The 461,025-nt window shown below is 53.2% G+C and overlaps 143 protein-coding genes and 8 non-coding genes across 151 annotated transcripts; 84 read left to right on the plus strand and 67 right to left on the minus strand.

Annotated features, from left to right (window-relative positions):
• Positions 1-5,262: 5,262 nt before the first annotated feature.
• On the plus strand, positions 5,263-5,538 carry HD553DRAFT_252412 (uncharacterized protein; the record flags this gene model as incomplete). The annotated part of the gene is made up of 1 exon (XM_046177322.1): positions 5,263-5,538. A coding segment is annotated over one exon (276 nt), but the record flags the coding sequence as incomplete, so codon positions are not given.
• Positions 5,539-7,308: 1,770 nt separating this feature from the next.
• On the plus strand, positions 7,309-7,551 carry HD553DRAFT_252440 (uncharacterized protein; the record flags this gene model as incomplete). Its single annotated transcript, XM_046177323.1, has 1 exon — positions 7,309-7,551. A coding segment is annotated over one exon (243 nt), but the record flags the coding sequence as incomplete, so codon positions are not given.
• A 15,257-nt stretch (positions 7,552-22,808) lies between these two features.
• Positions 22,809-25,058, plus strand: HD553DRAFT_325114 (uncharacterized protein; the record flags this gene model as incomplete). Its single annotated transcript, XM_046181571.1, has 7 exons — positions 22,809-22,972; positions 23,150-23,345; positions 23,492-23,614; positions 24,161-24,283; positions 24,628-24,669; positions 24,726-24,848; positions 24,912-25,058. The coding sequence occupies 7 exons, from the start codon at positions 22,809-22,811 to the stop codon at positions 25,056-25,058; spliced, it is 918 nt and encodes a 305-aa protein (XP_046035175.1).
• A 4,428-nt stretch (positions 25,059-29,486) lies between these two features.
• Positions 29,487-32,430, plus strand: HD553DRAFT_358330 (cytoplasm protein; the record flags this gene model as incomplete). The annotated part of the gene is made up of 6 exons (XM_046183908.1): positions 29,487-29,744; positions 29,831-30,013; positions 30,092-30,773; positions 30,834-31,321; positions 31,388-31,557; positions 31,623-32,430. The coding sequence occupies 6 exons, from the start codon at positions 29,487-29,489 to the stop codon at positions 32,428-32,430; spliced, it is 2,589 nt and encodes an 862-aa protein (XP_046035176.1).
• On the minus strand, positions 32,396-33,711 carry HD553DRAFT_314473 (PQ loop repeat-domain-containing protein). The gene is made up of 7 exons (XM_046180353.1): positions 33,616-33,711; positions 33,397-33,550; positions 33,301-33,318; positions 33,197-33,240; positions 32,839-33,135; positions 32,717-32,772; positions 32,396-32,645 (listed from the first exon to the last, which is right to left on the minus strand). The coding sequence occupies exons 2-7, from the start codon at positions 33,418-33,420 to the stop codon at positions 32,476-32,478; spliced, it is 609 nt and encodes a 202-aa protein (XP_046035177.1). The 5' UTR covers positions 33,421-33,550; positions 33,616-33,711; the 3' UTR covers positions 32,396-32,475.
• A 395-nt stretch (positions 33,712-34,106) lies between these two features.
• Positions 34,107-37,269, minus strand: HD553DRAFT_314484 (uncharacterized protein). Its single transcript, XM_046180354.1, has 5 exons — positions 36,765-37,269; positions 36,164-36,678; positions 34,579-36,093; positions 34,406-34,512; positions 34,107-34,320 (listed from the first exon to the last, which is right to left on the minus strand). The coding sequence occupies exons 1-5, from the start codon at positions 36,981-36,983 to the stop codon at positions 34,148-34,150; spliced, it is 2,529 nt and encodes an 842-aa protein (XP_046035178.1). The 5' UTR covers positions 36,984-37,269; the 3' UTR covers positions 34,107-34,147.
• Positions 37,270-37,566: 297 nt separating this feature from the next.
• HD553DRAFT_343668 (spinocerebellar ataxia type 10 protein domain-containing protein) lies at positions 37,567-39,745 on the plus strand (the record flags this gene model as incomplete). The annotated part of the gene is made up of 9 exons (XM_046182898.1): positions 37,567-37,949; positions 38,036-38,106; positions 38,165-38,306; positions 38,387-38,473; positions 38,532-38,645; positions 38,709-38,774; positions 38,835-39,241; positions 39,300-39,527; positions 39,603-39,745. The coding sequence occupies 9 exons, from the start codon at positions 37,567-37,569 to the stop codon at positions 39,743-39,745; spliced, it is 1,641 nt and encodes a 546-aa protein (XP_046035179.1).
• Positions 39,548-40,664, minus strand: HD553DRAFT_69203 (uncharacterized protein). Its single transcript, XM_046184421.1, has 6 exons — positions 40,629-40,664; positions 40,516-40,569; positions 40,321-40,439; positions 40,216-40,246; positions 39,843-40,139; positions 39,548-39,776 (listed from the first exon to the last, which is right to left on the minus strand). Exons 2-6 carry the CDS (start codon positions 40,565-40,567, stop codon positions 39,760-39,762), a joined length of 516 nt encoding a protein of 171 aa, XP_046035180.1. The 5' UTR covers positions 40,568-40,569; positions 40,629-40,664; the 3' UTR covers positions 39,548-39,759.
• An 89-nt stretch (positions 40,665-40,753) lies between these two features.
• HD553DRAFT_331972 (putative golgi-specific brefeldin a-resistance guanine nucleotide exchange factor 1) lies at positions 40,754-46,759 on the minus strand. Its single transcript, XM_046182045.1, has 15 exons — positions 46,202-46,759; positions 45,728-46,141; positions 45,337-45,660; positions 45,051-45,280; positions 44,573-44,989; positions 44,382-44,507; positions 43,202-44,323; positions 42,844-43,145; positions 42,539-42,781; positions 42,356-42,473; positions 42,162-42,295; positions 41,856-42,101; positions 41,681-41,784; positions 41,220-41,608; positions 40,754-41,151 (listed from the first exon to the last, which is right to left on the minus strand). The coding sequence occupies exons 1-15, from the start codon at positions 46,623-46,625 to the stop codon at positions 40,870-40,872; spliced, it is 4,875 nt and encodes a 1,624-aa protein (XP_046035181.1). The 5' UTR covers positions 46,626-46,759; the 3' UTR covers positions 40,754-40,869.
• Positions 46,760-47,068: 309 nt separating this feature from the next.
• On the plus strand, positions 47,069-49,021 carry HD553DRAFT_274229 (putative Protoporphyrinogen oxidase; the record flags this gene model as incomplete). Its single annotated transcript, XM_046177861.1, has 3 exons — positions 47,069-47,401; positions 47,482-48,174; positions 48,248-49,021. The coding sequence occupies 3 exons, from the start codon at positions 47,069-47,071 to the stop codon at positions 49,019-49,021; spliced, it is 1,800 nt and encodes a 599-aa protein (XP_046035182.1).
• Positions 49,022-49,106: 85 nt separating this feature from the next.
• Positions 49,107-50,444, minus strand: HD553DRAFT_274350 (putative ornithine carbamoyltransferase; the record flags this gene model as incomplete). Its single annotated transcript, XM_046177863.1, has 4 exons — positions 49,107-49,425; positions 49,485-49,574; positions 49,650-49,996; positions 50,079-50,444. 4 exons carry the CDS (start codon positions 50,442-50,444, stop codon positions 49,107-49,109), a joined length of 1,122 nt encoding a protein of 373 aa, XP_046035183.1.
• Positions 50,445-50,990: 546 nt separating this feature from the next.
• HD553DRAFT_69400 (uncharacterized protein) lies at positions 50,991-56,346 on the plus strand. The gene is made up of 13 exons (XM_046184423.1): positions 50,991-51,340; positions 51,396-51,807; positions 51,877-52,548; positions 52,611-53,324; positions 53,379-53,572; positions 53,637-53,794; positions 53,857-54,110; positions 54,168-54,262; positions 54,330-54,485; positions 54,546-54,925; positions 54,995-55,186; positions 55,243-55,373; positions 55,435-56,346. Exons 1-13 carry the CDS (start codon positions 51,123-51,125, stop codon positions 56,164-56,166), a joined length of 4,308 nt encoding a protein of 1,435 aa, XP_046035184.1. The 5' UTR covers positions 50,991-51,122; the 3' UTR covers positions 56,167-56,346.
• Positions 56,347-56,382: 36 nt separating this feature from the next.
• On the plus strand, positions 56,383-59,321 carry HD553DRAFT_69385 (uncharacterized protein). The gene is made up of 6 exons (XM_046184422.1): positions 56,383-56,708; positions 56,788-56,988; positions 57,060-57,276; positions 57,334-57,667; positions 57,734-58,293; positions 58,369-59,321. Exons 1-6 carry the CDS (start codon positions 56,527-56,529, stop codon positions 59,161-59,163), a joined length of 2,289 nt encoding a protein of 762 aa, XP_046035185.1. The 5' UTR covers positions 56,383-56,526; the 3' UTR covers positions 59,164-59,321.
• Positions 59,322-59,479: 158 nt separating this feature from the next.
• On the minus strand, positions 59,480-61,099 carry HD553DRAFT_343674 (uncharacterized protein; the record flags this gene model as incomplete). Its single annotated transcript, XM_046182899.1, has 5 exons — positions 59,480-59,993; positions 60,064-60,163; positions 60,231-60,533; positions 60,599-60,797; positions 60,869-61,099. 5 exons carry the CDS (start codon positions 61,097-61,099, stop codon positions 59,480-59,482), a joined length of 1,347 nt encoding a protein of 448 aa, XP_046035186.1.
• Positions 61,100-61,776: 677 nt separating this feature from the next.
• HD553DRAFT_358343 (Rad51-domain-containing protein) lies at positions 61,777-64,091 on the plus strand (the record flags this gene model as incomplete). Its single annotated transcript, XM_046183909.1, has 16 exons — positions 61,777-61,830; positions 61,890-62,163; positions 62,232-62,280; positions 62,516-62,568; positions 62,630-62,708; positions 62,769-62,798; positions 62,857-62,895; positions 62,968-63,026; positions 63,095-63,115; positions 63,182-63,204; positions 63,260-63,307; positions 63,366-63,392; positions 63,457-63,518; positions 63,597-63,614; positions 63,690-63,713; positions 63,783-64,091. 16 exons carry the CDS (start codon positions 61,777-61,779, stop codon positions 63,871-63,873), a joined length of 951 nt encoding a protein of 316 aa, XP_046035187.1. The 3' UTR covers positions 63,874-64,091.
• Positions 64,092-64,221: 130 nt separating this feature from the next.
• HD553DRAFT_69446 (P-loop containing nucleoside triphosphate hydrolase protein) lies at positions 64,222-69,590 on the plus strand. Its single transcript, XM_046184424.1, has 12 exons — positions 64,222-64,697; positions 64,763-65,236; positions 65,298-65,576; positions 65,633-66,724; positions 66,790-67,210; positions 67,271-67,432; positions 67,509-67,681; positions 67,757-68,431; positions 68,494-68,613; positions 68,680-68,787; positions 68,858-69,098; positions 69,181-69,590. Exons 1-12 carry the CDS (start codon positions 64,347-64,349, stop codon positions 69,420-69,422), a joined length of 4,338 nt encoding a protein of 1,445 aa, XP_046035188.1. The 5' UTR covers positions 64,222-64,346; the 3' UTR covers positions 69,423-69,590.
• A 60-nt stretch (positions 69,591-69,650) lies between these two features.
• On the plus strand, positions 69,651-70,864 carry HD553DRAFT_314511 (uncharacterized protein). Its single transcript, XM_046180355.1, has 3 exons — positions 69,651-70,215; positions 70,294-70,457; positions 70,527-70,864. The coding sequence occupies exons 1-3, from the start codon at positions 69,897-69,899 to the stop codon at positions 70,638-70,640; spliced, it is 597 nt and encodes a 198-aa protein (XP_046035189.1). The 5' UTR covers positions 69,651-69,896; the 3' UTR covers positions 70,641-70,864.
• Positions 70,865-71,050: 186 nt separating this feature from the next.
• Positions 71,051-72,402, plus strand: HD553DRAFT_343679 (putative NADH-cytochrome b5 reductase 1; the record flags this gene model as incomplete). Its single annotated transcript, XM_046182900.1, has 7 exons — positions 71,051-71,476; positions 71,535-71,629; positions 71,706-71,851; positions 71,913-71,971; positions 72,047-72,170; positions 72,232-72,259; positions 72,327-72,402. The coding sequence occupies 7 exons, from the start codon at positions 71,051-71,053 to the stop codon at positions 72,400-72,402; spliced, it is 954 nt and encodes a 317-aa protein (XP_046035190.1).
• A 242-nt stretch (positions 72,403-72,644) lies between these two features.
• HD553DRAFT_329270 (WD40 repeat-like protein) lies at positions 72,645-74,456 on the minus strand (the record flags this gene model as incomplete). Its single annotated transcript, XM_046181917.1, has 10 exons — positions 72,645-72,762; positions 72,827-72,932; positions 72,999-73,027; positions 73,092-73,274; positions 73,334-73,446; positions 73,509-73,574; positions 73,635-73,721; positions 73,793-73,981; positions 74,141-74,236; positions 74,328-74,456. The coding sequence occupies 10 exons, from the start codon at positions 74,454-74,456 to the stop codon at positions 72,645-72,647; spliced, it is 1,116 nt and encodes a 371-aa protein (XP_046035191.1).
• Positions 74,457-74,739: 283 nt separating this feature from the next.
• Positions 74,740-76,576, plus strand: HD553DRAFT_351193 (uncharacterized protein). The gene is made up of 5 exons (XM_046183597.1): positions 74,740-74,951; positions 75,023-75,336; positions 75,395-76,020; positions 76,091-76,178; positions 76,260-76,576. The coding sequence occupies exons 1-5, from the start codon at positions 74,812-74,814 to the stop codon at positions 76,379-76,381; spliced, it is 1,290 nt and encodes a 429-aa protein (XP_046035192.1). The 5' UTR covers positions 74,740-74,811; the 3' UTR covers positions 76,382-76,576.
• On the plus strand, positions 76,577-78,680 carry HD553DRAFT_314521 (RIO1 family-domain-containing protein). The gene is made up of 8 exons (XM_046180356.1): positions 76,577-76,694; positions 76,762-76,903; positions 76,967-77,192; positions 77,253-77,373; positions 77,443-77,531; positions 77,596-77,799; positions 77,860-78,139; positions 78,211-78,680. The coding sequence occupies exons 1-8, from the start codon at positions 76,632-76,634 to the stop codon at positions 78,664-78,666; spliced, it is 1,581 nt and encodes a 526-aa protein (XP_046035193.1). The 5' UTR covers positions 76,577-76,631; the 3' UTR covers positions 78,667-78,680.
• Positions 78,681-80,108, minus strand: HD553DRAFT_314523 (HotDog domain-containing protein). Its single transcript, XM_046180357.1, has 5 exons — positions 79,801-80,108; positions 79,487-79,714; positions 79,212-79,423; positions 79,068-79,148; positions 78,681-79,005 (listed from the first exon to the last, which is right to left on the minus strand). The coding sequence occupies exons 1-5, from the start codon at positions 80,048-80,050 to the stop codon at positions 78,775-78,777; spliced, it is 1,002 nt and encodes a 333-aa protein (XP_046035194.1). The 5' UTR covers positions 80,051-80,108; the 3' UTR covers positions 78,681-78,774.
• Positions 80,109-80,345: 237 nt separating this feature from the next.
• On the plus strand, positions 80,346-85,039 carry HD553DRAFT_314525 (P-loop containing nucleoside triphosphate hydrolase protein). The gene is made up of 20 exons (XM_046180358.1): positions 80,346-80,565; positions 80,633-80,836; positions 80,899-80,982; positions 81,055-81,175; positions 81,246-81,996; positions 82,088-82,275; positions 82,349-82,447; positions 82,510-82,661; positions 82,721-82,912; positions 82,972-83,166; positions 83,231-83,339; positions 83,397-83,493; positions 83,548-83,683; positions 83,741-83,823; positions 83,889-83,993; positions 84,063-84,156; positions 84,217-84,486; positions 84,542-84,613; positions 84,673-84,761; positions 84,827-85,039. Exons 1-20 carry the CDS (start codon positions 80,467-80,469, stop codon positions 84,912-84,914), a joined length of 3,228 nt encoding a protein of 1,075 aa, XP_046035195.1. The 5' UTR covers positions 80,346-80,466; the 3' UTR covers positions 84,915-85,039.
• Positions 84,949-88,771, minus strand: HD553DRAFT_69764 (uncharacterized protein). Its single transcript, XM_046184425.1, has 3 exons — positions 88,187-88,771; positions 86,506-88,050; positions 84,949-86,420 (listed from the first exon to the last, which is right to left on the minus strand). The coding sequence occupies exons 1-3, from the start codon at positions 88,520-88,522 to the stop codon at positions 85,116-85,118; spliced, it is 3,186 nt and encodes a 1,061-aa protein (XP_046035196.1). The 5' UTR covers positions 88,523-88,771; the 3' UTR covers positions 84,949-85,115.
• A 2,540-nt stretch (positions 88,772-91,311) lies between these two features.
• On the plus strand, positions 91,312-93,604 carry HD553DRAFT_314529 (uncharacterized protein). The gene is made up of 5 exons (XM_046180359.1): positions 91,312-92,263; positions 92,338-92,575; positions 92,650-92,916; positions 92,993-93,123; positions 93,197-93,604. The coding sequence occupies exons 1-5, from the start codon at positions 91,334-91,336 to the stop codon at positions 93,248-93,250; spliced, it is 1,620 nt and encodes a 539-aa protein (XP_046035197.1). The 5' UTR covers positions 91,312-91,333; the 3' UTR covers positions 93,251-93,604.
• An 879-nt stretch (positions 93,605-94,483) lies between these two features.
• HD553DRAFT_69813 (uncharacterized protein) lies at positions 94,484-96,662 on the plus strand. The gene is made up of 2 exons (XM_046184426.1): positions 94,484-95,225; positions 95,304-96,662. Exons 1-2 carry the CDS (start codon positions 94,880-94,882, stop codon positions 96,566-96,568), a joined length of 1,611 nt encoding a protein of 536 aa, XP_046035198.1. The 5' UTR covers positions 94,484-94,879; the 3' UTR covers positions 96,569-96,662.
• Positions 96,663-98,436: 1,774 nt separating this feature from the next.
• HD553DRAFT_69907 (uncharacterized protein) lies at positions 98,437-101,592 on the minus strand. Its single transcript, XM_046184427.1, has 13 exons — positions 101,479-101,592; positions 101,318-101,413; positions 101,154-101,234; positions 100,939-101,002; positions 100,730-100,857; positions 100,407-100,629; positions 100,327-100,337; positions 99,671-100,256; positions 99,472-99,593; positions 99,246-99,386; positions 99,130-99,179; positions 98,942-99,058; positions 98,437-98,871 (listed from the first exon to the last, which is right to left on the minus strand). Exons 1-13 carry the CDS (start codon positions 101,488-101,490, stop codon positions 98,496-98,498), a joined length of 2,007 nt encoding a protein of 668 aa, XP_046035199.1. The 5' UTR covers positions 101,491-101,592; the 3' UTR covers positions 98,437-98,495.
• Positions 101,593-101,831: 239 nt separating this feature from the next.
• Positions 101,832-103,287, plus strand: HD553DRAFT_351202 (uncharacterized protein). The gene is made up of 3 exons (XM_046183598.1): positions 101,832-102,284; positions 102,362-102,581; positions 102,753-103,287. The coding sequence occupies exons 1-3, from the start codon at positions 101,905-101,907 to the stop codon at positions 102,987-102,989; spliced, it is 837 nt and encodes a 278-aa protein (XP_046035200.1). The 5' UTR covers positions 101,832-101,904; the 3' UTR covers positions 102,990-103,287.
• A 2,258-nt stretch (positions 103,288-105,545) lies between these two features.
• Positions 105,546-106,420, minus strand: HD553DRAFT_343691 (FUN14 family-domain-containing protein; the record flags this gene model as incomplete). Its single annotated transcript, XM_046182901.1, has 4 exons — positions 105,546-105,595; positions 105,692-105,851; positions 105,939-106,108; positions 106,180-106,420. 4 exons carry the CDS (start codon positions 106,418-106,420, stop codon positions 105,546-105,548), a joined length of 621 nt encoding a protein of 206 aa, XP_046035201.1.
• A 332-nt stretch (positions 106,421-106,752) lies between these two features.
• On the plus strand, positions 106,753-111,741 carry HD553DRAFT_351204 (Spc7 kinetochore protein-domain-containing protein). The gene is made up of 8 exons (XM_046183599.1): positions 106,753-107,107; positions 107,188-110,142; positions 110,215-110,340; positions 110,412-110,587; positions 110,647-110,828; positions 110,900-111,147; positions 111,206-111,465; positions 111,530-111,741. Exons 1-8 carry the CDS (start codon positions 106,832-106,834, stop codon positions 111,633-111,635), a joined length of 4,329 nt encoding a protein of 1,442 aa, XP_046035202.1. The 5' UTR covers positions 106,753-106,831; the 3' UTR covers positions 111,636-111,741.
• Positions 111,742-111,913: 172 nt separating this feature from the next.
• HD553DRAFT_314544 (putative Pre-mRNA splicing factor) lies at positions 111,914-115,210 on the plus strand. Its single transcript, XM_046180360.1, has 15 exons — positions 111,914-112,239; positions 112,308-112,444; positions 112,524-112,652; positions 112,722-112,780; positions 112,839-112,895; positions 112,961-113,028; positions 113,095-113,290; positions 113,349-113,535; positions 113,608-114,006; positions 114,074-114,220; positions 114,287-114,308; positions 114,373-114,572; positions 114,639-114,692; positions 114,762-114,904; positions 114,969-115,210. The coding sequence occupies exons 1-15, from the start codon at positions 111,996-111,998 to the stop codon at positions 115,012-115,014; spliced, it is 2,088 nt and encodes a 695-aa protein (XP_046035203.1). The 5' UTR covers positions 111,914-111,995; the 3' UTR covers positions 115,015-115,210.
• Positions 115,211-115,672: 462 nt separating this feature from the next.
• HD553DRAFT_343694 (uncharacterized protein) lies at positions 115,673-117,424 on the minus strand (the record flags this gene model as incomplete). The annotated part of the gene is made up of 4 exons (XM_046182902.1): positions 115,673-116,755; positions 116,873-116,970; positions 117,062-117,087; positions 117,249-117,424. 4 exons carry the CDS (start codon positions 117,422-117,424, stop codon positions 115,673-115,675), a joined length of 1,383 nt encoding a protein of 460 aa, XP_046035204.1.
• Positions 117,425-119,853: 2,429 nt separating this feature from the next.
• On the minus strand, positions 119,854-120,720 carry HD553DRAFT_343695 (Ctr copper transporter; the record flags this gene model as incomplete). The annotated part of the gene is made up of 3 exons (XM_046182903.1): positions 119,854-119,893; positions 119,969-120,573; positions 120,661-120,720. 3 exons carry the CDS (start codon positions 120,718-120,720, stop codon positions 119,854-119,856), a joined length of 705 nt encoding a protein of 234 aa, XP_046035205.1.
• Positions 120,721-122,659: 1,939 nt separating this feature from the next.
• Positions 122,660-124,044, minus strand: HD553DRAFT_314551 (ETC complex I subunit conserved region-domain-containing protein). Its single transcript, XM_046180361.1, has 4 exons — positions 123,718-124,044; positions 123,296-123,577; positions 123,053-123,070; positions 122,660-122,961 (listed from the first exon to the last, which is right to left on the minus strand). The coding sequence occupies exons 1-4, from the start codon at positions 123,971-123,973 to the stop codon at positions 122,927-122,929; spliced, it is 591 nt and encodes a 196-aa protein (XP_046035206.1). The 5' UTR covers positions 123,974-124,044; the 3' UTR covers positions 122,660-122,926.
• A 272-nt stretch (positions 124,045-124,316) lies between these two features.
• On the plus strand, positions 124,317-129,163 carry HD553DRAFT_70033 (uncharacterized protein). Its single transcript, XM_046184428.1, has 9 exons — positions 124,317-126,124; positions 126,211-127,073; positions 127,143-127,218; positions 127,292-127,467; positions 127,531-127,619; positions 127,684-127,721; positions 127,795-127,832; positions 127,898-127,999; positions 128,096-129,163. The coding sequence occupies exons 1-9, from the start codon at positions 124,335-124,337 to the stop codon at positions 128,806-128,808; spliced, it is 3,885 nt and encodes a 1,294-aa protein (XP_046035207.1). The 5' UTR covers positions 124,317-124,334; the 3' UTR covers positions 128,809-129,163.
• Positions 129,164-129,440: 277 nt separating this feature from the next.
• Positions 129,441-131,914, plus strand: HD553DRAFT_298069 (glycosyl hydrolase family 61-domain-containing protein). Its single transcript, XM_046178568.1, has 7 exons — positions 129,441-130,017; positions 130,086-130,123; positions 130,233-130,412; positions 130,502-130,685; positions 130,765-131,035; positions 131,112-131,383; positions 131,456-131,914. Exons 1-7 carry the CDS (start codon positions 129,855-129,857, stop codon positions 131,569-131,571), a joined length of 1,224 nt encoding a protein of 407 aa, XP_046035208.1. The 5' UTR covers positions 129,441-129,854; the 3' UTR covers positions 131,572-131,914.
• A 396-nt stretch (positions 131,915-132,310) lies between these two features.
• Positions 132,311-134,110, minus strand: HD553DRAFT_314556 (uncharacterized protein). Its single transcript, XM_046180362.1, has 5 exons — positions 133,816-134,110; positions 133,623-133,751; positions 133,530-133,562; positions 133,347-133,463; positions 132,311-133,284 (listed from the first exon to the last, which is right to left on the minus strand). Exons 1-5 carry the CDS (start codon positions 133,997-133,999, stop codon positions 132,491-132,493), a joined length of 1,257 nt encoding a protein of 418 aa, XP_046035209.1. The 5' UTR covers positions 134,000-134,110; the 3' UTR covers positions 132,311-132,490.
• A 1,965-nt stretch (positions 134,111-136,075) lies between these two features.
• Positions 136,076-141,117, plus strand: HD553DRAFT_314558 (DNA polymerase family B-domain-containing protein). The gene is made up of 22 exons (XM_046180363.1): positions 136,076-136,285; positions 136,363-136,610; positions 136,680-136,867; positions 136,947-137,091; positions 137,186-137,292; positions 137,358-137,455; positions 137,517-137,920; positions 137,988-138,253; positions 138,316-138,502; positions 138,572-138,778; positions 138,840-138,991; positions 139,052-139,292; positions 139,357-139,520; positions 139,584-139,678; positions 139,734-139,819; positions 139,882-139,941; positions 140,006-140,062; positions 140,137-140,286; positions 140,351-140,470; positions 140,526-140,581; positions 140,642-140,722; positions 140,793-141,117. Exons 1-22 carry the CDS (start codon positions 136,245-136,247, stop codon positions 140,907-140,909), a joined length of 3,270 nt encoding a protein of 1,089 aa, XP_046035210.1. The 5' UTR covers positions 136,076-136,244; the 3' UTR covers positions 140,910-141,117.
• Positions 141,118-141,236: 119 nt separating this feature from the next.
• Positions 141,237-143,586, plus strand: HD553DRAFT_314561 (PIN domain-like protein). The gene is made up of 4 exons (XM_046180364.1): positions 141,237-141,516; positions 141,583-141,741; positions 141,813-142,976; positions 143,050-143,586. Exons 1-4 carry the CDS (start codon positions 141,455-141,457, stop codon positions 143,492-143,494), a joined length of 1,830 nt encoding a protein of 609 aa, XP_046035211.1. The 5' UTR covers positions 141,237-141,454; the 3' UTR covers positions 143,495-143,586.
• A 63-nt stretch (positions 143,587-143,649) lies between these two features.
• HD553DRAFT_358399 (uncharacterized protein) lies at positions 143,650-144,701 on the plus strand (the record flags this gene model as incomplete). The annotated part of the gene is made up of 1 exon (XM_046183911.1): positions 143,650-144,701. A coding segment is annotated over one exon (741 nt), but the record flags the coding sequence as incomplete, so codon positions are not given.
• A 2,403-nt stretch (positions 144,702-147,104) lies between these two features.
• Positions 147,105-148,528, plus strand: HD553DRAFT_70213 (P-loop containing nucleoside triphosphate hydrolase protein). The gene is made up of 5 exons (XM_046184430.1): positions 147,105-147,489; positions 147,623-147,740; positions 147,815-147,848; positions 147,920-148,458; position 148,528. Exons 1-4 carry the CDS (start codon positions 147,427-147,429, stop codon positions 148,395-148,397), a joined length of 693 nt encoding a protein of 230 aa, XP_046035213.1. The 5' UTR covers positions 147,105-147,426; the 3' UTR covers positions 148,398-148,458; position 148,528.
• Positions 148,529-149,079: 551 nt separating this feature from the next.
• Positions 149,080-152,720, plus strand: HD553DRAFT_314566 (P-loop containing nucleoside triphosphate hydrolase protein). Its single transcript, XM_046180365.1, has 15 exons — positions 149,080-149,670; positions 149,742-149,990; positions 150,068-150,190; positions 150,248-150,277; positions 150,344-150,441; positions 150,511-150,646; positions 150,709-150,818; positions 150,879-151,071; positions 151,138-151,366; positions 151,430-151,809; positions 151,874-152,004; positions 152,075-152,165; positions 152,230-152,306; positions 152,376-152,415; positions 152,485-152,720. The coding sequence occupies exons 1-15, from the start codon at positions 149,158-149,160 to the stop codon at positions 152,647-152,649; spliced, it is 2,565 nt and encodes an 854-aa protein (XP_046035214.1). The 5' UTR covers positions 149,080-149,157; the 3' UTR covers positions 152,650-152,720.
• On the minus strand, positions 152,511-154,430 carry HD553DRAFT_70148 (uncharacterized protein). Its single transcript, XM_046184429.1, has 5 exons — positions 154,115-154,430; positions 153,827-154,054; positions 153,704-153,763; positions 153,437-153,634; positions 152,511-153,364 (listed from the first exon to the last, which is right to left on the minus strand). The coding sequence occupies exons 1-5, from the start codon at positions 154,137-154,139 to the stop codon at positions 152,712-152,714; spliced, it is 1,164 nt and encodes a 387-aa protein (XP_046035215.1). The 5' UTR covers positions 154,140-154,430; the 3' UTR covers positions 152,511-152,711.
• A 210-nt stretch (positions 154,431-154,640) lies between these two features.
• Positions 154,641-158,002, plus strand: HD553DRAFT_314574 (uncharacterized protein). The gene is made up of 11 exons (XM_046180366.1): positions 154,641-154,921; positions 155,291-155,584; positions 155,677-155,790; positions 155,889-156,089; positions 156,174-156,265; positions 156,346-156,561; positions 156,635-157,026; positions 157,104-157,170; positions 157,235-157,463; positions 157,550-157,681; positions 157,761-158,002. Exons 1-11 carry the CDS (start codon positions 154,724-154,726, stop codon positions 157,791-157,793), a joined length of 1,968 nt encoding a protein of 655 aa, XP_046035216.1. The 5' UTR covers positions 154,641-154,723; the 3' UTR covers positions 157,794-158,002.
• Positions 158,003-158,262: 260 nt separating this feature from the next.
• HD553DRAFT_286469 (major facilitator superfamily domain-containing protein) lies at positions 158,263-160,605 on the plus strand. The gene is made up of 9 exons (XM_046178259.1): positions 158,263-158,580; positions 158,642-158,865; positions 158,946-159,010; positions 159,076-159,226; positions 159,290-159,384; positions 159,446-159,486; positions 159,550-159,612; positions 159,680-160,210; positions 160,269-160,605. The coding sequence occupies exons 1-9, from the start codon at positions 158,475-158,477 to the stop codon at positions 160,454-160,456; spliced, it is 1,464 nt and encodes a 487-aa protein (XP_046035217.1). The 5' UTR covers positions 158,263-158,474; the 3' UTR covers positions 160,457-160,605.
• Positions 160,596-162,625, minus strand: HD553DRAFT_70398 (uncharacterized protein). The gene is made up of 4 exons (XM_046184431.1): positions 161,280-162,625; positions 161,172-161,222; positions 161,018-161,095; positions 160,596-160,956 (listed from the first exon to the last, which is right to left on the minus strand). The coding sequence occupies exons 1-4, from the start codon at positions 162,460-162,462 to the stop codon at positions 160,736-160,738; spliced, it is 1,533 nt and encodes a 510-aa protein (XP_046035218.1). The 5' UTR covers positions 162,463-162,625; the 3' UTR covers positions 160,596-160,735.
• A 248-nt stretch (positions 162,626-162,873) lies between these two features.
• HD553DRAFT_274117 (uncharacterized protein) lies at positions 162,874-164,019 on the minus strand (the record flags this gene model as incomplete). Its single annotated transcript, XM_046177855.1, has 5 exons — positions 162,874-162,947; positions 163,028-163,171; positions 163,295-163,503; positions 163,607-163,707; positions 163,801-164,019. Coding segments are annotated over 5 exons (747 nt in total), but the record flags the coding sequence as incomplete, so codon positions are not given.
• A 555-nt stretch (positions 164,020-164,574) lies between these two features.
• On the plus strand, positions 164,575-167,936 carry HD553DRAFT_274187 (putative cytoplasm protein; the record flags this gene model as incomplete). The annotated part of the gene is made up of 15 exons (XM_046177857.1): positions 164,575-164,723; positions 164,803-164,921; positions 164,986-165,028; positions 165,096-165,177; positions 165,272-165,310; positions 165,405-165,520; positions 165,641-165,694; positions 165,784-165,952; positions 166,022-166,075; positions 166,152-166,601; positions 166,662-166,793; positions 166,853-167,004; positions 167,068-167,163; positions 167,223-167,424; positions 167,484-167,936. The coding sequence occupies 15 exons, from the start codon at positions 164,575-164,577 to the stop codon at positions 167,934-167,936; spliced, it is 2,310 nt and encodes a 769-aa protein (XP_046035220.1).
• Positions 167,937-168,642: 706 nt separating this feature from the next.
• HD553DRAFT_298092 (peroxisomal membrane anchor protein conserved region-domain-containing protein) lies at positions 168,643-170,145 on the minus strand (the record flags this gene model as incomplete). Its single annotated transcript, XM_046178569.1, has 5 exons — positions 170,031-170,145; positions 169,616-169,951; positions 169,180-169,518; positions 168,840-169,086; positions 168,643-168,758 (listed from the first exon to the last, which is right to left on the minus strand). The coding sequence occupies exons 1-5, from the start codon at positions 170,097-170,099 to the stop codon at positions 168,643-168,645; spliced, it is 1,107 nt and encodes a 368-aa protein (XP_046035221.1). The 5' UTR covers positions 170,100-170,145.
• Positions 170,146-170,251: 106 nt separating this feature from the next.
• HD553DRAFT_286478 (zuotin) lies at positions 170,252-172,214 on the plus strand. The gene is made up of 5 exons (XM_046178260.1): positions 170,252-170,483; positions 170,564-170,790; positions 170,875-171,151; positions 171,247-171,430; positions 171,518-172,214. The coding sequence occupies exons 1-5, from the start codon at positions 170,396-170,398 to the stop codon at positions 172,122-172,124; spliced, it is 1,383 nt and encodes a 460-aa protein (XP_046035222.1). The 5' UTR covers positions 170,252-170,395; the 3' UTR covers positions 172,125-172,214.
• On the minus strand, positions 172,215-173,682 carry HD553DRAFT_314586 (uncharacterized protein). Its single transcript, XM_046180367.1, has 5 exons — positions 173,608-173,682; positions 173,415-173,546; positions 173,041-173,355; positions 172,470-172,979; positions 172,215-172,395 (listed from the first exon to the last, which is right to left on the minus strand). Exons 1-5 carry the CDS (start codon positions 173,629-173,631, stop codon positions 172,252-172,254), a joined length of 1,125 nt encoding a protein of 374 aa, XP_046035223.1. The 5' UTR covers positions 173,632-173,682; the 3' UTR covers positions 172,215-172,251.
• An 856-nt stretch (positions 173,683-174,538) lies between these two features.
• On the minus strand, positions 174,539-176,029 carry HD553DRAFT_274196 (cyclin-like protein; the record flags this gene model as incomplete). The annotated part of the gene is made up of 4 exons (XM_046177858.1): positions 174,539-175,063; positions 175,140-175,474; positions 175,544-175,859; positions 175,934-176,029. The coding sequence occupies 4 exons, from the start codon at positions 176,027-176,029 to the stop codon at positions 174,539-174,541; spliced, it is 1,272 nt and encodes a 423-aa protein (XP_046035224.1).
• Positions 176,030-176,689: 660 nt separating this feature from the next.
• Positions 176,690-179,515, minus strand: HD553DRAFT_70550 (uncharacterized protein). The gene is made up of 3 exons (XM_046184432.1): positions 178,627-179,515; positions 178,470-178,550; positions 176,690-176,851 (listed from the first exon to the last, which is right to left on the minus strand). Coding segments are annotated over exons 1-3 (741 nt in total). The 5' UTR covers positions 179,285-179,515; the 3' UTR covers positions 176,690-176,849.
• A 3,495-nt stretch (positions 179,516-183,010) lies between these two features.
• Positions 183,011-185,970, plus strand: HD553DRAFT_298105 (uncharacterized protein). Its single transcript, XM_046178570.1, has 8 exons — positions 183,011-183,783; positions 183,897-184,408; positions 184,492-184,587; positions 184,655-184,770; positions 184,854-185,015; positions 185,097-185,112; positions 185,186-185,251; positions 185,315-185,970. The coding sequence occupies exons 1-8, from the start codon at positions 183,252-183,254 to the stop codon at positions 185,816-185,818; spliced, it is 2,004 nt and encodes a 667-aa protein (XP_046035226.1). The 5' UTR covers positions 183,011-183,251; the 3' UTR covers positions 185,819-185,970.
• Positions 185,971-186,037: 67 nt separating this feature from the next.
• On the plus strand, positions 186,038-187,976 carry HD553DRAFT_314592 (legume-like lectin family-domain-containing protein). Its single transcript, XM_046180368.1, has 10 exons — positions 186,038-186,358; positions 186,435-186,491; positions 186,558-186,565; positions 186,640-186,667; positions 186,729-186,839; positions 186,903-186,996; positions 187,061-187,212; positions 187,285-187,481; positions 187,557-187,737; positions 187,811-187,976. Exons 1-10 carry the CDS (start codon positions 186,263-186,265, stop codon positions 187,847-187,849), a joined length of 963 nt encoding a protein of 320 aa, XP_046035227.1. The 5' UTR covers positions 186,038-186,262; the 3' UTR covers positions 187,850-187,976.
• A 530-nt stretch (positions 187,977-188,506) lies between these two features.
• HD553DRAFT_325153 (uncharacterized protein) lies at positions 188,507-189,832 on the minus strand (the record flags this gene model as incomplete). The annotated part of the gene is made up of 4 exons (XM_046181572.1): positions 188,507-189,174; positions 189,386-189,509; positions 189,577-189,659; positions 189,793-189,832. 4 exons carry the CDS (start codon positions 189,830-189,832, stop codon positions 188,507-188,509), a joined length of 915 nt encoding a protein of 304 aa, XP_046035228.1.
• A 335-nt stretch (positions 189,833-190,167) lies between these two features.
• Positions 190,168-191,812, plus strand: HD553DRAFT_314595 (ubiquitin-conjugating enzyme/RWD-like protein). The gene is made up of 7 exons (XM_046180369.1): positions 190,168-190,275; positions 190,364-190,505; positions 190,574-190,654; positions 190,755-190,867; positions 190,998-191,093; positions 191,192-191,230; positions 191,317-191,812. The coding sequence occupies exons 1-7, from the start codon at positions 190,267-190,269 to the stop codon at positions 191,590-191,592; spliced, it is 756 nt and encodes a 251-aa protein (XP_046035229.1). The 5' UTR covers positions 190,168-190,266; the 3' UTR covers positions 191,593-191,812.
• Positions 191,813-193,087: 1,275 nt separating this feature from the next.
• Positions 193,088-197,591, plus strand: HD553DRAFT_314598 (uncharacterized protein). Its single transcript, XM_046180370.1, has 4 exons — positions 193,088-193,519; positions 193,586-193,797; positions 193,875-194,324; positions 194,392-197,591. Exons 1-4 carry the CDS (start codon positions 193,201-193,203, stop codon positions 197,323-197,325), a joined length of 3,915 nt encoding a protein of 1,304 aa, XP_046035230.1. The 5' UTR covers positions 193,088-193,200; the 3' UTR covers positions 197,326-197,591.
• HD553DRAFT_274462 (guanine-N(7)-methyltransferase domain-containing protein) lies at positions 197,458-198,754 on the minus strand (the record flags this gene model as incomplete). Its single annotated transcript, XM_046177865.1, has 6 exons — positions 197,458-197,495; positions 197,569-197,729; positions 197,789-197,968; positions 198,034-198,221; positions 198,289-198,389; positions 198,466-198,754. The coding sequence occupies 6 exons, from the start codon at positions 198,752-198,754 to the stop codon at positions 197,458-197,460; spliced, it is 957 nt and encodes a 318-aa protein (XP_046035231.1).
• Positions 198,755-201,532: 2,778 nt separating this feature from the next.
• HD553DRAFT_314601 (acyl-CoA N-acyltransferase) lies at positions 201,533-203,218 on the minus strand. The gene is made up of 7 exons (XM_046180371.1): positions 203,121-203,218; positions 202,983-203,038; positions 202,800-202,895; positions 202,481-202,681; positions 202,236-202,357; positions 202,090-202,126; positions 201,533-202,003 (listed from the first exon to the last, which is right to left on the minus strand). Exons 1-7 carry the CDS (start codon positions 203,151-203,153, stop codon positions 201,775-201,777), a joined length of 774 nt encoding a protein of 257 aa, XP_046035232.1. The 5' UTR covers positions 203,154-203,218; the 3' UTR covers positions 201,533-201,774.
• HD553DRAFT_314602 (uncharacterized protein) lies at positions 203,219-205,210 on the minus strand. The gene is made up of 4 exons (XM_046180372.1): positions 204,717-205,210; positions 204,393-204,653; positions 203,979-204,314; positions 203,219-203,922 (listed from the first exon to the last, which is right to left on the minus strand). Exons 1-4 carry the CDS (start codon positions 204,846-204,848, stop codon positions 203,332-203,334), a joined length of 1,320 nt encoding a protein of 439 aa, XP_046035233.1. The 5' UTR covers positions 204,849-205,210; the 3' UTR covers positions 203,219-203,331.
• Positions 205,211-206,021: 811 nt separating this feature from the next.
• Positions 206,022-209,226, plus strand: HD553DRAFT_325157 (uncharacterized protein; the record flags this gene model as incomplete). Its single annotated transcript, XM_046181573.1, has 11 exons — positions 206,022-206,062; positions 206,167-206,242; positions 206,324-206,387; positions 206,419-206,555; positions 206,643-206,778; positions 206,896-206,978; positions 207,283-207,505; positions 208,146-208,189; positions 208,448-208,514; positions 208,570-208,765; positions 208,872-209,226. 11 exons carry the CDS (start codon positions 206,022-206,024, stop codon positions 209,224-209,226), a joined length of 1,422 nt encoding a protein of 473 aa, XP_046035234.1.
• Positions 209,227-209,756: 530 nt separating this feature from the next.
• Positions 209,757-212,449, plus strand: HD553DRAFT_358457 (glycoside hydrolase superfamily). Its single transcript, XM_046183912.1, has 11 exons — positions 209,757-209,993; positions 210,061-210,093; positions 210,199-210,627; positions 210,698-210,805; positions 210,872-210,919; positions 211,000-211,104; positions 211,180-211,246; positions 211,316-211,664; positions 211,726-211,857; positions 211,931-212,088; positions 212,150-212,449. The coding sequence occupies exons 1-11, from the start codon at positions 209,875-209,877 to the stop codon at positions 212,183-212,185; spliced, it is 1,584 nt and encodes a 527-aa protein (XP_046035235.1). The 5' UTR covers positions 209,757-209,874; the 3' UTR covers positions 212,186-212,449.
• On the minus strand, positions 212,273-214,251 carry HD553DRAFT_314612 (uncharacterized protein). Its single transcript, XM_046180373.1, has 6 exons — positions 213,958-214,251; positions 213,567-213,879; positions 213,424-213,481; positions 213,125-213,353; positions 212,739-213,059; positions 212,273-212,650 (listed from the first exon to the last, which is right to left on the minus strand). Exons 1-6 carry the CDS (start codon positions 214,123-214,125, stop codon positions 212,423-212,425), a joined length of 1,317 nt encoding a protein of 438 aa, XP_046035236.1. The 5' UTR covers positions 214,126-214,251; the 3' UTR covers positions 212,273-212,422.
• A 1,596-nt stretch (positions 214,252-215,847) lies between these two features.
• Positions 215,848-216,959, plus strand: HD553DRAFT_314614 (uncharacterized protein). The gene is made up of 3 exons (XM_046180374.1): positions 215,848-215,991; positions 216,050-216,083; positions 216,140-216,959. The coding sequence occupies exon 3, from the start codon at positions 216,311-216,313 to the stop codon at positions 216,953-216,955; it is 645 nt and encodes a 214-aa protein (XP_046035237.1). The 5' UTR covers positions 215,848-215,991; positions 216,050-216,083; positions 216,140-216,310; the 3' UTR covers positions 216,956-216,959.
• A 673-nt stretch (positions 216,960-217,632) lies between these two features.
• HD553DRAFT_314616 (uncharacterized protein) lies at positions 217,633-222,852 on the plus strand. Its single transcript, XM_046180375.1, has 5 exons — positions 217,633-217,807; positions 217,880-219,953; positions 220,122-221,419; positions 221,491-221,934; positions 222,028-222,852. The coding sequence occupies exons 1-5, from the start codon at positions 217,697-217,699 to the stop codon at positions 222,475-222,477; spliced, it is 4,377 nt and encodes a 1,458-aa protein (XP_046035238.1). The 5' UTR covers positions 217,633-217,696; the 3' UTR covers positions 222,478-222,852.
• A 42-nt stretch (positions 222,853-222,894) lies between these two features.
• HD553DRAFT_351237 (uncharacterized protein) lies at positions 222,895-226,637 on the plus strand. The gene is made up of 3 exons (XM_046183600.1): positions 222,895-223,021; positions 223,091-224,562; positions 224,649-226,637. The coding sequence occupies exons 2-3, from the start codon at positions 223,303-223,305 to the stop codon at positions 226,509-226,511; spliced, it is 3,123 nt and encodes a 1,040-aa protein (XP_046035239.1). The 5' UTR covers positions 222,895-223,021; positions 223,091-223,302; the 3' UTR covers positions 226,512-226,637.
• Positions 226,638-226,770: 133 nt separating this feature from the next.
• On the minus strand, positions 226,771-226,841 carry HD553DRAFT_t79. Its single transcript has one exon. It is a non-coding gene; the product is annotated as a tRNA-Gly (tRNA).
• A 280-nt stretch (positions 226,842-227,121) lies between these two features.
• On the minus strand, positions 227,122-230,025 carry HD553DRAFT_298118 (catalase; the record flags this gene model as incomplete). Its single annotated transcript, XM_046178571.1, has 13 exons — positions 227,122-227,461; positions 227,532-227,831; positions 227,906-228,026; positions 228,094-228,193; positions 228,262-228,333; positions 228,398-228,449; positions 228,530-228,676; positions 228,759-228,800; positions 228,875-228,964; positions 229,057-229,471; positions 229,557-229,598; positions 229,678-229,701; positions 229,862-230,025. 13 exons carry the CDS (start codon positions 230,023-230,025, stop codon positions 227,288-227,290), a joined length of 1,743 nt encoding a protein of 580 aa, XP_046035240.1. The 3' UTR covers positions 227,122-227,287.
• An 886-nt stretch (positions 230,026-230,911) lies between these two features.
• HD553DRAFT_325162 (uncharacterized protein) lies at positions 230,912-232,104 on the plus strand (the record flags this gene model as incomplete). The annotated part of the gene is made up of 4 exons (XM_046181574.1): positions 230,912-231,233; positions 231,393-231,412; positions 231,462-231,659; positions 231,811-232,104. The coding sequence occupies 4 exons, from the start codon at positions 230,912-230,914 to the stop codon at positions 232,102-232,104; spliced, it is 834 nt and encodes a 277-aa protein (XP_046035241.1).
• Positions 232,082-234,286, minus strand: HD553DRAFT_314624 (Rhodanese-like domain-containing protein). Its single transcript, XM_046180376.1, has 7 exons — positions 234,128-234,286; positions 233,663-233,956; positions 233,327-233,467; positions 233,144-233,189; positions 232,968-233,052; positions 232,516-232,864; positions 232,082-232,418 (listed from the first exon to the last, which is right to left on the minus strand). Exons 1-7 carry the CDS (start codon positions 234,251-234,253, stop codon positions 232,362-232,364), a joined length of 1,098 nt encoding a protein of 365 aa, XP_046035242.1. The 5' UTR covers positions 234,254-234,286; the 3' UTR covers positions 232,082-232,361.
• A 211-nt stretch (positions 234,287-234,497) lies between these two features.
• On the plus strand, positions 234,498-236,305 carry HD553DRAFT_314625 (uncharacterized protein). The gene is made up of 5 exons (XM_046180377.1): positions 234,498-234,702; positions 234,788-234,914; positions 235,084-235,161; positions 235,282-235,382; positions 235,617-236,305. Exons 1-5 carry the CDS (start codon positions 234,554-234,556, stop codon positions 236,182-236,184), a joined length of 1,023 nt encoding a protein of 340 aa, XP_046035243.1. The 5' UTR covers positions 234,498-234,553; the 3' UTR covers positions 236,185-236,305.
• Positions 236,306-237,250: 945 nt separating this feature from the next.
• HD553DRAFT_71153 (transmembrane amino acid transporter protein-domain-containing protein) lies at positions 237,251-239,814 on the plus strand. Its single transcript, XM_046184433.1, has 7 exons — positions 237,251-237,947; positions 238,017-238,141; positions 238,216-238,323; positions 238,396-238,810; positions 238,882-239,028; positions 239,090-239,131; positions 239,195-239,814. The coding sequence occupies exons 1-7, from the start codon at positions 237,405-237,407 to the stop codon at positions 239,558-239,560; spliced, it is 1,746 nt and encodes a 581-aa protein (XP_046035244.1). The 5' UTR covers positions 237,251-237,404; the 3' UTR covers positions 239,561-239,814.
• Positions 239,815-241,728, plus strand: HD553DRAFT_71154 (uncharacterized protein). The gene is made up of 7 exons (XM_046184434.1): positions 239,815-240,282; positions 240,344-240,620; positions 240,695-240,765; positions 240,836-240,960; positions 241,027-241,046; positions 241,141-241,266; positions 241,343-241,728. Exons 1-7 carry the CDS (start codon positions 240,068-240,070, stop codon positions 241,505-241,507), a joined length of 999 nt encoding a protein of 332 aa, XP_046035245.1. The 5' UTR covers positions 239,815-240,067; the 3' UTR covers positions 241,508-241,728.
• A 166-nt stretch (positions 241,729-241,894) lies between these two features.
• HD553DRAFT_71171 (uncharacterized protein) lies at positions 241,895-243,244 on the plus strand. The gene is made up of 2 exons (XM_046184435.1): positions 241,895-242,332; positions 242,397-243,244. The coding sequence occupies exons 1-2, from the start codon at positions 242,003-242,005 to the stop codon at positions 243,021-243,023; spliced, it is 957 nt and encodes a 318-aa protein (XP_046035246.1). The 5' UTR covers positions 241,895-242,002; the 3' UTR covers positions 243,024-243,244.
• A 243-nt stretch (positions 243,245-243,487) lies between these two features.
• HD553DRAFT_274502 (D-isomer specific 2-hydroxyacid dehydrogenase) lies at positions 243,488-245,133 on the plus strand (the record flags this gene model as incomplete). The annotated part of the gene is made up of 8 exons (XM_046177866.1): positions 243,488-243,898; positions 243,977-244,072; positions 244,143-244,154; positions 244,225-244,314; positions 244,382-244,412; positions 244,475-244,609; positions 244,731-244,790; positions 244,892-245,133. 8 exons carry the CDS (start codon positions 243,488-243,490, stop codon positions 245,131-245,133), a joined length of 1,077 nt encoding a protein of 358 aa, XP_046035247.1.
• Positions 245,134-246,167: 1,034 nt separating this feature from the next.
• Positions 246,168-248,469, plus strand: HD553DRAFT_325165 (uncharacterized protein; the record flags this gene model as incomplete). Its single annotated transcript, XM_046181575.1, has 7 exons — positions 246,168-246,221; positions 246,303-246,494; positions 246,574-246,703; positions 246,773-247,101; positions 247,172-247,792; positions 247,864-248,002; positions 248,072-248,469. 7 exons carry the CDS (start codon positions 246,168-246,170, stop codon positions 248,467-248,469), a joined length of 1,863 nt encoding a protein of 620 aa, XP_046035248.1.
• A 213-nt stretch (positions 248,470-248,682) lies between these two features.
• HD553DRAFT_71376 (uncharacterized protein) lies at positions 248,683-249,678 on the plus strand. The gene is made up of 4 exons (XM_046184437.1): positions 248,683-249,020; positions 249,085-249,160; positions 249,232-249,580; positions 249,655-249,678. The coding sequence occupies exons 1-3, from the start codon at positions 248,809-248,811 to the stop codon at positions 249,574-249,576; spliced, it is 633 nt and encodes a 210-aa protein (XP_046035249.1). The 5' UTR covers positions 248,683-248,808; the 3' UTR covers positions 249,577-249,580; positions 249,655-249,678.
• A 105-nt stretch (positions 249,679-249,783) lies between these two features.
• On the minus strand, positions 249,784-251,372 carry HD553DRAFT_274228 (uncharacterized protein; the record flags this gene model as incomplete). Its single annotated transcript, XM_046177860.1, has 4 exons — positions 249,784-250,253; positions 250,316-250,373; positions 250,444-250,579; positions 250,657-251,372. The coding sequence occupies 4 exons, from the start codon at positions 251,370-251,372 to the stop codon at positions 249,784-249,786; spliced, it is 1,380 nt and encodes a 459-aa protein (XP_046035250.1).
• Positions 251,373-251,524: 152 nt separating this feature from the next.
• HD553DRAFT_71268 (NAD-aldehyde dehydrogenase) lies at positions 251,525-254,037 on the plus strand. Its single transcript, XM_046184436.1, has 10 exons — positions 251,525-251,725; positions 251,788-252,340; positions 252,411-252,716; positions 252,780-253,197; positions 253,259-253,349; positions 253,411-253,463; positions 253,538-253,553; positions 253,624-253,671; positions 253,733-253,775; positions 253,843-254,037. The coding sequence occupies exons 1-10, from the start codon at positions 251,676-251,678 to the stop codon at positions 253,915-253,917; spliced, it is 1,653 nt and encodes a 550-aa protein (XP_046035251.1). The 5' UTR covers positions 251,525-251,675; the 3' UTR covers positions 253,918-254,037.
• A 363-nt stretch (positions 254,038-254,400) lies between these two features.
• HD553DRAFT_343739 (fungal-specific transcription factor domain-containing protein) lies at positions 254,401-257,509 on the minus strand (the record flags this gene model as incomplete). Its single annotated transcript, XM_046182904.1, has 9 exons — positions 254,401-254,427; positions 254,488-255,048; positions 255,105-255,368; positions 255,434-255,739; positions 255,806-255,984; positions 256,061-256,996; positions 257,059-257,174; positions 257,242-257,279; positions 257,357-257,509. 9 exons carry the CDS (start codon positions 257,507-257,509, stop codon positions 254,401-254,403), a joined length of 2,580 nt encoding a protein of 859 aa, XP_046035252.1.
• Positions 257,510-258,698: 1,189 nt separating this feature from the next.
• HD553DRAFT_71472 (uncharacterized protein) lies at positions 258,699-260,133 on the minus strand. The gene is made up of 3 exons (XM_046184438.1): positions 259,932-260,133; positions 259,141-259,854; positions 258,699-258,899 (listed from the first exon to the last, which is right to left on the minus strand). The coding sequence occupies exons 1-3, from the start codon at positions 260,078-260,080 to the stop codon at positions 258,884-258,886; spliced, it is 879 nt and encodes a 292-aa protein (XP_046035253.1). The 5' UTR covers positions 260,081-260,133; the 3' UTR covers positions 258,699-258,883.
• A 58-nt stretch (positions 260,134-260,191) lies between these two features.
• HD553DRAFT_298140 (topoisomerase II-associated protein PAT1) lies at positions 260,192-263,739 on the minus strand. The gene is made up of 10 exons (XM_046178572.1): positions 263,507-263,739; positions 263,234-263,410; positions 262,420-263,154; positions 262,034-262,351; positions 261,546-261,966; positions 261,123-261,480; positions 260,937-261,061; positions 260,604-260,877; positions 260,443-260,538; positions 260,192-260,378 (listed from the first exon to the last, which is right to left on the minus strand). Exons 1-10 carry the CDS (start codon positions 263,706-263,708, stop codon positions 260,352-260,354), a joined length of 2,733 nt encoding a protein of 910 aa, XP_046035254.1. The 5' UTR covers positions 263,709-263,739; the 3' UTR covers positions 260,192-260,351.
• A 4,067-nt stretch (positions 263,740-267,806) lies between these two features.
• On the plus strand, positions 267,807-267,893 carry HD553DRAFT_t72. Its single transcript has one exon. It is a non-coding gene; the product is annotated as a tRNA-Trp (tRNA).
• Positions 267,894-267,938: 45 nt separating this feature from the next.
• On the plus strand, positions 267,939-268,029 carry HD553DRAFT_t73. Its single transcript has one exon. It is a non-coding gene; the product is annotated as a tRNA-Trp (tRNA).
• A 567-nt stretch (positions 268,030-268,596) lies between these two features.
• HD553DRAFT_71614 (histidine phosphatase superfamily) lies at positions 268,597-271,302 on the plus strand. Its single transcript, XM_046184439.1, has 10 exons — positions 268,597-268,802; positions 268,874-268,902; positions 268,997-269,005; positions 269,107-269,269; positions 269,365-269,511; positions 269,602-269,875; positions 269,956-270,135; positions 270,226-270,341; positions 270,423-270,852; positions 270,933-271,302. The coding sequence occupies exons 1-10, from the start codon at positions 268,741-268,743 to the stop codon at positions 270,984-270,986; spliced, it is 1,464 nt and encodes a 487-aa protein (XP_046035255.1). The 5' UTR covers positions 268,597-268,740; the 3' UTR covers positions 270,987-271,302.
• A 1,156-nt stretch (positions 271,303-272,458) lies between these two features.
• Positions 272,459-276,158, plus strand: HD553DRAFT_314661 (hemolysin-III related-domain-containing protein). The gene is made up of 11 exons (XM_046180379.1): positions 272,459-274,415; positions 274,481-274,554; positions 274,617-274,672; positions 274,741-274,838; positions 274,910-274,977; positions 275,056-275,070; positions 275,144-275,183; positions 275,257-275,368; positions 275,448-275,550; positions 275,634-275,746; positions 275,831-276,158. The coding sequence occupies exons 1-11, from the start codon at positions 272,650-272,652 to the stop codon at positions 276,047-276,049; spliced, it is 2,664 nt and encodes an 887-aa protein (XP_046035256.1). The 5' UTR covers positions 272,459-272,649; the 3' UTR covers positions 276,050-276,158.
• A 962-nt stretch (positions 276,159-277,120) lies between these two features.
• HD553DRAFT_71729 (ribosomal protein S17-domain-containing protein) lies at positions 277,121-278,459 on the plus strand. Its single transcript, XM_046184441.1, has 5 exons — positions 277,121-277,404; positions 277,501-277,596; positions 277,683-277,797; positions 277,885-278,030; positions 278,112-278,459. Exons 1-5 carry the CDS (start codon positions 277,335-277,337, stop codon positions 278,153-278,155), a joined length of 471 nt encoding a protein of 156 aa, XP_046035257.1. The 5' UTR covers positions 277,121-277,334; the 3' UTR covers positions 278,156-278,459.
• A 1-nt stretch (position 278,460) lies between these two features.
• On the plus strand, positions 278,461-280,033 carry HD553DRAFT_71696 (uncharacterized protein). Its single transcript, XM_046184440.1, has 6 exons — positions 278,461-278,701; positions 278,789-279,085; positions 279,200-279,364; positions 279,444-279,614; positions 279,692-279,719; positions 279,796-280,033. The coding sequence occupies exons 1-6, from the start codon at positions 278,672-278,674 to the stop codon at positions 279,912-279,914; spliced, it is 810 nt and encodes a 269-aa protein (XP_046035258.1). The 5' UTR covers positions 278,461-278,671; the 3' UTR covers positions 279,915-280,033.
• Positions 280,034-282,238: 2,205 nt separating this feature from the next.
• Positions 282,239-283,606, minus strand: HD553DRAFT_314688 (uncharacterized protein). Its single transcript, XM_046180380.1, has 4 exons — positions 283,204-283,606; positions 282,910-283,121; positions 282,735-282,802; positions 282,239-282,580 (listed from the first exon to the last, which is right to left on the minus strand). Exons 1-4 carry the CDS (start codon positions 283,400-283,402, stop codon positions 282,454-282,456), a joined length of 606 nt encoding a protein of 201 aa, XP_046035259.1. The 5' UTR covers positions 283,403-283,606; the 3' UTR covers positions 282,239-282,453.
• Positions 283,607-283,763: 157 nt separating this feature from the next.
• HD553DRAFT_t78 lies at positions 283,764-283,857 on the minus strand. Its single transcript has one exon. It is a non-coding gene; the product is annotated as a tRNA-Leu (tRNA).
• Positions 283,858-284,582: 725 nt separating this feature from the next.
• On the plus strand, positions 284,583-287,435 carry HD553DRAFT_71804 (MAP kinase). The gene is made up of 6 exons (XM_046184442.1): positions 284,583-285,337; positions 285,418-286,023; positions 286,099-286,369; positions 286,441-286,565; positions 286,642-286,868; positions 286,946-287,435. The coding sequence occupies exons 1-6, from the start codon at positions 284,807-284,809 to the stop codon at positions 287,187-287,189; spliced, it is 2,004 nt and encodes a 667-aa protein (XP_046035260.1). The 5' UTR covers positions 284,583-284,806; the 3' UTR covers positions 287,190-287,435.
• Positions 287,436-287,684: 249 nt separating this feature from the next.
• Positions 287,685-287,778, minus strand: HD553DRAFT_t77. Its single transcript has one exon. It is a non-coding gene; the product is annotated as a tRNA-Asp (tRNA).
• Positions 287,779-288,135: 357 nt separating this feature from the next.
• Positions 288,136-291,718, plus strand: HD553DRAFT_314690 (uncharacterized protein). The gene is made up of 3 exons (XM_046180381.1): positions 288,136-288,966; positions 289,049-291,020; positions 291,094-291,718. The coding sequence occupies exons 1-3, from the start codon at positions 288,194-288,196 to the stop codon at positions 291,439-291,441; spliced, it is 3,093 nt and encodes a 1,030-aa protein (XP_046035261.1). The 5' UTR covers positions 288,136-288,193; the 3' UTR covers positions 291,442-291,718.
• A 28-nt stretch (positions 291,719-291,746) lies between these two features.
• Positions 291,747-293,662, plus strand: HD553DRAFT_314692 (OTU-domain-containing protein). The gene is made up of 10 exons (XM_046180382.1): positions 291,747-291,835; positions 291,912-292,029; positions 292,102-292,554; positions 292,616-292,670; positions 292,738-292,821; positions 292,881-292,958; positions 293,027-293,052; positions 293,175-293,397; positions 293,475-293,482; positions 293,559-293,662. The coding sequence occupies exons 1-10, from the start codon at positions 291,821-291,823 to the stop codon at positions 293,579-293,581; spliced, it is 1,083 nt and encodes a 360-aa protein (XP_046035262.1). The 5' UTR covers positions 291,747-291,820; the 3' UTR covers positions 293,582-293,662.
• An 84-nt stretch (positions 293,663-293,746) lies between these two features.
• HD553DRAFT_t74 lies at positions 293,747-293,835 on the plus strand. The gene has a single exon. It is a non-coding gene; the product is annotated as a tRNA-Ile (tRNA).
• Positions 293,836-295,524: 1,689 nt separating this feature from the next.
• HD553DRAFT_71862 (uncharacterized protein) lies at positions 295,525-300,110 on the plus strand. Its single transcript, XM_046184443.1, has 14 exons — positions 295,525-295,610; positions 295,771-296,484; positions 296,588-296,625; positions 296,701-296,715; positions 296,815-296,949; positions 297,023-297,097; positions 297,173-297,479; positions 297,557-297,843; positions 297,910-298,056; positions 298,124-298,259; positions 298,324-298,702; positions 298,767-299,068; positions 299,128-299,731; positions 299,797-300,110. The coding sequence occupies exons 2-14, from the start codon at positions 295,853-295,855 to the stop codon at positions 300,064-300,066; spliced, it is 3,327 nt and encodes a 1,108-aa protein (XP_046035263.1). The 5' UTR covers positions 295,525-295,610; positions 295,771-295,852; the 3' UTR covers positions 300,067-300,110.
• Positions 300,111-301,331: 1,221 nt separating this feature from the next.
• On the minus strand, positions 301,332-302,221 carry HD553DRAFT_260513 (HPP family-domain-containing protein; the record flags this gene model as incomplete). The annotated part of the gene is made up of 3 exons (XM_046177406.1): positions 301,332-301,463; positions 301,544-301,664; positions 301,725-302,221. Coding segments are annotated over 3 exons (750 nt in total), but the record flags the coding sequence as incomplete, so codon positions are not given.
• A 502-nt stretch (positions 302,222-302,723) lies between these two features.
• Positions 302,724-302,822, minus strand: HD553DRAFT_t76. Its single transcript has one exon. It is a non-coding gene; the product is annotated as a tRNA-Asp (tRNA).
• Positions 302,823-303,752: 930 nt separating this feature from the next.
• On the minus strand, positions 303,753-306,699 carry HD553DRAFT_314698 (phosphoprotein phosphatase). The gene is made up of 9 exons (XM_046180383.1): positions 306,479-306,699; positions 306,125-306,229; positions 305,842-305,979; positions 305,228-305,736; positions 304,916-305,128; positions 304,754-304,817; positions 304,280-304,654; positions 304,153-304,211; positions 303,753-304,085 (listed from the first exon to the last, which is right to left on the minus strand). Exons 1-9 carry the CDS (start codon positions 306,612-306,614, stop codon positions 303,966-303,968), a joined length of 1,719 nt encoding a protein of 572 aa, XP_046035265.1. The 5' UTR covers positions 306,615-306,699; the 3' UTR covers positions 303,753-303,965.
• A 207-nt stretch (positions 306,700-306,906) lies between these two features.
• Positions 306,907-308,464, plus strand: HD553DRAFT_71956 (uncharacterized protein). The gene is made up of 6 exons (XM_046184444.1): positions 306,907-307,037; positions 307,139-307,155; positions 307,244-307,316; positions 307,477-307,602; positions 307,725-307,930; positions 308,039-308,464. The coding sequence occupies exons 1-6, from the start codon at positions 307,005-307,007 to the stop codon at positions 308,388-308,390; spliced, it is 807 nt and encodes a 268-aa protein (XP_046035266.1). The 5' UTR covers positions 306,907-307,004; the 3' UTR covers positions 308,391-308,464.
• A 494-nt stretch (positions 308,465-308,958) lies between these two features.
• On the minus strand, positions 308,959-310,159 carry HD553DRAFT_343756 (uncharacterized protein; the record flags this gene model as incomplete). Its single annotated transcript, XM_046182905.1, has 6 exons — positions 308,959-309,220; positions 309,292-309,302; positions 309,369-309,462; positions 309,538-309,792; positions 309,867-309,895; positions 309,965-310,159. 6 exons carry the CDS (start codon positions 310,157-310,159, stop codon positions 308,959-308,961), a joined length of 846 nt encoding a protein of 281 aa, XP_046035267.1.
• A 1,488-nt stretch (positions 310,160-311,647) lies between these two features.
• Positions 311,648-312,220, minus strand: HD553DRAFT_259854 (glycosyl hydrolase family 61-domain-containing protein; the record flags this gene model as incomplete). Its single annotated transcript, XM_046177397.1, has 1 exon — positions 311,648-312,220. A coding segment is annotated over one exon (573 nt), but the record flags the coding sequence as incomplete, so codon positions are not given.
• Positions 312,221-312,293: 73 nt separating this feature from the next.
• Positions 312,294-312,750, minus strand: HD553DRAFT_314704 (uncharacterized protein). The gene has a single exon (XM_046180384.1). It carries the CDS (start codon positions 312,720-312,722, stop codon positions 312,477-312,479), a length of 246 nt encoding a protein of 81 aa, XP_046035269.1. The 5' UTR covers positions 312,723-312,750; the 3' UTR covers positions 312,294-312,476.
• Positions 312,751-313,444: 694 nt separating this feature from the next.
• Positions 313,445-313,530, minus strand: HD553DRAFT_t75. The gene has a single exon. It is a non-coding gene; the product is annotated as a tRNA-Trp (tRNA).
• A 129-nt stretch (positions 313,531-313,659) lies between these two features.
• Positions 313,660-315,910, minus strand: HD553DRAFT_314705 (uncharacterized protein). The gene is made up of 5 exons (XM_046180385.1): positions 315,481-315,910; positions 315,330-315,386; positions 315,156-315,256; positions 314,189-315,086; positions 313,660-314,102 (listed from the first exon to the last, which is right to left on the minus strand). Exons 1-5 carry the CDS (start codon positions 315,654-315,656, stop codon positions 314,087-314,089), a joined length of 1,248 nt encoding a protein of 415 aa, XP_046035270.1. The 5' UTR covers positions 315,657-315,910; the 3' UTR covers positions 313,660-314,086.
• Positions 315,911-316,295: 385 nt separating this feature from the next.
• On the plus strand, positions 316,296-319,431 carry HD553DRAFT_343759 (uncharacterized protein; the record flags this gene model as incomplete). The annotated part of the gene is made up of 13 exons (XM_046182906.1): positions 316,296-316,331; positions 316,384-316,435; positions 316,520-316,558; positions 316,644-316,718; positions 316,804-316,868; positions 316,931-317,002; positions 317,076-317,129; positions 317,209-317,223; positions 317,289-317,912; positions 317,985-318,205; positions 318,277-318,475; positions 318,564-318,845; positions 318,925-319,431. 13 exons carry the CDS (start codon positions 316,296-316,298, stop codon positions 319,429-319,431), a joined length of 2,241 nt encoding a protein of 746 aa, XP_046035271.1.
• Positions 319,432-324,380: 4,949 nt separating this feature from the next.
• On the minus strand, positions 324,381-326,372 carry HD553DRAFT_314707 (uncharacterized protein). Its single transcript, XM_046180386.1, has 5 exons — positions 325,748-326,372; positions 325,610-325,619; positions 325,494-325,534; positions 324,809-325,399; positions 324,381-324,729 (listed from the first exon to the last, which is right to left on the minus strand). Exons 1-4 carry the CDS (start codon positions 326,090-326,092, stop codon positions 324,851-324,853), a joined length of 945 nt encoding a protein of 314 aa, XP_046035272.1. The 5' UTR covers positions 326,093-326,372; the 3' UTR covers positions 324,381-324,729; positions 324,809-324,850.
• Positions 326,373-328,899: 2,527 nt separating this feature from the next.
• On the minus strand, positions 328,900-332,257 carry HD553DRAFT_72049 (Squalene/phytoene synthase-domain-containing protein). The gene is made up of 5 exons (XM_046184445.1): positions 331,977-332,257; positions 331,792-331,894; positions 331,678-331,707; positions 330,655-331,514; positions 328,900-330,570 (listed from the first exon to the last, which is right to left on the minus strand). Exons 1-5 carry the CDS (start codon positions 332,027-332,029, stop codon positions 329,205-329,207), a joined length of 2,412 nt encoding a protein of 803 aa, XP_046035273.1. The 5' UTR covers positions 332,030-332,257; the 3' UTR covers positions 328,900-329,204.
• Positions 332,258-332,308: 51 nt separating this feature from the next.
• HD553DRAFT_72146 (uncharacterized protein) lies at positions 332,309-333,767 on the plus strand. Its single transcript, XM_046184447.1, has 3 exons — positions 332,309-332,535; positions 332,623-332,707; positions 332,838-333,767. The coding sequence occupies exons 1-3, from the start codon at positions 332,349-332,351 to the stop codon at positions 333,694-333,696; spliced, it is 1,131 nt and encodes a 376-aa protein (XP_046035274.1). The 5' UTR covers positions 332,309-332,348; the 3' UTR covers positions 333,697-333,767.
• Positions 333,768-334,756, minus strand: HD553DRAFT_72068 (uncharacterized protein). The gene has a single exon (XM_046184446.1). It carries the CDS (start codon positions 334,412-334,414, stop codon positions 333,839-333,841), a length of 576 nt encoding a protein of 191 aa, XP_046035275.1. The 5' UTR covers positions 334,415-334,756; the 3' UTR covers positions 333,768-333,838.
• Positions 334,757-335,160: 404 nt separating this feature from the next.
• HD553DRAFT_343764 (uncharacterized protein) lies at positions 335,161-337,880 on the minus strand (the record flags this gene model as incomplete). The annotated part of the gene is made up of 16 exons (XM_046182907.1): positions 335,161-335,463; positions 335,531-335,571; positions 335,632-335,743; positions 335,809-335,859; positions 335,920-335,996; positions 336,034-336,130; positions 336,192-336,249; positions 336,317-336,395; positions 336,461-336,506; positions 336,588-336,929; positions 336,991-337,014; positions 337,081-337,116; positions 337,186-337,400; positions 337,486-337,548; positions 337,623-337,669; positions 337,741-337,880. The coding sequence occupies 16 exons, from the start codon at positions 337,878-337,880 to the stop codon at positions 335,161-335,163; spliced, it is 1,731 nt and encodes a 576-aa protein (XP_046035276.1).
• A 427-nt stretch (positions 337,881-338,307) lies between these two features.
• Positions 338,308-340,889, minus strand: HD553DRAFT_72182 (hexose transporter). The gene is made up of 6 exons (XM_046184448.1): positions 340,437-340,889; positions 340,055-340,236; positions 339,925-339,991; positions 339,156-339,850; positions 338,964-339,082; positions 338,308-338,890 (listed from the first exon to the last, which is right to left on the minus strand). Exons 1-6 carry the CDS (start codon positions 340,592-340,594, stop codon positions 338,486-338,488), a joined length of 1,626 nt encoding a protein of 541 aa, XP_046035277.1. The 5' UTR covers positions 340,595-340,889; the 3' UTR covers positions 338,308-338,485.
• Positions 340,890-341,806: 917 nt separating this feature from the next.
• On the minus strand, positions 341,807-344,219 carry HD553DRAFT_72193 (kinase-like domain-containing protein). The gene is made up of 7 exons (XM_046184449.1): positions 343,931-344,219; positions 343,845-343,853; positions 343,748-343,779; positions 343,270-343,671; positions 342,739-343,162; positions 342,252-342,645; positions 341,807-342,163 (listed from the first exon to the last, which is right to left on the minus strand). The coding sequence occupies exons 1-7, from the start codon at positions 344,111-344,113 to the stop codon at positions 341,988-341,990; spliced, it is 1,620 nt and encodes a 539-aa protein (XP_046035278.1). The 5' UTR covers positions 344,114-344,219; the 3' UTR covers positions 341,807-341,987.
• Positions 344,220-345,533: 1,314 nt separating this feature from the next.
• HD553DRAFT_314731 (uncharacterized protein) lies at positions 345,534-346,672 on the minus strand. Its single transcript, XM_046180387.1, has 3 exons — positions 346,413-346,672; positions 346,195-346,309; positions 345,534-345,865 (listed from the first exon to the last, which is right to left on the minus strand). The coding sequence occupies exons 1-3, from the start codon at positions 346,511-346,513 to the stop codon at positions 345,758-345,760; spliced, it is 324 nt and encodes a 107-aa protein (XP_046035279.1). The 5' UTR covers positions 346,514-346,672; the 3' UTR covers positions 345,534-345,757.
• Positions 346,673-346,760: 88 nt separating this feature from the next.
• HD553DRAFT_358526 (putative aconitate hydratase) lies at positions 346,761-350,339 on the minus strand. The gene is made up of 15 exons (XM_046183913.1): positions 350,172-350,339; positions 349,997-350,105; positions 349,911-349,926; positions 349,657-349,838; positions 349,534-349,586; positions 349,217-349,419; positions 348,868-349,151; positions 348,332-348,796; positions 347,951-348,251; positions 347,809-347,874; positions 347,584-347,683; positions 347,328-347,475; positions 347,163-347,241; positions 346,959-347,091; positions 346,761-346,890 (listed from the first exon to the last, which is right to left on the minus strand). The coding sequence occupies exons 1-15, from the start codon at positions 350,330-350,332 to the stop codon at positions 346,845-346,847; spliced, it is 2,346 nt and encodes a 781-aa protein (XP_046035280.1). The 5' UTR covers positions 350,333-350,339; the 3' UTR covers positions 346,761-346,844.
• Positions 350,340-350,654: 315 nt separating this feature from the next.
• HD553DRAFT_286574 (uncharacterized protein) lies at positions 350,655-357,553 on the minus strand. The gene is made up of 8 exons (XM_046178261.1): positions 356,561-357,553; positions 353,004-356,467; positions 352,743-352,939; positions 352,544-352,680; positions 352,061-352,484; positions 351,731-351,987; positions 351,283-351,672; positions 350,655-351,223 (listed from the first exon to the last, which is right to left on the minus strand). Exons 1-8 carry the CDS (start codon positions 357,332-357,334, stop codon positions 350,771-350,773), a joined length of 6,096 nt encoding a protein of 2,031 aa, XP_046035281.1. The 5' UTR covers positions 357,335-357,553; the 3' UTR covers positions 350,655-350,770.
• Positions 357,554-358,437: 884 nt separating this feature from the next.
• HD553DRAFT_332010 (uncharacterized protein) lies at positions 358,438-361,833 on the plus strand (the record flags this gene model as incomplete). The annotated part of the gene is made up of 6 exons (XM_046182046.1): positions 358,438-358,699; positions 358,781-359,188; positions 359,355-359,734; positions 359,827-361,085; positions 361,176-361,283; positions 361,370-361,833. The coding sequence occupies 6 exons, from the start codon at positions 358,438-358,440 to the stop codon at positions 361,650-361,652; spliced, it is 2,700 nt and encodes an 899-aa protein (XP_046035282.1). The 3' UTR covers positions 361,653-361,833.
• On the plus strand, positions 361,834-362,653 carry HD553DRAFT_314738 (uncharacterized protein). Its single transcript, XM_046180388.1, has 3 exons — positions 361,834-362,086; positions 362,151-362,272; positions 362,346-362,653. The coding sequence occupies exons 1-3, from the start codon at positions 361,908-361,910 to the stop codon at positions 362,555-362,557; spliced, it is 513 nt and encodes a 170-aa protein (XP_046035283.1). The 5' UTR covers positions 361,834-361,907; the 3' UTR covers positions 362,558-362,653.
• A 2,563-nt stretch (positions 362,654-365,216) lies between these two features.
• On the minus strand, positions 365,217-367,653 carry HD553DRAFT_298195 (putative biotin synthase). The gene is made up of 7 exons (XM_046178573.1): positions 367,358-367,653; positions 366,903-366,969; positions 366,467-366,706; positions 365,993-366,321; positions 365,783-365,899; positions 365,665-365,682; positions 365,217-365,582 (listed from the first exon to the last, which is right to left on the minus strand). Exons 1-7 carry the CDS (start codon positions 367,595-367,597, stop codon positions 365,361-365,363), a joined length of 1,233 nt encoding a protein of 410 aa, XP_046035284.1. The 5' UTR covers positions 367,598-367,653; the 3' UTR covers positions 365,217-365,360.
• Positions 367,654-368,295: 642 nt separating this feature from the next.
• On the plus strand, positions 368,296-370,304 carry HD553DRAFT_72485 (uncharacterized protein). Its single transcript, XM_046184450.1, has 6 exons — positions 368,296-368,426; positions 368,959-368,971; positions 369,206-369,349; positions 369,656-369,721; positions 369,839-369,983; positions 370,085-370,304. Exons 1-6 carry the CDS (start codon positions 368,424-368,426, stop codon positions 370,134-370,136), a joined length of 423 nt encoding a protein of 140 aa, XP_046035285.1. The 5' UTR covers positions 368,296-368,423; the 3' UTR covers positions 370,137-370,304.
• A 1,437-nt stretch (positions 370,305-371,741) lies between these two features.
• Positions 371,742-374,976, plus strand: HD553DRAFT_343774 (amidohydrolase family-domain-containing protein; the record flags this gene model as incomplete). The annotated part of the gene is made up of 17 exons (XM_046182908.1): positions 371,742-372,138; positions 372,239-372,339; positions 372,473-372,496; positions 372,592-372,670; positions 372,745-372,866; positions 372,997-373,334; positions 373,417-373,441; positions 373,504-373,521; positions 373,591-373,654; positions 373,719-373,755; positions 373,834-373,960; positions 374,031-374,042; positions 374,107-374,260; positions 374,321-374,358; positions 374,420-374,490; positions 374,560-374,741; positions 374,804-374,976. The coding sequence occupies 17 exons, from the start codon at positions 371,742-371,744 to the stop codon at positions 374,974-374,976; spliced, it is 1,962 nt and encodes a 653-aa protein (XP_046035286.1).
• Positions 374,977-375,128: 152 nt separating this feature from the next.
• HD553DRAFT_298202 (family 5 carbohydrate esterase) lies at positions 375,129-376,192 on the minus strand (the record flags this gene model as incomplete). Its single annotated transcript, XM_046178574.1, has 3 exons — positions 375,727-376,192; positions 375,454-375,649; positions 375,129-375,378 (listed from the first exon to the last, which is right to left on the minus strand). The coding sequence occupies exons 1-3, from the start codon at positions 375,995-375,997 to the stop codon at positions 375,129-375,131; spliced, it is 717 nt and encodes a 238-aa protein (XP_046035287.1). The 5' UTR covers positions 375,998-376,192.
• Positions 376,193-376,663: 471 nt separating this feature from the next.
• HD553DRAFT_325193 (uncharacterized protein) lies at positions 376,664-378,687 on the minus strand (the record flags this gene model as incomplete). Its single annotated transcript, XM_046181576.1, has 3 exons — positions 376,664-377,435; positions 377,625-377,773; positions 377,932-378,687. The coding sequence occupies 3 exons, from the start codon at positions 378,685-378,687 to the stop codon at positions 376,664-376,666; spliced, it is 1,677 nt and encodes a 558-aa protein (XP_046035288.1).
• Positions 378,688-380,860: 2,173 nt separating this feature from the next.
• Positions 380,861-381,594, plus strand: HD553DRAFT_358575 (uncharacterized protein; the record flags this gene model as incomplete). Its single annotated transcript, XM_046183914.1, has 4 exons — positions 380,861-380,940; positions 381,005-381,284; positions 381,364-381,391; positions 381,470-381,594. 4 exons carry the CDS (start codon positions 380,861-380,863, stop codon positions 381,592-381,594), a joined length of 513 nt encoding a protein of 170 aa, XP_046035289.1.
• Positions 381,595-381,834: 240 nt separating this feature from the next.
• HD553DRAFT_314762 (uncharacterized protein) lies at positions 381,835-383,385 on the minus strand. Its single transcript, XM_046180389.1, has 3 exons — positions 382,656-383,385; positions 382,204-382,539; positions 381,835-382,114 (listed from the first exon to the last, which is right to left on the minus strand). Exons 1-3 carry the CDS (start codon positions 382,961-382,963, stop codon positions 381,991-381,993), a joined length of 768 nt encoding a protein of 255 aa, XP_046035290.1. The 5' UTR covers positions 382,964-383,385; the 3' UTR covers positions 381,835-381,990.
• A 295-nt stretch (positions 383,386-383,680) lies between these two features.
• HD553DRAFT_72705 (tryptophan synthase beta subunit-like PLP-dependent enzyme) lies at positions 383,681-385,397 on the plus strand. Its single transcript, XM_046184451.1, has 5 exons — positions 383,681-383,878; positions 383,966-383,978; positions 384,073-384,718; positions 384,838-385,069; positions 385,165-385,397. Exons 1-5 carry the CDS (start codon positions 383,784-383,786, stop codon positions 385,259-385,261), a joined length of 1,083 nt encoding a protein of 360 aa, XP_046035291.1. The 5' UTR covers positions 383,681-383,783; the 3' UTR covers positions 385,262-385,397.
• A 656-nt stretch (positions 385,398-386,053) lies between these two features.
• Positions 386,054-387,960, plus strand: HD553DRAFT_314767 (RTA1 like protein-domain-containing protein). The gene is made up of 6 exons (XM_046180390.1): positions 386,054-386,282; positions 386,356-386,435; positions 386,567-386,712; positions 386,804-387,016; positions 387,138-387,217; positions 387,308-387,960. Exons 1-6 carry the CDS (start codon positions 386,263-386,265, stop codon positions 387,684-387,686), a joined length of 918 nt encoding a protein of 305 aa, XP_046035292.1. The 5' UTR covers positions 386,054-386,262; the 3' UTR covers positions 387,687-387,960.
• On the minus strand, positions 387,847-389,847 carry HD553DRAFT_358593 (xylanase). Its single transcript, XM_046183915.1, has 9 exons — positions 389,351-389,847; positions 389,210-389,281; positions 389,020-389,143; positions 388,876-388,949; positions 388,758-388,808; positions 388,597-388,687; positions 388,368-388,527; positions 388,228-388,295; positions 387,847-388,159 (listed from the first exon to the last, which is right to left on the minus strand). The coding sequence occupies exons 1-9, from the start codon at positions 389,642-389,644 to the stop codon at positions 388,029-388,031; spliced, it is 1,065 nt and encodes a 354-aa protein (XP_046035293.1). The 5' UTR covers positions 389,645-389,847; the 3' UTR covers positions 387,847-388,028.
• A 966-nt stretch (positions 389,848-390,813) lies between these two features.
• HD553DRAFT_314775 (Alpha/Beta hydrolase protein) lies at positions 390,814-394,107 on the plus strand. Its single transcript, XM_046180391.1, has 16 exons — positions 390,814-391,103; positions 391,173-391,419; positions 391,487-391,518; positions 391,588-391,713; positions 391,800-391,846; positions 391,909-391,977; positions 392,038-392,273; positions 392,349-392,383; positions 392,447-392,529; positions 392,606-392,781; positions 392,880-392,949; positions 393,036-393,076; positions 393,154-393,173; positions 393,296-393,379; positions 393,513-393,648; positions 393,760-394,107. Exons 1-16 carry the CDS (start codon positions 390,908-390,910, stop codon positions 393,794-393,796), a joined length of 1,635 nt encoding a protein of 544 aa, XP_046035294.1. The 5' UTR covers positions 390,814-390,907; the 3' UTR covers positions 393,797-394,107.
• Positions 394,108-394,557: 450 nt separating this feature from the next.
• Positions 394,558-395,921, plus strand: HD553DRAFT_351287 (Nitroreductase-like protein). The gene is made up of 4 exons (XM_046183601.1): positions 394,558-394,870; positions 394,991-395,228; positions 395,336-395,413; positions 395,538-395,921. Exons 1-4 carry the CDS (start codon positions 394,716-394,718, stop codon positions 395,703-395,705), a joined length of 639 nt encoding a protein of 212 aa, XP_046035295.1. The 5' UTR covers positions 394,558-394,715; the 3' UTR covers positions 395,706-395,921.
• Positions 395,922-396,150: 229 nt separating this feature from the next.
• On the plus strand, positions 396,151-397,178 carry HD553DRAFT_314780 (uncharacterized protein). The gene is made up of 4 exons (XM_046180392.1): positions 396,151-396,310; positions 396,410-396,692; positions 396,831-397,056; positions 397,127-397,178. Exons 1-3 carry the CDS (start codon positions 396,240-396,242, stop codon positions 396,900-396,902), a joined length of 426 nt encoding a protein of 141 aa, XP_046035296.1. The 5' UTR covers positions 396,151-396,239; the 3' UTR covers positions 396,903-397,056; positions 397,127-397,178.
• A 206-nt stretch (positions 397,179-397,384) lies between these two features.
• On the minus strand, positions 397,385-399,103 carry HD553DRAFT_286603 (acid protease). The gene is made up of 3 exons (XM_046178262.1): positions 398,640-399,103; positions 397,887-398,556; positions 397,385-397,783 (listed from the first exon to the last, which is right to left on the minus strand). The coding sequence occupies exons 1-3, from the start codon at positions 399,048-399,050 to the stop codon at positions 397,566-397,568; spliced, it is 1,299 nt and encodes a 432-aa protein (XP_046035297.1). The 5' UTR covers positions 399,051-399,103; the 3' UTR covers positions 397,385-397,565.
• A 1,548-nt stretch (positions 399,104-400,651) lies between these two features.
• On the minus strand, positions 400,652-403,507 carry HD553DRAFT_343785 (OPT oligopeptide transporter protein-domain-containing protein; the record flags this gene model as incomplete). Its single annotated transcript, XM_046182909.1, has 7 exons — positions 400,652-400,834; positions 400,909-402,139; positions 402,211-402,406; positions 402,471-402,735; positions 402,806-402,976; positions 403,049-403,213; positions 403,286-403,507. The coding sequence occupies 7 exons, from the start codon at positions 403,505-403,507 to the stop codon at positions 400,652-400,654; spliced, it is 2,433 nt and encodes an 810-aa protein (XP_046035298.1).
• A 2,991-nt stretch (positions 403,508-406,498) lies between these two features.
• On the minus strand, positions 406,499-408,129 carry HD553DRAFT_343787 (uncharacterized protein; the record flags this gene model as incomplete). Its single annotated transcript, XM_046182910.1, has 4 exons — positions 406,499-406,880; positions 406,941-407,122; positions 407,338-407,460; positions 407,515-408,129. 4 exons carry the CDS (start codon positions 408,127-408,129, stop codon positions 406,499-406,501), a joined length of 1,302 nt encoding a protein of 433 aa, XP_046035299.1.
• A 2,290-nt stretch (positions 408,130-410,419) lies between these two features.
• Positions 410,420-411,886, plus strand: HD553DRAFT_343788 (uncharacterized protein; the record flags this gene model as incomplete). The annotated part of the gene is made up of 4 exons (XM_046182911.1): positions 410,420-410,665; positions 410,786-411,079; positions 411,148-411,451; positions 411,528-411,886. 4 exons carry the CDS (start codon positions 410,420-410,422, stop codon positions 411,884-411,886), a joined length of 1,203 nt encoding a protein of 400 aa, XP_046035300.1.
• A 1,019-nt stretch (positions 411,887-412,905) lies between these two features.
• Positions 412,906-413,817, plus strand: HD553DRAFT_314790 (uncharacterized protein). Its single transcript, XM_046180393.1, has 2 exons — positions 412,906-413,502; positions 413,613-413,817. Exons 1-2 carry the CDS (start codon positions 412,972-412,974, stop codon positions 413,802-413,804), a joined length of 723 nt encoding a protein of 240 aa, XP_046035301.1. The 5' UTR covers positions 412,906-412,971; the 3' UTR covers positions 413,805-413,817.
• HD553DRAFT_314792 (uncharacterized protein) lies at positions 413,818-416,216 on the minus strand. The gene is made up of 6 exons (XM_046180394.1): positions 415,844-416,216; positions 415,607-415,689; positions 414,967-415,075; positions 414,698-414,758; positions 414,302-414,583; positions 413,818-414,137 (listed from the first exon to the last, which is right to left on the minus strand). The coding sequence occupies exons 1-6, from the start codon at positions 416,093-416,095 to the stop codon at positions 414,007-414,009; spliced, it is 918 nt and encodes a 305-aa protein (XP_046035302.1). The 5' UTR covers positions 416,096-416,216; the 3' UTR covers positions 413,818-414,006.
• On the minus strand, positions 416,182-419,004 carry HD553DRAFT_351293 (uncharacterized protein). Its single transcript, XM_046183602.1, has 5 exons — positions 418,552-419,004; positions 417,815-418,201; positions 417,172-417,272; positions 416,733-416,827; positions 416,182-416,468 (listed from the first exon to the last, which is right to left on the minus strand). Exons 1-5 carry the CDS (start codon positions 418,932-418,934, stop codon positions 416,316-416,318), a joined length of 1,119 nt encoding a protein of 372 aa, XP_046035303.1. The 5' UTR covers positions 418,935-419,004; the 3' UTR covers positions 416,182-416,315.
• A 216-nt stretch (positions 419,005-419,220) lies between these two features.
• Positions 419,221-422,583, plus strand: HD553DRAFT_286611 (uncharacterized protein). The gene is made up of 6 exons (XM_046178263.1): positions 419,221-419,788; positions 420,151-420,410; positions 420,675-421,184; positions 421,327-421,506; positions 421,591-421,862; positions 421,929-422,583. Exons 1-6 carry the CDS (start codon positions 419,635-419,637, stop codon positions 422,299-422,301), a joined length of 1,749 nt encoding a protein of 582 aa, XP_046035304.1. The 5' UTR covers positions 419,221-419,634; the 3' UTR covers positions 422,302-422,583.
• A 549-nt stretch (positions 422,584-423,132) lies between these two features.
• Positions 423,133-425,344, plus strand: HD553DRAFT_351295 (DUF895 domain membrane protein). The gene is made up of 11 exons (XM_046183603.1): positions 423,133-423,328; positions 423,399-423,595; positions 423,660-423,731; positions 423,792-423,901; positions 423,968-424,016; positions 424,073-424,240; positions 424,298-424,447; positions 424,522-424,629; positions 424,694-424,826; positions 424,890-424,951; positions 425,014-425,344. The coding sequence occupies exons 1-11, from the start codon at positions 423,157-423,159 to the stop codon at positions 425,239-425,241; spliced, it is 1,449 nt and encodes a 482-aa protein (XP_046035305.1). The 5' UTR covers positions 423,133-423,156; the 3' UTR covers positions 425,242-425,344.
• Positions 425,345-425,548: 204 nt separating this feature from the next.
• HD553DRAFT_358636 (chaperonin 10-like protein) lies at positions 425,549-427,008 on the minus strand. The gene is made up of 3 exons (XM_046183916.1): positions 426,670-427,008; positions 426,176-426,604; positions 425,549-426,111 (listed from the first exon to the last, which is right to left on the minus strand). The coding sequence occupies exons 1-3, from the start codon at positions 426,940-426,942 to the stop codon at positions 425,593-425,595; spliced, it is 1,221 nt and encodes a 406-aa protein (XP_046035306.1). The 5' UTR covers positions 426,943-427,008; the 3' UTR covers positions 425,549-425,592.
• A 498-nt stretch (positions 427,009-427,506) lies between these two features.
• On the plus strand, positions 427,507-428,921 carry HD553DRAFT_274404 (uncharacterized protein; the record flags this gene model as incomplete). The annotated part of the gene is made up of 5 exons (XM_046177864.1): positions 427,507-427,746; positions 427,823-428,079; positions 428,142-428,370; positions 428,446-428,647; positions 428,725-428,921. The coding sequence occupies 5 exons, from the start codon at positions 427,507-427,509 to the stop codon at positions 428,919-428,921; spliced, it is 1,125 nt and encodes a 374-aa protein (XP_046035307.1).
• Positions 428,922-429,063: 142 nt separating this feature from the next.
• On the minus strand, positions 429,064-431,534 carry HD553DRAFT_73113 (FAD/NAD(P)-binding domain-containing protein). Its single transcript, XM_046184452.1, has 5 exons — positions 431,026-431,534; positions 430,307-430,933; positions 429,901-430,190; positions 429,521-429,794; positions 429,064-429,452 (listed from the first exon to the last, which is right to left on the minus strand). Exons 1-5 carry the CDS (start codon positions 431,339-431,341, stop codon positions 429,217-429,219), a joined length of 1,743 nt encoding a protein of 580 aa, XP_046035308.1. The 5' UTR covers positions 431,342-431,534; the 3' UTR covers positions 429,064-429,216.
• A 561-nt stretch (positions 431,535-432,095) lies between these two features.
• HD553DRAFT_343797 (luciferase-like domain-containing protein) lies at positions 432,096-434,575 on the plus strand (the record flags this gene model as incomplete). Its single annotated transcript, XM_046182912.1, has 10 exons — positions 432,096-432,289; positions 432,480-432,533; positions 432,632-432,684; positions 432,775-432,885; positions 432,979-433,147; positions 433,233-433,395; positions 433,479-433,577; positions 433,657-433,838; positions 433,912-434,156; positions 434,220-434,575. 10 exons carry the CDS (start codon positions 432,096-432,098, stop codon positions 434,573-434,575), a joined length of 1,626 nt encoding a protein of 541 aa, XP_046035309.1.
• A 245-nt stretch (positions 434,576-434,820) lies between these two features.
• Positions 434,821-437,555, plus strand: HD553DRAFT_73177 (FAD/NAD(P)-binding domain-containing protein). Its single transcript, XM_046184453.1, has 11 exons — positions 434,821-435,040; positions 435,098-435,571; positions 435,626-435,698; positions 435,758-435,846; positions 435,913-436,019; positions 436,084-436,264; positions 436,329-436,457; positions 436,510-436,611; positions 436,671-436,842; positions 436,900-437,090; positions 437,154-437,555. The coding sequence occupies exons 1-11, from the start codon at positions 434,930-434,932 to the stop codon at positions 437,208-437,210; spliced, it is 1,686 nt and encodes a 561-aa protein (XP_046035310.1). The 5' UTR covers positions 434,821-434,929; the 3' UTR covers positions 437,211-437,555.
• Positions 437,556-440,177: 2,622 nt separating this feature from the next.
• Positions 440,178-442,559, plus strand: HD553DRAFT_314815 (uncharacterized protein). Its single transcript, XM_046180395.1, has 6 exons — positions 440,178-440,374; positions 440,471-440,504; positions 440,631-440,788; positions 440,891-441,455; positions 441,551-442,168; positions 442,238-442,559. The coding sequence occupies exons 1-6, from the start codon at positions 440,198-440,200 to the stop codon at positions 442,390-442,392; spliced, it is 1,707 nt and encodes a 568-aa protein (XP_046035311.1). The 5' UTR covers positions 440,178-440,197; the 3' UTR covers positions 442,393-442,559.
• Positions 442,560-443,145: 586 nt separating this feature from the next.
• HD553DRAFT_332023 (NAD-dependent aldehyde dehydrogenase) lies at positions 443,146-445,101 on the plus strand (the record flags this gene model as incomplete). Its single annotated transcript, XM_046182047.1, has 7 exons — positions 443,146-443,169; positions 443,242-443,331; positions 443,408-443,762; positions 443,836-444,529; positions 444,612-444,745; positions 444,814-444,855; positions 444,924-445,101. The coding sequence occupies 7 exons, from the start codon at positions 443,146-443,148 to the stop codon at positions 445,022-445,024; spliced, it is 1,440 nt and encodes a 479-aa protein (XP_046035312.1). The 3' UTR covers positions 445,025-445,101.
• A 699-nt stretch (positions 445,102-445,800) lies between these two features.
• Positions 445,801-446,742, minus strand: HD553DRAFT_329321 (aquaporin-like protein; the record flags this gene model as incomplete). Its single annotated transcript, XM_046181918.1, has 3 exons — positions 445,801-446,156; positions 446,227-446,576; positions 446,645-446,742. The coding sequence occupies 3 exons, from the start codon at positions 446,740-446,742 to the stop codon at positions 445,801-445,803; spliced, it is 804 nt and encodes a 267-aa protein (XP_046035313.1).
• Positions 446,743-447,947: 1,205 nt separating this feature from the next.
• On the plus strand, positions 447,948-450,175 carry HD553DRAFT_332024 (putative glycerol kinase; the record flags this gene model as incomplete). Its single annotated transcript, XM_046182048.1, has 7 exons — positions 447,948-448,089; positions 448,186-448,268; positions 448,369-448,414; positions 448,487-448,552; positions 448,672-449,144; positions 449,221-449,624; positions 449,700-450,175. 7 exons carry the CDS (start codon positions 447,948-447,950, stop codon positions 450,112-450,114), a joined length of 1,629 nt encoding a protein of 542 aa, XP_046035314.1. The 3' UTR covers positions 450,115-450,175.
• Positions 450,176-453,796: 3,621 nt separating this feature from the next.
• Positions 453,797-456,426, plus strand: HD553DRAFT_325214 (uncharacterized protein; the record flags this gene model as incomplete). The annotated part of the gene is made up of 5 exons (XM_046181577.1): positions 453,797-454,058; positions 454,133-454,650; positions 454,864-455,178; positions 455,249-455,422; positions 455,494-456,426. 5 exons carry the CDS (start codon positions 453,797-453,799, stop codon positions 456,424-456,426), a joined length of 2,202 nt encoding a protein of 733 aa, XP_046035315.1.
• Between the last annotated feature and the right edge of the window lie 4,599 nt (positions 456,427-461,025).

A 461,025-nucleotide genomic window follows, 5' to 3' on the forward strand; every position in this document is an offset into this window, starting at 1 on the left:
CGGACCCATAGAAATCCGCCGGCGCTGTCTCGATCTTGAGCACCTCCCGTGCTCCGCACCGGTTCCTTGTAGCCGGCTACCGTGATAGGGTTACCAGCTACGTCGTACACTACCCTGTCCGGAACTTCTGCCCGTTCTGTGGCTTCGGTTTCCATAGTTGCAAGTCGGGGAAAAGGAGATGATCTGCTATTCTGTTAGGTTGCCAGCAACCTGTGTGTTCTCCGGGACTTGCGTAGGGTAATAGGTAGATAAATGAGTGTGATAGCAGATGAATTACATATTACAATAGTGATTGTAGTAGTTAGACATTACCTATCGTATCATATAAGTACCTGCTCCGCCGGAGTTGCTGGCGGAACACCCGTTCGGATGTACGTGATAGTCGCACCGCGGATGGCTATAACAGACAGGTTCGATGGCAGCAAGAAGGAGAAGGTTAGGGGATTCCTGGACCAATGCAACCGGGAGTTCCAAGTCAAGCCGGGGTTGTACACCGACCTTTACAAGATTATGTACGCGGAGTCGTACATGGATGGGCAGGCCCAGGCATGGGCAAGGGAGTACTCGTCGGGGCAAACTCAGGTCACCTGGCGGGAGTTCGAGGCGTTGCTCGTGGAGATGTACGGAGGTGGAAGGAACATCCTTGCTACGGAGAAGGAGTACTACTCTCTGAAGCAGGGCAACAAGAGCTTGAATACGTACATCACCGAGTTCAACGATCTCGCCGCCCTCCTCCCAAACCTCAACAAGTATGGCAAACGGTCGTTCTTCCGCGCCAACCTGAACCAAGCCTTTCAGGACGCTATTATCCCTATGCCCAACCAGGAGCATATGACGCTGGCGGAGTTCCAGATGGAATGCCGTCGGTACGAAGACCAAGCGGAAGCCCGTAGGCACACGTCTTCGGGTAACCGTTGTGGGGTCAATCCCGGTCTTCGGGATCAAACGTCGATGACGACGTCAAACAACAACTCGTCTGAGTTGGCGGTAAGGTAGGTAGATAGGGTTGCTAAGCCTAGGAGTGGTAAGGGATGTCCCGGTAGGCAAGTGCTGTTCCCGGTAGACTATAAAGGGGGGGGGTGGGAGCTAGGTAAAGTCGTGTAAACGTTACGTGATTCAGGTCACGTGACGTTCGAAGGTAAAAGGTGATATCTCCGATCAAACGCGATACGTCGAAGTCGTATAAACTCGAAACCTCTCGGGGTGGTAAGCTAGCAAGGGCCGTACTCTGACGCCGATCTACTTAACCTTGTCCAGAAGCCAGCTATAGATCCGTCGTCTTAAGCGGGTGATGGGAAGTAAACGTGAAACGCGAAGCGGCGAATCAGCGAGGTAGAACGGTAGGTGTATACCGAAAGTGAAATGTGGGATAAAAGCTATGAATAAACGTCTACTACTGGTCTCTCTACGGCTTGCTTGACTACTACAACGGTGAAACGGCGATGGAAAAGAGGGGAATTGAATATCGAGGTGGGGACCTTTATACGTGTCTAGCGTACGCTTACGCCAGCGCGACCGAGCAAAGTACCGGAACGGTCTATACTCCGGGCCGTGCGTCTTCCGCTTCTCCTCTGCCCGTATGCCTCGACCTATACACGTGTATCCCGTCTCCCGTCGTCCGATGAAACCTTCTAATCCACCGTCGGCTGCCGTCTAGTAATCCACCGTGACCAACAGCGGCGAGGTCGAGGTAGTCGAGAGCGAACCGCGGATGTAGGAAGTAGGCGACCGTCGGGGCCGATAGATTCCTGTCACCACACCGTGCCCACACGAGCGGGAATCGTTACGCAGGTAACCACGTCGCTCCCCGAAACCCTGTTGTGGTTAACACCACTGTTGCCCCTCCTGCGGCGGCCGCCACGTCGGGTGCTACGCCTATGGAGGTGGACGCTGCGAGGATGCCCGGCGGGAAACCCTGCTACAACTGCTGGCAGCCCGGCCACAGGAGCGCCCAGTGCAGCAACGCCAAGAGGTCCCCACCTGCTTGGTGGCAGGCTCGGCAACAGGCTGGTCGAATGCAGGTAGCTGCGACGTACATGCAGCCTCCCGCCCAGAACCACCAGGCGTATTGGGATGAGGAGTTCGCCAAGCAGAACGGGGACGAGCCGTTGCTGTGGACTCCGGGTGCTTAGGGTTTTCGTGTTTGTCATTACTCATTGTTGTACCTTCGTCGGCAGGACCGACGAAGATGTTTATCACCATTCCTTTTTTTACGAACTTAACGAGCCAACGACAATCAAGTTTGCCTTACGAAAACAATGAAGTACCACGACTCGCTTGGAGGCTCAATCGGAGACTCGTTCGGAGACACGTTCGGAGACTTCGCTGGAGAAACGAATCGCAACAAGAAAATAGCATAAAAATAAAAAAAAGGGAGCCGACCCCCGAACGGCGACCAAACGAGACGTTACAAACACAAACAAAATCACTCGCCACCACCGTCGCCACCACCGTCACCACCGCCATCGCCACCGCCATCGCCGCCCCCATCGCCACCATCACCCTCGTTGCGGTCCGCGGTGTGCTCGCTCGCGGTCCCCTCGCGCTGGGACCTGGCCCTGCTACCTCGTTGCGAGGGTTGCTTGTCCTGGGCGGGAGGGGGAGCGGTGTCCTTGGCGGGAGGCGGAGTGCGGGGACGAGGGGGGTTGACGGCGGCGAGGCGTTCCCGAGCTCGTTCGTACTCCAAACGAGCATCCTCAGCGACCTTGCTGGCGGCCTCGGCGTCGAGCCGCTTCTGGCGGGCCTCTTCGTTGGCCTTCTCGGCCGCGAGGCGGGCGTTTAGGGCGCGCGCGCCCTCTCCTCCCACACATAGATAGAGGCTCCCACACACATGTAGCATCACCACATCACCTTGTAGCAGCATCATCATCATCATCTCCCCTGCTCTGCTAGTAGCCTGCCTCCTTGTGGCGACGCAGCTGGATTGAGCCTCTCCTCTCGAAAAAGACCCGATCGAGACGCACGTACGTACGAGGCTCGACACGACATAGAAAATTTTTCACGGACTACGTACGCACGACGGCTGACTGGACCTCAGTCTATGGAATCAGCGGCCGATACGGTACAAAACGCCTCATCAAGGATACTGTCCCGAGTAGAATTGGCAGCCAGAGCCAGCCGCCTGATCGACCTGCGAGCTCTTCCCGGCTGGTCTCTCACAACCCTCGACGAACTTTTCCGCATCAAACAAGTCGAAACCGGCAAACCCGCTACCCCTATCGACGATTCAACCGACATACTACCGATCAGGATGGATATCTCGATCCCCACGTTCACAGGGTCTAACTGGCCCGCTTTCAAAAAGGATTTCAAGACCAAGATGTTGATCCTCCAAGTATGGAACAAGGATTCGGAGGTTGCGGATTTCTTCGAGGTCGCTCTAGAGGAGGGGTCCAAGGTCTACCTCTGGTACAAGGACCTTACAGACGTACAGAGGGCCTCATGGAAGACGTTGGAAGCGTTGATCGAAGAGAAGTACGGGAGCAGCACCGAGTCAAAGCGAAAAGCCCTGCGGGAGTTACTCCACGTCAGGCTCGACGACTCAGACGTCGGCCAGACCAACAGCGCCGGCGAGGAGAAACACATCGCCTGGGCGAAAAGGGTGACCTCGCTGGCATACCAAGCGGGAAGCCCTGGAGATCAATCCACGGTCGAAATCGTCCTAAACAACGTAGGGCCTTACACGCAGTCGTATTTGACGTCGATGAACGCGATCGGGAGCGTTCGGGACTTGGCCACGGCTGTCGAAAACATGTCGACTTCGGCGGTGCACCGAGTGAAGCACGCGGCTGCCCAAGACCAGAAGATCATGGAGCTCGAAAGGATGGTGAAACGTCAGCCTCAAATCCGAAACCAACGCAGCGCCTTGGGCCTGTACACGAACGAAAACGTACCCGCCCAAGAGGAGAGGACCCACACCGATCAACGAGCCTACGAGAACCGGAATATCTATAGCGACCGACAAGCGTACAACAGCCGACCCGCTTACGCAGAGAGACCTCCATACGGACCGCAACAAGCCACGGTACCCCTAGGACCGTTCAAAGAGACAAAAGACGGACACGACGCCTGGGAAGCCGCTAGACGCACTTGGCACCAGAGGAATCCGACCGGGTTCGTGACCCTGAGTGCGCCGTATCCCACTTCGCCGGGGACGGCGCCGCCGGGCTCGGACGAGTGTTTCGGGTGCGGGAAGGTAGGCCACATACGACCCCTGTGCCCGGATGGAGGGAACCGACTACCGATAGAGGAACAAAGGTATAGAGGCCTCGTGGCGGGTCAGAAAAGGCGACAAAACGCATCGGGACCGAGAAACGGACCCTCAACTGGTGCTAACGGTATCCCTATTGGTAGCATCCGACACGTCGGATTCGACGGATACTCGCCCATGCAAAGTCCTACGATGCTCCCGCAACACCAATACCCTCTCTCTCCACCGCTCACTGAAATCGGCCTAGATGGCGATGCCTACGACCCCTCCGGCCTTGATTTCCTTGCCGACCAGGGAAATGGTGGAGAGCTCGATTGGTAGGCGACAATCGAGCTCGACGAATCGACCAGCCGTGGAGGAAGGAAGGCGTGATAAGGTTGGTCGAGACCAGGAGCGGCGGAGCGAGGAGGAGCGGATCCGAAGCAAGGACGGAAGTGCACGAAACGCCGGAGACAGAAGAGAGGATAGACGAGGAGATTAGAGATGGAGAAAGAGACGAATCGGAGAGCGGTGAGCTGACATACGCTCTCAGAGACGAAGAGTCGGACGTACCGGGATACCCGGTTACGCTGAGCCTTCGAGCGAAAGACTTGGATTTCGAAGGAATCGTAGATGGAGGAGCCGCTTTTAACATCATAGACCGAAACTTCTACAGGGTTAACCGATCAATATTCGGGGAAGCCACGGCCGTGAACTTTGGTGTTAAAGTGGCGAACGGAACAAGAGTAGAGTTGGACGGAGCGATCTCGACTAACCTTGAAGTCCCGCACCCTCAGGGCGCGGCGAGAGGTACGGTCAAGTTCTACGTGATGGAATCGAACGGCGACTGGGAAGTCCTACTAGGGAAGCCCTGGTTGAAGCAGACGGCAGCTGTCGTCGACTACGGAGCCGAGTCGGTCACCATTACGAAAGGAAAGAAAGCACGGACATGGATATCGACACCCAGGGCGTCGGGTAGCGATTGTTTATGGATCGGCGGCAACGGAATGAACGGCTACTCAGAGACGAAGGCTGAGGGACTCGACAACGGCGAGGCCGGCGATACCGCTAACCGGGCGGAGGAGATCTTGTCGAAGGTGACAATCGGCGACGACCTCAGCCCAGATCAACGAGCGGCTGTCGAAAACTTGGTCAGGGAGTACAACGATGTTTGGGCGACCGACCTCAAGGATATAGGCGCCTGCCCTCATACGGTCCACCGACTGAAGGTACCGGAAGGGACAAAGTTGCCTCGCTACGCGCACGGAAGGCCTCTGACGGAGCCGCAGCTAATCGCAGCCCGCAAGATGACGGCGAAGCTGCTTGCTGCGGACGTGATAGAACCCATTGCGCCAGAAGACATAGCTGGGTGCTACCCTACGGTAATGGCCGCGAAAAAAGGCAAATACCAAGAGGGAGACCTTGACCGGATTCGAAGGCTGGCGGACGACGCGCTAAAGGCGGCCGGCCTACCGACTCTATGGTCGAAGGACACAAAAATCGGGACACCCCCGTGCTCTGGGCTAGAATTACCAGGGCCCACACTGACGGGGGACTTCGAGAGCCCCCATACTCCCGCGGTACGTAATGACGTACCTCCTTGAGACGAACGATCGGATGCTGCTGATGAAAGACCCTTCCCAGAGGTCGAGGCGGCTGCAACCTATCGAATGTGCCACAATTTCGGAGCACTCAACAAGGCGACCGAGGTACCCGCGTTCATGCCAGGGGATCTAGACGCGAAGGTCCTACGACACTCGGGAAAACGTTGGATATGCCAAATGGACGGCCTCGGGGTGTTCTTTTGGGTGCCAATTGCGCCCGAGGACCGGAAGTTCTTATGTTTCGGACTCCCCAACCTCGGGTACTTTTCTTACAAGAGACTCCCGATGGGGCCAACCGGTTCGCCCGCGACTTACCAAGTGGCGGTACTGAAAACGCTAGGGGAGTTGGTAGACCCAGGGCCGGTCTCGGTTTGGATGGACGACATATTTACCTCAGGAGACGAGTTCTCGGTGGTCCTCGAAACAATGCGATCGGTGCTAGCACGAGCTCGACGCGACAACCTACGACTGAGCGCGGAGAAAACGTTTCTTTTCGTGACAACGGCCCATATAGGCGGGTCGCTAGTGTCCTCGAGAGGAGTGAGCCCCGACCTAAACAAGATCGAAGCGATACTACGCTGGCCCCGACCAGTTACCGCCCGCGACGTAGCTTCGTTTGTGGCAACATGTAACTGCTTCAGATCCTACTTTCCAGGTTTTGCAGAGGTCGCAAGGCCCCTGTATGCCATCGCGTCGGCGGACGTACAACCCACGAGCAAGAAGGGTGGAAAACGACTATTGGAGGAAACGAATATCGAGAGCCGGTGGTCGAAAGAGTGCGAAGAGGCGATGGCCTTACTTAAGGCAGGCCTCACTTCGTATCCCATCCTGGTGGCCGGGAGGTACGACGGCTCCGAGTTCGGGCTGACAACCGACGCGTCGAAACTCGGATTAGGGGCGCACCTATGGCAAGCCGACAAGACGGATGGGGGACGACGATCAATAGCCTATGCGAGCCGTGGTACGACCGAAGCCGAAGCGAGAATGCACTCCTCCGCGTTGGAGCTGTTGGCCGTCAAATGGGCACTAGACAAATTCGAAAAATGGGTCTATGGACAACGGATTTTGCTAGAAACTGACTGCCAGGCCGTCCGAGATCTGATGCGCAACGACGCCATGCCTGGTACCCGTTCGATTTGGAAAGAGGCGATCGCGAGCTCGGGCATCGTACGAATGGTCCATCGACCGGGTAGGATAAATACCATCGCTGACGCCCTATCCCGAAATGGGTCGAGCCCGGGTACTTCCACAGAGCCTGGATGGGAGGCTCGTCTGGGTTTATCGAACAGCCTATACGAATCGACGGGGACTATCGGGCTGCTGGAAGCGGACGAAGCCCAAGGTATCGTAGACCGGTTCCGGGATGACGAGCTTTTGGATGTGACTCGGTGGGTCACACAATTGGAAGTCGAACTTATCGAAAGAGACGCCGTACAGGATACAAAGAGGAAGGCCGTCAGCTACTGGACGGCGGGGCCGGATCTAATGCATAGGATACCCGGGGTAGGTAGCGTCAAAGTGCTTCCCAAGAGAGAGGGGGGTGAGGTAGCCGCGAGGGTGCATCGAGAACACGGCCACGTTGGGCGGGACCTTACCCTGGGAAAACTCATTCGTACGACGCATTGGGCGGGAATGCGCAAGGACATCGACGAAGCGATAGCTCAATGTCGCAGATGTTGTCAGTTCGGGCACCGCATGCAAAAGTACCTCCTCAAGCCGGTATTCGCCTTTCGACCATTTGACACGGTCGCGATGGATTACTTAGCGATGCCTCATGCCCATGGGAACGAATCGATCCTGGTCGCAATCGACGTCTATACCAGGTATATTTTCGCCTGGCCTTGTAGGGGACCCGGATCCGCGGCTACGACTTTGAAAGCGCTGCGAGAAGTATCGGACAAGTTCTTGCGACCGAAAACGCTCTGGACTGACAATGGATCGCCTTTTAACAACAAGGACGTACTGGACTGGTGCGGGGAGCTGACTACGTTGCGACTCGCGACGCCTTACGAACACGTCGGGATAGCGGAGAACACGAACCACCAGGTGCTCGAAAGGCTGAGAAGGATGTGTAACCTCGACGTGCAACACATGCCTTCGCTTACGACACCGACAGTACCGAGGAACTGGCCGGAGACGCTGAGTGCCAGCGTGCGGGTCCTGTTAGGCGTCGAGAAGGCTCCAGGGAAGACCGGCTCGATGTATACCTGCGAGGACATATCCGGGAGTAATGTAGAACGTAGGACTAGGGTATATAGATGTAATAACAGATGAAAGACTATATACTACAATGCTGATACAAAGTGGTACAATACGATATGCTCCTTGAACAACTCCGCCGGAGTTGGTACGACTCGAGTCCGGCGTACGCGCGCGTCGCTATAACAGGATCCCCCCGTTACGGGCGAGCTCCGAACGCCCTAGGCATCGCCGTACTCCTCGAAAGCAGGTTTCGGCTTGTTTGGGTATCGTCGATGATAATCCAGCACCGCTTGGTCGTCATGGTGGAAGTCCTCCGGATGTACCCACTCGTTATACTCATCCTCGTAACCTTCCCACCGCACCAGATATTGGGTACGCGTCTGACGTCCCCGCTTCCTGCTCCGCGAATCTACGATCTCAGATACTACCCACTGGGTGTCACCGTTATCCACCACCTCTGGGGGAGGAGGCGGGACCTGTTCCCGCGAGGGCAGCTCATTCCGCTTGTACGGAATCAGCATCGAGACATGGAACACGGGGTGTACCCGCCGCAGTTGCTCGGGAAGCTCCAACCTTCGCGCCATCTTCGCATCTCCCACGACCTCGGTGATCTTGAAAGGTCCGAGGGTCTTGTAGTCCAACTTCTTGTTTGGACGAACCGTCTTGATGTGGTCCGTAGATAACATCACTTGATCCCCGACCTCCATTCCCTCGTCGGGAACGGGTCGCCTCTTTCTGTTGGCGTATTTCGCCATATCTACCCTTGCTTGCTCCAACGCCCGGAGTACCGACTCGTGGATGTTCGAGAGTCGCTCCCTGAACTCATCCGCGCTTTCATTGGGCACTTCGGCCATCCGGATGGTGAACTTGTGGTCAGTCCCCTCGGAGGCCATGAAAGGCGACATCCCTATGGCGGAATGCTTGGAGTTGTTGTAGGCGAACTCCGCCAGAGGCAACAACTCCGCCCAATCATCCTGCTGGAAGTTCACGTAACTCCGCAGGTACTGTTCCAATGTCGAGTTGCTCCTCTCCGTTTGTCCGTCAGTCTCCGGGTGGTATGCCGTCGAGAACCTCCTCTCGACACCCGCAAAAGCACACACATCCCGCCAGAAGCTAGACATGAACAATGTTCCTCTGTCCGAGATGATCTGATCAGGGAACCCGTGCAACTTGACGTAGTGGGAGAAGAATAACTTCGCCAGGTACGAGGCGTTGTTATCCTTTCGACACGGGATGAAGTGTGCCCGCTTACTGAAGCGGTCGACGATTACCAGGATTGCATCCTGGCCCAATGACTCGGGGAGGTCCGTGATGTGGTCCCAAGTGATAGACGACCACGGCTTCCTCGCCGCAGGTAGAGGGGCCAATTCTCCGATCGGCTTTTGTCGGGGACGGCGGTTCTTCTGGCACGTCAAGCACGAGGCCACGTAGTTGCCTACCCAGTCTCTCATTCGGGGCCAATAAAAGTCTCTCGAGAGGAGGTCCTCCGTTTTGTCTCGCCCGTAGTGCCCCGCGAGCTTGCCGTCGTGAACGTACTTCATCAGTCGGACCCTTACCGACTCCACGTCAGGGACGTACAGGAGTCCCTTGTAGATTAGGAACCCCTCGCCATCCTTCTTGTAGGGACCCTGCTCGTTGGGCTCCCTCTCCATCTTCTCCAAGATGGCCTTGACTACTTCGTCCGCCTCGTAACCTTGCAACAGGTCTCTCCGGAGGTCCTCGCCGGGAATTGGCAGGGTACCGTTGATCTGTAGATGCGGAGGAATCTCCCGCGCTGTAGCCGAGAGATTCATGGGCCGTAGCATCGTCTCGGTCTGTCTTGGTTCGCTCTCTTCTAGGAGCTCCTCTTTCCGACTCAAGGCGTCGGCCTTACCGTTCATCACCCCCGGCTTGTACTCCAGGGTGTAGCTCAGACTGTTCAACAGCTGGGACCATCTTGCTTGTCGCCTCGACAGTAACTTCTCCGTTCGGAAGTACTCGAGGTTCTTGTGATCGGTAAAGATCCGAATAGGGTGAGGTCCCTCCAGGTAGTGTCGCCATATCTTGCAGGCGTAGACGATGGCCAGCATCTCTCTGTCGTGAACGTCGTAGTTCCGCTCTGCGGGAGTTAACGACTTTGACATGAACGCTACTGGTCGGAGTTTTCCGTCCGAACCTCTCTGCGACATCACTGCTCCAATCGCTCCGGCCGAGGCATCCGTTTCTAACGTTACCTCTGCATCTTCCTGGAAATGCGCCAGTATAGGCGCCTGCGTGAACGCCTTCTTCAGCGTTACGAACGCAGTCTCTGCGGATTCGTTCCATTGAAACCGCACTCCTTTCTTCAGGAGCTTTGTCATCCCCTGTATCTTCTGGGAGTAGTTCGTGATGAACCTCCGATAGTAGTTGGCGAAACCTAGGAACGACTGTAGTCCCTTCAGGTTTCGAGGCGCCGCCCATTGTTCTATGGACGACACCTTGGAGGGGTTCATCTTTACCCCTCCCGGAGACACGTCGTATCCAAGGAACTCCGTGTCCGTTGTGTGGAACTCACACTTCTCTGCTTTGGCGTACAGCCCATTTTCTTGTAGCCTTCGCAGCACCTCCTTCACGTGTCTCTCGTGCGTAGTCTCGTCGGGAGAGAACACGAGGATGTCGTCCAGGTACACTACGACGGACTCGTCCAGAAGGTCCCTGAACACATGGTTCATCCACCTCTGGAACGTCGCCGGAGCGTTCGTCAACCCGAACGGCATCACCAGACACTCAAACAGTCCGTATCTAGTACGGAAAGCTGTCTTCCATTCGTCCCCTTCCTTTACTCGTAACAAGTTATACGCTCCTCGGAGGTCCAACTTGGTATAGACCTTCGCTGTCGTTAACTTATCGAGCGTCTCGGAAATCAGCGGTAACGGGGTTCGATCCTTTGTGGTAATGGCGTTCAAACGCCGGTAGTCAATACATAGCCTGAGCTCTCCTCCCTTCTTCGGGACAAACAATACGGGACTTGCGGCGGGTGACGTCGAAGCCCTGATAAAACCTTTATCAAGGTTCTCCTTGATCCAGCGCTTCAATTCGGCGCTCTCCTTTTCGGAGTGGTTGTAGAGTTTTCCGAAGGGGGGTACTTTCCCTTCCTCTACGTCGATCGAGTGATCGAAGTCTCTATGTGCCGGCAACTCGTCGGCCTTGGTCTTGGAGAACGCTCCGAGGAAAGCGTGATACTTCTCCGGTACCACCTTCCGTAACGTCTCCATATATTCGGGAGGGTCCAGGTCTCCCGGGAAACTCTCCGCTGGCTTGTCGTCCCAATCCCATAAGTCGGGACGCCTCACCCTCTCTTCTTCTTCATCATTGGCCTTGAGGTAGGCCACTACTAGTTCTTCGGTGACCCCTCCTTTGATTCGGTCCGTCGAACGTAACTCCTTCTCCTCCGCTTCGTAATCCACGGGGGAGTATACTATTTCTTTTGCTGGTGTACATCCGTTCTGGACGCACTTATCTTCGAACGCTACTGCGCTCATTTCCCAGTCAATTCGGGGGTTGTGCTCCTTCAACCATGGTAGGCCGAGCACCGTTGTGAAAGTTCCGAGGCTACATACGTAGAAGTACGCCGTTTCGGTATGTCTACCGATACGTAGTCTAGCTTGTACCCGGTGTGTAACTGCACCGGAAGAGATCTCTCTCCCATCAATGACCAGGAGTGGTCGGGGTCGTTCTAAAGGAATGAGGTCGAATCCGTGTTGCTCGACGAATTCGGTGTCTATAAACAAACTGGTCGCTCCTGAGTCGATCATCAAGACCGTCTCCGTCGGAGTACCATTCGGGTAGAAGGTGCCGGTGACCGTAATATGAGCCTCCGGTCGAGAGGGAGAACCTATGCTGCTCAGCACCAACGGTTCTCCAGTTGCTACGTTCAAGTCATTACCCGGGGAACTCGGATGATCTGTTATTCTGTTAGGCGTCGAGAAGGCTCCAGGGAAGACCGGCTCGATGTATACCTGCGAGGACATATCCGGGAGTAATGTAGAACGTAGGACTAGGGTATATAGATGTAATAACAGATGAAAGACTATATACTACAATGCTGATACAAAGTGGTACAATACGATATGCTCCTTGAACAACTCCGCCGGAGTTGGTACGACTCGAGTCCGGCGTACGCGCGCGTCGCTATAACAGGTCCTGAACGAGAGGCAACTAGGATTCCTGGGAGGATTCTCACCGAAAGAGCTGCTTTTCGGGGTCAAAGATGCCGCCGGGCAATACGCGATCGACCCCGAGAGGCGACTACTACTCCTATCCTCGCTAAGACGGGACGCGGAGTCGGCGTTCGCGGCCGAACAAAGGACGCGGATGGAGAGGTCGTTAAAGGCGACATACAACGAATTCAGGCCGAAAGTCGGAGACCTCGTCCTGGCTTACGACGGTACCGACGAGCGATCGTACGCGGTAGGGGGCAAACTACGAGCCAAATGGCAAGGCCCCCTGAGAGTCACGCATTGCGGGGACAGGTCGGTCTCGCTCGAGACGCTCGAGGGGATCCCAAAGCGAGGACGAGTGGGATGGAGCAAACTCAAGAGATGGGTGAATGTAGGATCGGACGCAGTGTTAAGGGAAGGGGGAGACGACGACGATCACGGTTCGGACAATGGAGGCGGCAACGTACCCGGCGGGGCGACTCGGACCGGCGATTATGCCACCTACGACTAGCGAGCGGGCTCCAAGCGAATACCGACACTACGAAACCATCACGATACCGCCGATCGACCGGCGACGAACACCCCTCCCTATTCTTTTCTTCTCTCTCGTTTCCGGGTTTTAGATAGTTTTTTTTTCGGAGTCTTTGAAGTCTATGACTTCTCCGTAAGTCAAAGGGGGGGTGTTAGGGCGCGCGCGCCCTCTCCTCCCACACATAGATAGAGGCTCCCACACACATGTAGCATCACCACATCACCTTGTAGCAGCATCATCATCATCATCTCCCCTGCTCTGCTAGTAGCCTGCCTCCTTGGCGTCCCGTTCCCGCGCAGCCTAGGAGAACTTGGGTTAGCTCAAAACGCAAACGAAGAAAGAGAGTACTAACGATCTGGACCTCGGTCTCCTCCTCGTCCACGTCCATGGTGTCCTCCTCGCCGGGCCACACGGGAAGGGCCTTGTACTGACCCTCGGCGAAATCGAAGGTGATCTTGCGGGCCTCTTCGAACCCTTCCCAACCGCAACGAGTGTTGGGGTCCAGGTGGTCCCACTCCTCCTTGTTGTCGGCGATGGCCTTGTAAAGAGCCCCGCGCTGGCTCATGACGGAGACTCCGGATCGACGGTTAAGTTGGGGTACGATCTGGATAGAATAGCACGCAAGAAAAGTCAATTGAAGGAGAAGAAAAGAAAACAACAAACTCACAACCGTATCAAGGAGCCTCTCGATCTGCTCCGCGACCTCGTCTCGAGTCCCCACGGCCATCTTGTCCTGACGCAACAACACCAACCCCGCTCGGACTCGGGTCTCGGTGTCCTCGTCGTCGTCGAAGACGACAACCATCTCTCGGCGAACGGAGGTGCACCCGAGCTTCTTCGGGGCACACCGACCGCAGGACCTGGTGACGTTGCCGGCGGTGCGAGGCGGGTGGATGAGGTGGCGACAGAAAAAGAGACCTTCGACGCTGATCACGTCCCACCACGTGCCGTCTTCCGGGTTGTACGTCACAAAGTCGGCGGGAGTGACGCTCTTGAACTTGACGCCGTCGAAGCAACGTTGGCAACACCACTGCCAACCACCAGAGAATTGGGCCTGGAGATCGAAAATCAAATACCAAAGGAGAGTCAGTCGGAGACCCTATCGGGGACACAAAACAAAAGGAATATCAAAGGCTTACCAGCAACCCGTTCACGCCATCCACATCCCCTCTCATCCACGCGGAGTGGATTTCCGCCGGGACGGTTCCCCGGAATCGTTCCTTTGCCTTCTGTAAGGCGTTGACTTCGTTGACCTCGAAGCCCTCCCAGTTGTTACCGCGTATATAGCCATACACGGCGTCGTTTTCCCAGGCCGTGGCGGCCTGGCGTCGGCGAGTCTTCGAGGGAGTAGGGGGAGCAGAGGGAGGCATGGTACGAAAGGATGGAATGAAAAGATACGGGAATAGTAAGCTATAGGTTTGCTAAAGGAGAGAGGATACGTACGTCGAAAAATATCAAGTCGACAAACCCCCTCGGGGGTCTTATACCTTTCACATTTCGAGAACAAGACAAAAGAGACCTAGGTAGCAGCTACTAGGACAAAGCAAGAAGTCGTTACTTCGAACACGACAAAGAGAATATAGCAATATCGGTTAGAAAGGACGTCGATACATACGACATCACCTTTGTTTACATCAACGAACAATATTGCGGACAAAACCATGTTGCGATGTCCGCAGGAGAGACAATAGAAAATGGACGCGCGACGCGTCATCGTCGTCGGTTGGGCGTTTCAGACGAGTCGACGACATCGATAGACAATACGTTCTCCACCGCAGCACCCACGGGCGCCGAGCAGTGTTTCAGGAGAACAAGTGTACCTAGACGTACAAATCGAAGGTTCTAGACGATCCCTTCGGGGACAATAGAGCGGAGACGTGAGGAGAGTCGCGGGGGTACAGACACTGGACGTTTCGAGGGAACAAAGAACTTCAAGATGAAACGTCTACTCTAGCCTCGGACTACTCGGCTACTTTGGGCAATCTGGAATCTCGCCCTAAGGGGGGGATCCTATTATAGGCATCCGCGGTACGCATGTCGTACACACGCGGGATGTAGGTTTTCACCTCGTACGGAGGTCCGTTCGGAGACCCTCTCGGAGACCCTCTCGGAGACCTATTAGGAGGTGTGTTTGAAGATGTCTAACTGGCACCTTGTAGTAGTTAGACATCCGTTATTACAGTCATTACCCTACCCGTACCTTCTAGTCCCGTGTGTTACTATTCAGGTTTGCTGGCAAACCTTATATTACACGTTTAAACTTGAACGTTCACATGTGTACGTACGGGATGAAGTCGATGAGCATCGACCTGGGCGTCACTTCGTTGGGCCCAACAACGTTCCAAAGGCAATGAACGCCAAGGAACGCTCTACCTCGACGGTCAGTCCAACCGTCGACGGCGATATGAAAGGCCCCGTCGTGGGCCTTGAAGTGGCCAGTGAGCCTCTTCTGGTTTACCTGGTAAACCTTTGTGAGGTCGGTGGCGACCGTTCTCCTTGATGGGAGGGCATTCTCCATCTCCGGGTAGGAGCGAGTGAACATCTCCTTGAACTGGACGTTCAGAATTATAAACGTTTAGTCGTGTGCAAACCTAATCGGCCGACTAAGTATATTAAGATGAACTTACACCCGGATGATCCACTACGCTGAACGAGTGGTTGTTCCTGGCCATCCAGGCGACAATGGCATGCCTCGTTTCCAGAGGATGAACGGCCGGGCCAAGGGTCGTCGTCGAGGCGATAGTGGTCTGTTTCAAACCATCATCCGGGACGTTTTGGGGGTTGGAGGTACACTTGTCGGCATGGTACTCCAAACTTGATCCTGAACCAGGATCGGTGTTCGACTTCAGGACGAAATAGGTTTTGCAATATCTAGTTGATGTTCACGTTAAGCGAGTTAGTGAACGTCTGAAGTGATTAAACGTTCAAAAATCCTGAACGTTCATGATCGCATACTCACTTGCATCGCCACGTCCACCAGAACGAACCGGCCTCCTTGCTCTTCTCCCGAAGTTCTCCGGGCGTCGCAATGGTAGGACGCAAATACCTCTTATTATTTTTATTGGCCTTGCCCTTATCGAACCAGACCTTGCACCACGCATCGAGATATTGTCGATGTTCCTCGAGCGTGGCGTTTTGTTCGGGGCGTTCAATCCCCTTTAAAGCTTGTTTGGCTGAACGCAAAGCAGAGAGACCTCATTCGTATCAGTGACAAACGCAGCAAACGACTAGATGTTCAACTCGAGAACGTTCACTCGAGTTGAACGTTCAAAACTTACCCTCATTTAAAGCCTCTTCTTGTTGGGTAAGGAGCGTTGCTCCTTTCTTCCCCTTTTTACCTTTTTTGGAGGGCGATTCTATGTGTTTGAAGTGATCGAGTTGGTTTCAAGACGACTTCGAACCCCGAATACCGAACACCGAAAGGATACTAGACGTATAAATTGAACGCGATCAAACTCACCCTGCACGTCCTCCTCTTCGTCCTCCTCGTCCTCTTCGTCATCGTCCTCATCTTTGTCGGCTGACCTCGTCTGACGGTCAGTGCTGAGGTCTTGACGGTTTTTCTTCCGACTAGACGAGGCCGGAGAACCTTGGATGGACGACCAAGGACGTTTTTTTTGGGGCGTCGAAGGGGGGGCCGACTGGGACCCGGACGCGATCGCGTTAGTCGAATCTTCCATCGTGTGCGGGAGGTTCGCGTGGTTGTAACGACGATTAGTTCATGCGTCTAGAAGCTGACTTAGGGATTCCAGAAGTTTTTGAACGTTACAATCTAACAATGTGAATCGAAAGGTAGTTTGAGTGGGGTGCACGTCTAGTACGTCGCCGACGTTCATGACGAGTTCAATTGTTATTGTTGCGGAAGCAGAAATCAACGTCGAAAGTCGAGTCCTTCTCACGCGTTTACATGGTCAAGTCTTAGTATGAACTTAGAACGTTGTGATGATCGTGATACTGTGAAACTTGATCTATGCTCTGGGTGAAGATAGTTTCAATCATGGACGGAGAAAAGGATGGAAAGAGTCAATCGATATCTCAGTGACGACTAAACAATTTCGACGTCTAGTCGGCGCTTGGCTCGAGGGGATACGAATTAGACGTGGACGTCGACGCGGGGGCAATAAACGGCGTTCAATTTTGGACGGCGTCAAATAGTCGCCGTTCAAAATTGGCGTCTAATAGTCGCCGTTCACACTAGTCGCCGTTCACGACTGCCAACACTAAAGCCGGTCATAGGCAGCAAAGGAGGAACTTTGGTCAAGGTCAACAAAGGAACCACAACAAGGACCAGAGCAACAAGAAAGCCTTATCTTGTTGGAACTGTGGGAAACAAGGCCACTCTAGCAAGGATTGCAGAGCTCCTAGGATAGGAGATGGATACACCCACAAACCCAAAGGACTGTCACACAACAGGCTCAACAATCACCACAACAAGCCTACAGATGATCTAGCAGCCCTGCACAGGAACATGACAGGCGCAGCTATTCAAGAGATCTCTGAAGAAGAATATGCTGCTCTAGTCAAAGAAGAGAGCATAGAATGGCTTGTGGACCTTGGAGCCAACTTCCACATCTGCAACAACAAAGATGTGTTCAGCCAGGTAGAGAAGTTAGCTTTCTCCAAGAGGTTCAGGACAGCCTCAGGAAGTGCTACTGTCTCTGAGCATGGTGGAAAGGTTACCATGAAGTTACCTCAAGATCAGAGTGCCATAGGGCATCTGACACTTCATGATGTGGTCCTCATGGAGGATGCACCAGCTAACCTGCTTAGCTAAGGAACACTACTGGCTAAGGGATGGGATGTAGATATCACCCAACATGGTGGTATGATCAGCCAACATGGGATCAACATTCCAGTCTACAAGACAGGTCCAGGAGGAACCTTGAGGGCATTTAGGTTGCCACTCAAGAAGGATTACTATATCCAATCTCAGCAACAGGAAGATGTTGGCTCATTGGATAAAAGGGAAGAGCAAGAGGATCTCTACCTTACTGTCCAGGACAAGGACACCTTACAAGGATGGCACAACAGACTAGGACACATGGGTGTCAGTACCATCAAGCAGGTTGCAGCATCAGGACAGCTGCACATCACAGACAAGGACACCTCTCCCTTCAAGATGGAAGAATGTGAGGTCTGTGCTATAGCCAAGACAACTATGTTGCAAATCAGCATGTGATGATTAGTCATCAGCACATAGAAGCAATCTCAACCACAAAGTAAACCGCAGGAAGCAAAACCGCAAACCGCAAACCGCAAACCGCAGCCTGTTCCCACCATTTGCCCCTTCCCAGAAAAGTATATATAGCAGGCCATCAGGGTCTGATCTTCTTTCTCCTCTCATGTACTACTTTACTTTTATGCAAGCAACCAGATACATAGTCTTACGCAAGAGATAACAACAGTCAACTTCATCAAAGGAACAGCTACACCATCAGCTTAGGCTGATATCACAACAAACTAGGCTTACCTTTGGTGACATCTCCGTGGCAGCTCAAGAACCACTGGAGATAGTACACTCAGACATAGCAGGGCCTCTCAAGCCAGACTTCAATGGGAACATCTACTATATCACCTTCATTGATGACTTGACAGGCTTGACCTGCATAGGAGGTCTAAAGACCAAGACAGCAATGGATGTCCTAGGATGCTTCAAGAACTTTATGAAGATCACAGAACTGGCTTTCAACAGGAAAGTGTAGTGTCTGAGGACAGATAGTGGTGGAGAGTATCTGGGAGGCATGAAGCCTTACCTGCAGCTACATGGGATAGTTCACCAGGTCACCACGCCATACACACCTCAACTCAATGGCACAGCAGAAAGAGCAAACAGGACAATCAAGGAGATGTGTTCCTCCATGCTTATTGCTGCCAAGATGGACCACAAGTGGTGGTTCCATGCCATGCAATATGCTTGCACCCTCATCAACATGGGCAAGCAATATCAATGGAGATCTCTGGAGGAGATCATGTGGAAGCATAAGCCAGGATATGGCCAACTTCAACCCTTTGGAACAGAGTGCTGGATCAGGGTACCCAAGGAGGGTAGACTCAAGAATGATCTCACCACCAAGAAAGCAATCAAGGGCAAGCTGCTGCATCCAAACATCACTGGAGCAGGCTACCTTGTTGTCATACAAGAAGAAGGAAGAGATGTCACCCTTACCAGCAGGGATGTTGTGTTCAGGAGGCCAGAGGGAGCTAGTGAAGGGAACACTACTCCACTGGGAACATCACAACAACATCAAGGGCATCTTCCTGACCAACAGTATAGAGGTACAAAGTCACCTAATACTGAGGATGCCTCTGAGGACAAGGAAGATCAAGAAGATCAAGAACCTCAGAAGGAAGCATCACCACCAGTAGTCAATGGCCCATAAGATCAGCCATTGGACTATAGGGATCCTTCACCTCAGATAGAAGAATCAGGGTAAGAAGAAGACTCTGATGATGAGGATCCCATGCTACTCAAGCCCAGGGGACCTATCAAGAGAAGGTCACCCAGGCTGAACAGCATGCAAGAGATGGCAATGGCTAGTGTCCACTCTGCAGAGACATAGGAAGACCCTCAGTCATACAGGGCTGTTGTGAAGTAACAACTAGATCCACCAAGGTTGGCTACTTGATGTACCTAGGCAATAGTAATGGTGTGTTACTAGTGCTGATCTTGTCTTGTTGTGAAGATGAATCAATGTTGCTTGCATAAAAGTAAAGTAGTACATGAGAGGGGAAAGAGAAATGAGACCCCAATGGTCTGCTATATATGCTATTCTGATGAGCATGTCCCCTAGTAGACTTGCGACTAGAGCAGTCGCATAATTGCGACTCTGGTCGCATATTGCGTCTCCAGTCACGTATTTGCGACTCCAGTCACAAATGACATCACCAATATGCGACTCCAGTCGCATATGTGTGTCTCTGGTCGCATAAGTGTGACTCCAGTCACATAAGTGCGTCTCCAGTCACAACATGTGATCCTGGTCACATGTTGACCCTTTGTGCTTGAGATTGCACCTTTGAGCATCATCAATGATGTCATAGCATGCCAATTTTCAACAAGGGCAGCCATGCAAGATCCAAGGTCTGACTTGTGGCATGAAGCCATCAACAAGGAACTCAAGTCAGTCAAGGATACTGGAACTTGGCAAGACGTCAAAGTTCCAGAGGGAGCTAGCTTGGTATGTTGTGATATTAGCCTAAGCTGATGGTGTAGCTGTTCCTTTGATGGTGTTGGTCAATGCTGTCTCTTGTGTGAATGACTATGTATCTGGTTGCTTGCATAAAAGTAAGGTAGTACATGAGAGGGAAAAGAGAAATCAGACCCAAATGGCCTGCTATATATACTTTTCTGGGAAGGGGCAAATGGTGGCAACATTGAACGATATCGGTTATTTGGCAAACAATATCTGTTGTTCAGTGGTCGAACAATATCGGTTGTTTGGCGAACAATATCGGTGATTTATTTCAAATCCAATCCTTCTAGCACTTGCTAGAATGTTCAGTGCCTTTCGCTTCCTTTTTGCTTCCTGCTTTGCTTCCTGCTTTGCTTCCTGCTTTGCTTCCTGCTTTGCTTCCTGCTTTGTGGTTGAGATTGCTTCCTCATGTTGATGACTAATCATCACATGCTGATTTGCAACACAAGTTGTTCCCCTGATCCTTTACACAGGGAATACAAAAGGCAATTACTCCTCAAAGTCTCCAGGACAGCAGCCCTCCTATCTGACCTAACAATCTGAGGGCTCAACCAAACAGCATCGACGGACTCTGGACTGGCTGCATTTTGCTACTAAGGACCAACCTTTGTGTCTATTGGTAACGGTCGTGATGATGGCAAAATTGTTGACTTTGCAAGCTTGCAGCATGAACAATGTGATAGATGAGCCATGGCTTGCTGTGAAGTGACAACTAGATCCACTAAGTCTGGTTACTTGATGTACCTAGGCAATAGTAATGGTGTGTTACTAAAGGTCATCTTGTCTTGTAGTAAAGACGAATCAATATTGCTTGTTTCAAGATAAAGCAGTACATGAGGGGAGAAAGAGAAATCAGGCCCAAATCTGCTATATTCACAATTCTGATGAGCATGTTCCACTAGCAAACTGACACCTCCTTAGTTGCACAATTGCAACCCCAGTTGCATATTTGGGACTCCAGTCAGAAATGACACCACCAATTTGCAAATCCAGTTACAGAGGTGTGACTGTAGTCACATGTGACAAAGATCCCATGTTGACTCTTTGTGCTTGAAATTGCACTTTGAGCATCACCTATAATGTCATGGCATGCCAATCTTCTGTTCTAGTGGTGCGCGCTCGTCGGACTCATATTGTGCCAACTCCGGCAGAGCTGTTTAAGGAGCATATTGTATTGTGTTTTTTCTAGTGTTGAAGATTGGCATGCTATGACATCATAAGTGATGCACAAGGTGCAATCTCAAGCACAAAGGGTCAACATGTGACCAGAATCACATGTTGTGACAGGAGACACACTTATGTGACTGGAGACATACTTATGTGCTTGGAATCACACTTATGCAACTGGAGATATCCTTATGCGACTGGTGTCACATATTGGTGATGTCATTTGTTGCGCGTCCCAATCTTCTGCCGCTACTAGCTCAGCACACTCAGCCTTTTTGTCTGTGTCTAAAGTGTTGGCCAGAGGAATCACAGGGTTAACTGGACGCTTGTAGATGTGCTCCACAGAAACTAATGCGTTGCTCTTGGAGAACAGGACTACGGCCAATCGCTCCCCCTGGCACGGCATGATCTCATGCATGGCAATGGCGGATCAGAAGGTGATCATGTCTTCTACCTGGTATCATACATGGTAAGGCCTTCCATGATGTGAAGGATGAGATTGCCTCTATTGTAGTTGCGCCACTTGGTCATAGCCACCAAACCGAGCTTGTCGTCACCATGATTCAAATGTCGGTTACCCTGAATGTTACAAAGCACTGCCAGACCATGAAAGAAGGTCAGACCAAAGATCTGGAAAGCTTTGCTCCATTGTTGTACTTTGTCAATGACCTGCTGACTCCGCTAAGCTAATTCAGCGTCAATGGAACGAATGGCATCGTAGCTTGTTGCGGCAATCCATCCCCAACAATCTCCCAGAAATTGCTAAATGGCATTGACTTTATAGCAACCCAAGGTCATGTTGGACGATAGGCAGATGGCTGGAGAAAGTTATGAAGAGGTTGGCACACCGCATGACATCTAGCTTTGGGCCTTCTCTACTCACTCTCAGGTTTGTGTCCTAGGGGAATTCAATAGGCAAAATGAAAGACGCCGCACCAAGAGGGAAGGTCGAGCCATCGCATTTTATTGAGGGTATGGTGTCAATTATCATAATCGTGTTCCTTGAGAGCCGGAAGGGCAGTGGTCATGACTCTAGCCTGGAACACAGCCTCAACGTTAGGCGAGTCTGGGACTCTGCGGAGAATTGAACTTACCTGTTGCCTCTTCTTTGCAAAAACCCTCCTCGTTGCGGGGAGTTACTAGGTTCATGACAGGCACACTACGGGATTGTAAAGGTGCAACTGCAATCACAACTTGTGACCAGAAACACAAGTTTTGCGACCACAGTCACGCGTCTGTGTCTGCAGTCACATTTGTGCGAACTGAGACGCATCTTTGCGTCTACAGTCACACATTCGCGTCTACAGTCACATATTTGCGACTACAGTCACACATTTGCGACTACAGTCACACATTTGCGACTACAGTCACACATTTGCGACTACAGTCACACATTTGCGACTACAGTCACATGTTCATGCTATTTCCTCGGATTGTACATATATATAGGAGTCCCCAGAGGAGGATTGGGTCATCCCTTTTCTCTTTCATGAGGACTCAGACCTCTTATCACTAGATTCATTCCCATTACCTTTACCTTTCACTTCATCCCTTTCACCCTTTCCCTTTCCAACTTCACCTCTTCAACATCAACAAGGACTAGCTACCCTTGTTGCATAACAAGCAAAGGATATCAAGAACCACCAAATAGGACACTGTTGAGACAACTGCGACATATCTGGTTATAAATTCAGTTGTGAGATTCGCTCCTCTCCCACGTAAGAATCGGCTTACTTCACAGGGATGATGCACTATTTGGCAACAACTCAGCAGGTTTCACGGTTTGGAGCCAAATCCTTGGCAGAGGTAACATCGGCTGCCACCCAAAACTTGGCTACCAGTATACATTGCAACATTGGAAGCGAGATCACAAAGAAGAGCACAAAAGCTGGCAAAGCCTGGTACAGGTACGTTCACCCACCTGGATGGCAAGTTTAGTTAACCGCAGGCGTAACATAGCACTGATAAGCTCCGTCTCTCCGTCTCAATGTCGTTCTCACTGCTCAGCAAGAATCCAGGCAATGGACCTTCATTCATGCAGTACGCAACTGAACTTGCAGGAGATACACAAGGTCTCTTCATAGACTTCTGGTCGGACTTACTCAAGGCACTCGCAAACAGTTTGAGAATCACCCCAATTACAAGCTTTTTGCCCCCCTTTTCTTTGACACAATCGACATGATCAACCTGAGAGTCATTTTTGTCCACAACCAGGACGTCTGCCGTCTCCTGACTCAGAACAGGGGGAATCTCATGAAGCAGGCGTTGAGGATGATGGTGGTGACTTCATGAGTTGCTGGATTTGAAGGATTGTTGTAGCCAAGGACAATCGTCTAATAATCTGCCGGTTTGACTGCGGGTATATGGCTTATTGCCCCGATCTGACAAGGCTCCCTCATGAGCTCAACGTCTTGGTGGTGTGCAAGGTTCGTTTATTGGTCGCAACAGCTGGCGCCGCAGAGCATAAATGGGACCTAGGTGTAGCAAAAGCCGTTTTGAAGGAGACGGAAGACAGATTCAGGGAACTGGGGCTCAACCAACGGTTTCAGGTAAGTGTGTCAGTCTGTTTTGCTCTGTCCGACAGTGGCTGAGTCTGCCGTGTCGATACATTGGAACAGGCCCGACTAAGTGAATACTTAGTACTGCAAGAAGGGCTTTACAGTTTGTCTTGCTGTAGCGCCTCTCTTTGGCCCGGCATCCCTCATCCCTGTAATGAGCAATAAGGCGTTCTTTGATCACATGCTGGACCAAGTAATGGGGGAGAGAATGTTCCTGGTCCATAATTGCACCCTCAATGCAGCACTGTGAGCAGAAGGGAAGCCCGGTAGTGACAAGAGGCTAGAACAGCTTGAAATGACTGTCAAACCGGTCGGGGCTCCATTGGTTGGGAGTTCCTTGACCAGAGGTTCCTCATCTACCACTGCTTCACTGCCTTGTCTGAGAGGAATGCTGGTTGGGGATGAGATGTGGCAACACTGGTTCTTGACTAGAAGGGAAGGTTGTGTGTCACCGAGTCAGTCTGCCGCCTTCAACAATCCGCAGATGAGCTGGTGGATGCTGCGGCTTGAGCCACAGAAGGTTGTGCTTGCATGCAGGACTCCCAACAAATCTACCCTGTATACACATCTCAATTGACTTCAAAGCAGGTCTTGCTGTGGCTGGCCAAAGTGACCACTGCTACAGCAGGAGAGGATGAGTGCGGTAACAGCTGGTTACAGGTGAGCCGTTCTCAAGAAAACATTGGAGCAGCAAGTCACTTCTGTCCTCCTTGGTTTGGACAGGCTGATCATGTGTCGGGATTGCAATCGAGTGGGGTGTGTTGGGACTGCAATTAAGTGGGGATCGTAGATAGGGAGTGTGCAATGCACCATTATAAAACGCTGGACGGGCGTATTCTTCTGGTGAGATCCTTACCATAATTGCATGTCCCTTTTTCCTTGCGTACATGTTCTTGAGTGCAGGGAGTCAAGATCAAATTGACAGATCCAAGTCTGACTACGGTCGGGTTGTTGATTCCGGCGCAGCTTTGTTGCATCCTTTATTCTTGGCAAGACTTCAGCAGTGGGTTGAAGACAGCCACAGTGTGATGTTGGCTCCATCTCCAGTGAGTCAGCTCCAAACAGCTCGCACAAAATGCATTGATAGTGACTCTGTCAACAGAATTTGGCCAGACTTGGTAACACTTTGGGATCTTACTTGACAATCAACAATCAAGCTGGTGACTTCCAGAGCCCTCATTTTATCGAGTTGCAAAACACTATCGCCGCTACGATCACGCTTCAGGTCAGTCTAGTGCAATGTTTTGTTCTTGCAACTGGGACTGACAGCCGCATGTTATGCTATTAGGTGTCAGCCACAAAAACCATGGAGGAGGTGCTGTGGAACCCTTACAATGCAGATTATATCATCTCTTGCCACTACACCGTAATGACAAGGATGAATCAAGCAGCAGGCGAAAGCTCTAGGTCGATCCTGCTCTCTTGGCAGGGCTGAAGATGAGACTATATCCCCGGTCCACCATCCATTTGTTTATGCAGAACCTGAGAATAGTCGTTAGTAACAAACTTTCCCTACCATACCTGTGTGGAACGTCAAACACCAGTGCAGTATTCCAAACAGCGGTGTCGCATGACTTTGGAATAGAACGAAATGTCATTTGAAACATCCAATATGCGAGTGATTGGGTCAACTGGGAACCAAACTTAACAATGATTTAACCAAACCCGGAAATGGAGGAGTCCAACTCAAGTCTTCACAACCAATTACTGAGCTTGAAGCAGACCTTTAGTATGACCTGAGAAGGCCTGTATTGACTGTCCTAGACTTTTTTGCCTGGCTACCTTGACCTTCACTCCTCCAGTATCAACATGTCCTCAACAAGGCGAACCATGTGTCAAGCAGTTTCAATTGCCTTCTGCGGGACTCCAGGTGAACGTCCTAAGAAGCATTCCACCTGGACCGCCACTTCCAATGCAGCCCCTTCGACTCCCTCACACAACCGTTCCCCAAAGGCTGAGCGAATATGATAGGTCTGACTGAGACAGGTCAAAACCTCTGACCTTTTACTGGATGGGTCTTTGAGAGCTTTGCGCAGCCGGCTATGCACTCGAGCAGGCGTTGATGAATTGGAATCGGTTGTGGTAAGCAAAGAGACATCGTCTAGAGGTGTCTGCATAAGCAGTTGCTGACGCAATTCCTAGTTTTCCTCCATCACCGAGTACAAATTCTGTTGCAGGTCGCTCGATCTCCAGCCTTGCCGCTTCCAATTCTAAGGCATGTTTGTCCTGCTCCTTTTGAGCGTCCAGTGTCCGCGTCCCACTCTCAGGACTACCAGCCAGTATGTCATCGAGCTTGTCTAGTACTAGGGAGGTCTACGTGTCATCGTTCCGCTCACTTGCTGTGGGTTGATGCTTGATGTCCAGCAGGGTTGCCCACATTCCAAGGATTATGGCTAGGAGCAAACGACACAGGCCTGTATCTGTAGAGGCGTTGGTGTTGTGGTACGAGAATCGAGAAGCTGGCCTGAGTATGAAACCTCCAAGGGTGTTGTAACATCAGCCTAAGCTGATGGTGTAGTTGTTCCTTTGATGGTATTGACTGATATTATCTCTTGTGTGAATGACTATGTATCTGGTTGCTTGCACAAAAGTAAAGTAGTACATGAGAGGGGAAAGAGAAATCAGACCCAAATGGTCTGCTATATATGCTATTCTGATGAGCATGTCCCCTAGTGAACTTGCGACTAGAGCAGTCGCATAATTTCGACTCTGGTCGCATATTGCGTCTCCAGTCACGTATTTGCGACTCCAGTCACAAATGACATCACCAATATGCGACTCCAGTCGCATATGTGTGTCTCTGGTCGCATAAGTGTGACTCCAGTCACATAAGTGCGTCTCCAGTCACAACATGTGATCCTGGTCACATGTTGACCCTTTGTGCTTGAGATTGCACCTTTGAGCATCATCAATGATGTCATAGCATGCCAATCTTCAACAATCACTCTGGATAAAAAGGAGAAGCCAAAGGCACTGGCTTCAGAGGGAGTCAGATCTACCAGGACTGAGGTAGCCACTCCAACTTCAGCAGAGGTCAGCCTATACCTCCAACTTGTCAGGGAATATCAATCCTGGATGGACAAGGATCAGAGGGTCATGGGAGTGCTCAGGATGACTCTATCTCATGGAATCAAGATGGAGATAGAGCACTGCACCTGTGCAAAGGACATCTGGGACAAGCTTGTCCAGATCCATCAACTCAATGCCAAGGAGTACCAAGCAGACATTCAGGAGGAACTGCATGGACTTAGCATGACAGAGGGAGATGATCCCATGAAGTTGATGGAAAAGTTCAGCTCTGTCCTACTCAAGGCTGAGACTGCAGGCATCAAGATGGACATACAAGACAAAGCAGTCATCTTGCTGAGGAGCTTGCCAGTCTCTTATGCTGGACTCAAGGACAGGTGGAACATGAAGGTTGACATGAGCAGGATCATGAAACTTCCTGAACCCACCTTTGAAGACCTCAGGGCCATGTTCAACGCACATGTGACTGAGATGGGCAGACAAGACAAAAGGATCTTTGCTACTGCCATGATGGTCAAATCTGGCTACAAAGACAAAAGGGTCTGCTGGAACTGTGGAAAGGCTGGACATTCCAAGAGGGAATGCAGGCAAGGACAGATAGGTGATGGATACACCTACAGAAACCAGGACTATGCCAACAACAGGAAGCCAGGAGCTTACAACAGGAGGCATCAAGAAGGAAGAGACCTGGATGACCTTGCTGCCCTGCACAGGAACATGGCAGGGTAGAGGACGGGATAGGTCAGGTAGACCTTAGCACGCAATCTTAGGAGGAAAGGATCGCCCTCAGCAAGGATTGGTGCAAACCATCTTGGAAGTCGAAAAGTTACTCCATCCTTTTCAGGATGCGGCTCACTCCAAGATGTGAACTTGGTTTCAGGATTTGGATACGGTATGGATCTATCAAGAAAAGACAAAACACCAAAAACAGTCTCGGGTCAAAGATACAGGCTTTGAGCTTGAGCTTGAGAGGGAGTGTTGAAGATTGGCATGCTATGACATCATTGATGATGCTCAAAGGTGCAATCTCAAGCACAAAGGGTCAACATGTGACCAGGATCACATGTTGTGACTGGAGACGCACTTATGTGACTGGAGTCACACTTATGCGACCAGAGACGCACTTATGCGACTGGAGTCGCATATTGGTGATGTCATTTGTGACTGGAGTCACAAATACGCGACCAGAGACGCAATATGCGTCTGGAGATGCAATTATGCGACTGCTCTAGTTGCAAGTCTACTAGGGGACATGCTCATCAGAATAGCATATATAGCAGACCATTTGGGTCTCATTTCTCTTTCCCTTTTCATGTACTACTCTACTTTTATGTAAGCAACCAAGCAACCAGATACATAGTCATTCACACAAGAGACAGCATTGACCAACACCATCAAAGGAACAGCTACACCATCAGCTTAGGCTGATATCACAACAAACATGCTTATCAGAATAGCATATGTAGCAGGCTATTTGAGTTTCTTTCTCTTTTCCCCTCCCATGTACTACTTTACTCTCATATAAGCAAGCAGATATAGAGTCATTTCCACAAGAGATAGTATCAGTCAACACCATCAGAGGAACAGCTACACCATCAGTGTAGGATGATATGATAACGATCCTGCATCGCCTCAGCCTACCCAGATATTATCAGCAATTTGATGCCTGCTGCTGCTGCCGGCGTGTGAACATGCTACTCACTTGACTACTGTCAGCAAGGCGTCATTGATGATCTTTTCCTTCTTGGACTTTGTCCAATGTTGTGTGATGATAATCTCCCTAGCTATATATACGTATCCAGAACAATACCCAAGACAGAAATAATAGCAAAGTGACAACAGTTGAGGCTGACATGACAGGACAAAAACAGATGTATGTTGTTGCACCAGGTCTGGCAGGTGCAGTGAATCCGTTTTTCCATTAAATTGAAGAGTAAGCAGCAAAACTGGGATGATTGTATCTATGTACTAAATGTAACTGCTGTCCCTCTTGTCAGTCATGTCTGATGTCTGTCAACTTGAAAATTGCAAGTGAGTCCTTCTATTATACCTGGCCACTTGCTTTCAGGGCCTAATATAAGGCTCAGCAAGTGGCTTGCGGGCCCTTGAGGTAATAAGGTTGCGGGACTGGGGAAAGGTAACGGTAGGTATAGTAATGTAATAACGGATGTCTAAGTAATACCTTATGTCTAACTACTACAAGGTACTAGTTAGACATCTACAACAACGTCTCCTACAATGCCTACCTGCAATAGCAGCTTGTATTATCCTCCTGAGAGAATTGATCAAGAGCATAATTCAGCAGCAAGTCAAAGCCGCACAGGTCAAAAGACCTCATACCCACTGGGTAAGTATGGAGAAATGTCATTGAAGCATCTCAAACCCTGTGCCATGTCTGATCGTCTGTCTGATAATGTCATCACCATGCGCAGTCATTTAGGAAACACTGTCACGTTCTGGAAACAGCAGCAAAGTGATCGGCTTTCAGATGGCCACTGTACCACTGTGCGATGTCTTAGCAATCCCCGTTCAAAGGCTGGCTAAGCATGCTAGGTTGCTCGTTCCACATATTACGAGCCGGAGGCCATGACTTCGAGCTGGAACGAGTTCGCAGCGTAACGGATGGCATCACGTGATCCCGGTGCATCGATGACGTCGCGGCTACGTACAGGATCGGGGAACGACGTCGATGGCCGATGGAGTGGGATCGACTCAGTAGATATAGGAACAATCCCCTGCGACCGTGACTCCGCGGCCTGTCGATACCTTCTCATCTATCGATTGGCTAGTCTTCATCCCCAACGAAACGTCTGCGTTCTTCAAGCACCAGATCAATATGCTCGATCTGCCGCCAACAACATCGCCCTTGACGGGGAAGCCCGTTCCTGCCGATTTCATACATGCATCCACCTTGCATTTCCAGGACAATGCCGGTCGCACGCTTCTTTTGCGAGGTGTTAACTTGAGCGGATCGACCAAGTGTCCGAAGGGCCATCCTCAACAGCTCGGGGATGATCTATGGGATTCTGCAGAGGGCGGGGCTGACCTGAGCTGGGTTGGCATGCCATTGAATCTGGAGGATGGTAGCGCTGATGTGAGTATTCCGTGGCATACACTTTTCGATCAGCCGAGACGATTCCGATGGGTGCAACTGGCTCTGACGATGTATATCCCATATAGATTCATCTGGGTCGACTGCGCGCGTGGGGTTGGAACGCTTTGCGTTTCGTGTTCACATGGGAGTCCATCGAACATGCGGGACCTAAGCAATACGACTACGAATACATCGATTACATAGTCAAAGTCCTCCTTCGTTGCGGCGACTATGGCTTTCGAGTATTCATGGACCCGCATCAGGACGTGGTGAGTAGATTCGCTTCGGTGGGAATAGCATTGCGTATCTTGGCTTTAATTCGAAACAAACCACCTATTGCGCCGCAGTGGTCTCGGTTCTCGGGCGGATCTGGCGCACCCATTTGGACTTTACATGCTTGCAACCTACAACCTCGAAACTTTCCTAAAACGTATTCAGCTCTACTTCAACCTTTCTATGTCGATCCGAGAGCCGAAGAAACGGAAACGACCTCGCCCACCCAATTTCCAGCCATGATATGGTCCACCAATTACGACCGTCTTGCAAACTTGACCATGTGGACGTTGTTTTTCGCTGGACGTGATTATGCCCCCAAATGTCAGATTGACGGCATGAACATTCAAGACTGGTTGCTCTCGCACTTCCTCGGCGCTGTAGGTGCTCTGGCTTCTGCTATCGCCCAAGCGGACAACGGAAGTCTGATGGAACGGGTGGTGATCGGCTGGGATAGCATCAATGAGCCAGCCGAGGGATTGGTCGGCCGGAGTGACCTCTCCAATGTCGATCATTCACAAGGCAAGATGCATAAGGGGCCCACAACATCTGTGCTCCAAGAATTCAAACTGGGAATGGGAATGAGCATCACGGACGCCGAATATTGGATCGTTGGCGCTCTAGGCCCAAGTCAAAAGGGTACGGTCGATCTCAATCCTCAAGGGGTCAAAGCCTGGATGGATAAAGCCGAAGATGATAAATGGCAACAACGTTGGGGGTACAAGCGGGGTGATTCATGGTCGGCCGGTCGATGCAGTGAGTGGTCCTCTCTTTTATGATTGCCAATCGTCAGAGATTAACACTATCACTCTAAAGTCTGGGCGCAACATGGTGTATGGGATCTAGAAAGCGAGATGATCAGCAAGCCAGATTACTTTTCTCGAAACCCAAGCAAGCAGGGCAAAGTCGACTTCGAGGCGGATTACTGGTTGCCTCATTTTACCGCTTACATCGAACGAGTGAGGAGCCACCATCCCGAAGCTATCGCCTTCGTGCAGCCTCCCGTGTTTCACGAGCCGCCGCGCATCCCCTCCGCTCAACTGGGACATCGAGCCTGTTATGCGCCGCATTTCTATGACGGCCTGACGTTGATAACCCGGCACTGGTGGTGGTTCAACGCAGAACCCGTTGGTCTGCTCCGAGGCAAATATCCGACCCTGGCACAGGCTCTCAGCCTTGGAGAAGGACGTGTCAGGAATAGCATGGCTTGCAGCCTGAGGATCCTCAAGGACGACGTCAAACTCTTCGGACCCGGAAACGAGATGCCCAGCTTGGTAGGGGAGATCGGGATCCCTTTCGATCTGGTGGGTATTAGGTCTGAACAAATATGTCGCTCTGCAGCAGAATTGATCAAATGCATGTTCGAACAGGATGACCGCAAGGCGTATGGTTATTGCGAAGGAGGTATCGGGCAAGGCGATTACACCAACCAACAAAGAGCACTTGACGCTTCGCTTTCAGCGACAGACAATGACAACATGCTGAACTGGACGCTTTGGACTTATTGTCCAGACAACACGCATGAATTCGGCGATCAATGGTGAGCTTGTCGTTGGCGAACCTCTTCGTGGCGCTCGCGGCTGATATTCTCACGTATCTCTACAGGAACATGGAGGACCTCTCGGTCTGGAGCGCGGATGACGTCGTTTCTGAGCGTTACGCGGGAGCATCTGCGAAGACGGAGTCGAGTTCGGGATCGACTTCGGCCGCATCATCTACCGCTCTTCTAGCTACGGCAACCGAAAGCCAAAACTCGGCCGGCAAGCCCGCTTCCAAACACGTTGAACCGTCGACGTTGTCTGCGCCCGCTGTCGTAGCCCTTTATGACAGGCTGCGGGATCGTGTATCGCCCGAGGCTATCCGCAGTGGGAGCAGGATACCCCCTGAGCTACTTTTGAACGGTGCTCGTGCGATCGGCGCATTTTGCCGGCCGTACCCAACGGCAATGGTGGGCACACCCCTTAAGATGGCATTCGATATTCGGACCAGTCGGTTCGAGATGGAAATCGAAGTCGATGCGCGTACGCCCACGAATACTTCAACTTACACCGAGCTCTATGTGCCATTCGTGCATTATGCTCTTGATTCTGATGCCATGTCTGTTGACGCTGCCGGCACACGCGGTGCCGATGGCCCGGTCCAGGCGAAGGTGCAGCATGACGCCAAGGATGGCTGGTCGCAACAGAGCTCGGCGAGTCAAGAGCTCGATATCTCGGTCAAGATTAACGAGGGTCGTTACGAAATACACGGGCAATACCTGAGGTGGTTCTATGAGCCCCCTAGTGCAGGAGCCAAGGTGATGCGGTTGAGCTTGCGGCGGAAGAATGGGCCTATTGCCGCTCGAATGGAACAGAGCATTCCCAGCTGGGGCGATCTTTGCCCGGTTGGAAAGGAATCGTGTAGCATCATGTAATTACATTCAGAAACCAATCTGATCGTTACATCATTTGAGTTGTGCTCAACCCTCAAAAGGGTCGACAGGGCGACCCCGCGCAAAGTACACAAACTGTGCGAGAACGATGCAGTCGAGTAGAACAGTCCCACCCGAGCCTATCAACCAGCTAGTATTGGCCAAAACATATTCGCGATCGAGGCTTTTACACAAGATGCTCGCAACGTATGTCAAGTCTTGATGGAACCGAAAGTGCGACCTTATCAGATGTCATCCGTGATGGCGATGCAGCAGATCATGTACTCACTGCCGGAGATTGAGAAGAAAAACATGGCCAAACTGAGACCCTCGCAGCGGGTGTGACTGAAAAGCAATCGAGCCAGATAAGTCTAGTGCCCATAGCCTCAGGATAGGAGGTCAGCGACTTACTAGTTGTGAGCAATCTGAGGGATTCGGCTGCCCAAGTAAAGCGCAGCTGAAATATAACCCAGTACCTGCGACTTCCATTCGAGTTTGGGCAATCCTCCATCTCTTTGGCCGCCTTGGCCCAAAGACCTCTGAATATACCACGAGGCTATGCCGACGACAGCGATACCAATCGTGAGCAGAGGGTATGTTATGTAAGGCGAGACCTTCGCCTTGGAAGTCTCGCGATCGACATCGGCATCTGGCGACAGGAGAGGTTGTGACTCTGAAGCCACGACGTCGCGTTGCTGTGTAGCCCGACTGAACTTAGTGACGAATGATCAGCCCCTAATCATGTGGTGGCCCTACGTCCGACGCTCACTAATAGTAGAGCTGGACAAGGAGGACTATATCGCAGACCGAGTACTGCAGGAACCCGCTGGTCACATTAGTATCGTACAGAGCACTAAGCGGACAACGACTTACGTATACGGCCAGGATGATCTAAAGGAAGTGATACGAGAACAGAACAGGAACTCAACGGATTGAGGGTCTATGTGTTGCCAGCGAAAGACGACTGACCATGGTTGGTAAAAGGCGTGCCATAGCGCCGCCAGCAAGGTTGGCGAGGTCTCCTGCTAGCCACTGTATCGCGTTTGTTCCAGCGGCCTGCCTCCAGAATATCTCGAAGAGACAACGCTCACCAGAATAATGAACAGAACCGACAAGCCCTCCCCTAGTAAGATCAAAGGCGGCAGTAAGCGAGAGGCGCAGCGGAGCGGGTATGACCCCGTTTCTTACCTGATTTGCGTGTGTAATTCTTTGAAGGGGCGCGGTCAGTCTCTGTCTCTTCTCCCTACCTTTCATCCCGATATGTATCAAACCCACCTCCAGAATCTGCGTGCAAGAAGCGATCATTGTCCTTCAGCACAAGGAAGCGACTACCTTAGCAGAAATACTGACCTGAGGAGAGTATACTATGACCCAACAGGCGATGCTCATCCATCCGGCGATGGAGGAGGCATCCTCGCGAGTCGATGGTATTTCCCACATTGTTGATCTTGCTTTGTACCTGGTCACGAAAGAGGCCACTATGGTACGTCTGTCACTACAGAGATGCCGTGCGAAGTCTGCAGGGTGTGAACAGTTCTAGAGAGCTAGAGAGCTAGAGATCATCATCTCTTGCTTGTCCTCGTCGTCGTCCTGTCGATCGAACGAGGTGGAAATAAGACATCGGCGCAATGAGCGAGCAAGCACGGCGGAGCACTCGTGCGATCAGACGTTTCAGGGTATCCTGTCATGAGATTATGCGGTCACGTATTATACGGTGGGTCTATCCTCGAACCCCTCGAACTACAATGTAGCCCCTGCCACTATATCCACGGTCGACGTGCCAACCGACCCGCTCCAATTCGTTGGCCACGCCAGGTCCCAGGATTCCTACACGGTTGACGGAATGTTTCCCCTGACCCGTGATTATTTGGAACGGCTTGGACGGAACGGGAACTGCGAAAGGTTTCATACAAGAAGATCAAATCAGCAGCGCTTTTACGAGTTGGAATCAGCCGCATGAAATATCTGAGCGTCGTACCGAAATTTTGAGATGCGTGCCAGGCTTGAGTGCGATCTTTCGCAACCGATTTCGCTTCGTCCAGCGTCAGGCCATGTAGATCGATGGAAAATGCGCCATCAGATTTGCTGCCATAAAGGGAAAGGTTCAACCTGTAAATACCGGTTCCAGGGCCGACCCGTTCGTTGACCTACCTCTGATGATTGACCAACTCTTCGGCTGCACGCAACTCCCAGGAACGAGCAGCGGCTTCATAACGCCGCGCTTCTCCGGCATAGAATGCAGCGACTTGTTTACCACGACTACCGCCATTTCCACCGCTTCTGAAGTGTCTACCCGCTTGCCTGACGGCCGCTTCGCGTTTGAGCCGCTCTTCCGAGGCTCGACGCCGGCATTCATCCATGTCAAACAGTACCGCATCCGGCCCGAACGAGCTCTTTGCGTATCCAGGTATGAATTCTGCCAAACGGTGTGATGATCGGGGTTTCTTTTCCTTTTCCTTTCGGACTACCCGCCAGTTCTGAGGATGCTCGTCTTTCTTCTTGCGCTTGGGCATTTTTGGGTCAGGCGGGAACAAGCGTCGAGAGGAGGATGTCTGCACGTCGACAGAGTTCTCCAGGCGTCGGGCTTTCTCTGCCACTTTCGGGCGGGACGTTGCAGGAGTGTCACGCGCGACCCCCAGCCATCCAAGGGACTCCAATGATCCACCTCCCCATGATTTGATCTCTTCCAGAAGGGCAAGCAAGTCCAAAGCGCGAGATACATCGCCCGCTGCACCCACACAGACGCCAATATCCTCGTCTGAAGTTTGCGTGTGTATACTTTGTTCGATACCTGCCCGGATCTCCCGCACCATTGAAAGCTCTGCTCTAAGACCGGTCAATGGAGTACCTGCCTTAACGAGCGCCTCTCTAACAGCCGCGTAACCACTTGTGTGGTTGGGAGAGTGGAAATACGTCAGAAAGAAGGATATGTCGGCGGAAGGCTGGACGACCAGTTCAGCCAGATACGTTGCTAGCGACTCGAGCGTTCCCCACGAGCTATCACCTTGTCGTCGACGGGGAGGTAAAGAAGAACCCTGGCCCTGCAATCTTTGCTCGAAGTCGCGCAAAGGGATAGCCTTGGACGGCTTGCCAACGCTGCGACGGCTTCTTGTCGAGCCGGCACTTTCATCTCCACTGCTGAAACCATTGTAGGATTCGCGGGGTAGTGATGCCAAAGACGCGTAACGTCCAGTATTGGTGATAGGTTTGACTTTGCGAACTTTGGGCGTGCCAGGAACGTCATCCAGACTTTCGGTATCCGAGACCGCAGGAGTGGACCCTGAGGGCTGGCTGATTCTGGAATACATTTGCGTGTTGAGGGGCAAGGCGGGTCGATCGTTGGGACGCGGCCCATCGTCATGAGACGTCACCTCAACAGCTTCGATCGATAGCTCCAGCCTCTCGTGGACCGAGTCAAATTGGCCAACGGGAGGAGCTTTGACAGCAGAAGGTGCGTCTGGCTTGATGAAAAAGTTTCGCCAATCGTCCCCTTCCTCCTGTTGATAAGAATGATCGGGAACTTTCGAGTCCAGCTTTTGTTGCTGGTTCCCCCTGTCCAATTGTTGTATCGTCTCTAACGACAATAAGTCTTCTATCGCTGACGACATATCTCCGCCTTCAGCGATGCTGTGATTATCTATGGCTCGCTGAACTTCAAGCGTGGGCCTTCGAGAGGAGTCACATTCAGATTCGACGCCAATGATGCCTGCATCCTGGTCGCTGGGAGCCGACTCACAGATGCTCAAATATCTCGTACAGGAAGTCGACTGGCCCGTATGACTCGTCTGCAAAGGTGTGCGTGGACACTGAGTCTGCTTCCAGCCGATCTTCTGTGTCCGAATCAGAAAGCTCATCGATATCGTATGCCGATGGGCTTTCTTCTTCTGCGACCGTCTCTGTCTGGTCTTCCACGTGCTCATTGACGTCGCGATCTTCTGATAGGTTCGAGTTGACATGAACAGGCGAATTTGATGACATCGCTGACACCATGTCTGGAACCTGAGGAGTATGTTGCGAATCGATTGCCGGTCGGGGAGCTGGCACATCATCAGGCAACGGTGAGGTGAGTTCAGCTCGTCCTTCATCCTCGGCTTGAGCTTTGTATTTCCCAGCATCGGGATCTGGCACCACGCTCGCTTGTAGCAAAGCGAGGTCTTCCCTTATTTCCTCCGTCTTAGAATACAGCTGTTCAGGAGAATGATCCGAGATGATGGCCCGGATCAACGGCTCGTCCAGTAACGGAAACTCGTCCTGTCAAGGTTTTACGCGTCAAGACGAATCGGACCGAATTGTAAATTGCCGGCTTCTCTTACGACAGTACAATCACGTTCACTTACGGCGAGAATCGCTACGATGCTGTCGATCTCATCGACCTGAAGAGGTACATCTGGAGCGATATCTGACCTGCCGATCTGAGGCAGACTCTCGAGAGCAATCTTTGTAGGCTTGTCTCGAACGACAGGCTGGGAATCAAGTCGCCTGTGCGATTGAGCCGCTATCGTACTGGATACCGATGAAGGTACAGTGAGCCTTTGCGTTCGTTGCAAGTTGGGCATGGTTGGGAAAAGGGTCCGGGTAGTGACCGATGGGAGACGTTTACCAAGATCGAGGTCAAGATGAGAAGCGCACGAAGGGTGGAGTTGCGATGACGATGTTGGTACTTGATCTGCTAGAGTTGCATGGGCGGAGTCTAGCACTGGCTCGCCATGGTGGTCTCTTCGGATACCACGATCGTAGTAGTATTGATATACGTCTATTGACTTTTCTCGGCCGTGATCATCGACTTGTGGTGATGAGGTACACACGCTCTGTGACTTGGTAGAGTATACGCTTAGTGCTACTTGTACGCCAAGTACAAGCGTACAAGAGACTCGCATCTTTCCGATCTCAAGGTTCCCGAGTAGATGATGAGCGCCAGCCGTCGTCATCGGCGATCGCGCGCGCGGAGGGGGGGGGAAGGGGACCAGTCACGTGACAGTCAGCTGATCGATCGAAGGTATCCGGATGCTACTGCATGCAAGGTGCTTGCAGCTCGTAGACACAAGAGGTCACACCGCATGTCATCTGCAACGTACGATCTGGTCCCCTGATCATCCACACTCGCCGAGAACATACGAAAGGGGATAGTACTTTGAGAGTATGGATGTAACGGATGCCATCATTACCGCTCTTCGGCAGCTGTCCGAAGCTCTCGAGGACGTTCAGCGGCTGCAGTCATGTGTCGGGACTTTGAACGAGGGCTACAAAACCATCGGACAAGTCCCCGCTGCCAGGCGAGTCTACTGGAGGATTTCCGGTTTCAGCTACAGAAAACTGAATACGTCTTACGCTCATTCAATCAGGCATGACTTTGTCGAGAGAGCACCGATCAGCAGTTTGACAGTTGCATGGCAGGCTTATGCGGAGCGATTTGATGTTCAAGGCCTTGGCATCTCTACCGAGTCACTCGAAGCAGGATTAGCTTTGGCACGTTTGACTCGCAACTGTCTGGCGGGATCACATGAAGCCAAGGCTCTGGTCAGGTTGGTTCCCCTGGAGATTCGCTGTCATCCCTCATGCAAACGCAAGCTTATATTCGTGCGTATCCACTGCATTGTACCTCTCACAGCGGCTCTGAACCCTACATCCGGCGAGCTGTATTCCAAGCTACAAGCTTTGGTGCGATCAAAGAGGAGCGATGTATGTAATCCTATCTTGTCGCAAGTTGAATCTCGTACTGACATCCGGTGGGATACAGTCTTTCCGTTGCTTCGCGCTTTGCTTCAGTCGATCGCCAACCTGATCGCTCCGGTCGATCGGGACAATTCGGAGCTCCTCCTCACCGGATCATTAATTCGCTTGTACTTTCAGGAGGAAGTGCGCACCGACCAAATCGTCTTGTAGGACCATTTATCCTACGAAAATCGATACGTTGTCAACACGGGACTGACGTATCAACCTACACCGACACTTCACAAAGACGCGCGCTGGATTCGGACGATGCACAGGTCAATTTATCGGTCCTGATGATTGTATTGAACGCTCTGAAAGTCGACCCCTCTTTGATGTAAGCATTCGGATGCAGACGAACTGGCGTTGTACTAAACGCGTCTTCATCTGTCCAGTCAAACCCTTGCCAATGTGCAAGGCACAAGGACAATGGCAAAGATACTGGACAAGATGACGAGATGGTCAGAATCTGTTAGTGAAACCCTGGAAGGCAAGTGTTTCGACTTGGGGTACGTTAGAATGACTGCGCTCTTGACATGACCTTGGCGCGGGATTGATGCCGACCGATTCAGTTATCAGATTTCCGCATATATCATATCGTCGCCGGTACAGATGTCGCTATTCAACACGTTGGGATCGTGAGTCTACCCTTTCCTTGTTTGGCCTTGCTAAACTGACCAGCATTGACTCGTCCTCAGAGACGAAGAGGTAATCACTCCATCTCAATTGATGTTTCTCAAATTGTTGGACGGTTATCTGCAGAGTGCGACTTCGGCATCAAGCAGTTCAATCGACATACCGGAAGTGGCATACTTGGTGCCACATCTGAATGCGGCTGCGACGTTTGCCGCCCCAAATCTAAAAGCCCTACTTGAGAGCGGACAGGACCGGGAACCTGCAGCCAGTCAAGATCCAATATTACCGAGGACGCTCGAGGCTTCGATCCTCCTTTGCCAATGTCTCATTGCGGCGGCACTGCGAGAGATCCCTGTTCAGCACGAGCGCGAATTGCTGGCCCAGAGTATTGCAGGGCTCGATCAACCAGCGGGTAACACATTGAGTTCTCTTCGTAAAGCGGGACAAGCCACAGTCGAAAATCTCATAAGTAAGCGGGTCAAGACAATAGGGGAAACGGAGCCAAACTCATATCGCCGTCCTCACAGGTCTACTTGGTGCACTAGAGGCTGCATTGCCGCGGCAGAAACCGCTCAGACCGGCGACCGAATCAAGTCCAGGCGGTAGCTTGCAAGCGTTTGCAACCCTCAAGCGAGATGTTGTGCAGCTGCTAGGACTAATAGCATATCACGACAAACTCAGTCAAGATCGCATTCGAGAAGCTGCGGGTATCCACTTGGTTCTGTCGCTGTGCGTAGTGGACGAACATAACCCTCGTGAGTTTGCCCGGACACCCCACGCATGTATCCGCGTTTCGTTGATCAATTTTTGGTGTATGTGTGTGATTATAGTCATCCGAGAGCACGCCCTTCTTACGATACGTAATCTGATGATGAACAACCCAGAGAATCAAGCAGTCATAGGCACCATGGATCCCATTGGAATGGTTGGACCCAACGGAGAGTTGCAGGAAATGCCTGTAAAGCGCGGTTGATACTGACGACAGTGTCACGGCTCGTAGAGCGCTACATTATCAAGGAGATAATTTTCTTAGTAGAGAAGCATTTATCAATCCCACTTTCAGATCTTACGAAGTTGGTTCCTCTGCCAGCTTTCATCGGCTATGGCCGTTCCCGCTTTTTTTCTGGCTTGCTCTAGCGTCTTCCAGATCTCGTGCACCTTACCTTCAGCAAAGTCGAGAGTAACATCGAGATGGGCGTTACGTCCCGTAGACGGGAGCCCTCCGCCAGGAGTAGAAACAAAACTCATGGATATCGAGTTGGCACCAAAGAACATGGGTTGATTGAATGCCGTGCTCAAGACGTTTGTGTGGGCTACGGCGAGTGTACGTAGTGCGTAGCTTGAAACGGCCGGCTCCCCAGGGGTCACTTTCAGGAAAACGGGATATATCAGAGCGTCCAGGTCAGCGAATCGTTCCTGGCATTCCTAGTCTTGGATCTTTACCAATTGCAGAACCATCCTGAACGAAAACAAGCTATAAAACAGGCAAGTCATCGCTTAGCGGCTGATGGCGAACCTTACAAGCCGGACTGCTCGTCGAAGGCTTGCCCTTTGATTTGTGATGAACAAGCTTCCGAGTCCATTCACGGTGCGCTTTGGACCCTCTAGACTCGGAGGGATTGAGAGTGAGAGTTTGACCTTCTCTGATTGGTGGACGAAAGATTCATCTATTCAGGTCCCAACATGATACATCTTTTCAGCGATATTCAAGGCATAGCTCGACAGATAGTTATCGTTGCTCACTAGGAAGTGCCATAGGTTTCCCGGATTCTAGCTGTACCCAGTTCAGTGCCATGACTGGATTGAGGTATGAATTCAGGAGCAGAGTTTCAAGTGACGACGTGCTTGAGAAATACAGGCAGATTTGACAAGGAGCACAACTGGCAATTGGAGATTTTGCTTTGGCGATGCGAGACCCATTTAAGTTAGTGATTACTGATCCCTGAATTACTGATCAGCTCAGGATCGGTGATCGGTGTGGGCGAGTGCGGCGAAGACCGAAATCGATTATACGTGACACGTCATCGTTGATTTACAACACCGTTCATGATCATCAAGCGAAGTCTACCTGTGGCCTGTGCATACTATCCCGTCTTATTAATTTTCCGCCCCCATCGGTTCCGATGGCGATGGTCTTTCTTGTATGTCCATAGTCGCTTCTGGATTCATCGCTGTCGCGGGAGCATCAACGCTTGTACCCTGGGGTACCACATTCGCCATAAAGTCAGGACCCAAAAACTTGCTCATCCTCTCGTTCGTCTTGCTCCAAAGTTGCTTCTGAGCCTCGGTCCTCGTGTCTGGACTTGCCGATGGGATTAGCATCCCAGCGGAATGCATGACCAAGACTACGTTCTTGAGCGATTCGGGAACCGCCTCGTACTGGAATTGGGTCGAAGTTAGTTAATTGGGTGGCGCGCTCGAGGCAACGCTCTGGGAAACGCGCTCACCAATTGCCTGGATCCCGTGCGCATGAAGCGTTCCATGACATCCACAATCCTCAAGAACACCTCGAGAAGTCTTTCCGGTTTTTCCGACAGGGGTATCAAGTATTGAAGGAAAGCCTTGCAGGTTAGAGCCGAGGCTCTGAGCCGTGTTTCTTCCATGCTAGGCGGGTCCTGGTTGTAGACTTGCGGCTTTAGAAGCTCGTCCACCACTGGGAATAATACCCTGGAGAAGATTGATACCAGTGCCACATCTTGCTCAACGTCCGGTAGCACCTGAGAGCTGAGAAGTACCCGCTGGAGGTAACCTATCGCTCTTTGCCGAATGTCCCTACTACCGTTGACGCTATGCTTTGCGATAGTGAGGAGGAGGGGTAGCCAGAATGCCATCCAGGCTAGATATATGCCCAAGCGCGACATCAGCAGCTGAATGTAGCCTGAGAAAGACATCGCTGAGCTATACTAACCCTGACTCTGAGGAGCGTTAGACGATGTCACCAAGTGCGGCACACGGTTTCTGAGCTCGTACAAGGTATCGAGGGCGGCTAAACCCCGCTCGACGGTAGGTCCGCTAGAACAAAAATGATGATCAGTCGAAAGGATCAGCAAGAGGCGAGACCCGTGGCGTAGCGAAGACCTTACAGAGTAGCTGCAGGCGCGACCGAGGTGCCTCGACGTGAGACCTGCAATCGGCTGGCAGCTGCACCTGCCGATGTAGCAAATTCATCCAAAATTGCTACGATTCCCGGGTAGTTATCCGCAGACGGTCCCGATCCGACGAAACCTGTTGCCATTTTTTGCACCAGCTCAAGCGTGACTTTGGAGGCTTCGGGATGAGCAACCGTAGCCCTGAATAATGCGGTGACAAGACTCCATTCGGTTTGCGATCTAGACGGAGCAAATGTCAAGATTGCGGTCACTGACACTGACTCTCTTCCCGCTGCTTACTTGACTATCGCGCTGTCCTTTTCCAGAATGCGCGCGATACCCGTCATCAATTGTTCGGAGACTGCGTTGAGTACCGACGATGGAAGACTACGCAAAACGTCCAAAGCGATCGAAAGCTGGTCTCGCAATTTGGGCTATGTCGCTAGACCGTCAGATCGACGTGCGTTCTGCTTATCACTCGACAGAAGACATACCTCGTCACAGATCAGCAAGCACAATTTGAGCAAGGCCGTGACCGCCCGTTCTATCAGCAGAATACTGTAGGACTGGGCGGATGACAGCAACGAAGAGATGAATTCGAAGACGATCGGCCTGTTCCATGAGGTTAGGACATGAGCTCTGTTCCCTTGAAGCATGTTCGAGCAACCTTAGCTTACCAGGTCTCGGCAGCGTGTTGTGGAGACTTTACAGCTATGCTGACCATGATTTCCAAGTCGAAGAGGGCGGCCGGATCATAAGGCTGTTGAGCTTCATCGTAGGCCGGTGTGAGTGGTCGTCCGGAGAGGTCTTCCTTGCCATTCCGAGCTCCGAGATAGTCCTTAGCCTTTGACATGCATCTTGCCTCTCCAAGTGCCCGCAGCGCATGTAGGCAAGCTAGAGTGGCCTCTAGTTCGAGTTCGCTATCAAACACCGCTATTATCAGTATCTTCGACGTTTCGATGGGTCCGGCGGAGATACCCACTGGACTTGAGCATAAAGTTCATCCAATCTGCAAGACGACACGCAGTCGATAGCCGAAAGGGTATTCTCGATATCTTCTTCGTTGGGCACAGTCAGGACGTCGCTACTGGTAGTGTACGGACTGAGCAAATATGATGACAGTGTGGACAAGAGGCCAGCTTCGGTTTTGCGTTCTTCCCGGCCCGATGGCGCGTTGAGAGATTTGTGCGGGATGGTGGATTCGCCCGACAGAAAATCGACCTCTTGTGTTAATTGCACCGGGAGTAAAGAATGCAAGAATAGAGTTTGATACATTTCGAAGATCTGTGACAGGAAATCCCGTTAGCCATGGCCCGGTATCCGATCCCACATGTGCATACCTGTATCCAACCATCACGGATGGCATTGCCATTCCCATTGGCGATGGTAAAAAGGACCACCGTCGCCAGCTGGCTCCGGAAGCTCGTGCCAAATCGGACCGATAAGGGTGACACCGTGACAGAGCCCGTCTCCGTCTTGACGATAGGATGGTTGGCCGGCTGATAGCCATCATCTGTCTGATCCAGGAGATCGGTAGCATATGCCAACGACAGGACTATCGTGTCAATTACTTCCGGTAGGCGGAATCGGCGAGCTAATGTCGCGCAATGCTTGAAACCGATGATCGCCTTCTGGATCACGTATTCATCCTGTGTACTGGTAGTAAAAGCAGATGCCATGGAGGTCACGGTCGCGCGCCAAGCCACTTCAAACATAGCTTGGTCGAACGAAGACGTATTCACTGACACAGCAAGACCGGCGCTCCTGCTCCTTTGCATGAGACCTTTCCACGCATAATCGAAACCAGCTTGGCCGACGTGTTCTTGTGGCATGATAATCTCACGTCGGCGAATAGAATCATGGATGGAAGCCAGATACTCGGGCGCAAAATCGTTTCCGTGGTTGACGCCTCGAAGGTTCTTTTGGTAGTCCTCTATAGTCATCCTTTTGCGATTTTGGGGATTGTGCTGGTCCGTGTTGAGCATGATGACCGAATACGCTAGGATGTATGTGGCTTCTTGATCGGCGATATCCTCTGGGCCGAAGGAGAAGAAGTGGTCCGCAAACGCTTCTGTGATACGGGCAATCGGCTGTGCCTCCCCGGGCAGACGGAATGCTTCGAGCAGATCACGAAGAGCGTCGGCAATAGACTTTCCGCCGAAGTCAAACAAGCCAATGAAAGCCTTGAGCAATTCCAAGTTATCTGGAGCGGATATGTATTCTCCCAGCAGCTTCTTGTCCAATCGTGTCGACGTCTTCAGGAAGCGCGCTAGAGCACGGGTCGCATCCGCATCCGTCGGTGTGTGGTAGTCGTCGATTAGGTTGTTGTCTTTGAGATAGGCAACTCCCCGTTTGGGTTTCTGGTTGAAAGCTGTAGCTCCCGCTATTAGTTTGGCTTTTTTATCTTTCTGAATACGCAGGGCGTCTCTCGAGGGCAGACCCGCCGGCCAAGCTTCGTCATCCTGTTTTGTATGGGATGAGCAAAGTTTGGCGTATAAACTATCGCACCATGCGACTGACCGTAGACATGCGAGTCGCCATCGCCTCTACGAACGAGATGAGCCCCTCGAAGCAGAGAAGCTGGCTGTTGTCCAGATGATCGGGTACATGGTTGGGCATTGTCCCGAGCCCCGAAGGATACACACCCTGCCCAAACAAGGAACGATTTTCAGCCGGGCTCGCAACTTTATCTACTCAACGATGACGCGCACCTTGGTAAGGAAGTCTATCATCCTCTCGAAAACATCTTCGCTCTCCGGATCGCAATCGAAGTTGACCCAGAGGTCGACCATGAAATTTCGATTGAGCATAAGCTGACTGAGCGTTTCCAGCATGAGTTCTCTGGTATCGGATGCCACAGAAGGCAGATGTATATTCGATTTGGGCGTCGATGGCCTGTCTCGCTCGGAATCTTGCGTCGAACTAGGTCTTGAAGATCCTCGACGTGAAGATCGGACGTGCATGAGATGCGACGGTACAGCAACAGGCGTGGATGGTGTTAGGCGGTCGATTAGGAAGGTGAGAAACAGCTCGAATTGTAGCTTGAGGTGGGGTAGTAGGGTTGTAAACAAGGTTGAAAGCGTTCGCAAAGCGGAAGCCAATATTTGCGGATTGTCGGACCGAATGAGCTTTTGAGTTGGACGCATGTCAGTTCCTCACATTATCAGGGTGTTGGATCAGGCGGCTCACCTGGAAGAGGTAGCGACATCCCTCGTTCTTGATGCCTTCAACCAATTCATCCCATTGTCCGATGTGTTTCCCTCCTACGTCCAGTATCGAATTGAGCACGCCGAGGGCAGAGAGTCGCATCGAATCCGTATGGGTCAGGTCAAGGGGATCAAGTAGTGACGTGACAACCCTGAGCAGCTCCAAGAGAGTCGGTAGACCGTAGGGTACAAAAGTAGCTATTTGGGCTGTCTCTGCAGTGAGATCTAGGTCAGCATCTGATCAAGCTCTCCTTGTCCGCCGTGCTCACCGAGCGGCGCAGAATCGGCCGAGGCGCCCTGCACCAATTTCTGAGAGGCCTTTTGCTCCACTATGACAGGCGAGATAACGCTGACCCCTTGTTGTGCTTCAGTGACTTGAGTCGGGAGTTCCGAACTGTCGTTACGAGCCTCATCGTCCCCAAAACTCTCCTTCTCATCAGGGGGAACGACCATCTCGGTGCTTCCGCCAATGACCAGGGTGTCACTATTGTGCTCGCGAGCATCGAGTACCGATGCATCCATGTGTTTGAGCCTCGTGAAACCCGCTTGCACAATCGATTGTATCGTGTTTTGTGCTGTCTTTCGAAGGCCCTCTACACAAATTTTTAGAGTTTGAGCCCAAACGATAACGAGCACGATGTAGGTGAATCGGCGACTGACCTCCCAGCCGAGCCCTTCCGCCCATACCTAGGCCGACTTCTAGCATCTCGCAGACTCCCTCGTCGGTCAACTCTCTTTCTAGGGGACCAGATATGATCGTCTCCGTGACGCGAAGTAAGCGACTCAAAACGAGCTCGTCCTGAGCTGGAGAGCTTGACGGAAACCTGCACCGAGCCAGCGCGGATGTGGTGGCAGCCAACCCAAGCTGAAGACCGGTCTGTGGACGCGGCGGCGCAGTAAACAGATCTGACGAGAGGTCTTCCCGGGATGCCGGTAGATAGAGCGGCAATATATTGAAGCAGATCGAGTTGAGAGCAGTCAAGGCGAGCGATGTGATCGGTCCAGACGTAAGGGGAGACCTGATCAACGCCAGGAAAGGTGCGAGGATGTCCCACGGCGAGACATCGGTGATGTCTGGAGAAATATACGAGGCTGAGCCGACGGTGTAGTCTCTCTACAGCAGGAATCACTCACCCTTGGCGGCGACCAGTCTCCGGCGCAGTCCGACAAAGGCGGCCAGCAGTTCCATCTCTTCCCCTTCTCCTTGGGCTATTCGTTTACCGTAGATGCTCGGACCGCTTTCAGTGCCGGCCGAGGTAGAAGAGATTGCTTCGCCTTTCCGACCAGTGTTTATACTACCCGACGACCAATCGCTCTGAGATGCAGAACCCAATGATCGCTCGACCATCTCGGTTGGCCCTGAAGCTGAAGATTGTCGGCGATGTGCTGCCGAATAATACGCAGCAGATGAAGCCGAGCTAGGGGATGCCCATCTTGGTGAGCGTCTCATCGAAGATGTGATCTGTTGCAGCTCCTGAAGGAGCAATAACCTCGGGGGAATGTCCAGAGGATAGTCGAAGCCCAATCGAGACGAGCCTGGTGACGAGGAGGGCGGCATCTTGATCCGTGTCTGGCGGCTTCGTCGGGTGCGGGTTCGATGTCGTGTGCTCTAGCTGTAAGATCGTAATGCTCCTCGTGAGCGTATATGTTGTAGATGTGTGTGGACGCTCAAGCTCTTCGAGGGGTTCCACGTAGCAGTAGTAGCACGTAGCACGTAGTAATGGTAGTACACGATGATAGCACGACAACATGGCAATTCATGCAACAGCTGCTCGTGGCCGAGACCGCGGAAGCAAAATGGTCGCGAGGAGAAGGCGAAGGGGGGGGATGATGACCGATCGATCGTTGGATGATTGCAGGTACTTGCCAGGTAGCTGGTAGCTGGTAGCAAGTCTAGCAATCATCTGCCAACCTGCTCGCAATAGTCGCAGCGGTGTGTGGTCGATCACCACTATCCCGTCATAGACCTCTCGTCAGAGTGACGACAACTATCGTGACTACATGGCGTCCGGCACGAAGCAGATAAAGCACATCACCGTGCTCGGGGGAGGGTTGACGGGTCTCACGTCGGCCTATCGCCTTGCACAACTGGTCAAATCCTCTCGCCAATCTGGCAATCCATCATCAGCATTACATCCAGAGGCGAGCATCACCCTGCTCGAGAGGTCAGCCAGAGTTGGAGGTTGGGTACACAGTAGACGAAGATGGATGGAGCTGCCTGAAGGGGTCAAGGACAATCTCGGTGTCCATGGAAAGGTCGACGTCGTTTTGGAGAGCGGACCCAGAAGTATTCGGCCTCGAGGAAGCAAGGGAGCTGCCCAGATGTTGAAGCTCGTAAGTATCGAAGTCCGAGAATCTTTCACACAGGATTTCGCTATCACTAACTGCGACTGATGCCCTTCCGCAAGAATTAGCTCCAGGACCTCGACTTGACAAAGGCGATTTTGCCCGTCCCTCTGGATCACCCTTCCGCCAAGAACCGGTTCATCCTCGATCTTCGAAATCACAAACTCGTCAAGTTGCCGTCCAGTGTGATAGACGCCCTGACATTGTGGTTGAGAAGGGATGGCAGGGGTTCCGGTATATTGAAGGGCTTCCTGCGGAGTATCCTTCTGGAGCCGTTCCGCAGGAAGAAACGTCTCGATGCCAAAGTCCCATCGACCTCGAACCTGGCCGTACTGGAAACACAGATCAACGATACCTCGGTGGACAACCTAGTCAGACGTACACTCGGGCCTCGAATAGCAGACTCCCTGATCTCCTCGATGGTGCATGGAATCTATGCAGCCGATTCTCGGGTCCTCTCCGTCCGCTCCACCTTTCCCGTCCTCTGGGACGCCTTGCAAGCACGAGGTAGCCTTGTGCTAGGATTACTCAGGCCCGCCCGTTCAGTCAGGCGCGAAGATGCCGCACGAGCCGAAAAGGAGGCTTGGGAGTCCCTTGGAGGTGACATGAATGCTCAACGAAAGACGTGGAGTATATACGGCATTCGAGGTGGGGTAGAGACTTTGACCAAAAAGCTAGAGGAAGAGATTCACAAACTCGGTGTTGACGTGCGGGTTGGGCAAACTATCGAAAAGCTCGAACCCACAGATGACGGATGTCGAGTGAGTCACCGAAACGCAAAAAAGAATGGAGCCCACTCGCTGATTTCCGATGAATTGTTTGGTTATTCTTCAGGTCTCACTTTCCTCGGGGGCAACTTTGGACACAACAATGGTCGTCTCGACGCTCTCTCCTGCAGTGCTAGCGGATCTCTTACCTAGCCAACACAGCCTTCCCAATTTGTCGTACAATCCCGCGACCTCGGTAGGGGTGGTCAACCTGGTTTTCCCCATCCCGCCTGAAAGGATACATCCTCCCGGGTTCGGGTATCTGGTACCTCGCACAGCAGACTCTTCGATCTTCGCACAGAGCGAAGCATTACAAAGGAACCCGAACCCCGACGGCATCATCGGCGTCATTTTCGATTCCACCTCGATGACCGGCGTGGAAGACTCACCTCTGATCGCTTCGCACTTTACAAAATTGACTGTCATGATGGGAGGGCCGCACTGGTCGACTTATCCATCGGATCCGTTCTCATCGGCTTCGCCTGCCATCCCGATCCCGCAATCGAGCGAACTCGCCGCCAAAGCCATGGCGCATTTGAGAAAAGTCTTTCCGTCCGTGCCGGAGCCTGTCTTGACGGAAAGCCATATCTCGAAGAACTGCATCCCTACCTATTTAGTTGGGCATGGTCAGCGTCTCCATCAATTGCACAAGCACTTGGGCAGTTCTGCCTGGCGTAGCAAGCTGGTACTTCTCGGCAGCGGTTATGGGGGCGTCGGGGTGAACGATTGCGTGGGAATGGCGGAACAGGCGGTTGAAAACCTCAACATCGCTTGGAGTGAAGCCCCATCTTCTACATCTTCATGTATTACAGGTCTCGAGAGGTGGAAAGAGTGGGACTAGAGCGATTGTTCATGCACCATAGCTCCGGCGACTTCCACTACTGCCTCCTTCTATCGAAAAAGCAGACTCCCGCGTATGTCATTATTTAGATCGTCCAGGTCGCAAAGAGGGTACTGCGTAGATTTAGATTGCGATCAGCTCGACGATCTGTAGGATCTCTCCCAACCAACACTGACCCGAAGCAAGCCATGATGGTCCATTTTCGATTTTCACCTTCACGGAAGACGTGGCTTCGAGGTCCATAAAAGACCTCGTCATCCACCTCCTCGGCTTTGCGAGGTAGGCAGTGCAAGAACTTCCAGTCCGGCTTTGCGCCAGACTCCTGGCACAGCTTTTCAGTGACTTGGAACCCGTTGAAAGCCTTCAAACGAGCTTCCTTCTCCGCTTCCTGTCCCATAGAGATCCTGAAAGAGATGGGTTCAGACGGATAACGAGGCCCCCCTTCAAATTGATCAAAGCTTACCATGTATCAGTGACCACAAAGTCTGCGTCCCGGAGCGCTTCAGCTGGCGAATTGGTAATGAGGATCTGGTCTGCAGTTCCAGCCTCCTCGCTGGAAACCGGACGAAACAGATTTCCGGACTTCAGAACACAATCTAGACCGAGCAGTAGCAGATCAAGGACTTACACCCTCTTCCAGACCCTAGGATCGACTTTGTCGTACCCTTGAGGAGCTGCCACAGCCATCTTCATGCCTAGGCGAGGCAGCGATACCAGCATGTCGTTGAGGACGTTGTTGACGTCGCCGACCCAAACGATCTTTTTGCCTTGCAACGCCGCGAGCGGATCGATCTGCTCGGCCAGTGCGAATGCGTCCCTTTCCGGCGTGTTAGAGCTTTTGAACCGCGACAATGGGTTTTGTTCTGCCGGAGTCAATATCTCATACATCGTCATGATGTCCGCGAGAATCTGGGTAGGATGCCAAAGATCCGATAGCGCGTTGATGACTGGGACGCCCGCCTTTTGCGCCAAAGTCTGGAGATATGACATTTCTCAAGGTGAGACCGAGTACTTCCCAAAGCGCGCACCTGGAAATGACGTATTTAAACGAACTTACCTCGACTTCTACATGTTCGCCCACTCGAGCCATGATTCCTGCCGTCATGCTACCAATGATACGGGCCGTATCTTCGAGAGACTCGTTGACGCCCAGCTGGATGTCGTCTTTTCCCAAGAAGAGAGCGCTTCCACCGAGAGCGGTTATCGCAGTCTCACTAGCCACCCGAGTTCGCGTGCTCCTCTTGTTGAAGATCAACGCGACCGATTCCTTGGGTAGCCGAGAGATGATGCCACCAGTTCGGTAAACCGTAGCGATGGTCTTGTAAGCCAAAGACAACTTGATCAGAGTCGCAATTTGCGTGGTGGAGAGATCTGCCAGAGTCATCAGAGACATTGGCTTGTCGGCGAGGCGCTTGTTGAGCATGAAGCTACCGTTCCGATTATGAAGCTTCTGATCACGAGGCTTATCCGTCGAGGCATGCAGCCTTTGACCTCGAGGCTTTGCCGTCGACCCATCTTTTGGTCCCCTCTGAAGTCGCCTCGATTTGGCTTCCTCATCCCGGGGGAATGTTACGTCCTGCTTGTGCACGGCTGAAGCAGTGATGGATCGGGCCTGAACGCCGGTCTTGAGCGTCGGGCCTAGCGCTGTCGCGACAGCTCGGGGACGCATGGAGAGCATAATTGGGGGGAAGCGTAGATATAACTGATGATGGTTGACGATGCTGTGCAGACCTCGACTTGACGAGGGCCCTGCCACTATAGTAGGTGATCAACAAAGACGACGAGCTCGATCCTGCCCCCGATGACTCACAGCGAGTCATGCGAGAGTCAGTCACCCGACGATTAGGGTTCAAGGTGGAAACAAGCCGATATGTCACGTGATTGGCGACCGGACTCTCTCCCTCGCCGAAGTATCAAAGTTCGAAACCGGGTTACAGTACTAGTGCTCATCAGTAGCGTCAGTCGATCAGTGCAAGGTTCGCAAGGACAGGCTCAAGAAAGCTCTGGGACGTACACAGAGGATAAGGCCGCGATAGCTTGCTGAACAGAAGCCCTTCGAGATACTCGATTGGGACCGATCTCTGTGGAGGGCGAAACAGTCATGGTCGTCACCGTGCAGTTACCAGACTATCTGCAAACCAGCTCGGCACTTATCAAGGCCCTCAAAGCCTCGTCAGATCCTCCTCAAACTGGATGGCCTTCCAAGATCGAGATAGCTCAGCAGGCAAAGGATCGTGACGATTTCTTCCTCTACAGGAAAGAGTCGCTCTTACGGGAATGGGTGATCGAGGAGTTTGGCAAGGTTCGAGGAGCAAAACTGTGAGCCTTTCTCGGCAGGTAACTTCAGGGTTACACCGAGGCGATATTGATCCAGGACATCACTGCATATCAGATCTTCTTTCAATCCTCTGTTAGATTACCGTTATCATGAATTGCTCGAATCTCTTTCCGTGCAGAAAGATGCGTCTGTCCCGTTAGCTACTCCTATTCAGGCCCTCTTGCACGGGTTCTTCTCTGCATTACGCGCCAACATTCACAAGATAGAAGCCCTGGACCGACTTATCGAAACCGCATCTCGGAGCTTCCACGGCCTTCTCTCGACCGTTCGTGCCGATCAATCGGCTACAGCAGGCAAGGCAGAAGGATGGCTCGACATTTTGGGACTCGCGTTGACCTGGGTCGACAAGGAGAACGTCAAAGGTTGTCTCGTCCCCGTCGAGCGATTACTCAGGGCGATAGGTACGGAACTTGTTGTGTCTTTGGACGTAGCACAAAATAGGAAAAAGGTGAGCTGTCATCGGGTTCAACATCTCGGTCTGTTCAACTGATTCTTGATACACAACCCGCTTTTGCAGATCACTTCTTCGGTGCAGCCGCTGGCGCCGGCTTTATTAGCAGTTTGGGAATCCAACGTGTCCATGCGGGAAGCACTAGAAGATCCCCTCAAGGCTCTGGTTTTATCTCTACCGGTGTTGCAGCAAGAAGATGTCTCTACAGCTTATTTGCTACCCATCTTTCTGTACCAAAACGCAATTCTGTCTCGGACCAAGCTCGTTTTCGTACCGCGGTATCTAGCTCTCTTGATTGGATCGCTTCAGCAACATCGTTATGCGCTTTTCCCGCCATCGGCTTCAACGAGGAGCTCTGTACCCGTTGACGTGCATATCTCAGGACGGGTCCGACAAGCGGTACTTCAAAGCACCCGATTTGTGTTGGAATCCATCAATAAGGTCTCATCTCCGACGTCGGAACTTGCAGCTCGCTGCGATGCGATCGCAGGGGTCTGGCGAGCTATTCAAGCCTGGGGAGGCTACTTGGAAGGGGATGAAGCATGGTTATCGCTCTTGCAGCGAACTGTAAGCGATGCTTCTCGAGCTCTGGTTGGAGCAGATCCGACTCTTGCTAGTGCGATCTATGGGGTGTTGGACATCGCGGCCAGCTTGGATTATGGAGCCACTCAGTTGAATATCAAAGATGAGACTGACGTGCAGGCTTGTAGCCGGAATGTCCTTGCGCATGCGATGGCGGTGAGTGTTCAAAGGCGCACGTGCTTTCTCATTCGGCTTGACTGAACAGCTAAATCATCTAGGTACCCGAGATTGAGATTTCGGACCCAGCTTTGAAGCTACTGCTTACGGTATCGAGGTATCACGCTCTCACACACGAGACTTCCAGCTTCTTCGAACTGCTATGCGACTGTACACGGCGCGCCATACGCCAAGGGGAAGCAAAAGATGTCTATCGACGCATATGTCGTGGACCTCTCGTCGCAGCTATCTTTCAACAGGAAATGAAGCGCAACGCGGCCGACTCCTTGGCGGGAGGCGCTACCACCGAAGGAGTCTGGGCAATATTGCTTCGGAGACTTTCTCAACGGTTGGATGGCTGTCAGAGATCCTCTCAGGCTGAACAAGGCGCTCAAGTTGGATCAAGCAAAAAACGACGCATCAATAATGGTTCAGCGGTAACCGTGAATGAGGGAAACGACTTGGCTGCCGAATTCGGTATTCTGTCTCGTTTGATTTGCATTCTGCTGGATACCGTAATCGACAGCCAGGTCGAGAAAGCGCCGGCGCTTCGGTCGTTGGTAGAGGAGCACTACCGTATTTGGCAAGACATGCGCTCTAACATCACCAAGAGCACAGACGGCAACTCCTGGGCACGTGAGATAAGAAATGCTGGCATCACAAGGCTGCTCAGCTCTGCCTTGCGATTTGAGTCTTCGCTCCAAGATCATGCAAATACCGTGTCCGGAGACTTCGATGCACCTGTCATGGCGGTAGCAGAGTCACGTTACGAATCCGTACGTAGACGTAGGGTCACTTACCGCTCAGGCTAACTCACTCTCGAAATACAGTTCCTAGCGGCTTTTGATTCCGCCGAAAAGCTTGGACTGTTTGCGGGGTCTGATGAGTCACCTCTGCAAGGGTTCTTATCGACCTCAGGGCATGCTAGCTCCAAGTGGTCTGGGTACACAGGAACCTTGGATGCCGAGAGCTTTGCGCCGGCTATATGGCAGACCGTAGCTACGCGGGGTGTCTCAGTCATTGAGTAAGAGCAGAATGCGGGTGCGCTTTGACAGTTTTCTTATCTGATCACCAGCAAATCCTAACAGAGCTTATGCCACCGATGACCAAGTGAACGTCTTTGCGCGCAATCTAGTTCATTATGGTGCAGACGCTACGTTGGCACGAGAGCGCGGTTTCTCGGCTGCCAGTGCAATCGAGAGGGTCATGTGTTCCAGCGAGCTATGGGAAATGCCTCGCCTCCAAGGTGAGCTAGGGCCCACCTGGTCTTTCGCCAAAACAAGCTGACCCATGACCTATAACTCTTAGCTGCAATCTCACAGCATGTGAAAGATCAGATGCAGACAGTACACCCAAGTCCAGCGGCTGTCAAGAATGTCTATATGTTCCTGATGCTTACTCCGGTTGAATACCTGAGTCGCAATCTACGGAATTTCACCGTTAGCAAAGCCTATGAATGGGACATAACCTTTGCAAGATCCGCGGAACGCCAGGAAGAGTCAATGCTTTTGAGACGATATCTCAGCAGGACCATAGCCGAAACGGGTTACATCGGCAATCTGGTAAGTCAAATGGGATTTTCGAGCGACACACATATCGCTTACTGTTGATGACGAAAGGAAACCGAGAATATCGACGTACTTCTGGTGCCTTCCTCTCCATCAGCGACACAAAGCAATGAAATCACTCGAGAACTGTTTGCGGGTCTTCTGAGGTATGTAGCCTGGACGTCGCTTATGAATAGATTGTCACCCAAAACTAACCAACTGTTCCTCTGAAAGCGCACTGTTAAGGGAATCGAGGAATGAGAGAAATTCTGGTTTGCTGGCATACCTCGTTGTCAAGCTAGTGAACGATATCAGTCGACACCAGCGACTAGGCACCATATGTGCCATCCTCTTGACGGCACCTCGCGAACTGAGTATCGGCGCTGAAGCGTGAGCATTCACCGTTATAGCAGCCGGAATGGTATTGAGCTAAACTTGTTTCTGATATAGCTTGCCGAGTCATATTCTTGGCAGCCTGGACGAGCTTCACCGCAAGATGAGCCGGGTGTACGACAAACATTTCAGAAACAACGACATCACCGAGGATCTTCTCTGTATATACCGGGCGATAGTTGTGTATAGCTCATGGAGGAATCCAGGCGCATCCTTTGACCCAGCAATTAGCAAAGGCTTGGCACGACGGGCGATACAGGTTTGCCTGCGACGAGTCACCGAAGGCGAAGTTGATCCAAGCTGGAGAATCGTCAGCATAGCAGCGCCTGCTCTGGAGACCTTGGCCATGGAAGTGGCGTCGGAACAAAACGAAGCAGGCATTCAGATGTGGCTTGCGGCTTGGGTCGAGATCAAAGCTGCCAATGGCGAAGCCTCAGGTGAGCATTGGTCCTATCCCAGCAATGCTGTATGGTCTGCTAATTCGCCGTTCGACTTTGCGAAAATAGCAGGCTCCGCTGATGACGATCTATTATTGGACAAGCTGTACAAACGCAGTTTATCACAAATCACCTCTGCAACATATGAATCATTGCTGTCGACCCTGATGGACAGCCTTGCACTGCCGACCGGATCGGCCGGAAAAGTTGCTGTAGCGTCTCTGCAGGCCTGTTCGCTGCTCTTGGAATTGCAGATCAACGGTGAGTTCTCTCGTGCATCACACATCCTCGCAGAGATCTTACGTGTTCGAGTTCAGGCTCCGGCAAGGTCTTCAAATTATACCTGAGCAGGCTGTTGGCCGTCCTGCATCGTTGCATCACAGACGGCCCAGACACGGCATTATTGGTTCAAGCTTTGCGCATCATAGATATGATCAGCGAGAGGAAGGTTCGTCTCGCAATGGACATCACTTGTAGCATGCGGCAGACTGATTTCCTGTTGCAAACAGCCTGTCAGCCTCAGCGAGCAAGACGCGAGCGAAATCGTACTCTCTTGCTTTGCCGCTTTGTCGCCTTCAGTCACAAACAAGGACTTGCAGACGAGTCTCGAAATACCGACACTGGTCCTGTCGATTTGCAACTCGCTTGTCCGACACCGCAGGGATCTAACGCTCAACGTACTCCCACAATTGATGAGAACCTACTCGAGGATGTTTGTGCTGTTCGCTCGTCCCCGAGCCAGTATCGGATCGGGCAGGCTACGAAATATCGTCATCAATCGGCGACCGAAATGGATGGGCCCCAAAGATGACGATTGTTTGGGGGACCAGGAGGCTTCGACCTTTGCGAGAGCGATCGGCACCTTGACGGGGAGATCGATGATCCGGAGAGGGAAGTCTGCAAGCGATCCATCCGTTGGCAATCAGGTCGATCGAGAGCTTGGCAGTCTCGTCGGGCAACTATCAAAGCACGCGCCTGGGGTCCTCGTGGCATACGTGAGAGCGGTAGCCGACCCGCTCTCTGGGATGCCTGTTTCAGTCAGAGGGGAACTCGAGCCTGGCCTCTTTGCTCTTTGCGAAGCCATCACCGCCGGAGGGAAGGCTCAGTATGGCAAGGGACCGGGAGAAGGCGTCGGGGAAGCGTTTGGGCTGGGCGAGGGCGATAATGTCGATACGGAATACGAGGTCTGGGTCGATCTGTGGCAAAGATGGACCAACAAGAGGTATACCGGGCAGGGTTAATCGGCGAGGCTTCAAAATCTTGTGCAGTGTAACAACAATATCATATGATATCCGTGATGCACATCACGATCATCTCTTGCTGCAACGCGCTCTTTGATGATGAGGTGGGCGGCGGAAGCGGATTAGGAGCTAGAGGAGAGAGCAAGGGGGCAGGGAGCAGGGAGGAGCTGGCAATGGTCCACTTGTTGCAGGGGGGACTCTGGTCTAGCTAGTCTCTGGATCTCTGGCTTTCGTTGTGCTTGACCTACTACTACTGCACACATCGCACATTCAATTTACTTTCATCCACGTGTTGCTCCTCGAATAACAATCGATAGCTACAGATCCATACCTCTTCCCGCTCGAGAACACGCCTGCAGGATGAAATCTCCGCCAGTAGAGGACATGTTCGCCGAATTGAGTAGCGAGGATGGAGAGGACTATGTCGTTCCTAGACGGAACAGATCCAAGATATATTACAGCAGAGATCAACTGCTAGCGTTGAAGAACTCGCCGTTGGTCAAAGAACCTCAGGGAATGTCTCCTGCATCGGAATGGTTCACGTACGCTGGGTCGATTTCCGCGTTGGCATATCCATGCATCACCACTGACATCGCTTCCGACTGCTTGGCTCCGATCCAGACCGTCCACTGTCGAGAGCCATCCACCGGGCTATAGATCGAGACAGTCTCCTTTCTTCGGCGAAACAGGCAGGGATGCCATATTGACGCCGGGCAAGAATACGAAACGAGGGAACGGCCGTTTGCCCGGCGAGAATTATGACGGAGAAGAAAGGCTGTCATTCGGGCGGGGATTGGCGAGCTCTGGCCGCCCGAGAAATTTGTATGTCTTCAAACATTCTCCGCTCTCGTCTGAGCACTGGTCCTCAATTGTAACTCCCGGTCCTCTCCTAGAACACGTAGGACAGACAGTGGGATCCTGGGACGCAGTCAGACGGCACAGGACGAACACCCAGACCCGATTACGCCAGAACGTAGAACTTTCGATAGGACCGAAAGGAAAGATCGACTATGGGCTAAAACGGATCTCAAGGATGCGGCCGAAGGAGATGCCACGATAATGGGCAGGTTTGCGATGAAGGGGGCTTTGAAATTACAGACTGGAGATGAAGTAAGTGTCTTTGCTGTAATAGCCAGCGTGCCACGCTCAGCTGATGTCCCTGTACAGATCGATAGGAGGACCCCGAAACAGGTCGACGGTCGGGAACAACGAGAATTCAGGTCGGCCGATCACAGCTCCAAAAGGACCGCTGACAGTACGTGGAGACGTACTACTAGTGGACAGGTGGATAGAGTAGCTGCAGCCACCCCGCGACGCTATGGACACAACGAGGATGAACACGTTCCGGAATGGATGATGGATCCGGCCCCCACTGCGATCGATGCAACTCCTTCGAAACAGTCACAGGCGGGATCCACGCAGAGCGGTCTTGACGAGATCGCTGCGTACAGGCAGGCCATGAAGGAGCGGGAAGAGCGACTTGCGGCCAGTATCGCACAACGTATGTCACTCATGAGTTCCTCGTCCATGCTACCCGGGTACTGATGCGCCAGGCGAATCGTTGCAGCCGGACGGTTACAAGATGACATCGCAGATCGTGCCGAACACCAGCCGCCTGGGTTATTTTCCGACTTGTCCTCGTCCCACAGTGCCGGATCTGGCTCGCATCCGGAGCAACGAACAACCCCGGCGTCATTTCTCCTCCCTCAAGCCAAAGCTAAAGTTCGCAATGATAACTTGGCTGCGAGCGTGTCAGACCCAGCCACTCCTTCCGGCAAAGGCAGCCGTTTCGCTCGGTTCTTCGACCCTTCCGCCTCTCCGGCTACCGCACACACAGCTCCGATACCCCAACAAACCATTCCTCCCGCTCATACGACGAGACAAGAGCCAGTCGAGACACTGGTCGATAAGGCACAAGGTCTTGCAGCCTTACTAGGCATCAAACCTGCTTCATTGGTCAAAGCGAAAGACGCCGTTCCTCAGTCGCCGGTCATAAGTACCAATAGTCAGGCTACACCGCCTATTCCGCCAACTCTAGGTATGCCACCAATTCGTGAGGCGAACATAGACCCGGCGACGCAATCGGTGGATCACATGGCCCGATTACTGGGAATGCTCAAGACTGCCGTAAGTAGCTGCTTCTTCACTGGTTGCGGATGTTTGCATGCATGGTGCTAATATCTGTATTCTCCTGCGTCTCAGCAAACGGCTCAACCGCCTTCGCTTCCTGCCACGCCGTCCGCTACAGCTCGATCTGCCCCAACGGCTCCGATCTCCCCAAACTCTGGATCGCGCTTCCTGGCCGCGATGTTGAACGGTGAAAAGCTGAAACATAGCTCTTCTCCGATACCGCCATCGACATCTTTGAGCCATCACGACGGAAGGACTGCTCAACGCCAGCTCGGCACAGAAATGATTCCCGAACCCTCAAACCAAGCGACGGGTACCCAGGTCAAGCTCCACGGCGCGCGCCTAACCCAACAGCCATCCGAGCATCATATGGCCGAAGCAACCCCTACGTTACCCCATGAGCGCCGGATGCCGGCCGCAACTATCCCACGGGACCTGGAATCACCCTCTATGCATTTCGCTGCGACCCATATCAGACCGCCGGGAATGGATATGATGCCCAATGCCCCTACATCTCTGATGTACCCGCCACAGCAAATTAGACCGAATATACCCGAGATGACTCCGGCTATTCAACAACAGGCTCAATTCTGGCAACTTGCAGGAGAGCTCCCACGAGGGCCACACCCTCCTCGAGGCATGCCTATGCCAGGACCTCCGTTTCCACCCATGAACATGCCGCCGCCTCCGGTTTACGGACCTTATCCGATCCAGAATCTCCCTCCAGGACCCGGCATGCCTCACATGCATCCTCACCCGATGGGCTTTGGTGGTCACATGCCTCCAGGTCCTCCGCCTCACACAATGACGCCCGATGCGATGTCTAGCAACCTCATGGCGATGTTGCAGAACCGGCCCCAGGCTTAAAGATTGTTGCTTCTCCCTACGATCCCAGTTGTACCAGACTGCATTCATAGCTATCTTCAAAGAAGCTCGACCGACAAGGCTTAGATAGTTTGCCTCGTGTAGTGATTGCGCAAACATCTCAGACGTTATAGCGATATCAATGCTACCTTGCAAGATTCAAGGACGAATCATACACAGCACAAACGGCAGCAACGATGGCTCCGGCTCAACAAGTTCCGAGAAGGCCGAGCCTGAGCATAATAGCCGAACGATCTTATATGACGAACGACCATGTACATTACGCAAAATACATCACAAGTGCAAAATCTCGAGGTTTCTAACCGCTCGCAAACGCCTTGACCAAACCCTTTCCGGCCTCGGCAGCCAGACCTTTCGCGGCGTTATCTACGGCTCCTAGGCACAACATCAAGTCCAAACGGCTGGGGTCCTGGATCTTGCGAGCAGGAGGTTCCGCGACATCCGGCAGAGGCGCAAGCCCCTGTTTCTTTCTCAGCTCATTCTCCTGCTGCCTGCTCTGGACGGCTTGGTCGTGCTTGCTCTTCTCTCGTCCAACTTGACGCAACTGGTAGGCCAGATTGTTCTGCTCGGTCGATAGGTTGGTCAATTGAGAGAGGGTGTTGCTCAAAGACAGGGGAAGAGATGTAGCGGTGGTGTTTTGGAGAGGGAGGAATGTCGAGGGGAGGACGGTGTTCTTGGCCTCTCGCAAAGAGGGCGAGGCATCGGCCGGGGTGGACATCTCGGCAAAGAGAGCGTTGAGAAGGGCAGGGTTCTTGGTTCGAAGCTTCAGAGGCTGAAGGATAGTGGAAGGAGCAAGACGGTGTTCGATCAAGCTACGAGTACGGGATATGACGGGGTCAGGCGTCAGTCGAGGCCATGTAGAGTTGAGCTATTCCAACTCACCTTTGAGTGTCGAACTTTTGCTTCCTCAAGGCAGCAGCGAATCCGTCGGAAAACTTGTATGCCTTGATCGAGACGTCACCAGCGGAAGATCGGGCGGCGTCTTGAGGAAGGTCACAATTCATAAGTTAGCGTTACGAATGCTGCGTCAAAGACCTTCCCGCACTCACCGTGAACAATCAGCACAGCCCTGCTACCACCTTTTCCACTCGACCCCCGATTTCCTCCCATCCTCTCCACAGCGGCCATGAGTTCGATAATACCCTTGATCAAGAACCCACTTCCGGGGGCCAAGCCGGCCAAGTTTTGGTTGTTAGGGTCTTTGCTTCCCGAGATGGTCGAAGAGGGATTAAAGGTCTCGGAGATAAGAGTCGAGAAGAGTGTAGGGGAGTGAAGGGTGAGGTAGATCCCGATGGGAGAGTCGAGCAGGGCGACTTCCCGCAAGTGTCGCAGAAGGTTTTGAGCGAAGGGGGCTAAATAGTAGCATTATTGTCAGCTCAACCGCGAAGGCTACGGGCATGACTTTCAATGAACTCACTCTTTTCAGTATCAGCACCGGTTCCGACAGCGTTCAAGGCTCCCTGAACGCCTCCAGGAAGAGGATAGCTGTCCACAATCTCGGCAACTCCGCTGAGATCTAATCCGAGCAAGAGACCCACAGCGTCGACGGGGCTGGGGTTGGAAGAAGAGTTGGAGCCGCTGGGGTCGGTAGAGTGTTTGAGGATCTTGAGCAAAGGCTGGAAGAAGAATATTTCGTTCTCAGTCGAATGGCACGACCTGATTTCCTTTGACCTGCCACGAGACTTACGGTGCCTCCGACCTCTACCTCGTTGATAGGGATGTCACCTTCGACATCAAGAGCCTCTTCGAGTCTGGCAGGAATGTTGCCAGATCCGGCAGACTGCAGAGGTCGCGAGCCGAGAGCTTTTCCTTGAGCACCACCAGCTTGGTTGATCGAGGTCTGCTGAGACTGTCGGGCGGATGCCGCAAGCTTCTCGGCGAGCGAGGTGGGTTTTTGGGACTCGACTCCTGATGACATTATTGTCTCTTGAATTTCAGGCAGATGTCGATATGATCTAGACGAGTCTATCGATCGAGTTTTGGGTGGGATATGGTATCAGAACGAGACGTCGAATGTCTCTTTTGTCGCTGGGATCGCTGGTGAAGAGCGAGAAAATACCGCCAGAGCGAGGGAAAGGAAAGGGAGGGGGAGGACGCATAATAACGAATATTCATTCTCACGTTCACATCAATCAAAGTGTTTCACTTTTTGGACATTCGAGAGGATCTTTGCATCCGCCGCTTCCCTCCCTAGCCCTCCCCCCCTTCCTCTCTCCCGATCATTCGATCAGCAAAGCTCATTCCGACCTTCGACCACCTACATATGCTACATACACATATGCATACGTACAACAACAACAACGATCACTTCGAGTCATCTCTGTCTTTTCAGATCCACTCGACTGACTGACCCTTTACTTCCAGCAAGCCGAGGAGCGTTCAAGACTACTCAAAAGCACACCATACACATGTGGGTCTTTCATGAATGGCAGCACCACTACCTTTCCCGACCGGTTTGTCGGTCGATCCGCTGATTCAAGACCGCATTGGACTCTATCGATACAGCCTAAAGTTCGAAAATATTTGTTAATCTGCCATGTCGGACCATGAACAAGACGATGTACGTTTCGAAAGGTACGCAATCGTCGGGTCATGATGTTGACTGATCGTGGCGGCGGAATTTCTCAGGAGGCGGTCTCCGGATTCGAGGTAAGAACATGATCGCCGACATGTTTCTCGTGACTATCCACTGATTTCGTTTCGGGTAGAGCGTGGATGAACTCCAGTCCCAAGGTATCAACGTGCAGGACATTAACAAGCTCAAAGCCACCGGTATCTGCACCATCCTGTCCGTGTCCCAAACCACTCGACGCAACCTTCTCAAGATCAAAGGCCTGTCTGAAGCCAAGGTAGAAAAGCTCAAGGAGGCCGCAGCCAAAATGTTACCTCCCACTTTCGCTACGGCAGCCGAGATCGGTCTCAGGAGGGAATGTTGCGTGATGATCACTACTGGAAGCAAGACCGTTGACGCGATGTTGGGCGGTCAGTAGTGCGGGGTAAGGCAGATTCGATTTCGATTAGCTCTTACCGCGGTTGAGATATTTGAGCAGGAGGGATACAGACGGGCAGCTTGACTGAGGTCTTCGGAGAATACCGTGAGTCGCTGTTCATCTTGGATCGAAGATCACGCATGTATTTATCAGAAACCTTGCCCGTCCCAGGTACTGGCAAGGTGATTCCAGCGGATTTCGCGATACGAGACATCTTTACATTGACAGATCAGGATTTCTGTGACAGACACAATTGGCTCATACCATGGCAATCACGTTAGTTGAAGAGCAGCTTTGGAGAGGATCGACACAGGTTCAGGTCGGCTGACTTCCTCTTGGAGCAGCACCCAGCTCCCTCTCGAAATGGGTGGTGGAGGGGGTAAAGTCGCGTGGATTGGTAAATCGACACAGGGAAATGACGAGCTTTAAATCGCGCTGAAATATGTGTTGTATATCAGACACCGAAGGGACGTTTCGCCCGGAACGGCTCAACGCGATCTGTGACCGATTTGGCGTTGACACGACGGCGGCGACCGGGTGAGCGCGTTCCCAGAACGTGATGTATCAACAACTGAGCCTTCAAGTCGCCCAATACAGGAACGTCATTTGCGGCAGAGCGTATTCCTCGTCAGTAGCCGGTAGGAGTTGAGGATACATGAGAGCTGAAGATGAAGTCCCTTTTCAGGGAGCAACAACATGACATGTTGTTCGAGTTAGCGCAGAGGTGCGTACCGTAGCGCAGAACAGATCGCGTCTCGACGCTAACTGACTCTAGCGGAAACACTTGTATCATCAGATTCGTTGAAGATCGAACCTTCAAACTTCTGGTCATCGATTCGGTGATGAACCTTTTTCGCAAGTCTTCTATTCGACATGCAGGGACTCGATCGGTCGCTGATGAATAATATCCGGGTGACATGCAGGTTCCGATTTCAGTGGAAGAGGTGCGCGGGATTACCGGATGAGGCATCGCTTCCGATTCTAACATCTTATCTTTCGCTATTTCGCAGGTGAACTGAGTGAAAGACAACAGGTAATTGATTCTTAACTTCCGGAATATATCGAGTTTGAATCTCATCACCCGACAGAAATTAAATGCCTTTTTGTCGAGACTCGCGAAAATGGCAGAGGAATTCGTAAGCTTGTCCAGCACGAACAAATGTCCGAACAACATGATGACGCTCAAATCTCTAGAATATCGCTGTACTCATGACCAACCAAGTCAGTGATACTTATATGCAATAATCAATCAAGAAGCTCATCACAGGGGTTGAAGTGACTGCAGGTACAAGCCGATCCCGGAGCCACGGCGATCTTCGCGGGCCCAAGTGCTAAACCTATCGGAGGGTGAGCGATTACCCTGAAGATATGCGATCGCGGTTAGTTGGGCTGACTGATGTTTCTCGGTCGATTTATCCTGTACAGCCACATTTTGGCTCATGCGTGAGTGTTCTGGTAGCGCAAAAAGAAACATATACGACGCCAGGCACTGAAAATAGTTTGACGCGATCTCAACAGGTCTGCGACTAGGATTCAGTTGCGGTATGGATTGTGTTGGTGCAGGAACCGGTTTATTGTTCATAATTAACTTGATGAACCAAAACTCCGCAGCAAAGGACGTGGGGAAGAGCGGATCGCGAAATTGGTAGACAGCCCTTGTCAACCGGACGGCGAGTCCACTTATGCCCTAAGGGTAGGGTAAGTGTACTCCTAAGCGCGACCTAGACCGTCTACAATGTACTGACGGAAACACTATCTGGCCTATACAGCGGTTGGGAAGACGTCTAAGTGTAGGCTCCGCGAGAAAACAAGGGAGAACCGGACGGCGAACATATAGGATCACATCATTGTATCTCAATCATTTCTTTTTACGCTTCGGCCAAGAGCCGGACAGCTCGTATGCCGAGCAAAGAATGTCACAGTCAGGAATACATACGATATTTTAAAGCTCCGCATTCTGTCCCACTCACTCAGGTTCGAGTCTCAGAGGTAACATGCTATCGCTATCCACGAGAACAGCATGGGACTGGGTCTCACGAAGCGCGACTCACGTGAGTAGCCGGGCAGCAGGCAGATCTCTCGTAAGCACGAGGTTTGCATCCGCGAGCCCGGTCATCGATCGGCCTCTCAGTAATTTCAGGCTTGCTCGAATGCAAGACCGACGCTGATACGCTGATGCTGTTGCAACAAGAGGTGTGCAAGCCAGCCTTACGCACGCCTTCTAGCACCACGAGAGACCCAGAATATAGCAAGATGGGTCCTCCTGTCAGACAGAGATATAATGCGAAAGCGCGACAATCTACGATCGGGGGATTAGCACACAAGAAGCGTCGACGCAGTACGGTCAATAACGAGGATGTTCCCGTTGGTACCCTTGCGAGCGAGGCTCCGGCCGAGCTGGATATGATCTCGCCCGGGCAAAAGGAGACGGAGAGACAGTCTAGACTTGAAGCTATGCGACGTGAGATCACGGACCAAGGCGAGCAACTCAGCTCGAAGAAGCGGAAACGGCTAGACGCATTCATAGTTAGTCTCAAATTCTCTATCGTCTCACGGTCGACAGACGCTGACCTACTTTGAACTCGCCTCAGAACAAGAAACTCAAGCAAGAATCTCGTTTGGAGTCTCTGGAAACTATTGCGAACTCTTACAAGCTCGCCGGATCGTCAGGCGGAGCTGGACCGTCATCTGCGACCATCGCTTCGATAGCCTCGAGGTTGAAATCGACGTCTACTCTAGGTCAATTTCCCTCCAACCCTCTTAGTGCCCAGCAGAGAGTCGACAAGCGCGAAGACTTGGATGTCAGGAGAGCAATGCACAAGACTGCTCAGCGGAATGGAATCACCTACGACGATGATGTTTCGGATGCAGACGACGATGAGCATACATCAGCTCACGGAGCCGGTGAAGGCCTTGGGCATAGACAAGCTAAACGCCTCAAGAAAGCCGAGAAGAATGGGATAATCGTGGATGTCGACCAGCAGGACGAAGTTGGCTCATCGTCCGATCCAGTGAAAGGCAAGGTACATATCACGAACAAGGCCAAGATGAGGAGAGTGAAAAAGGTGAGCGATATTTATCGTTGAGGAGGGGCGATAATCTTGCTTATGCTTGAACTTGTACTAGGACAAATGGGGAAATCCGATCATCGTTACAAACCATACCGAGTCAGAACTGGATGACAGCACCGATTCAGACGGCGAACAAGGGAACCAAGCGACTAGTCCTGAAGACGCCGATCTGGAGAAGCTGTTGGCGATGGCAGTAGAGGAGGACTTGCCGGTCGGGACTGTGAAGCCTGATTCGTCCATCCCATTGAGTTTATCACTAGGTTCCGCTCTGAAGCGGGCTCCCGATGGGTCTGTGATAGGACCGAAAGTGGTGGTTCGAGCCGCGAAAGTGAAAGTAAGTCATCTGGCTGCAGGTCTATTCGTTCTTCTGTTGATCGGTCTCAAGCATAGACCACCCGAATGTCTGGAGCAGAAAAGAGACTGCTGAGGAAAAGGCAAGCTATGTTGGACGCTGCTGACGAAGACGAAACGGACAGCGACGAGGATGAAGATGATGAAGATGAGGATGAAGACGAGGATGTTGAGGACGATGACAGCGAGGACGACGAAGACGTAATCGTGCGTGCGGAGAGTCGTTCAGCAAACAGCGGTCCGTCAGACCTGAATTCAGGAAGCGAAGCCGGCGTCGAGTCTGATGAAGAAGGCGATCTTGAGATTGCCGAGGGCTCCGATACCGGTTCCTCCGACTCGGAAGCCGACCCTACGATGAACGATCTTGCAAAGCAGAAAAGGCCCAAATTCCGACAATGGGCACTGCAACAAACCGGCGTCAACCTTGCTCCTGACTTGCTTGCTCTGAACAAGCCGTACGTGGAAGGACCATCGTCCGGGCCTAGCATGCCGAAAGTAGGACCTCTCGGGGAAGAGTACAGCGTACCATCCACGTCTTTGCTATCGAGGGATGGCGGTACGCCAGAGTCCCAAACCAGGCAGAGGGTTCCCGGGGCTCGTCCTATCCTGAAACGTCGGCCATCAGTGGACGAGGCGCGACAACAACTGCCTGTCGTAGCCGAAGAGCAAGCGATCATGGAATCAATTTTGCTACATCCCGTGGTCGTAATCTGTGGGGAGACGGGAAGCGGAAAGACTACACAAATACCACAGATGCTTTATGAAGCTGGTTTCGGATTCCCAGGATCGGACAATCCCGGTATGATTGCTGTCACGCAACCCCGTCGAGTCGCTGCGGTCTCCTTGGCGGTCAGAGTTGCCTCTGAACTAAATCAAGGGCCAAAATCGAATCTGGTTGCACATCAAATCCGATATTCATCTACGACTTCGAAAGATACGGCGATCAAGTTCATGACCGATGGTGTGCTGCTGAGAGAGCTTTCCACCGATTTTCTTCTGAGCCGATATTCGGTTGTAGTGGTTGATGAGGCACATGAGAGAGGAGTCAATACCGATGTGCTGGTAGGAGTCTTAAGCCGCGTCGCCAAGTTGCGAGAGAAGCTGTGGCGAGAGAAAAAGGACGACACCAAGGTCAGTCGGTCTTTGAGCGATCCCTGTATCGAGTTGATGCTGATGCTGGCGGCGTTTCATCTTAGCCACTACGCATTGTTATCATGTCGGCGACGCTCAGAGTATCAGATTTCGCCGCAAATACCACCTTGTTCGCCAAACGGCCTCCCGTCATCGAGATTTCTGCCCGGCAACATCCCGTTACGGTCCACTTCAGTCGCAAGACAACAAACGATTACGTGACTGAGGCCTACAAAAAGGTCTCCAAGATCCATGCGAGGCTCCCAGCCGGCGGTATCTTAGTCTTTATGACGGGTCAGGGCGAGATCACCTCTCTCTGCCGAAAGCTCGAGCGTAAATTCGGCAAACGGGCGATTCAGGAACGTCAGAAAGCCAGGGACAAATCTCAGCAGACCGGCTTAGCTAGAGACGAAGCAGCCCGAGCATGGGAACTTGAGGAAGTTGACGCCGGTTCCACGACCGCAAAATCGGCCTCTCTCGTAGATGGTAAGCAAGAGCCATCAGATCGGCCGCTCTCATACATAGTTAACCGGTTGCATTGATCAGCTGCACTTGAGGTAGAGGACCTTGATATCGGATACGACGACGATCTTGCCGGCGATGTAGACGATGGTGAAGAGGATACTTCTCATGATCCCGAAGCACTCGATTCCGAGGAGGAGGATGATGAGGATGCGAGGCTCGGAATCGATACTGAGGAGTCAGAAGGTGAGTTTGTGCCGTTCTGGACCTGTTCGATTGCCACTGTGAAGCTGAGTTTTTTTATCGCCTACATGGCAAACAGTCCCCCTACATGTGCTGCCGCTGTACTCTTTGCTCCCAAACGAACAACAACTGAAGGTATTTGAGGCTCCGCCGGAAGGACACCGTCTGGTTATCGTCGCAACGAATGTAGCAGAGACTTCGTTGACGATCCCGAACATGAAATATGTCGTGGATACTGGACGAGTAAAAGAGGTCAGTCAACTAACAAGTTGTGGAAAGCGAATCGGGACACAAAGGACTGAAGACAATATGATGTCACCTATTCAGCGTCAATACGATCCGTCTTCTGGCGTGCAGACTTTCCGGGTCGCTTGGATATCCAAAGCGTCGGCGGCGCAGCGGGCGGGGCGAGCGGGTCGTACCGGACCAGGCCACTGCTACCGGCTTTTCTCCTCCGCAATGTTCGAGAATCACTTTCAAGACTTTTCGATGCCTGAGATCCTTCGGATGCCGATTGAGGGGATCGTACTGCAAATGAAGAGCATGAACATCGACGCCGTAGTCAACTTCCCGTTCCCGACACCGCCTGACCGCATCTCGCTGAAAAAGGCAGAGTCTCTGCTCACGCACTTGGGCGCTCTGGAAGCCACGACCGCTACGACAATGGTCAAGGGTATTGAAAAGACCGGGACCGTTGGTGGCAAGATTACGGCACTTGGGCGGTCCATGTCGAATTACCCGGTCACGCCGCGATTCGCGAAGATGTTGGTAATCGGCCATCAGCACGGTTGTATGCCGTATGTCATCGCGGTGGTTGCGGCTTTGTCAGTGGGGGACCCCTTCTTGCGGGAGGAAAGCTTAGGTTTCCAGCCAGGCGAAGATGAAGGAGAACAGCAAGATCTCGAGAGCGAGATACCCGAGATTAGCCACATCAAGAGCGGCGACATTCGAGAAAGGGAAGAGCGCAAGGCGAAGCGTCGAGCCTTTTTCAAAGCGCAGCAGGCAAGTCACATCTGGCTGTTATTTGTTCTCAATACGCTTCGCTGACCTTGTATCGTTTGCAGCGGTTCGCTACTCTAGGAAACGGAAGCAGTGATCTGTTCAAACTCATCGCCCTGATCGGGGCTTACGACTTCGAGGGGAGTTCACCTACTTTCTGCCAGCGCAATTTTGTTCGAGCCAAGGCGAGTCATATACTTCCGACACGTCAGCCCCCATGGTATTGATCAACAACCTACGACGTGCTATAGGCGGTCAAGGAGATTCAGCAGCTGAGGCAACAGATCACCTCGATCGCGACACAACAAACACCATCTCTGACGATGCCGGCCAAAATCAAGCCACCTAGCGATCTACAGGCAAGTGGCAGGTGGACCCAAATCATCACTAGCGATATGATTTCGTAGCTAACAAAGACGGTCATAACAGATGAAGGTTTTGCGACAAATTCTCTGCGCCGGGTTCATCGACCAAGTTGCAGTTCGGGCGGATCTCGTATCGAAAAACAAACCTGGCCAAAGATACGAAAACACCCGTGGAGTCGTCTACAAAGCTGTTGGAGTATCGGACGAGACCTTCATTCACCCTAGTAGCGGCATGTTTGGGGGTTCGCCACCAGATTGGATTGTCTTCAGCGAGGTGGTACGGACGAGTCGAGTGTGGTTGAGGAGTAAGTGCTCTCTCTTCCTAACGCCACCTTCGGCCCGCTGCCACATCGGCGCGTATTGACCATACTACCCTTTCTTACACAGCCGTCACGAAGATCAATCCAGCATGGTTGCCCAACCTTGGAAAGTCTTTGTGCACTTTTTCGCGGCCATTAGAGATGCCATCCAGCAGCCTTACCTCGAAGAGTTCCACAATTAAGAAAGGGCAGGACGCAGACACGCGAGAGGCCTTCGTGACGCCGCATTATGGAGATCTCGGCATCGACCTACCTATCGTCAAAGTAATGCAGAAGAAAGATAGAGGTCGGTGGATTACGCAAATATAGATGTCCTGCGATGAAAAAGTACAAGGCGGTTTGATAGACTGTTGCTGTGCGACTAGGGTCGAGCGAGTATGTAGCCATAGCATGTATTCATGTAGCGAGTCAACGCCCAATTGTTACCGTGTACGTAAAAAAGGTGCCGATACCGGATGCAGATTATTTCGGGCGGTGTTGAACGTTCGAGTCAAAATACATTCCCTTAACCCTTTGTGATAGAATGCACCGTACATCGAGCAATCTCGCCAACACCTTCCCGAGACCAGGATCACGATCGAACACCTCTACACTCCCTTGAAGCCGTTTAATCAGCCCAGACATTGCGACTCTCGGCATGAGACCGTAACGGCTATGCATTCACGAAATCTGACTTAGACCCAACTGTATCTCAACATCCCGTCGCATTCGCCTCGCACACCGGCCAGTCTCTGCCTGTCCTCGAGGCTGCGAAACTACAAAAGTCGCCAATCTATATGAGCTATGGTTGCTAGTAGACTATGGTCTGCGTATTGCGGGGCTCTGGTCCGCAAACCCCTTCAAACTCGGATGATAGCTTCGGGCACGCTATTCGGTGTCGGAGACATTGTCGCTCAGCAAGGATTCGAGCATCGGGGCTTGGAGCACGACCTACTTCGTACCGGTCGGACCGTCTTCTATGGTACCTTCATCTTTGCCCCGCTCGTCAATACATGGCTCGGGGTCGTGGAAAAGGTCAAACTTCGGAGCAAGGTTGGAACGGTCATCGCTCGAACAAGCCTAGACATCTTTTGCTGGGGAAGCTTTATCACCACCGTGTACTGTGAGTATTGACGCACGATCTGCAAATCGCGATATCCGTCCACGGTCTGAACATGACATGTACATGATTGTGATTCAGGGACGGCCACGGGATTTCTCGCTGGCAAATCGACTCAGCAGGTCAAGGACAGACTTGAACTCGTCTTTCCACAAGCCATCTTCACCTCGTGGACGGTATTCGGCCCGGCTCAACTTGTCAACTTTTCTGTCGTTCCACCATTGCACAGAATGCTCTTCACGCAGGTGAGCCCGGAGAGCGCGATTCTCTGTGATAGATCGACTGAGGTGAAACGTCTCTCTTACGCATACCAGGTAGTCGGCCTAGGCTGGAATATCTTCTTATCTATAGCAAACAACCGCACTAGTCAGACAGAGGCGATGAGGATGCGAGCGAAATCCCTCGCCGTCGATCAGATTGGTATCTAATCATTCCCAAAGATCGGGAAGGCTACGGCCACCCTCCAAATAGATGAGAAACCACGCGTGATAACGACCTGTTGTATCGGATAACCTTGACGCACTCGACGATACTTTCTTCGAATGCAACGTATCAGTTTCGCCTTGTACACACGATAGATGCGTAGATGTCGTCAATAGCTGCCTAGAAGTCGGGCGATACCCGCTCGACGGTGAAACAGTCTGATTACGTAAGTCGACCGTCGCGACCTTTGGGGGAAATCCGTGGTAGCGGTCGAGCGTTGTAGCGTGTCGGTAAACATCGAAGTTCGATCCATCAAGATTTGTATGCTAGCCAGCTACTATACAGCTTACCCCCATCTTCCTCATCCCTCACTCCCCTTCGAATCCTTCATCAACACGATTCGTGCTCGCTCGCCATGAAGCTGATTCGGGATGTTCTCGGCCTCGCCGGGATCGACGTGTCCGTCTTCGAGTTGATCGAAACTCACCTCTATATCAAGGTCGGCATACTCGTCGTCGCCCTCAGCCTGGGGCTGTCGCTCGTCTTTGCATCACAGAAGAACCTTCCCAATGCTGTGGCCGTGTTGCCTACCTCTTCCGACTTTCACCATGCCAAGCTGGTGCAAAAGGTTCACCTATCTCACAACACTGCGTTGTATCGGTTTCAAATTCCCCACCCCGTCGGACATATGCCTGGACTCTCGCCCGAACCCATCCTCGGTCTGCCTATCGGGCAACACATCAGTTTGACTGCTGAGATCAATGGAAAAGAGATTCAACGAAAGTACACGCCTACCACGCTCGACGGAGAGGACCCCGGTCATTTCCACCTGGTCGTCAAGGTTAGCAGCTGGTTTCCCGACGTCATTTAGTGACTTGAATTGACAAGGTGTCCTATAGACTTATGACCAGGGTAACATCTCCAAATATCTCTCGCTACTTACCCTCGGCCAGACCGTCAAGGTCAAGGGGCCCAGCGGAAGGTTCAAGTACGAGTACGTAGCATCGTCGTGTTATGTTGCAAATCCGACGACGCCTCTTACCGAATTCCCATTCCTGGCCAAACTACAGCAAGAACCTCGCCCCTCATCTTCTCATGATCGCTGGTGGTACCGGTATCACTCCTATGTACCAAATCATCAAGGCTTCGGTTCAGGATCCCGAGGACAAGACTCAGCTTCGACTCATTTACGCCAATGTCAACCAGGACGACATCCGTGAGTCGCGTAGCACCACCTATGCCACAATCACATCTGACTGAGAGCCTCTAAAATCTAGTCTTGCGGGATGAACTCAAGGGTCTCGAGCGAAAGGCTGCAGGCCGTCTCAAGGTTCACGTAAGTCTGCAGGGAAACCTGACAAGCTGAACGGAGGATGCAACTGACCTCGAACGGCCCCGCTTGCTACTCTAGTATGTCCTCAACAACCCCCCGGAGAAGTGGACTGGTGGAACTGGTTTCGTCACCAGTGACATGATTGAGCAGTACATGCCTGAAGGTGGGCCCAAGGTCGAAAAGAGCAAGGTCTTGCTATGCGGTATGTCCCGGATTCCGTCGCGTGCCTCGCTTCATAACAGGCTGACTCTTTGACGTAACAGGACCTCCTCCCATGATCGAGGCGATGAAGTGAGCTTCAGGCACTGAGCGTTTCTTGCGCGGATGATTGCTGACATCAAACGCTTCAATCGTGTAGACGCAACCTTGTTGGCCTCGGTTACCCTGCCCCGAAAGCTCTGTCCAAGCTTGAAGACCAGGTCTTCAACTTTTAGACATCATCATGCTTCCGCCGGAATATGTCACCAGGAGAAAAAGCTAGTGTCAACGCTCAGTTCGAAGTCGTGCTCTGTTATATGCTTGATTGAAGCAGCGAAAATAGAATTGTTCATACACGTTGCCCAAAAAGGGAAAGAAGCAGGACTAAGAACCACATATTATCCAACATTATCACTCAAGCGTCTCAGTTGATTCGGCAAGAGCTGAAGGTCGTAAACTAGACACGCTCCTTCTCGGTCTATTTACCCTTTTGCTTGGGCTTGATCTCTTCTTGCTGAACCTGGTGTATCATAACCTTGTTGAGGTTCTGCTGAACAGCACCGGTGTAGCCCCTCGACCAATCATAGGAAAAGGCACTGGATTGTCATGACCGTCAGAACGCGCCCAAAATATGGAATGGCGGGACACGATTGTACTTACTATGCGAAGAGGTTTGATTCTTTGCTGAAAGCGGTGGCAACAATAGGAGTCGGAGGGATCTTGTTGACGGTGTCGCCAGCGTTGTTGAGATCCTTCGGCACAAAAGCTAAAGCACGACCAGAACGAGACGCGTTAGTCCGGGTTTTCGACTGATTATTTTGCATTGATTTACTTTTGAGACGAGTTCGCAGATCCTTGTCCCTATGAGAATTGTTCAGCGTAAATCAGAAACCATACACATAGCAGACAGAATTGGCTCGCTTACCAGAAGCTCAGCGATCCATCACTTCCAGCAGTACTGAACGTTCCGTGTAGCCGGTTGAAGCTGATATCATTAACAGAATATACGGCAGTCTCGGTGGTTCGGTTCATCTGGTTGACCGTCACAGGTTCTCCTCGATGACACCTGAACGAGAAGTTCTGTCCACTGTCCTTGTCCTCGGCGTATCTGCAGGTCGGATGAGAAATAAGCCAGGGCTGAACCAGGATCCGTCCGGGAGTACTCACTGGATGGCCACTCGTCCTTCTACACTTCCGATAGCATACCCGTTACCGGCAGGAGATTTCGCCGGGAAACACGTAATCGTTCGAGTTTGCATTTTCAGGGGAGATTCTTTCGACTGTATCATTCGCATAGCTCAGTGCCCACATCCAGGCTTTACTTCCTTTGCTCGACGCTCACGCTTTTCACGACTCCAGGGTTGTTCAGGTCAACAATCGAGACGTTCCTGTCTGCTGTACCGAATACCTGGTACACGTACAAGCATCAGTATGAGCACTTGTTAAACCGGATGCCTACTGGACCTACCATCAACTTGTCGACAGCATCCAAGGCGTAGATCCGCTCTGTTGCGGTGATTGTTGCAATCGGATTCGGCTGCCTCATGTCCCAGTACTATGCAGCGAGGCAAGAACGCTTCAGTTTGACGCCGCTATCATGTCCAGCTGTTGAAGTGTTCGACATACCTTGACCATCTTATCCCACCCGGCCGTGACACAAACTCCCTGACCCTGACCGCTCGGCATGTCGAGCCACTTCACACAACTGATGGGTCCATCATGAGCCGCGATTTGGGTCGCTTGAGATGATCCGGTAGCAACATCGAGTATCTTGGCGGTCTTGTCGGCTGAACAGGTAAGGAGCTTGGTACCATCCTGAGTTCAGAAAGCGAGGTTGTCCCGGTGGTCAGCTTGTATCCTTCGAAAGGGTCGGTCCGAGACATGTTCGAAGGGTGTGTATGAAGCTGCACATCGCTGTACAGGCTCATGATACCAGGCTATACGACATCATCCATGGAGTTTCCGGAAACTTACCTTGGACCACGAGAGGTTCAAGGCGGGACCCTCATGTTGCACCGCTGCTTTTGGCGTGATCTGTCCCGTCGTAGCGTTGACCTCGTAAACTCGGACCTAGGAGACGACATTGCCAACAAGAGATAAGGAACACAAACATCGGCCCTCTCTGACACTGTTGCCATCAAGGTCCGCGGTTGCGACTAACCTGATTGTCCCAACTTCCAACGGCCAAGTAATCCACAACCGGATTGAATTCGATTCGCGTCACGGAATCCGTAGGACCCGGCTCCAACGGTACATCATTCGGCTTGGGTGCCGAGTTGAGGACGTTCATGAGGGGGATCTTACGGCGATGAGGGAGAGTATTGATAGGATGCAAAGGTTCCATAAAAGGTGGAGTGCCGACAGAAGTTTGTAGATGATTGATTGCTTCGGGATATACAGCCAGAGGGAACGAGAGGCCGTGCGTGCTGCTGAGGGGAGGGTGATGAACAGGTCACGTGATATCCTGTTCAACGTAACGTAGCGGGATGTGCCCAGACCGGCGTCCCCAATAATATGCAGATTCGTCACCCACCCATCACTTGATCTCTTGCTCTCTTGAAGCACATCTCTCATCTCCCTCAGCTTGGTATGCCCCGAATCGTAGAGTTTACTTTTGCCCCTGTGTCGACCGGGATAGCAACGATATGAACGCTTCGGGACCTGTACTGCCGGCCGTGCTTGCAAACACACAAACCCCGCATCAACCTTTTTTGCTCTTGCAAGACACATCGACATGCTCCGGAATACCCGTCTTGAGGCAGCTCATCGCGAGAAGCAGGGACAGGTAAGTGAGAAAGATGATTTACCTGTTGATCTCTGAAGCTTACCAACTTTGACCAACTTTCCCGATGACAGCGGGTCACCGATCATCCTTGTTTCAGCAATGCATAGACCGGAATTTCTGGGCATCGACGATGTAGCTGGAAAATCAACCATTAAAGTGCTCGATCTGACCAACACCATCCCCGGGTTTCCATCGAGCTCCCAGACCAAGGCTGTCAGTACGATAGATGACATCATATCCTGGATTCTTGCGTCATGCAAAGAGCTCGGGCGGAGTGTCCAGGTTTACATCGATGACATCGATACTCTGGCGGAAGATTATGGCTCTGTCTCTGCGATCGCGAAAATGGTCAAAGACGTGGTCAAGACTTTGGCGGGCCTTAAAGGTCAGTAGGACCACGCCCCTCGCGAAGCTCTGGCATATTCGCTTACCTATGTGAATAGCTCCTAGCCGCCTAGTCCTCCTATCCTCAACGTCTGGCTCCTCGCTACCCAATCTGATCAGCCCTACCGTTTCTTCCACTCTGACATCTATCATCGTTCATCCTCCCGAGACTATCTCTTCCTTGCACTCGGCATATCTATTCCCACCGCCTGTCTCTGGCGACCTTTCCGAAGCTGGAACGACCGGAGGTTCCCGGTTCAGAGGGATCTTGGAGAACGCTACCAAGCGGAACGAATCTCTGCGGTTGACGTTGACCGGAGAACTCGGAGCTTCCGTGGGCGATTGGGTTGGGGAAGATTCCATCACAAGTCCTGCAAACTACAGTGGTCAAAGTGCGGGCTCGACAGCTGGAGAAGCCTCCTCGTCGGCGACTACAAGCGGAGTAGTCGTCGAAATCCTGGTCCGTAAGGCCGCTGGGGGCGCGTCCAAGGGCATGGTCAGGAGACTGGAAGGTCTACGACCTAGCACCAAAGGCAAGGGAAAATCGCGTGTCTCAGAATGCGACCTGGAAGCATGCCGCTGGCAGGATATCAAGGGTTTGGAGTCGCTCGCATCGGGTTATCAGGCGGTCCGAACTCCAAATGAAGAAGCAGAGGGCGACAATAAGAAGAAAGATGAGGGAAAGGTGAGTTCTGCTCCAATGTGGTGACTGGGTCGTATCGATACTGATGAGTGCGAGCGCATGGAAATGACAGGCACATGTAGATTCGACCTTCAACCTAGGCTTGACGGACGCGCAACGAGCATCGAGGGCCGAAGTGCCGATACCTTATGCACACGAAGGTAAGTTGTTAATCGACTTGATGCAGTCACAGTTCGTTATGGAAAGCTAACGTTCAGTCAACGCGTTCGTTCTGATTCCAGGTGATGACACTCCCGAGAGCAAGCGGTACGACACCACACATACCGGGGCGGGTATCATCTTTGAACCAGGGTCAGACGATGATATGGACGACGACGATCCCGACGACGATTTAGATTTCTGAGAAAAGGTTGTACCACCGCTTTGGCCGCCGTTGCATGGCTGTCGTTGTGTGAGCATTTGAGCGGTATCATTTGCTTACGTAATAGGTGTCCCGGAGACAAATTTCTTTGATTTTGTCCGAGATCCAAGCTACAAGCTAGCAGCTAGCAGCTAGCAATTGCATTAGCATGAATTGTGAGACACGAGACACCGGACCTTGTCCTTACTTCTCCTACATCTGCATATTCCAACATCTCATAAGAATAGCTAATATGAAGCTCGACGCTACTGAATTGAGATATGTGCTGCCGGACGAGTTCCGAGTGCTGCAAGCTGTAAGACCAGTCTCGTCGATCTTTCGTTGCCTCCACCTTCTCACTGACGGATGTGATACGACCAAAGGTCGAGACGGGCTCTAAGAATCATGAAGTTGTACCTACCCAGTTGATCGCTCAGCTTAGTAAAATCACCGGAGGAAACGTCAACAAGTGTTTAGGCAGTCTCGCCAAGCGAGGTTTGGTTTCCAGGGTACAAGGAGCGAAATGTGAGCTCGTAACGCTAAGTCGGACTGTGGCGACACTGTGACTAATATTCTGCCATCATGCAGACGATGGTTACCGTCTGACCTACGGAGGTCTGGATTGGCTTGCTCTGAAAGCCTTTTCGAAACGTGGAACGGTTACCTCGGTCGGACAGAGGATCGGTGTTGGTAAAGAAGGAGATATTTCCATCATCAAGGGGAAGGGCACCAACGCATGGAATGAAGACGAACTTGAAGAGCAGGAGATCCAGACGACTGGTGAGGAGGAGACGAGAATCTTGAAGATCCATCGGTATGCTTTTGTGATGGGAGTCGTGATGTCAAACCGGTACTAAATCCTCGTTCTGAACAGATTGGGACGAATATCGTTCAGAGCAATCAAGACGAAGCGGGACTACCTAGGAACCAGAAAGTCCGCTAGCTGGATGTACATGTCTCGTCTCGCTGCCAGGAAGGAATGGGAGTTCATGAAGGCGAGTTGATCTTTGAGCGTACAATACTACCAAGAGACGCGGCGGCTGAGCGTAACCGTTCTTGAACAGGTGCTCTATGAATATGGTTTCCCCGTGCCGGAGCCCTTTGATCAAGGAAGACATTGTATCGTTATGTCGCTTGTTGAAGGATTTCCTCTGTGAGTACACCGCCTCGATAAACAGTACAATAGTGCTAAACAGCTGGATCTTCAACCATTTCAGACGACAAATCTCCGAGCTACCCTCTCACGTGACTCCAGCCCTCCTCCAAGCGAAATTGATGCAGCTCATCGTACGATTGGCTCGAGTTGGTTTGATCCATGGAGACTTCAACGAGTTCAACGTCATGATCAAAGACAAGTCTTTCGAGCCGGTAGTCATCGATTTCCCTCAGATGGTCAGCGTTGGACACGAGAACGCGGAATAGTGAGTCGAACTTGACGACTCACTCAGGTAGGAAACGTTTAACACAAGTCTTCAATTCAGCTTCTTCAATCGCGATGTGGAATGCGTGCGGAGATTTTTCCGTCGTCGATTCCGATACGAGTCAGACGAATGCCCGGATTTCCGACAGACCATGGCTGATCTTGCGGATGAACTGGCGGGCCGAGCGGAACCCGAAAGCGGTCTCGATCCGGAGCTGGACGACGATGAGGTTTTCGAGAGATCTGACAAGACGATCCTCGCACGTCGTGGAAAGGTCAGACTGGACGAACTGGTAGAAGCCAGTGGCTTTGCCAGGAACATGTGGCAGGATCTCGAACAGGTCAGTTTACCGAATTCGTGATGCCCTTGAAGCTTATTGACCCATACTGATTGTTCGTTTGGCATGTACAGTATATGAACGATGTGTCTGCTGAGCCCGGTGAAAACGACGTCTCGAGTGAGGGAGAAAGCGAGGATGATGATGAGGATGAGGGGCAAGAGCGCCTGAGCCGAAAGTTGAAAGCCAAGATGTCTATCGCCGATGGAGACGAGGCACCAGAGCTGCACGACAACGATGAAGACGACAGCGAGGAGGACGATGACGACGATTCGGAAGAGGAATCATCTTCAGATGAGGAAAGCATCATCACACCTTCGACGACGGCAACGCACAAGCGAAATCTTCGGGATCCCAAGGCGCTTCAGAACATCGTCGCCGGGGATATCGCTCGGGCTCGCTCCAGCGCCGAGAAACAACACCACTCGAAAAAGGCTCTTCACTCTGCCGGGAAAGCAAAGGGTTCCAAGTGGAAATCGAGTCCCTCCATCATGGTCGGGAAGAGCGGGGACAAGTCTGGATGGTCGTGATTCTTTGGTATAAATGCATATCTGTAGCGTTCGTACCTGTCTATGTCTATGATTGGTTGTAACAACATGTATAATTGGCGTCTGAAAAATCGAGCATACGAGAAGCCGTTACGCATCTATCTTCTTCTCGTCTTTCAACCTGCCCGCCGTGTCGAGGATTTCTGGCCGGCGACCCAGTGCCGCGGCGACTCCGCTGTTACTCAGGTATTTCGCATAGCTCGGCTCGACGAACATTGCTTGCGCCATTGCTAACGTTTCACCCTGGAGATCTTCCATTGTGCCGCTCACATTGACCTTGCGTCCATTGACGCTGTCGAACTTGGTGCGGATAACAACGAACTGGACATAGGGTAAAGTTAGCCTCAAATGCTCGCTAGACACGAACGGAACGGCTGACTTACTTGATCAGCTTTAGTGGGCTTCTTGTACTGCATGTTGAGCGTCGCGGTAACTCCAATGTTTGAAGGGATATTAAGAAGAGCCTGAAAGGGGCCTCTCATCAGTCTGCTTGCCGAGGCGCGCTAGAAACCGCTGGTCGTACGAACATTTCGACCCAAAGCCTCGTCAAAGATGGTGGCAATCATTCCACCGTGAATGATACCATCGTGACCGCAAAGACTACGTCCGAGATGCAAGATCAGGACCGCTTCCGATTCGTCCGTCTTTACAAACGCCAGGGGAGGAACCGCTAGCATTCCGGGTCCACGCAGGATGGATGACGTGAGCGAGTGTTCGTGCATCGGTTTGGAGGCAGGGCCTGCAGTGTGACTGGTTGTCAGTCATTCACCATATTACCTTACTATAACTCGTATCAACTTACGGCACTCGTACCATTCCGCCGCATCACCTCCAGCTGTCTTTTCACGTAACTGCTGAACGAGGTCCAACTTTTGGATCTCCTGTTCGAGTCTTTCAACGTGAGCCTGACCTTCAGGGGTTTCGACACGCATCGGTGCAGGAGCCTTCCGTGGGAAGAGTAATGAGAGGGTTGCGGGTGGGTATATGCTCCCCAAGAGGTAAAACGTTGAGGGCAGTACGAGCAGGAGGGCTGGAGCGAGAAAAGCCGAGGGTGTTGACGAAGTTCAGATCGGTCGCTCTACATCGCTCTCGTCTTCGCCCGCTGCTGCAGCTCACCGATATTTGTATAGGTCGACGAAGCCCGTTTTTGACTCGGTATACTACGAGAACCATGTTCCCATCGTTTCGTCCTGACACCGTCTGACGGCGATAAAATCGTCGCGGGCTTGGTGATGACAGTGGTACGGTTATGGTGAGTTAACCGGGAGATGGCACGGGACCCGTAGGCTTTTGGGAGGGTCGATCGGGTGTCGATGACCTTGAAGCCTGACCTGAGCCCGCACAAGGGGCGAGTATACCATGACATCCTGAAAGCTGGATGCTGAGCCTCGAGATATCCTCGAACCCTACTGTCTTGTGCCGACGACCGACCTCGAAATGTTCTCTTCCAGCTTCCAGGAGCTCTGAGTTCGACATCGAAATAGCGAATGTGTCGCGTAGGGGACGGAAGCAAATGACGAAAGATTCCGCCAACTCGTGGCTCGAGAGATCCGAGGTCACCATCGGAATGCACAGAGAGTAGCCGATTTACATCCGGGGAGAGGGTGGGTGCAGCTGAACATCTAGCATCCAGCTAGCTAGTAGCTAGTAGCTTGGGACATGTGATACTTCGACACCTCGACTTGAACACTCCATTCTCACAGCATAGTCCTAGGCTTCGAACCTGTCGCTATACTTGGTCTTTTTAGCGTGCCATTGTCGTCGCTCGCTCTGTATCAAGCAATGTCCTCCAAGAGGGCAACCATTCATTACCGGTCATTGAGGTCCAACCTCGTACATCTACCGCTATCCATCTACTCAGGACTCGTACAACAAGGAACTGTGAGTAAAGCGTATTACTCCGAGGCGGTCGAACTTGAGCTGATGAGACTCTTGTTCTGGTCGATAGCGCCCTCAGTCCCTGATCATACATCTCAGCATCCAATCTTCCAGGTCGCCCAGCTCGGTCAAGCAAGCCTACTTAGGATGGTCTGGGCTTTCATCCGCGTCGTCTCTTTCGATGCAGCAAGCAGGTAGAGGGAAGCAGGGTTTGGAAACCGTAGAAATGGACCCTGATGTCGCAAGAGGGCTCGGCTGGGCGGACGGAGAGACTGTACGTAGCAACTTGATCGCTGTAGAGACAGGGCTAGCTGACCGGGGGCAGCGACGTTCTAGGTAGAGATCGCTATCATTCGCAATCCGTCAAGGGCGAAGAGCGTTAGCGTGACGCCATTGACTTCAAATGATTGGGAAGTCTTGGTGAGTCCCTTGATTTTCCCCTTCCTGCAGGCGGATACTGAGTCGCGTCATATGCTCGCTGCGGTATTATAGGAACTACACACGAACTACCTAGAACAGAATCTTCTTTCGCAGCTCCGAGCCGCTAGTTCTGATAAGGACCGAACTATTAGTGTCTGGGTCAACGGGAAGACAAAAATCAGCCTCGTCGTCGGTAAGTCTAACTAGCCTCTCCTTGTACACCGTTACAACCCTTACTGACAACGCTTGTTGGTCTACGTCAGACGAGACGAACCCGCCTACAGAGCCTACCACCGCCGTGCTGATCAATCCGGACACCGAGATCTTTGTGGCTCCTCGACCTCGACACAAATCCAAGCCGAATGGGGGGAAGGCACCCAAATCTGGCCAGTCCGACGAACAGGTGCAAGCGCAGAAATCGAGCACTGGGACGAAAGATGACAAGAAGCCGCTGGCTAGCATCAAACAGGCAACAGATACCGCAGAGCCTTCTGTATCGACTTCGACGACGGCTTCGCCCAAATCCTATCCGTGGCTGACGGACACAGCCAAAGATCCTCCAACGACGGTCGAAACCCTCCCGTCGATGCACCTTAGAAGCATTCCGCCTGCCATCTTCTGCCAGTGGGACGATTGTCTCCGGGCGCTGGAAGGCGAACTTCAAGCCGATCAGAATGGTCCAAGCGGATCAGGTCTCGGCGATGAGCGTCGTTGGATGATTTGGGCCAACAAGAAGACACTCAGGAGATTCGAACGGAAAACTAGAGCCAAGAGTACAGGCGACCGGATATTGGTAGAAGCCGTTGCGAGCCCTCGGCCAATAGTCGAATTACCACGAGATGCAGAGACCGACGAAGGGGAACCGCCTGAACCTCGACCCATTAGGAAGAATCGGAAAGCCGTCATGCGGGCTCTTGAAGGTATGCCAGTGGATCAGGTCTTTCTCTGGCCGATATGGGGAAGCGAAGGCGATGTCGACTCCGCATGGCGAATAGAAGATTGGGACAAGATCTGGTGAGTACCCAACCTGTGCGAGTTTATTATTGGGGCCGAAGGGTCTTTGGCGTCCCGTTAACCCGTGCTGATCGGATTGCTCTTGTTGTAGCTTGATATCGCCTGATATCCCCAGAGAAAAGATCTCTTCCCGCAAACGGATGGGAACTCTGGTCAACATCGACTCACTCGTGAAGCAACAGCAAGCACTGGGCCGGGCAAGCCAAACACTAGCCGGCGTCGGTGATATCGTCGCTAGATGCGAGGATTACATGACATGTTCAAGATACTCAAAAAATGGTAAGTCTAAACTTCGAGTAACAGGCAGGAAACAACGGCCTGGTTTTCTTACCGTCATGTATACCTTTAATAGGTAAGGCTCTCCTCTTGACGGCTGGTAACGGCATAGGGAAAACAACAATCGCTCGGGAGATCGCCCGGCGCATGGAGGTCAACAAAGATACCACACTTAGTGAGTGTGCCTTGATCGGAAAGTTCCGTCGATGAAACACCAATCCTGAATCTTCGATATAGAGACACACTATGTCGATTGTAAGGCAGCCAACATACCCGGAACTCTCAAGGGCATGAGAGAAGTGCTGGATGGATGGCTCGCCCTTGGTACTGCCGTTTCCACCCTAGTGATATTTGACGACCTCCACTCCGTGGTCAAGGCAGAAACAGAGGTAAGGGTATTTGCGACCTGGACGTTGTACAGCAAGCTGATGCCACACCCGCCGTATAGCAAGATGACAACACGCATACTCGTGCGACTGCAGAGCAGGCTCTATATGTTCTTCGCGAGTTGGCCGGACGAGGTGTATCTGTTCTCGTAACAGCTACTTCTGTGATGGACCTTCATCCGCTGTTGCGAACGATGCACGCATTCGGTCAGACTGTAGAGGTCAAGTCTCTCGATGCAATTGCGAGGCAAAAGGTAAGCTTCGGCGCGATTTTCATGCTCGACGACCGCTTGATGCAATGTCACTCTCTCAGATCTTTGAGAGTATTGTCCGTGCACGAACAGCTGGATCTGCTGGTACAGCAAGCTCAATTCCGCAGGAGAAAGCAAGCTTGGATTTCGTGTCACTTTCCTATCTGGCGGAAGGTTATACGCCTGCAGACATCCGGGATCTGGTGGATAACGCAATGCAAAATATGTTGATCAGGATGATGGAAGGCTCTGAGGAGGTAAGTGGTTCCGTTGATAAGCCTGCTGGTCGGTAACCTCGCTTATCAGGACTTGCGAACACAGAGACGCCTGGTTCAAGACGATTTTGCCAAGGCAGCCCAGGAGTGCAAACCCCGTTCTTTACGTGACGTCAAACTTCAGAGCTCACAGATCGCTTGGTCGGATATCGGAGGTACGTGCTAAAGGACAAAGCTTGCCCAATTACCGCTAATTGGAGGGATCTCACAAGGCCTACACGAAACGAGACGCGTTTTACGCGAAACGTTAGAATGGCCGACGAAATATGGAGCGATATTTGCAAAATGTCCGCTCAGATTGCGTTCCGGGTGAGTGATATTGAAATCCTCAAGTGCGCAGGGTGCTGAACATACTGGATGTAGCTTGTTGCTTTACGGCTATCCAGGCTGCGGCAAAACTCTTTTGGCTTCGGCTGTTGCGAAAGAATGTGGGCTTCATTTTATCAGTGTCAAAGGACCGGAACTATTGAACAAGTATATCGGAGCTAGTGAAAAATCGGTTAGCAGCTGTCTCTTTGATGCGCAAATAGTGCCCTAGCTGACTTCCACCTTGCAGGTCCGTGATATCTTCGCTCGAGCTGTAGCAGCAAAGCCGTGTGTACTGTTTTTCGATGAGTTCGACTCGCTTGCACCGAAGCGGTGAGTCATCTCGCTTGAATCTATATCGAACTCTTCTTCATACGGATTTGTTTGTGGGGTCGCAGAGGTCACGATAGCACTGGGGTTACCGACAGGATTGTGAATCAGCTCCTGACGGAGATGGACGGTGCCGAGGGTTTAGACGGGGTATACGTCCTGGCAGCGACCAGGTGAGCGCAGAAACAATCCTGCTGTCTCTGCTATGTGGTACTCAACTCTCGAAACCTTGTGACATGTAGTCGCCCGGACCTGATTGACGGGGCCCTTCTTAGGCCAGGACGACTGGACAAAAGCCTGCTTTGCAATATGCCGGACGAAGAAGAGAGGCTAGACGTGAGCTCACTCCTACAGCAAGGTGAAAGTGATTGCATTGCTAAACAAAGCTCGATCCAGATCCTCCAAGCTCTCACACGAAAGCTGCAGCTAGGCTCGGAATTCGACCTGTCTCGGCTGGCAGCAAAAACCGCCGGGTTCTCGGGCGCGGATCTGCAATCGCTCATCTCAAACGCTCAGTTGGAAGCGATTCACGATGTACTCGACATGCCCGACGGCGACCCGCGATCAACGACAGGTGCCGCTAATCTGAGTCCAGCCCAGCTGAGGCTGTGGCAAGACAAGGAGAGGTCGATGAACGTCAGTCAGAAGTCGGACTTACTCAAGCAGGTAAATAGGGCGGCTTCGTGTGTGGCTCAGTCCAGGTGCTGACCGCGAGTAACAGGTTGAATTGGTCCTCGGTGACAGAAGAGAGAGAACAACCAAGGCAAGCTCGCCGAGTCAACGCCGAGAAAAGGTCGGTGATAACGATGGGATACATACAGGTCAAGTAGCTCAGATCCTACTTTTGCGTAGCCATATATCAAGGACGCCCATTTGCAGCGCTCCCTGGGAAAGACCAGACCGTCGTTGCCCGAGGCTGAAAGATCACGCTTAGACACGATGTGAGTGGAGTCTTCGGTCATTGTTCAGACCCTGTTGCCTGAAACTTTGGTACATCGTGTCATAGCTATCGCAAATTTGTGGGCGGTAGCACGGGTCCACTCCCGAACGGCGAGGTGGCCTCAGGTATCGGGAATCGGGCTTCCTTGATGTGATTGAACGGTACCGACTGCCGATGCTACAAGAGAGCCGTTGATGATTGCTTGTAGTCCAGTCACAGCAGACCCGGACATTGGACTAGACTTATTCAATCGTGCTTGTCGCATACAATTTTGAAGGCTTTTCATGCTCCTATAATGATACAAATAGCTCTCGAATTCCTGTAATCACCCCTTCAATCTGGGTAGTGATCCCGCTCAGTGGAACAACTTCTTCTTGATTTTCCCCTCTTCTGGCTGAACCTTGATATGCTGATGGTGGTCTCTGGCGCCGCCAGGATGTGAACAGCAGGCAATGCTCTGGAGCCATTCGTCTCCGTGATCCTCATCGCCAACCTCTTCGATTTGCCTTTGTATCGCTGGCGTGTAGAACTCCCCACCACAACCGTCGGCTCCACATTCGCAATGCAATCCGTCTTTTCCCCTCCCGCGCAACAGTTCTGAAAGTGTACACCGTATAGTCGGCTCGACGGAGAGCATTCGCGTGAGGGCCGGACGACATTCTCGAGGCAAGAGCCGGAAGATGGAATCGGCTCCGCCGGCATTGAAAGTCGCCGCAGAGTCTGAACGCGGGCGAGATGGCGGAGGTACGGGTGCTGAAGAGTGGGGTTGTCGACTAGGCGTGGTCGGCAAAGATTGGTCCTGATACGAGGCCGTTGCCGCTCGCGGTCGGTTCCAGCGAGCCTCGTCTGGATGCAAATGATCACCATTTTGCGTCGGCGCAGCGCCGTCATTTTCCGTGTTGAGTCTTGTGGGAGGCAAGCTGGCTGTCGAGTCTCCCGGTCGAGCCAATTGCAGCACGCTGCGGTCCATCTCGGCCTCTGGCGACTCGGAGAGCTGCAGCGGTTCAGCGATCGAGCAGGCAGATGAAGCAGAATCGGCTGTGTCTTCGCTGAGCTTGGTGACCTGTAGCGACTGTTTGATTCGCTGCTTGTCTACGGCGCCGTTTTCAGTTTCGTTGTTGAGGGTAGGGGTGATCGAGGCAGTGTCCGAATCCCTTATGGCACCGTTAGGGGCCACCGACGCGCTTCTTGACATTGTTGCAGAGCGAGCAGGCTTCTTGCAGAGGTCCGGATGCGTGTTACAGTACAACCGGAAGCTAGCGTCCGTCTTGGTGTCCGGGAGCTTCCAGGGGAACCTTCGGAGTACCATGCACATGAAGATCATCGCTACCGACCAAACGTCGGTCAAGCGGGGGTCGTAGTGATCTTTGCTGAGCACTTCAGGGGCGAGGTAGGGATCTGATCCGACGATGCCCGAAGCCGGGATGTTGTGCTTGCCAGGGTAATAGAAGACGGTAGCAGTTCCGAAATCGATGAGTTTGACGATATTGTCTGGCGTCATGACACAATTGTCGAGCTTGAGATCCCGATGTGCGAGACCCATCTTGTGCAGGTAATCAACCCCGTCGATAATCTGTCGGAAGACGCAGTACATTTCCGGCCTCGACATCTTGCCCGACATGACGACCGAGAACAAGTCGTATGGCGCGTACTCCATGATCTGCCAGAGAGCATAAGGTGAGACGTGCAAACGACGTCAGCGATGGGGCTACGAACGTAGAGCGACGCTAAACGCCCAAACTCACCTCGAAGAAATGACCATGATCATTGAGAATGTCGACCGTCTCGATTACATTGACGTGTTTCAACGTGACCCCCACGCAAAACTCGGCCATGACCTTTCTCTGATAATCCTTGGCGTCCTCTCCGGCCCGTTTAGGTCTGAACTCCTTGACGGCATAGGTCGTCCCACCCGTCTTGCTGCTCGCCTTGACGAGTCGGACGGTGCCTCCCGCCCCGCTGCCCAGTACGCGACCCCACTTGCCGTACTTTTTGCTCATGTGAGCCTGAGTAGCTTCGAGCGCGCTAGGCTCGGGGAAATGACCGGGTCCGATGGGCGTGACCGCACCACTGGGAGTTGCCGTGGGGGCAATCGACGGGCTGACCATGGTCGATGCGCCTCTGGATGGAACGGGCGTTTGCAAGGGCGTGCTGTGAGCGCTCTTTTCCTTTTCGCGTTCCGCTTTGGCCGCCGCTCGTTCCCGCTCCTTTTCCAGCTTGGCCTGGTGTTCTCGCTCCTTGGCCTCTCGCTCGTGACGTTTCTTCTCCTCCTTGAGCCTGGCTTTTTCCTCCTTGTCGGCCGAGCTGCCGCCAAAGAAGGAAGCGAGCGAGGACGAACTCTTGTCGTGATCCCGGTTATGGTGCTTGAGGAACCCGACGAGGTTGTTCGTGTGTGTCGAGTGGTTGTCGCGCGTCTTGGGCAGGTTGCCGGGTCTCGCATGATCCTTGACCGAGTACGAGTGGCCGTTGTGCTGTTGTTGTTGTTGTTGTTGTTGTTGTTGCTGCTGTTGCTGGTTGCCCTGCTGGTGAACGGGACTCGGCGAACTAGGAGGCAAACCGACGGACGTCTGGGTAGGACTCGCGACGACCGATCCGAATCCTCCAAGGCTGTCAACCGTAGTCGTCGACTGTGAAACGGGCGTTCCGTTGCCCGGGGTATTCGTCGCTCCCGTCATGGAACCAGTCCCGTTTCCACTACCGGCACCAGCGAGGGTGAAGAAATCGCCTCCACGCAGCTGCGATCCGGGCGTCTGGACCCCGCTCATCCCGCCTCCCGGGGTAGCCATCCCGTCCCTAGCGACAGCGAGCACGGCCGGATGGATCGCCGGGGTCTCACTCCCGCTCTGGCCTCGATCCCGGTGGAAGAAACTCCCACTCCGACTGCCCGAAGGTCTATCCCCGTGATGCCCAATGTGATGGTTCAGGAACCGTTTCAAGTCGTGCAGAGGTCCAGTATGATGCTTTGCATGCCTGGTCGCATGTGCAGAAGCTGGTGGGGAATGTCCTGGTGTCGAGGCGGCCGTGTGCGAGGTGTGTGGGTGCCCTTGATCCATCGTCATGGTCGATCCCGAGGACGCTTTTCGAGATGGCGAACCCATCCCCCTGGCTGAACCTGAAGGCGAGGCCGGGGTGATCTGTAGACCTGCTGGCAAGTGTCTGCGACCAAACACTGACGCTGCAGTATTTGACGCCGGTCGAGCTGGACTCTGCTCGGAATGGTGGTCATGGTTGTCGGTGTGATCGTCGTCCGCAATCGACATTTCCCTCAGCCGAGAAGGCAAATGCGAGTCCTAATCCCATCGAACGCGGTCCGAGGGAGGCAGCAGTAACGAGTAGAGAGAGACAACATCCATATGTGAGCCAATCACCCCGGGACCGTGCCTCTCTTTCATGAGGACCCTCGCCCGTATACACGCCGAAACTCACGCTCCTTCCCCTCGCATGTTCCTCGAAATCCTTCTCTTCCAACTGCGTCCCCTGCCCCAACCCACCGAAATCCGGCGTACTCTGACCGCTCCTGGTCGTCTCACCTCCCGGAGTCCCCGGTTCGCTATGTTCATGCTCACTGCTCGTATGTTCCGGGGAGGTATCTTCGGGGGTCCCGGGCAAGGGGCTCAAAGTGCCCGGCGTACCCGCTACTCCACGTTGAGTCTGGAGGACGTGGCCCGTGGCTGTCGTCAGGGAGAGTCGACGTCCGGTGCCGTTGGGGTCTTGAACGAATTGTATGGATTCGAGCGGGACGGGTGGGTGTGCGGAGAGCATGGCGATGGGATCGAAATTGCGGTGAAAGTTGGTTTGTAGCTGATAATGTCAAGGTCGACAAGGTGGGGTTTAGGTGCAGCGTGATAGGTCGGAGGCTGATATTAGATTATGATCTTCGAACGAAGATCCGGTCCGGTCTTGACGTGACGTTTAACGAGGATGAAGAAGCTCGCTGGACGATTGATCCAGGTAAGTAGCTAAGTAGATCGCTTTCCAAAGTCCGATTCTTTGAAGGAAGCGACCCTTTCTTGGAGAGTTGAAACGCGAGTCGAACGTCCTCGGTTACAGAGACGACGTGGGTGATGGCGAGGTGTTCGATCGACGAACGATTTGGATTGAGCGGCTTGTATTTACACCACGATCTGGGTATAGGTAGAGGTGTCTTTACCCTCAAGGGTGATGAGGTCAAGTAATAGGTAGGGTGGTAGTTCAAATTCTCGAAGAGTCGACCCAACGCAACGAGCTAGGAGCGTGCTGCCGAGCGAGGTGGTGCGCTGACTAAAGCCGGCGGTGAGTCGGGTGGAGTCCGGGGAGAGAGGGTTTACGTGGTTCGACCGCAACGTCGAGATTTGAAGCACCGGAGATTACCAGGAGCAATATAACAGAGTTGCCAGTAGTACTAGAATACGAAGAAGGTCGAGGTCCGGGGCATATTGGTTGTCAAGAGGCAGCAGGGATACACGAGATCGTCATCCCCCCCCTGGCCTGCTCGCTCGGTGTCGCCTGTGGTTGGTTGGTTGGCCGCTCGCTCGCCCGCGTCGCCCGCCGGACCGACCGAGGGCGAGAGGGTGGGTGGGTTGGGCTCGGCATCGTCTTTGAATTCGATAATAAACCCGGCAAGTACCCGACCACGATCGAGAGGGCAAGTCTTGTACGACGACAGCACGGGTATGATGAATCTCGACATACAAACTCATACACGACAGAGTCGAACTTGCTATCTTTCTGATGCCAGCTAGGTCGATTCCTTCTTCATCGTCAATTGAACGAGGGAAAAGCGCAAAACCCGCTGGCATTTCATTTCATCTCTTTCACTTCTCACTTCGGCCATCTCCGTCTCGCGCGTTCGGCTCTCTTGGGCTGTGGCGTCGCGCTCGGCGATCAAAAAGCGATCCCATCATCGACCCCCGCCTCCGCCGTCGTCATCGATCATCCCGTGGGATCACCACCCATTTCCATCGGCCGCTTATTGCCATTCATCGCGTCTGTTTCACCTCTAGCGGCCAGCTGCCTGACAGTACAAAGCGAAGCTGGTCAAACTCCTTCTAAGTCTACGCCTGTCTCAAAGGTTCGCCGGGATCCAAGCTTGCCCCTCGCTCTACCATCTCTAGCGGTCTCTCCCTCGACCGGGAAACGAGAAATCGCGTCCGACTCGATGTGAAACACCGTACAATGTATCCTTAACCTATGTTGCTCACTCTTCTCGCCCAGCAGGAGAGAAATCATCCTCCCCCTATTCTGTTCTCCCTCGACATACAGAATATTTCGTTCTAGTGGTACGGATCGTCCGGGTCATATGATCAGGTGACAAGTGCAACAAAAGGCCAAGCGAGCCAAGCTTGTCTTCTCACCAAGGGCCTCGGGGGTTTCTCCGAAAGAGTCCACGACAAGGGGCCAGACAAGGTAAGGGTGGGATATGCGCGTATGTGTTGAGACGGACGGGACGGCCGTATCCGTTCCTGCGCTCGTGTCCTCCGGGTGAAGGGGTCTTTGCGCTGCAGTCGTACCGTCCGGATTCGGGGTATCTGGCTGTGTTCTTGTACTGCTGTTTGCCGTTTCAGGTCGCTGCGCGTGGCTTGCGAGGTCCCGATGTCGAAAGCTTTGCGCCGTGTACAGGGAGGCACGTCGTCGCATGTACTACCCTCTGCCAAATTTACTTGGATGACTCGAATCATTTATCGGCGTGAAAGAGGATATTGGACAGGATTAACGATTTGGGGCAGAATACGACCCAAGTGAAGACCGGAGTGGCAAGGGGATGAGATCGGAGTTCCCGGGTAGCTTCGACGTGAAACGACGTATCATCGGCGATGAGTATGCACCGTATTCTCATGATGTCCGTCGAGTTTAAGCTTGCCGTTGTATTATGAAGGTCATGTTGAAGTTCCAATGAAGACTTCAGGTGCGGCACTATTGGTTGCCAGCTCAAGCAAACGCTGAACAAAGTCAAGCGAACCTTTGGACCACCCGCCTACTTCAAAGCATCGTGGACCTGCAACACATCCCTCAGTAGCAACAGCATGAGCTGCAACAACCGAGCCAACAGGTCCAACTGTTCCAAGGATTTGATGGCGGCGACTTGGGACCCATCAAATTTCAGCAAGGCTCGAGTATATCAAAAACCTCAAGTATCGACAAGAAGACTTGGAAGACTTGAGGAGATTCGAGGGAGATTCCACATCACCATCGTCTCGATCGGAAGCCATTCGGAAGAGCCATCCCTCGTTCTTCGTCTGACAATATAATACGCGAACGGTCGGCGGATCTAAGCAGTCCATGACGATTCATGTGGGGCAAAGGCGACGACACCGGTACCCTTTTCATGCTTTTGCTACAACATGATTGCCGGGTCTTCGTTCGATAGAAGGCGCTCGTCCCTCCTGAAACGTGCGAGATCCGACAGGTTCGACGTTTCAAAGAGAATCAATCGCCCTTGCCGGCATGCGCTCGGTGGCATTCCTGATCGATTCGAGGTCGATAAGCGTAGAAGCGCGTCGAGTCAGGGGGGGATGCGCGCTTACGAGAATGTCGAGGCAGGGGGGTACAACTGCTATGACGATCAGCGAGGTTACGATCTGGACTGATGTGTTTATGAGACGGGGGTCAGTGTATCTCAACAGCTTCCAGACAACAAACATCTGGCAGGAATTATCCATCTGTATCATGCCGGAACCCATCACCCCGCAGACCGCATCATCGTCGACATCGACACAACCGACCGCATCCAGCTCGAAACAACCGGGCGAGAAGCAGAAACAAACACAACAAGCTCCTTCCACCTCGCAAACACCAGCAGCAACGTCAACAGCAGCTCAGGGAAAGAACAAGGAAGGCAAAGAGGCGGCGGGAGGAAAGTCGGCCAAGGAGGAGAAGAAGGCGAAACGAGCTGCAGCGGTCGCCGCTCGAGGAGGGGCTGGTGGACCGCCTGCAGCTGGACCGGGGGCACCATCTGGAGGAGCGGTCGGGAAGGATGGCAAGGGCAAAGAGTCTAGCAAGGCAGATCGAACTGGTCAGGATGGTACCTCGACAGCAGCAGGAATTGCTAGAGGAGATCCGGCTGCAGGCGTGGTAGCTGGGACGACGGTGGCTACGGGAGCGACCTCGATCGCGGCCGTCTCGACCCTCTTGTTCTCCCATCTTCCCTCTTCCCGTCCGCCCAGCGCGATCCCATCAACCTCGTCTCACAAACACCTCCACCCGCTCGTCTACCGTCTGGGACTCCTCCTCTCCACTCCTTCCACCTGGACAACCTCTGCTCCGGCTTTCCAACCCCAAAGCCCTCCTCTACGGGGCACCAATGCCCGGACCACGGCGCTCCTCTTGACTTTCCGTCAAGTTATTCTCGACCATTCGTGGCCACCAAGAGAGATGCACAGGGTCTTGCCCGCTCATCTGAGTCCGATGATCGGGTTCTTAGATGGATGTAGGCCAAAGGGGGTCGCTGGTGGGAACGTGATCAGGTGGTTAAAGGCAGAAATCAATAGGGTCGGAACGGACGAGTCGATAAGGGATGAGAGCGAGGTGGGTCGTCCTAATTGCTACAACTCTCAACGGACACGACATGCTGATCGTTTTGAACGCTTTCGTGTCGATAGCAAAAACGACTGATCGTCGAAGCCATCGACAATTACCTAAAAGAACGGATCGAACTCGCTGGCGAGGTCATCTGCTCGTTTGCAACGGAAAAGATTAGGGACGGGGATACGATCGTCACGTATGCTAGGTCGTCACTGGTCGAGCAGGTTCTCTTGGAGGCCTGGAAGCAGATGAAGGAGGAAGACGAGGAGGCAAGCTTCCACGTCGTTGTTGTCGATTCGGGGCCGCTGCTGGAAGGTACATTCGAGGGCTCTGCGAAAGATCTCCCGAATGACATCCGCTGACCTTTCGCCCGTCCGCCCCGACCACAGGCAAAGCACTGCTACGAACCCTGACGACCCACTCGATCCCCTGCAGCTATACTCTCCTCTCTTCGCTCGCCAGCATCATCCCTCGTGCCTCGCTCGTTCTTCTAGGTACGGCCGCCTTGTTCTCCGACGGAAGCCTGTACTCTCGAGCGGGTACAGCAGCAGTGGCCATGTTGGCCAAGGAGAACAGGATTCCGGTTGTCGCGGCGTGCGAGACATACAAGTTCGGGGAGAGGGTTCTGCTGGACGCCGTGACGGGTAACGAGCTAGGTAAGCTGCGCGAATTGTCGACTGCCAGCGTTGCGCTTATGGTCTTCCAGCTGACACATATTTGTTGCGATTGTAGGCGACGCTTCGTCCCTATTGGCACAGGAAGAAGGCGACATCCCAACACATCTCACCCCGATTCACCTCTTGTATGACCTCACACCAGCAGCGCTTATCACGGCGATCTGTTCGGAGGTCGGTTTCATTCCAGTACGTAGTCGTCGTGTAAAAGCACAGAGGGGGGGACCGCAATAGTCAAGCTGACAACGATCTGTTCGATTAGCCGTCATCGGTCCCTACAGTCATCTCGAAGCCGGGCGAAGCCGCTGGGTTCTGATAAGCCGTCAAGAGGGAGCAGAGAGATGGGCCAGGAGATAGGACGATCTTCATCACGCCGGCAGCATTGTATGGCAACACTGTCTGACGAGGCACGAGGCATTACATATATATCATCATGCTTTCAGGGGCTCTCTTCATTCGCGGCTGGTGCAGATTCCCCTCGAGCAGTATCAGACACGTAACTGCGGTCTATCATGCTCTGTCATCGTCATGAGATTACCCAATCACGCACAAATATCGCCGTCGAGTCAGAGGCTTCCATTGATTCGGAGCCGATCGGCCAACGCCGAACTTGACACTTGCGACCCCCCCCTCCCCCCCCCCCCTTCCCATAAGGTTGAAACCACGCAACAAACGACTCCTTCTTCTTTACTCTTTCATTCCAACGTCTTTCTTGACTTGAATCCGTATCGACCGATCCTTCCCGGCCTCTTCCCCGTTGCAGCCCAGACTATCATCTGAGCGAGCTCTCTCGTCTTCACCTTTCGGAGTCTCTCCGGCGTTCGTTTCCCTTCGTCCCCCTCGACCACCACCTTTCTTTCTCCGGGCGACGTCTTCCCCTGCTCGCCCCTTACCCCAAGCTAGCCCATCCCAATTCTCCCAAACTTCAGGACTCCAGATTACCTTTCAGTTCCGGATCCTCCCAACGCTTACATTCAACAGAATCAGCACCAGAAAGACCGACAAGAGACACGGACCTTTAGCGCGCTATTCGACAGTAGCAATGTCTTTCACCCAAACACAGCAGGAACCGCAGACGCACATTGTCCGATACAAACTACAGGAGATGGCTTGTGAGTTTCTGGTTTGGATTTTCTCTGTTCCGAGGTCGACGAGACGAGAGATCGAAAGCAAGGGCGTTCCTTTGAAACCCCACCGACGAGAATTACCACTTTGGGTCAAACGCGTGAGAACTTCTCACGCGTCGTGATCTCAAGACTCTTATCTCTCTCTCACGCGCGGAAGCTGATTCAACTTTGATCCAATTCGCTCGCTCGCTCGCTCGCCAACTCGTGCGTCGCCTTTTCCCTTTCGACCTCTTCCCTTCTTCAACCATCATCATCATCATCGTCAACGATACAAACAACCTCGATATCACCTGCGATCATACCAACGTCTACGCCAACATTATTGATAAACACAACACGCTCGCTCTCATCATGACAGCCTTCACCTGCTAAGCAGCGGCACCCGCGCCCCAGAACACAACGAGCCCCACCAGGACTCTCGCAACACAAACCCCCAACATGCCTCCAAATATACTCTAAACCAGCTCCTGTCTTTGGACTACCTCGGAACGGATTTTAAAACCCTTTACCCCACCCACCACAACACCCCTCTCACACAACCTTTCCTAGCTTCGGCTCGTGACGTCAACCTTCAAGATGGTTTCCCAACTCGAATTCCAAAACACCAAAACCCAACAACAACAACAACAGCAAAAACAAGTAGATTCCCAGACTCTTCCTCTCGACTGCTCGGCATCGCCAAACCAGCCAGCCTCTTGCCTTCCGTCCTCCCTCCTCCCCCGATTCTCGGTCGAAAACCAGACCTACCGACTTCAAACTCGAACCCAAAAGACAAACACCCGATCAGACAGGATCACCAACAACAGCGAACGAAAAGGATGGACTTTGAACAACTGTTCGACTCTTTCCCGCTCGCCCCTTTTGCTCCCGAGGGAGGATTAGGGGGTGGAGCGTACCTCCAACCACAAAAGGGACAGGATGAGAACGTCGTCCGTGATGAACAGGAACGAATGGACGGGACGACCAGGATGACGACGATGAACAGCGTCATGACGCTAGAGAACGCCAACGAGATTGCGGCTGCTGCTTTCGAGCTCGCCGAGATGAGGAACGATGGGGAAGGGCAAGGGTTGTTCGGGATGACCAGTGTTGATGTTCGAAATGATGATGATAACAAGATGAACAAAGATCAGATGATCCTCGGAGGAGAAGGAAAGATGGAAGGTGAGTCTAGTCGCGGTCGGCGGATAGATTCGAACGGGCCTGGGAACGCTGGCTGACCTTTCGCGCACGTCTCTGCAGACTATTCAGCCTTCTTCAACTTTGGAAACGCGCAGGAAGAGCCAGACGTCGCTCCCCCGGCTCCGGCCCCGGTCGACGAATCGTTCGACTTGCGCGCCCTGTTGGGAGACGCCAACGGCGAGTTCAGCCAGGCCGCCCTGGCCTCGGCCGTGACTTCGCTCTACACGTCCTTCTCCACCCCGGCCGTCGTGCCTTGGTCGACCCAGACTCAGCTGTGCTCGGACTTTGAGGACATCGAGCAGGCTTCTCCGGATATGGTCTTGGGGCAGATGTTCCCAGACCAGACCGGAGTTGCCGGTACCACCAAGCCGGCGATGTCGGCCCCGACGACCGCTCTTGGTAGGTTCGATTCTTTCGGATCCGAACCGGCCTTTGACGATGTCGACGGGTCGGCCTTGACTGAGCAGGGCATGTTCAGTCTTCCGCTATTCGGAGGCATGCCTTCGGGCGCTGCTGCACAGGCTCAGTCGGAAAAGGCCACCGCGACGACTACCGGAGGCGGAGACGACTTTGGTCCGCTCTCTCCCTCGCACGCCATGAGGTTGGCAGGGACCGTCTCGCCCCAAGATGCCACGCTCGACATGTTCGCCGCGAACTATGCCGGCGGTCACTACGGCAACCTGTCGGAACCCATCTCCCAGACGGCTTCCCCTAGGAACCTGTTCCTGCCGACCCCCTCGGCCATTCCTCCTCACATGACCAGGAAGACGTCGGACGGGCAGTCGAGCTCGCCCCCCTCGCCGCTCATCGAGGTAGAGCAGGACTTTTCTCGAGACGCCCAATCCGGCAAATCGAGGAAACCCAGCTTGACCGGGTCCAACAACAAGACCAAGAAGAAGCCTTATGCCGGACCTACGGGGACGAGGAAGTCTAGCCGACCGCTCCTCGACGCCGACGCTCCGACGATGACCAAGACCTACGCTGCGCCGGGATCTACGACCCGAAAGCTCATCCCCGCCGGGTTCCAGAAGAAGCTCAAGCTTCAGTCTGACGTCACGGGGGATGCCGTCCTGCCCGAGAGCATGGGCGAGGACGTCCAACAGGGTCTTTTGGACGAGATCGAGGAGAAGCGAAGGAGGAACTGTGTCGCCGCCAGGGAGAGTAGGAAGCGAAAGGCCGACTATCAGAACGGGTTGAAGGACGAGTGTCGAGGCTGGAGGTCTTGGGCCGAAGAGGTCCAGGCCAAGCTCAAGGCGATCGGCTTGGAACACGTTCTCGAGGACGTCGGCGCCATCATTCCCGCTCCCATGGATCTCGACGAGTGATCTGGTTGTCCCGCGGGATAAGGGGTCATCCGACCATCTTCATCTACATCATCAACAACAACAAGAATATCAACCAGGATATCATCGATCAACACATACCTAGGCGGTTACCGTAAGCGATCTTCTGCTCGCGAATGTCGCTACCGGAACCGATCCCCAAAAAAGGGCGCGGGATGCGCCCGAACCCATGGGGGTTAGACCATCGTTCGCTACGCAGCGAAGGAGGGTCGACCTCCTTGCTCCTCATATCGGAAGGAGCAAAGAAAGCAGTCTATCAGCAACAATCTCGTTCTCGGTTTTCTTCGCGCTCATGGCACGTCCATCGTCTTTTCGCCCGCGGAAAAGGAAGATTGACGTCCAACCAGAAAAACACTATAAAACCCACAAAAAAATTACGGACAATTTCTCCCTCTCTTCCCGTCTTTCCCATTCTTGTCTTTCGTCGTCGACATCCTTTCCTGTTTCTATAGTAGTTGGAAGAAGAAAAAAGAGGTCATCCTCGCGCGCATTTGTCCCTGTTTCTATCTAGTCTAGTATTTGTTCTTTTGTTTCGTCTTGTTTGGTAGACGGACGGTCTCGGCTTTCGGGTCGACCCGTTTCCGGGGTTCTCTCTATCTATTATATGAATGTTTCTTTCGGACGTCTGTGACTTCTTCTTGATCGAGTCAGGTTCGGCAGGAATGGGTGTCGTACGAAAGCACGCCATGAACGGGGGGATGAGGTGATCCCGCGCTTGTTTGACTCGGACAGAGGAGGCTTTCCGTTCCGTGGTCGGTTCCGCCTAGGCAGTTGGACGATGTCGCTTCCGAGATCGAGCGCATTGTGAGGCGCAGACTGTGTCTTGAACCATATCTGAGACGATAGGGTACAACAGCGAGAGTCAGTTGGGGGCTTATAGATTTGGTCTTGCTGTCAACCTGCTTTACCGTTCATCACAGAAAAGAAGCTTGCTGCATGGGTAAATCTCCAAGTAGGAAGTTGGAAGGTTCTACTTGTACAATGTCAGAACAAGTAGGGTAGGTCTTGTCGAACATGCGAGCTCTTGTGCTGTCAAATGGTTGAACCATGGATTCAGAAGCTGGTTGTGGACAACGTTGTAGAAGAGAGGGGTCCACTTGAAATGCTTATTTGGCAAATTTAGAAGGTTGTTCATGTACATACCGCTTTCATGTTCTTGTAATGAACAACCCTTCCTGCCTTGTATAATCAGACGTCAAGAGACTTAAGTCGGCTGTGACCCGAAAGAAACCTCGAGCTGGTCTCAAGTCCATCAAAATCGTCTGTGCTCTCCCCAACTGTACCTCCTCTGCCTGCACCCACTCCTCAGTACCGGCCTACACCCTGCCGGCTTTAGATTCGGATCCCTTAACGACCCTGACTCGCCCTTTTCTTTGCCCGGGCAAAGGTTCGAGATTGCGTTTGGCATCTTGCTTAGCTTCAAGCTCTGGTTTCTCCCCTGTTGTTTCCGGCCACCAACCCGTCGCACCAAGACCGCCATCAATGCTATCGATCTCACCTTCCTCGATGACAGTGACCAGGATACTGACATTCCCTCGCGCGAGACTAACGGGTTCGCCGCAGGTGATTCTCTCTGCGCCGCTCTCAAACATCGTCCTGACTCATGCTCGCGTCACAGATGAACGTCAGTCATTTCGATCCCTTCCTTTGCTGATAAAGTACATGTTTAGGCCGCCCAGATATGCTGACAGCCTTTTATCCAGAACATTTCAGCAAGGACCTTTAGTTGTCAATGCTTCTGTAGGCGATTGTTATGTAGCATTGTTACACGCTGAGGTGATACAAGTTTACGCTTCCGCGTCAGGCGATAATGCCTCTTCTGGTGCCCCAGTTAATCCAGCCCTATATCGCCAGCAGTGCGGTCAATTCTGTAATCTTTAGACTGGTCGTTCCCTTACAGCATCGTGACTCACCCTGCAGCTCGTTTCTTTTCCCGTTTGGCTTTCCTTTCTTCCTTTTTGTCCTGAACTTTCTTTGCCCCTCCACCGACGTTCCTGACGATGACCTGACCGAAGGCGCCTAACTGCGTCATGGTCGGATCCCACTCTTGATCTGCCAGCGCGATTGATGAGGAGTCTATGTCCATGTTCTGATCGGGTACCACGGGTTGACCCAAAGTTGCATCTGTCTCGGCATTCTCGGCCGTAGCTTGAGCTTGAGCACGAGCTTGCGCGACCTTTTCGAGGTAGAACGGCCGCAAGATTCCGATATGAAATGGGATATCTTGTGGTGTAAGCGGGATGAATGGTGGTGGACCCGGATATTCCAAGGGAGGCGCTTCGGGTCTAATATGGGCGCAAAAAGGACGTTAGTTACCTCAAGGTAGCGGTTCTGACACAGCTCGATATTACTCACTCTTTCGGCTCGGACTTGGCTTTCGATTTTCGGTCCCGTAAGAGTTTCTTGGGGATCGCTCCCATCCCTCCCAAGCCCAGAAAGTCCTCCATATCGCCCATCCCCGGCATCCCGCCGCTGCGACAAGAGCAGAACGAAAATCACGTAAACAGTAGCTCTTCGAGGGTTGACTTCGGAGATCAACTCACAACATCAATTCATCCTCCCCAATCTCGTCGTCATCCTCATCCGGTTCGACCTGTAGATCATCGAGTAGTTTTCAGTTCGCAGCCGGGTATGCCCCAGAATCCGTGTTCTCCCTTACCTGCTCGTCCAAGGCTTGCCGAAGCTTCTTGTGCATGTCGTCCAACTTGGCACCATACCTGAAGATGTCGTCCTGAACATAATCGTCTAGTTCTCTCGTTGTCACGTTGCCATTGTTCCCGAGCACCTTTTCGATCAGGCTCTATCGATTCGTGAATAACACAAAGTTTTCGATCAGATCCCTGTTGTGGTTCGAGACAAACCTTTGCTCGACAAACAGGACTGACCGAGGCAGAGACCTGATCCACCTGGCTGACCCGGTCGGCGAGCAATCTCGCCGTCTTGCCGAGCCCCATCAAATAGTCCGAGGCGATCCGGCTAACGAAATCCAGAGCCATCGAGTTGCAGCCTGAGCACACGGTCACCCGACAGATACACGATATCAGCTTCGAACGTGCCATCACGGCTAAGCAACTCTGAACTTGCCTTCGAAACCAGCATGACTCAACATGACTCCCGTGGCCAACCTCAACTGGCTTGCAGCCACCCCTTCATCTACCACCCTTTCCGACCTCGTCCTGGCCCGCTTGAACTCTCTCACCCTAATTGAATGGTCCCTGAGATCCTTCTCAGCGGCAGGATGATCTTCGATGTTCCCATTTGCAAGTGCAGACAAGAGCGAAGCCGTCTCCCTCATCCCCTGCATGAGCGCGATGTTCTGACTTATCCGGTGTGACAAGGACTCGCTCGGGCGGGGTGGACGTTCTTGCGCGGCAGCCGCTAATGATGTCGATGCTGATATAGCAGATGCCGGCGCAGGTATGGAGGGCAAGGCTGAGCCGACGGGGGCAAGCTCGGCCCACCAAGCTTCATCGTCCTGTCCTATATCGGTAGAGGTGACCGTTTCCGAGGGAAACCAAGCGGGAGCCTCCAACTTCCTTCGTTTCGGAACTTCCGGCAGCGCTGTTACCGAAGTCGATCCGAGCCGTTTACGGTTGTTCAACAATGACTGGCCGTCGCTCAAGATGGCTTGAGTCTTGGCGACCGAGATGGCTGGCGGACGAAAGCCGGTCTAATTGCAAGTAGGGTCAGAATTCATTTAGTCTGTCGCTCTGGGGGTTAAGCTCGCGCATATGACTTACCATACCGTCGACTGCGAGTTCGTCAGCATTTGAGATTTCGTCAGCACGACCTCATGATACAAACTTATCAGCCTACTCACCTCCAGCCGAATCGCCTGCACCTTCCGCCTCTCGATTTATCCCCGCAGCACCGACACCCAAGCCTCCAGCACCAGCATCCCCATTCCCGGCTGCCCCTTTCTTCGCAGCCATCCCATACTCGGGATTGAGGGCGTTCGCTACATCGCTCTTGTCCGGCAAGTACCTCAAATGATGGTTCGCCAACCGCTGCATGAAAGTCGCATGACTCCTGACCGGATGTGGCTGTAGTGCAACAGAATCCGGGTTTGCATTTCAGCTTGACTTGATGTGAGACGGCCTCGAGCCATCCTCAGCTGCGGTAGAAAAAGGATTCTGGACTGACGTCGGCGTTGTACTTCAAGCAGTTCTCCCAGATCAACGTCAGGTCCCTCGCGAATTGTGCTTTGTTTCGGTATTCCCTGGCCCTGATCTTCTTTTGCATCGTACCAATATCCATGGGTTCAGAGATGACTATGATTCGCAAGTGCAGGAGATGAGAAGAGAAGGTCGATCAGTCGATCCCTTGTTCTCGGAGTTTCGAGGAAGACGAACCTTTGTCGTAATCGGGAGCAATCTTTTTCGTAACGGGTTTCATGAACGGTTCAGCTTCTATCGGCTGTGGTCCCCATATACAAGTGTTCACAGGTTCATGCATATGGCGGGCCAATCCGATTTGAGTGTAGAAGGTAGCAGATAGGTTCCTGAGGATCAGCTCCTGATAATAGGTTACTCGTAAGGGCAGCGTGCGTAGCGAAAGAGATACTGACGTATGCTTTGGTAATATCTGTCAACATCCGTTCGCAGCCACTCAAGAATTCGTCATGAGCCTTTTGCGGGGGGACTTTCTCCTACGAGATCGATTTGCGAGTTTCAGTTCGACCCCGTTCCAACAGCTGGATGCGTGAGGAGCGACCAGGACACAGCAGCTCACCCGACCGATGGAAATGACATCCGTAAGCAGTTTCTCGAATTCATTTTCGCTGATCTTGATGGCTTCTGGACGTGACTGAATGGCCGGAAGGAGGTACTGCGATAGTCAATGGCAAGTAGGTCAGCTCGGGCGATAGAGGATCGATGCAGTCTTGGGCTTACTTTCAGCGACATGGTGAACGTGATATCGCGACCATGTACTCCTCTATCGGATCCGACAGTGATTGTGACAAGTCTGGCGATGAGAACCGTGCGGTAGTAGTATAGTTGTACAAGTATACGAGTAAGTATATGGTCAACGAGATTGTTGAACCCTCTAGGCTCGGTGGATGTGACCGAGCCCCGGGCGGGATATCTCTCGTATGTCCGTGTATTTACCTCCGAGATTCAGTCTCGGAAGTAGAAATACGCGCTGATGTCCGCTTTTCTGCTTCCAGCTCTTTAGCATCCCTCACTTCTACCTCCGAAGCTAAGCTTCCTAACAATTGGATAGAGGTCGATGTGTCGGTGTTGATCGGGTGGGTTTGTGACCTCGAACGAAACACATAGCCATACATCTCACCTCGATCACTGTAATTCGTAGCTGCCATGAGTGAATCGCTCGCACCTCCCCTGGCATCGTCATCGACCGCCAACCTCTCGGTCGACTCGCACCTCGACCGGAGACCGACCAACGAGTATCCCCAGACCCCAGACGTGCTCGATAACAACCCGCTCCGAAACATCCAAGGGATCAAATCGGATTATGTCAACGCTCTGCATCGAGGGAACGTCCCCGATCATCTCCTTCAAGCGCAATCGCAGGGTTCCTCCTCGTCCTCGTCGCACCCGTTATCGGCGCCTAGCTATCATGCGCAGCACGAACAGGGGATCCTTCCCGGTCCTCAGCGAGTCACAAGGGCGTTCGGTTTGAGGGTCATCAGGACGGTGAGGAGGGGACAGCTGCCGTTCTTGTTGGTATTCTTCACGTGAGTAGCTATGGAAGTGGTCTGACATTGGGCGAACATGATCCTATCTCACCTATTCAACCCATCCCTCCCGACAGCTGCGTGATCATCTTCTTCTCAGCCCTCTCTGGTCTCGGCTATGAAGAGCCCGAAACGACGCCCTCCAGCTCGGCCGCGGGTGAACCGGAGTTTGACGTAGGTAAACCTGTGTTTGATGGGCAAGGTGTCGGAGGTAGTGGAACGAGCGAGGAGGAGGAACGGGTGGAAAGGATGAAGAGGTTGGAGGAGCAGTGGGCAAAGCAAAAACGGCCCAAGGATGTGAGTCGAATTCGCATCGAGGCCGTCTCTCAAGGTTCTCGAATCGAGCTGATTCGAGTATTCTTTTCCGTTTGATCTCTGTTCGCCGGTACTACCCATGTTCCTGTCCTCATCTGTCCCTTTACTGTGTCTGATCGCGACCTCGCCGACACCTGCAATCCTTTGCCACAGGGCGCTTGGATGAAGTCACAACGAAATCAGCGAGAAATTCGGCGAAAACCCCTAGCGGGCTCTCGGTTCCAACGACAACGACAGCAAGAAGAGCCGGACCTCACGCAGCAGCAACAGCAGCAGCAGCAGCAGGCGCAGGTGGAACAGGCGGACGCGCCGGGAGCTGTAGAGGGGATCGAGGAGACACGAGATGGAGAGGATGGCTTAGGGGACGGTCGGGCGGAAGAGTTGGAGTGAGCAGGCGAATTGGATCTCGCCGCCGAAACAATTTCCGGTCAGGCTGGACTGGGGTCGGCGAGACTACAACGGTCGAGCTGATCTGGCAGGCGAGGCCACGGTCATCCGCGTTGGTCCGTTGATTCGGCCTTTCTTCATGTGCCGCTTGCCCCTTTCACCCTTCAAGTCAAAGAATAGAAGGGGCGGGCAGGCGGCCGATTGATGTATATCAGAGGGTTTCTCAAAGGGTTTCTTGTTCTTCTTAATCATATAGAAAGGGAGATATTATCATTTGTTGTGTCTTGATTGAAACCGAACGGGGACAACGTCGAGCTGGATCGTGGAGTTCAATCAACATGGTTCCTGATATCACGTTAGGATATCAAGAGACCGGGATGAGCACCTATCGAAGCGACGTCTAGGCAGCAAAGATGAGACGATATCGTTGATTAGGAGAGTTCAGAACGGGATGGGAACCGATTAATAGACATGCCAAAAATCGAGGGCTAGAATGGCGAGGAGATGATGCTTCGTATCAGATCGTTCAGACATGTATATGCACCCATCACTAGTGCCGGCGCGGAGAGACATTCTCGGTCTGCGGGATGGAAATAATTTTTTGTGTTCTTTCCAGCCGAAGAATGCTTTGGAGATCACTTGAGCAAGGAAGAGCATGCCATGAGTCTCCCCACTGTAGCGCAAAGGGCGCTTCTCACACAATCGTACCTTACTTCTTTGAACAATCAATCCCAAAGTAATTGTCCAGTTTGCCAAACGCAACACCAGGCTCCCTTCTGAAAGGTCTACTTCGGGCTTGGAGGAGGTACTTTACCGTCTCCCTTTCCTCATCCACCTCCAGGCTTCTACCTTAATTGGCCCTCCCTACAAACCGCTCATGATTTCCACCGGCCCAGTCTTGATCGTTTGAAAGTAACCTTCTTGATAAAATGTGCAAAGGAAGACAAGAAGTGGCTGTCGGCTATGGGAGCTTGCTTGGTGAAAGCGGTCAGCCAACTTCTCGCCGCTGAACTCAAGAACAATGCGGAGGAAGCGAATCGACTGGGCGAACATTACCACGGTATTCTTGAGGAGGCGAGTGGGCATAATAGCTGGCCTATTGCCAGATAAGTTAAGCTCAGGAAGAATCGAACTTCTACGACACCCTTATCAAGTGGAAGGTCTTTATCCCTGCGGCACACCTGGAAAAAGGCAGGACGCTAGAAGCCGTAGCAAGTGCGCTTCGCGCGACTGCCGAAGCCAACACAGCATCCATTGTGCTCCCGATATTACCTTCCTCAACAATCTCGCCAAGCATGCGAAGCGGAACCCTTGCTAGACACCCCTTCGAACAATCGAAATGACATGGTATCTCATCATCCAAACAGGCATGACAAGGCCAAATGCGATGAATCCCGCTAGCTATCTTTCCCACTACAAGCACCTCCGCCGACCAAACGTGTTCCGTATGCGCGCGTATCTCACTGTCCTGTTACCACACATCTTGGCCGGAAATATATATATTATGTCGACGTCAATTTCGTGTCCGCATCGAACTGGATGCATTGGGGGACCTTATGTGACGGATGACGCTTGCGGGTCAATCCTTCGCCAGACGATCTTGGCTCTTCCTCAATGACCACAAGAGGACACGTACTGCTAGGACAAGCGATTCCCCACCCGAATGCGTTGCTGCCCTTCATGGCCAGCAACGATGCAGGTGAGCGAGGTCTGACTGACAGTATTGAGCTGATATAAGTTGTTGACAGGGAATGATGTAATGTTCACGCCATTCAAAAGGGAACCAAACAGAAACTCCCAGTTGCACTAACGATAGGCGTGGACAGCTGGACTTTCCAAGTGATCTTAGCTACAAGCAGGTTCACGCTCAGACGGAATGCGAGGTGAATGGACAACAAACAAAAACTGCAATCCTCAAACTGAATTCTAAGGGTGAGCAAGAGATTCGTCAATCAGAACTAATTCGCAACCGAGGTGAATGATCCGAGTAGAATAGAATCTAAAAGCATATACTTATGGTCCGACCACGATGATTTGGTAGGCGAACAGGATGAGGACAACCCTGCCTCCATGGATCAGTCACAACTCAATGATGCTGCGAGTCGAGTTGACAGCTTGTCCCTTTCTCTAGACGATCTACCTATTCCTCTTTGCACTGTCTGTCCGATCCAGCCGATATATGTCGCATTCCGACCATCGATCAGACAAGTTGTCGGCCATCGATGTGGGAGAGGACGATATGTTTGCGGGCTTAACCATCCTGAAACGCGACACGGGGCGAGGACATTTGGCGCGATTACCAATTTCATGATATCACGTGGACTCGTTTCGACCAGATTCTGCCTCAACTGTGCTGTTGTCGTGTTCCTTCCTTTAAAACCATCATGGTCAACGAGACTGTCTGTCGCACCAGAGGACCGTTTTACATTGCCTTTGCTCCGGTCATTCCAATACACATGCGCTAATCCTGACCATGTTCTCTTGATGTGGTTTTACAAACGGATCATCTCGTACGCTTCTACGGGCCTGTCTGTGAATACATTTGCATCGATTCCTGGCTTAACCGAGCCTGATCCCGAGAGCAAATCCGGCGATGAAGCTCGCCCGTTCTATGATACGCAGGAGAACGAAGCCAATCCAAAGTCAGCACAGCGTGTTCAAGCACGAGTAAGTATAGTCAGCTGAAGAGCTAGAGAAGGGCTCACGCTGGAAGTTGGCAGTCAAAAAGTCGACCATCCATCGATAGACGCCGTCAATGGTAGGAGCGGCCACTTTGCCCTCGGCAGTCTTGCTACCAAAGAGGGCTTCGTAACGGGATCCGAGCTTGTTCCAGTTTACGTTGATGATCGAGCGGGACGATGCGTACTACAAGTCGGAAGATTTTGTGAGCGGAGAAGGATCAGTTTCTTTTTCAATCAAGATTGTTCGATAAGAGGACATTTAGGAACTCACCTGCATGAGGACGTAGAGCGCTCCAAAAGTAAAGGCTACGAGCTTGGCTCCCTTTTTCACAAAGATACCGGCGCAGATACCGCAGATGGCGCCAAAGGAGAGTTGGTACGGGGAGAGAATGGATTGAGAAGGGAGATCGTCCGACGAAGGCTGCGCTCGGATAGGGTAGGCTGGATATGAGTGTAAGTCGACACGATCAGTTACACTCTGCCAACGGATGTATAGGCGACTTGTCGCTTACATTCGCATTCAGCGACCCGGATGGGGGAGAATTTGCTCGACCCAGGGCTGAGAGCAAACAAGCTCAGACCTGCTGCACTGCCCAGACCGACGGCTGTGAGTCTTCGAGACCATGATGCGATGGGTGTCGAACGGGCGAATTGAGTGGTATGGTACGGCTTGAGTTGACCGAATTGCCGGGTGGGGAACCGGAGCGTCTTGAGCGACGAAGCGAGGCCGAGAGTGGGACGAAGAGGGTTCATAGTGTAAGGTCGAGATGCTTGAATCCTGATGGTTCTGGAATTGGCTTTGCCAAGAAGCTGGTACGCAGAATCAAAATACGAACGACATCCTTGGACAATTGAACGGGTAAACATCTCGTTCGACCTCGTCTGCTCGCTGACGTCATTCTGATCGAGTGACCGGAGGTAAATCTCCGGACTTGTCGACCAATCAGAAGCGCATTTCCGGCTCCGAACTAGGGTCAAGCGCATATTTGCATCCGACAATGGTTAGTAGAAGTTGCTTCAACCGTATCCGGTCTTTCTCATCAAAACAAACAACAACAACAACAATCAACAACCAACGATCTACACTGATCAATCGATCGACCGCGATTTGAACACAACCACCACCACCGACAACAATCTGGTCAGTATACATCCTCCTCGTTCATGATGGCAGCCTTAGAAGTGCCGGCTGTGCTACCCCGAGCGAGGAAGTCTCTCTCGGCCCTGAACGACCCTTCCAACATGCACCTCGTCCAACCCTCCTTGGTCCGTTCAGAATCGGACGACGTGACCGCTAGAGGTCTTGCTACCAAACCAATCAACAAGAGCAAGGAAGCTATCAAACGAAGAGCTATGAGTATAGGAGGCAATGCTATCGCTGCTGGGGTTACGGATCCTGCTCTCAAGGCGCTTAGCCCGAGAAGCTTTAGGAGGGTTGCTGTGAGTCCTGGCAAGACGTCGTATTAGCTAATTCTCCAACGCTAACCTTGTCACGCCATTTCTGAACTTGTGACACTCAGAAACCTCGAAAATCCATCTTGAAGACAACTTCAGCCCACTCTCCCCGTCGATCACCCAACTCTCCTTCAAACTCTCAGCGACGAAATCTCCCTCGGACCAACGCCACGCTACAGACCACTCCTTCCAAACGCCTTCCTGGTGTAACATCGGCAGCCATGACGTCTTCACCGTTGGCAGGAGGGGCGGATCGATACGCTCATACCATTGACTTTTCCGGCTCTCGACCGAACATGCTGTTCAGCAACACGAACTCCGCGGGTGGACAGGACAACGATGACGACGACGATTTCGAAGATATCCCTTCTCAGAACAACGATCTAACACTACCAGCTTCTCTTCATCCCCGATCACGGATGAGCTTCGCCGGAACGAATACTTCCACAGCACCAGGCAGTACGGCGGGGATGACGGACAAAGAAAAGGCCAAAGCCGCCCGACGTGCCTTTTTGGCGAGCAGGAAGAGCGTATCCTTTGCGCCGCACGCTCATGTCAGGATGTTCGACACCGTCGTTTCGGCCACACCTGTGAACAACTCGACCATGCTCAGCGCTGCTGCAGCCGCTGCTGCTGCTGCGAGTACACAGGCTCAAGGGGACTCGGCCAACAAGGGGTTCGATTTCGGGAAACTCGGCGGACAACAGGACGGGGAAGAACCTACTCAGAGTAAACGAGGTTCCAGCAGGAGACACGGCCGACAGAGTTCCATCACGTCCATTGGAGAGTTGCCCGCGCTTGTTCAGCCGAAAGCGATTCCCTTTGAGGACACTCCGGCGCAGCAAGGTCAACCTGAGCGACAGAGCGGGAGAGGCTCGAAGCGAAGGTCTGTGATGGAGGTTGGAGACGAGAGTGCGATGTCCATGGATATCGAGACCGACTCGGAGAGCGATGAAGAGGCGCAGAAGGAGGTCGACGGAGACGAGTCGGAGGACGAGGAGGAGGAGGACATGGATATTGAGGGGCAGACGATGGACTTCACTTCGACTTCGGCCGTCGCCTTTGATGAGCCCACAACGATGTCCATCTTTTCAACGACGTCCGCCGCACCTGCTCCGCTCGAGATGCCTCGATTCAGCGTCAGGCGAGACTTGGCTCAAGGGTCTCGACAGGGCGCTTACTCGGCGTTCAGCTCGGATCTCGCACTCGATGGTCAGGCTCAACGAGAAGACGCTGCCGGAGACAATGACCATACGGGTGCTTCTTCGATCTTTACCTCGAACATCGTCCCTGCTTCGCCGGCCAAGAAGATGCGAGGGAGACTGAGCATCGGGGATGATGTCACGGTGGATATGGACATTACCGAGATTGTCGCCGGTATGGGTACGTTGAGGCCGACTGGATCTCCCGCTAGCACCGTCTCTGCGCGATCGGATGACGAAGAGGAGGATTCGGAAGATGATGACGAAGACGATGATGAGGACGAGGAACCTCAAAATGGAGGGAAGAATGGGCCGGAAGAAAGGACGATGGACTTTACAGTAGCCGTAGGGGGGATCATCCCTGGTTTGCCACCCGTCAACGCTTGGAGAAGTGCGGTCAGCATCGGATATACCACGGAATTGCCGGATGGGTACGACCCCGCTGCAGGTCATACGATGGGGAGCATCTTTAGTTCGACCTCTTCTTCCCCTCTCCGCGTGACCCCGGGACTGAACAACCCGTTCGGAACCGCATCGACCGCTTCCGAGGACGGGAGGGTCTTCACCCTGCCTGTCATGGCTTCCAACGGGGATGATAGTCTCGAGATGGACGAGACGATCGCAGTCGGTGGGATCCTCACTCGGGAGGATCAGACGATCAGCAGCGTGGACGACGACGAGTTGCCGCCCCGTGAGCCGACCTTGTCGTTCAAGCGAAACGAGGATTCGACGGGATTTAGCGTGTTTGGATTTGGTGGCACTAATAACGCCGATGAGGAGGAGGGCATGGACTTCACGATCGCTCAGGGTGGGATCCTGAGCCAGCAGCACGAGGCTATCTCAGAACCAACTTCAAACGTCTTTTCGCTCGGAGTCGGCTCGTCCAATGCTTCTCGCGCAGCATCACCTCCTGCTGGTTCTAGCTCCGGACGAGCGCTCGCAACAGCAGAACCGGACGCTTCAGTCCTCGCTGCCAGGCAAGACCCATTTGGTGCTTCACCTAGCCCACCGAGAATGGCTGGCTCATCAACCGAGAACGATCCCGTTGGCCGGAACGTCGAAGTCGCTAAGGAAGTCGCTAAGAAGCTGGTCTTCACGCCGACCAAGTCTGTCACTCCTCGCAAGGTCTCTCCTGCCAAACGATCGTTCGAAGCCGATCTGCAACAAGGAGATGCTACCAAATCGAGGCGGACTGATGCGGCTGCCGACAAGGAGAACGTGCCCGCTGGAAGCGCTTCTTCGTCGACATCGCCTGTCAAGTCGAGTGTCAGAGCCTCTGGACCTCGGACACCGAACAAGCGGTTGAGCGTGTTTGGCGCTCCTGAAAAGAGTCCTCACAAACACCTCGCGCCACGATCGCCCGCTCGAGCGATGATGAACTCTCCTACCAAAGTCAATCGGCCTACGACCCCTTCGCGATTGTCGCAAACCGAGACGGTGGAACAACCCGCATGGGCTCAGGACGAGTACTCGAACATAGCGCTCGCCGACTTTTTGGAAATGGCCGGGATCCAATTCATGACGTCGATGCCGACCGCTACGAGGAGGAAGAGCGTGCTCAACGGAGGCATGCCAGCCGAGTATATGCAAAGAATGATGGCCGGCGAGGCTGGCGATTATCCTCTGCACGAGTACGCAGCCGGCATGAACGCCTGGTTCTACTACAAGATGTACCACTGGGCTTGCCAGCAGATGGAGCAAGATATTGAGAAGAGTCAAGCTACTTTGGACTATCAGTTCCGGGACGCTTCGGTGGATAATCCAGTCGTCGTTCGAGAATACCTGGCTGCAGACGAGGAAGAGAAGGGTTTGTTTGAGGTGAGCGTTGCGGTCAAGATTTTGAGTCTTGTACTTAACTGAACATACTCGAAATCGTTCGGCTTGTTGTAGGCAATGCTTCAGTCTCTGAAAACGAATGCTCGGCTGCTCGCCAAGGAGAAGTGGTACGACTGGCGACTACAGTTGACTATCGGCGTACAGAAGCAGATCGAAGCGATGAACCTTAGCCTTAAAGAGGTAAATCAACATGCTCGTCACCACATCCGCCTGGACACCCGGCTGACTTCTATCCTTCCCTCCGCTTCTAGGACAAGGAGCGTATCGACGCCATTCGCCGAGACGCGCAGGATTCCCTGCCTCACCTGAGGGAGCGACGGATGGCACTCGAAAAGGCATTGGCGCTGGAAAAGATGTCGATCGATGCCGTCACCGAATGCGACCAGGTTGAACTGAAGGATCTGAGAACGGCTATAGGCGAACAAGGGTAAGACTGACGAGACAAGGGATAGAGACGGCGCAGCTACTGATGAACTACCTCTTTAGCGCTCAAATTGCCGCCTTTACGGCTGAACTCGACGAACAGACTGAGAAGCTAGAACAGCTCAGGAAAGGGGTAGAGGAACATCAAACTCAAAAGCACGAGATCAGTCTCGCACTCGCGGCTGCCCGGCGGGAATGCGAACAACGAAAGGGTTTCACCAAGAGCGAAGCGTTTGGTTTCGAGCGTGAGTTGATCATCTTGACGACTTCGACCTTTCTACAGGTTGTTGATATCTTCTTCATTGGGCGTCTACAGAGGAGTTTAAGGCGCTGCAGAACTTCAACTCGTGGCGATTGGACAAGCTGACTAGTACCGGCATCGAACTTGTTTACGACGAGGAGATCCGCCTCACGGCTTCATGTTCCGACTCGCAACCCTCTTCCGGATCCGCTTCGATCGTTTTGTTATCGAAGGCGGATCAGGACGTGTCGGCCACTCAGGGTCTTTTCGACCTGATGAAGCCTATAGTGGACAAAGCAAAGACGACGTCGACATTCCAAGGGGTGAGTGGTAGCGACCAAGATCAACATGAACGAAACACTTACGCTCTGCCCTTTGCAGCTGGTACAACTCACCGCTCGCCTATGGACCGCCGCTCAACGGCTGAGGGCTGAATTCCGGTTGATGGGTCTCCAGTACCCTACCAAGTACTCTTATCTCGAAGCGTCCAAGACCTTTGAATGCCGTTCAACGGTTCTTCTTACGGGGTCAAGATCGAAGATCCAAGTGGCCTTTTCGGTTGACGAGGACATGCTGGCTACCTGGCCGGAGTCTGTCTCACAAATCGGTGTTGCTGTGACCAAAGTCTACGGACCGGTAGAGTGAGTCGCAATGTATGGGTTCGTTCGGGAAACAATTGCTGATCGATGGATTCTCCGTCTGTAGTACCGACGTGTTGAACAAAGAGATCAAGGAGGACATCCGAGGAGCTACCGCAGCTGCTCATTTACTTGCATTCTCTAGTTGTTGTGCCAATCTCGAGCGTTATTAGTTTACGAAACTCTTCGATTTTTTCACCCTTTTCCATTGGATGTTGTACTTGTATCGGTTGTGATATTAGCGGAAAACAGGCCACAGATATAATAGCGTTGAGAGTACAAGAGTGAGACAAGTAGAGGCCAGCCATGCCAAACGTCGAGGTTGACCGGCCAAACATGATTTGCTTACGTAATTGTTCACAAATACCGACCTCGATCGATCCGACCGAGGCAGGCATTTGAGGACTGCACATCTGTGTGCAACTGTGAGGTTTAGCAGAGCGCAGAATCCATAACAATCCCGTAAAACATCCCCGTTTCTAACGCAAACAACACAGGAAGAACATTGCACATCGGTAGTGCTCCATACTAAAATGCCTCCCCTCCAGTTCTGGAAACCAGGAACACCGGGTCCTGGCTCTACTCTGGACCGCGAAGCTGAAACCGAGGGATCGCTCTTGGCCGGACCTCTTAACAACAACCTGAACGCTTCCCTGTCTCTGGCATCGCAGCGGACGCGGCTACCAATCTACAAGCACAGGGAGAAGCTTTTGTATTGCGTGGAAAAGTATGGATGCGTGATCGTGGTTGGCCAGACAGGATGTGGAAAGTCGACTCGTACGTACACTCTGAACTTACCACACCGATCGCCTGTCCGAGCTCAATGCGCTCTTGCTTTACTCTAGAGCTACCACAGTACCTGAAAGAGGCGAATTGGGCATCGGAGAACCATGTAATAGCTTGCACGCAGCCCCGGAGGGTAGCTGCAACAACAGTAGCTGCACGAGTAGCCGAGGAGGTCGGGAGTGTGCTAGGAGACGAGGTCAGTCGGTTTCGGATCTCGTCCTTGGAGTCAGCCGAGATTTGTAGCTGACTAGTATGTGTCGCTATGTACCTTGAAGGTCGGCTACTCGATCCGGTTTGAAGATCTCTCATCACCAACGCGGACAAGGATCAAATACCTCACGGACGGGATGTTATTTCGGGAGACTATGGTCGACCCCTTGTTGAGTCGGTATAGCGTAATCATGGTCAGTACCATAGAAAAGCTCTTGCCTTCTGCCTTCTGGAGCTGATCCTCTCCTTACTCCGACGTGCAGATCGACGAAGCTCACGAGAGGAGCGCATATACGGACCTCTTGCTAGGACTGCTCAAAAAGTCAGTTCCCGCTTTCAAAGCTTTCGTGTTGAAACTTATCCAAAACCTATCCCGGTAGGATTCGACGTAAGAGGCCCGAGCTCCGGATTATCATCTCTTCAGCGACCATCGATGCGTGAGTCTGGAGGTGTTGCTGTTTCGACACCAGATGCTTGCCAGCTGATACGGTTCATGGTACAGGGAGGATTTTTTGGAATACTTCAACTCGAACGCGGATGGTGACGATCGGTCACAGGACGATGCCATTAGTAAGTTCCCTAATCATTATACACTCTGTTCCCAACCATGCTTAGATCGCGCGTAATCCCGGATAGTCCTCTCGCTCGAAGGGCGGACTTTCCCCGTCCAAACCGCTTACCTAGAAACCCCCAGCCCCAACTACGTTGAAGCGGCGGTTCAAGCCGTATTCGACATTCACATGAAGGATCCGAAGGGAGATATCCTAGTCTTCTTGACAGGGAGGGAAGAGATCGAGGAATGTTGCCAGGAGATCGCTGATCGTTCGTTAACGTGAGTAGGATCTGGTCAACGAATTCGCAGGTCCGCTAAGACACGATCGATGTCGCAGACTACCGAAGATGGCACCTCGGATTCTACCTTTACCGCTGCATGCGGGTCTCCCGACCGAGGATCAGCAGGTCGTTTTCGAGCCCGCTGGTCGGGACACAAGAAAGGTCATCGTGGCTACCAATATTGCCGAAGCGAGTGTGACAATAGAAGGGATCGTCTATGTCGTTGATTGCGGACACGTCAAGGTCAGCCGCCTTCTTTTCGACACGTGAATTCAGACCATGTGTACTTATTGTCCACGTATCTCGTTCACATAGATCAAGACGTACAATCCTCGCACCGGTATGGACGTTTTGACAGTGACACCTTGTTCAGTCGCCTCGGCAAATCAGCGTTCCGGTCGAGCAGGTCGTACTCAGCCGGGCAAATCCTACCGACTTTTCCCTCAATCAGCCATTACCTCTGGACTAATGCCTCCAACGACACCCCCAGAGCTGGTACGATCGGATATCTCGCTGTTCATCCTGCAGCTCAAGGCACTTGGAGTCGACAATGTACTCAGGTTCGACTGGATGGATAGTCCGCCAAGCGAAATGATGATTCGGGCTATGGAGTTCTTATACTCGCTCAAAGCCATCGATGACTCTGGCAGATTGACCAAGCCTCTGGGCACCAGCATGGCTGAAGTGCCGGTTGACCCGATGATGGCAGCTATCGTAAGCCACATACCGAAAGTGCCGGTCCTTGCGTTGTTTTCTGACTTCAAATGCCTGGCTTCTGCAGCTACTCAATTCTCACAATTTCAAGTGCGGAGAGGAGATCTTGACCATCGCGGCTATGACTTCGGTACAGAATGTCTTTGTCTTTGGAGAGGGGGCCGCGGGTGCTATGGGGGAGATAGAACGACGCAAATTCACTGCAGAAGAGGGCGTAAGTATCCCCACTGCTGTTGGCTCGTTGGCGCAAAGTAATGTCTAACGTTCTGTCTTGTTTCAGGATCACCTGACTTTGCTGAACGGTTAGTCTCCACCATAGAGGCATAGATCGCTATGAATGCTCAAGCTTATCGTCTCTTCGTTTAGCCTACAATGCCTTTGTCCGTTATGGCCGGCAATCTCCAAAATGGTGTGCTTCTCACAAGTTGAACTACAAGGCTTTATTGCGAGCCGTCTCCATCCGGAAGCAACTTGGCAAATATTTGGAGCGGTTCAACATTCCGGTTGAAAGCTGTGAGGGAGACGCGAAAAGGTTGCGAAAGTGTCTGGTCACTGGGTATTTCAAGGTGAGTCAGTCTCTTCGACGCGATCCTTGGTACGAGATTTTACAACGGTGTCCATGTCAAGAACAGAATGCCGCCCGCATGCTGCCTGACGGAACTTATCGAAGTGTCCGGGAGAACGCAGTGAGTTTTCGGGCATGCGCCTCTTTCGGGACATACATAATTTGCTCAATCATGTGTCGTTGCCCACAGCTCCTCCATGTCCACCCATCATCCGTTCTCTTCACTAGGACTCCTTCCACGAATTGGGTAATCTACCATGAGGTGATAGAAACCACGAAAAGCTTTATCCGGGATCTTACCGTCATCGAACAGGATTGGCTGGTAGAATCAGCGTAAGCTCTGCACATGCTCTCTGTTCATTTGCTTGCGATGGGCTAATCCCCTTTCACCCTTCAGTCCTCATTACTATACCTTTCGCGGCGGCAAATTCAAGCCGGAATGACGCGAATGCGAAACATGCACGCAGAGATGACCGTGAAACCAGATGAAGGGCGACACTGGGTGATAATACAGTTGTAGAAGGTAATCGCATTTAGTCACGTTGTAATACCATTAGCATTTATAGACAGCATAGGCATTGCATGATTGCCATATTTGCCATATCATCACCGATGGACTCGTCACTGCATTTAATGGGGCAACAGCTTGGTTGTAAAGTCTTGCTGATCGTTATCTAGCACATTACAGTGTTGAAGTGGATCCGTTGACGTTACCCCAAACAAGTCTGATTGCTGGGAAACAAAGTTACGGATCAGCGCGGGCCACATCCTAGCTCGGTGGCTCTGCTCAAGGTTTGAATTGCTTTCCACTTGACGTCGTTGTAACTAGAAATCGCTCGACTTGGCGCGTCCAGACCGGCAAGCTCATCCCCCGTGACAAAAAGGAGGAGAAATTGGCATCCGCTTAGAATCAGGAGAGCATTGGTAAGGAACCCGTACAAATCAGAGACAGACAAGGAATCTCGTTCCGAAGATCAGAAAGGTACAGCGTACGTAAGATGGTGCGGTACAAAAGCCAGCCCTATGAAGTCACAATAAGAGCAAGTAGCGAAGAAGAAGAAAAAGTCCATTGACAGGCGCATCGAGATCGAATTTGAGCGCCTAGTACCCGCCTCGTCCGACATCCCGCCTGGCCGGACTTGGAGCATAGGGGTCCTCGTCATTTTGGTACGCGTACCGGGACTGCGCATAAGGGTCTTGCGCTTGGTACTGTTGTGGCTGGTACTGAGGTTGTTGGTGGTATTGTGGCTGAGCATAGACGTCTGGTGCCCCTCCCGAAACCGCCCGACTCCGCGGCGAAGTTGAAGGGTCGTAAGCGTACCCCGTAGGCTGCCTGCCCGAGCTCGTCATCGGTATCGACGTCGACAGATCAGCACCCATGGATTTCCTCCCGTCCGACCGGGTGTCATAGTCATCGTGCTCGAACGCCCCAGCTCCATCATCGACGTCCGAGTACGCAACTCCCCATTCCCCGCTGACTGCCTTGTCCCTCCCCGACGTATCGATAGGAGGAGCCAAGCTGATCGGCGCGGTCGAGTTGTTCTCTCCATTCTCCTGGTTGTTGGTATTGCTTGTACTGGTGTTGGCGCTCCTGAACGGCTTGGACCCCCACTTGGGCACGGCCTCGTCGTCGTCCTTGCGCTCCTCCGCCCGGAGAGGACTAGGTCGAGCGGGCGCATACCTCCCGATCGGGTTTGCCGCGGCCAAAGCGGCCTCGCGTTCCTTGGCCGCAGTGGCCGCCTCGATCCTCTGTTGTGCTCGAGATCGACGATCGCCCCCGCTCGAAGATGAAGACGAGCTGATCGGCGCAGGAGGAGGGACGGTCGGTTTCGGCTGAGTGACAGAGGCGTGTGAACCGGTGGACGAAGTCGGCGAGGTGCCATGCGTATTCATCTCTGTAGAAGCGTGTGACGAGTAATACTCGCCATCCCTCTCGGCATACCGATCGTACCCTCCGTCCTGCCCATAAGGCTGCTGTTGCTGTTGCCCGTGACCGTGCTTGCTGACGAGGTACTGCGAAGGTATAACAGGAACAGGCGGGGCCTGATGTCGGCCTTGCGGGTGATGCCCTGGAATGTCCTTTTCAGAAGGAGCGTCCGAGACGGCCGACTTGTTCTTGATCAACGTCGGTCGAGCCGTCCCGTTCTTCCTCGCCGCACGGGCTGCCGCACGCTGTCTTGCTTCCTGTTTGACGAGACGGCACGTCAAGGTCAAACCGGTTGATTATTAGGGTGAGAAAGCGGAACGCATCAGTAAATCTGGATTTCGGTCGATATCACCATAGGAGGAAACTAGACTGACCTCTTTCTCCTTTTCAGCCTTGCGGTGACACCAGAACCAGATCCCTCCAATGATCAATACGGCCGCTACACCAGCAACGATTCCTCCGACGATGGGTCCTGGCAGTCAGAAAAAGCAAAGCAAAGCGAGAAAAGCGAAAGGTCAGCGAATGCGAGTGAACGGGGTTCGTAGTGATAAAACGGGTCTTACCGATGGGAATTTTGGTCGGTTCGGAACTATAATACGAGAGAGGCCATAAGAACGCTTGTATCAGCCTCAGACTTCGGACTTGGAGCTGAACCTCTCCTTTCATCCGGCATTCAAGGCGGGACTCCCTCTCGCACATCCTCCTCTTCGCGACGATGTGAAAATCGCACAGAACCGCTCTGGTACTCACTTGGAAGAAACCACGCTCCCCGTCGGCCCAGCGATACTCGTCACGGTGATCACAGCCTTTTTCATCATCTTGTTCATCCCCGCCGTCCCGGTTACTGCTGTCGAGGTCCGGGCGATGGTTGGAAGGGAAGGTGTAGGGCTGACGAGCCTTGCGTGCGGCGGAGGGTGGTTGAGCATTGTTGTTTTGTTGTTTTTGCTGTGAGCGTCTTGGAATTCGGAGGATGGGCGCAAGGGAGAATGCTCGAGGGGTCACGAAACTCTGTGATGTTTGTTTGAGACTTTGAGTTGGAGAATGATGTATCAAAGCTATGACGACGAGTTGAGGTCTCCCTTGATCGTTTTGATTGAGAGAAACCTGGATTTCCTTGTTTCACGGGCACGTCCGAGCGAGCGAGCGATCGATCGATCCGATGACGGAGAGCAGAGGGATCTCCTAAGCTCCTAACTGCTCAGGAATACGAAGAGCCGTAGTTGGCGTTCGGGATCGACCCTTGATGATTGTATACGTTCGAGATCTCCTCGTCTCGCTCGCTGAGCCAGAGAGCAGAGTCAGGGGTTCGGGGTCTCGAGAGGTTCCTTTGTTGATCGCGGAGAGAGAGGGGGGGGTCGTGTGCCCCGGGCGTGAATTCGATATGCCGGGTCCGGGCACAAAAGGGTGGAAAACGAGAGTGATGAATCACACGACTTCGACACAGTCGATACTAGGACCAGATGGAAGAGAGTATAGCTTGTATCTATCAATCCACTGATCCATCGATCTCTGATGTCGATCTCCTGATTGTTGTTTTGATGGAAGGAAGGAATCCCCGGCCGACCCACGACCACGAGGACCACGCGCGCGCGCGTCTCCTCTCGATTCGATGCGCCACTTTGTTGCCTCCCCCACACAAAACGATCGCCCGCCTACGACCACCTCTTCACATCCTTCAACATCTTGCCTCCTACAAACCAGATGATCAATGAGAATGGTGTGTTCGTTCTCGACCCTTTGTGCTTTCCTGGCTGAGTCTAGAAGCGATCCCTGGGAGATCGCCCTTGAGAGGGTCCGACGCGCCTCTCCGATATTCTTCCGGCTCGTCGATTTTGCGCCTCGTTGCAGAATGACACTCTTTGTTCGATCCGTCGCCGCCCCTTGAGAGCGTTTTTTGATATCGAACAAGACTCCCCCTGCTACCAAGGACGCAGAACAGTGAGAATCAACTGGGGTGAGCCCGCGCTGTTTTGATCGCCATAGTGGGCTACTGTAGCACAGCCTTATATCCTACTGGACGACGTGGGAACATGAATCATGCATAATTTCGCCTAATATCTCCCCAGGCAACCAGCAGCAATCCATGAACTGAATCCACACTGCATTGTCGATATCAGCATAGAACATGTAGCTCTGATGAGGACTGTGGAACCAAGCGTAATCCAGAATCGTGGCTAAGAGAGATGACTGGTGACGCTCAGGATTATGGAGTGGGTCGCGGAGTAGGCTAGCCAGATCACCCCTGTCACAACAATAATCATTGGGGGCGCTTGCTATAATTAGCCAAGATGATGCAGAGTTGGATTGAGGAGAGCCTTGATCCGATTTTACAAAAGGGACAAGCTGATGTGGGATAGTCTTCCCATGATCTGGCTGATGAGGGTCCTAGGCGGAACTGCTTTATCCTCCTGATCGTTCTGCACCTGTAGCGCCCTTGACTAGCGACCTCGAGTTCGTGATGCACGGACCTCGAGTCCGCACATCGTAATACCACTTCTCCCGCTTCTACCGTATTGAAACCGACATTGCATCCCCTAACTTCTACCCCGCCAACCTCCACACCTCTCTTCATACCTATCGATGGAGAAAAGGTAGCAATAAAATCCAAATACACCCCGGCAGTGGAGTTTACTGGCAATATCATGATGACCGAGCGCTTGAGCCAATTTGGCAAGGAATTCAACCTTGCTGTGGGAACCCGCCACAGCGTCTTACAGGTCCGTCCGCGGCCAAGGAGAAGACTTGATACTTGTGCTACAGAACTGGAAAAATGGACGCATGATGTTGCCAGAATCGCTTGCCTTCTGTTTGAGGCGATCTTCCGAGGTGTAAGGATGCACGTGGATCATGTTTTTTTTTACCTCAATCGTTTCGATACAAATTTAAGAATATTCGAGGCTGCTTGTATCGAGCGGAATTGTGTAGATGTTTTGGATACTCCCTGAAGGGATATCTAACCTGATGTCGCGGACGTAGGTCAATATCAATTGCGAAAGATGGCTCAAGTGGATGGATTTTTTTTCACTACTTCTCGATTGACATCTAGTATTGGGCTTACAAGGTCAGGTCGACGAACGCCCATTACAGGCATAGCTTGATCGCTTAGCGGTGTCGTCGACATCAGCGTTGCAGCTCGATACACGTAGGCCATGGATTTCATGCACATATACGAACTGAAGCATCATATGGTATCCCTGTATCACACCGCATCATCCTACACTTTCCTCGTATCGTCTATTACAAAATACAGTATATGATTACGTATCCCAGCTCACAAGCCAAGGGAAGGGTCGTTAAAGAAAGCCAGGTAGTCGGAAACCGAGAAAATTTTGGAAAGAAAAAGTTGAGTGATCGTTCATCCGCAACAGCCAGTGGTCTCCTGAGCGTCATCGCCGCTAAGAAACGCGAAACATCAAGTCGAAATGAGCGATTCGTTCGCAGCCTAGCAGAGGCAGGAAAAGCCGACTTACCCTCCGCCCTCGAGGACGTCCCAGCTGAAGATGAAGCTCCCGATATACGCCCCAAGGAAGATGCAGATGATGATGTACCCGTTAAAGTACATGGCGAGGAGCATGACAAAGTAGGCCACAGCGAACTGAGCCGTATGGATGAGAGCTCGCAGGGCTTGTTGAGGGACGGTCAGGCGGAGTCGAGTAGGTGGGTCCGAGGGCGATTGAATAAAGGTGGAGACAAGGGCCGGGACGAGAGGGGCTGGGATAGGGGTAGGTGCCGGAGGAGGGTTGCAGCAGCTGGACGATGCCGCGGTAGACGAAGGGTCCTGGACGGTCTCGTTGATCCCATAATCCTTCTCCCTCAAGATTCCCGCGCCTCGCTGCTCGAAGTCGTCCGAGTACTCCTGGTCCTCCATCATCTTCTGCTTCTTCATCCGTCTCGCCCGCTTAGCGTTGGCGACGACGATCGACCGGTCGTGCTTGCGCTGGAGGTACTTGAGACCTTCGAGAAGGATGACCAAGGCAACGACGCCGATGCACGAGCCTGCGAAACCTCCTTTGGATCGGACGTGCCAGTCGGACGAGATGAAACACGAATCGACCGTGTTCCAATTCCACAGCATCTATTCACGGTGCAGGTGGAAGGCGGTGATGATCAGTGAGGAGGAACAAAAGGCAAGAGCGGGATCGGCGAGCAAGCCATGACTCACGGAGATCTTGCAGGCGGCACCGCCACCCGCGTCAGACCCTCCATGGTCCATACCAGACATGTCCATCTCGGACGAGGCTTAAGAGTCTTGATGAGGCTTGTTGAGGTTGTTGAGGGTAGAGTGATGTCAGGTCGATCGCAACCTTGAATGAGCGAGAGACTACTGATCGGCGGTGAAGATGCCGGAAGGAGATTGATGTGACGTAAAGGCAAAAGCAGGAAGCAATTTCCCTGACTGACGTGTATCTGAATCGCCTGGCCGATATATATACTATTCTGCCTGTTAGCCAAGCCAAAGTCTGACGAGTACGAGTCCCGTCGGGTCCTACATACGACTACCCGACGAGTTTCATCGAGCCGAGGCCCCGATCCACCTCGTCGGTCGGCTCCATAGGGTTTTTAGTCGAATGTCTTGATGTGAGCCCAATTCGCGTTTCGTTGTATCCGAACGCGAGCCCTTTGCGCCGTTTGCCCGAGAGCGATCCAAGTGAAGGATATGGCTCGGACTGCGCGATATAGGGGCTAGAGCTCACGAGCTGCTTCGGCGATGCTATGGGACGTTTTAGCGATGATCTGATCTGGACAGAGGCAATTCTGACCAAGGGGGAGGTGTTGTCGTGCTTGCACTTAGCTAAATACGCACAATACGGTAGATCGCTCAACCCGCCTTGCCCGCCCCAAGGCTAATTTCGCTCATCTCGCTCATCTGCCTGCGGATTCAGGCGCGCGCGAGTTCTGCCTGCCTACAAAGTTCAGGGACTCAAACGAGCGAAGATACAGTGTTGAAAGTGTCCCTGTTCTTACCTTCCTATACCCGGCATGCTATGTAGATCTGTACGTGTGCAAGTGTCCCTCTGTATCGATTGATGGACTCCAGGACATCGACCGAGGTCATGGCTCAACCTGCGCTCCTCGTCAAGCGGCAAGTTCGGACTTGTCAAGAGGTTTGCAAACTGAAGTTAGGTCGGGTCGCTTTGGATACTTGTTTGACATGAGTTCGCGGAATGACGTTAATAGCTTAATAGACAGAAGTTTGTGCAATGAATCTAATACAGTCTATGGTTTCAAGCTCTCAGGTTATGGTCTCGAGCTCGGACGTAGCGCAGCGCGCCAGAGACCGACACGATAGGATGCTGTCTGTATCCACGTATCCATTCGAGAGCTCGAAGTGTGACATGACAACAGCGACGGGAAGGGGTAGCAATCTCCACACTCGATCCCGCCTTTCAAATGAGCCACACGGAAGCCACGTCTTATGCGGGATGTCCGAATCGATTGAGCCATCTTGGTGAGTATCACGACGGAACGTCGTTATACCAGCCTTGGGCGTTTGAGATTGGAGGAGACCGGTAATAGGCGTCTCGACAATTGAAACAATTACAATCACACGAACTAAATTGACTAGAATTATGTATATCGCCGCACAGAAAGCGATAGAGAAGGCTAGCAAACCTCTCCTCTTTAACCCTCTTTGACCGACCAGATGCCTTTGAGATCTGTCAAGAAGCCCAGAAACAGTCAACACTTCACTACAAAGTCTCTGAATCGATTCCTAGAGTATCTCCGGGCAGGTTGATGGAGTGGGATGAACTCCTGAGATCTATGGAGGTCTGAGTTCATCAGCCAGGCGGGTGGGTCACCCGGCATCCGAGGCTCTTGCTGACCTGCTCATCCGGGATACCCTTTTAGCTACAAAGGCCTCCATATTGTCCCATCTCACAACAAGGATGTTCTGCTCAAGTTGAAGGAGTTTCTGCACTGGCGTATGCTTTGGGAAAAGCGAAATCATGTTGGCATGAAAGACGGCAAGATCAAGGAACGTCTTCCGGTCTTTCACACTGTAGTCGAATGGGCCACGACCGTTGCAGCAGTCACGACTCACATCTACAAAGACGGTATGACCAAGGCTGAAGTATGCTTCAAACAGACGCCTTGATCGGCAAACCTGTCCATGCCCTTGCCCTAGCTGGTGGATTGACACGTGGACACATCGCCTGACTGTGAATGGGAACGGTCGGACGATCGCCTCGTTTGACCGATCGATGTCTCGCTGTAATAAATCGGTCAATCATAGTAAACAGAAGAAACGAACTTGTACAACTCCTCCTCCATCCATCCTTGAGCTCCTCTTCTCGCATGCGCTTCGCACCGAGTGTCTCGTACCGACAAAATTCAGCTCGCGCCCTTTCTTCAGCTCTTCCCTCTCAACAAGAGATACCAATCCCGGCCGCGACATGCCAACGCCAAATGCCCGAGGCATACTACGTCTATTTGGTCTGGTATCGTCGGAGCTTTCCAGGGACTGTCGAGTGGCGTGAAAACCAAAGGAAGATCAGCTGTCAAATTCCCAATCGATCTAAACAGCCAGGGTGAAAAGAGGGAGGGGTACTGACTATGGACATAGTTCTCGGCTATTGCGTTATGGTCATCACCGGAGAATACAGTGTCGAGGTGGGCGAGCGAGTTTGAGGGCGAGAAAGGACATGCCGAGGTATGAGGGGAAAAGATAAAGATGAGCGGGTCAGCGCTGGATGTTCCCCAATAATCAAAACCGATCCAGACTCTGCTCCTGAATTGTGGCCCTTGTCGAGGACGCAAAAATGAAGCAGAACAATCAAAAGTTCCACGACACTGACCATACGACTTCGGCGGGATCCTCGCCTCCTGAACCTTGTCGACCTGATAACTCCACCCCTGCTTCTCGGCGAAATGGATGGCCGCCTCCCTCGTCCTAAACCTCATCGACGTTCCCTGCATGTAGTCCGCGGTAGATCCCCAGCCCATCAGCTCGTTCTCCCATCGACCGGCGCCCTGGAGGGTGTCCCAGTCGATCTGCCAGTGCGAGGTCCCTTGTTTGGCGGATTGCATGGTGGATTTGGTGGGTTGGTAGATGCGGACTTGGCGGGCGTGGAGGGCGTCTGCGTGGTTCTCAGGAGGTCATGAGGATGAGAGGAACGAGAGACGGACATGTAGGCAGCAGAAGAGGAGGAACGACAGGATCAAATTGAGCTGCATTGTCAACACAACAGGCTACCCCCATAGACACACGCCGACTTACAAGGCGCATCGCTCAAGACGTCCGCACTGATGATCTCCGGACTCGGGTGCGAAGTCGTCAATCCACTGTTTTGGTGAGCATCGATAGTAGCCTGGTCATGGGAGACGATGGACTGGGTGACATTCTCCTTGGGATCCGTCACCTGGCGAGTAGGGGTCGAGGTGAGGTTCGAGTTGAGGCGGATGGAGGTGGCCGTCAGGGTGGAGATGGAGGAGGGACGGGCTGAGAGGAGGAGTGAGCGGCGGATGGCGAACATGGTGGACAACGCTGCTATCTATGAGGTGTACGGGGTTGCCAGGGAGTGGTATGCCAACGTCCAAACCTAGGCTGATCGAATGATGATATGATGATGATGACAACTGAACGAATGCTCGTTGGTCGCAATCGAGGTCCAGGCTGACTTAAGGCGATGCCGTAAGCTAGTCGACGAGCGTTAGCCAGGTCACGTGAAAGGTGTCAGCCCGTTACCCCCTAACGTAATCGTCACACAATCGCCTCCACTCCTGGTCTGATCGGTCGATCGCTCAGCGTTCGCAAGAGCTTGATCATCATATTATCACAACCACAGCCATCCGACTCGCCTCCCTCTTCAACGATCATCGACCACCTCCGCATCAATGATCTCAGCACAACTCCGTGCGAGACCACCGACGTCCGCCATGCTCGAACGTCACCTCCACCGTCATCACTTTCGGATACGCGCGACCTCGTCCTCGAGCTCTTCTTCTTGCTTGCACACGACCTCGATCCGACGACGGGCTCGTAGTGACAATCAGGATCCTACGCTTGATCCCGAGCAAGATGGTAGCAGTCGTCCAACATTCTTCACAAGTAACAATACGACCCCGACCTCGAGGACGATACTGGGCGGTAGGGCGAGATCCCCGGCGTTCTCCCGACCTTCGCTGATCAAGCTCGGTGGGATCGTACCCGGTTCAGCTCGACCCGGTCAGGCTTATGATCACTCGGGCACTGGTGGAGAGGCGGATGGAAAGCCTTATTCTGGAGGACCTGGCGCTGGTGCCGATGCAGGATCATCCCCAGCAGCGGGGTCAGGTTCGGGAGCAGGCGCAGGTGGAAACCTCTTGCCAGAATCGTTCAGGTCGAAATATTACCACCCTACCCCTGAACCACCTGCTACGCCGGATTACTATACGACTTCCCTCGCCTCGCATTTGCTTGTTTCTTTCTTGCCCTCGCATACGAACGTCCCGACGAAACACCCCAAGAGCGATAAGGATAAGGACCCGCAATCGTCCTCGAACGGTCGACGTTCCCCTCACGCAGTCAAACCTCAAGCTGTATCCTCCCCCAACCTATCGAAGAAAGACCCTCCAACCCTAGCCCTTGTCTGTCCCATTGAAGGATCCGAGGCTCATACACTCGAAACGACTCTCCATGCAGCAGGCCTCGTAGGAGCCGACGTCGTACAGCTCGACTTGGTACGGACAGTAGGATTGGGCGTAGAAGGGGATTGGGGAAAGGATGCTGGGGGATTTGTCAAGTTGGGAATGGGTAATCCTGTCTTGGTCAAGGACGAGAGCGAGATCCGTGGGTCTGCCTCTGGGAGCGGGTCCGGGTCGGGTTCTGGCGTGGGGATAGGGGGTGAAGGAGAGGAAGAAATGGATGGTTGGGAGCCCGATAAGGAATATGATCCCGAAGAGGACGGGCACGTCCAGGCCGAGGAAGACGGTGAAGAGGGCGAAGAACATGAAGATGAGCACGAGGGGGATGATGATGCGGGAAATTCTTCTCACGTGATCTCGGGACCGTTCGAGATCGCCATTCCCGTCGGTGGGAACCCTGGCGGGCTTGGAGGTGGTGGAGGCGGAGGAAGGGCGGGAATGGGGATGATGGCTGTGCCAGGAGGTGGACAGGTTGGGATCGGGATGGACGAGCCGAGGGATGTTGGGTCTGAAGTGGATAAAGAGGGGATGAGGCGGGTCTTCCAGGAGCTGGTCGATCTCGACAGTGCTATCGGGAAGAACGGGGATGTAGAAGAGAAGACCAAGCCGAGAATTATCTTCGTCCAACATTCTACCTCGATGAACGCCTCGTTCTCATCCTGGTGGTGGGCCCTCACACGGGCCGTCCGCCTACGTAACGCCTCCGGTAAACCCACAACCATCGTCCTCTCCTGTACACCCTCCTTCCTGCACCTCGGTCCCAATCTCTCCCTTCCCGCTCCCGCTGCGCCAGCAGAACCGGCCGAGAATCCGGGTCTCCCACCAGGACTAGGAGAGCTGATGAAGGCGATGAAAAGGATGAGAGAAGGGCCGGGAGGTGGAGCCGGTGGGCAGGGCAAGAAGGAGGACGAGTTTTGGAAGGGGAGTGAGGAGGAGGACAAGGTTGGCCGACGGAAGAGGTTAAGGAAGAGGCTGGCCGGGTTTCAATTGGGCGATGAGAGGTGCGTCAGAGATTTCGTTCCGACAAATCATCGATCAGGGCTGACGTGTTTTCTATCATCGCAACTCATTGTATTTCTGATGACAGAGCCTTACGTCGCTTCTTGCCAACGTTCGATGACCCGGATATCCCGAGTCACTACCCACCCGAGGCCAAGGAGGGACTCATGCGACTTAGAGGCACCCCACTAACGACTCCTCGTATCTGGAGGGTTCTCGGCACGCTCCCTCCTACACGTCACAAGTCCGCGGAGATGCTGGAACGCTACACCCAACGACTCGAGCTCAACCGGCTCTTGCTCAAAAAGGCAGTTGGGAAGCATGGTCTGAGATTCACCGACTCCGACCTCGGGGAGGACTTGAATGGCGATGGGCCGAAGTCGGAAGAGGTTTTGAAAGAGTATCAAGAGCTCAGAGACAGTTTTGCGTCCGCTGTTTGGCCTTGGACAACCTTGCAGCATTTGGCCACGATCGGAGTCGGTCATGCGTTGACCCAGAGGAACAAGTCGGGCGCGGATGCGGCGGAGATCGAGGTTGGATGGAAGGATCTGGCCGAAGCGTCGGTCGTTGAAGCACATGCAGAGGACGGGCTGGAAAAGTGGAAAGAGAACCAAAAGGCCAGCCCGTCTTCCGTTCAATCGGCCGTCGTCCATCCTCATCCTCGATCGGGCAAGAAATCGTCTTCCGGCAAGGCTGGCAGCGACAAGAAGCTGGTCGACCCTGTCGTAGAGAAGCTGAAGAAGGACAAGACACTGAACAATCACGAGAAGCGGCTGTTGAGCTGTATCGTCGATCATGCCGCCGTCAAGAATACGACGTTTGACGATGTGGCCATGGAAGAGAAGACAAAGGATGCCGTGAGGTCCACGATTAGCTTGCCTTTGCTCTATCCCGAGGCGTTCAGGAGCGGTATTTTAGCACAACATGCGTCGCAAGGCGTGTTGTTGTATGGTGAGTGGTGACGGACGGGCCGTGACAGTCTGACAACTAGAACTGACGAATGAATACGACATCGTGTAGGTCCGCCTGGAACGGGAAAGACGCACCTTTCTCGAGCGCTGGCTAACGAAAGTGGCAGCCGCATGATTGCTGTGACGTGAGCTGGCAGAAACCGAGTGTACATTCATCTAAATCGCTGATCAGTATTCTCTATACTTCTGCTGAAACAGACCGGCGGACATCAACGACATGTACGTTGGTCAATCTGAAGCCAGGACCAAGGCGCTCTTCAGCTTGTCCCGGCGCTTGTCGCCCTGCATCATCTTTATCGACGAAGCCGAGAGCTTGCTCGGGTCCCGCGGAGGGTTCTCTTCTGGCAACGCTGCGCATCGACAGGTGTTGACCGGTGAGCTGCGAGCGTGAGACGAAGTGAACGTTCGTCCGCTGACTTCGGAGACACTTTGCACAGAGTTTATGCAAGAGATGGACGGCTTGACGTCGTCTGGCGCGAACAAGGAAGCGCGGGTCAGTGTTGTTGCCGCGACCAACAGACCATTTGTGAGTCGCAGGTGTTGTTGGGGTTATAGATGTAGGAATCTGATATATAATTGCCCTCCGTTAGGACATGGACGAAGCGGTATTACGACGACTTCCACGAAGGTGAGCTTCGGTATGGGCTTTGACACACGAGATATAGAATTCGTAGTCTGATTATTGGCTGTGCTGCTGCCAGACTTCTCATCGATCTTCCCACCCTCAAGGACCGAGAAAGTGAGCCCAGTAAATCCCTCTCGTTCACACACGTACAAAGCTGACCGTTCAAACTTATCCGCCAGCCATTCTGCGAATCTTGCTCAAGAACGAGACTCTGGGTGAAGATGTCGATATCGCACAATTGGCCAAAGACACGGATACGTACTCGGGTTCCGATCTGAAGCGTGAGTTCGAGCCAAGGCTTTTCCCTCTCTAGTCGGTATGAAATCAGGCCCGCTGATCCAATGATGGCGATGTTATATACTATTCTGCCCAAACAGACCTGTGTGTGGCCGCCGCCATGGATGCGCTGAAAGAATCTGCACCGCCACCTTGGAAACTCACCAAACCCGGCTCCGTTCCGTCCGTCCCACTAACACCCTCGTCATCGTCCTCCTCGGCGGGCGACGAAAGCGGACCTGGCGGGATGGGCGGAGGTGGGTCGGAAGAGGTGGAGAGGGAAACCATCGAGCAGGGAGAAGGAGGGCCGGGTGGAAGAGAGGTCTTGCCGGTCGCGCCTGCGCAGGTCAGTGCGGCGGGTGAAGAAAGGGCGGTCTTGATGAGCATCGGCAAGGGGAAAGGCGAAGGTACGGGAGAACAAGAGGCAGGTAGTGCCTCAAGTACGAATGGTGGAACAGCATCATCCGAATCATCATCAGCATCATCAGGACCCAGTACACCCTCGTCCGCATCATCAACAACGACACCAACATCAACGGCAAACTCCACCTCTTCCTCGACACCTCCCCCCTTACCCCCTCGAATCCTCCGTAAAAAGCACTTTACCCTCGCCCTACGCGAGATCTCCCCCAGTTCGGCCGAAGGGTCGTCATTGGAAGAACTACGTAAATGGGCTAGCAAGTTCGGTGAGGGCGGGACTGAAAGAGGCAAGAAGGGCGGATATGGTGGCAAGTTTGGATTCGGGGATGTCAAGGAGGGAGGTGGGCTCGAGGAGGAGAGCGAGTACGGAAGGGTGAGACCTGGGTCAAAATAGAAAGGCCGGCGAGGACGAACACGACAAAGAAGGATAGAGGCGGACGATGCATGCATTGAGCTTGTAGTGAAACGAAACGTCTTGTAGAATAGAGCATGACACGAGGACACAAACCATATTATCGAGAGTCGTTCAAAGCGTGCCGGATGATCGTGATGAAGAAGGACAGACAGCGGAAATTTCGACTTTTGTCCCGATTTTGAACCGTATCAGGAGCTCCGAAGGTCGTCAACGTCAGACGCCGGATGAACAAAGTACGAGCCGATAGATTCGACTTGCAGTGAGAACGTTGCCACACCCCATCCGTTGAGTGGATCGCGTTTCACCTCGTATCCCTTGATTGTCCTGTCGGTACCCTTTCGATCACGGAGAACAACCCCCCCTTTTTTGTCTCCTTTGATCAATTGTTCCACCGGGAAAGGAGGGTCCTCGACGCGTGACAACAACAACGACAACAACAAAGAGAGTAGCGCCCGCTCGGACACATCGCGGCAGGCGGGAGGAGGAGGAGATTAGCCGATGACCGAGGCTGTGACGCGAACGATTGAAACGCGAAATTTAGGATTGTCTTGGCATCAAGGGGTAACACATCGCGGTGGGGTGGGAGGGAGGGGATTGCGCTGCTGCTGTGCGCTGTTTGTTCTCATCATCAAACACGATTCTCATCAGAAAACCCCTCGCTCCTCCCCCCTTCTTCTCCTTGATGCCTTGATACATATACCTCACTCCATCATCATCAAACAACAACAACCCTCGACTCTTCGTCTCTTGATCCGACTTCTCTCTTTGACATATTCACGCTCCTTTCTCTCTCTCTGACTTAACGACCCACGACCTACCTCGACTCTCACTCTCTTTGCCATCTTCGTCTGGTTACGAAGATTCAAGTCGAACGAGAACTCTTACACGTAGTCACCCACACGCTCTCTTTCAACCCGGGAAACCTCCTTTACGCACAAATCGCTCTACCTCACCTTCAACGACCTCTTCCTCGAACCTTTCCATCACCACCTCACCTGAATCAACTCGACAAACACACATTCACGATGCTCGGTCAGGCTACTACCCTCTCCCTCGTCCTTTCCGTCTTGGCTGCCGCACCTGCCTTGATCAACGCTCACGGTCAGGTAGACTGGATCGGTTGTAACGGCCAGCAGTACGACGCTTGGGACCTCGATGATCATTACAAGGCCGCTTACAAGAAGCAGGGTAGGTTTTCGCTGACAAGTCGGGTTTTCGCAGAGGGATTTGTGCTTACTGGCTTGTTCATCTGATAGACCCGCAGTACGGTGAACAGCCTGCTCAAAAGTTTAGCGTTAGTGACTTGCCCTGCTCTGAATCTCCTTTCCGCCATCATCGCCAACATCGCCTCAAGAACCTTAACTTACCCTTCTCTTCCTCCTCATGTCCATGAAACTGTACAGCGCAAGACCGACCGTCTTGATCTCGGACCCACGGACATCTTTGGCAAATCGTTCGCTACCGGAGGATACCAGGATCCTTTGGATTACGATGATATCTCTCCCGTCGGGGTCATTCCGGCCAAGGCTGGAGATGAGATCACGATTCAATGGGATCACCATTGGCCTCAGGGACATCCTGGTGTGAGTCGGGGCGGGTTGCTGGTCATCTTTCATCGTCAAAGAAACAGTCGAGCTGACGACGTCGATGTGGGTTCGTGTGCTCTCCCCAGCCCATTGGAGAATGGATGGCCAAATGTCCCGGCGACTCGTGCTCCAAGGTAGACGCCACGACGCTCGACTGGTTCTGTATCGCCCAACACAACTTTGACAAGGACGCCAACGATTGGCCGACGGAGATCATGACCCGAAACGGACGACAGTGGAAGTTCTTCCTGCCCAACGATTTGCCCGGTGGTGAGTGCCTTGTCCCTGAAAAGATTTTAGATGTTGCGGGCAAGCAGGCTGATGTGTACGGAATGTCGATCGTGTGAAGGCGCCTACATTGTCCGACACGAGCTCACCGCTCTGCATAACAACACCGGACCTGTCGAAGGTACCTCGGCCAGCCCTCAACACTACCCCATCGCCTTTGAGATCATGCTCGAGTCTTCCGGTTCCAACTTGCCCACCCAAACGGGCAAGTTCCCGGGCATGTACAGCTACGACGACTACGAGTGGCACCACGACATCTACCACGATGGATACAACAAGAAGTTGGTCGAGTGGGAGTTCCCCGGTGTCGCCGTCTACCCCGGTGGTTACACGTGAGTGGATGCGAATCTCCAGAGAATTCGAGAGGACGAACGGGACGCTGACAGTCTTTGGATGCACAACCTTTAGTACTGGTGTCGTCAACGGAAGATCGGTCAACAGTGGCGCTTCGGTCGGGTCCCCCGCCCCGGCTGGCGCCAACCCTCAGCCCGCCGCCGAACAGGCTCCCAGCTCCAGTGCCGCCCCGGCTGAACAGGCTCCTAGCTCGACCGCCGCTGCTCCAGCTGAATCTTCCGCTGCGGTCGAGCCGGGCTACCAGAACGGAGTTGCTCTCCCTACCGAATCTGCTCCTACGGAATCTGCTCCTGCCGAATCTGCACCCGCTTCGACTTCTGCTGCCGGTGAGTTTTAGAGTCTCGATGACGGTCCGTCATTGTGCTGTGTGCTGACTTTTGCTTACCCTTGTCTCGTAGCTGCCCAGAAGACCTGCCGAGTCAGGACTACCCAGGCGCAGCAAAAGAGGAAGAGGGCCGTCCAGCAGGCTCGTCATCAACGAAGGTCGAGGTCCGGGTTGGGAAAGAAGCACTAAGCGAGAGCTTTTCCCTGTCGGTCGGTCGATGAGGTCTCCCGGAAAGAGCAAGTGTGAATGAAGAAGAAGAGTTTATCAGTCTGGACAGTCTCGATCCGGTTCGTTGTACTTTGCCGCTCGGACGGGTTCCGATGCATGAACGTACGACGATCGGGTCGTGCACCTTTGTCCAGGCTTGAGGACCCATCTTTTCCTCCCGTACTCGGACTAGGAAGCAACGCCTTAGTTGACTTGTCTGTGATATGTACCGGGCTTGCTTGATGTGCTAGCAGTCACTCCCTGTTCTTCAATTTAACGACCTTGTTACGAATCGATCTGTAGATAGTCTGATATGAAATCCGCGTTGATCGCTGTGGATACTTTTAGGTCGCCGATTATCGTACAGGGGGAGGTAGCATCGAAGCGAGTGAGAGATCAGCGCGCAAGGGATTCCTCCACCGGAACACCATGCTCGATCAGCATGACACTGCGCCAAACAAAATTGAGCGAGCCTTCCATCCAATACTGAGAAGAATCACCTACACCTTAAGCAAGGCTTTACATCCAATGTTGGAAGCGTTGGTCCAGCTAAGGGACGAGGAAGAGAACACTCAAGAGGATCAGGCAAAGAGAGATGTCTTCCGAGTAATGATTATGTTGCTGATTGAGCGGACGCCTCGACCGGAACAAGCAAAGTGATGCCGCTGAAATCTGCACGTGGACTTTCCGCAAGGTCTATCGATCTGTCGATCTGCGAAGTGAGGCAGGTGCAGAATGGAAAGGTGGAGGAGGGAAATGAACAGCCCTTCGACTATAATACATGACTGGGATCTGCGTCCCAGGTATCAGTAGTAGAATATGATACAACGCGACAAGAAACACAGTAAAGGTCCTGCCCTTACTACCGACCCTTTTAGCCTCTCAAGGCAACGTATTGCCCTTATTTCGTATCGCCCTTAAGCCATTTGTCAAACGACTCTCCCGGATCATTCGCCCCAACCCGTTCCCAGACAAAGTATTCCAGCTCCCGCTTTCGAGCTTTCAAGCGGGTCGTTCGCTGTTCCTGTGACTCTTGAGAGCGCTCGGCCTTGGTTGGCCCTGCGGAAACGGGCAAGGTGGGAAAGAAGGGTGTCTGGACCTCCCGCTTGACTCTTCTCCATTTCGGCTTATGTCGTTCCGAGTTGAAACCCTTTCTCAACCGGACGATCTCGGTGACCATTCGCAGTCGATGGCCCTGAGAATCTTCCTCGTCCATCATCTGATCAGTGATCTGGGAGATCAACGTCTCGCTTCTGGTGCGGAAGTAATGGTAAAGCAGGACTATGTTGCGCAGATCTCTTTGCGCAACGATAGGGTCCCCGGCCTTCTTGGGAGGCACACACTCAAAAAGGGATCGCGGCTTGTCCAATGACACCAATGGAGGGGGACCGTACGTGGAGAGGTGATTCCAGATCCGGGTTAACAATTCGCTTGTGGTCATCCAGCTTCCACTTCGCCCGAAGTATTCCATCCAGGAGATGAAATTGACTTCGTCCTCCTCCATAGCCGTATCACCTGACGGTTGTACCTGGCCGGCCTCGACCATCAATGCCTGGATGTCGTCCCGGTACTTGGTAAAGGCTGATCTGAACAGCTTTCCCACAATGCCGTCGACAGTTTCTCGAGCATCCATCTTCTTGATGCAGTCCAATGTATAATCCCAGTATTCGGGAAGAGCAAAGTGGGAATCATCCCCTGCAATCGAAGTGGTGTCATTAGTTGTGGTACGTATGCACACGCGCTGAACCACAACTCACCAGTCCATATGACGACGTCTACCCCTGTTTGCTGATCTAACTTTAAAGCGCAGGACAGATTCAGCAAGTTCTTCGACGCCGTTATATCTCTCGGTGGAACAGTCTTCATGAATTTGTCTATACATATATGTAGCACGAAGATCAGCTGACCGACCGGCTGTACGGGAGCGGGTCAGAACTTGCTTATCTCCTCGACAATACTTTGCCATCCTTGAACTGGAGACGCAACTTGCGTCAGATCACTCAAATCGGGGTCTGCGCAATCTAGCTACTGACCTCTTCGTTCTTCAGAGAGGATTTCCTGGAGGAAACGAGATGTTCCGTCGTTTGTGATGGACTGTTCGACATCCGCGGGCGGTTCTGCCAAGGGATCCGCACCTTCATCGTCGCTCGGAATATAATCCTCTGTCAAAAAAGGTATCTCGAGTCAACACTGTCGCCGAAGGTGTGCGAGACCACTCAATCTCACCTGTCCCCGAATCAGAAGCATGTTCGTCCTTGTCATCCCCATTATTCGCCTCTTCTTCTTCGAACTTGGCGAAAGACTCCACGTACGCCCTTTGTTCCGCGAGCTGCTGTTCCCCCGTCAGCTCCGAGTCCGGAAACTCGGGTCCGTCTTTGTAGATGTATATGATGTCAGCCGTAGAACTCATGGCTGTTTGCTCAGCTCTGAAAGGACGTCCTTCAATTATGGCTCGAGAAGAGGTGGCGGTTCGACAGGTGAAGCTGTCATCTGATGTTGATGCTGATGATGAACGAATGACTCGGGATCCGTCGTCCCGGTGGGTTCGGCCTTGGCCTGTGAACTCGGTGGATTGATGGTGGGAAACCTTAAATCAACGTGGGATATGCCCGAGAAGCGATCACGTGACTGGATGAACAATCGTCAAGACGACGATTCTTGCAGTCTTTAGCGATCAAGAAGTAGCTTACCAAAGGCTAAACTTGTTCCCAGTCAGCAAATCCTGAGCGGAGCTCTTTGCTTGTATCGAGGCCAAAAGTTCCCGGGCGGTGATTGCGTGCCGGCGGGCTGTATGCCACTGCTTGCCACCGGGGAATCGCTGTCATTCAGAATTGTCACTTCATCGGTCGGGCGACATGTTCTTCTTCTTCAAGTCGTCCACGTGGACGATTGAGATGTGTCTTGGTATCACTCAAAAAGCTGATATTATATGCACATCTTTCAATGAGCCTCTGAGTTTTAGAGCGCGTCGTAGTGGAAGCCCGTTGCCATCGTAAATCCGGCCGGTCGTGCATACACTCGCGGTCTCGCTATTTTTATTTATACAATTGGGACATTTATACAATTGGGACATTACATATGCAGCACAGTCACTCGGCATCGGAGATCCAATCTTGCTCCCACTCCGACTCCGAGACCCAGGCAAAAGCATTGAGTCCCCTGAGTTCGCTCGGCAAGGGAACCCGCCCGGGAGGCTCAGGAATGCCGTATTTGACTGACCTCTGGGTTGCCTCGACCTGAACTTCATAAGCGGTACCTTGGTTGAATTTGATCGGCACACCAACGACAGTACTTGTATCGTATCAAGTTGATCATAGTCTCTTATATCCATGATTGTTTCGTGAGGTCTATTCGACGTTTAATAACGGCCTATACCGACATTATGATGCTTATTTATGGCTGCGGGCCGATGTTCAGCCAAGTAGCAACAGGCACGACCGGCTCTTGCGAAACGCTGAACGGCGCGCTTGTCTGTATGCTCTATCGGGGTGGCAACGGCCCCGTCGAGAAGCGCCTCTGCCTTGCCTGGGTTTTCTGCACCCGGTAAGAAGACTGGTTCAGTGTACAGTTTGTAAGCAGAGAGACAGGGAGGTCGAGGGACCGTGCCTTCATTGGACCTTCAGATTTCTTGTCCCTTTGAAGGCGTGAAGCAAGGACTCAGTGGTACTACTCTTGCCGGTCAACTACCGAACGTTACTCGAAATGAGTTATGCCTAAGTATAGATCTGCTGACCTCGCCCCCAGGAAACGTTCTGGGAACGAGCGAACTCGAGGATCATTGGCATGGTCGTACTATTTGAAGACGATGGACGCATAATAGATACTGTACCCTTTTTCTTTGAGAACCGCCGGGGAAAGTTTGCGTGCGGTATCGGGTGACCGCCTGTGCGAGAATTACATGTTATGAAGGAGCAACCAGACGTCCCTAAAAATACTGACATTCGCGACTCTTAATCATACGGCCATTGCTACTCAAAGCGGCGTCTTGTGGCTCGCTGCGAAAACAAGTTGAGGATCAAGAATACCCGACAAAATTTGACGGTAGGATCAGGGTCTTATCGTTATCCATATAATCAACGGATCACCGCAAGAATGATCATTCGGTGATGCCTCGTAAGATGTCAGTGTCCAAACGGCACTGATATCTATATTGTATGTTACCCCTTCTCCGCCAGATTGCTGGTTGGCATCGGTAGCTAAGTGCCAACGTGAACAAATTGTCTCGAAATTATCGGCGGTTGCAGGCAATGCAATCTTTAATCATACAGACACTTTTGAGTAGCGACTGGCCGCTTGAAAAAGCAAGGGAGTAACCGGATCTGCTATGCTGCACATGTAGCGCATCTCGAGGCGTTTCGTGTAGACCTCCGTCCTTCCCAAACGCGTGGAAGGTCAGCCCGTTGACGCGATTTCATTAGGGACGCGTTTGGACGGGGAGAGTACGCTTTTGAGATTCGCCGAGGTAACCCTATCGATGTTTAATCATCTTACATCGTCCTCATCGAATCCTGCAACCTCGCCGACACCTCTTTCTTGCCTCATTCTAAAGATAGTCTTGGATCCCGACTTACCTATCCCTTCTCGTCCTTCACCTCACCGGAATTCGGAACGCAGAGCGGTCGATCGGGCGATACCACTTCGAGCGAAACGCCGTCATGGTCCTCAACGTGAAGAAGGAGAACATTCCGCCTCCAGCGTTCGTCTTCCTTGCTTGTAGTTGCAAAGCCCACGAATCTAGCTTATGTGTATTCTCTTATGCATCTATCATCACAGCGATGCACCTCCGGCGAAGCGGCAAAAGATGTCTTCCTACGGGTCCTCGCACACCGCCCTGAAGCAGCAAGACTCGTTTACAGAGGTCCTGGCCCAGCTCGAAGCCGACGCAGAGTCCGCCGAGTATGCTCAAGGTGGAGGAATAGAAGGGGAAGCGGACGGGGAGAGAAAGATCGGGCATATCGAAACGAGTGCCGCATGGCCTCGACCGGCTCTGGGAAAGTGGGACGCTCAGTCTGACAAGATCGGTAAGCACGGCAGCTTGTATCGCTCGATTGCCTGTGCGTGGCTCAATTCGATGCCTCGATCGACTGCAGTCTTTCAACAAATCGACATTGACGAGTCAACAGATGCCACCACCGGTTCTACACTACGGCTCTTTGGTTTGACGAAAAAGGGCAATTCGGTCCTCCTGCATGTTCACGGATTCAAGCCATACTTCTATGTGGCTGCTCCGAAAGACTTCATGACCGAGGATTGCAAGCACCTGAGAGACCAGTTGAACGTGAGTCGTGCAAAGTTTCGAAAAGAGACCACAACTCGTAAACATCGGCTGATCAACCTGAACTATCTCTTCTCGATAGGCCTCGGTGACAGCCGGCAACCAGGCAGCCGTCGTCAACGTCAGCACCTGTATGCGGAAGTCTTTATGGGGATACCGAGGCAACCAGAACGTGCCTTTCATCAAGATCACATGCGTCGACCAGAGGTCCATTCCGAGGGTGAAAGATGAGTACTGGCTGACATCTACAACACTTTTGAGCAGAACGAGCTGACATACACCTTTCTTCCTCTCGTGGGACTGTGGCTTGCGGGATGATACGGCTCTTTGAGAGGGCTCAGATCGATTTCAGAGATATGTTCACCCAGGAGGTCATGACTTACGAAAGCAACATCGCCTACACCCTTCGATTCATGATTGATACCAAGGTAAGCCGGATCCGAACGGATGACAGTGATAGAACCTGTACGCTTATGATGTCCTGGCGTGGCAGATTGTCGGTATGAACTGGATCGAATTGCCTGCAGGGAAGTATACCGTGAGATCAGGGAGCAAGAAGGTGTCATCGTGTCAGCTTGAAGCGGACTGCAGGTGAGTTGCCAACGAGCAAGTCGTTATCGCCACGTTGACACTGAATGTCCTGATCAACCAGCTACGACAAACTCATCTCTCATTCGCCTGAAGGTGATGGAGCGGATATTGCACCCCTCCGAATCCTCAGTTTCGATATCGAGTGTGCCGGTAGAAAGGGTATCTTCCCAGAAGCCAACATCGACCCCGTCATCCAGATCGCCAACATGGTCACACGGCAAGGAGAAAGCAAGCCTTTCATCCGGAACGTCTTTACCCTCAATACCTGCGCCCATATCGTCGGATCGCAAGTGCTGGAATACCATAACGAAAGGGAAATGTTGCAGGCTTGGAGGGATTTCGTAGCCGAGGTCGACCCGGACGTCGTGATCGGATACAACATTGCGAATTTCGATTTGCCTTACCTTCTGGACCGAGCCAAAGCGCTCAAGTGCAATCAGTTCCCCTATCTTGGAAAGCTTGTTGGTACGTCTACGGGCGAGTGAGGACCGCTCGGTTGATTTCAGTGTCGATCTAACTTGACCTGCTACAGGTGTCAAGACCGAAGCAAAGGAGACCCACTTTTCGTCCAAAGCCTACGGTACACGAGATTCGAAACAGGTCGCTATGGAGGGTCGTCTTCAGCTCGATATACTGCAAGTCATGCAGCGAGATTACAAGCTGCGGAGCTATACCTTGAACGCTGTGTGCGCGCAATTCCTGGGAGAGCAAAAGGAAGACGTGCACCATTCGATCATTACGGATTTGCAAAACGGTACAGCAGAGTCGAGACGAAGGTTGGCTGTGTACTGTCTCAAGGTAAGGCTTTTGACCAACACCCTTCCTCTGGGCTATCGCTGACATCGCTGTTGCTAACAAAGGACGCCTACCTACCACAACGATTGATGGACAAATTGATGTGCTTCATCAACTACACCGAGATGTCGCGTGTCACGGGAGTGCCGTTCAATTATCTGTTATCCCGAGGACAGCAGATCAAGGTCATTTCGCAACTGTACCGAAAGGCCAATGATTCGGGATATCTGATTCCGGCTTTGAAAGGCGAGGGTAAGCTCGCCTCCCTGCACCGCTCATGACCCTCCTGCTTGATCACTGACCGCATCTATTGATCGACAGGTACCGATGACCAATACGAGGGAGCTACAGTCATCGAGCCGGTCAAGGGATACTACGATGTACCCATTGCCACCCTCGATTTCGCTTCGCTGTATCCCTCGATCATGATGGCGCACAACCTCTGCTATACGACACTGCTGGACAAGACTACTATCGATCGATTGCGCTTGGAGGAAGGGTCGGATTACGTGAAGACGCCGAACAATGGTCAGCTCGGTGCATTCCCGTCATATCAGGTTCGAATCTGATTCTCGTCTTTGTTAATCAGACTTTTTTGCAACCCGGAAACTAAGAGAAGGTTTGCTACCTATCGTTCTGCAAGATTTGCTTGCTGCTCGTAAGCGTGCGAAGAACGATCTCAAGGTGGAGAAGGACCCGTTCAAGCGGGCGGTGCTGGATGGTAGACAGTTGGCGTTGAAGGTTAGTCGCTATGAACCTTCATGTCGATCGCCTAGGTACTGACCGACCGTATCTTGATAGGTTTCCGCCAACTCGGTCTACGGCTTCACCGGTGCAACAATCGGAAAGCTGCCGTGTCTCGCCATCTCGTCCAGTACAACAGCATACGGCCGGGAAATGATCGAAGCTACAAAGCAGCAGGTGGAGAAGGAGTTCACCGTCGAGAAGGGATATGAGCACAACGCAGAGGTTATCTACGGTGATACCGACTCGGTCATGGTCAAATTCGGCACTTCAGATCTCAAAACGGCAATGGATCTCGGTACGGCGCGGCCTTCCATATCTCGGAGACGCTGGGTTCTGACTTACCTTGAACCTACTCGCAGGCGCTAAGGCGGCAGATATTGTATCGGCGACTTTCGTCAACCCAATCAAACTGGAATTCGAAAAGGTGTATTACCCGTACCTGCTCATCTCGAAAAAGCGTTATGCGGGACTTTACTGGACAAAGCCTGAGAAGTGGGACAAGATGGATACAAAGGGTATTGAGGTGAGCAGAGAGACTGGGCGCGTCTTTGGACCGATCAAGTTGCTGAGTCGCTCGTTACGGCAGACTGTACGGCGAGACAATTGTCGGCTGGTGTCTTCAGTCATCGAGACATGCTTGCATAAGATGTTGATCGACCGTGATGTGCAAGGGGCTGAAGAGTCAGTCAGGTCATGTACGACGAGCTGCGCAAACAAACTAACTTGGTCTTCTTAGATACACAAAACAAACTATCGCGGACTTGCTGCAGAACAAGATTGATATGTCCCAGCTTGTCATTACCAAGGCACTCGCTAAAGCAGGTGAGTATCATCTCCGAATTGATAGTATGGGATAATCTGATAATGAGCCTCTTGTCCATCAGATTACGCAGCGAAACAGGCTCATGTCGAGTTAGCCGAGCGGATGAGGAAGCGAGACGCAGGTGAGTACCGAGTTGAGCATCAGCGTAGGATATTCAAGTCTGATACTTGCCAACATTCCGCCAGGTTCTGCTCCGGCTTTGGGAGATCGAGTAGCATACGTCATCATTAAGGGAATCAAAGGTAAGCCTATCATCTTCATCTCAGCTCATATCTGATTGTCTGAACTGACTAAGCTCACGATCATGTTGTGATAGGGGCTGCCGCTTACGAGAAGTCAGAGGACCCACTCTATGTTCTCGAAAACAACATCCCGATCGATACCAAGTACTACCTCGATAACCAACTCTCGAAACCCCTTTTACGTATCTTCGAACCAATTCTGGGAGACAAGGCTGGAAGTTTGCGTAAGCACAACTATTGCACTGGGGCGTTCGATGCATAGCTCACCTGCAGCTGCGATCTATTTAGTGAGCGGAGATCATACCCGGACGGTACAGATCGCCACACCCACTATCGGAGGATTGATGAAGTTTGCCGTGAAGACCGTGACCTGCTTGGGATGCAAGACTCCGCTGAAGACCAACAAGGGTATGTCGCTGAGCGCAATAGCACATGCGCATCCCACTAATCGTCAAACTTACAGATGGAGCTGTGTGCCAAAACTGCCGACCGAGGCTGGGAGAACTTTACCAGAAGCATGTGAGTGCCTCTTCGCGAGCATGCCCAGGCGATGTGACATGCTTATCGCCGAATTTGCAGTCCGCGTCGACGGCCTCTCTGCAAGTCGATTTCGCTCGTCTTTGGACACAGTGTCAACGATGTCAAGGGTCTTTGCATCAGGTGCGTATCTTGAGCTTCTCGAAGCTATGCATTCTCTTATGCCTAATGTATCGATTCTTGCATTGTGCAGGACGTCTTGTGTACTTCGGCGGACTGTCCCATCTTTTATCGAAGAACCGCCAGGCAGAAAGAGGTCAAGAGCGCAGTCGATACCATGGAGCGATTCCATCGCGAGCAGGGGTGGTAGAGCTTGATCCGCCTCAAATGACACGAACACATTTTCGCTTGATCGCATACTGAACAGCCGTTGTATCCCATTCCATGAAATGTTGTGTGTAACCTAGACATGCCTCTGTACAATAAAGACGGGTTCCCGATGCAAGATGCACGCCTGGTGAACCTGTATCGCTTATCGCTTACGATGCAAAATGACGAGCCAAGTGATATCGTCACGCTTCGACGGCTTATTTCCACCTGAAATCGCTTTCGATGGGCGAGAGGATTGATCAGAACAATCCTCACAACGTCACAACGCTGGCACGCTGGGGTGTGTATCGTTCCGGTACTCGGTTTAGACAAAAGGACTGGCCAGTCCAATCAAATCATCTAGACATGGATTACTTATGAATGGGGTCGGTCTATGCGCATATACTCATATATATAAGAAGACTCTAAGCCTGCAGCACTGGCAACGGAATCGGTCCAGCCAAATGGCACAACGCACGCTCCATTCTGCTTCGACAAGAAGCCCGTAACCTACATCTCAATCATTGTTACAGCAGCCAGTAAATCATGCGACCTTCTTTTCTCGTGCGCGGAGTACAGGGTCTGGGTGTGGCTATCAAAAAGGAATAGTGAGTCTCTTGGTTCTCTCGACCCTGCAGGACCAGAACTTGACAACATCATATTCGCTGCTACAGCCCCGATCTTATCAAGACATACAACAATCGATGGACAGACCCCGCTATTCAGGGCAAGACAGTCGCCCTTGACGCTACCTTGATCACAACGAGATTCTTCTATACGCAAATGGAAGATGATGCTCTCGAGAGTAAGAGGATCGTTATGAATTGGCACCGGTAAGTCGACTTCAGCTCGAACTATACGCCTCGCCCGAGCTGACACCAAATCGTCTGTTCTGTCTTTTCAGCCTCATAAGCAGTATGAAGGAAGCTGGTGTCAAACCTATCGCTATATTTGACGAACCTGGCCCTCGCGAGTGGAAGGCTCGAGAGCATCTTCGACGACAAGCCCAACGTTCGCTCAATCTCGCACGGTCACTACTCGAAGACGCCCGCCGAGAACGCTTGGTCAAAGTCGAGAATGTCTTACAGGAAGCTAGGGCTCTGCTTCAAACCGAGCAGCTTCCTGCGGGAACCGAGGTTGATATTGAGAACGAACTCTTAAACCTGGACGAGCTCGCTCTGACTTCGGAGTTCACAGCCGTCAACGAGGACCCAGGCAGGAAGACGCTGCACGAGGCGTTGCTCCTCTTGCGAGAGTGTCGAGCTTCGAGCCGTCCGGGAGAGAAACATGCGACCAGGTCCGTCGACCAAATCCTCATCGATCGATCCATGGAAGAGGAGGGTGAAGCTGGAGCCGCCGACGTCGCCAAGGTGGAGCCACGTCAGGACGCTATGATCGGCGGCGGTGATGCTGCTTCGGACACCGCCCACCCCGATTCCGGCCTCGCCGCTAGCCTGAAGCATGTTGAAGAACAGCTGGCTCGTATGCCTCGCATTGACGCGGAAGCTGAACCGTCTGTCGAGACTGATGTAGCGGGTGATCCGATGCTTCTCGAGCGGCAGGAGGATGACATCGGAGACATTGCCACGGTTGTCGTCGAGCCTTCACTCGAGTTCACCGAGACGGTTCGTCAGATGGCGTTAACGGCCAACGAGAATTATATTGTTTCGGATATCATCAAAACGATCACATCCGATTCGCCTTCTCAGCTCGCTCTCCTTGAACGCCAACAAGAGCTGCGGGACTTGCAGGATCGCGCGAAAGAGGTTTCAAAGACTTACGAACGTAGTCACGCCAAGCCGACAGCACAGGATATGGAAGAGGCGCGAGAGCTTCTCGAGGTTATGGGTGTACCTATCGTACAGGCACCATCACCATACGAAGCTGAAGGACTCTGCGCTGCGATGGTTCTGAGCGGGATGGCCGACTTTGCGGGAACCGAAGACTCGGATGTCCTCGTCTACGGGGCTCTCTTGCTGAAGAACGTTGGTACCAGTACTCTTCCTCTTCAGTCGATTGACGGCGAGGAACTGCGCACGACTCTTGACATGACCAATGAGCAGTACAAGTAGGTTCACGCTCAGAAAGACCGCTCGTTTAGCAACACTGCTGACCAAATGATTCGTCGCCAATCGTTTCAGGGACTTCTTGATCTTGTGCGGCACCGATGCCTGCGAGCGGATTCATGGAATCGGATTCAAGCGAGCTCTGAAGCTGATCAAGGAACACAGTACCATCGAGATGGTTCTTGACAATGCTCAATCGAAGAAAGTCCCTCTTCGAAGGTTGACCCAGGAAGGATATCTCGAGCGGGTCGGAGCGGCTAGACGAGTCTTTAGCGACTTACCAAGCCTTCCTACCGAGTTCGATCTGCAACAACGAACTGTCGAGCCTTCCTCGGTTGACGAGTTCTTGAGGAATCGACATGGAGTCGCGACGTTGAACGACACCGATACCGTCAGTCTCGGAGACGAGGTTCAGCTGGACTACCATCCTGCTGAGTCGGATCTGTGGATCGAGCCCGACCTGCCTAGAGACGTCCCGGACTGGATGGTCGATAGCGATCCGCCGATCCAGGAGCGATGACGACATACGTATACGACTTACTATTTACGATACACGACACAATGACGACCTGTAACATCTATTTTATGCTTACGAAACAATCCCCTCTCTGGTATTGCCTCTCTCGCTTAGCCGCGTCGACCCTACTTTCCGGTATTTCGTGATATCGCACTGGCAAACAGACCAGCACCGAGGGCCATGATGTCACCACGAGTCGCGTTGCAAAGGACCTTTGGCAACTGACAAGGGGGTTGCCGTTTCTGACAAAGAGGGTCTTGCTAATAATGCCGCTCCGCAAGCAGGAGACAAAGGGGTTGCGGCTGTGTCGATGGGGATCAGGGCAATCATGGCACGCAGGAAGCTGCTTCGAGCCCCTTCGACATCAAAGGGGTCTTCTTGTGGCAGATCTATATAACAGCTGCAAGATGTTCTTCCCGGAGACCTTGTTCGTCAACACATCCCATCATCGCCGAACACAATCACCTCGAACGATCTACCAAAATATGGGTCTCTTCAGCTCCCACAAACCCAAACCCGCCGCCCATGGTGGTCTGAAACAAAAGCGCAACGCTCCCAACCTTGACCGTCAGCGCGCGCTGGCTCAATCGGTCGGCAACCCCCGCGCCTTTTGGCAAGAAGCCGCTGGCGCTCGTTACGACGTCGACACGCTCGCCCTGATCGCTCGACCAGTCCCTGCCCATGCTGGAGTCATGACGCTTGAAGCCCTTCACGGCGGCGAGTGGACCAAGGAGGAATTGGCTTTTAGCAAGGCCATCAAATCTGCCAAGGAGAATCTTGACTCTGGGATCGGTATGGCCAAAGAGTGCTGCGATCACGAGGGCGGGAGGAGCAACCCCGGCATGGACGATGCGATCAGGGACAGCGCGAACGCGTACCAAAAGCTCGTCCAGGCCTGAGGGCTTTCTACAGGACCAAGGACAAGACTTGGGCCGGTCGCGTCGCAGACCAGGTCGGAGACCTAGCTGGGACTGCCCTCGGACTCATCTGAGCTCTGAGAAGCGTTCCCGCGCTCGTTTCAGGCAATCCGACTTTTGCCTCCAGTGGTTCCGGTGGGAACCGGAAGCAGATCCCCTTCCGATGCCCGAGGTCGCTTTTGTAGTAGTGGTGGTCTGCTATTGTCGAAAATGATGGTCTTGTTCGATGTTCAATGACTTCAGGATCTACATTGCCAGTACCCTCCTTTCGATGATCATAAATTTCTCCGCAGCATCGCCGATCCGGAAATGACGGTCCGATCTCTGAGTCGCAAGGATCTTCGCGTTGCTCTAGCAATGTGTCAGACGACGACAATAGTACAATAGCAGGAAGGACGATCCTCATATGGTACAGCACGGACCTCTTCCAAGCATATAAGAGAATCACAGCCTCGGCTCATTTATCGCTTCCGGAGATTTCAGTCACTGGGTGCACGGCCCCCCGTCTTTGGTTGTCGTCTTGTGGATCGATATCCGTCCAACCCGTCGTCCCATGTGATCGAACCTTCGATTCGTCCTTGTCGCTATCCTGAACTCAAGCAAAGACGCGGGCGTAATGCAAGATGCTGATATATAGTTCGACGCAATGACAAGGCTGACAAGGACACCAAGATTTCGTTTCTGGCGGTCAATGACATATAACCTTACGCCGACTTAGCTCAGTGATCACGAAACTAGCTTTGACTCCGGCTTCCGTCATATCGGCACGCAACACAAGGTTGACTCGATATTGTGCAATCGTACCCGATCCATAGCGCATCGATATTCTTCGGCCAGAACCGGTAATCAACTCGTTCACCACCAGAGCAGCACCTCTTGGGAAGCCGCAAGCCCTTGTCCAAGGTCTAGCCATTAGGGACCAGCCTTGATCGGTACGCCGCCGAAGCCACGAGACTGATGTTGCTGCGTCGAAGACAATGTTCTAACCTGCTTGTTTGTCAGCTAAGGTTGCTCAACGTCTATCAGCGCTCAAAAGTTTCACGAGCTAAGGCCATCCTCGGTCCTCGTATCATCGTATCACATTGCACCATCCGGTTCTCCAGATCCCAAGCCACATTCAGGGGGCTCAAACCCGGTGTGAAAGTCAAAAACACCCGGAGCGACCGACCCCTTTCTTTCTTCGAGACGCGGGAAGAAGGGCCACGGAAGCAGAATAACGAGGTCATCAGTCCATCACCATCATCACTCATCATTTCTTCTCCGATACCACCCTGAGTGATCAGTCCTTCAAATCCGCTTGTTCCCGGACGACCACGACGTAACGATAGATCAGAGGATTCAAGAGGACGATACCACGTTTCAAGAAGAGAAGAGGAGAGAGCCGATCGTAAAAGCGGGTCGTCGAGTTGTCATATCATGGTGAGCAGCACGTTTTTTTTGTTCGTTCTGTCTTCCATTCTGCCAAGCTTCGGTCTTTGAAGGACAAAAGAGAAGAGGGTCTTGACGGCCGATGGTTTGATGAGTATGGGGAAACAAGCTCGCCAGCCCCAGCCGTTCGTTCTATGGATCTATGGACCGGTCAACACGCATGCACCTGCATGGCCTGCGCATGATCCTCGACCGCGGTCAAGCTAGATCCAGCCAGGGTTCCTGAATCTATCCGGGTTACAATGCGGGTCGTGGGCTAGGTCGGATGAGACACCAAATATGGCAGACATGTGGCGTCTGGCCAAGCAGCGAGCGGAGCAGGATGGAGCGGCACCGAAATTGATGCTTCAGATATCGGTGGATCGATCGATATCGAAACGCGAGGCAGCCGGGCTCGGACGAGCGAGATGTCATGATCACCAACTTGAGGAGAATGTTGAACGACTAGGTTTTTTCGATGGTGGAGCTGTTCAACTTTCATACATAAAGCTACGCAAAGACAGGGTCTCGTCTTGGATCGATCGACCGCTAGTTGTTCCATCACCTCGAGACTTGACAGCCGAAACAGCCCAGAAGATATCGATCAATCGCTGATAGTTCCCTGTTATCTGTTATTTCGCTACACCTATCGACCTCGACGACTTGCAATTTTGCGACAACTCCCTACGTTTCGATCGCTTGCTCGCCTGGCGGATCGTCGACCTGCGACCTGACCGACCTCCTTTGGATTCTTTCTTCCTGATCCACCTTGTTCCACCGAACGCTCGCCTCCGCGAATCACTCGGCCGGCTTTTCGTCTTTCTTTGATCGCTTAAATCCCGAACGACGACCGATCTCCTCAAACCTCAAACCTCCATCACTCACGGGATCGCAACCGATCGAACCTGTCCCTCGTCGCCACGACACACCTCATCCACACCTCACGGGATACGATAAACGATACATCAACCCGTCGAATCCCGGATCATCGTCGACGTCTTCTGCCTGCCGACATCCGAACCCCATCCTTTGGTCACCCTTGCATATCCGAACCCCCCTCCTTCCCGGTCCGATTCGAGACATTTCTACTGCGTTCCCGCTATATCGATACCCTACTTTTCGACCTCTTTCGGGCGGTACCTGGCTTCCTCCCAATTGTCCTTCGATAACCCCTTTCCACTGCCTCGGGTCTCTCTGGTCACTCTTGCGGGAAACGCCACCTTTGTGTTGCATCATCGGGTGACATTTGCCTTCGCCACACCGCCGTCACCTCGAAAAATCGAAATCGACACTTGGATCTTGGACGAAACTCCGATTGCCCTCCTTTCATCCTCTCGTCATTGATTCATCGAATTGACGTGACTCTCGATCATTCGATATACTTCCCTGGCCTTGATACGCTATACACCCGTTCCTGCCTGACTGTGGACACCCTTCATATATACCCACACCACTCATACCAACGACGTGACCGATCGATATACCTCTCGACACCTGAAAACTCTCTGGCATCGACATTCATCTTGAAATCAACCGTCCTATCGGCACGAATACCAGTCACAGACCAATCCATCGTCGTCGTACCAAAATTCTGCCGTTCAGAGACCAAGGATGTTGTTCAAAATTACCGTGTTGGGCGAGGGAGGTGTAGGAAAGACGGCGTTGACTGTACAGGTAAGTTTCGTCGCAGCACATTATGGCGAAGGCTCGGTAACGGCGAGATTGTCATATTCCACCTGCGTGTATCGTGCCTATGAACGAGGCAACCGAAACTGACTCTGCTTGCTACGATCCACTGCGCAAATAGTTTACCATGGCCTCCTTTGTCGAGACATATGACCCGACGATCGAAGACTGCTATCGAAAACAATGGACTGTGGACGATCAGCCCTGTCTGTTAGAGGTATTAGACACCGCAGGACAAGGTGAGAAATCCCTGGCGTAGTTTGTAGCAATAGATGGAGATGAGACTGACGATGAAATTCGTGCGCGAGCGTAGAGGAGTATACTGCTTTGCGGGATCAGTGGATCCGGTAAGTCGGCCTGGTTTGCTCGCGACTTGGTTTTACAACTGGCTCACCCGTCTCTCGTCTCGTGTTCACAGCGACGGAGAAGGTTTCCTCGTCGTCTACTCGGTCTGCTCGAGGGATACCTTCGAGCGGGTCGAACAAATCGTCAAACGGGTTCGACGTGTAAAAGAAGAGGCCGCTACCATGGGTGGTGCATACGGCTCGTACCCTTACTCCCCTCAATCACCCCAATCCCCACTCGGCGTTCGGGCTCACGGCCCAATACCCATCGTCATCATCGGAAATAAGCGGGATATGCAACATCTGCGTGATGTCCAGCCTGAAGAGGGAGCGAACCTAGCCAGGCGATTGGGATGCGAGTTCTACGAGACGAGCGCCAAGCATGGGTACAATGTGGAAAATGCGTTCAAGACGGCCGTTAGGGGGATCAAGGTCGCCAAAGGGATTGCCCCTGGACAAGGTGCTGCTGGACCAGGTGGAGGGCCAGGTGGACCGGGTCAGGGGGGTGCGAGAAGGAGGCAGAAGAGGAACAAGAACTGTGTGGTTCTTTGAGGAGTCCATCGCAGAGCTCCTCCTCGGGCAAGTGCGGGCTAAGCTCGCATTCGCCGACAAAGTGAGCATCGGGAACACGAGTTGTCATAACGCTTCGAGACGCGGCTGATCGCTCTCCCTGTGGGTATAGCTTAACGACCCTTTACGACCAGACCAGATAAGAACGCGGGGGTGACGCAAATGAGGCAACTCTCATGGACCTTGTTTCAGATACAGATTCTCATTCTTGCCCTTCATCGCATCCTCCCATCCGAAGTGACTGCATACTAGATTTCGAAAGGTTGCCAATTTCGTTTCGCCGAAGGATACTCGTAGCGTGCGTGGTGTATCAAGAAGATGTACGATAATGCTGATTTGAGAGTATAGAAACACGATAGTCTCCAGTGACATGAATCAGAAGGCTTCCACCATATCGCCCGGGGTTTTACGAATGAACAGGTAGACCCCGTGAACGATCGACCGAACCTTGGCGGTATCGCTCAAGCAGCAAGCTAGCAAGCAGACCTTTCCGATGATCCAAGTGACCTCTTGTGTAGGGTTGTAACGTAATCTACGTAATTTTGTAGTCAAACGCGTCCTGACGCGTCGCGTGTCCGGTTCATCCAAGCTGCCAGGTTGGTCAATTGGTCAATTGGTCAATTGGTCAATTGGTCGTGATCGCCATGATAGAACAAGCTCGTACAATCCAGTCAAAGAATCAGATGAAAGGCAGCTAGGTAGCAGTCACAGTCGCTCCTTCGACGCTGGAATCAACTCGATCATGTCTGTTGAATTAGAAAGTAACGGTCTTCTCGGCGGAATGGAGTTTCCGGCAGAGCCAAACAACGGCCTCGTGAACAATGGCTTGCTCTCAGGGTTACAGGAGGATGACGGTCTTCAAAGCAACGGTCTGCTCGCCATGATGGAGGACGATCAGATGCTGCTGGATATCGAAAGTGGAGTCGGGTCGCTTGCAGGAAGCAAGGGAGGAGAGACGGGGCTTCCTGGCGTTGGGCAGAGCGAAGAGGGGATCGGATCGTCGGTTCCTAGCCAATATGGTGCCGAATCTCGATTGTCAACCCCTCTTGATATCGATACGGACACCTACATATCATCGAATACCAACCTCGCAGGACCATCGAAGCAAAGAGTATCGCATCAACATGTGTACCGAGATGACACGGCTTTGAGAAACGCCCAGGCATTGTCGTTGCCGAGGATGTTCGCATCCACGGCAGATGGCAAGTATGTTAGCTTTGGCCGCAAAGTCAGACGGAAATGGGACGGTGTAGCAGTGAGTCATAGCTGACAGCTGAATAACCAGGATGTCTCTCAGCTTGCCGTATTCCGGCGACCTAAATCTAGGCCCGACCCGTACCTAAAGGCGACAAAGACGGTAGACTCCAGCTCCTCGATGTCCCCTATCACCTCCTTTTAAAACAGATCGACCAGGACGAGGTCGAACGTGCGGACCAGACTTTACAAGCAAATCTCGCTCGTCAAGAACATGTAGAAAGGCTGGAACGAAAGGGCAAAGGGAAAGATATCGGACAGAAGGCTATGTGGGTAGATAAATACCGGCCGACCAAGTTCACCGATTTGTTAGGGGAGGAGGTCAGTTTCAGCAAGCCGATCGAAACAGGTCTCATCTGTTGGCTAAGCTTGGATTACTTCCCTCACTTCAAATTTAGCGATGCCACCGAGACGTCCTCTCGTGGCTGAAAGATTGGGACAAGTGCGTGTTTAAGAGTGTCGCGCCAGGAGTCCAGGCGAAGAAACGGAATCGCCTAGAGAGCAATGAGGAGTTTGCTTATGTGAGGTAGTTGGCTTATAAGAACATTGGGTCGATGGCTGAATTTGCGGTATTACAGTTTGATGCGCTCGGCCGGCCTAAAGAGAGGGTGAGTTTTGCTGCGGCTTAGAGCTTCTTGATGAGAGTCATTCTGATCAGACAATGTGTTCCGTAGATTTTGCTGCTGAGCGGACCTCCTGGACTTGGGAAGACAACTTTGGCACATATCGTCGCCAAGCAAGCGGGCTACGACGCTTTCGAGATCAACGCGAGGTCAATATTGTGGTGCTGTATCGAGGCCGCAGGCGAATCTTGCTGATGGTTTGCGGTCACATCTGTTAGTGATGACCGATCGGCTGCTACCGTGACGGACCGGATACAGAACGCTATAGATGCAGGGAGCGGATTGCGAAGCAGGGGCAAACCGATCTGCGTGGTCATCGACGAGATTGATGGCGCAGCAGGAGGTGGCGATACGGTGAGGTGCCCTTGGAACACTCGTCATGTGATGCGGGGGACTGATATCAATCGCCATAATAGAGCTTTATCAAAAGCCTGATCAAGCTGATCCAGGATGTGCCGGCGAACAAACGGAAGAAACAGGCGGCCAAGGTGCTCAAACGCCCTATCATCTGCATCTGCAATGATCTGTGAGTTACAAGTGGCTCATTCGAAGTGAGGCGACTGGCTAAAATCAGGGCAATGTTCAGCTACGCTTCTTCCTTGCGACCACTACGACAACACGCGCGGATAGTCAGGTTCAAGAAAGCTCAGCCTCAGCTTGTCGTCAACCGCCTGAGAAATATCTGCGAGAGGGAAAACATGTCGGCAGAAACACGTGGTTTGGCGGCGCTCGTCGAGATCACCGAAGGCGATGTCCGGAGTTGCCTGAATACGTTACAGGTGAGCCAATGTGCAATCATGGTTGGTCCCTGCGTTGTAGTTGGCTGACCGAGACCTCATGAGCAGTTCATCAAATCACGTACGACCGAGGTTACGGAGAAGAGTGTACGAAAGACAGCGCTGGGACTCAAAGATGGCGGAGCATCTCTTCATGGGGTCTGGCATAACCTCTTTGTGCCAGTCACCAGCAAGAAGAAGCGGCAAAATGGAATGGCGACGGGCGAGGATGGCAAATACGTTGGTAGGCTAGCCGAAGTGGTCATGAGCAGTGGTGATGTCGACCGTGTCATGCAAGGTAAGCCCGACTGCTTGGCATTGAGACAGACATTTGTCGATGATAATTCTTGTCGTCGACCAGGTTGTTTCGAGCACTATCCAAATCTCAAGCCAATCGACGCCTCTATAAAGAACGTCGCACGGATACACGACTGGATCCACCACTACGACCGACTACATCATCGAGTCGGCAAGTTCCAAGAATTTGAGTTGATGGGTTACATGCCATACGCTGTGGTACCTTGGCACACACATATGGCTGCCGCCGCTAATACCAGTAGAGCGGTCGACTTTCCAAAGACGGACTATGAGGCGTTCCTCAAATCGAGCGCAATCAAGGAGATAGGCACGGCGCTGCTTCAGTCGATCCCTGCCAATCTACGGACGATTTACAACTCTTCGTCCATCCTGACCGAGCTGGGGCCATACTTGATGCGGATTATCTCGCCGCCATTGAAACCAGTTAGTCGCCTGCTTTGACATCTTACAACCTTGTCTGCTTCGCTGACGATCCCCTCCGATGCAGGTCAACTCGAATCTCGTAAAGGCGGATGAAAAAGCGACCTTGGTCCGCTTGGTAGATCTTATGATAGACATGAATCTACGTTTCTATCGAGACAAGACGGAAGAAGGACAGGCGACTTTTCGGCTGGAACCGTGAGTGGCCGTCTAGGGCGAATTTCTGTTCTTGGTCTATATCTGATGAACGTCGGTCACACCTAACTAGCGCTATTGATTCGCTGGTGCATTATGATGGCAAGCGGGCGAGTGACATTGCCACTTCGCGCTTCGCTGTGCGGAGTTTGGTCTCGCAAGCGGCAAGTTTTTGGCCGCTGTATCGACGATGAGGAACGTTTTCGCTCATGGAACGTCTATGACCAGGTCGATGCCGAAGTCGCCAAACGTAGGGGTGCTGGTAGTGGTAAAGAGAACAAACCACTACATGGGATGTTCAAGACGTAAATCGCGGTATTACTATTTCTAAAGCAATGCAATGCTCATCGCGATCTCGCCTTCTTTGTCGATAGTGCCCCGCAGGAGGAAAAGCCCGTCGATCTGGCAGACAAGGTGAGCAGATCCCCCAAAGCAATCAAGAGCCATTACAGGCAAGGTCGAGCTGACATCGAACTCCACCAGCCACCTACCGATTTCTTTGGCAGAGCCAAGGCAAATGTACTCGCCGCAGTCGGATCGAAGGGCATCGATGGACAGCCTGCCAAAAAGTTCCGAGTCGTTTACAAATTCAACGAGGGAAGCTCAAGCGCCGTCAGAAAGCCAGTCAAGATGGCGACGTTGCTCTAGATATGATCTTGTTGATGCCATTGCCATTTCTTGTATTACAATGGTATTACCGCTGCACAAGGCTACGATATCCTCTCGTGCATTTTGCCTTCCATCCATTCTTCGAAACCCTTGACAATGAGCCCTGGCTCAACCTCCCGTTCCATACCAGCCCATCCTTGACCCTGATACAAGCGTAGCCTCCATAACGACTTGCACACCTCCAACGCTGCGTTGTCCCCTCGCGGAAACAATGTCGGGGTGGATGTGATTGCGAGGTACCCGTCTGTATATGGGCAATCCGTTCTGCTAATGGCGTCCACGACATTCTTGTGCATCCATCTGGGTAGAACCTTGTCAACTTCGTATACCGGTATGACTCTATCGGGCAAGCCTGTGCGTGGCGTGTCCTTCCCATATATCGAGTACAGCGGGACGGACGGGAACGTGGTCTCCTCCCCTGCTCTTGATAGCAGATCACGAGGCCGAGGCGGGACTATGGATTCCGCTGTCATTCCACGGACATCGAGTACCGCTAGGATACCGGGTAGAGCCTCTTCCCCAGCTTTCAACCTGTCGAGATCCGTCAAAGTGAGGTTGACAAGCGATGATGAAAACGCTGTGGTGTTGGAGAAGAGGAGAAAGTCGTTGACTATTTTGGTCTGCAGCTGATTTCCGATGTGCAGCGGCAAGAGCTTAGACGCGGAAGCCGAGGATGATATTCGCTTAGCACTCCCTACAAACGAAAGAAGTTGAAGTCAGTGGATACACCTTCAAACTGACTTTGACACGTTTCTCTAAGGCTCACCTGGTCGATCAATAAACGTCTGCACAAGTCCCCGATGACATAACAACCAAGAACCTTTCCCAAGCTTATCGTTGTGATTAGGATGGAGGATCTTGTCCGGTACGAGGTAGATGTTGCCTTCTCTAGGGTCTTTCGGGGTGTCGGATAGTGATGAGTCGGAGGTAGGGTACACTGCAGGTCGAAGACATATCAAGAAGTCTGTGTTAGAGAATCAAGTGATGGTATCAGTGCGAGACCAGGTTAGGGTATAGGAAGGGATGGACGAACCTCGAGGTAGTCTAGCTCCGGTGACAGCACATCTTCGCATAGGCGAGGTCATCATCTTAGCTGTCACAACAGATATATTAAGCTCGAGAAAGGCAGCTCTAAGATAGAAGAAAGCCATCTCACCATGCAAGTCATGCCTAAACGCTTCGGCTAGCTCGTCGCCGTTGATCTCCTGTCCCGGTCGTTCCCTCGCTTTCCACTTCTTGACGGCTGACCCGCCGATCGCAGGTGATTGGTATTCGGAGAACGGATCCCGAATTGCAGTCGTGTGCAGGTAGCTTCGTGCTCCCTTTCGCTGTGACCAAAGCTTAGATCGGCGGGCTATTCTGTTCATCGCCATAGGCGAATGATCTGGGATGAAATGCGGTGAGTGCTGCCCCCGTTGATGTCAGGCAGACGACATCGTCTTACTTGTAATTAATCCGGAAAGGTTCATGGCGTTTCGAAATGTTTTTTCTAGAAGCTTGTGAGTGCAACGGAAGAGAGAATCTGTGATGAGAGTATAGAGGATTCGCTTCTTACACTATCAAGTCGGGGCCTTGTGCTAGACGTATCGAGGGAAGCTTGAACGAGATGATCGCCGAGGTCACGTGACACAGACATGGACCTCGTATTCGTCACCAGCTATCGCAAGGTTCTTCGACCGTCATCAGCAGCTACCTTCGTGTACGGACAAGATGAGCGAGGCTATCGCTGTGATAATGATTACCGATGCTCTTGAGTCCCGTCCACAGCCAGGAATGTTATAGAGCAGGAAGGATCGAGCAAGCAGCGGACTGAGGTCGGCCATATCCGAGAGAAACGGACATTCCGAAGTGTTTGCTGATGTCCGTTGTCTGTCTACCTTGTGTGATCTCGGCTACAGTTCGCGCTCGTGATTTCTGAGAGATGCCGTTAGCTGAACACACCGAACCTAAGCTAGCAACCCTTTTGTATATTTCTCACTTCGACCACAACTTGTCGTTTCCTCACCCTTTCCCACTGGAACACAGGATCAAACACTCGTTAGAATCTCTATCCATGGCACAACCAGCCAACCTGGTCGCCACGGCGCTGAACAAGGCCGGGATCACGAGGGGGAACAATGACTCGCGAGGCGTGGTCGGTCGAGTAGCTGGTGCTGGGGGTGGAGGTGGAAGAGCCGCCTCATCGTCGACGACCGGGATGGAGGTGGATAGAGACGGAGCGGGAGGTGGAAGGCCTGCGAGGAATAGGAAGGTGAGCTACAGTCCCTGTTTTTGCCGATAGAGAAGAGGTGCAGCCTGGTCAGGCTCGGCGTCTTCGCGCTCTGGCGACCCCTTTCAAACGGTCTACACAAAGGTCGACTCTGTGGCAGCATTGAAAAAAATCGCTTCTTCTTACGTCGACATATGGCCACTCTTCTGGAGTAACTCGATGTAAACTGCCGTCAATCGCGAAATGCTACCAAGATGGCTCGCGGCCTTTCAACTTTGCGCCTCCTGGCTTAGCTTGAGCAACCTTAAACTCGAGCTCCTCAACACCTCGTCTCTCATCCAGATAACCACCACTAGACGATCATCCCAGCCGAACTAATTCTTGAACTTCGAATTCTTTCCTGGCGTATAGTCGCATACATCCAACACCCCATACTCCGCCGCTTCTCGCCCAAACCGACCATCCCTAACCTCTTCCCGCCCCGGCCGCTCATCCTCAGTCCCTAGCCACTCCCAAACTCAACCAACAGCTTCGTCTTCCAAACCATCAAATAAATCCGGTCGACGGGACGGTCATTCGGGAAGGAGAGACGGGGGGGCGAGCGCAAGTACAGGCGGGTCGGGAGGGGATGGGGGAAAACACGTCAAGACGCTCAAAGAGTGGATAGGGACTAGGAAGCGAGGACCGGGGTTGATCGATCTCAGCGTGAGTTTTCAAGTTCGATCGGCATACAAGAGAATGCCTTGCGTAAAAGCTCGTTCAGAAACTCACCCCATGATCTCAACTTGCTTTTGTAGGCCATGGCGAACGATCCGGTGTTATTAGAGGCTGGGCTTAAACCGCCTGGGCACCCGGATGCTTTCGCGCAGATGGGGGATGTCGTTTGGAAGGTGGTAGCAGAGGATGATGTCGTAAGATGCCTTTCCAACTTCTTTTCCGTGATCTGCCCTGACAACTGATCTCAATCGATACCCATACAAATCACGTCGACGTATTCGACAACCCATAGCACACACATACGATCTCTCTCCGAGAGAACAACTTCAAGAACCTCCGTCAGCTATCGAGAATTGGGTTTTACCTACCCCACATCCGAGCACTGGATTTGAGCGGGAACGAGGGGATCTCGGAGATGGGAGGACCCGGAGGGCTAGACACTTTGAGTTGTCATTCTTCACGGACCGTGCCGGGGCCTGGGGACTTGGGAAAGGTCAGTCAAGGATAGCCCGAGATATGTTAGAGAGCGGTGTAAGGTGTTGAAGCTGATTACAAATTGGGCGATTGACACGATCAGCATGGATTGAGATTTTTGAAGGAGATCATTCTAACGGGGTCTAGACTACGGAATGATGCGGAAAGGCATGATAGGATTGGCCAGTACATCAGGTAAGTCATCTCGGTTCTCAAAGCGAAGAGCGTGGTATGGGTCGCTAACATGCTCGAAACCTCAACGTCAAATTATTTAGAGACGTCCTCATCCGGTTACCTAACCTGACCTTGCTGGACGGCCAACCGGTACCTCGGCTCGTCTTGCCGATCGATACGGATTTGCCTGCAAAGCCTATCGCCAAGGAGGAGATGGACCAGCTGAAAGCGAGGCCGTATACCTGGCCGTTCGATGTGAAGGACAAGTGGGCAGATGCGGATGCGATGAGGCTCGTTGGGGATCGGTTCCTAGCAAAGTGAGCGAGCATGGTGGAAAAAGGGGAAAGTGTCGTATTTGCTGACCATCGTTTATGAGGGTATTTATCACAGATTCTTTGAACTTTTTGACAATGACCGCAACCAGCTGCTCGTCGCCTATGCTCCCAACGCCACCTTGTCCATGAACTTTACCTCTGCAGTCCCACCTCGTGCCAGAGCAGCCGGATACCTCAGCACCCTTCCCAACCAGCGTGCTCTAAATTTCGAACGTCTCAAAAAATTACCTCATCGAAACTTGATCCATACGGGCCCATCAAGGTGGACGAAGAGCTTGATCGTCGCTACCGATGAAAACAAGTTGAGAGCGTGGTTGAACGATGATCTGCCCAAGACGCGGCATCCGTTGAGTGAGGTGGGCAAGTGGATGTATGATGTGATCGGGATGGACCCGGTGAATGGGGTAGGGAGGATCATGTTGGTCGTGCATGGAGAGTTTGCCGAATGTGAGTCCTAGATCTTGAATGGGCTATACAGGAAAGAAGATGAGTGACTGATACCGACTTCGACCTGACAATGACAGTACCTTCGGAAGGTTTGAGGTCGTTCTCGAGAACACTGGTCATCGCCGAATCGGCTCCTGGCACACCGTGAGTGTCGACCAACACACAAAGTGCGATACCATCCGGGACTGACCAAGACACTTTACTTCAGGTCTCAACTCGCCGGCTGGGATGGGATCATCCTCTCAGACACATTTTCTATCCGACAATACTGCGGGCATGTCAATTTCACCAAGAGCCTGGCCGTCAATGATGCGACGATCGCAGTAGGAGGAACCCCAGTCCAAGCGCAAAGTGCAGCCAGCGCGAATCCAGGTCCAGCTGGAGTTGCTGGTGCGGTGCAAGGGATTCCGCCTGACATCGCCAGCATACCCAACATCGTAAGACCGTCCCTTCGAATCTCTTGTTCCAGCAAAAGCTAGGAAAGCTGACACCGCTCGAGCATTTTAACGCAACGTTGCTCTAGACCCCGGACCAGATGATGATTGTCGCGCAGGTCCAGGCGCAGACCAACTTGATCACCCAAGGAGCGATGGATCTGGCCATGAATTCTGGGTACGACCTAGCTAGCGCTGCGATCAGGTTCGAGGAGGTCAAGGTGAGTGTAACAAGCGGGGCAGGCATCGTTCGAGGCAGATTTACTAATTCTGCGCGAATCTCGTTCGGGACGAGGATAGGGTCAGATTCCGCCGGAATTGTTCAGGCAGTGAGCAGGAAGCAGAATCGCAACGGAAGATGGAAGGACGGGAATGCGTACACAATCATAGAACCACACAGCACACATACAGATGTATCATATCAACACACAGACGAGCGGGACGATTGCAACCTTCGCAATTGCGTAGTAGACGGTAGTACAGTAGCTAGTCCAAGCGTCGGCGATCGTGAATCTCAGAACATGCATGCATTCCCGTTATTATCAATCGAGAGATCGTTGCCAAGCCCCAAACTCCAAGGACCCCGCTGGGACGATGCCGAAGTCCGCGTGGTTCGGCATCTCCTCGTGTGGACGGACCGATGGGCCGTTTCGACCGACAAGGCCGAACCCTGACTTTTCCACCCTCTTGTTCGGTCAAATCCGATGAGAGGGGACCGGCGTTGTGTGTGCAGGGAAATTCGTGTGAGGATGGATGGGTATGACTCCAAATTCGCAGCAACGAAGGGGAAGCAAACAGGATCATAGGGATACATTTCGTACGTTACTTTGTACTCTGACTTGGACTCCTTGGATACGTCTGTTAGAATCATTGCGACACTCGTTTCATCTGATCGGAACCTGAACCTGTAACCGAAAGCTCCTAACGATCCCCGCTTCTGAAACGCCGAATCCCCCCAAATCTGCTCATACCATACCGCCTGGCGCACCAAGAGACATCCAGTGAATTCGAGAAATGGCGGTCCCGTTTCCTGAACTCACGCAATTCAAGACGAGGGAAGAACAGGATCAGGAGATTAGGGTATCAGAACGACCATCGGTGTATCGACAGCTCACTCGAGGTAGGTCATGGTAGTGGACGAGCTTCACGTTCTGACTCGCTAACCGGGTCGCGTTTCGCAGAAAAACGCACACTCGCACCGATCCTTGATCGAAAGAGTGATGAGACGGACGTCGACCATGATGCAGACCAGGTCAAGGGTTACATCCCGTATGACGGGGGACTGAATGAACTGGAAAAGCAGGCGACAATAGGAGGCAAGACGATCGTGACCTACCCAGATGGAGGGTTACAGGCGTGGTTGGTGGTTTTAGGAGGGTTCTTGATGGTCTTTTCGGGATTTGGGGTGAGTCATTCTGCAATCGAAAATGTGATATGACCGTGTGAGACTGACTAGAATCCTTCCCGTTCGGTACGCTTGAACAGATGATCGGGTCGTATGGAGCCTTCAACACGTATTACCACAACCACAACCTCTCCGCCTACCCTCTGTAAGTCCCGCATCCCTTCCCCTGTCATTATATAGCTTGCTAAATCTCGCGTGCCCCGGGAATAGATCAGTAACGGCCTGGATAGGTTCCCTCCAAGCTGCACTCGTCTTCACCCTGGCGATCATCGGGGGATCCATGTTCGACAAGTACGGACCAAGACCGTTGATGATATTTGGAACGATCACCTCTTTCGCTGGGTATCTGGCGCTCAGTTGGGTGAGTGCGAAGTTTCGTTTTGATTTCGTCATCAAGTCCACGATGCTGACGATCGCCTTGTAGTGCACTCAACTTTGGCACTTTTTCTTGGTACAATCGGTCTTGATCTCGACGGGTATGGGAGCCATGTTCGTTTGCGGTGTTGGCGGCGTTGCAGAGTAAGTTTCTCCCTGTCGAGTTTATACCAGGACAGCTTGCTGATTGATCCTGGTTTGACAGTTGGTTTGACGAGCGAAAGGGGTTGGCTACCGGGATCGTCGGTGAGTAGTGTACCGCACCATGAAACCGGTGTACAGGCCCCTGATCTTTTATCGAGTTTACAGTCGGAGGCAGCTCCCTAGGATCTATTGTGTGGCCTCTTATGATCGCTAACCTCCCTCAACGAGGTAAGTTTTCTAGCTATACATGCATCCTTCCGACCGATCAAGCACTGATCATCGAGCTATATTGCAGTCGGCTTCGGTTGGACTGTGCGAATCATCGCCTTGATCCAACTCGTCGCATTGAGCTCCGCTACGCTCCTTATCCGGACCCGACTGCCTCGTCAACAAGGCAAGCCCTTGTTCATGCCCAAGACCTTCCTCACCCATCCGGCCTACACATGCATGGCGGCCTCGTGCTTCTTCTTCTCGATGGGGTTCTTCTTCTTCCTGGTATACTGTGGACAGTACGCGCTGGAGATCGGTGCGGGGGACGCCGCGCCCTACGTATTGATCGCTTGCAACGCTGCCAGTCTGCTCGGGCGGATTAGCAGTGGGGTCATCGCCGATCGATTGGGATACTTCAACATCCTCATCCTCGAACTGGTCGTCACTTTTATCATCATCTTTGCCTGGATGGCAATCAAATCGGTACCAGCACTATTCGTGGCCGCCGTCTTTTACGGGTTGGTCACGGGAGGGAACATCGCACTACAAGGGCCTTGCGTCATTGCTGTGACGAAAGATCTGGGTTGCGCAGGAACCCTGATTGGGCAACTATATGGTAAGCTTGGATTTGGAACAGACGTTTCGGATCGGTCGGCTAACATACTCGTGTTCAGGTTGTCAATCGCTTGCGCTCCTCTTGGGACCTCCAATTTCGGGTTACATCCTTGGGAACGACCCAGCAAAACAGATGGGCAACTACAAATATGCCATCATCATGAACGGGCTTTTGATGATGCTGGCGACAGGTTTCGCGATGGGCGCGAGGTATTTCCAGACTAGAAAACTTGTCGTTGTGGTATAGAGCATCAAGGATAATTAGGCAAGATCTCGCCCGTATTTATATATAGCTTGGGGGGGGGGGTAGATGCCGGAAACTTGTATTCACCACATTATTTGCTTCGAGCGCCCTGACAGTCCGGTCTACATAGCTCGGAGAACACCAAGATGTAGACAAGAATTCTTTGCTGCTTCTAGCCGCATGCATGGGTACGGTAGGAACGATTACAATGGGGCGGGGGTAAACATGCCGACGGGTTTCAAATACTTGCATAGCGAATGGGTACGGTCCGAGGAAACAACTTTAGACTTGGTACTTCCAGGTAACGTGTCCAAGCTCGGGACGGCCGGAAGGGATCTTCCCGTAACCGATGACGCCAAGCTGACCTGGCTGATCTGTAATACCAGCCACTAAGGGCAGACTCGCAAACAACTCTTCGAAGGCGGCCTGCGAGATCTCGAGCCAATCTGCAGGTTTAGTCGGATTTTTATCCTTGACCACAAGAGAGATCGTCTTGTCTTTGTCTGCGGTTGCGTGTCATCAGCTTCTAAATCAGATATAGGGGTTTTGGAAATAGGGACTTGCAAGTAACCAATACAGTCTTGCCACAAGCGTTGCTGGTGCCGCCCGGGATCAATCCTGCGGCTTCATGCATCGCCGTTGCTGCTCGAGTAGTATCGTTGCACACAAGGAAAATTTAGACGACTGCGTGGCAACCAGGTTTCGCTGACCGACTTACGAAGTGTAGCCCAATGAGTACCAAGCGGGATGTCACAGAATCCGATAGGCTCTGTTTGCGGACACATAGAATCAGTTCACGAACCTCCTACCCGGAATCTGCACGTACCTCCTCCCCCGGGTGGGGGTGGGGGGGTTTCTTGGTATGGAACCTCGGCGGCCGTGTGAACCGAGCCGTCAATGCCCGTCGGCACGCTACTAGTGCCTGGAACTGCGAGCTCAGACGTCGCCACTGCCGCAACGGCTCCGGTCGAGGTCGTTGCGCCTGGATTCGCAATCGCAGCATCACTGCTCGCGGGTAGAGCCGTTGAGCTGGCCGCGACCGGTACAACGGGGGTGTCAGGTACACCTGGAACGGTCGCAGTTGTACTGGGTACGACCTGGTCCGCAGTCGGAACAGCAGGAGCGTTCCAATCGCCATTCTTGGGTCGATCGCGCATGAAGGCCGCAGCGACCGTTGGCGCTCCGTCGGCAGTGGTATCGGCGGGTGCTGCACCTGTTTCAGTAGGACCCGTGACTGCGAGGGCGGATCCCGTGGGATCCATAGACGTAGCACCAGTGATGGACGATCCACTTGGTCCGATCGCAGGCCCGTCCGAAGTGGCAGCGGGACCGTCAGCTGTCGCAGTCGCGTCCGAGACGGCTCCGATGGGCGCGGTCGGTTCGACATCAGTGGCAGACGGTTCACCTGGAGCAGCGTCCGTCATGGTAGCGGCCACATCGGTTTCGGCAGGACCATCGGCGGTCGCAGTAGCATCCGAGGCAGGTCCGGTGATAGCAGCGGTAGGATCGCCACCCGGAACGTTCGCGTCGCCTAGTCCGGTAAGAGTGGGCTGAACATCAGGACCTAGAGCCGTAGTGTCAGTCCCAGGTGTATCAACGTCCAGGGGGCAAGACTCTCCACCCCCCGTAGATTCCGAGACGCAAGGAGAACCGCCCTCTGCGCCGACATCCTCACAGTAGGTTCCAGGAGCGCATTGGATCTCGTAACCACCTCGCATGAAGCTGGTGTCAGAGACGCACTTGAAGTCGTCGTGACCTCCGTGGCCTCCCGGCGCAGATTCGACAGGAGCAGCTCGAACGATCGGGGCCACCTGGGCCAAGGCGAACAAGACGGCGACGAGCTTGAGTTGCATGGTCGAGAAGTTTTGAGTTGTTGGGTAGGTAAGAGAGTGTGTTTCGGTTGACGAACGTGAAGATTTTCTTGAATTGGCGAGACCAGCCCGATATGCCAACTTTTGATCGTGTGTGACTGATGAGAGGAATAATTTCCATCTTCCAAACCGTTCCATGTTCACTATCCCTGGAAGCGTTATATAGCCGTAGTGTCAGCGCTGAAACACGACGTCTCTTGCACCCACGTTCGAGTTCCCCTTGTCGCATCATCCTTTCAAGGCAAGGACCGTCAGAAACCCCGTGCTACGTCAACCCCTGACCGATCGAACCCCCTGATACCCGAACCTGATGAAACGTGATCATGTAAATCGATCGGATGAATGGCTATTCACTACAAACCTCGTAACCTCGGCTTCCCGGTCCGACACGCGTGCCCCCTTTCTCCGGTCCCCTGATCTTCAGACCTGGCTGGCATTCTCCTTTGCGGCAAAGTCCTTCCTCCGTCTTCTCGAGCTGCCTTTGGCACACGGCGCGATGACGTAATTTTGCTAGTGTGATGCTGAAACGCCTTCGAAGAATCGATCCTCTCAGGGGCTCTTAATAAGCAGACAGTTGACGCTGCCCAACTGTCTCCGAATGTCCTGATGATCCACGTCATGCGCTGTATTCGTTTTAAATCAAACCCCGAAATTGCATTAGCCTTTGTCGATCTTTGGGGATCTCGCGTAGTTCCGGACTTACAATCTTCTACCTCCCCCCACAGCTCGATCTGACTCTGCACTTCGACGAGGGCGACTTGTGCGGCTTGATCAGCGGTGAGGTGACCGTCGACCAAGGCAAAGGCCGTCAAGAAGGATTTGGTCGAGTAGGTCGCCCTTTCCAAAGCTGTCACAAGTCGCAATCGGAACAAGGGGTATGAACAAAATTAGCCTCAAACCTTTGGATTGAAAAGAAAAGAATTCCCTTGATCGCCAAATCGAAGAAACCTAAACGCAGACCTCGACTTACCGGAAATCTGCCACTCATCCCACCCTAAAACGACCTCTTTCAACTTTTCCTTTGTCTCCTTCTTCTGCTCGAACCTCTTCCCTGCTCCCAAGACGAGCGTCTCGTAGCTGACGATATCCACGCCGTGAGTCTCTTTGAAGTAGGCGTGAAGGGGTTCCCAGTGGGTCTTTTGCAGGCGGACTATAGTTGAGGGGTGGTCGGATGGAAAGCTGAATAGCGGAAGAAAGATGGAGGTACCAGACGTCAGAACAAAGAACAAGCTTGTTGGATGTGGCAATTAGGTTTCATCAGGAAGAGAATCAGAAGGCGCACCAAGTCGTATCGGTATCGAGGTATCGGAGCAGTTCGTCGATGACTCCCGACTTGATGGCAGGATCGGACATTCCATCCAGCGCTCTCGAAGCTAGCGAAGTCTATGCAGCACGGCAGACGAACACAAATTCCGACTCGATATCAGTCTCAAATAATTCAGATGAAGCCGGCCAAGCGAGCGTCCGGCGACTCACCATAGGCAATCCCGAGACCTTCATAATCTCCTTCTGATTCTCCCATTCGTTCGCGATCAAGAGGGCCAAGACCTTCCTCTCGGCCGGTACCTCGAGCTTCTTCCCCGAGGGCGTCTTCAAGGGTCTTCCATCCAGGGTGATGAGGTAACTTGTGGGGTTGTTGAGGGGGAGAGGTTGGATGCCGACCGTCTTCCAGAACCGACGGAGTTGGGCTTCGGCACCTGGCGATGTTAAAGCAATTCGGGGTCAAATTTCGTTCGAAGCAACAGTATGACGGATATGGAGCTTACGAGCAGTAGGGTTAGGGTCATCCGAGCGTTGTTTTCCGAGATCGGGTGTGATAAGAGGCGGCGTGACGGTCGAGGCGGCTCTGAAGCTCGCGATTGATGGTCCGGCGAGGAACCTGGATGCGACCGTTGGCCGTGAGACGGCGGCCGTTCGCAGCAGAGAGGTCACGGATCGGCGAGACATGTCTAGATACGTCGAGATGGTGCTAGGTTTGTTAGAACCGGCTCAAGGATGAAGTCCAGATTGCCAGTATGAATCTATCGGATCGCCACGGCCCATGGTACTTTTGGAGGAACATCGTCCGAGGGAAAGGTGGGAAAGAAAGATGACAGGCTCACAAAGTAAACAACAGCGGGTCGAGGGGGAGGGGACATCTTCGAGGTAGATCCTGGTACACTTCATCAAGTTCACACCACCTCATCAAGGGAACAGCCGAACCATTTCATAGACCTCTACATCATGGCAGCAGGCGTTTTGATACCAAGGATGAACTCTGCCTCGAGATCGCCGTCAGAATCGCTCCCACAGGCGTCGATCCACGTGCACGGTCGACACCTCTTGGACAACCACAATCGCGTCATACATTTACGAGGAGCCAACGTCTCGGGATGTAGCAAAGTGCAAGTCCATCGTCGGTTACGGGTGATCGCATGTCTATCGGATATAAGCAGCTGATTGGGTTTCTATCACGATGTTCGAACGTTGTAGACCGAGCTCTGATCCTAACATCGATATCGGTAACCCAAAACTAGCTTCGTACATCAACCGACCGTTCTCGCTCGACGAAGCGCCGACACACTGGGCGAGGCTGAAACGATGGGGTCTTTATTATCGTAAGACCCGACGTTCGTCTCTGGAAATGGCTGAGAAGCGGCTGAGTAGATCTGTGTGAGATAGTGCGGATCACGGTCACCTGGGAAGCTGTCGAACATGCCGGACCGTACGTGTCATCGCCCAAAGCGCATTAGTGTATGATGCTAAGAAATACTAATCGCCCGAATTTATAGGGGTGAATATGATGAAGACTACTTGACCTACTTGAGAGCGTTACTAGAGGGAATGACGCAAGCGGGGTTGATATGTTATGTGGTAAGTCGCTAAGCCCTGCATCGTGTCCCGAGAATCGTGCCAGAGAGGTATGACCAGGGGCTGACTTGATCCGTTTTGATCTGTTGGACGGCAGGCTTTACATCAAGACGTCTGGTCCAGGTTATGCGGCGGGGTATGTGCCGACTCCCTAGCCAATCTGCAGGTTCAGAAATCGAGATAGGAATGTCACTGATTGGTGCTTCTTTTTCCTATACGTTGCGCTTTAGTCAGGAGCACCCGCATGGACGATCCAATACGCAGGAATGACCATCGACCCGCACATCCTCTCTGAAACAGGCGGGGCGTGGGTCGAGGGCGTCGACGCAGCGTCTCGGTCTTCACAGTCGTCGTCCTCACAACTCCCCCCTGCTGCAAAGGTGGACAAGGGAAAGAAGGTGGAAAACGGAGGAAGGGTGGGAACGGACGGGGAGGTCATGTTGGAAGGGGATGCGGACGGGGAGAGGGAGAGGGGGTTGTGGCCGACGGGGTATCAGAAATTGGTCTGCGCGACGATGAAGTGAGTTTCACAATCAGGTCATCAGGCCATGTATGACTTGCGAAACCGAAGATTCCCGTGCTAATGACGAATTATCATTTTCCTCAAAGCACTTTGTTCTGGGCGGGCAAAACCTTCGCCCCCAACCTGCTCGTTAAAGATCCCACAGATCAGGGCCAGAAGAAGAACATCCAAATATTTTTGCAAGAGAGGTATCTGGCCATGTTTGACAAGCTCGTCGAGACTCTCGATGGGGTCGAGGGGGTGTTGGGTTACGAGGTGAGTCGGTGATGTTTCCGCCAGAGGCATTTATGAAGGGGCAGTGATTGAGTGAAATCTGGCCGGCAGATGATGAATGAGCCGCATCCGGGCTATATCGGTATTCCCAGTCTGTACAGCTTCGTAAGTCAATGAGGACTTGGCTTTCCTAGCGAAATCACACAGAATCATCACTTAAATGATGTCCGGCAAAATACAGAACTATGATACCGACCTACATCTCGGCAAATACCCGTCGGCTCTACAATCGTTTGCCTTGGGAGCTGGATATACGCAAGAAGTTCCCCATTACGTACGGAGTTGGCCGTTTCCGTCCAAGATTAAGGGCTATCGGACGATGAACCCGACAGGACTGAGTCTGTGGACCAGCCCCGAACAAGAAGCAGACTCGGCAGAAGCATCAACATCGACTGGACGAACAGCGAAAGAAAGTCGGTGTATTTGGGCGCGACATGGGGTCTGGGGGTATGATGCGGACACGAGACGGCCGATCGTGCTCAAGGAGGGATACTTCACAAAGGACTCTCAGGGCAAGAAAGTCAACTTCTATACCGACTTCTATTGGCCCTTTGTCAAGCGGTGGGAAGACGGCGTCAAGCGTCGGTACGGAGGCAAGGCGATGGTACACGTCGAAGGTGTTCCAAATGAGGTGAGCACAAAATAGAAGCAGGAAGCAATCGTCGATACGTGCTAATCTTCGGTGGCTCAGTTTTGTCCGGATTGGCCGGAAGATGTGCGACCTCAAGAAAAGCTCATCTTCTCGCCCCATTGGTATGACCTGAACGCGCTGTTCAACAAAAGCTTCGGCTTCATGACGGTGAACGTACAAGGTCTCTCGAGGGTGAGTCGTGCGGTATGATGTCAATAAGCTTCCTTCAGCTAATCGAGGTCCGTATGTAGGGGATGTTTGTCGGTAAAGCCATCTACTTTGGTCACAAGGCTGCCCGGAACAACTATTCCCTACAGATAGGCAATATCGTCAAGGCCGCTCGAGAAAAGCTGGGGGAGGTCCCGATCGTCATCGGCGAGACCGGTGTACCTATGGACCTGAAGTGAGAACGCGACTAGAAACTCGGACGGCGAAGCACTACTGACTCGATGTCACGTTTTTGCAGCCGAAAGCAAGCTTTCAGAAGCGGCGACTTTGAATACCAGTCACGCATGATGGACTGCATCTTGACGGCGATCGAGAGAAGTTTAATTGGCGTAAAGTATGTGCTTGATGTAGCCTTGGTTGCTGTATCCAAACTGACGCTTTCGCATACTCTAGTCTCTGGAACTACAACCCTAGAAATACGGATGAAGCAGGTGACGAGTGGAATCACGAAAACTTTTCGTGGTTTTCAGAAGAGAAAAGACAAGACATGCTCTACCAGCGACTATTGCGCTCGGAACGGCTGGAGAGCCAATCAGACATCACTACAGGTCCTTCGGACCTCGACCTGGGCGCGAGGATGCTCAACGAGATTGTCGTAGGTTTTATCGGGAAGCACTTCCTATAGTAACCGAGCTGATATCGATCGGTACACAGCGGCCATATCCAATTCGCACGGCGGGTATTCCTCTGAAACTGCGCTACGACCCTGAAACGACCGTTTTTCGATTCGAATTCGCAAACCCGGTGCACGTTCACGACGATCGCCCATTCGACTCTACGCTGGGTCCGCCATTGACTGGTCATCCTCGCATTACCCTGCGTGAAACGGTCGTCTTTCTGCCACCGCGTTTCATCGAGGCCTGGAGACGACCGTTCTCGCATCGACCGTTCATCGTCAAGACGTCGGACGGATCGTGGACGGTCGATGAACTCGCTCAGACGTTGACGTGGACGCATGCGAACGATTCGCCAGGGTCGGAACACTGGATCGAGCTACGTATCCGGCCAAAGAGCGACGAAGGGCCCGGAATGGGTGAGGTGACCCTGTTCACTATTGTGTGCCTCATCGCCGTGATACTGGCGTACTACTTCAACTCGCCAACGTAGCCAGCATACTTTGACGAGGCGATCTGTATGGCGCCTCGATGTCGCTATATCAACCAAATACTTCATGACCTGCCCGCTTTGTACCTGGTCGCCGCTGTGATAACCGAGTACTTGTCCGGGTCCAGGGCCTTACCCTCGTTGGCCGAATAAAGCTAGCGGGAGTTGTTCGGTCACACTGATTGCCCAAACGGTGCATGCTCGGGTCGATTCGGTATACAGGGGATTTCGGGTCCGATGAGATTGGAAACCGATGTCCGTCTTTGGATGGACCCCACCACACAGCTCCAGGTTGATCAGGTGTTCACGCCACATGGACATTACATCAATCTATACGTACACGGGCTGGAACAACTATATCGCCTGGTGGCATTCCACAAGTTTCCTGCTCCGCTGGTCCAGATCACTCGGACCACAAACCACCCGCCACCACCTTCATTCCAACAGGTCTGGCCCGTGAAGACGTTCGCCTTAAAATACAGGATAAATCATCCTACTTCTTTAGACAGAGCTGCAGACGATTTGCAGGATGCTTTGCAAAGAGGCCGGGTGGAGGTGGTCTCCCGACTCGATCATCCACCCGAAGCCGACGGCGGTCATGAGGGACGATCAACAACCACAGACTCTCTCGACCGCCGGATGACACTGAACGTCTTGTATTCCTCCATTATCGCATTCTATGATACATACATACAACGGTCTACTCCGCTCAAGCCTTCTCACCGACGTCTCCCGTCTCCGCCTTCGCCTTGACCTCCTTCTCCTGCTCCTTCTTCTCGGCCTCCAATTGCCAAGCCGGGATACTCGGCCGACCCCCATTTCCAGCTAGCGTGCCCAACAGGTTGGCTCCGGTACTGGACGAGCCGTTTGCGAGCCCTGAACCCGAGCGGGAAGGCACCGAAGGACGAGGAGCCAAGAGCGCGTTCGCCTCTGCACTCGCTGGAGGAGGCTGCGTCGACGTGGAGGTCTTTGGTGGTGATGATGAAGAGGGCGATGATGATGAAGCGCCTTGGACTTGGTCGGACGTGGAGGAGGATGCGGCGGGTACGCTAGGGGTGAGCGGTCGACGGGCTTGAAGCGTGCGTAAGGACTTGATGTCCGTCTGTAATTCTTGCAAGGAGGAAGACTGGGCGGTAGCGTGTTTCTCGATCATCTGCAAACAAAGCGATTCAAGAGGAGTCAGCATCGAACATCGAGATTCCTGCTTGAAAAGAGACAATTCATGTCAGTATCGATCCGAACTCACCCTCGGTACGAGCGACTTCAGCTCCTCGACCTCTTGCCTCATCTCCCTCATCTCTTCTCTCCACCTCTCCTCCCCCTCCCCGACCCGCCTCACAGCCTCTCTGACCTCTTCGACGACCCCCTTGACACCTTCCTTTTCCTTCTCGACATCCTCCTGCAACCCCTTGGTCTGGGCTTGAAGCTCATCAAGGAGCTGTTGGGCCGCATCGAATTGCTCGGAAAGGGAATGCGAGGTCTCTTCGAAGGATGTCCGCGTTGGGGGTTGGAGGTGCGGGAGGAGGTATTTGCGGGTGAGGGAGATGAGGCCGTACATGACCCCTCCGGAAACTACTGCCATGATCTAGAAAGGTGATGTGGTGGCAAGCCGAGGAGTATTACCGTTAGTAAAGTTCGAAGAAGAACGTCGAATAAAGGCGAAGAGAGGGAGAAGGTCTTACGAAATAGTCCCTCCAATCTCTACGTGGGAGTTCGGGTTTCGGCATCATCATCCCCTGTCCATACCCATATCCCGGTCCATACGGACTGGCGTATCCACCTCCACTCCCATAGCTCTGATTTTGATTCTGAATCTCCGCCCGACCTTGACCATAACCTCCTCCAAATGTATCGAGGTCAGATCGCTCGTCCTGCGTCGTAGGCCCTCTCTCTTCCGATGACCCAGCTCCTGACCCGGATCCGGTCGAAGCGAGATGAAGCGCTCGTTCGATCTCGGAGGATGAGAGGCCTTTTGATTCGAGGAACTGGATCTTCTGGGTTAGTGGAGATGAGAGAACCTGTAGTTATAGCAAGCCGTAACGTGGATAAGATGTAGTCAGCCGAGAGGTCTCTTGTCAAGGCAGCGGTGTGGCTGACCTTGGGATCTCGAAGAAAGGTCACCGCATCCCGGATGAGATCTGGCCGTGATATTGTCGGATCTGACATGGTCGTGAAGTCTGTGTTTGGCTATGTCATTCGAGGTTGGTAGAAGGGATCGCAAGTTGCTTAGTCGCACAAGATATGGTCGAAAGCAACTCCGGTTACTAAAGGCCACCTCTCCTCCCGCCGCCGACGACGACATTTGAGCCGAGACTCGTCGGAAACCCAGGACGATGACCTTTGGTCTTTGAGGAGAAAAATATCATCCTCGCTATGATCAAACACCCATCACCCAGCACATTCAGCACCATTTCCTTCCCAAGTAATAGCTCTTGAACCTCTCAATTCACATCAAATCCACCATGCAGCCCACTATCGTCAAGTTGCCCTTCGTCGTCGGACCTCCTCCGGCCGACTGGAAGCCCACCACCGAGTCCAAGAAGGCTTCGGGTCAGTGAATGCCGCGAAACCTTGCCTGGAGATCATGCTAATGACCACCGCCCACTCTCTGCTTGACATTCGCCTTGTAGCCCCGGAGACCAAGTACCCTGTCTACCCGGCCGGTCCCTCCTTTATCGCTCAAGCTCGACGAGACATCCTCAACCTGTCTTACGAGGAGGACGACAAGATCCAAGCCAAGCTTCACCACGAAAAGCTCCAGGCCAAGGCTATCGAGGCGGGTGAGGAGCTCTACCCCGGCTTGGGAGAGGAAGTCGAGGAGAAGCATGTGTTGGCTTATGACCCCAAGGAGTGGAAGGTGAGCTTCGATACGATAGTGAAGGGATGCAGGGTGTAGTGTCGATCTCTTGTTAACTCTTCTCCTCCTTTCCCGACTCTCTAGAAACAAGACCACTACGCCGTTCTCGGTCTGGGTAACCTCCGATACCTAGCGACCGAAGACCACATCCGTGTAGCTCACCGCCGAAAGGTCCTCCGTCACCACCCGGACAAGAAGGCCGGCTCTTCCGCCGGACCCAACGACGACTCGTTCTTCAAGTGTATCGCCAAGGCTTTCGACGTCTTGTTGAACCCGGAGACGAGGAGACAGTTCGACAGTGTCGACCCGGCCATCGAGGACCACGTACCTAGCCCCAAGGACGTCAAGCCCGAGGACTTTAGTGAGTCGCTTTACTCGCCTATTCTCATGTGAAAATGACCACGATCGCTGACGATTTCTCCCACATGCATTGACCACCTCATCGCTACTGCACAGTCGCCACCTACGGCCCCGTATTCGCTCGAGAAGCCCGATTCAGCAAGACCCAGCCCGTACCAGGCCTCGGGGACGACGACGCCAAAAAGGACGATGTCGAAAAGTTCTACGATTTCTGGTACAACTTTGACAGCTGGAGGACGTTTGAGATGTGGGACAAGGAGGTCAACGAGGGAAGCGATTCGTGAGTCGTCCTGCACAAGTGGAATCAGTGGGAAGATGACAGTCTTGCTAATTGTGGCTTTCTCTTCTTGGCTATGTGCATTGGTAGTCGTGACGAGAAGCGATACCAGGAAAAGAAGAACAAGGCCGAGCGTGCTCGTGCCAAGAAGGAGGACAACACCCGTGTCCGTGAGATGGTCGACATGATCCTCGCTGCCGACCCTCGAATCAAGCGATTCAGGCAGGAAGAAAAGGCCGCCAGGGAGGCCAAGAAGGCTGCTTCCGGTAAACCCGGTGCCGCTGCCGGTGGAAAGCCCATGACCCTCGCCCAGCGAAAGGCCGCTGAACAGGCCAAGTTGGAAGAGCTGAAGAAGCAGCAAGAGGCCAACAAGGCCAAGGAGGCTGAGGACAAGGAGAAGAGCGCCGCCGCCAAGAAGGCTAGGGAGGCAGCTAAGAAGAACTTGAAAAAGTGGAAGAAGGCCATCACCACCGTCGTCGCCGAATCCAACTATTTCCAGACCGGTTCGGCTTCCGCTGCGACGATCGAAAAGCAATTGGCCGAGATCGATGCGCTCGTAGAGTCGCTCGAGCCCGAGCAGACGAGGGAGTTGAAGGAACAGGTCGAAAAGGCTGGAAAGGGCGAGGCTGCCAGGGAGGCCATCAAGGCCAAGGTCGCTACCGTCGCCGACAAGAGCAAGTTCAGCGAGTTTGCCTAGAGGGCTTGTAGTAGATGTCATGAACGCCGTCGTAGCGTGTATCTTGTCTAGATGCGTGACCATATGGCATAAGGTTGATGTGCAGCAAAGTGTACCGTGAACTACACGATCTCAGTCTGAAAAGCGTCTATGTAGCTTCAGGCCATGACAATCGGACGACCTTGCGTCCGACGCCTTTTGGCCACGACTTGACGTCTTCCGATTCACCGCCCCTGGCCTCGACCTGTCTGATAAAGTCGACCAAGCCTCCACCGACTCCAAAGTAAAGGATCTGTAGAGGTGTTCCTGGCCAGAGTCAGCTAAGATGCGGATTGTCATCGGAACGTTCAGCGCGATGTGACTCGCCTTGGCAGCGACCAAGATGACCGTCTCGGTCTCTGGCCATTTCGATCCCAGGTCGAGCTTGTCGAGATCCTCCAACCCCTCGATCCGCGTTACAGCGGTCGAATGTGACGTCGAACCGAAACGCAAGACGTCCAACAAGCTAGAAACGCTGTCTTCTCGATAAATCGTCTCGGCCGTGAGGATCAAGTCTTGCTTTTTTGCGCTCGTACGGAGGTGCTCGGCGAGTCCTTGCCAAGGGCCGTAGGAGAATTCGAGCTCGATTTTGTGCTCTGCCAAGCGAGACTTGAACGTCTCGACGATCTGCGGGGAGAGGTCTAGGTCGTCTGACTCTTGGTCGAACTGGTCGTTAGGGATGACGACTAGAATGAGGTTCGGCAAAGTAACGAGGTGGAGGACGGAGAGATTGTAGTCTTGTAGATGAAGCGTCGTGGTGGGTGTGTCATCCGAGATGGGAGCCTCTAGAAGCCGTTGAAGGAGATATAGAGTCGGCAGGGCCGTCCCGCAGCCGACCTGCAAGCGTCGACAGAGATGAGCCGCATTATTCGAGACAAGGATTTCTAGAGCAACTTACTTCCATAACCCTCTTGCCTCTTATCCGCTCGACAAGCTTATGTGTCTTTTGGTCATACTCGGCTAAGACTTCAACCAGATCCACCCCTCCTTCCCACGTTTTCAGCCCGCCCTCGTAAGTCCCCGGAATGAGGTCCGTGTCCGCATCGACATATTTCGATTCTAAATCTTCCTCTGCAGTCGGCTCATCGCCCTCTCGTTGGTCGATGACCTGGAACCTCGCATCGTATAAGTCTCGTCGCAGAATCTCCCTGGTCTCCCCAGCAACGGTCAAGTGCAGCGGAGAGTATGAGATGGAGGTGGGTAGATGGGCGACCTGTCTCCGTTGATACTTTAGCCGTCTCGTTGTCGCTCGTCCTTTTGAAAGATACTCACAAGCTCTTCCACAGTAGAGGACAGGTAAGGTACACTCTCGTGCTGTTCTCCAGCTGCAGCCTGCGTCTTCGAAGATCCAGCTCCAGAGGACAGTGTCACCTGCACCTCATCATCGGAACCCGCTTCTTCGTCCTAGAGTGAAGCGGTCTACTTTAGCCATCACACGTATAGCCGGCCGCACAGTCCAGCTTACGATGGAAAAGTCGAATTTGAACATGTGAAACGACTGTCCTTGATGTCGAATACGGGGGCAACAGGACTGGTGCGAATGATAGACGGAACGATAATGAACTTTTCCTTTCCGATGCCTACCGACCCCCTCAAGTTGCCTTGTTGACTTTGTCAAAATTCGCTCGTCTCATCAGGCAGATTGCAAAGTGATCGAGATGAGCGTAAGAATGATCATGTCATTTTGCTTATGAGCGCTATGGCTACCGTCTGCATCTTGTGAGCTAGACTATACTGATATAACTAGAGACTGCGATCAGGGGAAACAGCTATATAGGTTGGACCGGAGCCAGAGGTAGGAAACATTCGGTCGAAGAAAAGCGTAAAAGCGATCTGTCTTGTCTATGGTGGTTGATACACGTTGTTGTCTGTCGCAATGCTGGATAGAGTATGTGGTGGAGGTGGAGAAGACGCAGATGGGCCGTATATCGACTTGATGCGAGTACGGGAGAATCCATCCAAGTGCAAGAAAGATGTGGAGAGTGTGCGTTGACCGGCCGGTATCCAAGAGAGTCCAGATCCACGTGAAGAAGGTAGGGGTGTGAAAAGAGTCGTCGTGCGTTCGCGTAGAGACGTTGCTGCCATGTCAAGGGGGCGATTCGATCGCATGCTTGACCGGCCGTACCAGGCGATTAAGAAGACCGTAGCAATCCGTGATAAAGTCGTCATTAAAGAGAAGAAGCTTTGCTTGACGTAAAGAGGTTGAAGAGGTAAAAGAAAGGTGACCAGCGGGTAGAGGAGAGTAGAAAGTAGAATCCGATAAAACCCAAGATTGTGTTGTGTATCCGTCGTGAAAATTGTTGTCGTTAAATGAAGGAAACCCGATGTGTTTTTACCACATGAGAAGTCACGACGGGACGCCGCCGCATCATGTCCACCCGTCAGAGTCTCACAGCCTAATTGCTCAATCGTCGCAGCATGGGCATCTGGTGTCCCTGCGTATGCACCGATTGGAGCGCGGCCCGTTGTTGCGAAGCCGCAACATATCCAGGAGCGCCGGCCGGGTTCGAGTTGGCGTTCGGGTTCAGGCTCTTCTTCGGTCCCAAGACATCGTACCCGGGAGGCAAGACATTCTCCTTCATCGTACCTCCCGAACTCGTCGTTGCATCCTGTTGATGCATCGAGGTCATGCTCATCGACATGGTCTGTACGACGAAGGGGTCGACGGGGCTGATAGCGCCCACCGGCGTGCAAGGTGTCTTGGGCAAGGTCTCGTCCCCGCACTCACTCGAGCTGGTGCTGTAGAGACCGCTCGGGCTGCCGTTGGAAAAGTCGCTCTCCCTTCGAGACCAGGCCGAGACGAGTCCGCTTGGCAGACAGTTGGCAGGGGTGAGAGGAAGCTCGACCGGTCGGTATCGTCGGCCCATGGCGTAGTATTGCATGGTCAACGTGCTGGCCTTGCTGTAATAGTGAGGAGCGTACTGTAGAGGTGGCAAGAGAGACAATTAGCGACCTGGCCCCTCTCGAATACAGGTAGACAACGACCCGAAAGCTCACCTTCTCGATGCAAATATTCGAGACGTGCTTGGCATTCTCGCTGAACGCGATGTCCAAACAGGTCGTCACATGCTTGACCTCCTTCTCACCCGGACACAAGTCCATTCTCGGCCCTAGCCCACAGATATGCCTGGCCATAAGCAGACAGCCTCGAGCGATGTTGCTCGGCTTGAGACCGACAAAGTCTCGGGTGAACAAGGTGGTCTCCATGATGAACCTAGCAATGTGCTGGACCTGGGTGGATTCTTGGGTCCCTTGGCAGTAGAGACGCATCCAAGCTTCGGCAGTAGGATGACCGATCGTCCATCCGATGGTCTGCAACAGGTGCCCCTCCACTACAGAAGACGACGCAGCATGATCAGCGACCCGCCCATGTGACATCCTGCCAGCCACGTCCGACTCACTCTGCAAGAACGCCGTCACGTCATAAGCCGAACAACACATGTCTGCCAGCTCCTTGACGGTCGGCACCCGATCCTTGGCATCCTCAAACTTGCTGGCCATCCAGAGCGCCGAACACCCGACCAACTGGTAGTGCTTCTTGTAGACGACCCGTTTCGAGACGTATCGGTCGACGATGTTGAGCGCGAGGTAGAGGACTTCGGGACGGAGTCGGAACTGCTGGTGGATCTCGATGAGGAAGTCGACGAGGTATGGTCGCATGTACCATTGGAGTTCGGGTTGCATGTCGATAAAATCGGCCGAGGCTAATGTTTGGTTCTGTTGAGGACGGGTAAGTAGAAAGCAAGGTAAGGGGTCCGCTCGAGATGAACAGTTGTGATTCGTTCACTGACCTCCATCTCGTGCATGTACTCTTCGACTTCCCGGCTGTACTCGTCCTCGAACAACAATCTGTTCTCCCTCGACCCGGTCTGAACGATGGAACCCATAGACAACCCGCTCGGCTTCATGATGGAAGCGCTTGAATTGGCGTTGGAGTTGATAGCCATGGCGGCAGCAGCGTTTCTCAAAGCCAAACTCTGAGCTTGCGCTTGAGCCTGAGCCTGAGCTTGGGCATGAGCTTGCGCTTGAACCTGAGCTTGAAACCGCTGTTTCGTCGGAGAAATCTCCCGCTTGTTGCTCATGCCCATGCTCATGCTACCGGTACTACTGCTAGCGATCGGCTTTCCCGTCTGATGAGGATAAGCGGCGTATTGGTGACCATGGTGTCCGTGCAATTGATGAGGGTGGGGGTGATGATGGTATCCGGCGGCGGCTTCGGCGGGGGAGACGGACGCTCGCTTCTTGATGCTGCTCGAGCTCGATGCGGCGTACATGGACGGTCGAGTGGATTTAGTAGGAGGTGCGGGGGGCATGATGGTGATGGTGTTGATTCGTAGGTTATGTTTGGATGGTGGTGACGATGATCAAGAGGACTGATATTGATGGTGGTGATTGTATCGATTTCCAAACCGTCGAGGATGTTCAACGTTCTATTCGCGAGAGGGATAGAAATATAAGCGATCCGGGCGATCCCGAACTCCCTTTGAGACATTCTGAGACTCACTCGGCGTGGTGACGGTTGATGATGAACGGGTTGCAGGCGATCGTGAGAGAGAACGTGAAAGGAAAAAGTAGCCCGGATCGGCTTCGTTGTAGCAAGTTGTCGGTGTGTCAAGACGATTTCTGAGGGAGAGAGGTGTCGAGGTTGAGGAAAGTTTGCGTTCAGGTAGTCGAGATAAATGTGGTCGAGCGAGCTCTCTGTTCGAGTCCTGCTCGATCCGACGTGAAATAATTCCAGGGATGGGAGAGGGATTAGATAGGGGTAGGTATAGGAATAAACGTGAATGCAGATGAGGAAGGGAAACGAAGGATTTTGAAGGGAAAGTAGGTGGATGGGTGGTTGTTGTATCCGAGAGAGTGAAGGTGAATGTGTTGACCGAATGGATGGGCGTCGAGGATCGAGAGTTGCGTTGCGTCGGCGGGGTGGATCCGGTGTGCAGTGTGTGTGCAGTGTGTGTGATGTGATGTGCCAATGGCCGGGAAGAGGAAGGGGCAGGGGAGGAGGAGGGGAGGGGGATGTGCCAAAATGCCGTCAGGGGAAGTGCGCGCGCGAGGGAACAAAGAAGTAAGGGACAGCGCGAGAGGCAGGGGAGAAGAGGGGAAGTTGCCGCGTGAAAACGTAATTTACGCCACCGACAGTGAACGCCGTAACGCGTGACGTAAACGGTGATACCCGAATATAGAGACCGAGGTCGATCGTCGTACAGGCGAATATGCACAGCGCAACGGTCGTGGTTGCGAGTGTTGTTGTTGGTCGTCGTGATTGAACAGGAGTGGAAGGCGAGAGAAAGGGAAGCGAGTTGGTCGTAAGCTCCTCTTCCTTTCAACAAGTACGCCCGCAGCGGTAGCTCAAGACCGAAAAAGAGAGCTCGAAGCACACACACACAAGGCGAATATAACCGGCGGGAGGAGTCTCCTCTTTTGAATTTTGGTGAAAGTCGCTTGTAGTCCAGCTAGCACATGCCCCGTGTCGTGTGTGTGAGGGTATGAAGCAAATGTCGGAGTCGATTTTGGTAGAGAATAGAAGTAGACTCTTTCAAGCGAGAGCGAGGTCGTCTTCCGCATTCACCCCGACCCGGTTAGCGATACGATAGGTGTATATCTGTATCTATATCTCCTCCCCGCGCACGTCCTCAAGCTCCGGGACTTCTCTCAAACTTTAGAAGCACGAAGCGGGATGCAGGAGTCACGTCCACGCCAAGTAGCACATCCATTGTGATCATCGCCCATCCGCCATCGTCCGTCCGAGTGTATTTCCACCCATTCGTTCCATCCCAACTCCACCTCGTCTGCCCTGCTCCCCTCTCTCTGCCCTTGCGGGGGAAAGAGACCCCTTGTAACCTTATCTCACGCCCTAGTTCTCTCGCAGGCTTGGAGATCTGGAACCGGAAGACCATATGGTGCAATCGCGATTGCGATTGCGGCACGGTCCGGAAACGCCTCCTCCAGGGATGTGGGTTTGTGCCGTACTGTGCGACGCCAAACGATCCGGGAGAGCGTGACTGTAGGCAACCCCGAAACGCGCGGAAACGCCAGTCAGAGGCCAGGCCAGGGCCTACGTGCTTTTTCGTATTGTTCCCTTCGTCTTCGAAACGTTCACGCCCGAGCCGCGCGCCAGGCCGGGGTCGATCGCAGTATCCTCTCGCTCGCTTTCGTTTTTTTCCCCTCGCACCCAGGCGTGCCCAACTTTCTGCGCGGAGGGAAAGGGCCGGTGACAAATGACGCCAGACTTTTCCGACCCGACGACGATCCTTGTTTCGAAACCACAGCATCCGCACAACACACCGAACGACCAAACAGCCAGGACAAGGGATCGCGGTGACTTACAGGTTCGAGGGTGAAGAACGATGGCGTTGATGAAAGAACGTCTCGTCACGCTACGTGGATCGACGGTCGGAACTGGTGGATCTGGTTCGAGACAAAGGCGGTGAGGTCAGTCGCGCTGTCCTTGCCCTTGTTATTCTTCCACTACCGCGAATTCGACATGCAGCCCTAGATTTGTGAACGATGGCAAGTGGTAATGAACGGAGATGGATGGATGCGGTTTCATTCACCGACCCCTCGGTCTCGAGAGATGATCCCGTGACATCGGTTCGGGCTCTTTTCATCTGGGAGTGTGGGATTATCGTTATTGAGGGCATCGAGCCCAACAGCGACCTTTGGAGGCTGAACTCAGTCGCAAGGACATGAGAATCGACTGGCAGATAGTAACTTTGCTCCGATGGATGATTGTGACCACCCCAGAAATCATCGAACTTTCCTCTCGCAACGGCGAAACCCGCGGGCTTGCTGTGTCTTGTTCTCTTTTGGCGTGGGTGCTTGCGTCCTATGGGGCGTGTGCCAGGTCGCAAGCAATAACACGAAAGTGACACCTCGCAGATCGCCTTTGTCCCGGGTGACAAGGCCTCGGGGTAGTCACCCGTATCGATGGCTGGTAACCGCGTCGATCGCGTATCGTATCTGATATGATATATCACTTCGAGTCTTGCATCCGCCCCATGTACGTTCCTCAGGTACACGAAGCAATATCGGCGGACTCGCGTTTCAATCCTAGGCCCGATTCCCTGCTCGAGCCGCGGTCTGACGTTATCCGTCTGGCCCGCACGCACTTCCGACCATCCCTCCGACCAACGTATAACCATCGCTCATATCGCAAGCCCACATCGAAGAGAAGACGACGGCCGAACTAAAACGACGACTCACGGACTGTTCAAGGCTGGGTACCTCTGGGCCGGATCTCGATGTGTCAGAGTAGGATCTGGCCGAAGTAGCAAGTCAGGGCAAATGAAAACACCAGTGGCTTTGGAATCAGCACGAGGCGTTTCGTTATCGACCGAGAAGTCGGCGCGCCGACTAAGCAGACAACTATCGGTCAAAGGCACTCACCGGTCAAGCGTATCGACAATTCCAGGCCGGCCAGGGAATTGTGTGATGGTCAAAGGCAGATGTGACGTGTGTTGCAAAGTGAATGTCAAAGGTCCTTTCAACTATTTTGATAAGGCGCGAGATGAATCGAGAGGCGGAAGTCGGAGGTTGATGCTGGTTGTTGACGGTCTTGAGGTAGTCCAAGGTGTGAAAGTCTCGACCTTGGGGATCGCCAAAGTTCAGAGTACGCTCCCGTCTCGTCCTGTATATATGGCCTTCTTATCGGCGGGGACGAGGTCGGGTCGTGGAGCGCGACCTCGTGCGTCCAGGTCGGGTTTGTTGTTCTTGGCCGAAAGACGAGTCTTCTGATGGAGTTTCGGGGCGAGGATAGAAGTGGATTCGCTGTCAATCAGGTGGATTCCCTTTCGATCGCTCGTTACACTCACTCGCACAGAGAGCTGGTAGCAGCGAACGATCAAAAGGGAGGAATCGGTTCGGAGGCGGGCGAGTGATCTGCAAAGGATAGCGATCTGCGGTATGGAAGACATTTACGCCGATCGTAGAGAGGAGAGTAAGCACGCGGGACCACGATGCGTTTCATGTTGATCAAACACGGCTCACCGAGGCGGCCCAGGCAGTGGTAGGAGGAAGCACCGTGGTGAGGGTAAGTTCGGACCGGGATACGCGTTAGAACGCGACGTCACGTTGGATGATGACCGAAGACCGCGCGGGAATGGAGAGAGAGCAAGATGACCCCGTGGTTGGAATACGTTTCATGTTGAGTCGATCCAGCCGAGGGGGAAGAAGGTTCGCGATTGATCGTCATCGAAAGTTCGTTCAGAAAGGATGGGGAGGAATCCGATGGCGTGCGAGACCGGTCGAGCATGGCCGGCACGTTCGGCATGGCGGGGGATGAGGGAAAAAGTGGTGATTAGGTTCGAGAAGCGAGTGGCAGTGGGATTTTGATGAGGTCAGAGGATGGTCGGGTCCCGGGTCGAAGAGGGATCGTCGAGATTTCGGCGAAGTTGGATAAGAGATGGTAGAGCAGAGAGCAGATGAAACCATGGGTTAGTATGTGGTCGAGCAGCTTGTAAATCCCAGCTTGCTGCACATGACTCTGGTCCCCAGAGATAGGCCATACGCCGCCTGGCACCATCACACCTCTCTGTCTACCGTCCATCGTCTCCCCTCCGGCGCGTTACCGAACCACCTGAACCTTGACTCGAAGTTGTAAAAGAGATTGCAATCGACTCACTCAGTCTATACACCCTGTTGCTCGTCGTCACTCGATTGCCTTGCTTTTCCTTCTCTCTTGATAATGTCTGCCGGAGTGGGAAAGAGAATTTGCGGGCCCGTAGGGCTATCGATGATGAAGCTGAGTCTAAAATCTATAGGTCGATGCGATGCGGATGTAGGTTGAATCCAGGTCGTCAAGAAGAGAAGGCAGATTCGGTTATGCTAATGCTAAGGTCTGGGAGGATGATATGCTGTGTATGTAGAGATCGGTGGATGGAGTGGTTCGTGAGTCGTCGAGGGAGTTGGTCCTCGTTTTTGGTCGAGTAGGTCGAGTTGGAGTTCGACGTTGGCGTAAGGTGTCGTCAAGAGCAAGGTCGTTAAAGCAAGAGTCGTCTAATTCGATCTAGTGTGGTCCCCGGAGATGGTCGGGCCCAAGATTCCCGGATGTCGTTCTCGTGGTACACTCTTGAGGGTGTTCACAGGGAGGGTAGTGTGCTTGTAAAGAAGGTCGGAGGAAGAAGAAAGGTGGTGGTCGTGTGGGAAGTCGATGGAGATGGTGGTGGTAGTAGGGTGGCTTGGAACAGGAAGAAAAAACTATCTAGCAAAATTCGTCATACGGATCAAAATCACACGGTCGCGACCCATTCAACATGTCACATCACATCCAGTAGCAACGTGATAAGTCATGTCATACACTCTGCAACCCCCTGAGAAAATCCTCGTTCGTTTCGTCGGCCCGAAGTTCCAGATGACCTCACCACGATATCACCCTCGGGCGATGTGACGACCGGGATCTGATGAGGTGGATAAGTGTAAAGGAGGGCCCGAGCGGGTACGGAACGTTATGAAACGCAGCACAGCATTAAATCCCATCCGGATTGATCGCATACGAGAGCTGACGACAGGAAGTATCCAAAGTCTAAAATTGACCAAGTCGACGACAGCGACGACGACGACACGACTCTGTACGGACATTGATCGACCAGTATGTCCGGAGTATTTTATCCTCCCGATCAATCTTGACCCACCAAGGAAACTCGTACGACCATGGGCCACGACGAGACCAAAAGATCCACTTGTCCTCTCTTCCACTCGGTTAGAGCGTTCGGGCATGGTCAGCCGCGGAAACAGGGTAGACGGCAGGGTCCTTTGGACTTTGAAAGGACGTTTCCGATTGCTCTTTCGCCTTAGCGAGGTGGGTTGATATACTGCCATCGACGACAGATCACGAATGATGGGGCAAGAGTGGTTAGGATTGATCGCTTACGATTCGGATCCGGCTCAGATTTAGCAGTGAGAGAGAGTACCCTCCTTTGCCGGTGGCCCGTTTCATCCGACTGAACGGATCACGATGGCAACATGGCAATGGGGCTTTTGTGCCACGAGTTGCGACCAGAGTTCAAGTCGCGAGAAGGGGGATAGATGAAACGCTTGTAACTACCTCTTGAACCATGCGCACCTGTCAGCGCCAATAATGTGCTTCCATTCTCACGCTGTCGTACGACCGAGGTCGTGTGACAAGCCGCAGTTTCAAAGGGGGGACACACAGCGCACACAGCACATGTAAGACCAAAGGATGTCTCTGATCTTTGATCCCTTGATCCTGATGTTTCGATACTCACCCCTCTTCCTTCTTCCTTCTTCCTCCAACGCTCAAGCCCCAGCTCTGGAAGACGAACGCCCGATGAAACGAAAAACGGGGTGACAAGATCTCGGGCATTAAATCCAACGAGATGTCCGGGTCTTCTTCATCAGATCGATCAATTCTGCAAGCGATGTAGGGTGAGACGCTTGATGAGTCCTTGATAAGGTCGAGCGATGGAAATCGGCTACGGTTCTATTCCAGGGGTATGATGAAACGCACACTTGCGAGCGGGAGAAGAGTGGAGCAAAGGTAGCTAGGCCGATCGCGGCGGATGGGGGTCGGGAATCGAAGCGTCACCTGGCACTTGGAGCATATTCGTAGTACGCGATCTGGGAGTTGCAAGCCAATGTCAAAGGCCATACTGAGTAGAGATCTAGAGATGAGCTGCTGCTTTCACAGACCATAGAGTGCGTAGAGGTCGAGGCAGAAACCGTCAATATCCCTTGGCGTTCTTGCGGGCCCCTCGGTGTCGTGGGCGATGCCCGCGTGAGCGAGGCGTGGAGCGGCGGCAGAGGGGACAGGGCAGCCAGAGGCCTCGAACGGCGAGCGAAGGTGACGACGACGACGGTTTCGTGTGGGATTGATCGACGGATTGGTTGGGCGACCCATGCTTGGAGCCTGAGGGGTGGACCTCGACAATGTCATACAAACCTCTACTGTATCATCTGAGCTGTGGACGAACATAGTATTAGAACAGCCCAACATTACTACAGCTACACCGACAGACCTGATTCCCCTCTCCTGGCGATCACCTCATCAGTCGAGGTGCAATACCCACCTCTAACGAATTCGCCTCGACCTCGCTTTTCTTCTTCAAGCTGGATTTCATACCCATCCACCTACATCCCGCCGAGCAAGAAACCATGAGAGGCTCTCAACCTTCCCTAGGACGGACGAGATCCAGCTCGAACGCCCGTCCGAACCATATCCCGCTCCCACCCAACAATACCAACGCCAACAGTTCCGGAGGGTTCTTTGGCCGTCCTTCGGGGCCTGGGACGCCTACGAGTCCCAACGGAACCAGCAGCAATGGAAATGGTAGTGGAGGTGTTGGGATCGGAGGTGGTAGTGGGAATGGACGTCCGAGAACTCCAGGTTCGACCAACCCAGAAAACGCACCGCTAGCGAGTCCCTCAAGCCCTCGGTCCAGCTTTCTGCCTAGCTTTATGCAACGGAGTCGACCGAGGAGTTCGACGTTGACTAGGTTGGGGAGTTTCGGGAATCCAGGATCTGGCAATACTAATGGAACGACGACGGGTGATGCAGCGGTAGGAGGAGGGTCGGGAGGATCGGGAAGGACAGGTAGCAGTTCGGGGTCGAGGCCGGATTCAAGCAGAGCGGCTTCAGCGAACGATCTAGGGAGGAGCGTTAGCCAGCCTTTGGCAGCCAGTACAGGTGACTACAATATCAGAACCGGATAGGTGATCCAGGAATCTGACTGATTTGGTCTTTCACCTTGCGCTTTACCTCACTTTGCCTCGCATTACCTTGACCCGCTCACAACATAGCCGATGATTCTACCTCGATGACCACCTATCGAATCCGCCTAGTTCCCCACCTCGAGACGCACCGTTCAGTTCACTTCGAACCCGTCGTTCGTGACCTCAAGCCGTGTGACGATTCCGACAACTTGACGGGAAGGGGGACGGTCGTCAAGATTGGGAGGTTTACCGAGAAAGCTCAACAGGCTCACGATCAGGCTCAGGCACAACGGCAAGGTCAGGGTCAGACTGGACCAGGAGTGATGTTGGCGAGTGAGACGGTCGGTGGTAATATGGCCAGAGGGGAAGCCTGGAGAGGCGCAGGCGGTGGAGGGGATGTGACCGCCCCTTCAGCTAGGGATGGAGCCGATTTTGGGGGAGCGGCCATGAGGACGACGGTCAACGGGAATGGGAACGCTGCTGGTAGTGGGTCAGTGGGAGCCGGTGGGGGTGGACCGTTGACGAGCAACAAGGTGGCATTCAGGAGCAAGGTCGTCAGTCGGGCTCATGCAGAGTTCTGGGTCGAAGCTGGTGGTCAGGTGAGCTTCTCGCTTTGTAACATCTTATTGATGGTATGTATACACGAGGCTGATCATCAACCCCTGTTGCTCGGGGGAAATAGTTTTACATCAGGGATACGCATTCGTCTTCGGGGACGTTCTTGAATCATATCAGATTGTCGAATCCAACGCATGAATCTAGGCCGTTTTCCATCAAGGTGAGCTTCATGTCATCGGGTGGATGGCGCAGCAAGCTGACCATTCGTTCGCCTTTGCGTTGTGCAGGACGGAGACATCATCCAGCTCGGAGTGGATTACCAGGGTGGAACGGAAGAGATGTATAGGTGTATCAAGATGAAGGTTGAAGTCGGTCGAGAGAAACGAGGACAGAATAATTTCAAGTTAGTTCCTCCACCCCATCACAACGTAAAGTATTTGGACGTCTTGCTGAACTCTGCTGTACTCGCCTCCCCGAACTGCTTAGCAAGGAAGCCATGAAGCAGTTGAAAGTCCTCGGAGGCGTTCCAGAAACCCCGACCAGCGCATCCACGCCAAACGGGAAGAACAAGGTTGCTCCCAAGGCGAGCGTGACGGACTGTTGCATCTGCTTGTTCTCGGTGACCGTCTGTCAAGCGTTATTCATCGCGTGAGTTTCATGGGTCTCGGAAGAGGTTCAGGTAGGAGTACGAATTGCCGCTGACGCGCGGTGGTTTCGGACGGGTTGTAGTCCTTGCTCGCATGTGGTAAGTCGGCGAGCGTTGTTTCGATGTTTGAGTCAGCAGACTGCAAGTCCTGATATCATTGCCCATCCCATAGTTCCACTACAAGTGCATCCGACCGATCCTTGAGGTTCATCATCCTGGCTTTTCGTGCCCTCTTTGCGTGAGTCACCACGAGATAGCGGTTCGCTGCCAACCCGTTTCTGACTCGCCAGCTTGCCTGCAGCGTACATTCCATGATCTGGACGCCGATGTCGAGTTGGAAGATGCCTGGGAGGTAGCGTCCAGGAGGGCATCCGTGGCTACCGGCCGACGAGTCTCTCAAGCGGAAGGAGCCAACGACGAACCGATACCTCTTGCTCCTCCTATTCCTGTCATCAACGGTCCTGAAGGTGCATCGTTTGCGAGTTCAAACGATGGCAGCGCCAACGAGGATGGAGGGCAGATGAGCGACGTACCTCCCAGTCCGGCTTCTTCCCGACCGAACATGTCGCTAGGAGCTCTGCCCATCCCAACTCTCGGTGGTCCCGCTTCGAATGGCAACCCGGACTATGCCGGACTTGACGCTGCGACTCCTATGAACAACACCTTCCTCTCCACTCTGGCGGATCTGCCGAATCCCCCGGATTCTGTTGAACCCAGGCGTCCACTCGACAATGTCGTTGAGGATGAGCCTGCCGAGACCGAACTCGATGAGACTTCGAGGAGAGTCGAGGTGATGTACACCTGATCTACAGATGTGTCGTCGCTGTGTCGTGCGTTCCTTTTCTTCCCCTGTACTACTACCCCGCATACCCTCGCCCATGCCTATCGTGTAGAGACTAGAGAGGCCTTTGTATACAGTCTAAAGACAGGTCTTACGCATTTCCATTACATGTCCTCCTTCCTCGCACATTGCCAGAGCTTAGACGCGTCATGCAGCGGCTCTGCGCTCTTCTGTCCACGAATCTCATCAAAGCCGAGCAGCGACACCTTGCACTTTATCACCCTAACAGCTCTTCAGGTCCTCTGAGATCTACGACCACCGGTTAACGAAATAGATCACATTCATTGGGTATCTCGTGGCCTTCTGATTTCACTTATTCGCCGGTAAAAACCGCATACGCATCTCGAACTCGCTGGACGATCTCTCACGAACAAAGGCCTCCCTCGAACGGTCATAAAAGGCTCAAGGATGAAGAGATTTAGGAATGCTTTGCTGGGATCGCTACTCCTGCTAGCTGGAGCAGTGAGAGCTAAGGAGGACGAAGAGGTAGATGATGGCGAGCGGGTGAGTGCTCACATCGGTAATAGTCTAGGATCTGTGCGAAGGTTATTGAACTGACTGTCTCTGTAACACCCAACAGCTCATAGCGATGCGCACTCACGTACTGTACCCTCCATATGTCGATCAAGAGCTGCAGGTAAGAGCAAAGAAGCATCAAGATATGTACAGTTGCCAACGCTGACCAATGCTCTGTTCTTGACAGAACCGATGGTAAGCCACAAAAAACACCTACCTCGACGGTTGACCTAGGTCACAGGCTGATGCTGTCTTCTTCATTCCAACAGGTGGGATTTCGGGGCCGATGCCATCATTGTTAGTGAAGTTCTCCTGAACACCTCCTCACGGTAGATTGACAACATGCTGTATTGGACAGAACACCAACAAGCACGTCCGTCTAACACAGGACAGGCGATCAGAGATGGGGTGGTTATGGTCTCGGCTCCCAATCAAGGCAGAGAATTATGAGATCGAGGTCGAGTTCAACGTGGGTCAGGACGGTCACTGTAAAGCATGTGGATGCTGATGAGTTACTTCACTTCGCTCTCAGGTGAACGGAAAGGGGCATTCCTTGTTTGGGGACGGCTTTGCTATGTGGTTGACAACAGATAGAGCGAAGCCCGGTCCAGTGTTTGGCAGCATCGGTGAGTCTTGTATGGGGTCCCAAAGATGATCAGGCCGTCGAATTCAAATTCACCGACTATGTAGACAACTTCAATGGCCTTGGACTGTTCTTTGACACCTACCCAAACTCACGGCACACCTACTCTTTCCCTCGAGCGACGGCCATGTTGGGCGATGGCAAGACACCCTATGATCATGATCATGACAACCAGGCAAATGAACTTGCCGCATGTTCTGTGGGTCTCGATCGCCGGATCATCCAGATTCCTCGTCACACCTTGCTAACTTGCTACTTCCCAATTTCGTAGATGGACTTCCGTCGACGAGATACTCGAACGATGCTCAAGCTCCGGTACATCAAGAACAAGTCCCTGAGCCTGCAGCTCCAGGTCGAGAAAGAGGGCAGGTGGGACGACTGTTTCGAGGCTCAGAACGTGGAACTGCCGGCTGGAGACATCTACCTCGGTTTCTCGGCTCTGACCGGAGATGTCAGCGATGCCCATGAGTGAGTCCCGTTGTCGCTGTTCGAAGTCAGGTGGCGGTGACAGGCTGACGAGAGGATCTCTCTCCGCCTTGAAAGCATCATCTCGGTGTCTACCAATTCGATCGTATTCAACAGCACTCTGCCCGTCGGCGCCGAGAGCCAACTCTACAAATCGAAAAAGAGCAGAAAGAGCTCGAGCACCGGTTTGAGCATGTTCTTGTTCCTGCTCAAGGCGATTGGTGTGCTTGCGTTCTGCGCTTTCGCCTTCTCGGCTTACGTAAGTGAAACGAGGTTACCCTCAAGACGATTTACGGATGGCCACTGATCAGCCTCCCCGTTCATGCACACAGCGGACTTATAACGCTCAAAAACGGGGCAAGAGGTTCTAGGGGTGGATCTTTTGTAACCTGGCACCACGAGGTAGCATTTCGGGATGTCGTAAATCGCATGAATGATGGTCCCTGCTGAGACGAGGTACCAAGCCCCATAAACTCGTTCGTTTCTTTCGTGAAAAGCCCATATCCTGATTGTTCTCGCCTACGCTTTATCGATGCCTTATCCTTCGAACGTCGGGCAAGATCTGACGTCTCCCCTATGAAGAAGGCGGTAAGGAGATGGGATGGATCCCTTCCTCCATTTTCCACCGGCGGAATCAGAACCAAATCTCTTTGGGAATCTCATCCTACGATCTTCCTCCCTGAACGATCACGCATTTGTCCAGCATCTGATCCCCATTACATCATACTCTTGACTCCGTGAACAGCTAGACTACGTCTAAATGGGCATTACAGGGAATCGCAACTATCTATGTGGAAGGGCTTTCAAGGTGGCTTCCTATGAACGCCAAACCCAATCCAATTTCTACCTCGCAGGAGCCATCTCAATTGACAGCATTTTTATTCGAAAATCATCTCATAAACAATGCGAGAATAAGACGAGGAACACTGAGACAGAAAGTTACAATGACAGCTTCTACGATCCAGCTTCGAACTACATGCAGCAACAGTAGGACGAGGCATTCCCATTCGGCTTGTAACATACAAAGCCTAAACCCCAGATTTCGTGGATGCCCCGCTGCCTTCGGGAGTTTGCAGGTCAGTTCCCTCGTTCGGGAAGTACTTGTTCGAGAAGTACGAGAAGCTGAAGTTCGTGAACGACAACTCGTCTTCGGGAGCTTGATTGAAGGACATAGAGGAGGCAGCCTGTTCCTCTTTGTCACCACCGAAGGCGAACGGCTTTCCATCTTTGCCAAATCGACAGACGTAATCCAACCTCGTGCAGTTGTGGAATTCCGAAGCAAGAATGTCGAGATTGCGTTCAAACCTGTCGTGAGTGAACAAGAAGATGGCTCTGCATTCTACGAAAGGTTCTTCCCTATCCTTGGTCTCCTTGTCAGAAACTTCGAAAAGGCGAACAGGGACGTGCAGAGGGTAACCCATGGACTTGGAACTGTACCAGTTGGCGAAGTCGTACCACCTTTTCGCGCCTAAACGTTCGAATAGCTCTGGACGCGGTGAGCCAGGTCGACGATCTCCTTGGGCGAGTCGAGCACTGTCAAGAGTGAACTCGATGCAGGCTTTCTCCAGCAACGTCCACCTATCCCACAATCCTTTCTGATCAGCTTGAGGGTGAACATGCGTATAGGTCGCAGTGCCTATGTATTCGTCCTCGTCGCCGTTCTTGAAAGAAACAGAGCGGATGACTGGTTTTGTCTCTGGGCAGGGCGGCATGGTATGACTTCGATGGATGGACGTTGTACGGTGAACGAACGATGAAGTAAGAATGTGGAGAGACAATTTGTCACTATGGGACGGCTTTCAGTCTTGTTGCGCCTCCTAAAGTGAGCGCCTTATATCCTGTTTCCGTAGCCAAGCTCTCCAGTTTTATCTTGAGACGTCAGATGACGATGTTGACAAAGGAGATACCTTGGCCCTCGATGTCTTCAGCTATAGTGTCACATGACGGGCGTAAGAGGTCCTTCGGAAGCTGTATAGATCCCTTGAAAGGCCCTTTGGATTCCTTGAAAGGTCCTCTTAGACCTTTGAGAGGCTACATATGCCCGTCCATAGTGCCGTACCAACACAATAGAAGGTCGGTATGAAGACGTTGGACATACAACCGTGAGGTCGGCGAAGGCGTCACATGAGGAATATACGCAGTTCTCTGTACGCTGTGCGAGGTTCTTGGTGAGGTCATGAGCTGTCGTCGCAAGATCAAGTGACCAGTCTAGTCCTGGTGAAGAGTCACATGATCAAAGTACCGGGTCCTCGCTATCATAATTGAAAGCCTGCCCGACACGACAATACCTCAGCTAGACTTTCCCAAGACGTACATGGCAAGCAGAAGCGGTGAGAAGTAGCCAAGTTGAACATGCTTGGCGCGGCCTGTGTATTGGGCCTAGTTGGGGCGCGGGGGGCCTTCACTACATGGACAAGATCTCAGCGCGCAAATATTGTTCTCTACCTTCACTACCACGACATATGAGGATGTCACGAAAAGTCGCGATATAGAGAGGAGGTCACGTATGAATTGACCCTGAAACAGATCCGACGATGCGCTTAGAGGGACGGACACAGTAGATGCTTCCGACTGTTTTGCTTCCGAGTACCTCCCCTTGCGATTGTTTGTTTTGTTTGTCGCTCGTTTGATTCCATCGCCCATCATCACGCATGTCGTCGAACCAGACTGATGATCAGCTATCCAGCCATAGCTATCCCAGTCATTCTTGATCAACGATACGATCGTTGGATTCGACTCAATTCATAGTCTTAGGAGACTCTGCCCATCTTGAGCTCGTTCCGCTGCGATGGACGGGGTAAATTCTCAAGTCTCGCTGCCTGCCCAAGCCCGAATCTCATCAAGCTGATCGACCCGAACCTGCCCTCTTGCGATCTGGTCTCCAGTCCCTTACACATCAGGCTCTCCGTTCTATCTCCAAAGATGTGATCAGAATCACCCGGGCTCCTCCTGAAGACGTCAGGATTCGGGTTCAGGAAGGGAATATAGGGGCTGAAGGAGGGGTTATCGGAATCGTCAGGGGTCCAGGTATGTCGGATGTCGAGCCGATATAGCGGATGCTTACTGGTCACGGTTTCTCGGTCATGCTTCTCCAGAAGGAACGCCGTACGCAGGTGGATATTTCAACGTCTCCTTCTCTTTCGCTGGGATCGACTATCCGAATCATCCTCCCAAGTGTAAGCCGTATAAGCTCGTCTCGATCCTCAATGAGCTTTCTGCTGACAGATACGACCTCGGTCCTGACTGTTTACGGGTCTTACTTGAATGCTGATGCAGGTACGATGGTGACCAAGATCTTTCACCCGAACATCTCGAAATCCGGCGAGATATGCGTCGATACTCTGAAAAAGGCATGGACGAGGAACTTGGGCATCTCGGACGTCTTGGTTGTAAGTCTAGAATTCGGTCCTCCTATCCTTCCTTTCCCGTCTGCCACTATCCAAAGCACAAGATGGGGCTGTAAAATTATATGACTTGTTGCTGAGGTCTGACGCCCTGCTTCGTACATCGGTGGAATAGACGGTTAAATGTCTCTTGATCCACCCCAATCCTGAATCCGCTTTGGACGAAGAGGCCGGGAAACAGTTGTTGGAGGATTATGAGGGGTATGCCAAGGTAAGCTTTGGTATTAACACGCATACTCAGCCTGTCGAGAGGGAGAGACCAGCGTTGAAGCCGGATTACTTGTGCGGTGGGATTTTGCGTACGAGTAGATGGCGAGGATGATGACCAGGATTCATGCGGTACCTAGGGTGAGTCGTCAGAGACCGGATGAGATAGATGCCCTAAAGTTGGCATTGAATCGTGAACTGATTTGTACTCTTGCATCGCTCGACAGAATCCTCCTTCGGAATTTGGCAATTCCACTTCAAACGCATCGAGAGGACAGGCAACGACAACTCCTGCACTGACAGCACCGGCTCCGACAGCTCCTCTACAGGAAACTCATGCGGCGGCACAGATACCCAATACCACCGTCGCGCCGACCGTCGCCCAGACCAAGCCGAACCTCGAAGCGAGCGTAATACCAACCAATTATACCCGGACGCAGGAGACGCCCAAACCCAAGGCACCTGTCAGAGCCCCACCCAGGAGAGGCCTTAAGAGGCTTTAGAGATCCACGATACCTCGATTCATACCACCGCACCGGCCGCCTTTCCCAAGTGGGGATCGCTCTTCGCCGTAGAAGCGTGAAGTCTCCCAACATTCAGACCGGGAGCCCACATCACGCTGCTCTCCTTTTAACGATATTGTATCCATAATACATACGCGAGCGGGGACGTCGCAGGCACGTCGAGCCCTCTTGTTCGTTTCTATCACATTGTCTTAGTCTGTGTTGCGCAGTCGATCGCACCGCCGTGCAGAAGATGTTTGCTTTCGTGTTGGCGGTCCTCGACGGTTAGATGCGTTCATGCTTCCGAGCATCGGACAGCTGTCGTTGTTCTCCCGTTGTACACTCAGACGGATTGGCGCGCCTACTGTAGATCGCCGACGAGGTGTTCCGTCTTCCGGCGGACCCCAGCACACAGCTCCAGGTTGATCAGGTGTTCACGCCACATGGACATTACGTCAATCTATACGTACATGGGCCGGAACAACCATATCGCCTGGTGGCATTCCCCAAGTTTCCTGCTCCGCCGGTCCAGATCACTCGGACTACAAACCGACTGCCACCACCTTCGTTCCAACAGGTCTGGTCTGTGAAGACGTTCGCCTTAAGATACAGAATAAATCATCCTACTTCTTTAGACAAAGCTGCAGACGACTTGCGGGATGGTCTGCAAAGAGGCCGGGTGATCGCGTGCGTGGAGATCATCCCGCGGTATTGGCAATAGGTGGACGACAAGACCATCGATATCGAGGTGATTCCTTTGCCTCAGCCCGTACCTCCTCCAAGTACGATGGGTATTGGCTCGGCTCTCTCAACGACATCTCTTGTCCCCTTCGTGCCGACCTTTGCTCTCCCCGCCAAGCCCGACTTTGCGACGACGTCTCTTCCTGTCAAGCCGGCCTCTGCGAGCACCTCTCTTGTCGCCCCTCAGCCGGCTCTTGCGGATGATGATTTTGGCGCTCATAAAAGGGGCATCAGCAAAGAAACCGAGCTGACGACCCATGCCGGCCCGAAGAAGAGATCGAAACCGGTCGACGTTCCACCCCCGCCCCCTCCATCGTCGTCGCCACCAACACCGTCCTCATTGCCGCTTGGTCCACCTCCAACATTGTTATCGTCTTGTCTGCCCCTGGCTAGCTATACCTCTAGCTATCATGGGCTGAGCTTTGCCGAGGTCCACAACATCCACAATAGCCACGACGATTCGCTGAGCTAAGGCAAGGCCGGTGCGGACTCGACCGTTCTGGCTGGCTACCGGGAATTCAAAGGTCAATGTTCCACCACCTCTGACGTCACAGCCACCTTCACCACCTCTGACCATTCGACTCAGACTGCCTCCCTTGTAACCTTATGTCATTGGGATAGATGTATTTCGGCGCTTGTGCCTCGTTCGTGGTCTTGAATCATTGGTGAAGGCCAAAGGACATTGTTGCAGCAGGAGCGTCCGCGAAAGACTCCGACCTCAGCTTCCGTTCTCGGATCCCATTCACCTTCTCGAGGACCATACTCACTCGCAATTCCAACATCAACAGACTCATAGACTTGGGCAAACAAGGCTTCGAGATAGCAGTTGGGGATACAGAAGACTCATTGGGAGTCTCTCCGCTATCGATGGACCCAGCTCAAGCGGCAGCTCTGCAGCCCGACCAGAACCGACCAGAACCAGGCTTCTTCGAGACCGTCAACCGGGTCGTCACTCAGGGTATCCACAAACTCACCGAACCTATCGAACATCTGGCGGAGGCCATTCACGGACGTTTGGAAGCCACTGACGGGGATCTGGAAGTGGAACACTCAGAAACTGCAGTCAGAGGAGGAGAAGAGGAGAACATGAACGGGGTCGCGACGGGGACTTCGAGCTTGGGGGGAGAAGCTCAAGCGGATAGGACAGACGAAGGTGCTTCTGAAGCAGGGCGAATGATTGATACAGGTCAGTAGATGCTCTCTAACATCGAGGTCTTTGTACATGCTAACAACAGAAGCTTCGTACTGGCAGGAAACAACCCTTCGTTGACCCAATTTTATGCCGAGATTGAAGCTCGTGCTTCTCGAGAAGCTACTCCGGAGCCCGCACGAGAGGTAACGTCCGAAGGAACTATCATGCATCAAGAGATAGTGCAGGAAGAATCAACTCGGGTTGAGAACAAGGATATTGGAGAGGCTGGGATGGAGCCGGGACAGGCTATCACGTCAACGGATGTCGTTCAGGTTAGTCAGAAGCGGTGATATCAGGCCGCCGCTCTCGGTGCGTTGCCAGCTAACCTGAGTGGCTTCGTCATGATCAGGCTTCTCAGGAGCTTACTACGGCGAACGAAGGAGGTTCGAACGAGATGGAGTTGGAGGTAAACAACGGGAACGCTGGGGATCGACCTGGACCTTCCTTTCCGGCAAAATCCGCCCTGGCAAACTTGGCCATGTACAACAAGGCTCGAGCTACATCATCTCCCCTGTCGGACGCTCCTGGTGGGATAGAGGACCAAAATCATAACGCCTCGTCCAACAAAGGAAAAACCGCAGTCCGCTTCACTGCGGAGGAGATTGAGACAAACGAGAACGGAAATCTGGATTACGAGGACGATGATGGTCAGAGGGTGACGGAGCAGAATATCATTGATGCGGTGATTGCGTCGGCTCAGGGTCGGATCCCGCTAGGTGGGGTCACGCGGGAAGAGGAGAATAGGCCGGAGGATGTACCGAGAGGATTGAGATATGCTGAAGAAGAGGTTCGACACGGGGTACGATCAAGATCTGTCTCGTCTCTCTTCAGTGTTAATTTTGCTGATTTCTATCTTGCACTCGCAGATTCGTATCCAACCGATCGTTGAAATGCTATGCAATCTGACGGACCCATCCTTGATCAAGGAGGCGCATCTCATGCTGGAACGAGGGAAGACGCCCAGCACATACTTCCGGATCGATACTCGAGTCAACGAGCACTACGAGCGCGACTTGACCGAGTTTGACAAGGAATCCGAAATCAAAGCTGCTCAGATCAGGAGGGACAGAGAAATTGCAGCAGGGACTTATCCCAACGAGACTGTCGAGGCCATGGATGCGATTGCGAATGCTGGAGAAGGTATTCCGGCTACCGTACCAACTTTGACTCTGAATGGCGCCGGGCCTTCGACCTTGCTCGACGGTTCTAGCGATGACAAGATTCCGGGAGTACCGCAAAAGAAACCTCAGCCGTCTCCAGTCAATCGAGAGCTCCGAATCGATATCGATACACTGCATCCCGCACAACTCTATAATCTCGAAATGTTCCGTCGCAAGACGCTAAAGGAACCGCCTATGGAAGTCAACCTGCTCGAGTACATCGCTACCAAGAGTCTGAGGAAAAGGACTCCGGAGCCTCAACCGGAACCGGCTCCTGTCGTCCCTCCAGCTCCAAGGAGAACCAAGGCAGAGCGGGATGCGGAAAAGGCCGAGGAACAGCTGGAACGGGAGCGTTTGGCCGCAGAAATCGTCAAAGCCATGGCTGAAGAGGAAAGGGATCAACCTTTGCCTGATGATTCGGCTGACGATGCCTACGATCCGGTTGATGAGAGGAGGAGCAAACGAAGGGCGGCTCGTGGACGGCCTGATAGTGAAGAAGAAGACGCTCGTTACGAAATGATGCGTACGCAGAGTGGGAGGCGAAGCGGGGCGAGGCCATCGAGAAGGCAGCCAGAAGTTATCGATCTGGAAGCAGGAGGGGATGAATCCAGCGAGCAACCGGTACGCAGGAAACGAGGTCGTCCGCCCAAGAACCCGGCCGCGACAGCTGCACAGGTTCACAGTGACAGACCGACGCCGAGAAAGCCAGGGAGACCTCCTTTGGTCCGCCCCGAGGCCGGTCCTTCGGATAGCAATCGACCGATGCCGAGAAAGCGAGGCAGACCTCCTAAAGTTCGACCGGAGCCTGAACGCTCGGGCTCGCCGTCGGCCGAAAGGACAACTACTTTGCGTCGCCGCAAGGAAGCATCAATCAGCCCTTCCCGCAGCTCGGAATACTCACCTGATGTCGAAATGTTGGATGGAGACGATTTCAATGGTTTCGAGGACGACTTTCAGCCAAGCTCAACTCCCATGCAACAATACAACCGTGCCAGCCGACGAGTTGCCCAATCGACACCTGTTGAACCTAGTCAGCCTCCGACTAGAAAGAGACGTCAACGAAGTGACGTGGAATCTGAAGCAGATGAGCCTGTCGTCAAAAGGGGTCGCAGGAGCAAGCCGGATCAGGAGAGCGTGTCATCTGCGCCGACTGACAGTCAGCGTGTTACGCGGTCTCGACAGGAGGATTCGGGGAGCGCGGCCTTGGCTGGACCGTCCACCCGTACTGGAGCCATCTCGAAAAGGGGAAGAGGTCGCGGTCAAGCTATCGCACGAGGGGCTGGACGATCCGCTCGCGGGCGCGGAGGTGCGAGTCGCATCACTCGTGGACAGGGCGGAAGGATTGCCGTCGAATCGCCTGAACCAGTACCCACCAGATCTACCCGTAGTGGTGCGAAGATTATCGAAGCCGATGAGGCTCCTACCAGATCTACCAGGAACAGGCCGGCTCGTGAGAGCGCTTCGCACGAGCCGATGCCTACTAGATCTACTCGAAGCGGTGCAAAGAATACCGAAAGCATTGATACACCTACCAAATCGAGTCGAAACAGGCCAGCTGCCGAAAACTCTTCGTCGCGTGGACGTAGAAAGTCTGTCAGCGTCATTGAAGTGATGAGCTCGGTCGATTCGTCGCCGCGCGCCACACGAAGCAGCGGTCGACATCTCAATCTTGCGTCGGCGAAAGCCCAGAAAGTCTCGTTAGACAAGCGAGCTCGTCCTACCACTCGGCAACAAGTTGTCCAAACTCCTACACCTCGCAGGATCACCCGTGGTTCTGACGCTAGATCATTCAGTCCTGTTCGTCGAACCCCTCGAGATCGCTCTCGAGGTAACGAAAGGGCTGCGGCTAGCCAACCTGAACTTTCCCCGAGGAATACTCGTGCTAGGATCTCTCCCATCCCGGCAGGTCGTTCTATCCGGCAACGCGAGAAGGTTGCAGCCGAATCACAGTCTGCTCGGTCCAAATCGACACAATCCAAACCGAAAGCGTTGCCCGTCGAGGTCAAGTCGAGAGCGACTCCTATCAAACCCAAAACAGCCCCTTCCAAGTCCAAACCATCTCCCATCAAGAAGAAATCTGCGACCGCGAGACCAAGCCAGATGCAGAAGTCAGCTGTTCGCCCGACCCATGCCGTCAAAGAGCCATCTGATCGATACTTTAACGGTCGTAACCTGGTCAAGGGGAAGTTCGTTCTCGAGATCTTACTCCAAAGACTGCCAAAGTCGACCAAGAGGCTGTATAAATGGTCAGCACTGCCCCCGATCCCGGACGCTGCTTTGCCCAGAAGGCCCTACGATGGCTTGCAGGAGGGAGGGGCCGTGCGACGACAGATGGCTGCTTCGAGCGAGGTCGACCCCATGGAGGACGTAGACGCGGCGCTTTTGAATGCCGCAAGCCAACAAATTGTCGAGTCGGATGCCAGCGAGTCGCCCATCCGAAACAAGGGTAAAGGAAGAGCGACGTATGAAGAGGATGAGATTACGGTCGATTTCGAAAGTGAAGACGGATACGCAGTCAGGGACATGACTACAGACGGAGTCAGCGATGATGGGTCGGAGCGCGGTGAAGACAACGATATGGACGAGGCGGACTCTGAAGGCGACCCAGACTTTGCCCAGCGATTTGCGTTTCTTAAGTGATCGAAAGGACGTCAGACAATCTCGATTGTATATTGTGTAGGTGTCGAGAGATTCGTGGGATGGTTTCGTTACAACTTGTATGTCAACTCTCTATGTGCGATTCGACAATGTCCCTATTCCGTGCGGATGCGCCTATTTCACCTTCATGAAGGCGAATGCCATGTAGATCGCTGTGAAAGAGATACGAGCGAAAGACCTGAGCACCTCAAGTACTCCTTCACCGGAAGGCGGACTCGAACTTACAGCATGCAGACCACTGCTCAGCGTCCATGTTGAGATGTCCGTTCGTTGTCACCCCCATGCGCTCAGCGAGCTTGACAGACTCGGGCTTAGTCTGCTCCTCTGCGAAGACCTCATCAAAGTCTTTTCGATAGACCTCTTTCAACCCGTAGGATAGCGCAAGTCTGCATGAAAAAGTCGGTCTTAGCAGGCGCGATCGTGGCTTCAGCATCTCTCGACTCACTCTCGGAATGCTTCCCAATGAACGATAAATTCGGCGCAATCCTCAACCGCTTCAACCAAGGTGAAACGATAAGAATGCCCATATGTGCCTTCGTAATCTCGCTTGTCAAAAACGATGTTGTAGTAGGGGTTTCCGATGCTGAGTTCTTCACTCTCTTCGGGAATATGTGACAAGAGGTCTCTGTGAGATTCGGACCACAGGCTTAGCGATGCCACTCCCTCGTAACAATGCTGTCATACACTCACAGAAGTCTGGACGCAGACAGGGTAGTACCCAAGAATGTCCCGCCTATTCTGAGCGAATTCGAGATGTTTTCCAGCATTTGACGGACCTTCTTCTCGGATTCGAAAGCATAGTGCATGCAGAACTGCATGCTGATGGTATCGAACTTGGGTTCCAGCAGAGCACGAGGTACTGCCACGGAAATCGGAAACTACCCAGAAAATTGGTAGAGGTCAGTCCTGCATCTATATCCGGAACCTATCAGTATGGATACTTACTGAGAAACAATCTAGTACATAGAGATGCGGCCGGAAGTTCAACCGCCTTCTGGAACTTTGTATACGCTCATTGAAGTCTTGGATTGACCCTGACGCGACGTCTAGGTAGGCGTCAAATATGCTATCAGCTCGGACTGGTATTTCTTTGCGACCAAGGGGATTGCGACTTCTGCTTACCGATCCCAACGTATTCTTCGATCTTTGCCCTGTTCCATTTGTCAATATCACCTCCCTTCCCGCAGCCCATATCGAGCACCCGTCCGTTAGGCCGCAAGCTGCGATCTTCAGGATCAAAATCGCTAACACCTGGTCTTCTTCGCGTAAATCTGGCGATTAGCACAGATTTGATCCAGTTGTTGCACGTTTTGAGTCCGTATGTAGCTGATTGTGTCCGTGCAGCTCGCCCCGTATTACCTCGAGCGTTGTCTGATAAATGGGCAAATTGATTTTCAGTACACAGTTTCATCTGAATGTTTTGTGAGACCCGCTTACAATGCGCTGCGACCTCGCTCTGCTCGTTGAGAGCCTCAACTGGACCTCTTCGTGCTCGCTTCAATGCCCAGCCGTTATCTTGTTCCTGCTGGTCATCCCCATTGGTATATGGCGAATCCCTTGCTCGCTTCAGGCCATTGAGAGACGAACTGGCTCCTTCGCCGCCCGGTGGACCGGAAAGTCGGTGTTTGCCCTCGACCATGGTCCTGAACGGACAACCTCTACGGAGAGGATTCAAGCAGTTGCGAGCATCAGAGTACCACGCCATGTCCTCTGCGCTCAGCGGTTGAAGGACCGAAAGCGGAGCGGTGAGTCGGCGTGGTTTGTACTCGGTCTTTCCATTGTGGACGGGTATTACTATCGGCTCGGGAATGGCGACAGGAGCAGGGAGCGGCTCCGGTTTCTCGTCGGCAGGGAAGATTTGAGCTGCGAGATCTATCGGAGTGGTTTGGCGGGGAGTTGTTTGGTCGTTCTCGTCTTGTGCGACAGGCGAAGCAGCTCGAGCAGAGGGGGAAAGAGCCATTGATTCTGCCAATGGAGAAGGAGGCTGTGACGGTTTCGGTTTGAAAGACGTTTGAGGGCGATCGACGATCGACTCGGGCTGATCGACGGTAGATTCGGGCTGATCGCGCTCGGGACTAGCTGCCTCCTGCGGCTCAACTTGTACAACAGGTTCCTGCTGTTCTTTCGTCTCCGGCTTCATCTCACGTTCGACCTTTTGGTTCTTGAGGATCTCGGCCGGAACTTGATCAGAGAAGTCGTCTCCATCGACATCCGCTTGCATATCTTCGTCTTTTTTCTCTACCCGAGGACTGGGGACCGTGATCGAGACCGGAGCTTCGGTCTTCTCCGCCACTTTGACCTCCTCGACCTCGACCCCGCTGACCGACTCTCGCTTTTGCTTCCTTTGTATGTCATCCTCTCTTATCCGACTCGACCCCGCCCGCTCGCTTAGGCTCGCCAGTACATCTAAAGCGCTCGCCCCGTCCGGGATATCCACGTCCATCATTGCGTTCTCGTTGTCGGTTTCGGCGACTGTATGTGCGCGATTGATCTCCTTGTTGTTTGAAGACGACTCTAGAGGAATTGGATTTTGGCTAGGCGAGGCGAGGTCGATCACGCTGAGTCTTCTCGATCTGTGTATGACGTCCTGTGATGGAGGTTCCAGTTCGTTGGAAGGCGAAATGAGACCGCTCAGGTTGAACGACCTGCTCGGTATAGAATTAGACATGGGGATGGACATCGACATGGAAGGCTCGCCCGTCCAGCCCATGATCGAAGATCGACGTTCAGGCCTTTCCCTTTCCCTATCAGGGGAGATGGAGACGTGACCTTCCATATGGATAGAGGACTGTCTAGTATAGTCCCTCGAGTCCGGATCCAAGAGCAGACCTCCGCTCGTGCTCCGGCTGATAGGCATGGAGTTCGTATGCGAGTACGAATCGCTCGGTGTACCCGTTCGAGTATGTGGTTGAGTTTGAGGTTGTCCGACCATGTGCATCCCGTACAGTGACCTAGCCTCGGTGCTCGGTGAGCGGTAAGGTTTGTTTTCCGAGGTCGGGGAGATGAGGTTATGTATAGATGTGACCGAGGGGGATGGCGAAGGAGCTTTGCCTGGTGCACCTCGTGATGGAGGCCGATAACCCGATAGAGGGAAACCAGTCTGTGAATCCATGGCAGTAGGTGGAAGAGGCCTAGATCGATAGGTCGGTGATTTCTGCGGGTTGTAAAGGCCGTACAGGGCGGGAGATGGCCGCGAGGTATGTTGAGACGACCCGGACGGAGTAGGTGGGAATGGATATTCTCTCGTTTGACCGCCCGCTGAAGTAGGTATAGCGAAATGGGGAGATCTGATGTTCGATCCCAGCGGAGAAGGCGATGGATAGTGACTCGGGGTCATCCCTGGCGTCATGGCCGTCGTAGATGAAGGGGTCGCCAAGGCAGTCGGTCCATTGAGCAACATGCTCAGACTCCTCCCCTCCCCCATCGACCCTGGCGAACCCGTACCGCCTAGCACGCTCCCTATGGATGGATGCCTATACTCTCTCCTGTGAGAAGGTATCTGCCCCTGCATACTACCACTCGACCGGCGTTCGGGAAAGATACCCGGCTCTTCATCGTCGTTCAACAACCCTCTCAACCCGCCTGATGAACCAGGTCTCGACGATGCCTGACGTTCGAACTGTCCCGGGTACGGCTGCCTCTCATATGGAGAAGACGTCTCTTGATAATGCGGACTAGCTCCATTCCTGCCGGGTGCATTCGTCGACTGTCCAGGTGGGAAAGGATAGTGGGTATCGAGGACAGGTGTGGCCGAGGGCGAGCGGCTGGAATGTGTATCCCTAATAGCGTCATATGCCATATTTGCGGTATTGTCGTCTCAGTAGATTGTATTCAGGACCTCTAGTGTGGATATATGAGGTGAGGAGCTGTTGACCCGAGGTTTTGATGCGATGTTGGAAAGTTGTAATCCCCGAAGAAAAAAGGTGCGGCCAGGCTGATGTAACGTGTAACGTGGATCGAAAAGAATGTGCAAACGAAAGAAGAAGGGGAAGAGCTCGTTCGATAGCCGTCTCTAGATCGATACCATGATAGTAGTATAAAATGTGGGGATACGGCAAGTTGACTATACGATGGTAGGTAGATCTGAAGAACATGCATATTCCATTCCATCCCTTCTGCTTAGCAATTAGCAAAACGTCCTCGCTGCGCGCAAACTGCAAGGCGCAGTGCGACCAACCTGGTACAGAGTAGTAGTAGCTGGTCGATACGGAAAGTCTTTCCACAAGACAATCCTCTAGCCTCTAGCCTCTAGTATCACGGTCAATGGGATTGATATATGTGCCGACCTACTACATTCGGTCGTGCTGACGAGAGGGCCGCCGATCGAGTCTCGAGCGCTATGCGTAGTCGGTTCACCTTTTCTCACCTGAACCCGCCCATCAATCCATCGATCGACCAGGTCTATGAGATGCCGGCCTCCTGGACCACCCCTCAGCTCGAGCTCGACGTCTCTGCCTTGCTCTCGACCCTCCTACTCAAGATCCTATAATCCGCATCTTCCCTGCCCTCCAGGTCGCCCTCGACCCAGTCCTTGTCGACCTCTTTCAACAGCGCCGACTTGTTCTTTACGCCTCCTTTCGTATTACGCTGTCTTTGTAACAGCCGGGTGAAGAGCGAGAGACGGTAAGAGTAGGTCGGGTCGATCTCGTCGGGTTTGAAGCTGTATTCGAGGGAAAAGAAAAGACACGGGTTCTGGCTCGTCAGCTTGACAAGCTTGTAGGAAGGTCAGGTTCTAGGTCGACTTGCCCGTGCTTCTTGTAGAATCGTAGAGCTGGGACGTTGCCTGTGAAGAAGTAGCGAGAGTCAATCACCTGCAGACACGAATGGCCTAGCCTCACGACCTTGAACGCAAATGATTGGCGGATCCGACATGATGAGCAGCTAGGACTCACGTTTTAGACAAGTCAGGACGACCTTGCACACCCCCATCTTTTCCGCTATTGTCATCGTTTCTTCGAGCAACGCCGAACCAAGTCCCTGTCCTTGATTTCCTTTGACCGTCTGCAGCTCATATCTGCAGCATACACCCGAGCGATAGTAGAACAGCACAGACAGCTGTCAGCTCGCCGTTTCGATAACGCACAGAGCGAAATGTCGCACAGTTCCCGAGTTGCGGAACCCTCGAAGCGGAACTCACATGTAGAGAACGTCCACCTGTTTCCCCTCGTCTCCCGTATCCAGCGAATCCTTTGTATCCTCCTTGCACACCCTCAACGCGACGTATGCCAACAGCACCGTCGGCTGGGAAGGAGGGTGAAAGAGAAGATAATATTGCTCCGGATCGAACAGTTCCAGGTGTTTGTCTTTTGGTGGAGAATAGAGTGAGGTCGGTTTGACGCTGTTGGCGATAAGATGCAAGGATGTAACGACATACGTGATATCAGTGGTCCAGCGTGTCTTTCTGAGTAGTACGGATCGCTGCTGATATAGCGAGAAGCGATCCAAGACCGACTCACAGCTCGTCCATATTTTCCCAATATACATCCTCGATGTTTTTCCTCAACGGTTCTCCTAAGTCTGTCCCTCTTCCTAGCCGGACGTTTACATCGTACCTGACCTTTGACGAACGAGCTTGTCAGCTTCCACCGCTGTTGCTGATCCTGTACTTGACGTATTTCGAGATAAATGGTAGGACTTACGGCGAAGAGGCACCTGCGACCCGTAAGGACGAGGACGGCTTACATCCTTTCATGATCTGTCAATCCGTTTGCTCGAGATCAGTAGAGATCCCGGCGCCGCTGGAAACAGACGAGGGACCGATCGACCAAGTGACGCACAGGTTGCCAAACTGCTGCGGAATCAAGTTCCATGGTCCTGGATCGAGCAGGTTGCGAACGCAAGGGTAATGAGAGGTGCTGCGGGGATCGGGACCGTCTACGAATTGAATAAGGTCAGTCGAGTTACATCGGTATAAGATTTCATACAAAATACAATGTCTGTTGATCTGTAGACCCGCGGAGGTGACGCGACCCCCCCCCCCACACCCGACTACAACCCGTTCAACCTCTCTCGAGTCTTCGCGGCCTCAGCCTCCTGGACCCTCAACAGGTCCTCCAAGGCTGCTTTCCTCCTTCTTTGAACATCCTCCAACTCGGCATCAAGACGTTCGAGGGTGGCTACCGGCTCGATAGCAGGTCCGGCGGCGGGCTGCTCAGAAACAGCAGGACGGATTTCGGGCTCCGGCAGGTTGCGCTTCTTGCGGGGGACAAGCTCCTTGACCTGGGAGTTTTCGCTAATCTCCCTAGCGCGTCCCTGTTTCTTCCCCTTGCCCTTGCCCTCGGTCACAGTGACAGCGAGCGATCCGAAGCCCATCGTCGTCGTGACGGTCGGCGCAGCAGATGGCCGAGAAGCGGATGGCCGAGAGGAAGGCCCAGCCGATGGTGCAGCGGACGGCTGAGAGGATGGTCCAGCCGATGGCGCAGCGGTCGGCCGAGAGGATGGCCGAGAGGGTGGCCCAGCGGAAGGCGCAGCGGAAGGCGAAGGCGCAGCGGATGGCCCAGAGGATGGCTGGGATTTCGCACCGTACTTTCGAACGAACGTCTCGCCCTGATCCCAAGTGCCGCCCTTCTTCAAAAGCTCCTGTAAGACAAATCGTTTCAGTATCCTGGTCTCGATGTTTCACCATGTCGACGCACCTTGGGTCCGCACCAATGAACGTTACGACGATGGGGGTGGGGCCAGACGGCCGTGCACTCCCCCCGAAGACCCTGTTTAAGCCGAGTCGCAGCCGCTTGCAACCGCTTCCTACATGAATCCTCCGTGGCGGTGACGTCGTCCGAGTCGCTGATTCGGTACTCGACGTGGAAGATCTGCTTCGCGTCGTCTTCTACCTTGTGCAAGATATGGGTAGGAGTGCCCAACCCAGCCATCGTCGCGACCTTCTCCGCCACTGCAGTACGAGCAGCCGGGGTGATATCGGTCCCAGCCAATTCTACGGTGAGTTTACCAAAGTAACCCCCGGGCGAGTACACCTACACGACCGGATGGAACGACGCGAAGCTCATGAGTAAATCGCTCGCTGACAAGGATGTTCGTTCGCGAGAACGTACCTGAACGCATTTCAAACCTTGCCCGAATCTGGTGAAATCTTGCAAAGCGAGCAATCTTGCAATCTCGGCGGCGGCACGGTCCTTGTTGGCCGCGGCGCTGTCACCGCGGGCGCAGAAGATCAAGCCCGGCATCTCCTGAGCCTGGGCCTCCCGACCGAAACGGATGAAGGCGAAAGCGTCGGACTGAAGCTTGATATCCAAGTCCTTCTCCACGGACTGAATGACGTGCTCGGCCTTCTTGCGTAGTCGATCGATATCAGCCTGAGCGTAGTCGATCGATATCAGCCTGCGAAATCCGAGTCAGCCAAATCTATATCTACTTACAGTCGTCGTCGTGCTTGGTTTGAGGTCCGCTAGATTGCCCAAGATTGCCCGTCCGTACAAGCAGACGTGACGGCTGGGCTTGCTCGTCGAGTCGACCGCGGTGAGCTGAGAGGGAGAGAATTTGGGGGCCATGATTTGGTAGTTCGAAAGGGATCACGAGTTGATTGGAAGGGCGATGCGAGTGTTGTGGGCTTTTGACGATCTGAATGTGACGGTCGAGTGTGTGTTTTGATACGTTGATGTCGAGAAGTCCTCCATTCCACGTCTCTGCGTGCTGCGTGCTCGTGTTTGTTGTGATCGTGTCTTGCGTTAAGTCCGACAGGCCGAGGAGCGCTGGAAAGCGGGTGGAGCGGTGAAGCGCTGCTGGGGATCGGGCCCGTCGCCCCCCGTTGCTTTCCTCTCCCCTTTCTCACGCGTTTCTCCTTGTTTTCGCTTTCTCACGCCTCGCGAGTCGCGTCGTCCACTCTCTTCCCCCCCCCCATGATGATATAACCCTCCACCCCCCCCTCTTCCGCGTGAACCCCCCTTTTCTCCCTCCATTCAATCCGGACCATCATTTCACGGCTCGCCATCTCGCCCGACATTCCGACCCTTCATCCCTTCATCATCAGGCTCGACACACCGGCGACCAACATCCCTTCCTTCCACCCGTCTCGCCATGGACCAAGAGAGCGTGGGTTTACGTTGGTTCTACCGCCGGTATAGGAGGCAATCATCGACGCAAAGGTCGTCGGCCTTCCTCCGGGGAGGTCGACTTCCTCGGTTTGTCCGTCCGATAGCAGGAAGGACGCCTGACCCACTGAAGATCTTCGACCAACCCCGAACCTGTGCTACTTGTGTTCGGCCTTCGCGATGTATATTGCGCCCCGGCATAAGGGTCTCGACTCGTGTGTGGAGAGCTCACGAGTAGACTTCCTTGGACGATCACAGAGATAGCAACGTGCTTGACTCCTGGTAGACGAAGACAGACCGCCCCGCCGTCCTCTACGTCCTTTAGTACAGGGTGACCCTTTGCACGGCGGTGAGCGGATCCCCTTTCGGCAGGGCGGTGACCCATGCGTGACTGCAGCCCAGGGCGGACCAGGGCTCACGCTCGGACCCATAAGCCCTTCGTTGGGCGGGAAAGATGACACCTCCCGTTGCCAGCTGTAGCAATACGCATGGGATCGGGACGACGACGAGGAAATGGGATAATGGCGGAGAACATCGATCGACGAGAAGTATAAATGTCTTCGTCCTTGACCACGAGCTGACCAACGCCATTTTCGATAGTGCACGTGACCGATCTCGAGGGTCGATTGGCAGATGGCGGATAGGACGGGAACGCTTCGACATCATCGCTTCCCGTAAGTACCCAGATTCCCGTCTACTCGTGCCTTTTCTGACTTCGATCTTCGGCGTCGACGTCGTCTCGCACTCAGCTCTGGAGCGTTCATCCCGGTCTCGATAGGATACGGCCGGACGGGCAGCACAACCCCGGCCTCGAATGGAGACGGCCGAACAGGAGATGCACCCCAACATTGAAGGTAGGTCGGTCCTCTTGTCCAACGTCCGATGCAACCTCGTCCATCCTGCTGATCTGCCGCAATGACGTCTCGCTGGTACAGTGCCTCTTGCCGCCTCGTCAAGACCGAGGATATCAACGAGACTTTCAAAGACGGAAAGCCACTGGTACGTCTGACGAGACTCGTCAATCTATCAGGATCCCGGCTGACCGATCCTTCTCTCTATGCCTTCCTCTTTTCTTCGCTCGTAGCCGTCCTTGCGCAATACGTTCGTCATGAATTCGCTTCGAGCACGTATTGCGCCAGCCGAAGCCATCTTCACGCCGCAAGCCTAGTGAGTCGGTCCCGTCCTCGATCTCTTTCCTGGTACACCCAAGTCGGTCGAGCTGACAGCAATCGTCACTTTCCTCGTGATGAACAGCATGCGGGCTGCGGCGGCCCGGGAGGGATAGGGGAGGTATTCGTCAATGGTATCCCGGGCTTCTCTAGCTTTTTGCAAGAACAACCGAGTCTTGTCGACCTTTGTACTATATCGTCGAGAGCGATTCATTTGCACCGTTAGCTACTTTCACAAGGCTGAGCAATCTTATATGCACGACCACGACCACGAATGCGAAAAAAAAACTCACTATACCACCGGGCCCCTACATCCAGAACTTTCCGATACGATCCAGAACGCTCCCTCTGGGCCTCTGAGTTCTACGAAGGGCCGTCTTGGATCGCTAGCTTGGCTGCCAGAACTTTGCTAGGTCACGAAGTGAGACACGGTCGATCCACCTTTCGATCCGCGTGGACCCGAGACCTCGGGCACGCGCTCGCGTCGCAGCCGATCACAACACGAGGCGGCCAGCCCCCTTCCTGGATCCATTGACCACGGGCCGTGCGAACCGCACGAGCGATCGGAAGTCGTGAACAAACCACCTAGAAACAGGGCGATTCGTAGGTACTCGAAAGCTACCTCCCTTATTGAAAGGGCGAATCGCACTACCGAGCGGTTGAGGCCATACCGGTCTGTAAGCTAGGGTCGAAATAGCGTCATGAGGATGTCCGTTTGGGCGTAGGGGGCTCGAAGCTTCTTCCTGGCGTCTCAGCCTAGCAACTCGAGCAGGATCGCGTCGATACTAGAATCGGGTTTTGAAGATGACGCGATCAGCGCTTGTCGCTTCTGGTACTCTATATCATGTCGTCCCCGTTCTCGCCTTCCCCTCCGCCCAACACGTATTGTCCTTCCGGACATGCATCACACCGCAGCCCCTTTCAATGGCTGTCCGCATGACACTGTCGGTAAGGATAACGCTGCAGGACATGGGAAAGTCGCGCCGGGACGGTCGGTCACGTCGTGTCGACTCACTCTTGATTCTGGGCGACAGAACTATGCGATTCATAGATCCAGGCCTGTAGATGTCGATATGGCTCTTCGAGAGATCCCACGAGCAGCAGTATTTCCGTCCATTTTCAAGCGACCAAGTCCAGCTCGCGTGATTGGAAATCATTTTTGTAATGACCGCCTCGCCTCAACGATGGTGTGACCCCGGTCGATATTGATAGAGGAGTCGATGGTGTAGGTGTTGGTAATGTCGAAGAACAGTAACCTCACGACCCGACCCAATTACCCGGCTGACGTTGAATCGGTGCCAAACGGGATGGACCGAACCTTCGCGCCTTTACGGACTCCCGTCAGACCTCGCCAATAGCCTATCCCCCGCAGCACCGACTTCCCTAAGGGACGAGCCGTTTTTTCTTAGCACCTCACCATCAGGAAACATGCCATGTAAACCCCTTCCCATAAGGGAACAGGCCGAAATGCAACACCGGATTTGGCTATTGACGAGCGAGGTTGAGTCTCCGCAAGGTTCCGGTTCGATCCACCATCGTCGAGCTGCCATGCGAGGGATACCGACTGATCGTTCCCTATTTCTACTAGATGACCCCTATCTCGAGAGGGCCGCCATGAATGACGTCCGCACGGTCGGTAGTGCTATCCGCCGTTGCTAGGTCGAATTGCCTCGAATTCTTTTCGGACATCCCAACGTGCATCTTTTGCGGATGAGAGATCTGACTTATCGAATTACTGCACTCACGAAGACTGTATAAAACCGCAAAGAGCTATCCAAGGGAGAAGTCTGCGTGGTCCGTAGACCCGCTGCCTCGCTGGCCCGCTCAAAGTGGCAACTAAAACCCAAAAGAAAGCGCGTCTGCGTCTCCCCTCCGCGTGTTTGCCTGCAGGAAGCCACGAGGCTCGGCTGCAAATACGTATCCGAGCCTCACCTGCCGCCTGGTATCAATGCAACAGGTGAGCGAAGCGGCGGTGAGGGCTTGTCATGACGAAAGCAAACTTGTTTTTGTAGGATGTTTATCTCAAGACCTTCTACTTGACAGACAGGTCCCGCTGAATGGTTGTTATCAACTGGTTTGCTGCCCAGATGATGTCGGGCTTGTTTTGGGTGAAAACATCGGACAAATCCCAGCTTGTCAAGCTGACAAGGAATCACAGATTGTGGACCATAGGGGGGAGGGGAGAATGGCAACTTGGGTGGACATGTTGTGAGTTTTTCAGGCTTGAGGGTTCGTGACGACCTTGGCACCGACCGTGACAACAATACTGGTCTTGATCTGGACTTTGATGAAGCCGAGCGAATCCAGTCCCCAGATACCGGCAAATGCGTCGCCAGCTAGTCACGACCGAGACAACGATGAATCCATCGTGTTTTCCTAAGAACGACATTAACGAGCACAACCGCGAGCCAGAATTGCAGGACCTGGAAAAGGTGTCTAGCAGGTTTCCGCTGCGCCAACGGGTTTTCACTACGGATGCGCGCGGATTGCAGGAACACATGCCCGTTAATAAGCTCGTGAACGAAGAATCGAGTGCGTCCCGACAGGTGCTTGCCTTTGTCCGATGGGGTCCATGTTCTGTTCACGTTTCAGCTATTCCGGGACATCCGGATCATGCTGATGGCGCCGTGTCGTGGCGAATTGTATGCTTGTCGTCGATCGAAACGTGATCGAAGCGTTTCATCGGTCTCATGGTAGGGTGTCTTCGATCTTCGATCACGTTTCATCAGTTTCGAGGTAGGGTGTGTGCTACGACAACCCGGTCTTGCCCGACCTCCTTTGGTGACATGTCGAACGGCTACTGGTCATAAGGCGGCGGGGTCAAATAAACGTTCCAAACCTAAAAGAAGGGCCATCCGATCAGACCCATCCTCAAAGGAAGGGTCGATCGAATGGATGTTCCACCGGCCCGTGGCTGTCCCGCCCCAGTTGGTCGGCCGCCACGCGCGTCGTGCGTTTCATCATATTCCCCCCTTTCGTGGTCGTTGTCGTTTCGCGGAGCCTATTTCGGGATGTCGAGATCAGATGGATCGGATGTCGATGACCGTTGTTGTTGCTGTCGTCCTCGGTCGCCTCACTCCAACCAGCCTCCACTCTTCGGTTCGATTTCCCCCATTGATGTCGGGTCGAGGAGCGATGATGGATCATCCGCGAGTATATATATGGAGCCAGGAGTCATCCTCATCCCGGCCATCCCCCTCCCTCATCGTTGATCTCTTCTTATATCCTTCACATCCATCTGTCGTCATTCTCTTTTCCTTTTCCAATCACATACACCCTCAAACTCATCGAAAAAAAAACATCTCGACATCTTGACGATGCGATTCTCCAGCTTCGCCATCATCTCCACGGCCCTCGCGGCGGTAGTCAGGGCTGCGCCCACTCCCTCCCCGATCGAGAAGCGAGCTCTTCCTAGGTTGGGAGGGTTCAACATTGCGTAAGTTTAGATCGAAGTTAGAGGTTTGTGAGCCCGGAGCTGAAGGACTTCGATTATCACCACGCAGCGGATTCGACTTTGGTACTGATACCAACGGAGGGTTCTCGGGTAAGCATTCCTTTTCGCACTGTTATTGTATGGCAGAAGGATAACATGGACAACCACGACGTGACTCCACAGGCAACTACGTCGATCCGATGTCCAGCTCCAACCCTGCCACCTCGCAAATCGACCACTTTGTCAAGAACGGAGCCAACGTCTTCCGACTTCCCTTTGGCTGGAACCCCGCCGTCGGTGGTCAACTCGGTGGGACCCTCAACCCTTCCTGGTTTACCGCTTACGACAAGCTCGTCCAATACACCCTCTCCAAGGGCGCTTACGCCATCCTCGACCTCCACAACTATGCTCGTTGGAACGGCGGGATCGTCGGACAAGGTGGACCTACCGACGCTCAGCTGGCTAGCGTCTGGGAACAGTTGGCCAAGAAGTACAGCTCGAACGCCAAAGTTATCTTCGGGTTGATGAACGAACCTCACGATATTCCTAACATCGGGACGTTCGCCAAGACGCTCCAGGTCTCGGTCAATGCCATTCGATCCGCCGGCGCTACGTCGCAATACATCTTGCTTCCCGGGTGAGTCGGGCTCGTCTTCCTTTTGCTGACCATTTCGTATCTAACGTGTCCCTTTCCGTTGTGACCATAGTCAAGAATGGACTCACGCGCCTCGATGGATCGATGGGACCAACGACCCGATCGTCCAGATCACTGACCCTGCCGGTGGAAAGGAGAAGCTCCTGCTCGACGTGCACCAGTAAGTACCCGAATGTTTGACTTCTTCGCAATGTATCTTGACCTGTTGCTATTCGACTTGTGATAGGTACTTGGACTCGGACGGTTCGGGTACTCACGCCGACTGCACCACCGAGTAAGTTTTATTTTCCTCACCACGTTCACCTCACTTCACCCTCGCTGGATCTGACGGTCTATATGGTCGGTCTGGGATAGCAACGTTGCCATGATGAACAACCTCGCCAACTATCTGAAGGGCAAGGGTCGTCAAGCCATCTTGAGCGAAACCGGTGCTGGTCCCGATGCTAGCTGCAAGACCGCGTGAGTGGCTGATGGGTTAGGGCGCCATGATCGCATTGGACGCTGATGGCGTGTTCAAACAAAATATGGTCAAAGTCTCGCTGCTCAGCTCAAGACCGTTGTCGACCAGTCTTCCAGCATCATCGGATTTGTCATCTGGAGTGTGAGTATCGTCGAGGCTTTTTGAGATGTCGTCCATACTATGCGTACTTATCTCTCCCAATGTCCTCAGGGTGGTGCCTTCGACTCGAGTTACGTTCTTTCGGCCATTCCGAACGGAAACACCGACAACGCCTTGGTAGCAGCCGCCGTCAACCCGTACTTGCCCGGAGGTGCTGGCGCTGCCCCTGCGCCCGCTCCTGCTCCCAGCTCGACCTCGACCAGGGCCTCGTCTTCTTCTGCCGTTGCCGTTCGACCTAGCTCGAGCTCTTCGTCGGCCAAGCCTACCACCACCTCCCAGGCCGCCACCTCCGCCAAACCCTCTACTACCAGCCAGGCTGTTACCTCGCCCAAGCCCACTACTACTAGCAAGGCCGCCTCCTCGGCCGCTCCCACCACCACCAGCAGGTCGACCCCTCCTGGTAAGGACTCATCCTAGAAAGCGCTTCCTAGATCGTGACGCTAATGAAGGTTCAAAATCAGCGGTGACCTCGAGCAAGCCTCCCACTAGTACCTCGACCAAGCCTGCTGGGACCCCCACTTCGGTGCCCGCTGGTGGAAACCTACAAAAGTACACTGGCGCTCTCGGTGGCATTGCCGCGCCTCCTGTCACTGGTGAGTCGGATTTGGCTCATAATGCTTATGCGCAATAGTTACTGATTCGAACCGTTCTCATTCCACTTTGCAGCCTCCGGCAACCAGTGGAAGGAGGGCACCAACACCTTCAACTTCCTCGCGGACGCGCTTAGGAGGAGCTGTGACGACCAGTCCAACCTCTGCGGATCGTATGCCAACTCGGCTGCCGGTCGTGCTGCTGGAGTTTCTGTTAACCAGTGTCAATCTCAGGCAAGTCCTAAGATCCGTTTCTCGACATCGGCGACTCGAGCTGACCTTTTTCGACTCTTAGCAGCAAACCGCTTGTTACCAGTCCATCTCGGCCTGAGGATGCGGTAAAATTTTCTAGATTTCTTTGACTCGGATGTTCTAGTTTCATTGGGCTCTCGAAGGGTCGAGATAGGTCTTCTCACACTCGTTAACGTGTTTCTCATTCATGCATTATATGACAATCCATTTGACATGGCCAATACGAAGATTTGGGTATCTCTCGAGCGATACTGAGTACAACAACGGAACTCCCTGGTGACTTACTATTCACACTCCACTTGCCGTACGCTACACCTCATTTTTCTTTCAGCTTGGAGATGCCCTCTACCCCATTCCAATACTCTTCTCCGACCCAACTTTCGACCTGGCTATAAGCCGGTAAGACCTCGGACCCCCCAGCTCCAGATCCTGCTCCTGCCCGTCGGACGTTGGATGTGATCTTGGGATGAAACAAGCCGAACGTATGAGATTGATTTCCGAAGAGGGAATCCGAGGGCAGAGAGATGTCCAGTTCGAGATCGTACTACGAAAAGGCGATGACCGACCGGCTCAGTCAATGACGATGCAATTACGGACAAAGGATATATGTCTGCGAAAACGATACGACGCACCTGCATCCTGATCCCAACGTTGGAGACATTCGGCAACGTCGTGCACCTCAACTCCCCCATCTCCACTCGCTTCCTGTCGCCCACCCAAACTCCTTCCCGATTCACTGAGAAATCGTTCCCCTTGATCGGCTCGGTGACGAACTGGCTGTCCTTGCCGACGACGATCTTGCAAGCCCTCAATAGCCGTAAAGTCGGATCAATCCGGGCTAGATCAATCGGGTTCGAGGTAGTCGGGTTCACGGCGGAAGACAGGTATTCGATGGTCAGGTGGTATGGTATAGAAATGCCTGATGGCCAGGAAGGGATATCTGGCGTCGAGATCTATCGACGTGTCACGTATCAAGAGATGTGATAAATCCCATCAACATCGCCACCGAGAGGCTCACCTGTACAACGAACCTTTCTCCGTCAACCTCGTCTTCGGCCCGCCCACCTTTCATAAACCCTTTCAACCCGTTGCCCTTCTTGAACGCCCACTCCTTTGTACCCCTCCCGATCCATCCAGACGGGACCTCCGGGATGACATCAGGCGGGGTCAAGAGCGTGCCAATCGCAGCCAAGCTTGGATGAGGGTTAGGGTCGATTGGAATGAGGAAGAATGGAAGGGATATCGACCTGACAACAGGAAAGGAGGATGTTAGTACATAACCCGCTGTACAGATGACGAGATGATTGTAGTACTCGCTTGGTGGAGCGTTTGAGGAAGCTCTTCCTGGTCACGCTAACGGTGACGTGGTACCGATCTGTGTAATGTACGCAGACCAAACAGCGATTGCATAAGAACTCAATGACACCGCTTGCCGCTTGATGGATGGTCGTTCCACTCACTAAAGCCAATGACTCCTCCTTCGAGATGTCTCCTACCTAAGTACAAAGACGGCGGCAACTCGCTCTTTCCCCATCCTTTCCCGAGTACGTCGACGAACTCGTCCTCCTCTTCCGGAACGACCACCTCGAAGCTGTATTGTCCATTTCCGCTACCGCCGGCTAGCTGCAGTTCTTGTGAGGTCCTGAAAAACGTCTTGTCGGTATGCAAGGTCGGGGCACGGCTGGGTTGGTTTATGGCGAGCGTGGCAGAAGCGATCCCGCCAAGAACGGTGAGACCGTCAGTCTTTCCCCCGCCAGAGATGGCCGAAGCGTACTGAATCGTCCACGGAAGAATCCGTGAGACTCGTCAATATCCATGGCGCTATAGGTAGATAGATTGATAGAGGCTCACCTGTATCCCGACGACTTCCACCCAGACCTTTTCCACCCCGCTCGGTTTGTCGATCGAACAAGTCCCCCGAATCGATTGACCAGGATGAACAATGACCTTGTTAACCTTGTTGCCATCCTTTGAACTTCCTACCAAGCTAGCTGATAACCCAGACGAGTCGAATACCATTATTGAATGCAAGGCGACTAGTCGCTGGATGCATATGATATATGATAGCTGATATAGACAACCACATACAATGCCTGATTAGATGATTAGATGATTAGATGACGCGTTTCGTGGTTCAGCGAGACCCGGCCGGTTCAGCCTCAGACAGATGGAATCACAGATTTTGATACAGATGAACAAATACGTAAAATACATGTAATACAAAGTCGAGATCATGAGACGTCGTCGAGGATATCAGGAGGCGCCGTCGAGAAGATCAGGAGACGTCGTCGAGGTCTCGCTCCGCTTCAGCCAGCTGTAGCCTCATAAGCGCCACCCGCTCCACCGCAAGCTTCTTCCGAGCGGATTCGTAGACCTGTCTCGCCGATTTGTAGACCTGTCTCGCCGATTTGTAGACCTGTCTCGCCGATACGTAGACCTGTCTCGCCGATTCGTAGACCTGCGTCGCGGCGACCGGTTTCACTCTCTTCTTCGGCCCGCCATGGGTCTTCAGCTCCATTTTGTTGCTGATGCCCCTTTTATGAGCGCCGAAATCATCGTCCTCAAGAGCCGGCTGAGGGGCGACGAGATAGGTGCTCGCAGAGGCCGGCTTGACAGGGAGAGAGGTCGTCACAATGGCAGGCTTGGCGGGGAGAGCAAAGGTTGGCACGGAGGGGAGGAGAGATGTTGTTACGGCGGAAGTCGCTAATCGAGATAGGTCCTAAGTCGTAAGGCGTAGGGTGCTTATAGGTGAATCGCAGGTAGTCGGGAGAATGTCGCAAGTCCGCTTAGATGAAGCGGGTTCGGGTGCGGGATACGAATCCAGAGATATATGGATAAGGAAGGTGATCACTCGGTGTGAGGTACCGGATTCGGTCTAAGGTAAAACGATGAAACGTAGATACTTAGCGACGTCCTTGAGTTTGTAACCTCTCCGCAACACGTCTTGAAGATGTTGTAACAAGTCAGATAGGCGTGTATTGAATGTGATATCGGAACTTGACCTCTAACTATTACAGAGCGTCCTCTATCGAATTCGGTCAAGTTCCTCTAGCTATTTATACGGAGACGAGTACGTAGACGGGCTGGCGAACACTGAAAAGACCCAGGAGAAAAGAATGGCGAGAGATGGCGAAACTGGAAGAACGAGATGGCGAACAGACGAATCCTGTCGAGAGCAGCCGGATTCGGTAGAGGAGGCGAGTTTGAGTTCTCATTTGTCCCTAGGTACGTCGAGTAAGGTTGTCGAGGTCCTGAGTAGAGTGTCGTGTACCTCGAGGTCCCTGTACCTGTTTGTGATATGTGTCGGGAAGGTTTGTTGTTTCGGTGAATGGTGAAGGCGAATGGTAGGGGCGACCGAATCTGCTCCGAGGGAATCGGATTCGCCTCGTCGAGCCGGACTTAGGTGTATGCTGATGTCCGTAGATCGAGCCTGTGTGTCGGTAGTCGACTCACGTGATGATCCCGTAACAGATGTCGAGGCGGCGACAAGGGAAGCAATCCAGACCATAACCCATTTCAGTACCCAAACACATGACCTATGATCAAATGAGAGGAAGATGGAGCAGAGGTGGTCTCGACCATCAGGCGTGACCTTGGCGTCGACCTCACTGTCGTCGGTAGTGGTCACATCGTAGCCGGCACGGGAGACCACCGGTACAAGGCTGCCATCGCTGTGTCGATTTCCAACCGCCACAGACTCCTCCGCTTCCGAGCCATGAGCAAGTTTTCCACTTACAAGTCCTCCTTAGAAGTTCGCCAGTGTTGGGTCCCGGCGGGTTATTATATCAACTTCTTCGTTAATGGGCCGAGCAAGGATATACTCCCTTTCCTGGTCGAATCCCGCAATTTCTCGCCTCCCGTGTCGATCTCGTGGGCTCCTGCGAGCTATTCGAACCCGTCGGCCCCACCGAGCGCAAAATACGAGAGCTGGGTGGTTACGTACCGGCTTGCCAGTCACACCAACGCTGAGGCGATTGCTACCAGGCTCAAGGTTGGTCTCACGTGTTATCGAGTTCCCCAGTCATAGACTTACGTTTCATCTTCAGGATGGAAGAGACGATACTTCTCGGGGCACGCTGATGCAGGCAACGCCTTTATCGAGGTGACACCCTCATCAACCTGCAACTTTCTGGTGGTCGGCGAGCAGACCACCCTCCTACCAGGTCAGCTGACGTCTTTACCGGCGGCGCCCCCGAGCACAGCCATGGGATTTGGTCGAATGGTGCTCTCGGGAGAGATCACCCAAGACCACAAACGGGGAACGAGCTCGAACACGGACAAGCAGACTCACGGTCTGCCCAACAAGTGGGTGAAGCCCAGGCGGGTCGATTCTCCATCTCCTTCTCCACCTCCTTCGCCGCCTCCTTCTCCACCTCGTTCACCACCTCGTTTGCCACCTCGTCTGCCACCTCGTTCGCCACCTCGTTCGCCATCTCCAGGCTCACCTCCAACCTCTTTGAGGTCACACCGAGCGGAAGGTGACGACGACGGTGCAGTTGCTGGAATGGTCGGGACGGTCGGGACGGAGACGGTCGGGACTGAGACGGTCGGGACGGAGACGGTCGGGACGCAGACGTTCGAGACGGTCGGGATGGCAAACCCCGTCGGATCCGACGTTGGTATCCGGGGCGAGGGCGCGGATGTCCCCTCCTCAAAGGTCGAGTACAAGGACTATCAAGCCTTACTCGAACAGACCAAGAAGATGTATGGGTGGTGGAAGAAGGCTGAAATCAAGCTGAAGGCGGAGCAGGAGAAGACGGGGGTGGTTGATAGGTCTGAGTATGAGGAGCTGACGGAATGGAGGATGGCTGCGGTGGACACCTTTTTGGAACAAGCGAAGCGTCTATAATTGTTTCCCATGTATTGTTTTTTTTTTTTCAGAGTCGTTCGATAACGATGAGTCCTATGCGTATACTAAGCCTAGTGTTGGCAGGCCGTTCTGAACTTGAGAGAACTCGTCACAAAGGCCGGATGTCGAGGCGGTGACGAGGGAAGCAATTCAGACCATATCTTATTTCCATACTGAACACATAACCATGCAGATCTTCCAACAGCACACCACCCACATTCAGTACGAGATCACCCCTGCTAACCAGGTCGTCAGTATCCATATCCAGGATGCCATGCTATTTATACTGGTCGATGCTGACTTTATGGATCTGTATGGTTCCGCCGTTTCGTGGTCAATCAGTCTTCGAGATCCGGGTAGCCCTTTCGCTCGTGCATGCCTTCGACGAATCGGCTTGACGGCGTCACTTCAGGTCAGCGGTCTGTCAGTTGTATTTAGATCCTGGCGGGCAGATCTGAATCTGACCATCTGCTTGAAGTAGGACAGATCTGTCGGCGAGGCCGAAGAGACCCGTACGTGATCTCGAGCCCTACTTTGTAGTGCTTGCCACGTCATGGATGACCTGAGCGTTTATTTGATAATCTCTCGAGGGATGTTCACGATTGTCGACATCGAGACTTCGAGCGATCAGCGACATTCTTCGACCTCGAGCTCGTCGTCATTCGACTATCTACAGACTGCAAAGTCATCATCGATTCCGCATAATCAACGCACACTCGAGCTAGTCATCGTGTTTGCGATATGAGCAAACGTGCGGCAGCGCCGACTTCGGCAGCACCTCCGTTGCCTCCCGGGCCGCAGCCGACGCCGGACCAGCAGGCTGTCATTAACGCAGCGTGGCAGACTTATTATGTGAGTCGCCTATCGAGGCCCACAGAGCATCCGGAACGGTTCACTGATAGTAAATCTCGTTTGGTATGGTAGGCACAGAATGGTGTAGCTCCAGCGACACCATCGACCGCGGGAGCCTCTCAACCCAACGCTGCTCAGTATGCGAATTACGGGTATGGGGCCGGGGCGCCTATCAGTAACATGGCAGCTACACCAGCGAGCGCTACGTTCCCACCATCAGCTGGTATGCAACAGGCGTATCCTGCTCAGTATATGGTCCCTCAACAACCGTACGCCGGCTCGCCAGCCGGGTATATGCCTCAACAACCTCCCCAAGTCATGCAATACCCTCATCATCCTGCCCCGATGTACGCACAACCTCAGCCCCAGATGATGCCCATGCAGCCGGTCATGGCTATGGGTCCTGGACAACCTCAAGGGATGATGATGCCCCAACAACCTCAACAGTGGGGTCAGCATCCGCAACAGCATCAGCCTCAGGGACCTCAACCGAGGCAAGGTGGTGGATTCCGACCGAGACCTGGACCTGGACCTGGCGGGCAAGGTCAACCCAGACCTGGGTTTGCGGGGCCGGGACCGATGAATCCCGGCGGTGGTTTGGGTATCGCTCAACCTATGGCTCAGGCTCAACAGCCTCCACCTGGACAACAACAACCACAACCTCAAGCGGGGACATCACAACCCGGTCCTCAACCCCAGACCTTCCGACCTACCCCTGGAGGAGGACATTCTTCCCTTCCACGAGCTCCTTCCGGGATCCCGACGAACCCTACTTTGAGGAACCGACCTGCTCACCCGTCGCTTCCACCCGGACCTGGACCTTCTGCTCATCATCAGCACCAACATCCGCAGCAACAAGGTCCTCCGGCCAAACGACCCCGAACGGACGGTCCTTCTTCTGCCTACTCGCCTACACCGTCTATGCGATCTGTTGGTCCTGGTTCCGGACCAGGAGGAGCCGGACCCTCGGGACCTAGGGATTTCGGAGGGAGGAGGGATCATGACGATCATCGGTACCGAGATCGAAGGGACTATGACCGGGATCGCGATCGAGATCGGGATCGTGATAGGGAGAGGGACAGAGACAGGGATAGAGACAGGGACAGGTTTGAGCGGAGGAGCGACTTCGGCGGGTCTCAGGATGGTGGATCTGGAGGTTATCGTTCGGGGTTCCCGATCGGTGGTGGCGGGCGTGGACGAGGCGGTCGGGGTGGCCTGATGCCAAGGGATAGGAGAGATGGTCCAGGTCCGAGTGGGAGTGGTGGCGGTTCGATAGCTGGGTCGTCGGATTCGAGATTCGCAGCCGGTGGTGCTGGTGCTGGTCGTGGAGGTCTGCGAGGTCGTGGTGTAGGAGGACCCGGTCGAGGAGGTGATCCGGTCGTCGGCTCGAGATTTGTTTCGGGTAACGGAGTCGCTGGAGCTCCGAAGGGTCCTAGCGGCCGAGGCACGGGGATCCGAGGTCGAGGTGGTAACCTCTCGACGCGTGCGGGCGCTCGGGTGGTGGGCACTCGGAATGTCCCCGTGGGTAATACTAGCATCAACAAACCCGGTTCGAACAAGGATGGCACGGGCAAGAACGTCGTAGTAGATACCGAGCGGGAAAAGGTAGCTAAAGAGGAGGCTCGGAAACGGACATTGACGGATTTCAGGATCGTCGGACTGGAGATCAAGTCGTTGGGATGGAAGTGGGGCGTTGTCAGACCCGATGCGGCCGAGGACGACGAGGACGAGGAAGAGGAGGCTGATGATGAGGCTGTTGTCGAGGGAGATCAGCAGGCGGAACAGAATGAGACTGATCAGCTTCGTAATGGGATTGCCGAGGAGGATGCTGTCGAGCGGGATGTCAAGGCCGAACCGACTGACCCATCGGACATTCAGGTCGAGGTCGAGGTGAAAGTCGAGCAAGTACCCTCCGAGGCTACACAGGCAGCGCCGGTAGAGGCACATGACAAAGAGGCCACAAACGAGGTTGAAGGAATATCTGCAGAGACTACCGACGCCGAGGTCGTCAAGGAAGAATCAGACGAGCCTCAAGAAATCAAGGACAAGGCGGACGTTTCCACCGTCGCAGCTGGTGTTGCAGGGTCGACCGTCGAGGGCAAACGTGGTGAAAAGAGAAAGGCCAAGATGAGCAGTCCAGATGCAGGTCTGTCACCCATTCCTCTTTCGTCTCTTTGCGCTGTTGCCCATCGAGACTTCCGCGTCGTGAATACGTTTTTTGACAAACCCTTTCGTTTTATTTGCTCTTCTACTTGTTCTTGCACCACAACATGACTCGCTCCGATTGCCTTTTATGATCGTTGGCTGCAAGCAGACGACGACGCGCTGATCATGTCCAAGAAACGCACTACCCACGGACCCATCATCCGCAAAGAGACCGTGGCGCCATCATCGTCTTCATCACCGGAAAAGAACCGGTTCAGGATCTACTTTGCTAGTCCTGTCGAAGACGCTGACGGTCCCAGTCTCAAGGCATTGCATGCGATGGAGACTGTCGACGAGGACAATGCTGAAGAGGAGCAGCGCGATGAGAGTGAGGAAGAGGCAGATGATGACGAGGAGGAGGAGGAGCACCAGGCGGAGGAGGAAGACGAAGAACATGATGGCGAAGGGGACGAGGAGGGTCAGGAAGAGTATTACGAGGCCGAAGGTCAAGACGGCGGTGAAGCCCAGGATGAAGAGCAAGACCGAGATCAAGCCGATGAACAGCAGAAGGCTGACGAGGTCGAGGCCAAGGCCGATTCCGCCGCCGAAAACCAGGCTGAGGGCGATATGAGCGGGGTCGTCGAAGAGGAAGAAGAAAACGAAGAGAACAAGCCGGCTGACGAGTCCGGCGTAGAACCCGGCGAGATCGCAGAAACACCGTTGGATGCAGAAGAGACGAAAGAGCAGGATGTTACGATGCGAGACCCTTCTGTACCTGTCCAGGTCGAGTCCGACTCTACTGCTGTGGTTAAGGACGACACGCCGGCTGAAAAGGCCGTCGAGTCTACCGAAGCTGTAAGCGCTTCACCTGCCGATCCACCAGCACCAGCACCAGCGCCCGCGGAGGCCGAGTCGTCGAAACCGACCGAGCCTGCTGCCGACACCCCTGCCGAATCCTCTTCCCGCGTACCTTCACCTACCAAGAAAGACCGTCAGAAACCACCTGTCGTCGCCCCCTTGGCGCCTCGGGAACCCTCGAGCCACCGAATCGCCGATGCCCGATTCCGCCGCAGTCCTTCCTTGCCCGCCACCTCGAGTGACACTCCTCGACCGGAATCCAACCGACTCTCCATCCTGTACGCCAACGGGAAACGCAGGATCTGTCTCGACTCCGCCATCGTGGAGAGCGTCAAGATCCACCGTAAAAAGGGGAGCATCCAGGTTACTCTAGACGCTGGGGCCGTGAAACGCAAGTGGGAGCAGGATAAACAGGTGGAGCAGATCGTCAAGCGAATCAAAGAGACCGAGGTCGCCGATGACGAGGTTGGCGAGAAGGAAAAGAAGGAGAAAGATGATGGGGAGATCGAGGTCGACGGTAAAAGTAAAGGCGACGAAAAGAAGGAGAAGGACGCGGTAACGAAAGAGGATGTCAAACCGGAAGAGTGGAGTCTGACCAAAGGTATCCTCGTAAGTCCGGATCCTAACCCCGTTCGCGCTTATTATCTGAACATTATGACTGACGACCTGGTGTAATTCAGGTCGAAGCGCTGGACGAGGAACACAACGTCTTTGGCCCAGTAAACGCCGAGACCTTGGCCAACATCTGGGCCTCGATGGACGTGTCGGCCGAGGAAGAAAAAAGTCCTCCTCTTCATCGATTGCTGGAAGAGCTTCAGTCCGGTACTCTCGGTGCCAGCAAGGATGGTGAGGCCAACGGAACCGACGATCAGACTGAGAACGAGGCTGGACCCGATGGAGAGAACCCCGATCAAAGCTCGCTCAAGCTCGAACTGACTGCCTACCTCGACATGGACCGACCGTTGACCGAGCCTAAGTGGGTCAAGAGCGGGCACGTCGAGGATTGGGTCAAGGGCGGTCATCCTCACCATCATCATCACCCGGCGGCGAAGGCTGGGAGAGGGTCTGATGAGCCCGATGATGCGAGTTGGAGGATGAAGTTGAAGGTCATCGATCCGGATATGGTGAGTGCAATGGCACATATTCGTCATGCTCTGGGGCATGATACAAGTCGCAAGTAGCTGATCACAATTCAATTCTGTCTCTCGCGCGCTTAGCCACCTACCCTCGGTAGCGTCCTCGAAAACTGGGCGTTGGTCTCCAAAGTCGGGACCCTCAAGGACCGCCGCCGATTCGCCAACGGCCACCTGACGAGCCTCAACAACATGGTCCAGATCCTCCTCCGCGCCGTTCGTGGAGAATCCACCCCTCCCCTCACCCGGACCGCTCGAGCGTCTCTGCACGGACCCTTGAAGAACGCCATTTCCCCCAAAGATTTCTACTATACCCGTCAATCTCACACCTCGTTGGCGGTCATGGCGATAGTCAACCTCGTCAAGGATTATTCCTTCGGGAGCAAGGAGGCTAGGAATGTCTTGGAGGACAAGATCGGGAACGTGATCAAGTCGATGCCGCATTCAATCATCTTTGCCTCGGTGGACGATCTGTATACAGACTGGGTCACGCAGGAGCCGAGAGGTGCGCCTGTAGGGCCCAGAGGGGCGTGAAGAGAGTAGACGGGTAGGTGTGGAATGATGGGTAAGTGAGCGAGTGTATGGGAGTGTTGTCGATTAGATCGTTATACGTATACCTGTGATTGTGATCGTGTTCTGGATATTACTACTGTACATGTGAATATACTCTCAATTATGCCGCCTTGCTCGATCTCGCTGCGCGCTCTACTTGCTTGAACCGAACCTTGATCTATACGATCTGTAGATTGCTGTGAGTTGAATGTTGGAATCAGATGGTATATGAGATATAGGAGGATGTGTGGGATAGGAGGAGGGAGGTCGCTTTTGCGCGACGCGACTGACTTCTGACGTGACGCGATCTTTGAGAGAGAGAGCAAGACGCGACGCTAAGGGGGGGGGCATGCTGAGCTAGCTTTCAACCTCTCTCGATCTATCTACAGTCACCGTGACTGATACTTTACCCCAACACTCTAGCATACATTATCACTCACAGCAGGACAGGAGATTAGTCAATCCATCTCTTGTATCCCGCAAAAGCGAACGGATCACTCAGATCGCGCTGTAATCTTGGTCCCAGGTCAGTCTTGCAGCTGCGATCGCGAAGTTAAACTTTAGCCAACTCACATCACACCTCGTAATACAACAGGCATCATCGAATTCTTGCTTCCTGTACAGCAAACAACATCTTGCATTGGACAGCCGGTCCTGTCTTTTCACATCTTGCCATATACCCCTGATCACCATCACCATCGAAATCGTCATCCATCGTCCCAACCCCCGCCTTTAGCCTCGCGTCGCCGATCACCTTGACGCGTAATTCGAGGCGATAACGACGACCTCGACCTTCAGGTCTGGATCATGTCGAACAATGACAGTGGGACCACCACGCTCACTCAGGTACTGGATCCGTTCCAAACCCCAATCAACGTGAAGTCGGGACTTCCCGAGGTCGAACCGGAAAGAACGAATGGACAGGAACGCGTTATAGGGGTCGCGACCGGCCCCTCTCGATCTGCTTCTCCTTTACGCTCGAAAGAAGTCTTAGGCGATCCGATCGCCCTGGAAACCCGACCGCCGGCTAGACGGCATCCTAAACCACTCTTGGCTACCTCTTCTTCTTCCTCGTCGTCATCGTTGGAAGGCTTCGCAAGGCCGAGCAAGAAGAGCAAGAACCCGTCAGACCTCTTCTTTTACCCTCAACCGAGCTTGTCGACGATCACTCCACGTCCCTCACCTCCTCCTCGGAAGCACAAGACCTCCAGAAGCAACGATGACGGGAACGATGAGGATGATGGCGAAGACGACCACGACCAGCTAGACTCGGACCCTCGGAACCTAGGCGACCTCGGCCTGGATATCAGGTCTACCCCTTGGGGTCCTGGAGCGTTGACAAGCGACACGGGTCACAGTCATGGTTCTCCTGCGGATACGGAACTCCGAACGCCAGGCTTGGACAGCTCGGCTTTTCCCGTTCGGAAGCTGGGCATTCGCAAGGGGTTCGGTCGGGGGCCTGGTCAGGAAGAGGATGAAGATGAGGATGAGGCTGAAGAGGGGGACAAGCGATCAGGGAAGGAAGGCTGGAAGATGATGCAATCCCGGGGTCTGGAAACGCCAGCTCCGGCTCCCTTGAACCGTCAACCGAAAGACCTGTCCAGCGTATTTCCTTTCGCTCTATCCACCCCTCAGAACCCATCAACCACTACGAGGAGGTCGGGCGAGGATGAGGTGGATAGGCCCTTGGAGACGCCTTTACAACCCCAATCCAAATCTCAAATGCAGGCGCTGTCGATGTCAGAACCTCCGAGAGAGAGGAAACGTCGGGGATCCGTCACCCTCGTTCTACCCCCTCTGACAGCCTTGTCGACCCCTATCACGGCAAAGAGGTCCGCCTCGACTTTCGACCCGACGTCCATGTCCATGTCCGCACGAGCTACACCCGAGGTCGGCTCTACGAGCGCGAGCATGAGCATGAGCACGGGAAAGAAACGCCGGAGGACTTCACCGGAAGAGTTGATGGTCCTCGAAGAGGCTTATGTGAGGAACCAGTTGCCGACGAGTGATGAGAGGGCTAGGTTGGCCGGTCAGACGGGGATGAGCACGAGAGCGGTCCAAATTTGGGTGAGTTTTGCTCAGAAAAGTTTGATCGCATATCGAATCGACATAGAATCGGTACTGAGTTGCGACTCGTCCCTTCTTCCTCACAGTTTCAGAACAAGCGACAGACGGAAAAGAGGAAAGCAAACCAGAAAGTCTTCCCTACCCTGATGCTCGTGCCCTTGCGGCACGGCTCAGCGTCGGAACCGTCCAGCGAGGCTCAAGCTCTGGTGGATGAGACGCCTCGACCTTTCTTGTTACCCCTCAGCGGTAAGCGGGCTGGCTCGGCCAAATCGCCTACAGGGCATGCGTATCAATATGTACCTGCTGGGGAGGGTCAGCCATCGGCCGTGAGCAAGGGCAAACGCCCGGTGTTGCCGGGCGATCAAGAGGAGGATACGTTCTTCACCAGCAAGTCCGCGACTAGAGCAGACCAGGCCGTCGAACGAGGGGACGAGGATGAGAGAGATCTCGGGGCCGATACCGAGGTTGACGAGTTGGATCAAGGGGATCACGAAGTCGATGAGCTGGAAGACGACGATGAAGGGATTGTTCGGGGCAGATCTAGGGAAGCGGTCCTGCCCACTTCCGACGTCCGTTCGAGCAGCCCAGCGTTGATTAGGTCGAGTTCGCCCGTCGTCCTCTTGAAGGAGAGGCAACAACTGAAACGACGAGGATCTTCCGCCGATGACAAGAAGGATGGCAAGAAGGAGCAAGACGCCGAAAGGGAAAAGTTAATGCTCTTCCCTTCGAGCAGCTCAATCGAGGTCGAGCTGTCCGAGGACGTTGTCGCACCTACGCCTACCCAGGGGAGCGCGAGATCAGACCGAGCGAGTCCGGCCACCGTATTGTCGACGCCAAAGAACCAAGAATCCTCGAGATCGACCGCGATCAAGAGGACCACATCGGAGAGGATGCCAGGGAGTCTCAAGCGGCAGATCATTGGTATCGCCGATATTTCTGCCGGGGACCAGACCGATGCCAGCCCCTTGGCACCGTTCAGTGGCCGAAAGTTTGTGGTCTCCCAATCGGTCCCTAGCTTCTCGGTTGGGGCAAGGAGGGACGGGTTGTTTGCGAAGCCCGTCAGCCCGTTGGGTAAGAGAAAGTTTTCTTCTCGGTTCAACGTTGGTTTCCCGATCCGGTCGGACTTGCCTACGCCTGGCAAGTCGTTCGGACGCAGTCAGAGTGGGATCTTGGACGAAATGTGTAGTCGCAAGGAACTACCATTCTTGCCCAGTTCGGCACGCAAAGAGGTTCCAGGAACGCCCTGTCGAGTGGCTTCGTCCGAGCCGGAAGATCACGTCAAGGTCGAATCCGAGATTATGCTTAGTCAAAGCAAGACGGCGATGGCTGGGGAGTCCTCGTTGCTGGACTTGTTGCCCTCGGATCCACCTTCAATGGGATTGATCGATTTCAACTCGGATGCCGAAGATGCGCCGTTCGAGGGCGACACCGATGTCGAAGAGACGCCCAAGAAAAAGATGAAAACGCAGGACGTAACGCACGGTTCCGGCCTCCGACAATTTGCTTCGCTCGACTACTTTGCTGGATCGCCTTCCAAGCGCAAAGGACTTTTGGGTGATGAATCGAGACGATTGAGCGGACTGGGTACTGCCCGACGTCGTCTCTTTGAGGCACACTTGCAACAGCAAGCTCAGCAGCGAGCTAGCGTCAAGGCAAAGAAACAAACGAATAGCAGCAAGAAGAAGAAGAAGACACCTGCCTCTAGTTTGAAACGCTCCGGATCGAGCAGTTCGGCTTCGATTGCCTTGGCTACGATAGCGGCTACGCCTACGCGCAAGCCTTTGGCGAGCTCCCATTCGATGCCAGACCTGGCGTTGGTCACGTCTGACAAGGTCAATATTACCCCTGATCGACGAGTGCGTGGGGCGACAAAAGACGGCAAAGCGGAACAACAGACGGACGAAGAGGCCGCGCGGTTGTTGCTGGGATTGTTTGGTGGCAGGTCGTGATAGTAGTGGATAGAGACGATATCTTGAAAATGGAACCGGTAGTCCATCGAGGACGTGCATAATGAATTTGAACGAAGCTGTAGAACATGATTGCATTGATGAGAGATGGCATTTGGCATACAAAGATTGAGTTGCAGTACTTGTGATTATCAGCTCGGGCTCGCCTTGTCTGATGTCAGCAGCAACGGCGGCAAAGACAAGAGATAAGCCCAGACGGAAGGAGGAACCTGGCACTGACGCGACTTGGGCAAAAAGATTGTACAATAGCCCGGAATCGAACCGAGTGCTAGCCGATGGCAACGGCTAATGTTACCACTACACCACTATTGTTGTGATGTGAAGCAAAAAATTGAAACAAACTAACAGATACCGATGTTCAACTTCGACGTCTCGACTGCGGTCACGACTCAGCTCATGACGACATCAAGTCAAGCGGCACGCGGCCATATATAGCGTCTCCCCTTGACTGTCACCTCTTCAATCCCCGCACATCTTCCGCCTCGACCGCCGTACGTTTGCCGGCCCCTCCAAAGCTGGGACAGGTCCTTCTCCGGACCGGACCAATCCCCAGATGGACGATAGAACAATCGATTGGCTTTGAAAGACATGAACCGTACTCTGCGTTGACATTAAAGGTTTCTAGCTATATACACTTTTGACTGATCGATTTGACAAACGTTCTCGACTTGGGCTTCCGATTCTCCAGCACGCTACTCGAGCAATTCTCGAGAGACAAGGCACATCACAACGGGACCCAGAGCCGCAGCGCAAGGGCTCTAGTAGGCCATGCCCATAAAGCTCTTGCCCTTGTCGGTAGGCTGGAAGTCCTCGCTCTTCCCGACGAGGTGGGCCGTCTTGGACTTCTCCTCGACGGTGGCCATGTTGGCCTTCTTGTTGTCCGGCAAGAGGTCGTTGATGCTGGTCGCGTAGCCGGGGTGGATGGCGTATTGCTACAAGCGCCGCGGCGTGGGAGAAACGTCAGCGCTTGGAGCGAGGCTGTTCGGAAGATGGAGCACTCACCTGAGCCAAGTACCCCTCGATGACGATATCATCGGCAAACTTGAGCAGACGAGCGGTGTTGCTGTGCAAGTTGTTCCTCTCGGTCTCGCTGAGACGGTTAAGGTAGAGCTCTCGAACCTGGGTGTACTCGCGCTCGGTACACTCGTCCCTCCAGTACGACTTTCGCGAGACGACATTGTTGGCGACTTGGTAAGGCGCCTCGACGGCATCCATACCAGCGAATCCGGGGGTAGACTTGGTCGAAGGGACGTTCTTGTGGTACGAGTTGGGGAAGTACATGGGCTTGCTGCCAGAGTCGGCCTGCATAGCGGAGCGAATAGAAGGTATCAGCCATGAACCGTAGATATCTGATGTAACTAGGCGCGGCAACTCACGTCGGTCCTCATGGTTCCCATGAAGTTGTCCGGCGAGACAAACTTGGCCATGAAGGGGCAGTTGACCGGGATCTGGTGGATGTTGGCACTTCCCAACCTGGTGTACTGAGCATCACGGTAGCTGCAAAGGTAATCGAGTGAACACCGTATCGCTTTCCGAATACCCGTCGCGCTCAACATGGACTCACAAGAACGCACGCCACTGCAACAAGGTGTCGGGCGAGAGCTCGATACCGGGAACCAAAGATCCAGGCGAAAAGGCAGCCTGCTCGACGTCCCTGTGGTAGTCTACAAAGAGGCCTCAACTATAAGCGCATATTCTCGACAATAGGTAGGTCGTTAAGACGTGGACCCACCCTCGGGGTTCCTGTTGAGGGTCAAGACGCCGACCTCTTGCATGGGGAATTGACCACGGGGCCAGATCTTGGCTGCAAGGTTAGCACACAGCGTCAGTCTCAAGGGGCTGGCATCTCCTACCACCCATCAACTTACTGATGTCAAAGGGGTCAAAGTCGACCTGGGTAGCCTCCTCGGGGGTCATGGTCTATATAAAGAACGATCAATCAACCTTGTATTCCCTGGAAGTATCTCATAGCCGCCGCTGGCGTGCGTCCCAAAACTCACCTGAACCTTCATGGTCCAGCTAACGTTCCCGCCCTTCTCGATGGTCTCGTACAGATCCCTCTTGGCGAAATCAGGGTCTTCACCGCAAGTGATGGTAGCTTCGTTCATGTTGAAGTTCTTGATGGGCTCGTTCAGAAGCCAGTGGTACTATTGAATTGCACACGAGCGAGAAGAGTCGTGTAAGCGACAACGATTCCAACAAGATGGGTTGTAAAGAATCAGGTCTCACCTTGATGAAGGTGCTCTTGCCCTCGGCGTTAACCCATCGGAACTAGAATACCGCGCCGGTTTCAACACCGCTCGTCAGCCATCATATTCTTCTTCCCAAGTTCGAGAAGTACTCACAGTGTGGGCTCCGTAAGCGTTAAAGTGGTGCGAGACAGGAGTGGCGTGGTCAGAGAACAACATCAAACCGGCGTGCTGAGACTCGGGGACCTGAGTATCGTGCCAAGGTGAAATGTAATAGATCGTCAGCGCTCGACCTTGAAACAAAGAAGGGGAGGAGAGATGTCCCAATTCGGACTCACGTTGGCGAGGAAATCGAACCACCCGTTGTAGTTGAGCAAGAACGACTTGGGTTCACGTTGCTGCGACCGGATATTGTCGGGACCCTGGAAAGGGTCTCGAACGAAGAAGACGGGGAAGTTCAGACCGACGAGGTCGTAATTCCCATCCTCGGTGTAGAACTTGGTAGCGTGTCCTCGAGGGTTTCGAGCGCTATCAGGGTATTCCCTTCCGTAAGTGACCGTGCTCAACCTGGTGAACGTCGGCGTCTTCTTGCCCACGCTCCCGAACAACTTGGCTTTGGTCAGATGCGTGACGTCTTTCGTGACGACGAACTCTCCGAAAGCGGCCCATCCGGCAGGGTGAACGATACGTTCCTGGATCTTGGAACGGTCGAAGGCTTGTTGCTTCTCGAGGAGGGCGGTATCGGCTTGGACGCTAGATCACGACAAGTTAATTTTATGCAAATTTAGCGATTGACTTATCATTGTATGTCATATTGAGGTAGTGAAGGGGGGCTTACGGAATTCCACCGACATTCAAGGGGTAACCCGAGTGGTGCAACCTGTAATACCATACAACATGGATCAGACGTCAGCGGGAGGTCAATTTGGCGCCCAATGAAGGTAAAAAGATGGGCTTACGGCTGTCCAAAGTTGGTGGTGTAGCTGGAAGATCAGAATCGGGAGGTGTGTGAGAAAGAGGAAAGGCGAGGCGAAAGGATAAAGAAGAGGAGAAGGAGAGCAAAAAAGATTACCACGTAAGCCGACCGTTATCAAATTTCCAACATCCCATCGGAAGTGAAAGTAAAGGGCTCATCCGACTCACAGTGGGGAGTCGTCGAAAGCGTGCTGACTCTGCACGATCCCGGTCAACCTAGCGGCAGTCTCGGCAGGTCCGTCGTTGAGCCCCTGGAAAGCCTGAGCTCGCTGGGCCATCCTGGGGTCGACGCCGGGGACGTGTTTGAGGGTGTCGGCGATGAATTGAGCCATGTTGTGTATGTGAGAGTAATTTCAAGGTAAGTCTGAGTTGTAAAGTCGGACTTTGAGGGAAAAGGAGAATGATTGGGGAAGGAGGCGATGGATCGATGGAGGGAAGGGGTCTTCTTTATATATATACGGTGAGCGTGATTCGATCTCGCCTGTGCCAATGAGGATCGAGACGTTTCGTCATCCGGCTACCACCAGCCAGCAGCAAGAGCAGCAACGCTGGGCGCTGGGCGATCGTGGACGTTGTGAACGGCGAAAACGTGCTCACCCATTCCTGTGTTTTCGTCAGCAACATTCCCCTCCCTCCCTCCCCTGGGCGACGCCACCGGGAATCCACCTCCACACCGACCACTTCTCGTCATCAAGGTCTGTCACCCCCCAAGTCCCTCTCGCCTCCTGCCTTGCAGGGTCTGAATGAGCTGGAATCGCACCCCCTCCGCGCTAAAATAGAGTTCTTTGCATGACGTGATGCCACAACAAACCACGTGGTAACTCCGGTTATCGTCATTTTGCATCCTTTGGAAAGTCAGCTTGTCCGAGGGGTGACCCGTTGTGAAACGCGTTTCGAAAGGGAAGTGGTACGCTCCGCTCTTTCGCCTGATACGACGTCACCGATGACGACCTCCGCTGGATCTCAAGCGCTTCCTGTGAGGGTTCATTATTGAGCACAATCGCTACAGCGCCATAGCCTGTATGCAAATCAGACGCTGGCTTGATCGTCGTCTGATGACCAAAGATCCCTCTCAACAAGTCATCTGGGTGTCGACTCGACCCAACTTGACTTGGGACGGGGACCGATTTTTGCCAAGCGCCGCTCCGTTCATGGGCCGGCGCCTACTTCGAGATCCTGCACGCCTACGCCCACGCCCAAGCTCGGCCCGGACTGGAGATGGTTTTGGGCGACTACCAATTTCCCCATGTTCACTTCGACGTCTCTATGTGGGGTCCTTATTTGCCTACGCTTGGACGGCTGGATCACTCGAAACCTCATACGAGCAGATTCGGTGACGGTAGATTGGCTCCTGAAGCTAGCCTGCTAGTCTGGGATGCCCGCCGATCCAATCTCAGCGGCACAGTGTGGTTCATCAACCGGGGCAAAAACAAGAGTACGGGTGATCCTTGGACCGTCATTCAACGAGAGATCAAGAAGGATCGGGGACAGCCTATTCCATCCTACGAACAGATGTTGATAGCGACTGAATTATTGGAACGTGTGATGAAGCCTCGGGTTGAAGTCGACTTGATAAGCAGACATATCTTAGTGGATTTTGAGGGCCTTTGATCTGACGTCATGTCCCATCAATTTGCAAGTGATGCCATAGCCAGACATTCTTACGTTTTCGATCGCCATCTTTTTCCTGATACCACAGGTGTCATTCTAAGAATGGATGTCAGTAATCCGAGTTTGGTGCAGTTAACCAGGAACTGCGGTCGGGCAGCTACAAACATTATCGGTATGTCGCCGGCTCCCGAGCGCAATGTCCCACCGAGGAAGATGGGGTCGTTCGTATGCTCTCTTCCTTGAAGATGGTCTCGACTGCATCGCTGTGAAAGATATCTGTGGGCTCAGAGATATCACAGTGGCATCCAAGACTTACGAGGAGAATGGGCAGGTCGAAAAGGAGATTCCCTTCGTCGTTAGTAGGGATGTAATTCGATCCGCCAAACCTTGATCACGTCTTTGTAGCGAATCAGGGCTTCAAGATGGAGTGGCATGTACACACCTCAATGATCGGTCATATCCGTTGGACTGATGAGCGATGACCAGGAGGGCAAATTGCCATTCAGCTTGCCGCCAGTCGCCGTTCATGGAAGATGAGGCTCATCTTGTTCATCCAAGTGACAACAGTCTGCAAGACAAGACGAATAGTCAGAAGACATGAGCACTGGAACAGAAATGCAGTTCTGGGGAGACATACATCAGAGACCATGTACTATCTCTCGACGTCTTCGTTGGGGGCGGTATCTAGTAAAAAGATCCTCTTGGAACGTATTAACAATGATGATGGTGATCGAGTGGCCGGGATGTTGAAATGGACGCCAATGAATGAGCAGTCCTTCAAGTATTGTAATTTCCTATAGATGTTCCGAAAACAAACGGCCGTAACACCATCCACAGGTCCATCGTCCTGACTCTGGGTCTCGGCTTCCGCGTCTGGGATGATCTTTGATTTCGTCGTTTCTCGTTACAACGTTTTATTGATACACAACTCCTTCTTCAACCAAACTGAGACAACGGCGGTGTTCCATCAGACCCGGACAGAGTACACCGAGCTTTTTCCGCTCCGTACGCCGGCGTCGATACCTCACTTCCTCTCTTGGCCGTATAGAACCCGGAATCATTCTTCGCCCTTGACGATCTCGCTCTCCTCCCTCGATGCGTAGCCCGTCCAGCTCTATTTACGAAGAGTAATCATGCTATCAGCTCTCGTACTACTACGACGATCCTGAATTGTACCCTGCTTCGAAAGATGCCGCATGCTTCAAACGCACCTCGTCATAAATCCCCACCCTCATCCCTTCATCCCTCTCCTCAGCGCTCGCCAAGACCCTCATCCCCCAAACGCCTACACAGGCCGTCATTCCACTTCCGCAAGACCAAACAACCCCCTTCTTTCCCCTCTTGATGTTTTCCCACCGGACTTGCGCGTCTTTAGGTGTCTCCCCGGGAAAGGTCAGGGAGGAGATGATTGTCTCCCGTAAAGAGGAGGGAGGGAGGTAAGATGTATACGGACGATCAGGGTTTGAAGGGGTCAGGAGGACGTTGAATGGGAGGGATAGAGAGTTGGGGATATGGCCGGAAGAGAGGTTCGGGCGCGGTTCGGGGGCCGAGCCGGTCCATCTGCAATCCATTCGTGTAAAAATAGTTTAGCAGAATGGACTTCGTCCCGACAGCGAGCGTTTGTGGGAGGAAGGAGGAGTTGTCAACGGGTCCGTGTGCTTACCTTTCGCGACTGCGAGCGTCGAGGACTAAATCGGCCTCCGAGCTCTTTCCGTCCACCTTCGAATTCTTAACCACGTCCTCGTAGCCTGAAGTGTACGAAATCTCAGCCCCCATCAGCTATCCTGAATCCCACGAATACGATCAAGTCATGGTAGATTGAGCATAGCAAGGACTTACTGGTAACCCGGGATGATTGGAAAGAAGGGACCGGGTAATCACTTTCCTACACCCCCGTAGTCCGCAAATGACAAGTCGGAATTAACAAGGTGAAATCGTTTTAGCCTTCCCATGTTATTGTACCGAATCTTGACACGAGCCAATCCGAAAAGACAGACATATATGTATATGTACTCGACTTACCTGGATATCCCCGTTCATCAGAACTTCTCCCTTCTCCGATGCTGGGGAAGAAGAGAGGTCTTCACTGTCCACCTCGAACCCTTCGTGAATCCACCTCGGGAGGCCACCGTCGAGGATGGAGACCTTTTCGTGGCCCATCGACTGGTGAGACGGAGCGAAGGACAGGCAGTGCAGGTCGAGCGGGTTCGGATGGAAGTGGAAGTGGAAGCGAGAACGAAGATGAGGTCGAATAAGCAGGAGAAAGCCGGAGGGAAAGGGCATGTTAGCTACGGTGACATTCTGCTCTTATCGGCTCGAAGCGCACGGCGGAGTTGACTACCGCGAGACAAGACCCACATCGAACGTAAAAGCCGCCCTTGGCGCACTGAACACTCCAACACTATCATAAACCACCACATGATCCTCTCGCTTGATCCCCCTCTTCCTACATGCCGCAGAGAATGTCTCAGGGGAAGGCATCATATGCCCCAATCCTAGCGGGTTTAATTCCGAGTCGGTCTTGGGCACAGAGATTGCATCGACGTCCCACCGGATCGCTTGGGGAATACGAGGACCGGTGAGGAATTCCGTGTTGGGGTTTCGGGGCGAGTTGGGCATGTGCCATGATGCGTCGAGGATCTTGGTGCTGCCCTAGATCACGGGTTTGTCCGGTACATCGGTAGATTTCGGGTACACCGTAGAATACGGTCGACATGCGGTCATCGAGCAATCGAAGGCGAGTCGAAGAGATTCACAGAGATTAGTTTCCGTCTTCGATGATTCGATAAGCAACGGCTGGAAGGGAAATATTTCCAGACCCACCTTGGGCAACGCCGCCAGCTGTTTAGGCGTGATGAGAAGTGGAACGCGGGACATGCTTGACGTAGCGAACGATCGAGATTGGTGAACAATGGCTGGTGAAGCGGATCTAAGAGGATTGATGAGCATTTTCAGAATCGTTGATATGTTCTGTGAATCTTGTGAAATCTGTGAGTAGGATAGGATTGTGTCGAGCTCGAGGTCGTGTTTAGGTTATCGGCTCTGAGCGATGACGAGGCATGAGACGAACGGACATGAAATTGTTTTCAAGAGGGCGACATCACAGTCTGATGTCCGCCAGCCTGAGCCGATGTCACTCACCCACCACCTCGCTTCGATCATCTTGAGACCTTGACCAATATGTCATCGACCTGTCGACTGAGATGCCAGATCACAACGGAAACCCCACACACCCATACACACATCATAATGAGCTACTTAACCACAATCACACCCACTTCCACGGCCATGGCCTCGGCCTCGTCGTCATCCTCGACGCCCGCCGCATCGGCTCAGCGAACGGCCCCTATCGATCCCTGCAGACTATTCATCGGCAACCTCTCCCCCACGGTCGACGAGTGAGTCCGGGACATCTAAACAAAGTTATATTGCCCTCCGCTAACACTTGGCCGGCCCACCCCGTCTCGACTCGACTACGGCAAGATACACCCTCATCCAGGTATTCAGCAAGTGCGGCAAGGTCGCCAAGATGGACTACCTGTTTCACAAGACGGGGCCGTTGAAGGGGAAACCTAGGGGGTATGCTTTCGTAGAGTATACCAACAAGGAGGTGAGTCCAGTGTGTGGGTCTAGGTTCTTGGTTCGATAAGCGGGTCGAGTGAGGATCTGGGTCAATCAATCCAAGCTGACCAAATCTTGTCTCTGCTTCCCCTTCTTTCCTCTTATTGCCATGATTATTTTCCGCATCCTCTCTTCTTAACTTGAGAACGGTATCGTAGGACGCACAAAAAGCCTTGACGAAACTGCACACGAGGCTCCTCCGGGGAAGGAACTTGGTCGTTACCCAAGCATCTGCCGTAAGTCTCTCAAACGCCTGCTTCGAGTTCTACGTCGAACGAGACGTAATCAAAGGCGCTGACGATCCAAATTCTTATGTATATAAATCCGAATATGGATATAATTACGAACATGAGCAGTCCCCGGTGTACGACCAATCTAAACCTTACCGCCGCCCTGGGGACAATGCGAATAGGAGCACGACGTTGAGCTTGTTGAAGAAACAGGGGAGACCGCAGTCGTACGTACAAATCACCTTGTCTTCGTTCTGTTATACGTGGAGAGAGTGACTCGGGAGCTGATCTCTTCCACATCTCTTTACCTGCTTTGACTCTGTTGTCTCTTGCTTTCTCTCTCGATAATCATGATGATCTTTGCTCCCTCGGTCAAACGCACAACACCTCATATCACATTAAATCCTATGCTACTGTCTATCACGTTGGCATCCATTTGGGCGGAACCGACGCATACGCAGGACAAACGCCCAGATCGCAGCGCTCGAAGCCAAGATCGCCTCGATGCAAAACTCGCCCTTGTCCGCCCCCGCATCTGCTCCTGGGTCCGCCTCGGGATCCCCTGGTCCGGGTTCAAGTCAGGGGGAGGGAATGGAGCTGGACAACACGGGGCAAGGAGGGGAAGGGTGGAAGAGCTTGTTGGATGGGACCGAGCTCGAACAGGATTACATCCCGGTCGGAGAAGACGGTGAAGGTGTCGAAGGTGTAGGAGCGAGAGTCGGTATGGATGAGGACAGGAGCGGGACCCGGAATATCATCAAGGACACGGGTAAAGGAAAAGCCAGAGAGATCAACATCGATAACGACACCAGCAAGGGAAAAGGAAAAGTGCCGGAAAAGCTACACCCGTCTTTACCTGCCAAACCGGCCGCGCCCGTCGGACAGCAGCAAGGATCGGGTCAGGGGCACGGTCCGCGGTCAGGTTCGGGTTTCGGGCAGGGTCAAGGGTTTGGGATGAGCCAAGGACGAGGCCAGGGGCAGGGGCATATCGTTGGGGGAGGTAGTGGTGGGAGAAGAGGGAGGTCGTGAGCCTTGCGGGAATGTGGGCAGAATGCTGCATATCAATGGTCAGGGGTTCGGGTTGTATTGGTATTCCACTTGACGGGAGCGTCGATCTTCATTCTTGACATATTAATCCAATACTTGATGACCGGACTTGTTTTGCGCCAAGAACGAGGTCCAAGGGTCCTCGTCACACGACCCCCCTATCTCTCTCTTGTTTCGGAAGCAATTGCGAGCGATCTGCGACGCGAGGGGAGTTTGTTTGTTTGGGTTATCGGGGAGAGGGTCTCACGTCCAAAATACGACAAGCTCATTCAACTGCTGCAGTTCACATCCACCTAGACTAACTCACAACCAGCTATCAACTACCAGAGTAGCTAGTAGCTAGTACTCGAATGCTGCCCGACATGCCTGACTCGTCCTCGGAGAGCCGGCCCCTCATCTCCCCCTCGGCCCAGTCACAGCCCCGACCGCTCACCACCACCACCGTCGATAAGCGTAAACAAGATAAGAGCGTCATCAAGAGCAGTCTCGACATTGTCTTTTCCTGTGAGTAGCACGGGCTGGACTAGTATACATCTTCAAAAGAAACATCGAGCTGATCATTTAACCCCTAACCCGTTCATTTCACCACGTCGAACGCCTCAGACTCACGCTCCCAACAGCTCTTCTTCGGCTCGCACCTCCCCTCGGCCCCGTCTTTCGTCGCCTCGTCGACCGGGGACGGCGACACCTCTCATGGTGACTCGCACTACTATTTCAACCCCCACATCGATCCTGGTAGTGCACGCAAAAGACGAACCCGCGCCCAAGCTGAACGTCGTCGACGAAGACGCGCTGTAGAGGGCGGGGAAGACGTAGAAGCCGGTGGTGAAGAGTACAACGACGATGACGAGGAAGAGGATGATTTCGGTTCGACGGTGGATGATGGAGATATCGCCGAGGAAGATGAGAGTGTGATAGATACGCCCGACCAAGAGTACAGGGAAGACCAGACTTTCGAACGTCAACGCGGTCGACGGGATAGCAAGGATCCCCGTGACCCCTCGGGTAAACAGAGACGACGGTTCCAACCTCGCCTGCTCGATCGGGATTCGAACGACCATGACATTTTCGCCGCCGATCATTCGCCCTCCCCGTCCAGACCTACCTCTCCTCATCGAACTTCGGCCGGACTAGAACCTGGGCAAGGATACGGTACCGTCGATGCCACCCCAGGCAAGGGAAAGAACACCGTCAAGCAAGCGATGCGACGGTGGGATTCTGAACGGACGATCACTAGCGGGAACGCTTTTGACCAGTCCACCAAAGATTACAGAGGTTGGACCGGTCCCGTGCCTGCCGAATCGGACGAGATCAAGGAGAGCGAAGTCAGCTTGAACGAGGAGAGCGAGACCGAAGAAGACCTCCCTCGGGCCGACGTTCAGCCTCTGAGAAAGGCGTCGGCGATATCCCTACGACTCCCTACCGAATTTTCAAGAGGAATCCCAGGAAGAGGTCTCACCCCACTTTCACCCGGCTCGAACGCACAAGAACCGACCAGCTCCACCCCGCTAGCGAAACCTGGTCGAGCGAGCAACTTGTCGGCCCTCTCTACGCCTGTGAGGAGGGACGCTCGACAAGGCAGTTTCGCCTCTTACAACCGGGGTATAAGGAGGGGGAGCATGACGTTGGCTCTGAGCCCGGGCGCTCAGGAACAAGCGGTCTTGCAAGCGAGAAAGATGAGCGTGGGCGTAAAGGATATCAAGGGCAGACAGGTCGAAGTCGGAAGGAGCACCAGCGGGCAGACCGTATGTGGACCAAACGTCGCCGTTGATCGTGAGGCTTGTTGCTGAATCTATACGACGTATTGCTTGCAGATGTTCAACGCTATCGCCGTCCTGGTCGGGATCGGTGTCCTCTCTGAGCCTTTGGCATTTGCCTACGCAGGTTGGATCGGCGGGACGGCGCTTTTGATCTTTTTCGGTTTCGTAACAAATTACACGTGAGCGATGCCAAGGGTCTTGTCACAGTGCGATATATGCTGAGCAACTTTTCCCGTACCATTTGGCGGTCCAGGGCAAAACTCTTGGCTGCGATCATCATGTCCGATCCCGATTGTCAGGGTTATAGTGATCTGGGAATCAAGGCTTTCGGCTGGAAAGCTAGGCTCTGGGTCGATGTACTGTGAGTCTGGACCTAGCGAAGAGCTTTACTCCGAGGCATGATCTCATATTACGGACATCCGCTCCGGTACAGATTCTGCTGCGAACTCTTCGCCCTGGCCATCGCTTGGATTGTCTTGCTTGGAGACTCGCTCGAGGCTCTCTTGGGTCACTTTTCCTCGGATGGATGGAAGATCGTCGGGTTCTTCATAGTTGCCCCTACAACGCTCCTGCCACTCCACCTCCTCTCCATCCCATCTCTCATCTCCCTCTTCTCCTCGCTCCTCTTGATCGTCATCTTGCTCATCGACGGCTTCAGCAAGAATGCCGCCCCGGGAAGCATCCTCCACCCGGTTCATACCAATTTGGGACCGCAGATGGAGAATTACAACTTTTTGGGAGGTCTGGGTCTGCTCATCGCGGGATTCGGCGGACATGCCATCATCCCCAGTTTGGCTATCGACATGAAGTCTCCGGAAAAGTTTGACCGTGTCGTCAACTGGGCCTTTGTAAGCAGCGGCTGACCCGTCTCATGACGCCCATTCCAGTACTGACACCCCCTATAACCCCACTCGCTTAGGGCATCGCCTCGATCATCTTCGCCATCAGCGGGACGGCCGGCTACCTCATGTTCGGGGATAGCGTCTCCGATGCCATCATGAAGGACCTATTGTTGCCGCAGTACGGGTTCTCTATCCCCCTCAACCAGGTCGCCACCTGGATGATCGTGAGTTGAAGCCGGGTCGCCGGGAACGGCTGTTCCGAGATTGACCTTCACCCCACGATAGGTCATCAATCCGATTGCCAAATTTGCGCTGTGTTGCCGACCTGTAAGTTGTGGTACCCTTTCGAATTCAGCGTGCGGGAGTCCAATGTTCCACGTCTTTTCGCAGCTCAACCTGACCGTCGAGACGCTCTTGGGCATCAACTCGGTTCCGCCTCCACCTCACGATCACAAGGGCAAGACTGGCCTCATCACCGAGCAGGACCCTATGGAGAGCGCATATACAATCACGACCGGTGCTTTCCCCGTCCAGCCCACCGATGATGACGCGCCTAGCGACTATGTCAAGTCGGAGAAGCGCAAGACGTTCATGCGGGTCGTCGCTCGAGGCGGAGTGACGGCCGCTTGCGTAGTGGTCGCCATCATGCTACCAGAGTTTGGCAGGCTGATGGCGTTCTTGGGAAGTTTCACGACGTTCTGCATTTGCGTTCTCTTGCCCGTAAGTCGAAGCCGGATCGCGCAGACTGCACCGTAACACACGTCTGATATAATGATGCTCTCGGTAGATCGCTTTCTATACCGCCATCGTTCCCAAGGAAGAACGTGGTGGTCTCAGAGACTCGATCCATCTTGTCATATTCATCATCTCGTTGGCAATGTGTATAGCAGGAACGGGTTGGGCGTTCGTGACGGGTAACACCGCCTAGACGAGCTCGGTGTATATACCCTGTCTGCTTAACTTGGGGTTGGAGGAAGGAGGTCGTCCATCTAATTACATACCAGGATATCAGGATTCTGTAGCTCTGTAGATCTGTAGACGTGTACCATTCATCGCATGCATGCTCCACTATAGCCACTATCAAACGTCATATTTCCCTTTTTGACCCGAGACTCGTCGCTCGATCGCTCGATCGCTGCTCGACGTCCACCCTCAAGGTTCGGGGAGCATCGAGCTTGTTGTTGTGGAAAGAGACATGTACGAATCGTGAGAGCAAGACAGAACATCGGCTAGACAACTCCAGCCACCCGGGCATTTAACAAGATGTCTTCGAGATACGCTGAAGACGACCGCCGCTATAGAGATCGTGACGGCGATCGGGAACGCAGCGGAAGAGATCGAGATGACGATAGACGATCAAGCGGAGTAGACAGAAGACGGGACGATGACAGATACTCGGATCGCCGCGATGACAAGGAGAGGGATCGAAGAGGTGACAAGGACGAGAGGAAGGATAGGGACCATCGATCTGGTGACAGGTATGTCTGGAGGCAGGTGTGAAGCGCGGATACCATGGACTGACATTGCATTGGTTCTTAGAGATCGCTCACCTCGACCTCGTCATCGTTCCCGATCGAGATCGCCAGAGGATAGGGACCGTCGTTCGCATGACAGGAGACGGCGTCACAAGTCTAGAGACTCCAGGTCGGACGAATCCAGCTCGTCCTCGGGCTCAGACTCGGAAGATTCGTATGATCGGGAACGAAGGAGACGCAAGGAGAAGAAGCGCGACAAGAGGGATAGTCGGGACAAGGAGAGTCGGGAGGAGAGAAAGGCCAGGAAAGAAAAGAAGCGGAAAGAGAAGAAGGAGAAGAAGGTACGTACAATATCATTGAAGGTTGTGTTGGCGGTGGGGCGAGTCTGACCACGTTCCCGCTCTTCACCTTGCAGAAAGCCAAAAAGCACAAGTCCCTCGCCGTGACCTCGCAATGGGGGACTTACGGGATCATCTCCGAGGCCGAGTGAGCTACGAGAACAGTTCACTCATTCCCCCTTGTGATGACGTGCTGATGTTCCAACTCGTGCTGACAGTCGAGCCAACAAGGACCCCGAGTTCCGTGCATGGCTTGTTGAGGAGAGAACCGTCAACCCAGAGACCCTGCCTAGGGACAAAGAGAAGAAGGAGTTTCTCAGGTTCATCGAGGATTTCAATACGGGTGAGCCTGTCTGGAATTGGAGTCGGTATGAAAATGGACACTGACGAAGGCTGTTCGGGTTGGTAGCAACGCTGCCATCTGAGAAGGTGAATAGACGACATCGTTCTCAGTCCCATCGGATTTCCCGTCCGCTTTGCGAAGCGAATCTGAAACTGACATTTTGCATTTCGGGTAATCCAGTACTACGATATGGCAAAGTATGAGATCAAGATGAAGATGTTGCGAACGGGAGAGGTGACCAGTCTGAATGACGATGCTGGGTATGATCCGATGAAGGATCTGATGTCGCATAATAGTAGCCTTAAGGTACGTGCAGGAAGTGAAGTACAATCTGGTCTGGCTAAGGAGGTGCTAACTATGGTTATTGATCCGGACCGGACAGCGCAAGCCCGCAGAGACGGACACTTACCTGAACAAGGCAGAGCTGGAGGAACTACGAAACGTTCAAAGGGAGAGGTCGGAGATGGCTCAGCGCAAGCTGTTGGGCATGGACATCTCGAAGAACCTAGGCGTCAGGCAAGAAGCGGCCGACAGGTTGTTCAGGTGATTGTACCGACGATCTCGGCCAGGTCGATAACGCATAACACCGAAATCCCGATCACGTCAGCGGGTTTATGCATTTTCAAAGGGCGTCTTGACGGAATGTACACAGCAACTGTCAGCAGCTGCTCTCCCTGGTCCTACACCCCTCGCAATGCTATGGCATCGCTGGTGATGGCGAGGCGCGCGCCAGGAAGGAGGAGGCGACGAAGTCCGTCGCGTCGCGCGCCTCGCGACTCGCAGTGCTGCAGTCCAGGCAGTCCAGGCCAGTCCAGACCGGTATAAATTTGAGCTCGTAGCCCCTCGTTCTCTACATCCCTCTCCTCTACTCTTTCTCTCTTCATCCTCATCAGGTCAGTCCTTGCACTCATAATCCCGAAGCTCGTTCGTATCTGCGACACCTTTGAAGTCACTTTCGCTCGAAGCATTCAACGACAGCGCCATTCCTCATCTCGCCGTCAATCCAGACCATAACCTAATAACATACCCCGATCACGTCAACATGCAGACCTTCCAGCAGTACCCTCCTCAGCAAGTCAAGGCCATGACCGTTGCTGAGCTTATCACGCCTGGCCAGGTTCGGCGTCCCGTCAGCGCCCCCGCTTCGCTCAACTCGAGCGCCTACCAAGGTTTCAGGGCGTCGGATCACCCTATGCTGACCGGCTACTTCGTCGCTCATCGTCCTGCGGTTCTAAACCCTCCCAGCCATACCATCAACGTTACGGGCTGTACTCACCTCTACAAATGCCAGATGTATGGCTTGGACCTCATCCCGACCCAATTCAGGATCGACGGGTCGCGCGCTCTAGACCGTTTGACCGAAATGATCATGGTGAGTTATTTCTATGCGTATACACCTTACCACACACAAGCTAACATAGTATCACGTTCAACAGGGACAGGACGAGACTATGCGAGAACATGTCGACAGGTTTTGTACCATCTTCCACACGCACCTTGAGGCGCTGGCCCGTATCCCGGTCCACATCATGGCGCACTTCTTTTTCCGGTCGTTGACCACTTACCACGACAACCTCCGTCAAGCCGGAGAGTACTATCTAACCGTTATCGACCCGGAAGGTGGCATGGGCAGGCTCTTCGCCCATCTCTACGACGTCGAAGACAGCCTCAAAGTGCTTAACGGTATCAACAACATCGAAAGGGTCCAGGGTCCCATCGACGGCAGGTCTGGGTACGACGCCCGACGAGGCATCACCGATCCCGCTAGTTACAGGCAGATCTCTGGTTCGATCTCTCACCCTTCCTCGCCCGAGAGCGACGTACGAACCAGGATCTCGGCTTGGAACTCTCCCAACGCTCGACAAGAAGTCGGCCCTTACGGCTCGAGGCGTCTGAGCGACATCTCGATGGAGTTTTCGTTGAACCAACCCGTCGCTTACTACACTCACCCTTACGAATGCGACATCAAGTTGCCTCCCATCGTCAGCCCCGAGGTTGAGGAGGAGCTCAGCCCCGTCGAAATGGACGCTGCTGCGATCATGATGCAGCTCAGCAGGAAGTAACGTCATCATGTTACCGCCCTTCAGGAATCAGGCTGGCAACGCCAACCGCGCCTAGGCGCACCCAGGATCATCGCTTGCAGGAAACACTTACACACTCGCTAATACTTCAGGAACATTGTTAACTTCGCTCGTCTTCATTAGTTAGGCATCGTTCTCCGCATGTATCGCAAAAATAATCTCGACCCTAGTCTGAATCGATTGCAATGTCATTGACCCGTGAACGTAGAATGTCGATCAACCATTCCTTCGCGCCTGGCGGCATCATGAGAGAATGGTCACGTGATGTGCGCGGACACGTCCGAAACGAGTCAGTGGACTTTCGTGCATACAGTATCCAGGTGGTGCGATGATAACCAGGATACTCTGTGTTTCTTTAACTTCTTGCTTCTTGCCTCTTACAGATCATAGGTCATCATAATAGCTTCTGCTCTATACCTCTGTACCCGATTATTCCGCCTGCCAATATGGACACGCTGCTCATCTTCCGCGAAGTCTCGGACGACGCCTTGACTCGGATCAAAAAGTCGTTCTCGACAGTATATTACTTTCCCAACCCGACTCCCGAACAGGTCGACGATACCAAGCTCAAAGATGTCGATGCCATCTTTATGAACTGGAGCGGACTCCCGGACGACGTCGTACCTTCCTTCAAGAAGACTCCCAAGCTGAAGTTCCTGCAACTGCCTTCGGCAGGCTCGGAGAGGGCCGTCAAGGCGAAAGCTTTCCAGGAGCAGGTCGAAAAGGGAAAGCAGGGAGAGTTCGAGGTCAAGCTGTGTAACGCCAGTGGGATTCATGTTACCAGTATCCCGCAGTGGTGCATCGGACAGACAATCTCGCTGCTCCACCAGACGCAGAAGATGATCGTCTATGCTCATGTACGCCCCGCATGTGATTATGGGATCCGCGTTCAGCATTGATGATGGCTGAACCCATAAAATCCGATATTCCAACAGGAGAGGAAGACCTGGGGAAAGAAGGACATGAAAGGACCTTTCGGAGAAAAAAGTTACTACTCTAGGGACGTTGCCGGGAAGACTATCGGTTTCCTAGTGAGCCAGCATGATTAGCAACTCGCTCGCTCGGCGAACCGTTCGCTGACACGTCATCCCCCGCTCACAGGGTTACGGTACCGTGAGCAACAGAGAACCAACCACTTCGAATCTTAACGAAACGGCTGATAGACGGCCTGATCTCTTGACAGCTCGGTCGAGAGACGGCCAGGTTGTTCAAACCGTTCTTGGTTGATGTTATCGCTGCCAACTCGAGTGGGAAGGCTACCAAGGATACCGGGGTCAGTCCAGTCGTCGCGCTTGAGGTGCCGAAGCAAAGCTGATCATCGTCCTTCGTGCGTTCGACAGTATATCATGCCGGGAACCGGTGACATCGACGGTGAGCCGATAGTCATAAAATTCCAAGATTCGCCATGGTAGCTGATACTCTCTTCGATCTAGGTTCAATCCCTTCGGAGTTCTTTGCAACGACGGACGACAGCTCGTTCAACGAGTTTTTGAAACGCTCCGACATCCTCATCTGCAGCCTTCCGTCGACTTCCAAAACAAAGTTCCTCTTGACGAAAGAACGCTTGGGTGAGTCTAGTGCGATCCGACCCGGGCCGGCGCGGCTGCGATCTGCTGTGTTGTTTGTTGTGATCCTCGCTAGGGTAGAAGACTAATGAAACTCTGATTCTGGGGCCCTGGCGCCAATTAGCTCTCTTGCCGAAGGGTGGATTGTTGCTCAACGTTGGCCGAGGTGACTTGTTTCGATCAGGTCGGTGTTCTCTAGTCCACTCGGCTGGTAGGCTACATCTCCCTTCGTGTTTCGCTTACGCTCGTTTCTCGGTTGTTGTTGTTTGTTGTGATCGACGATAGAGGACCTCTTGGACGCGCTCGACGACAACTTATCTGGAGCCGCTCTCGATGTCACGGATCCCGAACCGCTTTCAGATGGGCATCCACTCTGGACTCACCCAAACGTCATTGTCACCCCGCACATCTCGGGTAACGCTGAGAGCGAAGGTGAACATGCGGTCGACCTATTGTTGCAAAACGCCAAGCGTTTCGTCGAGGAGAAAGAGTTCTTCAACGTCGTGGACATCGAGAAGGGCTACTAGAGTCCGGTTCTCCGCTGTAGAAATTCCCGCAGAGACGCCCCCTATCGCCGGGTGTTTCAAGCTTGGAGCGGATGACGATGATTCCAAATCCAGACGATATGGGATTGACTACCCCCGCCACGGCCGAAGTCGGCGACGTGCGGCGCTCGGGCAGTTTTCTTTCTCTCAAGCGAAGCGACTGCGCTAATGAGGTCGGGGAATGGTATGGAGCCTCGAAATCGGATGAGGGAGGCCCATGCCACGAGGGGTACTCACACTCGGCAGGAAGAGGATGCCTATCTCGAACTACGTGGTAACGAACAAGTCGAATCGGCAGATCGTTGCGACGAATCCAGCCAGTTCCATTGTCAATCGCTGCGCAGAACCATTGACTTCTGCAATTTCCGCTCATCAACATGAAGTTTCCTCCCGGTTTCCGGATCGACAGAAATGACGAAGGGGGCGTGTAATCTATTTCGGAGCCGTCCCGCACAAGGGGTCTCTCGGAGGATTTGTTTCCGTGTAAATCATCCGCGACCGGGGGTAGGTCGGATATGCTCTCGCACTAGTCGCCGACTTGCACCACAAAAAAAGAAGTCGACATGTGATTCCCCGTTTCGGTCACAAAACGCCTGGAGGGAGAGACGTCGTCGATCTAGCGCACTATTTCCAGTTGGAAAAACTTCTCATATGCTGCTCTCCATCTTGGCGATGTTCGGTTGGGCCAATCTGAACCGGCCGGGTGGCGACCCGCGTGCTTTTCCCCGAATCAAGGGGGACCATTTACCCCACGCCCAGACAAAACATGGTAGGTCGACCGACCCAAAGTGGCTGGTAGATGTAGGAGCTCCCTGGCCATCACGCCTGACATCAGTTTTTTTTTCAGTGACCGGACCCCCTAACCGAATGCACCGACGACCAGAATCGGTGAGGTATATAGGTAGAAGCAATCGGTCGAACAAGATAACATCGCCACACCATCTCGGAAGCCCTCCCTTCAAGGACAATCAAAGATATCTTTCAATAGATCATCTTCAACAACTAGCCCCTCAACAATGGAGAAGCAACCTCAAGCCCAAGACGGAGTGCCTCCCGTGGCTTCCGCCGACGTGAGCAGTCACTTATATTACACGTGATCCCCTATTGCAGGGAGCTGACTTTGCAGCGAAAACTACCTCTCGACCCACCAGAACACTGTGCCCGGTGCCGACTACGGTATCAACCTCGTCGAGCCCAATGCGCCCACCCACAACAAGGAAGTGCACGACGATGCTACTCTGAACAATGACTTCGCTGGAACCGGTCCCCGACCTTCTTACTTGGGTCTTCGAGGGGACGCCCTTATTTGGGGTGTCACTTTCTTCGCTACCATGGGTTTCAGCGTATGTATCGAGCGGCCATGAGGTATTTCGCGATCTTTCCGTGATCCGCGCGCTAACCATCGTGATTTTACGTCGATAGTTGTTCGGTTACGATCAGGGTTTGATGAGTGGTATCATTTCGGCCCCTCAGTTCAATACGGAATTTCCCGAGACCGCTTCGTCCGGTCCGGATGATGTTCACGCTGGTACCATCCGTGGTACCGTTACTGGTGAGTTTCAGGCCGGCTGGCAGAATCCGCATCCATACTGATCGATGACCCGCAAACGTGTCCCATTAGCTGTCTACGAAGCCGGAGCTTTCGGTGGTGCCGTCCTGTCCTTCTTTATCGGAGACCGTCTCGGTCGACTCAAGATGATGTGGATCGGAGCCATCTGGATGATCGTCGGAACCGTCATCGCCTGCGCTTCTTACGGAGATCACTGGGGTTTCGGTCAATTCATCATCGCCCGTGTCGTCTCTGGTGTCGGTACAGGAATGTTGACCGCGACCATCCCTTCGTGGGTTGCCGAGTGTTCCAAGGCGCACAACCGTGGTTTCCTCATTTGTAGTGAGGCCTCGACCGTCGCCGTCGGTACCGTCATCGCCTACTGGATCAACTATGGTTGCGTGAGTCTTGAGCGCTTTGGAGCGATGTGTCTTGAGACAAGGTGCTCATTGCTCTATCTCTTCACTTTAGAACCAAGTCAACAGCTCGTTCTCGTGGCGATTCCCCATCGCTCTGCAAGCCTTGTTCTCGTTCTTTGTCATCTGGGGATCCCTCGTCATGCCTCAATCGCCTCGATGGTTGTTGTCTCACGGACACATGGACGAAGGTCTCAAGGTCATTGCCGCTCTGGCCGGCACTTCGATGGACCACCCCCGTGCTTTGCAGCAGAGGGCATACATTATGGAGTCGATCAACGCTACCAGGCAAGCCAAGGCTTCCGCTAAGGACATGCTCGTCGGTGGAAAGAAGCAAAACTTGCGACGAATGGTCATCGGTGCCTCGTCCCAGGTCCACCAGCAGCTCGGAGGATGTAACGCTGTCATCTACTACGCCACCATTCTCTTCGAGGAGCAGATCGAGCTCGGTCGTGATCTGTCCTTGATCCTCGGAGGAGTCCTCGCCATCATCTACGCCCTGTTCGCCTTGCTGTCCTTCGTCATTGTCGAGCGAGCCGGTCGACGACCCCTCTTCTTGATCGGAACTGCCGGACAAGCCGTCGCCATGTATATCACCTGGGCCTGTCTTCTCGCTGGTGGAAAGCCCGCCGCCAAGGGAGCCGCCTTCGGTCTCTACTTTTTCATCGCGTTCTTCGTGAGTCTTACTGCGACCACACTTCAGGCTGATCGAGAACGAGCACTGAATACGCCTTGTCACCTCTACAGGGAGCCACCCTTTTGCCTTTGCCCTGGTTGTACCCGGCCGAGCTCAACGCCCAATCCGTCCGAACTCAGGCCAACGCCGTTTCGACGATGTGCAACTGGCTGTTCAACTTCTTGGTCGTACAGGTCTTGCCTACTATGAGTGAGTCACAACGATCTCGGACGCCCGCCTGTTTCATGAGCACTGATGCATATGCGCCGCTTCTTTTAGCTGCTTCTATCGGCAGTTGGACCTTCTTCTTGTTCGCTATCGAGAACACCATCGCCTTCCCCCTCATCTGGTTGTTCTACCCCGAGACCGGTGGTCGTGAATTGACGGAGATCGACATCATCTTCGCTCGAGCCCACTTGGCCAACCGACGACCCACCTTGATCGCCGAGGAGATGCCCCAGTTGACCGCTCACCAGCAAGAGGTTCTGTTGGAGAAGTACGACATCAACGGTCCCGAGGACACCGAATCCGGCGCCGTCACCCGAGAGAACGTCGACCTCGACATCCCTCCTGCGGAGGGCAACACCAAGGGAGCGACCTACGACGCTACCCCTACCACTAACTCGGACTCGGACAGCAACAACAACACTGTCAACGAGAAGCCCGCTCGGATCTAATACCTCTTTGTCTTGTCAAAGGGTTTGCTTGCAAGAGGAAGGCTACGTGGAGTGAATGATGGCTTCGCGTTCAATAAGCCTAGGAACTGTATCTATAGACATCATAATGCATCACGACATAGAACATAGAGAAAGTAAAACTCCCAAGATCAAGCGATAAAAGGTTGACTGAGCAATCGTATGCATATGCTTCCGCTGCCCGTTCCTTCCGGAAGCAGATCTCAACGACTTTCCGCGTCATCAACTTGATCTCGATCAACGCCTTGAATAATCCTAAATCTTAATCTTTTGGATCTTTGCTCCTGGCATCTTCTAGAGACAGTCAAAATCGATCACAATATGTCCTGGATTCTGGCTGATATCAAGTCACTCTTCCCGCTGAGCCAAACCGCGGTCTCGAGCGTCCCACAGCCTGGCGATGAAGCTCGATCTTTCAAGTCGGACCCGTCAAAGGATGGTGATGCAGCGAGTAGCCTCGAGTATCCTCTCGCATCACGCAAACCGAGTGTAGTCGTATTTGTTAGACACCTGGGATGTCCATTTTGTCAAGAGTCAGTCGAACAAGATAGATATCATCGTCGATGATGACCCAGCTGATCCCCTCGTGCCAATCAGAACCATACAAGAGCAACTGATCCCTTTGGCTAAAAAACGTGATGATATCGATTTCTTCCTGGTCTCGCAAGCAGACGTAAGTCGTAACATATTACAACTCCACATTGGCCAGAAATCTTACCGCGATTGTTTTACATCACTCATCAGACCGAGACAACTCGAAGCTATGTCTCCCGGTTGCCCATAGAGGACCCCCCCAATATCCCGTTCACCATCCTTTCCTCACCCGCACCTCACTCCCTGTACTCTACATGGGGCATTTCTCAACTATCAGCCGGCTCAGTGTTCGGTCCAGGTGTGATCAGCAGGGTGATGGAACTCGCTCGCGAAAAAGGCATCAAGAACCAAGAGACCGTTGGCTCTCGTTGGCTAAATTCAGGCGCGTTCGCCGTCTCTGCAGAGGGCGAGGTTTTGTGGAGTCATGTTGCCGCGCGAGCGGACGATGTGAGCGATCTTCAATCTGCGTTGAAGGCTATTGACGAGCAGAAATGACCTGGTGAGTGGAAGGCGAACGTGTCCGCGAAGTGGATGTCAAGAGGTGGGCCAGGCTGACCAGTCTGTGCCACAAAGTGTATAAAGACTTTGTACCGAAGCAACTTCCCAAAAACTACGTATGTTACATGTCTGATTCGGATTTGTAATGGTACAGCAGTGCTCATTCATGACCCTTTCCCGCCATCATTATCAGATCAAACAACATCATTCCTTGAGTCCCGCCGGCGAGCCTTGCCAAGACGACCCTTCGACCGAACCATCCGCCTCGGCTTGATACAAGATGTGCGAATCGAGCACCTTGCTCCCCAAGGCCTTCTCAAACGTGTCCTGATCAGGACCCGCACGGAGTACCGTCAACTGTTGTTGACCCAAGTTTGACTGGAAGATCCCCGCAGCGGAGGCGGGGAGAAAATCTTCGTACGTGACGGGCTCGTAAGCGTTTCCGTCGTCGCCCTCAAAGCTAGTTTGCGAAGACCCCGAGATGGTCGAGCTTTGAGATCCCCGGTATGGTCGGAAGTAGGCCAGGCCGTCGTGGCGCAACGTCTCCCAATTGTCAGGGAAGGCAGCAAAGACCTTTTCTAGGCAGCGTTGTCGGGTGGCATTGTCTATGGGGGATTTGAGGGCAGCGAGCTCTTTATCGGCCTCGTCCATGAGCTCATGATACAGCGTCAAGCCTGGCAAGATAGAGGATTAGCTATGGGGTTCTGATCGCCCGGCAACAGCGCTTGGCTCTCACCCTTGCGTGTTAGAGCTACACCTCGAGACTCGATCTCCCCGAACCTCGCCTTGTGTCGCTGCAGGAAGGGGGTCGTGTGGTCAGAACAGCCTACAAACAAGACCTTTGCGAAATGAACATCAACTCACTCCAAACTTCTTGCCACCCGATTCGTTGCGGTCCAAAAAGTAGATCGGCTCGGCGACCGCCTGAAACGAAGTCTGGCGCAGCAAGATGGAACAGTTTCGATGAGGCGGGCCTTCGATGACGTGTTTCGAAACGATTCTACGGACGGTCCGAAAACAGATCCGGCATTAGCGCCAAGAGATAGAAGCATCATGTGATACACGGCCCACGCTCACCCTTTCTCGGGCATCCGAGCCTGAACCGTATCAATATCGAGCGTCCTCGGGGTCAGGTGATTAATGTGTGGACCCTTGAAGGCCGCAATGTCCGCTACAAGAGAGTGTGCGGTGGCGAGCCGGTTGTACACGTCATACTCTACAAGGGCGTCTGACTGCCACTTGAAGGTGAGGAGCGCATGATCAACCAGACAATGGGCGTCGGAGTCATCCAGACCTCCTTGCGACTCCGCCTTGTCCAATAAGCGAAGGGTTTCCGGATGAAAGATCTCTCGTTTGTCCAGTAAAGACCGAGCGAGCTCTCTGATCTCGACATCTTCAATCAGCTCCGGTCGCAGGAGCGAGGTGAAGACGCGAAATGGGTTGAAGTCGAGTGAGTGCTGGGTGACGGGCCGGAAAGCAGTAGCATGAACGGGTACACCAGCGATGGAGAGGTCGTAGTAGTTGACGGGCAACATGTTCATTGTGCGGAAAAGTCTTCGAAGGGTATGAAGCTCCTCGGGCTTGCCTACGCGGATGGCCCCGTGACGCTCGACGCGGAGTCGACCGGCCTCTGACCGATACTGGGGTTGAGTCGCGACGATGTGGGCGTTGGTGTCATCGACTAGGGATACCAAAGCTCCATAGAGAGGCACCTCGGAGTGATACATCTCCGACAGCTTCGAGCAGAAGATCTGCCGGATATGATCGGGCTGAGTGAATTGGGCGCCGGGCATGATGAGGGTCGTAAAAGATAAGAGGATGGAGACAGGATCCCGCGCGAGATGAGGATGATCCAGGTCGGAAATCAAGTGTTTCTGGTTGGTGGTCAAAGTCCCAATGCACTGAGTGCGAAGCAGGTTGAGTCCAGGCTCAAATACGCAGATGGAAGTCTGCCTTTCTGCCTTTCGCTTGCAGCCCTCGCAAGGGCAAGCGATAGCGATAGCGCCATAGGGGACGATACGATCTGGCCCCGAGCGGCTACGCCTCAACCTCTCATAGAGCCGCCGATAAAGCCTCGAAATCCGTGATCTCGTCACATGGATACATTCAAAGGGATCGAGAATGTATATAAAGGTAATATCAGCCGGTACGTCCTGAGTAAGACAAGCAAGATTGATCTCTGATCTCTGATTCCAAGACTCCTGCCAGCAAGCGCAAATACACACTACCACACCATTCCGCAATGCCTTCCATCGCCCAGAACCTCTCGGTCCCTGACCTGCTCTCGTCGCTCGACATTTCGACATCCACCCCCAATGCCGGGGCTTACGATGGACAATGGTTCGGTAGCGGCGAGAAGGTTCAATCGTTCAACCCTTCCAACGGTAAACTCTTAGCCACCATCATCCAAGCTTCAGATGCCGATACTCAACGCGTATTGAAGGCTGCCAAGGCTGCCTCCAAGGTATGGAGGAACGTTCCCGCGCCCGAGCGCGGTCGAGTGATGCGCCTCATTCGAAACGCCATTGATGACAAAGTAGACGAGTTGGGCATGCTCATCACCCTCGAAATGGGCAAGATCGTCACTGAAGGTCGAGGCGAGGTGGTCGAATTTATCGATGTTGCCGATTACGCTGTGGGTCTGTCTAGGAGTATCGGCGGAACTGTCGTTCCTAGCGAGAGGAAGAAGCACTTTATGACCGAAGTCTGTCACCCTCTCGGCGTGATTGGCGTCATCTCTGCCTTCAACTTCCCCATTGCTGTGAGCCTCTGATCTTCCTTGCCTGCTGAGTTGCCCGAGCTGACGCCCGATGAAACGGATTGTGTTGCAGGTCTTTGGTTGGAACTTCTCCCTGGCCTTGATCACCGGGAACGCCTCCATCTGGAAGCCCTCGGAGACTACCCCTCTCTGTGCGCTTGCCACCACCAAGATCATCACTCGCGTGCTAGAGGCAGAAGGTTACCCCGGCGCGCTTTGTGGCTTGATGATTGGAGGTGGAAGTGTCGGGGCCGCCTTGGTTGAGAGCAAAGAGGTCGACCTGGTCTCCTTTACCGGGAGCGAGGCCAGGGGAAAGCTAGTCGGTGCCGAGTGTGCTATGAGATTCAAACAGTCTTTGCTTGAATTGGGTGGCAACAACGTAAGTGTTCTATTGCATTTTCCAACCCCGCGGGAAGTTCAACTTATTTACGTCGTGTGGTAGGCCGCCATCGTCCTTCCCGATGCCAACCAAGACCTGGCTCTTCGAAGCATCCTGTTTGCTGCTCTGGGAACGGCTGGACAACGTTGCACTACTACTCGACGTCTCTTGGTCCACTCGAGTATCGCCGATACCTTTATTGCCTCGCTCGTCAAGGCATTCGGTTCGGCTACCAAGCGTATGGGCGCACCTGAGAAGAAGGATACCCTGATTGGGCCGTTGCACTCCAAGCTCGCTTTCGAGGGATACTCGAACGCCATCGAGCAAGCCAAGAAGGAGGGTGGCAAGATCCTGTTTGGAGGTGAAAAGTGGGCCGAGGTCCAGGACGAGCTCAAGGGAGGCAACTGGGTGATTCCTGCCATGATCCGATACGACACATTCGAGGGAATCGAGATCGTGCGAAAAGAGACCTTTGCCCCAAGTGAGTTGACGGCAGCGGTGCTCCCCGTGAAGTCCTGAGATTGACTTTCCTGGCGGTCAAGTCTTGCACATCACTACCTTCGAGACTCTGGAGGAGGCCATCGAGATCAACAACAGCGTCGACCAAGGATTGTCTTCTGCTCTCTACACTCAGTGAGCTTGAGGGTTCCAGTGCGGTTGGTGTTCCGATATTCAACGTCCTCCTGCTTTGTAGGGATATGAACAACGTCTTCCAGTGGATCGGACCGGAGGGAAGCGATTGCGGAAGTGAGTGGCCATGTTGACTGTCCGGTCTGACCGTTCTGTCCAGTTATTGATGTTCCCAAGTTTCCTCTTTGCAGTCGTGAATGTCAATGGGTAGGCCCTTCCGAGCGCTGAGACTGTTCAACTGTTATCGTTCAGCTACCGATCGATTACCTTATGACAGATCGACCAGCGGAGCCGAAATCGGTGGACGTTTCGGTGGCAACAAGAGGCAAGTCGACATTGCGGTCTTGTCCAGATCATCGTTATTGAAAGCTATGCCATGTTCTCAGCACTGGAAGCGGGCGAGAGTCCGGTGGTGACAGCTGGAAGCAGGTGATTCCGAATTCCGGGTCATAGCTCAAACGGCTTGCTGAGCTGATATTGTTGCGTTTTCTTCTAGTACTGCCGATGGCACACCGCTACCATCAACTGGTCGAACGAGGTCGGAATGGCCCAGGGAGTCGTCTTCGAGTGAACGCAGAGTATTAATGCCATGACGACGTTTTTGTGCATGTTTCCTGTTGAGTAACGTGTGTTTGAGCTTGTATCAGCAGTATATCGAATGCTATCTTTTGGTGCATAGAGCTGCTCAGCTCGTTGAGATGCCCGACTTGGTCTGGGTCGAGATAAGTTGTCCACAAGGTTGCGAGGACGCATCTTACCTGTCCTTCGCTTTAGATGCGTCTTCATCACTAATCATTCCGCCTCAAGGACGATGATAGTAGGCGATGTGAAGAGTGGTCAGCTTCCGGCTTCGGGGCGACTCACAGTGATCGTTGGCATCTGTCGCTTATCGAAGCCATCAGCTGCAGGCCGGTCAGTGAAGTCCCCAAGCATGAGCTTGATCGGATCGACAAGCTGGAACGCTCCCGATTCGATGTTCTTCGGTCAGGTACTAGCCGTTCATGCATATTGTTGTGATGCTTCTTGTACAAATGTGCCTGCTGCTGTTCAGTATCTAGGCAAAGGATATTGTAACTTCCGACTGTAAACAACCAGACCATCAGTCTCGCTCAGAACAAGTGTCCGCCCGATCTTGACTTACGTCTGAAGCAATCTGTCTCCAGTCGACCCATCGAGTTCCCTTATCATTATCCTTCCATATGCTCAAGAGAAGCGTGAAGATATTCTGTATATTCCCGGTCCCAGTGATCGTGTGTAACTTTTCAAAGATCGACTTGACGACCGCCCTATCTTCCTCCCTGATAGCGTCGACACCAGCCACGAACAGGGGGAAAAGGATTTGGGACTGACTCGGCGTACCGAGTACTGTTGAAATGGTGGTCAACATCCTGGCGACCGAAAGCTGTGCGTCGAGCGAGACGGCCGGCATGCGAAACACGATCTGCCGGAGATAGGCGTGGGCCGCAAACTTGAACGCCTGAAAGGTGCTGATCAACGGTTGAGGGTTGAAAGACTTTTCGTCTTCCTGCCAGGCAGCCATCTCGGATAACGTGCGGGACGAAACCTCGAGCAGGTCAATTCTATGGCCAAGACCTCGCGCTTCCTCGATGACTCGCGAAATTTGCTCGAACCGATCGTCCTGGTCCTCAACGACATGGACTGACGTGGCTTTCGCTGCCAGGGCTGTGATATGAGCGAGAATCTGTAGAAGAGAAGCGTCAGGCGCGATCTTCAGATAGCTTTCCCAGCAGCGCTTACCTGATAGATCGGTGCGCAGATACCTAGGTAAATATCCGGCTTGGACCCCGCTTGCCGGATGAACAGGCTATACGTTTCCACCGGTACTTGCGGGTCGTCCTTGCAAGCCAAAGACCAAGAGACGTCGTGGTAGATACAGTTGAGTGCCAGCGAGATCTGCGTATCAGAATACCTAGAGTCCGGTCGGCTTCTTTGCAGAAGAGTGACCAGGTTTCGGATTTTCGGGAGAAGCTCTTTCCATCTATTGACGCTTCCCTTGCAGATCTGAGTGACAACAATTTCAGTGTCAGAACTCTAGCTGGGGCTCGCTTTGCCATCAAATTACTCACCTCGATACCTCCCAGCATCAAGACGATCCATAGCTTGTCCTCTAGCGAGACGTCCCCCTGAGTCGCATCCGAAGCGGCTCCCGCTTGCAACAACGACTGCACCCTGCGATCTGTTACCTCGGTAGCGATCCTGGCGATCGAGGCGTACGGCTCTCCTATCCGCGCCAGATGGCTTGCCGACCATCCGATCAGGGCTGGTAGAAGCAATGGCGACGTCGCGGCGAGCGGGAGTAGTGATTGCGTGAGCGAGTGTTTAGAGGGCGCTCCGAGGACCGAGATGATGGGCCCAAATCCGTTGACAAAGTACTAAGGCCAGCAACCAGCTTAGCATATGCGATCCCTATTCGGGTTGGTAGCACAGTTGTAACTCACGTCGATCAGAACAGGCACATGCGCCCAAATCCAGCTCGGCAGGCTCGTCCCCGCCAAGGACGACGTGACGTGTGACTGTGAAGCGATACTCGACAATGTGTGAGGAGGTATCGAACCCTGATTAGAAGGTTCACCTGTCCCTTTCGAGTTGCTGGGCAAAAGTTGCTGTGGCAGATGGTCTGCTCGTTAAGCCAGAACGACAAATCAGTCAATTTTCACATGCCACATGAAGGCCTGGGTATCTCTTGCACTGACTGCTCGAGCGATAGTCAATATCCATCCCGGATCGATGATCGTTCCCTGTCTCATCTCCAACAGCCACCACAAGTCCGTGACGATGCCCGTCATTCTGACTGGTCACTGCTGCAGGCGTCCCGTGTTGACCGTTACTCATACGTAAGTGTCCATCTTGTCCTTGCCCGTGTCCAATACCCATGGCGTGATCGTGGTTTTGATTGTGGCCAAGACCCTGACCGTGATCGTGGCCGTGATCATAGCTGTACTGCGAATCCCCTGCAGAAAGTATGAAATCCGCCCACTCGGACTCGGACTGTTCCATCGTCTTGATGAAATCGACCAAGGTCTGATCGAGCGCGACGGGCGTCTCAATCCCAGGATGATCCAGCATATGCCCTGTCGGTTGCATATAATCCAACGGGGTCGACATATTACCATTCGAGTGAGAGTTGGAGTTGGAGTTGTGCGAGAAGAACGAAGGTGGGCCTGGGTTTGGAGCGAGGGTGGGACCTAGTCTTGAAGGATGATCTGAGGGTATGGAAGAATGGTGAGACGGCGCCAAGCTGTTTTCCGACAAACGCCGCTGAGGTCCATGCGAAGCAGAAGATATATGCGCGTTCGGGTCGAGTAGAGGTTTGTTGTCTGGGTGTGGCGAGAAGAAGTCTTGTCGAATGGATCGAGCGGTCGGAGTCGTAGTCCCGGCGATATGACCCTGACCAGGAGGGTGCAACGGAGAAGGTCCTTGCGTGTAGTCGTCGACGGTGATCGGTCCGAGACTACCGATTGGAATACGAGTCCGGTCGTGGTACGAATTGGAAGTTGGAAGGGATCGGTTTGAGATATCGGGTGGTGTTTCAGATGGATGAGTGCGAGCCTCTTGCGGGATAGAGACCGTCTCGGTGTCTTCCATAATGCTACTGCCACTGGATATTTGCCGACTCGGTTGAGGTGTCGCTACAAGGTAATGGTCATGATTAGCTCGAGCGACTGCACAGAGGGCAAAGTATTTGACTTACTCGAGGTAGACTTGCCCTCTTTGGCCAATTCTCGGTGTTTCTTCGCGAAGGTTCCAGGTCGTGGCCTTACTTGACCGGCGACTTTCGGGTAGACGCAAGGAATATCCAGCCGTTCGCTACAGGTTGTGGTCATCGGTCGTCAGCTATTACGGATCCAATGTGACAACAGATGTCACGACTCACCAGCTCTCACAAACTGGATGACGTTCATCGCATGCTTTCTACCAATCAAGGTGCAAGACGATGTCGGTTTCAGTGTTCCCGTTACCCCTATTTCGGGTCTACCCGAACCACTCACCTTTCGTCTCCGACAAGTGAAACAGCCCGTCCTTTTTCTGGTTTTCTTCGCCTTTGATTCCTCCTTGTCGTCAGATCCCTGAATAGAGTTGTTCGCGGCATCATTGTTATTAACTTCGATTGCCTGCGAGGTGGCCTCGTTCTGATCTTTCATAGCGGCACCTTGCTGATGGTCGGTCATTCGTCCGGAAAAGTAGGCAGGTTCAATGGCCTAGAAGGTCTGGATCATCGTTACTATGCTGCCAGTGAACCTCTCAAGAAGTACTTCTAGCTATGAATGTAGCGTTATCGCTAATGTAGCGCTCGACATGTTTGGGGATATGGGATATGATTGTGGTCGATATGGTCGATCTAGGTCGATAAGCATCCCATCGATCCTGCAACGAGCGGATGCCCGCCCGACCGTCCATGGGGACTCCACGTCGAAGCGAAATATCAATTATGCGTTCTCGGTCACGGTTCAGGAGTTCGCCAGCGGCTTCAGACGGCCAATTTGTCGACCTCATGTTCAGGAATATAGCAAAATCAGTCGGATATGTCTATATATGTTTATCCTAGAGGCTCTTCTTCGTTATTACAGCTATTAGCCATCCCAACGGAACCAAACGCTTTTCAAGCTGCAATTCCGTCCTCCAACAAACGCATCGCCCCACGATCTCCTGCTCATCAACCGGAAGAAGAAACGACACACCCTCATCCTCTCCTACCAACATCACACCTCTCGCCCAGTAGAATCGCTCTTCTCCCGTTCCATACCCCTGCAAAGATATACACTCTGCGATCCGGCTCAACCTCTTGCGAGAGAGCGGGGACCAGCGAAGATGACTATCAAAGCAAGGAGTAAAGGAGACGGAAAGACGAGGAAAGTCCGGGTTCGAGATGGGATCTGGGTAGGGAAGAACAGTTGGAAGTGGGTTCTTCTGTTCCGGCTGATGTTTGCTGAGTGGGCGTGATAGCGATTCGGTGTTGGTTGGAAAGGTCAAGATGGCGATGATTCGGGTTGTGGAAAAGAAAGGGCCATCGTAAGGCCAAGGGTATATTGTGCGCGGAACTGCAAAGCACAAGAAAATAAACCTTGTCAGTTCCTCCGATCCTCGCAACATATAATCAATACACTTCTCAGAACTCACCGTATTCGTCAATTTCATTAAGCTTCATTACACATCGCTTTCGCCTTCAGACCGACGACAACAATCCCAGAGGATCGCTTATCGTCGTCATGCCAAACTCGTCCACCCCAAACCCGAAGAGGGACAAGTTGAGCTCGGAAGCTCTCTCGTCCATCCCTTCGAGGCCGAGACCGGGGATACAGGTGTGCTCCGTGGTGGGACCAGAGTTGGTCGTAGTCGTAGTCATGGATGTGTCCAATTCGCCTCCAAAGTTGAAGTCGAGCTTCGAGTTGCTTTGAAGGCTAAGACCGAGGTCGAGATCGAAATCGAGTTGTTCCTCTAGGCGGCGCTGGAAATCATGGTCGTAGCTCCCAAAGACATCGTCCGACCCTCCCATCCCTGATGTTGTTGTTCCTCCATTAGGCACCTCGTGCGCCATTCCAGCACCTTCTTCAAACCATTCCCGACCTTGAGCTTTATCTCCTTCATAGTGATTTTCCGTTCCCGAGCCTCCTTCTTGGCCATTGGCGCAAGGGAGGAGAAACACGCCCGCTGCAGGGCCGAGCCTCGAGTGTTTTGGCACTCGAAATTCGTCGTCATCGCTGCTGGATGACGAGCGTGATCTTGGTTCTCGGTAATAGGGAAACTGGGGAGAGAAGCTGGGGTCGGCGTCGGCGGGAAGGTAAGGGCGGGACCGGTAGATAAGAGGTCGGTGGGAAGGGGTTGAGACATGGAAGATGCCTGACTGGCGGGTAGACCGGGACTGATATCGGTCGGCGAAACTTGCGGTGGCAAGTAGGTCGAGGGATTGAGCGTGCCAAAGTTGTTATCAAGGTTGACAGGAGCCTGTGGTACATCAGGTCCGAGTAGCCTGAGGACGTCCAGATTTGCGGTCGAATCGGTAGCCGCGGGTGCGATACCACCGTTCATGCCAAGCAAGACTTGGACGACCTTTTCCAACTTGGCCAGGCGGTTCTTGAGCGAGGCGTTCTCGGTAGTCAGGGTCACGAGCGCTTGTGCGTGTTGGGCCGATACCGGGGCAGGCTGGATAGGGTGAGGCGAGGCCTGGACACTAGGACGACGGATAGACATCATAGATTTGGATCGCTCTCGGTCGAAAGCCATCGAGCTGTCCCCATCATCCTCGTCCTCGTCTTCGGAGTCATCGCCGTTTGAAGAGAATTGACGAGGAATCTCATCGAGCTCCCGCTTGGCGGGGATCGCGATCGAACTTGGATCAGGCGACAGCGGTAGAGCGTAATGCCCGCCAGTCATGATCGAGTTTGTGTTCTGACCGATCATCCTATCCCTGAGATCCTTATTCTCGGCCTGAAGTGTAGCGATGGTCGCCTCGAGTCCCTCCAAGTACTCGCGCTTTTTATCCCTCGACCTGTAACGGTCCAGAAGAAAGGAGGTCTGTCAGTCAGGTGAATATGGGAGTTTGGTTGGATAGGATTCGAGACTCACAACTGTGCCGATGTTCGATTCCTGACCATCCTAGCCGCCTTGCGCTTCTCCTTTTCGGTCATCGGTCGTTCCCCGTCCGCGTCGAGCCGAGGTTTCTTGACCGAATCAGGATCGGCGGTGGTGGCGTTGGATTTACGTTTGAGTGTCATGGTTGGGGTGTAGAGTTGAGGTTCTACGGAGAGAGACCTGGAGAAGAAAGGTGAGGTCTGACGGGGAGTAGTGAGGTATAGATAGGTAGTCCGAGTAGAGGCGAATCAAAGGGGGAAGTGTCAACGTGGAAGGTGAGACTCGTCGATAACCGTATCCGAAGGTGATTACATAAGCCAGTTCAGGTCTTGTATTCATCATATTTCGTTGTATACAGTTTACATCGTTCCAGCTATTTGCTCGTTTTTTGCCTTGGCCATCTCAGTTTGCCTCTCAGTCAATCATGTCGGCAGACAAGCCCTGTAGCGATGAGAAGCTTGTCAGAATTCAACGCCTTACTGCGCTGTCGTTTCAACAAACTCACCAATCCGTTCAAGAACAGGTTCACATTTCTCAGACGCAGTTCTCCTCGAGGGGTCGAGACCCATCCCTTCTTAGCAGAGTGCACGGTGTGCAAGATCTAAATGACGACCGGAGTCTCAATCAGCGTCTATTATCCCCCATTGTTGACCACCTCCAATTCACCTTGTCCCTCAGGCTGCTGACGAGCAAAGTCTGCTCATCAGGCGGAGCTTGCAACCCGAACGAAGCGATCAATCCCCAGACCTCCCCGTCCTTGAGGTCCATCTGCATCCCTTCCTTTTCGTCCTTGCTTCCGATCTCGCTCGCGGCGTTTTGGCCGTTTCCGCCCAAGAGGTAGATACCTGGCCCAAAGGCGGCGGCTTGGGCTTGGGTCGAAGGGAAGACCGAGGGGAGTTTGGGAATGAGGTTGCGAAGGAGGTTTGCAGAGGCGAGGTTCCTATGGTCGAAGCGTGTATCAGAGCCTGCTTATTCGGCTGGAGAGAATGAGCTACTCACCACTGATCCAGTTCGGCTTGCGATGGCACCATGGGTGCGGGTTGTCCCTCTGGTACAGGAACTGCAGCAATGTGCTTGAGCATCTCGGCTCGGGAGAATAGGATGGTAAAGAGGGCAACACCGGGCTATAAAGACGAGCGATCCGGTAAGACGATATGTCGAACTAGCCGATGCTGCTTAACTCACCCTGGTGGCCAAGACCTTGGCAACTTCCCATCTCTCACTGCACAACGAGACCATCCCCGCAACCATCTTCAGCTCGAGCCTTCCGACGAGCTGGACGACGACGGGAATAACCGAAGACAAGAACGTCTCGGTCCTCGCCTCGGACCGCTTGTGATTGGCCCGTTCATACGGTCCGAGCATGCTCGAGCTGGCCAACGTCGGCATAGGAGCGTTTCGGACGACATCGAGTTGAGGGAAACAGGCGAGCAAGAGGATGAGGACGGTCAAGCATTGTTGGTGGGACAAGTGCCGGATGAGTCGGCCAAAGAGCTTGTGCCCCTTTTGAACGCTCAACAGGGAGATGAAGGGGTGAGGGTCGCTGCGAGGCGAAAAATTGAATGAGCACTTTCTCGCCGCTTGTCAACAGCAACGAATGCCGCTCACCTGACTTCGAGAGGCTCTTGCACGAGCAAAGCTTGCCACATTGCCTCGACGGCGCCTTCATACTGGCTGGACCACTGCTCCGCCTGAATCCTCTTCTCCTCGGCCTCTTCGTCGGTCATGCCAAAGTGGACCTTTTGCGCTTCCGTCGGGGCGGGAGGAGGCTGGTCTCGTCGCATCTGCTCGAGATCGAGGATCAACTCGTAAAGCTGTTCCAACCTGAACAAGACTTGTTTCTCGGTCAGGGGCTGCTTGCGGTCGCCGTTGGGTCGAGTCGAGCCTCCCGATCCCTGAAGCAGGTTGGCGATGGTCGAGGCGGTCGAGGATTGCAGGTTCTTGGACGAGGCGGATACAGCAAGCGTGGGACGGGGTGCGGTAGCCGATGACCTAAACTTGTTCTTTCCGAGGGCTCCCTGAAGGGTCGCTGTGGCAGAGTCCAAACATACGTGAGTCAGCGACATCCTATTGCGATGCCTAGTGAGCTGACTAACCAGAAGGAGCGGCCGTAGCACGCTTCTGAGCGTTCTCGACGATCCTCTTGACCTGCACCGTCATCCTCTGCATTGCAGTCTCCTTCAATCTCTTGGGTCCACCAGTGCTCCTAACGACACCGACACCCAGACCTCGTCCATCGGGTCCGACTTGCAAGACGGTCGGGCCGTCCGCAGGTCCTCGTCCGACGGGTTGGCCAACGGCAGCGAGACGGGCTCGAGTGATGGCGCTGTGAACTTGGGCGTAGAAATCGGATGTGTACGGGTCTTGGGTGACGAGCTGCGACAGCTGAATTCGGGTGATGAATTCCTTGTCGCCTGCGAAAGTGCACAACTCAATTAGCTGCACATTTCATCGCGCACGCAGAGCACGCCGAGCTACACACCTCCGGTCATGACGTCGTTGTACCTCGACATGCTAGCGATCTTGTTGGCCTTCCTCATCCTCTTCATCTCGGCCATCTCGGTCTCCCTGATCCTCGCCTCGAGCTCCCTGTCCATTTGCTCTTCGCTCTTGGGCTGTCCTTTGGCTGGAGCAGCTGATCCCAGCGGGGGGAACATGGCAAGGTTTCCGAGTTGCTTTTGCAGCAGTTCGATCCCGGTCAGATCGGACGCGGGGGGTCGAGCTTGTTGCTGAACGTTGGCGGGGGGGACGATCGGGCTCTGAATTTGGGCCTGAGGTTGACCCTGGTAGAGATGCTGAGTATAGCCTTGAGGCAAGCCAGATGGCATCTCGTGTTGAGGCTGTTGCATCTGCCTGGCCGAGGTGGCGGGGACGGGAGCGGGCGAAGCCGACTTGGTCAAGTTGCTCATCATCTCCCTCTCAATCTCTTCCAACGTCATCGGCCTGTCTCCGGGCTGTCCGGCGCTGGCAGGGGCTTGCATACTGTAAGAGCCCTGGTTGACACCAGAGGCCGTAAAGCCAGAGTTGGGACGAGCATATGCGGCCCTGGCTTCCACTTCGATCTCCTCCAGGGTCTTGTACGCAGGAGCCGGGTTCGTAGCCTGTTGAGCAATGACGTTCAAGGTGCTGTTCGTCGGGGTCGAGTTTCCGCTCGAGTGGAAAGACGATGTCGTAGGGACGTTCCTGCTAGAGGTTTCCTTTTGACGAAGACGAGAGGCTACGAGGGAAAGGTTGATGAGATGTTGGTTGAATAGCTCTGGATCTCGTATCGCCCTCGACCTCGACCTCGAACTTACACTTCTTGGGCGCACCGAAAAAGTCGGCTTCGGTACTGGCAAACAGATCCGACGCAGGCTTGGTAGGCTTGAGTTTCGACTTGGATCCATACGAAGTGGGAGCTTGATTCTGTTGGTATCCTCGGCTGTCCATCCCAGCGTATTGGGCGGTCTGCTGAGCAAACTTGAAGTCGGTGCCTGCGAAGACGATTCAACCCGATCGATCAGGATAGAGAGATGAGCACCCACAAGTCGATCTGACTGATTTGAAGCAACGACGTCCGCCAAACTTACCAATATCACCGCCTCCAAAGGTCATGTCATTGGCATCATCTCCTTGCTCCTGCAACTGATCCCCTAGTCCATCGTAATCCTCGGTCCCCCAGGTGTAGACGGCGATGTCTTCGGCTCCGGCCTTGTCGCCAAAGGCGTCCAGGTCGTCATCGAGACCCCGTCGCCTTTCGGGCAGGGTGGCATCAAAGCCGAAGAAGGACATGTTGGTTGTCGTGACTGGCTCGATGTCGTGGCTGAGGTGTAGAAGCTGGTCCAACAGGTCGGAAAGGGGATGTTTGTTCGATGTCAAGAGTTGATCGGATGAGGTGGGATCGATGGCACGCGACGAGTCTCGGGTCTGAACGAGTGGGATCTGGTTTCAGATTCGTCAACCGCGTGATTCGAACGGCAAACTTCGAACTTGCTTTGGGATCAGCGCATCTGAACGGTTAGTCTCTTGGCAACTATTGCCCCGAACAGTGGTAACCGTGTTTGAGGTTCCGTGTTCGGTTCGCGAGCTTGAGCTAAGCGATCTCGTCGAATTGATTGAATCTCGAGCGCTTTGGGCATGCACTCGAAAAGGATAAGTCGACTCGATGCCATTTTATAGGCAAGACGCAGCCCTCAAGCGCGTAGTAGTGACTGAGGCAGAGAAAGGAAAAACAATCACTAAATGAAGCAAATCAGGTCACGGAGCATGCGATAGCTTAGCAGAACAGAAAGATGTTCGAGGCGGCAACTGAGAAGACTGCGCTTGAAAAGGCTATTCGAAATCGCAAGGTTTGAAGATCAAATGCTCGGCGAGCTTGATTTCACACAGTGAGGTACAGCTTGAGGTGGCTGTCCATTTTCACCCCACCAGTCCTAGCTTGACTTCTCAACCCAGTTCGGTCGTACGCTCTGCCGAGACCAGACTTTGCGTTCCTGCGAGAAGAGGTATTGCTCGTTCTGGAGGTCTATAACTGGGACATACTCAAGTAGAACCGGGCGATCATCAGAATACCAAGCCGTACAAGCGCATTTATGTGGCTGATCACTAGCGACATTGAGGGGACATTAACGCCTAGTGAAATCGCTGCCAGTCACCAGGCGATAAGGATTGAGAGCTCGATAGATCAACGTCAAGAGGGCAGTGAAATGTACATCATAGAAAAGCGCTCTTGACGGTATCGTTGTGGCAAATGCGACCGAGCCCGTGGGCAAGCCGACGATCGTTCTTTGCCTGATGCGTCTCAAGCCAGGCGATAATGTTCGCAACGAGGCGGAGGACATAGACTGGAGTGCATAGAGTGTACAGATCTCGGCGTGGATATCGATCAGGTTTACCGCTGATCGCACCCTTCAAATCGCGGCCCGACCGCGCTTACGACGACGTTCGATTATTCAGGTTTGCCCTCCCGTCGAGATTTTTGTTGTTTCGGTTCGTGACTCTGACCTTAACCCGTCGCGCTGCCCTTCTGCTCTTTGACCATCTAGTTCTCCGGATACAGTCGATACTACAAGTAGTCTCGATAAGCGACCTGCATTATCGTCAGATCAGGAGATGTTCCAGGAGATCAGTCGGTAGACTTCTGGGCGACGTTATCCAGGAGGGAGCCCTAAATGCCAATTTCCAGAATTTTCCAGGGCTGTCAATGCTTACTTTAGTGTATAAATCACGCGCCTCCACGTGTTTCTACAAATCATCGGGGTGCTGGACTTGCGTGCGCGAATCCCCTACGATCAACTCGATTTATCCCATCAGCACCACGCAGCCACAACCGTATATCTTTCTACCTCTTGGTCGGTGATCAAACAGAACGGACAAGACGCATTCACAGGAGCGCAGTTTGACTATGACCCCAGGCTCCCCGGTCGGCTGGCTGTAGCAGCCACTGCTCCCGGCACTGCTATGATGACGGCTTGGAATCATCGAGAGCCTACAGGTGAGGCTGTGTTGTATGAAACAGAGAGGTCGATGTTGCGGAGGGAAGGTCAAGAAATTCGCAATTGCGCATCCCTCAGGATCGAAACGTTGAGAGGTGTGTCCTAAGGAAATCGCTCAAGCCGATCTATTAGCCTCCCGATCCCGCTCGTTAACTGGACAGAGATCAGGATTGAAAGCAATGGAGCTGGTTCATCTCCTGTCGACAGCGGCACGAACATTAGGGTTACGTGCCTCGTGGTCCTCCGAACATGATGAGAGTCGAGATCCGGTCCTTCTATGATTCCCCAGAGCAACAGCAAGTTGTAAATTAAGTCGGGATCAGGCGGAGGAGGCCGTTCAGGAGTGTTCGGCTCGAGTGGGGTGAAGCTCAGGGTCGAATGACGGGTTGAAACCAAGGCTGAGACTCCTTGTGAGTTGGCGTTGCGTGGGATGCTACGTGTTCCTGATATGCAGGATTGTCGGTCAGAGCGGTCACTATCGATTTCTGTCGCATCGCAGATTCTTATAAGCTTTATCGGCTGCGGGAAGCAAGTAGGCGAGAAGGAGAGCGAAAAGTCCAAAGACCGTCGGCTCTTTTCGTAGTCGAATGCGAGCTACGCTTATGTTTCGGCGGTCAACCGTTCTTTGGCCGTTCTAAGCGCCTGAGTAGGAATCGAGTTCGAGGCTGATAGTCTTTGTGGGTCGGCATTACGTGCTATGTGTTGCTGAAGTGCAGGATCGTTATTCAACTGGCGTTCCCTATCGACTTGTTATTGTGTGGCGCGGTCTTGTATATCTGGACGGCGGTGGGAAGCAGGTGAGCGGGAAGAAGAGTGACAAGGCAAAGGACCTTGTGCTCATTTGGTTGTCGCGTTTGTCGACGGTACGACGGTGAGCTACATGGCGGTCGATCAATATGTTCTCCCACGCCGCTGTCACATATTGCAATCCGGCTCGCGGCGCATCGTCTCGCGTAGTTCGAAATGTAGAAAAGGAGAGAAGGGGTAGGAGTTACCGTCCGAGGTGTGGGAAACGATTGGAAAGCCGCTCGATCGGGTGGAATCGCGGGTCAAGTGATACCGCATGTGCCCAAAGTTGACATTGCCTGTGCGCGCGGGCGCATAATAAGACCGTTATCGTTTCATGATCCACGAATATATGGCTTCCGAGCCGTTACAAGCTGACATTGATTTTCTGGAGGCATCAGTAAGCTGGAATGTAGTGCGTGCGCTGTATAGCGGGAAAAGGGTAGACATACCATCGGGGACTAAAATATCACGTCAGGTCGATGATCTCGACGTTCTCCTTCCCGCTCGATTTCCCCTTCCCCTTCTCACTCGATTTCTTTCGTTTCGGACTCTGCTTCACTTCGTCGTCATCCTTCTTGCGCTTCAAAGCAGACGTCGCCTTGTCCGATATCTCCTTGCTCGATACCCTCTTCCTCGATACGGTCTCGACAGGTGCTACGACACCGCAAGGGTCCATCAGTCATAAGCGTGAGTAGGCGAGGACGAACTGGTCGACAATCCCCAAAAGCCATGCCACGAAAGACCGACCAGACCATTCCATCCTGTATGGCGGTCGTTCCGATGTCGTTCGCGCCGTCAAGTGTGTACTCGGATCAGACTATCCAGCGAGCGTGGTCGTCTCTTGGGTCCCTGAACGAGTCGGGCCGATCGCCACAAACATGGGGTATGGGATTCTTCGGTTACTGCGCTTACCTTTATGACCGATGATGGATATAGCACAGGCGTCGTTCTGCTCGCCAACGTCATCCCCGCGCGGCGTCGCCCCTCCCCCTCTCCCATCCCAAGTCGCGATCACTTGTTCCGAGGAGGATAGAGCGCGCCGGTTCATAGCAGTGTCGAGGGCGCATTGAATATTGGGGTCCGAAGCTGACAAACCGTACACGTACATTCCGAGATCAGGTGGCGCGCGCAAGCGCGGGCCCTTGGGTGAATGTCGAGCGTCGCCTGGAAAACAGACCCAGCAGTATCGCTCATATGAGAGGCCTTATAGTTTGTCGGTGTGAGCCAGTTGGCAGGCTACCTGATACGGAGGGCGGCCAAAACTCTACGTTCGTATCGATGGTTCACGTGTTGCAACGCGCGCACATAGCGGCGCTTCCTGAAACTCGTGAACGGGACGTTTGGAGATACGTCTCGATCGTCAAGACGACCAAGACTTGTCCATCCTATTTGAAAGTGTGGACTTGCGGATGATATGAACGACCCATTCGGGTGCGTAAATTGACGGCGTCGGCATCGTGTCCACAACCTGTGCTGCGATGATCATCGTGCACCGGATGATTATTTTCCGCGCGCTAACTTGCGCTGAAAATCATCATCCGGTCGCTCGGGCGGGTATGGTAGTACAGTGTAATGTATTGTATCTGTTGTGGTGTCAAACATCGAAGGTCTCATAGTTCAGTGGTAGAATATACGATTCCAACTGGTTAACAGTGTCATCGTGCGGTCGTCCGTTCAATCCGGGCTGAGATCATGTGAATTTTTGTCTTTTTTCCTGTATGTGGCGGCGTCTGGGTTTGGCTTGCTCGAAGTTCAGTGGTAGAATATACGATTCCAACCACCAAGTCTTTGTTATCGTGCGGTCGTCCGTTCAATCCGGGCAGGGGTCACGACCTTTTTGTTCCTTTTTGGCGTCGCTCTGTGCCTGCGGTCAGCGCGTTGACCCATAATCGAACGCCGATGGAGAGATTCGAGTGGGCTAGCACGAGCACTTGCGGTCTTTGCATGACACTGAGCGAGATTCGACCTCGTCGCCCTTCGCCCTAGCTTGCAAGATGAGTTAGATCAAGATCTCCGATCCGATCGGTCGGACGGCCCGGTCATATCGCGCGTAGCTGTTCGAGTTTTGAATGTCTGTTCCAACAGCGAAACCCCTACGTCGACAGGTGCAATAACCGCCCGTACCGCAAGACTTCGACCACAATGAACCGTAATAGAGAAGACCCACGAATCGCAGCAATCGAAACGGTGGTGTTCCTGCATCGAAACCGTTTCACCTTTGCTCGGCGACCTTTGCGGTTTCCCGGAGATGGCTTTTCGAGCTTGGACTCGACGATGGCCCCTGACGCGACCCTGCTATCATCTATCTTGGGGTGGAGGTCTCGGATATGCCGACGTTGTCGCGACGAGATAAGACCGGGGGCAGCCTGGAGAGAGTTTACGTGAGCAAAGTTGAACATCTCCTTCCAATTCCTCTTTCATCCTTCATTTCGACCACCGACCAGACTCGAACGAGACGCTCATAATCATAATCATACAGTATAAAGCTGTAAAGCACTCTCGATCGATATAATACAAGGAACCACGAAGAGCTCTCGAGAATGTCTTACGATATCAACCCGACAAACGGATCCAAGGTCATTGGTGCGGTCATTATCACCAGGCGAGTTCAAGAGCTTTGGAAGACGTTCGGGAAGAGGACGCTAAGCTAATGTTGTTGTGCACGATACTCAGGCATGGTGATCGAAGCGGATACTATCAAGGTGAGCCACCGAACAGAGAGGTCGAAAGACGACCGGGAAAGAAGCAAGCTGACATCATAAACTCTGTCGCTCGTCTCCTCCAACCTGGACGTAGATCCCAAATGTACGCACATCTTCTCGTTCCCTCAAAGTCACCCTCGTACTGATCCAGACCTCCCCCTCTCCCTTATCCACACCCTTTGACATCCGTCGTTGACCCCACAGCCTACGCCGCCTCGGACACCACGATCACCCCGCTAGGCTCCGCTCAGACCTACCAATCCGGCATCCAATTCCGCGAGAAATACCTGGTCAACGACAGTTCGAGCGCCGTAGCCGGTGTCGATTGGCCGTTGATCAACTTGTCCGAGGTGGATTTCATGGCCGAGTCAGTCCCGAAGGTCCCTCTCGAGTCTGCTTCAAAGTCTGCTATTCGCTGACATAGATGATACTCGGTGTTTTTCGAACCCCCGCTCGTCGTAGTGCATCGGAAGGCCAGGTCATTGTCGACTCGGCGCTCTCTTTCGCTCAAGGGTTCTTCCCTGCCAATCTGGCTGCCGGGACGGCGATGTTGGCGAACGGCACTCCCATCGCTTCACCGTTGGGAGGATATATTTACGTTCCCGTCACGTAAGTACACAAATCCCCGAGTGATTCAACGCACCTAACCACGCCCGAGCTGATCACCCATGCTCTCATTAACCCTTCGTCAACGCTCAGCACCGTCGAAGCCGACGAAGAGATCGCCCTTGAAGGCTTCACCTCCTGCCCAGCATTCGTCACCCGAACCAACGAAGTCTACAAATCCTCCGCCTTTCAAGCCAAGGCTGCCGAGCAAAAGGAATACCTCGACTCGCTCGTCTCGTTGTTGGACGGGAGGGCGGTGACGTTGGAGAACATGTACAACGTCTTCGATTACATGAACGTGCAGAACATTCACAATGCGACGTTTAGGGATGTCGTGTCCGATGGGGGCAAGTCGGATTACATCATGGTGGGTTCCAGGTTGAGGCCCAGGTCGAGGTCTCTGCTATTTCTTCCGCTGATCGAATCGCTGCCCGATGCGACGCACAGAGAAACAGTCGATACCTAGCCGACTACCACGAACAAGCCATCTTCACCGACCCAGACGTGGACGGGATCGGGAACATTGCCGGGCAGACCATCATCCCGCCCATCCTCGACGCACTGCAACAGATCGCCAACGAGAGCATGCCCTTGAAGTTGCAATACATCGGGATTGCGTACAAGCCGGTGAGTGTCGACATGCAATGGAAGAGGGACAACCTGGTCACGCGATGGAAGAACGCGAGGGCTGAACGGAATGTCATTGTCTTGCCGCAGTTCTTGTCATTGTTCAACATGACCCAATCTGGGATCGACGGGATGGTCAGCTACGCTTCGGCCCTTGCCATCGAAGTCAGGAACGGGACGGACGGGATGACCGTGTCGATGAACTTGTAAGTGTCAAGTCGCAAGACGAGCATCGATGAGGCGATTATTACCTGGAGAGCTGACTGCATTGCGACCGAATTTGACAGCCGAAACGGTAGCGCCAAGACCGACGACAACATCGGAGCCGACAATCCATTCAACCCCGTCCCCCTGTTCGGCCGCGACGAGACCGAGATCCCCCTCCAGACCTTTATCGACACACTCAAACCCCACGGAATCTCCGAGCTGTCCACATGGTGCACTCGATGCGGGAACACGAACAGTCGAGGGTGTGAATTGCTCGGCTCTGACGGATCGTCGTCCTCGTCGGACTATGCGAGCATCACCAGCACGTCGGGAAGGCAACACGTCAGCCCCGTCGTCGCTGGTGTGATCGGCGCTCTGGTCGGGATCGTCGTCGCAGGGATCTTGTTTGCCGCGCTCGGTCTCTGGGGCAACAAGAAGGGGAGAGGATCTGGGTCGGGATATGTTGGAGGCAAGAGGCCGGAAAGGGAGACGTCGTACGCTGGTGACACCGTGAGTTCTGCTTTCCCGCATCTGCACCCGTCCCGTCCCAACTGGTAAGCTCACCTTGACTTGACTTTCGGGTGACACAGAGCTACGAGATGGAGGAGCCGAGCGATGGGAGGAAGGGAGGTGTCGAGATCTAAAGGACATGCAAAAGGGACAGACAGGAAAATACGATAGTTCGTGGGAAATTGATGTATCGACGACTGGCGGACCGACCCCGAAGGCGGTGTACAAGCGGCCACATGAACGTAAACTATAAAGGTGTATCGGTATAGATGATGCGATTCGACAAAGTCGGACGATATGCGGGATCAGGTCTCGATCGGACCCGAAAGCGATCGACCTGTACTTTCGACCTGTGGTCTTGAGGCGTTTGCGTCGTGATCTACGATCGGGTTGCATGCCGATCTGCTCGTACATGGCTCAGTCACCCAGTCAACACTTTGGCCATCCGCTCTGATGATTTGGTTGCCAGGAAATTTCCTCAACTAATGGCGTGTCCAACTACAACCTTGACATCTTTGCAACAATTCACGTTGATCAAGTCGTCGTGGAGACTCTCAGGCGTAACCTCGACCTTGATACCCCAATCATCGGTAGCGGCCATTACATCGCCGTGACCAAGGGCACCTCCAGGTGGAGTAGGAGTATGCTGTGGCCATGACGACCGCCCGGAGAACCGTTGATGATTGGCCTAGATACTCTAGAGTTGGCCTGAAGAGGTCATAGCTGTCGTACGCCGCAACCCATGCTGGAGCTGGCGATATCTTCATCAAAGCAACCCATTCGCCACGTCACTCGCCCCAAAGTCCGTCGAACCCGACCTGGACTCGTCGAGAACAGAGGAGAAGCCCGTGAGAAGGCCGTTGGATTGGAGTAGCGACTGAGGAGTGGGCAAAGATGGGGCGGGGGATGACAGCACAATCTTGTAGCATCTGGAAGCCCCTGTGCGATAGACGACTTCTCGAGTAGAAGAAATGAGCATCAATGAGCAGAGAACCTCCAGAGTGCCAGTGATCAAGCTCGACATCACCAGGTTTTTCCATTCACGACATCTGTTGCGAACGCCAACGCACGAAATTCTCTCTACGAACATCCAACACCCGAACTTCTCTTTGCGAACCACCAACAACACGTCAACACCCAAACCTCTTCACATACCCTCAAACCCGAAAAATCCACAACATGTCTGCTCAAGCCGTTATCCTCCCCGCTATCGTCCAGCAGGACACCCGACTGCTCGTCAGCTTGCAGAGCTACGATTCGTCGATCACCGAAAACAACAATGACATCCTCTGGGCGATGAACCAGTTGGTAACGACCATTCGGCGCGACTTGGCTGTTGATTTGAAGGTTTTGGGATATACATCCTACAAAAATGAGTTCGCCTTCGTCATGTCAAGTCCACACCTGCACGCCATGCAACGCTTGTCGTCGATCGTCATATTCCTTCGGCCGCCTTGACGACCGACCACCGGAAGCAATCAAGATATCCCCATGACCAATTTACTTCCGAAGCAACTGTCCCCGGCGGTAAGCGATGCGGGAATGACTTTCGAGCGACAAAGATCACTCGCACTCGTGCACCATATCGACGATTAGCAACAACAACATCGATATGGGGGGCAAGCCATCTCATAGACCACCCACAGCGACACCATAGACTCTTGCCACATTCTCGTATATCCTGGAGACTGATCGATCGATCATCTCACTCTCGTTCAAAATCCCGCAGCTCCCGGCACGTTCGCGATCGAATCTCTCGAATTCTAGATCAACATACCCGGGGACCGATCTTGGACGATGGCGGAACGTCCGGCGTTCCGATCGACAAGGTCAGAACAGCCTATAAGGACGAACTACATCTCGGACGATGAAGAAGAGCTGGATATACCACCGGTGTCATCGGCCGTAGGAATCGGTTTAGAATCGAACTCGGCTTCTTCTTCGTCCATAAACGGACCTGCACATACACATGAAAATGCTTCGAACCGAAATCGGAGCAGGCAAGATTCTCTATCTGCCTATCTTCACGGGATGGACCTCCAATACCCGGCCTTGGCTTCCCTGAGGGACGCGTTGCTAGGGTATTTGGGAGAGGCGGAGATGATCGTCATGGAACGAATCAAGGGGAGACAAGCTGCGGAAGCTCGAGCGCGGTCCGGGTCGGGGTCGTACTTCGATACCCCGGCTCGATCAGATGGTTGTCAACCCGAACACCTAGATGCTGCTGCCCTCGGACTATACCCGGAGAGCGAGAACGCGGGGACGCTCGGATCGACATCTACATCGACGAGCTCGACACTGAGACGTCGTGGCAAAGCCCTCAGGAGGAGCTTATCGGGATCCTTACCTACCCCTCAACTTCCTTCACCCGAAGCGCTCTTAGCCCATCTCTCCGCAATTAGAGAAGACGTCATATCTTCCCTCCCCGCCATCCCCTCTATCATCCCATTCGGACTCCCTAGCCTACCTTCGAGGGCTTCGATGGCATCGATGTCGTCGTTCACGAACCTAGCTCAGGCGGGGAACGTCAATGTACCGGGATTCTTACAAGGGTTACCGCAGAGGTTGGGGGTATTGCATGATCATCTACCAGGATTGATCGGTACTGGCTTTCCGTACCACCATCATTCGGAAGTCTTTGCTGGCCTCGACCAGGACCGAGCTGCATCGCCCCCTCCAACTCCTGTGACGCCAACGGGATTGGCATCCAGGTTGAGCGCAGAAAACAGGCGACGAGTGATGGGGCTCGTCAAGAACCTTTTGCCTTCGGAAGACTGGTCCGGCTGGGAAAAGTTGGGATGGGAGGATTACGATGACGATGAGGACGAAGAGGATTATCCGACGTGGACTGCGCCAAGTTCCAGCACCAAGTCGAGATCGGGGTTGGGCATGATCAGACGGAGTCAGAGCTACAAGTCCACCTCTTCTTCGTCTTCTTCATACGCCAATAAGACCAGATCCGAAGGAGAACAAGCTTCGGCGAAATCCAACCTGTCCCCGAAGAACATGATTAAACGGCTGTACAACCCTTCTCACTTTCCGCCTTCCAAGCCCGACCGCGAGTCAGAGATCGAGGAAGAGCCGGAATACTTGTTCCCGAACAAGACCCCTGCGGCGGCCATGAGGCGACAACAGAGCTACGCCGTCAAGCGGGAGGTCAGGGAGTTGAGGCGGGCGAGGAGCGTCAGTCTGAGTGCGCTTGGCGAGCGCAAGGGGATGACCACGGGACCGGGAATGGGACCAGGTGCGGAGATGAGGAGGACGAAGAGTCGGGATGATGGGACGATTTGGAAGGTCGTCTTGACCGATTCGGAGGGGGAGGACGAGGACGGTCGAGCTGGAGGCAGAGCGGGTAAAAGTATTGACAACGCATTAAACTTGGAGGTGGGAGAAGAGGAGGAAGGAGAAGAGCTTGAAGTGGAAATCGAAGAGGTCGCTACCCTGGACGTCGGTCCGACCGTTCATGAAGCTTTGCAAAAGAGCGAGAACGGGACCAAGTTGATCGTCTTCGATGACCTCCCTTGGTGGATGCGGAATAACGAATACGTCACTGGCGGATACAGGTGAGACTTCGTGTTCAATCTCTTTTAGGTCGAAGCAGATACTGAACAAACACCGCCATGGACAGGTTCATTCCGCTTGATGCCAAGACGGGTCCGCTGAGATTGATCGCGAGCGCTTTCCGCTGGCATAACGAGACCAGTGAGTAGGACGAAGACCACCATCAGAGGTGAGAGATCACACGTTGATCTGGCTTCATCCAGTAAACATCCACTCGCATTTCATTCCCTCGGTCCTTCTCGCCGCATTCTTCATTCCCGTAAGTTCTGCCTCTCCAGTTCGAGTGAATACCATATCCTAATTTCAACCACATGTGCTCTCCCTTAGTACACTCTGTTCAATCCACCCTTTTCGGATCCTGCGCCGCTGGATATCTTGACGATGCTCGCTTTCCTTGCGAGCGCTTCGGCATGTCTCATTTCCAGGTGAGTTTGCAGTTTTGATGCGACGCCAGCTGGATCCAGCTGATTGGGAAACCATGACCCGGTATGCGCAGCGCTTCGTGGCATACGCTCGCGGGTTGCGCCAGGAGAAGGATCTTCGAATGGGGAGCCTGTGTCGACTGTGAGTGGCGGCTGATGCTGCATTACTATAAATGGAAAAAGAGCTGATCGTGATCACGATAATGTTGTGTAATCGCAGATGTAGGAATATCTTGTAAGCCGATTCCTGCCGTCGTACTTGATGCGTCTGAATGGTATCTGAAGCTCTTCTTGGAAATGTCCTGCAGGGCTTATATCGTGTTCAATCCATACGGTCTACTACAACGGGTAAATACCTGCTTCCCAGCACAATAGCCTTGTCTATGAGATCTCGGCTCATTGTTTTGCTGTTCTTTGACAGGTTCTACTGTCAAGGCCGAACACTACTCGCTTATACGCTGACCACACTGGCTGCGGCGATCGCGGGTTCGATCGCTCCCTTTCAACCGGTGTTCAATGAGCCGAAAAACAAGGTCGGTTTAACCCTGAGCATCGTGAACGTAACGCACATTGCTCACGAGGGCTACGTATCTGAACTCTGTCATGGTGCAGAACCTGAGAATTGCCTTCTTTTTGGCCATTTGTCTGACGGCCTTGGCGCCTCTGACACACCTGGCAATCCAGCACGGGTTGTGGACGATGATCAAGTTCGCCGGTGAGTGTCATCTGGATTCCGTTGCTCCTGTTGCTCCTGTGGAGGTAGGATTTGCTATCTGAATATGGCTTCGTTGTGACCAGCTCCGGTCGCACCGTCATGCGCGGCGTACATCGTGGGGTTGACTTTTTACGCGACGCATTACCCGGAAAGTCGATGGCCCGGCCGGTTCGATTGTTTCGGGCACAGCCATCAGGTCAGTCGATTATCTTGGATTTCATTGCAATGGATGGATTCGGTCAGAAAAAGCTGACGCGATACTGTTTCGAGGGGTGATCAGATCTGGCATCTGTCGATCCTATTTGGGATTTACTGGCACTATACCGGCAGCCTTGTCATCTTCGAGAGTCGGCACGGCATGGCTTGTTCTCTCGACACTGGAGTTGGGGCACCTATGAGCTCGTACTTGAGAGGATGGGGAGAGTGGATGTTGCCCGCCGGGCTGTATCATCACGGGCATCCGCAACTTCAGCATCAGATGGAGTACCGCGTGGGATGACGCTACATGATGGATTTTGAAGTTGGACGTGCGAATGGTGGCATCATGATGTAGCAATTAGCATATTAGCATAGCAAATAGCATGGCTCGGATTCGACCAGTCGCGCCAGTCGCACGGAATGGTATGCGGAATCATCACGCAGGTCGTTCAAGACAATAGCTGAAAGGTGAAACACGACACCCGGGTCAGCAGGATTTGAAATGATTGACAGAATTGGTTTAAGCGCGACCTTTTGCGCTTCCGCTTGGCGATTTCTTTTGGCGGAATGAACGAACGGGTTGCGGAAAACAAGCGCACTCTCTCGAGCCTTTTCGCGCTTTCCTGGTCCAGGACTCTGACGCGCCGAGTTGTGAGCCAGGCAACCACACTTGCTCGCGGGAAACCGCTCCCGGACGAGCCAGCCGACGTGTGGGCGGGGTTCAAGCAGAAGTCCATTGACGAAAGAGGTCGTCCTCGAACATCCTTCTGCCCTCTCTCCACCCCACCCTTCTCGTTTAGATTCTAGTCCAGGCAAGAAGACAAAATCGACAGGTGCGTGCGGAGCGCTATCAAGCAGAGGACGGTCTCGGGATATCGGTTGGCTGGCTGGATCAAACGGGATGCGGGTCGGGAACTGGGTCGGATTGCGGATGTCGAGGATGGGTCTGGATGGTATGGTCGGTCTGGAGGAATAGGTCTGGGTCTGGATGGATGGATTGCGTCTGGTCAGGGTCGTCAAGGAGATGAACCCGTAATTGGGGAATATATCAAGGATATTAGGCAATAGAACCGACAACACGATACAAGGGGAACGATTTCCGAAAGACTCGATCATCAGCAGAAGAGAGGAATCATGGCAGCGGAAGGGTTTACCAATCTGGTCGACTTTGGACCGTGAACAGCCGCCAATCCAAGCAAGGCCCAGCATACACGCGAAGGCAGAACCTGTTCGACGAGGCTGTCTCCAACTAGCTCTTTCGACGCGGACCTTCATCGATTACAATCCACAAACAGGAAAGCATCAAAGGCCCATATCGCTTGATCTGCAAGGAACATCCTTCAGAAGAGCTCCTGATTCAGATAGTCAGACGAAACCCAGACGAAACCAGACCTAGACCCAACTACGAAGCAGACCTACCATGCCATCTCCCCATCCTCTCCGATACCGGCTACTCTCAACCTGCATCCCGCAACGATCTAGCCAGCCAGCATATCCCAAGACTTCGCCTGCATTCAGTAGCATCCGATGCTTCGGAAAGCTTACCTATCTTCCTCTATGCGCTTATTGCAAACTGTACAGGCAAGATGGAGCAAAACGCCACTACCGCCAAGCACTTTGCTAAGCAGCCCATCTTCAACAACGCCAAGGTCAGGGGTGAGTAATCGAGTCGCTCGCCGACAGAAGGCAGATCACGATCTGGAGGGCCTGTCGGCTGACGCGTATGGGATCGCTCGTGATGGTTGTGCGTAGGCGGAAAGAAGGTCAACTCCAGGACCAAGCGTTGGTACAAGGATGTCGGTCTTGGCTTCAAGACCCCTGCCGAGGCCATCAACGGAACCTACATCGGTTAGTCTGCAAAGCCCGGCTCCTAACTGTTGTCGGCACACAACTGAATTGATCCCGGGTGTTTATTTGACGTTTCGTATATATAGACAAGAAGTGCCCCTTCACCGGTGAAGTCTCGATCCGAGGCCGAATCCTTTCCGGAGTTGTGAAGTCTACCAAGATGACCAACACCATCATCATCCGAAGGGACTACCTCCACTTGTCCGTATCCACGTTCTCGCATAAATCCAGCCGGGCTCGGGAGACTGATCCGCGTTTCTGTCGTTTGTTTTTGTTTGCCATCAACAGCATCCCCAAGTACAGGCGATACGAGAAGAGGCACAAGAACCTCGCCGCCCACTGCTCGCCCGCTTTCCGAGTCTCTGCTGGTGACCAGGTCATCGTCGGCCAGTGCCGACCTCTGTCCAAGACCGTCAGGTTCAACGTCTTGAGGGGTGAGTCGCGGGTCTTGTATTGCCCCATGGACGAAGGAGGAACATGATGCTGATCGATGTGGTTATTCCTGAAACTTTTAGTGCTCGAGAACAAGCAGGCCGCCCGTGCGTTCAGGAAGTTCTAAACGCCTCCATCTCTTTGAACGCCAGTCATCGCCCGCGTCCGGGATCGCTCGCTAGCCAGAGGACGTAGGGTGGGTGATTTGGTGGGAAGAGAAGATGGTTCCCGAAAGAAGGGAAGGGATTTTTTTTTCCTTTGGAGGGGAGCGTTTTGTGCAATGGGAATATGTTATTCTCTGTTTTATTATGAGATGAAACGATTTCCTCGGGGTAGACGGCGATTTTGTGACCGGTGTGCGGTTCCGTGCTGTCTGTCGGGACAGATAGTATGACCAGAGCAGTAATGACGGTGTTTCACTTGAGATCTCGTCCTTGTCGTCGCCGTCACGTGACTTGTGTTTTGATTCGATGACGAATCCACATCGAGGACTCTCGATCGATCGAACGTTCCGATCTCATGCCACCCGTTCGCATAAAGCTAGGGAAAATGGAAAGGACATCTTGTCATCAGATCAACGACACCCTATACGTGGCACCATCTCAAGTATAAGTACTCAACAAAAGCACAAATCAGAATTATCATGTCGTTCGTCGTTGTCGTCACCGGAGCCGTAAGTCGCAACCAAAGGCCTAACCACCTCGGCCTCACTCACTGACCCTTACGTCCTCCTACCTAACGCCTTTTACCCACTGTCTAGAACCGAGGAATCGGAACAGCCATCTGCGATGGGATCCTCTCCGCCTCCACGCCCAAACCTGTCGTCCTCTACGCCTGTTCCCGAGCGGGAAAAGATCTCGGCCTGAAGGGCAAGGTCGAATACCCGAAGTTGGATATCACGGACAAGACCCAGATTCAAGCTCTGGTTGACAAGATTAAGCAGGACCAGGGCGGGGTGGATGTGCTTATCAACAATGCGGGAGTCAATCTCGATGACGATTATTCGTTGGAGACTGCCAAGCAGACTCTGGAAACCAACTACAGGGGGACGCTCGAGGTGAGTGGCGAGTCCCTTCCTTGACTGTCGACCCGTCTGTTCTTCCGGTGTCAAGTCACTTCAGGCGTCGAGACCTCGAGCTGAGCATGAGACCATCATCCTCTGGTTTCGCAGATGTGTCGATCGTTCCTCCCCCTATTGAAAGACCGACAAGGATCCAGGATCGTCAACCTCTCCTCGGTCGCCTCCCAGCTCAACCATTACTCTCCTGAGATCCAGGAAAGGTTCAGGAGCGTCAAGACATTAGAGGAAGTTCAAGGACTGGCCGATGAATACTTGGTCAGTATTGTACACTCCTATGGTCATCGATCTTACGATCGCGGTCTAGACTGATCGGTAACCCCTCCCACGTCGATAGTCCGCCGTCGAAGCGAACAAGGTCAAGGAATCCGGATGGGGTCGACCTCAGCTGGCTTACTCGGTCTCCAAGGCGTTGATGAACGGGTTCACCCAAGTGTTGGCCAAGGAGAACAGTGAGGTGTTGATCAACGCTTGTTGCCCCGGGTGGGTTTCGAGCGATATGGGACATGTAAGTGCACTTCCAACACCGCTTTTCTTTTACTGTGCGACGTTCTCGTTCCTGATCATGGGTTTTTCCTTATGCAGCTTATCGGCAAGCCTCCCAAGTCTCTTGGTAAGCGCAAACTCGGCTGGTCATCTCTTTCATTGATCTCCAGCTCACCGCGTCTTTGCTTTCACTAACATTGCAGAGGAAGGCGCCAGGGTACCGCTCAATATCGCTCTCAAGGATATCGGCGGTACGACCGGAAAGTATTGGGCCAACTCTTCCGTCAGCGGGACTGGAGAGGGTCAGGTGCAAAAGTGGTAGACGTATCCATGCGGTGAAGTTAAACTGTAGCGAATCGATAAAAGATGAACGATGCGAAGGGTTGTATACTGAGACACTTTTCATGTCAATTGAATGAGCTTTACGATCGAGATTTGTCAGGTGTGAATCGAGAGACGCAGGCTGCCCGAAATGCGGCGTGTTAAGATCGTCGAATATCAAGAATCCGGAATGTTATCTGTCCAGCGACAGGCGTCATGGTGATATCAAGAGTGCGGACCGCCTCTCCGTCGGCGCAGAATTGTGCACCTCTTCATCCTTCATTTCGATCTTTCCTCGATCAAATCCATCTCTCCTTCTACCTTTCTAATCAACCGGACTACATGAGCGCATGAGCCAGTGAACGGAGAGACATGCATGCGTATATGTAGATCGTAGATCATTGAAGCTACATTGCGCTCAAAGATATCATGTAGATACATCTACATCCGACAAACTCTTGTAAACCCGTACTCCTGTCTGAGATCAGTCCATTCATTGCAACTCCATGAGCTTGCTCCTGACATAGGCCCGCGCCTGAGCGATCCGTGTCAGGCCGCCATTGCTGTCCTCGCCGCCGTCACTGTTGATCAATCCGAGCATCGTAGCTTTCGCTTTCGCCAGCCAGTAATTGACATGGTCGTTCAAGTCCTTCCATTTTCTCTCCAGTTGCTCGGGGTTTCCAGTACCTATCTCCTAAGCAACCCAAGATGATGGACAGCGCATCTAGACTTAATCGCACAGGCACCTTTGACAGCTAGCATTGCACCTTCTCCCCAGTTAACCGCATCCTCTACGGTCTTCGACCAATCCTTGAAGATTGTGGTCGGTGTTGGCGTTTGAGCGAGTCCCGCGTTTCATGATGATGACTGTATACGAAATTCTGACGCATGACCGCTTCTCTAACCCACATCAGCCTGCTGAACTCTAAGTGATAAGCGGAGGTTCTTATACAGCGACCCAAGGCTTGCGCGCGCCTTTGCGCTGTATGAGAGCAAGCGACATGAGGTCCAGGACCCCGTGACCGCTTGCTTCGCTTGGATCATCGCACTTGCAGGAGGCATAAAACCGTTATCATTCTTGTCCTTTGTGCAAGGTCTAGATGATACTAGCGTGCTCAAAGACAATATCTCTTCACTTTGGACACCACATCTTAGTGTTGGTGGTCGACAATATCCTGAGCGGTTTCGATGGGATTTCTACCAGTAAGCGCCTGGGGAATGGCGCGCTGGACCTGTGGCATCCCTCCGAGCCCGCTGTTCATCAAATCGAGAGTTCCAGCCAAGACCGCCAGATACTTGCGATTCCAATGGTCTCGGCAAGTGAGCCAAATCTTTTGGGAGGTATCTTCCTCTTGAGAGGGATATCCATACTCAAACAGCTGGACTCACAGGTCGACAGATTTGCAGACCGCAAAGTCTTCTAGGAACCGGTTGCATCAGATTTGGAACAGGGTGGAATTTGACAGTGCGTTCTTGTTGCTGTCCTTCCGCCGCATGAGCGGATCCCCAGCGATATTCTGGCCGACATATCTGGTGCATGTGCTGGTGTCTTTTGCAGCGGCCTCGAGACGTTCTAGATGCCGATTTTGTTCTGCACGCCAGGCACATAGCTCTGGTACACCCCAATGAACCTCCATAAATCTCGCACTCAGACTCCACCGTTGTCTACTGCGACCTCTCATACATCAGAGAGGCACTACGCTTGGTTTCCTCAGGGGAGGCGCAGGATCTCCTTTGATATGACGACGAGCTCCTCCCACAGTTGCTGTACATATCAGAAGAATGTCTCTTGGAGGCGGAGATCATAGTCTCGTCCAGCCGGCTCTGTCCATTATCGCTGTGACACTTCCAACGCAGGATAAATAGGAGGCCATCCTTGGTATGCTGGAAGCCGGAAGCGCTTGAACCAAGTCTTTCGATGCGCTATACTAGTACACCGACTGTCTAATCATACTGTATCTGTGGGAGAAGCGAAGAGAAACGTCTCGCGAACATAGGTCTCTTTCCAGCAGGTGCAATTGGCCATCACGGGCTGGTGTTCTAAGGGGATACAGATGCCTTTGAGGTCGACATGCGGGTCGTGTTGCGACACCGTTCGGCTCTGTGGTCCAACGCGCATATCGAGCATGCTGCTAAGACCTATGAGCGTAACCGAGCATAGCGGGGCGCTTGGGCTGTGATGGATATTGCGGCGGACTGGTTTCTCCGCAATTGCTGCCTGGGCTCTCGAGACCATGTAAAAAGCTTTGCCCCTGATCTCGACTTCGCAAGGGGAGAAGAAAAGATGATGACCTTCGGATCGCCCAGTATCGATCAAAGTCGCCAAGATCTCGGATGAGATGATTATTGACCGAATCCATCTATCATATAGCCTCGCATCCGACTACAAATACAGCCTGTTACAATTTACCTGATCTAGCCACCCGACGTCCTCATCGGGACGTACTAATCGTATGCTTGTCATAATTCCTCCTGCCTATACCCTTCATCTCTTTTCCCAAGACCTACGAGCGAATCGGTTCGCCTGTATCGACCTAGAATCAGAACCCTAAAAGGCTGATCCCAAAGATGATCCCGACGACAACCCCAACGCTTCCCATCGACCCCGATCGAGCGTGGGTATCCCTCGGCGAGCTGTTAGCTCGGGCGGATAGTGTGCGGGGTATACTGTGTTTCGGGGAGTAAGAAAAGCGAGAGGGAGGTTGATATCAGTATCGATTCAAGGCGAGAGCAGAGGCAAGGAGTGGGTTGTCGTGTTCGAGAGAAGAGGTAAATGGCAAGGAAGACGGAAGGTTCGGGGAGACAAAGCATTGCGACTTACGCTGTAGCAAAGTATCCTCCTGCGGTTTCCGTATAAGTAGGCGGGAGGCGGTATTGTACTTCGTGTCCCTGTTACACATCAATGGCATCAATGCAAGACGATCGTAAGAAGAGTATCAGCAACAGTTCCAGTTTCGGCCCTCGAAAGGTACCAAACAGTAGTAAAGAGAACTCACCGCCTTCTTGCACATCCCCTCCCCATACTCGACCGCATACTGTACGTCCCAACTGCTCTCACATTTGACCACCAGACACTTGGCCATCGTCTCCAGGTAAACGTCATACAGACAGTTTTTACTGATAAAGCTCCACTGGTTGAGGTTGGTCTCATGCGTCCAGGGAGCGGGGATGGATTCGGTCACGTCGTGGTTACATTGTTTCCAACAATCTGGAGTTGCGGGGTAAGGAAGACGAAGACGTGAGTATCGGGAATCAATCTACGTCACCTTGAACTGAAAGGTGGGACTCACGGCTAACATCCCCCTGAGCGGTATGAAGTCCAAATTGCTCTGCCACCGAAGACCCTTCTCCCTCTCCCGATCGCGCCAAAGCGCCCGAAGACAGGCATAATAGGCCCAAACAGATCGTACTCAGGATGAGCGATTTCAAAGAGCCGGAAGAACGGGGTTTCCCAGAAGAGGTTGTTGTGGGGAGGTGGTGGTACGGCATGGTCGTAATCGCTATGAGATGTACTTAGGTGTAGTGGAGGTTCGTGAATTGTCTAGGCCGTATAAGAGATAGAGGTCAAGATTCCTTTCAAGTGATACGTGCGCCGACCATTTGGATTGATTGTATGGTATATATTGAGATGCCATCTTGAACGGTTCTTTGCTACATGAACAACTGAACAATTGCTCTGGTCACTGGTCGGACTTGTTACTGTGACAAGGATTGCAATCGAACTTTTGTTCTTTGTTCCCTGTTCAAGAGGACAAAAGAGAAACGATACCCGAGCGCGAAAGCCGGGCCGATGCGCGGCACCGATTGAGCGAAAAAGACAGGTCAACTTGGACAAAAAGAAATCAATTGATGAAGACGATGCGATTCGAACGCATGACCCGAAGGACTAGCGGATTGAGGCTGTTAACCTGAAGCTAGCGGATTAACCACTCTCCCACGTCTCCTTCATGTTAAGCTCGTGAGTTATTAAAAATATGTACCCAACGCCCGGCGACACACCCGTGTCGCGATTTTCTCGCTCTGATCTCTCCTCCGGGGCCGCAGCGTGGGAGGCAGGGCGGCGGAGGGAGGATTGACGTCGTCGTCCGTCGTTTCGTTTCCTGCGATCGGGACCAACACTCTCGACTCTCACCACTTCTCTGTTCCTCCGGCATTAGCAAGCAAAAGCAATCGCACAAGATCTCTGCAGCTATCCTTCCCTATCTCCAGACGTACCCATCCTCCTCCCCTCACTTCCTCTTTTCGTCTCCTCTCTTACCCGATCGACTCTCGTAATCACCATCAACTCCCACTCGACCGACCTTACATCATACCGACCCTCCTAGGTCTCTGGCAACTCGTAAAAAAAGATCGATCCCCGATCGACGACCCCCATCTCGGTTCACCAATACAAGGACGAGGCTTTGATCTCGTATCACAGACCTTAGAATCACAACTGGATTAGAGGAGCAAGAAAGCGACGGGAACCGAATAGGATAGACGATTAGCGTTCACGTCAACGTCATTCCGTAGTTTGCACCACCAGCACACCCTTGCGAGAGGACTCGATAAGAAACTTCCTTTGAGGGCGAAGAAGACGCAGACGAGGTGATCGATTATCTTGCCTATACTGGAGTTTAGGACGCTGTAAGGTGATCCAAGTGAGAGTACATCACAAGGACGAGTTAAGAACCAGGCTAGACGAGAGCCGCACCCCGATCGATATCCGCGTCAACAACCGGTCATCGAGATTCATAGGAAGACTTTCAGGTTTCGAAACCCTGTGAAGCTGGTATCAAGATCAACAAGAGTAGCTTGCACGACCGAACGGGATCTTTCGGTCATATCACCTGGCAACCCAGGAATCCAGTCTAGATAAGCAATCGGGTATCAGCCACACTTACATCAACCAGGATGAGCGCTCCTTCTTCCCCAACGAAAGAGATGGAGAACTTGAGCGTCTCGGACAAACAGGAGAATCAGGCGAGTGACGTGCAGCAGGGGGAGAAGAAGGAATCTTCGGGGTCCGGAGAGGGGGTCGAGGTTTCTTCTACACCTTCGCCTTCTGCGACGCCTGCACCTGCACCCGCCCCTGTAGCAGAGTCGGCACCGGTACCAGCTGCCGAGCCGACCCCCATTCCGACTGCCAACGGTAGCAAGACCGACGATGCAGAAAAATCAGCAGGAACGGCGTCATCAGGATCACCTGCTACCGTCCTCGCGAGGGATATGGTCGACGGTTCCCCCGCTTCTCCTCAGGTCATCAAGAGCCCGCCTGCGATCGGAGGATTGGGAATGAAGAGCCCCCCGACTGCACCTGTCCGACCTGGACCTAGCATAAGTGGAATGGGCAGGGGATTGGCGAGTGCCAGGTCGGGGTTACAAGCTGGAATGAGCGGAGGTGGGGGCAGCAGATTGCCTCCGACTTTACAGGCCAAGATTGATGTGAGTTAATCGAAGGCGTCAGCATGCGGATATTGCAATCGGAGGGAGACTGACGCAAGTACGGGTCGTTCCCGTTGCAGGCCATGGCGACTAGGTCGAAATCGGGCGCACCGGCCGTAGGAGGCGGGGATTCGACCTCGACCTCGTCCCTGCTCGCATCCGCTGCCAACCGGGCTGCAGCACCAGGTGCTGGTGGAGGCATTCGACCGGGAGGTTCAGGTGCTCCCTTATTAGGAGGACTCGCCGCTCGACGTGCTGCATCGGGAGCACCCACTTTGAGCGGTGCAGGTGGTGGATTGAGTCGTCCCGGTGCCCCTAGCCTCGCTAGACCTGGTGGAGGCGCTCCCGTTCTCCCTTCGACCGGTCTAGGTGGTGGACCCGGTCGACGTCTGAACAGGCCTTCCGGGATGACGCTGAGCAGTATGGGCGGAGGTGCCGGACCGAGCGGTGGACCAAACGGGAAGAATTCGCCTTTTGGCAACTTTTCCAAGATCGTCGACCCGTCGGGCAAGCTCAATTTCGATAAAAAGGCCATCTTGCACGCCGAGGGGGTCAACTTTTCCAACGGAAAGTCGTTCGAGATCAACAAGGATCAGATGGAGTTGCAGGAAGAGTTGGGTAAAGGAAACTACGGCGAGGTGAGAAAGGTCTACCACAAGCCGACCAAGGTGACCATGGCCATGAAGGTGAGTTCGCGAGGAGATACGCACGAGTGAGTTGACGTGACGTGAGTATCGCGACTGACGTCGTACCCATTGCAGGAAATCCGACTCGAGTTGGATGAATCGAAATTGAGCGGGATCATCATGGAGCTTGACATCCTGCATCGAGCCATCGCCCCGGAAATTATCGAATTCTACGGCGCTTTCATGGTTGAATCCTGCGTCTACTATTGCATCGAATTTATGGACGCTGGGAGTCTCGATGCCCTGAACTTCGGCGGGATCCCCGAGAAGGAATTGGCAAGAATCACAAAGGCTGCAATCAAGGGGTTGAAGTTCTTAAAAGACGAATTGCAGGTCATGCATCGAGGTGAGTGTTGGTCTGACATCTAAGCGGAACAAGCCGCTCATAGCTACTACCTTGCTACTCGCCGCTACCAGATGTCAAGCCGACCAACCTGCTCGCCAACAAGAAGGGTCAGATCAAATTGTGTGATTTCGGTGTTTCGGGTCAGCTTGAAAAGAGTTTGGCCAAGACCAACATCGGGTGTCAGAGTTACATGGCGGTGAGTCTCGCGAATCAAAGTTCTAATCTGAAAACCCACGCTGACTCGGTCGTCCTGGTCGCCTTCGTCTGTGCAGCCTGAACGTATCAAGGGAGAGAGTACCGGTCAAGTCAGCACGTACACCGTGTCATCCGACGTCTGGTCGGTCGGTCTGACCATCATCGAATTGGCCATGGGTTGTTACCCCTACCCGCCCGAGACGTACCAGAACGTATTCGCTCAACTTCAAGCCATCGTGCACGGACCGCCTCCCAGGTTGCCCGAGCAATACTCGGCCACTGCGCAGGACTTTGTCGCTAGCTGGTAAGTTCAGCGATCAAGGTCTCATCTTCCTGGTTACGATGCACATCTGCTTACTCTGTCTTTGCCATGATTTGCAGTCTTCTGAAACAGCCCGACGCTCGACCGACCTACGCACAACTGTTGGAACACCCCTGGATGAAGGAGGATGACGAGCGCGAAGTCGATATGGCTGCGTGGGTCGCTGGAGCGCTTGAAGCGAAGGCCAAGCGGAGAACCAACGGAGCGCCTGTCAGCTCGAGCGCTCCCGAGGTTGCAGAAGGTCACGCTCGTGGACCGGCCGTGCCGCCACCTTCGCAGACTGCCAACGCAGACAAGCCATGACGAGCACAAAGGGAATCGCACATCATGTGATCTCGTACTGCACTCGTCAGGCATATTCTGCGGCCATTTAGCACACGCATCCACGCTATTGAGCGTGCCTTATATTCACCACCTGATCCAGAGAACATGTTATACACGCCATTGTACTCTTCTGATCGTCCCTTTCCGCTTGTAGCCCTATTATCGAGACTCTTTGACGGTTTCCGGCCTTCACCCGCATATGATGATGACACTCATACGCTTGCACCTTGAATGTCGTCTCATACCTATGTCAGGGTCCTTTTTACCTGTTCCGCTGCGCAGTAGCTTCCAACAGGCTGGCAGCCCTTTCAGATACATCTTGTAAACGTCTCGCTCGTCAACGGCGTTACACGCACAAGAACCAGCAAACGTGCCATCGCTATCGGATGTCCCTGAGAGAAGGAGGCCGCGACGGGCCTCGAGGATTGGACGTTCAACGGCCAGAAGAGATGACTACGAGGGCAAAAAAAGATACTCTCTGCCTGGGAATCGAACCCAGCGCGGGCGCGAGTAGTGTTGATAGTTGATATCATGACAAGCGCCAATGTTACCAATACACCAGCAAAGATGCACTGTACGCTAAATTTATGACTATCGAATAATGGGTTTTGTAATCAGAGAACGCATGACTAAGCGAAAATCTCGACGACTTTACATCGCCACGAATCATCCCTCTTCCCAGGGTCACTTTTGTTTTAGAGTTTTGATCCCAGTTACCTGGACAGAATATATAGTACGCTCTTTGCTCTTTAATATGTCTCAGAACGATAGCTGAAACAACGAGAATGCGTCGAGCCTGCACGAGCGTGTCACATAGAAGCGCGCTTCGTTCGCGCTTGTCGCCCCCTTTCGTTATGGACTAACTGGGATCGAGGTGAATGCGGTGGTAGCGTGACCTGTCGTATCATTATGGCCGTCTTGTAACCAGCGAAACAAGAACCACGACCTGTCATAGGATTCGTTCTAGGGAAGCTGATGAAGCCATGACGAGGTCCAAGACGAAAGCCAAGAAGAAGGCTCAACAGGCGCCGTCTCAGCCGCAACAACAGGTGTCAACGGAGGACGCCGTGTTAAGGAATGGGAACGTGCAGCAACATCAGCAGCAGTATCGCAATAGCACCGATCATAGTCATAGCCAGAGTCATTCATCTGCACATCCATACGCTCAACCTCATCATCACCATCATCAACATGTACATGCTCATGCGCAGAACGGGTTCCCTTCTCAGCCAATTCCATCTCATCCGAATTCCCATTCCCACTCCCCATCGACGCACACACCACAACCGGCACCTTCACAACCAGAACTCACAGAGGCGCAGAAGAAGATGGTTCCCATCTCCGACAAAGCTCTAGCTATGCTCAACCACATGCTAGGCAATCGAGGAATGATGCAAAGGGATCCATCAACGGGAGCGATCGACGTTGTGCTCAACACCGAGTTGTTCCCGAACTTGACGCTTCCGTTCCCAGCTCTCGAGATCCCGAGCAAGGGGAGTGGAGATCCAGAAGAAGACATCAGAGATGTTTTGCAAAAGGTTGCCGGGGGAGCTTTGGGCGGGATTGTCGGGATGCCAGGACCAGGAGTGGCAGGTCAGGGACAGGCTCAAATGCATGGACAAACGCAGCAGCAGCAACAGCAACATGCTCAACAGGTCATTGGGAATGCCTTTGGAGCTGGGTTAGGGGTCGGTCCGGGTGGAAAGTTGCCGAACTTGGAGGATCTATTGAAGTTGCCGATCTTCCAGACTGGAACGTGAGTAGTATATCGTTGTTACAAGGCACAGGCTGAAAGGTGAAAGCTCAACGAAATCCATGTCCCGTCCTACGTTGAGCAGAAACGAGAACACCCCAGCCTTGTCCAAATACCTGTTCCAACCGCATCCCTCATCATCGGCGCCTTACGCTACCGCTCAAGCACAGGCTCATCAACAGCAGGCGGTCAAAGGCAAGAACCGGCAACAGCAACCGCAGAATGCTTCTCCATCCTCCATCCCTCCAGGTCCGCAACCCCAGCTACCTGTTTCTGCCGGCACACCTTCAGCTCGCGGTGGTTCAACTGCTCCTATGCAGCACGTTGATGCCAGGTTACCTCCCTCGGGTCCGGTTGCTGCGGGTTCAGGAAGCAATAGCAGCAGTACCGAGGAGACAACGCATCACATGTGTCCTCACTGTGACGAGATGCACAGCGCGAGAGCGTACTCTGACGAGGAGTATGACGATGATGACGAAGAGTACGACTCGTATTACGCCTCGGAGGAGAGTTTCGAGTATGATGACGAGGATGGCGATTTGGAGGAGGAGGAAGGGTCCAACCCGGACGACGCCTCGCATTTATCATTCGTTCCGGAGGAGGTATCCGATGATGATGACGATGATGAGGACGAGGACGAGGCTGGAGAGGGTGTGGACGGAGAGGTGGACACGTTTTCGATTGGCGAGATCGAGGATGAGCTGGGTCCTGGAAGAGAGGACGAACGGGAAGAAGCAAGAGAGTTCTTCAGTCGGGTGTTTGGCAAGGGTAAAGAGAAACAGCGACAGAACGGTCCTCAACCCATGTCCTCGCCTGGGGGCCCGCTGAATGGACCTGGAGGTGACCCTCTGCAAGGCGGACCGCAGCCTCATCATGTCTGCGGACCCGAATGCCGAGAACCCACTCCCCGACAACTCTCGGAGGCTAGACTGCAAAAGGAACTCTTTTTCGAAAAGATGAAAGTCGCTTTCATGTATGACGGATGGCCGGAAGAGCTTCTCAAGAAGAAATGGTCCGAACTGACGGATCAAGAGCGGGAATATATACGGCGGACGGTCCTGGCGAGAGCGACGGACGGACCAATATGCGAGGACGAGAAGAGTAAAGCGAGGTTGATGAAGAAGGGTTGGCCAGAGTCGGCCCTGAGCAAGCGTTGGTCCGAATTGACGGATACGGAGCGCAAGAGGATCTTGCAGGTGGAAGCGGGGCCGCCAGGGCAAGACGATGGTGCAGGCGGGCGGCAAATACCAAGGGAGACGGCACCGCCGCATGTCAACGGTGCTTCGCCAGCGGTTCCACCACCTCAGATGCCCGGCGGTTGGACGCCAGGCGCAGGAGGCGGTGCTGGGGGTGGTCAACCGGATCCAGTCCTGCTCAGCGTTGGTGGAACGTTGGTGGAAGATGCTCACCGCGCCGATGCCGACGCACTGCGTGAGGCCATCATGCAGTATGGCAGCGTCATCGGACCCTACACCTCGGCCAATGGGGGCGACAAGATGGCGTTCCCAGAGATCACTGGTCCCAACGGCCAGGCTCCTGCGCTAGACGAACCTACCAAAGCCGAGGTCCGCAAGAAGCTCGCCCGGTTCCATGCCAAGGCGACCGAGACGGCGAAATGGATAATGAGCCACCTGGAGACGTCTTCCGGGATCGACCCTTACTTGCGAGGATCGCTCGAAGAGGCCAAACAGGTGTTTGAGGATTTCAGGACCAATTTCAAGGTACCCGACTTCTTGCAAGAGCAGATGGACGTCGCGACGATCATGTACGATGATCTGAACGGGACCAACCTCGCAGCGCTGCCTCCAGGTCCGCACGACATGCGCAACATGAATATAATGGCAGAAATGGCAGAGGAAACGCCGCCTAATACCAACGGGACGGGGGACGGCAAAAAGAAGAAGAAGAAGCAGAAGAAGAAGAAGAAGCGAAAGAGCGGAGCTACTGGGCAACAACAGGGTCAGGGCGAGGAAGGGAACGATGACCATGAAGGGTCGGAGGCGGAGGAGGAGGCGGGTCCGGAGAGTGCGTCTGTTTTGGACAACCCGGAGACCTTAGTGAGTCCCGATGATCTTGCTTTTGTAACGTTCCGAGCATTTTGTGCTCACCAGGCATCTTTCCTACACGAAGGACTGGGCCTGTAACGAGCTCTTCCAGTGGATTAAATCCGTCGTCTGGTCCATCGAACAAGACGCCATCCGGGCCGGTCGCGCTGCTGCCGTCTCCAAATCCAACTCGAACAAGAAGAACAAGGGCGGTAACAAGAAGGCTCAAGACGACCCCGCTCGGAACCCCATCCAGATCACATGGAACTTGCCGGAACAGCCGGGCATCAAGAATGAACAGACCAAGGGATCTGGGAAAGGCCAGCAGAACGCCGGGGTGACGACCATAACTTATACGCCTACGCCCGCTCCGGATGCCGAACAGCTCAGGGCGAGGTTGAGGAGCGTCGGGGTCGAGGTCGGACCCGCTTGATCATGTACACAGCTCTCTGCGTTACTTCATCCGCCAGATATGAGCCCGAGCTCTGGCCCACTTGTCACAAGAGTGCACGTAGACTCTTTCTGGTCATCCCTGCCGATGCTTGTAGGCCAGGACGCTGGCACGAGCACCTCCTTTATGCATTGTCACAAACGCTGTTATTCCCTTCGTGTCGTCACTTGCTTACTTGAGTATCTATTTCCGCGTCGCCCCGGCGATGAGCAATCGTCATCATGCAGCTTCGAGCTTGCAGCATGTAGCTCATCACGCCAGAATCGTATGATAAATGTACCAAGAGTGCGAGGTTGACTTCACCATAGCTCCTCAACACTGACATACCCACGCAAACTCAGAGAGATCTCGAATACCAACTATGGCTACCTTCAACGTATGCTAGTTATCCAACCAGGACACCGTCCGCCAGAATGATGAGCTGATCTAGCCTTTGCCTTATGCGCAAACAGGTCCGCCTTCGACATCCGAAAGGAGCGACTGTGCTTCAATTGACACCTGAAATGACCTACGAAGAGCTCCAGCTGATGATATTCTCGGCCAGTGACATACCTATTGCGGAGCAAGAGCGTGAGTGCAGCTGTCAAGGTGATGATCAGCTTGCAAAGCACGCCGCTCATCATGACGGTCGCCTTTCACCAGTAAAGCTCGGATATCCCCCTAAACCTATCCCTTCGAGTACCCTCGCAGAAACCCAGGTCTCAACAATACCGATCACGAAAGGAGAGCAAGTCATCGTCTCCGCTGTTCCCAGCACGTCTACTTCGGCTTCCCGGGGGGTTAATAATGCGGCATCACAAGAAACAAAACCTACAGCCATTAATACAGCGCCTCAGCCTCGATCACAATCACAACCTAAACCACCTGTATTAGCACCAACAAAATCTACCGTCAACACCCTCTCGAGCAGTTCTTCCACTTCTGCATCGACGCCGGTTGCACCGGCTGGGAAAGAGACGACCGTGGACCTGCCTGGTGGGGCCGGGATCATGCAACATCGGATCGTCCCGGACGACAACTCGTGCTTGTTCAGCTCGATCGGGATCGTTTTCAAGGGAGGGTATAGCGAATCCGTGACGAACCAGTTGAGGCAGAGTGGGTCCATCTTGTCTTTCTTTTCTTGCGGAGTCTTGCTGAGACGAGGGAATGTGGGCAGTCGTTGCGGATGAGATCCGGAAAGATGAGTTTGAGTATCCCGAGGTGGTACTTGGGTGAGTTGGTAACATTCAGAATTTACCACGATGTTCGCAACTAAATCATCAGGACTTGGTGTGGTAGACGTCCCCGGGACGAATATATCCGGACCATCCTCAAACCGTCGACATGGGGCGGAGCGATAGAGCTGGCGATCTTTGCCAAACAGTGAGTAATCGTATCCATCACATTTGTCTCTTTGATGTTGACCTAGGTGAATTGGGTAGCTTCAAGACTGAGATTGATAGTTTCGACGTATTGTCGGGAAGGGCCGATAAGTTTGGGGAGGGGCAATACGATTCGAGGTGAGTCGCGCACATGCATCTCTCGATGATCAGACCTAATCAAGTCTGGTAATCGTATTCGATGACAGGTGCTTACTAGTATATTCTGGTATCCGTGAGTCTTAAGGAAACTCGTTCTTCGCATCGTCGCCCTGACTGACCGACACTCGCTGTGATCCATACTGACCGACACTCGCTGTGATCCATACTGACCGACACTCGCTGTGATCCATATAGACTACGACGCTATCACCACCTCGCCCATCCCCGACGCTCCACCGGATTTTCATACGACACTGTTCCCGGTGACCGACGACTCTATCCTCCCCGGCGCTCAGAAACTGGTGGATCAGTTGAAGAAACAGCATTACTACACGGATACGGCAAACTTCGACCTAAGGTGCCAGGTATGCAAGGTCGGGTTGAAGGGAGAGACGGGGGCTAGGCAACATGCTATGCAGTGAGTTTGGGTCTGGCTGCTCCTGGTCATTGAGGAACGAACCACGCTAAATTGTCCGCCTGATCACTGTTTTCCAGAACAGGACGTAAGTGGTTGGAGGATGCGTGAAGGTCAGGAAGGCGAGACCATGCTAACGATCTTTCTTGTCCCATTCGCAATAGATGTCGAGTTTGGAGAATACTAGGTTCAGGTCGAACGCGTTGTATTTCAGTATGCATATCAGATTACTATATCCAAGTATCCAATGAACTTCCACAATGCAAGGGTATCTGCAAGGCATTTCATGATTAGCAGACGGCCTTACCTAGCTTGGTATGTATAAACAGATAATCCCAGGCTGAATTGAGAGAACCCAGTGGCGCAGTAGTTAGCGCATCGAGCTTATGCGGAAAAATTTATGCCTCTCGATGGTCGCGAGTTCAAATCTCGCCTGGGTTATCCTTTTTGATTGTCATACTGCCTTCGCATCGACGAAAGGGAGTGCGACGATCCATCGCCATCGATCCGATTGATCGATCGCTCAAAAGGATTGATCGCTTGCATGATGAGACGCGAAATCCACGTCGCGCGCGAGGCCAGATCCATCGTACCAGTAACCAAGCCCGCGAGCAAGACAGACTAGCTAGACTAGCTGGACTAGGAACAATGACCTTTACAAGGGTATTCGAGGCAGAAAATGCTGCGCTTATCACAAATGTGGGCCTTTGTGATAGCGCCAGGTTCTCAGCAAACTTCGGCATCCTGGTCGATCTAGATCGCACCCTTCAGCTTCAGTCATCAGTGTGTTATCGGAACAATCCGGTGTCCGCATACTTACCGGAATCCCGTTTGATTCAAACGTTCGCCCCAAAGAGCTCGCAAGCCTTTTGGGTGGATTTGTCCGACCATACCAAGCGGCATGGTGAAGGATAGCAGCAGTAGATAGGGCTGCTTAGACCGATGAATTTTCCTCGAATGCTTCAAGCCAGTTTGCAGTCATTGATAGGACCGTTCGAGGTCCTCCCTTTGGCCTTCAGACAGGGCTAGTAGGGGATCAGATAATCGGAAGAGCTCAGAATTATTCTCACAATAGTTACAATACTACTGGTTGATATGAGTCCTCAAGGATAGAGGTGTGATTTGCTTCAACATTCTGGTCAATCGTTTCCATCATATCAGGCGGCGCTTTAAAAGACTGATCTGGGCGTGTATGACCGCGAATGGCATGAAATCGGCAAACCTGATGATGTGGATGAAATCCTAGTCGGTGCAGGCAGCGTAGAACTGTCTGTATGGGAGTTCGGCGATGACTAGATGATTCGCTGCTGATGCTCAGCCGGAGATCGTCCCGGGTAACCAACCATACGCAAGTCGAAGCTTCCGGCTGACGAACAGGATCCGCGGGTGGGTATAGAACTTAGTATCGTACGTCTCCTACTCTACACTGGTCTTTGTGATCTAATACTCCTTCGCCCCAAATGAACAAGGGCTCGGTGAAGCGAGGCGCGATCCATGGCTACAGGCTACACCTTGCCACTACCGCCTTTCCAGTTTGTCTGAAGGACGAGTAGGCTCAGGTTGAATGATCGTTCTCGCTTTCAGCGTTCAAACGCGCCCGCGAGCGAAATTTCCCCCGACGAAGCGGTAAGACGAGGTCATCTTTGGTCGATTATTGCGACGTCAATTGAGCCGGTGCATGCACTATTCGATAAGTGTATAGAGGTCCGAGGTACTCGCTCGATAGTGAATTATGAGATTGCGAAAATGCTCGTTGTTCCCGTCTAAAGCGCGATTATCGTGTGGGCGTGGTCGGGGACCTGTGTACAAGGGCGGATGTTTACGTTGTTCATCCTCTTTCACTCCCTCCTCCTCCTCGCTAGCCCCCATCCCCCTATCCTCTGGCCCCACCATCGCCTCACTACACTCACTATCGCCAAACCTACTCTCGAAAACATGTTATCACATCCCCACCTGGACATCCCGCGACGTCGACCACCGTACACCTCTTCGAGCTCACAGTCTGCTCGAGCTCATGCCTTGAGAGACCCTCCACCCATACTCTTGCCTTTGCATCGGAGACTCGCTAGGCTAGGCCAGACTTGGACTAGTTTAATATCGGGGTCATTGGGGATTTTAGATATCGGACATCCACCCGAAACACGGATCGGCGCCTGGCAACTATAGTCGAGAGGTCGTATACCGGTAGAGGAAGACGTATTGCAGCAGGTCTGGTTGTGAGTTCAATCGTGAGCGTCTGTGTACGCTATCGCTACTCGGTCGACTGACGTCGCGTCATCCTCGAAACTTTTCCATTCGATTTGTTTTCCTCCCTGCCGTCCATCGCCTCTACGCTCTACTTTCCTCATCACCTGCACACCATATCACCGATCATAGGACCGGCTCATCTACTCGCTCGGAGCCCTGTAACTGGAACCTCATCTGCATTCGCCTTGACACCTGCGCATATACTTCCACCATGCCCCGAATCCTGCGGCATAAAGTCCTACACTTCCCTCTTCCTAACTTACTCCCGGTTCTACCCCCTAGCTTCATCGAGAATGCCAGGGTCAAGCACAAGGACACCCTCACAGCCAATCCGAATGCTAAGGGGAGCTCGAGGTCCAAGAAGATCAAGGGCAACCGGCCGTCCGTCGTCCCCTCCAACAATGGGGTAGACGACGAGGATGTAAAGAAGGAGGATGAAGGCGAGGACGAGCGGGCCAGGAGAGATACGGGGTCGGGTAGTATGGAGGTCGATGAGATCGAAGCGGGGAGCACGGTCGGGAGTACCGGTATGAACAACGGGGCAGGCCACAACGGGGACTCGACCACCGATGTGGATCAGGAGCTCGAAGAGGCACTGAAGGAGATCCCGATCACGGACCTACCTGCGCCGAGTGAAAGAGAGTTGTTGGAATACTTTCGTGGGCAAGAGCAAGGTCGGGCTGTAAACGGCAACGGCGGTTCGGGTCCGAGCTCGAGCAGAGCAGAGGAGGCTTCGACAGGCGTCACGAAAGAGAAGGAGAGGGAAAAGGACAAGGACAGGGAATGGAAAGAGCCGGAAGTGTTTTATATCAAGGAGACTGGGGAGATCTTTTTGGAGTACGAGTAAGTGTCGTTCCACCAGGCATACGAACGAGGATAGTTATGGTCACAGAGACGGGGAATATCTGCTGATGCTGAATGGACCTTGACGTTTTGACGTTGCCAGTAAATACGTCGATCGGATGTTATTCTACAAGCGAAAGAGTGGGTACTGTGACGAGACCTTCGATTGCTAGATAATCTTGGCTAACGGCATCTTGTAAACTGCTTAATCGGTAGTTTTCAACTCGGAGAGTAAGTTCTCTACCCCCTCATCTCATCTCGTCTTTGCGGATCCGAACTCTGGACGCTCCGCCCGAGTTGATTGCTGATATTCTCCTCTCTCCCTCTCAGACAACGTGCACAGTAGCTCTGACACCGTCACATCGTTCTTCGGAGCGCTCGAGGGTGAAAAGACCAACAGCGTGGCCGCTCAGGGAGGTCTCCCTCCGGTCTTGAAGAAGGCTTGTTTACATTTCGCTCAGTTCTGTGAGTGTGGACTGCCGACACATGATGAGGAAAGATAGCGGAATAGAGAAGCTGAGTTTGGCTATATCGGTAGCGTTGGATGGACGGCTGGAAGGGCTGATGGATAAGACGTTTGCGAGGTTGAACAACCGGTATTTCCCGCAAGAGAGTGAGTGCAAGTCTAGGTAGGAATTGGCCTGAAGGTCAGCCATTAGCTAACCACAACCAAGTCGGTCTCTTGCAGAGGTGTTCGTTCAATTAGGCAAAGATCAGTATATCGCCAACATCGCCGAAGTCATCGGTCCTTCTTCCGCCCCGAGCTCGAGCAAGAACGGGAAAAAGGCCGCCAGACGAGAACCTCATGCGCTCGCCCTCGACTCTCGGGTCTCCCAGGAAGAGGCGGACAAGGCGGACGACCCGATGGCGTATCACTACAAGGTGCAGCTGATCTCCTCGAAGGATTTCGAGCGGAATAAGCAAAGGTCGATCGGTGAGGACACATCGGCTCTGTGGGGCGATCGGGTCGTAGAGGTGGCAGCGGATCTGATATCGTAAGCGACCGAAAAGCGATACGAGGTGGCTCGACAGGTGGATCGACCGCTGATATTTCCTGATGAATCCGGTCCAGACGAGACAAGAACGAGTATTCGAAGCTGGCCATCAAACGATTACTACGAGATTCGCTCGGTCGGGACTCCATGTTGTGCTCTCCTTGGCTTGTACATGAGCCTCTCGCAAGAAGGTATGGGATCTCGACCGAGGTTCCGGATGATATACAAAAGGTCTCGGAGGCGGAACGCAAGGTGCAGATCGAGAAACGACGAAGAACGAGCGTGAAGGAGCCCCCGGTACCCGATGTCGTGCCAGAAGGTCCGCCCTCAAAGAAGCAAAAAGTCGAGGGAGGTGCTACGACTGGTCAGTAGGCGATGAATACAGCCCAGGTGCGCCATGTCACTGACTCGTATCGATCGGGATTTGTAGTTAAGAAACGAAAGACGGCTGCGCAAAAGGCAGAAGAGGCTGCACGAAAGGCTGAAGAGGAGCGGATCAAGAAAGAGCAGGAAGAAGAGGCTGCACGGATAGAAGCGGAAAAGAAAAAGAAGAAGCCGACAAAATATCCTGCAGAAGGTGGGTCGACCTGGGAGTTCTTAGTGGTTCGGGCTTTAACTGATGTGTATCGACCGACAACCCCCAGACTTTCTGATTGAGTATACGCCACGGGACAAGAGTTCGGGGAAGCCTCAAGTGCGGCCAAGCTTTAGCACCGAAATACCTTTCCCCATGCATTTCGAGACCTTTATTACGACTTGGAACTTCTTGAACGCCCTATCGTGAGCATCATACACGTCGAGGCGCATTATTACTCGAGCTGAAAAACGTTGACATGTCCTACAGGAAACCTCTGAAGTTGGCTCCATTTACGATCGACGAATACGAAAACGCGCTTTATCACTCAAACCCGGCTCAGCCATGCGTCTTGCTACAAGAGATCCACCAGACGCTGCTGAGTCTGATCAGAGCGGATGCTTCGACCAACCAGGACTTGGTCTTGCCGCTCAAAGCCGCCGTCCCACCTAGTCTCGCGAGTGACGGAGACTCGAGTAACGAATCGAGTGACGATGATGATGATGAAGACGAGGACAAGCAGGAAAAGATCAAGCTGGTGACCACTCAGGCTGGAGTGCTGGCAGCAGAGTTTGGTGCCCAGGAGACCAATGGAAAGATCGGCAGACGGGATTCTTGGGAAGGGATGTTGGCAGGCTGTCTGTGGCAGGTTAGTGCTCGGGGTCGCTCCATGCGGTGTACAAATACGGTAGCTGACGGATAGTCATGGGTAGCGAGGCACTACTCACTCCGTTCCTAACCTGATACACTACCTCTTGGGTCTCCTTCTGGAAGCGGAGAACGTGCCGACCGGTCGCCCTACATGGTCGGCAGCTTCGACAAGACCAAAGCTTGCAAAAAACTTGTCTGCCCGATATGCCGCCTTGCATTCGATCTTCAAGCTCGAAATCGTCGCTTTCCTATGTGAGCTGGTCATGCAAACTGGAACGATCCGGGACTACTATGATCAAGCGGCGCTGGCGCTCTCAAAGTGCAGGAACGACCAGAATGCGAACAAGCGAGATTTGGCCAAGATGTAAGTCGGGAAAGCTATCCTTCTTGACTCCTTGCTAACGTTTCGACCCCTTTTCGCAGCCGGGGAGAAAAGCCTGAAGGCGATCCTGAAGCGAACGGCGAGACGAATGGGCAAGTAGAGGATACACCGTCCGTAATAGCCAAAGAATCCGAGGATAGCAGCCTTTCAGAAGCCGAGTCGAGCTCTGCCGGTATCTCTCGTCAAGAGAAGGTCAAAGCCGCTCGTCAGCGAAAAGAGATGGAAGCCAAGCAAGCCCAGATGGAGTTGCAAGAAGCGACCAAAAAGAAAAAGGCCGACGACAAAGCTAGGCGACTCGAGAAGGAAGAGGAGGCACGGCTCGTCGCTAGATCTGCCGAATTGGCACGGGAGTTCCGAAGACAGTACAACAGTATGCGAACGTATCCTCTCGGACAGGATCGATTCTTGCATACGGTCTGGTGGCTCGATGGTTGTGGTACGGCAGACCTGGTCGGTCCGGATGGCGGGGCAGTGTATGGCACGGGCAGGCTCTATATCCAAGCTCCAAACGAGGCAGACATCAAGCGAGTGACGGAAGAGGAGGATCTGGACGAGGAAGAGATGGCGGCCAAGCGGACAGCAGAGGAACCCGAAGGGGAGCGGCTCGAATTGGGAGAATGGGCAGCCATTGACAATCCTGAGCAGGTGAGGCCTACTCGCATCGATCCGTCATCCTGACCCTGCTGACCTGTGCCGTACTGTATCGTCAGCTCGAAAATTACATGAACTGGTTGAGCGAAAAGGGCAAACGAGAGATCAAGCTACTCAAGACACTCGGTCAGCTCAGGCCGCTCATCGAAGCAGGAATGCGCAAACGAGGAGAGCTCTTTGCACCCGAACCCGAGGTGGAGGAGCAAGGTCTGACCGCACGACGACAGAAACGAAACAGCAACAAGAATCCTTATCGAAGCGGAGAATCTTACCTGGGTTACAAGGTGAGTGTTCCGACGCCTCAGTCATGTTCCCACGTTCGCAACTGATGGCGGCTTTTTTGTTCCGTAGAACACATACCGATAAGGACGATCTGCCTGCTCAACAGGATTGAGCACGATGCCCATTGTAAATGTCTTACGTACATGCCATCCTTACCACGCATTGAGGAATCAACAAGCGCAACCTCTGCTGAAGGACTTGAACAAATGTCGTAAGGTGAAGGTGTTGTAAAGTGACTTGTAGCCGGTGATCGTGATCGAGGAGTTGGTTGGTAATTCGGCGGCAAGCTCTTATGTTCCAAGGAGACCTGTAAAGCCGCCTCTTCTCATGCTGATGCTGCAGTGGTTGCGGTATATCTTGCTGCGGTATAACCTGATCACGAGGATCCCATACCAGCCAAGCATGGTCAAAACGGATTCGTTTGCTTGAGTCTGCTGAGGGGTTTCCTTGCGCCTTATGTTTGGACATGACGCGTATGTATATATGTATTGTCAACCTGATGTCGAGGTTCGAGAGGTGAGAAGCCAGCCAATCTCCAAAAGCCGCATTGATTTCAAAGCTCGACCTGTGCCGAAGGAAGATCCTCCAGATCTGGTTGCCGTCGACGTAATGGCGTACGGTATGATTGCCAATGCTCACAGAGTCCTGCCAGGTCGTCTTGATGCGAGCGATCACATGGCCCTCGTTGTTCTCTTCGAGCAACCAGGCAATGGCTGCCTGATAGAGCCGACCGTCTGGCACATCGACCCCGATTCCGATCGGCATGGGAACCCAATCCACCAAGATGCGCGGGCCCTCGTTGTTCCCCTCCATGTCTGTATCCTCCTCTTCGGTGCCAACAAATATTGATCGGAGCTACAAGAGAAGATTGAAGAAGCAAGACGGTTTGGAGAAGCAAGGACAAGAAAGACCAGTTCAGATCGTTGACCCAAATCATTGGCTATGCATCCGGTGCAGTGGACCCAGCCCCTAGGCCCCTAATCGATGGAAGGATAGAAGGCTTGCGTGGCTAGAAGCCGAAGATCATCCATCACCCTGGCCCTGAAGTGAATAAATACAGTCCAACCCCTCCTTTGGAACAGGATCCGATCCGGACATAGGCTAGACGCCGTACGGTAGGTAAGCCGGAGCGACATCGTTTCCTGCCATCGACTCATAGCTCTTTACAACATTCACATGTACACATTAGAAGCGAAGAAATAACCTAATATCGTTGGGGTAACCGTCCAGTCCTCCCCCTCTCATCATCCACGACCTCCTCCTCTGCGACCAGATCTTCCTCGAGGTCGTTCAGCCCAAACGTAGAGGCGAATCCTCTACGGCCCTCTTCTGCTTCCATCTCCACCTGATCCTCCGACTCTAACTTGGTCTTCTCCTCGGGTGTTTGGACGAAGGTTTTGGTACCGTGTATCCAATAATGTGGATATCTTCTTCGGCCGACGTTCTGCACAAGATAGACCAGGAGGTAAAATGAATGAGCCGTTGAACAGAAAAGCACTTCGAGAGGGATGGGACGAAACTCACATTGATGATGAGAGCCCAGCCGATCATAATCAAGGATGTTATGGCCACGATGTAGATGTATCGCCAGGATAACAAGACCACCGAAGGTTGGATAGAAGCTATCAACGCCGTAGCTCCCCCTCTATAACGGGTCTGGTTCAGCGCTGGCGGTAGGACTATACATGTCGATATTCCGACTCACGGTGGATGGGTGGTCCCCGTCACTTGCATAGCCAAGAATGCCAACCCGAACGAGATGGCCGCAGAGACCCATACTGGACGGCCCAGTTCCCCTGCCTGGGTCGTATCTTCGAGCCGGTAAGCTGAAGACAGCCGGAACAATTTGGTCACGCAGACACCGACGATGGCGCTGATGACCTGTCCCCCAAAGACGTGCCGAGGTTGAGCTAGAGGCGATTCGATAGTCCCAAAGCACAGGACGGCTCCGGCACCGAATGATGCGATGATCAGCGGTGTGCCGGAGTCCACAAAGATGGTCGTCGACATGACGATCTCGATGAGCAAGATAGCTATAATCCCGCCGATGGTCGAGAGAAGCCAGACTTCGTACTTGAGGGGTATATGCTTGAGCCACGAGAAAGGAGGGAAAGGGAGAGGCTCATAAGGCGGCTTCAGGGAAGGGTTGCGGTACCCTGTAAACCTTTGCAAAAAGCCAGGTAACCGAGTCCGAACATCTCTACGAAAGGCCAGCTTGTTGCCAGCGGTCTTTTCATCCCCTTGAGTTCTCGCTGGTGAAGGGGAAGCTACGGACGAGCGTCGGAACTGGGACCGAGAGAGCAGTCTCGTCTGAGATGTCGCTCTATTCGTGCTGTCATCCCGAACTGTCGACGATGACCTTCGCTGAAAGCGATCCCGTGACGTCGAGTCGGAACGCTCCGAGAATGATAACTTAGATTGGCGTTGTTGCACCGCCAATGGAGGCGTTGCCACAGCCGACGGGGACATGGATGCCTAGTCTATCATTGACGCCGACGTTCGAAGTTGAATATCGATTTGAGCTATAATATCGTCAAGCTCTTGAAGAGGAAGCTGGATATTCAGGTGTATTCGTAACGAGCGAACGGGATGACGCCTTGACGCCTTGTATCGAGGTCGGCGACTGACGGCCGAGACGTCCGTTCCGGTTCCTAGATCATTGATTAGCACAGGTTGACCCTCGCCGGGGGGCAAAAAGTTCAAGCTCTCTGCCTGGGAATCGAACCCAGCGCGGGCGCGAGTTGTTAGTGTTGATAGTTGGATATCATGACAAGCGCCAATGTTACCAATACACCAGCAAAGATGCCATGTTTCAAGAATTTGATGATAAAATATGATTGAAAAAACGGATCAACTTTCACAAAAGTCCCACATCATTTTCCCAGCGCTTTATTTAGACCCGCACAGGTGCTTCAAACCCCAATACAACACTACTTCACTAGTCCGCTGTGCCTATCAGCCGTCATCGGTCATACGGGTACGCTTGTAAGATCTAAGTTCCAAAGTCATGAAAATCCAGCATTTTGCTATACATCCCCGGTGACGTCATCCATAACGCCCGGCCAATCCTTATTTATAGATAACGCCCAGTGACCGAGGGTCTAGGGTCTCTTATCTTTCAGTTCCACAACTACCAAGGACTGTCGACTTCAGTTTTCAAGACCCACATCGCTCTATAGCATCTCTAGATCTACAATCCTATAACTCTATAGCTACACCTGGATCCACCCCTAAGCCTGCAAACTACCAGACGATCCCCTTCAACATGTCCGTACAACAAGGAATCAGCGTGAGTCTGCCCTCCCCGACGATACATGGAAATAAATCTGTCCGAACTGACTGTCCGAACATATCATAGCCCCAAATGGGAGCCCCTCAAGGAACCTGCATGTCCGTAACCCCGACCGGAGCTTCTCCAGGTCTGGACGGAGGTGCCAACGGGGAGATCGTCCAGAAGGACAACGTCATCGGATCGGACTCGACCTTGGAGACTACCAAGCTCGAGCCGCTCAAGCCTGAGACGGGCGCTGCTGCCGGAAGCTCGACTACGACCACGGACAAGCAGGTTAGCGAGGTCTTGGATGGATTGGCCGATTCTCAACCTGTCAAGACGGCCGGTGATCTCATCAACCAGGCAGCCGGTGGGTACTTTCAAGGCCGCTTGATCCAGGCAGTTCAATACAGCTTACGCTACGTGCTGATGTGGTTTCATTGAACCTCACAGGACTCGCGAACCAAGCTTACGAAGCTGTAGTCGGCAAGAAATAGATACTCGACCTCTGCCGAACTCTCAGACCCCTTCTAAAACATGTATCCAAGACCGCCTAGACCTTCTCTGTTCTGCCTCGTAAATGCAATGTGGTCATGATCTACATTCCAAGTCGATGCGTCATGATACTTGGCATACATCGCCTGTCCTGGTATCCTCCTCGCCTGAGCCTGATGTCTACATGCCCATCCCCTGGAACCCTCCGCTGTACGCCATCGGTCGGATATCCGGGTGAGGTACGGCGTCGAATTGGTGATATGACAATTGCCCGTCGTCCTGCATCCGCACGTAGGCGGCCTGTTGACAGGGAAAGGCGAGCCAAGGTCAGCACGTGAAGGCCATGCAAGAAATTGCGAAAACTCGCCTTGTTGCCGGTAGAATCGCAATAATTGGGACAAGAGAACGTCGTGATACAGAGTCCGTCTGTATAGAGCGTTCCGTCAACACCAGCTTCTTCTCCAAGTAACGGTTCCTAGCCACCGCCTGCTCACCGTGCTCGATCGCATACCCGTTCTGCCTGACCTCGTGACTTCGAATGACAGCCGTCACCTGATTCGCCTCGCACCACCTCTTGGTCACATCCGGTCCGAACCCAACCCCGACCCCACGTTTACTAGGCCCTCGTCCAGGTGCGTCCTGAGGATCCGTCCATAGGAGCTCGCACATGAGTCCCTCTTGCCCGGGTTGTTTCCCGTACCTGTCAATCTTCTTCACGTCGTCCAGCGTGACGCCGTCCTTGGAGAATAGACCTCCGTGGACGATAAAGTATCGTTTCTTGCCGTCCGGGGAGAGGATGGCGGGTTGAGATCCTTCGGATTTGGTCGACGAGGGAGGTTGCGAGGCCGACAATAGCGTGGCCATCGGGACTGTTTGCGTCGCATTGAGGGTAAGGATGGTTGTGGGAACCGCTCGTCAGCATCTTCTGCCCGGTGACAATTCACTCCGATTCGTCCAGTCCGACTCACGTGCGGTAAACACGTCGGCGAACAGCTTATAAGTCAACTCTCCATGCTTGGCCTTGCACTCGCCCTACAAAGTCCCCCAAACGTGAAAATGAACATCAGCCAACCGCTTTTCCTTCCACCCGTCAACCCCCACTCGCACACGCGGTAAACAAGAGAACCCACCTCGAACCCGTAAACCTTGTTCATATCACTCGTCTCGTGGTTCCCCCTGTTCAAAAAGATCCTCTTCGGGTACAACCACTTGTACGCAAACAACGTCAGGGCGACCTCGACGGACCAAGAACCTCGGTCGACAAAGTCTCCGTTGAAGACGATGGCGTGGTCTTCGGCCGGAGGGGTGAGGATGGATAAGAGGTTGCAGAGGTCGTAGAATTGCTGCAAAACGTCGGGGCCAGGTGTGGTTAGCAGATGACAACGCGATCGAGGTGTGGTCTGACGGCTGGCAGCTCATGCGAGTAAGGGTGGATGACTCACCCCATGCGTGTCCCCGACGATATCGCACTTGACCCCCTTATCGAGGGTTACCTCTACCAGACTCTCTTCCCTATCCAACGCCTCCTTGCAACCGAGGATGATCTCCCATACGATCCTCTTTGGCAACTTGCCCCCGTCTTTGAACGCCTCGATCATCCCCTCCACAAACGCCTTCGTCGGCGTGTACCTCTTCCTCTCCTCGTCGTACTCCGGTAAGGGTCCTTTCCACGACCCGGTGTCCAACGGACAAGCTCCGTCCTGGATCATCGAGGTTACTTTTTTCGAGGTGGATTCTGTTTCACCGACGTTGATGGCCTTTTCAAACTCTATACGTCGGATGAGCTTGACGGTGGTCTCCAGTTGATCCCTAGCGGGCTTGTTCCGAGGGTCTAACCGCAGGACGGCTTTGAAGTCGGGGACGGCGAGGCTAGGGCGGAGGATGGCGAGTTGAGAAAGAGCTCTTCGGTAGTGCGCCTTGACGTTCTTTTCGTCCAGCTCGATCGCCTTGGCTGCGAGTCATACATCACCAAGGTCACAATCAGCCCCCTATAGCAGCTTTTACTTCCTCGCATGGCCATCTCGATCCCGATCGCCCCCTTTCTTATTCTACTCACTGCAATCAGCAACAGCGCCCCCGTACTCTTCCAACTTCATCCTCGCCGCGGCCCTATTACTCCAGAAGACCGGTTCGTTGGGGTTCAAAGCGATGGCCTGGGTAAAGAGCTTGATGGCGAGGTGGTAGTCTTGTTGGGCTGTAAAAGTGGAGATGGAGATAGGAATGGGGTTGTAGGTGGGGTTGTGGTTGTAGTAAAAGTAAAAGATCGGAGCGGAAACATTAGCATAAGAGCTTGTTCAAAGCACCGGGATGGAATGGCTTGAAGTGACATCAAGACCTACCAGCAAAAGCCTGGTTGGCCTCGTTCTTCAGTTTGAGCGCCTCGGCCTTGTCCTCCTCGGTGACTTGCTTGTCGAGGATGAAATCGTCATCCGGGTCCGGGTGCACTATTTCGTTTCATATTGTGATATGGTAGAACATCGTTTGAGTAATTTAGCTTGGAGTCGGGATTTGTGGAGATTATGATGATGATATGGTGGTGCTTTGAGGGTTGAATAGCTTTCGAGGTCGGACGACCACACCCATCTCCACACTAATTTCAAGGTCGTCCCTCCGAAAGCGAAAGATCGCCTTTTTCGCCTCTCCCAACCGTTTCAAAGGAATCGAAACACTCGAACAAACCCTCCTTCACTCACAGCTCAGCTTGCCCATAGCGGGACTGGGGAAGGGGGTGATATCATCCTGATCCCCGTTCATGTTCACAGGCGGTGATTCGACGCCTGTGGAGAATACGTTGCCGAGTTGAGCTCGGATTTCGGCTGTTGTCGCCATGGTGAACAGATGGGGAAGCTTGAGTCCGGGAGGCTAGGATAGGGGTCCAGGATAGAGCCTTGCTTGTGAATGGATGAGATCTGCCTTGCACCCTTTGCCTCTTTGCCTATATGAAGTCGCAAAAACATAACATCCAAGGATGATCAGCAGCGAGGGTGATTTGACTTGAAAATGAATAATCATCTGGTCTTTATGCGCTATTGACCTCTTTCTTCGGGAGTAATCACTCGTCGCATTACATCATAAGGAAATCACATTCTCTTCTCTCTCTCGTCACCATCGACTAACTAGTTGACAAACAACGACTTGACCAACGATATAGTCATCGCCATCCAATCAATATCACTTCACATAGTACGATATCACCCTAACACTGGAATAGCCGACGACATGGCAGCCCTCCTCGCCAAGAAAGCAGGCCGAGTAAGCTCTTGCCCATCGTCGTCGACCTCCTTTCACCTTGGATCACATTTCGCTGACTTTTTTCCTCTTTCTCTCTTGATACCACTTTTCTGCTCGATCAGAGCGTCCTCGCTAAACAGTAAGTTTCTACAAATCATCACTCTCTGTAGCGAGGTCATGCAAGCTGATATTGTGATGCCTCGGGGTGAATCTGAACGTAAACACAGCTTGGCTTCGATCGAACCTTCAGACCCGTTGTACGAAGACGTCGATGTGGGCGGGAAGAAGAAACGAGTCCGAGTGAGTGTGGGAATACGACTCCACCTACTACCCCACTCTCCTCTATCCCTATCACCGAGCCCGAACCTTTCTTTGCCGGCTCGATATGGCAGATGTTTTGTTTTCGTACTGACATAATGCAACCACCCTCCATCTTTCATCTACGCTTTCGTCCCCGCAGAGGACACTCCCCGAAGGTCTATCCAAACGAGACAGGAAGGTCCTACAGAAGATCAAGTCTAGGGCGCATTATTTGGATAAAGGGATGAACCTCTGTGGGTTGAGGGTCGGGTGGACTTTTTGGATCGTGAGTGAAGCGTCCCTTCAAAAACCATCAATATATAATATGGGCCTCAAAGCTGACGTGTGCTCACAACGTCGACTTGATCCAACCCCGATCTATAAAAAAAAAAACTATGTATTTTATAGGGAATCATCCCCGGCGCCGGAGACGTCGTCAACGCGATCCTCAATTACCTCCTCGTCATCCGTCTGGCCAAACGGGCCGAGATCCCGGGCTGGCTCTTGCACCAGATGTTGCTCAACAACGCCGTCTCCGCAGGGGTCGGGGTCGTTCCTTTGGTAGGGGATCTGGTTGTGGCTGTTTACAAGGCGAACAGTAGGAATGCGCATTTGTGGGTCGTTTGCGACGGTTTATGACGAGTTGAGGTTGCTGATCTTTTCCATCTGGAATATTCTATTCGCTGTTATACCTTCCTGTATCTCCACCGGCCCTACCGCAGGCTGGAAGAATACCTAGCCGTCCGCGGACAAGAATACCTCGCCTCCCAAGGAGCGACCCTCCCCACAAACTCGGTCGCCGGCGTCCAACCGGGGATCACGCAAGGAGAACCCAACCTCCAATCCGAGTACAAACCCGGTGCGGGGATGGTCGCCGGGGAGACTATCCCTCTGCCAGGGCAACAGCCAGCGAGAGGAGGGGCGGGGAGGGGGTGGTTTGGCGGGTTCGGAGGTGGTGGGGCAGGAAGCGCTCAGCAGCAACAACAACAACCGGTCCAGGCGCCGGTCCAGGCTCATGGTGCGGGAGCGGGTGCGGGGTACGGAGCGACGAGCGGACAGGTTAGGAGGGCTTGATCCTCCTCCTCTTCTCGGCTAGGCAAGGGCGGTCGATAGGATGCGGATCCGCGGACGCACATACACACATACACGCTTTTCGTGCTGTGCGTTTCCAAACGGTTCTACATCCGCCGCTCTTGTCGCTTTCGTCCCTAGTTCTTAGTTCTAGTTTTGTAGCTTGATTGCTCGCGTTTTTTTTCCGTTTGCAATGTGTATTTGTCCTGTCATGTTATAATCAGATCGAAATGATACCCTTCTTATATTGTCCTGTTTTCCGGACATTGGACAAGTCGAGAGCATGGGATTTTGCTTTCGGCCTGCTGTTGACTCGATCTTCATCTTCAGCGCACGAAGCGGCACATGGGTTGACGAGACCGGTGTCGAAGAGAGAAATAATGGTGGACGTTCAGTAGCATCAGACATCGCCTTGTTGAGTTGATGGAGAGCGTCTTGAGCGAGTGACCTGGTCGTTTTGCAGCATCCGGTTCGGCATCTCATCTATATCCTGATAGCAACGCATTATAAAAACCTTTCACTTGCCAGCCCTTCCTGTACACCCTCAACGAACTCTATACCCGACCCAATTCTACACAGCTCCGACCTTCGGCTTATCCCTGACTCCCATCCAACCTGCAGCTCCTAAGAACCTCAATCCCGCACAGATCCCCAACGTCCCCGCGGGGCCTATCGAATCGATCAGAGCTCGACTGACGAACGCCCCGACAAAGACGGCTGCGATGGAGAGCAGGCGGTGGTCCCGAGAGGGGACTAGGCGGAGGGCGAAGAGGAAGGGGTCGTTGATTGTTGTTACCCAGACGGTAGTCAGGACGACGGCGGTTCCGAATGGTCTGCGTGAGCGAGATATTGTCGAATCAGTTAGATCCAGACAAGTATTCTAAGGTCCAGGCCCTGAACATACGTATTCAAACGCTGTTTTGTAGATGAGATTAGCAAGACAACCCCTATTCCTGAATTTCACATACAGGCCGAACTCACAACTCCGATGATCCCTTGTAAGCCAAGAGAAGCCGACATGAACCCCAATGCAGCGAAACTCGTCGGATTCGTCCAACTAGGATCTTCTCGGTCCCTGTTCCGCCGTTTACAACAAGTTCCCTTTTCAGCATTCAGACTCAAACGAAGGTCCCCTCGAACTCGTACTTACCCAGCAATCCCAGACTGCCCGCTGTAATGCGCTGCGATCGCCGCAGCCATGACTGACAAGGCCTGTGCTACCGTAGCGCTTATCAACCATATCCTTCGGTGCGGTCCGATCTTGTCTCCGAACCTTCCCAAGCTGGTACCCAAGAGGAAGGAGAGGAGACTACAGAGGGCTTGTTTGTCCGGCATGAGGAAGCCTGAGGTTCGGTGAGAGCCAAAGAGACGGGCTACGGCTATGCCTAGTTGGGCGACTCCGCCGCTGTATGAAGGGTATATAGGTTCGACGTTAGCGAACAGGTAGATAGGGGTAGTTTTGAGTCAGGGGTCGCTCACGTTTGGAAACCGCACCAGATGTAACATGCCTTTGACACGAAAGCGAGTTCAACGATCAGCCATGCTCTTGTGGTGTAGTCGTTGCTTGATCCACTTACCGAGAACGAGACGGCCGAAGTGAGCCCTGTGAGGAAACACGCCCAGACCATCGAGGTCGTCGTGCGTTTCGTATCGACCTCTGCCCATAATTTGTCCCTCCAGGTCGCCCTGTTCCGGTGGTCATTCTGAGTAGGAAGCCAATTTTCGGGCGGGTCGAGCTCCCGAGTCGGTGGTTTGCTCAGCGAGTTCGACATTCCTCTCGCAGCGGTTGCACAATATGGTTTGTCTGAGCGGAACAATCGTTGAGCGTGGTTTGCTGTCTATGCGTCGAGTCTTTTTAACCGGGAGATACTTTCGATCCCATTCTACGAGACATGATCCAAAGCCAGGTCTTGTTTGCTTGTGCGATATATCAAATATGGCATGGCAAGACGCAATCGAATAATGAAATTATACAGGGGTTCGCAGCGATGGAGAGAGAGAGATTGTCATCCGGCGCAGTCCGACACGAAATCACGCGATCGCGGGGTCTCCAATCAACGACAAGTCCCGCAGATAGGTGGTCGCATCCTTAGGAGCTAGAAGTGCCTCTTTGCATTCCTCCTTCGCTTCTTCATCGAGGTCGGGCTCTGAGAGTAACAAGCAGGGGCCTGTAGAGTAGGGAGAAGAGACGATATTCGATTCGACGTTAAAAATCGGTCTACCGGCCCGGCTTAACGGATCGCGCGAGTAATCCGCCGATAAATGGCTCACCTCGGTTTCACAAGTCTGACGAGCCGTTTCAACTTGAGCGTTCGGGAGAGAGTTGGCGGCGTCGAGGCAGTCGTTCTATCGAATGGCCGTTCGGTTCCCCATCAGATCATCTGGTCAGTAAATGTCATATTGAACCGCCCGAATACCGAAACTCGACTCACCCTCTTCTTGTCGCACATATGGTAGTAGGCGTCCATCTTGAAGTTGAAGCGTTGCCCGTTCCACGTGTAAAAGGTCTTGTCGCCCTCAGTGACCTCTGTAAATATTCCTGGTCATCAGCTTACTTCCTTTTGATAGGACGATTTGATGTCGGCTCACCTTGGATCTCGTCACCGGTACCTGCAGCAGGAGGGGAAGCGCTGCCACTGCGTTCACCACCACTCCAATCAGCCTTTTGCCACATGCATTAGAATACGATCGTCAAACACTCACGTAGGTGCGGCAGCCTGGGTAGTACTACTCGCGACCTCGGTTACCGGGTCTGTAGGGATCATTTGAGAAGGCTCGACCACAGAGCCCGAAGCCGAAGCAGTGGCAGAAGCGGTCGGGGCTGGAACGTCAGGTTGCACTTCTCCGGCCGCGGTGGTCGTAGGTACAGGTTCAGGTTGAACGATCTCAGTCGCGGACGGGTCGGCAGTAGCACTCGCTTGGTCGGCAGTTTCAGTGGTGATCGGGATGGGTACAACGGAAGAAGGAGCCCCTTCAGTCTGGGTCGGTTCGGGTTGAGCGGGGTCAGAGCCAGGCCCAGTTTCGATAGGAAGAGCTTGCGAATCGGTAGGCTGTTCCTGATCCTCAGTAGCCGAGTCGGTAGTCGTAGGAACAGCAGGCGCAGCGTCAGTCATGGTAGGAACGGCAGGAGCAGCTTCGGTAGTCTCCTCAGCGGCTGAAGTTGCGGAGGGCTCAGCGAGGGGGTCAGAGGCGGTCTCGGAGGCCGTCACAGAAGCAGAAGCAGCGGGGTCGGTGCCGGTAGCGTTGGTAGGAGCCGGTGCAGCCTCTGAGCCGGTACTAGGAGCTGGTGCAGTCGCGTTCCCAGGAGCAGGTCCAGGAGCCGGACCAGCAGACCCGTCCGGACGAGGATCATTTCCCTTGCTACTTCCTCCAGGGTAAACGGGGACTCCGGGGAGGACGAATGACATCAAGTCGTTGCCGGTGTAAAGGCTAAAGTCCAAGGCCATGTTGTTGGCAGCAGCAGAGTACATCTCCGGGAACTTGCCCATGTACTCGCTGGAAGGTAGCGAGGTCCCGCTCGAGGTCAGTTCGATCTCGGCCGCCCAGGGGTAAAATTGCGCGGGGACCGAGTGCATGGCGATCAGTTCGAACCGTAAGAGGTAGGCTCCACCAGGCAGGTCGGTGGGGAGGGTGATCGTATGCTTGGCTCCGGTCGTGGCGAGGACGTCGGTAGGCCAGATCTTGGCAGTGGCGTCATAGCCAGAGTGGTGGATGGCAAACCAGTCGAGGGTGGTAGCGTCGACTCCGGTGCAGGTGGCTCCACCACAGGACGCCATGTGGTTGAGGATCGGGCCGCTGTGACCTTCGGGCCAGGTTCCCATGTCGAACGTGACGGCTGCGAGGCGGGCGCAAGAAGACATGGGTTGTGAGCCGTGCTTAGGGCTTTAAGATGGTATTCCAGCGAGTTGAGAATCTGAACTTACTATCTCCAGCGTTCATGGGAATCGACTTGACGGGGCTGGTTGCATCGTAAAGAGCGCCTTCGGTTGTACCTCCAGTGGCGATGGCAGCCGAAGAAGGGTCCGTGTATCCGTTGTCCAGGATGTCGTTTTTCCTCTGCAAGCGCGCGCATGTCGGTTCGAATCGATATCAGCCTCGTCTCACCCAGGCCAGTTCAACAGAGATCGCGGCACTCACGCTGTACTTGCCGTCCGGCGCAGCAGCTCCGGCTCCGTTGGCAAAGTTCATGGCGGCATAATGATCTTGGTTGGGGATCCAAGCCGGGTAGGATTTGCCCGCGACGTCGATCTTGGTGAGCGAGCCGTGGGCCGAGGCGAGTGGGATGGTAGCCACCAGGGCGAGGAGCGAGACGAGTTGACGAGCGGACACGGGCATGTTGTAGACGAGCAGAACAAGAGGAAGAGACAAAGTAGGGGTAGCTATCAAAGCTTGGTGTATGTATGATGAGAAAGGATGATGAACCGTAATGTGGCCGGTAAGAAGAAAGAGGGGGACGTCGGCGCAATGTGCTCGCTCTATATACTCAAGTCCAACACGTAGCAGCGACCTTTGTGCTATCAAACTCTAAACTCCTTCGTATCAAAGGACACGACGGAGCGGGCCGGAAAGATCGCGGTCGAGGTCCTTTCGCCTGCCAAGAACCCGTCGTCCGTCGTCGAGACGCGCGATTCTGGCGTTTCAGACGACCGGCATATTGTCGGCAAAGAATCAAAAGGACGCGACGCCGTTCCGGAACGCGGGCGGGTCGATGAAACGCAGACGCGGTGGAACAAACACGATCGTAAGCGAGGGTTGATACGTGTGTCAGACGGCGTGATCGTCAACGTCATCATGGAACGGGTTTGACAACGATCGACGATGGCTCGACCGGGCCCCGACGAACATGCGGTCCCTTTGTTCTCGTCGAGGCAGCGCGAAATGTCGACGTCGTATGAAACGGCAAGTTGCGTCGCTGTTGATCTGCGTTCTGCCAGATCTGCGACGATGACTACAATCAGTCGTGTCGCGAGAGCCAGAAGACGGTACCCAGCGGCAAGCAGCGATTATCGCCCGGCGCGTCAAACTGCTATTATCGACCTCCCACGGCAAAAAGACTGTGACCCCAGCCCGGATTGAACGGACGACCGCACGATAACACCACACTGGATTGGAATCGTATATTCTACCACTGAACTATGGGGCCTTCAATGTTTCCGCCTCACTCGGCTCAAAAACACATCTCTCCAACCATTTCCTACACCTCGAACGGTAATTCCTACCCGGACGGACCTGCGGCCCGCCCGGGCGCTCCCTGACTTTACCCTGCTCTGTGTTCTGCCTACATTTACGTTGATCATAGTGTCATTAACGATACATGTAGATCAGCGAGGCCGACGTCCATTGCACGGACGTTGCTAGGGTCACGACGGGGTTTGCCACTCCGTCGCGAGATAAAGCCAGCCGAGTCTCCAATCTGAGAGAGGATCCGTCCTGCAGTCTCCCACAATATCTCCGATCGAGCATGAAGCAGGGTCTACACGCTGTACATGTTTCGAGCCATCCGAGGCACATTGCCTGACGAGCCATCACTCGGACCGAGATCGTGAAACGAATGTCGTGGCAGCGGTATATCCAACATTTGTAGAACATATCGAGCCACATGTGCCGGTTTATTGTGCGCCGATGCGCTACCGTGAATACAGCCATCCTTGAGTTGTTATATGGGCTGGATAATCGAGGTCGAGTTTTCCGGTACTTTCTCACGCCCACGTAAACCTATAAACAGGCAGCGCGAAACGTTCTTACGATCAGTCGATGTTCATTCGTGAAACACTTGCTAAAGTAGAGAGACGAGAACTCACTCTTGTCCACCTTCCCACTGCACCTCGTCCCCGTGTCCAGCCCCGTACCAAGCGATCGCCCCCAGGTGTTCTTTCCTCTTGACCAGCTTCATCGTCGGTTCGCTCTCCTTCCACAGCTTTTGGATTCGCTCAGGCAAGGCCCAAAGTGTAACCTCGTCACAACCCATGTTCTTGGCTTGGCTCAGGATGATCGCCTTCAACCTGACAAGATCGTCCCCGAGCTTGGCTTCCTCTTCCCCCAAGGAAAGGACACCGATACTGGTAACCCTCAACGTGGCCTTCGTACCATCGTCGTTGAGATCGACGAGCCAGACGGCCCATATCCCACGCTCCTGGTCGACGAACCCGAACGTCTCCGTCTCTGGCTTGGGGACAGCAGACTTTGATTTCGATGACGACGACCTGTTCTGGACCCCGCGGACGAGGTAATAGTTGATCAAGCCTGGAGAGTTGGCGGAATCGAGGATGAACTTTGTTTTCCTGGTCCTCGATACCGAATCTTTGTGGTCCAGGTTGCCTGCAGCTTGCTTTAAGAGCTTGGTCTCGTACGACTCGACCAGCGCGGGCGGTACCAACTCAGCATTCCACTCCCGTAGAAATCGCACCCCGCTCAGATCCAGGTCGACTGCTGCCGCTCGTTCTTGTCGATCCTCGATCTTGATATCCCAGACCAACTCTTCATCCAGCCTCGTCACCCACCCATCCCTATCCCCGATCTTGCAGGATCGATAAAAGTCCTCCCCGACGTCTGACCATAGTATCGAATAGAACGCGTCGTTCCTCATCGTACGAATGCTAGGCGGGGGACCTAGAGTCTCGATGGGCCATGAGGGAAGATGGTCGTGCGGGCCGAGGATGTAGTGCATGGTGGACATGAGTTGCCGGGCGTAGCCCTTGCCTGACGGCACCCGCGAGTCGGATCAGCGAAAAAGACAACGGGTGACGTAACGATAAGGGAAAGACTCACGACGATGTTCAGGCGCGGTGATGACCCCCGTCACGCAGTAAGAGGTCACGTCCTGCATCTGACCCGATTCGGCATCGTAACAACGAGCTTGTCTCCGTAGCCTGCGGTTTGGAGCCTTAGCCAACTTCGTCACCTGGCTAAAGACGAACTGGCCAAAGTGCAGACTAGACTCACGTCCTGGATGCTGCCAGGATGTTGGTCGTCTGCAGATCTGATCGAGGTACTAAAGCCCTGATCCACAGACCCGTTCGACAAAGTCAGCCTACAGTCTGTACAAGTACAATCACCTCAGGTCTCGGTCAGAGCGACTCGTCTCGCGACTAACCATATCAGAGCCCGATCATCTTGAGTGTGCCTCCCTTCAGCCTCTTGCCAATCCTGGTTCTCGTGAAAACTTTCTTCGGACATGCCTCCTGGCTTCATCCAGTACTCCCAGGCGTTGCGTCTCCATGCCCGTTTTTGCGCTGGGGAAGCGAGTACTACGGTGAGGTCGGCCGACATGGTATAGCACTCGATCGGCAGATTTGCAGGATTGCAGAAAGGCGAGCAAGAGCAGGTTACCCCTTCTTCTGAGTATTCAACTGGCCCGCTTGTATCAACATGTTTCCGAGTCAAGTCGAGGAAGAAGTGTCACTTTGAGTGACTCGACGAAATATCCTAATGGTACGGTTCGGCTCTTCCCTGTCGGACTTGACCGAAATTGCATCCGGTCCGATCGAGCCGACACAGCGGGGCAAGGGGGACCGGTAAAAGGCAGTTATGCGCGCGTGTAACTGCCCAATCCTAACTGCCTCTTAGCGTACCCCAAGCAGGCCCTCAATTAACGGGCGCGTCACAGCTCGCTAGCGCCCGACGCGCTTTTACGTCTCTTGACGCGACGCGCTTATCGCGTTCTAGCACCTACACCCTCGCGTCTCGAGAAGCATGTAATAAACTTACTACTAACTACTACTACGATAGGGACTTTTCACCCAGACACATCTAGACATCTCTCCACGCTTTGACGACCCCCTAACGACTCTCTTACGACTCACCAACGGCCCGGAAAGACGCCAGTTAACGCACCACCCCTAGAACCGTCAAAACCCGTCATCGAGAAGCCAAGAAGCTCAACTGGTAAAAACACGGTCCGAACGGACAATGTCCGGTTCGGGGGAGCAGTCGGAGCGGGGTTCTGTAAGTACTCCTTATCTCCCCATGAACTGCCCCGTTAACTCACTGATGTCAGGGATGGGCACACAAGGACCGGGAGGGGAACAGCGTCGAAGCCTACGCTCCCCGTAAGTTTTACCAGTCTTGTATCCGGCCTCTATCAGGGTGATCGATAGCTAGTTAGCTGATTGTTATCTATTTGCTCTCGTCAGTCAAAAAGAACAAGGGGAAGCAGAGGGAGCAGGCTGTTGGTAAGCTTCTCAACCGCGTCAAGTGCTTCTCAACTGTCAATTAACTGACCGGTATCCCCCGTGTTTGTGGGGAGTGCTTATGTAGACCTGGTGGCCGACGGTATTGATCCTACTCTCGACGACGATGACTTGAGCGATTTGTCGAGCGATGATGAAGATGGTGAGCCAGCCACGCTTATGTCACTTCAACCTGCCTCTAACCGAGCTATAACTGACGAGTTGTGGCGCTCCTTGTTCCGACTTAGAGGTCGCACGCCAACGCCCGGCCGCCCAAACAAGTCGGAGTCCCGAGCTCGAAACTCTCGAGCAGGTAAGTCCTTACTTTCACCTCCACAAAGGCCTACTTACCTGACCGTTAACTGCCCGATATAGATTGCTGCTAGAGAGCTTGCCGAGACGAAGGCAGCGGAGGACAGGGAAGCTTTGCGAGCGATTCAAAGAGAGGTGAGTATCGACTATGAGTGTTGCTATGCGTCTCCTAACCCTCCCTTAACTATCTGGTTATGTATTCTTTCAGAACCTCAAACGCAAGGCGACCTTTACCGACCTTCGTGCTGCGACCTACAAAGTCGTACGTAGTCAGCGCCATAACTCCGTATAAACGTGTCACTAAGTAGAGATTTACTGGGCTGTTTCGCGACGTTTGCTAGAACCGAACCGAGACCGTAAGTTAAACCCCCTCTAATCTGGACACTTACACGACAGTTAATCGCCATTTATTCCCTCACAGGACCTTGGGCCTATGAGGGAACCCGGACGTCTAGTCACCAATCATCAAGTGAAAGACGCAGTCAAGGTGCTACCCAGCCGGTTAGCCGCCCGTTATCACGCTGTTCTCGAGAAGCGAAAGGCCTTGCCTCCCGTCGGCCAGAATCCGACGATCAAGAGCCTTGTTCCGGTGATCCATACGCAAACGGCTTTACTGGACGAAATCGTGGCTCTGACAGGGGAGATAGCGAGCAGTTATCAGTGGGTTAGGGCGATGCATATGGTCCAGGATCATCTACGAGCCCAGCTCACAGTCGAGGACGAAAAGCTCGACGAAAGGATCAAGGCTCTCGAAGCCGACGCTGGCGGCTATCCAGCACACCCAGCACCCGCGGCTGCTCCCGCTCCTGCCCAACCGGCCCAAAACACCCCGGTAACCGGCATCACTATGGCCGATTTGAAGACCGCTATCAAGAACGATGAAGGTCTTCGAAAGGTTCTCCGTGGTGTCCTTGTCGGTATGCCCCCGAGCGATGTTCCTCAGGCCTCCGTAGCGGGCCCATCGGGGACCTCTAACCAGGCCGCTACAAGCGCGACATCGCCCACCGGGAAGAGGTCGAGACCCCCGCGAGCGACACACCGAGACGTGCGTTGCAATCACACATTGAGACTGTCACTTAACTGATGTTTAACTGCCCCCTTCCTCCCCCGTCATCAGGCCGGTGTCCATTACGCCGTCAAGAAGCTTATCGGCATGCAGTGTCACTGGGGCAGGCACCTCCGTGACAACCACGACGACGAAGGATATCTGGTCGAGAACGACTGGCCACTCCCCATGGAAGACGGCAGTTTGAAGGCCGATATCGAACTCGCCAACGGTGATGTCGAGGTTTCGGCGTGGCGTCCGGATTGGAAGGCGGTCAAGGTTGGGTCGGCGAAGTAAGTTCCTGTTATCGGCCTTTCAAGTACCTAATAACTATCCAGTAACTGACCGGTTATACGGCATTTAGATGGGCTCCATTCATCGAAGAATGTCTCGCCACCGTCAAGGATGGATGGAGGCCATTGAAGATGGGCGCAATCGACGACGACGACGCGATACGGGCCGCTATCTGCCAGTATTGTGCCACACGAGTGGGCAAACAACCGGCGATTGCGGAGAACGGAGGCAAGCCGTTCGCTGTGTGGCAGCGCCGACGATTTGGGATGGTAGGTCTTTTTTCAGGGCAAAAACAGCGTGGTTATCGAGCAGTTATATGGCAGTTGACTGACTTACCCTTGGTCTGGGTACTTACAGCTTGCCGATCGACGACTGGAGCACTTTGCAAACAGTCCGGCGAACAAGACCGTCAAATCGTCGATTTACACCCTGTTAACCGGGGTGTTATTTGTCCCCTCGCTGCACTGTGCCGACCCTCCCGATACTCGTCGATACCCGGTCCTTCCCCAAACTGGCCCAGATGAGCCCGATATCGAGACCGATGGATGGAAGGTATGGAGGCGTTACTGCTTCGACGGTAACAAGGAGGCTGCCAACAAGTGCGACGAGCTCTGCTACCCGTACTGGTTGTCTGACGAGGTGAGTGCTACGTGATGTCGTAACTCCCTAATCACTGTCAACTAACCCCGCTGTTTGATGTCCGTTTATGGCCACTTAGTATATCGGAGTCGGGGCCTTCCTCGATGCTATCCACTTGGAGAAGTATCGATCCCAAAACTCGTCGAAGCCCCGTTGGGTGGGACCTAGACGGTATTGGCCGGTAAAGAAGCCGGTTACCGACGACTTAAGGGCCAGTTTGAAGGACGACACGACGAAGCCCGACCCCGACGGCAAGGGCTGGATCATCTACCGGTCGATGGTCAACGACGAAGCGGCCCAAGATTGGGAGGCTAACGACCCACTTTTGTGGGCGTTAGTTTACCCCGATCCTCCTATCCCCGTCGAGCACCAAGGGCGCCCGTCGATTGAGACCTTGTCTCAAGCGCAGCACCGCGGTGTGTGGGAGTTATCGAGGACGTTAGTGGCCTGTCAAAAGCCCGACTTGACCGACGAGCAACTCCTCGACCTCGCCAAGACCTACGCCGCCATCGATCAGACCGAGCTCATCGCTGCCGGTGCCGCCAACATCGAGGAGGATCTCGAGGACGAGGAGATCGAGGACTAAACGGGGCCATAACTGGCTAGATTCAAGACGGTTACTAGACCGTCAACGTCAACATGTCTCTCGGGGGACTTTCTACGGCTTTGGACTTACGAAAAAAAGAAGAAAAAAAAGGAAAAAAACGAGGTATATGTATATTAGCAGGTGGGTTATGAGTCGGACATCCGACAGTTACGATAGGCCGAGGTTGCAATTCCGGTCGACGACTTTTTACGAGCAGGGAAACGAGATCGAGTTAATGTCTTTAGATGTCGTATATCTGGGCGGTTACGAGGGTGTTATAGGCCCTCCTTTTTTACTATACCATATAATGTCGGTCCCTGCCTACACACGAGTACATGCTTGGACGGCCCAGATAAGGTGATTTGGGGGATTATTGCGGCCTCCTAACTCCCATGTAGCTGGCCTGACTTCGAGCAGTGTCACGGGCTTCAGCGTGCTCATGATGAAAGGTTCGAGAGGAATTACTTCAGATGGCGCCTTGAAGGTTCTAGCTTCGTAGAGTCGAACATCCACGGCTGGGCTGGTGGCTTGAAAACGGTCGATTAACTGCCTCGTTACATGCTAGTAATAGGTCGCACTCACTGCTGGTAATAAGCCGGAAGCACAGACGGTACACGATGGTCACCAAGAGGTACAGCTCGACGACCCATGCAGACCAGTTTCGTGCTTGTATCGCCCTCGTAACTGACCAGTTGTACGTCATACACAGCTGTCAAAAGCCAGAGACCTCCCCCTGGAGTGGTGTTTGCGTTATGAGTCGTAAACGCCTTCCGAAAACAGAACAATGTGTCCTTGTAAGCGGCCAAGTTAGCGGTCCGATATGAGCCAATTGCACTCGGCCATGATTTGAAAGTCTTGTTTTGGTTGGCTATGCCCCTGTATCTAACTGCCACAGTTCGGAGCGTTATCTGGCGAGGGGAAGGGGGATTAGGGAGCTGTTCTCCTTCAAGATAGTAGTCATGAGAGGGGTCCATCTCGCTAAGCCTTGTCCTGATAGCCAACAGGCTGTGCTTAGGTGCTTCGACGAGTTCCCCATTGAACGGTGTTAACCGCTCGCTATCGGGTGCTGAACGGGCCAGTTGCAGACAGGTTTCAAGCTCCTTAATATCCCTGTTCATCTCGTCGAGTAATCTATTGGCAGCAGCGCCCGAAGACTGATCACTCTCCATAAAAGCCTGGTACTTATCAGCCAGTTGCTGCACAGTTATCCGTTCTGCGTCGGTCGTGGCATCACACAGAAGCTGCGCCTGCAGGAGGGACGACATGGCGGCCTTGTAACGTCCCTGTAACAGGGTGGTTTCGACCTGCTTGCCGTTGGTATTGATGGCCTTGAGAAGTTTGCCCAGGCGTTCGGCTGCAAAGACCCATAGCGAGTAGCTAGGGCCATGTAGCAATATATCGTGCACTAAGTGGCTCAATTGATGCCAGTTACGGGTCCGTTGTATGCCCGGGTGCAGCTTGAAAACCAGATCCTGCCAGCGACGGATAACCTCGGCCAGATATTCCACCTCTGACTGGCTTATAACAGGCCTTAATGCGAGTATATTCACCTCCGATAGCAAGAGAGAACACTCGAGCTCGTCATCAGAGAGTAGAGGGTTGTGCTGAAGGCTGGTACTGCCTAACCGTTCGTTGTGACGCCAAATAACAGGCCAGATAAGAGGCACATAAACCTCCGTAAAGGTCCTCCATTGAGCCGACGTCTTGGTGCCCCCCTTCACATCAAGGAAATCCGTTCCGATGCGATGATAGATCCCGCTTGGTAATAACACCTGGAGTGATTGACTTCGGTCAGTTAACTGTGGGCAAACAGCCAGCATCTGCAACACTTACATGGCCAATAGCTTCACCGATCATGACGAGATTTGCGGGAGTCAGGATGCCTCTTTTTGCCAAGGCTCGTGATCCAGTGCTAATACCTACTCGAACTCTTGGCTGATGGATAACTGGGCGATTATCGGGCCGTGTCCGGGCCGTTGAGCTCAATGCGATGGCCGCTGATGGGGAGTCTCGCATCGCCCTTTCCAGGGTCATCTCTTCGATGCTACCCTCTGTGGGCCCCGTTACCGGCTCGTTAACAGGCCGACACGCAGGTGGAAGTTCATCTTCAGTGTCGGTATTGGATCTCGACGATGCGTCGGACTCTTCTAGAGGCTCATTAACCGCCAAGTACTGGCCCAGTTGTAGGCATTTTCGAAAGTAGGTTTTGTTGTTGCCCTGAAGGAGATTGTGCATGGGATCGAAGACAGTATTCTGGAATTTGTCGAAATAAGGAAGGAACATACAGGCCGTTAAGTGCCCTGTAGCGTCGGCGTAAGGGGCGTGTTCGAGGGCGGTTTTCATCATACTGTTGGTGAACTTTGCGGGCCGATATAGGGGTGGTTTATGTCCTCTTCCACGTCTAGGAGCCAAAGCCCAAGCTTCACGTTCGTACTCGTTGCGCTCCACCAAGAGGTCCTGCTCTCTATTGTGCTCATGACGGGCCTGTAACACAGCGGTTATCCCCGCGTCGGCCTTCCTCAACACACCCAGATTGTGCTCGTGCGAGTTCCGAAATGGAAAGACTAGAAAAGTAGGTGTTCGATTGAGGGCCATTTTACGGCCTTGTAACTGGCTACACTTACCATGGGTATCTGCCTGTTGCTGGTGTGTCGCTTCACATCGAGTACAGATATCCTTGAGCGATGTTTGCGAGCCAGCCCCTATTGCGGCAATTGCCGCTGGTCTATCAGCGCAGATAGCAGCCAGTACCAGGCGGCATAGACGGCCGTTAGGAAAATCTGGAGTCTTGATGGACACCGGTCCTTCCCAAGCTTGACGCAATTCTAGCATGGTAGGTATCAAGAATTTCCAGAGATTGACATGACGGGGCTCTCTCGGGCCTGTACAGGGGTAGTAAAAGGGCAGTTAAGCAGCTGAAGTGAGACCGACTTCTTCGAACCAGGAATCAACGCACCGGGAGTCAGGCCACAGCACATGATCAGGTTCTGAACCCCCCTCAAACCCTGTGGTAAGTTGACCGCTTGGAGGGAGATATGACCCACAGAGTAGCCAGTCGTAGACATCGAAGATCGACAATTGACCCAATCGACGTAAAGGTTCATGTAAATAACTGGCGGTTCACCGTCTTTTGGGGGGTCACTTATGAGACGGTTACCGTCTGGGCCCAAGATCTGATCTAGCGCTGAACCGCTCCACTGGTCCCGGTAGATCTTCTGGCCAGGGTGTTGTGAAGCATCCCAACGGGCCGCTAACTGCCGTCTTTCTTGCCAGTTGAACATCAGTTCCTCGATTCCTGGATGCGCAAGGACACGCTCGAGCTCAGATTTGAGGGGAATTCGAGCGAAGTCACGCCACCAGGTTTTCGCTTGCGATCGGTCCATCAGGTGCCCACATTCTGGGCAGATATCTGGCAGATTTCGGGGGAGCTTTGGAGAGTGGATTGATGATAGAGAGACTGGGGAGTTGATGTGGTACAATACGGCTTGACAGTCCATGTTCGGGCAGACAGGGTGGGTGATAGAGGGCACATTTGCGCCCATTAGAGATCGGACCGTCCTAAGAGTTTTGGCTGGATTTTCACTCAGAGGGGATGGGTTGACACCTCCGGCCGCTAAGTGGGTCGTAATTACCAAGATAACGAGCGTATTGAGGGTGTATTCCACTGCTCGCCGCACAACCCCAGAGGCTGCTAGTAACAAGGTGTGGGCGTAGATCAACTTCTCCATGAAGGTTGTAGTAGGTCGATCGGCCTCGCAACTGGCCTCTAGGGGTGCAGTTGCACCGCTGATCCATGGCCTATCAATCGCTGGAGGAACGTCCCTCGGCCATAACGGGCGGAAGTCGTGAAGCTCAGATGCATAGCTGGAACAAGGTATGTCCATCGGTCCCCTATCTGCCCGACTCTCCGGCCGATACGGGGGAGATGCAAGTGATGGAGCTGGAGATGGCTGCCTGTTAACCGGAGTGTTTGGTGGGTCGCAATCGGGGGTTAGAGGATTCATAGGGTTTTCCGGGTAGTCGACCTCGTAGTTGGCATCTGCATTCACAAGGTGACCTGACGGCAATGAGGGAGGGGGAAGATTGGGTTGTAACGGCGAGATAACGGGGGTGGTGTGGGCCGGCTGTAAGGGCGAGTCTGGCGGCCCCCCAGAGCCAATGGAAAGGCTCCCCCGGACGAGGTTGTTATGGACCTCTAAACTGGCCGCTAAGCGGCGGATATGTGTCACATATGTTTTGCCGGAGATGCGACGTCCTGAAGGCCCACAACCTTGGCATCGGCAAATACCAACCGTCGATTTGGGCTAGTAATGGGGATGTTAAATGATGGTTAATAGCCTGGTGAATGCACTTAAACTGACCACCCGTTTCGCAAGCTGGTCAGGAGTGCAACCAGCAGGAGGATAATCGGTAAGAAATTCGGATTCCATAATCGCAAGATAATCGATGATAAACACAGTAGTTAAAGAGGGGTTACAACATGGATTTGGGGGACGTGGCCGTTGAAGGACTTGTTGACAATGACGCGTCGAAGAGTTTGGACTTAGAGAAAAAAAAAACGATTTGAGGGTGTCAAAGGACTTAGCGAAAAAAAAGGGGACTAAATAGGGCCCATAAAAGGCAGTTAGGTCAAAATCGTAACGGACCTCCTGTAACTGGCCTCTAACCGGCGCGCGTGTTTTGTAACCGGCCCCCCTTGCCCCGCTGTGCGATCGACGTCTCGATGTTGACGACATGGATGAAGCCAGACTAGAAGACCTCCTCCCCTCTTGCAATCAACGTGAGCGACGGAGCAATCGCAAGTTATATCTCATTAGTTGTGCAAGTCGGTCATCAAGTCAAATTCAGACTGCCCGAGGAGTCGGTCGAAGCGAGGCCTGATTTTACGTACTGTTAATCGTCGAATTGGACCTGAAAGATCGTATGGCCGCATCGATCAATTTCCTGAGTCATAATCAGTCATAATTCATAATTCATGGGATCATAAGACGATACACTTTCCAGGAACGCTCGATACCCATCGAAAGGTGCGATGCGGCGTGGATAGTTCGAGGTTCGCCGCGAACGGGCAGAGTAGATAGAGGAGTTTGCGGTAAGATCGGATTATACAAAGAACGGTATTAAGTAGGTTGGTGGTTGGCGGCTTGGCGGTTTGTTGCGGTTTGCTGAGCGCGGAGATGCAGAGGTGTCCTTAGTGTCACAAAGGATTGAAGAAAAGTTGGGGAACTGGCGTGGTTGATAGCGTTGTCCGGCAAGGCGAAGAGTAACAGGTGGATATCGGAATCCGACGAGTCCGAGCTATTTCGTAGGAGACCTTCTGTGATCAGCTCGATCGGTCTCATCAGATGGATCGCCCTCGAACAAAAACCCAACTCACGACCGTTCCCATCCTCATCATCTTCGTCCTCATTCATCATCCCTACAACCCAACCCATCCTCTCCAACCCCGTCCCCTCTTCCTCCCCCCATCGCTCACCCCATCCTCGTTGACCGCAACACCAAACTCGTCCTTGACCCTGTCTACCAACGATTCCATCCCGCTCTCCACATCCATCAATCCTTCTTTTACGGTCCGTCGAGCTTTGTCTGCTTTGTCTGCGAGCGGGGCGGAGGTTGAGGTGGGTTGTAGTTGTGTTGGTGTTGATATCGAAGCTGAAGCGTTCGACGTCTCCATCCCCGTCCCCGTGCTCGTGCTCGTCATGGCATCCGTTGCACCCTTCCCATCCTCAGCCCCAGCAGCACCATCACCAGCACCAACGGCAGGCCCAGAAGTAGACGTGGTGGAGGGCCCCACAGCAACCTTCTGAACATGCTTGATCACCCTCCCCAGAGAATCCCCCCAACTAGCAGCCTGTCTCCTCTGGATCGTCTGTAAATGAGCGAGTTCGGATTCGAGGTGGGTGATCCGGATCTGGGCGTCGTGTAAAGAGCGAGAGTGGGAGAGGTGGGTTTGGATGAGTTGGAGGGCCTGTCAGGTCGGGAGGGTTGAGCAAAGAGGGAAGAAGAAAAATGAAGGTCAGGCCAGTTGAGAGAGGGAAGAGGAGCTGGGAAGGGAAGCTTACGAAGAAGATGGCGGTACCGATTCCGATGACCGGCATCATCGCTGTCAACATACAAATCGTCGAGATCGTATTAGCAGGATATACCAAGTGAGTGCTGTCCGGACGCCTTCGCTTACCTGGTACGATCTATCCAATGAGACGAAGTCCCCACAAGACACCATAAGACAAGATGCGAGAGAATGACAACCCATCAGTCCCCCTTCACCTAAATACCTCTCCATCGATTGACTAAGAAATCGGAATCGCAGACTCACCTCGCGGTACCAAACAATATGTTTACTCGGAGCCTTCTTCCCCGCAGCCGCACCTGCACTCACACCGGCCGTACCCAACCCCGATCCAGATCCTAGGGTCGAAGTCCCTGCAGCGGAGCCTCCCACACCTCCAGCTCCAGCAGATCCAGCCCCAACACCCCCAGAAATCGGACCGGCAACCCCATTAGGTTTCGGTTTAGAGTTTCCAGGAGTGTAAGGTCGGGAGGTATGTTTGGTTATCCCTATCCGTGAACGGAGGGGAGAGGTGGGAGGGGTGATATTATTCGGATTCGGACGACCGGAAAGGGAAAAGTTTGCTCGGAGGGTGGTTGTCTTTAGGGACATGGTTTTATGTGTCGGGTTCTTTGAGGTGGTATAGTATAGTGTTGTGTTGTGTTGTGTTGTAGTCGAGTCAAGAAACACGAAGGAGGGGAGAGGAGTAGCGTGGTCGTAAGTCCTTCAAGTGGATAGCTGTTCGTCACGTCGGCTGAAGTCGAGAGTGAAGGACGTCGATGGCGTCAGCACCAATTAAGTAGAGGTTAAAAAGCGTTGGAGCCCGACTTGGTTCTGATCGTATTTCGTCACTCGATCGACAGACTTACGTGTGACTGCGAACCGAACCTGAAGAGATGGTCGTTGTGTGCTAGCCTGAGTACTCTAAATGCCTATCATATTCAAGGTCGAATGGCATTCGAATCTGGACAATAGGTCGAGGTCGAGGTCATCGGAGGAAGGGGAGACACTCACGTTTTGAGCTGAGACTAGTCGCGAGTATGTGACGACCCAGGGCGTCAGTGGCTGCACTTGCGCTCATCATCAGCGCCTCCCTCACAATCTCACTTTCTCCTTCGAAACTCTACTGGCGTCATCTCCTACTTCGCTACAGAGTAGTATGTCGCTTCGTTCCCTTCTCTTTTCGGGCGCTTCCACCTCTCCAGGACGCTGTTCGTCACCGGGTTCGCTGAGAACAATCAATATCGTCGCCAGCATGGTTATCGCCACCAACAGCTTTCCCGTCAGCATTGCATTAGCGTCTTTGGCCAAAAATTCGTTCTTCTTCTGAGTCGGGACAGGTGGCGCTCTCGTCGCTGCCAGGATCCCTACTATATTTAAAGTAGTCGTAAACCTTGGATTGTCTCTCCTCCCCATTATCTTACACGTAGCCAAGCCGATCTCATCATCGCTGCTGATCGTAAAAACAACGTCACCATTATCATCGCCCACGATCTTGCTGTCATTGCGCTGTCGTTAATCGTCTGATCCGCTTATGCTGATAAGCGGGATAACTGCAGCTGTCCGGCCGGTCATGGCTGTAATATTGTACCTGTCGAACTACGGACATGGACTACCCATCTCGCACTATCATAGAAAGTCAAACCCTACGAGTACAGTATACAGTATCGCTTTGATCCCTTCGATTGAGCTTAATGTAACATCATCGTGTAAAACGAACAAAACGAATCATTACGGCAGGTCGACCTTCGAGCTTCGAAACGTTCAATTTGTCATCCCACTCGACTTTCTGCCCATGTCGTTCCAATTCCCTTTTTGGGGGGGGGGAGGGGAGGGGGGGGGGTTGACATCCTTCCTTGCACTTCTTGCGCTTCATAAAAGCAGCTCTCACAGGCGTCGCCTGGCTCGATGCCAGTGTACTAGTATAGTAGCCTTGCTTGGCGCCAGTAAGTCTTGCTCGGTACCGTCTCGCTCACTCAGTCCTAGATCAATAAAAATGAATGGAGGGATCATCAGTCGATAAGCTATGTACGTAATACTTCGGGATGAGGTCGTCGGCATCCATTTGAATCTGAGTGGCAGTACAGAATAGTATAGTATTAGTACGCTTCTTGGTCTTGTCTCCGTGGTTCTTCCCGATTTACTGAGTGCAGGCGCAGGGGGCGATTTCTTCTACCGCTCGTTATTTTTGGTTGGTAGTTCGAGGTGTAGTAGCCGGTATTGCGTCTTGTGCTGTTGAGATGGCGCTGGCAATAGTATCTGGATACAGAGATCGTGTTTGATAGCCAAGTGGCAAGTCCTACGTCCAAGACCGAACCCAAGCCAAGCGTCCGAGTCCTGGTATGCTGGCGGCACCTCACAAAGAGCTTGCCCAGGTCAATGCGAGGCAGGAAGGAGAGGCACAAGGAGCTCATCGTTGAGTTCAGTGGCGATGAATGAGAAGAGAATTGGTGATCGAACATGGATGATGTCGGTTGCTGATCCGGAGCAGGTTCCTGGATGTGCTTCTGGTTCTGGTGGGCGATAGGCTTGCCAGTCTCCTCATCGCCCTTTAGCTGATGTAAAGTTGTGGATACCTTGTCCAAGGAGACAAGCAGGACTTGTGGACAAAGTATCAGACTGGCGGGAATCGACAAGGGGGAAGATTTGAACATTGGCATGAAATTCTTCTCAATACCGCTGCGATTGTAAATGAAAATACGGATGGAGGGAACACCAACAGAGGAGATGGGTCTGGTACCCGCAACGGGTGAAGGGGATAGGGAAGGGCAAAACGCCAGTGCGCCTATAGAAAGAGAAGATGCGGCAAACAGCTTTACTGCATCTCTTACAACAGAGTTTGTATAGAAATCAGTTTCGATTCGAGCTGGCGACAAGTTTGGGTTGAGTCGACAAGATGATAAGACAATGTTGGATAGCAACTTACCCTATAGAAGAAGACGACCAGCTCATGCTTCATGCAAGCAGCCCAAAAATTGACGAATCCACCATATACCGAATTGAGCTGCTCCGGCACAGAACATACAGATTAGGTACCCTTCTGCTTGAAGGGCTAATATCCACGTGGCGGAACGGTAAATATAAACAGGCTGGCCCCACAAGTTGTCCATACCAAGATGCTGACCCATAAGCATCTCCGACAGTGATGTCTTTGCCGACATTCACCTACGATTCTAGAGAATTGGTGTTCAAACATAAATGATGTTATTGCAAGGAAGGAGAGGCTCGAAGAATTGACCATCGAGTCCAGTGAGGACGGATACACTCGCAACGAAGAATAAGAGAACTGGTGGTGGTTGAAAATGAACGTATGTCCGAATCGTTTTCGCTCGAATTCGGGGCATGTACGAGTACAGTAAAATCATATCAAGCTAGAGAATTCCCGCACTCGAAAACGCAACTTGTGTGTCGTGCACATCGTCTGTCCTTACCATCGATCAATTCCGATGTCGATGCAGGAGACGACTTGAACTGGGAGTTTTAGTATCCTGTTCGTTGCATCGCGGGAGACTTTATTGCTGGTATTCATCGATACAAGTAGCACCTATGCGCGTATTCGAGACTACCAGTCGCCCGTGAAATGCTGGCAGATATGCAAGGTACATATGATAATCATGATCATGATTATAATCATGATTGTGGTCATGAACACCTGATTACAAGTTTGACGCCCAATAACCCACGAAGTGAGACCCACGATTCATGTGTAGACTTCGTTCCCCGACTACAACCCCCAGATACTCCACAGGACAGCTGCAAGCCTCCTCCGCTTACTAACCCTCAGACGCCCCTGTTCCAAGCTCGGGACCTGACCTCCCCGCCTCTCGACCTCTTTCCCGATCTCAAAGTACGAAGCTACCATCGCCCTGGTTCCCGCCCGGGCTGTATACGGCAAGTCGGCGATAGCATCCCTAGAAGCGGACTTTAACTCTTCGGCCATGCGTAACATGCGTAGCGTATAGCTCGGCGCGTGAAAAGCGTCGGGACCTTCGAGGTCTCTAGGTCGATGAGCTAGCATCTCGATCTGCTTCTTCCCCTCCCCCTCACTTCGGTTCCGGAACCACTGCATGGGTATGTATATCCTTCCGATCGCTTCGACGTCGCTCCTCACGTCCCTAGCGATGTTGACCAGCTGCAACGCCTGACCCATCTTCCTCCCCTGTCCGAGGGTCTCTTTACGCTCGGGGGAGAGGGTCCATCCGTTTCCGGCCGTGACGGGGTTCGACGTGAGGACGTTCCACGTCAAATGGATGATCATGTCCGCCACCGACCCGGCCACGCGGTCGGCATAGAGTACGAGGTCGGCCTCGGTCTGGATCGGCGAGATCCGTTTCCAGAGTGTGTCCCGCGTTTCAACCCCGTCACCTATCCGGGTGAGCTGGAGCATCTCCCGCTTGTCCGGAAACTCCAGGTCCATCTGGTACCCGTCCAAGAGATCGTCGAACGGTCGTCTAGGGACCAGATCGACGATGAGCCTGCTAAACAGGTAAAACGCCGAGTACGCCCTCGAGGGCACTTTAGTCTCGAGGAAGACGTCCAGTGACCGAAAATCCCCCCGTGCGGTGGCATCGTCGTAAGCCAGGTCGAGGAACCGTCTCATCATCTCGAGTCGTCTCTGTTTCCTCGCCCCAATCTCTTTCAACGTCAACGTCCTCGCCTCGCCCTCGTCCTCATCGTTGGAGTCCCCGACCTTGACCTTGGTCTCAATACTGACCACCTCGCCCTGCTCATCATGATCGTCATCGATCAGGTCGTCCGTCACCCTACACCACCCATAAACCGCTATCAACCCACACCGCATCTCCCTCCCCCATCCGAGCTTGGCCACGCTGAAACTCTTGCTTCCCGCCTTCAAGGTGGCTTCGCTGGATTCGAGCGAGACGAGGAGTTGTCGAGGGATGGGGGGTGGGGAGAGGGCGAGTCTCGTCAAGAGGGTGATGTGTCGGATAGGGTTGGCCGGGGGACAGCGAGGAGTAGGGACCGAGCCCCCGGTCGGAGGTGGGGCGAGGAGGAGGAGAAAATGAAGGTGCGAGATGAGCGATGAGGAGAGGACGAGGAGGTACGAGACGATGGCGAAAAACACTGCCTCCCTAAAACCGAACGAGCGGGCGAGTACCATCGTCAGCATTTCACGATCGACAAGGAGGACCGCCCAGACGGACCGTACGACTCACTCTACCGGCAACCCCCTCCAAAGCACCCACCCCAACGTCCTCTTTCCCTGGGTATCGATCGCCCAAGCGCCCGCCCTGATAGCGACGGTATCGACCATCCACAACCAACCCGTCCCCACAGCCCAAGCTATCCAGTCTTCTGGCAAGTCCACTTTGGCTCCTAGGGCGGTGAGGAGGGCGAGCACGGGTGAGATCCAGATGAGGATGGCGGAGAGGTAGAAGAGGCGGTCTTCCACGGGTTGTAGTTTGAGTTGGAAGGGTGATTTGAGGGTTTGGATGAAGAAGGTAAGAACCCCAGATTTAGGATTCGTAAGGGTAGTAACCGGATGTGCGACGATATCGCACAGGATAGGAAGAGGTGTAAAGAGCCCGATCCCGCCTAGTGTCATGACCCCCAACCAAAACAACCCAGCGAGAGGTCTTCGAGGTAACGTCTGTATTCTTTCTTCTTGTATGGTTGTCTTTCGTATCCGTGTTGATGTTGATGTTGATGTCCTTGTTCGAAGTGTTCGTATCCGTGTAGGTGACGGATTGGGGGGTATGGAATTCTTGCGCTCGTCCTCATCCTCGACCTCGTCCTCGTCCTCTTGCTCATGCCCGTCAGCTTTCTCCCCCTCCCCCCCAACCTTAGCCTCACACCCATCTCCCTTGTCATCCCCACCCCACCCCTTGATGACACCGACGACCGTCAACCCCCTCCACGCAAAAGGAATCCCCCTCCCTACGCCCGCTACCGCCTGAACCAGTACCAACAACAAAGGCTGTAAGATGAAGAACAAGTGTTCTTCAATTGGGACGTGGTAGATCTTGAAGAGGATCGAGGAGGGGGGGTATGTCCATGCTGCGTGAGAGATTATCCACTGCGGTTGTAGAAGATGGTTTGGAGGGGAAGGAAGAAGGTGGTTCGGGGAGGTTGGGGATGGAAGAGAGATGTCAATGAGATGGTGATATTAGCATATGTATAATCGTAAAAGAAGTAGCAGACCCGGTGAATTGGGAGCCGCTCGAGCGTGTACGACTGACGTTATCCCAAGGTGTAGTCCATATCGTCGCCTACAAAACCCAGACAGCGGAAACGTTAGCCATGCCCTGAAGGGTCCTGTGTGTAGATTCAGGCATCTGAAGAAAGCTACTCGCCATGAACATCAACCATCCGACCTTGATCCCGTCCCTCCTCCCAAAGAGCGGACCGTAGAGGTACCCCAAGAGCAAGATGGGTGGGATCACGAAGATCAGGTGTCTAAGCCCAGTAATTGGAGAGAGGTATTCAGTTGCTGTGGACAATTTCAAAGTGACAAGATGTTGGGGGAAAGGGAACTTGCACTTGAAAGTATGTCAATGACAGCGGTGGTATTGGTGGTGGTGGTGATGCCATGATGCTCGGAAATTTCGTCCCTCCTGTGCTCGTCGTTGGTTCGAATTCGATGGCGATTTACGGACGACGGCTTGACATCCTTTTCCTCTCGTCTGTTCAAGGGATGGTATCTATGGATTGCTGGTTGTGGAGTAAGATGTTGTTGTCGAGGGTGACATGGAAGGTGACATGGATGTTGAATCTATTTTCTACCTTTTGAGCGGGGAAGAGGGAGGAGGAACTACGTCGTCCACCCAGACAAACCCTTACAACCCCACCTAACCACAACCACTCCCTACCCCAAGACCTCCCAAACCAATCTCCCATCTCGCAACCCACCATGCAACCACCAACATTAAACCTGAAACCCGTCGACCGGACCTCTTCCTCGTCGAAACGTCCAGCACGACGACCCGTACCCGACGCTCGCCAGGTCGACCCGATCAATAATGTTCGACCGACGTGGGAGTATATGGCGAGCAAGGATGGAAGGGATAGGAACTTGATCATCATGTTACACGGGGTCGGTACGTTCTGACATCGACTGTCTGAAAACCCTCATCTGACGATCTGACGATATCCTATTGACTATATATATATATATATATACACAGGTGATACAGAACGACCGTTCTTTCAGCTCGCCCAGAAATGGCAACTCCCCGGAACATGCATCTTGTCTCTCAGAGGGTTCTTCCAGTCAGTCCAGATTCAGAATCTCTATCGCTCGTCCTGCTGTCAAACCCTTGATTTCACTTATCCGCCGACGTTCCTGTAACACACCCACCTTTGGTCCCACTGAATCTATGCTTATCACTCATGCCAATAGGGTCCCCCTGATGGACTTCCCCTCATACTCCTACCTCCCCATCTCCATGACCCATTACCTCTCCCCCGACCCTCCTCCGATCCCGACTAAAGAACAGCTGAAGGCGCTGCAAGAGGTCACGTTGCCGCTCTTGAAGAATATCTTGCGGTACCTCGTCCGGGACTCTAATCCTAATCCTAATCGAAGCGGGATTGAAAGTGAAAGCGAGAAGGGGATTGGGATTGGGAAGGATAATACGCCGGTGGGGTGCGGGTGTGGGTGGGACCCGGAAGAGATCCATCTGTTCGGATGGGGAGAGGGGGGGACGATCGGGTTGGAGTTGGGCAGGTCGTTGGCTCTTTCTTCTTCATCACCATTAACATCAACATCCACAACATCTTCGCCGACAACCAAGAATCAGAATGGGAATGGGAATGGGCAGGAAAAGGAAGACAAGGACAGGGACAGCAAGCGGATAAACAGGCTAGGATCGGTCATCTCCATATCCGGGGACCTGTACTCGACCCCGCCTGTCGGAGCAAAAGATCTCGGAGGAGAAACCCCTGTGCTCTATTTCCACCGCCCTAGAGTCAAACCTTCCTCTTCATCGCCTTCCTCCAACTCTTCAAATTCAAATGCGGATTTACCATCGCCATCGCCATCGTGGCTGAAAAGAACGTTCGCCCACCCTCAAACGATCACCGCCAAATTCTCTCCGGTCGCTGCGCAGCAGGACGAGAAGGGCAGGGATATCCGGATGCCAGAAGGGAGGGAAGAGTGGGAGGGGGTGATGAGGTTCTGGAGCGAGGTTTTGGTCAGGCCGGGTATGGAGGAGACTTCGAGTTCTATGGCGGGGGAGGTTTATGAGGTGGTCCGATGAGGCTGAGGATGAGAGGAGGAGGAAGGGTCGGGCAGCGGAGCGTCGCAACAGCAAGGATTAACGAGTAACGACACTACTGGTATTGCGACCATGACATTATGACATAGAGATCCCGATCTGGCTAGAAATACGAAGCGACCTGTCAGCCGAAGGACTGGGCGACTGTGCGTCTCACCGTGCGATGAGATCTAGGACGATTTCTCTCAACGAACGTTGGCGCCATCGACGAGATAGTCTTTCTTCCACCGGCGGCGTCAAACCGGGAGGCAGCTGGGGAGCACTTAGAGCACCTTGGATTGATCCAACCCCGCTCTGCAATTGAATATCTCGATCGTTCATGGAGCGCTCTTGCGGGGTGGTTCCAGACCAATACGGATTCGTACCCCAATGTCGTATGGGGAACCGATGAGTGCAACCCGCTCATCTTTGAAATCTTCCGTTTCCACACACCTGATCTGTCGGGCACACGCAAATTTGCGTCATGGTTGGCGAAAGATGCGGGGATTCCCGTTGTACTGTGCTCGAATTCGACACATCCTAAAGCACAGAAGACGAATACCAAGACCAAGCCGCAGGGGACAAACACGACCGAGCCCAAGCCGTGGCAGACAAACACGACGAAAGCGCCACTTCGCTCGTGCCCGTACGGCTTTCTTTCGATAATTGCCGCGAATTCAGAGCTATCAAGTTGCAAGACTATCACCGATAACGATGTCATGATCGTGATGCATCCTGTCGCCTGCGACGTGGCTGTACAAGATGTCGTCCTGTATCGCACATACCACTACATGATGAGGTAAGCGCACCTCCTTCGCTCCAAGCTCCGAGATACGACACAGGTGGTTCTGTAATTGCACATACCACTACGTGATCAGTTGGCCGGATGCACTTCTAGCCACCACCCCGGATTCCACCTCTGTTTTCAGATGGCGGGATGTTGAAGTCTACAAAAGGTTTGCGCCGACCCATTCACCATTCAGTCACCCTCCCGAACTCGGCTGTAATCGTGAACTTGTCGTATGGGATGTGAGGGTCATATCATGACAGTGGAAAGATTACCAGGACCTATCCTGTCTCGTTTTGAGATACAAAGTCAGGACTGTGCAGCATGTGTACCATGTCCCGTTTGACTACGGAACCATGATGGTCAGTCACGCCATTCAGAGTGATCTCATCAAGTTGGAAGACCTGGACAGTTTCACTCTGCTGTCAAACCGGTCAGGATCCGGCCCCTAACCCCATTAAAGGCGCGAGCCTGACGGATGGCTATCAAACCAGTTTGTATATACAACGAGCGCTGCCGCTCCTTCTGCCAGGGCAATCAAGAACGCGTCTGCATGGTTTGCATCGGAATCTCTTCCCATGAAGCTCGCTCAGGTATCGCCGCCAGACCTTAGGAGAGCAAGTAGTTATCAGCCGTCTTTCACACTGCCCGGACGAGCCGGTCGACCTACCCGCAAGTTTCTATTGTCGATCCCCATCCAGTTCGGTATAATTCACGTCATTCTTCCCTCGCATCGCGTCAAACATTCGTTTCATCATTCCCTTCGGGTTGCCATTCTCGAGCAACTTGCTCGAAGAGTTTTGCCTGGTCGTCCGTGTTCGCGAACCGGCGCGACTGCCCGGTCGACTGCTCGTAGGTGTACCCGAGTACAGCGACGACTCTTCGTCGCCATCAGCATCGTTCTCGTCGTCGTCGTCGTCCGAGTCGGACTCGACTTTCTCGTCCCCGAACAAGTCGCCCATGTCTTCCAGGTTGATTCCAGCCTGTGGTGAGTGCAAGGAGAGACAGCATGCTAGCTTTAGCAAAGGAAGCTTGCCTCGTGCGCTTTACACGCAAAGCAAAACTTGCCGTCTCGGGAAACAAAAAGTAGACTTCAATGCGGGGCAAATCAGCTTCAAGCCGTGCATATATGAAATTGTTCCCAAACTTACCTATTACGAATGCCAAGGCACACCAACCAGCATGGAAAGGGTATAATCTCCATGTGATGAGTTCTTGCAACACGGGGGTCATGACTCCGACGATATAGTTGAAGAACCAGTTCTGACATCAAAACACCGTTCAGTTAGAAAAATTCTCTCTCGCTGTGCTCTCGCACCTAAACTCACGGTTGCGGTCGATAACGATACTCCCTTGGCTCGGAAAGGCAACGGCATGATCTGAGACCCAAAGGATTGAATCAATCTCATGGCTTCGGTTGACAGCTGGCGAAGACCTACCTCAGGTGGGTACAGCCACGGGATAGGTCCGAACGACATTCCGAACGCCGCATTGTAGACAACAATGCAGACCACCACTACAGACCGCATTATATCGATCAGCTATCCGACAACCATCTTGAAGAAACCGGAGTCGCGACTCGCCTGCTTTGGGTGTGATCGCTTGATCGATGTAGATCCACCAGCCAGTAGCCGTCAGGGCGATTGCCATCTATCATAGTATATCGAATACGTCAATTTCACGGATACCCATTACTCGACGAACGGCTTACGATGACGGCCCCGGTCAGAAGGATAGGCCTCCGACCGAGCGTATCGACGATAAACCAGCTGTAGGCGGTACGTCACTGTATTTAGTAGTGTGCAGGGTCCAGATATGGAGGCTCATGACACTTACGGGACGATCGACGAAGCGACGTAGAACAATCCGTTGATTCCAGTCATCAGAATGGCGTCCCTGCCGATCCAACCAGCCTCTGACGGGATAGCCACTCTGTCAGTTTTCAACGACCTGCAAGTGTTCTTGATATCTATCACTCACGCTCGAACACCAGCGGGGCGTAATATGAAACGACGTTGATTCCAGCCTATAGAAGTGATGATATCCGGATCAGCTTAAACATTCAATACTGATTGAACGAAGATTTGTATCACGATTCCAAACTCACCATTTGCGCCATGGCCTGACTGCTCATGGCGATCAAAACCCTCGACCTATACCTCGTCCACAACGCCTTGTAGCTCCTATCTGGGACCAACCTATCCTTGAGAACAGCCTCTTTGATGATCCTAAATTCTTCCTTGGTGACCGGGTCATCGAGGTCTCCATTGTGAAAGTCGGCCAGGATCTTCAATCCTTCCTCGTCCATATCCTTGTCGATTGCGTATCGAGGAGACTCTGGCAGGGCTAGAGCGCCGATGGCGAGGATCAATCCGCCGATGCATTGGATTGAGAGGGGGATACGCCATGCGGCGTCCGACTCGATATACGAGCAGAAATAGTCGATCCACTAAGGGTGCGGAGACGATATATTAGCTTGAGACAAGCTTGACGGGAATGGCTGTACTCACGATTGACGAGGCATATCCGACGATCTACCATGACCACAAGTTATCAGCTCGAGCTCTTCCCCAGTGTCATTTCCCAAAATCATAACTCACATTCAAGGTGAATTCTATGCACGCCAGCTTTCCTCTCTGCGCACCACACGTTACATCAGCTCCGGATCAGCTTGTTTGGTGACAAACAGTCGCCCATCGACTCACATGATCCGCCGGCGAAATCTCGCTCTGGTACATGGGCACTACCGAGCTTAACAACCCCACCCCTGAACCACTGATGATCCTCCCGACGAGCATCATCGTGTACCCCATCGTCAAGGTCTGTATCGCACCTCCTACGGTGAAGATGCATGCGCCGAGGAAGAGGGTGAATCGCCGACCTTTTGTATCTGATAGGTGTGCTGAGAGGAGGGAGGTGACTTTATACCAAGAAAGGCGAAGAGGGTTGGTTTCGATAAGCGGACAGTTTATGTCTACATGGGCAGGATTCGGCGGATGACGTACTGAAAGCTCCGATCTCGAGGATAGCCACCATATTCCCGAGTTCTGATGCTGTTGGGTTATTGACTACAGCAGAACATCAGGATCAAACGGTCAGGAAAGGACCTCTGTGGACAAAGGCACAAGAGAAGGACACGCACAGAACTTCTTGAAATACGGGTTCGTGATGAGCCCGGACATGACACCCCTTGATGCGACGACGTTGTTCAGTCATATTATGAGCACAAAGTTGAGACATACAGCTCATTTAGGACTTACTGATCGAACCCAAAGAGCCATACACCGATTGACAAGAAGAGTGAGACGCCATAGAGTAGCTTCTGACCGACGACCTTGCTACCTGTCTTGCCGGACAGTTTAGGCGGTGTGAGATCGGATGCGCTCACATGAGGTGACATCGCTGCAGATCCCGTTCTAGACCAAGCTAGGGCTTATAGTAATCCCTGTCTAAGCCGTCGGATGTCGATATGGAACCGGAGAATGGTGGTTGATGATGATGATGATGATCGAATATGAGTAGGTCGATTTTGGCTGTGTGGAGTCGTTCGGGAGCGTCGGTCTTGCGCGACGTGAGTCACCGAGGACCAGCAGGCGCAAAGCAAAGTAGATGCGTGCGATTGGGCGCACAACGAGAATAGAAACGGTACAAGCTCGACAGGCGAGACGATACATATGCAGGCAGTCGGGAGCAGAGGTCAGGATGCTAGTGATAGATTAAAAACGACTGCTCGAATGGGCGAATTGGGATGGCCAGAGCTGCTGCGCCTGACGCGCTCAAGCGGCATCGGCCATGAAAGGGAAAGCTCGTAGCCACCATCCAACGAATCAAAGAACATAGTATCCCATAAAACAACTCGGTGGAAAATAATAACAAAGGTGATTAGAGTACAAATTACATTTCCTATTTGTGACTAGCTCGAAAGCGGACTCCGCATTCAGCTAATCCACCCGCAACCCCACTTTACTCGGCATATAGCCAAGTACCCTTCATTCCTCCATCCGCTTAGGCGAGGTTCTTGTGCTCGAGGTGGTCGACGTCGCCCTGCTTCTTCTCGTCGTACGAAGGGTCGTGAGCCAGCTCCTCGACGGTCCTGTCGTGCAATTGCTCGACCTTCTCGTCTCCGTCGAAGATGGCAGCGATGGCCTCCAAAGACGGTTGTCGGAAAGTCTCGACCAAGTAGAAGTAGATGAAGACGACCTCGAAGAGCAAGAAGACACAGTAGACGATGTAGTACTTCCACTCGATGGCACCGAGAGCGACGGGGTTGACGTATTGGTTAAAGACGAGGGTGATGTTGACGGCCAAGTTCATGATGACCAAACCCTTGGCTCGGATTCGGAAGGGCAAGATCTCGACGGTGTAGGCGACGAGCAAGGGGGACATGGCCAAGTTGTAGAAGGCGTAGTACTGCGCGAGGGCGAGGATGATTTGTCGTTAGCCGAAGTCTCAGGGCGAACACGGGGGGAACAAGATTACTCACGATGAAGATGAAGGCGATGAAAGCACGACCGGCACCGGTGGCAGAGTGCAAGGTAGTGCCGTCCTCGGTGACCGAGACGACGGAAGAAGTGTTGTATACACCGGCACAGGCGGTACAGACTAAGGCCCAGATAGAACAACCAGGTCAGTTTACGTCGTCCCCATGACTGCAAGAGTACACGCCCGAACGTACGAGTGAAGAAAACGGTCATTCCGATGGTACTGGCCAAGAACAAGAATCGTCGTCCGAGTCGGTCGACCATCATGGCACCGAAGATGGCAGTGGCGTAGTTGGTGAGTTGCAAGATTCCGTTGATGAGGGTTCGGGTCTCGGCCTTGGCGACACCGACAGAGATGAGGACCGAGTTCAAGTAGTAAGAGACGAGACCGTTACCGGACCACTGGGAGAAGAAGGCGATGGCGATAATGATCCTCATCCTCTTCAGGTTACCCCTGCCCTTGAACAAGCTGAGCCAGGTAGAGCTTTGCGAAGCCTCCTTCTCAAGCTCGATGGCGGCCTTGCACTCGTCGAATTCGTACTTGGCGAGAGGGTCCGAAGCGTCTCCGGCACAGTGCCATTTGACGAAGAAATCCATAGCACGCTGTTCCTTTCCGTTGTTGATGTTCCATCGAGGCGATTCGGGGATCATGAAGATGAGGATGACCTGGATCATGGAAGGGAGTCCCTGCAAGAGGGAGGGGATTCGCCAAGACCAAGTGTTGTTGATTCGGAAAGTTCCGTAGGTAGCCCAGGCGGCGACGATGGAACCGAGGTACCAGGAAGAGTTGTACAGCGAGGTCAAGGGTCCACGGTAGGTAGGGAACGCCAACTCGGTGATCAAGAGAGGAGCGGCGGTACAGGCGAAAGTGAGACCGAATCCGATGAGGCTACAAGGATGAGCGAGATAGGTTAGATGGCTGTTCTTCGATAACGTTGAGGTCTGAAAGTATGGTATGCTCACGTTCGGGCACCAATGAACATTCCGATGGACTGCGCAGCGGTCTGGATGGCGACTCCGGCCAACATGACTGTCGGGTCGAGGGATGATCAGACCAGCTTCTACTGCGTCCCACTGAAATAGAGACACTCACTGCAAGAACCAAAGAAGATGGCAGCTCGTCGTCCGAACTTGTCGGCAACATAGGCGGAGAAGGGCAGACCGGCGATACCTCCTATCGATTGACAGGCGTTGAAGATACCCAGAAGGGATCCGGTCGGTCGGTTAAAGTAGATCTGCCAGTTCTCCACGGTCTGGAGACCGTTCATCATGGAACTAGATTCATCACGCAAGAGAAGATAAGTCAGCCTGCCTGCGATCGAGCTGACACGTTTCAAAAACACGAGCACGGTGACAGGAAGGTGAAACAGGTTCGAACATGATAGCCGATCACGGTGTAATCCGCGCCCACGCGCACCGCGGATGCAATCCCCTCACCCTTCTTTCTCGCACACGACCGGACTTCGACGACTCACCCATCGTATCCGTTCGTCATCGAGGTCAAGAGGACCAAGCCGATCATGAGGGTCAAGAGTGCCTGTCGACCCTTGTACCATTTGATGTCTCGTCCGCTGAGGAGCGAGTCGAGGTTGGCGTTCGGGCCGGAAGTGTTAACGGCGCCAGTTCCCGTCATCGTGTTCGTCGGGTCTTCGTAGAGGTTGTAGCGGTAGGTCGGGGTTTGTCGTGTCTGGCGGGCGATGCCTTTCAAGCTGAGAAGAGTGACTGAGAAGCGATTTGTACAGACCAGGACTGATGGCCACCGGGGTCCCAGACAGCGAGCTATATATCCCACTCGAGGTTGTTGCTCGATCGAGTCGAGGGAGGCGTCCCATACCTTCTTCGGCGTTCATCCCCGACGAGCCCCGGAAAAGCGAGGCAGGAGGACAGAGAAGGGGCACCAAGAAAGGCGAGTTAGCAGGGCGAAATCGTCGGTGCTGCTAGTCGGACTGAAGTACTGGATATTGCCCAAAGTTCGATCCCGCTGCCTGATCGCTCACATGTGCTGCATGTGCAGGTCGTTCCTACCCCTGTTCGCTCTGCGGGAAACGCGCTCGGGCCGCCACATCACTTCGTGGGACTCCGCCCGCGCGCCAGCGATAATGTTCCTTGCAGTGTTCCACGCGGAGACCCCTGCACATCCTTTTTCGCCATTGTTTGCCGGTCCAGCTGATCGGTCCAAGCACTCTCGCTGTCCCCTTGGCTTCTGCGCTTTGGCCTGTGACGATCGGCTTGGACGACGATGTTATTTTAGCGAGAGATCCACCGGTTGGCTATTCTCTGAAACCCTGATACGTTCCGGATATGGCCCGCTGTCCCCTACCCGATCAATCCTCCCCTCTCCAAGAGCGAGAAAGAACTCAATTCGTTCTGCTTCTGCTTCTCTTCCAGTTCTGGTTTCGTCGTAATTTGAGATCACATGCGACTGAACATGCGACGAAATCCGACACCGTACATCGAATTACGATCCACCACAGCTGCCCGGCTATCACAACACCGATCTCTGATCGCGCTCCTGATCCACGTCCAGCGACGCGATCGTCGTCGTCTGCAGGGTCACATGCAGAGATACCATCATACATCCTCTCACTAGCTTCTCCTCCTCTTGGCCTCTCGTTCGGTTGATGTCTCTGCCCTCTGCAAGCTGCATTCCTCTCGGTGCATATCGATCCTTGGATGCAATAGCAACAGCCGGACGATGACAGTCCGAGGGCGACGACGGTTTATTTCGGCCGCGAGCAGTCGCATTTGGCCTCGACCGTGACGAAATGAACGGAGGCAAACAGAGCTCAACCTCACAGCGCGGGTGGTTTGAGGCTCTGAGACAGTCACGTGATTAGCTCAGTTTCGGGTTGCGAACCTGAGTCTGCACTACCCCTACTTGACTGTCTCGAAATCTACAACTATAAACGTCTAGCGGTCGAAGAGCGTTACAAGCATCGTCCTATCGAGGGCTCCCCTTTCCGTCGACCGACGACTGGACGGTCTTTGCTTTGACTAGATGTACTGCCGTCTTCTTGATTCTGAACCTACAACTTTGCCTTGACTCCTACGGACCCATCCTTCGGGGTCTCTTCATCCACCTCGGCACACTTGCCAGCCAAGCGCCCAAACATGTCAAAGTACAGGCTATCTACTGTCGCTGCTGCCGAAGACGCTTGACCAAGCGCAGATCGGGCTGCGATTCCTTGCGAGATGATGGCCACTACGAGCGGGTCACATGTGGTCAGCGATCAACGATGAGATGGAGGTCGAACCGTTTTCTTGCGGCAAGACTCGAGACTTCGACTTACATCTCCACAACATCCAGCTCCTGACCCAAGCTAAACCCTTGATCGGGTGTTCCCATCGACTGCCCTCGACGACCGGGGTCGACTCGGTCCTCTTTCCCCCCTCGGCGATCCAGACATCCATCACCCGTTCCTTCCATGCTTCCCCACGTTGCATACACCCAACCCAATACCTTTCCAAGTCATCGACGTGTGGCACACAGAGAACGTCCCTAGTTATATTACGAAGGCCTTTGAGGAGGTTGGATGTGCCGGGTAGTTTGTTGTCCAGAGGGAACTGCGGTTGACCGCGAGATGAGAGGAGACGGGAGTGGGAGATCGAGGCGGGTTTGCATTCGTCCGGTACGTCGGACGGGTCGATTGAGTGCGGTAAAGTCAGGTTCCCAAGGTCCGAGAGCTATGGTTGTTCAGCGAGATATCAGATTTCTATCAGCACGAACCCTACACCATGTCCGCCTTGTCTTATAACACGACATTCGACGACACTCACCGGCGACCCTAGCGTACACAACTCCCAATCCAACACCCCGACGACCTTCCACCTCCCCTTCTCATTCCTCTTGAAGATCAAATTATCGATCTTATAATCCCCATGGACCAACCCCCACACCCCATTCCCCTTCTCCTGCTCTCCCACCCGCTTCGCCCCCCTCTGAAGGTAAGGCACCATCGTCTCCTCACCTTCGATCTTGCCGGTAGTTTCCTTCGGGTACGGTTTCCCAAGCAAGTCTTTCCGCAGGTGAACGGGGATCTTGGTCCGGCCCTGAGCTTCGCTAACGCGGAGGAGGCCCTTGACTTGACGTTCGTAGAACGGGACGGGTATGTGCGGAGGAGGTCCGAATGATTTGGGGAGGTCGAGGACGTCCAGCGGGAGGGTGGAGAGGATGGATAGGGTCTTGATGGCGACTTTCCAGCTATTGTCGTAAGGCATCACATGATATAGCTCTTCTTGTTAGCCTTCGCACCTCAGTCGACCACCTCGATGCAGTGTATTGACTTCTGCCCCTGACCCCGGACTTACCACTCGGCCTTTTCCTCCTCCCTGTCCAACTCGGGAAACTCGCAATCCTCAAAAACGTTCCCCTCCTTGAACTCCATCACGTAGAATTCCGGCATCCCCACATTATCCACCCCCAACCCATCCCCTTCTTTCCTTTTATCATCCCCGGGGTAATACCCATAAGTACGGGGGACCGGTACCAACCATTCGTCCACATCGTCATCGTTTTCGTTATCGTCATCCTCTTCTTGACCTGATTTAGAATTAGACGTGGATTTAGATTTCAGGTCCGTGCGGTGGGAAACGAGGTAAGAGTTGTAAGCGCTTAAACGGGAGAGGACGGTGTATTCCCTCAAGAGGTTGTGGGCTGTAGGGGAGATCAGGGCTCCGGAGGGTCGGGCGCGGAGGACGAGGTGGTTGTCCCTGTACGCAGGGGTAGAAGCAAGTCGACGGAGATCAGCAGGGAGGATCGAGATAGTTATAAGGGATGTTGGCTTACTTTTCGTCCACTAAGAGGTAGGTGGGGTTTGACTACGATGGAGATGACGACGAGAAATTAGATCAGAACACGAAGAGGTCAGCCCTGACCAACGCACCTGCCCGAACTGTTTAGACAAAAAGATCACGATCGATCAGCCTTACACCCTCTTGGCATCCAGCAGAACAACCGTTAAATACTCACGCTAAACTGCTTGACCTTCTTCAAGTCTCCCCATCCTGTCCTCTTGCTGTCGCTTTGAGCTCCGCTCGACCCAGCCTGGCTAGACGATGTAGGTGAAAAGACGGTCGACGCGAGCGAGCGGACGAGGTACGGTTGGAGCGTCTCTAGCGGGAGGTGATGGCGGGTCTCGACTTGGGGTGGCATGATGAAAGTCGCTAATGTGTTTGATGTATGTCCTGATATTCAATCGGTCGCGATCGGTCGTCAATTGGTCAATTGCAACTTCTGGGCGAGAACTTGTATAGCAGCTCGTCGATGGATGCGCTCTCCGGTTATCTCGATGGGCTACACCCTCGGTCATCGCGTTCGTCCCCCCGGTTAATCGAAATCCGGGAAATGTGGATTTACAGTTGACACGTCATGCGCGTCACATCGTCTTATCAAACAAAACGTCGATATCGCGTTTCACTCGAGCGCAGCCTGTTGCAAGTAAAGAACTAAATCGCTCAGATCGCTCGCTAGTCGGGATCGTAATCGCAGCGGGTCATGGGTTCACATTAGCGGTATAACCGCTCCTTGTCCAGTCTCCGAACCATCCAAGGACGACATCACGGGCATGATATGTCAAAGATTGAATCGATCGCGACGCCCGAAATCGTTACATGTGCTCCGTTTAAGAGCATAAATGATGATTCGCCTGTAGTAAAGGGTCTGAGAGTTACAGTGTCTCAACTGCCGCTACCACCACAGCGATGACCCATCCGAGTATCTGTTGTCACGTAGACCGAAAGTGAACGTGCGCTAATCTGATCCTGCGTGTTCGTTCGTCCCGTGAAGAATTGTACGAAAGTACACGACTTGTTATTTTGGCATGGAGGCTTCATAGCGTACCAGCCAATGATCGCCAAGGTCACACAATCAATCGTAAGACGGCAAACCAATAAAGGATCACCTCCGTATTCATACAAGCACCAAGGTATCATGCAGGAATGCGTTCATTTTTCTTGCCCAGTATGATAGCGCTCTCCGAATGCTGTTATGCTTTTCGTAGCTGCACAGTCCGCCAAAGCATCCTTGGTGAAGATGATCTCATACCCTTGTGCGAAAGCGTACGGATAGTGCTTAACTACTATGCCCGCCCTCTTCCAGCACTCCGTGGCCCTTTTGATTGGCGAAAGTGAGTGGAGAGATTGCCGAATTGCTGGCTTGCTTCCTTGGCTTGTTCGCACGGAAACCTTCTCGGTTGACAGGAGAGGATAAGAATGCCGAGTCGGATTGCCAAGCTCATCTTCCCAAACTCCCGTTCGAGGTGATAGTCCTATCTTCCTCAAAAGACTTTCCTTGGGCGTACCAGTCACCCCCTCTGTCCAGCCACTTCTCACGGACCTACAGCGGGAAGACGGATATAGCAAGCTGATGTTCAGCCTACGACTACTGCTACAGACGATCTTCCTGTAGGTATATCCTCCATATCGAATCGAAGACAATCAGGCTGTCGGCGACAATACCTACCGGAGGGGTACATGTTTTCCTTCAAATTTCTCTTGATGCCATCTATCGATGCTCAACGCGCGGAATGAGATCGGATGATCGAGAAATCAACGAGCTACATGCTACGTGCAATGTGAAACTGACCCTCGACCCAGGATTCTAGGTGTATGGCTGCAAAGATACGGCACGTCGTGACCGGAATTGTCGGAAATGCATCTTGGAGCTGGTTTCCGAGTTAACAACTCAAATTTGACCCATTTTCTGGTACTTTCGGTTCACTATTATACAAGTCCATTTGATTACCCATCATCCACCTCCAGCTTCGACTTCAAATCTGCCCCGCTGCGAACGTCCAACCTAGTGTCCGTGGACCTTCTTGACGTGCTCGACCGTCTCGCCCTGCAAGTCCTTGGGGTCGGTCTTCTTTGCGGAGGTATCGGCCTTGACGACGGCCTCGGATTCCGACTACAATGCGAATGACCGTGAGGATCGGGGTTGTTTAATTGTAAATCGGATTCGATCGATATGAGTGGTGATGCGAAGTGATGTGGAAGGTAGGTCGCCGGAACGCGATGTCATGTTGAAAGTCGGATGGACACAAGAATGTAGGACGAGTAGATTCACAGGGAAAATCAAACAGAAAGACAACGTTTGGACGAATCAGCATCCTGAATCTCCCTTTCATCATACCAAACCCTCGATCGTCGACGGTCCCCCCTCCAAGCAGACCTCTCGCTCTCATCTCATATTCTGACCGTTGACGATGACGACGCGGGGTTCGTGAGAGGACTCACAGCTAAAGCCTCGTTCCACCTAGGAGCGTCCTTGAGGGGAGACGGGTCCTGCTGGTCGGCCAAGTTCTTTTGCTTCTCGTTTTCCAGCTTGGCAGCGTCACCTCCGGCCATTTGCCTATAGGTTCGGGGTTCAAGGTGTCACAAAGAGCAGATGAGGTGTTAGTAGCCATTCAATCTAGCATGAGGATGAGTTGTTGGGAAACGGATGCGGGACTCACGATCGTTCGGGGAACGAACGGAGAGCCGAGACGTGGATCGATCGGGTCCTCAGGGCCGAAGCCTGGGCGGTGATGGGAGTTCGGAGACGGAGGGAGAACATGCTGTGATTGTTGGGTGTGCGTGTGATGTGATGTGTAGGGATTTGTGCGTTAAGATGCAACGATGTTGATGTCAGGACTATGAATATAACTTTGTAGCTTTGTAGAGTGTAGCAAGGGTAACGATGCAACCGATCGACCTTCTTGAATCGACTCGAGCTTGATTGGAGGATGACCGTAGGATATATTCGGCTCCGGATGCAAATCAGATGATGATGTCATTTCGGAATATCGGAAGCAAATTAATGCGTCATCACTGCGGTCCGGGTATACATGGGATCAGGCGCGCGCTTCTATTGTACAACCTGGTGAAACACTCCTCGGCTTCTTCCTCTATACCCTCTCCCGAAGGCTATTCAGTGCGCTCCCTTTCTTGAACCTGTAATTATAAGCACATGTTAGCTCGTGGTCTGACTCCGGCACACCCATGCGTTTCTTGCGCCTTACCATTCGACCTCGCGCGCTGTCAACGAGTGTTCAAGCTGAACGTCCAATACCTCTCCTCCTCGCTTCTCCACCCTCAACGTATGCTTAGATCCGGGTGCCAGGCCGTTCAGTCCCATCAGCTTCAATTTCGAGCCTGTGGATCATATTCAAGAAGATTCAGCTCGGCTCGATATCGTGGGATTCCGAACGCGTTACCGGACTCACTCGTAGGATCCGCATCGATCCGGTCGTAATCCCCTTTATCGACGAAGAATAACGGCAAGACGCCCTGTTTCTTCAGGTTCTATTTCCCTCACAACCAAAAAAAAACCTCTCCGTTAGATCTTGCAACACGCCTCTGGTAAAAAACAAACTGGAAAAAAAACTGACGGTCTCGTGGATCCTAGCCATACTCTTGGCGATCACGCCGAACCCGCCCATATATCTCGGAGACATCGCAGCGACCTCTCTCGAACTCCCTTCCCCGTAATTCTCTCCAGCTAGGATGATCCAGCTCTTGTTCTGGCCTCGATAAGACCTGCGTGTAGAACAAAAACGCCGGAGATGGGTCAATCGCTGTGCTTTTCCCCTGTGCGGGATGGTAGTCGGGCAGGAGATAAGACCGAGGGACGTGGGAGGGACTCACTTGGCCACATTTGGTACGGTATCCCATTCTCCCGTCATGGTATTCTTTACCCAGTTCGTCTTGTCGTTCTCGGCGTTGACCGCACCGATGAGCAGGTTTTCTGTGAGTACATTATGATCATCGCATCGCAATAACAAGATCGTCAGCAAAAACCGAGATTTTGTTGTGATAACGATGATCGCATTGTGTTGTTTTCGAGAAGCGAGGAGGAGAAGGTAGGCTCACCAGAGATGTTCTCCAGGTGTCCCCTGTATTTGTACCATGGTCCTGCTGCTGAGATATGATCCGTCGCTGAAACAACCACATAACCACAAAACGTCAGATCATACCAGAGCTTGGTGCTCAGCCCCGAACTTAATCAACTCACTGCACTTGCCCTTGACCTTGATCAACAACTCCAAATTCTTCTCATCTCCCCCTTCCCAAGCCTTGAAAGGCTGTACCAACTGGATTCTGTCCGACGCAGGATCAACATCTACGACCAGGTGCTCCCTCTCCTCAGGTCTGAGAGGCGGGCAGTAAAGCTCTAAATCCCTGACGTATTCGTTGGGAGGGAGGACGGAGCCGATGGGAGCGGAGAACCGGAAGGATGAGCCTGAGGGGGTGGAGATAGGGTCCGAGGTTGGGTCGAAGGCGAGGTTGCCAGAAAAGGCCATCGCTGTGACCAACTTTATCGATGGCGAAGCAAGGAGGGTTTGTGCGACAATCAGCTTTTCATGTTGTATTGATAGCATCAAGCGCGACTCACCTCCGGACTCGCCACGAACGAATGCGTCTTCGGATTCCCATCCTGCCTCCCTACAAAGTTCCTATTAAAGGACGACACAATCGAGTTCGGTGTGCCCTTCTTGACGTCCTCCCTCTCCCACTGGCCTACACAAGCGCCACAAGCGTTTGCTAAGATCGTCCCCCCAGCCTCCCTGAACTTGGCGAGGATCCCATCTCTTTCCAAAGTAGCTCTTATCTCCTCCGATCCCGGTGCTACCAACAACTTCGTCTGCAACGGTAGGGAAGCATCGCGAGCTTGGTCTAACAGGGACGCGGCTCGGGAGAAGTCTTCGTAAGACGAATTCGTACACGAGCCGATGAGCGCTGCGGAGATCTCTCGAGGCCAGGTCGGGTTGGTGTCGACCTCTTTTCCGAAAGTGCGGATTGGGGAAGATAGGTCCGGTGTGAATGGGCCGTTGATGTGCGGTTCCAAGTCCGACAAGTTCTGTGATTCGAGTAATTTCAGCACTGGCTCTTCAACTCGATCAACTCGAATGTATCGGCTGGAAGACTTACGATCTCGATATGGCGATCATACTCGGCCCCTTCATCCTTCCTCAAATACCCCAAAGCCCCTTCCGCAGCCTGCGCGATCCCTCCTCGCTCCGTACACCTCAAATAATCCCCCATACTCTTCGTATAAGGAAAAATGCTGCTCGTCGCCCCAACTTCGGCTCCCATGTTCCCAATTGTCGCCATCCCTGTACAACTGATCGTCTCCGTCCCGGGCCCGCAGTATTCCACCACGCTCCCTGTGCCGCCTTTGACGCTGAGGATGGAAGCTACCTTGAGGATGATATCTGCTCACCCCACACGCTGTGAGCCCCATGTTCAGCATATCGCCTCGACGGGACGTTTTACTTACCTTTCGGTGTAGACCACCCTCCCAACTTTCCCTTCAACTCGACCCCGATAACTTTGGGATGTTTGACCTCATACGTCGATCCTGCCATTACATCCACCCCTTCCATTCCACCTACACCGATTGCCAACATCCCTAATCCAGCAGCATTGGGCGTGTGAGAGTCTGTACCGATCATGAACCCTCCCGGGTATGCGTATTGCTCGCTATACGACATACCGTGGGGTGCGATTGGTATCAAAGGAAAGCAAATGAGTCGTCATTTCGTTCAGTTTCTTGGTTGTGGGAAGTGTTGACCAGTCAGAAGAATGGGAGCCTACAAGATGATCTGATGCAAGATCCCTGACCCAGGTCTCCAAAAGGCGATGCCATACTATCATCTCACCCCGAATTTAGCACTCGAATTCATGGGATAACAATCCGAGCTTTGAAAGACTACGCACCTTGGCACAAGCGCTCTCCAAGAACTTGTAAACCTCCTTGTTCACCCTCTCAGCCTCGACCATATCCACTCGATCGCCATGTTTGGCCGTGATCAGATGATCGGCATGGACAGATGTTGGAACTCGGACGGTGGAAAGCCCGGCTGATATGAATTGGAGAAGAGCCATTTGGGCGTTTGCATCTGTAGCGCGAAACGTTTCACGAGCTATCAATAAGGATGAAAATATGGAGCAAGAAACATAGCGGGATTTACCGTGCAAGGCGACTCGCTGTGTTCCGACAATATGTTATACTCGGTCAGCTATCGAAGCGAGCATGCGGAAGAGAAACGCGACCTACCTGAGGCTTGAGTTCCAGTTGAGAACTACCCCTTACGAGATCCTGTTCTGGGTTCGCCAAGTGTGCATACAAGATCTTTTCCGTCAACGTCAACGGCTTGCCGCCCAATCTGCGGGAGAATGCGGCAAGCTTGTCAGCGCTCAAGATACACCGGAAAGCGAGAACATCCACTTACCTCGACTGCACTCTTGCTAGTCTCTCTTGTAGGTCATGGTAAGACGATCGAGTGTTTGGTTCCAGAGGCGATGTCGAAAACGAGTGAGGGACGGCTGAAACGCTTGCGAAACCTCGTGTCGAAACGCGCGGGACGTAAGATCGGCTGATGTTGCGAAGCATCCTCGTCGTGTCGTGGTTGTTCCAGATTCTCAATTCACGTTCGCAACGTTGACGGGGACAATATCAATGCTCACCCTGCGGACTCATCTCTATATGTACCCTCGACCATTGGCTTTTACCTCGGCGATCGTGACCTAAGGGCAGAGTATTACCGACAAACAACGACTCGAACCCGTGTGATTGGTCGGAGAAAGCGGGTCACGCGGGGTTTAGCGGGTTAAGCAGGTTACGCCCGCAGAAGAGACACGCCATCGCACTCTGATCTTGCGAAGTTGAGCCATATACCTTAGATGGGCCAGTAGTCCAGGAAATCAAGGTGACCCTCCCGGACATATGACTGATACCGATCACAGAGGATACAATTCGATCTTCTTACGTACAACGTGATACATCACACGCATCTATAACATGTTGCTTGTGTACTAGTACAGCCGCTCGTCAATTTCTTTGACCTTCCGATAGATTCTCCTCTCGGGCGGTCCCGGTCGACGTCGCATTCGGAACCAGTGCCGAAAGACTCGCGCTCAAGTCCTCGCTCCACATACCGCTAGCCATCGACCCACTCCGTTTCCCATTCTCGTCCAGACGCATAGGAACGTCGTCCTCGCGAGTGAGCGTCAACTTGGGCGTCCGCGGTCCAGCCCCGCTCGACATTGCTGGCATGGCTATCCTCGTCTCGGCATCGAGGACCTCGGCCCAACAGCTTATTCTGCATATCTCGGTGCGCAAATGTCGGACGTTGGCAGCCGTGGGCAAGAGGGCTGTCTCGACCGCTTCCCGTGTCACCCGTTGAAAGGGCGTGAGGACGCTCAGGTTCCGTGCGATTCGCAGTTCTTCATCTAGGCTCTGGTTGAGGCTGTTCAACTTGATGCGGAAGCCAGAGACGCGTCGCTGTATGCAAGGGCTTTTAGTATCATGCCAGTATAACATTGCTTTTCACGTCGACTCACGCTCAAGTACTCCAGCCTAGATCCCGGATCTCGCACCTCAGCCGATGGCCAGGTCAACAGCGAGGACGAGGGTCTTCTGCCGTCAAACGACGCGACTGGACTCAGTTGATCAGAATATGCCGGGTCTATCGATCTGTTCTCCCCAAAGACGTCGGAAGAGGCGGATCTGACAGTGTCGTGGTTCGTCTCGGCCACGATCGAGTTGCGTTTGCTCGGTGGTGCTGAAATCTGGGGTTCTACCGGGAGCGGTGCCATCATCGGGATATCCGCCGTCTTGAATGCGCTGGCGTAGTTGATCAGGCTAATCCATTCGTTCATCTCGTATTCGTCCGCCGCTTGCAGAAGATATTGGCGGCCGTATGGCATCAGCAGTCGGAAAGCGAATTCGTGCTAAAGTCATGCCATCTTTTCAGTACGCGTTCGGTATAAGACGTATGGCGAGACTGACCTTGTCATACGATCGATCGTGAATCGCGACCGCCGAACTCAAAGAAAACACCTCGTCCGGTTTGAAGTTGTTGAATCTCGGCGACAACAAGTAGCCCGGAGTAAGCGCTCCTACGGCCGCGAGCTGTCCGATATGATCGGCCAGACTGAGCGCCCACGTGGGCTCCTTGATGAAGATGAGCTGAGAGCCAGTCAGGACCACGCTCCAGCTCTTCCACTTCCGGTTGGAAGCCTTTTTGCCCTCTTCATGCAGGTCGTCTAGTAGGCCGAGCGGACATCGACGCGTGAGTGCCTGCACAGAGATACCCATATTCGCGTATCATCGACTCACCTTTGCGGCTGAGTAGACCGACTTTGGCGACCTTAAGCCGGACTATCGGATCCTCTCGATCTACAGCTCCAAACTGCGGCGGACCTGTCGCGTTGACCAGCAATGTCGCCCCAGACTTCCGTCGGGTTCTCGGTTTAACGACTTCGATGAACGGCGCAGTAGCAAAGGCTTCCTTTGGCTGCCAAGGATCGAAGAACGGTCTCGTTCCGATGTACGATAGCGGCGTGTCTTGTGGCAGCACCGACTCGACGTCGATGCGAAGGCTCGCCAGCGAATTGGACCTAATCCAGTCGTATAGATCTGATCTCGATTTGCGGGATTGTTGTGACGACATGCCATCGGTCGTGGATGACGTCGCGCTTTTGGGTAGTTCCTCGTCTTCCACGTAGATGAAAGGCGTGAAAGAGACGTTATCATAGAAGGTCTGAGGCACAAGCCAGTTTAGTAAGTCGATCTGACGGCCTGTGTCAAAGGTCAACTGACCTCGAGAACGATCTGGGGAACCCCATCCAGGCGGGTATTTTTGACATATTCGGCCTTGCTCATCTTGCTCTTGTTGTTCGAATTGAAGACGTCGGTATGAAGCATCATCAACGAGAACGCGATGACGTAGGCGTTGTCTGGAGATGTTCGCATGGTTAGCGCAGAGATCGAGTCTGAAGGGTGTTTTCGTCGTGCGTACCAGGATCCTTGAGGAGGCCAGGGTGACATTCATCATATCGTTTCGCGAAAGCCTCCATCACACGATCGATCTGCTGTGTCTCCTTGGGCAGACTGACGCCCATCAACAGCTTTCTTAGAGCTACGTCTAGGGCGTCAGGCTCGAAGTCGAAATCGCGCATGAATATGTTCAAAGCGCCAATGTGAATGGCGTCGCCGCTAGCGAGTCAAGCAATAAAGGGCGTCAGCATGGCAAGACCCTGTCGCAAAGCTCTAAGCTTACCTGGACGCCAGAGTGAACAGGATATCTGATCTCCGAGAGGCACTCCTGACTTTAACGAGCCATGTCTCTGCGTCATCTTCTTCGCTAACAGCAGGAATGGCGTGTAGCGCGTCCCGCTTGTCGGCTGCGATGTTCAAGGCGGGTGGAGCCTTGCTCCGTCGGGCCGCCGAGGCGAGTTCTTGTCCTGACTGCGGTGACGGGAAGAAGCTGTCTCTGCTCCAAGTACTGCCGAAGAGCCCGGTAGAAAGTCTCCTCGGATTTGTTGGTCTTTGCCGGGTTGGACTGCTGAAAGGGACGGCCTGATGAACTAGCGAAGGCGGGTTTGAAAACAGTGTCGAAGAACGCTTGCGACCCGATGATCCAGACGAATGAATAGAATGTACGTCCAGCAAGTCAAGCGGCCCAAGAGACACCTTTTTCGAGGCGGAAGAGGAACCGACAGACGAGTTCATCGAGGAGGAAACGCTGGGTCGTGGCGGTTGCTCCGAGACCGAAGGAAGACCCTTTTCCCCGAAAGAGCTGGACAGGCCGGTATTCCGTCGCGAAGGCGTTCTGAAGCGATCCATTGGTCCATCGGATGCGCCATTGTTGACCGCTTCATAACTGCCTTGTCTAGATATCTTGCCGCCGCCAAACGAGCTCACTAAGGATGTGGTTGATGCGGTAGGCGATACCATCAGATTCGGCGTTGCGGGCGGGCTCATCAGCGAGCTAGCTGCCGCTGAAGCCATCGCATCTTTGAGAAGACTCCCGCTTCTTCCGCGTCGCAACGAGGGTGCAGCAACGAGAGCTCGTTTCTCCTTGAGAGCAAGGTCTGAATTGGCAGAGTTTGAGCGAGCAGCAAGGCTAGGTCTTCCACGACCGTCGAAGAGCTTGCTGAAATCCCTATCCGTGGGTTGTTTGCTCATCGGTGTCCTCGCTTCAGGAGGATGAGGCGTATCCGATTGCGCCCTCCGTCTCGCCGAGTCGACATCCAACCCGCGCCCTTGCGTCGATCCAGGATACTGGCTGGTTTCCGGGAAAGATCCATGTGGAGCGGTCTGTAATGATCGAGCTGGCATGTTTTCGCTAGTGGGCGAGTCGTACCAATTCGGGGTTGACATGCCCCCAAATTCGTCGACTGGCGTGACGGCGGCCGAAGAGCCACTCGATTGTCCGCCCATAGTAGCAAAATAGCCTAGGCTGGCCATTCGCGAAGCGTTTCCGACAGGCGTCTTACCCCCGTCCGAATTCGTTGGTGTGAATAGCGATCGGGACGTGCTGTGGTCTCGCTTCCTGCGGCGGATAGTAAGCGAGGAAGCGAGGGTAGCAGCACGAGAAGGCGTTGAAGGCCGTGGTATAGATAAAGGTTGAGCGGTTCGAGGGGGCGATCCCGTCACCGTTTCTACCGCCTGTAGCGCTGCAGCATTTGGTGGCTGCAGCTCGTCTGCCGTCTGGCGCGTCACATCGTCGAAATTCGACGCCGTCGTCTCGTTCGCATCGGCTTTAGCCTTGGGCTTGTCTTTCTCCTTGATCTTGTCCTCCTTTTTGTCCTTGCGCAAACCGAAGAATCCTGCTGCCGACCTCAGCAGACCCGCGCTCCCGCTGCGCTTCCTCTTGTGAGCAGCTTCGGCAGCGCTTGTAGCTGAAGCCGAAGTTGTCGTCGGCTCTGCCTGCTGTCGTCCAAGCATCGCGCTCGACATCGAGTCGGTGCGCGGTGGCGTAGCAGACAACATCTCCTCCACCTCCTCCTCCTTGTCCATCTCGACAGCTCTTGCAACGACCCGGGACGTAGAATCGTGCTTTTCGTCATCCGTCTCCATTTCGGTCCGTTTCCTGATATCCGAAAAGCTGCGTGCCTTTTGCAACCTCTTCTTCCCCGCTGCGAACCCCATTCCCAGGCTAGCAAACCTCCCGCTCGGCATCCCAGAGTCTGACAAGCTTCCATCAGAGACCTTTTTCGCCCCCTTGTTCTTGCGTTTATTGTCCTTTTCGAAATGGTCAGGAAGAGGCCCAGAGGCTGAACGCTGTTTCCCTGACCCGTTCGGTGCCAACATGGCTACCTCCGAGAATGTGATCGACCTAGCGCTTGTAGCCGGGGATGGAGATCGTGCCTTTGCAGCGGCGTGCGTGTCGATAGGATGTGGACTTAGTCGACCACGGCTTGCCGATTGTCTCGAGCTGTTGCTTGGGTATCGCGTCATCTGGCTGGTCGTCGAGGGAGGTGGTACCATCCCCTCTTCGTCCGTACCAGCCAGATCCAGTTCATTAGGTAACGGTCGGGCAAGAGGTACCGTCAGTCCTTCGGCTTTCGCTCGCCTGATGCTCCTCCGACGAGGTTCGGGTAACCCGTTGAGGCCTCGTATACGTTCTTCACTCGCCCTGCTCCTCCCAAGTTTCACTGATCTCGATGGCCGGACTGTATTGGACCGTTTCAACCCAGATTCCTCATCGCTCGTATCCCCCTCGGCATCGTTCCCTGCATCATCTCCACCTATCCCGGGCGTTGTTGTACCTATCATCATTGCGCCAGAGACGACCACAGCTGGAGCACTACCGCTCGCGATCCGACGCGCCTGAGTCTCTTGACCCTGATTCTGACTCTCCCGACTGTCCGCCCGATCGAGCACTTCACCCAGGCTGAACCGAGCGGCGCTATCCCTTCCGACCGTATGATATCGCTGTCGACCAGGCGATCGATCCGAGACGAGCAGGTCGTTGGCAGGGGAAGAGGGCGTGATGATGATCCCGTTCGGCATAGGGGGGAAAGACATGGTCGCCGATGAGATGGAGGAGGAGTGAGAATGCGTATGATGAGGTCGGGGTGGTCTTGCTTCCCTTTCGCGTTCTCGTTGCGACTGTACTTGCGAGGTCGAAGGACCTGCCATTTGATCGTGTTGAGGTGATGAGACGGCACGTGCGACCCGCCGCTTGATCCCATTCGAAGGAGAAAGCGGGGGAAACGGTAATCTCTGTTTGCTGGGAGGCGTTGTGGGAGGAATAGCAGGCAGGCTCTTTTCCGCAGGAATAGCTGGAAGATCCGAACTCTTCGATCCCGTCCGATGTACAGTCTCGACGTGGCCCAGGGAAGACGTCCGTCGAGGTAGAGGTCCGCGAGGCGTGGGCAACCATCCCTGATCTTCCCTCAATTGTTCCATCCCTTGCACTCCTAATTGCATCTGAAGTCCCATCCTGCCTTCGATCGACCCAGAACCAGACCCTCTTTGTTGCTGCTGTTGTTGTTGAGCTTGCAGACTCGAATCGCCATGTCCGTACGAGATAGCGGTAACGAGTGCCGGCTCGGGGCTCTCGGGTGGGGTATGAAAGTGATCCGAAGCAGACCAGGGTGGTGAGCTCGGGATAGACGTAGAGGTCGGTAGAGAAGCCAAATTCGCAGATGAATCAGAGATGGGAGTCGAATGAGAAGAGCGAAAGGAATAGGTGGAAGTGAAGAGGGAAGAAAATCTGCGGGTTGGTTTGGGCGTCTACACATAGACATCAGAATACGAAGAACAAGTCGATTGATGTGAGTGAGATCCTTGACTCTCCAGTCCAATGTAACGATACGAGCTGCTCACCTTGTTCTCATCTTCTACCACATCCCTCACGAATTCACTTCCACTCCCATTCCCAGCTTTCATCGAGGAAGACGACGAACTCGTATCCGTGCTCCGTTTCCGATCGCGTTTCCCGACGACCACAGTCGACCTTTCCTTCTCCCTTCCCTGACCTTTTTCGTCCTTGTTCGTCTTTTGCTCTTCGATAATGTCCTCATTCACCTCTTTGGCTGTATCCTCGATGCTACTGGAAACTGGGTCGATTTCACAGGTTGCTCCTCGGGGTGATCCTGTAAGTTCGCCTGTCCTCCCTTTCCTACTCTCACCCCCGACCCGGGATGCCGAGCTAGTCGTAGATCTTTCCGAGCTACCACTCTTCCTAGGGTTCGGTATAGTTGCCAAAGTCTCCTCAGGTGTATGTGTAGCTTCAGACGGTAGTATCCCAGGTCCTCCTAGTGTTCCCCCTCCTGGTACTATCTCTACTTCGGGCTCGAGCCTGATAGGCTTCCCAGCTTCATCCCCCTCATCATTCAAACGAGAACGGATATCACCATCTGCTTGTCTGACTTCCTCTTCCAGGTTCCCTGCCTTGAAATCCGTTTCTAGATTCGGACTTGAATTCGAATCTTTCCCACCCTCGAGCTGATCTGCATCGGGAATCTGGAGCGAGCCCGACCCTGTTGTCGGATCCACAAGTGGAGGATTAAAAGTCGGTGATGGTGATGGTGATGGTGGTCGTACCGTAGATTTCGGAGCGGATTTGAATGGCCGTGACAGGCCAGGGATGTGTACCATCCAGGTTTACAGCGCAGACAGTCGGTCGTCCTTTATAGTAGAAGGTATTGACTTGTCGACTTGTAACTTGTATGCTCGAAGTGTATGTGGGGAGGCCTGCCGGGTCACATTTCCTCGTCAGGCGTCTTGGTCCACGGTGTCGACTACTACTATGAACGGCGTTTTAGGTGATCGCAGGATTGGCAGCTGGCTATCTGGTCATATTCTCGTGGTGAGCGGATTATATAGCTATGAGAATGTAGGTCGGGGTATATGAAGATGGTGGTATGAACGTGATGCAAGCTCGAGGAGGTGCTGTGATCGGCGAACAGCGCGAGACACAGCCAAAATCGTGCATCACATCATACCATATCGCAGGCCAAAGAAGATCATCCCTTGTCCTTGCAAGATACATGGTACACATGCAAATGAGCGAGCTTATAGAGGCTGCAGTCTGATATCTACGAGCTCGGAATGGGTTGCGGTGGTCCGATCATACCGTATCGAACGGGGATGCGTGATTCTGATTGCTGTGACCTGAGCTGGCTGCGGGTATAACTTGGACGATAACTGTTGTGCATGTATCTGCCTCTTTGCCTACCCGGTGAACATCAGAATTCAACGAGCATACATGTTTGAGAAGACATGATCCGAGAACGCTGTTTAGCTGTTGTAGAATAGCTAGGATAGTGTCATCGATTGCCATCGAGGTTACCAAGACAATTTCATGTATTTCTCTTCGCCCGCCGGGGATGAGTGGAACTAGCAGCTAGGTAGCGCTTTTGCGCGTGGATGTCATTCAAGAGTACCTACTCACCACCTCGACCGACTCCAAGCACACCTTGCTATCATCGACCTCGGACCTATCATACTCCTCAGCCTCCAGATAGATCTTAGCACCAAGGTAGACAGTCTAGGTCCCCGAGTATTTGCACGTTGACATCTGTCCACGTTCGGATTCGAGAGAGCAACACGCAGCAAGACCGTCGACGCCGACCCAGCAAAACAACATACCACCACATCCAATCTCACAGATCACATATCAACCTATCGCACTCCACCCGCTGTCTTGCTGTGTTAAGCACGGCTCCTCAGCGTAAAGCGAGGTCCCTCAATCTCCAACGATGTCCCTCTTCGGACAATCGAAACGACCCTCCTCGTCCTCGAAATCAAACGGACGGAGGATAGGTCTCCCTCTCTCCTCGATCGACACGCACGACCACCACAATTTCCACAACAGCAACAACAACTCGGGTAACAAGTCGTTCATGTCACACAGTCGGAGAGGGAGTTTGACTTCGCCCATGGCGACGGCGAGTACGAGTTCGGGGTGGTTCACCGTGCTCTATATACCTATACCGGCGGTCTCGATATTTGGATTCGGAAGTAGACGGAATGGAGCAGGAACGACTTCTGGCTTGGGGTCTATAGGGATGGGAATGGGCATGGGCATGGGAATGAACGGAGATGGGAGGCTAGGAATCCCAAACTCTCATTCGAACGACGGCTACCTCCCCTCTTCATCTTCCTCGTCGACGGCGTACTACCCTTCCTCGGCCTCCTCGGCTTACCCTCAACAACCAAAACGACACCTCAAAGTCTACCTCCCGATCCCTCACGCGGTACTTTCGCGGATACCGTTCCTCTCCCGCCCCACTCCATTACGCCTGATCGCCCTCTTAGCTATGATCATCACGTTGGTGCTACTAGTGACGGGGCTGAAGCGGGGAAAGCTCAATTCCGGGGGAGGTGGAGGGTGGACAGAGGTCTTTGGAGGGGATGGCGAGAGGGAAGGAGGGGTATTGACGAAAGAAGAGGTAGCGAGGATCTGGGAGTGGGAGGTTGTTAGTGGACATCATCCTAGTTTGGCCGACGGTGAGTACCACGATCCCGCAGAATTGAATGAATTGCGGACGAACAGTTTCAAGGCTCGACCTTGTCGTTGTATGAGTACGGATTATATCGCAACACAGGAGTGCTGATCTCGAAAGGCCTTTGTTTGCTCCACATCACAATCACCTCATAATTCACGTATTCGTAGCACCATCAAATATACCCTTACCGGCCAACCTTGGAAACCCAGCTACTCCCCCGCACGAACACCCTCATCCTATCATCCCAGACCTCACCAACTCGAACTCGGAACCGGCTCATCCCAAGATCCTAGGGAGGGGGTTAGAACGAGATTACCTATCCATCAGCGAACCCTTACCGCCTTGGCAGACCCAGGAGGAGGAAGAGGACTCGGAACGAGGTGGAGGTGGGATAGAAGTCGGTGCTGGGCGGGAGAGTGAGGAGGAGAGGGAGAGGAGGAGAAAGAGGGACATGTTGGTCGCCATGGGGTTCCCGCCAAGACCTGTACCGGGGAGCGTGATCGATCTGGACAAGATTTTGGAGCGGTGTGATTTTCAGACTGGCAAGGTGAGTCGAGGTCGGTTGATCATCCTCAATCCTGAAAATTACACCGGACTGATCAGTGGTGAGACGTGGTGTGAATGATCTCGGACGAACAGCACGTGCGGGACTGTTTGGAGTACCTGCGGATAGGTGGGAACCTCGATCATGGACGACGACTCCGACGGACCAATTTGACGGACTATGAGCATATTTATCACGAGGACCGGTCGACGAGGCCGCCCGCACGGTACCTCGACACGGATCAACTGGCTAGAATCATGTTGCCGTCAGAGACGCTCGACGATGAAGGTCAACCGGTAAACAGGGTCGACAAGGGTCTGTCCAGGGATCCTCTGAAACTGCCCACTCCGCTGGATTCGAGCCGAGGGTTGTATGATCCGAAAGCTCCTTGCGACCCGGACCATCCGAGGATCTTTCACATGTTCTGGGCAGGGCCGTTTACGGACAAACCGTACATGGCTGTCATCTCGTTCCTCTTTACTCAGAACCTCGGACTGGACCAGGTCCCAGGGCGGAAACACGCCGAGACGAACGCTTGTCGACCGCAGTTCTGGGTCTGGATCAACCCGGGTCCGGCAGCTGCCGTGCCAAATCCTTCGGCCAAGAGGGAGATGTACGAGTCGCTCGCCGTCAACCCTTGGAGCGCACCGTTCTTGCATGCGAGGTTTCAGGACGTCGTCAAGTTCAAGATGTGGAATACGACCGAGATGATGGATGGCATAGACGAGCTGAGGGATCATTGGAGACAGATGCCGATCTTCAATTCCGGGGGAAATACTTATGGAGTGCCCGAGGCCGTCTCGACGGCCGCTCCCGAGCCGACGGGAGGCGATCAGGACGGGATGGTCGTACTCGACGGCGAGAAGCAGGGGGACATCGCCGCTATCCCGAGCCCGGCACCGATCGTCAAGAAGAAAGCCGGCGGTCTTTTCGAAAAGGTCGGGTCGACTTCTCAGAACGACTACGATCGACTGTCGGTCATCCTGTCCGACATTGCCCGCTTCATCCTCACCCATCGATACGGCGGGATCTACCTCGACGCGGACACGGTCTTTCTCAGGGACTGGGAAGAGTTGTGGAACTGGAAGGGACAGTTCGCTTATCGCTGGTCTTTTCACGACAAGTACAATACCGCCGTGCTCAAGCTGCACAAGGGTTCGGCGCTGGGCAAGTTCTTGTTCAAGGCCGCGCTGGAGAACGGGTTGGACTTCCATCCGATGACCATCTCGACCTATTTGAAAGAGGCCGGGTTGGAGAAGCTCTTGTTCAGGATCCCGGACGCCTTGTTCGACGCCGCTTGGATCAACTTTGAAGGGTATCAGAGGGACCGGCCGCCTTTTCCCTACTTTCCAGAGTGAGTCCCCCGGAGGCTGAAGTATCGACTGCTGCCGGTTCTAGTTGAATCGACGCTGATACTCGTGCCTTGATGCCTCGATCGACGCAGTTTCAGCGAATTCTTCTCGAACAACAAGTTTTCGGCCGGAGCGCCGCATCCTACGGGCTATGATGGGTTCTTTAGGGGTTCGTTTTCGTATCACTTTCACAACTTTTGGTAAGTCTCGGCGTCCAGGAGGTTTCAACCGCAGGAGAGTCCGTACGAGTACTGACAAAACTCGCGCTTCTCATGTCGTCGATCAGGTGGCTACCCTTTGACCCATCACGGAACTGGCCCGACCTGGGCAAACGCTTCCTCAAGGGCGAAAAGACCCTCCGACAAGCGGCCCGGGCGGCCAAGGTCATGGGCGATGAGGAGACGCCACGGGACGTCGATGTACGAATCAACGTGGACGATCGGGACGGGATGGACGAGGTCGGCGAGGACGAAGCGGATCTGAGTTGGAGTACGGTGTTGAAGAGGACGTTCGAGGCGTATATACGGGCCGAGAGACCGAACATGTATGGGGAATGGTTGCGGTGGTGACGAAAGTCGAGTTTTGGCAGGGGAGTTGGCATGATTCATGATGACTACTATATAGAATTGGGTTCTTGATGGGGTGGGTGGGTGAGTGGTTTTGTTTACGATGTGGTGGGTCGGGCTTCGTTGCCGACTTGTCAATCGATCGTCGAATCGGTCTGTATAATCTGCATCTCTATATGCTACTACGATGCAACTACTACTACTGTACCTACGGCCCTGAACTCGTATACGGAACCGTCTTCGCATCATATCACAAACATGGCAACTGGTGAGTCTGATTCACGTACAGGCGATTCCAGGCTGACCTCGTTGTGCGATACGCTGGTCGATGTAGACGCCAAGCTCGAAGCAGACCTTCTACAAAGCATCAGGCAAGGTGACACTGCCAAAGCCAAGCAGCATTTCAAGAGATGGCATCGAGCTCAGTTCGCAGACACGTGAGTTAAAACGGTCAAGCAGTTGCTGATAAGACCTAACTGGACTTTTATTCTGAACCCATAGGTCACTTGTTGTCACGGTCTTTCGGCTCATTCGTCTCGGATTGAGCTTCTTGATCTTTGGTGCACTCTGGTATCTTATCATCAAGCAGAAGAGGGAACAGAAAAGAGGCGATGAGCTATATGGTAAGTTCGTTCACAAGGTGGCCTTGTTGTCTTCAAGACTGATCTGTGGTCGTGGTTGCTTCGGTACCACTAGCATATTTGATTTCTGCATTTCAATTCTTCTTTTATATCATAGACCTACTCGTTGAAGCCCAAGAATATTGGTATGATCCCCGGAAGATGGACAAGGTGACTAGGACTATGGGCTATCACACTATCTTGCCATGGGCTATGTTGATGGCATTGAAGTATGGGAAGAAGGTGGTGGAAATTGTTACGGCGAAGAGCGCGGCGATGTCCGGATGAATCCCTTTGGGCCTCGTCGATTTGTCGATCTATTCTTTCATACGAGATCACCCATTGATCGTTATTGTAGAAGATCCATACTTCATTCATCACTTTCCGTCTGAACGGTCTCTTGAGCAGCTAGCAGCCTTTTGGCGAAATGGCAGTATCCTGGCACAGCCGCAACTTATAGCGTCGCGATGCGTCAATCTAGTCATCGGACGCCCGACGACTGGTTGCCTGGATATCGATTTGTCTACAAGATCAAAGAACCTCTGACCAGTACGACGGTACACCGCTCCTTGGCTATAACATACACCTATCAGGAACCTGGCATACGATCTCTCTTTCGAGCGAACCCAAGCCTGGTGTATTTGACCTTCATCGTGAGGTCGCCGTCCATCCAGGTGAGGCTACGGCAATCCTGGCAGAGATACGTGAGATAGACTCGGTGGAAAGACGGCTGATCTCTCAGAGGCCGTTGATAGGGCCCCGTCGTTGTTCACCGCCAGCACCTGATCTGGGCCTGGGAATACCTTCGTCAGATCTACTTCAAACGCCAGACGTTGATGGGCCGTTTCATGCCCGACCTCGCCCATCTCTACGACGTCCCTTGTGAACTGCCGACTGCAGAGTACATAGATGTGGTCCAGTGGGCGCACGAGGCAAGTCCCTTGGCGACCTTGTCGATATGTCCGTTAATGATTGCTAATACCGAGCTCTCCGAATCGGACACCACCTGGAGTACGTCACCTGCAGGCTCAATTCCGTTTCTGTACGTGAAGATTGCTCCCACTCGAGAGGGTCTGTCCTTGATCACTGAGACCACAGCTCTGGCTCTTCTTGATTCATATACAGACACCCTCGGATGGTACCTTGATCGACTCTCAGATTTCGAAGATCGAGGTGTAAAGCCGTTGGCGTTCGCACAGGGACGGATGGAGGCTGTCCCTGAGAACCAGAACTGGTACTTATTCAAACCTTCGAACGATCCCAAACGTTACCCCGCCTCCGTCTTTCTCTACGCTATACAAGTCTTGAGAAACAATACCGGGCTGGGCGATATTCGAGACCTCGATGTTCAAGCCAGGTTGCGGGATATGATCAACCAGTACCCAGAAGAACTCGATTACGACGTCGGCAACGAGGGCGGTCCAGTCATGAGTATCAAGCTGGACGAAGGAGCGGGTCTCTACCACGTCGATGATCCTGAAGTCAACGAATTGATCCGGGCAGGCGCCATCTCCGAGGATGTCTTTTGCCACGAACCGCTCGACCCTGATCTCCTGGTCAAGCTCGCTGCGACGGTACGTTTACAGGACATTGTGTAGAGGACGTCACGATCGGTTATGACTGAGTGACTGGGATTTGTCTTTTCTCTCTTAGGAGTCACTCCGCTTGACCCAACACGATGGTAAATCGAAACCACTGTACACAACAGGTCAGTCCAGGGGCTGTATCGAGGCCGCAAAATGCTGCGCTATTCGACTGAACGACTCTTCTTTTTCCTATCAGATTCAAAGGATCGCCGACTCCCTGATCCCGAGACATTCTTCGACCGCATTGCTCCTTCTAATTACGTTTTGACCTTGACCAACCAGCTGTCCCGAGAAAAAGAAGAGGGACGTAGAAGCACTCGTCCGGTTCCGCGCAAGATCTGAGACCAGGGTTCCGTTACGTCTGCTCGACACGGAAAAGTATCCCTGCTTCTATCAAGCAGACGATACCAAGTATGTGAGTGAGATCGCGTTGTCCAGAACGTGGGTCGGCCTCCGAACGGGGCTCATCACAAGATGCTCGAACGCAGTACAGGTGTCGACTTGATCGGCCTAGACCGTCCAGCCCTGTCCTCGGGATCTAGGCTTAAGTCGCGACGATCCCTCTTGTGATCTTCGGATCCTGTCCTCAAGAATATACTCGTACTCCCGGGCTCGTCTTTCACCACGATATCAGGGGATTCAACGAGAGAGGAAGCAGGCGAGAGGGGAAACAGGCGAGAGGTGTTCGAGTCGTTTGCTCGCCCGCATGACCGGTTTCAAGTCACAACACATGTGTTTGAGCGATGCTCTTCATCCGTCTTTGAGTAGGAGTATACGTATAAAAGAATTATAGGGGTGCAAAGTTGCTTGTAGAGGAAGGTTTCATATTGTCATGTCGCCGAACAGGTATGCTGTCAAGCCCCTCCTAGCGAGCCGAGTACTCAGAGGCGATCCGGTACCGCAACCCTCTTAATCATTTTAGAAAACATCAACCAGCAGACCGTTGCCGCAACGTACACCTTTGTCGAAAAGTACCGTTGGGAACACTCTCTGTGCTACTCGGTCCAATCGTCGACCCGGACACAAGAGGAATACACCCAAGCTAGGCGCATCAGATGGGGTTGGGAGATCTTGAGGTTTCGACACGAAGCTCCTCTCCCATTGAATTCCTCGTGCCAGATCCATCTCGTTCGGCTAGGTTTGCGGAAATTCGGCTTCATGCTACACTCGGACATACTTGAGCCATGCAGCGAACGTTTGGACTTGGCAGAGTCCCGTATATTGCGCACGAGCATAGTGGATCGAATCTAGAATGCCATAACACGTGATCGGCCCAGAATTTAAACAGATTGGATAGGCATATACCGACATGCGCTTCCTCAGTGTCGGCCCTCATTGCCGACACATCCGATGTATAGCACGCCTCTCATCAACAGCCAACTCCCGTCCAAACGTTCAGCATATTTTCGTATCTACATCTATCGCGCCAGGTCGTACAACACATTCTTCTTCCCGACCACCCAAGAACTCTCTGTCTTGCCCTATCCCTGTTCCCAAGTCACAGTCTAAGCGGACGAGACGGTCTCCCCGACAATCTTCTCCGCCTCGGGCTTCAACATTGCGCTCCCATCGTTCTCGACTTGAACATGGGCGGCGTCGATCTTGTTGCCCTCCTCGTCCTCGAACGCGCGGAGTCCTCTCAAGCCCCATCGATCGAGCATCGCCTTGTCCTCGTCCCATCCGGAACAAGGGGTCGTGAGCATCTGTTCGCCGGTAAAGATGGCGTTCTGCGAAAGGTTGGGCAGGGGCGTGAGTGATCAGTATCGAATCTCCTTCCTTGTCTTTTCGTGTAACACGAGTCGGACTCACGGCACCCGCCATAAAGGCCTGATCATTTTCCCAATAAAAAAAGCCGAACCAGTCAGTACGAATGCGAGAATATCGAAATACGAAGCTCCGCCCCAACGTGCGTGCCTTCGCGACTCACCATGGCCTGCTCGGTCTCGCTAAACGTATGCCTTCCCGCTGCCAACCGGATGATGGTCTTGGGCATGACGATCCTGGCCGTCGCGATGGTCCTGATGACCGAGTGCACGGGGACGGGCTGCAGCGTTGAAGAAAATTCGGTTTTTTAAGCGTCAGCGTCTCTCGACGGGAAGAGATACGGATGCGCTGTGCGAAACAAGGGGGGCCTCACGTCGTTCTTCTCCAGTGGAGTACCTGGGATGGGTACGAGCGTGTTGACGGGGAAAGACTCTGGATGTTCCGGCAACCTCCCCACCTCCCAGATCAACCCTACCCTATCCTCGTCCTTTTCCCCCAAACCCAAGATTCCACCGGAACAGACCTTGATCCCAGCGTCCCGCACGGCTTGGAGCGTGCTCAGACGGTCCTCGTACGAACGGGTGGTGATCACCGACGGGTAGAATTCTCGGGAAGTGTCCAGGTTGTGGTTATAAGCGGAGAGACCGGCTTCTTTGAGTCGGCGAGCTTGGTCCGGGGTCAACATGCCCAGGGTCGTGCAGACTGCTCGAGCGTGTCATGAATTCGCAGTCCAGGTTCGAAGGAATAAGAGTTTGTCCGAGAAATGATCCTCGTCAGCTACCACAAACCGAGAAAAAAAACCCCACCTCGCCGCTCCCCTCCCCTTCAGACTCGCGCAAAAACTGACCTTCCATCCCCATCCCCCTAACCTCCCTGACCATCGACAAGATCCTCTCGAACCCCCTCTCCCTCCCCTCCAAACCCCTCCAAGCTGCACCCATACAGAACCTCGTAGATCCGTTGGCTTTCGCCTTTTTAGCCTCCTCGATGACCGGGTCGAGCTTTACCAAAGGGGTGGCTTTGGTAGGTGTGCCTTTGTGGTGGGTGGATTGGGAGCAGTAGGAACAGTCTTCTAGGCATCCGCCGGCTGTGTTGTGGTTTAGGTGTTGTGCAGGTTGCGAGTCGGGAGAAAGAAAGTGGGACGTCCAGGAAGAGGGCGGTCGAAGTAAGAAGACCGGTCCGAACCGGAACAAAGAAGGCAAGATATCGAAACTGTATCAGCTCCCCGTTTCAATTCCCATGTCATTTTTCTTTTCTCTTGGAGAAGACGACGCCGGACTGACTCTTGATATTCATCAAAGTACACAATTGGATCCTAGACGGATCGTGGTGCATCCTATGGACCGATGCCTGTATTCAGTTGAGATTTCGTGTATGGTGTGGAGTTCGTGGTGATGTCGTTTTGTGCCGTGTTGTGTCATACGGGAGTTGGGAATATCAAGGTGAAGGTGGGATAGTGGACGGTAAGATAAGATGAGGTGAGGTGAGGTGGGTTTCGGGTTGAGGGTGATCCGGTTCGTGATTCATAAGTCAAGTTCCGGATCGAGGTCGAGGTCGAAGTCGTAAGCAAAACAAGTTTAATCGAATCGTCCAGAGATGAGTCCATCGACGAAGATGCAAGTCGAAAAGGTCCAAACAAAAATAAATAAAAAGCAAAACACAATTTATCAACATCACCAGTTCCCTTTCACACCCGAAACCCCCCCCCCTCCCCCCCCAAAGACATCTCTCGACTCACCGCCCTAAAAACAGTCTCCATCAAGGGCGCATCGAAGATCTCTTGAACTTCATGTCTCAACCAGTTACTCCTGACCGCTCCCAATTCCGTTTTTCGTGATTTGGCCTTGAGATTGAACCCTTGAGCCAGAGCTGCCGAAGAAGAAGAAGAAGAAGAGCCAGAGGTGGAAGTGGACGTTGATGGGTGTTCGATGGCGGTCGCCAGGCGACGGATGGGGGGGAGGGAACGTTTGGCTGCCATCGTCTACTCGCTACTCGTCTTGTTTTTGTGTATGTCTAAGGGGTAGGTTGATGAGATGAAAGGATCAACAGCTCTTTGACCTTGTTAAGCACCAACCTCACTCTCTCTCTGCTCTCTCTTATCCGAGGAATGCGGTTGGGGGAGACGGCAAGGTGGGGGAAGTGAGGGACAGCGCCGGAAGCAAATCGATCATACCGGGTCGGATGTATTTGCTATCCCGCCGTCAGCCGGAGGTTCCGGGGGCGCAGTATTGTTGTAGCGAGTCTCATGTATCTGAGTCATCGTGTAGAGGTAATTTGCATGGAGACCTGGCGCTCTGAACAGCTGGGCATCGTAATACTACTGTATCTGCTCGCTGTTCGACAAGTGGCAAGTAGCTGTCTGCTGCGTAATCTCGGGGCGGAAGGAGATCGCAACAAAGCGCGCCCTATACACCTTCACTAGAGCCCGATAACACTAACCTATAACCGATCATTCCTTGCTTCTACCTCTTTGACTCTGTCACGATCTGTCATCCCAATGTCGTCAAGCTCTTCTGTCTCTGCGATTCCCCAACTTGGTACCTTTCCGATGAGGTCTACGTTTACCTTGATCACTTGCTTACCTAATACATCGTCCCGCTTTCCCACGCGTTCTACTCCCCCATTTCACCGCCCATGACATCGTAAACAACTCACCCTCCCAGCACCATCATCGATCACATCACATCAACAACATTCATCATCACGAGCTATACCGATATACCGACGTCTTTCACCTTCTTTCACACTTTACAGTAAATACTTACGAAGACTCTAAGTACCGGAAAAGAGATAAGATAGGAATCATGGTAAGCCTGACGCCCAACCCCACCACCTCTGCCTGGGATCCGCCGTAGCCCGAGCTCCTTGCGCTGTGTCCAGTCGAGTCGGGAATGGTCGTTGACATTCTCTCTTTTTGTTCTTCTTTTGTGCTTCTTCTTCTCATCTCTCGACGTTCACGGAATATCAATCATTCCGGACCTCCTAATCATACTACCGCACCGCTAATATGAAATGGAATACACTTCAATCTTTACTGGGGGATTGAGATCGAATTCGGACTTGAATCTTGAAATTTAACTCGATTGATCGTGATCATATATGGATCTGGGAAATCGCTTGCGGGAATGTGTACACGGATACGAACACGACTACGGACACGGATATGATTATGGCTCCATTACGACGCATTCAACCTGCATTCGACCTGGGCACTTCGATATCTATAACGGTACCACACTCCGGGTTAAACTTGATCTGCTTGGTTTTATCGGTTTATCGGTTTACTATCCACCGTGGGGAATGTTTATCTGGTCTTGGTGATGTCTGATCGTATTGTAGGCCGACTCGTCAGGTGAGTTAACGGTTCCCGCTCGCTACATCCCGTTTCTTGCGTGGATGAAGGATGGGGAAACGATGCTGATGATCGACAGTCCGGTTTCTGCTTCAACTTCCCTCCCCACCCGTCCCACCTGCAACCTGTTCCAAAACATACACCTTCTTTGTTGCACACCCAACGCTCCTCTATGATCTCTACACTACGACCATAATCTCATCCTCCCCACCGCCAAACCCGAATACACAATAGAATACCAAGAAGCCTTCGCCCTGTTCGACAAGCGCGGGACGTCCAGGGTCCCCAGGGAATCTTTGGGAGAGCTGTTGAGGAGCTTGGGGCAGAACCCTACTCAGAGGGAAGTTGCCGAGTTGCAGGGCAAGGTGGGAGGGACTTGTGAGTGCAGTCCGATCTAAATCTCGGTTCCCAGACGGGAGCTTCGGCTCTGTCGAGTTTTGTCATACGTGTGCGAGTTTGATGTGGATCGGGAAAGGCTGACCATGTTTTCTTTCTCCTGACTCTGTTTCTCTTTCGCTCCGACCTGTTACATGTTCCGTGGCGATGGCGATGGTCGATGATCTTGCCGAAACCGGGATCCTTGTGATCATACCAATATCCACCCTTCCGCTTGCTTTCGACCTACGAACCGATCCGAACGTCCCCCTTGTCTCGCACTCGACCTCGCCTCTGAAACGGATCTAGTCGACTACAACGAGTTCCTACAGATCCTTAACCGGCCCGACGGTTGGAGACCCGCCGGGACTGAAGGTACGCTCGCACATGAACTTCCTCATTCTCATGAGATCCCTTGTCTTTATCGTGGATGCTGACTCGAACCCATAAAATACTATCCCGAAAACCCATTCCCATCCTCGATGCGCGCAGAGGAATTCATCAAAGGTTTCCAAGTGTTCGACAAGACCGGCAAGGGCCTCATCGGAGCTGGAGAATTGCGATACGTGTTGACCCAGTTGGGGGAGAAGATGTCGGATGCCGAGGTGGACGAGCTGTTGAAGGGGGTCGCTACGGTGTGAGTCAGAGTTTCTCGGTGCTGGGCTTTGCCTCGGCTAAAGGGTTCGAGGGAGAGAGGATCGAACAGCGGGACTGACCCTTTTGATGTGTGATGAGCAGGGACGGGCAGATCGATTACCACCAATTCGTTAGGAGCATCATTTCGCAGTAAATCACCTTCACGCCTTACCCACTGCCCTACGATGCGGTCTCTTCATCTCATCCACCTCCTCTGCGCTGCTGCTCGGCGATGAGTTAGCGCCAGAGATCGACGTCAATATATCATCCTCCTCGACTCTCCTTTTTGTGTCTCTTTATTTCACGAACGACTATCATGATGACGATGAATTGCAGTTTCTCAGACTCCCGTAGAGATCTGTTGGTGCGTTGCGTGGAGAGAATCCGGCTGAGCCGAACGTTGAGGTCGAGGCAATCGGGGACTAAATAAAGACGTGGTTTCCTACCAGCGTCGTTCCAGCAACCAATGAAATGAAATCATTCCGTCGCCGTCAGTCATCCCCCACCGTCCCGTGTCGCTATCGCTACCGCGTTCATCGCCACCATTCCATATCGCCCTCAACCCGTCGAAGAAAATGTTGTACTACTTTATAGATTCAACCAAGCTGTTCATGAACAGAATATATGCTTGGTCTGCCCGTTCTTGCTCTTGCGTGTTTCATGAGCTTTTGTCAGGGGAATCAAAGGACATCTTGTAGACACAATAAGGATAATAATACTCTAAGTTTCCAGTCTGATTTAGGTTTCTCTTATCCATAAACATAGCCCCAAGGAGCGCATACCACCTCTCGTGCCGCTTCTGTTTCTTGAGGTCTAGGGGTTTCTTCAAAAGATCCTTTCTATGTCGATGACGGACATAGCCGCTTCCTTGCTCGTTTTGTTTAGCAAAGCAAGAAGAACACTTGTACTGGCATTGCAAACACCAACTTCTGCGCCTGCCTCTCTTCGCTTGAACGTTGTAGGTGTCGCAGCTGAGCCATTTGTTGCCTCTCCCAGGACATTTGCCACTTAGATTGCTTTGAGGTTGTGTACAAGGCTACTCATAGGGGAACACATGCTTTGCATGATTGAAACATCGAGGAAGAATATCGATGGTATCACTACAGTGGAGGTAATGAGACCCAGCCTTGTCCCGCATGATCAGATCACATGTGTCTATTGACGGTTGCAGGCCCCTGCATTCCTCGGTAATACTGAGGGTTTTCTTCCTGATGCGCCAATGCCATTGTTGTAGGCCAACAAGCTGATCCTTGATCCCCCCCGATAGTCACAACCTTTACTTTCGTCTGGGGACCCACTGTGTGTTGCTCCCATAGAGGCTTTGCGATCTTTCAGTGAGTCAATCCGAGGCTGATCTTCCTGACTAAGGTCGCTTCCATGCGTCCGGACAGAGACTGTGTCCTTGCGCCACCGGAAGGTGAACAGTAGAATTGCAGCGCGTAAGAAGAACTCAGTGCCGCAATTCATTGCCGAGAGTCAAGTCTTGGTCTCTGTAAGGGAACTTATCCCCCGATCCCCCGAGCCATGAGCCTCCCCCAGCCCATACACCAGACTGATTTGTCGGGATACTAGGGTATATTTAAGGCATCCGCCAGTACACAAGTCATCCTGCAGATCGAATTTGGGTTTCGGATTTGGCCGAAACGCATTTCCTAACCAGGAAGTTGGGGATCAAGAGGATCGACATTCGAGCATCTAGACTCTCTTACCTTCGCTTCGTTCTACTATATACCAGCGATACATTCAGATGCTGGTAGCTATGTCAGAACAAGACTCCTCCCCCGAACCGGCTCATTCGAAAGATGAGGCTCCTGCTCAATCAGCACGGCCGGCACGCACCCCTCAAGCAGCACCAGCAGCATCGACGGTCTTCACCCCCTTCAACTTTCTCTTGATCTCCGGCCTCGCTTATCTCGTACTCCGATCCTCTGAGTACAAAGTCGATCCAAAAGAACTGTTTCAAAAAGGCTTGACCTACTTCTCTGAATTTACCGGAAACGGTGGATCAGGATCAGTATCAAGACAGGAATCGGGATTGGGGTTATATGCGATCTGTTCGAAAGAAGGCAACCAGATCTATACTAGCGAGCTAGATACTCCGCAAGTACAATGCGTGTTGGTCAGTAATGATACCATCATAGGTCTGGGTGCTCAAGGTCAGTCGATGCGATCATCGTTCTTGATCGCTTGCATCGAGACACAGAGACTGACGAGACATTTCCTTCTGACCTCATGGATGATGATATGGATGTACAGCCTCGGTGGAAGAGACCGCTGCCTCTCTCACATCCGATCTGGACCCGGGGACGAAGGACTTGCAAGTATATTACCTCCCTGCAGGCGGAATCATGACCCCGGTATGTACTACTTTCGATATCCCTTTCCTTCTCCTTACTGCTCGTTCGGCTGAGCTGGGTTAATTTTGCTGTAAGCTGATCTGCTTTCTTGTTTCGAATCGGATCGGGTTATAACGATGTGGTGTATCAACAGGGCTTTACCGACTCGCACGCCCATGTCAGTCTTTCATCAATCTTCACTCGTTCTGTGCAGCAAACGCTCGAGAGTACTGACGAGGTGTTACTTCAATATTTGCGTTCGGATGTTCATAGACGTTGCAATACGGGCACGCTCAGTTATTGAACTTGGCTGGTAGTCGGAGCGTTGACGGCAAGTACTCTCTTATCCTCGGTCCGAACCCACCTCAGGGCCGTAGACTTACAAGTGACCACTCGGCGTTATTTTCTTCTCTTCGATATTTGCAGAGATCATCCGGCGACTAGAAACCTACGTTGATGAGAACCGCGAAGCTGTAGAGGGCGGGGCTTGGATTGAGGGTCAGGGGTGGGATCAGACGCTTTGGGAGGGGAAACAGTTTCCTACCGCCGTGAGTCGCATATTCCCCAACACCATAAACCCTGCCGGCGCTTGTGGTGTGTAAGCACAATACGAAAAGAAAATGATCGCTAATATAACTAGATTCGGCGTGTTCTCTTTTATTTTTATTGCATGTGTAGGCCGACTTTGACAAGTCGCCCAAACTCCGTGGTCTCCCGATCGCTTTGAAACGGATCGACATCCACGCCGAATGGATCAGCTCGTCCATTCTCTCCCTTATGGGCACCCTCCCAGAAAGCGTCCCAGGCGGCAAGATCATGCGTCACCCCGATGACGACACTCCCACTGGGGTCTTCCTGGACAACGCTATGGGACTGGTCGACTTTGTCCGCCCACAGTGGACGGAAAAGCAGATGAAGATGTATCTGGACCGCACGGTCGGGGATGCCGTGGCCAAGGGGGTTACGGGGATTCATGATGCTTTTGGGTTACCAGAGCATATCGAGTTTTACCAGAGGTTCGTCCGCGCGGCCTTTGCAACTTCGGTGTTCAAGAGTAGCCAGTAGCTGACTCGAGGGTTGTTCTTGATTGGTACGCAGGATGGCCGATGAGGGAAAGTTACCGGTATGTTCTCCTATCTCGATCGGATTGTGATTTGCGCTCATTGAATGTTCTCTTCACCGTAGATCCGGTTCTATATCATGGTAAACGACGTTCTCCCATAAGCGAGTCTGTGATACCGTCGGGGAATCTGAGATTCCTTTCCAATATAGCGAAAGTGTCCCGATAGGGAGAAGTACTGTGGAGATGAATTACCCATGATCGATAACGCTGGTGGTACGTCTCGCATCTTTCTGGCTCGGACGACCTTCTCTCAGACTGACTGCTCATTCCTGCGCAGATGGCAAGCTCAATGTCAGAAGTGTCAAGCTCTTCGCGTGAGTGTTCGCTTTCAGGTCTCGTTCTGATGACGCTCAGCCGCCCCTGTCGAATCGCTTCTTTTTCCATCGTTAAAGGGACGGGGCTCTCGGCTCGTGGGGTGCTGCGATGTTGGAACCTTATTCCGATAGGCCTGATGAGACTGGGATCATGGTAACCCCGGAGGAAGCTTGGACGGGTCTGATCGACGATTTCGTGCGCAATGTAAGCATAGTCGGGCGCTTTCACATTCTGAGTTGTACCGATACTTACTGATCGAACCGCATCATGTTAGGGATGGCAAACCGTAAGAATCAGTCGACTCTCTCATGAACTGAGATGCTGACACTGAAGTCTGAGGTTGTTGGCAGAATGTCCACTGTATTGGCGACCGTGCGAACCGGGTCGTCTTGGACGCCATGGAGCTTGCGATCGCAAAGTATGGACCGGCCGATCGCCGGTTGAGGATTGAGCACGCTCAGATCATGACTGAGGATGACCTGGCGAGAGCGGTCAAGCTGGGAGGTAAGACATCTGGCTAACATCCATGTCGATCCATGTACGCTAAATCCCGATTCCTCTCAGTCATTGGTAGTTACCAGCCCACGCATGCTACTTCGGACGTGAGTCCCCATGCTTTCCTGGTTCAAAATCTCTTCCTGATGCGCCTTTTGCGTTCTCTAGATGTGGTACGCCGAAGATCGAATCGGAAAAGACAGGCTCAGGGGAGCATATGCATGGCAGACCTATATTCAGTGAGTAGCTGCTTTCCGCTCGAGGTACAAAAAGCGCGAAACCTTCGAAGCTAATGCACTCAACCGCAGACTGGGAGGCAGGATTGCGCTCGGATCCGACTTTCCGGTCGAATCGATCGATCCTCTGAAAGGTTTCTTTGCTGCTATTAGCAGGACAGACGAAGCGGGCGACTCTCCGCATGGTCGGGACGGATGGTTCCCTGAACAGAAGCTGACCCGGGATCAGGCCCTGAGAGGATTCACCATAGACGGTAGGTGATCCGCCGATATGATTTCCTGGCTCCTCATACTTACTCTACATTGATCGAGACAGCGGCCTACGCTTCCTTCCAAGAAAACATTACGGGATCGTTCAAGGTCGGCAAAAAATTCGATGCGGTAATCTGGGACAGGGATATCATGCGGGTCGAACCCGCCACAGAGGTACTACATGCCAAAGTTAGCGCGACTATCGTTGACGGAAGACCGGTTTATGGATCGTTGTAAGCGCGACGGATGCTACAGTAATCATTCATAACATGAAGACATTCTCATTTAGTGAAAGCGAAAGCTAAGCGGAAACCCGGCAGGCAATCAGACTCTCAGTGTGGTCAAACCGGAGATGCCTGTGTTGACAAAATTTGTACTAAACTTCGTTTCTACTGGATTCCGGCAGCTCGAAGCTGAGAGACGGCAAAGTTGATCGACTCGGCCTGCTGAGGAGATGTGCTGTAGCCGAGGTGGGCGACGAGGGATCCGATAGAGGTGCAGACGTTGTCTCCACGGTTGCAGACATCGTGAGTCTTGGCTCGGTAAGCTTCAGGAGTCCTGATACCGGTGAGGGCGGCGCTACCCGAGCCGATGGTGGCGGTACCAGCATTCTCGGGCTGTCCAGCTCGCCAGTAGGGGCTGAAATCCGACAGCGCTCCATCAGTCTCCGTGATGTGTCTAGCAGTACGTGGCATCATTTTGTAAGTAACTCACTTTCCGTACAAGATGGTCGCGACGACCGAATCGACCGGGAGCGAGTTGTCGTTCTCCGCATTCACCACGACCATGGCTCCTTGAGAGTATCCGACCAGGACGAACTTGGTATCGGGACAGCTCGAAAGGGTACTCTGGACGTGGCTCAGGAGGTCCCTGGCTCCTTGCCTGGGTCCGTTGAGGAAATCGGCGATGGCTACCGCAAGGGCAATGTCATCGCGGTAAATGAGCTCAGGTACAGGCAAGAGGAGGGTCATTTGTTGCTTGGCTTACCAGGATACATGACCTCGTAGTTGCTTCCACCAGAGACTGCATTGAGAATCCCATCCACAGTGCCTCGGTTTCCGGTAGGGAAAGCTTGAAGCTCGCCAGTCCCACGAGCAGATATCACTTCGTAACGGTTACAGCCGCCACTGCCACCGCCGAGACCGCCGAAACCAGGCCAGCTGAACTGGCGTTCTTCGATTTCAGTCTCAGCTCCTGAATATTCACATACAGGTTCAGGTGGCTTTAGCTTTCTCAGTGAGTGAGATGGAGTAGGCATGTGCAGAACAGAGCTTACCAAGAGGAGCGGCGGTCGCCAAGGCGGTCAGAGACGAGATGATCGCGAAAAGGGCAGTGAAGGAGACCATGGTGATGAAAAGGGCAGGATGATGTAAAGGAATGAGCTGAATGTGTCAAGGAGTACTTCGGAACTCCTGCTTCTACGGATACCTCGCCCTTTTGGATGGGTATATATACTCGCCAACCATCGGGCGTACGTAGCTCGACAAATCGTTCGGTAACCGGTCTTTCAAGAAAAAAGGTGGAGTCGCATGAATTTCCACAAGCCTCTCGACTGCGATTAGTGCGTATCTTGCGCAGGAATCGGTCTGGTATGAAACGCGCTTGTCTTTACGCAGCCGGCGGGGTCTTCTCTTGGCCAACACTACAGGACGTTGCCTCCCCCCTGCACATCATCGAACCGAGACGAAACGTGACGGCACGCGCTCCCCTGAGTGGCGAGCGCTAAACGTCGGGCCGGGACCTCATGGCGAGCGCTAGTCAAGTCAGCTTCGGAAGAATGGTCCGAAGTTTCACGTTGTGACCGGTAACAACGAGCTTGATTGCCGGCAGATATGAGGCGGAGTTCGATCGATTACATCCAGATACTTTCCACTCTCATACAGCTTCTCTCAACTGTTCTTCAGCTACATGTACAATAGCAGGGTCATGAATACATTCTCGACCGATCGTCGAGCACTGATGGTATAGGTATCCGCGCCATGGCTTCACTGTGTGAGTCATCCCACATATCCGGATATTCCTCCTGGTCATAGCGTTTCGGATAGGTGAACACGTTCGGCGTGAGAGCTTGCTCGGGGGTGAAAAAGACCATCAGGTCGTGCCTGGTCTCACAGAATATCCGCAGCACTCGTTTGACACGCCAAATGTAACGCATGGCCTCGTTGAAGGGAAAGGAGTGGATGTTATTTGTGACGCGAGCCCATTCGCCTTGGTAGCGTATTCCCAAAACTCGCGACTCCTCTTCATGAAATGCTCCCACCGTTCTGATGCCATCCGGGTGATGTCTGATCATGTACAGTATCGTCGGTGGCATGGGTTTGACACTCCGAAGTATTTTCGAGAACACATCATTCCAACCGTCAGCCCAGGGCTGTTCTTGACGGTTGTAAGTCCTCTCGAGTTCTGTTACAGCGTACTTGGCGACGGTTTCCAAAGGCTTTTCCGCTTCCTTGCGTCGTCTAGATACCGCTGCTGCCTTCTTTTCTGCTTGATCATAAGTATCCCAGCTTTGCTTAGACTCCTCCTCAGCCGTTCGGGGGAAGAGACCAGTGAACGATAGTTCGCTCAGCAGATGCGACTTTGCTGAATGATATATGATTGACGAAGCGGGCGCATTCCAGGCTGAGATGTCTTGTAGGGTGGACTGATTCGAGGTAAAGTTGTCACACGTTGTAGACTGCCATGAATGATCCATTCTAAAGGCGCGACGGTCAAGGCGTTATGATTCCCCTGTCGACTTTGCAAGGTCGAGGAGGATTGTACACAAGAGGTGACAACTTTGTCATGCATCAAGACGCGAAGGGTCTTTAAATAATGGATCTTTGAAATACGAGAAGCTCAAAATACTAAGACAAAGGAGATACTCGGCAGGGGACCTGACCTACATGAGGTGAGTGAGACAGAGGTACAGAGCTGAAGCGAGGCTAGCGAGGACATTCCTGCCTCCTTCCCCGCGAACTCGAGACTGATGGCGTGAACCAGGGGAAAGCGCGTTTCCGGGGCGATTGGCTTCTACCTGGGACCCGGACATGTTCTAATATTGATAAAACTCGTATATTGTATTTAGTGGAAGGATGGTAACGCTTCGGTTTTACAGATTGTAAGCTATAGAAATACATATGAGCTCTACACTTGTGGCGCCCCTGTAGGTGACTCTTCCTCTTTCGGTAATTTATCGATCCACTCATCTACCGATGGGTCAACTTGGTATCTGGGACTGAACATAGTATCCGCGTTGATTTTGCAGTACATTGCAAGTACCTGCTCCGTGCTTTGTAAGTAACCCTCAGCTACACCGACCTCAAACGCTTCCGGCAGAGTAATTTCTCTGACCGGTTCCAGCCTCTCTTTGTATGCCATGACGAGTTCATGTGTTAAGCCTATCCTCTCAAGAATAGAGTCTGGCATAGAATCGGGAACTGCCAATATGTCTCGGAACTCATTCCGCCATTCGAGATTCAAGATCTTATATGGTCCTTGCAGCTCTTCGAGTCTCTGGAGAGATGCGTTGACCAGGATGTTCGGATCCGGAGATGGATCTTCGGGTTTGTCATAGCTCGATCCCGTCCTTGAACTTTCTCCTCCGCCAGGTGACTCCAGCTGTGAAAGATCTCCGAAAAAATCTGCACCGTACAATGGCGCCTCGACAGCGGTTCCAGTTTCTGAATAGATGAAAGACAGCGGATTGCTCGGTCCATCCGGCAGGCTCACAAGAGAGGCCCGGTTGGTGGCAATGGAACCGAAAGCAGACAGTTGGGGGCCTGTCTCAGGGAACTGACTGGATACGGACAGCCGGTTGGGGGTGTGAGCGCTCATTCCTGGCCATGATCGGCGATTCGAGTGATGAGGATTGGCCACGATTTCGTTCGAATCACCGCCAGCACTACTGGTAGCAGCAAAAGATCCTTCATACCCGGGCTCAGGAACTTGAAGATAGTTGGGAGTCATGATCGTATCTGTCCTTTGTAAGGATCAATATAGAAGAGGATGACAGAAAGATCAATCGATTATACATGAACGATTTATACTGTCGGTATGTACTGCTCCATCGATACACCTACCTGTATAAATTCACGCAGATAGTCCAATGGCCTGCGCAAGAACTAGCTTGATTACTTTAGGCTTCTCCGACCGAAATCTATCCAAGCGAATAAAAGGAACACGATTCAGAGTCCACAAGTAGCGACTGACAACGTTATCGGGCACGTCAGTATCGCTTCGCGGAGCGTGGGAATCATGTCGAATGCTTGCCGCTTGTCAAGAAGCGAGATGTTCCTTCCTGCTGCTGCTGCTGCTGCTGCATCAGACCCAGACAAAAGAAGCTCAGCGTTACATGGCTCATGACAAGCACGATATGTGCGGAAGGTACCACTTCTATCACTGGTTCTGCCGGATCGGTGGCGAAACAATCGAAGGGCCCATCATTCTGCCTACGAAACTAAAGGGTTTTGAATGCATGAAAGGAAACCGCACTTCTTGCGGTTTTTAGGTGGGGATCGACTCCGAGCAGACTGTTCGTATGCAGAGAAGGTCCCAATCTGTTCAGGCTTCCCCCCCCCTCCCCACCATCAGCCATCGAGGAGAGTACCTAGAATGTCAAGATCTACGTGAAACCCGCTCTGACTACCAGGTCGAAGTCTAATACCAAACTTTTGGGCCGAAGTCAAGCGCCATGGGAGGGCTCGTATGCATCGTACATGGCCAAGACTTCATGGTAAGGATTCTCCTTTCATCCGTGTCGAGAAGCGCTAATATGGCTGTGGAAGGCTGGGATCGAGATACATGCTAGCAGAACGATTTACGCGCGAACATGGGATAATCAAATTAATACTATGGGCTTTGGGATCTACGAGCACTCTTGTACAACAATGCTCGGCTCTCAAGTCCAATCAGGCGACCCAATGTACTCATAGTTATCAACATCATAAAACGCCTCTCCTTCGGCTATAGTGGAACGATCACACAGTCTTTCCTTGTAGTAGACACCGAAACTGCTGCAGAAACGTTTGATTATCGTTTCCGCGCGATATAACCATCGACATGCTTCATTGGCCAGAATCTGACCTATGAGATCCAACGGGCTAAGTACATGGGCCAACTCCCACAAGGTCCTACCCTTGGCTGCTTCCTGTAGGTCTCGGAACCCTTTGAGTTGTCCCTTTGCTTTCGGCGAGCCACCTTCCAGCGTCCGCAGCATATACTGTGGCATCTCCTTTTCCTTTTTCAGAACAGATCGAAAGAGGTCCTTCGCCTCTTGGTGTAGTTGGATCTCAAGCTTGTCCAGCACGAAAACGTCAATGTTTCGCATGATTCTGTCGACCATATCGGATGGGTTCATGCCATGCATAGAGTCGCACCATTCCAGATGCTCTTTCAGCTTCCTCAATCGTCGGTGCTTCTGATCTTCGTCTTCCTCAATCTCGAAAGCATTTGAATAGTCAATATCGAAATACGTAATAGAAGCCTTGGTGAGTCGTTGTATGATCCCGTCTATGGTTTCTTGAGAAACCTCGCTGGCGATAGTCTGACTAGGATTGGAGGTATCGTACGTTTCCTGAAAGTTCTCAGTGTCGACATTGGCATGGGCTCAAGTGGAATTACCAGACGATGAAAAAGACCAACCCTATCGTCCGACCTGTCCCCGAAGTTTCTGTTTCGCCTTGCCTCGACGCTGCTGAATATTTGCGATGACATCATTCGGATGAAGAGCGCTCGTAAGATACACGTTGGAAAGACTGTAATCGGGAAGGCAAAGATCGACAGTCGAGACCTTCAGTGCTACCTTGTACTTGTAACATCCTATGCTTCTCCCATATCTCACTTCGTCAACGTCAAAGGAGCCCTCTCGTGACAAATCGTGTCCGGAGATAGCGTACAAGAACCACAAAGGAGTGTGCACGGTGAAACGCCAACGATACGGGGCATTCTCATAGACGCGCCAAGTAGAAGCGCACGTTGATGACGCGGCCAAGCGCGATGAGCACGGAGCAGCAACCTCACAGTCGTCATCCCACATTCCGACAACAAAACATTCGACTTCGTGGTGTCAAGCTCGTTCGTGTACCATCTAGCAAACCTCATACGGATTCTATACACTTACACAAATACAATCTCACGAACCATGTCCACCGAAGCTACCACCGGAGACAAGCGAAAGGCCGAGGAGCAGACCGTCACTGCCACCGACGATGACGCCAAAAAGTCGGTCCAGCTCGTTTCGTCCGACGATGCGACTCTATCCCCCTGACGCATCTCACCTTCGCAGGCAAAAGCTCGGTGACGAGGCCTTGACCAAGGAGTCTGAGGTCGACACTACCGTCAGCGAGTCTAACATCATCCCCGAGGGTACCGAGAGGAACGCCAAGCCCGCCGCTGGGGAGCTCGCCGAGCCTGAAGACGAGGATGAGGAGAAGGCTGACAAGAAGGAGGCTGATGCTGATGTTGGTGCCGATGAGGAAGAAGACGAGGAGGAGGATGTCGAAGAGGAGGAAGAGGGCCGACGACCTCGAAGGCGAGCTGCTCAGAAGGCTGAGGGGTACTATGGTGTAAGCTCTCCACGTTCGATCCCAGCTCTTTCTAAGCCGCTTCACTCATTTCTTCCCACTCTGATCACATGATTCACAGACCGATGCTGCTAAGGCTGCTCTCGGACGTGAGTCCATCAGCCATCATCCTTTTCAACTTAAACGAGTTCTTAACTGACTTCTCCATCTATACCGTCGATCCTTAGCCAACGACAACGAAGAGGAAGACGAGGACGACGAGGAAGTCCAGCCTGGTGATCTGACCGGGATCACCGAGGGTGATGATGACGAGGACGAGGATGAGGATGAGGAAGAGGCTGAAGAGAAGTAAGAAGTTGGCTCATACATACATGATAGTCCGTATGGAAGAGAAAAAGTAAGCCTTTGGGTGCTTTGCCGATCTGATCTGAGCGAGATTGGGTGGTTTGCTGATCGTGCGATCTTGTTTTGTAGACGTCATGCACGGGCTAGACAGAGAGAAATGAGGGAAAACGGGATATGGAGAACTGAGAACGGTCGATCATACCTCTTGATATACCTGGCATACAGATATCCTCGATATCCTGGTTGTAGAGATAATCGCCCATGATCGAAAAAGCAACAAAGAATCAAATCAAATATACACAAAAGAATCTCGCATGCGGACCGAAACCCTCGAGCGGAAGGCCTCATGATACAAGTCCCAGATCACGAGGGACAGACGTCTCTCTAGCTGCGTGCTACGTGTCTACCAATATCCACTTCGTTGTTGACCGTGCTGCGCCGTCAGATCTTCGGGAGCGGCTTTAAATGCGCCCATGAAGACTGGTACTAGCCAGGTCAGCGTGAATAGAGGGGTCATGATCAGGTAGCTGACGTATAGCCGAAAGCGCGATTGCCAGGAAGTCAGCTCGTATAATCAATCAACGAAGAGGTTATGAGGGTAAGAGGTTGAACTCACGCGACTCCGAGGGGTTGAGCGCCGACCCCCGGTGTACTCGCCGTCCAGATGGCTGTCATCAACCATAAAAAGAAGAACAAGATCGCCACTACCAAGTGGACCACCAAGACTCCCTTCTTACTCTGCCCGTACATCCCCGCTCCTTGTTGTTGTCCGTATGAAGACATCGATTGGTTTTGGGTGTGGTACCCGGACCGACGTAAGCCGGACCAAGCGTCTACGGCCAAAAAGAGACACCCGAGGAAGATTCCGATCCAGACGGAGGATAGTTTGAGGATGACGGGAACGTTGGAGAAGCCGCCTTGGATGTCGGTCTTGGCTAGGCTTTCGATGCATCTGCAAGGAGGGGTCAAAACCAGACCGTACGCGTGTTACAGCAAGACGATCATATTATAAGCTTGGTCAAAACGTGTTTGTATAAGGTCTTCTCAATCGTAGAAGTGCAGACTCACGGCAAACTCTGTACTCCTCCACTTCCGTTCCCGATCTGACAACTCCCTACAGCGAACTCTCCTCCATTCCCTCCATTATTTCCACCTTGGGGCTTATAAGTGAAAAGCGTCATCCCCGGTACAGAAGGGTCCAGCATAGGAACTACTACGACTACCTCGATGATCAGTAACAGGGAGATGGAGGTTACGACGAGCGCGATCTTCCACCCTTTCGGAGGAGAGAGACGAGGGTGGCCGGAGGTTGAGGAGGAGAAGTAGTTGGGACGGGTGGAGCCGTAGGCTGATGTTGGGTTGCGCCGGCTGAACATGAGAGTGGGGTGGTTGTGGTTATGGCCCTGAGCGAGGGCGTAATGAAGTTTGTTCGTTATTTGTTGAGGACAGTTCGGAGGCTAGGTAAAGTAGGAATGGGTCGAAAGAGCTCTCTAGCTAGTGATCTCGAGGGCATTCTATTTCCCAACATGACGTTCTTCCTATGCAGGGCGACATCGTATCAATATGGCTTATATCAGGATGGCCAAGATCAAAACCAAGTTTGAGACGTGGATCGTGTTTCTGCTCCTTCCAAGTCAAAGGATCGCCTTAAGGGGGCTAAGTCGGCGAGGCTCCGTCTGAAACACACGCGTAGGTTGGAGGTACGGAAGAAGGTATTCGGATCGATGGGAAGTACGTATCGATGGATAGGGTAACAGACAGGCGGCAACGTAAGAGGCTCTCTCGATCTCTCAGCTATGGGCCCCTCGTACTGTAAATCAGCAACACGGTTCGACGTGCTTGAAGAAGTAAGAAGTCCGCTTGATGGTTTCACTTGCCCATGCCGTAAGCGAACTCGCCCTCCGGCCCTCGGTCTCGGCCGAACCTCAAGTACCGGAAGTAAATAGCGTTCCTGTAGCCGGGAGTCGGAAGCAATTTATCCTCGTTACGTCATCCCCATCGATGGCGACATCGCGGCGAGTTTCCGAATTTCCAGGTGTTTTTGGAATCTCAGAGAGCGAGTTGGGTCAGCAAAGGTGGACGATGGCGAACAACCGGGTACATACTACATCTACATCGACATCTACCTCGAGACCTGACCGTATCTTGCAGCCATTCTATAATCCCTGCAAGTCTTGGAAACACTCTGCGTCGACCATGTTCAAACAAGCTCTTCGACCGCTCGTACGCGGCTACGCGACCGCCGCCGCTCAGCTCAACAAGGAGGTCAATGGGTTTGTCGGTGCCGTCGGGTGAGTTTCGCTGTAATCGATGTCTGAATTGCCTTATACGAGTAAAGGTGCTGAAGAGGTCGTCGTTATCGTCTTGCCATGTTTCAGAAATACGCCTCTGGTGAGCTAAAGACTTCATACGTTTCCCTAAGCCGTCGCCTCGAGCTAAACCTCGCCTCTCTCTTCCTCTATCTTTTATGACAACTCCGCATCAGATCCGGCTCAACCGTCTCTCCGAAGAGACCGGCTGCAATATCCTCGCCAAAGCCGAATTCATGTCTCCAGGCGGGTCCATCAAAGACCGTGCCGCCCTCTGGCTGGTAAAGAACGCTGAAGCCCAAGGCCTGCTCCAACCGGGTGGGACCGTCGTCGAAGGGACCGCGGGGAACACGGGGATCGGCCTTGCACACGTCTGTAGGAGTAAAGGGTATAAATGCGTCATCTACATGCCGGATACGCAGAGTCAGGAGAAGATCGACCTCTTGAGGATGTTGGGAGCGGACGTGAGGCCGGTCCCCGCGGTAGCGTTCGATAACCCGCAAAACTATAACCATCAGGCCAAACGATATGCGGATAGTTTGGAGAATGCCGTATGGACGAACCAGTTTGATAATATCGCCAATCGACAGGCGCATATCGAGACGACCGGACCGGAGATCTGGGCTCAGACGGGAGGGAAGATTGACGCGTTCACCTGTGCGACGGGGACGGGAGGGACGTTGGCGGGCACGGTCAGGTTCTTGAAGGAGAAGAGTGAGGGGAGGGTACAGGGGTTCTTGGCTGATCCGCCGGGGAGCGTGCTTTACAAGTTGGTCGAGAATGGAAAGGCCGAGCGGGAAGGAACTGGGTCGATCACCGAGGGTGAGTTTGCGTGCGGGTTCGAGCGATGCAATGCAGATGGCATTCATGCTACCGGAAACATCTCATACTGACCTACATCCACTTTCGTCGACTGTTTCACCGACCCACGACCCCCGCAGGTATCGGCCAGGGCCGACTCACCGCCAACCTCGCCCCCGACCTCTCGCTCCTCTCCGGGGCCGTCCACGTCCCAGATTCCGAATCGATCAAGATGGTCTACCGATTACTAGACGAAGAGGGTCTTTACGTCGGCGCTTCGTCCGCTCTGAACGTCGTCGCTGCTACGATGGTTGCGAAGAAGTTGGGGAGGGACAAGACGGTGGTGACGATGCTCTGTGATGGGGCTTATCGGTACGTCCCGCCTTGGGTTTAGCGATATTGGGTTCGGGATACGAAAACGAGATGCTGAATTTTTTAACTTCGATCTTACGCCGGCGCTGTGATAGATACCAAACCCGTCTCTTCTCGCGAGTATGGCTTCAATCGAAAAAGCTGGATACGGCCATCCCGGAGCATTTGCAGAAATACGTCGTCTTGCCTTGATTCGATTCGATGTACGAATATCTCGCTTTGCATACATACATGACCCATACCATCTATCATCTTCAACTATTCACTCGGCGGGCTAGCCGATATTTGGCGGGGCCTTGTTGATCGTGTTGCGCAGAACGATCAGGCAGAATAATACGCGAACAGGTAATAATTGATTGTGAATCGTGAATCGACGTTTGATGCGCTGATCGTCGGTCTGGCTATCATCCAGCGATCAGGCCCGTTGTCAATGTCAAAGATAGAGGAACCTTGCCACAGCCATACGATCCCGAGTCGACGATGTTCAAGTTTGTAACTGCCTGCGGCTGTATCGTATCGTTACCGGACCGATGGATGATACGATGGAGATGATCGATGATGATATCGACGGGGAAGGTGATGGGACACAAGAGAAGTCCCCCCGTCGGCTTGGCTATCGGGAACAGAATCCGCTTCCCCGGTTCGAAATCTCGACATCAGAGTATGTCTTCACCTTCCATCCAGGATACATGCGAGTTTGTGATCTATTTTCGCTACAAGACATCACAGGCACACAGCTTGTACGATGGTGATGAGCAAGGGGAGGTACCTGGCAAGCCTGAGGTGCTGTGTTTGCTATGGTCGTTGCTTTGTGTATTCCCCGTAGGCCGTAGGAGATGTCAGCTCTTTGATCGGCTCCGGGCCGCGCGCTACCACCGCGAACGACGATCCGCTGGTCACCGCCGGACGACAAACCTTCGAAACGAGGAGCAACCCCGGGAGTTGGAAAGGATCGCAATCCCGATGGGATAAGGCGGAGATCGGGGTAGGACTACTGGTATGCTGTAGAGTATATAGGGCTGCGGGGTATGCGGGAAGGTGGTTGAGGATGATCTTTACAACGATCGTCGATCTCTCAAACCATCTTCTTCTTGCCTCGCTCTCCCTCCCCATCCCGCGCGTCGACAACCCACTGTAAACCCTCTCTCAGCTCTCATTTTGCAAACAACCTTTGAGCCTCGTACCAAGAAACTATGGCCAACGGAAACGGAGTGTAAGCGAGAACCTCATCTTCACCTGCTATAATCGCAAAGCTGATCCGAGTCCACGTTCGTCGATTCTTATAGTCTCGGATGGACGCCCAAGCTCTGGGCCGCCGTCGTCGGCTTGGTCGCTTATGGGATTGTCGCCTGTTTCCTCTCCTTCCGTGAGTTTCAGATTCATTTTCGGCGCGATTCGCATAGAAAACGCACTTTGCAATGCAATGCGATGCAGAACCTCTCGCTTACGACTTTCTCTTCCCTTCTCGTATTCAAATCTTGTTCTTCTCACTGGCAGGATGGTGGAAGAGCGTGAAACCGCGTCGATGGACCCTCGTTCTCGTCATCGGCGCGTGGACGATGACCCTCGGGTTCTTGATCAGGATCATCTGGGGAATCGGGGATAACGTGGATAGCATTCCGGTCTATGCGATTCAGAATTTGGTGAGCATCGCATCACTCCACACGATGATGCCGTCCCCGATTCGAACTCTTCTCATTATCGTCTTACCAAACTGAAATTTCCGCCTTGCAGTTCCTCCTCTTATCACCCTGCGCCTACCTCGCGTTCAGCTACATGGTGCTCCCCCGCCTAGCGACCTACCTAGACGCCGAGGATTGCTTGTTCTTACGGTCCAGGTGGATCGTGAGGATCTTTGTCACTGCGGACGTGGTCACCTTTTTGACCCAAGCGAGTGGGGGTGGGATGGCGGCTAGTGGTGGGGATATGGCAAAGACGGGGGACAAGGTCAGTCGGCTGTCTAGATCGAGTTGAGGCCGCTGAGGAATTCGGAATGTTTGGGTGGGAAGATTTGGATCGGGTTGGGAGACTGATCTGATCTGGGTTATTCGGTCGTCTGGCATTACAGTTGACTCTCGGAGGGTTGATCCTCCAGGTCATCTCCTTTGGTCTTTTCACCTTCCTGACCGTCTGGTTTGGGTACCGATCGTGAGTCCCGACTTCGTCCCCCGGACTCGATCCCGTCTTTAGCTTTGGAAGCTAATGAACGTCGCTCATCGTTCGCCTTACTTGCCGTAGTCGCTCGCGTCACATGGTCTGGACGTCCCGGAACCCCTCGGCCGGGCAACGATTCTTCAACCGCTGGACCACCCTCTATTACGTCCTCCTCCTCACCTGCGTCGCCTACCTCACTCGGTGCATCTTCCGAGTAGCCGAGTTCGTTAACGGATACGACAGCTACCTGGCCACCCACGAGGGTTACTTTTACCTGTTGGATGCTCTGCCGCTGGTCATCGCCATCTCCTTGTTCTTCTTCGTCTGGCCTCCCAGCATCTTTGCACACGATGCCAACGCTCTCGATGGAGGATCGCGTGAGTACGGGACTGCGACTGCGACCGGGTCGCCTTCTTACGATCCGGAGAACAAGGGGACCGACGTTGAAATGCGACACGTTTGATCGATGGCGCCCTCACCGAACAGATGGAGGATATTCGAGCAAGTTGTTACCCGCCCGGGCGACGGGATATATACCCATGTACCCTCCTCAACCCCAAGCTCGAGCGCAGGGTTACAACGAGCCCCAGTATACTTGTGGTCGTTAGGCATGATGAAGGACGTATGACATTCGGTGTTAAAAGTAGACAAGCGATAGTAGATAGACTGGACGGAAGATGTAGTTTGGCAATAGATCTGAGTTCGATGGTACGATACGATATGATACGATATGATACCCTGTCCTTCCCTGCTCGACGATCGTTGCCCCTGAGCAAACGCCGAGATGATGTCGCGCTTGGCTCATCTACTGGGTAGCCAGAGCCTCCCTCATGGCCTCGTAAGCCGGCTTGGGGAGAAAGTTGGCATCGTAAGGCGTAGCGGCACCCCAACCGGGAGTCAGACTGGGGATCCAGGAGATGGGGTCGTAGAATTGCCCTAGGATGAATCACAACGATGATAAGACCGCACTGTACGCGCGCTTTGAGCAGGGGCTGGGTGCTTACAAATGGTGATTCCGGGGCAGAGCCTGTTATCAAGACAGGTCTTGACGGCAGTACGATAGTCGTTGGCCCTGTTAACCGAAGGATGCGGTCATCAGCCTTGGTGAGCATCAACGAGTTTGTTGAGTGTTATTGCATCTTACTGGACGGCGAGATCGGCCGAACTAGCTTGATCGTTCCCGGTAACCCGGACCCTGACGTCAAGCTCGGTAAGAGGGACTTCAAGACCGAGGTCGGTAAACTGTTGCATGCTCGCAGCAATGTCTTGAGGCATGCTCCCGGCGATGAAGTGGGACTCGAAGCCTGTGAGAGTGAATAAACGTGGTTTCGATCAGATTGAAGTACAGGAAGGTTACCCTTTTTGAAGCTTACCGATACAGTGCAACGGGGCACCCCTTTCCAAGAGTTTCTTGGCGATGGCGAGCATCCCCTTGCTTTTAGCGTTGACCCCTTCGATGTTGTACTAGTACCCGTTAGAGGTCAATGGGTACTCTCCCCGGTTTTCTTATCAACCAATTTACTACGTAACTTACGTCGTTGATACAAAGCTTGATGGACGGGGCCGCCTCGTGGATGATGTTGAGCTGCGATACGGGCGTGACGGGGGATCAACAAGGTGGAAAGCGGCTCTGTAGTATTCGCTGCGCTTACGGCGATCTCGAGGTAGTCTTCCCCGAGGACCCGATGCCAGACGCTGTCCCTCAAGGTACCATCCTCGTTAAGAGCTGAGAACAAGATTGTGCTGTCAAATGAAACGATGGTAGGCTAGGGTAGGAATGGGCGACCACGACTCACGTTCATTGATGGCATCGAGGTAAGTCCAATCGTTCTTGTAACGAACCGCGACATTCATAGCGTGGTCCCTCAAGGCGGCCTTGAGCTGTTCGGGATCGGTCATCTGGTTGATGTAGGCCGGAGTCTATGGTATGGCGGGTACACGTCAATGATGGGATCGCTTGGAACATGATGGGTACAGGCAGCGTACCTGAGCGTGCCAGACAAAGGTGTGGCCCCTGACAAAGACCTTCTCCGGCGATTGCCTGGCTTCAGCCACGATCTACATCAGAAACATCGTATAGGATAAGCTACGTCATCACAGCGATGACAAAGGGGCTCGCCGACTCACCGCATCCATCCCCGCCCAGTTGTACTGATCGGGAGTTGGGTGGATGGCATCCCATTTGCCTTCGTTCTCCGCAGTAAGAGCGCCCTTGAACTCTCGGCGGAGGATGTCGAGGTAGGCTCCGCCTGGGTTGTTCCCGAGCAAGTTGAAACTGTTGGTAGCGGTCCCAATGTACTTGCCGTGTTGCTTGGCCAGGGCGTTTAGACCGGCGGGTTGCTGCTGTTGTTGTTGACGTTTGGTAGGGGAAGCGACGACCAGCGTAGTGAGAAGGGGAATGAGAATGGAAGTGGCAAGCATGGTTGAAGTTTCGTTTGTGTAAGCACCTGGCTTTGTTGCATAAGGTCGAAAAAGGTAACGAAATAGTAACAAGTCATCAATTATGCGAAAGGGAGGCCAAAACTGGCTCGCTATATATATACGTTTCTGACCTGCTTCCCAGAGTGTCGGTACTGTTCGAGCCTCCTTTGGTATTCATTAGGGTCTGCACGATGACAGTATCTATCGATCGCAAACGCAGTTTAGATGTGGTGTTGTCGACAACTACTATAGCCTGAAACGACGCACCTATGTTCGGCGTTGAGAGTCGGTCAATTCTGAAGGCATCTCCGTCGCGCTATACTACCTCAGGGCGACAAACCTGTGGAGCCACGGATAGAATTCCTTCATCGCACGCAAAGGATGTCTCGGCCTGTGGATGAAACGCGGCTATTTATGGATCTTACCCCTTAATCGCTGCGTGAAACGGGGTGCAAGCCTTCTATTTGAAACGCCGACGATGAAACGCGTGTCACGTTTGTCTGTCGCGCGATGACGGATCGTGCAAGCGTGCATCGATCATGTGCCTTTCGGCGTTCGTGGGCATGCTTGGTCGGTGCGAAGTTTGATGTTCATGCGTTTAGTGATCAGTGACTTCCTGTATCGTCGGCTCGTCGGGTTCGACGCAAGCTGCCTCTTGCTCTTGTACATTATTATTCATCCAACGACGGGTAAGCTGGGCGTCAATGCCGCCAACCTTACCCGCTGGTTCAGCTTACAACTGCAACACGTTCGCTCGAACTGGAACTTCACATCAGTTCGCCGGTCTCTCCCTTGCGAAGTCTCCGGTAAACCATTCCCTCCCTCTGCGTGCCCACGGCCGATCAGATCCGGACGACCGAACAACGCCTGGGACTTTCCTGTCCACAACTGGAATTCTGCCTCAGCAACCCAGCTATATTCAGTAGAAACAGAGCTGCCTCACGGCTGCCGAGTGAACTTTAAATGTGACTCAGTTGCGTTCGAATATGGAACAGTCAAGTTACGCAAAGGCTTGCTTGCCTCGGCGGCCAGTACGTACAGATGAAACGGAGGCATTCAATCCCTACATCCGGAAGGGTCCAACCCTCGGCATCAAAAGTAGTTCACATTCGTCACTCGGAGGACCTATTCCTTTCGGCCGAGGGACCGGTAGTAGCAAGGCTAGCAAGGCTATATAGAGTAAGCTTACCGACAAGAGCCATCGAGCGTGGCCATTTACAGTAGTGACGCTTTGACAACCTGATAGGATACATTAGAACAGCGATGTTGAGCCTCAGTTGTCTTCGCGTCTTGCTGCTCGGTCTTGCGGTCACCACCTCGGAGGCTATTCCGGCTGGTCGAAGGAATACCGATTCCAATTCGACCGTCGACCTGGGATATGCGGTATACCAAGGATCTGTCAACTCAAAGACCAACGTCCAGTCGTTCAAGGGGATCCGATATGCCGCTCCTCCTCTTGGTAAGTCTAACAGAAATCATCTGTACCCCATATCCGTCTGACGTAGACCTCAACGCACAACTCGCTCAGGTGAACTTAGGTTCCGAGCGCCTGAACAACCTCTCGCTGCTCAAGGTATTCAAGATGCAACAACCTTCGGGTCTCAATGTTTCCAACAAGGCGTAGGATCTCGATATGCCAACCAGACGGCCGCCTTGACAGCCGCCCGGGCTGGGTTGAACGGATCGTCGGAGGACTGCCTGTTCTTGAACGTCTATGCACCGAATGGAGGGAATGGGCAGGGGTTGCCGGTGATGGTCTGGATTCACGGAGGAGGGTACGTCTGCATAAGATCAAGCATGATTGTCTCTTTCGCTGTGTTCAGAATTCCATTCAATCTACAGTTACACCTTGGGCGCAAGCAACACTTTCGATCGTAAATCGCATGGGTTCGAGTCTCACGTTGTCCCCTTCAACTGACAGGTTCTGGATGTTATTGCTTCAGCTGCCTACTTTTACACTCGACCGCAGTCGGACTACGTCATTGTCACTATCAACTACAGGTTGGGCGTGTTCGGTTTCCTTGCCGGACAAGAAGTCAAGGATGGAGGCGCTCTGAACGCCGGTATTCGTAAGTTTCGGCCATTCCATGCGGCGGTGATACTGTCCTGTCGAACTTGGCATGCTGACCGAGTCGGAGCCTGCTTTGGATCACAGTTGATCAACAAGCCGCATTGCAGTGGGTACAGGCACATATCGACAAGGCGAGTAGCGTGACAATCGTTCTCCACAGCTGCATCTTTCCGCTGACAGGCGAGTTCTATAGTTCGGTGGCAACCCAGAAGACGTTACGCTGTATGGAGAATCTGCCGGTGCGGGTAGCATTCTCCAGCATGTGAGTCGAAAAGACGAAGACGGGCACTCGAGAGATCTAGCTGACCACCGAGCCGAACAGATCGTCGCGAATGGAGGCAACACCCAACCTCCCCTTTTCGTCGGCGCGATCGCGTCCAGCCCGTTCGAACCTCCTCAATTCTACTACAACGACACGGTCCCTCAGGGTGTTTACCAGTCCTTGGTCGACTCGGTCAGCTGCACCAACTCGAATGATACCCTCGAATGTCTGAGAGAACAGGATGCGGCGAATCTGGCGACGGAGGGCTTGCTCATCATCAACCAACAAGAGCCTGGGTGAGCTTTTGAGACAGCCGGCAGCATCGAGCTCGTAGCAAGCGTTATTGACGTGGGCTTTTTGCCGTGCTATAGCGATTTCCTAACGGTTCCCGTCATTGATGGAGAGTGTGAGTCTCGTTTCGGGAACTGTACAGATCGTCAATCGAGCTGACTCAGCATGATTTCCAAAGTCATCACTGATCGCCCTCTTGAAATCCTGAGGAGCGGCCAGTTCAACGGGAAATACCTCTGGTCGCACCGTAACTTTAACGAGGTGAGTCCGCAATCGATGGAAATCTCTAGGAAACTCGGACCGAATCCTTAAGCTCATAAGCGATCTCCATCGGAAGGGTATCGTCTACGGAGGAAGCAGCTTTGTCCCCACCAATATCGGCTCGAACGTGACTCTGCAGGAGCAATACCTGAACCGCTCGAAGCCCGAGTTATCGGCCTATCAGCAGGCTCAGTTGATCGATGTCTACGACGCGCAGACGTTCGGGTCGGTCCAAGTCGCTACCGAAAAGCTGTGAGTCTCGTAGTAGATCAGGACCCATCCAGCTTAGATGCGATTTCGATTCACACGCTGAATGATGTTGCCACTTCTTTTTATCCACCGGACAATAGATACAGCGATGGTACTTTCGGCTGTCAATCCGTTTGGATGGCTCGCGCATTCCAGAACCAGTCCTACATCGTGAGCGCATCAAGATCAGTGTTGTCCTTCATTCACCATGATTCACTCAAAGCTCCTGTCTCGTCACTTGCCTTTCCGCTTTATAGAGCTACTTGGTCATTCCCGGGTTCGGCGTCCACGGTGGAGAGTAAGTCAGAGAGCATGTGGACAGTTTTATACCCTGATCAAGCTTGAGAATAGCTGACCGCGATCCGTTCAATTTAGTCTTGCATTCTCCTGGAACGGTAAGCCCCGATCTCACCCTCTTTACCTTATCTTCAGTTCGCAATGTCCTTTTTCCCGTCCTATAGGTGACATACGACAATGATCTAATTCGATACCCATACCATACCGTATCTTACAACAGCGCCTCAACTCTTGAACATGTCCGCGGCTTATGCCGGAGAGACCCAGGCTTATACGGATAACATCAACTCGTTCGTCGTCAACCGTAAGCCTCTACCCTCTCCTTTGTCCGGTCTCCATCGTTTTGGGAACCATCAGATAACCGTCAGGCCCATTCATCGTTGCTGATTCGTGTTCTTGTTGGTGAATTGATTTATGATGGGCAACGTTTGATGTAGATAAACCGCTGAACAGCGACTGGATTGCATTCGACGATGCCAACCCGACGAACTTTGTCTGGAACGTCACCCAGGGAACACTGGCACCTGATAACGAAGTCAGGCCGCTCGATCAAGGGTTCTTGGGTCGTTGCCAGTGAGTCCCAGCGGGAAGGCATAGTGCTTTTAGCAGTCCCGATTGTCAAGGGATCTGAGCTGATGATTGGTTTGGGTGGATGTTTGATCGCGTTTGCATTCGAATAACAAGGTTGTGGTCGGACCTCGCTCCTACGTTGCCCTTGTAAAGCAGCGATTGCCAGTCGAAAGATTCCGGTCGACGTCCCGGCAAGAGTGGAACGGGAACGTAGTTGATCGCGAGAGCGAGGGGAAAAAGTCGCAGTCCCGGATGAAACAACCAAAAAAATATATAATCGGTATCGTGAACTGTGTGGAGGTCATAAGTTACAACAAGACGGTCATAATTACACCTCGCCTATAGCTATAGTATGCCCAGGAAAGATGTGGAAAAAAGTCTCCTATTCCGTTTGTAGGACGTTATAAACTTGATGTCGTTTCCGGTAAAATTATGCGAAATGATGATTCGATGTTCGCGAAACCTGAGCACATGGGAAGGGTTTGGAAGACGTCGAATAGCGATCTGTCAGATGTCGATCTGTCTTTCCCACCACGTTACATAGCAACTTCTAGGGAGCACGTTCGTGATGCACAAAGGAGGCTCTTCAATCCACGGGCTCAAGATGACAGTTCGAAGGTGACAACAGAGTTTGCCGACCCAATTGCGCAGAGGATCTAGCCTTCGTGTTGTCGATCAACCTCGTCAAAGGAACCTGTTGCTGCCCTTTCGGTGAGTGTTTGATGACGATGAAACCCCGAAGTCCCGTTGAAACGCCTTTGTTCCGTGTGATTGATTATGCCTGTGGGAACGATTGGTCACGTGAATCAGTCAGCGTCGATGACATGTCGACCGAGGTCGGTTGTTGTCGTCAGATCCCCAACCATCACGCCATCACCCATCGGCAGCTAGGAGATCTCGGTGTAGGCAGGCCAGATGTATATATAGGGGAGGTAGGATAGAGGAGAGTAGAGTCGGTCAAAGGAACTCACATCGTCTAAACTTACAACCCACTGTACCACTGTATCCATCACTATCGAAGTCGAGAAACGAACACTTTTACGAATCCCCACCACATCACTTCAACAATCATGTCCGCCGTCTCTACCTCTACCACCACCGACGCTTTCCTCGACGCCGTCAAGGCCAGGCGAAGTCTCTACCAGCTCTCCAAGGGAGGCTCTGTCCCCGATTCTAGGGTCGAGCAGATCGTCAAGGAGGCCATCTTGCACACCCCTACTTCGTTGTGAGCATCCACAAACCTCCACGCGTGATCCGTCATCAATCCCGACGATCAGGTCCGTGTGATTCGTCCCATCAATCGCTGACTCGCCCACCACATCACCCCTTTCGCTCATCCTCGTAGCAACTACCAGATCGGCCGAGCCGTCGTTCTCTTCGGCGCCGAACACGACAAGCACTGGGACATCGTCCGTGACGTCCTCAAGGCCGTCATCGGGGAAGAAGCTTACGAAAAGGGAAGCGCGGGGAGGATCGCCGGGTTCAAGGCTGCCAAGGGGACCGTCTTGATCTTTGATGATGAGCCTACGGTGAGGAAGCAGGAGGCGGATTTCCCTCCTTATTCCGAGCACTTTGCTCCGTGGGTGAGTTTCGAGTTGAGGTTGGGGGTTGGGGTCTGAGATGGCAAGTCGTTGAGAGGCGTAGGTTGGCTGACTGTGATCGCACTTTGGGCGAACTTGTTCTTTATTAGGCCTCGCAATCTCACGGAATCTTGGCCCATATCATCTGGACCGCCCTCGAGCTCGAAGGTCTCGGTGCCAACTTGCAGGTGAGCCCTTCCTTCCCTTCTTCCTTCCTCCCTTCCTTTCCCATCCTCAACGCGTTTACCGATATCACGCTGCGGGTCATCATCTCACCTTACTGACCTCTCGTCTCGTCTTCCTTTTTTGTAGCACTACGGCAACCTCGTCTTCAAGCAAGTCCAGGATACCTTCAACGTCCCCGAGACCTGGAAACTCGGGAGCCAGCTCGTCTTCGGACACCCTGAAGGCCCCGCGGGGGAGAAGCAGTTCAAGCCTATCGAGGAGAGGTTCAGGTCGTTGGGTTCTTCTTCCCAGTAGATCGAATGAGCATAGATCGATAGATCGAGCTACTACGCTACGTCTGGGAGTAGCATATGGTATTACTAGACATGGTAGCACCCGGCTAGCTGGTAGCTTAGTGGCACTCGCATGGTATTGAGTTTGGTTATACGAGGTTGTATAAGAACTTTCGATGGACGCGAGACAGATCCGATCCATCCAACATTTAACACTATACTGCGGTCTTGGGACTTTCGAGCCGGCATGCTTCGCACGAGCAGGGAGAGATAGAAGCTAGAAGCTTGAAGAGATCCTTCGTCCGATCTAAACAGGTCGAGAGTGAGAGGGGTTGCCGAACAACCTGTGCTTACGTAAGCCAATAGCGATTGCCGGTATGGTATGTGGCTGGGTCGGACTTGACCGATATAAGCGGTCGAACAGCAAACAACTACTAGGCAGAGCGGTTCATCTATCGAATCGATCATCCCATCGTCCGTGTCATTCTAATGGGACAACTTGCCTAGCTGCGACTTGTACGATCTCGTACCACAAGCTTATTTACGTTGGGATAGGATGAAGCAGCCCCTCGTCAACCCGACTTACCAACCCGTCCCGCACCCGGAGACTCGATTCGCTTCGTTCCGGTAAGACTCCTGACACCGTCTCCCTCTGATTCTTGATCGTCGATCGAGTTACATGACTTGTCATGGCTTATCTTTGTGTGCTATGGCCTGTGGTTATAGCGAATTCTACCCGTTTTACCTGGGAGAACACGCCAACAGGATCAACCGCCTCATGCACCTCCTAGGAACCTCCGCAGCGGTCCTCTCCACCTCCCGTGTGCTTCTCTCCCTCGTCCCTTACCTGCTCGCTCGGCTGGACCTCCAGTCAAGTAAAGAAATCAAAGCTCTGCAGTTGACGCTCGGAGAAGCGGGGAAGGTGATTCTGAGGGGGATCGGGATCGGGTACGCATGTGCCTGGGTAGGACATTTCTTCGTAGAGAAGAACAGGCCTGCGACGTTCAAGGTTAGTCCCCGTATTTCTAACTTTAAGAATGGCCTTCGTTTGACGTGAAAAACATCTGAGCGTCTAATCTGATACCCTGGACGGGTCGTCCTCGTTTTTTCTCTTCTTCTTCTTTTTCTGGTGTTTGCACACGGATAGTACCCGCTCATGTCGTTCATGGGCGACCTGAGGATGTTGTTCGAGGTCGTCACCCTGCGCCGGTCCATCTAAACCATCGGAAGACTCTTCTTTTTCAACTGTAATGTACCTTGTTTTGTAATGTATTTTTTCCTTTCTTGGTCCGTGCGGTATCGTGTGTCATATACGAAATTCAATACGCTCGGGCTATGCCCAGACATTACGCTATCGACCTGACGAGGTCAATCCTGGTGCGATACGGGTTTGATTTGAGGACTTGGCAAACGAGATGTTAAAGCTCGTCCTGGTGCGACTGACCGTCCAGATCAATACGTTGATACGTTCCCATGTGTAATTAGTCATTCTGCGTGGCCGGCGTTGCGGTTGTCGATATCGTATGTGGTACTGCCCCCTTAGCTTGCTCAGGAATCAGTACGGAAGAGCGACCGTGGCCATGACCATGACCAGGATGTTTCCGGCTGACATATACCTCGAAGAGTAGCAGCGGTTGCACGTAGCCTATCAACGAGAATGCTATCACTTCTGCACCGAAGCTGCCAGACTTTCTCTCAGGATTAAGTGGCTCATATCATTAATAATCCCTTCAGTTCGATTAATTCGCGATGCGGTATTACAATCCCTTTCCTTTTCGCTCGACGGCGGTTTTGACTCTTTGGTCTTTGCTTTCTAAATGTTACTCCTCCCCCGCGCCTAAACCTATCGCTGCCTATCGCTGCACTGCGATCTACCTCACTTCTACCTCTTGGTAGCGAACCCGACCCTGTTCTGACCCTGGTCGAAAACGGCGTAGACGGCCTGCAGGAAAGCGTCCCCGGTCAACCAGGTGTTACCCATACCCAACCCGCCTGATCCGACAAGGGATCCGACGCAGTATTGGGTACCACCGGAGGAACCGACGTAGCCTTGTTGAGTGAAGATGGAGTAGGGGATGGAGAATGCTCGGCCTCCGTAGGCTGTTTGACGATGGAAGGGAAAAGAAAGGTTGGCGGGTCAGATATCGTTCGAGGAGAGGTTTGAGAGTCGAGGTTCGACACGAGGGATGGCACGAAGACTCACTCAAGCTGATAGCAGTGTTTCCATTGCAAGGAATAGCATAGTACCCATCGTACCCCGAGTATCCGAAAGAGCTCAACGGCTTGGCAGATCCGAATCCGCCGTAGAAAGCCTGAGCATCGGCAGCGTTGGTGTAGATGAGGGTGGTACCGGTGTCGATGACGCTTCCTCGGGAACCGACGACCTGTTTTCCGTTGACGGTAGCGGCGTTCTGGGTGACTGTCCAGTAGGCTTGTTGGGTGACGGGCGTGTAGGTGATCGAACCCGAGTACTTGGCAGAGTCGGTACCGCCCAAGTAGAGCTCGGCGCCGGATTGAGAGAGGGCGAAGGAGAACACAGGGGAGCTGACGGCTCCCTGGTTGATCAGGGTGGTGAAAAAGGTATTGGTGTTCGTAGTAGCGATACTGGAGTAAGCCATCCCGACCAATCCATCGAAGGTGGCTCCGGTGGTGGAAGAGACGCTGGTAGCGTACCCGACTCCTTGGTTACGAGCCGTTATCCCGGCGACGTTGACAGAGTCGGTGTAGACGGTCCCGCTGGTCATGCTTCCGTCACCGTATGAGATTTGAAAGTTTCGGTTCTGGTTACGAGCGGTGGAAGAGGAAGAGGGGTTGTACTTGTTTCCGGGGCAACCGTTGCAGTTGGTACCGGGGACCCAGATATCGGAAGATCCCTGATCAGGTTACAAGAGTAAACTATCGGTCAGTCTTGCTCATGACAGACTGAGGGGAAGATGAGATAGAGGAATCGACGTACGGTATCAAAATCCATCTGAAAAGACTGTCCCGGGGTTCCGATCGAGATGGGTCCTTGCCAATAACTCCCCCCCTGTTCCGCCGTCAAGGCCTCCCCAGCGGCAGCCCGTTTCGCCAAGTTCTCCTCTCGCTTCTCCTTGTGGTCCATGAAAGCCAACTTTTTGCCGGTGTTGGCTTCGAACTGAGTAGCACCGACGTGCATCTTTTGAGCGAGGTGGCCTTCTTGAGCTTTGAGCCAGGCGAGGTCGGCTTTGGGGATCCCATCCCGGGTGTAGAGGGTGTCGGGCTTGTGAGGGGATCGTTTGGTCAGGGGGATGACGGTGCCCTCAGCCGAGGCGTCTTCGGCCACGGGAGCGGCGAGGGCGAGGGTGGAGAGGATCGCAAAGAGGGCGGTGAGCTTGAGAGCGACCATGGTTGGAGTGCTTGTGTTCGAATGGAGATCGGAGTTGTGAGGTGTGAGTTGTGAGGAGAGAGGAAAGAGAAAGCAAAAGGGACGGACCAGATCGACTCGACGACGAGGGGGTTTATATACGTCTTCGGGAGATTCAAACGTATGCTCGCCACAATCTGACCCATGCGGTACACTCCCTCCTCAGGTCCTCCGTTCGACCTCCGTCGACAACACAACATCCAAACAGAAAGTCATCCGGGCCACTTCGAGAGGCGTAGATGATCGATCTAATCGTCGGACGAGACCGTTCGAACGGAAGCTTATTCTATATATAACCTGGAGATGGGTCGTTAGATCCAGACTGAAACGTATCCAGGGCCCAGTGGACTCGGTACCGGTGGCGGATCGGCAGTTTTGCATTCGTACGCTAGTCGATGGCAAGAGGCAAGAGGAGAGGCGAGATCGATGATCGCGACAAGCGCGCGCGCGAGCTAGAACAGAGAGGTGGCAAATAGAGGTCGGCACTTTTGGGATGGTCGGTTCTGCATCCAAACCTCGTAGTCCCGATCGAACCTCGCTTCTACTCTCTCGATAGTAGCTGAGCGAGAATCGCCGGGTATCAGAACAACCGATTCTTCCACCCCGTATCGGACAGAAAAGAACGCACCGCCATTCTTCCGGCGGTAGATGGATGCGAGGGCCAGGTACCGAGAGGCGCGTCGAGGCATAGAGGAACCTGCCTACGGCGTTCGCTCGGGATGGTCCGTTTCATCTCTGTCCACCCGAAACCGTATGTCGCCTTGCGTATCGTATCGCATCAACATACAATAATAGCACGATATACTGGTGGTCCACATGATACACTTCGAGGTTTCGAGGTGGAGGACCAATGGTCGACCATCTATCGTGTACCTTGATAGGCAAGTGCAGATTACCGGAGCTTTTCTTCGTTCGTTTGCCACTAGATCAGATGCTCCTAATCAGTGCCTATGCTCCATGTCGTGAATCTGTCCGGCACCGCATACTCTTTCGCTCTGCTGGCGGCAATGTGCGAGTATAGTAGCGTATGTCTCGCATGGGTTCGAGGTGTCATCTGACCGATTTGTTATCATGTTATGCGATTGCTTAAGCCATCTGTACTGTTCGGACGCTGAGGGAGGGGGCACCATGAGTCGGTCAGAAGCTGGAGTCTTGCCCCATGCATGCAATCGATCTCAGATAGGGACGATATCGTAGCGTACTGATCCGCCCAGCATACATCAGCCAAGGAGCCAGGCGTATGAGGGGGTGAGGGGGGACGTTGAGCTGTACTGCTGAGCGACCGACATTGTCGCAATGTCATTCAAGTGCCCTGGCCCAGAAACGTTAGCAGAAGCCATAGACAGGACGACGAGATGATAGGTATAGCATGTCCATCCTGCTGAGGATTCATACCGCAGAGAACGCAAAGATTGATAGCATTGCGACCTCGTCGAAGAAACAGCAGACCATCATTCGTTCGTATCAATCATATCTAATATGCCCTCTCAACGGCCTGTCATTAAAAACACCTCTTATACAATACGACAATTCTTTTGTTGAACGGAGGCTGCCCTTGACTAGTTTTCTCCGGACCATCCTGTCTACTCGGCGGCGTCCCTGGTCTTACCCACGGGGGGTCGCAAACACCTATCCGTCGACAACGAGAGGTCGTTACCCCACCATTCGGGGAAGTCGGTAGGGTGACCGGCGGCACCGAAGACGGCAAAGTTGAGGATGAAGGAGATGACCTGGGTACCACCGTCCAAGGCACCGGCCAACAAGTACTGTTCGGAGGCGAGTCGAGTTGAAAGGTTAGTGATCGAGGACGTCTGAAGCGGATCATCTCTCCGGGACTCACGTTGTACTTGGTGAACGCCCTCGGGTACCTCTTCCTGACGAACCACTGCGAGAACACTCCAATAACCATCGAAGGCATGACGGAGGAGTTGATTCCGACCGACATGTAACAAGAGTACTGGCAGATGATGGCCGTGTTGAGCTTCTTGAACGCGGTCCTGGTCTTCTTGAACTGAGCGGGAAGGAACCTCCAGGCGAGGTAGAAGGGAACGGGGAGGAGGAGACCGATACCGAGCGAGGCGGGGACGAGGACGTAGAGCTTGCCAGCGCCGAACATCTGAGGGCCGAGAGCTCCCCAGGCGATGGCGGTAGAGTTGTACGATTGGGCGTTTTGACCCGACCAGATCCTGTTACCACTGATGCTCAACAAGACCTCCCTCTGCTCGGTCAAGATCGAGATGGCCATGACGTAGTTGAGGATGGCACCGACGATGGTACCCAACATCTGGGCCAAGAAGGTGTGCCTGGGGGGAATCTTCAAGTAGACACCCAACTTCAAGTCTTGCAACAAGTCGATGGCCTGGACCTGAGGGTTGTTTCCGTACATGGCGGCGTACATGTTGGCCACAGGCTCACCGGGAAGCATGTAGGCGGCGAGCAACTGGTAAAGACCTGTTCCTCCAGAGACGAACTGACCGAATCCGAGGACACCGGCGAGGAAGGCGTAGACGGTGGTAAAGACAAAAGCGATGAGGAGGATGATGATCAAGGTCCACCAAGGAGTACCGGAGTGACCGGCATAGTTGGTAGCCTGAGCCATGGCGAAAGCTCCGACCAAGATGAGGGTGAACCACCATCGGGGAATAGGCTTGTACTTGAGCATCTGGAGGTAGTGCTCGTCGGTGACGTTGCTGTTGTCTTCCTCGCCGGATCCCCACAAGAAGTATCGCCAACCGTTGGTGAAACGGGCCTTGACGCCGCCAAAGGAGAGGCCCTTGAAGAGGATCGAGATGTCCTGGTGGTGCCAAAGGGCGACATGGACGAGGGCAGCACCGATACTCAAGTTGTTGACCATCAAGAACAAGGCGTTGGTAGCACTGAATCGGGCGGGTCCGATGACATCGTACTTGGCCTGGTCGAATTTACCGTCGGTCAAGAGCGCGGTCTGGTTGTACTTGTATCCCTCAGTGTCAAAGATGGACTGCGACATGAAGGGGAAGTCGAGACCATTCCAGGCGTTTCCGTAGTAGACACCGGCCATTCCGACGTAGGTGATCAAGATACCAATGTCCCTACGAACGAAAAAGAGATGCTTCTAATCAGTGATCCGTCGTCAGTCAGGAGGACCATCCGGAGGACTCACTTGTTCAACTGCATCTCCAAAGGCAGGTACAAGCAGTCGGAACCGATGTAGTTCCAGTCGAAACTCCAGCTGAGCAGACCCATACCCTCGTTGTTGGAACCACCCCCGAAGACGTTTCGAAGGACGGGGCTGGTGTGGTTGATCAAGCAGATGATCGAGACGGCCGACATCAAGGGGAAGATCCATTGGGGAAGGACTGTCAGGTAATGTAAAGTCGATCAGACGATATCGACTTGGTCGACGGGATACTGGTGACTCACTCTCGTAAACAAACATAAAGGCGAAAACTCCCCAGAAGAACTTGGTTCGCTTGGTTCCGAGACCGCCGTCAAAGTGCAAGGCCTGGAAAGTGTTGGCGAGCGAGATCTTCGCAGGGAAGATCGAGTAGGACGGCTTGACGGTGAGGTCGGTCAACATCCCGGCCATACCGTACCCGATCAGTTGCGAAGCGAGCAAGGTGAAGATGGCGACTCCAGCGTTCATCTTGTTGTCGTAGAACAGATCTTGTACCGAGATGACTTGAATCTATGACGTACAAAGTAAGCGCGAGGTCAGTGCCTAGTGTATGTTCAGCTCCGGTGGCATCGCTACTCACAGCAATGGCAGACCCGGCAGCGGTACTGCACATGATCAGAGTGAAACCGTGCTCCTTGATGTTCCATGGTCCGGGATTGATGTATCGGAAGACTCCCCTGGAAGGCAAGAACTTGGCCATGGCTTCACCGATAAAGTAGGTCATGATCAAGAGGAAGGATTGCGAGACGTTCTGCGGATAATGGACGGATAATCTTCAATACGAAGCGAAAGACACAACTGTAATCCCTGAAAGGGAACTCACGATGGTTTGAGGCTTGAAGTAGTAGATTTGAGCCAACACGGCTCCGAAACAGGAAAAGCCGAGACCGAGGAAGAGGGATCGGAAGGTGATGGCAGGGAGGGTTTCATCGTCGTAGGTGGACAAGACCTTGATTGCTACATCGTGGTTGTTTCGAATTGCGTATTCCTGGGCGCGAGCATGTCGGCGTTGATAAGCGCCAATGATCACAACGACAGTCGCGTACTTCAGACCACTCACCTCTTTCGTCGCGGTACCCTTCTGGATCCTCTCCTCCATGGCCAAAACATCGGCGAGATGGTCCTGCTCGGCAGGCTCGATGACGACGTTGGCACCGGCGCGAGAGTCGTCCTTGTCGTCGCCGTAGATCTTCTTCTCGTCATCTGATCGTTCATATGATTCGGCTCGGTGGTTGAGCTCCGGCAGTGCCGCCGGGCTGAGGTCGTCGTGGTCCTTGGCCATGATTGTCAGATGGTCTTCCGATCACAGTGTGAGGATAGAACTCTCCCTCGAGAACATTCCCATTTCGTCCATCTTGACTCTCATCCACGGCTCGCTATATGTACCCGGCGTTGGCGACATCGGATATCGCACCATCTCGCCCGATATCGCGCTATCGGTAGATGTTGAATGGACCCATGTGCTGCGTTGCGATGGTTGCATGTGCAGACTCCGGTCGCATTCGAGCGAATGGCCACTGTAGATATCGGCGCTAGTTGGTTTCTAATTTCGTGAACATGTGTGGCTGATTGCATTATTTGCCCGATCGACCCCCTTGTGCCTGTATCGTCGGATGAGCCCGAGCGCGGTGGCGAAATCGAGCGCGGGGCCTCGGACGAAACTCGTCGAAACACCACATGCTACCCAACTTGGAACCGCATGCAACCCAAATTTCTTTCGGCAGGTTCCGCAGGGAAGGATGGAGCTAGATTGATCTCCCTGATTGTGTGTCGTCTGACCGCTATCTGATCGTCCGATTTGCCAAGGCGACGACATCCCAACCGCATCTAACCGTCGATACCGGAGCACGCGGAAGCGAGCGAATAGTAGGTAACGCTGTACACGTAGAGGATCACGTGATTGCCTGCTTCTTCGCTAACCCCGTGCAATCCCATTTGCTCGTGTCAGGAATCGTCCGAAGACCACTGCCAACTGCCAGATAGGCGTCTCCCAAAAACAGATCACTCTCGGTAGCGGTACGAGAATACGCATCGGCGACTTCAGATATGGCGACATGATTTCGCGACACTGTAGATGTAGCTATTCCGAGAACCGAACAGCCAATGATAGGTGCAGGATTTAGAAACCAGCCAGCTCGATAGGCAGACATCCCAACGCAGTATCCTCCGGAAGCCTTCGTCGTCGATCTTGTCGGCTCCTCTTTGCTCCTCTCTCCGCACAGCATTCGATGATAGCACCCGAGATTACGGATATACCCCGTACTGTTTTAGGGCCTGTTTACCTGCACTTTGACTATTTTTTTCCATTCCCGGCCAATTCCACGTTTTACTAGCAGTTGGCTGACAAATTTGGAATCGCGAGGGAAGCCCAAAGAGGGGTGTTTACTAGACCGTTTTTTCTCGCTTCCGACCTCGATTTACGTAAACGCGTAAGATGTCGACTTCACCTATCGACATGATAACAATCGACGTTCTAGACGATGTAGACAACTATGAAACACTGCTACAACGTTCTAAATAGCATGTACAACATCGTGGGGACCTCTAGTTTCACCCTCCAAGTTAGCCATATCGATATTTATATCTAGTTCGTTCTCTAGACCTCGAAAACGCGAAAACTTATGGAGTCCGACAGCGTGAGCGACCGATCAACAATAACGAGCTCAGAGGTATCCGAAATCGACTCTTCTGAGGAACAAACAGCCATAATAGAAGCTCGAAACGCTCGTAATAGGTCCCTACAACGTATATACTTCACCGCAGCGTTTGTCGCCGCCATCGAACACGCCAAACGAGTTCCCCGGCCGATCGTTACCGACAACGCTCGAGCTCGATATAAGATCGACTTATGGACCTCAGGACATCCAGAGGTCTGCTGGGATGCTACAGGCATGTACACAGCCGCCTTCCGACACCTCACGCAAGAGCTCGAAGACCTAGACCTCGTAACGTCGACGATAAACGTATCGGCCCAAATAAAGATAGGGATAACGTGCTGGATGTTACGTCGACGAGCCAGCGATCGTACGCTACGAGATGTGTTCCAGTACTCCTTAAGAACCATCCACCTGTACGTAGAAGTCACCTACAGGCCCCCCACCACCGCCAACGAACGTCACCGACCCACCACCACCGTTTTATAGGCTCATCAACGAGGTACTTCAAGCGATTTACGATCCCTCGTTCTACGATCGATATGTCGTTCAAGATACACCTCAGACCCTCCCTACCGACGCAGAAGTCCTTGAACGAGACGGCTACGGGCCTCTACTATCATCAGCTATGGGTGCTATCGACGGCACCCTCGTACAGGCGTATCCACCGGCTGCGGAGCGAAAGGCATATCGAACGCGAAAACACGGCGTGTCTATGAACGTTCTAGCCTGTTGTCGATTCGATATGCTATTCACCTACGTTCTAGCCGGATGGGAGGGGTCTAGACATGACGGCAGAGTATATCAAGACGCCCTTACGGAGGGTTTGAAGGTACCGGAGGGGTATTACTACCTCGCTGACGCCGGCTTTACGATGGACGAAAACCTCATCATACCCTATCGAAATACACGATACCACTTACAAGAATGGAATTCAGCACCTAATGGGTGAGTCCCCCAGCCAAACGGTGCCCACTCGCACCGTCAGCGAACGGTACATTCATAGATTTACATCATCGCTGGGTATCCGTTTTTTCAGTCGAAATCCTCGAACATATCAAGAACTCTTTAACTATCGGCACTCGTCGGCTCGTACGACTATAGAACGAGCGTTCGGAGTCGTCAAACGTAGATATCCAGTGAGTTCTAGCCAGCTCAGCCGTTGTTGATGACGTCGACGGTATTCGCTGACTCGACATCGACGATATCGACCTAGATACTCGCTTACGGAACGTATTACCCCATCGATACGCAGGTCGTGATGATCTACGTCTGCTTCTGCCTTAACAACTTCATCGCCATTCACTGTAACGACATAGAGAGGTTCGAAGACGTCGGTGACGATGTCGATGACGTAGAACGACGAGAACGAGAGGAAGACGCGGACGGAGGGGTCGATCGAGACGAAGCGGTGATTCTCATGGAGTCGAGACGCGATGCGATAGCGAGAGAGATGTGGAACGACTACAACGGTGGGAACAGGCCGAGACGACGTAGGGGAAGGCCTAGAAGAAGGTGATGTAGTTGTTGTATCAGTAGATCGTTCGGTTGTCTCGTAACATCGCGATTTGAAACGGTCGAACGAGATCACCCACCTCCCGTTCGATCTATCGAAACCCCTACCAAACACCCTCCGTTTGTCGACGTTGGCGACGTTCTACCCCCATCTCCCTCTCTCTTTCCTGTTCTAGTATGCGTTCCACATAGAATTCGAGGAAGTCGTCGGGTACAGAGAGGAAGGCCGTCGCCTCGAGAGGTCGTTTGATGAAGTAATAGTTCAAACGGTTCCGGTCGACGTGATCGAGTTTCAGTATCGCTGCAGCCTCGGTGACCTTCTCGAACGTCAAACGATGAGCCGACGCAGCCTGAGAGGCCTGTTCGTTGAGCGTAGCCATCTCCTGATGAATTAACGTCAACGAATCGTTCGAATCGGCATAAGCAGAGGTGCGAGACCGTTTTTTCCTCGATTTGGGGGCCTTCGACGGTGTTGTTTGGCTCGTTCTGCCCGTACGTTGTTTCAGAACAGAATAGGGTATATACAGCAGCGAAACGAACACTTACTCGGCCTCAGAACCACCCTCGTCGTCGTCGTCAGCGTCGTCTTCCCTCTCGACCGTTTTTCTCTTGTTTTTCGCTTTGTTTTTGGCTCCACGAGGTGTTTGTTTATGAGGGGTCGCTACGTGAGCCCCAGTCGCACAACGACCGATCTGAGTGATGGAGAAGAGGTCGTATAGGTCCCACTTCTTATGCCTCCATCGAAACATCAGTCTGTTCAGTTTAGTCTATAGTAATGAACGTTTGAAATCGATGTCGATGTGGAGTTCGAAGGTTCGCGTCGTTTGTTGTTCCGGAGGCAAAATCGAGTATCGGAAGCATATTCACACGCATGTCGACGTCGTAAGCACATGTCAACCTTCATCAATTCCATCTTCGTCGATCAAATACGTCGATAGCTCACCGTAGACGTTCGGAAATCCTCCCAGACCTGTTCAGGAGCCGTAGCCCATCCGTTCACAGGATCCCAGCCTAAGCCAGAGTCGGTTGCAAGCTTGTACAGCGGCTCGAAGTAGTCGGAACGCAACTTCACAGGAGTATCGTAAGCACCGATCGATATACGTTCGAACGTCTACTATACCTTTTGATAACGGCTCATACACGACTTGATGTTCTTCTCGCCACCCTGAGACCTTATCGCATTCACCGCAGTCGCCACCTCACCCCACGTCTTCTCGTTGAAGCCGTTATCGCCAGCCGTACCGTTTTGAACCGCTTTCACCAGGATTTCCGTCATCAGTCGATCGTCGGCTTCCAACCACTTGGCGTTGAATTGCAGGGAACTACTAGCAGGTTCTGCCTGACTCGGGGAAGGCGCTGGAGCACCAAATCCGATACCGTAGCCGTTCGGAACTTGCGAAATCACCGACGTCGACCTCCAATCGCGTATATCGCCTTCGCTACCTTCAAACGGTCGATCGTACCTCGTTTCAACTCGCTGCTGGGTCGACGTAAACGGTGAAGGGGTGGAGAGGTGTCTGAAACGTTCCTCTTGCGAACTAGGTGCTACGGCTCGCGATATCGACGAAACGGACGACGGAGGACCCATACTACCGTTCATCGACGGCGTTGGCGGCAGGGTCATCGGGAACCGTGGCTGTTGGGCTGCAGGGGTTCCGTACGCTGGTACGCCCTGCGAGGAGGACCCAGACGGCCCGTTCGGAGGGGTTTGAAAGTCAGAGGGAGTCCTAGACATCGTAAGTTGACGATTTTACGAAAACGACGAGAAGAGCGCTATATTGAAATCGAATGTCGACTACTCCTTGTCAAGGGCCGTTCAACCACAAACTACTAGCGACGCACAGCCAAAGTCTGGTTTGCCAGCCCTTACGAAAGAGTCGAAGTTCCTCTCGTAACAATATGCCCAAAATCGAGCCAATAATTACGAGATTTATTCTTACGTGAACTCGGTGATTAAAATGGGCTGGCGGCCGCTAGTAAATGAGTTTTTGCCTCCACTTTACGGCAGAACTACTGAAAAAACGGAAAAATCGATTCTCGCCGACCGTTAGTAAACAGGCCCTTATCTCCCGCGGATGCGTGCTTTTCTCGGCCCCACTCCACAACAGATGAGGACCGGACCGCGAAATCCGCGAGGTGTGTCGTCTGACCGTCTGATCGTCTGACCAAAGAGATAGCATCCGTTACGTCCACCAAAACCTAGCTCGAGCGTGCATCCACCGGGTATCGTGCTGTATCAGGATACAGCGTGGGCGATTGAGGTTTCACGTGGGTCCTTCAAACCTCCACTCGGCAGATCGGCAGGGTGGTCCGTCCGAGAAGTGTTCTTGTCGACTTGATGATCTGCAATCTCGTTGCATGGGCGAGAAACGTTATCGTACATCGTCGGCATCGAGCTCCAACGTTCAAGATCCTGGATTTCGACGATCTATGTCCCTATCGCTATCACTATCAAGATAGTTCGTGGATCGTGTGTCACATGTTGCGATGTCGCTTGATCGCTTGTTGAGTGGATCGTGATCGCGGGACTTGCCAGAATCCATATCGAACGCGCAATCTCGCACTCGCACGATCCCACGGAGTGTTCTTCGTTGCATCTTGGAGCGACATCTTGCTGGCAGCGATGCTGTATCGAAATTCGCTTGAGACTTGAGGATGATCCGACGTGTCTTTGCTCATCTTCCTAACATCGGAGCATGCTCTTCCCTACTGTCCTGCTTCGCGTACTCATCCTCAGCGGAACATCGATGTCGATTTCGTCTCTCGTCCAGAGCCTTCTCTCCCGATGAGGTCGTAGACGTCCTTTATGCACCTTCAAGTTCCCCTCATATCTCCTGTGTCTGGCTGCTCGACCTGTCCATCATGTCAAAACACATCGTCTACCTTATTATCAGTCGTACAGATCTCCTGTTCGGGACGTTTGAGCGATCGAGGGGGTACTCACCGTAAATGGTTCCACGTGGTAGTCTTGTCCCGAAGAGAGACTGCTCCCGGTCAACGCCTCTTCCTCTGCACATGCTCCCGTTGGCAAATCTGAAACCAGGTATCGAGTATCATATCCTCCTGTGACTCTATGCTTCTTCCTTTGAACACCTTCACGTCGAGGCATGTTACGTCGACAGTAGAGTTCGAGATATGTTAAAGCTAAATAACGAGCAGAATGGTAACGTCAGTAATGCTTGCGGAAGCCTCGTCACCTGGAATTCGCTTACAGGTTGTCACACTTGGAACGTGTATTAGCGTGTCCATTCCGAGGCGGTCTTCAAACCGGAACAGCTCGAATTTACCACAGGTTAAGCGGAATACTAGTCATGCTAGTTAGAACGTAGAACAGTCGATTCACATTTCGAAGGGAGCTTCGAATATGCTCATTCGGAAGCGGAAAAGCATCCGATGATCCCTCGTCACATCGTCATCGAAGTCCAGTACTTCAACCTCGTACCTCGTGTACATCATCATCGGCCATCGGTATAGCTGAACGACTGAGGTAAGGTAAGAACGTACAGCAAATCTACCTCTAAAGCCTTATCACCTCTACCTCGTCAAACGTTCACTATTCTGCAAGGCTTGAGGTGAGTTTGCTCGCAAGGTTTACCTCACTCCTATTATCACTCCCTCTGCCCCGCTGATCGCTGCTCGCTGATTGCTGATCTAGTGCAAGAGACTCTTCTTTACCTGGATCTAGAAACTTCACATACCACCGGTCTAGAGCATAGTTGCTGCAAAAGATCACCTCCAGCGGAGAACTCCTGCGAACGGTTACCGAAATCATATCAAGCTGCATAGTGTATGTGACGATACGCCATTTCTCGACACGTATTCTCGATCAGTATCCATGTATATGCACTAACGCCATAACCTTCTACACATGCAGAAGCCTCGTGGCTTCTCACAAACCTGTCCGACATACGACATCTACTACCATACTTCAACGAAGGACGTGAGCACAGTTGTCCCGATGCATCATCTTCACTACGATTTCCCACTTATCGCTGATCGACTTCGATCAGATTTGAAGGAACGTCATGGGTAATTCGAACTCCAAGGAACAAGTCTCCCAAGACAACGATGAGAACGAGGCGGGCGAGTCTTTGACTAGCGGGTGGACCTGCCTGTTACGACGATATCTGATCACTGATTTGCGGCTCTGTCTTTTCTTCTTAGGACACACCGCCGGACCCCCCTTCATTTTCGAGTACCGCTTCGAGCCCAACGACGATGTTGCTACGGTCCGAGAAGCTCGAGAATTTATGATGGGCGGGTCTTATAGAGTCTGTCTTGTCACTATGGGAAAGACAGCGGTCTGACCTTCATATGTTTCACGATCAGGATGGGCCGAAGACTTGATCAAGAGGCACCACCAGGTTGATGTACCAAAGGGTGGACTACAGGAGCTTTTCGAACGCCTCAACCTGCACCAACAACAGTTGCTCGCCGAATCTGAAGAGAATTCGGTAGATGAGATCGCTGTTGAGAGTAGGCTGCTGGTCTTCACGATCAGTGCTGCTTACTGGCTTCGATCGACCAAGGAGCTTCCGGATGCTGTCGAAGCGGCAAGGCTCATTCTGCTCCACGGCGAAGATGACGGATTTTACCATGCACAGAACATCAGCGAGCATATGGATCAGATGGATTTCGGTCGTGAGGCAGAACTAGTCGACTTTCTTGCTTGTTGGGGGGATTGGGTGAATCAAGGCCCTTGATGTATACGTCCTGCTGCAGATACTGATGGCGGGTCTATCTACCTTCATAGGAGGCGAGGCGTATTCAAGCGGGAATCGACTATATCGCTCAACGTCCCCCTGGCCGAACCGCTTCTGGAGCTGGTAGCGGATTCCTCAAAGATACGCTCACTGGTAACTCTATGAGGGAATCCGCCTCCTCGTCATTCCCCCCCGTCCAGACCGCCTTTCCCGAGAACGATACCTCCGGACAGATTCGTCTCCTCACCGCCTCGTCGAGCCCGATGGATTTGGGTCAACTCGACGTTGAAAGCGAGATGGACAAGATCCAATCCGCCATCGCAAGGGCTCGACGACAGGACAAGTTCAACATCTGTAATCTGGCAAACTGCCGAATCCGACAGCTCGTCGAGACGATCGACGCTCACAAGCCTACCATCGTTCACATCAGTGGGCACGGAAACGAAAGGTCTCTTCTTTCAGGACGACTCTGGCCGAGCCGTCGAGGTCGAGAAGGAGAGGTTGGAAGGTATGATCAGGGACGCGCACGATCACGGGCAACTCAAAGCGCTCTTCCTCAACGCTTGCTTCAGCGCCCACGACACCTATACCACGTTCGCTCAAATCGGGGTTTGCGTCATCGCTATTCAGCAACCCGTCGAAGATGACGCGGCGATCTTTTTCGCCAAGGAGTTCTATGGAAAGTTGGCCGAAGGGTTGACGTTCCGTGTGGCCTTCGACAGAGCGAAGAATACGACCAGGGCGGCATATTCGCGAACCGCTATCAACCCTGACTTCTATGAGAGGTAGCCACACGGCTATGTCCATCGGTTTCAGCCACTGGTCTGGTAAGGGGAGTAGCGCCCGTAAACGAAACCTCGGTCTAACACATCTCTGTGTCAATTCCAATCTCCGAAAGTCACAGGATAATGCGGTCTCCATCTTATCCTCGAAGCTTTACCCGTCCTTCTCGGCTCTCAGTATTCACTTTCTCCTTCCGCCTTACGTCTCGATCCACCACAACCTTTCTGAAGGCCATATGACAGGCATGGAGTCGGAAGAGGCCCGCCAAATTTCTGAAGACACGCGAGAATTCCGCAGTGGCTTACATTTCAGCCTGGATCCCCGCCATCATCGACCAAGGTCTCAACGCAAGGCCTTTCGACTTGACAATATCATTTCCGGCCTGGATGCGAGTATAAAGCAGCTCGAAGAATTCCTTGATGACGAGGTCAATCAGGAACTTATCAAGAACGTGGCTAAGATGATACCATACCTTGAAGACCGATCCTTAGGTACGATCCTCCTTCTGTGCTCGGCTCAAACATGTCCAATATCGTGATGTCTTTTGTGCACGCTCGTGGAGCGCAGCGCTGTTGGGATCCAACGGCGGGTCGCCTGCAAATACCCGTTCAAAGGTCCCGTTCGTTCGGGGAAGTCAAGGACTTGATACTCCGGTCGAAGGTTTGTATCACAGAGCGACAGGGCTGAGTGTCACGCCGCAGGTCGCTAAGGGCGTTCTTCGGTCGTAGGGTCTAAGGTTCTAGGCGGATCGCAGGTGTCAACGCACGAACGGAGGCTAGTCCTACGTAGAACATACTGGTACCCTACGGTGGTACCTTTTAGATTTACGATGTAATGCCTGAACGATTGAATCAGATAGTGCTTTCTTCAAATCCGCGCCCGCACGTTTCAAGTGGCTGTGCAAGCGCGGTATCAAACAAAGACATCGTGGTTCCACGTGGAGGCGGGTCTGTCAGAAGAAGATATAAGATCTTAGCGGGACGTCTGCACATCGTCACAGATGACTGTAATCTCCGTCACGGTATCTTAGCTCAGTCCAAGGCTTCACTTCATACATCCCTCGCCATTTATCGTCGTCGAGCCACCTCGCCATGATCCACATCTCCGCGCTACACGGTAACCTGATCCTCGCCGCCATCGGTCGAATCGCCGTTAGATACCCAAACGAACTGGCCATCGGGTCCATGTCATACGGACAGCTCGCCTCGAACGTCCTGAGTTCAGCTTCCAACCTGCTCAGCGTCTCTTTGCCGGAAGGCATGCTGGGAGGCTACGACCTCGAGGAGGAAACGGTCATCATGCCGGGTCTCGGACTGGATGCCAAAGTCGTAGGCCTACTGGCTACATGGGCTGCCGGAGGCATCGGTACATCGAGCGACCATCCCGGGGAATTAGACAGTCCGGACCTGCCTCTGGTGTTCTACGATCCATCGACCTCGTTGGGCGGCGAAGCGCACCATCCCTACAGGCTAGCCGAGCTGGAGCTGCATGACGTTCGACCCCGACGGGAGGGTGATGAGACGGTCTACGTGGACAATACGCAAGTCGCCTCCTGGCTCGCCGAGCTGGAACTGACCGACCTCGAGCGCAAGGCGTATGTCGTCGAAAATTCTTTACAGGGCGTAGGTATCTTTTCTTTCTTCTTCCCCTTACTGTTTCCCTCAACAGCCCCAGCTTGGGACCCGTGACTCTCGCTGATGTCGAACGATCGTTTGGATATAATGTAACACAGGTCGATACCCAAGAAGCCCAGGTTCCCATCGAAGCCGAGCGCATTACCCTAACTCACCGTCAAGTCGCCTCGCTAGTCTTTGGGATCAACAACAACGACCCGTCACCCGAACAATCTCAGCTCCCGCCCAAGGACCTGGAACTATTTCAGCGGGTAGCTCGATTGCTTCAACAGCCTGGTTCAACGAAATGAGGAGTTGGTGTGATGCAACATGATCACTTGTATTCCATCTATTTCATACCCCCCCGGATCGTTATCATTTCGTCTGTACAACCTGCCTCTCGCTCAAACACACACCCTTCGGCGACCGCTGGTCCATTCAACCCACGCATTTGCGCCTTTCCCCACCCATCCGGATGTCCCCTTCCGACCTGACCTTCTCGCCGTCAAACGATCACTGATCCCACTGACCGGTCTTGAGCTTTTCCACCCACGCCTCGTCCACGGCTTGACGCAGGGACGAGATGGCCTCCTTGGGAGAGGGGGCTTTGAAGACGGACGTCCCTGCGACGATGACGTTGCAGCCTGCGATCGTGGGTTGCGAGAAGCGGGCGATGTTGTTGTCGCCAAGAATATAGGGAGAGGTCAGGGTGAAAGAAAAAAAGATGATTGGTAGTGTATGAGCATGCCGCTATGTGTCTATCTCGATTCTACAAGCCCGATATCGGAGAGAAAGACTCCAAACTCACCGGCCTTGGCACAGTCACACACGTTCCCCGGCCCGACCCCCCCATCCACCTGGATATGCTTCTCCACCCCGTTAAACCTCTTCCTGAGCTCCCTCGCCTTTTCTATACATTCCGGCATGAACTTTTGCCCGCCCGCTCCGGGGTGGACGGTCATGATCAGGATCATATCCGCCGCGTGGAACATCTCGTCGGTGATCGCCGTGGAAGGGGTTTGAGGGGAGATGGCTAGGCCTGCGAGCATGCCGTGGGATTGGATGGATTTGATCACGGGGATCGGCTCGGCTGTGATGTGCCCGAAAGTTATAGGCGGGGTTTGCGCAAGGTGAAACAGCGAGTTTGAAAAGTCGTTAGTCGTTTGTGGCTGCAACGCTGCAACGAGGAAGACAGAGGACTCACGAGCGGCTTCGAGGTGAAAAGTATACAGCTTTCCACCTGCTTTGGCGACATCCGGGACCCACTATCGGTCGTCATAGGCCAGCGTTAGATGACAAAATTAGGTCAGCATAGGAAATCGACTCCCCCGAACCATCTCCTCTCCATGTCCAGAGCGATCTCCATCTCCATCTCCATCTCCAAAATCATCTCCATCTCCACCTCCACAAATCTCCTTCATCTTCTACCCTCACCCCTCACCCTCACCCCAAGACCCAAAAATTTCGACTCACCCGCATAGGCTCAGCGACCATCATATGACAATCCATAAAGATCTCCGGGTTGCCCTTTTTCACCCATTCGAGTAGAGGGGGGCCGAAGGTGATGTTCGGGACGAAGTGGCTGGAGGGGGGTAGTACGTATTTGTGGGAGGTTTGGAGGGAGGGGAGGGGTGAGTGGTTAAAAGGGGGTGGTTTGTGTGTTTGGGTGGGTGGGTAGTTCGGGTGGGTAGTTTGAGTGAAGGGTTGGGTGGTTTGGGTGTGTGTGGTTCGGGTGTGGTGTTGATGAAAAGGGAGGACAGAGGACAGAGGACGGTCAGAAGAGGAGGAGGTAGGGTTGGGAGGTTTGTCGAGGTCCCGCGGAGATATATAATAGGGTGATATGATGGTCGGAGCGATAATTCGAAAGTCGGAGTCGAGTTCGATGAAATAGAAGAAAAGAGGAGAAAAGAGGAGAAGAAGGCAATGACGATGACGATGACGGAGAGAAGAGCAAGAATGAGAGAGAGAGAGAGAGTTTCATCAGCTTCTTCCTCCCTCTTCCAAATCTCCAACCCCATTCCCATTCTCCTGCCCGTCTCCATCCCAAACCCAACCCGCCGAACCGCAAAGAAGCACAACTACGCAACCACGCAAGCAAAGGACTCAAGCTCACCCGTCCATGACGTCCATATGACACCAATCCGCCCCTTCGGACATGATCATCTTGGTCTCGTTCGTGAGTAAGGAGAGGTCCGACTACGAGTTCCCAATCCAATCCCCATGTCGATAGCACGATAACGGTTGGATATCCGTCGAACCAGATTTCACAGGGAGAGAATAGAATGGCAGTGTGATGGAGTGAATAAACAGCGTGTTCTCGGGAGGACCCGAGCCTTGTTCAGTAGCTTACCGCGAGGACAGAGGGAGAGATGATGGCCTTCATTTCCGACATTTCGAAGGAGTGTGTTTCGATCTTGCTGTATGGTATATGTGTCGCTGTAGCTGATAAATATTGAATGGTCGAGGAGAATGAAATGTAAAGCGATATAAGAGCAGGTGAGTGAGTGTAGAGAGGTAGGTTAGGTGGATGAACGTCGGTCCGATGGTGATCGTCGAGTCCGAGCTCAAAAGGGACATCTGTCAGATGAGAGGGAAACGTCATATCTCCCTCGTCTTCCAGCTTCAAGTGACAAGTGACAAGGCTGTAATGTAAGCGACGATCGGGGTCGTGTATGATGATCTCATACGTCGTATACCATGTATTTCTATAATCGTACGTATCCACATTTTTTTATACAGGCCCATCCCTCAGCTGCAGCCGCCTCAATTCAACATTTCTCTCCCCCCTTCTACGAATCCCCCACCCCATCCCACTCTTGCGCCTAATCGGCCCGCTTCCCAACGACCCAATAAGCCTTTCCCCCCGGCCACGTATGCGTCTCGCTCCCTTCTTCCCACACCCAAGGTTTGCCCCCACGCGGGGTCTTGCCGTCCAGGACGAGCTGGTCGTGCGCGATCTTGGCTAGGTAGCGGATCTGCGGGGCGAGACGAAATGGGGAAGGCGACGGCGTCAGGGGGTATGAAAGAAGTCGGTTTTTGGGCAAGTCGTTTGGAGGAGTCCATATTCGACCCAGAGTTTTTGGTAGATCCGAAAACCAGAGCAGAGTCACACGAATAGTTTTTCGGGTTATATCAGCACCCAGCTAAAACATAAAACGCGTATTCTCACACCCAAGAAACGCCTTTTGCAACCCTCTCAACCCCCCCGTCCGAGAAAAAGTCGAGAAAAAACAACTCACGTGTTCAAACTCTCTCGACCGATACGCCGAGACGTACCCATCGAGCACCAGGATGAAGGGTACGATCGGGATCAGGTAGGTGAATATCAGCGTCACTACGCAACGATGATGTGTAACGTGTGTGTGTGTGTGCAAGTGCAAGTGCAAGTGCAAGTGTAAGGGAGATTTGGTTTGTTTTTTTGTCGCACAGACCGGGGTCGGAGTTGGAGTCGGGGGGGTCGAGTGGTGTCCAATTGGATCGAGGCGGATGGAAGAATGAAAAGAGCGACATCCAGAACACACGATGAGAGAGAGAGGGAGAGTAGGATGCCCGGCAAGAAAGGCGAAATCAGCGTCCCGTTTCACCCCGTAACCGAATCGAATCGAGCCCTTTGCTCGCCGAGAACCCCCTACTACTACAATACAATTGCGTTTGCGTGCGAGCGAAAGAGGGACTCACGTAAAGAAGGCCTCAACCAAGGCGTATAGATCCAAGTCAACGGCCAGAGGCCCGTGATCGTCAACAAGCTCCCGAGGTCGAACTTTTGGAGTTCGAAGATGCTGGCGAGCGATGAGAGCGAAGCGAGCGATGAGAGCGAAGCGAGCGATGAGAATGACGCCAAAGGAGAAAAGGGAAGAAAAAAGAAGCAGATGAAGAAGAAGAGAGTGGTTAGCGGTTCGGCTTGAGGGTAACGTAATGTAAGACCTTTCTAGAGCAGGGAGGGGGGAGGGTGGATGTGGTTGTGTGGACGATAGGGCGGTATGGTGCGACACCGGACGAGACTCTGAATCTTGATTTCGGTGTCGATTTCGATGTCGATGTCGGTATGGATATGAATGTTGACGTCCATCTCGGGGCGAGGTGGGAGGATCAGGTTCGGGTGCTCCTTGATCCGAACGTCAACCGTGATGCGATGCGATGTGATCTTCAAGACAAGTCCCAGCCCTTGTTAGGGTCCTTTGAGTCTCAATCCCGGTGATGAGCCTCGAACCTCCCACACCCTCAAAGACACGCATATGCGCATGCGCGAACAAGTGACACACCGCCCACACATCGTCCTGAGAAAAAGAGAGAGAGAAAGAGAAAGAGAGCCAGGACTCACCCGATGCCATCCCCACCCTCCATCGCATCCTTCAAGACCCTGACGGCCATATCTTCGTCGAAATGATGAAACGCCAAGAAGAACGTTCTGAAGTGTCGCTGTCTCTGTCTCTTCGACCGTCGATCACTATGACGATACGACGGTGTATCTTCATTGTCGTTTTTGTTCTTGTTGGTGGTGGTGGTGTTGGAGGTGTTTCCGGTTCTGCGTCTTGTTGTACTGGTACTGGTGCTGGTATTCGTACTAATAGCCCCACCGGAATCCTCCGCCCTCTTGCCCCCCTCACCCCGACCCCGACCTCCCCCACCAACCCCCAACTCGACAAGATCCCTCGGACTATCCGTCGCATCAACCCCCTCCTCTACGTAATACAGAGAGCCGGTTGGACTGTTACGGGCGGCGGTAGACCAGGCGGTAGGGTGTGGGTGGATGTCTGTTAAGATGAATGGGATTGGTTGGAGGGAGGATTTGGTGCGGCGTTGGCTTTTGTAGTACCGAGTTTGGGTACAGAGAGTGTATAGTACAGATAGAGAGATCAGGGGTAAGATCGTAAAGGAGAGTGTTAAGACAAGATCAGTCAGGTCAAGTGAAGTGAAGTGAAGAGAAGAGATCATGGAAGTTTGATGACTTCGAGGACCACGACCAAGAAGACCGCATACTGTAAGAAGCGACTTTTGAGGAGGGGAAGAGGGGAAGGGAGAGAAGACCAGGGGGGACGAGAAGAGAGAGGGACTCACTTCATGATCCTCTCGATCGTCTGGATGGGTCCTCCAGCGCCCGAACAAAAGTCTACTACCGTCATCCCCTCCAGGTCATCCCCACCACCACGATCTCCTCTCTCTTTGCCCTTGCCCGCCCCACCTTTTTTAAAGGCCTCGCGGGGCTCGGCCAGCACCCTCTCCAAAACCCCAACTACCATCTCCGCCGGCGCCCGTCTCTGTAACCCGGGGAACCTGTTCGTCCAAGCCAACGTCAACATGTCTTGGATCGGTTGGCGGATAAAGGCGGGGGTGTAGGGTTGTTCGTGGAACTCGATGAAGCGGCGGCGGGGGGATGGGCGGGGGGGTGGGGGTTCGAGCGTTGTCGTGATCTTAGGGGTTGATGAGGGTGGTGGTGGCATGGTTGGGGAATGAGGTTGGTTGTACGAGGATGTAGAAGAAGGTATGATGAGGTTGTTGGTCGGGGTTGTATCGTCGTTGACGATCGAGTGTGTACAAGTAAGCAAGTAAGCAAATAGTCAAATAGGTAACCAGGTACTTGACCCCCCCCCCCCGACCCCCGAGAGGTCGAGTACGCGTCATCACCCACCCACCCACCTCGTCGTCATCGATCCCGATTAGTAGCTGATTAGTATGTTAGTATGAGAATACTAATGACCTCGCGTCGTCGATTAGTAATCGTTGAGCATTTTCATTAGTATCGTCCCTAAAGGGGGGGGCAGTGCCGATCGATCGAGATCGACCCTCGACACCCGACACCTCCTCGATCCAATTACATGCAAATCTTCATACAACCTCACTCATCCTCTCGACCACAGCGGGTCACCCATCAACTCAAGCTCGAGTGTATACCAACCCGGTTCTCTCACACAAGCTAGCGAGTGATCTCCAAGCAAGTCCGTCCATCCGAACCTGATCTCTGATCTTTCGGCGATCGTATGCGTATGACACCCCGTCCGTCGATCGCGATCTACCGAAAACCAACTATCGCACAATATATATTATAATACCCACCACCGCTTCCACTCGGCTCGACTCACCACTCACCGAACAAGCAAGGTATTCGATCTAGAATCCAAGCAGAATAAATCGACCTGAACCATGACCCGACCACAACCACAACCACAATCTCGATCCGCAACGGGTTCGAGGAAAAAACGAGTCCTCATCATCGGAGCCGGCCCAGTGGGGTCGTTAACAGCCCTCAGTCTGGATAAACGGGGGTGGGAGGTGGAAGTCTGGGAGGGGAGGACGGGTGAGTCGTGTTGGAGGTTGTTTCACTTCTTTTTCTTTTTCGTCGTCGTCGTCGTGGTGGTGGTGGTGGTGGTGGTCGTGGTCGTGATGGTCTACAATAGCAGCGGGGGTTTCGTCCTCGGTTCCCCTTACAACACGAATCGAGATCATCGTGAAACTCGACCTTTCGACCTTTTTTTTTGGAAATCGAGCAGATTAAACGGGTACTGGGACTGATACTTGATCATCATCTTCTCCATCTTCTCCATCTTCTCCACCTCCTCTCACCCTATTCTTCTGAACGTCACCACTCGACACTCAATACTCGACACCCGACACCTCGACCCTGGTCCCACCTCGCCTCGCCTCGCCTCTCATATATAGACCCCCGCGAAGAATCCTCCCACCCCCAAGCTCTCCGCTCGATCAACCTAGCCATCTCGGCCCGTGGGATAACCGCCTTAAAGTCCGTCGACGAGGGTCTGGCAGAGGGGTTGGTGGGGGAGGCGATTCCTATGAGGGGGAGGATGATACATCATAAACATAAACACACGGGTATCGGTTCGAAAGGCAGTAAAGAGGACGGGAGGAGGAAGGAGGAGGTGAGGAGGGAGGCGCAGGCTTATGATCCGAAAGGAGGAGAGGTACGTTTTTGAATTGGGTTTTTTCGACACGGGGATCTAGGTTTTAGGTTCGGGGTGGTGGGACTGATTGTTGATGCTGATCCTGATTCTGCGCTTGTGTTGGGGGGTCTCTGTTATCCTGCTTGGGCGTGATCTCTAATCTCGAAATTCGAATTCGACCTCGACCACCACTTTGACCACCACTTTGACCTCGACCTCGACCTCGACCTCGACCCCGACCTGAACCCCAATCCCCCCCCCCCCCCCCCCCCCCCCAAACCACAGTGCATAAACTCCCTCCCCCGCCCACTCCTCAACCTCCGTCTCATCCAAGCCTTGCCCCCCTCCATAACCTTGCACTTTAGCACCAAACTCTCTCACATCTCCTGGTCCGACTCTACCGCCTATGCCAAACCCAGCGATTCGGACAAGAACGCCGGTGAATCCGTACAGCCCAACGAAGACGAGCGCGACGACACCAACACGCGCAACAAGGAGGCGAGGGGGAAGAAATGCCAGTTCGATCTGGTCGTCGGGTGTGATGGGTCTTGGAGCAAGGTCAGGCAGGAGATGATGCGTGTGGAAAGGGTGGATCTGGCTCAGAGGTATATCGATCATGATTACGTCGAGTTGCATATGCCACCGAAGAGCGAGAGCGAGAGCGAGAGGGAGCGAGAGGGTAAAGGGGGAAAGCCGGCGAGGAAACAGGTCGGGGAGGGAGAGTTCTTGATGGAAGAGAATCACCTGCACATCTGGCCCAGGGAAAAGTTTATGCTCATCGCGCTGCCTAACAAGGTGAGCCCCGACGTCAGGCCCAGCCTTCCCGTCCCGCTGGGACGTTCTTGTTCTGCGCTTCGACTGATACAACCCATTGCGACTTTCTTGCTCCCTGTTCTTTCTCGCTTCGCTCTGCTTGACGGGGCGCATCTTCCATCAGGACGGCTCGTTCACCCTGACCCTCTTTTGCCCGAAAGACAAGCTCGCCGAATTGGACCGCCGGGAAAAGGCCAAGGTGTTCTTCGAGGAACATTTCCCCGACGCGCTCGATTGGGCGGGGGAGGAGAGGTTGTTGAGCGATTTCGAAAAGAACCCGAGGGGCGCTCTGGTCACTATCAACGTGAGTCGAATTGTGCGGATTTGATTTGATATGGAAGGAAGGAGGAAAGTTGACGAGGAGCCTCGGTGGACGCCCGCTGCGCAGGTAAAACCGTCACACCACTTGTCCCCCGCCTCTTCGGCCTCTGTCCTGCTCTTGGGCGACGCCTCGCACTCGATGGTCCCCTTCTACGGCCAAGGTCTGAATTGCGGGCTCGAGGACGTCAGGGTGTTCAACAGCTTGTTGCAAAAGTACGACGTCGGGAACGAGGCCGTCGAAGGGGAACGGGACGAGAGGTTGGTCCAGGCGTTGCGAGAGTATTCAGAGGTCAGGAATGGGGATCTGGAGGCTATCGTTCAGCTCGCTATGGACAACTAGTAAGTTCGAGGTTGATGAGAATTTTCCTTTGAAAAGCTTTGGCTAATCTTTCGCCTTGTCGCCAGCACTGAGATGAGGTCCAAGGTGGTCAGCCCGACATACCACATTCGTCGCGTGCTCGATTCCGTCCTCTCATACCTCATGCCACCTACGTCGAAACGGCCGATCTTGCAAGCCGAAAAATCTCCCGCCAACTCGCCACCCAAGCTGTGTAAAGAGGCTTTCCCTACACCACGGGTCAGCGGATGGAGTTCATTGTACTCGATGGTCACCTTCAGACCGGACGTGAGTTACAAGGAAGCTCTGAGGAAGGAACGTGCGCAGAAGGAGGTGGTTGCAGGTCTGGCTTGGGCGTTGGGCGGGACGGCGGGGGTGTTGGGAACAGCGGGTTTAGCTTGGGGTGCGCTGCAGGCCAAGAGGTATCTGGAGAGGCGTTGATCGAGGGTCGAGTATAGAAGGACGCGATGTATGTTGATCGTTTCATGTCATAGTTCCGAGATGCCATCAAGCAAGTTCGACGAGAGGGTTCACTTTAGGCTCTCTGGTCGTTCCGTCATGATAGATGGAGGATCTGGGAACGACATGAAGACACATGAAGACTCGGGTATGAGAGCTGGCAACGCCATGTTCGCACAGGTAAGATTCAACTCATGCTCGAAACCCTCTCGTTGCAAGGCACCAGCGGATGTCGAAGTCGATTCTCGTAGCCTTTCGACAGGCTGTTTGAGGTCGGATCGTTTCAGACCACGAGCCAAGGGTTAGTGGATCGAACGGGGTGCAGTGATTCGGGGCGCGAGGATACCTCTCGTCGATAAGGGACGTGACGTGCTTTTCGATCGATGTCGTCTGAAAGCAACTTCACATCGGCCAAACGAAAGACACATTCGTGTAAATCGACTTGTGGGCAAGTCCGGGCAGATGTCGTCGACTTTTGACCGGACGGGAGGTTCAGGTCGGCGATGGCGTGATCGCGACATTTTGGCGCTACAGAGTATGGCGCGACTCTTATCGCTTCCGCCACGTTCTGAATGGGACAGGACAACTTTGAAACTGTCTCGTCGTATCGCATCAGCGTCGGGACAAAATGCTTGACTCGGCTCGCAGAATGGTCTCATCGTCAGCTATCACGGCACCGCGTTTGAATGTGACGAAATCGGCTGTCGAAAGCTTCCCATTTTAAGATGGTACAGGTCAAGGTTTCGGCATAAAAGCTCGATCAGATCGTAGTCTCGCTTGTTGGCTGGACGTACCTGTGAGATTCAACAGCAAGCAACATCGCATCAACATCCCACGATGTCCCCCTCAAGCCCTTCATCCGCTAGCGTTTCCAGCAAGGAAGACCATCTCGATGAGCCGGAACGTTTGCCTACCGAACAAACCCCGGAGAAGCGCGTCTTTTACAGGACGACGTTCTTTGCGGCGACCGTTCTGGGGTTATGTAACTTTGCTGCACCGGGAATCTGGGGTGAATCCGGATACGCCTACGGGGTTCAGTTCTCTTTTTGTCTATCCCGCTGACAGCGACCCTTTTTCAGGCGCCATGAACTCTCTCGGAGCTGGAGGCGCGCAATCCCCCTGGCTCGTCAACGGAGCCAACGCCCTGACTTTCGGGCTCATGGTCGTCACTGCCACCTTGACCCCGGTACTCATCAGATTTCTCGGCGTCAAATGGTCGCTCTTCTTCGGAGCGGCAGGTTATGCGCCATACGCCGCCGCGCTCTATTGCAATATCGTAAGATCAACCCTGCCACCATCAGCCTTGCAGATGGCTAACCTGCGCTCTACGTTCTGATCAGTCATTCGGCACGAAATGGTTCGTCCTGTTCGGGGCTGCGCTGTGTGGTATCTCCGCTGGAGTGTTCTGGGCTGTAAGTTGGAGTCCGCGCAAAGTCGGTTGAACAATCTCGTCTCATCAATGCGCTATCCAGGTCGAAGCCGCGGTAGCATTGTCTTATCCCGAACCCAAGAATCAGGGTCGTCACCTCGGCTGGTGGATGACGTTCAGGGTCGCAGGACCCGTTTTGGGAGGAGCCATCAAGTCAGTCGGGGCTCAAACCAGACCCACAGACATGTTGTTACAAGACTGACACGTATCGTATTCTAGCCTCGGCATCAACTCTCAAAATAGCCAGCGAGGCAGTGTCAACCCAAAGGTTAGCGGGATTGGCGCAAGGGTGAATCGTAACCCTAACTCACCGATGTCTTGCAGGTCTACCTCGCTTTCATAGCGATTCAAGCTATCGGCCCGCTGGTTGCCCTTTTATTGCCCGCTCCTAGCAAGGTCCAGCGAACGGATGGTCTCAAGGTCATTCTTCACGTCGATACCCCTATCGGACAGGAAGTCAAAGAGACTCTCAAGCTGTTTGCGAGCAAGCGGGTGAGCGGGAATTCGATATGACACTGACGCAAAAACATACTAACAAGGCATCGACAGTTCCTGTTGATCGTGCCCCTGATCTGCCAAGCCGTCTTCAACGAGAGTTTCACCGGGACCTACCTGACGCTATACTTCAGCGTGCGAGCGCGTGCTTTGGGATCTTTCTTGGGCGCTATCATGTCCATGATCGCCGGTAACCTTCTCGGAGTGAGTCCAAACCGTTTGTTCCTGTCACTCGATACAGAATGTTTCGGCTGATCACCTCGATCTGTGTACTGTAGGCATTCCTCGATCGCAAAAACATCTCGCTGAAAACTCGCGCCCGATTGGCTTTCGGAGGTATCATGACGTTGCAAGGAGCTTGGTGGATATGGTCTACCATCATCCAGGTCAGCCCCTATTCCCTTGAGAATCGGGCGAAAAACCCTTGTTGACATAACGAATTGATTGCAGTCCCAGTTCAAGAGGCAAGAAACCCTGCTCGACTGGTCGGACAGCGGGTTCGGCAGGGGGTTCGCGCTATACCTGTTCATCGTCGTGGGGTTCCAACTGAACTACATGTACCTTTACTTCTTGGTTGGAAATCGTGAGTTACCGGTTTCTGGTCCCTTCGAGTACGGCGTGGCTTATACTACGGGCCTCATTCTAGTTGTACAAAAGCCTGTCGACATCATCAGAATCGCAGGACTCCTTCGTGCCACGGAATCCGCCGTACGTATCCCGAAGCCTTCGACTGATATCGAGCAGGCGTACTGACACTGTCACTCATACAGGCTCAAGCAGTAGCATACGGTACCAACGCCATCGAGAGCCTCGGCACGGTTGGATCGTCTGCCATCAACTTTGGTTTGTGGGGGATTTCGGTCATCCCTGCGTGGTTCGTCATTCGCAAGATCGGTATCGAGTACTTTGGGAGGGTGGCCCTCGAGGCAGAAGCGGCGGCGATTCTCGAAGGAGAGACTACGGTTGACCCGCAGAGCGAAAAGTCGCCTCGCATCTGATATGGCGAGAAGAAATAGGCAATGCCTCTGTTGAGAAGGATGCTTTAGGTTGGTAGGCAGGTTTAAAATTAGGGTTCCGATGAATGATTATTGTCAAATAGAGTAGAATGTCGTATCATGCCGAAAAATTGTCTTGCAAGACGACGGGGGGCCGTCTGGAACAGTAGACCTGTCGAGCTCGAGATATCGTGCCACAAGATACCGGCCCTTGTTAGTGCGAGTTGACGCCAGTCACGACCTGTCGTTGAAGGATGAAATGCAGCGCAAGTACCACATACGCAGGAAGACATGTGTTTCGATGCCCATGGCACTGTATTCATAAAGCACAAATATTCCAACCCAAAGTTATATTTACGCGACCACCCTCTGCCTTTTGACTACAACTTCTTCCGCCTCGACCTGAGCCGTCTTTCGCTTTCGCAAGACTCGCAGGACAGGTACAGGTTCGGCCACGGGAGGTGTGACGGGTTCTTCCATGGACAAGATCAACTTGTGGCCTCCGATGCCTTTCCCAGCTCGTAATCGTTCCAAGCCGGCTTGGATTCCGGTTAGACCTCCGGGTAACACGTTGTACCGGGCAGGTTTGATCTTTCCTTCCAGTAAAAGGCGATGGAACGTATCCAGCAGTGGGAGAGAAAAGTCGGAATGGCCATAGAAGGTGGTGGAGAAGCTGATACGAGGGAGTTCGACCTGACGGACGGCGTCGGTAGCAGAGTCGGTGGATTTCGGGAAGCCGGCTAGAGCGACGAGCCGAGCGGAATTGGAGGATACGTCGATGCTGTGTTTCTTGCGCCACGAGGTAGATCCCTTGAGTACCTGATGACAGAGTATAGCGGTCTCCGAGCCTACATTGTCGATCGCAAGTGTCACCTAAAGAAGGTATGATCCCATCAGTAAAACGTTCGCCTACAGTCTGTTTCGTGTGCACACTCACGTCATCTCCCGTGGCCTGCCTGATCTGCTCTATCAACTCTCTGGGCTCGGTCCAGCGGTCGAGTATCACTTCGGCTCCTAAAGAACGGACGTATTCGTGATTGACGGGAGAGGCCGCGCAGATGATCCTAAATCCGAGCAGACGAGCTAGCTGGATCAGGTAGATTCCCGTGATCCCAGCTCCTCCCCAGATCAGAATCCAAGGGCGCTCCAATTTCGATATCGGCTCGGCCTCTTTCAGGAGGTCATTCAGGTCGAACTTGAGCGTCCGGAAAAGGACGACTCCGGCGGTAATCAGACCCGTCCCCAGCGTCGCCGCCTGCAAGTCGGATACGTTGTCGGGGGTATGACCGAGTTCGGCTTGATCGTGCAAAGAGTATTCTTGGAATGCGCCGGTATAGGCCTTTCCGGAGTTTGCGCAGAACCAGACCTGAGGGATTGGTCGTTTCAGGATGACAGGTGGGTGTGCACGAAGACTTTGATGTAGCGACTCACGCGATCTCCCTCTTTGAAACGGGTTACTTGCGTTCCCACTTGAACGACCACCCCAGCGCCGTCCCGGCCGATGACTTTTGGGTCGGTGGTGATCCCAAATTTGTAGGCCACCGACTGCCAGTCGAATGGGTTTAGCCCAATGTGAGTTGTCTTGACCAGGACTTGGTCGACCGATGGGGACGGTACCGGATGGGCGGCCGTGAACTGCCAAGTTTCCTGTCCTGGTTCGGCAAGCCTGGTCAAGACAGCACGCTGAGCGATAGGAACGGTCATGACTCTTGTTTCTCGAGAGCTTGATTTTGGTTGTATAGTGCAGCGAATCGCAATGGGTTCGTGTCGCTCTTGACTGCTGCTGATCGATTGAGTGTCTTGCAGGTCGGTGCAGCATATTCGCGTTGAACGCCGATTTTCCCCCAATCCCGCCCACGTTATCAGAACTCAGCATTCAATCTATGTGCAACCTCACGGACCGATATTGGACGATGTGAGATGTCGAGATGTCGTTGAATGGTGTTTCCCCAGATCTGATAACGCCGGGTGAGATTGGTCAATCGTCTTGACCAGGATCACACCATCGATACTTCCGCGTGGCGTTTCCTCTCGGCAACGAGTGTGAACAAGCGCGCGAGCACGTCAGCGGTGGCGCCGATGATGAAACCAGACGGATGCAACAACGTTCGGCGATCACGTCTTGCAGCTAGCGTTGATGTCCGAAGTGATGCGAAGGGGTATATAGTCGATACAACGGTAGGTAACATACTTCCCCACCGCCACAGGCTTACGATACCTTCAAATCCGTACATGATCCAAGCTTCAATATTTCGCCCACCTGCAATCATGCCCATCGCAACTCCCCGCCCTCTCACTCAAGGTCAAAGCGATGTCTCCCTCGACCTCGTACAGCCGTACAGCAACTTTCCTCTCAAGGTCACCGGACCGACCGTATGGAAGGCCGAAGACTTCCGCTCCAAGCCGGATCTTTGGAAGAAGCAGTGGTCGGCCGAACAGATTCGCGATTTGGAGCAGGCGTATGATCGTTTCAAGGAGAGTGGCAAGCCGATCACGGCGATCACCAAGGTAAGCTTGTTTGAACAGGAGAGAAAGCCTGAGGTCGAGATGCGATATTGACGCGATGACCTGGTCTCTGCTGCAGGAAACCTTCCCGCTTTCCAACGAGATTGCCGAGTTTCTTGCGGACATCCGATCACAGATCGTCGATGGACAGGGATTCATCTTGATCGAAGGGTTACCCGTAGAGAGCTGGGAGGTGGAGAAATCCACGGCTCTTTACCTTGCTATCGGTACGCATTTCGGGAACACCCTCAGTCAAAACGGGAAGGGACACGTTCTTGGCCACGTCAAGGACTTGGGCAACGACCCGACCCAGATCGATAGGGTGCGAATCTACTCGTGAGTTTCAGTTCGGCTTGCCTTTTCAGCTTCATCTCCTGATCTGTCCGTACATCTCGCAGCACCGCCGCCCGTCAATTCTTCCACACCGATGCGGCCGATATCGTCGGACTGCTCTGTCTGCACAAGGCCAAGGAGGGTGGCGAGTCCGACGTCGTCTCGGCCCACAACCTCTGGAACGTCTTGCAAGCCGAACGACCCGATATTGCCGAGATCTTGACCCAGCCGATCTGGTACTTTGACCGTAAAGGTGAAGTCTCAAAGGGTCAAAATGGTTGGGTGCAGAAGGCCGTGAGTCGGTCGATCGGGCGAGAACTGGCGGATAGATCTGTTCGAGCTGACCTCGATGTCGGTGCCTCGTTTCAGGTCTTCTACTTTCACGACGGCAAGGTCTTGTCCAACTACGACCCTTACTTTGTCAGGTCGATCGGACGTCACGTCGAGGCTGGCTTGATCCCGGGCTTGTCGGAAAAGCAGAAAGAGGCGATCGAAGTGTTTGAACAGACCGCTCAGCGATTGTCCTTGCACATGGTACTAAAGGTCGGGGACATCCAGTTCGTGGCAGATAGTACGTGACGTGATGCGTTCGGGTTGATCATGCACAGGATGCGGATGGCTGATAAATCTTGCCCCTTTTCTATTCAGCCCATGTCTTCCACGCAAGGACGGCATACACCGACTATGCTGCTCCGGCCCCTCGTCGTCATCTCTTGCGATTGTGGCTGGCGACTCCCGAAAGCCAAGGAGGTTGGAAGAGGCCGTTCCCGGATAGCGCTCATGACAAGCGGGGAGGGATCCAGGTCAACGATCAGGCCGAGACTTGCCCGTTAGATGCCGAATAGAATAGAGCTTGGAACGTGTTTGGATCGTTGTATAGCCAAGTGTCTTTTGGTGAAATGCCGCAATGTCGGAAATGAATTTGAAGTTGCGATGCGAGTCGTGTTTATTTCGCATGTGACTTTTGACGATTGGAAATGCGATGGTATCACTAGCGTATTCAGCTAGCATTATCTGCAACACGGTCCATCCTTCGAGGCGGGGTCTTCAAGGTACTAGCGTTGCGAATTCGAGGAACAGGTCGCCGCTTTCCTGGTCAAGCACAATTCGATGGTATGATTGTATCCGGCATCTCGCGCTTCACCAAACCGGCTTCAGGTACAACGGCCAGCCCAAGTTTGACCAATACAACGCGGAACCTCCGATAGCGGCGAGCAGGACCGTACCCTGTACGGTCTTTCGAGTGCGTCTTCGCTGGAGTTCTCGGTCGACGTCTATCCTGTTAGCGATGGGTTTGCCGTCACCACCGTCAGAAGGTCTGGCAAAAGCGACCCAGTGAGCCCAGTCGGTCGTCCTCGTCGCTTTCCACAGGCCGACTAAAGAGTACGGCACCCAGAGATAGTCAGACATCCGTCACGGACTGTATATCCCTTCTCAAACTCACTGGCATCAAGCGGATTAGGAACCGACAACCTTCCCTGCCCACCGATCCTCCACCAATTAGAACAAGCCTGGCTATTCATCGTACTCCCATCCAGCTTTTCCTGGATCTCCGCGTTGTGGGCGTCGAAATACGAACGGTCTGGTTGAAGCGAGCCGATACCGAGCTCGAGCATCTCTTTGATCAGGCGGGCGATGACCGTCGTCTGGTTCCCGATGGTGTAACCCCAGGAACCGGCGATGGCGTTCGGGCCGAGGGTCATGAAATAGTTGGGGAACTGCGTGTTTTCGAGATCGAATCAGATCAGGAAAGAAAGCGCTGTGTCAGTCCGTGTGCGAAGTGGGGATTTCGGGCTCCGGTCGGGGTCGGCGCTGTGGACTTACCCCTGGCACAGCCAAACCTCGATAACTCTGCGGCCCCCCAATCTCCTTCCAAAACTCTCTCAACTCCACCCCATCCTCCCCATAAAGCCCTACGTTCAAGCCGACCCCGTGTCTGGCCACATCGGATCCGGTAGCGAATACGATCACGTCCGCGGGGAATTCTTTCCCCGTGGTATCGATGAGGGAAGTCTCGGTGATCGAGGCGATACCGACCGAGTTGAGGGTGACGTTGGGTAAGTGGAGGGAGGTTAGCCAGCCGGCGTCGTAGGCGGGGCGTTTACATCCCAGGGCTACAATATGAGATCGGGTCGGAGGTATCAATAAGATCGAATTGGCTAAACGTCAGCCAGGTGTCGAGATCGTAAAGCAAGACCATAAACCAGCCACAACTAGATCAAGGACTCACGGTACCTAGGCATCAAAGCCTCTAAATACTCCTCCGGTGCCGTCCTCCGCAAGTAATCCAACAAGACCTTTTCCGTCTCATCGTGCCCGTCGGCATCCCCGTCGTTCCTCGTCTTCCACCGATCATTGTGTGCGGTGAAAAGCTCATAGCGATGCAGGTACCGTACGAAAGGGAGGTAGCGGTACAGGAATTGCTTGTAAACGGGGATAGGGGTGTTGTGTTTGGGGAAGTAGTACCCGCCAGACCGGATGTACTGGGTGAGCTGGACGCCGGGGGTAGAGGCTAGGCCGGGGATGAGTTGGATGGCCGAGCTGCCGTTGCCGATCACGGCTATGCGTTTGTTCTCGAAAGTGAAGTTCAAGTCCGTTTGGGTTTGGGTTATAACACGTCTCCAGTGGAGGTTGTGGAAGGCGATACCCTTGAACTTTTCTAAGCCCGGGATTTGGGGGATGAGAGGGGTCGACAGGGGACCGTTGGCTGAGATCAAGATGTCGGTGGTATGCGTATAAGTGGAAGATGGATCGCCAGGACTTTTTGTCGGCCGTAAGGTCAAGGTATGCGTTTGGGATATGGCGTCCCAGGTGGAAGAGACGTATTCCGTATCAAAGATGAAGCTGTCCAGGAGGTCTGTATAATATTATTGTGCAGGAAACATGGGTTTCAAGGTGTCAGCGGCTCGTCGAGACGAGACAGATTAGCGTAATAATATGACTACTCGCCGTGTTTCTCGATACACTCGTTCAAGTACCCCAAGACCTGCTCTTGATCGGCAAACACATGACTCCAGTCGCTCTTCGGGTCAGAGTACAGGCTGTACAGGTGGATAGGGATGTCGACCCCTGCACCGGGCCAGGTCGAGTTGAGCCATGTCCCTCCGGCGGCGTGTTCCTTTTCGATGATCGTGAGATCGATAAGGGAACCTAGTTGACGCCGCAGTTGGATGGCTTGGGAGATGCCGGATAGACCGCCTCCGACGATGGTCACTCGAGTGCGAGGTGCAGCAGGTCTTGACGGTGAAGTGAGAGTCGATGTCATGATGATGGTCGAGGTTATTGAACGACGTTACCTGCCTAGATCGCGCACACTCAGTGACCTGCTTTCGACCGTTTCGTCCATCAACCGGGCCAAGATAACGACCTGACGACCAGAGTCATCACCAGGAGCGACGATTGACGACCCCAGATCCTTACGAGAGAGTACAGTAGTCCTCTATGCTAGCACCCTGAATTGACAATAGATCGATCGAGGCTGGATGTCCGAAAAGTCGTTTTCGCTCAAATCCGACGACCTGCTCTAGATCTCCCTAAGCACGCCATCCATCGAATATGATCACACCACACCACCTCACCACCACCTACTAGCTCGGGAATGGCGACATCGACGTTAACACAATCACTGGACAGATCTGATTGACAAGGAACAAGAGGTCATATCGTCAGGTCCCCGGCCGGTGATATCGCTGGTATCACGCCATGGGACGGTAGATCATACTCGGCTCGTTATCGCTCGAAGATGGGAAATGGTCAGCGTCGAGCACGGACTTCAGAGTCGGAATCGTCTCGTGGTGAAAATACTACGTCGGCGATGGTCCTCGGGTCAGGCTTGGGAGTTCAAATGCTCGGCAAGATGAGCAGGGATTGAGGGCTTGAGCTCGTACACGTAGAAAAGGAGCAGCAGAAATCGATCAAGTCGAGGCTAGGTTGAAGATCAAGGTCAGAACCTGATCGACGTAAGGACCTACCAGAAAACTTCTTATCAGGCAACCTACCACCGTAAACACCGCACCACGATGCAATCATTCGGGACCGCCCCCTCTATCAACCCCGTTAATCAAGACGACAAGAACTCCATCCCCATCAGACCCGCGGAAGAAGGCAAGAGGAGGTGGATATTGAACGCCTTTGATATGAGCTGTGCAGGGCATCAGAGCCCCGGGTTGTGGAAGCATGAGAGGGATTGGAGTGCGAGGTATCATGATATCGAGTGAGTTTCGAGGTTTCGAGGGTGGGAGCGTGAGGGGGTGAGAGGTTTGAGGGTGTGAGAGATTTCGCGGTGATGATCGGGCTCTGTGCGATACGATCGGTCGAAATGCCTTCTTTTGCATTTATCTGAGGATCGTACAGGGAATGCTGATCGGACGTGATTTGGGGGTCCATTTTTGGCTGTAATTCAGGTATTGGACGACCGTCGCCAAGGTCCTGGAGAAGGGGAAATTCAACGGGTTGTTGTGAGTCGCATTGTTATAACATATCACGGGGGGAAGCGGAGGTGATTCGAGCGATCTTGTTGTAAGCTGACGAATGCGATTCAATTTGTCCTCGTCAGTGTGGCCGATACCCTCGGCGCCTATGACGTCTATGGGAGCAGTATCGACGCAGGTAGGTCCAACATCCAGGATAGTGCGAAAACACGTCCCGGCCGCCCCGCTGAAATCGACTCGCGACTCGGCTTGTGACACATTGGTAAAGCCGCTCGGACGGGCGCACAGTGGGGAGTGGACGATCCGACGTTGATGGTCTCTGCGGCGGCGGCGGTGACCAAGCATCTGACGTTTGGGATCACCCATAGTGTGACTTATGGTGCGTCGTCAATCCGGATTACGATACTGTGCTTCGTCTGTATAGGGGCAGATAGTTGATACCGATCTTCACGAACTTCCATCGTGCTTGCAGACGCTCCTTATGTCCTAGCGAGGCGTTTCTCCACCCTGGATCACCTCACAAAGGGAAGGATCGCATTCAATATCGTCACTTCGTACCTCGACTCGGCAGCTAGGAATTTCGGCCTGAAACATCAGATGGAACACGACGAGAGGTATCGTCGGGCCGAGGAGTACATGAAGTAGGTCTTCCGACTTTGCTGCTTTTGTCCGAAAACAACAACAAGACAGGACGAAGCTGACCACGGTGACTTGCGCGCGACGCAGCGTTCTCTACAAGCTGTGGGAGAGCTCGTGGAGGGACGATGCGGTCGTACTCGATGTGGCTACCGATACGTATGCCGAACCGAGTAGGATTCGCAAGATCCATCACCATGGCGAGTTTTTCGACGTCGAAGGGCCGAGCTTTGTCGAGCCGAGTCCTCAGAAGGTGAATCTAGGGCGGTTTGCGTCTACATCTGCAGTTGTGTGCTGACTGACACGTGTCCCGATTGGCTTTGTTTGTGGTCGTAGACGCCCTTGCTATACCAGGCGGGTAGTAGTTCGGCGGGGATCAAATTTGGAGCGAGACATGCCGAGGCCGTGTTCATGAGCGGTCCCAGCGTCAAGAAGGTGAGTCATGAACGGGGTGCTTTGGGGTGGACCCTTTGCACGATTTCGGTCAACTGACTCGATCTGGCCGCTCGAACAGATTCGTCAACAGGTCGACGCTTTGCGATTGGCGGTCAAGCAGCAGGGACGTGATCCGTTCTCGGTCAAGGTGCTCGTCAAGCTTACCGTCATCGTCGACGAGACCGAGGACAAGGCCAAGGCGAAACGTGACGAATACCACGCGCTGGCGAGTCGAGAGGGCGCCAAGGTCTTGTTCGGAGGGTGAGCATTGGCGCAAGCCACAAGCTGTTTTATCCTGAATATCGGATTGACTTCCGGCCGTTACTCGACTCAGCTGGATTGGAGGAGATCTTTCCGTCTACAGCGACTCGCAAGACCTGCGTGTGCATGGCACACCCGCTGTCGCCGGCGTGGCGCGTGGCTATGCTGCACTGTACCCTCAAGTCAAGCTCTGGAACGCGGACACTTTGGCGGATCACTTCAAGCTGGGCGGGATGGGACCAGTTGTAGTCGGCACTCCGGTACAGGTTGCGGATGAGTTGCAAAGCTGGATCGACGGAGCCGATATCGACGGGTTCAGTGAGTCTCTGACCGCGATCTGGCACGGTGCTTTCCCGCTCTGATCGCCTCGGATCTTGTCAGACCTATGCTACGCGATTACACCAGGCACATTCGAGGATATCGTCGAACACCTCGTACCCGAGCTACAACGCCGAGGCGTCCACTGGTTGGACTATCCCGAGCCGTCCAATGGCAAGCACCTGACGGCGAGAGAAGGAATATACGGTGTCGGTCAGACGAGGTTGCCAGATGATCACTACGGAAGTGCATTCAAGTGGAACGTCGGAGAAGAGAATGGTCCGGAGCTCGAGACGGGCGGTGGCGTGGCGAACAAGGCCGTGTCAACGAGCCAGACGAACGGTACTTCTCGCAAGCGCCCTGTAGCGAATGGTGAAGTAGATGCCGCGGTTGCCAAGAGGGTCAAGGTGGTTGCGTGATGAGCGTTTGTAAGAATCAGCTTGTAAGCTCGCCTCGACATGCATCGATAAGGAAATGACAACTTGTGATCTGCAATTTGGGGTCTGTAGTGTTTGGTCACGGAGAAGCAGAGTCATCGGATGTTGGTCGCGATCTGATGTGCTGAAAGGCGACATCGACCACGAAATGACGTGCTCGGCATTCATATTGCGCTACCGCGCTACCGAGATCTCAACATTCCGATCCCGACTAGCCATCGCCGATACAACAAGACGAATTCTTCAACCTTTAATAGCGCATGACCAGAATCTGCTGTTCATGTCTGTCCGAGCGCTCACGAATCACGAATAGAGTACCAACCAAATCATAGCAGAATGTCTCGAAACAATTCCGAATTCAAGGTCGCTATCATCGGTGGAGGGATCTCTGGCATCGCCCAGGCTGTCACGCTGAAACGCCAACTAGAGAACGGCGTAAACATCAAGGTGAGCACATGAATCGCACGTCGTCTCTACTGGATGCTCATCAACCTAACTGGGTAGATCTTTGAGAAGCGATCATCTCTCGGCGGGGTTTGGCGAGATGCTAAATGGCCTGGCGCCGGTGTTGATGTTCCCATCCATCTCTACTCTCTCTTCTCGGATCTCAAGAGCGATTGGACGACGCTGTTTGCGGAACAGCCCGAAGTGCTAGCCTACTGGGAGTCGCTCGTAGACAAGCACGGTCTGAGGCGCGACGTGATTTTGAACACGGAATATGTCGGTTCCGAGTGGATCAGCTCAGAGCAGCACCACGCGATCTCTTTCAGACGCAGCGACGGGTCGGCATTCGAGTACAGCGCCAATGTCATCATATCCGCCAACGGACCGTTATCAAAACCGACGATCCCAAAGCTTCCTGGGCTGGAAAAGTTTGAGGGTGTATACTTTCACAACCTGCATTGGGACGAGAACGTCGACCTGAGCAATAAGCGCGTGGCGGTGATAGGTAACGGGAGTTCCGGGATACAGCTCGTCGTGAGTACAAGAACGACAACTATGCGAGACATCACCTGACGAATCGTTGAGCAGCCTGGCGTAGCGGATATCCCCGGCGTTCAATTGACCCATTTCATACGCAGTGGGGGTTACTTTGTGCCGAAGGGTGAGAGAAGGCGCGATCGATTTATCGCTCGATTGGGTGCTCAACACGATCCTTGGCAGTCAACACGCCTTATAGCGCTGCGACAAAGCTCCTCTTCAAATATGTTCCTCTTGCTCAGCGAGCCTACCGATTCAGTCTTTTCCTCGAAGTAAATACAGATTTGGGTTTGGTCTTCCGGTGCAATTTCGTCTTAACGGCTTCCGTGTCTGACCAGAGCAACGATCGTTGGCGAGCGAAAAAGGAACCCAAGTCTCACCCGACGCCCATGGAGACTCAGCTGTTGGATCATCTCGCCAAGACCGCACCTCCGGAGTATCTAGAGTAAGTGAAGCGGCCTTGACTGCTACTGTCGACTGCCATCTCGAACGCTAATTCGATACTCCAGCGCCTTGACACCGAGATATCCGCTGGGATGCAAACGTGTCGCGTTCGACGCAGGCTGGCTCGAGTCGCTTCATCGCCCCAACGTCAATCTGGTGAACCATCCGATAGTACAAGTCACACCTCGAGGCCTTGTCACAAGCGACGGTGTCGAAAAAGAATTCGACATCATCATCTTTGCCACCGTAAGGTCGAGATCGGCTTCAATCTTAGATGCTATCGCTGACCTCGACTCGCAATTTCGGATAGGGATCAAACGTCGCGGAACACGGCGTGGGCCTGAACGTCGGCTTGAAAGGCGAAAGAGGCCAGGACCTCCAAACTCACTGGAAACAGATCGGTGGACCCAAGGCGTACATGGGAACGGCGGTACCAGAGGTGAGCGTCGAGACATGTCTCATCGAGCTCGGTCGCTCATAATCTGGCGTAGTTCCCCAACTACTTCATCATACTCGGACCCAACGCCATCGCCGGAAGTTGGGGATATACCATCGGGTGTAAAGCGCTGTTCAACGCGAAGCTCGTGCAGGCTGTGAGTCTTGGAACGCATGGTCTGTCACAACAACCGCTCATCTTGACTGTCTTTGGCAGATGATTCGCCATCAAATCACTTCGCTGCAGCCAAAGTCGGACGCCTTTGAAAAGCACAATGAAGAGCTGCAACGAGGATTGGCCGGGACCAGCATGAAGTCGACGGCTTGCGATAATTGGTGGCGAGTAGGCGGCAACGGATTGCTCAGTGTGCCCAATTCGGTTTCAGGATGTAAGTCTCCTCGTTACGACTGGGTCCGGCCTCTCGTTGATCACGTACTCGTCTCAGTCCGTCTAGCAGAGTTGACAAAGAACATTATCTGGGATGACTGGTCGGCCACGAGGTTGGACAAAAATTCCGGCAAACCGGTGGAAGTGATAGTCAAGGAGAGCAGCTCGAAGCGCACGACTTGGGCATTGGGTCTTATCACGGCTACCATGGCAGCTGCAGCGGTCTCGCAGCTCTCGGCGGGAAACTTGGTGAGTCGTTTCTTGAGCCCGGTCACGCAAATCATGATCGACTGAAGCGACTGCCATACACAGCCGTTGAAGTTTGAACAGATCGAACGATTGCTTTCGGCAACCGGTCTTTGGAGATGAGCGCGGAGGTGTTCGCCCTGGCAATGTCTTGGGGGTTAGCGGGAACTATTCGGTATCAATCGCTACCCGTATATCGTTGGACAGAGTCTCCAGGACCTTGTACATGCTTGTGGGGGAAGACGCCCTCGTTCCGTTACGGTGATCGGATTGTAAAATCGAGGTATAGATAGACCTCCACGCGGCCAGACACGATGTGTCGTTATAGCAACATATCAGCGCGGGCTTTGCCATACAATAGATGTGTCCTCCTCTCAGTTATACCACGCTGCCATGCTCGGCCATAACCTGTGTATAGTAGGTAGTAGGTATCGATCAGTCGTCTGCAATGCGGTAACAATCAGATGGCAATGTTGATCCACTGCGAGAACAGCACTCACGGGTCGAAGGCTATCGTCTTGTAGTCCCGAGGCACCTTCCTAGGGATGGTGAGGTGAGAGGGGGACCCGATTCTTCCGTTGGACCAAGGTTGATCCTGATCCGATGAATGACGGGCGGGCGAGGGTGGATCGCTAGCTATCGCATCAACAACCGAGACAGGAAGCGGTGCCATATCGTCTTCGAAGCGATCGCCAACCATGCCCATAGGTCGACCATCGTAGTCTCGGTGATCGAACTCGATCTTCAAAGTGGATCGCACGGGACGTGGAGACTCCGAATGAGGCACGAGCCCATGCCCGAGGTCATCTCGAGCTCGCTCGGCTTTGACGTTGCTGTACCTCCTCTGACTTTGGACGACAGCCTTACTCTCCCGCATCGTGTCGGAGTACTCGCAGAGAAGGCCACTTCGCACGCATCGGGTGCACGGTGCTATGATTATCGACCGGCATGAAGACGAGGTCGAAGATGATGATGAGAACGAGGTCGAGGTCGATCTTCCCGTGCCCTTCGTCTTGATCTGTTGATCGGTAGATGGTACGCACCGCGTCTTGCGCACCCGACAACTTTGACAAGCATTGGCTCGTCTGCTCAAAGGTGCCCCTCTGGTCGGAAAGGCTGGGCGGGTTGAAGAGGAAGACAGAATAATATGCTCGTCCCGTCTGGATGACGAAATGGATGATCTCGACGACGAAGATGAGGATGAGCCCGAGTTTGATGTTGAAGTTGGGGTTGATATCGACCCTGCCACTGAAAAGGAAGAAAAGGAAGGGAAGGGCGTGCCGTCGGTCTTCATCATAAGACCCATATTGTCACTCGAGCTACGGTCCTGAGCGGCGTTTGTGGGCGAGATGAGTGGATCCAATACGCGACTGTAAGAAGAGCCTCTGGCGTATGGGTCGACCAGCAGAGTGGATAGAAGGGGTGTCGGAATATGAAGCGGGGCTTTCAACATCAGATGTTGGAGTGACGGGAGAGACGTCTGGTGGGCAGGAGAAGTGGACATAGTTCATGGACGTCGACCTGGTTGAACACGGGAGGATGCAGGGAATCGGTGGAATGGAGTGCGTCCAAGGGGGTCGACGATATGTCTTGATCTTTCGGACGCGCATGCATATATCATCATATCGACGGCACCTTCCGACGATCGATAGGCCTTTAGCAGGCGGATCGAAAAAGAGCAGATGTATTGATTCTTGCTTCTTTGTCCCTTTTCGCAGCATAGGCAGTAGGCATTCAGTGTTCCGCTTGCGCTTTCCGATCTCGGCGCAATTTACGCAAGATACGACGAGGCGATGATCGAATTCGGCGCTCTTCCCGAACCTCTCGGCGATCACATTCGAGAAGCGCAGCTGGGGTCTTTACTGAACCGGACGCCATCGATCCGGGACCCGATTACCCGTCAACCGTGGGTGCTCGGCGCATCCGTCGAAGCGGTTGAAATTGTAGGAGTCGCGTTTCGATAGCGGGTCCTCTGCAAGAAGGGAGAGGATGTTTCGCGTTTCGGATGTCGGTGCGAAACGATATGATTGCGTATACGGGTAGTTCTATCAAGAAATAGACAAGTCCCGAGAAGGAAAGGGACTGCTATCTCGCCTCCCGACGAGTTTGATCGAGAGTACGTGTAGGGTTTAGGAGTGGCGGTGGGATCCATGAATTAGCGTTTGAAGACTTGCATGACCGATGACCGAGCCCGTGGGACTCTGCCGAGGTTATTTACCCCTTTCAGCAGAACGATGGCGTTCCTTTCGGCGATCAGAGGCTTTTCGATTTCGGTGACTGACCTTTCGCCTCCCCAGGGACGAGGGAACTCACCTTCTATCGGTTACGGAAGCTCGGTGACAACCCCACGCAAGGGCACATGGATGGGTTTCGGAGAGGCACGAGACGGGCGCGCGCGCGTGCGAATAAGAGCGTCGATCAATCAATCGATGACGACCTCTTTCGAAGGTGTCGGATGATTGGTTTCTTCCTCCGACATCTGCCGTGCGAGATTCTCCTTGCCCCTTGTTTCGACGGATCGTTGGAGTATCATTCGGCCGGTTGTCGAGCGACTGTACTTATCGGGACGTGACCAATACCACCGCGCTCCCCGAATACTCCGACTCCCACGCGCGGAGTTGAGAACGATGATATATACTTTCGTTGACCTCGGGGCAAACTCATTTCATGTTGGCTGCATGGCTGCACTTGTGATCGAGATCTCTTGCATGCGGTACCTGCATTCCCGTATCAAACTCAAACTATCGAGATCTTCTTCTTGTGCGGGTCTCTCTTTGATCGACGTTCTCCTTGGATCGTGATCAAGCAGGTTGGCCATTCATTGCCAGGGCCCGGTACACGCCTCTCCCCTCGACCGTCCCGCCCCACTATCACGATAGCACCTTCGTCAAACGAGATCATCTCGGCCTCTGGTGACAGGCATGGCCGACTCGGTTGACCACGTCGGCCAGACCCGTGGCGTCCGAACCTCGAGCAGGAACCTCGGGAATCGTATTCTATATCAGCAACCAGGACAACTCGTCAAGCTCGAGACATCTCCCATCGGTAGCCTCGCAGAGGAAGAGCAAGATGACGGCGACGAGGAAGGCGAAGGAAACGACGATGATACGATGAGCGTTGATCAAGACTATCATTTCTCGCAAAGCCCGCACGTCGATGGCGCTCATGCCTCACCGAGCCAAACCGACGGATATCCGCAAGTTGAAGCTGTGGAAGAGAAGATCATTCCCAATATCAATATTGTCAAACCCATCGGTACGACCTCTAAGCCTGCTCGTGTATCCAAGGTAAGCTTCCCGTTCTTGCATCAATCACGTCGCATGGATCTTGGATCCTTGGACTCACTCCCGTGTTTCCGTTTCCTGTATCACTTGCGTCGGTAGAGAAGGAACTCGACCGTCAAGCGTAAAGAACAGAGTCAGCCGGCCTTGCTGCTCTTCGAGTCGCTCTAAGCTGTCATGTCTGTCATGAAGCTGACCTTCATGCTCACTACCCCCGCCTCCCACCGCTGTCCCTGTCGAAAACTACCTCATATCCCTACAGACCGCATCGCCCAACGCGCATTTCGAATAAGGAAAAAGGTCTATCACCTCGAGCTCGAGACGAATGCGATCGAAGCGGCCGACAAGATCCGGGACATGGCGGATAGTAACTCGAGGTTGATGAAGATGGTGGAAAAGTTGCAAAGGGAGAACAAGGCAGTAAGTACCTCAATCGAGCTCAGGGAGCGATGTGGGCAGAGGACATGGGGTGGCGCGGGCCTGATTTTCGTGTCCTTTTTCGTGGACCTTGCCTTGCATCAGCTCAAGGCGACTCAGGCAAAGGCGAACCTATCGAGCGAGACTACCGACACTCAGGAAAAGGTTGAAGGGAAGGCTAAGACGGTCAAGCGTAAAGAGCGCACGGTTCAGTCCAAGTTGGGAGGGCAAAGGTCGAGCGATGCCATGTTGACCATCGACAACGTCGAGTTGAACGTGGCGGACGACCCGCTCGTATCGCTCAACGACCTTCAAGCCGGACTGAACGACTTTGAGGACAACAACAAGAACGACTACTCCGACATACATCCTGTGGAGCCGTCGTCTGTGCCATCCCCGGGAAATTACGAGACTCGATGGACGGATCCGATCCCGCCACCGTCGATGACAATGCCATCGTGGTTTCAAGAACAACAGATGTATCCGCCATCCACCACGAGACCGTCTACCAGCTCGAGTAGTTATACACCGCAGACCAGGTCGTCCTTGTCGTCACCGCTCGCTTACATCGGCAGTCTGCCAGCTCAATCGTCTGGCCGATCCGGTTGCTCACGGCCCAACACTGCGAACGCGATGGAACAACATATCGAGGTAATCAACAGTCCGACGCGTGAGTGTAGGGTTCCTGGCGCTTGTTACGACAAGGACACTCGCTCACGAACTTTGCCAGGATTGTTACCTCTCGCCGTCCTAAATCTTTAGTAGTCTGTCCTTCCGAATCGACTGCAACGCCACGATACAATCCGTTTGGCTCCCAGGGCCAACAAGGCGCGGCCAACTTTTCTTCCCGACCGCGATACTCGTCCGAGGTCGCTGCACCTTCCTTTCCGGACATGACGGACATGTATCACGATCAACAACAACAAAGTGCCATCCGAGCCGATTCGGTACGGCGCTACTCTCGAGCTTTGCAACAGCACCATCATCCCCGTCTGCATTCCATTGGAGACGACGGTGGCGTGAGGGCTGAACTTCAACTAGGACAACGAAGAGACGTCGGGAAGCAGGTCGACTTTTCGTCGCAAGGGGAGCCGTCCACTTATGGCGGCCATCACGATGTGCGGGACGTCTGGACGGGTTCGCTTCAGCCGCCCGTACAGGGCAGCACGTATGTCATGCCCCAGTCTCCTAACGTTGGACCGAACAGCCAGCCGCGGGGACCGCCATCGTGGCTCCGTCAAGGGGAGATCTTTCAACAACAGGATCACATGGAAGGAATATTGGGAGGGTTTCACTCGGGTCTTAAAGCAGAAGCTCGAGGAGGAGACGGTATGATCCCAGTGGATAGCGTATTGACGCCAGTGGATGGGCTAGGTACGATGGGTGAGTCGGCGATGGCGTGTCTCTGTCCCGCCCCATCGACAACCGCTGATGTCGCTTCGTTCCAAGTAGACTGGAATAGACGTCTGGATTGGCAAGAGAGGGACCACGCGTGGAGCGACGTGTACGCTCTGGACACGTCTCATCTTGTCGATGGACAGCAAAGCGGTAGAACAAACATGGCATTCGATGTTCTCGATGACAAGGCATCCCATGTGCGTCGATGAACACAAGCGCACAACCGGGGCCGGTATGCTCTCATCGCTCGTCTCGCGATATTGGGCGTCGACACTACTGTATAGCTTCCCGAGGACCGAATATGTACACGCCGGGTTAGAGCGCGGTCAGCAGTGCAATATCTAAATCGCGTCCGACATCTAAAGTCTCTTCCAAGACTATGACTCTCGCTATGAGCCGCCAAAAGCGATCGCCATTATTTCGCGGAAGAAACGTACCTCGAGAAGCCGATGTTGCACCTGAATACCTCCGCTCGATTACCTAGCTTCACCCTGTCATCGGCGCTGCGGCTCTTCCATGTCAACAAGCCGTTGTCAGCAACGGGTCCTCGCTCTTCATACTTGGATATGTCAGATTCGAAACCAGTTCGCCCGGTGGAGGACTTGGATTTGCAGGCTTGCCGTTCGCTGCCGACCGAGAGTCTCGGGAGTGTACGCCCCCCACGTCCAGAGCAGAGTGACATATGCTGCCAAGAGGAACTTCTACGCGCACGGGGTTAGGGTTTAGGGACGGGAGCCGCTAGAGGACCCTAGATGACGATATTAGTCTACACCGACGGGAAGGGACGATCGAGTCGATTGCTCATCTACGATCTGATTGCTCATCCAAGGTGCAATGCTTGGTTTGGTCTGCTATATAACAAATCTACAGATGTAGTCCTCGATTGACCAGTTCTCAGAAACGCACAAGCCTACATCCACTCATACTTCGAACAGACAGATCCTCACTCCCGCACCGACAGCATGGCCGTAAAACTCGAGTGGACGGTAGGCACTCTCGCTATTAGCCGTTGATGGCCGCTTCGGCTGACTCCTGCGTGCTCTCGAATCGTCCTCCAGAAATTCAGCAACACTATCAACGGCAAGCTGGTCGGCACGGCTGAGACCCGACATGGAATCAACCCGAACGACCAGCAAGCCTTGCCCGAGGTAAGCCTGTATGTCACATTCGGAGACGTCATTCGTCTGACCGCCGTCATCCCCTTCCTTTTGATCGCTTCGACAGGTCCCCGTCTGCACCAGGGTCGAAGTCGATCAAGCGGTATCAGCCGGGAGACAGGCGCTCCCCTCGTGGAGGGCACTGTCTTGGGAAGAACGAGCCAATTATCTGCTCAGGCTCGGTGATGCCATTGAGGCCAACAGGGACGGCTTTGTCAAGATGCTTCAACTCGAGGGCGGCAAGCCGGCCTCCACCGCCGGCATGGAAGTCCAGATGGTTCTCGACGCCCTGCGGGCTGTGGTCAAGCTTCGGCTCGATGACGAGATCCTCATAGACGATGAGATCAAGTCGACTACGCTCCGTCATATGGCCATCGGCGTGGGTGCCGGTTTGGTCCCGTGGAACTTCCCCATGTATCTAGGTGAGCACCAGTGGAAAAGGTCCAAGTCACCAGACGGCGCGCTGAGCCCTCCGCCTGTCTCCTTTTCTCACAGGCAACGTCAAGACGGCGCAAGCGTTACTCACGGGCAACACTTTCATCATGAAGCCTTCACCTTTTACGCCCTACTGCAACCTCAAGGTTGGCGAACTCGGGATCGATATCTTCCCGCCCGGCGTCTTCCAGGTCATTTCTGGCGCGGACGACCTCGGCCAGATGTTGACTGAGCACACGGGGATCGATAAGATCAGCTTCACCGGCTCTACGTTCACTGGTACCAAGGTGATGCACAGCTGCAGCAAGACGCTGAAACGGGTCACGCTCGAGCTTGGAGGCAACGACGCGACCATCGTCTGCGAGGACGCCGACCTCGAGAAAGCCGTGCCCACCATTGGTACCATGGCCTTTCTCAATGCGGGACAGGTCTGCATGGCCATCAAGAGAGTCTATGTACACCACAGTATCTACGACGAGTTCAAGAACAGATTGGTGGAATTTGTCAAGAATAACATGAAGGTCGGGGATACGTCTGATCCGAACACTACCATCGGACCCGTGCAGAACAAGCTGCAGTTCGACAAGGTCAAGACGTTGTACGAGGACATCGAAGCTTGTGGTTGGAAGCCTCTGCTCGGTGCCAAAGTCCCTGAGCTTGATGGGGAGAACAAAGGATATTTCATCTCGCCCGAGATCATCGATAATCCGGCCGACGACTCGAGGATCGTCGTGGAAGAACCCTTCGGGCCAATGTAGGTAGCGGCGGCGGCGGCGGCGGCGGACGTGTGCGAGTCGAAGATGACGTGATCACTTTACTGATCTCGTGCGTCCCAGTCTTCCTCTGTTGAAGTGGTCGAACGACGACGAGGTTCTCGACCGGGTCAACGACACCCTACAAGGGCTGGGGGGATCCGTCTGGAGTCGAGACTCGGAAAGGGCTACGCGCATCGCCCAAGCCATTCAGTCCGGTTAGTCGTCGCGGTGTAGTCATTCCTCTGTCTATCCTCACGCGGGACCATCTCTGTACACCTCATAGGGACCGTCTGGGTCAATGGACATGGCATGATCGAGGCCGGTGGTAAGAGAGATTCTTTCGAACGACATGATATATACACCAAGCGACTGACCCGCTGCACACTGTCACAGTCCCGTTCGGCGGAATGAAGGCGTCTGGGATGGGTCGCGAGTTTGGGCTCGACGGGCTCAAGGCTTGGGTTGAGCTTCAGGCATTGTGGGTGATGAAGTAGTGAGGCAGAATGTCTTTGTAAGGAGATCTCGTTGAGCTTGCAGCGGAGCCGTTTGTAACCGAAATATACGATGTCACGATTTCGTTCGATGAGGATTATTGAATGTCTGAGCGCGCGAAGACGAACGGCGCGATCTCGGGACGTTTGAGGTCGCACGGTTGCGGTTGAGAATGTAGCCCAATCGTCTGCAGGCTCGAAAGATTGCCACCAATTACCAAGGGGCTTGTAGACAATTGCTAGGTACAACGGGATTTGGCGACGATACCGATGAAGTGAAGAGTGATGGAGCTTCTCGATACCGAGACGACCCCATAATCACCCCTGCGATGGGTACTATGAGTCATTAATCACACGAATCATTCCAGGTGGCGTTCTTCGACTCTGGGCAAGTACTGTATTTGAAATGGTTTCCTGTCGATTGAAGCTTTCGATGATCGTTAGGGCGGATGCCACGTTCAGAGTTGGCCGAGGAGTGACACGGATACGAACAAGTTCGATAATGGTTTCGTACAATCTGCTGTCTCGTCCTGTACATTACTCGTTGTCACATCGCTTTTGTTGCTAACAGATCCTCTCGATTCCCTATAGCCTACCCGAAGAACACACAATCATCTTCTGCGCTAACCTAGCTACTACTGTTTCTATACGACGGTCAAGGAGACCACTTTGGACTTGCTAACCTTGCCACGACGTCCCCAAGGTCTGGTCAAGTGAGCAAGCAGAATTTGAGCAATCTGCTACTCTCCGCGAGTACGTACGCACATCCCAGGTTCGACTTACCGGTTCAAAGGACTGGCGGGGCCGTTGAAGATCAACAGATCATAGAGGAAACATCCCAGCAGGCCCCCCACGATGGGTCCCAATGCGGCAGTGTAGAACCAGTAGCCCGATCGGTAAGTCCAGATCGAGGATGGGTATCCAAATATGCTCGCCGCTATTCGAGGACCGATGTCTCTAGCAGGGTTCATGGAATAGGCAGTCTGCGTGCCGAGCGAAGCGCCCAATCCCACGATGAGGAAAAGTAGGATGAGACCGTTCATACCGGCAGGGACAGGATTATTATTGGCGTCGCCCATGGCGAGAATGACCATTAGTAATATGCATGTGGCGTAGACCTCGGAGAAGAAACAGCCTGGTGGAGTGCTCAACGCTCAGCACACACTTGACGAGAAGCAGCATACATGCCGAGTCGAGACGCTCACTGATGTTGGACATGTAAGATTGCGCGGCGGTGAAGAACAAGCTACCGGTAGACGTGGCTTCACCAAAGGTCCTTACTCCATATCCGCCCTCAAACTGGTTGATCAAGTTCCAATAGTTGGCTTGAATGAGCAGACTTCCGACACAGGCTCCGAGGATTTGAGCCGCCGCGTAGCCTGGAACTTTCCGCCAAGGGAATCCTCGGAATGTAGCCAGACCGAGAGTGACAGCCGGGTTCAAGTGAGCACCAGAGATACCACCGGCGACGTAGACTCCGCACATGACGCCGATTCCCCATCCGAAAGAAATGGACAGGTAGCTCCCCTGAGTAAGGTTGGAGACCACGACTTGACTGCGGGGCGATAGCGCGCGCTATGAGCATCGATTGTTTCAGACGCGCGCGCGTCGAACTCGGGTAACATCGGACTTCGCCAGTTGACACCATTTCCAAACGTGATCATTACGGCTGTGCCCAAGAATTCTCCAAAGTATTCCTTCATCGAAGTCCTGATTCGCATGAGGGGATTGACGTCGGTGGACGTCTTGGCGATGACCGTCACCAATTGTTCCTTTTCCGTCTCTGGCGCATGTTCCAAGTGTTGGACATCTTGCGAAAGCTTTTTAGCGATCGAGCTGCTAAAGTCTGTCGTTGTCGCTTTGTTGTAAACCGCGGTCAGGGGGGGAGGGGGGAGGGAAGAATATCCCAGATGACGCCCAGGCCTCACAATGCAACTGCAGCAGATTATGGACCTACATCGGGCGCCCGCTAAAATTGGTCAGCGGTTTCGAATCTCTCACTGATGTCACTCGCGCTGTTTCATCCCAGGCGGGTGCGATACCCGATCAATCGGCTTCCGGTCAGAGAATGATTTACGAGCGATTCCTCGGGTCGCCATTGCAGCGCTGTGTTCTGGGTAACAGGTACGGTCATCTGAGCCCAGTCGATCTTGGCTGTGCTCTCAGCCTCTACAACGGGATCAAGTCTGTCAAACCTGTAATTAGACTTTCGTAATCGAAACGCCCCAGCCGCGCGCGAGCGGCATTGGCCGCCTTCATGTGCGAGACAACCTCAGAATCAACTCCACAGACGGGGCAGATGGCGGTCCCTGTGCTTGTAATATCGATTTTGCTTAGGTGAATCGACCCAGTCTTGTCATTGTTGGTGTACTCGAATTCTGTAGAACAAAGATAGTCACGCAGCCACCTCTTTTACGGAGTTGAGCGGCCGCAGCAGTCGTAAGCGCGTTCCGAGGCGCAGATTCCGCCGTTTCGCCCTCGAGCCGTACTTGGCCAGTATCTCCGCCGTCCTGATCAGCAGTAGCCGGTCTCACCCAACATTATCGTCTGGCCACTCGTGCAATGCTACTCTCGGCTATTTCCTACTCGGCGTCGATGGAGTGACGTCCGGCCCGCATGATCTGCCTGTCTACCATCTCGAGCCGGTTCGTCGAGTCCGGGCCGGCCACGTCTCGCAGGATGGCTGTATACATGAGGTATGTGTGTGGACGTCCCTTGGTCAACACCGGCTCTTCCAGGATGGTACTTAATGTGACTTGATCTCATGACCAGGTTACTGCCACGATTGACGATCCGCTCATTCGCCATACCCTCTCCAAGCCATCTCGCATCACCTCGATTCTCGAAAAGCTCATCCTTGCCAAAGATACAAGCACACTCCTATACAATCGTACCACTGACTACACAGACCCGATCTTCGAGCACCATGGTTTCCGCCAACTCTGCAGCTTCTTCGTCGACGCAAGACCTCATCATCTCGGTTGACATCGGGACCACCTCGATCCGAGCTATCGCCTTTAACAAACTGGCAGAGGTTGTCAGCACTGTTCAAGTCGAATACGATCAAAGTACGTCAGAGCCAACGCGACGCGTAATACGGCCGCTGATGTGACTTGATACGCCCGCTGCCCTGCCACAAACGTGCTTCGCGGTTCGTCACACAGTCTACCCTCATCCAGGATGGCACGAGCAGAAGATGACCGACTTGATCGGGACCGTCTGGAGCTGTCTCGATGGGGTCGCCGAAGTGAGTCAAAGCGCGGTCGACGGCGGCCTTGCTTCATGCGTGCTTTCGATTGCCTTCCACTGTGAATTGACAATATCCGCGCCGTTCACAATTATGTTAGAAACTCGAGGAAATGCATTACAAACTCGATCAGGTCAAGGGAGTCGGTGAGCCGGTCCTGACCTTGACTCTGGCGATCGAGCCTTTGTCTCTGACGCAGCATGTCATGTGCTTTGCAGGTATCACTAACCAGCGAGAGACCACCTGCGTCTGGAGTAAAAGTAAGGGCGAGGGAATATGCAATGGTAGGTCGATTTCAGATCCAACATCCCTGCACACAAGGATCTGACAAGGGTAAATCATATTCCTTTTCGGGTCACTTCTGAATTCCTCTTCGCCTCGACTCAACCGCTTCGACCCACAGCAATCGCTTGGCCCGACACCCGTAACACCGACACCATCCGAAAGTTGGCCGAACAGAGTGACAAGGGTCTCGACGCTCTCAAAAAGACTACCGGATTGCCCTTGTCCACCTACTTTTCCGGTCCCAAGCTCCGATGGATGATGGACAACGTCCCCGAAGTCAAGGACGCCCACGATTCCGGTGATCTCTACTTTGGTACGGTCGACTCTTGGGTTCTGTGGAACATGACTGGGGGTCTTGATGGCGGTGTCCACTTGACCGATTGCACCAACGCCTCTCGAACCATGTTCATGGACTTGGAGACTCTCGACTGGAGCCAGGATTGTCTCGACTTTTTCGAGGTAGATAAGGGGTGCCTCCCGAAGATCGTCAGCAACGCCGAGGTCTTTGGCAAGGTGTCTCAAGGCAAGTTCAAGGGCTTCCCCATTGCCGGTTTGATTGGGGACCAGCAGGCAGCGCTCGTCGGTAACAAGGCAGGTCTCGATTGATGATGTTCTTGGCGAGTTACGCGCAATGGCTGACTCGATCCTGACGTCTGCTTTCAGTGAGTGTATCGAGACCGGATCAGCTAAGAACACCTATGGTACCGGTGCCTTCATGTTGTTTAACACGGGTCACGAGATAGTACCCTCGACTCACGGTCTCTTGACCACGGTCGGCTACCGCTCGTCTCCCCAGTCGAAGCCCGTCTACGCTCTCGAGGGATCGATCGCCGTCGCTGGATCATCCGTCAAGTGGTTGAGAGACTCGATGGGATTGATCGGTGATTCGTCTGAAGTCGGTCGACTCGCCGCCGAGGTCGAGGACGCCGGCGGACTCTTCTTCGTTCCAGCGTTCTCTGGCTTGTTCGCTCCTTACTGGGACGACCAGGCCAGCGGTTGCATTATCGGTATCACCGGATATACCACCAAGCATCATCTCGCTCGGGCTACCCTCGAGGCGACTTGCTTCACGTGGGTCACACGATAAGATGTGGCGATCGTCGAGCCAGGAGATTGACCAGTCCCTTTCGTCATTCATCTCTACAGCACCAAGGCAATCCTCGACGCCATGGCGAAAGACAGCAAGACCACTCTGTCTGTCCTGCGAGTCGATGGTGGAATGACCAACTCGGACATTTGTATGCAGCTCCAGAGCGACATTCTCGGAATATCGGTCGAGCGACCACAGATGAGGGAATCGACCGCTCTCGGATCGGCCATCTGCGCCGGTGTGGCTCTCGGCCTGTGGGGCTGGTCGATGGAGGACCCCGCCAGTTTATCCCGGGTCAACACTGCCGAGGCCACCATCTTCAAGCCTCAGAAAGACGAGGAGGACAGGGAGATTCGATACGAAGGTTGGAACCGTGCCGTCGAGAGGAGTCGAGGATGGAAGAACCCCACGTTTGTACGTGCCAAGTCGGCGTTCCAGAAGGACGAAGTCGTAATCACTCGGGGGAACTAGATGCTGGAGCGGGTTCCTGCTTGGGTGTTCGTCAGACTTTGAAGTAGAGTCGATAGCGACCTGTTGTAATCGGTTAAAGAAACGTTTTCGCTGACAGAGATATGTCGTTGCGTTTGAGAACGATGATGGGTTCCTTGTCTAGCTGGTCTCGTCGTTTGCGGTGCGATCTGACCCGTATTGACGTGTTGCAGGGCGACGAGCCGAGCATCGTAAGGGTAGATGCCCCGAGATTGCAGATTTCCTATGACAAGTCCCGCAAATCCAAGTCGACGTATCCTTGTCGTATTTGGCCTGTGCGTGTTCCACAAACTGATGTTTGGCTTGCATGGCTTGGCGAGTTGCTCGAGACTGTACAACGTTTAGCGCAAGACGCATTCCGCTCGAATGACAATGAATCGGCACCACGATACAAGCGATACTGGAAGCGTCGTCGACCTCGTCTTCACCGAGCTGTTCATCCGATTCACCCGCTATACCATGGGCCTGAATCGGAACATTCCATCCCGACCGTGTCGCCATGTTGAACAGGTCGTCGGCCAAGGCCCGAAGCAAGTCATTCATGCCATGCGGGAGGTGGCGGGTTTGAAGCGCTAGGGGGCGAGCTGCCGATGTGCTTGGAGATGACGTTTCGACGAGATGATAACTCGGGTGTCGATGAGTAGTTGTCAACAGGATCGACGATCTGGTCTGCGCCGACACTCTTGGTTCCATGAGGTCCGTCGGAAACACCGGGGGAAATGTTTCCGACTGAGAGAGTTTAACCATTGGGTATGCATGGCACAGCTTCAACGATATACGAACAATGGCTTAAAACCTAACGAGATAGATACAAGGTTGATGGAGCCGTTGACTGGCATGCTCGAGGGCAACGAAGGGCGATCGCAGGCGCACGAAACGACCGCATAGTCCGAGGGAATAACGGCATGCGACACATGAACCCTGATGACGATAACCTTGAAAGGGACGAGGTCCGAAAGGTCGGATATGCAACAAGTGGCGATGCTAGCGACTTGGGCGAAACGGTTTCCTCTCCAATCGCGCACCGGATACCACATCGAAATCGCGGCTTGTAGCGCCAGCCGGTCGATCGTCCTTGCGTCCGTCTGTATGTGTACGTATGCGCTGCGGTAGCAGTTCAGGCGAGCGGTCGAAAGCTGCTGTTAGATCTCCGCCAGGCTGAGCGATCGCAGTTGCAGGTTTCAGTTGCGTGGTTATCGATGTATATGTATCACGCTCCAGCGAGGGAGTGTCGAAAACGACGGGTGTCCACAAAGGTTTGAGTCGGCGATCTCTCCCCTTCCGTATTAGTCGTCTGGATCGGATCAGAGAAAGGCCGGGAGTGGAGCTGCTGCTTCGATGTATTCGTATCTTTCAAGAGGTGTTCCGACCTATGTGCTTCGGGTTGATCGCAAAGGGTTCCGTTCAAAGAGCGTACTGGCTTCGAGACGAGTCGTGCTCATGCGCAAGAGGAAAGTTGATCAGCGGATATGCCAGCGGACCAAGGGTAGTCTGGATCCGCCCGTCGTGTCCTTTTTGCTTGCTGACCGAGAGATTGTTTTCGTATCGGCAAGTCGAGTCGAATCGTCGGCTATGCGATACGGGTCGCGTGAAAAGACCGTGCTGCGTGCAAGCGACAGGGTTATCTGCAAGCAGCGGGAAAGCACCGAGATTATGAGCTGGATATCCCTTTGCGATCGTGGGCGTGTGCTTGACTCGTACTTCGAGCACCTCCGAGGAACAGGAAATCTGACTGCTACACACTCACTGAGACGAGAGATTGACCGACCGTAACGTATGCGAGACCTCTGCCGAAGCTAATACTCGCAACCCGGTGATTCCGTATGACCTTCCTGACGACCAATCATTCACGGTTTCTCCCTCAGGAAACGCAGTCCGTCCGCGACCGTAGAATCCTCGACTCGTGTCTGTTCTGACTGAGGACAACAAGTCGATCCGAGAGTTGCTGGACGTGCCCACGTACGCACGAGACAGCCTTTATGATTGCGTATCCGAGTCTCGGCGAGATGGTCTTCAGGACCGCTTGCGAGTGCTCCTTTCTTGTCAAGTAATCACTGCGTTTGAGCTTGGCTGCTGCCTCGCTTGCTTCTCCGATGATAACACGTTCACGTACGTCTTGTTCAGGTTGCTGACATTGCTGGTGGGCGGAGATGGGTTGCACACGTGTGCTCGACGTGATCCGACCTTGGACGGCGAGAAGGTCGACCATCAGAACGTTCTAGGTGTTCTGTTCCAAACATGATTGTTTCTGTTCTCGCCTGTCGATCCCTCTGACCGGAAAACGCTCTAGGGCGGTGTATGATCTCGATCCTGAGAATAGACTAGTTCAAAGAGGCCGTAGGAACTCGTTCGCGATGTCGATCTTCGCTGTTGATGAAATTAATGCTCCAGGCGTTCACGTTATAGAGCCGGCGACGACGCCATCCTGATGCTTCGTGGTACGGATTCCATGACGGTATGGAAGACGAGAGTCCAACAAGCAGGGTGAGATGAACGTCGTATGATGGAGGTACGATCCGGAACTTGTGGTTCGAACGAGATCGCTGTTCTTTATCTTCGGTAGATCGCAGGGGTCGGTCTTTTGATTGTAACAAAGCCGTTGTTGTTCGTACGATCCTGTGAACCAGTAGAGGGGGAGCGACGATAGGTCGAACGACGTCTGTGAAGCTGAGCAGATCGTTTGGAATCGAGACGGGGTCGATTGTCTGCTGGCGGACTTGGCGACGTGGAGATCGACCCGTCAAGCCGTTCTGGACCGGGGAGTCAACTTCTCGAGGGTATTTAAGGATGCTGGAGACGATGTGAGGGTGGTCTGGTGGCGGTGGAGACGATATTTGAACAGTTGTTCAGTCAACTCCGAAACGCAGAAAAAGAACTACGAAAGTGACCATGAGATGATATGATGTATATGATGACGATGTAAACGCGTAAAACCCAATGCATGTCATTTCCCCAATTTGCACCTTGCGCACGTTGCGAGGCCTTCTTCCTTCGTCCTTCAGCCATATATTCAATCTTGTGTTCTAGAGTTCTTGAACGAGACCCTACCAAACGTGATCTTCGGAATCGCCTCATTGCAATTCGACGTTCACCTTCTGTACTGGCTGCCCACGGACACTCCGGGATCCGTCCAACTATAGGGTGATTGACAGGCGGTGAAAACACGTTATTTACACCGCCTATGAGCCTAATTTAGTATCGACTATGACACGTCATACAGGCGGATGTTTGTCGGCGTTTTCACCGTGTATCAACTTAATGAAATTACTTGGAAATTTCAACGCCTTCACAGACGGTGTATAGTCGATCTCATAGGCGGTGTATAGGAGGTCCATATTAGTCTCATAGACGGTGTAAATAGGGCTCATAGGACTTCACTAGGCCCTCGACCAGCCCCCCCGGATCCGACCCTATCGGCAGCATATTTCGTTCACCGGATACAAATTCATCTGATCGCTCACAAACATGCCGAACTACAAAGTACACAACACCAAGTCTAGCGATCTAGCGAGACTTCGACTCACCACAATGCTACGTCGCCACTGCATCGAACCTGAATGATGGCACCCTAATCAGCGAATCCAGACCTAGTTCATGAAATAATAATAGAAATCAAAAGAGGAGAAGTCACTCACTCAGCCAAGCGCGAGTTCCGATCTCCGGAATGTCTTATCAAACCCCCCGACAATCTGTTCAGTATACCCCAACCCCCCGAGCAAGCGGCTCAGCATCAAGTTCCCGACAAACCCTCGATGGTCTGGACTCACCTTTTCAGTATCAGCAACAAACACCTCGCAGACCCACGGCCCAGACCCGTACACCTTCAACCGCCGGTAGCTCTTCTGATCACCGCGACCCACCTCGTCTACTCGCTGCCGGTACCCCTCGAAATGTAACACTACTTAGACAAGGGGATCGCACCGACAGTGAGGGTTATCGATCCGACCAGAGTAGCAGGGAAGGATCAACTTCCGGTAGAGAGGGTCGACGTCGGGAACAGATGAGGTGTTTGGAGTTCCGAGAGCCGGTGTTGATGTCGGTGGTGCTGGAAGGACCGGAGCGCAGGTGAACAAAGGTTATCTGGGAACGAACGGACGCAAGACTCTACCCACATCACACAACTTCACGGTCCCGTTCAAGAATCAAGCGCAAGCATCATCATCTCGTCAGCAGACTCCTCCCCGTACCTCGCAAATGCCCGATCAACATACCCCTCGTCCCGTCAATCCCCCACGACAGGTACCTGCCGGCGAGCAGCAGCGTCAGCTGGGGAACCTCCTCTCCTCCTTGCAAACGGGCCAACAACAACTGACAGCTCAGGTGAAACAACTGCAAGAAGATCTCGTGCGACTCACACAATCGAATGCGGCCAAGGAGTCGGTCATCCACAAACAGGCGGGTATGTTGAACGCGTTGGAGACGAGGCTTGCAGAGACGCAGGCAAGGGTGACGGAGCTCGAGGCGGTAGCAAGGCAAGGAGGGCTCGGCGAGGGTGGAGAGAATGAAACGGCAAAGGATGTCAGCAAAGCGATCAGCGCGGCCTTGAATATCTGTTATGGATGCAACCCACCAAAGGCATATCCGGCGGAAGGCGAGGTATGGCCCAGGCTGAAGAGCGCTAGCGGACAGGCGGATGGCGACCCTGCAATGCGTTGGGATTTCAGCCAATCGTTACTTCATGAACACAACATTCCTGAGACGTAAAAACTCATCAGCGTCCTCCAAAACCAGTTCGATCTGCTCCCACTCACCTCCGACGTAGCCCGAGAGTCCCTCCCTGCATACAAAGACGCCGTCGACCTCTACAACACCGCCATCGCAAAGAAGTTCAAACATCTGTCTGCATCATGGAAGCGTAAACAGATCAGCGAATGGAGCAAAGGAGATGGACGCCGCGACGATCTTCTTCAGGAGATTACTCAACTCGAGGAAGAACAACAGACCGAAGGGCTCGAAGAGAAGAAAGCGTTGTTGTCGATCATGGACGCTGCGGCTGCCAAGCCAGAGAGGCAGAATCGAAACAACATGCGAGCGAAGTTGACGGTAGTGAGTGGCATGATTCTGTGCGATAACACGAAGCCCGACTGACCGATCTGCCGCGTTCCCGATGTTCCAGATGCAAAACTATATGACAACAAAGCGCGCGTTGATGTCAGAATATCAGGGAGACGAGTGGAAGTGCTTGGAGAGTCTGTACGTACAGATCCCTCCAGTGACCAAGAGTGGAGCGAATGGGAAGGGCAAGAAGACCTGGCACTGGCCGCAAAGAGATGGTGTATACTCCGAAGAGGTAAGCGTCGGCAGTTCTGTGGGAATCTTATTGTCTCGTCGCGGCTCACCTCGATCCTCCTCTTGCATCAGTTCCTCGAAGCCTACTATGCTGTTTACGACAATCAAGAGGCCTCCACGGGAAAGGTGACCGGTACCACCATCAACCCTCCTCCTCCCGGCTGGATCCCGCCTGTCGCACAACCATACCTGCCCTCGAGCTACGAATTCCTACACCTCGCTCCGCAGAGGTGGATGTTCACGGAATCTTGGATCGAGGAGAATCCTAAACTGCAAATGAGCGTCATCCCGATCGGTCGTCCTACCGACCCCGAGGTTGTCAAGGCATCCGTCTGGTACCGGTCCCATGCTTGGGCTCTCGGCAAGAGCACAGGGACGAAGCGAAATCTCTCACAGTCTACCATTGCCTCCACCTCAACCTCTCGTGGAAGATCGATCAGCGTGATGCCAGGCGAATCCGATGGGGACCGAGGGAGATCGATTGAGCCAAAAAACCCTGCCAAGAAGCGCAAAATCGTTACTCAGCCCAGCCTGTCCCAGGTCGCCGAGGACGAAGAAGATAGAGCTCACACCGACGATGACGACATTGAGGTAGCCCGTTCCGCCGGTTACCCCTCGAACAGCGGTTCTCGACAGCCAGGGATGACTGTCCGAGCCGAAGCATCTCAAGCTACTCACAGTCAAGCGTATCGCATGGATACCCAAGAAGATCTGCCTGACATTCCGCGCACGTCCATGACGGCATCCGCTTGGCAGCCGGCGAGGAGTCCGGCTCATGATTACGAAGATGATACCGGCCTTGTCCTCGACAATACCTTCATGGATTCCCTGATGCGACCCTACGAACAGAACCAGATGGAGAACAATCAGCAGAATCTCGCTGGGAAGAGTCAACCAGCGAATGCCGACGTCAACATGGAACTCAGTCTCAACGACTACATCAACTTCGATCTCACCCAGACGATTCCCGGTACGATCCAGACCGACACCATTATGTTCCAGTGAAGGTCGCCATGTCACGACAATGATGAGAGTGAGTGACATGCGTATTATACTATGACAGTCAGTCTGTGAGGCGGGAAGAGCTGACGATCAGGACTGCTGCTATTTTCTCCAGATGCAACGAACACCTCCGCCACCACTTACGAATCGACTACAACTGGCGTTGAGCAATGTAAACAATTAGATCTGTCCTCCCGCTATTGTAACAGGCGGGCCAAGAAGTGTCCGTGTTGATGAGCATGTCGGATCATATGGATTGATCCTTGACTCACCGCTCGACCAGGCCGTGCGATCGGGATCAGAACTCCTGGTCGTCGACATCGGCATCCTCATCGACATCTTGGTCGGCATCGGCGTTGAGCCAGAACTCTGGCTCTACTCCGTCCTGAGATGGTAACAGATCCAGGCGATATGATTAGTCGTCTGCGCCTCATCCGTACTCCCGCTATGCTGCTATGACTCACCTTCTCACAGGACGTGGATACCAGGCAAGGCCCATCAGCATGAGTCTGCAAGGGGGTTACGATCGTCGAAGCTTTCATGTTGTCGATAGGGATGAAGGTCGATCGTTTGAAGATTCTGCGGTAGATCCGTATGCCCAGGTCAATCGATCTGCGACAAGGTTGTGTGGTCAGCCCCTGCTTGCTCAGCGTTCCAGTACGGGTTGGGGTTTACCGGTATTGCCACGGGTACAAGCCCTTTGCTTCCTCCAGAAATTCCACCAACGCCAGAGTCAGTTGTAGCGGCTCCCGGATATGATCGACACGCAGCCGAATGCTGAGGAAGAGCTTCAGTCGACAGAGGTGCCTCGGTCCGTTCGGGTCTCCGACGCTTCGGGAAGCCAAGGCGTATTGATCGGAGCGAGTTCTGCTGTAGAGCTCGCTGCAGAACCTGTCAATTGCAGATTAATGAGATCGTTGTCACCCCGCTCCCGCTTGCTTCGCCCTACTTACTTGAAACCTGTGTACACGGCATGCGTGTAGATTTTGTATGCTGTGGACCGAACGGGAAGACACGGGGCATCACCCATGACGTATGCAGCGTCTGCAAAGCCATATTGAGGATAGTTGGTCTGGACGTACTCCAACAGAGGCCTGTAAGCATGAAAGCGTTGCAGGTCGATAACATGTCCCTTTTCCAACGGTGTCGGCAAGCGAATTTGGTGATTCGCAGCGTTCCCCCTAGCCTCGGCAAGCATCAAAGTCCCCTGCACAGCGGCTTTGTCGGTTAAAAGCGTCTCCAGGGCCGCCTTTTCGGTGATAGTAGCGTCGGGGGCGGGGTTGCTGATTTTCGCGGCCAAGAGGAACTCGAGAAGCCAGATTCGTAGACAGGTCGATGCGACGTCCCTTTCTAAACCGTTGTGGTTGATCTTTGCGAGGGCTCCATTATTTCTCTCGAATGCCCACGTTCCGAATCCGGTTAATGGACCATACATCATGACGAACTTAGGATAGTGCATCGCTAAGTGCCAGTTGATGGTAAGCCTTCCCCCCATGGCTAATATCGCCGTAGCAGAGCTGGAGATATCCCTTACAGCTGCGTTGGCTGTATTGAGGCTGATTTCGTGTGAATGAAGAGTTCTGATACCGCAGCATAGCGAGATCGCCGCCTGGAACCAGGACAGACGGCTCGGTCCGGGCGCGTCTCCATCCTGTTCGTCGAGAGGTTCCTGTGAAATGTCATCGCTATCGTGGCACCTCCACGCGTTGTAGAGAGCGACGGGAAGTAGCTGCATGACTCGCTTCCATTGATCGGCTTTGAGACCACCACCTGCGGCCTTCTTTCCGGATATGGTCGCGAACTGTTTGGTGATGCGCTTTGGCAGGCGTCCCAGATGACCGGGGTATTGGCTGGTCTCGAACACCTGTCGGAAGTCCGTGATTGCAGGATCGTCCCCATCGAAGAGTCCCATCTCGAAGATCAAGTTGACGAACCGCTTGGAAATACCGAGGAAGGAGTTGTGCAGCGGATCAGGGGGATTCGTTGCCGAATGGTCATAGCCCAGGAGACGGGCCATCGGCGAAAAGCGGACTCCGTATTCCTGTTCTATCTCTGCGCGCCTGGCTTCATTCGCGATCTCGTATTCAAAGGCGGCTCTTAGGTGTTCGCCAGGGTCGTTATCTACGAACTCTTCGTGTAAGTATCCGGTCGGCTCGTTGATCTCCTCCTTCTTCAGGTTGCAGTGATGGCAAGGTCGATGTTTGTGGCTGTGGCCGACAGTACCGGCTAGTTTGCGTGTAGCAGGCAAATCCGAGGCGTTGAGTAGCACCCTTGCTTGCACGTAGATTTCGTGACGAGGAGCGCCAGGTGGCCTAACCCTGTCAACTGCGGAGATGAGAACACGAAAGCCCCGTTCGCAGAACTGGATATCGTTGACCACGGGTTCGAGTATCCTGCTGAAACACGTCCTTGATGGTTCTTTCGGTCCAGGGATCACCATGAGCAGAGCTGTGTAGCGACGCTTGAAACAGAGATCTCTCGGTAGGTTGGCGATTGACGCGTACATAACCCCGATTGAGGACCCAACTACACCTTTGACCGCGAACCTGTGGACGACACACGAGATGAGCTCATCGGTACTGTTCATGGCGACAGGGTGAAGCGAGCCCGTTTGAGCTTACCAGTCAAGGTTGACGACGATTTTGAGTCCGAACTGTAAGCTTGAGTGCCTTGTCGTGGAATGCCCGGGCTCTACGAGCTCAGGGTCGATGTCCTCGGTCACCCGATTATCATCCCAGACTGTCCGTTTGGCATCAGCCCACCCCGATCGCCAGGCCGATCCATCGCTAAGTCCCTGTAATGGAACATCCTCGTGGAAGTAGGGCTGGTCTCGCGGCAGAGGTGGGGTCTGGTCCGACGACTTCCAATCGTCCGGCCTCGTCTCTGGGTCAAGACGCCAGGTGTTCAAGTTGCGCCTCACGTTGTCGTCTTGTAGAAGTAACCCGAGCCAGGTCGAGAGCTTGCAGAAGGGCATAACCTTGAACGGTATTCGTACCCGACCAGCCTCTATCTTGTATATAGCCGTTTCACAGATCCGTCGACTCTCAGGTATGGTCGATCCACAGATAGGTCTTTCGAGTAAATACAACCGGTCGTATGCGGTCAGGTTCCAGCAGTCGGGGTTGGGGCATACGATGAAGCGGTTCATGTATTCGTCAGGGAGGACGCCCAGCCGAGACATAGCCGTACGTATGTTACTGGTCTTGGTGTCGACTTCCTCGCCGGTCGCTAGTTCTATACCCGCGGTCATCTGCTCTAGGAACGTGTTTGACGTGTGGTTGCTCAGGCCTTTAGCCTTCCCGAATGCCATTACGGTGTACAGGTGACGTATGGCCGGTTCGAGATCGTGGTGTCTATTGAAGTTCTTGAGGATTACACGAGGAGTCCCATCGATGCCGTTCTCGAGGTCCACCCCCGCTTCTGAGAGGTCGTCCGGTTCCACAAGTGTATCGTCCTCTATCATGGACTCCGCTGCATCCTCTGGCTCGATCTCATCGCGAGGCTCAAACTGCTCCACCTCTGCTGAGCCTCCACCGTATCCACCATCCGAACCATCGCTCTCTCCTCCTAGATCGAAGTACTCGTCCCCGAATTGGTCGTTCCAGCGATCTTCTTGCTCTTCGAGAACAACGGATGGCTGAGAGTTTGCCTCTTGCAGCAGAGATGCAGGTCGAGAAAGTCGAGGAGGGGAAAGTGGTAGAGGCGGTGGGGGACGACCGGCGAGACGAGGAGGGTAAGGTGGTTTTCCTGCAGGATTATGGCGTGACCAGGTGGTATCGGAGACCGATTGATAACCCCGACTGGTCGAGCTGCACTTCGGGCAGAAGCAGGACCTCTGACACGACCCGAGTCAGTAAGCTGGAGTGCACGAGTGTCCAGGCCCTGTACATCGGTCTGAACTGACCTGCGGCCTGGGGTTACGTCGTCGAGGTACTGCCGACATCACATCCGGATCTGGCCATCGATTCCAAGCATGCCGTCAGGCCAGGCCGTCGGCCGGTCCGTTCGTCAAGTCTAGTGTCAGACGTGGGGTATCTAGGACGGTCTAAAGGCTCATTGACCTCGATGGTGAGGTTGCTTCAGACCCAGCTAGCACGTAGCTAGGAAGAACTTAGCCGATTCGAGGTCTTCGAAGTCAGAGGGCAGAGGCCCAGAGCGGCGATTGTTGTTCTGGAGTCGCAGAGTCGCATAGGGGTAGCATATTCGGTTCATATTACTTGTAAATTGCTTCCGGCCACTATACATCCGATCGAAAGTCGTGCTGACTAATATGAACCCCCTATGCGCCGACTATGAAATTGACAGGTAATTTACACCGCCTATGAGCCGGCTGTGATGTCGAAAAATTCATAGTCGGATCATAGGCGGTGTAAACACGTTATATGAACCACCTATCTCTCGGATGATATTACCTGACGTCCCGGAGTGCCACGGACATTGATCCATTGATCCATTGACGAGCGGTCGAATCTCCGTTGTCACGGAACTCTGGACTCGGCCTTGTCCCTAATGATCGCGTTAGGGGTTAGGGGTTAGGGGTTAGGGGTTAGGGGTTAGGGGTTAGGGGTTAGGGGTTAGGGGTTAGGGGTTAGGGGTTAGGGG

This window comes from Filobasidium floriforme (assembly GCF_021052385.1).
Source record: "Filobasidium floriforme strain CBS 6241 chromosome Unknown HD553scaffold_16, whole genome shotgun sequence".
Lineage (NCBI taxonomy): Eukaryota > Fungi > Basidiomycota > Tremellomycetes > Filobasidiales > Filobasidiaceae > Filobasidium > Filobasidium floriforme.

Coding starts and splice junctions, on each gene's coding strand:
- HD553DRAFT_314473 (XM_046180353.1), bottom strand. CDS start 33,420: ATGGCACGCCTTTTACCAACCATG. Junction 33,136..33,196: donor CTTGTCCAGCTCTACTATTA/GTGAGCGTCGGA, acceptor CACTAAGTTCAG/TCGGGCTACACAGCAACGCG. Junction 32,646..32,716: donor TTTCTTCTCAATCTCCGGCA/GTGAGTACATGA, acceptor GGTTCCATCAAG/ACTTGACATACGTTGCGAGC.
- HD553DRAFT_314484 (XM_046180354.1), bottom strand. CDS start 36,983: ATGCCCAACTTGCAACGAACGCAAAGGCTCACTGTACCTTCATCGGTA. Junction 36,679..36,764: donor GCATCGTAGCGATTCTCGCC/GTAAGTGAACGT, acceptor AAACCTTGACAG/GACGAGTTTCCGTTACTGGA. Junction 34,321..34,405: donor GCACGCATCTCAAAATTTCG/GTACGACGCTCA, acceptor AACCTTTCGCAG/TTCCCGTTCCGTCCAAGCCG.
- HD553DRAFT_69203 (XM_046184421.1), bottom strand. CDS start 40,567: ATGGCACTGAACTGGGTACAGCTAGAATCCGGGAAACCTATGGCACTT. Junction 40,247..40,320: donor TGTTCATCACAAATCAAAGG/GCAAGCCTTCGA, acceptor CCTGTTTTATAG/CTTGTTTTCGTTCAGGATGG. Junction 40,140..40,215: donor TCAGGATGGTTCTGCAATTG/GTAAAGATCCAA, acceptor TTTTCCTGAAAG/TGACCCCTGGGGAGCCGGCC.
- HD553DRAFT_331972 (XM_046182045.1), bottom strand. CDS start 46,625: ATGCCGCCCTCCTCGTCACCAGGCTCGTCTCGATTGGGCTTCGACTAT. Junction 44,324..44,381: donor TGGCGACTCGCATGTCTACG/GTCAGTCGCATG, acceptor CATACAAAACAG/GATGACGAAGCTTGGCCGGC. Junction 42,474..42,538: donor CAACACGCTGCCGAGACCTG/GTAAGCTAAGGT, acceptor CTCATGGAACAG/GCCGATCGTCTTCGAATTCA.
- HD553DRAFT_69400 (XM_046184423.1), top strand. CDS start 51,123: ATGGTCGTCACCGTGCAGTTACCAGACTATCTGCAAACCAGCTCGGCA. Junction 51,808..51,876: donor TAGCACAAAATAGGAAAAAG/GTGAGCTGTCAT, acceptor CCGCTTTTGCAG/ATCACTTCTTCGGTGCAGCC. Junction 54,263..54,329: donor CTGTTTGCGGGTCTTCTGAG/GTATGTAGCCTG, acceptor TTCCTCTGAAAG/CGCACTGTTAAGGGAATCGA.
- HD553DRAFT_69385 (XM_046184422.1), top strand. CDS start 56,527: ATGAAATCTCCGCCAGTAGAGGACATGTTCGCCGAATTGAGTAGCGAG. Junction 57,277..57,333: donor AATTACAGACTGGAGATGAA/GTAAGTGTCTTT, acceptor GTCCCTGTACAG/ATCGATAGGAGGACCCCGAA. Junction 57,668..57,733: donor TGCGGCCAGTATCGCACAAC/GTATGTCACTCA, acceptor GAATCGTTGCAG/CCGGACGGTTACAAGATGAC.
- HD553DRAFT_69446 (XM_046184424.1), top strand. CDS start 64,347: ATGCTGTTGCAACAAGAGGTGTGCAAGCCAGCCTTACGCACGCCTTCT. Junction 65,237..65,297: donor AGATGAGGAGAGTGAAAAAG/GTGAGCGATATT, acceptor AACTTGTACTAG/GACAAATGGGGAAATCCGAT. Junction 66,725..66,789: donor AGAAAAAGGACGACACCAAG/GTCAGTCGGTCT, acceptor GTTTCATCTTAG/CCACTACGCATTGTTATCAT.
- HD553DRAFT_314511 (XM_046180355.1), top strand. CDS start 69,897: ATGGTTGCTAGTAGACTATGGTCTGCGTATTGCGGGGCTCTGGTCCGC. Junction 70,216..70,293: donor CTTTATCACCACCGTGTACT/GTGAGTATTGAC, acceptor ATTGTGATTCAG/GGACGGCCACGGGATTTCTC. Junction 70,458..70,526: donor ACAGAATGCTCTTCACGCAG/GTGAGCCCGGAG, acceptor TACGCATACCAG/GTAGTCGGCCTAGGCTGGAA.
- HD553DRAFT_351193 (XM_046183597.1), top strand. CDS start 74,812: ATGAACGCTTCGGGACCTGTACTGCCGGCCGTGCTTGCAAACACACAA. Junction 74,952..75,022: donor ATCGCGAGAAGCAGGGACAG/GTAAGTGAGAAA, acceptor TCCCGATGACAG/CGGGTCACCGATCATCCTTG. Junction 76,179..76,259: donor GATACCTTATGCACACGAAG/GTAAGTTGTTAA, acceptor TTCTGATTCCAG/GTGATGACACTCCCGAGAGC.
- HD553DRAFT_314521 (XM_046180356.1), top strand. CDS start 76,632: ATGAAGCTCGACGCTACTGAATTGAGATATGTGCTGCCGGACGAGTTC. Junction 76,695..76,761: donor AGTTCCGAGTGCTGCAAGCT/GTAAGACCAGTC, acceptor ATACGACCAAAG/GTCGAGACGGGCTCTAAGAA. Junction 77,193..77,252: donor AGAATCTTGAAGATCCATCG/GTATGCTTTTGT, acceptor CGTTCTGAACAG/ATTGGGACGAATATCGTTCA.
- HD553DRAFT_314523 (XM_046180357.1), bottom strand. CDS start 80,050: ATGTCATGGTATACTCGCCCCTTGTGCGGGCTCAGGTCAGGCTTCAAG. Junction 79,715..79,800: donor GTCGACCTATACAAATATCG/GTGAGCTGCAGC, acceptor TTCTCGCTCCAG/CCCTCCTGCTCGTACTGCCC. Junction 79,424..79,486: donor GGCGGAATGGTACGAGTGCC/GTAAGTTGATAC, acceptor GTCACACTGCAG/GCCCTGCCTCCAAACCGATG.
- HD553DRAFT_314525 (XM_046180358.1), top strand. CDS start 80,467: ATGTCCTCCAAGAGGGCAACCATTCATTACCGGTCATTGAGGTCCAAC. Junction 82,276..82,348: donor TTCAAGATACTCAAAAAATG/GTAAGTCTAAAC, acceptor TACCTTTAATAG/GTAAGGCTCTCCTCTTGACG. Junction 84,762..84,826: donor AGATCACGCTTAGACACGAT/GTGAGTGGAGTC, acceptor ATCGTGTCATAG/CTATCGCAAATTTGTGGGCG.
- HD553DRAFT_69764 (XM_046184425.1), bottom strand. CDS start 88,522: ATGCTCTCCGCACACCCACCCGTCCCGCTCGAATCCATACAATTCGTT. Junction 88,051..88,186: donor AACATGCGAGGGGAAGGAGC/GTGAGTTTCGGC, acceptor CGATGGGATTAG/GACTCGCATTTGCCTTCTCG. Junction 86,421..86,505: donor ATCATGGTCATTTCTTCGAG/GTGAGTTTGGGC, acceptor GCTCTCTGGCAG/ATCATGGAGTACGCGCCATA.
- HD553DRAFT_314529 (XM_046180359.1), top strand. CDS start 91,334: ATGAGACGGGGGTCAGTGTATCTCAACAGCTTCCAGACAACAAACATC. Junction 92,917..92,992: donor CGTGACGGGTAACGAGCTAG/GTAAGCTGCGCG, acceptor TTGCGATTGTAG/GCGACGCTTCGTCCCTATTG. Junction 93,124..93,196: donor CGGAGGTCGGTTTCATTCCA/GTACGTAGTCGT, acceptor CTGTTCGATTAG/CCGTCATCGGTCCCTACAGT.
- HD553DRAFT_69813 (XM_046184426.1), top strand. CDS start 94,880: ATGGACTTTGAACAACTGTTCGACTCTTTCCCGCTCGCCCCTTTTGCT. Junction 95,226..95,303: donor AGGAGAAGGAAAGATGGAAG/GTGAGTCTAGTC, acceptor ACGTCTCTGCAG/ACTATTCAGCCTTCTTCAAC.
- HD553DRAFT_69907 (XM_046184427.1), bottom strand. Junction 99,594..99,670: donor GAGTCATGCTGGTTTCGAAG/GCAAGTTCAGAG, acceptor CCGTGTGCTCAG/GCTGCAACTCGATGGCTCTG. Junction 98,872..98,941: donor GCCAAGTCCGAGCCGAAAGA/GTGAGTAATATC, acceptor CGCCCATATTAG/ACCCGAAGCGCCTCCCTTGG.
- HD553DRAFT_351202 (XM_046183598.1), top strand. CDS start 101,905: ATGAGTGAATCGCTCGCACCTCCCCTGGCATCGTCATCGACCGCCAAC. Junction 102,285..102,361: donor TTCTTGTTGGTATTCTTCAC/GTGAGTAGCTAT, acceptor CCCTCCCGACAG/CTGCGTGATCATCTTCTTCT. Junction 102,582..102,752: donor AGCAAAAACGGCCCAAGGAT/GTGAGTCGAATT, acceptor CCTTTGCCACAG/GGCGCTTGGATGAAGTCACA.
- HD553DRAFT_351204 (XM_046183599.1), top strand. CDS start 106,832: ATGATGGCAGCCTTAGAAGTGCCGGCTGTGCTACCCCGAGCGAGGAAG. Junction 110,143..110,214: donor AAGAGAAGGGTTTGTTTGAG/GTGAGCGTTGCG, acceptor GGCTTGTTGTAG/GCAATGCTTCAGTCTCTGAA. Junction 110,588..110,646: donor ACGGCTATAGGCGAACAAGG/GTAAGACTGACG, acceptor CTACCTCTTTAG/CGCTCAAATTGCCGCCTTTA.
- HD553DRAFT_314544 (XM_046180360.1), top strand. CDS start 111,996: ATGCCTCCCCTCCAGTTCTGGAAACCAGGAACACCGGGTCCTGGCTCT. Junction 112,240..112,307: donor AGGATGTGGAAAGTCGACTC/GTACGTACACTC, acceptor GCTTTACTCTAG/AGCTACCACAGTACCTGAAA. Junction 114,905..114,968: donor GATTGGCTGGTAGAATCAGC/GTAAGCTCTGCA, acceptor TTCACCCTTCAG/TCCTCATTACTATACCTTTC.
- HD553DRAFT_314551 (XM_046180361.1), bottom strand. CDS start 123,973: ATGTTCGCCATCCGCCGCTCACTCCTCCTCTCAGCCCGTCCCTCCTCC. Junction 123,578..123,717: donor CGTCTTGAGCGATGCGCCTT/GTAAGTCGGCGT, acceptor AGAACCACGCAG/ACGCCCTCCACGCCCGCCAA.
- HD553DRAFT_70033 (XM_046184428.1), top strand. CDS start 124,335: ATGATCTCAGCACAACTCCGTGCGAGACCACCGACGTCCGCCATGCTC. Junction 127,219..127,291: donor AGCCGCATGATTGCTGTGAC/GTGAGCTGGCAG, acceptor CTGCTGAAACAG/ACCGGCGGACATCAACGACA. Junction 127,468..127,530: donor GCATCGACAGGTGTTGACCG/GTGAGCTGCGAG, acceptor CACTTTGCACAG/AGTTTATGCAAGAGATGGAC.
- HD553DRAFT_298069 (XM_046178568.1), top strand. CDS start 129,855: ATGCTCGGTCAGGCTACTACCCTCTCCCTCGTCCTTTCCGTCTTGGCT. Junction 130,686..130,764: donor GCCCAACGATTTGCCCGGTG/GTGAGTGCCTTG, acceptor GATCGTGTGAAG/GCGCCTACATTGTCCGACAC. Junction 131,384..131,455: donor CGCTTCGACTTCTGCTGCCG/GTGAGTTTTAGA, acceptor CTTGTCTCGTAG/CTGCCCAGAAGACCTGCCGA.
- HD553DRAFT_314556 (XM_046180362.1), bottom strand. CDS start 133,999: ATGAGTTCTACGGCTGACATCATATACATCTACAAAGACGGACCCGAG. Junction 133,752..133,815: donor TGCTTCTGATTCGGGGACAG/GTGAGATTGAGT, acceptor CTTTTTTGACAG/AGGATTATATTCCGAGCGAC. Junction 133,464..133,529: donor AAGTATTGTCGAGGAGATAA/GCAAGTTCTGAC, acceptor ATATATGTATAG/ACAAATTCATGAAGACTGTT.
- HD553DRAFT_314558 (XM_046180363.1), top strand. CDS start 136,245: ATGGTCCTCAACGTGAAGAAGGAGAACATTCCGCCTCCAGC. Junction 136,611..136,679: donor CGCTCAGTCTGACAAGATCG/GTAAGCACGGCA, acceptor GATCGACTGCAG/TCTTTCAACAAATCGACATT. Junction 138,254..138,315: donor TGGCTGTGTACTGTCTCAAG/GTAAGGCTTTTG, acceptor TTGCTAACAAAG/GACGCCTACCTACCACAACG.
- HD553DRAFT_314561 (XM_046180364.1), top strand. CDS start 141,455: ATGCGACCTTCTTTTCTCGTGCGCGGAGTACAGGGTCTGGGTGTGGCT. Junction 141,517..141,582: donor GTGGCTATCAAAAAGGAATA/GTGAGTCTCTTG, acceptor TCGCTGCTACAG/CCCCGATCTTATCAAGACAT. Junction 142,977..143,049: donor ATGACCAATGAGCAGTACAA/GTAGGTTCACGC, acceptor CAATCGTTTCAG/GGACTTCTTGATCTTGTGCG.
- HD553DRAFT_70213 (XM_046184430.1), top strand. CDS start 147,427: ATGTTGTTCAAAATTACCGTGTTGGGCGAGGGAGGTGTAGGAAAGACG. Junction 147,490..147,622: donor AGACGGCGTTGACTGTACAG/GTAAGTTTCGTC, acceptor CTGCGCAAATAG/TTTACCATGGCCTCCTTTGT. Junction 147,849..147,919: donor TTGCGGGATCAGTGGATCCG/GTAAGTCGGCCT, acceptor TCGTGTTCACAG/CGACGGAGAAGGTTTCCTCG.
- HD553DRAFT_314566 (XM_046180365.1), top strand. CDS start 149,158: ATGTCTGTTGAATTAGAAAGTAACGGTCTTCTCGGCGGAATGGAGTTT. Junction 151,810..151,873: donor TCTCGCCGCCATTGAAACCA/GTTAGTCGCCTG, acceptor CCTCCGATGCAG/GTCAACTCGAATCTCGTAAA. Junction 152,307..152,375: donor CTACATGGGATGTTCAAGAC/GTAAATCGCGGT, acceptor CTTTGTCGATAG/TGCCCCGCAGGAGGAAAAGC.
- HD553DRAFT_70148 (XM_046184429.1), bottom strand. CDS start 154,139: ATGAACCTTTCCGGATTAATTACAA. Junction 154,055..154,114: donor CCTTTCCGGATTAATTACAA/GTAAGACGATGT, acceptor ATTTCATCCCAG/ATCATTCGCCTATGGCGATG. Junction 153,764..153,826: donor GTTTAGGCATGACTTGCATG/GTGAGATGGCTT, acceptor CTGTTGTGACAG/CTAAGATGATGACCTCGCCT.
- HD553DRAFT_314574 (XM_046180366.1), top strand. CDS start 154,724: ATGGCACAACCAGCCAACCTGGTCGCCACGGCGCTGAACAAGGCCGGG. Junction 157,171..157,234: donor GAATCGGCTCCTGGCACACC/GTGAGTGTCGAC, acceptor ACTTTACTTCAG/GTCTCAACTCGCCGGCTGGG. Junction 157,682..157,760: donor TCAGGTTCGAGGAGGTCAAG/GTGAGTGTAACA, acceptor GGACGAGGATAG/GGTCAGATTCCGCCGGAATT.
- HD553DRAFT_286469 (XM_046178259.1), top strand. CDS start 158,475: ATGGCGGTCCCGTTTCCTGAACTCACGCAATTCAAGACGAGGGAAGAA. Junction 159,227..159,289: donor GGTATCTGGCGCTCAGTTGG/GTGAGTGCGAAG, acceptor ATCGCCTTGTAG/TGCACTCAACTTTGGCACTT. Junction 160,211..160,268: donor CCTGATTGGGCAACTATATG/GTAAGCTTGGAT, acceptor ACTCGTGTTCAG/GTTGTCAATCGCTTGCGCTC.
- HD553DRAFT_70398 (XM_046184431.1), bottom strand. CDS start 162,462: ATGGAACGGTTTGGAAGATGGAAATTATTCCTCTCATCAGTCACACAC. Junction 161,223..161,279: donor ACCCCCACCCGGGGGAGGAG/GTACGTGCAGAT, acceptor GTCCGCAAACAG/AGCCTATCGGATTCTGTGAC. Junction 161,096..161,171: donor TACTCATTGGGCTACACTTC/GTAAGTCGGTCA, acceptor CTACTCGAGCAG/CAACGGCGATGCATGAAGCC.
- HD553DRAFT_286478 (XM_046178260.1), top strand. CDS start 170,396: ATGCAGCCCACTATCGTCAAGTTGCCCTTCGTCGTCGGACCTCCTCCG. Junction 170,484..170,563: donor CGAGTCCAAGAAGGCTTCGG/GTCAGTGAATGC, acceptor TTCGCCTTGTAG/CCCCGGAGACCAAGTACCCT. Junction 170,791..170,874: donor ATGACCCCAAGGAGTGGAAG/GTGAGCTTCGAT, acceptor CCGACTCTCTAG/AAACAAGACCACTACGCCGT.
- HD553DRAFT_314586 (XM_046180367.1), bottom strand. CDS start 173,631: ATGTTCAAATTCGACTTTTCCATC. Junction 173,547..173,607: donor TCAAATTCGACTTTTCCATC/GTAAGCTGGACT, acceptor GCTTCACTCTAG/GACGAAGAAGCGGGTTCCGA. Junction 172,980..173,040: donor GAGGCAAGAGGGTTATGGAA/GTAAGTTGCTCT, acceptor CGACGCTTGCAG/GTCGGCTGCGGGACGGCCCT.
- HD553DRAFT_70550 (XM_046184432.1), bottom strand. CDS start 179,284: ATGGTTATACGTTGGTCGGAGGGATGGTCGGAAGTGCGTGCGGGCCAG. Junction 178,551..178,626: donor TCACAAATCTAGGGCTGCAT/GTCGAATTCGCG, acceptor GTCTCGAACCAG/ATCCACCAGTTCCGACCGTC.
- HD553DRAFT_298105 (XM_046178570.1), top strand. CDS start 183,252: ATGAGAGGCTCTCAACCTTCCCTAGGACGGACGAGATCCAGCTCGAAC. Junction 184,409..184,491: donor GGGTCGAAGCTGGTGGTCAG/GTGAGCTTCTCG, acceptor CGGGGGAAATAG/TTTTACATCAGGGATACGCA. Junction 185,252..185,314: donor GCTTTTCGTGCCCTCTTTGC/GTGAGTCACCAC, acceptor GCTTGCCTGCAG/CGTACATTCCATGATCTGGA.
- HD553DRAFT_314592 (XM_046180368.1), top strand. CDS start 186,263: ATGAAGAGATTTAGGAATGCTTTGCTGGGATCGCTACTCCTGCTAGCT. Junction 186,359..186,434: donor AGGTAGATGATGGCGAGCGG/GTGAGTGCTCAC, acceptor AACACCCAACAG/CTCATAGCGATGCGCACTCA. Junction 187,738..187,810: donor CTTTCGCCTTCTCGGCTTAC/GTAAGTGAAACG, acceptor TCATGCACACAG/CGGACTTATAACGCTCAAAA.
- HD553DRAFT_314595 (XM_046180369.1), top strand. Junction 191,094..191,191: donor ATTATGAGGGGTATGCCAAG/GTAAGCTTTGGT, acceptor GCGTACGAGTAG/ATGGCGAGGATGATGACCAG. Junction 191,231..191,316: donor GGATTCATGCGGTACCTAGG/GTGAGTCGTCAG, acceptor ATCGCTCGACAG/AATCCTCCTTCGGAATTTGG.
- HD553DRAFT_314598 (XM_046180370.1), top strand. CDS start 193,201: ATGGACCCAGCTCAAGCGGCAGCTCTGCAGCCCGACCAGAACCGACCA. Junction 193,520..193,585: donor AGGGCGAATGATTGATACAG/GTCAGTAGATGC, acceptor TCGTACTGGCAG/GAAACAACCCTTCGTTGACC. Junction 194,325..194,391: donor AAGAAGAGGTTCGACACGGG/GTACGATCAAGA, acceptor TTGCACTCGCAG/ATTCGTATCCAACCGATCGT.
- HD553DRAFT_314601 (XM_046180371.1), bottom strand. CDS start 203,153: ATGGAACTTGATTCCGCAGCAGTTTGGCAACCT. Junction 202,127..202,235: donor CGTCCTGACTTGTCTAAAAC/GTGAGTCCTAGC, acceptor ACTTCTTCACAG/GCAACGTCCCAGCTCTACGA. Junction 202,004..202,089: donor CGATTCTACAAGAAGCACGG/GCAAGTCGACCT, acceptor CCTCGAATACAG/CTTCAAACCCGACGAGATCG.
- HD553DRAFT_314602 (XM_046180372.1), bottom strand. CDS start 204,848: ATGGCCCCCAAATTCTCTCCCTCTCAGCTCACCGCGGTCGACTCGACG. Junction 204,654..204,716: donor AACCAAGCACGACGACGACT/GTAAGTAGATAT, acceptor GACTACGCTCAG/GCTGATATCGATCGACTACG. Junction 203,923..203,978: donor TTCATTGGTGCGGACCCAAG/GTGCGTCGACAT, acceptor TTTGTCTTACAG/GAGCTTTTGAAGAAGGGCGG.
- HD553DRAFT_358457 (XM_046183912.1), top strand. CDS start 209,875: ATGCGATTCTCCAGCTTCGCCATCATCTCCACGGCCCTCGCGGCGGTA. Junction 210,094..210,198: donor GGTACTGATACCAACGGAGG/GTTCTCGGGTAA, acceptor TCCGATGTCCAG/CTCCAACCCTGCCACCTCGC. Junction 211,858..211,930: donor TGCCGCGCCTCCTGTCACTG/GTGAGTCGGATT, acceptor TCCACTTTGCAG/CCTCCGGCAACCAGTGGAAG.
- HD553DRAFT_314612 (XM_046180373.1), bottom strand. CDS start 214,125: ATGGTATTCGACTCGTCTGGGTTATCAGCTAGCTTGGTAGGAAGTTCA. Junction 213,354..213,423: donor TTCCTCAAACGCTCCACCAA/GCGAGTACTACA, acceptor TCCTGTTGTCAG/GTCGATATCCCTTCCATTCT. Junction 213,060..213,124: donor GAGAAAGGTTCGTTGTACAG/GTGAGCCTCTCG, acceptor ACACGTCGATAG/ATCTCGACGCCAGATATCCC.
- HD553DRAFT_314614 (XM_046180374.1), top strand. CDS start 216,311: ATGGGATTTGGTCGAATGGTGCTCTCGGGAGAGATCACCCAAGACCAC.
- HD553DRAFT_314616 (XM_046180375.1), top strand. CDS start 217,697: ATGAGCAAACGTGCGGCAGCGCCGACTTCGGCAGCACCTCCGTTGCCT. Junction 217,808..217,879: donor CAGCGTGGCAGACTTATTAT/GTGAGTCGCCTA, acceptor TTGGTATGGTAG/GCACAGAATGGTGTAGCTCC. Junction 219,954..220,121: donor GATGAGCAGTCCAGATGCAG/GTCTGTCACCCA, acceptor GGCTGCAAGCAG/ACGACGACGCGCTGATCATG.
- HD553DRAFT_351237 (XM_046183600.1), top strand. CDS start 223,303: ATGTCGAACAATGACAGTGGGACCACCACGCTCACTCAGGTACTGGAT. Junction 224,563..224,648: donor CGAGAGCGGTCCAAATTTGG/GTGAGTTTTGCT, acceptor TCTTCCTCACAG/TTTCAGAACAAGCGACAGAC.
- HD553DRAFT_314624 (XM_046180376.1), bottom strand. CDS start 234,253: ATGCTCATCAATCCTCTTAGATCCGCTTCACCAGCCATTGTTCACCAA. Junction 233,468..233,662: donor GGGCGGCTTTTACGTTCGAT/GTGGGTCTTGTC, acceptor CCGTCTCACCAG/TCGATGGGCCACGAAAAGGT. Junction 232,865..232,967: donor GACGCTCGCAGTCGCGAAAG/GTAAGCACACGG, acceptor AATGGATTGCAG/ATGGACCGGCTCGGCCCCCG.
- HD553DRAFT_314625 (XM_046180377.1), top strand. CDS start 234,554: ATGAGCTACTTAACCACAATCACACCCACTTCCACGGCCATGGCCTCG. Junction 235,162..235,281: donor TCGTTACCCAAGCATCTGCC/GTAAGTCTCTCA, acceptor GAACATGAGCAG/TCCCCGGTGTACGACCAATC. Junction 235,383..235,616: donor AAACAGGGGAGACCGCAGTC/GTACGTACAAAT, acceptor ACGCATACGCAG/GACAAACGCCCAGATCGCAG.
- HD553DRAFT_71153 (XM_046184433.1), top strand. CDS start 237,405: ATGCGACGGTGGGATTCTGAACGGACGATCACTAGCGGGAACGCTTTT. Junction 237,948..238,016: donor GGAGCACCAGCGGGCAGACC/GTATGTGGACCA, acceptor TATTGCTTGCAG/ATGTTCAACGCTATCGCCGT. Junction 239,132..239,194: donor TTGCGCTGTGTTGCCGACCT/GTAAGTTGTGGT, acceptor GTCTTTTCGCAG/CTCAACCTGACCGTCGAGAC.
- HD553DRAFT_71154 (XM_046184434.1), top strand. CDS start 240,068: ATGTCTTCGAGATACGCTGAAGACGACCGCCGCTATAGAGATCGTGAC. Junction 241,047..241,140: donor CAACGCTGCCATCTGAGAAG/GTGAATAGACGA, acceptor CGGGTAATCCAG/TACTACGATATGGCAAAGTA. Junction 241,267..241,342: donor CGCATAATAGTAGCCTTAAG/GTACGTGCAGGA, acceptor CGGACCGGACAG/CGCAAGCCCGCAGAGACGGA.
- HD553DRAFT_71171 (XM_046184435.1), top strand. CDS start 242,003: ATGCAGACCTTCCAGCAGTACCCTCCTCAGCAAGTCAAGGCCATGACC. Junction 242,333..242,396: donor GTTTGACCGAAATGATCATG/GTGAGTTATTTC, acceptor CACGTTCAACAG/GGACAGGACGAGACTATGCG.
- HD553DRAFT_71376 (XM_046184437.1), top strand. CDS start 248,809: ATGTCCTGGATTCTGGCTGATATCAAGTCACTCTTCCCGCTGAGCCAA. Junction 249,021..249,084: donor GGATGTCCATTTTGTCAAGA/GTCAGTCGAACA, acceptor CGTGCCAATCAG/AACCATACAAGAGCAACTGA. Junction 249,161..249,231: donor TCCTGGTCTCGCAAGCAGAC/GTAAGTCGTAAC, acceptor ATCACTCATCAG/ACCGAGACAACTCGAAGCTA.
- HD553DRAFT_71268 (XM_046184436.1), top strand. CDS start 251,676: ATGGATACATTCAAAGGGATCGAGAATGTATATAAAGGTAATATCAGC. Junction 253,350..253,410: donor TCTTCTGCTCTCTACACTCA/GTGAGCTTGAGG, acceptor CCTGCTTTGTAG/GGATATGAACAACGTCTTCC. Junction 253,672..253,732: donor CGTTTCGGTGGCAACAAGAG/GCAAGTCGACAT, acceptor CCATGTTCTCAG/CACTGGAAGCGGGCGAGAGT.
- HD553DRAFT_71472 (XM_046184438.1), bottom strand. CDS start 260,080: ATGACACTCAAACGTAAATCCAACGCCACCACCGCCGATCCTGATTCG. Junction 259,855..259,931: donor AATCGAACATCGGCACAGTT/GTGAGTCTCGAA, acceptor GGACCGTTACAG/GTCGAGGGATAAAAAGCGCG.
- HD553DRAFT_298140 (XM_046178572.1), bottom strand. CDS start 263,708: ATGTCCTTCTTCGGCTTTGATGCCACCCTGCCCGAAAGGCGACGGGGT. Junction 261,481..261,545: donor CAAGAGCCTCTCGAAGTCAG/GTGAGCGGCATT, acceptor TTCGCCTCGCAG/CGACCCTCACCCCTTCATCT. Junction 260,878..260,936: donor CAAGCCGAACTGGATCAGTG/GTGAGTAGCTCA, acceptor CTTCGACCATAG/GAACCTCGCCTCTGCAAACC.
- HD553DRAFT_71614 (XM_046184439.1), top strand. CDS start 268,741: ATGTCTTACGATATCAACCCGACAAACGGATCCAAGGTCATTGGTGCG. Junction 269,512..269,601: donor TATATTTACGTTCCCGTCAC/GTAAGTACACAA, acceptor GTCAACGCTCAG/CACCGTCGAAGCCGACGAAG. Junction 269,876..269,955: donor GCAAGTCGGATTACATCATG/GTGGGTTCCAGG, acceptor TGCGACGCACAG/AGAAACAGTCGATACCTAGC.
- HD553DRAFT_314661 (XM_046180379.1), top strand. CDS start 272,650: ATGGCGGAACGTCCGGCGTTCCGATCGACAAGGTCAGAACAGCCTATA. Junction 274,673..274,740: donor TCGCCGCATTCTTCATTCCC/GTAAGTTCTGCC, acceptor GCTCTCCCTTAG/TACACTCTGTTCAATCCACC. Junction 275,369..275,447: donor TCAATGAGCCGAAAAACAAG/GTCGGTTTAACC, acceptor GTCATGGTGCAG/AACCTGAGAATTGCCTTCTT.
- HD553DRAFT_71729 (XM_046184441.1), top strand. CDS start 277,335: ATGGAGCAAAACGCCACTACCGCCAAGCACTTTGCTAAGCAGCCCATC. Junction 277,405..277,500: donor CAACAACGCCAAGGTCAGGG/GTGAGTAATCGA, acceptor GGTTGTGCGTAG/GCGGAAAGAAGGTCAACTCC. Junction 277,798..277,884: donor CGAAGGGACTACCTCCACTT/GTCCGTATCCAC, acceptor TGCCATCAACAG/CATCCCCAAGTACAGGCGAT.
- HD553DRAFT_71696 (XM_046184440.1), top strand. CDS start 278,672: ATGTCGTTCGTCGTTGTCGTCACCGGAGCC. Junction 279,086..279,199: donor ACTACAGGGGGACGCTCGAG/GTGAGTGGCGAG, acceptor CTGGTTTCGCAG/ATGTGTCGATCGTTCCTCCC. Junction 279,720..279,795: donor CAAGCCTCCCAAGTCTCTTG/GTAAGCGCAAAC, acceptor CTAACATTGCAG/AGGAAGGCGCCAGGGTACCG.
- HD553DRAFT_314688 (XM_046180380.1), bottom strand. CDS start 283,402: ATGCCGTACCACCACCTCCCCACAACAACCTCTTCTGGGAAACCCCGT. Junction 283,122..283,203: donor CGCTCAGGGGGATGTTAGCC/GTGAGTCCCACC, acceptor CCGCAACTCCAG/ATTGTTGGAAACAATGTAAC. Junction 282,581..282,734: donor GGAGGATACTTTGCTACAGC/GTAAGTCGCAAT, acceptor CCCGAAACACAG/TATACCCCGCACACTATCCG.
- HD553DRAFT_71804 (XM_046184442.1), top strand. CDS start 284,807: ATGAGCGCTCCTTCTTCCCCAACGAAAGAGATGGAGAACTTGAGCGTC. Junction 286,566..286,641: donor GGTGTCAGAGTTACATGGCG/GTGAGTCTCGCG, acceptor TCGTCTGTGCAG/CCTGAACGTATCAAGGGAGA. Junction 286,869..286,945: donor CAGGACTTTGTCGCTAGCTG/GTAAGTTCAGCG, acceptor CATGATTTGCAG/TCTTCTGAAACAGCCCGACG.
- HD553DRAFT_314690 (XM_046180381.1), top strand. CDS start 288,194: ATGACGAGGTCCAAGACGAAAGCCAAGAAGAAGGCTCAACAGGCGCCG. Junction 288,967..289,048: donor CCGATCTTCCAGACTGGAAC/GTGAGTAGTATA, acceptor TACGTTGAGCAG/AAACGAGAACACCCCAGCCT. Junction 291,021..291,093: donor TGGACAACCCGGAGACCTTA/GTGAGTCCCGAT, acceptor TCCTACACGAAG/GACTGGGCCTGTAACGAGCT.
- HD553DRAFT_314692 (XM_046180382.1), top strand. Junction 292,030..292,101: donor ACCTATTGCGGAGCAAGAGC/GTGAGTGCAGCT, acceptor GCCTTTCACCAG/TAAAGCTCGGATATCCCCCT. Junction 292,959..293,026: donor GAGGGGCAATACGATTCGAG/GTGAGTCGCGCA, acceptor ATTCGATGACAG/GTGCTTACTAGTATATTCTG.
- HD553DRAFT_71862 (XM_046184443.1), top strand. CDS start 295,853: ATGCCCCGAATCCTGCGGCATAAAGTCCTACACTTCCCTCTTCCTAAC. Junction 296,950..297,022: donor TTTACATTTCGCTCAGTTCT/GTGAGTGTGGAC, acceptor CTATATCGGTAG/CGTTGGATGGACGGCTGGAA. Junction 298,057..298,123: donor GACAAAATATCCTGCAGAAG/GTGGGTCGACCT, acceptor GACAACCCCCAG/ACTTTCTGATTGAGTATACG.
- HD553DRAFT_314698 (XM_046180383.1), bottom strand. CDS start 306,614: ATGGCGACAACAGCCGAAATCCGAGCTCAACTCGGCAACGTATTCTCC. Junction 306,230..306,478: donor CGCTATGGGCAAGCTGAGCT/GTGAGTGAAGGA, acceptor GAAACGAAATAG/TGCACCCGGACCCGGATGAC. Junction 305,129..305,227: donor TCGTCGGGGACACGCATGGG/GTGAGTCATCCA, acceptor GACGTTTTGCAG/CAATTCTACGACCTCTGCAA.
- HD553DRAFT_71956 (XM_046184444.1), top strand. CDS start 307,005: ATGGCAGCCCTCCTCGCCAAGAAAGCAGGCCGA. Junction 307,603..307,724: donor TCGGGTGGACTTTTTGGATC/GTGAGTGAAGCG, acceptor TGTATTTTATAG/GGAATCATCCCCGGCGCCGG. Junction 307,931..308,038: donor AACAGTAGGAATGCGCATTT/GTGGGTCGTTTG, acceptor GCCCTACCGCAG/GCTGGAAGAATACCTAGCCG.
- HD553DRAFT_314704 (XM_046180384.1), bottom strand. CDS start 312,722: ATGCCCGTGTCCGCTCGTCAACTCGTCTCGCTCCTCGCCCTGGTGGCT.
- HD553DRAFT_314705 (XM_046180385.1), bottom strand. CDS start 315,656: ATGTCGGCCGACCTCACCGTAGTACTCGCTTCCCCAGCGCAAAAACGG. Junction 315,257..315,329: donor ATCCTGGCAGCATCCAGGAC/GTGAGTCTAGTC, acceptor TCCAAACCGCAG/GCTACGGAGACAAGCTCGTT. Junction 315,087..315,155: donor CACCGCGCCTGAACATCGTC/GTGAGTCTTTCC, acceptor GGGTGCCGTCAG/GCAAGGGCTACGCCCGGCAA.
- HD553DRAFT_314707 (XM_046180386.1), bottom strand. CDS start 326,092: ATGTCCCTAAAGACAACCACCCTCCGAGCAAACTTTTCCCTTTCCGGT. Junction 325,400..325,493: donor TCGGTACCGCCATCTTCTTC/GTAAGCTTCCCT, acceptor CCGACCTGACAG/GCCCTCCAACTCATCCAAAC.
- HD553DRAFT_72049 (XM_046184445.1), bottom strand. CDS start 332,029: ATGGCATCACCACCACCACCAATACCACCGCTGTCATTGACATACTTT. Junction 331,708..331,791: donor TCGGATGGTTGATGTTCATG/GCGAGTAGCTTT, acceptor TGGGTTTTGTAG/GCGACGATATGGACTACACC. Junction 331,515..331,677: donor GGACTACACCTTGGGATAAC/GTCAGTCGTACA, acceptor CTACAACCGCAG/TGGATAATCTCTCACGCAGC.
- HD553DRAFT_72146 (XM_046184447.1), top strand. CDS start 332,349: ATGCAACCACCAACATTAAACCTGAAACCCGTCGACCGGACCTCTTCC. Junction 332,536..332,622: donor CATCATGTTACACGGGGTCG/GTACGTTCTGAC, acceptor ATATATACACAG/GTGATACAGAACGACCGTTC. Junction 332,708..332,837: donor TCTCTCAGAGGGTTCTTCCA/GTCAGTCCAGAT, acceptor TCATGCCAATAG/GGTCCCCCTGATGGACTTCC.
- HD553DRAFT_72068 (XM_046184446.1), bottom strand. CDS start 334,414: ATGACATCGTTATCGGTGATAGTCTTGCAACTTGATAGCTCTGAATTC.
- HD553DRAFT_72182 (XM_046184448.1), bottom strand. CDS start 340,594: ATGACGGGAACTGGCGCCGTTAACACTTCCGGCCCGAACGCCAACCTC. Junction 339,992..340,054: donor CATCTTCTTTGGTTCTTGCA/GTGAGTGTCTCT, acceptor TCGACCCGACAG/TCATGTTGGCCGGAGTCGCC. Junction 339,851..339,924: donor ATGTTCATTGGTGCCCGAAC/GTGAGCATACCA, acceptor TCATCCTTGTAG/CCTCATCGGATTCGGTCTCA.
- HD553DRAFT_72193 (XM_046184449.1), bottom strand. CDS start 344,113: ATGCCACCCCAAGTCGAGACCCGCCATCACCTCCCGCTAGAGACGCTC. Junction 342,646..342,738: donor TGTGTACGCTAGGGTCGCCG/GTGAGTGTCGTC, acceptor GAACAACCATAG/CTCTCGGACCTTGGGAACCT. Junction 342,164..342,251: donor GAGCTGGATGTTGTGGAGAT/GTAAGTCGAAGT, acceptor ACCCGCTCGTAG/TGGCCATCATCTCGCAAGGA.
- HD553DRAFT_314731 (XM_046180387.1), bottom strand. CDS start 346,513: ATGTTCTCCCTCCGTCTCCGAACTCCCATCACCGCCCAGGCTTCGGCC. Junction 346,310..346,412: donor CGTTCGTTCCCCGAACGATC/GTGAGTCCCGCA, acceptor CCGAACCTATAG/GCAAATGGCCGGAGGTGACG. Junction 345,866..346,194: donor GGTGGAACGAGGCTTTAGCT/GTGAGTCCTCTC, acceptor TTCGCATTGTAG/TCGGAATCCGAGGCCGTCGT.
- HD553DRAFT_358526 (XM_046183913.1), bottom strand. CDS start 350,332: ATGCTTCGCAACATCAGCCGATCTTACGTCCCGCGCGTTTCGACACGA. Junction 350,106..350,171: donor CTAGCAAGAGTGCAGTCGAG/GTAAGTGGATGT, acceptor ATTCTCCCGCAG/ATTGGGCGGCAAGCCGTTGA. Junction 347,242..347,327: donor TGGCTAGGATCCACGAGACC/GTCAGTTTTTTT, acceptor TGAGGGAAATAG/AACCTGAAGAAACAGGGCGT.
- HD553DRAFT_286574 (XM_046178261.1), bottom strand. CDS start 357,334: ATGGTACACATCCCTGGCCTGTCACGGCCATTCAAATCCGCTCCGAAA. Junction 352,681..352,742: donor TGGCCTCCTCAAGGATCCTG/GTACGCACGACG, acceptor GAACATCTCCAG/ACAACGCCTACGTCATCGCG. Junction 351,988..352,060: donor CGGTCTACTCAGCCGCAAAG/GTGAGTCGATGA, acceptor TCGGCCTACTAG/ACGACCTGCATGAAGAGGGC.
- HD553DRAFT_314738 (XM_046180388.1), top strand. CDS start 361,908: ATGGCAACTGGTGAGTCTGATTCACGTACAGGCGATTCCAGGCTGACC. Junction 362,087..362,150: donor CGAGCTCAGTTCGCAGACAC/GTGAGTTAAAAC, acceptor CTGAACCCATAG/GTCACTTGTTGTCACGGTCT. Junction 362,273..362,345: donor AAGAGGCGATGAGCTATATG/GTAAGTTCGTTC, acceptor CGGTACCACTAG/CATATTTGATTTCTGCATTT.
- HD553DRAFT_298195 (XM_046178573.1), bottom strand. CDS start 367,597: ATGGCAGCCAAACGTTCCCTCCCCCCCATCCGTCGCCTGGCGACCGCC. Junction 366,707..366,902: donor TACTTTGATGAATATCAAGA/GTCAGTCCGGCG, acceptor ACCACAACACAG/CCGGCGGATGCCTAGAAGAC. Junction 365,900..365,992: donor CTCCACTGGAGAAGAACGAC/GTGAGGCCCCCC, acceptor TCAACGCTGCAG/CCCGTCCCCGTGCACTCGGT.
- HD553DRAFT_72485 (XM_046184450.1), top strand. Junction 369,350..369,655: donor GGGCAAGGTGGGAGGGACTT/GTGAGTGCAGTC, acceptor AAACGGATCTAG/TCGACTACAACGAGTTCCTA. Junction 369,722..369,838: donor GAGACCCGCCGGGACTGAAG/GTACGCTCGCAC, acceptor CGATGCGCGCAG/AGGAATTCATCAAAGGTTTC.
- HD553DRAFT_314762 (XM_046180389.1), bottom strand. CDS start 382,963: ATGTTCAGCCGGCGCAACCCAACATCAGCCTACGGCTCCACCCGTCCC. Junction 382,540..382,655: donor GGAGGAGTACAGAGTTTGCC/GTGAGTCTGCAC, acceptor CCCTCCTTGCAG/ATGCATCGAAAGCCTAGCCA. Junction 382,115..382,203: donor GCTCAACCCCTCGGAGTCGC/GTGAGTTCAACC, acceptor GCTATACGTCAG/CTACCTGATCATGACCCCTC.
- HD553DRAFT_72705 (XM_046184451.1), top strand. CDS start 383,784: ATGTTCAAACAAGCTCTTCGACCGCTCGTACGCGGCTACGCGACCGCC. Junction 384,719..384,837: donor AACTGGGTCGATCACCGAGG/GTGAGTTTGCGT, acceptor CGACCCCCGCAG/GTATCGGCCAGGGCCGACTC. Junction 385,070..385,164: donor CTCTGTGATGGGGCTTATCG/GTACGTCCCGCC, acceptor GCGCTGTGATAG/ATACCAAACCCGTCTCTTCT.
- HD553DRAFT_314767 (XM_046180390.1), top strand. CDS start 386,263: ATGGCCAACGGAAACGGAGT. Junction 386,713..386,803: donor TCTATGCGATTCAGAATTTG/GTGAGCATCGCA, acceptor TCCGCCTTGCAG/TTCCTCCTCTTATCACCCTG. Junction 387,218..387,307: donor GTCTGGTTTGGGTACCGATC/GTGAGTCCCGAC, acceptor TACTTGCCGTAG/TCGCTCGCGTCACATGGTCT.
- HD553DRAFT_358593 (XM_046183915.1), bottom strand. CDS start 389,644: ATGCTTGCCACTTCCATTCTCATTCCCCTTCTCACTACGCTGGTCGTC. Junction 389,282..389,350: donor ACTGGGCGGGGATGGATGCG/GTGAGTCGGCGA, acceptor TTTCTGATGTAG/ATCGTGGCTGAAGCCAGGCA. Junction 388,528..388,596: donor TGCCCCGTTGCACTGTATCG/GTAAGCTTCAAA, acceptor TCACTCTCACAG/GCTTCGAGTCCCACTTCATC.
- HD553DRAFT_314775 (XM_046180391.1), top strand. CDS start 390,908: ATGTTGAGCCTCAGTTGTCTTCGCGTCTTGCTGCTCGGTCTTGCGGTC. Junction 392,530..392,605: donor CGCACCGTAACTTTAACGAG/GTGAGTCCGCAA, acceptor CTCCATCGGAAG/GGTATCGTCTACGGAGGAAG. Junction 392,950..393,035: donor TCCAGAACCAGTCCTACATC/GTGAGCGCATCA, acceptor TCCGCTTTATAG/AGCTACTTGGTCATTCCCGG.
- HD553DRAFT_351287 (XM_046183601.1), top strand. CDS start 394,716: ATGTCCGCCGTCTCTACCTCTACCACCACCGACGCTTTCCTCGACGCC. Junction 395,229..395,335: donor CCGAGCACTTTGCTCCGTGG/GTGAGTTTCGAG, acceptor GTTCTTTATTAG/GCCTCGCAATCTCACGGAAT. Junction 395,414..395,537: donor GTCTCGGTGCCAACTTGCAG/GTGAGCCCTTCC, acceptor CCTTTTTTGTAG/CACTACGGCAACCTCGTCTT.
- HD553DRAFT_314780 (XM_046180392.1), top strand. CDS start 396,240: ATGAAGCAGCCCCTCGTCAACCCGACTTACCAACCCGTCCCGCACCCG. Junction 396,311..396,409: donor ACTCGATTCGCTTCGTTCCG/GTAAGACTCCTG, acceptor CTGTGGTTATAG/CGAATTCTACCCGTTTTACC. Junction 396,693..396,830: donor ACAGGCCTGCGACGTTCAAG/GTTAGTCCCCGT, acceptor GCACACGGATAG/TACCCGCTCATGTCGTTCAT.
- HD553DRAFT_286603 (XM_046178262.1), bottom strand. CDS start 399,050: ATGGTCGCTCTCAAGCTCACCGCCCTCTTTGCGATCCTCTCCACCCTC. Junction 398,557..398,639: donor TTCAGATGGATTTTGATACC/GTACGTCGATTC, acceptor TAACCTGATCAG/GGATCTTCCGATATCTGGGT. Junction 397,784..397,886: donor AAACACTGCTATCAGCTTGA/GTGAGTCTTCGT, acceptor ATCGTCAAACAG/CCTACGGAGGCCGAGCATTC.
- HD553DRAFT_314790 (XM_046180393.1), top strand. CDS start 412,972: ATGATCCACATCTCCGCGCTACACGGTAACCTGATCCTCGCCGCCATC. Junction 413,503..413,612: donor TCGAAAATTCTTTACAGGGC/GTAGGTATCTTT, acceptor AATGTAACACAG/GTCGATACCCAAGAAGCCCA.
- HD553DRAFT_314792 (XM_046180394.1), bottom strand. CDS start 416,095: ATGACGTTTCCCTCTCATCTGACAGATGTCCCTTTTGAGCTCGGACTC. Junction 415,690..415,843: donor TCTCTCCCTCTGTCCTCGCG/GTAAGCTACTGA, acceptor GGGAACTCGTAG/TCGGACCTCTCCTTACTCAC. Junction 415,076..415,606: donor CATATGGACGTCATGGACGG/GTGAGCTTGAGT, acceptor ACCCCCCTCCAG/CCACTTCGTCCCGAACATCA.
- HD553DRAFT_351293 (XM_046183602.1), bottom strand. CDS start 418,934: ATGCCACCACCACCCTCATCAACCCCTAAGATCACGACAACGCTCGAA. Junction 417,273..417,814: donor GAGGGTGGGGATGGCATCGG/GTGAGTCCTGGC, acceptor ATCGCTCGCCAG/CATCTTCGAACTCCAAAAGT. Junction 416,828..417,171: donor TTGGTTGAGGCCTTCTTTAC/GTGAGTCCCTCT, acceptor ATCGTTGCGTAG/TGACGCTGATATTCACCTAC.
- HD553DRAFT_286611 (XM_046178263.1), top strand. CDS start 419,635: ATGACCCGACCACAACCACAACCACAATCTCGATCCGCAACGGGTTCG. Junction 419,789..420,150: donor AGTCTGGGAGGGGAGGACGG/GTGAGTCGTGTT, acceptor TCTCATATATAG/ACCCCCGCGAAGAATCCTCC. Junction 421,507..421,590: donor GCGCTCTGGTCACTATCAAC/GTGAGTCGAATT, acceptor CCCGCTGCGCAG/GTAAAACCGTCACACCACTT.
- HD553DRAFT_351295 (XM_046183603.1), top strand. CDS start 423,157: ATGTCCCCCTCAAGCCCTTCATCCGCTAGCGTTTCCAGCAAGGAAGAC. Junction 423,329..423,398: donor TGCTGCACCGGGAATCTGGG/GTGAATCCGGAT, acceptor ACCCTTTTTCAG/GCGCCATGAACTCTCTCGGA. Junction 424,241..424,297: donor AGCTGTTTGCGAGCAAGCGG/GTGAGCGGGAAT, acceptor AGGCATCGACAG/TTCCTGTTGATCGTGCCCCT.
- HD553DRAFT_358636 (XM_046183916.1), bottom strand. CDS start 426,942: ATGACCGTTCCTATCGCTCAGCGTGCTGTCTTGACCAGGCTTGCCGAA. Junction 426,605..426,669: donor GTTTCAAAGAGGGAGATCGC/GTGAGTCGCTAC, acceptor CCAATCCCTCAG/GTCTGGTTCTGCGCAAACTC. Junction 426,112..426,175: donor GGCAGGCCACGGGAGATGAC/GTGAGTGTGCAC, acceptor TACCTTCTTTAG/GTGACACTTGCGATCGACAA.
- HD553DRAFT_73113 (XM_046184452.1), bottom strand. CDS start 431,341: ATGACATCGACTCTCACTTCACCGTCAAGACCTGCTGCACCTCGCACT. Junction 430,191..430,306: donor GGCTTTGATGCCTAGGTACC/GTGAGTCCTTGA, acceptor CTCATATTGTAG/CCCTGGGATGTAAACGCCCC. Junction 429,453..429,520: donor TCCTAATCCGCTTGATGCCA/GTGAGTTTGAGA, acceptor CGTACTCTTTAG/TCGGCCTGTGGAAAGCGACG.
- HD553DRAFT_73177 (XM_046184453.1), top strand. CDS start 434,930: ATGTCTCGAAACAATTCCGAATTCAAGGTCGCTATCATCGGTGGAGGG. Junction 436,458..436,509: donor TGGGAACGGCGGTACCAGAG/GTGAGCGTCGAG, acceptor AATCTGGCGTAG/TTCCCCAACTACTTCATCAT. Junction 437,091..437,153: donor AGCTCTCGGCGGGAAACTTG/GTGAGTCGTTTC, acceptor TGCCATACACAG/CCGTTGAAGTTTGAACAGAT.
- HD553DRAFT_314815 (XM_046180395.1), top strand. CDS start 440,198: ATGAGCGTTGATCAAGACTATCATTTCTCGCAAAGCCCGCACGTCGAT. Junction 440,505..440,630: donor CGTCAAGCGTAAAGAACAGA/GTCAGCCGGCCT, acceptor ATATCCCTACAG/ACCGCATCGCCCAACGCGCA. Junction 441,456..441,550: donor GGTAATCAACAGTCCGACGC/GTGAGTGTAGGG, acceptor AATCTTTAGTAG/TCTGTCCTTCCGAATCGACT.